The sequence below is a fragment of the Rhineura floridana genome, chromosome 2, assembly GCF_030035675.1.
Source record: "Rhineura floridana isolate rRhiFlo1 chromosome 2, rRhiFlo1.hap2, whole genome shotgun sequence".
Taxonomy (NCBI): Eukaryota; Metazoa; Chordata; class Lepidosauria; order Squamata; family Rhineuridae; genus Rhineura; species Rhineura floridana.
The window spans coordinates 197,191,253-197,634,356 of NC_084481.1; the positions used below are offsets into that span (position 1 = coordinate 197,191,253).

The window sequence follows — 443,104 nt, forward strand, 5'->3', positions numbered from 1 at the left end:
ACTTTCTACCCCGCAGTCTGCAAGGCAGGTTACCATGCTAAAATAAATAACCAACCAACCAATCACTATTTCTTACAATTTTCTCTTTCCATTCCTCCAAGAAGGTCAGGACAACATACAAGGTTTCCACTCACTTTTAAAATCCTTGAGTTAGGTTAGACCAAGAGATTGGAGCTGGCTAAAGAGAACTGGTGATTGGCTGAAGGTTACCCAGGGAACTTTCTGGTCCTAATCCACTACTCCATTTTGACTCCCTCATAGCTTGTGTGAAGTGGCTGTGCAAACCCAATCCCACTCACAACCAAGTCAAGTCTGAATAGAATTACTCAGGTGCAAGATCTATTATGCTGGGAACTGAAAATCCAGTCTGGCAACCAAGAGGTCTTCTGTATCTTTAAAGGTTGTGCAGGCGGGAGGGAGAATTCCACCTTGTGGTTTTTCCCATTACAGTGTTGCAAGAACACCTGCACTTGGCTGACTTTCTCTTTTCCTAAAGATACAGGATCAGTCTCAGGCCAAGAACCTGGCAACCCTAAGGACAACATTGCTACTATCACTCCAAGAACCAAGAGATGATCTCTCCCATGGAGATGTCAAACCACTATTATTGGCAAGCACACAGCAATGCACCACCCAACACATATCATAAATGTTTGCTATGAAATACAGTATCCAGTATTTCTGGATACTGGAAAGGAATAGGAAGCCTCCTGGCCCAAATCACAGCACCAACAGCATAATCCTATACATATCTACTCAGAAACAAGTCCGATTGAGTTTTATGAGGCTTTCTCTCAGGTAAGGAAGTATAGTATTGCAGCCCACTTCAGGATCCTCCTTAAGGATAGGAGGGAAATTTGATCCAGTTTGCATTTAAAGGGGAACCTACCTAATCCTAATCACTCAGAGACCTGTAATTAAGCAGTATATAGATGCCTTAAATAAATGAATGAATGAATAAAATGAGTCACACTTCTTGAAACACAGCCATCCTTCAAAATTCACTCTTCTCTGAATTTTGCAATGCAGTTCTCCAGCCAAGTAATGTGTACAAAAATGCATGCACTGGATAAAAATACATATATTAGTTAATATAACATACAAAACTGCATTATATTAGGGGGAATTGCTCTCAGAAATATGCATATTAGGTAGAATTGCATACAAAGATTCACACTGAAATGCTGATGAATTTTCATGAGGTCGCAAACTAGGGTTGCCAGGTGCCTGGCCTGAGACTGATCCTGTATCTTTAGGAGAAGAGAAAGTCAGCCAAGTGCAGGTGTTCTTGCAACACTGTAATGGGAAAAACCACAAGGTGGAATTTTTCCTCCCCCCTGCACAACTTTTAAAGATACAGAAGACCTCTTGGAGGCCAGGCCAGGCAACCAAGATGTCTTCTGTATCTTTAAAAGTTGTGCAGGGGGGAGGGAAAATTCCACCTTGTGGTTTTTCCCATTACAGTGTTGCAAAAACAACTGCACTTGGCTGACTTTCTCTTCTATTAAAGATACAGGATCAGTTTCAGGCCCTGAGGCTGGGAACCTTATTGCAAACTGATGTGGAAATACAGAGAACTGAACTGAAGATTGGGAAAACGAGAAACCAAAATTGACAGAGTCACCCATCCCTAATAACTAAAGCCTCCTTCAAAACTTTATCTTATATTCACTAATAGGCAAAAAACCTTGCAATTTAAGAATGTACCTATAGCCCACAGATATTTCTACCAAACTTTTAAAAGCAGGGAAATTGGGCAGCTATAGTGAATGCACCAGGGGAGCAGGAGACCTGAACTCCTCTCTGAGATATTGGACCGCCCTACAAATTGGTCAAAATGCAAACACAATTTGGGTTAGTCTTTCACAGTGCAATCCACTTGCTGTGTAGCTTGGAAGAATTTGGTAACGTGCCTCTGAGCATATGGTGAGTGGTGGCAATACCTGCCACCTCCAAAGATGGAGAATTATATTTTTGTATGTTTGTTGGTGTTCTTCTTACTTTGCTTCATTCCTGTGTTACTATTGTTTCTACAGAGAATCTAATCTAGAAAATTTTATTTCTCTCATTATTCATCCTAGAAACCTGTGTCAAATTTATTTTTATTAATTTCAAAGCCTTTTTATTAGTCAGTGTCATATGATGGTGAAGGCAGTCTTTTGTGTTTCAAATTGGAGGTTATGTTCTATTTCTATTTTGGGTGCATTAACAGTTGAATCTGAAACTGCAGTTTGATGTAAAATCAGACTGATTACAATATGTTGCTACTTCAGGAATGACTCTAGCTGTTGGAAAAAGCAATCTTAGCCTGCCCAAGATGCATGCTTTCAGCCTGCTATGTTTAAAGCACTTCATTTAAGGCAAGGTGGGCACGGTCAATTAAAAACATAGAGCACACCTAGAATTTTGCTAGAATATATTTCACCTCCCACTGTTTCATCATGTGCAAACTGAGACACTCCTGATGTCCACTGGAGACTATTCTGCAGAATAGTCAGTGCCATTATTCCACAATTGTTTTTGGAGTTTTTTTTAGTATAAATTTTGCAAAGTGTTGCTGTACTTCACATATTCACAGAAATAGAAGCAAAAGAAAATGATTTCCTATAGGAAACTTCACTGAAATTGCAAAGTAAATCAGATATATTTAAAGTGACTATCTGAACTATGTCAACTGTCTTAATAATGTTGCTTCCTCCCTGCTAAGACAAGATCAGCACAGCACATCTTGTTTCTATTATTTGGGCTGATTGCAGGTGTTGCCACCACTCACCATATGCTCAGAGGCACGTTACCAAATCCTTGCAAGCTACAAAGCAAGTGGATTGGACTGTGAGAGACCAATCCAAATTGTGTTTGCATTTTGACAAATTTGTAGGGTAGTCCAATATCTCAGAGAGGAGGTCAGGTCTCCTGCTCCCCTGATGCATTCACTATAGCTGCCTAATTTCCCTGCTTTTTAAAGTTGGATAGAAATATCTGTGGGCTTTAGGCACATTCTTAAACCGCAAAGTTTTTTTGCCTATTAGTACATTTCTCTGCTTTTTAATCCAGGAGTTAAGAAATGGGATCCTGTGCAAGCTTGGCGAGAATGGATTGATTATTTGCATGCTTATTGAGTTCAGTGGGATTTACTCCTGCAATCGTGTTTACAATAGGTGAAACTGACCACAAGGGATGGAGAGGGGTGGAAGGGCAGAGGGGAGGAGGGGGAGGGGAGCAGGAAGGAGGGGAGGGGAGGGGAGGAGGACAGGTTTGATCATTTGCATGTTTATTGAGTTCAGTGGGATTTACTGCTGTGCAATCATGTTTAGGATAGGTAAAACTGACCATGGGGGAGGGAGGAACGGCTGGAGTGGGCAGGGAAGGAGAAAAAAGGAAGAGGGGAGGGGAGGAGGAACGTAGTGGAGAGGGGAAGGAGGGGAAAGCCAGGTCTAATCATTTGCATGCTTATTGATTTCAGTCGTTTGCTCCTATGTAATCATGGTTAGGATAGGTAAAACTGACCATGGGGGAAGAGGTGGGGGAGTAGAGAGGAGAGGGAAGGAGAAAGGGAGGGGAGAGGGGAGCGGAAGGAGGGGGAGGGGGAAGGAGAGGATTGGAGGGGGAGGGGCAAAGGGACAGGGGAGGGCAGGTTTGATCATTTGCATGCTTATTGAGTTCAATGGTATTTACCCCTATGCAATCATGCTTTAGATAGGTAAAACTGACCATGGGGAGGGGGAGGGGGAAGGGGCAAGAGGGATGGGAGAGGAGGGAGGAGAAAGGAGGGTAGGTTTGATCAGTTGCATACTTTTTGAGTTCAATGGGAATTATTTCTGTGCAATCATGTTTGAAAATGGAAATGGACTGCCTTTAAGTTGATCCTGACTTATGGCAACCCTATGAATAGGGTTTTCATGATAAACAGTATTCATTGGTGGTTTTTCCATTGCCTTCCTCTAAGGCTGAGAGGTAGTGACTGGCCCAAGGTCACCCAGTAAGCTTCATGGCTATGTGGGGATTCAAACCCTGGTCTCCCAGGTCATAGTCCAACACTGACCTGCGGGAGGGGCAGGGAGGGGAGGAGGAGGGGGAGGGGAGGAGATTGGATGGGTGGGCACTGGGCAGAGAGGAAGCCCCTTTCCTTTCCAAAAGGAAAACATTGTGAATAGTATCACTGCTTTTCAGGGTTTCCCCCACCTTTTTATTCTACAGCAGGTGCATGTAGCCTCCCACCCAAATTTAAACCAAAGCTGTCCCTGGCCATATCCACACCAAACCTTTATTTCACTTTAGACAGTCATGGCTTCTCCCAAAGAATCCTGGGAAGTGTAGTTAGTGAAGGGTGCTGAGAGTTGCTAGGAGATGCCCTCTTCCCCTCCCAGAGCTTCAATGAGAGTGGCTGACTGTTAAACCACTCTGGCTACTGGAGCTCTGTCAGAAGAATTGCAGTCTCCTCTTAGCACCCTTCACAAACTACACTTCCCAGGATTCTCTGAGAAAGCATTACTGTCTCAAGTAAAATCAAAGTCTGGTGTGGGTGTGGCCCCCTGATTAGGCAAGCCAAGCAGCTCTGAGTATGGCTTTTAGAACACTGACAGTTGGTTCTTACTGAGCATGCCTGACATTATAGTTCAGTTAAATGCAACATTTATTAAATTAATTAAAAATCAGCCAGGCAGTTTTTTAACCTTTAAACTGCAGAAGATGAAGGTTAAAGTATGGGGCAAGGTCAGTAACAAGATTACAGGTCCCCTGTGAATATGGCTGATTTTTAATGAATTTCAACAGATTATGAGAACTCTGTCAGAAAAAAGTCCAAAAGGGGTCTGGGTTTTTCTCTCTCTCTTTTTACACTTTGGACTCTCTATTCTCTCTGACTGTATTGTGTATCACCATGAAAATTGAGAGGGTTATTAAGCCAGCCTTTCTGAGTTTAGGACTATAAGTTTTGTAAGTTTTTTTTAAAAAATGAGCTTATGGGAAGCATTAGAATGGCATGGGGGTATTTTCAATTTAACATTGTGGAATGTGAAAAATTCCCGCTGACTATAGTACACAGCCACTCTCGTGGCTGTATAATAATATAGTGTACCATAAGCAATTGTAGGTTTGAAGGTTCTAAATGGCCATCATGTTCTCTCCCCCCACACAGAGAAAGAAAGGAGAAAGAGAGCATTGTAGAACCACAATGTCATCCGCTGCCCTGAGATATTATAAGTGTTTTAACTGAATCAGAAAGTAGGCTTGGATTGGCCAAATGGCTGGCCTTGGGGTTTGTGGCATGTGGACATTTTGAGCACACCTGTTGTGAACCCATGATGAAAGCAGCATAACAACATGTTGTAGAAGGCTCCTGATGGACATTTATGCATCATTAATAACAGATTGATCATTTATGTGTGTATTTATTATAATATTCTGTTCACTTTTCCTCTAGCTTGCTCAAAGTGGCATTCATGGTGTCCCCTCCATGTTTTATCTTCACAGTAACCCTGTAGGGTAGGTCAGGATGAGACTATGACTGGCCCAAGGTCACAAAGTGAGGTTCATGGCTGAATGTGGTTTTAAATCCCAATCTCCCAGGTCCTATTCCAGCAGTCTAAACACTACACCACACTGTTCCTCAGTCTTTAACGGACAGGTTGTTCAATGTTCAAAACCCCTAGTACATTTCAGGCTACAGATGACCTTATGTCAGTGAAATCAGTCACAAAGTAGTAAGCAAAATCTTACACTCCCCATTTACCAAATCCGTGATGAAACATGGAATCACGTGTAAGGTCAGATGGCATGTTCTGATTTGGGCATATGGGTCAAGAGTTTCATATTAATCTGAATACTTGTCCTCCTGCATGAATACCTGTTCTATCTTCCAGAATGCTTGAATGAACAGTCAGCATTATGGTCAGAGTTGTTGGTGTTGTAATTTTAGTGCCAACAAGTAGGCACTTTGCAAGGAAAAAAAAAAGAGAATTGGTTTTTTTGGTTGGTTTTTTTTTTTTTTTTGGCTGCATGTGAATTGGTCTCCATTAGAATCATTAATCACAACTGAGAACAGGTTGGAATCCAAGATTAGCTATGATTTAGCACTTAAAAATTAGTTACCTATATTTAAAAAAAAAAATTAAATCAACCTTTTAATAGCTTCCACTGTATGTCCATAATGACTCTTTATGTGACTTTTCTCAAGGACCACATACAACATATTCTCCCAATTATTTCTTCTTAGCTCCTTATAAATTAGGTCTATCTATCAACTAAAGTCATTAGACTTCTGAGCTCTGGATTTAGTCAAATGTTGGCTATAGGAAAACTTACTCCCCCCCTTCCAATTCAATTAAAAAAAACCATTTGCAATGTTTATTGGAAATTGTAGAGGGAAATGAGAAAAGATTGTAGTTGATGACACACAAATACAGGAACAAGATAAATGAAAAGAGCAATTATGGAACTGACAAATGCCTATAGCTCTTAACTGCATATATACATCTCAGCGCTCTGCAAAAGACTTTCAAATTTTTCTTCCTGTCTCCTTAAAAATCTGGCACAGGCAGATAATATCTTGGAGCTTAGACTTTTCACTGCTCCACTGCAATTTTAAAATGCCAGCCAACATAAATTATAGAAAACAAAAAAACCCAACAAAAATGGATTTGTACTTGAAATCTGACCTTCAGAGGCAGTGGGAAGATTTGGAAAATGATAGCCTGCTTGAATGTTTCTTTTCTTTTTTGCTTTTCTTATTTTCCCCCCTCCCCTTTCTTACAGGAAAAAAACACACACTAAAAACATGTCCCTGCTCACATTGAACTTGCGGAATAGTTACCCTGGGGAAAATCATTACAACAAACCTATGATCATGGAAAGGTTCTTATCTTATTAAAAGCAACACACATGTTCGCCATGTACTATTGCACATAATTATCCGTTCACATCACACAAATGCAGCATAATGTGTGGACTTGCAATAATATAATTATAATCTTAAATTTACCCAGAATCGTCGATCTCCAAAAGGTTTATGTACACCCTAATAGGAGCCCTACCCAATAACTGTGCCAAGCCTGTCTTTTATTGGCAACAAGCAGTTCCTATGTGTCGTTATCTGAGGCCCTAATTAATATGACCCTAGAGTTTTCTGCTCTCCTTCCCCATCCTGCATTGAGCCATGGGTTGGACTCGATGGCCTTATAGGCCCCTTCCAACTCTACAATTCTATGATTCTATACACTCATGCGGTTTTTCTGACAGAACAGCCACATCATTTGATGAAGGCGCTGTGGGTTGGTGGTTCCCAAGTTCAGATAATTGGTCAGTTGCCTGCTTTGGATGGGGTCGTACTCCCTCTGAAAGAGCAGGTTCATAGTCTAGGGGTGCTCCTGGATCCATCTTTGTTGCTAGAGGCCCATGTGACCTCTGTGGCTAGGAGTGCCTTTTACCAGCTTTGGCTGGTAAGACAGCTGCGGCCGTTTCTGGACCGGGATAGCCTGACCACTGTTGTTCATGCACTGGTAACCTCCAGATTGGATTACTGTAATGCACTCTATGCAGGGCTGCCCTTGAGGTTGGTCCGGAAGCTGCAGCTGGTGCAAAATGCGATGGTGAGACTGCTCACTGGGGCAGGGTATTGCCAACATGTCACCCCACTGCTGAAAGAATTGCACTGGCTGCCCATTTGCTACCAGGCTAAGTTCAAGGTTCATGTTTTGGTGTACAAAGCCCTTTACAGCTTGGGATCAGGATACCTGAAAGACCATCTTATCCCTTACATACCCAGTCGATTACTGCGCTGTGCAGGTGAGGGCCTCCTGCAGATACCATCTTATCAGGAGGTCCGTTCTGCACAACATAGGAAACGGACCTTTAGTATGGCAGTACCTACGCTGTGGAATTCCCTTCCCTTAAATATTAGGCAGGCGCCATCTCTGTTATCTTTTCGGCACCTGTTGAAGACGTTCCTCTTTCAAGAAGCCTTTTAAGTTGAGACCTATCCCAGTCTGCATCTGTGTTGGAGTTGCTTTTTAATATGTTCTTAAACTTTCTTTTTTAAAATGTTTTTAATCTTAGATGTTTTGATAGCTTTTTTAAAGTAACTTTTTTGAAGATGTTTTGTTTTAATGTGTTTTAAAGTTTGTTTTTATGATGTTTTAATGTTTTTAGTGCTTTGGCTTGCCGCCGTGGGCTTCTGCTGTGAGGAAGGGAGGTATATAAATAAAATAATAATAATAATATTCATTTATCCTTAGACTTTATTTTCAATAAATGCTTTCAGACTTGCACAATTGGTCCTGGCCTACAGTAAAACCCTGAACAAAAACTTGATTGCTCGCTCAACCATACTGTTGCCTTGTGTTTTGGAGACACTCTTCTGTTCTGAGACCTCTTCTGGCACTTTTTTCATGTCTGAAATAATTTAGTTGCTTTCCCTCTCTTCCTTTGTATTCTGGCCTCTAGTGACCAACTGAAACAGTTTACGGAAGGGGTTGCCAACCTTTTGGGACCAATGGGCATGTTTGGAATTTTGAGAAAGTGCCATGGGCACCAGTCATAGGCCCAGTCTGCACCATAATGTAAAGCACTGTCATACTACTTTAAACAGTCACGGCTTCCCTCAAAGAATCCTTGGAACTGTCTTTTGTTAAGAGTGCTGACAGTTGTTAAGAGATCCTTATTCCCCTCACAGAGCTACAACTCTCAGAGTGATTTAACAGTCAATCCTTCTTCCCATGGAACTCTGGGAATTGTAGCTCTGTGAGTGGAATAGATGTCTCCTAACAACTCTCAGCACCTTAGCAAACTACCGTTTTCAGGATTCTTTGAGGGAAGCCATGACTTTATTCTACCACTTTGAGGAAAGTGGTATAATAATGCTTTAAAATGTATGGTGCAAATCAGGCCATAATGGATGCTGTAAGGAATGTGGCATAACACAAAATGGCTGCCATATCTAAAAAGAGACAGAAGCACAAAATGGTGTGGTCACCCCCCTCCATCAGACATTCCCTTCAACGGAAAAAAAAAACTGGCATCCAAGTAAATATGGGCACACATAGAGGGGGGTGTTTGGTGTAGGAGGGGCTTAGCCAGTGCAAACAGGAACAGAGCAGGAAGAGCAGAGAGTCCCTCATGCATTGTGGATTTTGAGAGGATGTTTATTCATTCATGGGCACCATTGGAGGTACTGGTGGACATTAGTTACCCCTGCTGAAACTACAGCCAAATCTATAGCTTGAGATCCTGGAGAACTGCTGTCAGTCAAAGTAGGTGGGCTAGATCAAAAGTGACGAAGTTGTGGCCCTCCTGATGTTGCTGAACTACAACTCTCATCAGCCCCAGCAAGCATGGCCAAATGGCCAAGGATGATGGGAGTTATTAACCTCGGGAGGGCAAAAGGTTCCCCATCCCTTGCTTAGATGGATAAATAAGCTAAAGTGACACAAGGCAGCTTCTTGTCAATTGTTTGAACCCCAAGGTCCCCTGACAGTGTCTGGTTTAGACTAGATTAGATGTAGACAGGTGGTATATCCTATTTCCCAAGTCAGCATCTCCTCCCAATTAACAATTGCTTCAGTGGGTTGGAGTCATTATTAATGAGTCAAGCAGCTACAGACTTCGGAGTTCCACCTGGAAGAATCCATTTTTGGCTCTCTCCTGCTCAGAGCTAATGTATGGTCCTCTTTATCACATGGGCAGAGGGTAGAGAACAACAATTTAACACATGCACACACCCCAGCATAACTGCAGGGCAAGCATGATGCATATACTGAGAGAACAGACTGATCTGAAGGACATTGGTATTGAGTACCAGTGGCAGAAGAGGACGGAGGAATAAGCTTCAGAGTGTTTGATCCAGGGCCAGGTCAAGGCCATGATGGGTTCTGGCCTAGCAGGCTGCCATTATCCACAACATGCCCATAGTTTCCCATGACAGGCCATTTTCTCATCTCCTTGTTGACCCTTGTGCTTGGTTTCTTCTTCCCAATGAAAATCTGCTTTCCTTCTCCAAGTACAGAAGCTATATAACAGTCTGGAGACACTCAACTGGAGTTTGAGACAGGAAAAGTGGGGGGGGGGAATCCCATATCTTGCAGGAATTGCCGAAACAAGCAGGTAGGATGTATATAATAATACAAACTGGAGGATGGCCAAGACCTCCAGGCTAAGTCCCAGACTTTGCTAAGAGAGAGCCAGGAGACCTGATGGCCAAGACCCTTTGATACAGCTTGTATGGAAGACAGTTAAATGCTCCATAAAAGATGGATAAAATGTTGCATCCTCTAGAAACTCTTGAAGGCATTAGGAATGAGCTCCTGTAGTGAGGGTCAAACATACATTTTAAAAAAAAACCAAGTGGAAACTGATGGCACCATACAGTAGGGTTTACTCTTTAATTCACACTATGTTTTGTGCAGCAACAATTTGAATACTGCAAAATAAAACAAAATAATATTTATTAGTAATAGCAATGAAAGTGTGTACCTCAACACCACACACACCTTGCTGCTTTCATCAACTTAGTTAATTGGATGTTTCTGGAGTACAACTCCCATCATCCCTCTCAGCTTTCATTTTTTTAAAAGATTAAGTTTCTAGGTGGTCTGGTTCACAAGATAAATGCCAAAATGTCAGCAGCCAACTCCCCGCAACTTCAGTAAAATTATCTCTTAGCTGGCTGCTCTAACCCCGCCCTTTCAGGTTTGTAGCCAATAAGTGAAGTCAGGGTTGTGATTGACAAGGGATTTCTGGGCCTCCAGGCAGTACATAGACTGCATTGCAAAGGTAGAAAACTGTTGTTTTTTCCTGTTTATCTAAAAATATCATAAATTGAGTAAGTATATAGCTTTCAGTAGTACCAAAGGTTTTTTTCCCCATGGTGTGCAGGAGTCAAACAAGCTTAAATTTTCCTGGGCTGTTGAAGAGAGCAATGTTTTGAAAACCTTCCAATCAATCAATCAACCAATCAATAATTTATTGCGGTCACAGACCCATAGTATATACAGAATAAAAACGAAATTAAACGAAAATGCAATGCAAAACACAATATAATCAAATACAGCAGAAATAAAAATAGTGGCAAGTTGAGTAGTACCCAATATCTTACTAACTAGTAGTAATAGCTCTGCGTTCCCGTTGGACCACATATAAAAACTTTGCGACTTGGGTGGTAATCTATTTGAACCAGATAAAAGATAAATTATCATGGATTCGGGAGACTTATGAGGGACACTTGCCATTAAGGGGTTTAGGAACTTACTGCGTGTCCAGGAATATAAAGGGCAGGAAAACCTTCCTAATATGAAGCTTGTTGCTTTGATACAGCGAAGAACTGGCAAAAAACAAACTTGCATGACAAAGTCATCCTTCTAGATGCACTGCTCTGATTCTCCAATGGTCACTTTCAAAGATAATGTATATAAACTATCTGCTTAGTGGAGGATGATCCTCATACATTCTCTGTACTTTGCTGTATGTTTTATTGGATTTTATTGGATATACTTGTATTGCTTTGTTGTTCACCGCCCAGAGAGCTATGCTAGTGGGGCGGTATAAAAATTTAATAAATAAATAAAATAAAATAAATAAATACAGAGATATGCAGCCTAATACAACAAGAGAGGTCTACCTCTTGTTTAATTACTATGACATTTTATTTTAAATTCTGACATAATTAGAATCATAGAATAGTAGAGTTGGAAGGGGCCTATAAGGCCATCAAGTCCAACCCCCTGCTCAATGCAGGAATCCACATCAAAGCATTCCCGACAGATGGTTGTCCAGCTGCCTCTTGAATGCCTCCAATGTCAGAGACCCCACTACCACTCTAGGTAATTCATTCCATTGTCGTATGGCTCTAACAGTTACGAAGTTTTTCCTGATGTTCAGGCGAAATCTGGCTTCCTGCAACTTGAGCCCATTATTCCGTGTCCTGCACTCTGGGATGATCAAGAAGAGATCCTGGCCCTCCTCTGTGTGACAACCTTTCATGTACTTGAAGAATGCTATCATATCTCCCCTCAGTCTTCTCTTCTCCAGGCTAAACATGCCCAGTTCGTTCAGTCTCTCCTCATAGGACTTTGTTTCCAGTACCCTGATCATCCTTGTTGCCCTCCTCTGAACCCGTTCCAGTTTGTCTGCATCCTTCTGGGAGACCAGAACTGGATGCGGTATTCAAGATGAGGCCTAAACAGTGCTGAATAGAGGGGAACTAATACTTCACGTAATTTGGAAACTATACTTCTGTTAATGCAGCCTAATAGAGCATTTGCCTTTTTTGCAGCCACATCACACTGTTGGCCCATATTCAGCTTGTGATCAACGAGAATTCCAAGATCCTTCTCACATGACGTATTGCTGAGCCAAGTATCCCCCATCTTATAACCAAGCATTTGGTTTCTTTTTCCTAAGTGTAGAACTTTGCATTTATCCCGGTTGAATTTCATTCTATTATTTTCAGCCCAATTGCTCCAGCCTATCAAGGTCCGTTTGAATTTTGTTTCTGTCTTCACGGTATTAGCTGTGCCCCCCGATGTTGTACCATCTGCAGATTTGATAAGCATGCTCTGTACCTCCTCATCCAAGTCGTTAATAAAAATGTTGAAGAGCACTGGGCCCAGGACCAAGCCCTGTGGAACCCTACTCACTACGTCTGCCCAGTTTGAGAAGGAACCATTGATAAACACTCTTTGAGTACGGTTCTGGAGCCAGCTGTGGATCCACCTGATACTTGTTCCATCCAGCCCACGTTTAGCTAGCTTGCTAATCAGAATATCATGGGGCACTTTGTCAAAAGCTTTCCTGAAGTCGAGATATATTATGTCCACAGCATTCCCACAGTCTACAAGGGAGGTTACCCAATCAAAAAATGAGATAAGATTAGTTTGGCAGGATTTGTTCTTCATAAATCCATGTTGGCTTCTAGTAATCAGGGCTGTGGAGTCGGTACATAAAACCTTCGACTCTGACTCTTCTATTTTTCTACTGTCTGACTCTGACTCATTCATAAATGGCAAATGTATATTAATATATTAATATTAATATTAAAATATTAATTTTATATTGAAGCTGGAGTCGGAGTCGGAACATTTCTACCCAAAATTGCTTTCGACTCCGACTCCACAGTCCTGCTAGAATCACTGCATTGTTTTCAAGGTGCTTACAGATTGACTGCTTCATAATCTGCTCCAGAGTTTTTCCAGGGATTGATGTTAGGCTGACTGGTCTGTAGTTCCCCGATTCCTCCTTTTTGCCTTTTTTGAAGATAGGGACAACATTAGCTCTCCTCCAGTCATCCGGCACTTCACCAGTCCTGCATGATTTTGCAAAGATAATAGAGAGCGGTTCTGAGAGTACTTCAGCCAGTTCGTTCTATACTTTAGGATGCAGTTTATTGAGCCCTGCTGATTTGAACTTGTTCAAAGTGATTAGATATTCCTTCACCATTTGTCTATCAATCTCAAGCTCAGACCCTGACACTTCTACTTCATGTTTCCTGGGAGGGTCACAGATCCTTTTTTGGGAGAAGACTGAGCCAAAGTAGGAATTAAGCATTTCTGCCTTTTCTTTGTCATCTGTTATCATTTTGCAATCCTCATTGAGTAGCTGTGCCACCATTTCTTTCCTCTGTCTTTTACTATGGACATACCAGAAGAAAGCTTTTTTGTTGCTTTTAGGATCCCTCGCTAACCTCAGCTCATTCTCAGCTTTAGCCTTCCTGATGCCATCCCTGCAATTCCGTGATACCTGCCTGCATTCTTCCTTTGTGGCCTGGCCTTCTTTCCACTTCCTGTATGTGTCCTTTTTTGTTTTCAGGTCAGCTCTAAGCTTTTTGTGAAGCCACATTGGCTTCTTCTGTTGTTTCCCCCCTTTTTTCCTTGTTGGAATTGCTTGCCATTGCACTTTTAGAATTTCCTTTTTTAGAAACTCCCACCCATCTTGGACTCCTTTTCTCATTAGGGTGGCTTGCCATGGAACCGTAATTACAATTGTTCTGAGTTTATTAAAATCAGCTTTCCTGAAGTCCAGGGTACGCGTATGGCTACTTTCAGCTTTTGCTTCTGTTAAAATCAAGAATTCAAGTATGGTGTGGTCACTTTCCCCCCGAGCTCCCGTAACTGCCACTTCATCGACCAAATCATCTCTATTGGTTAGAATCAAGTCCGGGATAGCTGATCCTCTGGTTGCTTCCTCTACTTTCTGCAGGAGAAAGGTATCTCCAACACAAGTCAGAAATTTCTTGGGGGGGCTGTGTTTGGCACAGTTTGTCTCCCAACAGATATCAGGATAATTGAAGTCTCCCATTACTACTACATCATGCCTCCTTGAAACACTGGCAATTTGCTTTTCAAAAGTTACATTCTCGTCTTCTCCTTGATTGGGTGGTTAGTAGTAGACTCCAAGCACCACATTTCTTTTATTACTTGCCCCGCTAAATTTAATCCAGATACCTCGGTGGAGCTACCAAGCTCCTCTTCCTGTGTTTCTGTGTAGGGATATATATCTTTAACATATAGCATGACTCCACCTCCCTTTTTATTCCTTCTGTTCTTTTTGAACAAGTTATATCCTTCCATTCCTGTATTCCAGTCATGGGAGTCATCCCACCAAGTTTAAGTTTAAGTTTAAGGGCTATCAATGGCTAAGGCAGCATGCTTCTGAAAACCAGTTGCCGGAAGCCTCAGGAGGGGAGAGTGTTCTTGCACTCGGGTCCTGCTTGCAGGCTTCCCCAGAGCTTGGAAAAGTTACTTTTTTGAACTACAGCTCCCATCAGCCCCAGCCAGCACGGCCACTGGATTGGGCTGATGGGAGTTGTAGTTCAAAAAAAGTAACTTTTCCAAGCTCTGGGCTTCCCCCAGGCACCTGGTTGGCCACTGTGAGAACAGGATGCTGGACTAGATGGGCCACTGGCCTGATCCAGCAGGCTCTTCTTATGTTCTTAAGTTATACCTATCAAGTTGTAATTACCCTCCTGCATTAAGAGTTCAAGTTCGTCCTGCTTGTTTCCCATGCTCTGCACATTAATATGCAGACATCAAAGACCATGTGATTTATGGCTTGGCTTCCTTACTACATTTTTCTGAGGACTGTTACTGGGCCTATCAGAGCTGATCTCTTTGTTCCCGTTACTGTGCACAAGCCTTCATCAGTCGCTACCACCAAGATTCCATCTCCCTCCCCCTTAGGATTCAGTTTAAAGCCCTCCTGATGAACTTCTCCATGCTGTGGCCAAACAGATTCTTCCCAGTCCTTGTGAGATGCAACCCATCACTTGCCAGCTGTCCATCTTCCAGGAAGCATAGCCTGTGGTTCCAAAATCGAAATCTCTCACGCTGGCACCACCTTCTTAGCCATTCATTCACATGGAGTATTTTCTTTCCCTTTCTACTCCTCTCCTAAGTATTGGAAGGATGGATGAAAAAACTATCTGGGCCCCAAAGTCCTTGTGTTTCCTGCCCAGAGCTTCAAAGTCTTATGTGATTTCTTCATAGCTTTGTTTGGCAGCATCATTGTTCCCACATGGATGAGAAGAAAGGGATACCTGTTGGTGGGCTTGATGAGTGATGGCAACCCTTCCGTCACATCTCTAATCTTGGGTATCGCCAACATGTCACCCCACTGCTGAAAGAATTGCACTGGCTGCCCATTTGCTACCAGGCCAAGTTCAAGGTTCTAGTTTTCATGTACAAAGCCCTATACTGCTTGAGACCAGGATACTTGAAAGACTGTCTTATCCCTTACATGCCCAGTCGATCAGTGCACTCTGCAGGTGAGGGCCTCCTGCAGATGCCATCTTATCAGGAAGTCTGTTCTGCACAACATAGGAAATGGACTTTTAGTGTGGCGGTACCTACCCTGTGGAATTCCCTCCCCTTAAATATAGGTGCCATCTCTGTTATCTTTTTGGCGCCTATTGAAGACCTTCCTCTTTCAACAAGCCTTTTAAGTTGAGACCTATCCCAGTCTGCCTCTGTGAATTGCTTTTTAATATGTTCTGAAACCTTCTTTTTTAAAATGTTTTTAATCTTAGTTGTTTTGAAAGCTTTTTTTAAGAAACATTTTTAAAGGTGTTTTGTTTTAATGTGTTTTAAAGTTTGTTTTTATGGTGTTTTAAAGTTTTTAGTGCTTTCGTTTGCCACCCTGGGCTCTTGCTGGGAGGAAGGGTGGGATCAAATAATAAATAAATAAATTTCTGGAAAAGACTATTGCCTGGAATCCTAGACAGCCAATGCTAGTGCATGTCATCAGCACTCAGCTAGATGGTATCAAATGGCCTGAGTCGGTACAAGGTAGATTCCTTTGTTCCTAAAAGTGGAAGGAGACCTTAGGGCCACAGTGACATTTATTTGTGTATTTTATTTACAACATTTATATACTGTTTTATTGCAAAAATTCTCAAAGTGGTTTACAGAAGGAATTAAAACAATAATATTATTGGCAAAAACAGTTAAAGACAGGTATTTAAAAACATGCAAAATAATAAAACCAACAATGAGTTTAAAACAGATAAAAAACACAATAGCTTTTACCTGCCTGGCTAGGGTTGCCTAAACAATGGCTGGGGAAGCTCACTGGGTGACCTTGGGCCAGTGACTGCCTCTCAGCCTCAGAGGAAGGCAATGGTAAATCCCCTCTGAATATCGCTTACCATGAAAACTCTATTCATAGGGTCGCCCATAAGTCGGAATTGACTTTAAGGCAATCCATGTCATTTTCAAGGCAGAAAACTCAGCTTCCCACAACCAGTCAGGATTCCTAACCAAAACCCAAAACTAAAAAGAAACATGGCAGCCAGTTAGCCAAGGTCACAGAAATCCCCATGCAGCACAACCTGATCCAGGGGCTGCAGTTGCTGATGAGTGAGACCCTATCAGCACATAATACCTCTGTACTGGTTGCCGATTTGCTACCAGACCAAGTTTAAGGTGTGCTTTCCATGTTATAGGTGCCACATAGTACTTGTTATGCTCTTGTAAGAAATCAGTCTTTTAGTGTGGCAGCACCTATGCTTTGGAACTCCCTGCCTATTGACATTAGGTAGACAATAAATAAATAATAAATTTCATATACATTTAACCTCACTCCCTTACAGACATAGAAGCAACAACAGTGGTTTCACACGCTCAGTTCAACCCCCTTAAACCCACTGATGATGCACCTTGTTGGTTGCATGACAGTTTGTTTCTGGCACAATAGTGGTAAAAGAGAATTCACATACTGGGATGTGTGGCTGCAATTGTTGTTGTTCCCAAGCGACTGTCTGTGAAAGTAGACCAAACCATGTGTGTTTTCCCTCTGTCAATTATTACTCACTGGAATTGTGTTGGCTGTCAAAGTGAGTTTATAGAAACCCACAAGGTAGACAGAGAAGGGTAGAGAATGTTCTTACTCTCATTCATGTCTCAGACCTCTTTCAGAAGTGAAAGGTCAAATCTGTAAAGAAGTTTGGAGCAGCCACGTTAAAATGTAGGGGCAGGGCATTCCAGGCAGGGGGTTGCCAACCCTGCTTGGATGTGGACATCTTTGCATAGGATTCCTAGTCAAGCTTTACCAACAGCACAATCCAAACCATATGTACTCAGAAGTAAGTCCTATTGAGTTCTATGGGGTTTGGTAAGTGTGTTTAGAACTGCAGCCTTCAGGGGCATCCATCTTTACTCCTGAACACTCCTATCTAACATCTCTACATTAGGCTCCTTTTTCCTACAAGAAAGAGTAGGTAGGTAGGAAAAGTTTTACAATGTTTTGATAGTTATTATTTTGATAGTTAAAGGAAATCCTAAATACATCTGCAACATCCTCACACTCTTAAGCTTTTGTTAAACATAACTCTGTAGTCATTTGTATGATGTTCTGTTGGTGTTACCAGTTTCTATCCATGCCACCCAGTGCCTGCTTATTCCATTAGGTGGCCCGGATTCTCAGCTTTCATTTTATATATAAAAAAAGATCTAGTCTCTAGCCCTTGTGGATCCAGAGATAAAAGGCAAAATGTGGAGGCAGTTTTCTGCCCATTTTGCCCAGACTTCTAATGCAAAGTATTTAGAGTTTTCACCATAGAGATGACCAGGGCTTTAGAGTGACGCCAGTCTCCATCCATAAAGTCCATAAGCCAACGTCACATCCTTGCTTTTTCTTTTAGAGCTTTGGCGGGTGCACATGCTGCCCTTGAGTAATCTTTTGTTGTTACCGCAACCGCCCTTTGCTTAGACAGGTTGTTATGGTGAGTCCAGGGGATGGTGTTTCTCACGCATGAGCTGAGTCGTGCCACAGGCCCTTGGGGGGGGAGACTTCTGGGCAGCTCCTGAGTCCCAGACAATGTTCAACCCAAAGGGATCAATGTAAGAGCATACTTTAGTCATAGAGGAGATCCTGCTAATCTCTTGTCTAGTCTACAAAATTAAGTCTAAAATCCTTTCACAATTTCTGTAAAAGATTTAAAACCTTTTATCTTGGGTAACTCTAATATCACACCAATGTTCTACACAGACCTTGATTCGTAGTTTATAATAACATTCTCCAGTGTAGTACACTGCTACAAACCGCATTGATCATATATTAAGGCCATTCTGCCCCTGTGTTATCCTATAGGCTTTTTTAAACGGAGCTAAAAAGATGAGTAAATATTAAATGTAGAGAGACAAAATAAATCTTTTTAGAGAAACAGAATAAATGTGTTGATTACTGTAGTAGAATATATGATCAGATTGTCTCTTTAGATGTACTTTTAAATGTACTTTAGATGTGCTTTTTGAGACTAATAAACTTGTATCATTTACAGTGTAATCCAATACATGTCTACTCAAGTAAACTCCATTGGGTTCACTGAGATCTATTCCCAGGTAAGTGTGTATTGGATTGCAGCCTTAATTATTTTTTATGTTTGTTAGATTTTCTATGTATTTTTTTTTAAAAGAAAGAGATGTGGAGTAATTCAAATAGATTTTGTTCATTTGCTGTCACTACCTCATACAATCAGAATTTCCCATAGCCTTGGAATATATTTATTGTTCCCAGTTTAAGCATAGATGTTCAGTGTAAAGTTTCACAAGTCAGTGAGAGATATTTCATATATTTTACAGTCTTCTGTACAGACCAACATCATGATATTGCAATACAGAATTAGTAAGCTACAACAGATTTTAAAGAGCCATATGAACAAAATCAGCAGGGAAATATTATTTACAAAGTTGGATCAGTGGCACAATGGATTTAGATCTAGACCTTATCTTTATCTTAAAGATTCCTCATATCATCCCCCAGGTTTTGGTGGTAATTACTAGGCACAAAAACAAAACAGCTGGACAATGCAATAATTAATATACTTAATTTACATAATTGCATAATATGCAAATTAGCCTGCCCGGATTTGTGGAACTGGAATATTGCAATCCTAACTTAAACCATTCTTGTGAGAAGCAAGTAGGCTAGATTAAATGTTCCCTACCCAGGCTCTATCTTTTAGCTGAGATTTCTATCTTAATTTCAAATCAGAAAAATGTTTTTGTTTGAATTGTATGCTCCAAGCAACTGTGGTTGATGCTTAAGGTATCATGCTTAGTGACATCACTTGGGCACGCCCCTATGACATCATTGCGGCCTGCCTCCTTGACATCGCTAAGGCCTGCCCCAAATCTAAGGGTTTGGAATGCTTCTGACCTGGCAACCCTATGCTCAGTACATGTAGAGGTTTTCAACATCAGTTTTGTTATATTTCATCTCTCAGCTGTTACAAACATTAGCAAAGGAAAGGTTAATATGTCTGGAGCAGCAATTTAATTAACAATTTTTTTTCCTTGCATCCCAGCCCAGGATAATTTTATCTTAAGCCAGGATCTAGTGGGAAAATATCCCGTGATGAGCCTACCTTGTTCCAAGACCATCAGATTGACAAACAAGACAAGATTTGTCTCACAGAGGCCAGATGGTATTTAACAAGATAAGTCTTGAGAGAATTTCATTACAAAGTGATTTTAATTAGCAAATACTCTCTTCAAAAAAGTAATCCTATCAGTAATGTGTGTCATGCTTTGAATCTGAAGTGTAATTAGAGTCCCTCACTACTGGAAAGTGTTGCCTTTTTTGGTGTGCACAAATGCAGGCCTTCGTCTTGAAAACACTCACTCACAAACAAATTCTTTAACTTCAACGGGGCTACGTGCAGGCAAATGTTTGTAAGAGCCGTGCCAGAGAACACAGGATGGAGGGGGTTAATGTTGTGCTAAACCGACAGAATAGAAAGTGTGACATTCACTGTAAATAATGCCAGGTTTCTTCACAATTCCTTAAGGGCACCTCTAAAGATAGAAACTATTTCAGGAACACATAATAGCAGCATGAATTAAGGCAGAATTTCCCAGCCTTGCCTGACTTTTGTTTACTTTCTGTTTAAATGTACAGTGTGTTTTATTTGAAGCTACTATTTTTAATCTCATGAAAATTGCGACTGAGTGAACAGGATGCCCCATAGCAAGCAAACACACACACACATACACCAAAAAACAGATTGTAGACAGAAATAGGCCTGGCCTACACACACAGCTAAATGAGGTGGTATTATGCATAGCAGCGTCACAGTGTGTGTGTGTGTGTGTGTGTATGTGTGCGCGCGTTCACATTAAGTCACAGTTTTAATGCTCCCATACACTAAAAACTTACTGTGAATAAACAACCAGCACAGCAATGAAAAGGACTATTTTCAGACATTTTTTTCCAATGGTGTAGCTGGGTAATTTTAGACCTTGGACCTAATGATCTTATGGGGGGGGGCTCCTTTAGACAGCCATGTGCATTACTTCGACTGTGAAGCACATAATTAACATTTCTCTCTCTTTCACTCCTCTCTCCGCCCCGCCCAGCATACCATACTTTACAATTGCTCTTATATTCCTGATATGTTAGGGCAAAACAGAAACGACAACAAAAGGTTGTCCATCTTGATTTCTTTATTTTTTAAAAAGAAAAAGAAATGTTCCGGGCCTGAGCAGTTTCACATTTTAGTGAAGTGGTTAAGGTGTTGGACTACGATCTGGGAGAGCAGGGTTCAAATCCCCAAATAGCCATGAAGCTCACTGGGTGACCTTGGGCCAGTCACTGCCTCTCAGCCTCATGAAAACCCTATTCATAGGGTTGCCATAAGTCAGAATCGACTTGAAGGCAGTACATTTTTTTTTCATAGTGCCATCATGACTCTGGAAATAAAATTGTAAAATGTTCTGCAGCTGTGATGCTAAACACATTTTCTTGGGAATGCACACCATTTTCTTGTAGAGAAGGATAATATGTTTTTAAAGTAAAATAAAAATAATAACATGAACATCTATAACCAGATGATGAGGGCAGCGGCATAGCAGCACACAGGCCTGGCATCCACACACAGCATGGGCAAACCAGGACTGATGCCAGTCACCACAACTTCCCCACTTTACATATTAAGTGAAAGCCGCCCCCATCTTCATTTTCCCCACATTGCCTCTGGATCCAAGCGGGACACAGAGGAACTCTGGGGGAAAGATGGCAGCAGGGCTGCCAGCGCAATCTTGGCTGGTACACTGCTTCATAGTGTGCCTGCCCCTTCTAAAATTTATTTTTAAACAGAAAAAAAGGAAAAAGGACCCCTCTCTGCCTGGTAGGCTGGTGGGTGTGGGGCAGGGGGAAGAGAGGAGGGTGTTGGGTATGGAAATATTACTGGCTTGATATAAAGTAGATATCGGTTTATTTCCCGATGACCTGACCCTAAACATTCCAGTGGCTAAGTGAATAAAAGCCTGATTGAACTGGAAATGTGCTCCCCTCCCATTTCCTTGTGAATATCTATACTCAGTGTCTTATATGATGTTACCAACTGTATCACAAAAGAATGCCTATGCTTCATTTACATGGTTGTAGACTTTGACACGCATACTCTTACAAATGTAGAAGATGTAACCTGAGTACATTCTTAGTTTAATGATTCCACTTGTAACCGAACCTCCCCTGCTCCTATCTATCCTTTGTTCCTCTGACTCTGAGTGCTTATCTCAAGGTCGTATAAACTATGCAAGCCTATGTCTGAAAGAAGGCAAGATGTTCCTGGCTTTTGTTATCCTAAGCACCCCATTTTCCATATCTAAGATGTTACTATGTCTAGCAATGTTTTTCTATTCTTTATGACGTCTGCTCCCCATTTTTGTAACCATTGGGGAAACTATATAAATCTTGTGTGTGTCAATAAACGGGGTTCCCACTTCTGAAAGGCAATTCGCTCGCAGGTCTTGGGACCCCTTTGCAAAGGTAATATTGTGTGTTATTTCCTGGCCTCTGGCAATAGGTTCTTGCCCTCAACTCCGCACCTTCCCGGGTGTATGTGAGCTGAGTAGACAGTGACAGCTTGCGTGTTGGGTTTGGACCTAACAAGGGCAACCAGAGAGGAAGCAGGAGCAATGAGGACTGTAGGGGGATGGGGTAGAGAAAGCAGTAGGATAATCAGAGTGGGATAGGAGCCCCTGCAGGGCACATAGCCCAGTGCTCTCTCAAATCTGGCAACAGTGCTGAAATAGTTACCAAGGAGAGGACCGTAGCTCAGTTGTACAGCATCTGCTTTGTGTTCAGAAGGTCCCATATTTGATCCCTGGCATCTCCAGGTGGGGCTGGGAGAGACCCCACTCTGAAATCCTGTGACTGCCAGTCAGTGTAGAACTAGATAGACTCAATGGTCTGACTCAGTATGAGGAAGCTTCCTACACTGAATGTTCCTAGACTGTTATAAATTGCTGTGGTATATTTATTCTGGGGACTGAAGAGACAAGACATCTGAGAACTAGTTAAAATGAAAGGTTTTGGACAATTGAGGTATAGCCAAGCAATTTGCCTAAGCAAGTCAACTCACTGCTTTCAAGCCAACTTAAAAACCACTCAGAGCCATCCTATACAGCAGGCCCATCTAGCAGCTGACAAGCACAATAGCCATATCACAATATAGTATCCACTCATTCACATATGAATCAGAAGTCAGAGTCAGCTGGATAACTTTCATGAAGCTGTTTCCACTTGAAGAAGCATTTGATTTGTTTGCTAGTCTGCTCCATCAGTCTGCACACGAATGCAGCTAACTTGATTTGAGAGTGCTGATGGATGCAGGGCATACAGTATACGGAGAAGGTGAATGCCAGACCATCCTGACATTTCTATTAACTGGCTGTTTAAAATCCTAAGAATTCTCTCAATCCAAATGTGCTAATGAACAAATATTGCTATACTTCTTTAACAGCATTTAGGCTGTCATAACAATGGCCAGGACCCAAAGGAATATAAAACTAGTTAAACACACTGAGGGAGATTTTGGACTCTTGTTTTTTAAAAAAAACAGCTGCCCATGCCCATGGTAAACTACTTTTGCAGTGGAGGGGAGTTACACAGATAGCTTGTGATATGAAGTAGTAGGTTCAAAGCAAGACAAGAATTTCAGCAAATGCACACAAGGTTTTTTTATTTTATTTTATTTATAAAAGTATTATATACCTCCTCTTGCAAAATATCATAGTGGTATCCACCAACACAAAAACATTTAAAAACAATACAGAGCTATCATTAAAATGACTGCTAATCAAAACAATTTTTGAACAGCTGCATAAGCCTGTTAGCACAAAAAAAGTCTTCAAGAGACACCTGAAAATCAAAAGTGAAGAGTGTTCCACAGAATGGGGACAGCAACACTAAATGTGTGACTTCTGTTCTGGTTGAGGCCAGTTGGGCCTTTGTAACACGGGGGACAACTCTATATGCTTAATGAAGCTGTTAGGATCCTCCCAGCCAAAAATTTCTCTAATTTACAATATTTAAAAAATCTATCTTGTTCATCTTCCCAACAATCCTGTGAGGTAGGCCACTGTCAATCCCATTCATCAAAGATTTCATATCTGTGAGTGTGGTGAAGCTGAGGACATTGTACATTATAAGCTGCCCCTTGGTCAAGGCCCCAAGGCACAAGTTTCTCACCTATATCCTTCGCTCCTTGTCACAGATCTCCCTTGAAGCAGATATGTACACTGCTACCAATGACATATTTATCACTATCGAAGGGGCAAAAATTGCTCTAGCTGCTAGAAAATTGAGAGCCAGGCATCAAAAATACCTAGTGGGGTATGTGGGATCAGTTGTGATCTTACTCTATCATGGCTGTAGTACCTACACATCAATTCATGGGATCAGTGTATCTTTTGTGGCTCTTGCTCCTTCTGTATGTTATTTGAAGTAATATGTTAACTGACTTGTATTTGTATTTTGTATTTCTACATGTACTAAATGTGGTGTAGTGGTTAAGGTGTTGGACTACGACCCGGGAGACGAGGGTTCAAATCCCCACACAGCCATGAAGCTCACTGGGTGACCTTGGGCCAGTGACTGTCTCTCAGCCTCAGAGGAAGGCAATGGTAAACGCCCTCTGAATACCGTTTACCATGAAAACCCTATTCATAGGGTCGCCCATAAGTCGGAATCGACTTGAAGGCAGTCCATTTCATTTTTTTTTCATGACTTTGAGCAATAAAGATTCTCTCTCTCTGTCTTGTTCCAGCCATGTAACTAATGCTGTGAAGCCGACTTGGTCAAAGTCTGTTAATCCCAGGATTGAGATCTCCAAAGAACCAGCATTCTACCCAGCAGACCACATGACACATCAGATAATCATGTGATATATGTTATGTTCATAAAATGATGACTGCTGGTTCCACCAGAGTTTTCTGCTACGAGCTCTAAGTTTATGAGCAACATAATTGCAAAACTATTAAGTAAGTGAACATTGTGCACCAATTTATTCATCCTGCTGGGCAGAGAGAGGGGGGTAATGGTAGTTATGCAATAGTTTGGTAGGAAGAACAGTACATGTCCCTTTTCTCTCCAAGGAGATAGGCTGCAGTGTGAACAGGGACTTCTGCATGAACTGCAGATTGTGCACAGGGCTGGTTTGCATGATTCTACATCTTTTATTAAAAGATCATGGGTAGGCCTAGTTATAATACAGGTTCTTTGTGGTGGAGGGGAAACAAAGGGATGTGTGTGGCTTCTTCACTGTGCTATTAACAGCATAGTTTGGGGCTGTGTCTTTTAATGTTTTCTAACTAAAACTTCTGTAGTGCCATATGGATTCCACAAAGTCACCCTCAGAGAGTTGTGCTGGAATCTGGAATCAAAAGATACTGTATGTTTTGATGGTTTTACAGATCTCTGCCCAAAACTAACATAGTTCAAATCGTCACCAATATCTGAGCAGCCAGACCAAGGGAGGGATCAATCTCTTTGTGGGAGGAGGTCATGCCGTGTTCCTGAAAATGCATCCTGAGAGGAAGGAGAGTGAAACAAAGACTTCAAAAATGCTTTGATTTCACATCCTGATATAATAGTTGCTTGAGAAATATTAGTAAAAGCTCCATTCCCACTGCAAAACCTTGACAAGCTATATCAGTCCTTAAGCAAATGCGTTTAGGGCTGGATTTTGCAAATAGAGTGGCCAGATTTAATGCAGTAATTTTAAAATCTGATGCTTTAGATATGCTTGTTTGACTCATTTAGAATTTCTGTCACTGGTGTTTCAACGCCAGTGTCCCTTGTAAAGTTATATCCAGTAGTACCACTCGCCATCTGTACAACAGTCTTAATTTGCAAAATGCTTTACAATTGTTATGGTGTTCATTCCCCCACCACCCAACCTATGAGATAGTTCATTATACTCATTTGTAGGTAAAGTACAGAAACTTAAAAGCTTCAGCAATATCATAGAGTACAGACCCTTCCTAGAGGATACCATTTCAGACTCAAATGCAGGTCACATTTGAATACTCTTCCATGCAATCAGCTTCCTCCACATAAGCCAACTTGTATATTATGGAGCAATGCAAGCCTGTAACTCTTCTTGACATGTATCCTTTCCTTGCTGTGTGCGGAGCTCATGACACAGGAAGCATTCAAAACATGTAATACCCTCCTGTAGCATGAAGGGTTATGGGTTCAACATTTTTCTAAACATAGAGCTGGATCTTAGAGATAATGACATGCCTAAGGTTGGGCAGGACATCCATGGCAGCAATAGGACATTATTTTGGGGGCAGTGTCAGAGGGTAGGCATCACTGGGAACCTGCCGAGGCCCACACATCAGTGAGTGTGTGTCAATCTGCCAATCTCTAGAGTTTCTGGCTCTGCTCTTCAACCTCCTGGGTGTTGCCCTGCTCTCTCCAACGGTGCAAGCAATGACAAAATGATATAGAACAGCATTCTCTACTTACTCAGTGCTTGCCCTCTTGGCAATTGTGCAGAGTGGGCACAAATGACAAGGGTGAGTGAATGGGCAGTGACACCTTGCAAAGGAGGGAGATCCAGTGAGAAAATCTTGCCCCCGCTAATATATATATATATATATAGAGAGAGAGAGAAATGAAAAAAACAAAACAACCCTGGAGCAAGCACTAAATAATTTTATTATTTTTTGAAAAAGACTACCTTTGGTTTTCTTGGGATGGTGGTAATGGGGAGGACTTCCTTCAATCCCTAGTTCAGTCCAGCTTACAGTTTTCAAAATGCTGCTCCCTTTGTCCTCCACTCTAGTCTGTATAGGACTGGGGAACAATGCTAGCACTCAGCAGATCAGAACAAACAACATACTTACTTCCACCCGTGGGACGATCTTCAAAATTAATCAGCACAAGATCTAATGCTAGCATTTGACAATGTTGCTTTTTATTTTAGAAAATAACAAGAAGTTTCAAAATCCATGTGCAAGGACTTGACTAGAAAGAGGTGCTTTTTTTAAAAAAAAAAAACTATCTCCATGGCAAATTAGCCTCTGAAACTGATCTCATTGCCCAAATGAGAGACAACAGAGAGGCTGTATTCTTCTTGACCTTCACAACCACACCATCCCCAATCAGAGTCAGCTGAGGACTTAAATGAGGAAACAAGAGTACTGCAATAAAATGTATGAAGATTAAATACTGTGCTCTGGAAATTCTGGTGCTAATATAGTAAGAGCTATGAGGAAGACAGAAATGTACAACTTGATTGCAAGGAAGGTATATGTTTGATGACCACCACCATTATACAACAAAACCCTTCCAGAGTTCAACACAAGTAATATTGTAAATAAGAGTATTTTGGAAGAGAAAACTAGAATTTTGACCCTTTTCAATTCAACCTTGTAAATTATTGAATTCATTTCAATAAATAAATTCAATTAAAAATTAAATGTACTTATGTAGACAAAGTAACGGAAAGCAGCAACTTTGTGTTCTACAAATACCAAATCAGAGTTACAAAAGTAATGTTTGAATGCTCTTTGTCATTCTCACAGCTAGTTTATCCTACACAAATATTTATTTCATATTTTGTGAATCAAAGACACAGCTGGAAGAGAGACCGTAGCCAGTGGATGGCCATTCACTATTCAAATCCATCTGCATATTGGCTTTTAGATCTCCATTCATGGGATGGGGCTTTCATGACTTTCCTTACTTCTTAACCCCCTCCCCAAATGTTCCAGAGAGCTGGGTGACCATCTAGATCTGAAAGGCATATGATGGAAGAGACTGAAGCAAGAAAGGGGAATCTCCAAAAGTGAAGGGCCCACTTCTCTTTGCACATCACCTTTAGATCCAAATGTTGAAGCCTATGGGAATTAAAATATGGCTGAGGGCTTTTTTTACATTTTATTTTTCATTTTCAACATCAAAAACAGTAATACAAATAAAAGGGTAACTTTCCAAGTTGCCCTAATCCTCCCAAACTTCCCCGCTACCCCATAACCATCCTCCCTCCACCCCTCACCTATTAAGTAATAACTTTCTTCCTTTCTTTTCCAGATGACTCAGAGATTTAACGTTTACATTGCATTAGCCACAAGGTTTTAAAAGGAGATGGTACTTGACTACATCTTTCATTTACTGTTGAGGATAATGTAAACGGCCACCAGTCTGCCTCAAATGAATCTTTTTTTTCTTTGTACAAGCCAGTTTCAGTTTGTGCATCAGCTTCTCTAATAGTGCAATTTCCCACAACTTGCAATGACACTTGTCCACAGTTAGACTCTCCAGCTTATTCCAGAATCAAGCAATCACTGATCTGGCTGCTGCCAACATAAATCCAATCGGTTTTTTGTAGCGCAAATCCAAATTCTCTCTGTTGTAAAGTGTTGTTGTTTCATTACTCTTTGTATTTCTTCTTTAACCAAAGCCCCAAATCTGGTTACATTGTCACAGTCCCATCACATGTGCGTACATGAACCCTGGCCACCACATCTGCACCAGCAAGTCTGTAAACCTGTTTTAGTGATGCGTGCCAAATAAAGTGGGGTCAGATACCATTTTTGTATTATTTTGAGGGTTGTTTCCCTAAATGATGTTGACATTGATTTATATGGAAACTTAGCCAGATATCCTCCCAGTCTTCATCATCAATTTGGCATTCAAGGTCAGTTCCCCAAAGCTGTTTCAAATTCTCTCTCCAGTAAGAATCTATATAATTTAGAAACCAAGTCTTTCTCCATACTGTCATAATTTAACACCAACTTTTTTTCCTGCTGTTAATTGTCTTGTTCCTTATTCTAAAATAAAGTTTTTCCTAATAAATGAATTAACTTGATACCACGACAACCAGGACAATCCAATTTCTCTAAGTTGGTTTCGCCATGTGTCGCAGGGGTGAGGACGGTCATTCATGTAAAAGTCCTTTAATCTGAGGATGCCATTGTCAATGAGTATTTTATAAACCGTCTCCCTGTCTTGTCTGTGAAATTCTGGGTGGTTACAAATTGGGATCAGTGAGGAGATGCCAGGCAGAAACATCTCCTTTCTGTATTTCCAAATTAAAAATATTGGTGTTATTGTTTTATCCAGATTCTTGCTATCTAGAGGCAAGAGGTGTATACATAATGTAGGTTTGTGTACATAATGACACACGGAGCCAGGGGCGGGAAAGAATCCTGCTTGGCCAAGGGGAATCCCCTAAAGCTACTGTTTAATATGGTAGGGAAACTCACACACTGGTGTGGAAGGGGAGTTTCACTGGAACTGTGGCATAGGATAAAGAGTTAAAAAAAACCCTCCCTCCCTATGGCTTGAGATCCTGATCTCTCCACCCATACAGCTCCAATTTACAGTTCTTATGCTCATGTAACACCAACTTTTCTACATGTAGTCTGGTCCTTAGAAATATTAGAATAATAGAATCATAAAATAGTAGAGTTGAAATAAGGACATCCAATCCCCTGCTCAATGCAGAAATCCAAATTAAAGATGGCTGTCCAGCTGCCTCCTGAATGCCTCCAGTGTTGGAGAGCCCACCAGCTCTCTAGGTAATTGGTTCCATTGTCGAATGGCTCTAACAGTTAGGAAGCTTTTCCTGATGTTCATCCAAAATTCGGCTTCCTGCAACTTGAGCCCATTAGTCCGTGGTCCTGCACTCTGGGACAATCGAGAAGAGATCCTGGCCTTCCTCTGTGTGGCAACCTTTCAAGTACTTGAAGAGTGCTATCATATTTCCCCTCCCCTCATATTGATACTGAGAAATAGCAGTCTACTTGATTTCTCTTAGCTTGTACCTTGGTAACAGGTAAAATCTATGTTGTAAAATATGAAGGCTTTTTTGCTGTGTGGAGAAAAAGTAACCTGTGAAGTACCTGTGAAACAGAACCCATGAGAGCATTAATAAGCATTGCTTATAGCTTTATTCCAATTATGGTTGATGAGGTAGGCTTGGTATGTGTTTTGGTTCAGGGCTCAGCTCTGAAGCATTCCTCCTCTTTGCACGTGACTGAGAGTAAACTTTTAACCACATGGGCTCAGGTTCCGTTCATTTAACTTGATAAAAGCTGAAATTGGCATCCAAATTTTAGAAGGCTTCTAAGACCAGGATTTGGCAGACAAAGAATGAATCCATCTTGAAATGTCCCGGGTCATTTAGCAGCTGCTTTAATACAGAGAAAAAACTCTACCGTATGCAAAGAGAGCAGGGCAGGGTCTTTAATGCCCAGTGGTTCCAGGACAAGAAAAAGCTCAATAACACTAGGAATTTGCACAGAAACACAGAATATAAGCAATCTATTCTGTCACATTAGAATGAGAAGCACATTTGTTAATAGAAGCACATTTGTTAATATGGGAATCTCTCTCTAATCTATAGACGACTCTCCAAAAATGTCACTGACTGGACTTTGAGAGAAAGTGATTCTGTAGTTAGAATTAGAGCTGAGCCAAAATATCTCAGAAAACATTTTTTCACAAGAAAACACTTCTGGAATTCTTATTTTCTTTAGCCTCCTTAGAAGGCAGCCACTTGGCTGAATTTTCTCTGACTATTCTCTAGCATTTTTTTTGCGATGGCCGCCTCCCCACCCCCAATGCCCTGGAGCAATGATGGATGTGGGGCATTGTGCAGGTTATAAAATGGCAGACTGCCCACACAGTTTCTGCTGCAGCAGCTATTGCTGCAAAGAAAACATCAAACCTTAGAAAAAAGGAAAGACACTGAGCCACTGACACTACTAATGACAAATCTCACCCTTGAGAACAGCAGGAGAATTTCTTCTCCTGACATCTGTAGGAGCCAATAAGCATGAAAGAGAATGTTAGCTACTGAGAGGAGTTTTCTCAGCAGATGACTCATTGCCTTTCATTCTGATTGGCTCCAATCAGCAGGAAAGGACAAGGAAGCATGTTAGAAAACTCTTCTCAGTGGCTAACACATCCCCCTTTCATGCTGATTGGCTTGTAGAATGCTGGAGACACAGGAACCCTGCTCCCCCAAAAGTAGGTGGTCTAAGTTTCCCGAGACCCTGGATGACTACACTCCTGCCCAGCTCTAGTTTGAATGCTCCTCCACACAAAAAGATTCTGGCAGCACCTCAAGAAGGAGACTAGGTTAGAACTCTCTCCAGTTTTCCACGGGCATGACTATTTTGATATGGCCAGATAGCTGACCCACCCACCTTTCCGTACTTATTCTATTGTTGTTCCCTTTTAAACTGGATGCATACATTTCATGTTTGTTTGGGTATCTGGATTGTGTTGTTAATTTGCTTTTTACTAACTGACTGCTAGCTGGCTTGGAGGCTGATGAGCAGACAGACAAGATAATCCTTCCCCAGCCTTCACAGTCTAAAATTGTACAGAAACTCTGTACCACATGATTTATCCAGTTGTGCAGATTGGTCCATCATAGCTTGCCCAAGGTCATCCAGTGAAGTTCATGGCTCATCTTCCCAAAATGTTACCCGATGCATTGGCTCTCATACCATACAGGTTCTAGTATCAAAAGCTGAACATCAGCTGTCTGTAAAGGTAGGGTAAGGTTTCAGCCCCTTTTTTAGTTGTATCATGCCAACTAAAGCTGTGATCAGTAACACCAGTAACAAATGACACTAGCCCTCTTTGGGTGTTAATGGTCCCATCTTATTTAAGATGGGAAGAGGGATGTGCCATGTAGCCTGCCCTCTAATCTTTGAATGAATGGCATGACTGTGTCTACTGAGAGAGCCTTTGCATGCACACCTATATAAACGAAGGCTCTGTCAGTACAGTCGTACTGTTTGCACAAAGGCTAGGGGATTCAGAACATCCCCATGCCCATGATGAGTAACACAGGAGCATTAATGACTGAAGAGGGGTAATGAGGATTTTATATGTGGAAACTAAACCTTTAAAAACACTAAAAACATTGTGGGGGATTAGATTTCTCAGCTAAATTCTTTTGTAACGTTTGTTTCAAAATGAAGGGGCATTTAGTAGCCAAAACTCAAAAGGCCAGTTTGTCACTCTGCAGCTTGCTGAAAGGGGTTTAAAGTTACTGCTGAATCTTTATCCACAAACACGTAGGGGAGAAAATAGGGTTCTAGTGGGGAGAACAAAGTGACCCTCAAAATGTAGGGTTTTTTTTGCCAAGGTGGAAAGTTTGTTTGCAGCCACTTGTTTTCCTCTCTCGGCTGCTTCTCTGGCACATGTTTGTTCTCTGTCACTGCCTCTCCAATACATTTTATACGAGGTCCCAATCTGCAGAATACTTGGAAGAACGAGACATTGCCCAATCCCGCTCCGGTGCACTCTGAAAGTCTGGTAAACGGAAGTTGTAAGACCTTCTGCAAGCTCCCTGCATTCTTCCTCCACTGGCTTCTTCCCCTCTTGCCCTTGGACTTTTATCTGTACCCTTGAATTTCAGATGTCCCATGAATATTCCCTTAGGATATTTCTGCTAAGGGTCCGAATCTCCACAAAGCTCACTGGGTGACCTTGGGCCAGTCACAGGCTCTCAGCCTAATCTACCTCAAAGGGCTGTTGTGAGGATAAAACAGAGAAGGGAGAACCATATATACCACTCGGAGCTCCTTGGAAGAAAGGTGGGATACAAATGTAATAAATACATCAATAAATAATGTCCTGTATATTACCTCTGACCCAGTCCCACACTATGTCTTGACCTAACTTCCCATCACCTGAAGAGACAGATATTATTTAAAAAAACCCACAGGATTAGAAGCAACAGCTATATGAACTCTCTAGGATTAAAGGGCAGGATATAATTATATTTGCTTCTGTTCAGTAGTGTAGATGTGTTGTGGGAAGGGCCATAGCTCAGTGGCAGAGCATCTGCTTTGCATGCAGAAGGTCCCAGGTTCAATCCCTGGCATCTCCAGGTAGGGCTTGGAAAAACTCCCTGCCAGAAACCCTGAAGAGCCCCTGCCAGTCAGTGCAGATAATACTGAAGCAATGGTCTCATTCACTGTAAGACAGTATCCTATGTTCCTCTACCTGTTCCTGGGTGAACCTTCAGAAATAAATCAGGCAAGTTTAAAAACAGCAACTTTTTCATGGGATGAGTGGAGCCCTGCAACACAGGAAAGGGCCATAGCTCAGTGGCAGAATATCTGCTTTGTATGCAGAAGGTCCCCGGCTTTAATCTCCAGGTAAGAACACAAGAAGAGCCTTGCTGGATCAGGCAACAGTCCAGCTGTTCTCAAAGTGGTCATGCAGACGCGCCAATGGGAAGTCCACAAAGAGGACCTGAGAGCAACAGCACTCTCCCCTGCTGTGGTTTCCAGCAGCTGGTATTCAGAAATTCAGAAAAGTATATTGTCTCTGACCCCAGAGGTAGAACACAACCACATTCGTAGCCAAAGGTTCATAGCTAAAGACAGCCTTGTCCTTCATTAATTTGTCCACTCCTCTTTTAAAGACAAAGGTAGGACTAGAAAAGAGACCCATCTGAGTTCCTGGAGGACTGCTGCCAGTCAGGGGTGACAATATTATCATATGTTGCTGTTTTTATTTATTACATTTGTATCCTGCCCTTCCTTCTACAAGAGCTCAGGAAGCAGCAAATACTGAGCTACAGGAACCAGTGCAACTTCCTAAGGGTAAAAATAAAGTATAGGGCACTGAGAAATAAGTGAGACTGTGGAGAGCCATTGGCAGCCAGGTAGACAATAAGTAGGCTCAAGAGAGCAATGGTTACACTCCACATAGGGCACCTTCTGATCTTGAGTTCCCATAGTCCCTATGCAGAAACCCCACAATAAGGGGAAGGGCTGTAGGACGTTTGCTTTGCATGCACAAAGTCCCAGTTTCAATCCTCGGCATCTCTAGGAAGGAATGGGATTGATCCCTGCCTAAACTTCTGGACAGCCACTGCCAGAGTGGCTGGCAATACAGAGCTAGATGGACCAATAGTCTGTTTTAGTACAAGGCTCCATGCTCCTAAGAATTAATGGGACCTGCAACAAAAAGCTACAGCATGGAGGGTGCCTGTATACTGTTCCAGTCAGTCAGCTGTGCTCTCCTGCACAATACTCCACATATTCTCTCCCTCACCTAGCTTTCCATTCTCCCCTCCTAACAGGCTGCGTTCCAAAGCAACTGAGCACACTGAGGCTGCATGCACACCATATATTTAAAACACATGGTTTCCCCTCAAAGAATCCTGGGAACTGTAGTTTGTTAAGGGTGCTGGGAATTATAGCTCTGCATGGGGTAAACTACAATTCCTAGGATCCTTTGGGGGAAGTAATGTTTTTTAAATGTATGGTCTGTACGCAGCCTAGTCCTCTTTGTGCCATCCCCACCCTGCTTCTTTTGGCCATATGAGCATCGGCATTCACACCAGATCAACAAGAAAGGGAATTGTGATTTAAAATGTGTTTTTACAGGCCTGCCTAAACATACTTATAAGTTTAACTATTATCTCAGATTATTAACTCTGTTGATATCCTTCATGGCTTCTCTGATGGCAAATCAGTGCACCTTTGGACCCAAAGTTCTCCCGCACTCAGGACATTGGCAACTTCTCTGTCCTTTGTGAGTTCTCTGTTGTCAGAGCAGCAGATCCTTCCAAGAGAAGCTTCTTTTGCATTGTTTCCCCTGCCCATGCTTAAAGGCTTTGGGCCTTTTGAAATGACACATTGATTAGTTAGGTGTGCATCAAAAAACAGCACTATCGTATTAAAAGAGGACCCTCGAGTCATTTATGAGAAATAAAGCCCTCCAAAAGAACTTTCCAAGCCATCAAGTCACTCTACATTTGCACAGAGCTAGTGTACAGCAACACACACTCTTTTTGCCTCTTTCTGCATGGTTCCACGGAGCTAGAGATACAGGTGACCGCAAGATCATCCTTGTCATGGCAGCAGCTACACAGCAGGTCATGCATCATCATCATTGTGCAGCAAGGTTTAAAGGGAAAACACACACCTGATTTGTCACACAAGAACCCAAAAATTGCCACTAATTAAAGTTAAAATAACCAGAGTCTTTGAACAGTGGGCTGTTTATCTAAAAAAAAAGCTGGCATTAGTGCACCACTGTAATACAATCAATATCATTAGAACAATCTCTCGCTTAGCTACTGTGCTGGCTCTCAAGACACTATGACAAGGACTCAGACTGGAACATTAAAAGCAAGTGCAGTACACAGATCAGAACCAAGATATGGGCAATAAACCAACAATCATGAAGATAGGTAAATGGCAAGGGGAAGGTTTATTAGAAACATCAAAAATGAATATCTGATTTCATCAATAGAGACCACAATATATGGCTAAATTATTGTACATTGTCATTTTCAGAGAGGGCGACATTTCAATAAACTTAATAAAGAATATTGGAAAGGAAGTGACTATTAGAAATTGCTTTTTTGAAAGGCTAGGTACTCATATAAACCAACCTCTGCCAAAGTTTCTCAACTTGGTTATTAAATTACAAGTGTCTCTAGGAGGTTATTGTACTTTCTAGCACAAAATTAGATATTGTGACTTCACTTCTCCTTTATCACCTATGAAATAAAATATTTCATTACATTATTGGAATGTTTTACTTTTTAGAAACAAAATTATTCTCATGCTTAATTACAGAAGTGGTTCATAATAAGCAGTTAACTGAATTTCCTGCAGTTTTGGGGAAACAGATTAGTCTGTGTTCTTCACTGAGTTTGGATCAACAAACAGAGAAATCCCAAACAGAGAGAGGTATGACATGCAATCCCCAAAGTGGAGGAAATTCAGATCTTTGTTTCAGACATAAACCATTCCTATTATTAAGCACAATAATGTAATAATTGCATAATGCATGTTCGTTACAAAATGCTATTATGCATACACATCTCTAAATTATGTTATAAAATACGTTATTTACACACAAAGCAATTTCTATCAACCATTTCCTTATTAAAGTGTTTATATTTTATCTATAACCAAAATTTCATCACTTCTTTGAACTTAAAACAGATTAAGTTATATAATGACATTCACAAGTGGCATAGGTGGCTGGATGAAGATGGACTGAAGCAAAGCAACAGGGGACAGTGCTTCATGGCACAAGACTCTTTGGCATTTTACTCTATATTAGGTACGTTCAGATTTAACTCGCCTGACTTTAGATCCTCAATTGAGATGTTGTTTTCTATCAATAGTTGGCATCTGTTGAACCAAGGAATCCGCATTGCTTTGGTAAATACAGCTGCAGCGAGAACCGAGAAAAAGTGATGCAGATCTGAAATTCTGACAGTGAAATTGCACATTCCTATGTTGATTTAGTATTTCTCTCTTTCTGTTTGTAGCTTCATCCCATTGACGGTCACGCTGATAGCACCTTTTTTAGTTGCATTTGAATCCAAAGGAAAAGTACTTTTGGTAAATGCTGCAAAAGAAAAAACAAAAAAGGCAATCACCCATTTGCTGGAAAAAATCAAAAGGAAAAAGAACTAGAAGAATACAGCCTGTTCTAAACAGAGAGAGCATGGCCAGTTTCCCATCCAGTGGTAACATTCCATTTGGAATATTGAAATGCATTATCTTTGAAGACTGGCTGTTAGCTGATATGAAGGTATTGCTCTCGCCAATATCTCAAAGAGCTGATAGCATGTTGTTATTGCTTTCTGCTATGGAGAACATTGGTTTCCACAGGAAGGCAGTGGTTCAGAATTCCTTATATGTCAGAATTGGAGGGCCTTGTTACAGTTCTCATAAAATGAATTACCCTTGGGTGTGGCTTCAGACTTATAAAAGGACAAGGGCTCTGCAATATAAGGAGAAGTTAAGAAGAGTCACTGACTGCTTGTGGTGACTTTCACTAGTTTTAACTATAATATCAAGCTTTCCAAAAGACTAATGTTGCTGTGTCTGTGGAAAATGTGACTGCTCTAGGCTTAGACCAATTTGGCTGTTTGACAGGGCCACTGGCACTCTTTGAGAGATGCATGCCAAGGAAACATTCTGCAAAATATCCTACAGGGAATCAAGACTCTGGCCTGCACTGGCTTGTCCACAGCTTTGCAAGCCCAGCTGCATGAAAGGTAATATTGTGGGGCACAGTTGTCAGCTGTTGACTGCTGCCCCATGTGGTGAGTGTAACTGCAGCCTCCCAAGGAAGAGCCCTCCAGATCTGGCCTTGCTACACCTACCCAGGCGGCCCATTGGCTCCTCCTGGGCAGAAAGGAGTACATTTTTCTTTAGCTGAGCCTTGCTTGAGCCAATGGGTCTACCTGAGCACTAGTATTTCTGGTCTTGCTCTTTGGTGCTGACTCCTGGCTTGTTCTCCAATTCTTCTTCTGATCCTGATTGCCCTTCAAGTCCTGGCTCCTGACTTTTACCAGATTGCTGCCTATGACCCAGCCCTGACAATGGTGCTCCTTGAAGGTTTTCACCTAGCTCCCAGAGAGTTTCTGAATTTTTCAGAGATTCTATCTCTTCTTTCCCTCTTTTAAGTGAGAACAGCTGTAGGGTATAGGTATTCATACCTCTATGGTATTTAGGTAGGCCAGCATGTAAGGAGACTTAATTTGAGCTTTCTTAATGAGGTGTAAATTGCTACAGATTGAGGGATAATTACTCCTGAAGAGTTGGAATCCCACTGCAGCTGCAACTGGGTATTGAAAATCTCCGGGGGGGGGAGGGGGTAAAGTGAGTCCTGCTATATAAATGCAAGTTGACCTCTTGCAGAATGAGGGAGCCAATTCACTTGTTATAGGGCAAATAAGTTTGCTAGTATTTCTAAAGAATTCCTGCAATTCAGGTAAGTTGCTTATGAATCTAAATATGTGGAGAATATGACCTAGGGAATACTAGCCAATCCTGCCTAAAGAACATAAGAGCCTTGCTGGATCATACCAAAGGCCCATTGAGACTAGTGTCTGTGCTGCTCTGACAGTGCCTACGAGAAGCCCAAAAGCAGGACCTGAGCGCAAGAGTGCACTCTCCACTTGTGTTTCCCAGTATGGTATTCAGAGGCATATTATCTTCAACAGTGAAAGGAAAACATAGCCATTGTGGCTAGTATCCACAGACAGCCTTATCCTCCATGAATGTGCCTAATCCTCTTTTAAAGCCCTTCGTCACTACTTCATGTGGGATCGAATTCCATAGGAAGCTGCCTTATACTGAATCAGTATAATGACCATTAGTCCATCTGGATCAGTGTTGTCTATGCTCACTAGCAGCCATTCTCCAGGGTTTCAGCCAGGAGTCTCTCTGAGCGCTACCTGGAGATGCTGGGGAATGAACTCGGGGCCATCTGCATACAAAGCAAATGCTCTACCACTGAGCTACAACCTTTCCCCAATAATTTAACTATGGATTGTGTGACAAAGTACTTTTGTTTGTTTGCTCTGAATTACCTAGCATTCAGCTGCATTGGACAGCCCTGATTTTAGGATTATGAAAGAAACTTCTCTCTATCCGCTTCTCCACACTACACATAATTTTATACACCTCTTTTTTTAAACAGTCCCAAATGTTGTAACCTTTCTTCACAGGCGAGCTGCTTCCTAGTGCTTATCTGCCACATGTTTACAGACATGTGCTTCTTGTTCAGATGTTGGGAAACAGGCAGTGGACAAACTGCAAATACATTTGCTGTATAAGGTATGAATGAACTAGTTCTTAAAGGCCACCTGAGCTTGGATGAGTTAAGAACTGCTAGAAACCTGTTGTGTTCTGATTGTGCATAGCTGCTCCTAAAAATAGGCATAATGGATTTTTCCAGTTCATATGATGCTTCTTTCTGAAGAGCTTATTCAATATTTAGTTTGGAAAAGTGGAAATAAATGCTAGTTCCAGAAATATTGGTAAAACATCCACCAATTCTCATAATTTCATTTGCTGTCACTATGAAAGAGTTGTTAAACCATGTTTGGGAACCCTTATTATCCAATTAAGTAGGATCAAACACAATGATGTTGGCTGTCTTATAGTGACATATTGATAAACATTGTTAGAAAAACAAACAAAAATTATACTGATTGCCAGAGCTCATAGGCATGGTCATGAACTAATATGATGCTATCATTCTGCCAAGCAGCAGTGAAGAATGCAAAAGCTGAGATGACCTTGCATCCACCTTTCTATTAAATGAAAAGCTAGTTAAGATGTTTGAGCCCTAGGCCTAGGCCTGGAAGAAGAAACCCTGAGAGGAAAGGGGCTTATTGAAATAAACCATCTCCTATAAAATATACCACATGAGAATGCTTCTCTCATCTTTTTGTATTGTTTAGACTGATCTGTAAAATACTGAAAGCTTATCTCCCATGTATGTAATGAAACAGTCAGCTGCATCTCTGCTTAAATTGCATATGTGGATGAGCCATGGATTTTTATGGCTGTTTCCCTGGCAATCTGTGAAGTCTTAGCAGGCAGGTAAGAAAAATAACATTGAACGGGATGTCTGCTAAGGAGACTATTCAAAACTTCAAGTACAAGTTTATCTTATTGAAAATAATGATAGCTCTGTAGGACTGTGGTAAAGTCAAAAGGAATTATGTGGAACTGGAATAATAGATTGATTAGGGTACATATAACATCTCTGGGGTTTCTAGCAGATCTGGGAACTCTCACTTTATGAAGAGCAAAGTCTAAGCTTTCTTTCCCATCCGATAATAAAAAGTAAGGGCAATCCCACACTGGATCAAACATGGTGCATCTGGCTCAGCATTCAAATGGTATCTCTCCCTCTCTATATCCATTAATCGGAGATTTGCTGAAAGGGTAGTTGTACTTCTGGTTGTCATCATGGATTCTTCATCCATTACACTTTATTTATCTAATTCTTTCTATGCATTGCTTATGTTAGTGACAGTCATAGTATATGGTAGCAATGAGTTCCACATAATTCTGAATTATGTGAAACCCTTTTGTTTAAACTTGATGCATGTAAAAGGGGTCTTCCATACAAGAACAAATTTATTCTGACAAAATGCTTTCAGGACCCATTTCACCAGAGATATGAATTAGTTTCATCCTTGGTTTCAAACCACAGATACCAGTTTGGACAAAATGGCAAATTATGGTTTACCTCAAAGCAGGATATGATGTAGGGTATCATCACACCTGAAGAGCAGAGGCAATGTGAAGCCCAAGGCTCTCTGAAGACTCAGTCTCATAGTGCCAAACCATTGTTTGGTATTATACAAACCAGCCTATAGTCTATTGCTGCTGGTAGGTAGCTGTTGTAGATTAGGAGGCTGCCTGTAAGCAAGGGCAGTCCTCCATCACCAAAGGAGGCCACCCAGCATGTTTCATTCTGTTCCAGCTAACACCTGGAAAAGAATTATCAATGAGTTGTGTTGATATGTTTATACTGATGCTATGCCATTATGTTTTTTTCATATTTCAAAGATGTTTATAGAATGGTTTGTATATGAAGGTATTATCAATAGTTGTTCCTCCCCACCCCCAACATCTTGTCTCACCCTCTACATATCCAACCGGTCATTGTGTTCTGCAGGACAGGGCATCCTGCAGATGCCATCTTATCAGGAGGTCTGTTCTGTAAAATGTTGAAATCGGGCCTTTAGTGTGGCAGCACCTACTCTTTGAAACTCACTCCCATTGTATCAGAAGGACTCCTTTTCTATTGTCGTTTTGGCCCCTGCTAAATACATTCCTCTTTCAACAAGCCTTCTAAATGGAGATTTTTATCCCAGTTGGGATCTGTATTGGATTTGAATTGATTTTATGTATGTTCTGTTGTTTTAAAGTGTTTGTATATTAGTAAATGTTTTTATATATGTTTTTATGAGATTGTAAATCACTTCAGGATGCCTCATGTGAAATTATTCTATTTATTTATTAATTATTTGATTTCTATCAAGTCCTTCCTCCCAATATGGTGTACATATTGTTGTGACCAAGGACGGGGGGGGGAGGCTTTGAGGAAGGGGATTCTGACTTTGAGGACTGGGTCAATGAGTTGAGAGAGGAGGGCCCGCAGCACATCCAGTCACCTGCCCCCCCCAGAAGTGCAGTGCGAGCCATCAAATACTGCTGCTGTAGAAACACATCCCTTGCCAGTGCCTGAGGTGCCGCCTTGCCAACTTGCTGATCCTCAACCGGGAACCCAGCAGCTTCTCACATCTGAACAGATTGTTAGTCCCCCAGCACTCAGAGGGGGAAGCTGAGGTCCAGTCCCCTTTGCCCCGTTCTCGGTGGCTTCAGAGGTGCGAAGTGCAACGGTCAGAGTTGAGGAGCCATCATGTATGCGTGAAAGAGAAACCTACTTAAGTGGGCGCTGAGGAGGGGGGAGTTGCTGAGTCAACATCTGTGGCTGTGAAGACAAGTTTAGTCGGTGTTAGAAAGGGAATTAGTTCCTAGAAAGCGTATCTAGATGAATGAGTCGAAAAGCTTTTGACATGATTGTAACCTTTAAAAAGAGAAAAACTCACAGAACCGAGTGTGCCTGAATTTCTTGGCTTTGGGCTGGACACATATGAAACTAATAAATAATAATAATGTATTGTTTGATTAGTAAATGATCCTGGTTTTGTACTTTAGAAATGAGTATATGATTCCCTCCTATTGGAAAGGAGGATGTAAACTGTGTGGAAGGATCCAAGTGACTGGTTCTGTCCACATGGCAGGGGGGTTCATGCGCAGCCCCCAACCTCAAGATCACCTCACAGGAAAAAGGCTTGCAAGCAGCTTGTGTATGGATTGTGTATGGATCCCCCTTTTGTGACCTTATACACTAGTGGATAGGCTGGAAACAGTTATTTCCTCTTAGCATCTTATGTCCTATTTGTTTCCCACCCCTCCTCTTCCTCTTCTCTTATATATGTCTCTATTCCTCCAAAGAAAATAATCTGAGAGTTACCTGTTATTGGAAAGTTACCTGTTAGTGGAAAGTTGTAGTTCAAAAGGACTGAGTGCAAAAGCTTCTAATCTTAAGCACAGCTTTCATTACTAGCAGAAAGCAAGTAGAGTGTAGAATTATGAATAGTAAAGGCAATGGCCAGATGGAATAGCAAATCCTGTTTACCTTTTCAGTAATACATGAACCAGAAGGTACATGATAAAAATCAAAAAGCAATATACTTAAAACATATTAAAAGGAAATCCTTTTAATGCAGTGCAATATTAACCTTTGGAATCTGTTGCCTTAGCTGATGGATGATGCAGTAAAAAACCCAAGAGTTGAAGAAAAGAACTGGGGATTTGTGACTAAAACCTATTTTTGACTTTATAACAACAAACAAAGTTTGAGAAGTAACAAACAATGCTTTGGATAGCAATGCAAAATTATGGTATTTAAGGGTTGTATCGCATTAACTGTACAATCCAAACTCAAGGTGTGCAGGGATGAGAGAGTTTGGATTCAGTGGATTGTGGACTTTCCTGGCTGAGCTGGGGCCCAAGATCACCCCAGTGAGTTGGAGATATGTCAGTGTAAGTTCCTCACCTACCCTCTGCCAGCAGAACACAGGTGGAGTAAGTCTAAAAAAGGGAGTGTTCCAGGGGTGGGGCGAGGAGAGAATTACAACTATTCCAAACCTTGTTCAGCTCAGCTATGTGACCAAGGCCAAATCCTCAAAACATGGGCCCACAAGCATGTGAAAGCTCAGCCAGCAGTAGCCCCTCCCCCTGAGGCTCCTGAACAGAGCTTAGAATGGGGTAACTTACACCGGCGTAAATTACACTAGCCTAGGTTACACTGGCTTCCTATTGTTAGGATTTCTCTGTAAGTCTTATTTATTTATATATATCCCACCCAGGGCGGCAAACAAAAGCACTAAAAACCCTTTAAAACACAATAGCCTTTAAAATATATTAAAATAAAGTATCTTTAAAAACATTTTTTAAAAAGCTTTAAAAACATCTTTAAAAAAAGCTTAAAAAAACGTATTAAAAAGCAATTCCAGCACAGACACAGACTGGGATAAGGTCTCTACTTTAAAGGCTTGTTGAAAGAGGAAGGTCTTCAGTAGGCCCCAAAGAGATAACAGAGATGGTGCCTGTCTAATATTCAGAGCAGACCCAATTAAATCAATTGATTTAACTTGGTCACTAAGTTAAGTGCACTGATTTGATTATGACTCAGTCTATGGGCGGGGAACCTGTGGCCCTCCAGATGTTATTAAGACTCCAACTTCCATCAGCTCTAGCCACATGTCCGGTGATCAGGCAGGATGGGAGGTACAGTGCTACAACAACTGGAGAGCCAAAGGTTCCCTGTTCCTGACTAAGTTTTTATCCTGGCTCAGCTTGTCAAACAATTTATTCTCAAGCAAATTAGTTCAGGTATTGTTACAACCTTTGAAAAGGGCCAAGCTTTCCTGACATTGTTTAACAATGGCTTACCACATTGATGGTGGCCATCACTGCAGTATCTCTATGTCCCTGGTACACCTAGTGGTTGCTGGTAAGAGTAGAGGCATTGTGTGATAACAGCTATCTTCACAGGAAGTGTTCTGATTGTAGGGCAGAGAATACCCCGCAGGGCTTCTTTATGGTAATCATAAGGTGTTCCAGCCATACGCTTTATGGTTGGCCTGATCAGCCAAACTGGTTATGTGTCATCCTTGAGGAAGCTTTGTCATACTAAGTCACTTCATTGGCCCATTTTGCTTACCATTATGCTGACTAACAGCAGCTCTCCAAGGTTTCAGACAGAAGAGATGCCAGGGATTGAACCGGGCACCACTGACCTACTGTCCTTTGCATTTCTATCATTGACCATTTCCACATCATGAAGGACAATGCACATGCCCAGGTGAGCCTATTTCCCACCCACTACACAGCAAAGCGTGCTATTTAATATAGTGGAGAATGAATGTATTTTGTTTAAATAAGGGCAAATTAGGAAGATGGGAGACAAATTCCCCCTGCAGCTCTCTGAGGATGGTGTAGGGAAACAACACATCCACAACACCAGGGGGGGGGGGCACCTTTTTTTTTTTTTGGCAGAAAGCAACTCATTGCTCATTTCAGCACCTGTTAAAGCTGTAGACTGACAGATACAAACATACAACAAGTCCTACAGCACAGCCTCTCTTAGGGTGGTGTTTCCTTTCACAAAGCCACAATAAACTGCTGCTAGAGTAGGGATGAGATCTGTGGGCTGATGCCACTTAAAAAGCATTCCGTCAACCTAACAGGCAGTATCGATTTGAGTTCGTCCTTTGCTGCTTTTACCAATCTGTTTTTCTCCTCCAAAAAATATTGATATTAATATCAATATTTTCTTTAAAAATATCCATAAATGAAACTATATATATATATATATATATATATATATATATATATAGTTTATATATATATATATAAACAAACGTAATTGTGATTAACCAAACAGAGGTTTTTATTATATTATGTTACAACGTTGCTGACTGACAAGCCTCTCATCTTTGCCTTACTGTGTGAAACTGACAAGCCTGCTATTTGCTTTGGAGGGGAATGATAACTAGGAGAAGGTTGTTTTGACAGAGGGGAAAAAAGTGAAAACTTTCGCTGAGCATAGCCTTGCCTTGCAGCTGTTGAAAGAAAAGAAAAAGCAAGTCACCACAGTATGGGTTGAGGCTTCATTTTACTGGGCATTGTGTTGGGTTAAAAATGCAGCGGCCCCTCTTTCTTTCAGATGGGCAGAAGCTGTTAGATCAGGATGCTGCTGCAGTTTTTACTTCTGGTATTTGATCCCCCGCCCCAAAGGAAAGCAGGGCTGTCAATTTCACACAAAGGAAAGAAGAGAGGCTGGTCAGTCAGTTCCTTATATCTGATGCAGCTTAATATCCAGCATTGGGAAAAGCTGCAGAAGCTAACAACATTCTGTACCATTCTGCAGAGATTTTGAATATGCAGATTATTGGGGAGTTCCGCTTTATTTTCGATTCCAGCAAAATCCTTGCCCATCCCTATGCTAGAATTGCAGAACACACAAGCGAGATGACAGAGAATGGGAACATTGCTAAGTGAGACTGTACTCCTTCTAGACTCCTAGGTACACATGTTCAAACAGAAACAGTAGTACAGAATTTGAGAAGCTCCATCAGCCTTTTATTCTAGGAGTAGTTATAACTAAAGCAAGTGAAGTAGATCTGGGATAGCACGGTTGTCCTACAGCAGTGGTTTTTAAGAGGTGCTTTTATGGGTTCCATGGAAGCTTTCCAGGGAGTCCTCAATAAAAGATGACCAATACTGGCGGACAAGCTTCCGTGAAGCCAATATGAAAAGTGTTCCCTGAGAGTAGGGTAAAATGCAGTTGTGTACATTACGCATTGAAAAGCAGAGGGAATCACTATTGCATTTGAGAGGTAAGTGGTGATAGAAACAGAAAATCTTCAGGAAGGCCACACTGCAGTCCATCCTGATCAATGGGAGGGATTGATCAATGGGAAGTGACACATTTGGTGGCCAGTTCAAAACTTATTTTTAGCCATGAACTCATGAGCTGGGTTTAGATAAGTAGTTATCTCTCAACTTCCTTTCTTTAATATGGATATAATAAAACTGACATATGTTGTAACGATTGTTGAGACAATGGCTGCATTTGCATGTAACACTACGCCATAAAGTAAAGTTTATTAAACCATACTGTGCACAAGCTACATGCTAGTGCATGAAGCCTGGGTGCTCTCAGGTCATTCCCCTCTTTTGCAAGTGGGGAAACAAATCACAAAGTGTCTGGCCTAGCATTGCATCTGAACACAGGATAGTTTTGCCTAAGCAAACCACTTCATGGTCTCCCTTCCTGCTCATGTAAGGGAGGAACTAAAGCAGGAGCTCTCAGGCTTTGGGTACCAGCATACAGCTCGTTCACAGTATGGTTTAATAAACCATGCTTTCTGGCTTAGCATTATGTCCAAGCATAGCCAATATATGCAAAGTACTTTGAACTACCAAGGCTAACAGAGCTGTGATCAGTAGTAGGACTTAGGAAGGTGTCCTTGCCTTTCTTTAAAGAGGTTGTGGATTTCAAAGGTCCTGGCTTAAGATTCCACACAGCACAACAAGCCTTATAAATAAAATAAAATGGTTTCTGGGAAAAAGATTTGTCAATACACCGAAATAATAACAACTATGCAAACAGGAAAATGATACATTTACACCACTAATGCAAAGCATCTGCAGTTGCTAATCATTTTGTAATCTGAAACTAGAGAAAAATACAGTGGTCATGAAAAATAGTTTCTTGGGATTAATGTCTAGATAACAGCCAGTAGCTGATTAGTCGTTTTGAAAAAAGACTTTGTTGAGTGGCAGCTGAAAATAAAGTTGACTTTATGAAGTATGTTCTTTAATGAGCACCTTTTTGTCTAAATTATGCTGTCCGATAAACGTCTGCCTTTCTACAAAACAGTTTAATCAGACTAGCTCCATAATAAGATATTCCCATAATAATTCCCATAATCAGACTAGCTCCCATAATTTTAAATAGATGGTTATGAAAATAAAAAAATACACTATAGTAACTATAGAGATTAAAAACTGACATACAAAGATAGGCAAGAAGCAAACACAAAACCCAGGGAATCTAATTAATTTCTATTTCACAGCCAATAGCAACTTAATATAGAACAGAACTATACATTTCAGTAAAGATTCTCCAGATTAAACATTTCTCCCTCTTTCCTTTGCTTATTGCAATTTTAGAAAGGTTATTTCTTAACTCTGAAGTGTTATGACCATACTGGCAGCCATAACACAACATGCACACAGGGGCAAAGATGATAAAGGTTCCACCAGAGTGGCAAACTCAGAAGTACAGGGTTCCTTCATGATAGTCACAACCACGCCACTGCCTAAAATTATACAACCTTCTAAGATTCTAGAATAATCAGGCCAGGTTTGAATGTTGCTTTCTACTTCTCTATCACAACCATCATTTCACTGTTCTTTCTCACTGTCAGAGATATTGTTTGAATTACTTAATTCAGTGTCTACATGTTTATCTCTTGCTGCTACCAAGTGGCTTGATTATATAGATGGGAAAGCTATCTGGAGGATACACTGTCTGTTCTGCAGTTCCAGAATGCTCACACTCCGCAACTTGTCTTGGCTTTTTGAAGCAGGAACCAATAAAGGCTTGCTTGCAGTTGACACTCATTGGGCCTGCATAATTGACTCAGAAAGCCCTACAGCAATAAAGAAAAACACAAACTTTTAAAAAACTGCTGGGTGCACAGGCTGCTCCCATCCCTTTCTCTGGGAGCATTTTTGCTGCTGGGTTAAGACAAACCCTGTTTTTTTCCCTAAGTGAAGGAATTCCTACTCTCCAAGGAGGTGGCCTGTTTGGCCAGGACAGCTGAGGGAACTAAAGAATGAAATGAGCAGGGGGAGAGAACTAAGGAAGTATCCAACTAAACAGTTCCACTAGCTCAATGGCTTTGTGCAATGGAACTTCCCTGCCCTCTTCTCTTCATTTTGCAGAGGAATTGGTAACCTTCTGAACTTTGCCACCTTCTAGAAGGTAGGAAGTGATTTTTTCACCCCCTTCTCCTGTCTCCCTGTGTCACCCCCTTCCTCTTTCTACACATATCCAGAACGTTAGAAAAAGAGAGGGGGTTTAGTCCATTCAGGCACTTTTTTTTATATCATTACTATCATTCTTGCTGTCTTGGCAAGAACGGTGTCCTTGCTGATGGCGCCTTCCAGCGCAGAGGCAGCCCAGCCCTCCAGCTGACCCCACATCCTTCTGTTTGCCATTTTTGGGATCCCCTGTGAAGCTTGTGAGACTCTGGGGGCCATTTGTGTGTGTTGAACCCTCGGTGAGAGCCAGGGTGGATGGGTGGAGTCCTTGGTCAGAGATGTTGAGTGGAGAAGTGCAAGGCAATTGTCTTAATATTTATTTATTAATTTGTATTATGTATTGCATTGTGGTTTTATTGTATATTTTTATAATATTTGCTGTTTTATCTTCTGTACACCGCTTAGAGATTTTTATATATATTAAGTGGCATAGAGTTTTTCAGTGTATTGCCACCATTTTCGTTTTATTTCATCTTCGTCAGTCAGTGTGTTCCCCTGTTGAATATTCAACATCCCTATTCTTGGTTTAAATTTCTCTTTAATTTCTCTAATCTTTTGGAATAGGGCTCTTGTTCTAGAGTTGTTTTTGTTCTCTTCTATTTCTATACAGTAACTATTCTAATAGTTCCCTTTATCCCTACGTACTAGTCACTGTATTGTTGCATTTAGGGTTCTAACCGTGTTTGTCTCCTTTTGCTTTCCTTCTCTCTTTAACCATTTTAAGAGTTTCTTCAGTCATCCATTGAGGTCTTTCTTCTCTTTTTAACTAGAGGTATTGTCTTTTTGCATTCTTACCTGATAATGTCTCTGACTTCATTCCATAGTTCTTCTGGTTCTCCGTCAACTAAGTTTAAAGCCTCAAATCTGTTCCTTATATGATCTTTATATTCTTCTGGGATGTGTTTAAACTGTATTTTGGCATTATGATTGCTTTGTTCTTCTTTAGCTTTACTCTGATTTTTGATATTACCAGTTCATGATCTGTACCGCAGTCTGCTCCTGGTCTTGTTTTCGCAGAAAGTATGGAACTTCTCCATCTTCTCTTTCCAATTATATAATCGATTTGATTCCTATATTGACCATTTGGTGATGTCCACGTGTACAGTCGTTTCTCAGTTGCTCAAACAATGTGTTTGCAAGAAACAAATTATTGGCTTCACTTCTATCTCCTCAGCCCCATTTCCCCACAATTCCTACTTCTTCTCTGTTCCCTACTTTTGCATTCCAGTCCCCCATGATTATCAGCACATCTTGTTTTGGTGTATGATCAATTTCTTCCTGTACTTCTGCATAAAATCTTTCCAATTCCTCTTCTTCTCCATTTGCCATTGGAGCGTAGACTTGGATGATGTTTATGTAAATAGGTTTCCCATTTAATCTCACTGATATCACTCGCTCAGACCTTGCGTTATGTTGCTTTTGCTACATCACTTCTCACTATTAAAGCAACCCCATTTCTTCTTAATTTCTCATTTCCTGCATAAAATATTTTATAGTTGCCTGATTGAAAATGTCCCATTCCTGGCCATTTTAATTCACTCACGAAAAATATTGTAAGTTGATACGTTCCATTTCTTGCTTGACAATTTCTAACTTTCCCTTGTTTATGCTTCTCACATTCCATGTTCCTATTGTGTGAATTGTACAACTCTGGACTCTCCTTTTGCATCTGTGCACATCAGCCTCTGGGCTTCCTTTTGGCTTTGACCCAGCTGCGTCATTAGTCACAGCGCTACTCATACTTGTCCTTTGTTCTTCCTCAGTAGCTCGATGAGTGCCTTCTGACTTGGGGGTCTCATCTTTCAGCACTATCTCATGTTGCATTTTGGATACTCTGTTCATAGGGTTTTCATAGTAAGATGTATTGAGGTGGTTTACCATTGCCTTCCTCTCAGTTTGGATGCATCTTAGTTTGGCGTCTCCGCTTTGACCATTCCACCTTGGGTGCCCCTGCTAGGAGTCTAGCCTCTTGGTCTAGACTCCTGATGGCATTGCTGCTCTCAAAATACTTGGAAGAAACAAATCACCAGGAACAGATGGCATATCAATAGAGCTACAAGCTACTGGGACTAGTCCAAATTTTGACAAAAATCTGTTAACAAATATGGAAAACTAAACAATGTCCCACAGACTGGAAGCATTGCATATACATCCCAATTCCAAAGAAAGGGGATCCCAGGGAATGCAGTAATTATCGAACTATTGCCTTAATATCCCATGCAAAAAGTAATGCTCAAATTCGTACAAAAAAGTCTTTTACCATATATGGAGAGAGAAGTGCCAGATGTTCAAGCTGGATTTAGAAAGGGAAGAGGCACCAGAGATCATATCACAAACATACATTGGATAATGGAACAGACCAAGGAACTTCAGAAGAAAATCACCCTGTGCTTTATAGATTACAGCAAAGCCTTTGATTGTGTAGATCATGAAAAACTATGGCATGCTTTAAAAGAAATGGAGCTGCCACAGCATCTGATTGTCCTGATGCACAAACTATACTCTGGACAAGAGGCTACTGTAAGTACAGAATATGGAGAAACCGATTGGTTCCCAATAGAAAAGGGTATGGGACAGGGGTGTATTTATCACCCTATTTGTTTAATCTATATGCAGAACATATCATACGGAAAAAGGGATTGGACCAAGATGAAGGAGGTGTGAAAATTGGAGGGAGAAATATCAATCATTTAAGATATGCAGACAATACCATACTACTAGCAGAAACCAGTAATGATCTGAAACGAATGCTGATAAAAGTTAAAGAGCACAAAAGCAGGACTACAGCTGAAGATCAAAGAACATAAGAACATAAGAACGTAAGAAGAGCCTGCTGGATCAGGCCAGTGGCCCATCTAGTCCAGCATCCTGTTCTCACAGTGGCCAACCAGGTGCCTGGGGGAAGCCCGCAAGCAGGACCCGAGTGCAAGAACACTCTCCCCTCCTGAGGCTTCCGGCAACTGGTTTTCAGAAGCATGCTGCCTCTGACTAGGGTGGCAGAGCACAGCCATCATGGCTAGTAGCCATTGATAGCCCTGTCCTCCATGAATTTGTCTAATCTTCTTTTAAAGCCGTCCAAGCTGGTGGCCATTACTGCATCTTGTGGGAGCAAATTCCATAGTTTAACTATGCGCTGAGTAAAGAAGTACTTCCTTTTGTCTGTCCTGAATCTTCCAACATTCAGCTTCTTTGAATGTCCACGAGTTCTAGTATTATGAGAGAGGGAGAAGAACTTTTCTCTATCCACTTTCTCAATGCCATGCATAATTTTATACACTTCTATCATGTCTCCCTCTGACCCGCCTTTTCTCTAAACTAAAAAGCCCCAAATGCTGCAACCTTTCCTCATAAGGGAGTCGCTCCATCCCCTTGATCATTCTGGTTGCCCTCTTCTGAACCTTTTCCAACTCTATAATATCCTTTTTGAGATGAGGCGACCAGAACTGTACACAGTATTCCAAATGCGGCCGCACCATAGATTTATACAATGGCATTATGATATCGGCTGTTTTATTTTCAATACCTTTCCTAATTATCCCTAGCATGGAATTTGCCTTTTTTACAGCTGCCGCACACTGGGTCAACATTTTCATCGTGCTGTCCACTACAACCCCGAGGTCTCTCTCCTGGTCGGTCACCGCCAGTTCAGACCCCATGAGCGTATATGTGAAATTCAGATTTTTTGCTCCAATATGCATAATTTTACACTTGTTTATATTGAATTGCATTTGCCATTTTTCCGCCCATTCACTCAGTTTGGAGAGGTCTTTTTGGAGCTCTTCGCAATCCCTTTTGTTTTAACAACCCTGAACAATTTAGTGTCGTCAGCAAACTTGGCCACTTCACTGCTCACTCCTAATTCTAGGTCATTAATGGACAAGTTGAAAAGTACAGGTCCCAATACCGATCCTTGAGGGACTCCACTTTCTACAGCCCTCCATTGGGAGAACTGTCCGTTTATTCCTACTCTCTGCTTTCTGCTTCTTAACCAATTTCTTATCCACAAGAGGACCTCTCCTCTTATTCCATGACTGCTAAGCTTCCTCAGAAGCCTTTGGTGAGGTACCTTGTCAAATGCTTTTTGAAAGTCTAAGTACACTATGTCCACTGGATCACCTCTATCTATATGCTTGTTGACACTCTCAAAGAATTCTAATAGGTTACTGAGACAGGACTTTCCCTTGCAGAAGCCATGCTGGCTCTGCTTCAGCAAGGCTTGTTCTTCTATGTGCTTAGTTAATCTAGCTTTAATCATACTTTCTACCAGTTTTCCAGGGACAGAAGTTAAGCTAACTGGCCTGTAATTTCCGGGATCCCCTCTGGATCCCTTTTTGAAGATTGGCGTTACATTTGCCACTTTCCAGTCCTCAGGCACGGAGGAGGACCCAAGGGACAAGTTACATATTTTAGTTAGCAGATCAGCAATTTCACCTTTGAGTTCTTTGAGAACTCTCGGGTGGATGCCATCCGGGCCCGGTGATTTGTCAGTTTTTATATTGTCCATTAAGCTTAGAACTTCCTCTCTCGTTACCACTATTTGTCTCAGTTCCTCAGAATCCCTTCCTGCAAATGTTAGTTCAGGTTCAGGGATCTGCCCAATATATCTTCCACTGTGAAGACAGATGCAAAGAATTCATTTAGCTTCTCTGCAATCTCCTTATCGTTCTTTAGTACACCTTTGACTCCCTTATCATCCAAGGGTCCAATTGTCTCCCTAGATGGTCTCCTGCTTTGAATGTATTTATAGAATTTTTTGTTGTTGGTTTTTATGTTCTTAGCAATGTGCTCCTCAAATTCTTTTTTAGCATTCCTTATTGTCTTCTTGCATTTCTTTTGCCAGAGTTTGTGTTCTTTTTTATTTTCTTCATTTGGACAAGACTTCCATTTTTTGAAGGAAGACTTTTTGCCTCTAAGAGCTTCCTTGACTTTGCTCGTTAACCATGCTGGCATCTTCTTGGCCCTGGCGGTACCTTTTCTGGTCTGTGGTATGCACTCCAGTTGAGCTTCTAATATAGTGTTTTTAAACAACTTCCAAGCATTTTCGAGTGATGTGACCCTCTGGACTTTGCTTTTCAGCTTTCTTTTTACCAATCCCCTCATTTTTGTGAAGTTTCCTCTTTTGAAGTCAAATGTGACCGTGTTGGATTTTCTTGGCAATTGGCCAGTTACACGTATGTTTAATTTAATAGCACTGTGGTCACTGCTCCCAATCGGTTCAACAACACTTACATCTTGCACCAGGTCCTGGTCCCCACTGAGGATTAAGTCCAGGGTTGCCGTCCCTCTGGTCGGTTCCATGACCAACTGGTCTAGGGAATAGTCATTTAGAATATCTAGAAACTTTGCTTCTTTGTCATGACTGGAACACATATGCAGCCAGTCTATGTCCGGGTAGTTGAAGTCACCCATTACTACCACATTTCCTAGTTTGGATGCTTCCTCAATTTCATATCTCATCTCCAGGTCTCCCTGAGCATTTTGATCAGGGGGACGATAGATCGTTCCCAGTATTAAGTCCCTCCTGGGGCATGGTATCACCACCCACAACGATTCTGTGGAGGAGTCTGCCTCTTTTGGGGTTTCGAGCTTGCTGGATTCAATGCCTTCTTTCACGTATAGAGCGACTCCGCCACCAATACGTCCTTCCCTGTCCTTCCGATATAGTTTATATCCAGGGATAACTGTATCCCACTGGTTTTCTCCATTCCACCAGGTCTCCGTTATGCTCACTATATCAATGCTCTCCTCTAAGACCAAGCACTCCAGTTCTCCCATCTTGGTTCGCAGGCTCCTAGCATTAGCGTACAGGCACTTGTAAGCAGTGTCTCTCTTCAAGTGTCTTTGGCACTTGTGGTTAGGCCTGTGGTAATTTTGCTCTTCTGAATTTATATCCTGTGCCCCTGCTCTCACAATGCCTACTTCTAGGCCTACCCCTTTTAAAATTTCATCATTTCTTTGGTTTTTATCCCAGGGGGGAGGTTTATTCCGAACCGGACCTTTCTCAGCTCCTGTCGGGTTTCCCCCCTCAGTCAGTTTAAAAGCTGCTCTGCCACCTTTTTAATTTTAAGTGCCAGCAGTCTGGTTCCATTCTGGTTCAAGTGGAGCCCGTCCCTTTTGTACAGGCCCGGCTTGTCCCAAAAAGTTCCCCAGTGCCTAACAAATCCAAACCCTTCCACCCGACACCATCGTCTCATCCACGCATTGAGACTGCGAAGCTGGGCCTGTCTGGCTGGTCCTGCGCGTGGAACCGGTAGCATTTCAGAGAAAGCCACCTTGGAGGTCCTGGCTTTCAGCATCCTACCTAGCAACCTAAATTTTGCTTCCAGGACCTCACGGCTGCATTTCCCCATGTCGTTGGTGCCAACGTGCACCACGACCACTGACTCCTTCCCAGCACTGTCTACCAAACTATCTAAACGACGGGCGATATCCGCAACCTTTGCACCAGGCAGGCAAAACACCTTGCGGTCTACACGCCCATCACACACCCCACTGTCTATGTTCCTAATGATCGAATCACCCACTACAAGGATCCCTCCAGCCCCTGGAGATATATCCTCGGCACGAGAGGATAGCTGCTCATCCCCCAAGGAATGGGTCCCTTCTAAGGGATCGTTTCCCTCTTCCTCAGCTGGATGCTCTCCTTCCCCGAGACCATCGTTGTCCATGATAGCAGGAGAGCTATCATTGTTGGAGTGGGACACAGCTATAACATCCCTGAAGGCCTCCTCCACACACCTCTCTGCCTCTCTCAGCTTTTCCAGGTCCGCCACCTTGGCCTCAAGGAAATGAAGTTGTTCCCGGAGAGCCAGGAGCTCATTGCACCGAGAGCACACCCACGACTTCTGTCCAACAGGCAGATAGTCGTACATGCTGCAGGCGGTGCAAAACACTGGAAAGCCCCCACACCCCTGCTGGCTTCTTACCTGCATAGTTTTGTTTAAGGTTTATTACGTTAATGGGTTGGAGACTGCGGTTTAGTTGAGGTCAGGGAACAGATGGGCAGAGTGGGGGGCCCTGGCCTCCTCGCCCTGCTGCCGAACTCGCTCTGCTGCTTAACTCGCCTTGATGCTTTGTTATCTGGGGCTCCCTCTAGCTCGTGGAGAAGACTAAGAAGACTAAAGTAATGACAACAGAAGATTTATGTAACTTTAAATTTGACAACGAGGACATTGAACTTGTCAAGGATTATCAATACCTCGGCACAGTCATTAACTAAAATGGAGACAATAGTCAAGAAATCAGAAGAAGGCTAGGACTGGGTTGGGCAGCTGTGAGAGAACTAGAAAAGGTCCTCAAATTTAAAGATGTATCACTGAACACTAAAGTCAGAATCATTCAGACCATGGTATTCCTGATCTCTATGTATGGATGTGAAAGTTGGATAGTGAAAAAAGCGGATAAGAGAACAACGCATTTGAAATGTGGTGTTGGAGGAGAGTTTTGCGTATACTATGGACTGTGAAAAAGACAAATTATTGGGTGTTAGAACAAATTAAACCAGAACTGTCACTAGAAGCTAAAATGATGAAACTGAGGTTATCATACTTTGGACACATAATGAGAAGACATGATTCTCTAGAAAAGACAATAATGCTGGGAAAAACAGAAGGGAGTAGAAAAGGAGGAAAGCCAAACAAGAGATGGATTTATTCCATAAAGGAAGCCACAGACCTGAACTTACAAGATCTGAACAGGATAGTTCATGACAGATGCTATTGGAGGTCACTGATTCATAGGGTCGCCATAAGTCGTAATCGACTTAAAGGCACATAACAACAAAGTGGTATAGAAATGGCTTAAATAAATAAATAAATATTATTATTATGGTGTAAGACAAGGAACATCCTTTTCTGTTTTCTCCTTCTTGGCTGCCATACTACGACTCAGAGTAACTGCATTTTGGCAGAACTTAGGAGTTTTAGGAAGGAACGTAAGCATGGAAATTCCTGATCCTAACCTCTGGTGTTGGCTGCATCACACATACATTCTTCAGCATATTCATTTGCATTTCACCTTACCACGTACAACACACACACACACACACACACACACACACACACACACACACACACACACACACACACAGAGTATTAAAAGCTGAAATACCATCACCCACACACTTTCTCTCCTACCCTTGAACATATTTTTTCTCTCTTTCCCTCATCCTCCCTACACCTGGCTTTGGGTTGAAACAAAACCACACTTCTTCCCCTCCCCCCTTTTTTGCTGCTGGGTTGAGAATGAGATCCTTGTAAATGCCTTCTCCCACAACAACAGACACCCCTAGGAGCCAATCAGAATGAAAGGAGAGTGTGTCACCTACTGAGAAGAGTTGTCTCAGTGGCTGACTCAGCTCCTTTCACTCCGATTGGCTTGTGGGAAGCTGGAATCATAGGGACCCTGCTGGGACCTGCCTCCCCCCAAAATAAGGGGTCTAAAATCCCGTGAGACCCTAGATGACTACACTACATGGGTTCCACTGATAATGTTCTACTTTTTAATACATCAGGAGATAAAATAGTCATAAGTTAAAGGCTGTGTTCATATGCAACACTGAACTATGGTTTGGCATTACAGGAACAAGCCTGGAGGAGTGTCAAGCTCATGGGCCACTTACTCTTGTGCATGTTCTGGACCAGGACTTTGAATCCTGATTTAGCAGTAAACCAGTTTGCCGCAATGGATGCATTCACACATATTATTATTATTTAGGCATTACAAGAATGAGCCACAAGAAGTCTTGGGCTTGCATGCTCCCCCTTCTCCTTTGGCTGTGGAGATGTTTGGAAGCTTTTGGGAGTTTTTTAGATTAACCGCAGCATGTCTTGATGTCTGACTCCAGACAAATTATGTTTAATCTTAATTATAGTTAATCACAGTTTATGGTTTGGATGTAATGTTAAACTGTGTTTGTCCCAGAGGAGGGATGTATGTGTCATGCTAGCCTGAAGCTTGCTGTGACTCTACTTCATAATTCTAAATCAACTTTTAGTGTTAGGTACAAATGCACCCTGTGGTCTAGTTCACATGTAAATGTAAACCACTGTTTAATATTACGTGCATGAATAGGAAGGAGCTGCTATGAGCTTTAGGCTCACAAATTTTCCCTTTCCCTCCTCCTGCATGGCTGGGAAACCTGTTACCAGGCAATGTAGCTTAAAACAAACTCTAGTCAGTTTCTAAACAAGTCAGCTTCATAATCCAAGGTTTAAAAACTGGCTTATTTAAAAACTGACCAGAGTGTGTTGCCTAGCCATATTGGTAAATTTAACTGTGAGTATTCTGATACATAATAAAGTTAGTAAAAGGCACTCTTGGCCACTGACATCACTTGTGCCTCCACTCAGAGAACTGAATCAAGTAGCACCCACAGAATGCATACATGACCCTTCAGGGGGAGTGTAACACCATCGTAAGACAGGTAGCACACCTCCATTTATATTAGAGTATTTCCCCACCCAATGGACTTCAGTCTCAAGATTTAGCTTCAGCTTGTTCACCTTCATTCATCCTAAAACTGTTTCTAGACATCTGTTCAGAACTTCCAGTGCTTTCCTGGGATTAGAAGATGGATCTGAGAGGTACAGCTGCATGTCATCTGCATAGTGGTGACACTGCAGCTCAAACTGCTGGATGACTTCTCCCAGGAGTTCCATGTGCATGTTAAAAAGTATTTACATGCCTTAGATGGGCTTTCGATACCCCCTGAAGGGCCAGAGGGGACAAGATAGAACCTTAAGGCACCCCACAGGTAAATGGCTACCCAGTTCTAAGCACCAGGTGCTAGGTGTGAGAGGAGGGGGGCAGAGAGATCTCCTATTGCTACTGGTGAAGCAATAGCAGCAGCAGCAGCAGCAAAGCAGATGGACAGAGGTGGGATAAGGGGGTTCTGGGTGAAGTTAGTGAGGGAATATGGAGGTTCATGGGGGATGGATTGGCACCTGTCAGTCTCCTGATCTGATGTGCAACAAGATCCTATTAGACTCAAACTGACTCAAAATGAGCTCCAAATAAGCTGTGATATTTCCCTTTTTTCTTTTTGGGGAAATGGCTTAGCTTATTCTGAACTAATTCCAGAAGAAAGGACTAGTATAGACAGTGATGGAGTCTGTATACAGATTAAATATGAGGGTGTGAATAAAGATAATTATACCTACATCACTGAGCTACCAGACTTCAGACTGTCTCTTTTATCTACTGGATCCCTAAATAATTGTTCCAAGGGACTGGGTCTTTTAATTACAAAAGACAGGAAGACCATGAAATTTTTTTCTGTACTGTCAACAGGTGAGGAAATTTGGTAAATAGGGGTATTTTCTATAAACAGTATATGTTGTGGAAGGTCAGGTAGAGAAAAAGGTCAAGATGACAATAATTTGCATTAGCTGAGGATGTTATAAGTGAAAAGAAGCTATTAGCTATTCATTAAATTCTGTGGGTGAACCAGTATTTTGAAAATACCACCGAATAACCTTATACAGAAGCTGCAGAGCAGTGTTGGCTTAAGGATTAATACTAAAATAGTGATCTTAACTCAGGCAGAGATAAAGGATTGTGTAGTTGCAAGGACCTGGGTGTCAGTTTTTTTACACAGGACAATAATAGTTTTCATATCAAGAGAGAAAAGAAATGTTACTTTGGAAATGATGGGGCACACAGAATTGAGTAGTCTTGTGTTTGTGAAAGATTCCACCTCTGTTGACTAATTATGATCCTCCATCCAAATTATAAGAGGAGGTATAGTTAGCAGTTATTATTTTTAATCATTGTTTCAGGAATAAAATCTGTGGTTATTTTTCAGGTGCACAATACTGTTCAAAGGGTAGGAGATCTTCTAGTTGACTCAGAATTAATCTGCTGAGTTTGTCCAGGGTTTTAGTCAAAGCCTGTATGTTAAAACTTCACTACACCATGAGCAACAATGAACCCATAGCTTAGTGGTAGGCATAGGTCAGTGGTAGAGCCCATGCTTTGCATGCAAAATGGTGACTGGCTAATAATATGCTGCTAGAACTTGGTTGGGAAGGAAGATTGATGCTCAGCACTACATAATGCTTAAATAAAGCTCAGTACACACTTCCAGTCACATTGGCCTGTGCCACTGGTCTCTACTTCTTTTGTCTCATGTTTCTCGCTTAAGGGGTGAGACACTGCATGGCACTCTGGGGACCAGTGGAAAGATCAGAGATGCAATTATGAGTAAAGGGTGCTATGTGGATTCAGCATTGAATCCTTTCATTGCACAAACGTAGCGACTGAGAGGGGCTGCTGTAGATATTAATATGCATTCACTGCTTTGTGCAATGTAGCTTGTTATTTATTTATTTATTTTGTTGCATTTATATACTGCCCATAGCAAGTAGCTCTCAGGGCAGTAAACAGAATAGGATAAAATACATACATCATAATAATAAAATCACAAAACATATAAGACACAATGAAAACAAAATACAATTAAACAAAATATAAGATGATAAAAGTATTTTTTGTTATAAACCCACACAAGAACAACATTGTTGTTTTGGTACTATTGTTTATCAAGAAAAAAGTTATCAAGAATAAAATTTGGGATGAATCAAATTTTTGGTGCCGATAATCTTTAAGGAGGACTTCGGTCAAGATTGCCAGCAAGGTTACCACTGTCTTAAATTCTCTTATGCATGTGCACTAGCTATTTTGCTTACATGAAAATAAACTCAAGGTGGTGATGGCAGAAAACATATTCATTACGTGAAGTGCAGCCTCATGGGGGATACCCAAGCAAAGAGACTGTGTTGTGTTGAGATAACCAGCAAATAACAAACAAAAAAGGACACCCATTCAGCTGCCCCCTTCCTTTTTAATTATTCTTGGCAGGTGTCTACACACTTTCATTTCTGGAAGCCTCCACACTAAAATAAAGAATATTTTCTGGAAAATATTTACCAATTAAACTAAGAAATTCAGTGCATGAAAAGGAATTCTCCATTTTTTCCCAATAATGGAGGTGTGGGAGTGAGAAGATCTCTGTGTCATTCCAACCAAAAAAGGTCATCTGAAAAGTCTTATGGAGATTTCCTATGGATGATCTATACTTACATCCTGAATTGGAAAGCAAGGAGCTGGACATAAAGCTGGTGTTGGCTCTCCAACTGGAAGATGCATTCTGTATAGATGAAATGTCAGCAACGTTTTTCTTATCCTGTGAGATGAAATTCCTCCTATTACAGAGCTGATTTTGATGCATTTCCTATTATCTTTAAGATTAAAAGCAGCCTAAAGCCAGGATTATAATAATATAATAATAATAATATTTAATTTGTTTGTCGCCTATCTGGCAAATAGCCACTCTAGGCGACGTATAATATGGCAGAATTCTTTTAAACTGATAAAATCTGGTTTCACTGTTTAGAATGTCAATCTAGTAGTTAGCATTAAATCTGATTTCCTCCCAGATTCTGTGTCATTGTCGACACATAAAATTCTGGGAGAGGTTACCTTCTGTATTTGGTATGGCAACGTCTACACATTTTTACTAGAAAAAGAGGAATAAATGGGTATCTCTCTCTTGTTCCCACACACAGTTCTTAAACATGCAAAACAACAAGTGGTGAATGAGGGAACCCTTGAAAGCACACAGACACACATAATGAAACACAAAAGGAAGAGTGGTTTTGAAAACAACAGAAGGGGGGGAGCTCATTTCTAGTCTTGAGGCAAATAAGGAGATCAAGAGAGGGGTTAGCAATAAAAAGTTATTTTCTGTACTATTTCAAGCAAGCCAATAAAAGCAAGCCTAACCTCTGGATCACTTTATTCTGTTTGGAAACAAATGAGTGAAAAGGACCATAGGGGCAAAAGCAGGGCAGTGGCTCATTGTGCTCATTATTCTCTAAACAAAAATGAGATTGGGTTCTAAATATCCAGTACAGATCTAGCCATCATGGATATCATAAAGAGAGAGAAGGTATAGAACCTAGGTATGATTTACACTTGATTGTGCCATATGTTGACTGGGCAAGGCCCTTCAAATTTGGCACTACTCATACTGGGGCTTTAACCACCTCTATCCCTTGTAGATAGACATTATAGAATTTGTAAGCATCCAGGATCCCTGACTGCAAAAGGCAGCCAGCCTGTGTGGCCCAGGTTCTTGCAGACCAAGTTCAGGGATGCTGACAGTGATGGCAATGCCAAAATCTTCCACTAATTGCTGCCTAGGAGACTCCTAGTGGGAGTTGCCTTCTCCTCATGTACTGAGAGTGTTGGTAGCACGTACACTCTTGGGCTGCAAAAGATTGTGAGAAATGGCAGTATTACTAGTCTCCTGGGCTGCGTTGCAGCCTTGGATCTTGGGGTTGTAGCCAATGCTGTGCAGAATTCTACTCACACAAGGGGACTTCCCATTCTTCTCCTCTCCCTGTACACCACCAAAATTTGCTTCAGAGAGTTCCCGAAAGTGGGGAGGGGGCTGGAGAGGAGGGGAAGAGAAGTTCCACTGTACAAGTGGATGTCTGCTGAATGAGTGGAACAGCAGCACTGGATACAGCCCTTGGGCAGTCCTAGTACTATCAGCACCTGTGATCTCAGGGAGCAAAAGGCAGCCCAACAGAAGACTTCTGGCCTGCAGCTGCATTTTGCAGCCTGAGGTCATAAGTTTTGACAGCACCCATGGTCTCAGAGTGCAAAGCAGTCCTGGAGACCCCTCCACACACTGGGGCTCTTCTGGTGTGCTCCTGCATTTTGCAGCCTGAGATTGTGGCTCCTGCCAGCACTGTCAGTGCCCATCTTTTTGAACTGCCCAGAGGCTCCTTGCTCTTGGACTGTGCAGGGCTGGCTGCTTTTTACAAGGGCTTCTAGGCAGCCCAAATTGCCAAAAATTGATCTTGGGCTGCAAATGGTAGACAACTCTGCACATCCTAGGACTTTCAGCAGGGTGGGTGGGTGGAGCATTTCTCAACTCTTCATCTTAAACAGCCAAGCAGCCACATTGCCTTTTAGGCTAAGTTTGCCCATCTCTGATTATCATGGGATGGAGGGGAAAGCTGGAGTGTCCACCCTACCAGCAAGTGTTTTAAAAATGAACCTTTTATAAATGTATAGACAAACCATGAAGGGAAAAAAAGTATTTCTCAAAATGAAACTGACTGGCAGTAGGTTTAGAGCTTACAGAAATATGTCCTTGAGAAGAGTTAATTTTGTGTTGCATGAAGCAGTATTTCCTCCTTTTAAATTTAAACAAATCCGTGGAGGAAGCTCCATGCTCAGAGAACGGATAAGTCTGAATACAGGATTCTGGGGACCAACAGTTGGGGATGGCTACCTCCTTTCTGCCCAATTCAAGAGCTTTCCTTGGTCAGTGACTGAGACAGAGTAGTGGTCTTTGGCAGCCTGTATTTTGACCCAGCAAGGCAAATTGTATGTGCTTCTGTGTTTCCAGTGAAGAAAACTGACACTTTGCTATAAGTGATTATCCACTATCCAGAGCCCTACTGATTAGAGTGAATTTCTTTAAAAGCTTCACATACAAAGGAAGGCTTAAAGAAAGAGGTGGTAAACCTACTCTGAAGTCTTCAAGTCTGCGCTTTGAATCTTCCAGATGTTGCTGTAAGGAGCCCATAATTTCCTTATATTTACTGTCTCTCTCTTCAATATTTTCTGTTTGATTGTGAGAATCCTGAAATCACAGAGAAGATTTTTGATATGGGTGAAATATAATTATCGGTAATGTAAAAGGACAAAATGTTCCTACTTGTATAAAACAGAACATTCAAGTATTTGATATGGGTAGATGCCATCACAGGGAACTCCTGGTTGGCAGAGGCTCCCTGTACCTCTATTGCAAAGGTAGTCAACTTGATGCCCTCCAGATGTTGCTGGACTCCAACTCTCATTAGCCCCAGCCAGCACAGCCAATGTCCAAGGATGATGGGAGGTGTAGTCCAACAACATCTGGATGGCACTTTGGCTACCCCTCCTTCGTTGTAAGATTTGTAGCTTCAGCAGGATTTGCATTAGGCGGCCCTCTGGGCATGTCACTTCTGTTTGCTGTATAGCACCAACTACAATGTTGGTGTCATTTAAAAGGAAAATGGCTTCTTATCTTGAATTTTCATTTTCAGTGGTTCTAGGGTGAGCCAATCTTTAGTTCTGAGGTCATGGGTAATGCCCTGACAAACTGGAGCAAGGTGGGAAAGATTAAAGGTGTTTCCTTCTGTGTACGGCTAAATTGCTGGCCCATAGAAACATTGTCTGAGCAAAAGTGAGAGTTGACAGTGTATATATGCACCAGTAATCTGACCTGCAGAGAGGTGGACATCTTTAATCAACTTCCCCATCCACAGATTATTTGGGTGTCATTCCCACTCCAACTTAAGGCTTTCTCACACTGGAATCACCAGAGAATGTTAAAAAGAGAATACCATTCTGCTCTAGTTTGGTGTCAGCTTAATCCAATACTCTTTCTTCCTCATTCCTTGCTTGTTTTGCCAGTATTTGGACAATGCAATACAACATGGAAGTCTTTTGATTCTACCTTTTAAGGAGGTGGAGGAAATCACCTTATTATACAGCCACAAGAGTGGCTGTATACTATAGTCAGCAGGGATTTTTCACGTTCTACCATGTTAAATGAAAATACCACCCTCACCCCTTTCTGGTGCTTTGTATAGTCCCAATTCAAAACAAAAACTTACAAGTCTTATACTGTTGGATTCAGAATTGCTTGCTCTACAACTCTGGAAGTTTTCTTGGTGATACACAATGCCCCCACGGAGAATCCACAGGTTAAAGTGAAAAACGGGAGGAAAAAAAACTAGAAGCCGTTTGGACTTTTTTTTTGAGAAATTGACATAATCTGTTGAAATTCATTAAAAATCAGAGATGACTGTAAGATATCCCTAATCAAATCCCTGAGCTTGCCCCATACACAGTACTTCATCTGTAGTAGGTTTAAATTTAAAAAACGGCACGGTTTATTTTTAATTAATTTATTAAAAATGCATTAAAGTGGATGATAACGTACCGCATGCGTAGAAGAGTTCCTTTCACTCTCCCTCCCCCTCCCCTTCCAGTTACTTGGAGGAAGCAGGGGAAGTCTGCTCCTGTGATTGGTGGGCAACAGACATGTGACTCACCACCGGCCTTCTGCTGAGCTTGCTGTGTGTGAGGAAGCAAGAGAGAGAGAGAAAATGGCCGATGGAGGGAGAAAGCAGCAGCAGAATGGAGGTGAGTGGGAAAGTTTAGAATATTTTTTTCCAGTCTGATGTGCTTCAGAGTGAACAAATAAGAAGACCTAGAACCCAGCTAAGTCTTGCTAGCTGGATCCTCCAGAAGGTCATGTTAACCTGCTTTTCTTGATTCTGCCTTGTGTAATTATAAGCATTAAACGGTGCTGTGCTTCTACAGCTAGAATGAATTTCCAGGGTAACATAAGATTGGTTTGGAGAAATGTACTGGTTTCCAAAGTAAACTCTCATGAAACCTACAGGCTCCTTTTTAAAACATCAAAGCTTCGGCTATGGGGCAGTATATAAATACAATAAATAAATAAAATAAATAAATCAAGTAAGGAAAATGGTGGATTCCCATGTTAACAGGTTTAAGTAATTGGGGTACACCTATAAATCATACCAGCAACAGAGGATACTGTGTTTTAGCTTGCATATTGTTTTGGAAAGTGCAAATTAGGTACATTTCCTTTTAAATGTGAACTGAATCAAATTTCTCCCCCATTCCTAGCTGAACTGTGGTCTTTGCATGATTTGTCTTTCTTGTGAATATACACCCCTTTAGCCCTTCCCATGTTAGACGCAGATACTTATTTAGCTGTGTTTAGGCATTCCCCTTAACATGTGAAGGGTTAAACCAAGGATGGGGTCAGGAACACACATGCAAGCACAGATGCAACCCAATATATCTGGGTGCAGCAGTTACATTTTAGATTTTTGCGCAATTATTGTGAAAGAGTTTTTAAAGCTAGATTGATTGCACATGCTTAGAAACCTCCCCACAAGTGGAAACCTTGGCTTATTAGGCTGTTTTTTTATTGCATGGACACTTTCTAAGCATGTTCCATTGAACACATTTTAAGAATCCCTTCAGACCTTCATGCTAATCATGTGAAGATCTAAAAAACAGCTGGCTGTTCAGGACATGGGAGGTGAAGGTGTGTGTGTTCACCCTGTCTCCACCCTCATGAAGAACATGGATTTCATTCTTGCAGCTTATGGAGGGAGAAAGCAGCAGCAGAATGGAGGTGAGTGGGAAAGAGTCAAAAAATGGGGGGGGGGCTTTGAAGGACTCTGCAATTTTTTAAAAGTCTACTTGGAAGTAAGTCCCATTGAGTGCAGTGGGGCTTACTCCCAGGTAAGTAGAGTGGTGCTTCTGTGTGCTAGCAGTGAGCTTCAGGGAAGGCAAGTGGTAAAATATCTACTCAGAAGTAAATCTCACTGAGTTCAGTGGGGCTTACTCTCAGGTAAGTGGAGCAGAGCATGTGTGTGCTAGCAATGAGCTTCAGGGAAGGAAGGAGGAAAATTGTCTACTCAGAAGTAAATCCCATTGAGTTCAGTGGGGCTAACTCCCAGGTAAGTGGAGCAGAGCTTCTGAGTAGACTTTTAAAAAATTGCAGAGAACTTCAAAGCTCCCCCCCCATTTTTTGACTCTTTCCTTCCCTCAAGCTAGATTCAGTGAGTGGGGAAGGCAGGCAGTGGGAGAGAGCGTGGGTGGGGGCAGGGCGATTGAGCCAATGGAAAGGGCAGGCAGTGGGAGACAGCGGGGTGGGTGGGAACATACATACACACACACATCGCCAGAAGTAAGTTCCACTGAGTTTATTGCAGCTTACTCCTGAAGTGAAAGTGAACATAGAATTACAGCCTGAACTCCTCTCTGAGATATTGGACTGCCCTACAGATTGGTCAAAATGCAAACGCCATTTGGGTTGGTCTTTCACAGTCCAATCCACTTCCTGTGCAGCTTGGAAGAATTTGGTAACGTGCCTCTGAGCATATGGTGAGTGGTGGCAACACCTGTAATCAGCCCAAATAACAGAAACAAGACATGTGCTGTGCTGATCTTGTTTTAGCAGGGAGGAAGCAACATTATTAAGACAGTTGATATAGTTCAGATGGTCACTTTGAATATGTCTGATTTCCTTTGCAATTTTAGTGACGTTTTCTATAGGAAATCATTTTCTTTTGTTTCTATTTCTGTCAATATGTGAAGTACAGCAACATTTTGCAAATTTACACTAAAAACACTCCAAACATAATTGTGGAATAAGGGCACTGACTTCTGCAGAATAGTCGCCAGTGGACCTCAGGAGTGTCTCAATTTGCACAAGATAAAACAGTGGGAGGTGAAATATATTCTAGTAAAATTCTAGGTGTGTTCTATGTTTTTAATTGACCATGCCCACTTTGCCTTAAATGAAATGGTTTAAACATAGCAGGCTGAAAACATGCATCCTCTTTTTTCCAACAGCTAGAGTCGTTGCTGAAGTAGCAACATATTGGAATCAGTCTGATTTTACATCAAACTGCAGTTTCAGATTCAACTGTTAATAATACACCCAAAATAGAAATAGGACATAACCTCCAATTTGAAACACAAAAGGCTGTCTTCACCATCATATGACACTGACCAATAAAAAGGCTTTGAAATTAATAAAAATAAATTTGACACAGATTTCTGGGATGAACAGTGAGGGAAATAAAATTTTCTAGTTCACATTCTCTGTAGAAACATTAGTAACACAGGAAAGAAGCAATGTAAGAAGAACAGCAACAAACAGAAAAATATAATTCTCTATCTTTGGAGATGGCAGGTGTTGCCACCACTCACCATATGCTCAGAGGCACATGTCACCAAATTCTTCCAAGCTACACAGGAAGTGGATTGGACTGTGAAAGACCAACCCAAATGGTGTTTGCATTTTGACAAATTTGTAAGGCAGTCCAATATCTCAGAGAGGAGGTCAGGTCTCCTGCTCCCCTGGTGCATTCCCTATAGCTGCCCAATTTCCCTGCTTTTTAAAGTTTGATAGAATAGCTGTGGGCTATAGGTGCATTCTTAAACTGCAAGTTTTTTTGCGTATTAGTGAATATTTCTTTAGACTGTTTCAGTCACTCAACAGAGCAATTAAGCACCTGTTCAAAATGACATTTTAAAAAATCAATCCCTCTTTAGTGAACTAATTTGTTTTAGTGGTACTTTTGAATTGCTTAAGTATTCTTGATTGTTTAGAGCCTTGTGACCCATGTCATATGTGAAACACAGTCATAATTAACAAAAGCAAACAATGGAATAGTGGTGCTTTTGCATGCTAAATATCTGGCATGAATTTTGTCACCATCATAGAATGGCATGTTTGATGAACAAGTCTGATATTCAAACAGATTTCCTATTAATTTTGCAGTCTTATCAATAGGTAATGCCAGATGTGAAGTCTCAATCATCCAGTGTGTCATCATTTGGGAAGCGCTTCTTGGAGACTGAATGCCATCATGTCCAAAACCAAAAATGACCTCTTTTTCAAATATTAGTACAACTAAGAGCTGCTGCTGCACTAATAAAAAAAAACAGCTTATCAAAACATTGTGAACAGATCAAAAACTCTGGCAAAGAGAATACATAATCCTCAGCTATTTCCTTTAATTTGATTAAACATAAAATTACCATACAGTTATCAGGTGGCTCTGTATTATGAGTTGGGATTCAAGCCAGGGCTTGATTTGGGAACAATTCTTTTGATTAGGTTAAAGGGATGGGAATAGAAAGGGAATTTATCTACATGAGGGCTGGAGAACCTTTGGCCCTCCAGATGTTGTTGGACTCCCAATAGCCCCAACCAGCATAGCCAATGGTCAGGGATGATCAAGATGATGTAATCCAACAACATCTAGAGGGCTGCAGGTTAACCACCCCTTGTTCATAGAGCAAGCCATTCCGCCTTCCTTTCACTCTAACATGTAACATAAATCTGAACAAAATAAAGGGTTAAAATGTGATGCTATTTATTTCAACAGTTTGCTTACAGCTTAACAAAGTAGTTTCTAAGCAGTGTATGTTACAAAAGAGATTAAAAATTCAGTTAAAATTAAGCATACCATCAGAAAAGCTTATTTAAAATGCCTGTTGAACTAAAAAAGACTTCATCAAGTGTCAGAAGTTCAACAGGGTGACCTCACCTGGGAAGGAATTCTAGGAATTCTTCAGAATTAGGCCAACAATACTGAATGCATAGTTCCTGGTGGATACCGGCTGTGTGTCTCAGCCATGGGGACCACTGTGACTTCCCCCAAGACCTCAGTGATCAGGCAGGCATATAAGGAATCAGGCAGTCCTTAAAATATCCTGGACTGAAGATGTAAAGCACCTTGTAACTTAACACAAGAACCTTGAACTTGGTCTGGTACCATATGGGCAAGCACTACAAGCTTTTAAGCACAGAAGCTATATGCTGATGGTAGTCTGTCCCCACCAAGAAGCTAACTATAGCATTATGCACCAGTTTCCAGATCAGGACCAGGGATACCAGGACCAGGCCCCACATCAAGTGCATTGCAATTATTGAGTTTCTATTTTATGCCCGTCACAACAGATTTCTCACTTCAAAATTTCTGAAATCTTCTAAAAGATTCAGTTTCTCAGGAACAGACTCCAGATGATCCAAGGCCACTCGAGTACTCTGAAGAACATAAGAAAAAATATGTTACTTTTTGGTCTTAATTATTTTCTACACTTATAATTATGGAACACTGTATGCAGGTATCTATGTGACTAAATCAGCATTATAATTCATGGGGTGCTGGAAGTATAAACAGTCCTGCAAACAGATCACACAAAGTAAACATGTAAATAAGGCAGGGCTGAGCTGAAAGAAGGGGCGACTGTTTTGGCAAAATCTTCCTCAGTGCTGAAGGGCCCCCTGCTTTGGAAATTTTTGGACAGTCACTATGCAAGAGCTCAGTTGTTTAAGTGATTGGCTAGGATCACCCATGGAAACACTGTGCTTGCTGTAAATGGGTTTCACTTGCCCCTAGAAACACCAGCACACAGCCAAATTGAATGGCCCATCTTGTGGTTCCCTAGGCCACGTTAGTTCGCCAGGGTGCTGCTGCTGAGCACCATTTTCCTGTTCCTCCTCATTTGCCTCTACTGACTCCCCCCCCCCAGATCTATCCTGCTGTTTTTATGATAATTAGCTGTGGCTACCCACATGATTTTGTTTGTAAATGGTCTTTGACGCTAGATGGATCAGATGTAGTCAAGACATCACTGACAGCCATAGGATTAAATATTCTACATAGTTTAGAGATTTTAAAAATATTAAGTGGTTTATACATTTTTTAAAAATAAGTAAATAAAAACAGATACATGGCTGTGGGGACAAGGAAGACAGCAAGGTAAATGGCTGTTAGGCACACATGAAGAGATACAAAAAGGCAGTACTTTTAAGTCAGTCCTACCTGTAATGGAATTTGTCTTGTCAAATAATGCAGGTTTTGAACAATTATTTATCATCATCAACCTACCATTTTCCAGCATATATTAAGTGGCATATACAAAATCAAAATAATGCAAAATAAAGTAAATAAAACAACAAAATACCTACTTCTAGATTATAATTCAAGGTATCTTACTTCTAGATTGTAATTCAAGGAAGCTCTTTTATAGGATACTAATTCCAGTGATCAGGTGGCTTATAGTTCAGATAAAGTATTGTTTTACTGTAACATAATTTTCTATCAGACAAGACCACCACATTAAAAGCTCAGGCCTGCGTGACTTCTCACCAAGGTGCTATAATAGTCCAATTTGTTGACACTCAGATAGCGTTTCATATTGAGTAGGTGTGACTTAATGGTTTTTTTGCTCCTAGTACTAGAAACTAAAGCAGAATGTGCAGTGAGCATGCTATAAAAAGTGAATCCGCATAACATGCATTGCTTTAATCATTACCTACCAAATGACCTTCACCATTTGCAAACATTATTCAAAACCCCTGATCTAAGAAATAGAAATGTATATATCACCCGAATAACAATATTTGATGTTTGATGTTTATTTCTCATTAACAGCAATCTTTTTTAAGTGAAAATATTTAAAACCACTTCTGACACTCCCAAACACAGCAAACTATTCATTATATCTATGAAACTGTCATCCTGGAAGGTTCTTTTTTTCAATCAATCAATAATTTTTGCATTTAATTCTCATTTTGAAGGGGCTGTTTGAATATAATACAACAGACTCTCCATTTAAGAATTATTTGTCAATTTCCTTCCTATATACTGGTATTAATGGGTGGTATTCAATGCTAGTTTTACTCAGAGTAGACCCATTCATGTTAATAGACATGTCTAACTTAGGTTCGTCAATTTCAGTGGGTCTAAGAGTAGAGTACGGCTTAGTTGAATACAACCCAGTGGGTATCAGTTCTGTTGCATAGCTTTCTCCAGATGCATAAAACTATTATCTTCATCCTCAGAAACTAACAAAAAACTTCTGTTTCCCTTTCCTTTCAAGACCCAAAGGTTTTCCCTTTGTTCTGAATGTATTTCCTAATTTCTGCTATGGGGCAGCTTTTATCGTTCATCTGCCCCTTGGTTGTGTTTCCCTTCTTCTTCCTTACTACCACATCAGTTCTCCCTTGGTGCACGTGTATGGGAGCAAAAGCCTCATCTGTGCCGTTCAGAGTGGTTGTATAGAACAAACTTCTTCAGTTTGCCTTCATTTGACTTCCTCCATTTTTTAGCTGAGAAAACAGTTTGTGCTCTTCTTTAGCCAACTCCCCATCTGATTGTTCTTCCTTACGGTGTTCACATTAAAACAGCAAAGTGGAGTTTGCTTTGGCCCTGCTCACCATCACAGTTTTCTGAAGAGCTTGATGGACTGGCCAATCATAAAACAAGGGAGCAATGTGGAAAACATTGTGGGAGCTTTCTTGTAAGGTGTGCTCAGTTTGCTTATTTGCACCAGTTTTGATGTCATACTTTAAATACATTTGATATCATCGTGCCCCTGCAACTTGGTCCCAGTGTTGCTCCAAGGAGGACTCAGATTCAGATGATCCACAGGTCACCCAATCAGGAGGTAGGGGGCAGCCCTTGGCACCTCCTTCTACAGCATCCTATTCTGGAGAAGTGGCTCTTGCATTATCCTCAGGTTCTGGGGATGACTCCCCTGTAGCTTCCACTGCTCCACAGCCACACAGGAGCATGTGACTGCAGAATCAGCGATGGTCCCATTAAGAATTGCAGACAGCTCTCCCAAGGGGGCTGAGTCCCTGTAAGGGATGAATCTGGTCCTTCAATGAAACACTTTGCATAGCTCAACCAGCAGGCCCACCTGGAGCTGCCCAGAGTCCTGCCTTACTTTGTTTGACCTGACTTGATCTGATTGGCAGAGGCCCTGGTAATTGTTATCACTTCACCTGCATCAGGTCCCAGCCAGGAGAGTCATCAGAGAAATACTAGGGGGCTCCGGTATTGGACCGAGCCCTGACTCAGGCTCCACCTGAGGGTGAGGGGCCAGGGTCCTATGATGAGGTCCAGGATGGGTCATCTGCACTTGGGACTAATTTGGCCTCTGACATTGAGGCTGAACAGCCCCCAAGGCCAAGGGAGAGTTGTTACCTCCATCACCAGATGGAGACCCAGCCCATCTGGAGGAGTGCCTGACTCCTCAGGAGTAAATGACTCATTGGAAGTAAAGGTTTGGCTGCAGGTGATCAATGGAAGTCACCTGAGGTTTGGGCTGTGCTTCAGCAGCTCCAGCATTAAAAAACTCAGTGCTAAGCTGGAAGGTCTGCTGGAACAATGTCTATACTCCATCTCTATACTTGACCTGTCTAAAGATTGCCTGTGGACCCCGGACCTGTCTCTTGCCTTGCCCTTTACTGTGTTGCTTATAGACTGCTTGGCTTCTGACCCTGATTCTTGCCTGACTCCCTTGGTTTTGAGGTAGACTCTGGACTCTTGACTTTGGACTGACCCTGGATATTACCCTTGTGCTGTCCTCACTTGTCTCTCTGCTGGGGAATCTCTCGCCTCCTTAATGAGCCTGGTGAAAACAGGACAACCTGCCAGCCCCAGCCTCCAACAGAATAGGATAGATCTATACGGTAAAACAAGTTGTTTATATTATTGTTTGCATCTTAGTTACTCCTGCCGTACATCCACAAACATATTTCCTCCCTTTCATTTAAAATAAATAAACTACCTTTTGACCAGTTGGTCTTCATGGCAAAATGCCATCAGAGAGAAGGCATTGCCCTAGTTATGCACCCACTTCACATTTGAAAATGGGGGGACCCCATATCCCTTCTCTTTTAACAAGGTTTGTGTGGACTGTGTGTTGGGTGGCCAGATACAAAAGAGGACTCAGCACCTGCACCTTTAATAGTTATGCAAAAGAGGGAGCTTTAGCCGATGTAGCTTATACTTGCTGAAATGTCCTCTTCTACACAACTATCTTATTTAGCATACCCCCAAAATGTATGTGCATATGAATACAAAAGGCAGTGAGCTAGGAAGACCCACAAAGGTAGACAATAGCAAGGAAACATGAACAAATGGAAGGTCTGAGCCTTTCAGCAACTTTTGATTTTATAATGAATTAATGAGAATCCCTTGCTGTTTGTCCTACCTAGAACACAAAAGCCTTTGGGGTTCTCTCTCTCATCCATCATCCTAATTTGTACTATGCACTCTGAACTCTTTGGATATTATAAAGCACAGCACTAAACACTGTGTTTAGAAAACTTAACTTTTTGGAATTGAGCTAATCCACCATCAAAAGGTACTCCATGATTATGAATCCTAAATGTTGTAATCATTTTTAAAAAGAACGGAAGCTTAGCTGAAGTAGGAGGAATGCTAAAGAAGGGAGCCTACATATATAATTGCTCCAAGGTAGGGTCGCCGCAATGGATGGAAAGAAAAACCTGAACAGAATTAACTGAGAGTTGCTTCGATAAAGTTGTATATCTGATATGCTGAAATAGTTCTACATGTTCACACATAAAAAACCCTTCAAAAATGCCATATGAAGCAGGAATGTCTGCTGCTTGCCACTTCCAAATCTACACTAGCAAATTAAGTCACAGGATGGAAGATGCACAGGACATGATGCATAGAAACATGTTTCAGCAAGAAGGGAGGGGGGAGATAGAGCAATGACCTAAAAATGCATCAGATAATCCCAAATAAAATCAGTGGAGACAACCAATAAATTCCTCAAGGTAAATCTGACACTTACGGTATTACAAAAAACAGCTTCGCCAGTAATCAGTGTACTTTTTAGTATGATCACTAAGATCAAGTGAAACACAACTACAAAGAGTAACCACAGAAATCTATGCTATACTATCATTCACAAAAATGTTTTCTAGCAAAAATGAAGTAGCAGTAATAGTAGTATTTGCTTATATAAAAATACTAAAGCATCACACTTTGATCTTACCAATATACAACTAGTGTGAAACTAGAATATGTGGTGCACGTACTTTGACATCTATACTTCTATGAAACACTAGAAGATCTATCACATGTTTATGAAAAATAAAAAGCTGGCCACACCTTGCAATATGCAATTAACTGTGTATCTTGAAATGATCAGCTAAAAGCTCTCTCATAAGGCCCTTCTTTAACTTGTCTTACAAGCTGAAAAAACTGCTCAGGTGTCTGTCAATGTCTCTCTCTCATTAAATTGCCCACCACTGTGCCCTTCCCAGAAAGAAGCTGCACTCATTCATATTGCATGCTTCATTTATGGCGGCATTATCTTCATCAAAACCTTGATTTTCCACTCCATTTTATTAGGAGTTGCATGGTTTGCTACTTCTTCCCAGAGCCATTAGTAGCCCTGGTCTTCATAAGAACTTGGAAGGTTGAGGGATACCTGAAAAGAGACAGCAAATTCTCAGCAAGCCCCTCTCTGCAGATGGAAAAGTTAACTGTGTGAAACAGAAGAATCAACCCAAATGCTCAGCAGTCATCTTCCAGGGGAAAATATGCTTCAGGGATATTCTGCCACATGAAAAAAATTCATGAGCTACCAACTTTGAACAGAAGCACTCCCCCTTAAATTAAAAGTTGTTCCTTCTTCCTTCACCACAGACACATTAAATGTTTAAATTACCAAACTTGGCAAGTAACAGAATCTATCAAAAGGTTATGTTTCAATTAAGATTGTCCCCTCTTTGCAGGGGTCACTTAAGAACACTCAGCTTTTCAGGTGGTAATCCATATTTGTGTTAACAGTAAATGGAGAAATTCAAAATTGATATTTGAACTGCCTGCACAGTCCACAATCTCTAGGTTTTCAAAAACTTTTCAAGGGGCTATACAATTTGGAACTTTCCACTACATGAGGGGGGACATTCTAAACACACTTAAAAAATGAAAAGAGTGATCTTTTCTATGCAATCCTAGCAGATGAGTTCTTGTGTGCAGTCTTGCAGTAACTATGAGCATGCCAGGCACAGTGCTGGCATTTCTTCCTCTGTGGGGAACAACATGCATGTGAACATGAACTTCAAGCAGCCTTTCCCAACCAGTGTGCCTCCAGATGTTGTTGGACCACAACTCCCATCAGCCTCAGACAGCATTGCCACTGGCTGAGGCTGATGGGAGTTGTGGTCCAACAACATCTGGAGGCACACCGGTTGGGAAAGGCTGGCTTAGGGGGTAGCTGAACAGCAGCATAGTAATTTCTGAATAGGATTGCAAAGTAGAGAAGAATATAGTGTAAGATATTTGCAAACAAAAAAAGAGTTTCCTGTGAAGATGAAAAGGACAGAAGAACAAAAGTGCAAGTTAAAAATAAAGGAAAAGTCATGGTTTTAGCTGATCTGTAAAAGTGGTGCAACAATAATTTAGTAACACACACAGCACCCTCCTTAATACGAATCAAGTGCCATATTTGTATCATTAATGGCGACACTCTTCTCTATTAAAAGAGAGAGGTTTAGCCATGCAGAACAAAGTGCTAAAAAGGATGGTGGAAACACCTGACACAGAGGGCAATTAAGTACTGCTAATTATTTCCCAGAAACTGCAAAGGATGTGCCATAATGCATACAACTAATCCTGAAGAGAGCAATCATGTCTGGCTGCTCATTATTTAACAGGGAACAAAGGGCATTGATGAAGCTGATAAGTGGCAACTGTTCCAGTTGTACCAAGAGAAGCAGCATTGGTGGTAATTTAGTTAAAAGCACACTATTCCATCATGGTAGTGAATGCTATTAATCTTTTCTTGTTTTCTTAACATAAAAGATTGTTTACTTTCTAAGAGGTGTTCTATGTTCTCAGAGAGAATGATAAAACAAATTACTCATTTTCCATGACTTCATATAAACACTTTGAAGTTTAAAGAGCATGTGAACAGTTAATCCTCCTTATATTGATGCATTTGCGGTGATAGGCAGCTCTGGGCTGTCCCTAGGAACAGATCTAAATCAAAGTCAGACATTGCATTTTATTTTTAGTCTTGAAAACACAGTGATAAACACAGATATAAAAGAAGTTAGACTTGTCTATGTTATTCATAAGGCTTAGTTTTATATTTAATACATAGGAAGTGCACACATAATGAAAACAAAAGACACCGATGTCACAAACAAGGGCCTCTAATCCCCTGAGCTGATTAACACAAGTTATCATCTGTAGACTGTGGGTATTTTAAAAAATTAGAGAAGGTTTAGAGACCAGTTGAGAAATCCCCAGCATATAATCCATAATGAGAGGTGCACCCATAATTTAAATATATTTGAGCTGCCAGTTATTTACAACTTGACTAAGAGATGTAATAGTAAAAGTGACCCAAGAAGAATATTTAAAAAAACTAACCACTAAGTCATACATCAAGAACTGTGTGACACATAGAAAGTGTCTATACTCAGGCCTAACTGAATTCTCAATAAGTTTCTGCTAGGATCTGCTAGATACACTGGACAAAAGGATACTCCAGCTTTTAAAATTACATATCTATCCCTTTCTGTTCTTCCGTGATGGAATTCAAGGTGATGTACATAGGGTTCCCATGTAGCTTCCCATCCAGGCACTGATTGGGACCCAGTCCTCCTTAGCTGCAGCAAGGTTGCTGTAATGGGAAAACCCAAAAGCTGCCTTAAGTTCCCCAATGTTATCACACTACTTGCCCCCCCCTTCCTGACAAAATATGCAAGAGGAGCCCCTGTTGGACTAGGTCAAGGATCCATCTAATCCAGAACCCCATTTCCAGCAGTGGGCAATCAGAAGCCTCTTGAAACCACAGTGACTTCAGTAATGCACATTATGAATGGGCAATCATGGCAAAGTTGACTGCTAAACTCAAACAGCAATTTCTTGATTAACAGGCAGACTTCAGCACTGGCCATGTTGTTTGGAAAGGAAGTGATCTTCTTGCTGCTTGATTCACTGCAGTTTTGATTGCTTAGGAAACCTCATTTCCGTACCAAGGGTTAAGATATGAAGAAGTGTTCATCAGACCCTACTATCAGTATGTCTGACAAGTGCACTGTCTACATAAAGGCCATACTTAAGTTAGGAGATGTATCCTACTATTTGTATTAATTTTCCTTTCAATTTCAGCAGAAAACAGGATTAGGATCTTGGCAATTCTTATAGTGAGACAAGAAATAGTTAGGATTTCTTTATTATGGCCTCTACCAAATACCCTACTAGAGTTAGTAATGTTACACTGAGAGTGAGGAATCGAGTACAAATTCAAAATTGAAGTAGGAAAAAGATCTGAACAGGGTGGTTCGTGACAGGTGCTATTGGAGGTCACTGATTCATAGGGTCACCATAAGTTGTAATCCACCTGACAGCACATAACAACAACACGTTCCAGGAAAAAATAATCTGCCAAGCTCTTCCTATGATACCATGTTTTATTACATAACATATGTTTTTGATTAAAGAAGTAATCAATTGTTAATTAAATAACAATCTGAGAGCCTGTTGATAGGCACATTTAGACAGCAGCCTTACATCCACTTACCTGGGAGTAAGTCCCATTAGATCTTACTTCTGATTAGACATGCATACGTTTGTGCTGTAAACAAATATTTTACTTGGGATTTTATTTGATTAACTGATTCATCAAGATATATTATGGCTTAAAATATTAGAAACTGAGAAATGAATCAGAAGATGAAAAACATGGGGTGGCTATCAAATCAAATTTTATTGCAATTAAACTTGTACTTTTTTGCTCATAGGTGAAAAAGTATAAATGAATAAATGACTCATTGAGTTAAGCTTATCATAAAAAGAAATTTATTGGGTTAACAGACTGACAAGGTCTTCTTTTTGTTGAGGCACTCAGACTTTGGAATTGTCTAAAGGAATGTTCTAAAGGAGCTTGTCTGGCTCCATGTTTGCTCTTTTTTTTGGTGGGCAGTTAGAATGCACCTTTTCAGTGGACATTTTGGGGGCACTACATCTGAGGATAATAACACATGACTGCTGCTGTTTTAAATATGACCTGTTCCTGTTTTACTACAACATGCATTTTGGGGTTGTTTTAAAGGGGAGGGGGAATTAACTTGTTTACAAAAATTTTTTAGTTTGTTGCATATTGTTTCCATTTTGAAGTTACAGTTTGCCATCCTCATTATTTTGATCAAAAAGACGATAAATGTCTGAAAGACAAATACACTACGCATATTGATTTAATGAAATAATTTAGCTAGTATAATAATGGTATGTGTAGATAATTGACAGTACACTCGTATATGTCTATTCAGAAATGTCCCATTGAGGTCAGTGGATATACGTCCAGGTGAGTGGGTACAGGAATATAATCTAAATTAGAATTACTACTTAAATTATAAATTTATGAACTTGCATTTTTGTTTAACAGCGTAATCAACTCTACTTAGGGAATGTGTTTATTTTATAAATATTTATTTTAAACTCCAGAATTGAAAAAAATTATTAGTGTATGGAAAGACATGATAATTATTTCAAGAAGGAACAAATTAAGAGGTTAGAGGGGAAAGGTTATAAGAGTAAGATAACAAATTAGGACTTTAAAATGTAAGAATATAAAATTAGCCCAATAATCAAAAAAGATAAAAAAGATAAAACTGGAAAATAAGTAACGAAAGGTACCAAGTAAAAAGGTTTAGATAAACTAAACAAAAGAAAGCAGAGCATCAGAATTTAGATGTTAAGTATTTGCAAAAATATATTAAAAATAAAAGAGCAAAAAACTGGAAAAAAATAGAAAGCTGCCTTATATTGAATCACTCACTGGTCCATCTAGGTCTATAATAACTGGTAGCATCTCTCCAGGACTTCAAATAGGGGGCCTCCTATCTGGAGATGCTGGGGATTATACTTGGGACCTTCTGCACGCAAGGCAAATGTTCTACCTCTGAGCTACAACTCTTCCCCAAAATTGGTCTGAGGGAATTTGCTATGATCGAAGAAATACAATGTTAAAAGAGACTTTTGGTCTTACCGTGAAAACGGTCTTCTCTGTGCATGTCAAAAGATGATATCAGGTGGGTAGGTAACTCCACTTAGCAGTTGAAGGCAGAAGAGCACTGTTGAATTTTGCAGGGACTTCCTGCTCTCCCAGCTCAGTTCTTGATGACAAGCCCACCACCGAGGAGAGCAGTGACAGGAAGGACAAAAATAAGATCAAAGACAACAGCACTCATACACTCTCTGCTAGAGGCCTATAATATAGTAGTGACTGCAGCCCAGCCCTCCTAGGGAGTGGCCCTGATATCATCTTTTGATATGTACAGAGAAGACTGTTTTCACGGTAAGACCTAAAGTCTCTTCTCCTGTGCATGCCAAAAGATGATATCAGGTGGGACATACCAAAGCTGACCCATGTAGGGTGGGAATATTGCTGGGCTGAAACTTACTATTGGTCGGAGATGATATGCTGTAGCACTCTCCTCCCAAAGGCTGCTTCTGCTGACTCGTATGTGTTAATCTTATAGTGCCTAATAAACATATTGGGGGTTGCCCATGCGGCCACTCTACAGATCTCTACCAGGGAGGCATTGCGTGAGTATGCTGCCGATGTGGCTGCCTAGTGGAGTGAGCCACTATCTTGGCTGGTCGTGTGAGCCGCAGTGAAGCATATGTCAAGGTGATGCATGCTTTGATCCACCTAGCCAGTGTAGAGGTGGAAACTTTGTTCCCTAATGAAGCTGGGTGAAATGACACAAATAAGCTGTCTTGCGAATGGGTTTAGTTTTGGAAATATATACTTTTATGGCCCTTCTCACATCAAGTGAGTGCCACACCTTTTCTGTGGGATGAATAGGATTTGGGCAGAAGGAAGGGAGCTCTAGCTCTTGTTGACAGAGAAAGGTAGACAGTACCTTAGGACGAAAAGAAGGGACAGTGCAGAGTACTACCTTATCCTTATGAAAAACACAGAAATTCTTATCCACAGAGACAGCATTCAACTCAGACACTCTACGGGCCAAAGTAATGGCCATGAGGAAGAGGACCTTAAAGGATAGCAGGCAGAGAGAGACTTGACTTAAGGGTTCAAAAGGAGGCTTTTGTAGAGCAACTAACACTTTGTGCAGATCCCAAGTCGGAAAACAATGGACTGTAGGTGGCACAGATATAGTTGCCCCTCAAAGGAAACGCTTCAGAAACAGGTGAGATCCCAGCGGTTTTTCAGGTGACTTAGATAGAATTGACGACAATGTCGAAGCCTGGCATCTCCGTGTGTTTGGTCTAAGACTCAGTGCAAAGCAGTCTTATAGGATTGAGAAAATCTCTTTAATACTTGTTTTGTTTGGAGTTATACCTTTTTTCTGTGCCCAAGACAAGAAGATCTTCCATGGAGCCTCATTTATACTAATGGTAGAAGGTCATCTGGAGACCATCATTGTCTCCACCACTTGAACCAGAATGCCTCTCTTCAAGAGAAGTTGTTGCTCAATATCCAGACATGAAGTGCCAACCATCCGGGATCTGGATGGAGAAACTGTCCCTGTGACAACAGATCTTCCCTGAGGGGGATTTGCCATGGAGGATTGACCGACAGGTCAAGGAGTTCTGGAAATCAAGGTCTCCTCGGCTATCAAGGAGTCACCCGCAGAACTGTTGCCCTTTCAGCTCGCATTTTCTGGATTACTTTGGGAATGATCAGAAGTGGTGGAAAGGCATACAACTGACCTGGAGACCATTGAGATGTTAGAGCATCTGTTCCCTCTGTCTCTGGTGTTGCATACCTGGCGAAGAACCTTCTTACTTGGAGGCTGAGACGGGTGGCAAAGAGGTCCACCTTGACTCTGCCGAAGCGTGTCAGTATCTCCTGAAAGGCCATCAGATGTAGCTTCTATTCCCCCTGATGTACTTTCTCTCGACTCAACCAGTCTGCTTGATTGTTGTCCTCCTCTCTGAGGTATTCTGCCAGGACTGAATCCAGATTTTCTTCCACCCATTGAAATATGAAGGAAGCTTCCTTCTGGAGAAGGGGAGAGTGCATGCCCCCTTGATGGTTCAAATGAGACTTGGTGGACACGTTGTCTGTCCTGACAAGCACAGCCCCCAACCATCTGGACTGTGTGAAATGCTTCAGTGCCAGGTGAGTTGCCCGAAGTTCAAGGAAATAGATTGGAAGCGTGGGTTCCTGCAGCATCCATGCTCCTTGCACCATCTGGCCATTGCAAATGGCTCCCCAGCCCGATAGACTGGCATCTGACATGATCAACATACGTGGGGGATTCTAGAACAGCACCCCCTTTAGCAGGTCCACCACATGAAGGACTGACGGACTGCTGGTGACAGTACTACTCTCTGGTGTTGCTGGGTTGCTATCTCACTCTGGAAAGGGAGTAACGCCCACTGTAGGGGATGAGAGTGATGATGCGACCATGGAGTCGTTTGGTATGATGCTACCATCAACCTCAGGACAGAAGCCAGCTCCATCAGGTCTGCTGATGGTGAAGCCAGAAGATGTTACACTGCAGCATGTATCTCTTTGACTCTGTCCTGTGCCAGCTGCATTATTCCCTGTTGTGAGTCTACAGTGGCCCCCAGATGCACAATGCGACAGGAGAGGAGTAACTGGCTCTTGGTTTGGTTGATTAGGAAGCCATGATTCTTCAGGCAGGCCAAGGTGATATGCAGATCTTCCCAGGCCTTGTTTAGCAATGGGGACCAAATCAGGAAGTTGTCTAGGTAGGGAAATACACTGACTCCTTGCGTCGTGAGGTGTGCCACCAAAGCAACCACAATCTTTGTGAATACTCTGGGAGCAGACAACAAGCCGAAGGGCATGGCCCTGTACTGAAAATGGTCGTTCCCTACCGCGAACCTCTGTGAGGAGGAAAAATAGGGATGTGGAGCTAGGCCTCCTTCAAGTCAATTGAGGTGAGGAAGTCTCCCTTTCTCAGCGCCTCTTTGATTGAAAGTAAGGTGTCCATGCGAAACCTGCGGTATTGTATGTATTCATTCAGGTTCTTCAGATCGAGTACTGCCCTGAATGAACCATCTTTTTTCGCAACAGTAAAAAATATTGAATAATTTCCCAAAAATCTCTCCCCTGTTGGGACAGGTTCTATTACTGCGATTTGAAGAGGATGGGAAATTGCTTGAAGGGTCCTTACTTTTTTGTCTTGAGACACCGAGAGGGGAGATGGAACAAATCTTGCAGGAGGGGGGATGTCCTTCCCAATGTCCTAGAGCTCCAAAAGGACTGCGACTGTGGAAACGCTCTTCAAAGTGAAAGGCTCTTCAAAAGAGCCTTCTGTCATCTCTCTTCCTAGTGGAAGGCATAGACTTTTTCTTTTCCAGAGATTCCAAGACACCCACTAGGGCATCATTGCCAAATAACTTACCTCCCATGCAGGGTTCTGAAGCGAGATTAGAGTGAGCTGTGGTATCTGCTTCTCAGTGGCACAACCACAGGGTCTTATGAGTGAAGACACCCATGCTAATGACCTTGCCAAAAATTGCATGGCATCCATGGAGGCGTCTGCCATAAAGGTCACCACCCAAGAAATTTTTAACAGGGACTTGCGGGTTCTGTCTGGGTCCTGTTGCAGACCGTCCAGAAGGTCTTCTAGCCATAGAAGAGAAGCTCTTGTGAAGACCGAAGAGGCTGCTGCTGCTCAGATGAAAAGTGCACTAGCCTCATGTATCTTTTTGAGGCCCTGGTCCAATTTACATTCTCTTGTGTCCTTGAGGTAAGCATCTGAGTCCTTAGGGTTCAAGGATGGATTTAGTAAATTAACTATGGGAGTGTATACCAGTGGAACCTTCAGCTGGTCCATGATATGTTGTTCCAGTGTATAATATTTGTTAGCAGTTGGCACTGACTTCTTGAACTGCAATGGGACATCAAAGTCAGATTTGATCACTGTAGGCAGAACTGAAGGAAGTTTGAACACCCTTGACTTAGGTTTCAGGTCTGGGCACACCGCTGAGACCCTAGACACTGAAGGAGCCAGAGGGTCTTCTGGGGAGTATAAACTGAGGGCCTCCATTGCCTTGCACAGGAGGGGGAGGAAATGAGCCTCTTGAAAAATCCTGTTGGTTGAAACCTCTTCAGATTCTGATTCCCCACTCCAGTCTTCATTGTCTGGGTCAACAGGTATCTCCTCTGCAGGTTAATAATGTCTACCTTGGGTGGCGGCGTAAGGATCAGGTGAAGTGTGGGTCGGAGTAGGCTGCGGGTTTGACGAGTGGGCTATGGATAATCCTTGCACTGTTTGTGTCCCAGATGTGTCCTAGGGGGGCTGTATTGAAGTTGAAGGGGCAGAGAAATCCCTGGCTAGATCCATTAAGAGTTAATGCCTGAGTTGATTCTTTAATTGTTGCAGCATGTGCGCAGACAGTTCTAACTGAACAGGCTGAGCATGCGAACAACAGGGTTGGTGCATCCCCCCTTGCAATTGGTGTACATGGGGAGAAGAAGAGGGGAGTTGGGATCTCCCCCCCTCCCCAGTCTCCTGGAAGGCTTGGTGAGATGCAGAAGTCTTGGCAAAACCTATGAAATCCTCAGGAGATGATGTGGCAGAGAAAACAGAATCAAAATCAGGATGAGTTTGAATGCCTTCTTCCTCAGATAATGAATCTTGGTCCCTTTGAGTCCTGTAAGAGGTGCTGTGAGAGTCCCTCCCCTCGTCTCCTTTTGGGTTATCAGGCCCTTGCATGATCTGGCTGGCCTGCTTGTTGGCCTTAGGTGCCATGCCCTCTGAAGATACCCTGCCCGCCAAACTACATGCCTCAGCCACCTCCAGCCTGCTGGTAGAGGGGCAGGCTATGGCTCCCTCAGCCTGAACATCCATCACAAATAAAGGTCTTAAGGCCTGCCTGGTTAATGGTGGTGGTGCTGCACTCAATTTGGGCAGAGGCAGGAGCAGTTTGGGCCTCTTCACCAACTTTTCCGACTTGCAAGTTGCTTTCCCCATGGGGCAACCACACCGCAGGGCTTACGGGGGCTGGAAGCTGTGATAGTGGTTATGCCTCCACACTGGTGTTGCTGGTGTGGGAGGGGGACTGGTGCATCTCGTAGCAGCCCTCCACAGGTGGGGTAGCAAACGCTGATGGTTGAGGAAGGGAGATTGATTCTCTTGGGTGTTACGCTACAAGCACTGTTGCTGTCAGTGCGGAGATGGGGTGTTGAGGCCCTTAGAATGCTGCTGTTAAGTTCCCAGTCACCGAAAGTAGCTAGGCAGGCGGGGGAGCGTTAACTAGTGAGCGGTATTAGCGAGCTGATTCTGGTGGAGGGGACTCGCACACTCCTGTCCTGAACAGCTTCATGCCGCAGTGGGGGTCTGAGGGGGTGGTGGTGCACCCCTCTCTTGGATGGCTTTGAGCCACGGGTAGTAACTCCGGGAGCGGGGAAACAACCAACCTTTCTTTTTTTTTAAACAAGCAGGAAGAAGGTAAGAAACCAGGATACGAGTAGAAGAGGAAAAACAGACCAGCTGGGAAAGAAGAAAACACAAACACAAAGTGTACAGGCCTCAACCACAGAATAGAGACAGAGATCCACTGTTCATGTGTGAAGGCAGAAGAGAACTGAGTTGGGAGCTACGCAGAGCAGGAAGTCCCTGCAAAATTCAACATTGCTCTTCTGCCTTTAACCGCTAGGTGGAGCTAACTTCCCATCTGATATCATCTTTTCCATGCACAGGGGAAATAGTTCCCTTCCAGGAGGGCACAAGGATGATAGGGTTACTCAATATTTAGAGGATCACAATTCTTCAGCTTTAAATCATGGAAGAACAGAAATGGTGTATAACATTGGGTAGTATTTAATGCTACTCCTTCTTAGAGTAGACCCACTAAAGTTAATAAATGCGACTAACTTAGGTTCATTAACTTCAATGAGAAGGACTTTGTTTTGTTATATGCCTTCAAGTCTATTACAACTTATGGCAACCCTATGAATCAGCGACCTTTAATAGCATTTGTTATAAACCACCCTGTTCAGATCTTGTAAATTCAGGTCTGTGGCTTCCTTTATGGAATCAATCCATCTCTTGTTTGGTCTTCCTCTTTTTCTACTCCCTTGTTTTTCCCAGAATTGTTGTCTTTTCTAGTGAATCATGACTTGTCATTATGTGTCCAAAGTATGATAACCTCAGTTTCATCATTTTAGCTTCTAGTGATTCACTGGGCGGTTCCAGACTTTGCCTTCCACAGACATAGTCATGTCATGGAATCTGTTTGATCCAGCAAAGTAGAGTTGATTACCCTGTTAAACAAAGATGCAAGTTTATCAGTTTAAAACTTAATTAGTCATTCAGCTCTAAGGCTGACAGCACTAGTAGTGGTGGGAGCAAAGGGAAGAACATCATTTGAGAGCACTTTGAGTTGAAAGCAAATCTCAGCTATGACATGTGCCTGGATTGCAGGAAGAAGCTGAGCAGGGGGAAGGTTTCAGGGCACTACACCACGAGCAGCCTCATCAGGCACTTACTCAGTCAGTACCAGTCCCTGTTGGTCAGGGAAGAGTCAGAGAAGTCAGGCAGGAAGGCCAATAAACAGAAAGGGCAAAGAGGGGTCTCCCTCTCTCTCAGGCTTCCTCCTCCCCCAAGAAATAGAAGCAGCTTAGACTATGGAAGATTAGGGTGAGGAAAGTATGGGTTCATGAGACAAAATTCATGAGACAAAATTTCCAATACCCACACCAGTCTACTTCTCAAATCAAAACACCTTGCCATTGAATCAGTGGCTATAAACAAAGCCACAGGGAGGAAGTGAATTCCTTTCTCCCCAGAATCAACTTCAAAAATACTTAGCACAACCACCACCACCCCATTTGTAATTTGGCAGGCTTCTTACCTAGGGGCACATCTCTCATGTCTGGGATGTTTAGATCAATTGCCCACTGTGAACTATGAAGTCTGTCCTTCATAAGTGAAAACTACTGCATCTATTCTTCTGACATTTGGCAAGATTCATTCCCATAGAAGGATGCCTGAAAATTCCATCCAATTCTGCCAAAAGATTTTTTTTAGACTTTTCCATTTTAAATAAAATTAAACTTTAAAAGGAGCCAAAGACAACAAACAAACAAACAAACAAATCTTGGACTTATTTGCCTGTAATTTGGCAAGTATTGTCCACTCTGGGAGTTCTACTATGCTACTTTGCCTGCACATTTCATCCACTTTCATAAAAAGGGGAGGGGGAGAAGTTATAGCCATTTTTTGATTATCCAATTGTAAATAGGGAGAGACTAAGCCTCATATTTCCTGAAACAGGCTCAGACTTGGATCTTGAGATGAATCACACAGCCTCCGAAACACTTCATACAAAGGCGAGTTCTTTTCCAAAGTGCCAAATCAAATCTTGTGACTGGTGCAAACCCTACTAAATATCATTATGGATAAAATAAAAGGCAATCATTTTCAGTGTTAAGTGCATTATCCAGTTAACAGAAGACTGCACAATGGTTTAAAAGAAACAGTCCAGATATGTTATTATTGGGAAAAGGCCATTTAGTAAAAAGGATCTTCATTATACAGTTGTCAAAACTCATACATCTTCAACTTTAATAAACATTGAGAGTAAGGTACATCTAATTAACAGCAGGGATAAACAGATCATTATATTTTTGAGTCGTGTCAATTTTCATGCACTCATTCATAAGTCTGTTCCTCTCCCTTCTGCATTAATTGGCAATTCCTTTAACATTCACATGAACATCCAAATTTAAATGTAGTTTTGACTGTATTCTCATAAAATACATACTCTTAAAAATATGCATTTCTAAATGCATTTATCATAAAATATATGCTTTTATTCATATTTTGGAATTTTTTTGAGCCAAGAATGGCATTGCAAAATTCAGAGAGAAGTGTAAAATCCAGAGGGTAACTGTGTTCTGATCTACACATTATAGAATCATAGAGTCGTAAGGGGTCTATAAGGTCATCAAGTCCAACCCCCTGCTCAACGCAGGAATCCAAATTAAAGCATACCCGACAGATGGCTGTCCAGCTGGGTGTGAGAAGTGCAGATTAGGTCAGTTTATAATGGAATTTGCAAAGAACAAATTAATTAGTATCCCTAATTAATTAATCAACCAATCCCTAATTAATCTAATCCTAATTAAAAAGAAATATTTGAGCTTAAAGGTAACACAGCATGGTACATTATGCTGCCCAATGGTCACCCAGTGAGCTTTATGCTGTACAGGGATTTGGTCCACAACTCTATGCACTAAACCTCATGGTGATTTTTGTATTTCCAGGAATACTAATGGTTATGTAAAATAACATTCTCATCCCAGTTTGACTATTTTATAAAGACAGGCTATAATTGGAGGTCCAATAGTTGACAATAAATAATTTATTCCAAAATGCAATATTGAAGAATATAACAAATTAATAATGCACTTTGTGAAACACTAAAGCTATAATGTAAGGATCTTTTACAAAGTATAATACTTTTTTTTAGAAAAGAAAATTTATGAATGAAAGTAAAGAATTGGTAAGAAAGTTACAAAATTTGAATCAAGGCATGAAAAAGAAATTATGGGATTCAAGCTAGGTCTCATCACATCTTATTATGTGTGCAGATCATGTTATGTTAATATTGAAGAAATGAAGGAACTTGCCTCGAATAATATGCAGATGCAATAGAGAATATCCAACATGAGACTTAGGAGTGAAATGGAATGTGTTCATTAGTTACTGGAACATGTATTGTAAACAGCCATTGCTAGAAAGACATGTTTTGTGATTCAAAATCTGTTATACATGTCTTTATTAACTACTGGAATATACATTACAAACATATACATTTTTAAACTTCCTGTCACATATGATAGACATGCATGTATTTTTCTTCTTATTTTCTTGAAACTAGAAATTACTATTAGCAAGGGCTTCCACTTATTGAATGTACTCGGATCAGCTTCCAGAGAAACTTAAACGGCCATAATCTCTACCAGCATCATTTTGGGTCAATTTACTTGTCTGGCCAAAGTGACTTGTAAAGTTTAGTGACACTGATCAATTAATTAACTTTATCTTTACCATTCATAACGTGCAAGATAACAGAAAATCCCCATTCCAAGGCGGGGAGAGAAGGAGAAAGAAGAGAAACAAAGGGGAGGAAATAATAGGCTCTGGTCCAATAGAAAAAGCAAATATCATCTTGGGCTTGCATGCAGAGTCTTCTCAAAATAGCTGAAATTCTGCCAAACTGGCAAGGAATGGCTGTATTGAGTCCCCTGCTTCCCCTGCCATACAGATGACTGGTGGAATTTTAACACTTTTTTAAAAAAAATGCCAAAGGCCTAGCTGTTAGATCTTGGAGCAGACCCATGTGCACAGCTCAAACTCAGTTTCCCTATCCAGCTGGATACAAATTAAAGATACTTCTTGCACTCAGTCATGGCGACTGGAGTAAGTGTGCCAAAGCAAGTTCCAGAAAGGGAGCTTTGTCCATTGATATTAGGGAAGAAGGCAGTCTGGAGAAAGACAAGAAATTGAGGTTGCTTTAGAAAGCGGACTTCAACATGGGAATGGAGAGCCCACTGCAAAATGTAAGAGCAGAATCAAAAACCGTTATAAGAGGAAACAAAAAGTCATTAGAAAAGTTGAGCAAAGAGACCAAGACTAGAAATTACCTGCAAAAGATAAAAATAAAATTTCACTGGATCAAAAAACTGAGGTGGGGTGGTGGTGGAGAGATTCCAGTAACATAACCAATATCCCTGACAGTAGAATTTGGTACATCAATTGACTCATCCTTCAGTCTATTACGCAAAAATGTTGTCTGCATCAGCCTTTAGTGATGTAAAGTAAACAAAATAAACACTACCTGTAGAAAATAGCTCTTTTATTGGAGCTAAACCACCAGGAATTTTAAAACAAACATTTTTTGGTATTGAAATACAAGAAAAATGCATGCCAATATAACTGAACTTTCAGTCTAGACTCCAGATGTCTTTAACACATTTTAATAATATTAAAAGCATGCCTTCTTTTCCAGGTGTAATGAATGGTTTACCCACATCCATGATCACACAATCTACCTGGGGTAAATTCAGTAAATGCTTACATGGTAGAGCATATTGTTCAACAAAAATGTCTGAAGGAGTGGAAGCAATAGTAACGCTAGCTTGAGCTGTCAGCCCACAACAGATTATCAATACGTGCTCACTAGACCATTAGTATGGAAGATCTGTTTTAGCAAAGCAGACTAACCTAATCTACTACTGTTACAGTCAAGAAAATGTGACTGGATAACTGAATTTGATCCTGTGTTAGATATGACTCATCTGGCTTTTCTGTAGCTCAGGCAAGGCCTTAGAAAGGCTATTGTATCACATGCCAGAGATGGAACAATTAGTCATGTAACAAGGATGCAGAATGAGAATTGGTAAGGATTTTGTTGTCATTCATAATTTTCCCTAAGAACCATAAATCTTCACTGGTGATTTACTATTATACAGTATAACAATGTTTATTAGAGAATGACAAAGAGAATTAAAAAAAGTAACGAGTTCAAAAAGTGGGATAAATTATTCACATTGTTTACATGAAAGAAACACACACAAAGAAGTGGCATGATTTGTCAAAAGGCTGTATATTAACTTATAGCTGATCAAGAAGTCTTAAGCAGAACTTGATACTGTTCACCAGATAAAGCTCAGTAGATTCCTTACCAAATCCATGAAAAAGTCTCTTATCATAGAATAAACAAATATATTTGTATTTGAATATTCTATATTTCATCCTGCAGATTTAACATTAACTACAGTAAATGAGGGACAAATCTAAATATTAGGAACATGTCTATTAAGGGGTTTTTTTTTAGAACTAATATGTTTAAATATCTCTTCAGGGGTTGGTTTCTTAAAATACTGTGTGAGGCACAAGATATGAATGGCCTTCTGCAAAGCTCAGTAGCAGCTTTGCCCCCTACGTAGGCAAATCTGAATTTTAAGAAAACATTTCATATACAAGGAACACAATATTTATAAAAAAAAAGCTATATATTTTTTGCTGGAAAATAAGGAAACTAGTCATAATCTTTCACCTAGCAGAGTTTGATTGCATAGATGTCAGTTCCCTAGAGGAAGGAATGTGTTAAAAGAGTATTAAAAAGTGATGCCTGCAGGATTCAGAAATCTGTGTAAATGACAATCAAACTCACAGAATATTCCCAAAATATTTATGTGATCTGCACTGGCTGCCTGTATGTTACCAGGCCCAATATAAGATGTTAGTGTTGACATTTAAAGCTCTAAATGGGTTGTGACCCAAATACTTGATGGAATACTTCTCTCCATATCAGCTACCCTGGGCCCTGAAATGGGAAGTCCTTGTCGACCCACTGGCAGGGGGGGCTTGCTGTGGATGGCATGGAATGGGGCCTTCTCTGTAATGTTACCTCGACTATGGAATGTTCTCCCCTGGAGGCCACTACGTTATTGGGCTTCTGCTTCTGAGTTAAGACACATCTGTTGTCCCAGGCTTTTGGTAGAAATTAACTGGATTGTCCAATATCCTACGGTTTTTATGAACTGCTGTTGTCTTACTCTGTTTGTGAGAGTTTCTTGAAATTGTGATTGGTTTGGTTTGTTGCAGATTTTTTTCATTTTAATAGTGTTTTACTGATTTTTTATTTAATGTTGTAAACAACTCTGGGACCTATTTTGATAAAGGATGGTTTAGAAGTCCCCTAAATAACTGTAATTTAAGTAGACCAATACATACCAATGCATCCACATACATGTTCCTATTCATTTTGTTTGCTGTCAGTAACAGTCTACAATATTACTGGAACAATACCAGAATTTGTCCCGTGGACAGAATTGCACAGCAGGTAACAGTACATTTATTGACAAAGTTGTGTCGGCAAGAACTCCACTGTCTGGAAGAGAAAAATGTGTGTTGCTAGTGTAAAATTTCACTGATCCAAATATTTTATTTATTTTGATTTTCCTATCCCTAAAATTGTAATTCACTCAATGACTTCAGCTTCCCTGTGGCAATGTTATTTAATTGCTGGTAAAACTACAACTTAGACACACTTGTCATTTTCAAGTACAAACAAATTAAGTGTTGTCTAATTTATACTTCCAGTTGACCTTTAAAATACGGTTGATCTTACCAACACATTTCCATATTAAGTGACCTCATGTGGATGTACTGTGCCTTTTTACATATTATTTGGTTTATCACAGCCAATTGGCAAACACGAACCTCTTAGATGATGATTTATAGTTTGGAAAAAAACTTCTAAATATCCCAGACCTATTTTCTTAAAAAAAGATGAAGAAAGAATCTGCATAAAATCCTGTGTGAGGATTGTGATACATTTGTAATAAAGAGAATGGGGGGAAAGCCACTTACTGTTTCCAGTGCCGTTATTCGCTCCTGCAAACAAGGAAAACATTATAAGAAAGAATAAAGGAAGAACCTCAAGAAATTTGATGTACACATAAACACACACCTGTAAAATACTATTGGTCTTACTATAAGAGATAGCCCTACAGGATTACCCTTTATATGGTATAGGAAACACAGTATTGTGGTTTTTGCTGTTAATGAAAATATTTTAGTGTAGCGCTGTATAGCAGCTACGTGAACAAGTTTGGGAATGCCTTAGGCTCCCACACTTCCCCTCCCTTCTTCTCCAGCAGAGCTGTGAAGCAAACACTTTCTGATAAAAACTTTTTTTCATTACAATGATTTTTGATCCCACAGCTTGTTATTATGTCCAGCAAGGAAAAACTGTGGTTAGTTTAAGCCAGGGGTCACCAACCTGTCACCCATGGGTGCTATGGCACCTGCAAAGGCCTTCAGTGGCACCCCCAGCAGGTTACCCAGAATCTGAGTTTTCATTTAAAAAAAAAAAGTCTCTAGAACTCATAGAAAGAAAGTTAAAGAGCAAAATATGCAAGTACCCTTCTAAATGATTTCTGTGAAATGAGAAACCTGGCTGCTCCTGCCTGTCAGTGTTTTTAGCCAATAGGTGAAGTCAGAGCTGTGATTGAACATCAGGCAATCGGAATCCCTGGGATCCTAAAGAGCTGCTGTTTTTCCCTCTTTTGTAGTGTACTTTTCCTGCTTCTGTCTTTATTTCCTAGTCCTTAGAATCTCAACAGTTTGCCCTTTTTCCAAGCAATCAGAATGCATCTTTCCTCTGCTGGGTTCACCTGAGATCAGGTATATGATCATCATCAATTACCCACCCTTCACCCAAAGATCATCTCTTCTTTTCCCTTAACACACAAATCTAAACTGGTGACCTCATGCCCTGTGTATCTGAACACTTCTTCCATTACTTTTAGGGTTTTTTATTCCATTTAATTCACTCACTTCCTTTTGTGAAGAAAGGATGACATTTCCGATGTATTTTCCTTCTGTCATTCATCCTTATTATACCTTTACACAATCACCTCCTACTATAGCACATTCATTTAGAGGCCTAACAGGTCATTCCATTCTGGAAATTGGGGGAAAATACCATAAAAAACAGGAGGAGAAACTGGGAACACTCTTTCCCAGATCATTCTCACTTATGGAAGTCCTGTGAGGTTATTTGTATGTTGTGATTGCAAGAGTCATCATGTGACCAAAGACAAAAAAGAATCTCTGGCAGGGCATATGCCAATGGGTCCAAGTGCCCTGAACTTCATCAAGGTATATGTCCCAAGATAACTCCACTTGTGGGGTCTTCAAAAGGCAACATACAAAGCAGCTTATACATTTGTACAGAAAGAAGGGCCTGTCTGGTCAATTGCTCTGAGATGAACAGGTCTTAACTTCAAGTTGAAGATGAGATGGAATTGCTGAGATTTACAAATAATATTCACTAATAGGCAAAAAGCCTTGTGGTTTAAGAACGTAGCTATAGCCCACAGATATTTCTATCAAACTTTAAAAAGCAGGGAAATTGGGCAGCTATAGTGAATGCACCAGGGGAGCAGGAGACTTGAACTCCTCTCTGAGATATTGCACTGCCCTACAAATTGGTCAAAATGCAAACACCATTTGGGTTGGTCTTTCACAGTCTAATCCACTTGCTGTGTAGCTTGGAAGAATTTGGTAAGATGTGCCTCTGAGCATATGGTGAGTGGTGGCAACACCTGCCATCTCCAAAGATAATTATATTTTTGTATGTTTGTTGGTGTTCTTCTTACTTTGCTTCTTTCCTGTGTTAGTAATGTTTCTACAGAGAATCTAAACTAGAAAATTTTATTTCCCTCATTATTCATCCTAGAAATCTGTGTCAAATTTATTTTTATTAATTTCAAAGCCTTTTTATTGGTCAGTGTCATATGATGGTGAAGACAGTCTTTTGTGTTTCAAATTGGAGGTTATGTTCTATTTCAATTTTGGGTGCATTAACAGTTGAATCTGAAACTGCAGTTTGATGTAAAATCAGACTGATTCCAATATGTTGCTACTTCAGGAATGACTCTAGCTGTTGGAAAAAAGAGGATGCATGTTTTCAGCCTGCTATGTTTAAACCACTTTATTTAAGGCAAGGTGGGCACAGTCAATTAAAAACATAGAGCACACCTAGAATTTTGCTAGAATATATTTCGCCTCCCACTGTTATATCTTGTGCAAATTGAGACACTCCTGAGGTCCACTGGAGACTATTCTGCAGAAGTCAGTGCCATTATTCCACAATTACGTTTGGAATTTTTTTAGTGTAAATTTTGCAGTGTTGCTGTACTTCACATATTGACAGAAATAGAAACAAAAGAAAATGGTTTCCTATAGGAAACTTCACCAAAATTGCAAAGTAAATCATACATATTTAAAGTGACCGTCTGAACTATATCAACTGTCTTAATAATGTTGCTTTATCCCTGCTAAAACAAGATCAGCGCAGCACATTTATTTATTTATTATACTTGTATACCACCCCATAGCCGAAGCTCTCTGGGCAGTTTACAGTAACTAAAAACATATACAATTTAAAAATACATCTTTTAAAAAACAATTTAAAACACCATTAAAAAAATTAAAACAATATAAAACACATGCTACAATGGCTGGGAGAAGAGGAAAGTCTTGACCTGGTGCCAAAAAGATAACAATGTTGGCGTCAGGCGCACCTCATCAGGAGCATCATTCCATAATTTGGGGGCCAGCACTGAGAAGGCCCTGTCCCTTGTTGCCATCCTCCGAGCTTCCCTTGGAGCAGGTACCCGGAGGAGGGCCTTTGATCTTGAACGTAGTGTACGGGTGAGTTCGTATCGGGAGAGGCGTTCCATCAGGTATTGTGGTCCCAAGGTATTGTGTAAGGCTTTATAGGTCAAAACCAGCACCTTGAATCGAGCTCGGAAACATACAGGCAGCCCATGCAAGTGGGCCAGAATTGGTTTTATATGTTCGGACCATCTGGTCCCTGTTACCAATCTGGCCGCTGCATTTTGCACAAGCTGCAGTTTCCGAACTGTCTTCAAAGGCAGCCCCACGTAGAGTGCATTGCAGTAATCTAATTTAGAGGTTACCAGAGCATGGACAACTGAAGCCAGGTTATCCCTGTCCAGATAGGGACGTAGGCCTGAAACCTGACTCAAATGGATCCAGATAATCGGTCTCATCCAAGAGTGTCTGGAGCTGGCCCGCAACCACTCGTTCCAGGACCTTGCCCAGGAATGGAACATTTGCTACCGGCCTATATTTATTAAGATTTTCTGGGTCCAGGGAGGGTTTCTTCAGGAGTGGTCTCACTACCGCCTCTTTCAGGCAGTCAAGGACCACCCCCTCTCGCAGAGAGTCATTAATCACCTCCCTGGCCCAGCTGGCTGTTCCATCCCTGCTAGCTTTTATTAGCCAAGAAGGGCAAGGATCCAGCACAGAAGTGGTTGCACGAACCTGTCCAAGCACCAAGCACATGTCTTCTTTCTATTATTTGGGCCACCTTTTTATTCTACAGCAGGCACATGTAGCCTCCCACCCAAATTTAAACCAAAGCTATCCCTGGCCACATCCACACCAGGCCTTTATTTCACTTTGGACAGTCATGGCTTCTCTCAAAGAATCCTGGGAAGTGTAGTTAGTGAAGAGTGCTGAGAGTTGCTAGGAGACGCCCTGTTCCCCTCACAGACCTGGCAAGCCCAGCAGCTGTGAGGCTTTTAGAACACTGACGGTTGGTTCTTACTGAGCATGCCCAGCGTTATCATAGGCTGCCAGCCAAAAGTTCTTAAATTAATTAAAAATCAGCCAGGCACTTTTTTAAATTTTAAACTGCAGAAGATGAAGGCCAGAGTATGGGGCAAGGTCAGTATTAGGATTACAGGTACTCTGTGAACATGGCTGATTTTTAATGAATTTCAACAGATTATGAGAACTCTGAGAGAAAATGTCCAAAAGGGCTCTGGGTTTTTCCCCTCTCTTTTTAGACTTTGAACTCTTGATTCTCTCTGACTGTTTTATGTATCGCCATGAAAATTGACAGTGTTGTTAAGCAAGCGTTTCTGAGTTCAGGACTATAAGATTTGTAAGGTTTTGTTTTGAAATGAGCTTATGGGAAGCATCAGAATGGCTTGGGGGGTATTTTCAATTTAACACGGCGGAATGTGAAAAATCCACGCTGGCTATAGCATACAGCCACTCTCATGGCTGTATAATATATACATCCTATAAACTTTACCACGGGATGTTATAGAAAAGGCTACAAGTTTCACAAAATATGAAGACATTCACAAACAGAAAAGCTAGAAAGGGACATATTAATATGATGACAGTGATGATAATAATCACTTCTCCTTAATTTGTATCAGTTTTCTTAGAATCTTAGAATCTATGCCCCCAGTTCCTTGATAAACTAAATTTTAAAAGAAAAACCTCTATATCTAATATTAGCAGCCTTGAGTCTACTGTGGGTTCATCTTCCTTTCACAGGATGCTTTGGCAGGAAGTGTTGAAGTTAGCCATGCTTCATATTATGAAGAGAACAGGTGGCAGATTTACACACTTCTTTTTGATCATAAATGTTCTTCCTACAGAGTAGGCAACCATGAACCGTGTCAAGTGGGTTGGTATCTGTTTATATGCAACTCAACATGCTATAGTAATTCAGCCACTGAGTCACATGCCTTTTTTAGAATTATTTCAGGCCTTTGCATTTAGGACAGAGGGATGAAACTCAACATGTTACTTTCCTGATTATGCACTAATTAGCTGACTTAATATATAGAGGTTAACCAAGCATTTCCTTTGGGATAGGAAGGTTTCAAGTAAATGGAAACAAAATTATGGAGGGAAACATTAGGTTTCTCTCTGGAGGAGCCCTTTGTTTCTGTCTGTGGGACCTTCTGTAAAACTTCTATCTTCAGGGAGAGTTTTGAGGTAACTTAAAGACTAATGGATTCACAATGCAGTCCTATACATGTCTACTTAGAAGTTCCATTAAGTTCAACAGGGATTACTCCTGCATAAGTGGGTATGGGATTGCAGACTCATTGCATTAAATGTTAGTCTTCAACATACCACAAAATTGTATTGCTGCTGTTGAAATAATTTAACATTACTACCCATCTGGAATTTGTTCTTAACTTTTATACATTTGGGGTGCAATCCAACTTAGATTTATGCCAGACTGAGGGGTGTTGGGTGTAATGCACCCCGGGCTGAGCCTCAGTGGAACTGGAGCCCTGCCCACTCAGCCAGGGGTCTGCTGGAGAAGCCCAGCCCAGCGGAATCCGGCATAAGGCCCAAAAAAGGGGCATGTTGGAGGGGGACTGAGGAGGGGAGATTTACACAACATATAGCTCCCATTTGGAGCACTCCTGCAGGTCCCAACCCAGGCAAAAGTTATGCTTACTCCCTCATTGGGGTATTCATGAGAGCAGGCTTTCATTTTCCAGTCCCCATGTGCACCTCTGTACATGGGCTCAGTGGCTCCCGAGTGGCAATTTGATGCCACCAACCTTTCTACCAGCTCCTCCTCCTCCGGCTTCTCATGAGTTGGGGTGCTCTACCCATCTCTGTAGATTTATTGCTGCCTCATATTTCATGGACCTTGGGCCCCATTGTTTTATCATCTCTCTCTCTATTTATATATGCATGTTATGTTTCATCCAGCTAGATTAAATGGTCTGCCTTTAGATGTTCATGTTTGTTCTTGTCCTGTAATTAGTTCTTGTCTGGTTTTTAAAATTATTTTAGTTGTTTTTAAGGATATGTTTATAAATCACCTTGGAACAAGTTATTGGAAAGTCATCAGAATCTTCAGAAAATGAACCAAAGCAAGGATCTGCCTCAAATCCAAACCAAAGCATATTGTCAGTCTGAATCTTCAAACTGAGGTGAATCACTATCCAAAGTGGATTCTACGCATGGGCCTAGTAGACACATTGATAAGGATGTATTGCCTTATGTACAATTCAACACATAAAGGACCAGAGACACATACATACATTAAACGACAAAGGGGACTAAAGGTAAATCTAAGGGGTTGTTGTTGTTATGTGCCTTCAAGTCGACTACAACTTATGGTGACCCTATGAATCAGTGACCTCCAAGAGCATCTGTCATGAACCACCCTGTTCAGATCTTGTAAGTTCAGGTCTGTGGCTTCCTTTATGGAATCAATCCATCTCTTGTTTGGTCTTCCTCTTTTTCTACTCCCTTCTGTTTTTCCCAACATTATTGTCTTGTCTAGCGAATCATATTTTCTCATGATGTGTCCAAAGTATGATAACCTCAGTTTCACCATTTTAGCTTCTAGTGACAGTTCTAGTTTAATTTGTGCTAACACCCAATTATTTGTCTTTTTCGCAGTCCATGGTATGCGCAAAGCTCATCTCACTTCAAATGATCAGCCGTGCAACTGTGAGGACTGAGCAAAGTTAGAAGCAGGAAGATATTTTTTCTTTACCACAACTACAACCTCTGAACACTGAGGGGCAGATACAGCCAAATAAACTATAATTGTGTATTTCTCGTAGGAATAAAATCAAAGATCTTCCACATTGCCTTCCATGATATTCCCAGACAAAAACCTGGTTATTTCCTAAGGTCATACAAATGTGGAAACCTAGCAATTACCTGTGACCTTCCCACTAAATAGCACATTTCCTCTAAGTTTAGTTGCGAAATTTGGTGTAGCAGGTATGTATGGCAAATTTACCTTCTTTGATATTATTGGCTGGAAAGATTGCAGTGAATCTAAATGTAACCTCATATGGCTTTAATACACATATGCTTGCCAATGTTACTTGTCAATAGTATTGTAATATTATTTGATTTTAATTATACTTGGAACTCCCTATTAAGCTTTGTCATGTTTGATTGTAATGACTAACTGGTTGAGCAATAAACTTGAACCTGACAGTATACATAATATAGGGAAAGGCAAGGCTCCTTTGTACAAGTACAGTACAATGAATCTCACAAATAATAGGATCTATGTGCATTAGAAAACTGGCTGGGCATCTTTCAAAAGCTTGGGGTGCTTTCTCCTCTATCAGGTAGCACACACTAGTATAATTTGATGATAGGTGATATGACATGAATGCTAGTTTTTCACTTTCTCATGCCCCAGCTGAATTTAGGTTAAAGCCCAGTAGCCCCTTATAAAGATAAGGAATTTGCAATGAATCACATCTATGTTTTCTTTTTGAGAGATATGATTTGGTTGTGATGAGAATCTATATATCAATATTCATCACATGAGACAGAGTTTTCCCCTTTTGTGGATAAAAGAAAGACCTTCCTGGTGTTTTACCTGCACTGATTAGTCGGTCTCACCAACAGAGGTGGAAAAGCTCAAGAGATGGTTCTCATATGGAAAAACCTGCATATATCTATCATTTGCCCCATTACTGGAGAAAGTAGAAAACAGTTGAGACAGATATTGTTACATACTCATTACTACTCAGAGAAATAGAGAAGTTCGTGGGCAATGCAACAGGGTTTTCATAGGATCAGAGAAAGAGAGATCATAGCTGAGGGCAAGTAAACTCCTAAAGCATGCAACACCTGCTAATCCTGCATCAGATTACCCAAAACCAACTGTATTCCAAGTATGGTTCATATCTAACCAACTGCTACTAAAAATCACAAAACTCTTTCTGCCCACATTCAAACTGCAAACTGCGTTTTTTTTCCATTTAGCAAATATCTCCTATTAGCTCCCACTGAGAAAGTATCAGTTGTTCACCCCTGACTATTAGAGAGCAGTCAGCTTTTAAACGGACGGTAAACTCTTCCTTGACACTCCAGAGCAGAATTCTCATTACAGTATCACATCAAGCCTCACAACCAGGAACAGAAAGGCTGCATCACCATTTGGTATGCACAATGGCAAGAAACTGGGCTGCTTTGCAACTGACAAAATTATTTTATGAAAGGAATGTCTGCATAGGAATTTGAATGAATCCCACAAATAGATCATCATGTGGGATGATTGCACAAGTCTGTAGCTAGGAAGCAACAATTCTAATTACAGTATACATCTGCTACGAAGCCCAGCCAATTGTGGTTTCCTCATCTCCATACATGTAGCAATGACAGGTGTTCACACATGGAATTCACAAAAATGCCTACATGGAAGACACTTCAATGTAATACAACTTGTCAACCATCAAGCTGAATACGGCCCACCAACCATTACCTCATGACTAAAAATCCCTTACACCTGCAGTTCCAGAAAGGAAGCAGTAGCAGGATGTTTACTGAGTCCCTGCTAAGTCTGCCATAGATAGCTTTTGGGTGGCATTCAACTTGGTGGGCCCTACTACAGGTCCCTCTGCTGTCAGAAGTGCAGTGAGTAGGAACAGGGCCTTTTCTGATATGGCACCCAAGATTCTGCAACACCTTTCTGGAGGCATCACTGCTTACTTTTTGGAGTGCAGTCAAGGCCTACTTTTTTCAAGACACAATACGGCCTAGCTGCAATGTTTCAAAATACAGTACTTACCCAGTTCTTTCCATGTACACTTTTGGGTGCTGCCATTTAAAATACAATCTGTCACCTTATGTTTTAAATGGTGATGGTATTTTGAGCTGTTTTAAGATTAATGTTTAACTTTTTAATAATGTTTTAGTCAGTTGTGTTTCCCCGTATAGTGCCCACTCCTAATTTTTATTCTTTGCCATCTTGAATATTTTGATGGAAAGCCAGGATATAAATTCATTACCAAACAAATAAATTGTGGAAATAGGCCCTAGTTGAAACTGTATTTCAAAGACCTAGAGACTATCCTTCACTTTGTCCCACACCTAAAGGAAGAGACGTGCTACATTTCCTGGACTGGAGGAAAGACAAAGGCAGTAAGAAACGAGTGTGTTTTTTAATACTGTATCTTTCATGCAAGCATGCCAGTGAATTGAAGGCATAGACCTAGGATTTTCAATTACTGCATAATGAAACCTAATAAGAATGACTGTTTTTATCAAGTGAAAAATAGAACCAATTAGCAGATTAGGAAGGCTAGAATGTCAGTTGCTAACAATGTTGTGTGCTATTCATTAACACGAATTTGTTTAATCTCCAGTGGGCTCATAGCATCGTGTCAAAGTATTTGAACCACATCTATTTTAAAGCTTTGGCATGCAGTTCACTCCAATAAATGTGGTTGGTAAGGAAATGGTGTTAACATACATAGTTCTATAGAACAGTTCACTAAAAGTACAAATGGGACCAGCAACAAAATGTCACCCTCTAATAGGAGTCCTCCAGAGATTCAGTAAGCCAGTAATGCTCTCTTCTAGGGTACGATAAGCTGTAAGAGTCCCAAGCAGAGCATTCTATTTCCCTTGCCCCTTTACAATAGCATGGAAGGGTCATAGTTCAGTAGCAGAGCAAAGGATTCGCATGCAGAAAGTCCTAGTTTCAATACCCGGCATCTCCAAGTAGAGCTTAGAGAGAGAAAAAATCCTGCCTTCAATCCTAAAGAGTCAATGCCTGTCCGTGTAGACAATACTGAACCAGATAGACCAATCATCCGATTCATTATAAGGCAGATTCTACCTATACTAAACATTTCCTGGTTACAGAGCATTTTGCCTCGTAGGTTTTTTTTGGGGGGGGGGCTCCTGAGGACATCAATGCCTCTTTCTTGTTTCCCAGAAATCCTGTTTCAGCTACAATTTTTCTGGCATTCACCACTTGAGTTTGCTGTTAGGAGGGAGTGATATTTCTGCAAATAAGGTTATCTAAAGCTGCAACCCTGAAACACACTTTCCAGGTAGTAAACATGCTTAGGATTGCACTATAAGAAATACTTAGATGCTACCGTTCAAAATGGAAATGGAAAGAATGGAATGGAAATAAAAAAGCATAGAAACAGAGCACAAAGAAACTTGCCTCAGTAGGAAGTGGCTAAATGAACAGTACTTGGCTTTCAAATGTGAGATGATAAAATTGCTTGGGGACAACTGCAAGCTGGGAAAGGATTATAAATTCAACATACTATATAACTGTGCCAATAGTAGCCTAAGAGTGCTTTGTTGTTGTTATGTGCCTTCAAGTCGATTACGACTTATGGCGACCCTATGAATCAGTGACTTCCAAGAGCATCTGTCATGAACCACCCTGTTCAGATCTTGTACGTTCAGGTCTGTGGCTTCCTTTATGGAGTCAATCCATCTCTTGTTTGGCCTTCCCCTTTTTCTACTCCCTTCTGTTTTTCCCAGCATTATTGTCTTTTCTAGTGAATCATGTCTTCTCGTGATGTGTCCAAAGTATGATAACCTCAGTTTCATCATTTTAGCTTCTAGTGCTAGTTCTGGTTTAATTTGTTCTGACACCAAATTACTAAGAGTGCTAGTAGCAGACAATTTCTTGTCAAAGAACATGGATGGATGCCAATAAGCTTGATGACCCATATTCTATATGGGAGACTTCAGATCTTTTATTCACTCAGTATCACACAAACATTTTATGGACCCAGCGCAGAAGTGCAAAGGAACAGCCCCCATGCATGGAAGATTCCCACAGATGTCAACAGAACCTGCTAAAAAGCAGGGTAAAAATTAAAGTAAAAATGCTTTAAATAAATATCTACATAATGTTCTGTCTTTCAGTTTTATAAACTGTTTTGTAGCAGACAAAAAAAACAAAATCTAAAGGAACAGATTTTATCCTAAGAAATAAAGAAGGTCCTGTAGGAAATATACTAAGGTAGAACACTTGCACGGTTTGGTTCATTTTCTAGATTTGCTAGAAACATGCATGTTCTTCAGCAAATCATTTTTGTGTTAATTTCAGTTCCTAAGTGGTGAAGTCATAACAATAACACCTGCTCTGTCTAATATGCCTACTGACTTGCCTCTTACCATCTGTTTATATAGCAACTCATACAACAGGCAGTTGCCTAATGACTACAAGAGCAGTGCTGGCCCTAACACCCATTTATACATCCAGGATAATTACATAATACAGTCCTGTTGGGATTGTACAGCTTCAGATTTCAGGTGGGGGATTACAGGACTGCATGTTTTCACATGTATAAAACTTCCTGCCCAAGAAGATTAACACATCAGGACAGGGCTAGAACCTTTCAAGGACTAGCTTCCTTAACATAGAGAGTTTTTATTATACAGGCGATCATTTGCACATGCAATACCCCACCTCATTCTGAAAAGTGATAAGTCCCAACAGGGCTGAAGCACATGATTAATCTGAATGTGCAAACCAGCTTTTGGGACATTTTTGCTCTTGAACTGAGAAGTCAAAAATATATTTCCTCTACCCTACAGAGATGGGGGTGAGAGCCTCTTTTGAATCTGCCGCCTAGAGCCAACTGCTTCACAGAAAGACCATCCCCATGTAAGAGTGAGGAGGGGAAACCTTCTGGCCACAGCTGCTAGCCAGAAGCCCAAAGGTTGTCAGGAATTGTGCCCCCTCCCTCTTCCTCAGCAAAACTGCCAGCCTCTCTCTGCTAACTGTCAGAGGGGGCTGGATAATTTAGGGCTATTTATGAACAAACCCCCCATTTCTTTGCTCTTTTGTCCTGAAACATAAACAAGTAAATATTTAAGTAAGCTACCAAAGTCTTGGGAATACAGCGGGATAGAGATCTGTACAAACAAACATTCCAGATCAATAGGCATAATAATTTATGGTGATAACCTGATCCCTTATGTGGCGCACTGCATACTCAGCACAGAGTCTTTGATTCAGAAGTAGGGCAGTCTGATTTTGCATCTGAACCTACTTCAAAGCTCGGCCTCTGCAGTTTCTCTCTCAGCCTAAGTATTTAATGACTCTTGGAATTAAGGAAACTAGGAACATTTGCTACCCTGTGAATTTCCCCCAGGGCCAAAATCATTTCCCAAATGGAAAACACACTGTTGGTAAGAAGGGGAAATCAAAATATTGCAAAATATTTGTTGTAGCATGGTAATTAAAAAAAAAATACAGACTATTTGTTGGTGCATTCTTGGATGCCTCTGTTAAAATGGAATGAGCCCAAAATAAGAGACTAAATTGGGGCAGGGTAGAGTGGTGGACAAAACTGGAGAGTTTGAATTGAATTTGTTAGACACAAGTTGAAGGTTTATTTTCCTATGGATTTTGCTAGGCTCTTGGGCAAGTTGTCACCCTAAGTTGTTCATCTTTGCATGTACTAACTATGGCACAGTGTGTTCATAGCAGAGAGTAGGGAGACTTTTTTTAAAGCCTTAAAATTGTGCCTTGCCTAATATTGGTATGGACAAACGGCAATAAAAGATATGGCACATTTAAAATAACCAAGTGGTTATACTAAGTATTTAAAAATAAGTCTTGTCCCTCTTTTCATGCAGGGTTTGTGGGATCAAGAAGGGAGCTGAAGCTCCCTCTGCTGGCCTCGGCAGGACTTTAGAAAACCTCATAGCATTTGAAACAAATCCTTCTTTAAAGCTGAGCACAAAGGAATCAATCCAGATTTCTTTGCTTTTGATAAACACCAGCAGTTTCATTATACAACATGTTCACAAGCCACATCTCAATATAAACATTCTAGACTAGACATAACACAACCATTTTCCCTTTTCCATAGTTGGCATAGGACTGAACTTTCTGGAGAAAATGTTATCATCAGTAATAGCCCACCAATTTTTTTTCTGTGGACCTGAATGTTTTATATGTAATATTTCTGAGAACAGCACAAAAATGTTTTTCTAGGCACACAGTCTTAAAGCCTAAATCACATATATGTCTTATAGCATAGAGGGGAAAGTCCATAGCTCAATGGTAGAGCAGCTGCCTTGCATGCAAAAGGTCCAAGGTTTAAACCCTGGCATCTGCAGCTAGGCTAAGAGAGACCCCTGCCTGAAATCTTGGAGAGCAGTTGCCAGTGAGTTTAGAATAGCGGTTCTCAAACTGTGGTCTGCAAGCCATCAGCAGTTTTGATTCCTGCAATCAGGAAGGGTTTGGACTTGATGGCCTTATAGGTCCATTTCAACTCTACTATTCTATGGACACAAGTAAATATCAGCAGCTCTGCATGACAAGCCATTGATGTGATTCAGCCCCCACGTGGTTGTGGCAATTTTAGCCACTTTAGCACAGGCTCCTGCAAGAGAGAGGTCGCTGTGGCATGATTAAAGTCTTTGTAACTCTGTGGGAAACTGCTTCATGTAAATGGGGCTGTTGTCTTCAATAGGTGCCATGCTATATAGTGAATGAATGATCAGGCTCAAAATGTGCCCTGTGCTATTCTAATTTAATTCAAACTAGAAACTTCAGGTCAAAGATGTGACTGGTTAGTTCAGATTCAGTCTTCACCCCCACTCTAGTATTGCCTCATTGATTTTGCAGCCATCTTGGTTCTCTGACCCATATTTCCCCAAAATTCAAAGCTCTCCAATGTGTCTGCTCTTGTCCTCATAACAACACAATGACCCTCCTGTCTTTAGACTCTGTGTGAAGCTTATTCCCAGCTTGCATTCTGTTTGGTTCTTACATTCTTGCGTTTCTAATCATCCTTTCCTTAGATCACTGCTTATTTAAAGCACTGCCTACTCTGACTCCACCTTTCTTCCTTTGCCTGCCCCAAAATGCCCCCTTTCCCTCAGATAGACCCTCAGATTTCCAGCTTACATGGCAGATCCAGCAACACCATCCTTCTCCTCTCCAGCTGTGAATTTTTTCATTCCCCTTCTAGACCCTGCACAATTTGTCTGTTCTGTTAGTTACCGAGACTTTCCCCTAGTACTTTGAATATTCCTTATCATTCCGTTACATTAAAGTAACTCATCCAACGGCTATAAATTTGGCAGTGGGGTTAAACATCCAGTTTTCCTCTGTTTGTATTATGTATGCCAAAAGATATAAAGTATAATTCTTCAAAAGCATTGCTTAGTAACTGGTTGCCTATAGATCACCACAAGCTGGACTGTGAACAAATGCCACCCTTGTCTAAGCCTTCCCCTCCCTGATTGCTACAGTGGCAGCAGTAGAGCTAGAAGAAGTTCCTTCAGTGCACAATATGAATAGTGATGTCAGTACTGCTAATTACATGGTTTGGAATACAAATTTGTCCGCCTTTTAATGTCTGAATGTATTACCAATCAAGCTTCATTTTTCCTAGGAGTTCTTCTCTGGCTCAGAATGTAAACTGGAATTTTGTACATATGTGGTGAGTTTTCAACTCCCACTAAAAAATTCATGTATTTTTCATCAAAGTGCTAAACACTAATGATGGCTCAGACAGAACTCTGCAAAAGCCCCCTAAGGCTTCAGGAAACTATGCAGTCTCTTCTGAACTACTGGCACAGTGGTTCAAGATTTCAGGGTTTTTGTCTCTGTATGAGCTGCCCATTAGCACCCAAAACAGATGGAATGTTGATGGGGCAGCTAAAAATTACCTGAAAAACAGAGGTGCTTTTTAGCAACATAAGTTAAAGAAAGAGGTGAAAAGATTGCACCATTATTACAAACTAGGAGAGAATTCTTGGAAAACAGACGAGATTTTTCCAAGTGCTTGCAAAGAGACCTTAACAAAATATGGAGCTGATTCCAAATTCAGCTAAGGGGAATCTGCCCATCATTACATATTAACACCGTGGAGGTATGTATTAGATAGTGGAAGTGCAGTGACAGAGAAAATGGGAAGGGGATGCAACAGTTCCTCTATAGCCAACATTAGATTTAACATCTTGGCCTACCCACTGCTTTAAAAATATTGATTATCAAAGGCCAGAAGAATTAAAACATATATCCTTTAAAATACACTAATTGATGTCCCCTATGGAGAGCATAAGCAGCATTATGACACATGGTCCACTTTAATGGAGCCCATGGAAATCAACCAGACTCTATAATGTAGATAAAGAGCTTGATAAATTGCTATTTGAACTCAATCTTTTATTTCATTTAGCAGGTGCTGAAACAGGCCCTCTTTGCCCAATCACAAAACTACTCAAAGTCTTCTTCCCAAAGTTTTAGTAAAGAAGCCATTTCTGATTCTACCAAAACCTTCAGTTTAAGCATAGAACATACTTATACGTAACCTTTCTCTGAGGAAGTCTATTTAGAATTTACCTGAAAGTATAAAAGTAGTGAGATTATTATTATTATTATAAAAGTAGTGAGATGTTATAGAAGACTAATCACTGACCTCAGCAGCCTATAGGGATGGACAGATCCAGTGAAAATTATCAATTGCTTAGTGCATTCACCTGACTTACCCGAGGCAAAGATACTACCACTGTGAAAAACTTCAATAACTATGTGACAGTGGTATCCAATACATTGAGTTCAATTGGACTTACTCCCAGGAAACTGTGTAGAGGATTGCAGCCTGACAGTAGTTTCTTTATGGCCTTGCTCTCTGCTGCACTACCATCAAACTCCATTGGCCACAATTGCCAGTGTCAAGACTATTACAAAAAGCATCAAACTATTTCCTGATCTGAACTACTAATGTGGGCATACAAAGCTGCCTTATACAGAGCCAAACCATTGGTCATTCTAGTTCAGTATTGTTAGTTCTGACTGGCAGCAGCTCTCCAGAGCCTCCAGCAGAGGGTCTAACCCATAACCTGTGACATAACCATCTAACTGGAAATGCTGGGAATTGACCTTGGAACCTTCTGCTTACAGAGCAAGTACTTTACCCCTGGGCCAAATCTTTCAAATGTTCTGTGTGTTCTCTGACCACGAGCCAAATATGATTGATCTGGTATAATGTGATAGCATATGAAAATAACAAAATGAAAGTATAATTAAAATCAGAAGAACAATTTCTCCTTCAGCTGAGGAAGAAGACAAGTTGGGAAGCTGCACAAGGGGGTGTGGCTTTCCTGGAAGCAGTCCTTTCAGCTTTCTTGCATGTTTGCCTCTTATCTTGAGCTGGGGAGAGGTGCTGTAGATAAACATTGGAAACCTGTGCTTTATTTCTTTTGTGTAAAGAATGTTCTGTTTCTGTCCACGGAGACACTCTGCTCTTATTATCTCGATGAATTAAAGCACCACTAACGATTTGTTTTTTGTTTTATGTAGTGAGCACAAACCCAGTCAGTTGCCAAACTTCAATATTTTCACAGACACATAAATTATTCTCAGAGCATCCTATTTGCAGGCTTTATTTTGCTATAAATTTGAGTTTAAAATTAAGTTGCACTTTTCTGGTAAAACAAAGTGATAAAACTTAATGATCACTGAAACTTAAGTGAAACTATGTTTTACTAGGTTCAGTTCTCTTGTTATCTTGAGACCGTAACAGTGCTGTAAATTGAGAACAGCTAGCCTAATTGGCTGAAGACCCTGCTTACCCTTTGGCAGCAGGGCAAGCCTTAAAGATTACAGCACAAAGCTAATTTTATCCTGTCTACAATCAGTGAAGCAGAGATTAAAAGACTTATTAGGGTATTCATTTGGCCTCTTCGACAATGTAAGATTGTTCTTTTCACAGAATACTTTCCCCATAACTTTTGTCCAGCTCTGGTTGCAAATGATAATTAATGAACATTTAACTTTCAAGAGCCTACAGACCTAGACCAAAAATATTTTCTCCTTGGTGTTTGGTTCAAATTTACCTTTTTTCAGCAGTTGGTGAGATGGGGACAGAATGTAGCACTGAGCCACTGCTGCTGAGTGGCAACCAAGGGAAAGGGGGCCTTCATTAGCATGATGTAGTAGAAGGACGTAGCAAAGGCAGTTGGGTTAGCACTGTAAAGCATGGCTGACTGGCTAGTAGTGTCATACAATGACGACTGGCATCATTGGCCTGGAGTGATCTTCAGTCAGTCCAGTCAGTCCGCAGCTGCCCCTTAGTTTGGCTCTGCACTGGTAAGGATGTGGTGCCCACCCTTCCCTCAGCTGTTGCTCAGTGATGGTGGCCAGGGATTGGTTCCAGCACAACTTGCTGGCTGCCACTGCATATCTTTAGCTAAGTAAAGTTGATGCAGCCATCACCAATGACATTTGGACAGTTCAGAGAGATGAACTATTCCTTCCTATTGCCCCCAAACATATTTAAATTATTGCATTTTTATACTGCCCTTCTTTCCTGCAAATGTCCCAAAGAGCTCTTTTTTTCAGCCTCATACACTCCTGTGAGAGGGGTGTGTGTGTGTGTGTGTACAGTACTTGAGAGAGAAGTGCCCAAATTTTCCTGGAAAATGTTACTGTTGAATAGGAATTTCAAAAATTATTTTCTGTCATTTAAACACTACCATCCCAGTCTCTGCACCACGCTGGTGATTTTCTCAGTTTCCTATTCCATCATGAAGATGACCAGGAGAGCAGATTCTTTCCCTCATATGGATGTGTGAAAATCCACAGAAGATGTCATATGAGCAGCAACCTGACAACTTCTTCCAGCCCAGTGCTGAGCAGCGGTGTGAAGCTGCTCTCACAGTCTGGCCTGAAAGCACCTTCAGAGCACCTAGGACAATCTACTCCTAACATATATAATAACCCTAACATATATAGTAATCCATAAACCTTTTACGCAACAATAGTTCCAAAAGTAACAGGTGCCATAGCTTGAATGAAATGCAGCAATTAAAGGGGGAATAGAATATTTTAAAGTAAGAAATGGAGAACAAGATAGACCAAGGAATCTCTTAATCTCTGGGGTGAATGCATTCATTTTATTTTTATTTTTATTTTTGGAAATGAGGGGGGACTTTCTATAGACTTCAGATCTGTGCAACCATTGCTGGGACTCGAAAATTTATCTCCCTTCTTCATATATCAGCAGTATATTTCCTACTGTTATGATATTTTTGGCCCCTTTTTACATTTATTCCCTCCCCTAAATGCAGGAACATCTTCTGAAATCTGGCATCCCTTAACTCCGGCATCTGTGATCCATGTCAGAGTTACGTTAAAGATCTGCATGAAAACTGCACAAAATTTGGTGTGCATTACCGAGACTTGGGTGGGTGAGCTTGGAGGGGTTGATCTGACCCAGCTTTGCCCACCTGGATACTCGTTGCAGCAGCAGCACAGGCTGCAGAGACGGCGAGAAGGAGTTGCTGTGGTCTACAGAACTTCCATCTCTATCATCAGGAAACCACTCTGTCTTGGAGCTGGCTGTGAGGGCCTGCACCTGGTGTTGGGCCGAGGAGACAGTAAACTAGGGCTGCTGCTGGTGTACTGTCCACCCTGTTGCCCAGCAGCTTCTCTGACCGAGCTGGTGAAGGTCATCTCAGCTGTGGCACTGGAGGAGCCCAGTACAATAGTGCTGGGTGATTTCAATGCCTCTAGTGTTCCAGCTCGGGACTTCATGGCCTCCATGACGACCATGGGGCTGTCTCAACTTGTTACAGGCCCAACACATAGGGCAGGGCACACCCTCGACTTGGTTTTTGCTCCAGATGAGGGAAGGGGTGGTCTGGAGATAGGGGGTGGTGGATGTCACCCCATTGTCATGGTCAGATCACTTCCTGGTGAAGTTTACTTACGGCTCCGATCCTTCTTTGCAGGGGTGGTAGACAGATTAAGATGGTCCACTCCCGGAGCCTAATGGAATCCACTGGATTCCTGAATGCCCTGGGGGAGTTCCCAGTAGATAGAGCAGGTGACCCTGCTGAAGCCCTTGTCACGCTGTGGAACAGCGAGGCACGTCGGGCTCTCGACACGGTTGCCCCTGAGTGCTGTCTCCGGCACTGTGGAGCCCGGCTTGCACCTTGGTACACCAGTGAGCAAAGGGCAATGAAACAGGGTGGACGACGGCTAGAGCACAAGTGGCGAAAGACGTGCTGTGAGGCTGATCGGGCACAAATAAAACATCATAACCATGCCTACTGTGTGGAGCTGAGGACGACAAAGAAGGCCCACTTCTCTGCCTCCATCGCATCCTCAAGTAGCTGTCCGGTGGAGCTTTTCTGTATTGTCAGGGGTCTGTTGACATCAACTCCAGGAAATGGAGTCTTAGACCCTTCGGAGGTCCACTGTTTGCAAGGCACTTTGAGGGTAAAGTTGCTCGCCTCCGTAGCAGTCTTGATGCCCCATCCACATCTACTGTAGTGCCCAATGAGGTGCCCAGTGCAACATCTGCTGCAACTTCTTGGGAACAGTTTGAGTTGATGCGGCCTGATGATGTGGACAAGGTGCTTGTGATGATGCGGCCAGCAACGTGTCCTCTCGACCCTTGCCCTTCTTGGCTTATTAAAGCTTGCTGAGGGGGTCTGACCGAGTGGATCCAGGGTGTGGTCAACACATCACTGCAAGAGGTTCCTTGAAAGAGGTGGTGATTCGACAGCTCCTGTAAAAGCCCACCCTGGACCCATTGGTTTGTCACAACTACCGACCGGTTGCAAATACCCCCTTCTTAGGGAAGGTGATTGAGCGGGTTGTGGCTCAGCAACTACAAGTACTCTTGGATGAAACAGATTATCTTGACCCATCCCAGTCTGGGTTCAGGCCTGGTTATGGGACTGAATCGGGCTTGGTCGCCCTGATGGATGACCTTTATCGGGAGAAGGACAGGGGGAGTGCAACCCGGTTGTTCTTACTTGATCTCTCAGCGGCTTTTGATACCATCGACCATGATATCCTTCTGGGCCGACTTGGTGAGATGGGTATTGGAGGAACTGTTTTACAGTGGTTCCGATCCTATCTCCAGGGTCGTTCTCAGAGAATAGCATTGGGTGACTACCTTTTGGCCCCCTGGCAGCTGTGCTGTGGGGTGCCGCATGGTACCATCTTGTCCCCCATGCTGTTTAACAGATGAAGCACTTGATTGCAGTCATCAGGAGCTTTGGGGCGAGGTTCAGCAGTATGCTGATGATACCCAGCTCTATTTCTCCGTAACATCTGAATCAGGAGAGGCCATGCAAGCCCTGGACCGCTGCCTGGACTCGGTGGTGGGCTGGATGAGGGCCAATAAAGTGAATCTGAATCCTAGCAAGACGAAGGCGCTGTGGGTTGGTGGTTCCAGAGTACAGATAATTGGTCATTTGCCTGCTTTGGATGAGGTCGTACTCCCCTTGAAAGAGCAGGTCTGTAGCCTGGGGGTGCTCCTGGATCTATCTTTGTCGCTAGAGGCCCAGGTGACCTCCGTGGCTAGGAATACCTTTTACCAGCTTCGGTTGGTGAGACATCTGCGGCCGTTTCTGGACCGGGATAGCCTGACCACTGTTGTCCACACACTGGTAACCTCTAGGCTGGATTACTGTAGTGTGCTCTATGTGGGGCTGCCCTTGAGGTTGGTGCAAAATGCAGCGGCGAGACTGCTCACTGGAGCAGGATATCGCCAACATGTCACCCCACTGCTGAAAGAACTGCACTGGCTGTCCATTTGCTACTCGGCCAAGTTCAAGGTTCTAGTTTTGGCACACAAAGCCCTATACAGCTCGGGACCAGGATACCTGAAAGACCATCTTACCCCTTATATGTCCAGTCGATAACCTCGCTCTGCAGTTGAGGGCTCCCCCAGATACCATCTTATCAGGAGGTCTGTTCTGCACAATATAGGAAACGAACCTTTAGCATAGCGGCACCTACCCTGTGGAATTCCCTCCCTTTGAATATTAGGCAGGCACCATCTCTGCTATCTTTTCGGTGCCTTTTGAAGACTTTCCTCTTTCAACAAGGCTTTTAAGTTGAGACCTATCCCAGTCTGCATCTGTGTCAGAATTGTTTAATGTTTTTAACCCTTTTTTAAGGTTGTTTTTTAAAATGTTTTTCATGCTATTTTGTTTTAATGTATTTTAAGATCTGTTTTTATGACGTTTTAAAGTGTTTTAGTGCTTTGTTTGCCACCCTGGGCTCCTGCTGGGAGAAAGGGCAGGATACAAATAAAATAAATAAATAAATAATAATAAATAAAATAAGCTACTCAATCCTTTCCTTCTGTATGTAAAGAACAAAGCTATATTCAGAAATTTAGCAACACTGACAAAAATAAGGGAATGGAAAAGGATTCAGAAGAACAAGGGAGTTTTTTTTAAAAAAAATGTCCAGATACTCTGAATTAATGCACATTAATAGGTATGGATGAATTCAGACAACAATTTGAAAGTATGACACCTTGGCAAGTCTCTACTATTTAAGGATCCATAGCAAACTGATGTGGTCTCAAGAGATTGACACAAGTGAAATTGCATGGCAGGCAGGTGCCATGCCATGGGGGGTGAACCAATATAATCCTGATCCTCCATTACACATGGATTCTAAAAATTAGCCAGACTACAGAAGAGCAAATATAGGAACTTTAAAATGGAAGAAAGAAAGAATGGGAATTACAAAGGGCAATGGAATTATTCATAGTGCACATGGCTTTGACAAATCCTGCCAAACTAAAGCTGGTTTACTAAAATGGAATTCATATGTGTGGACTTCAGCAAAAATTTCTGACAGCCCAAAACTGCATCTTCAAAAAAGTAAGGTCATCAAGTTCAAGCAGAGTTAAGATTCAACTTGGGAACTTCCAATTTGCAACTCCATCTCTTCGATATTACACTAGACCAGCATATGAAAGAGATGGATGTGAACAGTAAAAAATAAAGTGGGCTCCAAATAGCGGGTCGAGGGTCAGGTGTGGGTCTCAGAACTGAAAAGGTGGAAAACTGCTAAAATCTAGACACATCTTTTGCACGGGGGAAAAACAAAGTTCTGCTAGAATTTCTTCATATAGATTTTATTTTAGCATGCAAGGTCAAATCAGAAAGAGAAATCCCATAGTTTCTGGTATTGTTCAAAATTTGTATTATATAAATGAGTGAGCAGTAAACATATATGTGGATGATGCAAAATGGAAAGATGTCATCACTTTAGAGAAGAGATTGAGAATTCAGAACAATCATGAAGCGGAGAGCCAAGCAAACAATATCAAATTCACAAACAAACACACTAATGCCCAGTTTCCTCCTGCAACATATGGTCCACATAAATCTGATGGACATTCTGCAATAACATATTTATACATTCCTACCAGTATGAAACAGTATCAGTACTACTTCTTTTCTTTCCTTTTTAAATATATTACATTTTTTTCTTTTTCTACTTTCCACATATAAATATGTATCATTAACACGAAATAGCCAATTTAAAAACATGAACTTCAAAAATAGGCACACTAAATACAGCTTTGATTGTATGGGAGAAGACCTCTTTCTGCTGATGGGCTACATCTGCTGTCCACAGGCCTTTGAAATACATGGTTTGAGTTTCAGTTGTGGCTGCAAAGTGTGTAGATCAGACAAACAGCAAATTCTGAAAACACTTGGGAAATGCTACAAGCTGCTTAAGTTGGCTATATTATCTAATTATTGGCTGGCAATCAGCAACCAACACCCATGCAATCTAAATGCTGAGCCATCATTGTCAAACCACATGTGGCTCATGAAAGAGACAATTCTGGGCAGTCATAATTATGAAAACATATTTAATCTGCCAAGGTTAATAGGTAGAATATGGGAACATGCCACATAACGAGTCCATCAGCCCAGACCGGTCTCTCCTAACAGGCACCATCTATTCAGGGTCTCACGCTGGGGTCTTTCCATCCTTGGTCCATCATGGTTTTAATTACCAATATCAGGGACTGAATCTGGAACCATCTACTTGTAGAGGATATGCTACATCACATTTCTCCTGTTGGTAGGCTACTATTATCTAATAAATGAAAATACCTGCAGAGCACCTATGTCTTCCTCCTTCCTGAGAGTCTTCTCCAGTAGATCTGTATATATATAAAAAAATACAAAATATTTCAAGACAGAGATAATAATGCGCCTCATGAATTGATGCAAATGGTCAGGTACATAAATGCTGCCAAAACCGAGTTATTCCCAAACTAAAGGCAATCAGAAAATAGGCATCATGATCTCACAGGAAAGCAAAAGTTTTGGTCTAACTCTTGTTATTCCAAAGTAGAGGTACTTAAAAGTCAGATGTGCAATTTGCCATTTACTTAGTCATCAACTGATTCTGAACAACTCACTTATTCACAAATTGCACTTGGACCTTCCCTACTACTGGTCTGCACCTTTAAAAGCTAGGGCTGTGTCCAGCTGGGAGGTCTTTCCCCATCTCATACCATGCCACCTCAACAGCTGAAACACATTGTAGTGCTCTTTCTTAAGGTGGAGAAGCAATAGTGTTGTTCTATGGAGGCTGTGGGCATCATTTCTCCTGGCTCCTTAAGGCCAAAGACACAGCAAAACTGTTCCACTGCAAGGTGCTCTTTTCCATGATATAAAAATGACTCTCCTGGCTGATCAGATATTGTGGAGCAGGCAACAAGAGCGGGCACTGTAGAGACATCAAGCTGCAGGGGAGGGGAAGAAGAGGGTGCTGATAAATTAAAGAGGGAGGGTCACAGACACTGCAAAAGTATTTGTAAAATACCTCATTCTGGGGTAAAAACAAAAATCACAAGACTTATAATTTTCTTCAAAATTATTTGAATTATAGGTAGAAAGCTAAATGTAGGTTGTTGAAAGTATCCTGGCTAACCAGGAAGAAACAAAGCATATTATTGATTTAGATTATTTTAATCCACCAATTCCAGAGGCTGTGTATAAGCATATATTTAATCACAAAAGGATTCAAATGTACATTACACACCCTGCTAAATATTTAAATCTATGTAATTTGTCCAGTGAGAAACAAATATTATTATTGACATTGACATTGACATTGACATTAACATTAACAACAACAACAACAACAACAACAACAACAACAATAATAATGCTTCTATCCCGCCCTTCCTCCCAGAAGGAGCCCAAGGTGGCAAGTCAGAATGCAGTAGCTTAGAAACTGTTTGTAAATAGAGCAGGCCACTGTCTACATCCAGAGCCAACATGATGCCTGCTACATTTTGTTGGACTCCCACCCCCTATCAGCCCCAGCCAGCACGGACATAGTCAGGAATGATGCAAGTTAGAGTCCAACAACATCGGGAGGGCCACAGGTTCTCTATCCCTAGCCTACATCATCAGATGAGCTGGATTAAAGACAAGGGGTTTAAGTTTCCAAGATGAACGCCCCCAGATTGCTCAAACACTAACTGGATAAAGCCAAACAGGAGATTATAACTATGCTTGTTACAGTCACAAAGCATGTTAATATTTCCTTCAAGTTTATGGAAGGCCCTCCTTGGTTTCATCTAGTTATTGCTACTAACAAATAAAAACTGACAAGCCTTTTTGAGCAAATGTGTGATTAACCTTTCTCTTAACTTCTAGAACTGTAGGCATGCCAATCAACACAACTGTGGTCACTTCTCCAACTTTGGGAAGAATCGACCAGCAAGTTCCTCTATTGCAAGCTATTGCAAGTGGTAACATACAAGATGAGCATCTTCCAGGGCACTCTTTTCCAAACTTTTTACCCTCAAGAAACACTTTCCACATTAACATTTCAATAACCATCTGCCATGAAACTCATGCATTGCAAAGGATTCTTGGACGTGTTCTACATATGAAACAAGAGCATTGCCTTGAATTCAGGGCCAAACTAGACACAACACCTTTCATACAATGAAAAAATGCAGCAACAGGAAGTACAGGAACCCTGATCCAGATTGAAGCAAAGGGTTAAAAACCCTTACGCTCAGAGAGACATACACAGACACATCACAGTCTCAATATAGATTGGGCTGCCACACCTGCAACTTACTTAAACTCTAGTTTGGCCCTCGTAAAATATCCCTACATACTCCTGCAGAAGAGAAGGTTCTTAGCATGTGCTATGTTTTTAAAACATGCAAGGTATCCTGCAACTGAAGGATTTCTCAAATGTAAATGAAGGTAGCAGCTTTAGCAGACTTTTTCAACTCTTGTTTCAGGAAATCTTAATTCCAACATTACAGCAGGCCAAATTCATAGAACAATAAGGTGAGCGAAAACCTTCAGCCCACTGGCAGCAACTGGACACTGGGGCTTGTGGGACGAAGGGCAGGGCAGGAGGCCAGGCAACTAACAACAGGTGGAGCCAGAAATCACAATAGGCAGAGCACACTTGAATCAGAAGCACACAGACACACATATATCCACAGAGTTTAAGTGAGGTGGGGCGAGAAAGAGCAAGGTCAGGGGGAGGGAGCAGAAACAGAGATGGAAAGAAAGAAAGAAAGAAAGAAAGAAAGAAAGAAAGAAAGAAAAAGAAAGAAAGAAAGAAAGAAAGAAAGAAAGAAAGAAAGAAAGAAAGAAAGAAAGAAAGAAAAAGAAAGAAAGAAAGAAAGAAAGAAAGAAAGAAAGAAAGAAAGAAAGAAAGAAAGAAAGAAAGAAAGAAAGAAAGAAAGAAAGAAAGAAAGAAAGAGAAAGAAAGAAAGAAAGAAAGAAAGAAAATGGCTGGGAATGGGAATGAGGTTAAGGGGTGGTGGGAAGAGAAAGTGTAAGGCTAGGGGGAGCATAAATAATGTGGGTAAAGTAGAATGAGAGAAAGAGCAAGGCTAAGAAGGAACGTATGAAGTTGTCTTATGCCATGTCAGACCAAACTGGTCCATCTAGCTCAGTATTGTCTGCATTGACTGCAAGCAGCTTTTCAGGATTTCAGCCAGGGGGTCTCTCCCAATCCTTCCTGGATGTCCTGCCCAGAGACAAAGGATTCAGACTGAGGTGAGGTGATGTCTTTTTCTCTTTTTATTAGAGTTATGGTTACATACAAAGCGGTGCACTTCATATACCTGTCAACATAACCTGCCTTGTCCTTCAGCTGCTTCCTGCCCAGTCTCCAAAACGGTGCATTGGCTAAGCTCTTCTCGCTCAGAGCAGAACTATAGAGACAGCAATGTGATTGGTTGAAAACATCTTGAAATAAATTCTGAGTGGTCCATGCCAATCAGAGAAAAACTGGGGGAATATTTTGAAGTGCTTGCAGTTGTCAGACGAAGGCTCTTGGTCTAACCTATCTCACAGTATTGTTGTGAGGATTATTATTATTATTATTATCATTATTAATTAATTAATAATTATTTAATTAATTAATTAATTAATTAACTTGTATCCCGCCCTTCCTCCCAGCAGGAGCCCAGGGTGGCAAACAAGGCACTAAAAACACTTTAAAACATCATAAAAACAAATCTTAAAATACATTAAGACAAAACAGCATTAAAAACATTTTTAAAACTTTTTTTAAAAGGTTAAAAACATTATTAAAAAACATATTAAGCAATTCTGACACAGACACAGACTGGGATACCTCTCAACTTAAAACACTTGAGGTTACCATTGCGTGGACAACAGTGGTCAGGCTATCCCAGTCCAGAGACGGCCACAGCTGTCTCACCAGCCGAAGATGGTAAAAGGTATTCCTAGCCACGAAGGTCACCTGGGCCTCTAGCGACAAAGATGGATCCAGGAGCACCCCCAGGCTACGGACCTGCTCTTTCAGAGGGCCTCCAACCTCATCCAAAGTAGGCAACTGACCAATTATCCGAACTCTGGAACCACCAACCCACAGCGCCTCCATCTTGCTAGGATTCAGACTCATTTTATTGGCCCTCATCCAGCCCACCACCGAGTCCAGGCAGCGGTCCAGGGCTTGCACGGCCTCTCCTGATTCAGATGTTACAGAGAAATAGAGCCAAGAAGGACAAGGGTCGAGAAAACACGCTGCTGGCTGCATCATCACAAGCACCTTGTCCACATCATCAGGCTGCATCAACTCAAACTGTTCCCAAGAAGTTGCAGCAGACATTGCACTGGACATCTCATTGGGCACTACAGTAGATGTGGATGGGGCATCAAGACTGCTACGGAGGCAAGCAACTTTACCCTCAAAGTGCCTTGCAAAACAATTCACAGTGGGCCTCCGAAGGGTCTAAGACTCCATTTCCTGGAGTTGATGTCAACAGACCCCTGACAATACAGAAAAGCTCCACCGGACGGCTACTTGAGGATGCGATGGAGGCAGAGAAGTGGGCCTTCTTTGTCGTCCTCAGCTCCACACAGTAGCCATGTTTATGATGTTTTATTTGTGCCCGATCAGCCTCACAGCACGTCTTTCGCCACTTGTGCTCTAGCCGTCGTCCACCCTGTTTCATTGCCCTTTGCTCACTGGTGTACCAAGGTGCAAGCCGGGCTCCACAGTACCGGAGAGGGCGCTCGGGGGCAACTGTGTCGAGAGCCTGACGTGCCTCGCTGTTCCACAGCGTGACAAGGGCTTCAGCAGGGTCACCTGCTCTATCTACTGGGAACTCCCCCAGGGCATTCAGGAATCCAGTGGATTCCATTAGGCTCCGGGAGTGGACCATCTTAATCTGTCCACCATCCCTGCAAGGAAGGATCGGAGCCATAAGTAAACTTCACCAGGAAGTGATCTGACCATGACAATGGGGTGACATCCACCACTCCCTATCTCCAGACCACCCCTTCCCTCATCTGGAGCAAAAACCAAGTCGAGGGTGTGCCCTGCTCTATGTGTTGGGCCTGTAACAAGTTGAGACAGTCCCATGGTCGTCATGGAGGCCATGAAGTCCCGAGCTGGAACACTAGAGGCAGCCTCAGCATGGACATTGAAATCACCCAGCATTATCGTACTGGGCTCCTCCAATGCCACAGCTGAGATGACCTTCACCAGCTCAGTCAGAGAAGCTGCTGGGCAACAGGGTGGACAGTACACCAGCAGCAGCCCTAGTTTACTGTCTTCTCAGCCCAACACCAGTTGCAGGCCCTCACAGCAGCTCCAAGACAGAGTGGTTTCCTGGTGATAGAGATGGAAGTTCTGTAGACCACAGCAACTCCCCCCCTCCGTCCCTGCAGCCTGTGCTGGTGCTGCAGCAAGTATCCAGGTGGGCAAAGTTGGGTTAGATCAACTCCTCCAAGCTCACCCATCCAGGTCTCGGTAACACACACCAAATCGACACCTTCATCCACAATCAAGTCATGGATGAGAATTGGTCTTATTATGTACCGATCTGGTGTTAAACAACAACACACACAGGCCAGTGGGCACAGCAGATGAGCAACAAGGAACCAATCCATGAGAGGATTGAAAAGAGGGGGGAGGATTATGCACTATTCTGTGCTACTTGGAGGAAGGACCACATAAATATGTAATAACAAATTGGGCTTATTAGTAGAGATGTGAAGGCCCAGAAAAAAACCGGAAAAAGTCAGGGAAAAATGTTTTTTCCCCATTTTTTTCAAAAGCCTTTTTTGTTTTGTTTTTCCTGAAAAATTTGAAAAATTGAAAAAAAAAGGGTTATGGAATGTTTTATTTTCACATGATGAATAAAACTTTTCTTTGAACCTCCCCCCCCTTCTCAGTTCTTTTTATAGGAATGGGTGCTTTATGTCTGCTTGACACTTTGGAGGACTAGCAGAGACATAAATAATTTTCTTTGTTATTAATGTTGATGGTTTCTTCTGTTTTTTTAATTGTTTTTTGCTGCTCCTCATAAACTGGCAAAACGAAAGCAGTTCCTTACAGTTCAGGATCTTGTAGATCCATTTGTTACAAAAAATAGTAAAATTTTTAAAAAGTAAGTTCAATTTGTAATAATTGTTTGAATAAGATGTACTTTTAACATACCAAATGTGATAGTTTTATGCCAAACCAACTTGTACATAATTACATTTGATGTTCCTGAAGTAACCAAATGAATTTCAATCTGTGAAAATGGATAATATTGCATTTTTGCATTTTTCTGAAAATTTGTTTTTTTTCTGGAAAAAAATGGGGGGAAACGGTTTTTTCCATGGCTTCAAAATTTCCAGAAATGTTACATCTCTACTTATTAGGGGTCCCAGGAGCCATCCTGGGATTTGAGTCCATAAGAAACCAACATGCAAAATTTGAGATTTTCTCTACGTTCTTCCCTAGCAGAAACATCAAATGTAACCTACATGTGCAAGCTGTTCAAATAATAGCTTTTATTCTACTATCCCAGTTGAGAATACTGAAAAAAGTGTGGTTTGGCAGCTCATACAAATGAACTGTGCAGGGAGCTACCACTGGAGAAGAATATAGAGGAGCCCACAGTGTGCAGAATACATTTATGAAAAATGAGGATTACAGTTTACAGCTTCTTGGCATCTGAGCAGTCTGGTTAGGGGGACTACCTGAATCCATTATCAAGGATCCTGCACAGACTAGGGCATTATTTATTTATTTATTACATTTATATACTGCCCCATACCCAAAGCTCTCTGGGCAGTTTACAAAAATTAAAAACATTGAACATTAAAACAAATATACAATTTTTAAAAGCATACAAAGTTTAAAATCATGAAGCACAGATAAACAAGTTAAAAGACCTGGAGTCAGAGCTCAGCACATGCTGTTAGAATGCCTGGGAGAAAAGGAAAGTCTTGATCTGGCGCCGAAAAGATAACAATGTTGGCGCCAGGCAAACCTCATCGGGAAGATCATTCCATAATGAGTGACAGGAGCTTGATTTCTTCCCTTTAAGTTGTTTGCCTCTTAACACTGCATGAAGATAAGTGGTGTCACAGCTTCCCAAAAACAAAATGCACATACTGCGAGTTTCTTTAAATGGATGGAACAATCTGGTGGTTTAAAAAGAAAATACTTTTTCTGTGCATCAAAATCCCCATCAGCCCAGCTAAGAATTAACCACCACCAACTATCAAAACACAGGTACATTCCTACATATCCACAATTATGAGTTGCTTTATCCTTCAAACAAGATTAACATTTAGAAAGGTGCAACAAATTGATAGGGGTTGAAAAGGACAGTCACTGAACAGAATCTTAAAACATTTGTCAGCACATTCTCCTATTTTATTATACCAATAAAAAACAAGCACTATTCTAACATTCCCCTACTTGAGCTGAAGCTATTCAAAACAAATCACATGTGCTTTAGCTAGGATTCCCCCCTTTCCAAATTCACCCCAAATCAACAGCCAATACAGAAGTTTTGTGCAGAAAATATAGGATATTTTAAATAATATTACAATACACACAAAATGGGTTACTGTCTAGCAGACTGCCTTCAGTTACAACTAAATTTGTGAATAACAAAGATACCTAAGCTTCTGTCTTGGTCTGCTGCCACCAACTGGATAATAGGATAACTTAAGATGTCAGCCCATAGTGGCTTCAATCTTCTCCTGATCAGAAATCACTGCAGGAAATTTGTGGGGTGGAATTAAAAACAACATTCCAGAAGGATACCCTTTTGTGGTTTGTCTCAGACACTGCAACAACATGACAGTCTGCAGACAAATTCCCGAATACTAAATCAATGAGGTTTTCATACTCCATCATTAGTTTTGATTATGTGGGTAGCTACTGTACAGGTCACTGTGAATGCCTCTATTCGCCCACAACACACACATACACAGCCCACTCCAAGTTTTGGTGTTCTGTAAATTTACTATATGCAAACAGAGTCAGATCAGCAAACTTAGAGAATGGACTCCTTTATTCTTTATGTGCCTGGTATGAGAGACACAGATAGGAGCAGCTTGTGCTTTCAGAAAATGGGTTGTTCATTAATATGCTATAACTTTGATCTGAACTGATTAAGAAGCACTTCAGTTTGGCATCCATAAACCTCTTTGCTGAGGCTGCTAAAAAGTGTGCCAATTGCGATAGCGTACTTTGTGATGTGGAACAGCTGCTCACTAGGACCTGAATGGAAAATACCTATTCATTTCACAAGGGATGCTGAGTAAGCATCAGCTGGTAACAGACTTGGAACATATTTGAAATTCTCCCAAATTCTGCAGATAAGCCCCTACCCTCTTGCAGCAATTAATCTGATGCATGCATTTTAAACTGGCCTCTTTGTACTGAAAGAATCAGAAATTCTTTTCTGCATTGCTGCACATCTGAATTCTTCTTATGCTGCCAATATGGAAAAATATAGACGTTTGTGTGCCTAGGAAATAGACTTTTAAAGATGGTATATCATAACATTATCAAGATACAGAAGCCCTTTGTAAAGCCAACTTCTTCCTTTTAAAACCACAGTTCTGTTCATATAACACAACTTGATCCCCACATGTACTTAATAATAATAATAATAATTTAATTTATGTGTCGCCTATCTGGCCGGTGGCCACTCTAGGCGATGTACAACTCAGTTACAATAAAATGCATCATAATAATACAATACAAACAATAAAATTATAAAACAATGACAGTTCAGAGTAACAGGCAATTAGTCATAAGGATTAACCCTCCCCGGAAGTCCCGAAGGCCTGTCTGAAAAGCCAGGTCTTCAAGGCCTGGCGGAATACATTCAGGGAAGGGGCATGCCGGAGATCATACGGGAGGGAGTTCCCGAGAGTGGGGGCCGCCACTGAGAATGCCCTCTCTCTAGTCCCCACCAACCTAGCTGTTTTAGTTGGTGGGACTGAGAGAAGGCCCTGTGTGGCTGATCTTGTCGGGCGGCATAATTGGTGGCGTTGGAGGCGCTCCATCAGATAAGCTGGGCCGAGACCGTGTAGGGATTTAAAGGTTAATACCAACACCTTGAATTGGGCCCGGAAAACAACTGGAAGCCAGTGCAGATTGAACAACACTGGAGTGATGTGGTCCCGGCGACGACAATTTGTAAGTAGTCGAGCCGCCGCATTTTGTATAAGTTGTAGTTTCCGGACCGTTTTCAAGGGTAGCCCCACGTAGAGCGCATTACAGTAATCCAAACGAGAGGTGACCAGGGCATGTACCACCAATGGGAGCTGATGAACAGGAAGGTAGGGTTGCAGTCTACGTATGAGGTGTAATTGATACCAAGCTGCCCGGCTCACTGCCGAGATCTGAGCCTCCATGGACAGCTTGGAATCCAGAACAACCCCAAGGCTGCGGACCTGATCCTTTAGGGGCAGTTTCACCCCATTGAACATCAAGTCAATATCTCCCAACCTTCCCTTGTCCCCCAAGAGTAGCACCTCGGTCTTATCGGGATTCAGCTTCAACCTGTTCCTTCCCATCCATCCACTCACGGATTCCAGGCACTTGGACATGGTCTCCACAGCCAACTCTGGTGAGGATTTAAACGAGAGATAGAGCTGAGTGTCATCCGCATATTGGTGACACTGCAGCCCAAATCTCCTAATGATTGACCCCAGCGGCTTCATATAGATATTAAATAGCATGGGAGAGAGGATAGAGCCCTGTGGCACACCACAATTGAGAGGCCAAGGGTCTGAAACCTCTTCCCCCAATGCTACTTGTTGATGCCTATCGGAGAGAAAGGAGCGGAACCACTGCAGTACAGTGCCTCCTATTCCCAATCCCTCCAGGCGATGTAGAAGGATACTGTGGTCAACAGTATCGAAAGCCGCTGAGAGATCGAGGAGGACAAGAAAGGTGAATTCTCCCCTATCTAATGCCCTCCTCATATCATCCACCAGAGCGACCAAGGCTGTTTCAGTTCCATGTCCAGTCCTGAAACCCGATTGGTATGGATCTAAATAATCCATTTCATCCAAGTGTGCCAACAGCTGATTGGCCACCACTCGCTCAATGACCTTGCCCAAGAATGGTAAATTTGAAATTGGGCAAAAGTTGTTCAAAACTTGGGGATCCAAGGAGGGCTTCTTTAAGATGGGTTTTACAATTGCCTCCTTGAGGGCTAATGGCATTACACCCTCTTCCAGGGATGCATTAACCACCGCCTTAATCCCCTCGCCCAATTTCTCTTTGCAGCTCACAAGGAGCCACGACGGGCAAGGATCATTTAGACATGTGGTAGGCTTCACAGCTGAGAGCACCTTGTCCACATCCTCAGAAGGGAGAGGCCGAAACCGATCCCATTTGACCGGCTTGCAACTGGTCAACTCTGGTTCATTCACTGTATCCACGGCGTACGGGATCAAGTTCTGCAAGTGTTCGATTTTGTAAGCAAAGTGCTTCGCTAATTTGTCACAGGAGGCTTTTGACTGTTCCAAGGGTTCCTGAGCAACTGGACCGACCAGACTTCGGACTACTTGGAACAACCTCCTGGGACAGCACTCTGCGGACGCAATGGAGGCAGCAAAGAACTTCTTCTTTTCTGCCTTCACTGCCACTTGATAGGCAGCAATTGCTGCTCTAACCTGTGTCCGGACATCTTCGGAACGTGATTTCCGCCACCGGTGTTCTAGTTGTCTCACCTCCTGTCTCAGATTACGCAACCGTGGTGTATACCATGGTGCTAACTGAGTTCTGTTCAGGGGGAGAGGACGTTTCGGAGCCACCCGGTCCAATGCCCTGGTGATTCCCTCGTTCCACTCTATCACCAGGGCATCGACCGGGCGGCCTTCAGCAGGTTCCAATTCCCCAAGCACAGTCAGGAATCCTTCTGGATCCATCAGGCACCTGGGGTGGACCATTCTAATAGGTCCTTTTCCCCTGCGGAGGGAGTGTGGCATCAAAAAGTCTATATTTACCAGATAGTGATCTGACCATGACACAGGGGTGGAAGAAACCACCCCCAACTTCAGAGCACTTCCCTCCCCTCCCAGGACAAACATAAGGTCGAGAGCATGACCGGCTACATGGGTAGGCCCAATATTACTAAGGTGCAGTTCCCAGGAAGCCATGGTTTCCAGGAAATCCCGAGGGGCTCCAATGAGAGCGGTCTCGGCATGTACGTTGAAGTCACCCAGCACTAATAATTCTGGGGACAATGCCCGTACAGCCGAGACCACCTCCAGCACCTCGGCCAGGGAGTCTGCTGTGCAGTGGGGTGGGCGGTACACAAGTAGGATCCCCAAACTGCCCTTCGGGCCCAACCTCCAGTACATGTAGTCAACAAACTTAGTCCTATGAAGAGGAGGTCTGGCAAAAACTAAAGACTCCCGATAGATGACTGCCACTCCCCCTCCCCACCTTCCTACCCTCGGCTGCTGTGCGTAACGGAAACCCGGCGGGCACATGGCCTCAAGAATGGGAGCTGAGGCCTCATCCAGCCAAGTCTCCGTAATACATGCCAGGTCTGCCCGCTCATCCAAGATAATATCATGGATGTGTGATGTTTTTTGTACTACAGACCTGGCATTACACAGCAGCAGTTGAAGGTCGGTCGGAATCCTGCATCCCCCAGTTATCATCTGGTTCTGGACAGACCCGGAACATGGGATGGGTATTAAGCATCTATCCCGTGTTCCCCTAATCTGGCCTGATCTGCCAGCAGTACCATTCCAGCATCTGCCGCCCACTTTTTCTATAGTTTGGCCCCTCACCCTCCCTGTCACATCCCCCCCTGGCTTGCACATGCCCCTATCCCCGTCCGCCGATCAGACAGGCCACCCTCCCTAAAACAATAATAAACCAGAGACCCGCCTCTATCACACTCTGCAACTGTAAATTAATTAAAATTAAAATTAAAATCAGTGCAATTTCCATCACATCCACACATCCACATATCCATACACACCCCACAGTCAGAAATCAACATAAGATTCCTTTTCCATGGTCAACAACTAGCAATAATCCTAATAATGTCAGCAGTGGCAGTAATGAAGATGACATTCATATGCAATGGCAAAGCAGTTCACAGATAGTGCTTGCAGATAGAATTCGCAAGTAGAATACATTCACACATACAATTCCTGCCTCACACACCTCACATTCCACATTTATAAATAAAAAATACACATTCACTCATAACATCCACTCATACAGACACCCACACATTGTACAGACACACACACTCACACACGACTGACACAACCACACAAATACAAATACACAGCAGCAGCAGCCTCTCCTTCCCTTGGTGGCGATGGTCTCTTCCTCCTGCAGGCACTGGGTCTCCCAGGCCACCTCAGCCAGCCGGCTTATGTATCCCTCCAAAGAGGGACAGGTGGTAAAAATCAGTCCTAGCTGGCTGGGTACCTAGGGCCTGGTCCTGCCAGGCAGAAGTCCCACAGGGAAGGGTGGTGGGGGTGGGAGTCCCACAGCAGCACAGCAGCAGCAGCAGCAGCAGCCTCTCCTTCCCTTAGTGGTGATGGTCTCTCACTTCAGGACCCACTTACACCAGTGAAATCCCATGAACACAAAGAAGAGTGACTATGCAAAAAAGCTGTAGAATGCATAAGGATGCCTCACACATTGATGCATATGAAAAAGTTTGAGCATGTTTGAAAAATGCTACATAATAACTGCAAACTGTTATGTTATAACAATGAACAGGGGCCCACAGCTCCAGGGCGTATCAAGGGTTGTCTGGTTGAGAGCCAGAGGGGGTTCAATAAAGTTGAATGGTGGGAGGGGAATGGGGGAGAGAGAGAGAGAGAGAGAGAGAGAGAGATTCAGGACAAAGGAAGTACTTCACATAGCATATGGGAAACTATGGAACTTGCTACCACAAGATGGAATGATGGTCACCAACTTGGATGGCTCTAAAAGGCAACTGGACAAATTGATGGAGGATAAGGCTAGGAGTCACCAGGGCTATATATGGCCCACAGTACCAGAAGCAGTATACCTCAGGATGCCAGCAGCTGGGGAACACAAGCAGGTGAGTGTTATTGTGTTAATATCCTGCTTGTGGGCTTCCCAGAAGGATCTGTTTGGCCACTGTGGGAACAAAACACTGTACTAAACAGGCCTTTGGTCTGATCTAGCAGAGCTCTTCTTATGTTCTCATTCTTAAACACAACAACATCTATGTGTCTGGATAGGCTTGCCTTAACAGAAATGTTTTACGCAGGCACCAAAAAGTATACAGTGAAGGTGCCTGCCTGATGACAATAGGCAGGAGTTCCAAAGTGTAGGTGATGCCACACTAAATAACATTTTCTTACCAGTGCAGAACAAGTATTATGTGGCACTTGTAACAGTGCTAGTTCTGACAGACTGAAGCGGTCAAGTGGGCACATAAGGTGATCCCAAAAGTAAGAGTGATCAAGGTTGACTCAGTCCCATGGCCAGGCCTGAATCCAGATTGGAAATGATCTAAATAATCTGTGTAATGCAAGAATGCTTACAGCTGCCCCACCACTACTCTCTCCACCACTTTCCCCAACAAGGAGGTATCTGTGACTGGTTGATAGTTATTCCAGTCCAAAGGGTCCAGGGCCGGTTTCTTTAGAGTGGCTGCACTACCACCTCTTTCAAGGCAGCAGAGACCAGATCCTCACACAGTGAAGTGTTAACCACACTCTAGACTCAACTAGTCAAACCCCCTCTCCTAGATATAGTAAGCCAGGAGAGAAAAAGGTCAAGAAGGCATTTGGTCAGACGTGTAGCCACCAGCACCTTGTCCGTATCAACTGTCTCCACCAGAAAATCGCTCAGAGCATTCAGGAACACCTTAGGTTCCATGTATCTCTGAGGGTGGGCCACCAAGATGGGCCCACAACTCTTACAGGGGGTAAATGCCGCTACCAATCCAAACTTCACCAGGTAATGCTCCAATCATGACAAGGGAGTGCACCGCATCTCCCTTCCTTCAGACAGCTGAGAGAAACAGGGAAGTTCGTACATTTCCTGGTAAATATGCACTTGGTAGTTTAAGACATTGATCAGGTAATGTGCAAAATCCCAGAGGTGAAATTCAATTCTTCATAACTTGAAGACACTCCTTAATGACAGGACAATGTATAAATTTCCCTGTTTATGTTGTCAATTTTTATTGTAGCTATTTGTGCACATACCCTTGACAACTCACATTACACTCAACACCTACATGTCTCTGCAACCCTAAAAATCCAAACCTGTTTCTGGGCATCTTAAAATAAGGTCGCAAGATTTAAAGCTCATAGCAAATACAGACACTCCGTGGCATTTTGGCCTATAGAGCTACTGCCCAACCCAGGCAAACTGTCTCCTCAAGCCTTTTCAACTTGATGAAGTGGCAGTTCACAAAAACATGAAGGGGTAGATGAGGTTAAAACTCTGATACACACCTTTAAAGCCTGACTGTGACCCAAAGTTAACTTTCTACAGATATAATGATAGCAGTGGGTTTATTGTGGTCCCTTGAAGAGCAAAGTGGGTTTAATATATCACTGGTCAGAGTGGAAATGGTGCAAGAGCAAAATAAAGAAACTCTCTTACACCTCTAACATTTCTCACTCTCTGCTTCTGGGATAACTTGGAGGCATCTCACTGTAACCCTCCATACAACCGCCATGCATCTTCCTTTAGCTATATTTTATATAGTTTATTCTTAGTGGGACTTGACACTTTGGGCAGCAGATATGTCTTGTACTTAATCCATTTTAATGTATTTATAATGTGCAACCTACACGTTACCCAAAAGGAAATTACTGAGCAATTATAGATTCACAAGTCAACTACACAGATCCATCTGTCAATCGAAAAGGGCATTTGTTGCCAGAATTTCTGCTGCAGCTGACAAATTAGACTCTCAGAGGTACTATTCTGCATAACTGCAGTTCTGGGCTTCAGTCCACAGAACCATTCTGTCACAAGGCTTTTTCCTCACAGTGTAGAATGCAGTCAAAACATGTGAACTCTGGAGAGCGCTGAAAAGCTTTTGTGCACAGTGAGACAGCCCATACGTCATAAAATTGTAGCAGAATTTATCAGAAATGCCAATTACAAGTACTGCTATAATATAGGACATTTTCACAAGTGATGTTAACCTAGTGCATGGCACATACACCACTGAAAATAATATAGCAGTTGGATCATTTTAAGTTCAGTGAAAGACCTAGCTGGAAATCAGATTTATGCTAATATTTAATATTGGATATAGTACTTATGCTCCCTTGTGATTGAATTCATGTTGCCAGATACACTTTTTTCCCCAGACAGTCTTACTAGAGAACTGGATACTTCTGCAACAGAGATATGGCATTGACTCCAAAACCTACCAGCAGACATGCAATCTTTGCAACTGTACAAGTGTCACTTATGAACAGATCTATGATCAGTTAATGTCATGGCAACTTCTTCAGATAAAGGATTTTTGCTGATAAGAAATCCCCATAGTCCACAACAGACTTAAAAAGGCAAGGGTATGTTTCTGTCAACATGCCTCTCCAAAAAGATTGATGAGTGATAGGTGGCCTAGGTTCCCCAGGATTTGAATCAACATATATAACTTGAGAAGGGGACAGTTTTCTTTTTTGTGAGTTGTTTTTGGCCTTGTTATTTTCAATGAAAATGTTTTAAAACCAAAAAAAAGAAGAAGTGGGGCTATGGAACATCAAGCCTAGGGGTTGAATGCAGCCCTCTAGGCCTCTCTAGTTGGCCCTTGAGACTCTTCCCAGGCTGCTCCCCTCTGATGCTCCAAGTGCTTTCGCCTGGCTGGAATGTGTCTTCGAACTGTGCTACTGCCTCTTGCTTGGCTAAGATGGGGATGGAGAGAGGGGGGTGTTTGTGCGTGTCTTGCATGGCTGGAATGTAACCTACTGTACAAAGGTAAGCGTCACATCTGTTGCTCCACCCACTTTTGCCTCTGGCCCACCCGCCACTGCCACATGGTCCCTGGAAGGCTACCCATGAGGAAATACAGTCTTTGAGCTGAAAGCAGTTTAACCCATGTCTCAAGGTATTTAACTGTGCTACAAGCACAGTTGTTTGAAAACTATTTTTTATTCTCCATAACTGCAGTTTTGGGCATCAGACTACAAAATTCCATGGAGGAGAAGGCTATCAATGGCTACCAGCCACAATGGCTATGCTCTTCCTCCATGGTTGAGGCAGTATGTTTTGGAATACCAGTTGCTGGAAACCACAACTACATGTCATTGCAAGACTACACAGAATGTAGTCAAAGCAAGTGACCTCTAGAAAGTGATGTTTTACACTGCAGGAAAACAATGCTCTATGTAGTATGTATGATTATGACACGCAGAGACACAATCAATGGTGGTACCAAAATAGTTCCAAGCGAAACAATGTTGGGATTTGCTTCAAACAAATCTAACCCAAACAGTACTTGGCATACATTTAAACCATTTAGAACATGTGTAAAACTCCAAAGAGTTTTACAAGCATGTTGGAAGAACAAATTATTCTTAGAATTATATGCTTCTCTGATATACAAAAGACACAAGGTGTGAGTTCCAGAGGAAATAGTCAGAACTAAAATATCAAAATGTTCAGCCAGTCACAAATCAGGCCGTGGAATTATAAGTCTGGCTTTAAAATCCTGAGACTGGGATTCTTTCATTTGCTTTTTGATGTTTCAGCCCTTGGGATAAACATAAATCATATTTCTAACAGCCAGCATGAATATAGTTCTTCTGAGGACATGCAGAGTGCTTTCCCATTCCACAAAACAACTGCAGTCTGCCCCTCCCAAAGAGTTAAGGAGAAGACCTCATAGCAAATATGGCATTATTTCCCATAAATTTAAGTCCCTTCAAGTCTCTTTCTGCTAATTAAACATTGTTTCCTTACCTGGCAAGTATGTTACAACTAGAGAACATAGATGCCCTCCCCTTAAAATACAATCCTGGTTTCCTCAACCCCAATCCAGCAGTTTTGCACAATTAAGAAATTCCCTTTCCACACCTCCACCTTCCTTCAGGCTCTTCGTTATTTACAAGTACCCTGACAAAGGGCTTCATTTCTAGCCTTGGTTTTCAAAGCAGATGTTTGCTGGGCACAAATGAAGCCCTTTGTCAGGGTGGTTGTAAATAATGTCTTTCCTACCATCCCCAAAGAAATCTACTCCAGATTTTTCTTCCTCTTTTGGAACAGCTTGGTCCTTCACAAACTTTAATAAACTCCCCGAGGACAAAACTAAGAAAGTTGGTTCCAAAGTTCTGTTTTTTTCTTTTTGGTGTGCAAAGTGTTTGTGAAAGAGAAAAGAGTTTGCAAGAAGGGAAATGTACCCCTGATAGCTCTATTCAAGTGCTAGGTCTACTCACATTCAAAGAACATGGGTGGGGGCATGTGCACTGGTCCTGCCTCCCCCAATGTCTCCATCATGGGCTGAGTGAGTTCTAGCTGCTCAACCCCACTCACTTGCCTCTGAGGTCATCAGTGGGAGCTGTTGCCCAGTGACATCAGGAAAGACCAAGAGTGAGGACAAAGCTGAATAAACCTGGCACCATGTTATCTCTGGGTGTATGTACAGGGCGGTTTTCAACTAAATATTTGTGTGCGCACAAGGATTACCACTAGTGCAATGGGATTTTTCCCCTCTCCTCTCCTCATGCACACCTTCCACCATGCCCAAATCTGCTCCAGATGGTTGGGAGAATCCCCAGAACAGATTTAGGGGGTATGCAGAAGGAGGAAGAAATCCTCACATTGACAGAACAAGGGATTTCACGCTACAATGAATATAAACCATGCTTTTTAATGTGATTGTATGGTGCAAATCTTTTTTAAGCCACTGTGAGTCTCTTGGGGCTACAAAGTCGTATGTAAGTATTCTAAAGATATAGATCAGCCCCTCTCCCCATCTTCACACACACAGCATGAAGTTCTGAAGGAAAATTCTAAGCTCATTCAGCTGAAAGCTGAAAGTGATGGGGCAGGGTCACTGGGGGTGTGGAAGTATACGTGGCTCTGCTTCCTCTCCACACATTATTTGAATGCAAGTAGACCTAGTCCCTGAATAGGCCTGATCGGTCAGATGAATGGAAGGGTGGGTAAGATTAAAAGAGGAGATGCTGCAATTTGTTCTTGCAGCAAACTTCAACTACTTACTTGGGAAAATACTGGCGGTTTACAAGAAGAAACCCCCCCAAGAAGGGCTATTCCAGCTGCTTGCCGGAATTAATTTCTTGGTTGTCATATTTGTTGACTGCTAATTATATTCTCAACCTTTTCTCCAAAATGTGTGAAGGTTTTAGACTAGTCTGCTTTTAAAATCAACCAACCTGGTGTATTTTATTTAGTAATCAGATAACTTTCACGTATACATGGGACAGGTTCCCCGAGTCTATACACTTCTGGGCCGTATACAAGAAGTATCTTCCACAGGACAGCATTTAAGCATACTGCAAAAATACAGCATCAGTATACATGCCTACAGTGGCCTGCCCTTTGACTGCTTTTGTAACTAATCAACCAAGCTCACTTAAGAGAAGACCAGATTCTTAAGATGAAAAAAAAAATGCTTAAAAGGAGGCAGATTTGTACAAGAGTAATACAGGCAAGAACCATTTTGAACAGAAAATCTGAGATGGGCAAACTAACCAGAAGAATCACAAGCAAAGAGATTTGGAAGAGCACATACAAGAAAGGCAACCCACCAATTATGAAGCATTCTGTTGTCAAGATATTAAAAAAATGTTTGGCCTGTTTGAGGGAACCAAACACAGTAATGGCAAAAGTAAACCTAATCTTCCTGGCCCTGCCCACATGACCTTCTTGGCTGCCAAGCTGACCCAGTAGGTCTAATGCATACCAGTTGCCACTGCCCAACAGGCACTGAAGACAAAAGCAAATGAGTTGTTCACACTTCTTCAGTAAGGTTCAAAACGCAAGCTCATGTATTTTCTCCATAATACATGTGCTTCTCTCTTCACACATGCACACATACATCTGAAGCACAAGAATTTCCCCAAGGGAAGAGATGTACATCTTCCCCTTTTCCTTTTCCCAGTACTTTTTAGAGTGTCAGAAGCCATGCAGCATCACCAACAAACCAGCAGCAATCTCCTATGTACAACAATTTCGGTGGAGCTCATTCAGAAACTCAGATCCAGACACACAGCCTAAAACAGCTGTCATAACATTATAATAATAAAGCTTATGAATAAATGTAAGGATGACTATTTCTTTGATGTTAATCCTTTGTTATTAATGAGAATTAAACATTGACTTTTAATTTTAACATTTAAGAATTAAGACCAGACAACTGTTACTGAAGGGAGGGAAATAACTAATAAAGTGAAACAATGTTCAGTGTGTGACTGGAAGATACAGCTGGGAGAAACCCTCCAAAGCTAATGTTTTCTTTGGAGCTATATTCAGATGGCCAATAGTTTTCATGGCCAATCTCACAGGTCGTTGCTCTCTTTAATTAGTAGCTTTTGCTAAACATAAAAAGCCTCAAGTAATTTTTAATACTGATTGCAGCCACCCACTCTGTTAACAAATTGTTGTATTAACACCGCCCACCTTGCACTGTCTATCTTTAAATGTTTCTTTGGCTCTCTTTCATAGATTTTAATTAACTTTTCCCCCCAGTGCTCATCTCTGTAAGGAATGAAACAGTTCATATTATCTCCTGCACTAGTAGCACTCCCACCACTGAATGGAAATAATTTCTACTACATTCATAAGATACCTAGACCTACTACTATTTCTGCTGCTACACTACCTGAAAACCCGGAAAGTTTCATTTTTAAAATATCAGTTGATTAAATTTCTGCCCTGTGCATTTTAGTCTGCATATTCAAGTGTCAAACAGAAGTTCCCATAGTTTGTTTTGATACCATCACTATCTCTAGTTGTCATGGTACTGCACTTTTCAACCACATTTCTCAAACATTTGTCTCTTTGCTTGCATTAGCCTGGAGCAGCTATGCATACAATAATTGCAAGTGGGTTGGGGGTGGGAGAAGAGGAGAAATGGAATTCAGACTTGCAAGCTCTGGATGGAACAAACTGTATTCACTGCTGATTCCCTAAAGAAACAACTTTTTGTGCAGGGGAACAGAATGTACTGTATTTGCTCTTTAATCTCTCAGGTTTAGCAAGATTTGAAAAGGTTTCCATCATCTGCCCAAAAGTTCACACTATAGCTATAAATGTTTGTTTGCATTCTATTTTTTTTTGTATTTTTAAGAATATGGAGAGCAAAATGAGAAAAAAGCAGAGACTATGTAAACCACACACACCCAATTGTTTAACATAATCTTCATTCCTAAAGGAATGGAGGTGGGGAGATGATGATACCCTATCAGCCTAAACCTAGGATCATAGTACAATGAGGCTGAAAGTCAATTGCAGGTCACCAAGAGTCCACATTTAATACTTCTAAGAACCCATAAAAAGCCTAAACAAAGTTGAAATGTTTCCATATAACTTCATATTATTTACCCCTCTCATATCAAAGCAACCACAAATCACACTTGGTTGTGTGCCCTCAGGCAAAAGGCACCATTTCCTGAGTGCCACTAGGACTATGCAGGCAATTATGAAGATATCATTTTGCAATAGATGCCCTCTGTTTTTGCTGTATTTTTAATGGTTTTTACTATATGGTTTTTTAACTTGTTGCAAACCACTTTGATGTTTTTAAATGAAATAGCAGTATACAAATATATTTATTATTAAATAATATAAATAAATTGAAAGTTCAGCAAGCACATTTCTTTACAGAAAATCCCAACTATCCATGCAGATTTTTGAAACAACCACCAATTGCTTTGATGTTATTACTTATTAAATGTACTGGTATCGTGTCTTTCTGTAATGTTCAAGGTGGACCTTCAGTTTATAAAGGCATTTACAATTTCTGCTTAGGCAAGGATCTTCAGTGAAAAAAGCCTTCAGTGTTAATGGACTGGTTGGATTTGATATGCCCCTATTTATACAAGGTGGAAGGGCTCAGACTTGAATAAGCAGCCTTACCAGTGAATTTGTGCCAGAAGTGAGGAGCACAGTTCACACTGTAGGTGAAACATCTTGTACTACTGCTGAAAAAAATGCTACATCTGCCTTCAACCTAAGTGCAGGCAGCACAATCCTCACACAAAGGAATGATGCAAATATGGTAATTTTCACATCACCTAGCACATATTTGGGATGGAGGTGAATTGCTTTCCAACACTTCCAACTTAGTGATGCAACACTAAACTGGGAAACATGAGAAGTTCTTTTGCAAATGTGTCCTTAGAACATGGGTGGGGAACCTTTGGCCCTCCAGACGTTGCTGAACTACAATTCCCATCACGCTTAGCAACATGGCCAATGGCCAGGAATGATGGGAGTTTACTCCAGCAACATCTGGAGGTGCAAATGTTCCCCACCCCACCTTAAAACACAACATTCCTATTGTTATATTTGCATTTTTCTGTATAGTTTCCTCAGTTAAAGTGTTTGAACAGCACTTTCCCCCTCTCTACAACTCCTGTTCCTTTCTGCACCACTAGGCTTTATTTTCTCTCACAGTGAGAAATGTGCTCATGCAACTGATGATGATTAGATTTATATTCCACCCTTTCTCCCAGTAGGAGCCCAGGGCAGCAGACTACAGACTAAATAAGAACAATGTGGGCAATCTGCCCTTTGCTAAAGATCATATGAACAAACCAAACTTCATGTGAAGTTCTATGACTCTGTAAATCAATAAAGTGGGTCATTGAGCACACCTCTAACCAATGCTTTCAAAGGAAGGTTTCAAAGTAGCCTATTTTAAGTAAAATGAATTGTTGGATGTCATCATTTCTGGAAAGTGTCTTTTGTGCAAGTTTTGAAAAAGTCCCTCTCAAATGGAGCAACATTACTATTTCAGATAACTATTCAAATCCTCAATGAGCAAAGTCAGAGAGAAATTAAAAAGTTAAATTTATTTTAATTCATCTAGTACAAGATTTAAAAGGTAATTTGTCATTTCTGGATTGAGAAAATGATACTAATACTGCTTACGGGCATGGATGCTATATAACAATAATGGTATGACTTACATAAAATTACATGACAGGAAATCGAATGCTACATTCTTTAGTAACTTTTGTATCTTAACATCCTAGTTTTGTTTTGTCTGCATGTTTTATTGCCTATCCATATTTATGCATGTCAGACAGAAACTTTCCTCATAGCTACATCAGAAATTTAGTTTATCTCCCTCCTCCCTGGCAAAAAAAGTGCAGGAATTGGTCACTTTTTCAGGTGTAAGAGTTGTCTTTTGAGAGACTAACCATTAGGTAGAACCATTTAAAGGCTATTGCCAAGTTAAAAACCAGTGACCAGAGACATTTTAATAACCACTGTAACCTGACAGGAATGCTTGAGCAGACAGGCAAGCTGGAAGCAAGTGGAATGGAGGAGTGAGTAAAACTATATTCTAAAACAAAGTTGATATTGGAATTAGTACCTGAGGGAGCTCTTTGCAATAGCACTTCTCAGTTGCTGAGTGCTTCAAATATAGCTCTCTGAGCAAAGAACTTCATGTCATGGAAAACCCAAGTTACAAATCCTCTTTTCTTTACAACAATGTAACCTTTAGCTTTGACGCATATTCTAAAACTGAGAAGGGACTAGAGAAAAGGATTAGATAATCAGACAGATAAGTCTCCTGAGAGTGAGGTCAGCATGTTACAGCATTACACTAACTCAGCTGCCACCCATGTGCTGCTTGTTCTACAAGGTTTAAAAAAAAGAGGCCACTTTAATTTCAAGGTTGGTAATTTGGCACCTTTTTGCCAGAATAAAATATAGTTCAAAGGGAAATACGTAATTTATTAATAATAAACATTTCCACACTTCAATAATAACTCCCAAAATATTGCCCTGCAAGATAATTCAATGTGGTTTACAACCACTACATTTATGATGCTTCTATATTAATTTTATGCTGCTTGTGCTTCTGGTGGTTTTTTTGGGGGGGCGGGGTCTGCCGATTTGTATGTAGTTGGTTTATATTGCTGTGTTTTCAAAATCTGGTTGCTTTTTGTAGTTTTAATGAGTTTGTAAGCTGCCCAGAGGACTAAGGTAATAGGCAGTATAGAAATTAAATTTAAAAAATGTTAAGTACATTCAGGGATGCCATAATTACATGCACAGATGCACACAAACTTTACTAGTCATTTGGCTGGAACCCACAACTGTTTCTGAAACCTGTAGTCCCTATGTAAAAAAAAATTAAGCCACCTTGTTCTCATATGACAGAAGAGCTACATTTCTGTGTCTTCTGATTCCAATGCTCAAACTGGTAAATTGGACCATTGGTCTCATTTGAAGAACAACTTTTTTTGGATTTTGGTCCATCACTTGGGACTTCATTGCCATCCTGCAACCAAGGACAAGAAATGCACCAGAGCTTTCAGATTTCAGCAAGAAACATCATTGCTGCTTGGACCCCAGTAAATTTTAAAAACACACTGGCCCCTGCTATAGGAGATCAAGGTGATGAGGAAATTCCTATGGATCTTCCATCAATAGGACAAGCAGTTTCTGTGAAATAGTAATATTGGCACAGCAACAAATGTACGATCAGAACTACCTGGGCCCTCTCCTCCTGTACTTTCCTTAGCATTCTGGCCAGCAGAGGAACAAGTTGGAAGGCATACAAAAGGCCTTGCAACAGCGCTGTGAGAAAGAATCCACTGTCTCTGCTTTCAGAGCTTGGTACCTCACAAAGAAGCATTGGAGTTCTCAATTCTGGGCTGTGGCAAGTAAGTCCAGCACTAAGTGACCAAATTTGCTCTGGATCTGAGAGAATATTTTGGGATTAGCACTAGACCCAAACTGGTATCCAGGAGGGTCCCCAAGTATTACAACTGTTGGAATGGGGTGAGTTGGCTCTCCTTGATGTTCATGAGGAACCTGTGGGTTTCCATGATCTCTATCATCCACTGGACATGATCCCGCATGGAAAACTATCTGCCTGTATTAATACTTCATCAAGGTACAGGCAGATATGAATGTCTTGAAGCTGGAGATGGGCCACTAGGGTGGCCATGATCTTGGTGAAGACTCTTGGAGCCGATGACAGACTGAATAGAAGTGCACAGTACTGGAAATGTTGGGTTCAGTAGGCAAACTTCAGGAAGTTCCTGTGAGATAGTAATATTGGCACATGCAGGTATGCCTTCTTCAGATCGATTGATGCCACGAAGTCTCCCTCCTGAAGCATCTCCCTGATGGAGTTCAGTGACTATGTCTTGAATCAGTGGTTGAGTAGATCATGAAACAGTTGACATACTTCAGGTCCAAGATTGGCCACCAAGATGAGTCTTCATAGAATCATAGAATAGTAGAGTTGGAAGGGGCCTATAAGGCCATCAAGTCCAACCCCCTGCTTAATACAGGAATCCAAATCAAAGCCTTCCCGACACATGGCTGTCCAGCTGCCTCTTGAAGGCCTCCAGTGTTGGAGATCCCACCACCTCTCTAAGTAATTGGTTCCATTGTCGTATGCCTCTAACCATTAGGAAGTTTTTCCTGATGTTCAGTTGAAATCTGGCTTCCTGCAACTTGAGCCCATTATTCTGTATCCTGCACTCTGGGACGGTTGAGAAGAGTTCCTGGCCCTCCTCTGTGCGACAACCTTTCATGTACTTGAAGAGTGCTATCATATCTCCCCTCAGTTTTCTCTTCTCCAGGCTAAACATGCCCAGTTCTTTCAGTCTCTCCTCATAGGGCTGTTTCCAGTGCCTTGATCATCCTCTTTGCCCTCCTCTCAACCTGTTCCAGTTTGTCTGCATCTTTCTTGAAGAGCAGTGTCCAGAACTAGATGCAGTACTCAAGATGAGGCCTAACTAGCTGAATAAAGGGGAACTAGTACTTTACGCAATTTGGAAAATATTCTTCTATTACTGCAGCCTAAAATAGCATTTGCCTTTTTTGCAGCCATATCGCACTGTTGGCTCACATTCAGCTTGTGATCAACAAAAATTCAAAGATCCTTCTCACATGTCATATTGCTGAGCCAAGTATCCCCCATCTTATAACTGTGTGTTTGATTTCAATGGCCTGGATCTCCAGCAGATGCCAGATGGCAGAGATGAACTACAGGAGAAAGTAGGAGTGACTGCTGGGCTGCAGGTTGATGCTCCAAAAAAGTGCAGGAAAAACTGGGTCCAAAATGCTGTTGTGGTAGAAAAGTACAGGAAAACTGGATCCAAGATGGCAGCATGGTGAAAAAGTACAGGAAAACTGGATTCTAAATGGTGGCCACTGCTCCAGAAGGGCAAGGAACAAGACACCTCAGCAACTTATGGCCACAAATACTAGGGGGAAGGAGGAATGAGACCAAGCCCACCAGGTGGGCTAAGTGGAAGGGCAGGTGGGCATGGCGTGGGTAGCAGGAAGCACTGAGTCCAGTTTGGAGGAAAGAGAAGGAACCTCTGATGCTGCCTGTCGTAGCAACGTGCTTAGGGCTAGAGGCAGCAGCATACAAGATGATATGAAGTTGCCACTACAGAATGACCAAAGGGTAGGCAATAGAGAAGATGGCAGGCACAGCATGCCTGCTGGGAAAAATGCTGCCCCAAAGGATGAAAGAGAGTGAGCCGCTACCAATCCTGGGGGCTGTTGCAATGCTAGGCGTCTGGCTTCTGCTCTTGGAGCTACTGAGAGTGAAGGAGGTAAAAGGACAGGCACAGCAAGAAATATTGGGGAAGAGCCACTGCCCACTGAGAGTAGGACCCCCCAATAGAATGAGGAGGAGAGCCCTAGGGAGCCCCAGAGACAGAGAGGGGAACCTGGTGGTGGCAGGGGGAAGGAGAAAATATAGGCAAACCAAGGGAAGGAAAAACTTTTTAAAAAAGGTTTTAAGAATAGAGAAGCGAAGGAAGCAGCAGTGAATCTGGTGCAAACAGAGCAAATCCTCACAAAAATACTGGATCTAGGACTTCTGAATGCACCTTGGTCAAAGGACAGGAAATGTACTGAGGTCCAAAGAGCAACAACACCACTTCCTGAAATTTGAGACCTCTGTCGCATTTCCTATCCTTGGTCACAAAGTGGCAGAGAAGTCCCAAGTGATGGACTAGTGCCCAAGGAAAATTACAAAGATCTTTCTATTTTGTTATGGATTACTTATGTAGAACACATGCTTCCCCCTCAAATACCTCATACGTTGATAATGCTCCCATGACATAAACTAGTCTTTTGAAAACTAGTCACTGAGGAACAACAGCAGGAGTGTTTTTGCCCTCGTGTCCTGCTTATGGGCTTCTCAGATGCATCTGGTTAGCCACTGTGAGAAACAGGATGCTGGACTAGATAGGCCTTCAGTCTGATCCAGCAGGGCTCTTTTTATATTCTCATGAGAAGGAAAAAAAATAGCTTGATATAAAAATGTATTGGATAAGAAACCAAACAGGAGTATTACTAATTAGTTGGATTCAACTATATCTGGCTAGCTGTTATGATAATACAGAGTTCTTGATCTCATAATGCTAATTAACATATTGGTTGAGACAGCTTAGGAGTTTGATATGGTAGGGACAAATATGGGGGCGGGCATTTCTAGATAAATCATAATGTCTGTTGCACCTTCATGTACAGCTTTCACCATCTGCCCCAAGCCCTATAATGGAGAAGAGAAATCAATATCAGTTGAGTATGGCGATGAAGCAACAGCGAAGCACAATTACATGTGTCACAAATTAAAATGCAGTCCATTTGCCATTTCCACTGAAGATTCTACTTTTAAACTGTTCTGAAACAACACTGCAGTGATAAAATTACCTAATATTTTGCGGCAACAAATAAGCACATGGCATATGGAAGACTGCTTTTAATTTGAGAAATATATCTGTTTGTTACACCGATCACAAATAAAATATTAATCGAATATTATGTGAACAATGATTAACTGAAATTCACTTTTACCATGGCTAGCTAGAATGTTCTTATGGCATAAAACTCTAGTTGCTTGCGATGGAGGAAGACTTTAGTAATGTTCAAATGTCCAATTCCTCCGACATCACTCCTGGGCTACGTTCCAGGGCTCTTGAAGGCCTTGGTAGCATGGTTCAGTGGTATCACTCCAAAGACTTTAAGAAACAAACTGTTGTCCACAACTTTAATTAGAATGAAATGATGCATCAGGAAGGGTTGGGGGAAAGTATATTCACTGCAGAGTCTCTGCTAAACACTGGGCCATTAGTGTCAGCTACCTAGAACCTCAGCTTTCCTTCCCTACCTGCCCTCAAACTCCCATCCCAACAACTCTCTAGGACAGCCTTTCCCAACCAGTGTGCCTCCAGATGTTGTTGGACCACAACTCCCATCAGCCTCAGCCAGCATTGCCAATGGTCAGGAAAGATGGGAATTGTGGTCCAACAACATCTGGAGGCACACTGGTTGGGAAAGGCTGCTCTAGGATGATAATCAACTGTGTTAAGTCCTGGACCAAAATTCATTTCATGTAGCTTTAACTCATATTATCTAGAACACATCTCAATGTCTGATTTAAACATTTCTATATTTTTAATTTGTGATTTCTGCTCAGAATGTGAGAAGATATTCAGTCAGTTCACGTACAGCAAGTTTTCAAACACCAAATGCATAGCGTGGTATCTCCTGATGTTGTCCTCATCTATATTTGCTGGAAAAATCAGAAGAAAACCAGAATGTGTGTGTCTCCCCCTTAAAATGCACCTGAAATTGCATAAAGTACTTCTAGACTACCAGAGGATCAAAATTTAACACACACATTGCACTAGACACCCAGATTATTACAAAAGAGTGGACAATCATACATTTCTCCTCAAAGTGGGGGACTGATTGAAGTACATTTTCAGGCTACCCAGAGATTTGAACTTTGGCACATTCATTGTTCAAGATATGATAGAAAAAACTGAACACAGAACTTTTTTGCACCTCATAGTAAATACACAGGGCACAAAGTTTACTTCATGATAGAAGGCAGCATTTCAAAACAAGTTGTATATGGAAAAGAATGTTAGAAAGTGATGGTTCCACTGCCAGTTTAGATTTGGGGAGGGAGTTCTTCTGATAGCAATCAAGAGCAATAACCTATGGTTGGAGAATGCAAGCTTCATTTACTAGCCTTTTATATGACTGTATAGGCACCTCACATTAAACCCCGATAAAACTATCCTGTGTGTTGTACCTCTGCCTTTCCTACTCTTGTTTCATTCTTCAAAACATATTGACAAGACAGAAACCTTATGACAGGCAGGAAGTAGTTTTTCTGACTATGCATTGTTGCTTTAATGCTTTACATTTTGTCGAATTTTTTAAATTACAAGGAATCTGAAACAGAGATTGTTTGCTTCTACAACGTTCATTTCATGAATAGCCCTATGTCCACTTCAGCCTTTCAGCATGGAATAAATGTTATAAAGGGACCTAGAAGGGTGACAGGTTCAATCCCTAGCAACTCCAGTTGAAAGTATTGGGTAGCCAGTGATGTGCAAGGCTTCTGCTTGAGAGACTGGAGAGTCATTGTTAGTCAGAGCATAACACTGGGTTTAGAGGGACAAAAAGGTCTGACATGGTATAAAGCAGCTTCTTAAGTTGTCATCTACAGGCCATTAGCAATGGACTGAAATAATGATCTGTACTAGTTGCGCCAGACACAAATGCAAGAGGAAGTAAAATATGGCACAGCATTAAACAGGATGTTTTCTTTTCTTAAGATGCTTTCTAATCTATTATTATTCTAATGGTAAGCATTCTAATCATCTATTTTTATTTTTAAAATAATCCTGATCTAGCACCAGCAACATATGTCTTTCATGTATGCTATTTGCAGTGAAGTATTTCCTTTCTCCCAGATAAATCCTCTAGAAATAGAAAGAGCTGATTAAACTTAACTGGCAATGATTTATTTTGGAACATTAAACCCGATTCCAATTTACAAAACAAAAAAGGAAAAGGAAGATGAAATATGTTAGTCATTGCTTGATGTGCATAAGGTATTAAATATTAGCTGATTTCAGTTATTCTAGTAATTCATCAAAAGCCTTGAGCACAACAGAAACATGTTTTTAATTTGAGAACAATAATACTTTTTAGTTGTAAAAACCACATTATGAGCCACAACAAGACGGGCTGTAGTTGCACTTGATTTACTGTGGGAGTATATCCTATGGAGCAATTCTGAATAATGATGATAGCTATTCACCTAGCTGGTATGTAACTGTGCAACAGTCATCATTTCATCCCACAACACCCCCATACTCCCACCTCCACAGTTTAATCACAATGCACTCTGATTGCTCTACTGTTTTGTACTAGCTTGAGTCAGAGTTGTTTCAGTGAAATGTACTACTCAGCTTTCCAGAAACAAAATTACATTTAACTATAATGTTCCCAAAGCTAGGCTATTATTTACTAAGCAAATATATGTGATCACAGATTCAATCACATGACAGACACTGGTAAACAGTTGGATTAGTGTCCACCAGAAATGGGTAATATAAAGAACATTCCTCAAATCTCTGTAATCTTTAGCTTCTTTGTTACTTTCCTTATCTCAGTTTAAAGTTGCTATCTTCACATAAGTACAGATTCAGTGTAAACTAAGAGGACACAAGTGTTTCTTAGAATTCTATCAGTTGCCTTTGCACATTGCTAAATACACAGTCAAAATTTAAGAACGGAAGGGTGCTTCTTTGCCATACAAATGACTCGACTTTTACAAAACAAGGAAACAATCTGTTCAGCAGTATTAATACCAGAAGGATGCTAGAGAACGAATCAGTAATTTCAGCACTGAAGACAACCCTAGCACCTCCCAAGGTGATGCCTCTTGTACTGCATTTCATAGCTATATTTCTTATTTTTTTATAACAATACAATTCAAGATGAAATAATCAGGGGAGGATTCATACAGAGCTGTCCTCAAGAAATCAGTTTAACGCAGCGAACATGGGCGTAAAAAATAGGGAATTGGGGCTTAGATGTGTACATCTTGTATAGATTTCCTGTAAGCTCACAGGCTTCTGTCAGGCGGTTTAAAAAGAAATGTCATATTTTAATTCACAGACAATTCACAGACTTACATACTAATCTGTATCTAGGGTGTCCCCATATTCTTCCAGGGAAGGGTGGACCTGTTTCACTTCCAAAGAGATAAGCATTCAATCACCTGACTTCACAACTAGAGAGAACATGTAAGATCTGCAAAATGTTACCGTGTATGCTCAATTGCTTAGAAGAGTGCAACTGCTCATGGAACAGGAACCTTGTAGTGCTGTTCAAGCTTTCCAGGGGAGATGGGGGGTTTGGGTGTGAGAAAGGGTCCACCCTGCCTTCCCCTATTTTGCTATATAGTACTAGAGGACTGCAACCCCCAAACCTGAGTACTAGTATAGAGTATAGAAGGGGTGGAGGTCACACAGTTTTGGACAATGGAAAGGAATCCGTCCAACTCTATTGTCCCTCTCCTTCTAGAATACTTGCTATGAACTGTCAGGGACTCGAGCATGTCAATATCCTCTTCTTCTGCCCTCCATTTTCCTACCCTCACACAACTGACACAAACATGCCATGTCTCAAAATGCTCTCAGCTGGTGATTTGATTGATAGACTTGCAAAGTAAGCCTGACTCATAGTGTCTTTAAATCCTTTTACCTCACCCTCTCTGTAGGCTCAATTGCATCAATAATGTGTAACTTCACAGGTTGATACGAACCACCCAAAAGCAAAACATCAAACAGTTCTGAGCTGTGCGTGTTTTTAATGCCATTTTCTTTTAATTCACAAATGTTATGTACTTTTGTGTACCTATGGCATCTCCTGAAAATGTAGAAGTAACTCTCTTGTTTTTGGGTGCTCCCTTGTTGCTATCACACTGATAGGCACTTAATCACCTGAGTTCTTTATTAGACGGAATAATGATAGGATCTTTCAGGTATTGATTAGAGGACTAAGATTTAAGTTATACTAGTGTTTTCAAGATACTATTTACTGAATTGGAGCAGGAGCTTTATTTACGAAATAAAGCATAGGATAGCTGGTTTTTTCTGCTGATGCCATGACAACTGTAGCCTCCTGCAATACATAGTTACTAGGGGTGTGCACCAGCCATAAAATCTGCCTTGTTATCTTTAGTGTTGAGAAGCAACCCAATCTGTTTCAGATCTGCTGTGTCTTTACGATTCAGCCTGTTGAATCTGAAGCTCTCCCTTCACTCCATTGACTATAACAGGCAATCTAAAAATGGCTGTAACTTTTTTCCCCTTTTCATAGAAGCTGATGGAATTTTCAAGTAAAGAAGCCCCTCCAGGGTAGCTTAAGTCTGACAAATTGCAGGCAGATCTATCCAGGGTTTCGTGCAGGGAATGTTACATTTTTGTTTTTTAAAACAAAAAAGTCTTAACTTTTTTTATTTAAATGCCAGAACTTGATGCAATGTGCAGGCATGGTTGCCGCTTCTAAGGGAACGAAGCCTTTCAGAACAGGTGCAGTGGTTCTCCTGCAAGAGCAGACTTTACCATTTTGGGGTGGGTAGACTAGAAATCACTTAACCGCACCCCCTAGTGTTTTGTGGGCGATTATTTTGAAAATTGGTGACATGAGACAGGTGCTGGCAATAATAGGCTGACAATGAGCAACACAATTGGAAGCTTACTTAAGAAGCAAGCAGGCTTTCTGACAGGGAAAAAGTACCAGACCTAGAGAGGGGAAAAACTTTAATAAATATAATACTAGCAAGAAAGAATTCAATGTGATGAGACCACAAGTATGCTAAAACTGAAGAGAGGAGCATGAGATTTAGAAGGAATAAACTAAAACTGGGAGAAAAAACAATTGGAAATGAATAAAAAGCAACTAGAATAAACAAATGGACTGAAAATGAATAATTAAAGTAAGTGGTGTTTGTTGGAAAAGAGAAAGAGAACAGACTAAAAAGAAACTAATCACACAAAAAGCCCTACAACTAAACTGAGAAAGAGGAAGAGCGGAATGACCCTATATCGAGCTTTTGTAAACGTTTGTGAACTAAGAACCAAACTGACACAAACCAGGAGATGGCGGAATAAAAACAACAAAATGGAAAAAACTGAAACACTGGTTTTTGTTTGTTAGGAAACAGAAGGTGAATGGGATGCCAACAGTCCACCACTTTTCTAAATGCTCTAGTTTCCCAGGCAGAACTCAGAGAAGAATAACCATGTGAAAAACAAATACATACTTCAACATCTGTCCCCTACATCACTGTGAATAGAGTGCCCTGTGATTAAAACCTAGATCTGTCCATAAAAATAAAACATCTCCACTCCCCACACCTCCCCACTTGAATTCAGGGCAATTCCCTAGACACCTTTTCTTTTTTTTTTCCAAAAAAGTGCAATAGTCACTTTATTTTAAATGGTAAAATGCAGTGTTTTGGGGGCACCTGAGTACACAGACTGACATGGAACTTTAGGGAATCCTTGATCTGACTCAAGGCACCTTGAATGATCTGACTCAGGCATGTGAGAACCTCATCCTGCAATCACCTCTATTTACCTCATAATTCAGGCTGCACACAGAGTCAGTGTACATCTGTGATACTTGTAAGCAACTTCCACCAAATTCAATGGGACTCACACCCAAGTGGGCATAAGATGCAACATTACTGGTATGGACATTACATCCAGAAGCAGTCAGCATGGTGGGGCACTGCCTCTCTCCCGAGAATAGCACTTACTGCCACTTACCTGGACAGTGCAGCGGCGAGGTCAGGATTGCACCAATGCAGCCAATCTAATGGTCTTGACAATGCTTCTGTGTAACTTTGATCTCGTGACTGCCCTGCCTCATCTCGGCACTGGAGCTCCTCACTAGCAGCACTTTTCTCTCCCTACATGCCATCTGATACACTGCCCCAGTCATAAAAATGGGGAGTGGCATAGGATTGCACTGTACATTTCATAAAGATATCAATTAATACACATAATTCTATGTGCTAATAAATGTATTATATATTTCTTATCAAAAACATATGTTTCATGTTCTTAAACCAGTAAAGTTTAGGTTTAATAAAGATGTACTGTATATATTTTATTTTTACCCAACAATATTTCAATATGAGGGAAGAGAGATGACATGTCTTTTTTTCCATATTTTTTCAAAATGTTACATTTTTAGTTCCTACCAGGTGAGGCTCTATTCCTCGCCTTCAGGGGCATACAGTTTCAGCTTTCCAGTCCCCAAGGGTATTAAGAAACTATTTCATCTAAGTAAAGGCTTTAACAACCAGACAGTTTATAGCACTGTAGCACTAATTGTGTAAAAGACAGTTGAGAGACTGATACACTATTTCAGCAGAAGAGAACTATAGGCAGTGAACTGCTGTATCGGCCAATTTTAGAGTCACTTTCTCTGTTTCATGCAGTTGTAATTGGGATTTTCGTTCAAACCCTGTCATGGGAACTTGCAAGACAGTTATACAACCAGCCTGAGAAATGAGGTCTTAACACCTCACAGCCTGTCTTTCAGGAAACAAGGAAATAAACCAAGATAACATTTGATGATTTTGCTTTGTGCAATTGTTTCATGGCTGTTCCCAAGAGTCACAGTTATTTTGTGTAGGCTCCAGTAGTGTAGTGGCAAATCTAGAAATGCAGGGTCCCTTCATAATAGTCATACAACACCACCTCATAGCCACATCTCCTTCTAGGATAATGCAACCTTCTAAGATTATTATGTTTATTGAATTTATAATCTCCCAAAGAAGCCCAGGGTGGCAATACTATAAAATTGTATTTTATTCAATAGCAATAAGCTTTCAGTCTCTGTGATTGATAAGTGAGTTGTTTGGACTTCAGGAATCCCTGGGGTCCTAAAGAGCTGCTGTTTCTCTCCCCCCCCCCACTTAGCTAGTGGCTTCTGTCTCCTTATAGTCTCCATTTGAGATCAGATACTCCTTATAAGTTATTTTCTGCAGATTCTACTACACAATATATGGGTGAATAATACATGTCTACTCAGTGAAACAAGTAACGTTGTGTTTAATGGGACTTACTCTCAGGTAGGGGAGCCTAGGATTTTTTGTGAGAAAGTGGCAGAAGAGAAAGGGCCCTTTGTACACATGAACCTGGGAGTAAGCACACTTGAATACAATTGGGACTTATGCATGCATCTAAACACACAATAATCATGCCAGACTGGTTGAAGCCTAGAGATGTAGGATAAAGGGGAAAAATCCCTTCCTTTATAAAGATGCATCATTTTGGTTAAAGGAAACACAGTTTGCTGTCTATGATACTTAGCACTAAGGCTACAATCCAATACGTGTCTACTCAGAAGTAAACTCCATTGGGTTCAATGGGACTTACTCCCAGGTAAGTATGTATTGGATTGCAGCCTAAGTCCCCCTTTGCAACCATTTTACACCTCCTTATATATCTTCACAACAAGCCTATGAGGTAGGCTGGGCCCAAGGGCATCAGGTAAGCTTCATAGCTGAGTGGGGATTTCAAATCCTTTTTGCCCAAAAATGAAACAGAAAAATGCTGTCGTTATTATGTATTAATAAATATCCACAAAATTTAATCAGTGACTGATTTTTCACTATTTCAATCTTGAATTTATTCCAGATGAGCATCTAAACGGAATTTCTGTAGATCTTAAAATCACTTTCAACCCCTTACATCTGAAATACAATGCCTGATTGTGCACTGAATGTAGCATTACCAGCCTAAGATCAGCAGGTGAAAGACCTACAGTAACATAACTCCACTTCTCCCCAACAGAATCATCCAGACTCACACCCAGCTATATGGATCTGCACACATACAGTACACATACACACACACACCTCCCCCAACTTATTTTTTTCTCTGTTTCCCTCCCTAACTCCTGGCTTTGGGCTGGAACAAAACCATACATCTCCTCTCCTTTTGGCTTAAAAAAAAAATAAGAGAGAGAGTTAGCAACATGCTTTCTATCTCTCTGCTCCAAAAAAGTAAGGTACCAATCTGAGGTTTCTAGTTACTGCTTTAGAGTGGAGCTCCCTCTCCCGCATGCAAAACATGTATCTGTATCAGTCACATGTATTACATTTGTGTTGTCAGAGTTTTCTGATGATCTTCCTACAGTTGTTACTGAGTTACACACTTACCTGGGAGTAAGCCCCACTGAACGCAGTGGGACTTACTTCTGAGTAAGCATGCACAGAAATGGACAGTAAGGCTGCCATCGAAGACACATTTACTTAGGAGTAAGTCCCCATTGAACAAAATCTCTCTCACACACACACTACTTGAACAACCCCCCACCTTTCAGAAAACTTCTCCCTGAGGCAAAGGAAAGGAAGCACTCGCTGGCAGACAACAGTATCTTCAGCATGCAGGGCCCCATCCACTGTTCCATACTTACCTTCACAACTTTTTTTTAAAAGGAAGCCCCAATCACTCCCCCAAAGCTTGCTGCTGGCTGGCAGCCTGAGCTTGCAGTGATCATAAGAAAGTAAGTACCTAAGCTTGGCTGTCCACCCTCCTCTCTATGTAAACTTCTATCTCTCAGGTCCTCCTGACTCTCTTTTCCCCATAACAACAAACAAACAGTTGGGGCCAATCAGTGTGCAAAGAGGATCCATGCTTATTGGCTGTAATGAGTGCTCACCTCACTTGGGAATTGCACAACTTGATTGGCTGTAGAGACAGAGGGACAGGACTGCCTCCCAAGGCCTCCCATTGCAAAAACACACTGGTAGGCTCTAATATAATTCTCATATAGTTGTAGCTAGATTGTGTCCTGTCTAGCACCATACAATTACATTGCTATCATTTTATTGGCTGTCTAAGAAATAGCATTACTACGTAGCCTTCATGCAAACTTCTGGGGTACATTTCAACCTCAGGTGAATTTTTCATTGTGTAACTTATACATAAGCAGGCCTACAGGGATGTCCTTTTAGGACATTGTCACCAATTGTAACTTATATAATGTCCCCAAATTTCAGCCAGTTATCACTTACCATTTTTCTTCTGGAAACAGAAAGTCACTGGGGTCCAAATATACTCCAGCAAGAAGTCCCAGGGACAATTTTCTGCCACAGGTGCACTTTTATTGTGTAATTTACACATGAACAGACCTACAGGGATGTCCTTCTAGGACATTGGCACAGGCTGTCACCCATACAACATCCCCAAATTTCAGACGGTTACCATTTTCCTCCTGGAAACCTAAAACCCACTGGGGTCCAAATATACCCCAGCAAAAAGCCCTGGGAGCAAATTGTGTTGTTTATTCAATATGCATGGGGAAGGGGCCAGCTCAGAAAAATTCTGTCTCTTCCGAGCAAGTGTTTTTGGGGCCAAGGTGCTTTGGTATTGTCGTCATCATCATCATCATCATCATCATTTATTAAATTGCAGGGCCATAGGTCAACACAAACTTATACAACAAACTTACTAGATTAAAATTTATAATTGAGTAAACTCTATAAAAAAAATTTAAAACATCATAGGACGGCTAATATTTATGCAAGTTATAGAACTTCTGATTTTAAAATTCCAAAAGGGATTTAGAGTTGAATTTAAAGAAAATACATACAAAAGAGGAATTTGAAGCATCATGCTTATGTAACAACTATTGTTGAGATTCTGAAATAAACCTAGCTCGTAGTTTTGAAGCTGCTAACACAAACAGAGATACCTTATGTGTCACATCCTGATTTGAATCGGACAATAAAAAAATTACTTTCCCTGCTTCTGAAAGAGATTCAGAATCATCTAAAAGCTTCTTAAGGCACTTAGTTCTGGGGTCCTGATAAATTGTGCAATAGAGCAATATGTGTGGGATATCCTCCTCCTTATTATATCTGCAAGGACATCTTCTCTGATCTTTTGGTATACCGAGAATTTGTCTCTCTCTATCTGCATTAGGGAGGGAGAAAAAGCGTAGTGCAGTAAACGCATGTCTGAGACTTTTGGGGAAAGATAATGACCGGGCTTAAACTTCCCGTACCATGGAGCCACTCTAGAATTAGTTAGTGTTAAATGATCTAAATACTCAGTATGGCGGAAAACAATCTCGCGTAATTTTTGGTTAGGTGGTGTTGATATAAATACCTGAGGAGTTATATGATAACTAGATAATAATTCATCTAGTTTAGAGCCCCAAAGATTGAAGGAAAAAGGGTGGTTTAGGCACAAATTTAGTAATTCCTTGCCCGGCGACGTTCCAGCTAGTCTCATGAATTTCATAAGAGCGAGATGGATATGTGCTCCCAAGGGGGGAAGACTGGTCTCAGCGTGTAAAATAGCTGCTGATGTTCCTGGAGGGAGGAATAAAAGATGCCTGAGAAAATTAGTCTGAATAGACTCTAAGGACTGAACAATTTCTTTGTCCCAACCCCATAATAATGCACCATATTGAACCTGAGAGATTACTTTAGATTGGAAGATTTTTAGAGCCGGGAGAATTAAGTTACCTCCAACAGAACGATAGAACTTCAAGATTGCTCCTGCTGTTTTGGTGGCTATTAGTTTTGTATGTTGCAGGTGTCTTTTCCAAGAAAGAGTATCCGAGAAATATATTCCCAGTTATTTATACGTCCGACATTGTTCCAACTGATGGTCTGCCATTGACCAACAGTGTCCTACAAATCTCTTGCCAAAAACTAGAACTTTCATTTTTTTATAATTAATTTCTAGCCTTTCCTTAGTACAGAGGGCCTGTAAGTTTCTCATTAATTTCCTTAAGCCGATTGGAACTAATGACAGGAGGACCATATCGTCCGCGTAAAACAACATGGACACCTTCCTGTGGCCAATCGATGGTGGAAAGTATTGTGGACCAGAAAGGTCAGATATGATGTTATTGATAAATAAGTTGAAAAGGAGGGGGGCTAAAAGACAGCCTTGTTTGACACCCCTCCCTATTGTTATCGGACTCGTCATAGCACCGGTTTGGCTTACTCTAACTTTGGTATTGTCAAGCACACTTGTTGCTGACAACACAAACAAAAATGGTCTCTGGAGGACAAAGTTATCCCATCCTTCCATTGGAAATCTCATTGAGGTACAAATATATCCCAAAGACGGAGAGTGAGATTTTTTGCCAAGTCTGCATGAACACATGTTAATATAAAACAAATAGTTGCTTTGATACAGCAAAGAACTGGCACTGTAAACCCTTGTAAAAAACAAACTTGCATGAAAAAGTCATCCTAGATGCACTGCTCTGATTCCCCAATGGTCACTTTCAAAGATAATGTAATAAACTATCTGCTTGGTGGAGGATGATCCTCATACAGAGATACGCAGCCCAGTACAACAAGAGTGGTCTACCTCTTGTTTAATTACTATGACATTTTATTTTCTAAAATTCTGACATAATTGTAGGAGTGATTCTCTCTAGGACTATGAATGTCAGTCAGCTGATCAGTCAAATATCGTCACCCGACTGATTAACTAACATAAGATGAAAACCTTTTTATTGCATCATGTGATAGTAAACACAGGAGTGAGACACCTTGCCCTGCAGGAATCTAGGCATACACACAGAGTTAAATATTTTAAAATGCTAGCTTTCTTGCCAGTGATGACAGCCGTGGTGGCTGTGAGAGGGCAGGGGACGTGGGAGGACGCAAAGAATTATTTCTCCCACCAATGCCACTACCATCGCTGCTGGGGTAAGTGCGCTGGGAGTTCTCCCTCCCTGAGGAAAGCACTGTTGGGAGCACACCTTGTCCTAACAAAGGAGCAATCAGAAGCCCACTTTTTATTTATTTATTTTATTTATTTAACGGATTTATATCCCGCCCTAGTTCCGAGATTCGGAATTCAGAGCGGCGTACAAATAAACATATTCCAATTACCATACAACATAAAACAAAACAGCTAAAAACAGATAAAATGTTAAACATTAAAAACGGCTATGTCAGTGCTATTTAGGTATTAAAAGCTTGCTGAAATAAAAATGTTTTAGTCTGGCGTCGAAAATCAATAAGAGAGGAGGAGAGCCGTATCTGGGGGCTACAATTGAAAAAGCCTTTTTCCTGGTAGTCATTTGACGGACAGTAAAAGTTGATGGAATAATGAGAGTATGCTCGTTAATCAATCTCACAGGCCGATATGGTTTATATTCTATAATTCGGTTTGACAAGTATGACGGCGCTAGTCCATGTAAGGTTTTGAAAGTTAGAACCAGAATTTTAAACTGTAGTCGGAATTCAATAGGAAGCCAATGTAGTTGAAAAAGGAGAGGCGTAGTATGAGTTCGAGGGCCAGTTCGCGTAATCATTCTGGCTGCTGCTCTTTGTACCAACTTAAGTGGCCGGAGGGATCTAACAGGGAGGCCAACATATAAGGAGTTACAATAGTCCAGCCGCGAGGTTACTAAGGCCTGGGTCACTTTTTTTAAATCAGACATATTAAGGAAAGGTCGGAGCTGTCGGACAAGTCTTAATTTAGCAAAAGCTGCTTTGGAAATAGCCGCAATCTGAGGTTTTAGGGACAGGGTTGAATCCAGAATTATGCCAAGGCTGCGAACTTGGGTCTTAAGTGGAACCCCATCCAGTGAAGGTAAATTTACAACTTCTTGGGAGGGGTTTTTTCCAATCAAAATAACTTCTGTCTTTTCAGGATTGAACTTCAGTTTGTTTCTGTTCATCCAGTTTTGGACTGCAGCGAGGCATTGATTAAGAGGGTGGATAGCCTCTTTAGTGTTCGGTGGAAAGGAACAGTAGAGCTGGGCATCGTCCGCGTACTGATGATAATGAATACTTTAAGCTCCTGATTGTTCCATTGAAGCCACATCCTTACCCGTCTCACACCTGACCTAATGTATGATGTCAGTATAGGGAAGGTAGGTGTGGCCTCCCCAAAACAGCCTGGGGGGGCAAATGGGGAGGCCTAAAGGCTGCCATTTGTCCACAGGCTGGAGGTTCCCCACCCTCTGCTTTAATGTCATCAGCCTAGTCCTGTGGAATGTTCTGCCAACAGACATTCAGCAGTCACCTTCTGTTTTGACTTTTAAATGCCTGCTGAAAACCTTTCTGTGTCTTATGCAGGAACTGAAAAAATATCTTTCTGCAATAGTTAGTTAATGATTCTCTGATTTTAATTTTTTACATTGTTTTATTGTGTGTGTATATATATATATATATATATATATATATTACATAAACTGCTTTGATTTTTAATAAATAGTGGTATGCAAATAGTTTTTACAAATAAATTAAATGTGACCAATTAACTGGACAAGATGGGTTTTTTTGTCAAATAGAAAAGCAAGTATTTCCAGAACTCAGCAATTAATGCTAGCATATCATTTGTTCAGAATTGCATACAAACTTTATGTTGCAGTTCTGTTGGCTTTTAAATTACAGGGTATTTTGTTATTTATATATATATATATATATTTCTCTATTAAGTTAATTGGGTCACAGGTTATTGTCTCCTATACAATTTTGGCACAATATGGGGTTATCACTGATTACAGATATAATTCTCAAGCAGCATTAACATTCTTGTTAGGAGTATTAAGTAAAATAATTGGATAATAAATAGTGTGCCTTTATATTCTGCAAATTAACCTTTTGGAATGGATGCAAAGAACCATGACTGGATGTACAATATCCACTAGTGCTGATCTGTACACACTTGTGCAAGTAATGTACAATGGGACATGCAAGAGTTCATGCAGCGTTCTATAGCACTTCTCATGTTTCAAATTGTGTAAGGAAAACTTGTTTGAATTTGGTTTCATAAGGTGTAACAGAGCCCAGAGCAGCATCTTTGAATCAAACCCATTGATTCTAATAATAGGCGCTAATATGGGGTCCTTTATAAACTAAATATATTGTTATAGGTTTGGGGGATTGGGATGGATGATTTCTGTGAGTCCCCTTCCAGTCTATAATCCTGTGCCTGTTTGTGTTGCCAAGGTTTACTGAACTGGTTGAACCAGTTTCTTTCATAAGCTGATGGGGCTGGCCAGGTCTGTCAAGTGACCCCATTAATGTATATAAGGATTTGGCTAGGAGAGCAATGTGTTGCCATAATAATGAGGACATCTGTCCCTCATCTGGCTGGGGCAGGAGGTAGATTTTGAGTTAGTCTGAGGTGAAGCTGGAAGCTAGAGAGAACACAAAGAGGCTTGACTGCTCTGTGTGCTGAACTCCAAGCCATGGCTTTGGGGAATCCCCTACAAACCTAATGATACAAGGAACCCTCTGGTGTGGACTGGGAGGATCTAGTACATTGTATCCTCTGATCTGTGAGATCACTATTCAGTTTTAGTAAATTCTGTAGGCATTATCTTCTCCCTTTGAACATGCAACTCTCCAAGCCTTAGAACTAGAGTATGTTGCTAATTTAAGACAGAGCCTACAATGAACAGAGACTTTTGAATACAAATCCAAGAGCATTTATCCCAGTACTATGTACCTTGGGGCAGGAGTTCCCAAACTGTGGTCAAAGGACCACCAGTGGTCCTCAAGCTTCATTCAGCTAGCCCATGGCATATCCACATTAAATATTCTTATTGATCTTGAATTGAATTTTTATTGCTTCTTTTATTTCTTATATTGTATTTCAGTTTAAATTTTTATCATAATTATATATAACATACATCTTTTATCTTAGCATGCACATTTCTAAACATTTTTTATCCTAAAACATGTTTTTAAAAATATGTCGTTTGGTACATTCTGTGGGTTGAGGACTGTATTGTAAAATTCAGAGAACTGTAAAATCCAGTGGATAATGTTAGCTTGTGAGGTACAAATAAGATCAGTTTGCTTAAAAAATCCAACAAAATTCTCCGCCATCCCTACAACTTCCAAACAGGTAGCTATATCAGTGTGCTACAGCAAGCACAACAAAGAGTCTTGTGGCACCTTAAAGACTATCAGACTTAGGCCCCATCTACACTATACATTTAAAGTTGTAACATACCATTTTACTACAGTCATCCCCCCCCCCAAGAATCCTGGGAAATGTAATTTGTTACCAGTGCTGAGAATTGTGAGGAGGCCCCTCTGTATCTTTTCCTTCAAGACCTACCTCAAATCCCATACACTTAATTTATATTCTTTGTGGTTTGCTGGCCTTGTTTAATGAGAGTTTTAATGGTGATTCTACAGTTTTTGGGTGTGGCCAGAGGTTTTTAATTGTTTTAATTTCTGCATGATTACTTTTGGTCTGTGATTTTATGTAACTGTATCTATTTTTATTTTTTCTGTTTTGTAAATCACCTTTTGTCCATAAGATGTAAGACGATACATAACGTGATGATGGTGAATGATGATGACAATAATAATAATAATAATAATAATAATAATAATGCAGTCTATACACTTTTATCATATATATAATTTTATTATTTACAAGCCACCTTGGCATGTAAGTGACATAAATAAATAATATATTTTATGTTATCACTTGTCCCATCATGAAAGAATACTAGTGTTGTACACTAAAGTTAAACACTAGGACCTTTCAGCCAGCATAATAGAAAATGTTATTAGAAAGTGTGTGACAATCTTATTCACCTAAAAGACAGATTGTCCTCTATATAAAACTAGTCCTGGCTTTTGAAGATATTCAGAGATTACAAAAGCTGCAGCTCCTCTTCAGATGGAGGTGATAATGATAGTATCTCTGAGGGTTAGAAACAAGCATGAAAAAATAATGGGATGTTATTGCTTCCCCCCCCCCCGGAATTCTTTCATTCACAGTTTCCATTTTCTAAAACACTGGGCACTGGGGGCTTTTTTGTACTTTTATAGCTTTCTAATTATTGTTATTACCTATAAACATCATTCTAACTAGAGATGTAAAATTTCTGGAAATCGTGAAGCTACTGAAAGAAAATGGATTCCCCCTACCCATTTTTTTAAAACAAGAAACTGAAATATATAGACTTGTATCCAATTGTGTCCCTCCAATAACGGAAGGCTTTTTGGTCTAGTAGAGGCTTTCATGCACTGGAAGGCTGTTTTAAAGGGTCCTCCGCTCCTCTGAAGCAGATTTGGAGGGGCACGGGGTCTGCAGAGAGAAGGGGAAATCAGGGAAATCAGTGAAATCAACCCCTCTTCTATTCACAGAAGCCGCAACTAGATCAACGAGCCTTCTGGCAGCAAAGGTACAGAGTTGGATACAACCCACACACTTCTTGTTTATTTTCTTATCAAAACTAAACTGACATTACTTCTTTAAAAACACAACATGTATTATACAGCCACAAGAGTGGTTGTATACTATAGCCAGCATGGATTTTTCTCATTCTGCAATGTTAAACTGAAAATACCATAACCTTGTTCCAAAACAAAATCTTATAAAACTTACAGTCCTGAACTCAGAAGCACTTGCTTAACAACCCTCTAAGTTTTCATGGTGATACACAAAACACTCAGAGTATTGAGAGTTCAAACTGTAAAACAAGAGAAAAAAATCCAGACCCCACTGGACTTTTTTCTGTCAGTGGCCCCATAATTTCTTGAAATTAATTAAAACTCAGCCATGTTCATAGAGAACCTGTAAGCCTATTCCTGACCTTGCCCCATACTCTGACCTTCATCTTCTGCAGTTTAAAAGTTAACAAAATGACTGGCTGATTTTTAATTAATTTGAGAAATTTAATATTGAAGTCTATTATAGCGCCGGGCAAGCTCAGAAAGAACCAACTGTAAGTGTACTAGAAGCCATTCTCACAGCTGTTTGGCTTGTCTAATCAGAGGGCCACACCCACGCCAGACCTTTATTTCTTGAGACAGTCATCGCTTCCCCCAAAGAATCCTGGAAAATGTAGTTTGTGAAGGGTGCTGAGAAGAGACTCCTATTCCCAAGAGAGCTCCAGTGGCCAGAGTGGTTTAACAGTCAGCCACTCTCATTGAAATTCTGTGAGGGGAACAGGGCGTCTCTTAGCAACTCTCAGCACCCTTCACTAACTACACTTTCCAGGATTCTTTGGGGGAAGCTATGACTGTCTAAAGTGAAATAAATGTCTGGTGTGGATGAGGTCAGGGACAGCTTTGGTTTAAATTTGGGTGGGAGACTTCATGTTGCTGCTGTAGAATAAAAAAGTGGGGGAAACCCTGAAAAACAATGATACTGTTCACAATGTTTTCCTTTAGGAAAGGAAAGGGGCTTTCCCTCTGTCCATTCACCATATGCTCAGAGGCACATATTACCAAATTGTTCCAAGCTACACAGGAAATGGATTGGACTGTGAAAGACCAACCCAAATTGTGTTTGCATTTTGACAATTTATTTATTTATTTGTTTGTTACATTTATACCTCGCCTTTCTTTTCATCATAGAAACCCAAGACGGCTTACATATGGTTCCCAGGTGGTCTCCCATCCAGGCACTGACCACACCTGACCCTGCTTAGCTTCAGCAGGGTGCTGGCCTTAAGTGCCTTCAAACCATAGCCTGGGACCAAATTTGTAGGGCAGTACAATATCTCAGAGAGGAGGTCAGGTCTCCTGCTCCCCTGGTGCATTCACTATAGCTGCCCAATTTCCCTGCTTTCTAAAGTTGGATAGAAATATCTGTAGGCTATAGGTATGTTCTTAAACCGCTAAACCTTTTTTGCCTATAAGTGAATTAAGTCTGATTTGGCACATAAAACTGTAAGAACTTAAGAAGAGCCACGCTGGATCAGGCTAAAGGCCTGTCTAGTCTAGCATCCTGTTCCCACAGTGGCCCACCCAGATGCCTATGAGACGGCTGGATGCAGAACCTGAATGCAACCTCCCCAGTTGTGATTGCTTGGTATCTTGCAGGGTGACCAGGACTCGCTCAATGGAACTCGGAAGGAACTGGTAGGTTGGTTGCTGTACTCAGGGCCTAGTGTTCAGGTGGCAACAGGCCTTTTAGCCTCAGAAAAACAGCCCCCACATCTTGAGACCAAAAAAGGGAAACACAACTTTTAATACCATTAAGAATTTAGGTGCCTTGTTATTGCAACATGCTTTCAGCTGGTGTAGCACAGTGGGGAGGAGAGACTGGCTGGGAGTCCAGATTCTGTGAGTTCAAATCCCGGCTTGTGTCTCCTAGTTGTCAAGGGCCAGCTAAAGATCACCCCCAGAGTGAGTGACTCAAGGGTTACGTGTCCTGCCACCTGTGCATCCGTGGGCAAGCTGCATAGTCCCAAGGAGCCCAGTTGCAGACAACGAAGGGACTGGCTGGTGCAGCTGTGGTGCAGGCCCTAGCCAGCTGGGGAGGACTAGCCTCAGAGGGAGGCAATGGTAAACCCCCTCTGAATACCGCTTACCATGAAATCCCTATTCATAGGGTCACCATAAGTCGGGATCGACTTGAAGGCAGTCCATTCCCATTTTTTTCAGCTGAAAATGTATGCTGGTTATATTTCTCAGGTGCCATAAAATGAGTTTATGTCAAGTACTGCTGAACTGCAAGCATTAACTTGATTTTTATTTGCATGCATTTTGTGAGAAATGTTTGCATTTGTAGTTGCTGAAAAAAGATTGTGTCATTTGGGGACATGACTTAGCAAACAGTCTTTTTTTCCCTCCAGAAGTACAAATTCCACCCAACCTATTCTATTCAAAAATGTTGTTTTATAGCTTCTGAATGATATCAGACAGAAAACAGCAGATACAAATGGTTTAAGGAGCATAAGTAGTAGTTATGCATCAAGAGCAAAAATAACTGACTTGAATTATAATCCATCCATTTTCTATTACAGCTTGGACCGTGGTCCCACTAGGCTGGTAGCCACCATGCCATGGTTCTGCTGCTATAATAGGATTGTATGCATTGCCAGCAGAAAAGTCAAATGCAAAACAACAGTAGAAACAAGGGTAGCAATATTTACTGCCACTCCTTCAGCAACCAGCAACCACAGCACAGACATCCCTTAACTGGAGGCATTCAAGAGGCAGCTGGACAGCCATCTGTCAGGAATGCTTTAATTTGGATTCCTGCACTGAGCAGGGGGTTGGTCTTGATGGCCTTATAGGCCCCTTCCAACTCTACTATTCTATGATTCTATGAATTATGATGTTGTTAGCTGACAATGCTCCTATATTATTCCAAACCACCAATAAACACAGAGCAGGAACAAAATGCTTCCATGATACCACTCTACCCAGTATGGACTTTATCCAGGCACAATCTCCCAAAGCAAGCCCATGCCTTCCTATGCACAACGTCCCTGGTGCAAGTGAAGAGGAGGGCAGCAATACCACCTGTAGCCATAAGCTCCAGAAAGGACTGTGGATCTTCTGTGAGCCCACAAAGCAGCAGTCTATTAACAGCCATGCATTTGCCAGGCAAGCAGCCAGTGCCAGAGACAAAAAGGAGGACTGTCTTCCCAATTGCAAGAGGTGAGGAGCCTCATAGCCATGGATGAGGAGCCTGCATTAAAGACCGCTGGGCACCCCCAGAGGAAGAACTGAAGTCATCAGATCATCTAAGGCCAGAGTAGGGGAAGGTATAAAGGGCTTGCAGGAACAGCTTTGGTGGATAGGCATGGTAGTATGGATTACAGATAAATGAGTAAAAGGAAGATCATTCGAGGGTTGAACTGGAACAGGTGGACTATACTGTAAATGAAATGTACGTGCTATGTATAGAAAGCTAAATTATCCTCTTACAGAAATGAATCTAATTATTTGTTGTAAACTGCCATGGGAGGGTTTTGGCCAGAAAGGAGACATACAAGTGTTTTAAATAAACAAACATATATATGGACATGCTCTCTATAACTGTGCAAGTTGAACATGCATTTGGAAAGGAAGAAAGTGACAGACATAAAAAAAATGGAAGTTCCAACAGCAAACTCCCAGTATGCAATTCCGTACCAGCTGAACCAATCCAATCCCCTCCTTGTTCTGGTAAGCAGCAACAACTCACCTGCTGGGAGGTCAGGCAAGTCCCTCTGCCCCACCACACCATCCACAACTGCAAGCTGCTGCTTAATCAGATAGATCCGGCCAACACTGAGGAAAATGCTCTTTAGCTAGGTGAATTGCCTGGAGGCAATTGCCAGACAAAGTATTGGCTCCTCTGAAGACACAGTGGGGGCAGTTAGGGATGGAGAAAGAAGAATCCTTATACATTCCTTGTAGCAAAAAGAAGCAATTTTCAAAAATATTGACAAAGATTAAATATTGTAATTTGTTCAGGGACACAAATTAGCACAACAGGAAACTGAGGTAACCGTGAACTTAATCTGATTAAAGCAAAGCTAAACAAACAGAACAACAGTGACAACAAAAACATGCACAAACTTGATTGGCTGAAAGTAAATGTTCTTTCACACTGCTGCCTAACATATGCAGACATACATAACATTCAAGGAAAACAACAGGGGGACCATGTTTGGTCTTTGTTTGGTCTGGCGAAACAAAGGTATCTGGGAAGGGAGGAACAGGGCAGGGTAGGGAAAGAAATAAGATTTAAGATTTGCTCTGATTTTAGTAGAAATCAGTACTTCTTTCCCAAGCAAGTCATAATTAGATTTTAAAAAGAAAAGCCTTAAATTCTATTCACATATCCAGTCTGGCAGGTGTTTGAGATTTATAAGCAGTTTTCACAATTCCCATTTGGCCAAATTAAAAGCAGCAGGCATTAAATCCAAAGAGAGATACATAAAAAAATTGACACTGAAATATAGCAGCTTCCCAATTACGGAGAGTTATACAGCTTTAACTTTGAATATGTTAATTAAGTTTCTATGCAACTTCCCGGATCTAAACCAATGCATCTGTAGTAATGGAAAGAAAACACGCCAAATTAATTGAGGCTGCTTTTGTTAAAAACAATCTTTATAAAGAAAAACAAATGCGCTCTCAACCATTTTTCTAAGAATTGTGCTTATGTTCCCAACGCTATAATTAAAACATTCAGACTATGCTTCCTTGGGACTGATACTGGCAGCTAAGGGGAAAAAATTGGTACCAGACAAAGCATTAGAACTTACGGTTCCCATATTGTAATACAAAATGCTGCATATTTAAATCAAGCCTTTCCATTACAAAACACAAGGAAGTTAAGAAAATAAAAAACATGGTCATTGATAAAGTATTAATGAACGTAGCTATAGCCACACGATGACCAAAACGAATTATCCCGGCTGCAAAATAGGCCTGAGAAATGTCTAGCTAGCAGGAAAATGGAATGCAGTAACACCATATTTTTAAGCCAATATGATATAAATACAATGTGCTTCTCCTTGCCTTTGCATTTGTCTTTCATCTCTAAACTACTAGATGCTCCCAGGTTCATTTTGGCTGACTTAAGTGTTTTCCACACTACTTCTTTCTGAGTTCTTTTAACTTGCCACAATCCACTGTCAGTGACCTGAAGATATTGTTTTATGCTTAAAATGCAATTCAAAACACATTTACTCAGAAATAAGTCCCAGTGACCTCAGTAAGTGGGCTTAGAGTTACAGTCTTAATTTTTCATGGAACATATTTAATTGCTCTTAAAACCCGTTTAATAGGCATTTTAATAACAAAAGCGGTAAATGATATTCCCCTTTAGGCAAATATTATATGCAACATTCATATTTCATGTGCATGATTAACTTCAAAAGAGAACAACATAAAGTGGGCCAGCAATTATTACCTTAATGTAATATGACAATATTAGCTCATTATTTCTTTAAAATGAGAGGATGCTGGCCTTTTTAGAAAATATGCCCACAGGTACTTAAAAAGTTTCCCAGGGTGACTGTTCCATACTTCAGCATATATATATATATCTGATGCCTACAATGTTAAAACACTAACATGTGAAATAGGAGGATGAAAACTATAAATTATGTCCATGTTATTAAAATCTTTTCAGAAAGTTTCTTTTAATAACTGAAATGCTGATTATATTCATGCTCTTTGCTAAAAGAAGTTAATTCCTAGGCAAAACGTACTTATACTATGCCACGTCTTTAAGATAAGCATTAAATATAAAGCAGAGAAGGAAAAGAAAAGCACCTAAATAAATTTATCCCACAGCTCACCTTTAATTTTTCACAACAGCATTCACACTTGCCTTTAAACAAAGTGGCAGAAAAACCCCAAAACCCCATGCCCAACCCAGAAAATATTACATATTTAAGAAAAATGCATCCAAGAACTAACATCTGCACTCGTCCACTGCAATAAGTTTGCAAACAGTTTGGTTGATTTCCACACCACTAGTTCGTTGTGGACACTAGTTTAATTTGGCAAAGTTTAGAACACACAGCAGCCAAAAAGCCCAAACAAATCACCATCCACCCATTTAAAGAGCAAGCTCAACTATCCTAACACTACAGGTCTTAGATTAAGATCTAAAGCAAATCATCATTGTCATGTAAAAAATGTAAAGAGACACTAGCAGGTGTTCTGTTTGTATTTTCTGTTTCTGTTAATAGAAAGCACGAAAGCAACAGTTAAAGTACAGTAGAACCTCCAAGCATTTTAGGATATTGCTTTGTCTGTTTCTATGTTATGAGCTGCTTTGAGGGAACTGCATGTCAGGATTAAAATTTCCAAAAAATGTGAAACAAATCACATGAAACATTTTTGCCAATCTATCATTATAGTTAGAAAAGGTACTATCTTGATTTCATTGTCTGCAATTATTATCATCCCTTGTCAGATTTATTCAGCTTAGAGCAAAGTGAACCAAATTCTTATCTGTAGTGCACAGCAGTTTGAATCTGACAACCATAATTATGTACTAGACATAAAAGCCCAGTGTAGATATGGACTGTGTTCAGATGCAACACTAAGCCATGGGCTTAGTGCTAGGTGAACAAAACTCAAGCTCTTTCATTGTCTTCTCCCTTGCGTGTTCAGGTATACCCATAGTTAATTTGTTGTTATATGCCTTGAAGTCAATTATGACTTATGGCCACCCTATGAATCTTTTGGATATATTCATAGGGTTTTCATGGGTAAGAGGTATTCAGAGGTGGTTTACCATTGGCCTACCTCTAAGCCTACGGGCACCCGGTATTCCATGCAGTCTCCCATCCAAGTATTAACCAGGCCTGACCCTGCTTAGCTTCTGAGATCAGACGAGATCGGGAGTGTTCAGGGTAGTATGGCCATACACCCCAGAGTTAAAACTGCAATTCCCACATAACAGCTTTTTTTTAGAAATATCTCCAAACTAGCTCATAATGTCTCCTGATTTCTAGACTGTGCTAAAGAGACAGGGTTTGTTCTCCCCCTTTTCAGCATTAACTAGCAAAGACATTTTGCTACCTAAGATGGAGAAGCAAATGCCCCCCATCTCCATTTTCAGGTACATCATGGGTTTCCAACGTGGTGTCTGTGGATACAGAGATGCCCTCAGAGACCTCCCCTGAAGGACACCCTCCCCCCTGCTGAAAGAAGCATGCTATTGTTGCTAACATAATAATTTGCGGTACATGCTTGGGCATCCACAACTGTTTCTCCAGTTGGCAATTATGCCCATGAGTCTAAAAAGGTTCCCTTCCCTCTCCACTTCCCTAGGAAGAAAAATACAATTAAAAATTCTGTGTTCAAGAAAGCTGAGGTCTACTGCTGGCTCCTCCTCTCCCAGGTGCAGCTGCACGACACGAGCTCAGTGGAGCACCAGTAACAAAGGGAAGAGTTTAGTGGAAGCCAGCTGGGCTTCTTTTGGATTGAATGTAGAGAAACCCAGCGGAAGCAACACTCCAGAATGTCAAAAAACATGACCACCACACAGTTTTACCTGTCTTTCTCTTGCAGTAGGAGCAGACTGCTCACTCCAACAATCCCCCCACTCCACCATGTGAGATAAGAGTCTCACTTAATGAGAGGGCTGGCTGTGATCATGGTGTAGTGTTGTATCTTCAGAGATTAGTGCTAACCATTATTTGAAATGGGATCAGAAGCTAATTTGCAAACCACAGTTAAACCTTACCATGGCTAGCACAACCCTAAGAACAAACATCATACTATATCACAGTTAATTCTGAACAGGCAAGGGAGAAGGGAATTTGTACAGGACTGAGGAGGAAGAAGCAGCTGAGTCCAGAAGACAGTCCTAATATAATCATGGCTAAGAGATTGTGAAGGAATTAAACATTTTCAGCCATTTTGTATTTGGGGATTGTAAAATAGTGGCTTTATGTTTTAGAGGATGCTCTGACCAGGAGATTCAGAAGATCACAGGAGATTTCTAAAAGGGAGAAGAAAGAGATTCAGCAAATTTCTGGGAATCAGAATCCTAAACACGACTGCCACAAGATGCAGTGATGGCCATCAACTTGGGTGGCTTTAAAAGAGAATTAGACAAATTCATGGAGGAGAAGGCTATCAATGGCTACCTCCACTTTTGGAGGCAATATGCTTCTGAATACCAGTTGCTGGAAACCACAGGACGGGTGTGTACAATTGTGCTCAGATCCCACTTGCAGGCTTCCATCTGGTTGCTGGACTAGACTGGCCACTGGTCTGATCCAGCAGACTCTTTTTATGTTGTTATGGCTAGCTAAGAGGTTGAGAGGAAGAGTAAAAATAAAGAATGTAAGTAAAACTGGCATACAGATTTGGAGATAAGAGCATTACTGAAGAAAGAAGAGCTGAAATCAGAAGAAAGAAGCTGGGATGGAAAGGGCTGGAGCGGATCCAAAAGCCAAACTGGGAGAACTGGAACTGCTTTTTTTTTTTTTGCTAAGTATTGACTTAAGTAGAAAAACCATCTAGATTAGATTTAGATGAAGATGTTTTATTCTGCTATTTTTCATTTGCTGTTATGGTTAACTGTTCAAACTGTCTTAAAATTAGTTTGCTTAAAAGTATCCTCAGAAGAACTGTTTATTAAATTGCTGCCTTACAAAGACTTTTAATAAAAGTTAATTGTTTTTATTAACTTTTGCAGGAGGCCTTCTTAATCACCCCACACCTAATAGCCTTTCCACACTACCTCAGAAGGTCTGGGTCAGGAAGTAATGTTCTAGGGCAGTGGTTCCCAACCTTTATGAGCACGGGACCCCCTTTATAAGCTGAAACCCCTCCCCCCAGGGAGGCAGGCTGGCTGCCAGGAAGGCAGGGGGAAAGCAGCCTTTCTTTGAAGGCTTGCTTCTTTTTGCTTCACAAAAAGCCCTCTCCTCTCATTCTAAGTAAGGGTGTTGCCAGTAGCGGCAGTGCAAGGAGACAGGAATCAGTGATAGTAATCCCCTCTTCTTCCTGGTAGCTCCACCCTCAACCTCCTTTGGCATCTGCCATGTATTTCATAGGCAGATGCCTGCCCTTAGTGCGCCTGAAAGACACTCTGGAGCTTCAGAAAAGGCCTCCTCTCTTGTTTGGAGCAAGGGAGAGGTGTCATCTGCAGCAGCAGTGGGAAGCAGACAGTGTAGAGGGAGTGAAGACTTTTTTAAAAAATTAATAAATAATTCATTTCTTTACTGTTCATGGCCCCCTCTGGATTACTTCGCGGCCCCCCTGGGGGTCCCGGCCCCCAGGTTGAGAACCACTGTTTTAGGGGTTAAAGGGCTGCTTAGTGGAGGTAGCCATGGAATAAAGATATCCATTTGGTGGCAGAAAGGAGGCGGGCTTGAATGCCCCCCTTCCTCTCACAGTGCAACCAGCAGACCATGTGGTCACAGAGATCAAGAAACATGACATCTATGATCTTAACATTGATGGTCTTAAACTAGTTTTGATTATACCAGCTACATCTGAAGTATTTCCGAATGTTAAACTTAAATTGTTCTTTTGTTTTTGTTTGTATTTCCAGTCTCTGCAATATAAAACCAACAGGCTAGAATGTAAACATCAATTAAAATTAATTCTCTTCTGCTTTTTATGCTGCATTAACAATGTTCACATATCTGGAAGAACAGCGCCAGAGAAGCTCAAAGGCAGATTCCATGATGTGCAAAAATACTCTTGGGCCTAAGTCAAAAATTTCAAATTGATATCTAAGAGCCATTTTTCAACTATAACAGCAACTTACAAAGTAATAGTTTCCCCATAAGGTGCTTTTGAAGCGTTTCTTATAGAAGTACATACACAAAAATGCTAGGTCTGAACTGCCCCTTCCTAGAATGAACAGAAAATTGATAGAAATCTAGCATCTTCTTCAGAGACTTTTCTTTAAAAATGTACATGTACACATGAAGCTGCCTTACACCAAGGTTTACCTAGCCCAGGATTGTCTTCCTCTTTCAACAAGCCTTTTAAGTAGGGACCTTGTCCCAGTCTGTGTTGCAATTGCTTTTTATGTTTTAAAAGCTTTTTAAAAAGATGTTTTGTTTTAATATATTTTAAAGTCTGTTTTTAAGATGTTTCAGAGTTTGTTTGCCACCCTGGGCTTCTTCTGGGAAGAAGAGGGGGATATAAATCTAATTAATTAATTAATTAATTAATAACAACTGACAATGGGTGCCGTCTAACATAAGGATTTCATGGATACATATGCACAAAGACTTTATTTATGCACCCTCCTGCCCCCCCTTTTTGTTGCACAAATCCTCACGCTGTAAATTGAAAAAAACAAAACATCTAACACCGTGCACCCAGGTTAATATCAGAAGGATAAATAAACCAGATTTCCTATCTTGTTGCCACTGAGGAAGGAGAGATTATTCTACTGGCTGTTACTCCAGATCAATATACCTTTATTATGAATATGGTCTATAGGACAACACACAGTTTAAATTGCTGCCACAATAACAATTAATCCAGGGATTAGTAAAGAAAACTTTATTTCAGTTTCCCAATTCACAAGAAGGCTCTAGATGGCTCCATTCAGCATAAAACTAACAAGACCTCTAACTTACCCCTGCACAGTACAGCAAACGTTTGGAGGGTGTTTTTTAGAGGCACCAACAAAGAGTTCAAAGAAGATGGTTGCTGACAATAGTTGTGTGGCAGCTGATCTGTTAATGTTTCATTTCAATTGTGATTAGTTTCACTGTGAATTACTTCCACCTATACTTATTTCCCAACTATACAGAAATTCTCAGATATTTTAGAAGTGTTCAGTAATTCTCTCAAGACTTTCCCTATCATCTCACCTCCCCATTTTTTGGAAGCTGTCATAAGAACATTTCATTTTGTCAGTGTGCTGGATTAACTGTCTCAAGCACACAGTTTGAAGTTACAGTCTGTTCTTGCATATAGCAAGCACATGACCTCTTGGTAATGCCTCACAAATGTAAACGGAGGAAAAGAGATCAAAAGAGGACAGGGTGATGTATAAGGTCATAGCCTGAACTCAATAAAACAGTTGCTTTTATAGATGTAGTAGAATTTATTTGTTAAAGAAACAAGAAAATATTGTCAAGGTTATGACTCCATGGGCCCTGGAGCCACATCTAACATGGAATGGTGACTAAGCATTGTATATCCCAATGATAACAGAAGTTAAGGATTTAATTATAATCCAAGGGAAACTGGAAGGTCAGTGTACAAAACATAAAATAATATTACACTACTAACTATAGAACTCAAGAGGTAGAAGACTTTTAGGAAACACCATCAGTTTACACAGTCGTTGCATTATCACATATCAACACTGATGAGAGCCAGCACAGATTTTATTTATTTATTTATTTATTATTTGATTTATATCCCACCCTTCCTCCCAGCAGGAGCCCAGGGCAGCAAACAGAAGTGCGAAAAACACATCAAAACCGACCCTAAAATACACAAAAATAAAACGTTAAAAACATTTTTTTTAAAAAAGCTTTCAAAACATTTTAAAAAGGGTTAAAAAACATTGGGTTTTTTAAAAAAATATATATTAAAAAGTAATTCCAACACAGATGCAGACTGGGATAGATCTCAACTTAAAAAGATTGGTAAAAAAGGAAAGTCTTCAAAAGGTGCCGAAAAGATAACAAGAGATGGCGCCTGTCTAATATTTAAGGGGAGGGAATTCCACAGGGTAGGTGCCGCCACACTAAAGGTCCGTTTCCTATGTTGTACGGAACGGACCTCCTGATAAGATGGTATCTGCAGGAGGCCCTCACCTGTAGAGCACACTGATTGACTCAGTATATAAGGGGTAAGATGGTCTTTCAGGTATCCTGGTCCCAAGCAATAAAGGGCTTTGTACACCAAAACGTGAACCTTGAACTTGGCCTGGTAGCAAATGGGCAGCCAGTAGCGGGGTGACATGTTGGCGATATCCTACCCCAGTGAGCAGTCTTGTCACCACATTTTGCACCAGCTGCAGCTTCCAGACCAACCTCAAGGGCAGCCCCACATAGAGCACACTACAATAATCCAACCTGGAGGTTACCAGTGGATGGACAACAGTGGTCAGGCTATCCCTGTCCACAAACGGCCACAGCTGTCTTACCTGCCAAACCTGGTAAAAGGCACTCCTAGTCACGGAGGTCACCTGGGCCTCTAGCAACAAAGATGGATCCAGGAGCACCCCAAGACTACAGACCTGCTCTTTCAGAGGGAATACGACCCCATCCAAAGCAGGCAAATGACCAATTATCTGAACTCAGGAACCACCAACCCACAGTGCCTCCATCTTGCTAGGATTCAGACTCAGTTTATTGGCCCTCATCCAGCCCACCACCAAGTCCAGGCACCGGTCAAGGGCTGGCACGGCCTCTCCCAGTTCACATGTTACAGAGAAATAGAGCTGGGTATCGTCACCATACTGATGACACCTTGCCCCAAAGCTCATGATGACTGCTTCCAAGGGCTTCATATAGATGTTAAACAGCATGGGGGACAAGATGGTACCCTGAGGCACCCCACAGCACAACTGCCAGGAGGCCGAAAGACAGTCACCCAATGCTATTCTCTGAGAGGGACCTTGGAGATAGGATCGGAACCACTGTAAAACAGTGCCTTCAATACCCATCTCACCAAGTTGGCCCAGAAGGATACCATGGTCAATGGTATCAAAAGCCGCTGAGAGATCAAGTAAGAATAACAGGGTCGCACTCCCCCTGTCCTTCTCCTGATAAGGTCATCCATCAGGGCGACCAAGGCTGATTCTGTCCCATAACCAGGCGTGAACCCAGAATGGGATGGGTCAAGATAATCTGTTTCATCCAAGAGTACCTGCAACTGCTGCGCCACAACCCTCTCAATCACCTTTCCTGAAAAGGGGGTATTTGCAACCGGTCAGTAGTTGTCACAAACCAATGGGTCCAGGGTGGGCTTTTTCAGGAGTGATCAGATCACCACCTCTTTCAAGGCGGCTGGGACCACTCCCTCCCACAATGATGCATTGACCACACCCTGGATCCACTCAGTCAAACCCCCTCGGCAAGCTTTAATAAGCCAAGAAGGGTAAGGGTCAAGAGGACACATTGCTGGCCGCATCACCACAAGCACCTTGTCCACAACATCAGGTTGCATCAACTGAAACCATTCCCAAGAAGTTGCAGCAGACATTGCACTGGACACCACATTGGGCACTACAGTAGATGTGGATGGGGCATCAAGTCTGCTATGGAGGCGAGCAACTTTACCCTCAAAGTGCCTTGCAAACAATTCACAGTGGGCCTCTGAAGGGTCTAAAACTCAATTTTCTGGAGTCTATGTCAACAGACCCTTGACAATACGGAAAGTTCCACTGGACGGCTACTTCAGGATGTGATGGAGGCAGATAAGTGGGCCTTCTTCGCCACCCTCACTGCCACACAGTAGGCACAGTTATTATGTTTTACTCGTCCCCAATCAGCCTCATAGCACACCTTTCGCCACTTATGCTCTAGCTGTTGTCCACCCTGTTTCATTGCCCTTAGCTCACTGGTGTACCAAGGTGCAAACCAGGCTCCACAATGCCGGAGAGGCTGCTTGGGGGCAACCGTGTCAACAGCCCGATGCGCCTCGCTGTTCCACAGCGTGAGAAGGGCTTCAGCAGGGTCACCTGCTCTATCTACTGGGAACATCTCCAAGGCATTCAGGAATCCTATGGATTCCATTAGTCTCCGGGGGCGGACCATCTTAATCTCTCCATCACCCTTGCAGGGAAGGATCGGAGCCATAAGTCTAAACTTCACCAAAAGAAATATTTTTATTTATTTACTATTTGATTTATATCCTGCCCTTCCTCCCAGCGGAGCCCAGACCGGCAAACAAAAGCAGTAAAAACACTTTAAAACATCATAAAAACAGACTTTAAAATACATTAAAGCAAAACATCTTTAAATAAGCTTTCAAGACATCATTAAAAAAAAGGTTAAAAATATTAAAAAGCAATTCCAACACAGACGCAGACTGGGATAAGGTTTCAACTTAAAAGACTTGTTGAAAGAGGAAGGTCTTCAATAGGTGCTGAAAAGATAACAGAGATGGCACCTGTCTAATATTTAAAGGGAGGGAATTCCACAGGATAGGTGCCGCCACACTAAAGGTCCGTTTCCTATGTTGTTCATAAAGGACCTCCTGATAAGATGGTATTTGCAGGAGGCCCTTACCTGCAGAGCGCAGTGATCGACTGGGTATATAAGGGGTAGGATGGTCTTTCAGGTACCCTGGTCTCAAGCTGTATAGGGCTTTGTATACCAAAACCAGAACCTTGAACTTGGCCTGGTAGCAAATGGGCAGTCAGTGAAATCCTTTCAGCAGCGGGGTGACATGTTGGCGATACCCTGCCCCAGTGAGCAGTCTTGCCACCGCATTTTGCACCAGCTGCAGCTTCCGGACCAACCTCAAGGGCAGCCCCACATAGATTGCTTTGAAGTGCTCTGCCACTTGCCACATTCACACATAATAATAGGCTAGACTTTGTGGCTTATTCACTCTTGTCGTGGCGCAAACAGGACAAAGAAATCAGGAAGCCTTGGCATCACATTACATCCTAATCAGGGATCGTGGTTTGTTGCTCCCTAACAAGCCACAATCAGAAAGTCAACAACAAACTATGGTGTTAGGCTGGGTAACAATGGTGTTTTGTTAGGGAGAAACAAATTATGATCCTTGGTTAGAACATAACAGCATGCTGGATCAGGTCAATGGCCTATCTAGTCTAGCATCCTGCTCTCACAGTGGCCAAGCAAATGCCTATGGGAAGCCTGAAAGCAGGACCTGAGAGCAACAGCATTCTAAGAAGCACAGGTACCTTATACCAAGTAAGACCACTGGTCCATCTAGCTCAGTACTGTGCACACTGACTGGCAGCGGCTTTCCAGGGTTGCAGGCAGGAGTCATACAAGGTAGACTACCACTGAGCTACAGCCCTTCTTCCCCCTTGTGATTCCCAGCAATCACCCTTCAGAGGCATGCTGAGGTAGAACTTAGTCTAATTCTCCATGAATTTGTCTAATCCTCTCCTAGAGCTATCCAAGTTGGTGCTCATGCTGGTGGTTTGGAATTGAGAAGTTTTAACTATGTTTTATTGCTCGTTATTTGCTTCCGTTGGGAGGAAATTTATGATATATATTTAAGAAATAATAATAAATACAACATGTTCTGCTTTGTTTATCTTGCTCGTGCCACGGGAGGAGTGAAACAGGAATGATCAGGAGGTGTGCACCCGCATGCTGTTTTCTTACTAAACCACAATAGCCAGAAAGTCTGGTTTATCATTATATCTGAATTTTCTCGCTCTCTTGTATGGTAACATCAGATGCTGATAATTGCATATATGAAAGGCAATGGCTTGTGTTGCTAGGTCCCACAGATGTTTGAATATACATGTGGCTACTTCAGATGTTACTTTTTCAACCAGAGACATAACCATGGAAACGGATACACAGTTCTGTGTGCCAGACATCCATGACTTTCAGACAGTAACTTGGTGTGTATAGGCAAAAAAGCAATTTAAGTCATGTGGAAGTCTATAAAGGTATAGATCTGCAACACAAAGTTTAAAAATAGCAAAGAGAACTTGGTATTAAAAAATCAGTTTATAATTCAAGTTTGAAATTATTGTCAATTCAATTGATATCACCTTTCCTCCTAAGGGAACCCAGGGCCAATCAGTCCAATCCCCACAACTATATTTGAGGGGGAAATGTAAACACAGTCATTGTTAGCACTCCAAAACTGTTTGACAGAAATAGACTGTGATGGAAGCAATAAGGCTGTCCAATCCGAATGAGGGATTTAAAGGAACTCAGTTTTGTGCATAAGGTGTGGGCAGATAGCAACAGATAACTGTGAAATAAAGGAACTACATAAATGGCAGGCAGTGTTCTCATTTACAGCAGGAGACTGGGCGGAGTGAGTAAAAGAATTGGAATGTGGTTTTTTTTTAATGTCTGAAATTCTTTTGGGAGGCCACAAACAGATGCAAGTCTTTCTTCACCATTATGTGAATTGAACATAAAAAACACATGTTTGAAATGTTCTGTTTTTTGGTTTGTTTGTAATTGGATACCTCTTCTGTAGATTAAGATAGACCAATAAAATCTGGTACGCACATTCATGACGCAACTCTAAATATCAAGTTCGGATATTCGTCCAGTCCACCCATCTGTTTGCAGGAGTCAGGAAAACGCAACACACATTTCTTGCAATAATTAAAAAAAGTTCATGCTTGCAGGGAAAAAACACTACAAAACATAAGAACATAAGAACATAAGAAGAGCCTGCTGGATCAGGCCAGTGGCCCATCTAGTCCAGCATCCTGTTCTCACAGTGGCCAACCAGGTGCCTGGGGGAAGCCCACAAGCAGGACCCGAGTGCAAGAACACTCTCCCCTCCTGAGGCTTCTGGCAACTGGTTTTCAGAAGCATGCTGCCTCTGACTAGGGTGGCAGAGCACAGCCATCATGGCTAGTAGCCATTGATAGCCCTGTCCTCTATGAATTTGTCTAATCTTCTTTTAAAGCCATCCAAGCTGGTGGCCATTACTGCATCTTGTGGGAGCAAATTCCGTAGTTTAACTATGCGCTGAGTAAAAGAGTACTTCCTTTTGTCTGTCCTGAATCTTCCAACATTCAGCTTCTTTGAATGTCCACGAGTTCTAGTATTATGAGAGAGGGAGAAGAACTTTTCTCTATCCACTTTCTCAATGCCATGCATAATTTTATACACTTCTATCATGTCTCCTCTGACCCGCCTTTTCTCTAAACTAAAAAGCCCCAAATGCTGCAACCTTTCCTCGTAAGGGAGTCGCTCCATCCCCTTGATCATTCTGGTTGCCCTCTTCTGAACCTTTTCCAACTCTATAATATCCTTTTTGAGATGAGGCGACCAGAACTGTACACAGTATTCCAAATGCGGCCGCACCATAGATTTATACAACGGCATTATGATATCAGCTGTTTTATTTTCAATACTTTTCCTAATTATCCCTAGCATGGAATTTGCCTTTTTCACAGCTGCCGCACACTGGGTCGACATTTTCATTGTGCTGTCCACTACAACCCCGAGGTCTCTCTCCTGGTCGGTCACCGCCAGTTCAGACCCCATGAGCGTATATGTGAAATTAAGATTTTTTGCTCCAATATGCATAATTTTACACTTGTTTATATTGAATTGCATTTGCCATTTTTCCGCCCATTCACTCAGTTTGGAGAGGTCTTTTTGGAGCTCTTCGCAATCCCTTTTTGTTTTAACAACCATGAACAATTTAGTGTCGTCAGCAAACTTGGCCACTTCACTGCTCACTCCTAATTCTAGGTCATTAATGAACAAGTTGAAAAGTACAGGTCCCAATACCGATCCTTGAGGGACTCCACTTTCTACAGCCCTCCATTGGGAGAACTGTCCGTTTATTCCTACTCTCTGCTTTCTGCTTCTTAACCAATTCCTTATCCACAAGAGGACCTCTCCTCTTATTCCATGACTGCTAAGCTTCCTCAGAAGCCTTTGGTGAGGTACCTTGTAAAACGCTTGTCAAACAAGAAGTTAAGATGCTATGTATCCTGAGTAGTGCAAGTCAAACCATTCTTTCCATATTTAATAACTCAAGAGGCCTGCATCATAACATTAACTGAGGGAAAACATTATTTGCTATAATTCTAGCTTGCTTTGTTCCCCTTCTCATCCCACTGTCACCTTTTGGGAGGAGCAGGGTTCCAGCAGGGTCCCTATGTGTCCAGCTTCCTTTCCTGCTGATTGGATCCAATCAGGTGAAAGGAGATGAGTCAGCTATTGAAAAGACTCTTCTCAGTAGCTAACACCCCCCTTTCATGCTGACTGGCTCCCAAGGATGTCTGTTGTTGTGGGAGAAGGCACGCACAGGAAGAAGTGAGAAGATGACAATGGATATCAAGAAAGCAAGGGAAAGTGGACAAGGAAGAAGAGGAGGAGAGAATTTGGGCTGAAGGGGGTCTGCATGACCTCCAGTTTGTTTACAAGGATCTTATTCTCAACCCAGCAGGTGAAATGCACATGAATATCCCTAACAGTGTGTGTGTGTGGTGAGGGCAACAACAGAGGTTAGGCTCAGGAATATCTATGCCTAAGTATCGTCCTAAGCAGTTACTCTGAGCATTCCAAACAAAGTAAGAGACAGAATGGACCATTGGTCTCACCTGAAGGGTGATTTTCACAGGTAGACTGCCATCAAGCGGGATATCATAGCTCCACCTATCGTCTGAAGGCAAGAATGTTCTGAAGTGAAGACTAGGGGCCTCAGGCCCCTCCCACTCTCCAGTTCATTCGTGACGAGTCCAGAGAGAGATATTCAAACATGAAGGAAAAAAGGTCAATGGACAAGGAAATAATGAAATTGCGATTCCATAATAATACAATACTAACATTTCAATATAACAGATTCAGAAGGCCTTGAACCTAATGGTACAGTCCTAAGGGGTTCAAATGGAGGGTGTTGGAGAGCCTGCAGAACCTTTGACAAACTCCATGAAGGGAAACGATGGGATACAGCCGGCGAATGTAGAGCGGCTCCCCTCAGAAAACGTTTGATAAGAGGGTGCGAGGCAATAGGAGTATCAGTGGATGAAACTGATAGAATGGACGATAAAGTGGACGCATGTCGATGTAAGGTGCTGGGCTTAAGCCCCATCATTAGGCCTTTATGGAGGAATTGCAACACTTGTTGTATTGTGGCTTGAGAGGGATGGAGTATTTGGGACTCACACCACTTGGAAAATGCTACCCAAGTATTCTGATATATACGAGTGGTAAACGGTCATCTAGAGGCCAGTATAACGTCAATAACCTCTTCAGATAGGCCTGCGCACCTCAAATGTCCCCGTTCAAAAGCCAAGCTGTTAGGTTGAGCCAATTGGGGTCCTGATGCCATATTGGCCCCTGTGATAAGAGGTCTGGCCTGACTGGGAGCGTCCAAGGGTCCATCACTGACATGGCAAGGAGGTCCGAGAACCACGGTCGACGGAGCCAATATGGGGCTATCAGAACCAGTTTGGCCCTCTCGCGTTGCACCTTCCTCAAAGTTCTGGCCAGAAGTGGTACTGGAGGAAAGGCGTACAGCAGGCCATCCGGCCACAGTATCGATAGTGCATCCACTGCTTCTGCTGTTGTGTCCAGGTATCATGTGAAATACCTGGGTAGCTGTAAATTGAAACTGGAGACAAACAGATCCACTGAGCAAACGCCGACCCGACTTTGGAGAAGATGGAATATCAGCGGATGAAGTTTCCATTCTCCTGGGAAGACCTGTTGTCTGCTGAGCCAGTCGGCTGTCACATTCCAAATTCCTGAGATGTTCTGCTTTTAAAGATTTCAGACGTTTTTCTGCCCAGTCAAATATTTGGTAGGCTAGGTGCTGTAGAGAACGAGACCTGGTGCCCCCTTGTCTGTTTAAATGAGATTTCGCACATGTGTTGTCCGTTCGAATGAGAACATGGTCCAAGGGGAACAGAGACTTAAAATGTAGAAGAGCTAAGTGGACAGCTCTCAGTTCCAACCAATTGATGCTATGAGTCCGCTCGGCATCAGACCAAACCCCTTGAACAAACTGGGAGTTGCAGTGGGCTCCTCAGCCGGTGAGACTGGCGTCTGTGGTTACAACAGTCCTGTAGAGTTCTCTGAATGGAGTGCCCCTGTTGAGATTTTGGACCATCATCCACCACCGGAAGGAAAGATGCAGTGCATGATTCAAGACGATTGCTCAGTGGTTGGACCTGGCAATGTCCTAATAAGGCCCATTGAAGTTGGCGAGTATGAGCTCGAGCCCATGGCACAATGTGGATGGTGGACACCAACATTCCCAGAGCCTTTGCTAGAAGCATCACATCTGCGCTTGGACGACGCATCAACAGACGTGCCATGTCTCTGATGGCTGTGATGCGGTCTGAAGACAAAAAGACCATCACCTGTAAGGTGTCTAGCATTGCCCCTAGATGTTGTAGTCATTGGGTTGGCTGGAGATGACTCTTGTCGAGATTGACTAACCAACCATGGGTCCGCAAGACATCAAGAGTGAGGGTCAGATGGAGATGTGCCAGTTCCCTGGAACTTGCCCGTATTAATAGATCATCCAAGTAGGGGTAGATATGCACCCCTTGTAGGTGGAGGTAAGCCACCAGGATGAGTAGCACCTTGGTGAAGACCCTCAGGGTGGACGAAACACCGAAAGGCATCGCTCGATATTGAAAATGCTGGGGGCCGAAGGCAAACCAAAGGAACTTTCTGTGAGCTATGCAAATAGGCACGTGGAGGTATGTTTCCTTTAGGTTGACAGAAGCCAGGAAGTCTCCTTCGTGAAGGCTTTCTGTAATGGAGTGGAGGGATTCCATTTTGAACCTGCAATACTTTACGAAACGGTTGATGAACTTGAGGTCCAACAGCACCCTCCATGCCAGATCTCGTTTGGGCACTGCAAACAGGAGGGAGTACACCCCTTCTGACCTCTCTGCTGTAGGGACTGGCTCTATTGCTGCTATGTCTGAGAGGTGATGTATGGCTTTTTGCATGATGCAGTGCCTGGATGGAGCCTTGGGGCAAGGAGAGGGATGAAATCTGTCCGGAGGGGTTGTCCAAAACTCCAGTGCATAGCCATGATGAAAAAGATCTCTGATCCAAGCGACCTGTTTCAGACGCAGCCAGTGGTTTGCAAACAGAAGTAATCTGCCCCCGACCAGTATCACCTCAGTATTATCTGTGCTGGCGAGCCCCTACATGATATGAAAATGTTGAGGCACCTCTACGTCCCTGGTAGTGACCTCTGCCCGGATAACGTTGTCTGTTCCAAACTCCTCTGGAGGAACGGAAGTCAGTGGCTCAAAAATCGCAGCCTCATCCCCAGGGCTGCGCTCCTCGAAAGGGCTGGAACACATGTTATGGGGTGAAACGTCTGAACAGCCTGCAATCATCATTCCTGGCAGTGTCCAAGACAGGCTTCCGAACATCCTTGGGGTCCACTAGTACTGCTTTTAGGGCTTCCTCACCAAAAAGTAATGATCCAGCAAAGGGTGCCCTAAACAAGTTGACCCTGGCTGTAGAGTCCGCTTCCCAGTGACGGAGCCAGAGAGTTCGCCAAGCAACTACCTGAGAAGCCATGGCTCTTGCTCCCAGCTGAGTAGAGTTCAGAGTGGCATTGGCTACAAATGCCGCCGTCTTGCGTAACTTCACCAGGGACCTTCTCAGAGAGACAGGATCAAGATTGGGGTCATCTAAAAGGTCATCCAACCACATCAGTGCTGCTCTTGAGCAGATGGAAGCTGATGCAGAAGCCTGCATGGCAAAGGCGGTAGCCTCGTGGTTTTTTCGTAAGGCAAAGTCTAGTCTCAGCTCAGAGGCGTCCTTCAAATGTGAGTCCCCTTCCCTCGGCAGGAGGGATCGAGAAACTAGACCAGAAATCGGCTCGTCTATACAGGGGACAGCTAGCCGATTTGTAAATTCCAGAGCCAAGGTGTAAAGCTTGTCAGCAAGGGCCGCGAAACGGCGTGTTTGTAACGGGCGAGACCATTCATCCTTGGCCAGTTTGGTGATTGGATCTGGCACAGGGAGGTAGTGCTCCGTTGATTTAGGGGATTTCAAGACCCTGCCCCCCTTAATAGGGGGAGTGGCAGCTTTAGGTTGTAGAGGTTGGAGGCCTAAGGTGTTCAAGACTCTGTGAGCAAGGGGATGATAATTGGCTGCATCGAACAGGCGATAGGATGCATCCTCCTCCTGTTCTGACTGATCACTCCACTCATCACCTTCGGCTTGCAGAGAATATGATGGATCCTCCACACCGGCAATCTCATCGACAAACCTGTCCCTGGCAATGTCGAAAGGGTTTGGTGAGCATGATGGATCTGCCTCATTGCCTCCATAATGGCCCATAGCGCCAGATTGTCTGTGCACACTCCGCTGAGGAAGGTCAGTGACCTGTGCCTGTGCCTGCGCTTGAGAAAAGAATGATAGCATGTCTTGTAATTGTGATATGAACTCATGAAACAACTGCAGCCCTGGTGGGGGAGGTAGTTGCACTTGTTGAGGCGAGATTACAGGGGGTTCATCAGGCTGAGAGGATGAATGAGCCCTAGGGGGCAATATGGGAGGAGGCGGACACGTGGCTGGGCAGGGAACCCTTCAAATTCCTCCTCAGATGACCCTGCAGGAGAATGAAAAAGGGCTGTCAATTTTTCTTGCCCCCCCTCCTCAGGAACTGGAACTGATATATAGTGTGCTCGCTTGGAAGCGCTGTGATTGGACAGATGTTCAGTTTTGGCAACAGACTTAGCCTGTGGTTTAAGTTGCTTGTGTTTAGCTGACTTGTGGTGCGAAGTAGCTTTACATGAATGTGTTGCCTTTGACGTCTGAACTGCTACTGGCTGTTGCTGTTGATCCACCATCAGATATCTACAAGAGGGGTTTCAGTACACGCCCACAGATGGGGGAGAATGTACAGACCCCAGGCTATAGTGCACACCCACGAATGGGGGAGAATGCACAGTTCCAAACAGCTTTAGTGCATGCCCACGGATGGGGGAGAATGCACAGTTCCAAACAGACTTAGTGCACGCCCACAGATGGGGGAGAATGCACAGTTCCAAACAGCCTCAGTGCACACCCATGGATGGGGGAGAATGCACAGTACCAAGCAGCGTCAGTAACGTCCAAGCCACTATAGTGGAAAGCACAGAGAAGATTCCAATAGCAGCAGATAGCAAATCTCAAGACAATATTTCTTAAAATCAGCGTTAAAATTAAATACATTTAAAGACAAATTTAAGAAAATGCAGAAATATATTGTCAACATAGCATCATTCGCTTCTGAGGTCAGAAATACCATTAAATACAGCTCTGTCATGACATAAACCCCATTAATGCTGTAGACATAATATATCTCGAGTTCATAATATATTTCGATTTCAGCAAAGCTTTTGACAGAGTTCCTCATGATATTCTGATTAGCAAGATAGGTAAATGTGGGCTGAACAACTATCAAGTGGATCCACAGTTGGCCACAGAATCATACTCAAAGAGTGTTTATCAATAGTTCCTTCTCAACTTGGGGGGAGGTAACAAGTGGGGTACCTCAGGGCTTGGTCCTGGGTCCAGTGCTCTACAACAGTTTTATTAATGACTTGGATGAGAAGGTGCAAGGAATACTTATCAAATTTGCAGATGATACAAAATTGGGAGGGACAGTTAATGCACTGGAAGACAGAAACCAAATTCAATGTGATTTGATAGGCTAGAGCATTGGGCTGAAAACAACGGAATGAAATTTAACAAGGGTAAGTGCAAAGTCCTACACCCAGGAAAAAGAAACCAAATGCACAGTTAAAAGATGGGAGATACTTGGCTCAGCAATACTACATGCCTAAAGGATCTTGGAATTATTGATCAGAAGCTGAATATGAGCGAACAGTGTGGTGTGGTTGCAAAAAAGGCAAATAATGTTTTAGGCTGCGTTAACAAAAGCAAAGTTTCCAAATCGCATAAAATACTAGTTCCCCTTTGTTTGGATCCAGTTTTCCTGCACTTTTCTACCACAATGGCATTTTGGACCTTTTTTCCTGCACTTTTTTGGAGCATCAACCTGCAGCCCAGCAGTCATTCCTACTTGCTCCTGTAGTTCATCTCTGACATCCGGCATCTGCTGGAGATCCAGGCCATTGAAATCAAATGCACAGTTATAAGATGTGAGATACTTGGCTCAGCAATATGACATGTAAGAAGGATCTTTGCATTTTTGTTGATCACAAGCTGAATGTGAGCCAACAGTGCAATATGGCTGCAAAAAAGGCAAATGCTATTTTAGGCTGCAGTAATAGAAGGATATTTTCCAAATTGCGTAAAGTACTAACTCTCCTTTATTTGGCTAGTTAGGCCTCATCTTGAGTACTGTATCCAGTTCTGGACACTACGCTTTAAGAAGGATGCAGACAAACTGGAACGGGTTCAGAGGAGGGCAAAGAGGATGACCAGGGGACTGGAAACAGAGCCCTATGAGGAGAGACTGAAAGAACTGGGCATGTTTAGCCTGGAGAAGAGAAGACTAAGGGGAGATATGATAGCACTCTTCAAGTACATGAAAGGTTGCCACACAGAAGAGGGCCGGGATCTCTTCTCGGTCATCCCAGAGTGCAGGATACGGAATAATGGGCTGAAGTTACAGGAAGACAGATTTCAACTGAACATCAGAAAAAACTTCCTAACAGTCAGACCAATACGACAATGGAACCAATTACCTAGGGAGGTTGTGGGCTCAACACTGGAGGCCTTCAAGAGGCATCTGGACAGTCATCTGTTGGGGATGCTTTAAATTGGATTCCTGTATTGAGCAGGAGGTTGGACTTGATGGCCTTATAGGTTCCTTCTAATTCTACTGTTCACTGATTAATGGGACAAACAGCTGTTGATTCTTCAGCAGATATTCCCTTCATGAAATGTCAATTGTCAGTTACACACAGTTTTTCAGAAGCTATTTAAAGAGTGCCCTGAACAAAAATGTACCTGCTTTACTTAAAGTTATATAAAGGGAAACACATCTGTTTCTTACTATGTAACACCAATAAGAATATTAGCAATCATTTGAACAACTGCTTCTGCAACCCAGGAATATTAAAGCATTTCAGCATCTGCCGATCATTAATTATTTGGGGGCGAGGGTGAAAGTTCACAATGGCAACATTAATCTAGAACTGGAGTATTCTCTTTGTACAAAAGAATAAATGAACAGAACCCCTTAAACTTTGAGGTCTCACTTTTTCTTTTACAGAAAAATAATCTGGTTTGCTTTATGAGCACATCATGATCATCCGTGAAAAGCAATGAAGTCAGCCAGCTTAGTCTGTGGCAAATCAATCACAGTTCAGAATTCAACAGAGTTCTCACCAACTACAACAAATATTTGAAACTCCAAAACTGGAACCAACCATTATGTCACAAAAGTGAGGCAAGCATGTATACTCAGTTCCAAGGAGACTGCAGGCTGAATAAGTCCCTCTTAGGTGCTACAAGGATCAGGTTACACACTTAGGGTTCAGGGATGAACAATGGCTTGTCCCCAACTCTTCATAAATTATAGTCTGGCTTGTAACCTAGATCTGTCCCAAACCTTAAACAAAACACAAAGGTTCCTGGGGAAGGAAAATAGAAGAGAAAAATGTGATTTTTAATACAGCAAAGCTGGGGTCTAGTTTTGGACTGTATAAAAGACCCAACTGAATCAAAAATGTATAGTGTTATCTATTGGCTGGTGGGGATGCAAAGTCCATCCTCAGGTGGGGGAAATTCCTCCTAGACAGAGGGAGGAACCTCCTCCTGAAGGTTCTGGGAAAGCCTCTAGAGTCAGAGAAGAACAAACAGTTGAACTGTTTGTAAGGGTTGTTTTTTTTTTTTTGCTGAATGTAATCCTTGAACTTCTGATAGAACTGAGAGGTTCAAGACAAATCCTTTTTTAAAAAGGATGTCTTCCACTTTAAGCAAAAAAACCCTTTAAAAAAGCATCCCAAATAAATCACTCTTTTGAAGGATCTAATGTTTTAAAAAAGTTTTAAAAGAGTGGTTTATTCCATCAAGTAACTTCATTAATGCTCCAGCTTCTCTATCTTGCATTCTTTTTAAAGTTTGACATAGTCACCACTATCCAAAGAAACATAAGCAAAAATTATATGAAATTATAGTTAGGTGTTCTCTGATATTCCTTTGCAGGTCAAAATCACTCCTGTTACAGATAGGAAGCATCATTCGTTTTATTTTTGTTACGCATGTTTGAATATATCATTATCTAGCATATCCAGCTGTGAAAGAAGTGGGCACTCCTGTAAACAGCATGTCTGATTTGATATATTATTAATTATCAGATCAGCAAGGTGTGCTCTTGTGAATGAATCTGTCAATGCTTTGCAGCAATATTTATGCTCTTAGTCTACATTGCTTTTCTTTTCTCCATGATGAACAACAGCTTGAATCTCCTGGCACCTCTTTGTTCTGTGTTTTCAGTCTCAACAGATGGCCACTTTAATAAGACCTGTGCATGAGAAACTATGATCACTTGCAATCTTTACCCCTCTCCCCTGACTTCATGCTCTCAGTTTGTTCTTCTCCCCCACTCCATCTTTTTTTAACTTGTGTAGTTCTATCCAGTTACATCTGTGCTTCTCCTCTAAATATTGGTTAAGTGCTCATAAACAAATTGTTTCTCAGCTGAATGCCCAACCTACTTGCCTGGTACAATATACCCAAGGGATGCTTTTAATCTTCATGTTATCAAACTTAGAGGTAACTCAGTAGATCAGATGACACAGTCCTATTGAAAAGAAGTCACCACACAAAATTATGGAGAAATCACGTATTAGGTGGAAACATGACATTGGTATTGGTTATAACTGAACCAGGAATATGACATTATTTTCCTGATGGTTTAATCTTTCATCTATTCTTGAATTAGCTCTGCTAAATTACCCTCTCTTTCAGTTTTGTCAATAGTAACTCACCTAAGTACCTGTGCCAAGTAAGAACTCAGTGTGCAAGGAAGGGTTAAACTGGAGGAGAGCTGGTTACCCTTATCTTAGAGGTTGCAGATTGTGCTACGACTGACTAACATACATGTGAGCACACAGGCTAGCATGAACAAGTAATGTTTGTAGATTTATTTGCATAATAAGGTTTACTTTTTAAACTTTTCAAAATATGAAAAATGCTGCCAGAATAATATTGTTACTTTAGATTTTTCTGTCTTTATAATATCTTTTTTGCAGTTACGGGCCTTTCTCAGCTAATTCCATAGCTCCATGCACTGCATCAGTACAGATAGTGTGTGTATAAATATGCTTTGTATATATTTTACACACAGACAGTCATAAGGTGAATGCAGCCGTTTAAACTGCAAATTCTTCATTACTTTCCATACAGATCTGTATCAATCTGTATTTGAAAGATTGTGAGCCCTCTAGAGACAGGGAACCATTTCTTCTATCCATAACTGGTTGAATTCACAAACATTTCTTGAGATACAGTAGTCCAAATTTAAAACATAATTAACATAGTTTTTTATTGCTGCCCATTTTATTTTATAGCAAAGTTCATAGGAATCTGAATATTAGTATTCTAGATTCTTTTTTAAAAAAAGGCGTCCAGCATAATTCACATTTATTGCTATCCGTAGTATAAAGCAGCCTCCTGTGTTCTGGAGTCAGACCATTGGTCCATCTAGCTTAGAACTGTCTGCATGACTGGCAGCGGCTCTCCAAGGTTTCAGGCTGGAGTCTTGCCCAGCCCTACCTAGAGATGCCTGGGGTTGAATTTGGGACCTTCTGCGTGCAAAGTAGATGCTCTTCCACTGGGCTACAGCCCTTCCCCAAAGACAAGTGCATTTTATAAGGCTAACAAGTACAACACAATCTAATTATATAAATGCCATGAAATAAAAGCATATGACATAACACCGTTACTGAATTGCTTCAGTTTATTGTTCTATATTCTGTACAAACTACTTACCCAATTATGAGATGATAGCGCTGTTGAGGGTAATACCAAAATAAACTTAATAGAAATCTATCATGATTCCTCCCAATCTCAGCCCATTCCCTCTTCCACTCATGCTCGGCCAGCCTAAATGTATTTGATGGAATTTAAGTTCCTCTGTGCACACAGCATGTAATGGATCATCACCGCTTTCCATTTACAGTTTCCCAGCTAAGGAAATTTGGTAGGTTGAGAGGCAAAGTATTCTTCTTTCTGCTATTCTGCCCACCCATCCTGGAACACAATATGGATTTCTGGGGTTCTTTCCAGCAAAGTACCATAAATCAGGTCCAGCCTCATAAAAGTCACTTTAATCCAGGAGCCAGTAGGTCAATCCATCCCAGAGGTATTAGGATGACAAATAAAGTTACTGAATGGCAGTTTATTCAAAGCAGATATGTGAAAAATAGAAAACGGAACAAATTCCTAAATAAACTACCATCTCATGAGTTCCTTCCCCATCATTCACTTTTTCTCACACACTTATGATAATCATATACACAAACTGATTGCACACACCATTCACATGTCATATTCACATACATATACTACAGTTATCTAACCAGGAGATTCCACTTTCAATTCCAGGTTTAAAAAAGTTTAATTTAATAGCATGTCTGGGATTTGGCCTTTCGCTTCTTCATGTAGTAAGACGAATGGGGGAGAAAATACATGAGCCAGAGACCTACTTATCTCTCACCAGGTATAATTCCAGAAGGAAAAATCAATACAATATTTATTATTTATTTATTTATTACATTTATACCCCGTCTTTGTTTTTTCATGAAACCCAAGGCGGCTTACATATGGTTCCCAGGTGGTCTCCCATCCAGGCACTGACCAGACCTGACCCTGGAGCTGGCCTTATGTGCCTTCAGACCATAGCCTGGGACATACAATAGCAAACTGAGTTGGTGAGTGCCAACAGGATTATAGCCAAAATGAGGTTTCTGAAAAACAAGAGGGAGGTGTCAACATGCTCAGAAAAAGAAGGAAAACATGGGGGGGGGAGAACATTATCCTCCGCAAATCCAAAAACACTCCAATGAGGATTGAGCATTTTCAGAATGCGAAGTGTCTGTTGGGGGTGGGGGAAACGGGGGATGTAATGGCAATCCTGGAAGAAGGTATGGCTTGCTGGCACTCTGGACTGGGGCACTCCACACTGTAACATTTGTTGCAAGACCCACTTGTAATATCTAAACAGGGTCATGGAGAGGCATTCTAAACACCATATTTGATTAAAATGTTTTGCTAGCAGAAGCCAGGGCAAGGATTCCTACTAGAGCAATGGGATTCCTCCCTCCTCCCTACACACACGCCATGTGCCATCCCCCAAATTTGTTCCAGAGGGTCTGGATCTGGTTATCAAGGGAAGGCCAGAGGTTGAAACCAGGAAGTAATTATGTTAAAATATTTTTGTCAGTAGTCCTCTGATTTTAAATATGTTTTTATCTTCTCTGGCCATTTCAAATAGGGAACAAATTTTATATTTAAATAAATAAAAGATTCAACCAAAATTGACCAGAAAATGAAAAACTATTACAGTTTACTAGTGAACAGCCGTAACAGTGGCTTTCTAGGACTCTTTTTTCTTTATTTTTTTCCCATATATTCTAAAATAATTACACTGAGCACAGACTTCCAAACATAGGAACACAGGAACATTTTATACGTACTGAGCAGACAACTGGTCCATCCCACTTAGTACTATCTACACTGATTGGCAGCACGTCTCCACAGTTTGAGACTAGAGTATTTTGTGGCACTATATGGAGGTCTCAGGGCTTTCTCCATGCAAAGCATACACTCTGTTACTGAGCTATGGCCCTTCCCCAAGCATTCTATTAAAGTGTTCTGTGGGAGGAGATGGAGGGCCAAGTGAGAAACAGAGTTTAATATCAGAGGGAAAAACAGCAGTAAACAAGGTACTCAAAAGCAGACTTATTTCACTGAAAAGGCAATAAAGGCAGGGAATAAGATGCTAAGTCAGCTGGACATCTTTATGGAGGGATGGAGAATGGAAGGTCCAGTGACAGAGTCAAAATCGGTTTAATAAAGAAGCATGCATGTTCAGCCAAGTGGTATTTATGACCTGTCTAGCATTAGCCTACAATAGTTTTCTCAAAAATGCCTAAAGATGAAAGGCTTTGATTTATCTAAAAATCCCCAACAAATATTTTTGAAAACAAAAAACACCACACAGTATTTAAGATGAGGAAAGAAGGATCAATTCATATAAAAGCTTTTAAAAATGTTTTGTGTGCAACTGCTTCAGCCCCAGGACAAAGTACAGATTTCCGATTCTGTTTACGTCAGACCTCAAAAGTGAACACACATATTTGCATGAAGCAATGGCAAATCATAGTGATTGTTTGCCAGAAAAAATTAACTATTCTCCGTTCAAACAAGAGGAAAAAAGTATGCTTCTGTCTTAAAAACTTGCAAAGATACTTAATACACTCCCTGGGGGTTAAAAGATAAATCCCATGAGTTTTTATTCTTATTAAACACCAAAATGTAGTCTAACAGCTTGTTCTTTGATTACAAATTTCTCTGTTCTAGAACAACTGAATTTTGAAGCAACTGGGGTGGGGAGACAGAACAGAAAAATGATGTGCACTAGAGTACTATAAGATAATGTATTGGCCAACTAGCAGGACATGAATGCAATGGCGTTCTTCCATTGTTGTTCCCCAGTAACTAATATTCAGACGCATGCTGTGTCTGATCCCGGAGATAGTATATAATTATCATTACTGGTAGTGATTGAGTTTTTTATGTCTCCATGAATTTGTCTAATCTGCTTTAAAGCAACTTAGGTTGATGGCTATCACCACATCCCATGGCAGAGAACTTTGTCTGCAGTCTATGTGAGGCCCTAGGCTGCCAGAGCAGGGAGCTGAAGAGCACACCAAAGCATAATACAATCATTTTCAGGAAAGTGCACACTGGCTCCCACTAACCATGTGCCAGACAGCCCCCAGGAAACCTAGCCATAAAGCAAAATCATGCATCAGAGAACCGAAACACTCTAGACATGCACAGAATCTTCTTTCAATCATGTCCTTCAATTCCTTTGGATTTCCTTCAGTCCAGAAGGTCAGGCCATACTCTAATAATCAATGCTCAAGGCCACCCTTTCTCAACTGCATGTCCTACAGGTGTTGTTGGACTACATCTTCCATCATCCCTGGCCACTAGCCAAGGGCTGGTAGGTATTGTAGTCTAAAACATCTACAGGGCACGACTGAGAAAAGCTGCTTAGAAGACAGCTACTCACAGCTTTAATATACAGCTTTGAAAAATAAAGCGCCAAAGACCTGCACTCCCCATAGATATCCAGATGTTCCAGATAGGTAAGCTTTTGTTAATTTCCATAAGCATTTTATTTTCTCTTCTGTTCTATAATCTCTCATTTTTTATTCTTCTGGCAAATAATATAAGCAGCTATTCCTATAATTGTGAACAATACTGCAACATATATTATATAGAAGCAGCTTACATTATCCTGCAAATGGCAGAGGCATATACTATTTGCTACAGCACGGTATACAGTTAGCAGAAATAGTTTCCCTCTGTCATGTTTAACTGAACACCATTCATCAGAGCTCAGAATTTCGTTGTCGAGTGTCTACATGTGAAGCATAATGAATGCAATCCCCCATCAGACATGTCCTGGATTTAACTTAAAACTACTTAATATTCTTGTCAAAACTGATGTAAACTATACTCCAAATAAATCTCTTCCTTTTCCTACTTTGATTGCAAATTTAAAGAACAGTTAATTTCTTAGATACTCCATTCAATATTGCTACAAGCCCAAACACAAAAACAACTGGGGATAGTTTAGATTTCTGCTTTTTTCCCAAGTGAATGCTTTGGCAATAATTTTTTTTCAAGATAGCTTATTTGGCACTGTAAGAAATTCCAGCAACAGACATGCGTGCCTGTGATTATGTTACTGGGGAAGGTTGTGACTACTGCAAATTTCCACTGTTTACCTGAATGTTTTACATTCAGGTTCTTTAAGCACCACAAACTGGCTGTTCAGTTAGTATTATCCAATCCGAAGAGAGAAAGTGTGTGTAGGATCTGAATGGATTGTATCTAACTGAGTCCTACCCAGAGTGGAGCCATTGACATTAATGAATCTAAGTTAGTTACGTCTGTTGACTTCAATGGGTCTACTCTGAATAGGACTCACATTGGATACCACCCAATGTTCTTGATCTGTTAATCACAGTTAGAGGATCTGAAACACATTATTGGTTCTCTTCCTCTCTCTTCTTTCATACTAATTCTGTTCTCCTTTCACTAGTTTACTTTAGCATAGTGTACTGTAACATATGCATCAGCACTAACAATGATTCATGCTCACCATGTTTGTCCTCATAATCCCAATAGTGTTAACCATATTTAGCATCAATGATAATGTTATAGAATGGTTAAAGGAAACCATCTAAAGAGGAAGTTTGCAGGCAAGAATGGAGGGAGCATGTGAGCCTTTGCAAACTTTTGATCACAGTTAAAGAGATCTAGAATGTCACACCTTCATAGGGCAGAGGCAAACAAACAAAAATCCTCTCAAACCATTCAGAATCCTCTGTGGAGTTTCTGTGCATAGAACTAGCAAAATTCTGATATGTAAAATAAAGTGAGGTATCTGCAGAACAGATACAAGGAATCTATAAAATATTTCGTTCTTTAACTCATGAGGTGGAAGGTAAACAGAACAGGTACGCCTGGCGCCAACATTGTTATCCTTTCGGCGCCAGGTAAAAACCTTCTTGTTCTCCCAGGCATTTTAACATTTTAATATCTACTTTTAACACCTACATCTATCACTCACAATCTTAATATTTTAGTAATTTTAACATTAACATCTTAAACAGCTTAATATTTTAACTGATTTAATACGTTTTTATACTTAACATTTTAGGATTGTGTCTGTCGTCCATGTGTTTAACTATGTTTAGTTATTTTGTTATATTGTTTCAATGTGTTTGATACATGTTTTTAATTGTATACTGGATGTTTTTATGCTGTAAACCGCCCAGAGAGCTTCGGCTATTGGGCGGTATAGAAATATAATAAACAAATAAATAAATAAATAAATAAAATTATACCACAAAATTACAAAGTTCTTTTGTATGCAAGGCTATCTACAGTAGTTCAATTAAAGAATTAGTGTAGATCAAAGGGCATTGGACTTTCATTGCCCTTATCAAGTGAATATTTACTGTTTTCATTTCACTTATGTTCTCTTTTTTAGGTTTGGTTTTAAACATTCATTAATTTTGGATATTTATTTTCTTTTAATCTTGGTGGGCTTTTTATATTTTAGTTTAATATAAAACTAATTGACAATTATACTTCACGGATGCTCAGTCCAACTATGGGAAATTTAAAGATTAAAAGAGTATGCTCAGAAGATCCGCACATTATACAAATATTTCTCCTCCCTTATGCAATTTAGAAAAGCCAAGAACAAAAACCATGCAAAAATCATTGTCTTTATTGCACATCAGCGTCTGCTGTAAAGAAAAAAATTGAATGTTTTGGAAACTCCATGATTATGAAATTTAAATGAGACAGCTGCATAAATTAGCAGAAGCTAAGAACTGCAATTATGGACAGCAGCAATCACTTTTATAATTGAAGAAAAGCAACAGAACTCCCCATCTACAGGATTAGGCCTAAATATTCATAACGTTACATTGTGAAAGGCTTTATCTACAAGAATCTGGCAATTAACAGAAACTGTCAAATTAGCAGGTCAAAATTGTACTATGTATATATCTGAAATGTCATGCAATTGTAAAACTGTTTTTGCCTTAAAACAGAGGGGAACAATTCTAAATAGTCGTAAGCAAGCCCTACTCTCTGGCTCCATTCAGAATGGACGCAGGGAAAGCATTTTTTAAAAAGGAAATCTGTATCACCCTGCTTATGCCAAGTCAGTTCCAAAGACTGATCTGAGTTGAGCCTCTAAGCCAGCCTTTCCCAACTGGTGTGCCTCCAGATGTTGTTGGACCACAACTCCCATCAGCCTCAGCCATTGGCAATGCTGGCTGAGGCTGATGGGAGTTGTGGTCCAACAACGTCTGGAGGCACACTGGTTGGGAGAGGCTGCTCTAAGCTCTCTGGACCAGGGGTAGGAAATCTGTGACCCCCAGATTAATTCAGTGCAGATGCAGGGGGAACCTGGAGGGATAGAAGGGAGAAACAGAGCTCAGGGAGCCAAAACAGGTGGGTGAAATCCTTCTGCAAGTGATTGGGTCAAATGTCAGCCAAGAGCAATCTGCCCCCTGCCCTGACAATCCAGAAAAGAAAAGAAAGGGTGGGAAAGAGAGGAGGTGGGAAGGTGAGAGAAAGAGGAAAGGGGTGGCCCCATCCAATTTTGGCTCTGGCACTACCCACCACTGGCTTCAACCCCACCCACTGCCAGCATGTGACCCCTGACAGATTATCCTGAGGGAACGCAGCCCTCGAGAGAAAGAAGATTCCCATTCCCTCCTACAAACTATATGCACCATCATCCAGGGCTGACAGCAGCTGTTGGAAAGATACTGTTATGAGCATGGGGGTTGGAATGGATGATTCCTGTGGGTCACCTTTCCAGCCTCTGATTTGGAATCCTATGCCTTGGGGCTGGCTCTGCTAGCCAGATGAATGTCTTTTGTTAAACAGATAGAGTGGCCAGGTAGTTAATGGGCTTATTAGGTGCCCAGCAACTGATGAATGAGCCAGGAAGATCCTTTTGCCATTGAAACTCTTCAGGAGAGCCTCCCCCCCCATTCCTGGAGCCTAGGAGAGGTTTGTGTTTTTGAGTTGTGTCTACAGAAAGGCTGGTGACTGAAGGCAGAGAGACTGGCTCTCTGCACCATGGCATTTGGGGTGCCTCCTGTAACACTGATGGAAAAGCTGGATATTGGACTGCTGATGCCTTGAACCCCCTCCATCTTAAGCTCCGGTTGGAAAGTGTGTTAATAAATAAACCATATTTCATAAAAACACCGCAGTCTCCACTGACCTTCTTCCCAAAGGAGACCATACCCTGGAGAAGCACAGGGACCCCTGAAATCTCACCACTCAGAGATTGGGGAAGCGCACAACAATATATTTCTCATTGCCTCTGAGGTTCCTAATTGGTCTGATAGAAACCATGGAAGCACGTTTTCCATGGTTTCTGGTGGCCCTAGGTAATGCTTCACATGATCATAGCACTATCACTGGATTGTAACAGAAATCCCATTACGAGGACTTCCGGGAAGGGTGACTTAGCCTGTGCCTGCTTTTGAGACGGGCTCCTGCCTCAAAAGAAGCTTATTCAGATATATCAGTCAGATTTTTTCTTTTTTTGACTGATTAAACTTCTCCCGGGTAGGGAGAAACGAAGAGATTAACCTCAAAGCCTATTTTTGTTGGGACGACCAGATCTCATTAATTTATGGGACGAGGTCCAGCCGACGAAGGTGGGACGGATTTTTAACAACAAGCTCTATCTGGAAAAGCGAACGTTCATCTTATCTTCTAAGAGAGAACGCACTAACAGGCAAGCACCCTTCTTTCTATATTTTTCTTTTACTTGACTTAAATTGTTGCTGTTTAAAAGAGATTTGCCAGATTGATCGGTTTTTGACATCTCACTGGGGAGCCATAACTTCTCTCTGCTACTCACTAATTAATAGCTTATCTCTGTTTTTGTTGCAAAAAGCTGTCCTGGATTTGCATTCTAAAGATATACACAGAAGAGGGATTTCTATTCCAGATTTTTATTTTGAAGAATATTATATTGTCTGAGACTACTCTCTTTTTGGTCTATTTTATTTTGACGAATCTGTTTTCTGACGACCGCCATTAATTGTTTCGATCCTGGGAACTGCATTTTGTTTACTTTAGCATGGAGAGATAAGGCTGTCTGCTCTGTTTATACTGTGATGTCACCAAGTTTGGAGTATTAACCCAATTGTTGCTGAAATAAGAAGTGGTTTTCCTATATTTTTCTTTTAAAATGGCAATTAAGAAAGTGGCTGAGAAGCTGGAAATAACTATGTTTCAGAAAATAATGGATGAGATTGAGATAACGAAACAAAACCTGCGACAGGGTTGTAAGGAGCTGAAAATTGAATTGAGTAAAATGAAGCAGGAGATTAAAGATATAGGGGTCCCTGTGAGAGAGGTGACCCTGGAAGGGGTCCCTGTGAGAGAGGAGACCCCGGAGATTGGAACAAACGTGGAACAGGAAAAAGATTTGGAGTCTATGGACTTTAGAAACAAAATTTATTGTTTGGAGACACAGGAGATTAAAGACATAGGGGTCCTTGTGAGAGAGGAGACCCTGGAGACTGGAACAGGGGTCCCTGTGAGAGAGGAGACCCTGGAGACTGGAACAGGGGTCCCTGTGAGAGAGGAGATCCCGGAGATTGGAATAAACGTGGAACAGGAACAAGATTTGGAGTCTATGGACTTTAGAAATAAAATCTATTGTTTGGAACTCAATGTTATCTCTGAAGAAATTAATGAAGATTCTAGAGATAAAGTTATCAATGGCATGGATAATCTTCTGGACTGGAATGATGTGATGGAGCCCAATATAGAGAAAATCTATGGAATTAACTGCAGCCATGTGACAATGGAAAAACTTTCAAGAGATGACCCAGTGTATTTTGAAAAAAAGAACAGAGATATGATTTTACAGCAGTATTTCAGCAACCTATTCAGAATGGATGGCAAGAAAATATTTGGGATAGAGGTAATTCCCATCAGACTCTTACTATATGACTATGGCTTTGACAGCAAGATTATTATGGAATACTGATAATGGAAGATTGGATACTGAAATTACTGGACTTAACAAGACTACTGAAGATGGAAGATGGAAAATGGAACTAATAGGGATAATAGAACAATGGCTACTGAAATTACTGAACCTAACAGATTCTGATGTGATGGATTAATTGAAATGTTTATTTTGACTATGGTTATGACAACAAGATTATCATAATTAGTAATGAGATGGATTAATCGATATGCTTATCTGGAAAAAAAAATTGATAGATATATTTCTTAAAGAATTGAAACCTCTCTTTGACTTTTTGTGGAAAGAATAAAGTAATGTTTATGAGATTTGATGATTAAGTAAGATAACTACTGGAGGAAAGTGATTTTATAATATGACTTAAGAGACAGGATTGTTATATATTATAGACTTATAACTGATTTGATCTTTGACAAATGGGAAGTCAATATTTTACTCTTTATTTTTTATTTTTGTTTTTTTTTTCTTTTTTTCTTTTTGTTTAACTATTTTTGATTTTGTTTTTTGTCTTTGAATGTTTTATGATTTTGTCTTGTATGTTTTATGAAAATCTGAATAAAAATTATTGAAAAAAAAAAAAGAAATCCCATTACGAGCTGCAACTACCAGGTACAAAAGAAGGCTCATGGTAGGGTGAAAACAGGGACTGAATCCTCCCTCTCTCATAACATTTGTGGACATCCAATGAAGCTGAATGTTGGAAAATTCAGGACAGACAAAAGAAAATACTTATTCCAACAGAGCATAGTTAAACCATGGATTTGGCTCCCGCAAGAGGCAGTGATGGATACCGACTCGGATGGATTCAAAAGAGGATTAGACATAATAATGGAGGAAAAGGCTATCCATGGCTACTGATCAGGATGGCTATGCTCTGTCTCCACAGGCAGAGGCAGTATGCTTCCAAACAGGAGCTGCTGGAATCTGCAGAAGGGGACAGTGCTGCACTTAGGTCCAGCTTGTAGGTTTCCCATGGGCATCTGGTTGGCCACAGTGAGAACAGGATGCTGGACTGTAGATTGGCTTGATCCAGCAGGATCTTCTTAGGATCTTATGTAGCTCCCCAGCATTCCTCCTCCCATTTGGAAGCCAAGTTAACTCACATCCCATCCACCCAATCCAGATGCTCAAATCCCTCACCTAGCACCAAGCCCATCCAAAACCAATCGCCCATGGGGAATGCTCTTGCCCTCATCACACCTTGAAGAAGTAACCCAAAGGGGTGAATTCCCTTTCACAACTATCCCTTCAGGAGCACCCCATCGGGACTGGCCTGTTGGCAGCAATCTACCATCAACCCACTCTTGATAAATAGGCATTCTCCAAGGAAACTAGCTACATACAGCTGTAGTAAAGTTTTTGCACTTCACGGCTTGGGCTAGCTGGCCAAATCTTCTGGCTCCTACAACAGGCTATTTGCCACATGCAGCACAAAAGGGATGTGGAGGCACCTCCCAGCCAGAAATACCCCTGCTACTCCTACTTGCCTCATAATGGGTCGAGGGTAATTCCTGAATATGCCATTTCAATCTGGCACCACCCCCTCTCAGCAGCATCACTCATTCTATAACCTTTATGAAACGCTAAGTTTTTATTTGTAAGATTTTTATTTATTTATTACATTTATATCACACCATCCTCCCAGAAGGAGCTGACAGAAGGCTATTTATAATTGTTCACCTCTGTTTTTAAGGCAAAAACATTTTTAAAATTACATGAAATTTCAGATATATATCATTCTTACCCACCCTTCACCATAAGGTCCCAGGGTGGGTTACAACAATAAAATACACAGCTATAAAAACAGATATAAACACTCAAAAATAAGATTTGGAATTCCCTCCCCTTAAATATTAGCCTTTTAAGTAGAGACCTTATTCCAGTCTGTGTCTGTGTTGGAATTACTTTTTAAGATGTTTTTAACGTTTTTTTTAAAAAAAGATGTTTTTAAAGATGTTTTAATGTATTGTAAAGTCTGTTTTTAAGTTGTTTTAGAGTGTTTTTAGCGTTTTGCTTGCCATCCTGGGCTTCTTTTGGGAGGAAGGGCAGGATATTAATGTAATAAATAAATAAATAAGTTAAACCTTTCCACATGAAACAGTATAAATTCAACAAAAGAGGTGGATCCCACCAAACAATTAACTATCAAAGGGCAGGGCAAAGAGGTGCATCTTCAGCATACACCGCTGAATGCTGTAAAATGAAGGTAGTAGTGTCATCTCCATGGAGAGGGAGTTCCACAATTTATAGGTTGCCACAGAGCAAACCCTTTTCTGGACTGTCATTCCCCACATTTCAGAGGGTAGCAGAACTACCAACAGAGCCTCCTTTGCAAATCTTAAAAGCTGAGAAGGTGTAGGGATAAATGGCAACAAGAAAGGGCTTTGATGTTGGGAAGATCCAATTAATAGGAGCAAGTCTGAACATTTAAGTGGCGCAGAGTGGTAAGTGGCGGTAACGCAGCCGAAAGCTCTGCTCACGGCCGGAGTTCAATTCCAATGAAAGGAGGAAGTCGAATCTCCGGTAAAAGGGGTCGACACTCAGTGGACACTCAGTGGACACTCAGCCTTCCATCCATCTGTGGTTGGTAAAATGAGTACCCGGCATATGCTGGGGGGTAAAGAATGGCCGGGGAAGGAACTGGCAATCCCACCCCATATATACGGTCTGCCTAGTAAACGTCGCAAGACGTCACCCTAAGAGTCGGAAACGACTCGCACTACAAGTGCGGGGACACCTTTACCTTTAGTAACTATTAAAATAAACATAAGACCCAAAAAAGTATGCTAAATGTACATATATTATCACTTAAAGATGAAACAATGGCCCTCGATCAAACACAATGAGATGAAGGCTGCTTTTCTTTGCAATTAAAGAACCATGGGGAAAATTTTATTTTAAAGTCAAGCATTCTTAATATGGCACAACAGGTCATATACTATATTGTTATTACTGGCTTGATACTAGGGGCCAGGGACTAGCAAGTAATCAGGAGATATCATCCTGTAATCACTCACTGTACCTACCTGGATGATTTTATTTTCTAACTGCATTGCACTGCAGCTGGATACGCAGTCAGCATTATACCATCAACATGCTCTGAATTTAATAAAAATGTATCTGTCCAGATAACATTTTGTGGAACTCTGCACACACAACAAGCCTTTCCTGGCTCCTCCCCCACACTCTAGCCCCACAGAACAGTGAGGGATGTCGTTGGGGGGGGGGGGCTGCAGCGATGGGGAAATCAGAATAATTCAGCTGGACTTTTCTCCTCTTGCAAGATATATCTGGATCCAAGCCATTATACACACACACACACACACACACACACAAAAAACACCATACAAATAGCCTCTTAGACAGTATAGATGCTGCTAAGTTCTAAGGCTGCTATCCTGTATCTTGGACATGGGAGTAAGCCCCACTGAACTCTGTGAGCCTTATTTCTAAGTACACTGTTGATGGTTAGATTAACCAATGAGCATTATCATAATTTATGTCAACGCCTTCCAATAAGTTGCCTGTGGAGACCTGCAGTAGTGCTCCCAAGGTTCCACACCCCAGCCCTTCAGTCTACCTTACAGATCTGGAACAGGGTTTATTGTTGGAGGGGTTACAGGGCAGCTACAAAGTGAAGCACAAGCTGAGCCTCCCAATCCCTCTATCTTCATTTCCGCAGAATGCCTCTGGTCCCATGTGGAGCTCAGAGGCATTCTGCAGAAAATGAAGGTGGCAGATGGCAGGAACCTTGGTTGGAACTATACTTGCACTGGGTCACCCAGTAAAAATGTTAGACCTAGTTTAGGAGTGGCCTCCAGGGTGATGATAGTGGCAGAGGCGTCATGCTATGCCAGATCTCACCTCTCGTGGTCTCTCAGAAACTAGAGGGGCAGGGGAAAGGAGAGGAGCCAGGAGCAAGGGAGGCAGACTGGCGTGCACATACATACACAAGCAGGGAGGGAGGGAGGGGGGGGGAGAGAGAGACAGAGAGAGAGAGAGAGATTTGGGGCCTCCCATCATTTTGTGACAGGCCACATCCACACAACAACCATTTTGTGTTTGACCACACCCTACAGCAGCCATTTTCTCAGTATCTCAATTCCAAATGTGCCTTTGGGGACAAAAAAATTGGGACACCCTGATTTACGAAATATATGAGGTAGGGCTGTGCAAGATTCAGACAAGGCCTAAACTGAATCTGTCTGATTCAGAGGAATCTGGGTGTCAGTTGAGTTGAAATTGCCCTGAATCACTGCAGACCAGGTGGCCCAAAGCAATCTGGAGATGTCACAGGGTGGGGTGCAGAAAGAAGACACAGGCGTGGGCAAGAAGAAGGAGAGAAAGTGAAAAGGAGGGACCTACTGGGTGGTTGTGTCTTTACGGGAGAAGGTAGAAGTCGGGGTGGATGTCTTTCCCACCCTGATCTCTTCTCCTTCCCACCAGAACTCTCTTTCTTCCTGCCCCTTGAAGCAGCACCACGCTGGATCAGATCCTCCTACTTACCAGCTTATAAGCAGGAAGATTCCATCCTGCGCAGTGCTGGTTGCTGCTCATTCATGAGCCATTTCCCTGTGTCAGAGCTTGGAAAAGTTACTTTTTTAAACTACAACTCCCATCAGCCCCAGCCAGCATGGCCACTGGATTGGGCTGATGGGAGTTGTAGTTCAAAAAAGTAACTTTTCCAAGCTCTGCCCTGTGTGTAGGGAACAAGCAGCAAGCAGCACCATGTAGGATTGAATCCCCCCACTTACCAGCTCATTCACTGAAGGATTCCATTCTGTGCAGTACTGGTTGCAACTTGTGAATGAGCAGCATCATGCAGGATGGAATCCTCCTGCTTATCAGCTGGTAAGCAGGAGGATTCCATCCTGCATGGTGCCAGTTGCTGCTGCTTCCAGTAGCACCCTGCAGGATTGAACCCACTTGCTCTTGGTTGGGTGGGGAAGCCGGGTCAGAACATGATGGATTGGCCAAAACCCAGGGCCCACAGGTTGGGGCCATGGGGAGGACTGAGTGGCTGTGTATGGCCTTAATAGGAGGTGCCAAAAGAAAACTTGATTCACATTGATGATTTAAGTCATTGAATTCACAGGTCTTCTACTGACGAGTCAGGACCCACTAGCAGGTCATGGCCTGATCTATGGTGGGTCACAACAGCCGCACTACCCCTCTACAAATATATAGTAAAAAATTAAGGAACTGGTCCCCAAATGCCAATTTGGGTCAATGGTGGGTTTGGATCTGAAAAGGTTGGACTGCCAATTTAAATCAATGACTGAAGTCATTTAAATCAATTATTTAAACCAGTCTTTTGTTTACTCATTTAAATTCCCTTGATTAAATCAACCAACTCTGTTTAAGAGACTTTTTAAAAACTTCAATAGGTATTTGCAGATACACTATATTATATAAGTTACATTATTGATTTTAGTAGTAGCATGCTCAAGACCCCAAAGCAAGACAACATGAATACTAACATTTGAAATCTCCAGATCTAGTCCACTAAATCATGTTAATAACCATCTTTTGTAAGTTATTTTGGCAACAGGAAGATCAAGAACCTAACTGTTACAAAAAAAGATAGCAAATTACAATTGCTAAGCACACCTATTGTTCTTTGGAATCATATTATGGTTGGGATGAGAAATGCTTAAGAGTGGCAGAGACTGAAAGGCGGTGATCAATGATAGTCTGAAAGAGGAACTGCTGATTCCAGTTCATGCACTCACTGTCCTATCTGGTAAAACATCTTTGTAGATTCTGGTATTATTTCAAAAATTTGCAAAGCTTATTTGATAAGAGGAAAGAGAGGGCAAATGAAATGTGCGTGTATATCATGGAAAGCAATGCCCCTTTCAAAACATTTTCATCTCTCTCAAAACGCTCTGTGTCTGGCCTACAGAAATCAGTGACACTTGGATGTCATAAAGTCTTAACAGATTTACAAAGGGATGTGTGAATACTGCTGATTGGATTACCATTTCTTTCTAGTAGCAAAATGTTAATGGGGGGGGAAATTACACTCACCAAAGCATCTTGATGCCACTCTGAAAATGAGGCAGTTAAATGATAAATTTAGATGACTCAGAAGGGAGAGGAATACAATTAAAACATCTAAAATGCTAGCAAACAAACCTCATTATTCTTGGCACCATCTCACCCCAATGGATTTTATTTTTCCAGTATTTTTTATTATATTGATATGCACAGTTGCAAAATGAACTGCAATTGTTATGGGAGTTTAAATGATAGCAGGTGTGACTAGTTCTTATTCCAAAATTCTTTTCTTGTTTCTGAGTTATACTCCCAATTGGTTTTCTTCTTAGCTGAACTAAGCGCTGCCTCTCTAGATAAGCATTACAACTTTTCCATTATTGTTTTGATGAAGGGTGTTATATGAATTTCCTTAATTAAAGTTGGCAAACCTATGACCTTACCAATGTTGCTGGGATCCGACTAGGGCCGGTGCCAGAGGGCAGTCAGGTTGGGCCCTGGTTGAGGGCCCCTCCTTATGCTGGGAGAATGGCACTCCCATTCCATGATCTGCGGCAGTGTCAGGTCCTACAACTCAACCCTGCCGCGGATTGCAGAGAGGGAGCTCCTAGGCACCCCCCCCAATACAGACAGCAGGGGCTTTAATCAGCCCACATGCACACCCCACCTACCTCTCTCATCACCCAAGATGCCTGCCATCACTCAAGATGGCAGCAGGGGCTTCCCTAAGTGGCTGATGTCCCTGCTGCCATTTTGGGTGATGGCAGATATGTGCCCTACGAGTCCATGTCATTCACAAAACATGAGAGGTAGGCTCCAACTTCCATCAATCTCAGCCAGCATGGCCAATGGTCTGGGATGAAGGGAGTTGGAGTTCAATAACATCAGGAGGGTCGTACAAACACAAATTAGAATTTGCTCCACATCACTGACACCTGATGGCAGAGGTGGGAGCAGGCAATTCCTACGAATATCATAATGTCATACTTGCCACAAGATTAATTTTCCTAGACTTTAGGGAAGGGAAGGAGGAAAGAAAGATTCAGTGGACATTTTCTATAGCAATCACATGTTTAGTGTCATAACTTACTTGCCCCTGAAAATCCCTGCTAAATATACATATGGTAACAAACACACATTTCTCTAATATGGGGAAATTTCCTCACAGGGCTGGTCAGTGATCAACCTATGCTTTCTGTTAAGCTCTAGCTTGTCTCATTCCCCCAAAATATGAAACATTTCTGGAGAGGGGAGATACTGGATGCATCTAGTTTGGCCTTCAGCCAATCTCAGTCAATACACTGAGTGTATGTGTACATTTGTTTGTGCACCTGTAGATGCAATGAGTGAACACAAGGAAAATACATTTTCACTTAAAACTTGTTTGGTGTACATCTAACAGATGCAAAGAAGTGAAGCACCCTTCAGACACATCAAAAATGTGCAGCCTGTTCAAAAACCCAACTTCTCTGTCCTTCAAAATTAGGGGAAAATGGTATGCTTGAGAAACATATGGTTATGGAAAATAAAAGAGAAAGCAGTGAAATAAGCAGAACTATGAAAGAGTTAGCAATGAGAAAAGTAACAAGATCCCATGGGAACATTTGTGTTGAATGCATATGAAAATACAGAAAGCACAATGCAGAGAATATGGGAAACCATAACTATATTTTAAAAGTCTTCAGAAAAACAATACTGTGCTGTGTAATCATGCATTTAGATAATGAGATCTCTAGCTCTGTTTCAGTTCAAAAAATTGACTGTACTAAATTCCTGTTTCCTCAAAGATGAAACAGTAGCTGAAAACTAAATTCTGAGGCTCACTTTTTTCACCCTGCATGTAACTGACCACAACTCATTTTAATTAGCATAAAACTTGCTTTCTGGAAAAGAATTAACTTGCTTTGAAGAAAAGATATCACTCACAGATATATCTCATAAGTAAACATCATTAGGTATCATAAAAAGGTTTCATCTTATGATACCTAATGATCATGATACATTTACTTTTTTGTGTTCTACATGACTTTTAGACTAACAATGACATAAACAACTCTTTTTATGTCATTCAAGAGACAGAAATAGTTCTGAAAAAAGGAAAAGCTATAAGCTTTTGCTGAACTTAAAACTAGCAAAACTCTTTAAAAGCTGTCTTCTGCCCCCATCTAATTTCTGCCTCATTCCAGGTCAAAGTATGCCTCCAGTAATTCAACTGGAAAACTAGTTATTCTGCCTCTTGTCTATATTACAAATCCCTGTGTTACTCAGGTATTTTAATATTCTGAAACACAGTTATTGGCAGGGCAGTTATTGCAATTTGCTAAGAGATCACATAGCAAAATAAAAAATTGTATCACCAGCTTGAATGCTCTCTAATAGTGGAACCACCCAACTTTAAGTGGCTCTTGTGTTCTAATACCAGTTACGAACTGGATGAGGGCCAATAAACTTAAGATGAATCCTGGAAAGACAGAGGTTCTGTGGATCGGCACTTCCCACATCCAGGAACTGATGCCCTATTCTTGATTGTGTAATGTCCCCCATGAAGACCAGGCTCACCACTTGGGGTGCTCCTAGATTCTAAATTATCAGTGCAAGCTTGAGAGTATTCAATGGTGAACAATATCTACAGATAGCTACAGCTCATCCATCAGCCATTCCTAGACTGGGACAGCTTGGCTTCAGTTACCCATGAAGCACTAACCTCCAAAGTTGATTACTATAATGCACAGTATGTGGGGCTACTCTTAAAAATGATATGGAAGCTGCAGCTGGTGCAGAATGTGGGTTGTGATCTTGGATAGTAAGAGGGGATTCAATTACCCTGATCCTCCAATCCCTACACTGCCTGTAACCTTCTGGGCCTGATTAAAGGTGCTGGTATTAGTATATGAAGTCCTAAACAACTTGGAACCAAAGTGCCTTACAGAGTGCCTTCTTCAGTACTGTCCTATTAAAATCAGCTAGGGATGACCTGCTTTTTATTCCAACTTTAGCTTCTGCTGGGCGGGCATTGTTCGAGGTGGTCCTCTGATTATAGAACTCCCTCCAAAATGACATTCAATTGACCTCATTTAGGCACAGGTTATGACACTGTTTGTTCACCCATGCCTTTGGAATGTAATCAGCCTTACTGCCAACACTGCATCCTTGTATGTATTGATATCACTACTTTTTATTGTTAAGCTATACTGTTAGCTGATCTGTGTTTCCAGTGGAAGGTCAGGACAGAAGCATGAGAAAGTAAATAATTGTTACTGCAAACATGGAGGTGCTGCTGAAAATGGCATTCTCTCACCAAGTTGAGCCCTTCCTATCCATAAAATGCAATTCATCTTATTTTATATTCTAACAAATGCACTATGGGTGGGTAATTCTGGTGTCCAGGAGATTGACCATTTGCCTGTTCTGGATGGGGTTACTCTCAGTGCATAGTTTGGGGGTGCTTCTAGATCTATATTTATCACTTGAAGTTTAAGTAGCCTTGCTTACCTGGAGTGCCTTTTACCAGTTATAGCTGGTGCACCAACAACCACCACTCTTGGACAAGGACAGTCTGCCTCTGGTGATTCATGCATTGGTAACCTCAAGACTTGATTGTTGCAATGTGCTCTATGTGGGACTACCCTTATGCTTGGTCCAGAAGCTCCAGCTGGTGCAAAATGCTGAGGCTAGATCATTGATGAGGTCAAACTATCATCAGCACATAATCTGGTGCTTAAAGCTTGCACTGGCTGCTCATATGTTATTGGGCCAGGTTCAAGATTCTTGTATTAATTTACAAGACCTTTAACAATATGGGTCCGGAATATCTTAAGGATCACCTGATCCTTTATATCCCATCCTGATCACTGAGATCTTGGGGGGAGTCTCTGTTGGTGGCTCAGATGCATGTCTCACATCAACTAGAAGCCATGCTTTCAAAGTAGCAGGCCTAAGCCTGTGGAACTCCCCACCCCACCCCGGCTGATATTAGACAGGCCTCTTCGTTAAACTTCAGGTGTATGACTAATTTTTTTTTCACAACAGGCATTTAAATGTAATGTTTGCTTTTATTATGATGTTATTATTCTATTGTTTATTTTATGTATAGCTGGTTTTTATGTAGAAATGCACATTATTAAGCAGTATATAAATGTTTTAAATAAACAAACAAACAACATCATTATACTGTGCATTTCCCCACCGCTGCTTCATATTATTGGCTGTCACTGGTGAAGTGTGTGTGTGCACACACACGTGTTTGGAGGAAATGCTAAGAGTAATGACATCTGGACATGAAAGAAGTTGCTCTATATGTCAGAGGGTAAGGAAGGAAGTTGACATGGGACTGTCATTTTCAGCAGCAGCTTCAAGTTTCTGATAACTTGTATCTCTGCACTTAGTATGCAAAACTGGAATGTTTACTGCCTATTAAATAAATTAGGGTTGAACTGACCAGGGAAATTAAAACAATGTTGTTGCTAATGAATACAGCATGACAAACTCACCTTTCTTCTCTTGGTAAACTTCATCCAGAAGTTGCTCCTGCTTCTCTAATTGACCTATGAGATGTTGGTGCTCATTCTCTTTGCTCAAGGTCAGGTGCTTCAATTGCTCTCGGCTCTGCAGCAGCTGACGTCGGAGCTTCTTTTCCTTGGTCTCTCTCTCCTTCACTTCTTCACACAGCCACTGAAGTTTTGTCTACAAGAAAACATATTTGCATAATACTTAACAGAGAAAGGCCTTCAGTGTTCCTCAGTGGCGGTTCCACAAAAAATCACTGCCAATTTCAAAATGGGATAAGGTCAAAGAAGCATCTGCAGTTTTAAGTTCTGTCAGTGCCCACCCCTTTCTTTCTCCCCTCTTCCCCCCCCCCACTTCATTTAAACTTTCTCCAGTTTTGGTTAATGTCTTCTTAAGTGAAATTTACTTATTTGAAAAAAAATGATATAGCCCTTCAGCAGAGTTCCAAGGGCAGTTGACAAACACCAAGATGTACTGCAATTGCCATTTCCTGTCAAGTCCTGAAGCCAAAGATAGTTTTGAAATGTTATATAATGGCTGAAAGGTGGGAAATTCCATAATCTGGCAAGGTGAATCCATACACAGATTTGCTTGATTCTTTTCTTGATTCTTCCCTATATGCAGGAGTGCATTGTGCATGAATAAATCCTGCATTTGACAATCCTTTTGGTGCAACCCCATCAAAAGGTGGTCACTACAGTCAGCTATGGCAGAACCAGTAACTGAGTAAAGATACTTGCATATTGCCTTTCCAAAGCTCAAGATGGATTGTATAACACACAACTACAGCACTTAAGAGAATAAAAACAAAGAGCACAAGAGTCCACAAACAAGCTAACAGTAAGACAAAGGAAACTATAAACCAAGTACCTCTCAAAATAAATAGGTTTCACATTTCCTATAGGATGTGGAGAAGGAAGAACAGTTCTTAATCCCACATAGAACCACTTTTAGGGAAGTTCTTGGAAAACTCCAATATGAATTGACCTGGTTAGCACTTTCCAGACTAATGCATAGGTTGGAATGTAGTTATGCTTTGGATTTTACACTTCTCTGAATTAAACACTGATGTGGTTCTCGGTTCAAAAATCTTTAAACACATTCACAACAGGAGACCATCTAGGGAGGTGGTTGGACCCTTGGATGACAAGGGAGTCAAAGGTGTGCTAAAACAGGATAAGGAAACTGCAGAAAAACCATACAAATTCTTTGCATCTGTCTTCACATTGAAGAATATAGGGAAGATCCCTGTGCCTGACCTAACTTTTGCAGAAAGGGGGTCTGAGGAACTGAGGCAAATAGTGGTGATGCGACTTGAAGTTCTAGGTTTAATAGATAATAAAAACTGACAAACTGCCGGGTCTGGATCTGCCTCCTTACCTAAAGACTGGAAAGTGGCCAACGTAACACCAATCTTGAAAAATGGAGCCGGGGGAATCCAGGAAAGTACAGGCTGGTTAGCTTACTGCCTGTCCCGCAAAAACTGGTAGAAAGTATTATTTAAGATAAAATAACCAAGCATTTACATTTTTATCCTTGCTAAAGCTGAACTAGCATGGCTTCTGCAAGGGTAACACCTATTTCACTAACCTATTAAGAGTTCTTTGAGAGAGTCAGCAAACATATAGATAGAGGTGGTCCAGCTGACATAGTGTACGTGGACGTTCAAAAAGCTGTCAACCTCACACAAGACTCTTGAGTAAGCTTAGTAGTCATGGAATGACTTTGAAAGATATAACTTGTTCAAAAAGAACAGAAGGAATACAAAGGGAGGCGGAGTCACGCTATATACTAAAAATACATATCCCTGCACAGAAATACAGGAGGATGAGCTTGGTAGCTCCACTGAGAGTATCTGGATTAAAATTAATGGGGCAAGGAATACAAGAAATATGGTAGTTGGAGTCTATTACTGACCACCCAATCAAGGAGAAGATGAGGATGAAACTTTTGTAAAGCAAACTGCCAATGTTTTGAGAAGGCATGATGTACTAGTAATGGGGGGCTGCAATTACCCTGATATCTGTTGGGAGACAAATTCTGCCAAACACGGCCCCTCTAGGAAATTCCTGGCTTGTGTTGGAGATAACTCTCTCCTACAGAAAGTGGAGGAAGCAACTAGAGGATCAGTTATCCTTGACTTGATTATCACCAACAGAGATGACTTGGTAGATGAAGTGGCAGTTACAGGAACTCTGGGGGAAAGTGACCATGAAGAAAGTGATAACAACTCTATACTAGAGTTCTTGATTTTAAAGGAAGCAAAAGTTGAGAGTAGCCATATGCGTACCCTGGACATCACAAAAGCTGGTTTTAATAAACTCAGAACCATGGTAAGTAAGGTTCCGTGGCACGAGACCCTAATGAAAAAAGGAGTCCAAGATGGGTGGGAGTTTCTAAAAAAGGAAATTCTAAAGGCACAATGGCAAACAATTCTGTCAAGGAAAAAAATGGAGAAGACAGCTGATGAAGCCAATGTGGATTCACAGAAAGCTTAGAGATGACCTGAAAACAAAAAAGGATGCATACAGGAAGTGGAAGACCGGTGAGCCTGACATCGATCCCTAGGAAAATTCTGGAGCAGATTATACAGCAGTCAATCTGTAAGCACCTTGAAAATAATGCAGTGATTACTAGAAGCCAATATGTATTTATCAAGAACAAATCCTGCCAGACTAATCTTATCTCATTTTTTGATTGGGTAACCTCCATGGTAGGCTGTGGGAATGCTGTGGACATAATATATCTCGACTTCAGCAAAGCTTTTGACAAAGTGCCCCATGGTATTCTGATTAGCAAGCTAGCCTAAATGTGGGCTGGATGGAACACCTATCAGGTGGATTCACACTTGGCTACAGAATCATACTCAAAGAGTGTGTATCAATGGTTCCTTCTCAAACTGTGGGGACATAACAATTGGGGTACCCACAAGGCTCAGTCCTGGGCCCGGTGCTCTTCAACATTTTTATTAATGACTTGGATGAGGAGGTGCAGGGAATGCTTATCAAATTTACAGATGATACAAAACTGGGAGGGATAGCTAATATGTTGGAAGACAGAAACAAAATCCAAAGGGATCTTCATAGGCTGGAACATTTCGCTGGAAACAACAGAATGAAATTCAACAGGGATAAGTGCAAAGTTCTACACCAAGGAAAAAGAAACCAAATGCAGTTATAAGATGGGGGATACGTGGCTCAGCAATACTACATGTGAGAAGGATCTTGGGATTGTTGTTGATCACAAGCTGAATATGAGCCAGTAGTGTGTTGTGGCTACAAAAAAGGCAGATGCTATTTTAGGCTGCATTCAGAAGTATAGTTTCCAAATCACATGAAGTATGGGTTTCCCACTATTTGGCACTTGTTAGGCCTCATCTTGAGTACTGCATCCAATTCTGGGCACTATACTTTAAGAAGGATGCAGACGAACTGGAGCAGGTTCAGAGAAAGACAACGAGGATGATCAGAGGACTAGAAACAAAGCCCTATGAGGAGAGACTGAAAAAACTGGGCATGTTTAGCCTTCAGAAGAGAAGCCTGAGGGGAGATATTATAGCACTCTTCAAGTACTTGAAAGGTTGTCACACAGAGGAAGGCCAATATCTCTTCTCGATCATTCCAGAGTTCAGGACACGGAATAATGGGCTCAAGTTACAGGAAGCCAGATTTCAACTGAACATCAGGAAAAACTGGTGGTGGGCTCTCCAACTCTGGAGACCTTCAAGAGGCAGCTGGACAGTCACCTGTCAGGTATGCTTTAATTTGGATTCCTGCATTGAGCAGAGGGTTGGACTTGATGGCCTTATAGGCCCTTTCCAACTCTACGATTCTATGATTCTGTTAATAAGAGGCGAGATCCTCTTGTGGATCAGGAATTGGTTAAGTAGAAGGAGGCAGCAAGTAGGAAGAATCAACGGACAGTTCTTCCAATGGAGGGATGTAGAAAGTGGAGTCCCCCAAGGATCGAAACTGGTTATTGCTTTTTAACTTATTCATAAATGATCTAGAGTTAGAGGTGAGCAATGAGGTGACCAAGTTTACTAATGATGCTAAATTGTTTAGGGTTGTTGAAACAAAAAGGGATTGCAAAGAGCTCCAAAAGGACCTCTCCAAACTGAGTGAATGCGCAGTAAAATGGCAAATGCAATTCAATGTAAGCAAGTGTAACGTTACACATACTGGAGCAAAAAAACCCTTAATTTCATACATATGGTCATGGGGTCTGAAGAGGCAGTGACTGACCAGGAATGAGACCATAGGGTTGTAGTGGATAGTTCGATGAAGATGTCGACCCAGTGTGCACCAACTGTGAAAAGGCAAATTCCATGATAGGGATCATTAGGAAAGGTATTGAAAATCATACTGCCAATATCATAATGCCATGATATAAATCTATGCTGCAGTCACATTTGGAATACTGTGTACAGTAATGGTCACATCAAAAAGGACATTGCAGAGCTGGAAAAGGTTCAGAAAGGCCAACCAAAATGATCAAGGGGAGGAAGCAACTCCCCTATGAGGAAAGGTTGAAGCATTTGGGTTTTTTAGTTTAGAGAAAAGGTGAGAGAGAGGTGACATGATAGAAGTGTGTAAAATTATGCATGGCATGGAAAAAGTGGATAGAGAAAAGTTTTTCTCCCTCTCTCATAACACCAGAGGTTGTGGACAATCAATGAAGGTGAATGTTAGAAGATTCGGGACAGACAAAAGAAAGGACTTTTTTACACAGTGCATAGTTAAAACTATGGAATTCGCTCTCATAAGAGGCAGTGATAGATTTAAAAAAGGATTAGACAAATTCATGGAGGAAAAGGCTGCTAGCGGCTACTAGCCGTGATGGCTATGCTCTGCCTCCATAGGCAGAGGCAGTATGCTTCCAAATACCAGTTGCTGGAATCTGCAGGAAGGGACAGTGCTGCACTGAGGTACTGCTTGTGGGTTTCCCATGGGCTTATGGTTGGCCACTGTGAGAACAGGATGCTGGACAAGATGGGCCATTGGACTGATCCAGCAGGCTCTTTTTATGTTCTAATGATATGTTATGAACAGGGTCAAAAACTTGCTTGGTTTTACAGCAAATTGCATAAGGAATGTTTAATGTACAGATAAGTGTTTTCTGGATGGATATCTATGCATCTGCTGTAGACAGATTAGAAAAGGCACAGATACGGATGGTGCAGATCATAATTCCATGGAAATCACCTTGAATCCTTAATTTCTTCAGTCTGTGTACATGAGTTAATACCTCAATAAAGGCTAACGCTTGCTATTGCATTTCATTTATCTTCTATTTGTCATTAATGCATTCCTGATATTAATATGTTGGAAGCAAGTCAACATCCAGATCCAAATAATGTTTTAACAAAGTGCAAATCCATGCACAAATTCACTGGAATCTTTAATTCACTTTCCCCCACCTCAAAACAGCTGCAGCTCCTCATGCTTAATTAGGGACTGACCCCAAATTTGAGATTTTGGAGCAACTTGCTGGACAATACAAGAGGCTGCTTTTGAAAGAGGGGCTCAGAAACCTCACTCTGCATGTGGAGCTCACCACACAGCCCTCTAAATTGCAGTCAATGCCTTTGAGCTCTAAAGAGTGTTTGTCTATAAATGCAAGGAACTCAGATGATGAAAGAACTAGTGGGCAAAGCCATATTTCTTACAAACCAATTATTAAAGCAGTTTAGTTTTTTGGGTGCAAATGTGAAAAACTACAGTATTTTTAAAGGCCCCTTCATTTCATGACTAGCCTACCAGTAACTAAAAAGAACACAACTGGCAGATTTATGAATCAATTACTACATGCCCTCTGAAAGATCCTCTTGATACTTATGCCTAGGATTTCAGCATCAACAATCTGAATAGTAAATCTGTTTCCTCTATAGCCCTTGTCCTCAAATTCAAACGCTTATCTCCAGTATTTATAGTGATATTCACTCCTGGCCCATGTGCACTACAAACTAGCCCATCAATAACTTTAGGCAATCTTGCTAGCAAACAAATGCAATTTCACCCAAGTGAGATGGTCAACTTTTCTCCCCTTACTGTGACCCTAATATACTATAAGGATAGGTTTGTCTCATGAAGCAAAAAGAGTCTTTCAGGTCATGAGAAACGTAAGACTGGTAAAAGATACAATATGGAGTTGCTTACAAAGTTACGAAAGTAAAAAAAATAATTGTTAGAAGCTGCCACTTGATCTTTCAAGCTGAAAACGAAATCAAATGCAGGCACAACATACCAGATTCACTATGTCTCATGAGATGTGTCCAAGCATATGGGAATTTAAGGGCAATGAGGTTCAAGACTTCAGAAAACAGGAGTGAAAATGAGGCCTTTCTATAAACTTAATTAAACATTTGACCCAGTGCAGATATAATTCTGCTCAGTCTCCTAAACATGGTTAGAAAATTGGGACATGCTGTAGCTCATGTATTCCTCCTTTCTTGCACAGAAATTCCCCATCTTTTCTTTTTTGGAGCAACATTATGTCTGCGTTATTTTTTTCACTAACCATAGTTAGGTCAAAACTACAGCTTTGCAACATTTGTTAGAAGTGAGTTTGCAAATGGTAGTTTGAAGCTAACCATGGTTAGTGAAAATGCTGGTGGAAACATGATGTTTCATACTAGTTAGCTTCAAAAATTAAAGAAAGGGGGAATTGTCATATGAGAGGGAAAGTGTGAGAAGGAAGGTGCCTGTGGAGCGCTCCCAATATCCTAAGCATGGTTAGGTTAGGAGATCAGGCAGAGTGGCATCTGCATCAGACCACTGTACTTCAACACCAACAAAAGAAAACATGTTGAAATTACCTTATCAGTTTTTGTGCATGTGAAAACAAAAACAGTATAATAAAATATGGATGATAGAATCTGATATTTCCATTAGTACACTCACATAAGAATATCCAGGAGATCGGGGGGCAAGTGACATTTTCCAAAACACAGTATTATCATTATTTATATTTTGCCCTACCCTTCCTCCCAAATAAAACTACAAAGTAAAACAAATCCATATAAAATAGCATAGCAATAAAAGTTTTAAATGCACTGTATTGAATTGAACTGAAACTTTATTTTTACCCCACCCTTTTTCCAAACTGGAACTCAGGGCGGCTTACAAATAGAACTACATGCAGTTAAAAACATAGAAAAACATACAATTAAGAACAATTAAACTATGCACAATCTTAAAACTGTGAAAGGCACTTAAAAATCTAAAAACGATTTAAAATAATACAAATAATAATATAAAACAATAAAACAAACCTTGTAAAGCCTGTATTATTTATATATAGTTACTGTAAGTGTTACTGCAGAATTGTCACTATGCAATTTTGGTGAATATACACATGAGTCTTTACATGCATTTTCAGAGAGACAATGGGTTGTATCCAACAAAGCGATTCCACTCGCATAAGGACTTCCACATGCACAACAAAACTTCCCTGCCTTCTATTTCCATGTGTATCATCCAAATCTATTCTGGGGTTTCCCTTAATCCTCTGAAGATTTGGGGTGGGGGGTTGCAAGGAGAGGAGAGGGAGGGGAATTTCCTTTGCACAAATGGAAGTCTTTGCACTAAAGGGACAACTTCCTTGAATGCAACCCAGGGTAACCAGATGATACTTTTGAAAAATGGTCCAAATATTTAAATAAATGAGAAAGTGTGACTCCGAGCCGTGTATTTATACAAAATATACATGTAAAAAAAATATGTTCCCTGCATTGCTCCCTGACTAGTTATAAATTATGAAATGTAGCTAAATCTTAATTCTTAAAACACAGTTCTTGTTGTTATCATTATTATTAAATTTATTACCTGCCCTTCACCAGCAGGTCCTAGAGCAAGTCACAGCAATACAAAATACATTTTTAAAAACATTTTAAAACAAATTACATTTACCTTTGTTTCTGCTAACCAGCGATGAGGATCATTCTGTATCCCAGGCGTAAGTGATATTGCCTAAATAAAATGTTAAAATAATATCAACAAACAAACACTGGCACATTTTATATACAAGACTGGCACATTTTATATATAAGGTAAAATGGCCATTAGAATGGCAATTTTTAAGCTAAGTATTTGTTCAGTTCACGTTTACGGAGATTTCTGTTGCTTGCCTGAATACCAGGTATGATCATTGCTCCCCAAAGTATGCGTTGAGGTGTACAGGCTGCCCAACAACACTAGTACAAAAAGTGAGTTCCTGTTTCAGCATAGCTCTCACTATTTAATGAGGAAGCTTTCTCATTACATCAATCCAGAGCAATAGAATTCTATTCTCCTGCCATTTCTCCAGTAATAAATTAAAGTTAATGAAATGTATACTATTCAAAGACTGTTTTTCAAGATATTTATGAATATTAAAATATTACTTAGACATTATACTTAGACGTTAGTAGAACAGACAGGTGGCAAACACAAACCTTTATAGGTGAACCCTCTTAGTAAAACAGTTGGGAACTATTTTATTAAATGTTTCATAAAAGTAGAGTAGCTACAGAATATAGCATAGGTTAGCACTATACACACATTGATCTGAGGTACACATTGATTTCAGGTACCTTTCTTCATACAATTTTCCAGCAGAGATTTTTAAAAGGTGGCTTTATCTTAATTAATCTTAAATTACAAATTAGAATGCAAATATGAATATTCCGACTTTTTATAAAGCTAATATATATCATAAGGTTTCTTGTAATTTCTCCATTTTCTGTAACATGTGAATTATAATATCCCAATTTCACAATTTGAAATTTGTAGACATAAAATTAATTTTATTGTTCATTTGTATGTGTCTTTGTAATTTATAATTATTATTTTGTTATCACTGATGATAATATTAACATCTGCTTGTTCATTTGATTTGTCACTTTTGTTTTGTTTGGTGAATAACATTTCAAACTAAATAAAAAATAAAAAGGGAAGCTTTTAAATTATTTCTGAAATGGTTAGAACAAGTTACCGATGAGCTGCTATAAATAGGATTTTCTTATGTTTTGTTGAGAAGCTTCAGAAATTTAAAATACTGTACAATGCACGTGTAATAAGAATAAAAAACTAGAATACCTTTGGCTTGTAGAATAAATTTTATTATTATTTTAGGTTGGATTGAATGAAAAAACTACACACACACAGAGTTAAAACATTATCTTTATGATCTGCTAAAGCAGCAGGCTGCATTCTGTGTGTCTGGGGTTAACAGGCATCATCTTTATTATTTATTTTATTTATTTATTTATTTATTTTATTACATTTTTAAACCGCCCTATAGCAACAAGCTCTCAGGGCGGTGTACAAAAAGGTAAAAACAGATTAAAATACAAGTAAAATACAAGTAAACATGTGTTGCCTGAAACAAAAGGAGATCATACTCAGCATGAATGGGCTATGGCTGTAACACCCAATTTCCAGATATGAGTATCATTTAGAAAAGAAAACAGCAAGGAAACTAATGCAGGAGTAGAAAATTAGGTTTTTCTCCTCAGGTGTACCTGGCACCTTTATTATGTAGTTTCTGTTGCATGCTGAAGACACACCTCTTTACCCTGGCCTTTGAAACCTGAGAGATATATATTTTAGGACCTACCCTATTCTTTTGATTTTATTTGTTTTAAACTGATTTTAATATTGTACTTTAAATTGCTGTAGCCTGCCCTGGGATGTTGTGGTGAAGAGCGGATAAGAAACTGAAATAATAATATTTGCATTCTGGGAGATTATGTCACAGTGATCAGGAATAATAGGCTACCGAGACCCACTACTAATATAGATCATCAGCTTCTGTTGATGGCATAGTTTCCACAAACAGCAGACGAGATAGTAAAACTGTTGTAGGACTGTACTGGTTTATATTGTAGGTGGGAAGACTATCAAGCACAATACCTAATCTGCTGTTTCATAAAGTACCTGCATCAAGTGTAACAAGCAGCCATGCATAAGATTTCATGTTCATGTAATGAAATTAACAAGAATAAAATCTAAGGCCAACTGAAAACTCATAATTACTGTGAATTTCTCCACTGAATCCCTTGAGAGGACTTCACAAGCTGCATCAATTTCACTTCCTATCATACAGAGGATGGATTCCTGTTCATTTTGAAGACTTCTCAGTTGATCATGAAGCTGTAATCTGTCTTCTTCTCTCCTTCTTAGGTGATCATCTTCACTATTTATCCTTTTATGCTGAAGCAAAAATTAATATTATATGAATTAAAATTTCATCTGTCTTTTAAAGTCACTACTGTCAAAATGAAGACAAACTGTAACCTACAAACACCTGTGCTTTTTAGGAGGGTGGGAGAAAATGACTCTGATTACTTGTCATAAGTGAACTAGCTGTGCCATATATAGACTACAGTTGACAAGATTTCAATTCAATAGTTACAAACATAACCGGAGGGCGGGTAAGGGGGGGGAGAATACTTTTTCAGCTGCCACATTAGCAAACCAGAGTTGGTCTGGTGGCAAATCTCTGTGTGTCATATTCAACAGAACAGTTCTTGCCCACACTACAGTAAAACACCAAGGACTTGTCAGTTTGACTTCATTTCAAATTGACTACAGGAAAAAAAATTCTAGCACCCAAATTCTTATTACAGCTTTCCCAACTGTAAGTCAGGTACATCTAGAGATAGGAGTAGGGATAACTTGAGTGAATATTCTGATTACAAAACACACACGACTTTCTGAAAAAATGGTATTTCAGAATGAAAAGCAGGCCTTACAAGTCTATATTATAACACTGCATTTCAACATATGGTGAATGTTAACACTCACGTAAGAATACTTGTTGACACTCCCAGAAAAAATATTGGCACTCTTTAAAAACTCAGAGATACACACCAGTGAATGAATGCAAGCACTGAGCTCAATGGGAAAGTCATCATTAACTGATGTTATGTAAATAAAAATACAGAAATAAATATAGCTCCTTTCAAACTTCCATGAAATCTGTCTAGCATTGTCAGCATGAATGCAATATGTACATGATACACCCTTCAATAATCATAATCTGAGTTACTTGCCCTCAGTGGTGGCACCACTTGTGCTGGCCCCACCATGGGAGGAGAAAGAGAAAGAAGATACAGCAGAAGCCAACCAGTGGTATGGATGCTGCCACATGACTCTGCGCACCAGCACTAAGATGCATTAAAACTTTAGTAATAACATCAGGTGTTGAGCTACCAATTTATATTATGTGTGAGATATTTATTAGCATGGGCTGTTGGAATCTATAATAACACATACGATGAGTCTGAAATATTGTATTGTGAAAAACCCTTTACAATTTCAACATTGTACTTCAACATTCAAACTCTTATATTGTGAAATATTCAAACATTTTATTTCAACATTCAAACTCTTGTATTATGAAAATTATTTACAATTTCAACATAGAATTTACAATTTCTATATAATATTCAAGACCATTTTCAAAGAGTGATTCCCCATATATATTCAAGAACCTCAAAAGAGAGTCCTCAAAGCTAGTGAAATTCTCTAAATGTGAGGAAAAAACAGGGGTGGGCAGAAGGTAGGTCTCTGGGTAGTTTGCAGTAGATAAGAAAGGATTTCTGACTCCCAATTATTGAACAACAGCAACAAAATGACTCTCTCCTCACCCTTAAATTATTCCACTGAAATTAAGAAAGTTTGGAGGTAGCCAGGAGTGGATTTTTGTGGAAGGACTGTGAACACCTTTCAGTTCTTGTTCTCAAAATACATTTTTAATTCTAAGCCTGTCTTTTGCATCAGATTCCAGTTGGTGGATTTTGGGGTTCCATTAAAAACACAAAGATCCCCAAAACCTGAAGTCTGCCCGTCCCTGGATTAAAACAAACAGTAAAGGAATGCTTGCATGCATGACAGATCAGACAGCTTACTACAATGCATTTTTGCCTGGCTACGCATGGCAAGTAAATAATGTGTAGATAACTAGACAAAGTCTCACTGTAGATATAGATGCTACTAGCCTCTGCTGTGTTTTCTCGGTGTGGGGAAAAGTAGCGGCCTATGGCTGCTGCTACAGTCTATGTGTGTTTCCAAAGTCTGCTTGCATTGTGGATGCACACAGTAGATTAAGTGGAGAAACCTTTCTCCCTGAAGAAGCAGCTGCCAAGTAAGTGGGTGGGAGGGGAATTTGAGGTCAGATTCCACTTCATCCGTGATCAAGGGCATGATGTGGTTGGAACTGGTTCACATTGACCTGGATTAAATCAGCCTGTTTCCCAAATTGTTTAGGAAATAGCTTGGTTTGAGCAGAACCAAGTCAACTCAAGTCTGGGGAAGCCCTCCTATTGTTATCAGAAATTGACAGTTAAGACCTATAAACTAAACAGAAGATACATGGAGGCATAGAGAGATGGATGAGACCTGGATACATTCATTCATACTTCAATGTTTTTGCCCAAACTTTTGGGGAGGGCTGAGGTGTATCAGGCAGTTGAATTTCTGTCACTGCTATTGGTTTTATTTGTAACTGAATTCTGTATTATTATTATTATTATTATTATTATTATTATTATTATTATTTTGTTTACGTTTTGGTTTGGACTGTGTATATTTCTGTCCTGCAACCTACAGATGAAAAGTGCAGATTACAAACACTGCTACCAAATAATAATAAAATAATAATAATCATAAACAACAACATATCGGTTCCTAAAAAATGGATGAAAACACAAAAGTAGGATTTCACTGCAATCAACACGTTCTCTGTTAAAGGCCTTAATCCATTATTAGTGAGCAGCTGCAGCCATGCGGATTTTTAGATCCCTATAATTTTAGGCAAAGCAGGTTACCAGCAAGCACTGGCATTATTAATTTAAGACCCCACACTCACATGCCATAACACAGGGGTCAGGGCCTGTCCACTTCAGCCACTATATAGTATTTATTATGCTAGTGGATCAGAGTTAAAATGGCATTAAGTGCTAAGGAAAGTTGAGCCAAAGTGGAAAACACAACACTGGGAATAAATGAGTTGGAAAAAAGCCATCATCACTTAGGCAGCCTCGGTCAGAAGCAGTAGCACGCAAGCTATCTCGGGGAGAACACGGTGGGAGCCTTTATTGTAGCAGTTTGTTTGCCTTTATTTCTTTCAGAGTTGGCAAGTAAAGACACAATTGTTGGTGCTCTTTGTAAATTCTTCCAACTAGCAAAGAAGCAGAACGTAGAGCATACATCCTACTCAACATCTGAAGATTTATCCAAAAGCAAAATGATTTAATTTTACACTTCAGTGCTGAGTTTATTCTCAAATGATATCTTATACCCGAGGCAACTGCCCCAATCACACAATACCTTAGTTTAAAGGGCCAGCATATTTTGGGCAAATTATTAACAAAGCAATCCTATCCCTGAATTATACCTGCTGGTTGGGACAGGACTGCTGTAGTACCACCACTGCTCTTTGTGTGAGAAAGAATAATCAGGACCATAATGGGGCAAGGCCTGGAGCTTACTCAGAACCCTATCCTAGGGTATCAGTCCCATCCTTGCACCGACATTATAACTTTGCATTTTACCTACAAATGGGAAAAAACCCATATTATTGTCTCAAACCTCTACCCTCCAGGCTACCTGAAAGATCATTTTACCCCTTATATACCCAGTCGATCGCTGCACTCTGCAAGCAAGGGCCTCCTTCAGATACCATGTTATCAGGAGGTCAGTTCCGCATAACACAGGAAGCAGACCTTTAGTGTAGTGGTACCAACCCTTTGGAATTTCCTCCCCTTAAATATTAGACAAGCACCGTCTCCATTATCTTTTCAGCAACTACTGATGACCCTCTTTCAACAAGCCTTTTAAGTAGAGACCTTATTATCCCAATCTGAGTCTGTACGGGAATTGCATTTTAAGATGTTTTTAAAGTTGTTTTTTAAATATGTTTTAAATATGTTTTGTTTTAATATGCTTTGAAGTCTTGATTTTAACATGTCTTAAAGTGCTTTTAGTGGTTTTTATTTAAATTTTATTTATTTTTATTTATTTACTGGAAGGACAGAATAAAAATACACACACACACACATGAGGTCAAGCTTCCCAATAATTAAGCAGCTGTATCATAGCATGCTGCCAGGAATACATAAGTCTTAGCTCAGAGCATGGCGTAACACCACTTTGCCACCATATCTACAGAACCAGGAGTATATGACCAGAGACAGTGATGGAGAACTTTGGTGAAAGGGAGTAGTATACACAAAAAACAAACAGCTAAGGTCAACAATGAAGGAGGAATATAAGAACTCTACTAGATCAGACCAGAGGTCCATCTAGTCCAGCATCTAGTCCTTTCCACAGCGGCCAATGGGATACTTGGGGAAGCGCTGTAGCTCAGTGGTATAGCACCTGCCTTGCACACAGAAAGTGCCAAATTCAGTTCCCACCATCTCCAGGTAGGTTTGGAAGAGACTCCTGCCTAAAATCCTGGAAAGGCCCTGCCAGTCAGTGTAGACAGTACTGAGCTAGATAGACTAATGCTCTGACTCAGTATATGGCAGCTTCCTATGTTCCTAATATACTTCTGGGCAGCCGCAAGAAGGACATGAACTAAACAGCCCTCCCCCACTATTGCTCTCCATCAGCTGGCACACTGCCTCTGAATCTGGAAGGTCCATAAATCATGATGACTAATACCTGGTGACAGACCTATCCTCCATGAGTTTGTATAATCCTCTTTAGAAGCTATCTGAGTTAGTGGCCACCATTATTCCTTGTTTGAATGGCTCATTCTCTCTTACAAAATGCTTGTTCCCTTCACACAAAACAACACTAAAAATGTGCCGTGTGGAAGCACTGGCACTCCAGTGCTGGAATTGTTCTCTGGGATTTGGCCTATGGATTTCACATTTAGGCCTCCTGACCACAGGGACATGGGGGCCTCTAATGGAGGAAGCACCTCAGGGTCCCTAGTGTGTTTATGCATTGTCTGTAGGAATATTTGTGAACTGGATTCTGTTATAGCATCAAGGCATTCTAACAATGGTGACTTTCCTGCATGGATTCTATAAAGGTGTCCTCAACAAACAAAATTGTGATTGGTGGGTGGCAACAGAATTGTCAGGAATGTTGCAAGAGCAGCTGTTGTTGCTTCTATGTTAACTCTTTTTTTTATTAGAACATATCATACGAAAAGCGGGATTGGACCAAGATGAAGGAGGTGTGAAAATTGGAGGGAGAAATATCAATAATTTAAGATATGCAGACGATACCATACTACTAGCAGAAACCAGTAATGATTTGAAACGAATGCTGATGAAAGTTAAAAAGGAAAGCACAAGAGTAGGACTACAGCTAAACGTCAAAAAGACTAAAGTAATGACAACAGAAGATTTATGAAACTTTAAAGTTGACAATGAGGACATTGAACTTGTCAAGGATTATCAATACCTCGGCACAGTCATTAACCAAAATGGAGACAATAGTCAAGAAATCAGAAGAAGGCTAGGACTGGGGACGGCAGCTATGAGAGAACTACAAAATGTCCTCAAATCCAAAGAGGTATCACTGAACGCCAAAGTCAGGATCATTCAGACCATGGTATTCCCGATCTCTATGTATGGATGTGGAAGTTGGACAGTGAAAAAATCGGATAAGAGAAAAATCAACTCATTTGAAATGTGGTGTTGGACGAGAGCTTTGCGCATACTATGGACTGCGAAAAAGACAAATAATTGGGTGTTAGAACAAATTAAATCAGAACTGTCACTAGAAGCTAAAATGATGAAACCGAGGTTATCATACTTTGGACACATCATGATAAGACATGATTCACTAGAAAAGACAATAATGCTGGGGAAAACAGACTGGACTGCTTTCAAGTTGATTCCAACTTATGGCTACCCTACGAATAGGGTTTTCATGGTAAGCGGTATTCAGAGGAGGTTTACCATTGCCTCGCTCTGAGGCTGAGAGGCAGTGACTGGCCCAAGGTCACCCAGTGCGCTTTGTGGCTGTGTGAGGATTCGAACCCTGGTCTCCCAGGTTGTAGTCCAACACCTTAACCACTACACCACACTGGAAAAAGAAAAAGAGGAAGGCCAAACAAGAGATGGGCTGATTCCGTAAAGGAAGCCACAGACCTGAACTTACAAGATCTGAACAGGGTGGTCCATGACATATGCTATTGGAGGTCGCTGATTCATAAGGTCGCCGTAAGTCGTAATCAGCTTGAAGGCACATAACAACACCAACTGTTATACTTCTGAGATTGCAGCTGGGAGATCATAAGATTGAGACTAAGCTGTGCTGATGCAAACCCTTCCCTAGCAGCCATGGTTGTAGCAGGATCAACAGCAGCCAATAAATCAGGTTGTAACAGAAAGGGAAGACAAGGGGTGCTGAGTCGCTCCGGTGGCACAGCTGAAATACCAGGACATTTGGCTCCTCTTCTTGAGCTTTTCCATCCCACCTAGTCATTAGAAGTACTTGTACCTTAGTTTGCTTATTTCCTACTCCCTCCTAATCCTTTTTCTTTTTGTGTTGCTTCTTTTGATATTGGAAGCCCAAGGGCAGGGACTCTATTATTTTTAGTGATCTCTAAGCCACTCCAGGAACCTTTTTTGGCTGAAGAGCAGGGCAAAAATATAAATCAGTCAATCAATAGGACTAGCCTGCTGTAGAATGAGTTTTTCCCCCAGTGTTCCAATACCACCACAGACCTGCAACATTTTCTGGTCTTCTGTGACCTAACAGACAATCCCCAGACTTCGAAGATAGTATACAATAATTGATCACTAATAATCAGAGCATAATAAGTGTCCTGCTGGATTAGACCAAAGGAATATTCATTCCATGTTTCCCACAATGGCCAACCAGATACCTATAGGAAGCCAACAAGGAGGACAAGAGTGCAATCCCTCAAACATCTGGCACAAATACAGAAATCAGACCAGTGAATGTGTATTACAATCATAATTGTCACTGTTAATATTCACTAGATGCACTGGGAATTATTGTATTTTACAGTCTCCTGCATTTTAGACATTGGATGTAACACTGAAATCTGCCCAAATGGATAATGTAAGTTGATGCTGCTGCAGGATGGAAAAAGAGACAGCCTCAAACTGATTTCATGTGCGTCATCGTATTTGCCAATTGCTCATATAGACTGACTTGTTTGTTTTACAAAAGTACAGCCCTGTTATGTGTGTGGGGAGAAACCCCAAAGGCTTTCGTTTACATATTTTGGATGGGGTCAATGGTTCATTTTCTCCCAGTTGCTGATTAGGGACTTTATTTGCTTACAACTTTCTAGAGATGCAACAAAAATACATTTAATAAGTCAAGTGATAAACAGCTTTCAAACAAAATGAAAAACAGAATGTGAATACTCATTTCACATTTTCTCACTTGATAGATTTTTTCTTTGTCATTATAAAAGAGTTAGTCCTGAGCAGCTGCTCAGATTAGATCCAAAGAACACAACAGCAAGGATCCAATCATGGTGCACTCTCTCTCTTCTTTACCCAAATAAATATTTTGATTTGGTAAAAATGGAATCTGTGCTCTCATGTTCTCTCTTTAATTATGTCCATGCAGCAAGACGAGTCATCAGAATGCCTGTCATTAAAAAGTGCAAATCTAAACACAGCTTGGCCATGACAGTCTTTGGAAATGGAAACGATTGGTATGCACCAGCATGACTTTATTTCCAAGCCAAAGCTTTAAGCAACATTTTGGCTGTGTAACGGGCTGGAGAACATAGAAAACCATAAGCAATTTCCTATGGGATGCTATCTTTGAGTCTTTCAAATTACAGGATGAACCTACATTTTATTAACAGAGGGCAGAGTGTTTTTGTTCAAAGCTTGGAACATTGCATTATTAATTTGTCACGTTCTGGTAATATACTTGGAACCTGTTAAATCCCATCGCCTATTCCCACCACCTCCCACGGAATATTTAATAAGAATAAGAATGCTCAGAAGCATTAACAGAAGTATGAAACTAGAATATACTGGGATAGAGGAAAGTAGTCTGGTGTTGCAACCAGAGAAAGTACATCTTCTGCAAAACAGAGCTCTCTTAGAAAACATCAAGTAACAACAAAAGTATGCTTAGAAGAAAACTCAGAAAGAACAAGAAAAAATCTAATGAATAAACAAATGAACATTAGATACAGTGTCAAAACTTTTCGTGCACAACAGAAGATGAAGGGAAAAAATGTTGATATGCACAGAGAAGTCAAAGAAAACCAGAAAGGCTTTTTAAATTGTTTGGTTGGGAAGCAGACTTTAAGGCTTTCTGATCATCTCAGCACTTCCTGTAAAACTTTCTACATATTTTCTGTCCCTCTGTGGGATAAGATCCAATTTGGGTTGGGGGCAGTTACTTCAAGCTTAACTTGGGAAAGTCCCATTTCTTCTCTAAGAAAGTACATCATTTCAAGAGACATACATGTGGCTATCAATGGCAACTAGTCACGATGGGTATGTTCTACCCCCCACTGTTAGAGACAGTATGCCTCTGAATATCAGTTGCTGGGAATTGCCAGTGGGGAGAGTGCTATTATACTCAGGTCTGACATACGGCTTTTCCATAGGCATCTAATTGGATTGTACAGGCATTGGTCTGATTCAGCAGGGCTCTTATGTTCTTAAGGATATACAAGACATTTCCCCAGAGTAGTTTTTTACTTTTTTTGCTAGTAAGCTATGAACACAACATATTATCTCTATACACGTGTGTGTGTGTGTGTGTGTGTGTGTGTGCAAGTGCACATGCACGTGTGTACACACACAGTAGTGTAGTGGCAAATTCAGAAGTGCAGGATCCCTTCATGTTAGTCACCACCATGTTTCCCCTTTTTTGTTGCTGGGTTAAGAATGAGATCCTTTTTAAACCTTTTCCCAAAACAACAGATATCCCTAGGAGCCAATAAGCATGAAAGGGGAGAGTGTTAGCTGCTGAGAAGAGCCATCTAAGTGGCTGACTCACTTCCTTTCACTCTGGCTCCAATCAGCAGGACAGGACAAGGAAGCATGTTAGAAGACTCTTCTCAGTGGCTAACACCTTCCCCTTTCATGTTGATTGTCTCATAGGATGCTGGAGACATAGGGAACCTGCTGGGATCCTGCTCTGAAAAAAGTAAGGGGTCTAAGACCTCCCGAGACCCTGGATGACTACACCCTGGTACACATATACACAGGCAGACACACACACACGTCATAGCCCACCATGTAAATATAATTCTCTTTTGAAGAAGCAGCCACCAATTCAATTCTCCTCAACATTACAGCTACTAGTTCCTGGGTTTTAAAATCTTTTTCTTTTTTCAAAGTAAACAACATAATTTTCCCCAGAGAAAGACTATTCTTCCCCCACCGCCCAATGGGCTACCATTGTGGTAAGAATGAGATCACTCAAAAAGGGTTATTGTATGCTACCAAAAGGAGGGCCATGCCACACACCATCATAAAATTATGTGTGAATATATTATAATTGATGTTATACTTGTAAACTACTTAGAAGACATTTTGGCATGTAAGTAAATAAATAAATAATCACCACCAGAACCACCAAGAATAATAATATGTGCCCAGAAAAAATAGATATTAAAGTATTTCAGAGTTCCCAACAAATTTTGAACATATTATTATTATTATTATTTCTATACCGCTTTGTATTTTTGGGGAAAAATCTCAGAACAGTTGACAATTTAGATTAAAATATCAATCAAAACATCACAAAATATTAAAAGAAAATATTATAGGTCAAATATAAGACACATTCAAAACAGCACAATTAACAGAACAGAACAGAAAAATAAAATATTCTCTTAAACATAAAAATCATAAAAATCAAATACAAAAATACAACAAACTCCACAAAACAGCATTATTAGTAATTACAAATACCTAAGATAGGAGCTTAGATAACAGTAACCCCTCCGAAATATGTCCTTACAGGGCCAGAGCTAGGCATGCCGGAGTCCTTGGGCACTAGCCTGCCCTGGGCCCCGGCATGCACCCACATGCCCCACCTACCTTTCCCTTGAAGTGAATGCTGGCCAGTGTGTGCACATGTCTGCCATCAACCAAGATGGCGGCAGAGTCATTAGCTCCTTAGGGAAGCCTCAGCTGTCATCTTAGTTGATGGCAGGTATGCGCCCACAGCGCGGCCAACATTTACTTCAAGGGAAAGATAGGTGGGGCATGCAGGCCTGCACAGTAGTAGGGGGAGCTGGGGAGCTCCCTCTCTATGATCTGAGGCTGAATCGGGAACCAACTCCGCTGCAGATCGTGGAAGGGAATGCTAGCTACCCACCCAAAGGAGGGGCCCTTCAGGGGCCCTTGGCCAAGGCCCTACCTGGCTGTGCTTTGGCACCAGCCCTGTGTCCTTAGCAGTCTTCCACATCCAAGCCCCACTCTGATTCATTCCCATCAACCATACAGTTAACTAATCTCCAGCTAAACAATCATTAAAGAGCAAACACTTGATCTACAAAATACACAGCAGCATCAAGCACAATGTACAACTCATTCACCCACTTCCTTTTAGGGCAGCACAATGTCATACAAGCAACAATGTAACCATTCCCTCCCCATCTCTCACCCAAGTAGGGCCGTACTCTATACCTGTTCAGTCTCTCACACTGAGTGGTATTGGGCAACTCTGAAACGTACAAAAACATGACAACCCAGACTCTCACCTTGGCAGCAAAAGCACAATTCCAACTACCACCCAATAATACAACACCGCTTGCTTTCTCCTACTGGATAATACATTCAACAGTACAATAATACAGGAGGTGATGCCTTCATGATGACCCCAAAAGGTCTGCATTGCAGCAACCTTCTTATCTAGTCTGTGGGCTGGGCATAGTCAATTAGCCGAAGTGTTTCCACTCCCCTCCTCTGGAATTAGCAGGAGCGTCCTGGCTATGTGGGCACCTAGGAACAAGGTGGGTGAGCAAATGGAATCACTATTTCCCTGTCCCAGGACCCCTCAATAGCAGCAACAGAGGGAGAAGGAAAGGGAGGGAAAGCAACAGAGCAGGATGGGTGAGCAGATGGAATAGCCTCTTCCCTGTCTCAGGAGATATGCATTCTTCAGGGAGGAAATTGAAAAGAATGTACAGTTGTTTAACTTTGTTCATATTTCCCCCAACATATTTTTGCTATAATTCATGTCAAAATTATGACAAATTATTTAAGAATCCTTTAAAAAAACTCCTTGACAAGGTTATTCAACAGCCTAAACTGGAGAGCTCACACAGAGCTAAAAACCACTGTATTGTTACAAATTAACACATGTGCCAGCAGAAACAATAGATGGAGTGCTCACAGAAGGGCTTTTGATCCAGCAGACGCTTCCACCAATAGAATAAGAGGCAAATTTTACTGATTCCTTCTGCAGTCCCTGAAAATCAGAAAGTTGAGAGACCCTCCATAATGGGGTAGATGGGGGCAGGGGGAGCTGCAGGGCAAAGGAGGAACTGGCAAAAAATCCCCTCTCCTTTTCTGTTAGCAGAGGCATCCCACTGGATCAAAGCCTATCCGCAAATACAAGGGCACCACGTGGATTTCACCCACACGTTAAAAACCTGCTGGGAATTCTTAAAATCTTTGCATATGTGCAATCTGAAATCCACTGATCTAGAGCAAATCACCTGTTTACTGGATTGGGTTCTAAAATGGTGGGGGCATATTTTATTTATTTATTTTTGATTGTTAGGTTGCTTTGGTGAGGTTTTTCTTTGCAGTTCAAAATTCCTTGCCCAAGACATGCAGCATACTGAACAATTAGATGGTATCTGAGAAGAGAAGCTGGACATAAAAATCATCTCACTACTGACACTTGGACTAGTTCACATTCAGGGCCCCTCTTGGCCTGCTTAGCTTTGCCAATGGAATTATATAACCTGGCTTCTTTCAAACAGGATGGGCTGCGAAAAGTTTGAGATATATCTGCTTGCACACTAGTATTATGCATAACAATCCTTTTTATTTTTTGCTAATAGAGCTTTGGTAATATAAGCCTACCTACAAAAACTTCCTGAGAGGGAAGTGTGAATACACACTGTGATTGCTTGGTTATCTTTAAGCAGTTTTCCTGTTTCTCAAATACTGGCCTTCAGTTGATGGAGCAAGACCCAAAACTATGTCATGCCAGAGGTCCAATCACCATTTTGTTGCATATTTTGTTACACATTTTTTTAAATAAAGAAGGAGAAAGAAAGAGTAAAGCAGAAAGATGGCACGCATAGAGAGACAGAGAAAAGGAAAAGGAGTAAAAGAGATATTTGGTCTTACCATGAAACGATCTTCTCTGTGAATATCAAAGATGACCTCAGGTGTGTAGCTAGTTCCATTTAGCGGTTGAAGGCAGAAAGGGCGCTGTTCAATTTTGCAGGGACTTCCTGCTCTCTGTAGCTTCTTACCACAGTTCTTTGATGACAAGCCAACTAGATGAGTGAAGATGGAACAGCGACCAGACACAACTAAAGACAAACGAACAACACTCACACACTCTCTGCTAAAAACAGGCATACCGATACTGATGGCAGCCCAGCCCTCATAGGGAGTGGTCCTGAGGTCATCTTTGACATGCACAGAGAAGACTGTTTCTTGGTAAGACCGAATGTCTCTTCTCCTGTGCACGGAAAGATGACCTCAGGTGGGACATACCAAAGCTGACCCATGTAGGATGGGAGTATAACTGGGCTGTAAAAAATCTTATTAGTCTGTGAGAACGTGCTGTAACACTCTTCTCCTGAAGACCACCTCAGCGGATGCGCAAATATTTATTTTATAATGCTTGATAAATGTGTTAGGAGTAGCCCATGTAGCCGCTCTGCAAATCTCCTGGAGGAGAGCATTGCGGGAAAAGGCTGCTGATGTTGCCGTTGTCCTAGTTGAGTGGGCCACTGCTTTGGTCAGATGGACTAGTCCAAGCGAAGCATATGCCAACGTAATGCATGCCTTAATCCATCTGGCTAGTATTGAAGTAGAAACCTTGTTCCCTAACGAAGCTGGGTGAGAAGACAGAAACACGCTATCTGTTTGTCAGAAAGATTGCGTTTTGGCCATATATACCTTTAGGGCTCTTCTCACATCTAGTGAGTTTCATGCCTTTTCTGTAGGGTGGACTGGGTTAGGGCAGAAAGAAGAGAGGACAAGCTCTTGTTGACAGTGGAAGTTAGACAGTACTTTAGGATGGAAAGAAGGGACAGCGTGGAGGATGACCCTATGCTTATGAAACAAACAGTAATGCTTGTCAACAGACAGAGCATTCAGCCAGACACTCTCCAGGCTGAGGTAATGGCCTTAAGGAACAACATTTTAAAGGACAGAAGATGAAGGGAGGTTTTACTGAGTGGTTCAAAGGGAGGGTTCTGAAGGGCTGTTAACACTTTGTGAAAGTCCCATGTTGGGTAGTGATGCTCTGTAAGTGGCGCAGAAATTGTTACTCCACACAAAAGCACTTCAGAAAGGGATGAGATCCCAGCAGATTCTCTGGAGCTGTGGATAGAATTGCTGGCAGAGTTGAAGCCTGACGCTTCAAAGTGTTGGGCCTGAGCCCTAACGCCAAGTCATGTTGTAAGAACAAGAGCTTTATGCCAGCTTTCCTTGGATGCACTTTTTGCTTCTGCGCCCAGAGAAGGCCTTTCACGTACCTTCGTAAATCCGAATCGTGGATGAATGTCAAGATGTCATCATTATGTCCGCTACCTGAGGCGGAAGTCCCTTTCTTAGCAGGCGTCGTCTCTCAACTTCCAGGCATGAAGGGCCAGCCATCCCAGGTCTGGGTGGAGAAGCTGTCTTCGTGATAGCAGGTCCTCCCTGAGGGGGATCTGTTATGGAGGGGCAACCACCAGGTTGAGTAGGTCCGAGAATCAGGCCCTCCTTGGCCAACATGGGGTGACCAGTAAAACTGTTGCCTTCTCAGACTGGATTTTTTGGATCACCCTTGGAATGACTGGAAGTGGTGGGAAAGCATACGACATACCTGATTGCCAGCGGGATGTCTGGGCATCTACTCCTTCCGTCTGTGGCATTGCATACCCAGCAAAGAACCTTCTCACCTGACAGTTGCAGTGACTGGTGAAAAGGTCCACTTTGACTCTCCCAAAGTTATCCACTATCTGTCTAAAGGCCATCGGGTGGAGCTTCCATTCCCCTTGATGGATTCACTCCCAACTCAGCCAGTCTGCTTGACTTTTGTCCTCCCCTCTGAGATATTCCGCCAGAATTGAACCTAGATAGACCTCTGGCCACTGGAATAGTAGTGAGGCTTCTCTCTGGAGCTGGGCTGAGCTCGTTCCTCCCTGATAGTTCAAATGAGCTCTGGCCATAACATTGTCGGTTCTGGCCAGTACCACCCCCAAGTGCTTTGATTACGCAAAGTGTTTGAGTGCTAGGCGAATTGTGCAGACCTCCAGAAGGTTGATGGGGTGCAGACCATAAGCCTTGGACCATCTGACCATTGCATATAACCCTCCATTCCCGTAAGACTGGTGTCCGATTTGATGAGTGTCCACTGATGATCACGAAATGGAATTCCCTTTTGCAGATTGGGTTTGTGCATCCACCATAGCAGAGAGTGATGAACTACTGATTATAGTGACAGTCTTCAGTGGCATCTGGCCACTATGTCACTTTGGAAGGGCAGTAGCGACCACTGCAGGGGCCGTGACTGGTGCTGTGCCCACGGAATGGTTGTCATGTTGAGACTATCAGCCCTAGAACTGCTGCCAATTGCATGAGGTCCACTGATGGAGAGGACAGAAGGTGTCACATTGCTGCCTGTATCTTGTTTATTTTGTTCTGTGCCAGTCTTATCACTCCTTGCTCCGAGTCTATTGTGGCTTGTAGATGCACCAAGCAATGAGATGGGTGCAGGTGGCTCTTCATGTGATTGATCAGAAAGCCATGGTCCTTCAGGCAGGCTAGGGTAATGTGTAGATCCTCCCATGATTTGTGAACCAATGGGGACCGAATTAGGAAGTTGTCTAGGTAAGGAAAAACATGAACTCCCTGCGTCCTGGGGTGTGCCACCAGGGTCACCACAACCTTTGTGAATACCCTGGTGGCAGATGACAGACCAAAAGGCATAGCCTTGCATTGGAAGTGGTTTCCCTCTACCATGAATCTGAGGTAGCGCCTGTGAGGTGGGAAAATAGGGATGTGCAGATATGCCTCCTTCAGATCTATTGAGGTGAGGTAGTCTCCCTGTCTCGAGGTAACCCTGATTGTCTTCAAGTTGTCCATGCAAAACTTGTGGTATGTTATATACTCGTTCAAGTTCTTCAGGTCAAATATTGCCCTTTTTTCTCGACTGTCAAGAAGAGTGAGTAGTTCCCTGAAAACCTCTCTCCTGTGGGGACCGGTTGTATTGCTACAATCTGCAACAAGTGAGAGATTGCTTGTTGGATTCTTTCCCTTTTGTGTGGAGACGCTGAAATGGGAGATGGTATGAATCTTGGGGGAGGGAATGACGTGAACTCAAGACATAGCCTGTGTTGGAGGGTCTGTAGCACCACTGGTCTGATGATAAGTCCCTCCAACGATGGGCAAACTGCTGGAGGCAACCTCCCACCAGGGTGGTGCTGGCATCAGAATTGATGTTTATTTCTCTGTGATTGGGATGCAAATCTGGCCCTGTAGGAGAACTGCTGGTGGCCCTCGACCTGACTACGCTGCCTGTTCCAGAAGGGGCAACTGGGTTGACTCTCCTTTGCTCTTCCCACTGATCTGGCACCACGGAAGGACTGGGAGGTCTGGTAAGGGTGGAAGGATATCTGAAAGGATCTCCTGTCATCCCTTGTCCTGGTTGATGGCATTGATTTCTTCTTTTCTTTGGATTCCAGGATGCCCGCCAAGGCATCATTGCCAAATAGCTTGCCTCCCGCATAGGGTTCAGAGGCCAAATTAGAGCAAGTGGTGGCGCACTGCATCCCAATGGCGCAACCAAAGTGTTCTTCTAGAGAAGACACTCACCAGCAGGGACCATGCTGAGAACTGCGTGGTGTTCATTAATGCATCCACCATAAAGGTCACCACCCAGGAGATTTTCAGTAGCGACTTGTGGTCTAGAGCTGGGTCCTGCTGCGGGCCATCCATAAGTCTTCCAACCAGTGGAGGGAAGCCCTTGCAAATACTGAAGAGGCTGATGCTGCCCTTACTAACAGCGCACTAGCCTCGTGGATTCTTCTGAGGCCCTGATCCATCTTGCGTTCTGTAGGGTCCTTAAGGTGGGCATCCGAGTCCTTTGCGTTTAAGGATGGGTTTAATAAATTTACTATGGGGGCATCCACCAGCAGGACTTTCAGCTGATCCATAAGCTGGTGCTCCAGCATATAATATTTTTTAACTGCTGGAACTGACTTTTAAAATTGCAACCGTTCGTCAAACTTGGAGTTGATCACTTTTGGTAGCAAGGACAGGAGTTTAAGCACCCTTGATTTGGGCTTGGGATTCAGATATATGACCGAAACACTAGATGTCGCCTGTGCTGGAGGGTCTTCTGGGGAATTCAAACTCAGTGCTTCCATTGCCTTACACAGGAGGGGGAGGAAGTGGGCCTCTTGGAAGATCCTGGTGATACAGACCTCTTCAGATTCTGAATCTCCACTCCACTCTTCTTCGTCCAGAATGATCAACTCATTGTCTGGGTCTGCATCCTGACCTTCCCCATAGCAATGGTGTCTGCCCTGCACAGTTGCGTTGGGGACTGTCGATGCAAGGTTGGGTGGTGGTCTTAAGACAGCCAATGCGTGGATCAGGTTAGAAGTCTGTGAGAGATGTGCCTTCCCCGGGTCTGGGTGGAGGGTCTAGCCTCCCTGCTGTCTTCTCCAGGAGGGTGTGCAGGAGCTGCCGCAGCCAAAAGGTCTCTGGCTAAATCTACTAGGAAGGATTCCCTCAGTTGTTTCTTCAATTGCTGTAGCATCAAGGATGAAAACTGCAGTTGCAGTGTTTGCGCATGGCCACCCAGTGGCTGAATATCCCCCCTTTCAGACTCCTGCAGGGATGGGCACTGTCTGGGAGCCTCCTGGAATCCTGAGAAAACCTCTGGAGAAGATGTGGTGGAGAAAATGTAGTTTAAAGATGGAGGCGCATGTCCCCCTTCCTCCTCAGAGACAGGTTCCTGGTCTCTTTGTAATCTGCAATCAGAGTTGTGGGTGTCTTGCACAGGTGCTCCACATCTGTTGCCAACCTTCTCCCATGCCTCACATTCCAATCAGTTATTCCTTGAATGTGAATCCTGAGGATCCACCCTGTCCGCTTGAAGACATGCCTCCGCAACCTCCTGCCTGCTAGTGGAGGGGTGGGCTGCTGCTGAGTCTGCAGCTATACCTGATGTATGGCAGTCTGGGAGCAGTTTGGCCTTTTTGGTGGGGACCACAGATTTCACAGTTGCTTTCCCCATGGGAGCAACCTGCAGAGTGGAGCTTACAGGGATGGTAATAAGATGGTGGCTTTTGGCAAAGCTGTGGGTCTGTGCAGATGGCAGAGGCCAAAATGTGAGAGGCAGACATAGACAACTGCATTGGGCCTGCCTCTGCTTGCTCTGATGGCGCGCTAAGGGAGGACGCGCTAGCGGTGGGCTGGTAATGGTGGCCACGGGGCCTGGTGGTGCCTGAGCTGCAGATGGGCAGTGGGGAGAAGAAGTGGCTAAATGCTGAGGCCGGCTCCATTGGGCCCATAGCAGTTAAGGGAAGGAGGAGCAACATGGGGGTGGGTGGCCAAAACACTGCTGATGGCCAAGAACGCTGCTTTAGGCTTGGTGGTGACTCAAGCAAGATGCAGAGGACGTGTTGTCTAGCCGCTGCTGGGGCTGCAACTACTGGCGAGGGGGAAGCCGATGCCTTACGTTCTGGAGCCTCCCGCACTTGAAGTGTGAAGGCCCCTGCTGGAGCCTGATGAAGTGATAAGCTTTAGGTTGGGGAGGGGACTCCTTTCCTCATGGCTGAAACGCCGCAGCTCTGTTCTTTTTAAAACTAAAAAAAAAAAAAAAACACCTGGGAATGGGGGGGGGGAAGAAAACCACCACCTACAACAAGAGGAAGAAATAATAACTACACTAAGCAAACACAAAAATACAAGCCTGAACCAATAAAGAGAGCAAAGACAACCATCTTTGGAGAAAGCAGAAAGAGAACTGCGGTAAGAAGCTATAAAGAGCAGGAACTCCTTGCAAAATTGAAAAGCACTCTTTCTGCCTTCAGCCGCTAGGTGGAGCTAGCTACCCACCTGAAGTCATCTTTCCATGCACAGGAGAGAGGATACATTTATGGTGAAGAAGGAGAAGAAGAGAGAGGTCTCACATGGCAGGTTGGTGCTAAAAGGTGGCTTTGAATCTGACAAGGCTAAACTTACTATACTAGCCCATAAGACCAGAATGTTTTTCTTTTACCGTTTCATCCAGTTCCTGTTTCATCAGCTGATATTTTCGCCTAAATTTTGCATTTTCTTCTTCTTTCTGGATTAGCTCCTCCATCAGCTTATCACATTCAACTTTCATCTTTTCTACCTGTCGACGATGAGCTTTTACCAGATTTCTTTCTTCTAGAAGTTCTGCCTGTCGGGAATAAGCAAAACAAGGAACACAGTTAAGTATATTTAAGTTCTGAACTCCTAAGATAAAGTGTTATATACAATTTTAATGAGACATATATTATCTGAAGGAAATCTCTTATTTGAAATCTACATCACGTATCAAATTGCACCATAATTGCTTATCATCAGGTAGCTTTGTTGCTACAACCCAGATAGGTACATATAGATATGGATATATCCATATCCAGCCAATATGTATTTTGACAGCTCTACCTTTAGGTTCTTTCCCCTTTTACTTAAAACATTGCTGTCCAAGCCTCCCCAACTTCCCATACCACACTGTCCTCAAAGGAAGTTTTTCCTTTGCACTAATCTGATATTCCCGTAGGCCTAACAAGAAAGCAGATGAGACCCCAAAAGATGTAGAAATGTCAGACAGGAACAATATCTACATGAAGCCGTTGGGAGAGGTCATCAGGAGTTTTGGAGTGCGTTGTCATCAGTATGCTGATGACACGCAGCTCTACTTCTCCTTTACATCTTCTTCAGGTGAGGCTGTCGATTTGCTGAACCGTTGCCTGGCCGCGACAATGGACTGGATGAGAGTTAACAAACTGAAGCTCAATCCAGACAAGACTGAGATGCTGTTGGTGGACGGGTTCTCTGATCGGATGGTGGATATATACCCTGTCCTGGATGGGGTTACACTCCCCCTAAAGGACCGGGTTCATAGTCTGGGAGTCTTTTTAGACTCTTCCCTCTCACTTGAGGCTCAAGTAGCCTCGGTGGTTAGGAATGCGTTTTACCAACTTCGGTTGGTAGCCCAGCTACGTCCCTATTTGAGTAAAGAGGACCTTACATCAGTGGTACATGCTCTGGTAACCTCACGTTTGGATTACTGTAATACGCTTTACGTAGGGCTACCTTTGAAGACAGTTCGGAAGCTACAACTAGTGCAAAATGCGGCGGCCAGATTGCTGACAAGGACCAAGCGGTCCGAGCATATAACACCTGTTCTGGCCAGCTTGCACTGGTTGCCAATATGTTTCCGGGCTAGATTCAAAGTGTTGGTATTAACCTATAAAGCCTTATACGGTGCGGGACCACGATACCTTGCGGAACGCCTCTTCCGATATGAACCGGCCCGTGCACTACGTTCTGCTACGAAGGCCCTCCTCCGGGTTCCAACTCACAGGGAGGCCCGGAGGGTGATGACAAGATCTAGGGCCTTCTCAGTGGTGGCCCCCGAACTATGGAACAGTCTCCCTGAGGAAGTACGCCTGGAGCCGACTCTGCTCTCCTTCCGGCGCCAGGTCAAAACCTTCCTATTCTCTGAAGCATTTTAAGTTACACTGATTTACTTTTTAAAATGTTTATTGTATTGGATTGATGATTGTATTTTAGTATTATTTTGTTATTCATTGTATTTTTATGCTATTTTATGTTCACCGCCCAGAGAGCTATTGCTAGTCGGGCGGTATATAAATTTAATAAATAAATAAAATAAATAAATAAAATAAATAGGTAATGTAAACAGGACCAAATACAGAAATATAGTGGGTGAAATAACCCACTATAACCTATTACTGGTAGAAACCTAAATACTAAAACTAAAAAAAATACCTACTATTTTAATGCGGTATTCATTAATACAAAGGTTGTCTTACAGAACAATTTGTTTTTTTAATTCTGTACATGATGTTCTACAAAATATCAGCTTATAGGAACAAACTATATAACAAAGACTTCTGGAAGTAGATATATTGTTCCCAGTCATTGCAAAGGATCCTGATCATCTTGCACAGTATTAACAGATTTGACCAGTTGCTACTCCCCAACATAGAGCTTGTGTTGCACAAGAATGTCATTTGGTGTTTCCCATTCAGCCACACACCCCTGTCCATTTTCACCTATTACATTTTTCCAAAAATGTGTGAAATGAGATTACACAAGTTTCTTGGGCATGTATTGGATATGTCTGCACCCAGTTAGTGGTGCCACGACTGGAGGTTGCCCAGTTGGCAGTGATCCATCACAGGGCCCTTCTTGGTGGAGGTTCCTAGTTTGTGGAATGCTGTCCCTAGTGAGGTATGTCAGCCTCCCTCACTATTAACTTTTAGGAAAAAATTTAAAACATTCCTGTCAACCCAGGCATGTGATGGCTGAAAGTCCTGTCTCTGGCAACTCTAAAATTATTAGTTTGAGAGTAGGTGCTTGCTTTTAGAAATTTTTAACTGTTTTTAGAAAGCAGTTTCTTATTGTTTTTATAAGATTGTTGTTTTTTTTCCAATTAATTTTTATTCTAATTTTCAAAACCAAAATAATACAAAAAGAAAACAACACAAATCAATAACTAATACAATACAAAAAAAATACATATATATATAAAATATTGACTTCCGATTTGTCATAGTTCAGCTATAAATCTATAATATATAACAAACCTATCTCTTAATAGATTATAAAATCACCTTCCTCCAGCGGTTATCTTAGTTGGTTTCAAATCTCATTAACATCATATCATTTTAATCTTCCACAAAAAGTCAAAGAGAAGTTTCCAATCCTTGAGATATATGTCAATCAATTTTTTTTCTAAATAAACATGTCAATTAATCCAGCTCATCAAATCTACTAAATCCAGTAATTTCAATACACTATAATTCAACTATAAATCTATAATATATAACAGACCTATCTCTTAATAGATTATAAAATCACCTTCCTCCAGCAGTTATCTTAGTTGGTTTCAAATCTCATTAACATCATATCATTTTAATCTTCCACAAAAAGTCAAAGAGAAGTTTCCAATCCTTGAGATATATGTCAATCAATTTTTTTTTCTAAATAAACATGTCAATTAATCCAACTCATCAAATCTACTGAGTCCAGTAGTTTCAAATCGCTCTTCTGTCATTATCCATATTGGGTCCATCTTCCATCTTTACGCACCCAAAAATCTTGCTGTCATAGTCATATAATAAAAGTCTGATAGGAATTTCCTCCATCACAGATATTTTCTTACCATCAAATCCAAACATAACACTGAAGTATTGTTTCAAAGCCGCATCTCTGCTCCTCTTTTCCACATGATACACTAGTACATTTCTTGATGGTTTTTCCATTGACACAAAACAGGGATTAATTCTATTAACTTTCTCCATTTCAAGTTCCATCAAATCCTTCCAGTCCAGGAATTTTTTTGAACCGATAATATCTTTATCTCCAATCTCTTCAATTCCTTCAGAGACAGCGCTGTATTCCAAACTGTAATATTTATCTCCAGAATCCGTCACAACCAGGAAATCCAAATCTTTTTTCATGTCCATATTTAAGCCAATCTCCATAGATTGAACCTTGCCTTTAATTTCTCTTTCATCCTTTTTTTGTTTTCCAGATCTATCTTTATTCTCCTTTCTCATAGAATCCTGAGTTTCTTTCAGCTCCTGTCTCATTTCATGAAATTCAGTTCTCCACGCTTGTCTATTATTTCTCAGTTCTTGTTTTATTGAGTTAATCCCATCCATTATTTTCTGAAGCATGTCTAGAAATAAAGTCCCTTCTTGTACATCCATGATCTTCTTAATGGCCATTCTTAAAACCAAAAGAACAAAACTCCTTCAATTTTCAATGTCCCAAGCAAAGAGCAGTTTATTTCTTTATCCAGTTACAAAGGAGTTAATCTTTCCAACCAACTAACGTCACACGCTAGACAGTCCTTATCTCTTAAATGTCCAGAAGTGCAAAAACAGCTTTTAGTTCACAGCGTTCAAATAACTAGTAGCAGAGAGAATGAGCAGATTCGTCAACAACAACAACAAAAAAGTAGATCAGAAAAAATAGTCCCTTATATATATTACACAAAAGTCTTGTAAATCAAAAAGATTTCTTATCTCTCCCAATCAGAAAGCTCTCATCCGTTGTAATCTTTAAAACGCAATTTTCCATGTCAGCTTTTTGCAATAAAAAAAAAAAAGATAAGCTATTTATATTTTCTTCCCCCTTAGTTCCGTAAATAAAGAAGGAAAGTCTTACCTCATCTAGGTTATCTTAATTGCTGTTACTTTGACAAATCTCTTTAGCTATATAGATAAGAAAATGATAAATGTAGACAGGAGGTTTGCCTGCTAGTCCGTTAAAAAAAAACGGGTCACTTATCCAGCTGAGCTAGCATAAAATCCTCGCTCTGTCTGAACTGCTGGAAGACAGACAATTCTGACGAATTCCAGGCTCCAACAATCAAAACAAAACTATGTGGCAGATCTCACACTTCTTCCTTATCCGGAAGAAATCATCCCCAGTCAGAAAAAACCCTTCTGACTGAATTTAAAACTGGATAAGTTTCATCCAATACGGGAGCCCGTCTCAGAGGCAGCACAGGCGGAGGGATCCTCCTGGGAAGTCGTTTTTATAAGATTGTTTTTAATTGTTTTTAAAAGTTTTAATTGTATTATACAGCCACAAGAGTGACTGTATACTATAGTCAGCATGGATTTTTCACATTCCGCAATGTTAAATTAAAAATACTCCCCATGCCATTCTGATCATTCCCATAAGCTCATTTCAAAACAAAACCTTACAAAACATATACAGTAGTCCTGAACTCAGAAACGCTTGTTTAACAACCCTCTAAATTTTCATTGCAATACACAAAAAAGTCAGAGAGAATCAAGAGTTCAGTCTAAAAAGAGAGAGAGAAACAGAGCCCTTTTGGATGTTTTTCTGTCAGAGTTCTCATAATTTGTTGAAATTAATTAAAAATCAGCCATGTTCACAGAGTACCTGTAATCCTACTGCTGACCTTGCCCCATACTCTGACCTTCACCTTCTGAAATTTAAATGTTAAAAAAATGCCTGGCTGATTTTTAAGAACTTTTTGGCTTGAACTCAATGATAATGTCGGGCATGCTCAGTAAGAGCCAACTCTCAGTGTTCTAAAAGCCAGACTCCCAGCTCCTGGGCTTCCCTAATCAGGGGGCCACACCCACACCAGACTTTGATTGGATGCGAAACAGTCATGGCTTCCCCCAGAGAATCCTGGGAAGGGTAGTCAGACAGTCACTTTAAATATATTTGATTTACTTTGCAATTTTAGTGAAGTTTCCTATAGTAGATCATTCTCTTTTCCTTCTCTTTCTGTGAATATGTGAACTACAGCAACATTTTGCAACAGTAAAAAAAAAGCTCCAAAATCAATTGTGGAATAACAGCACTGACTGTTCTGCAGAATAGTTTCCAATGGACATCAGGAGTGTCTCAGTTTGCACAAGATAAAACAGTGGGAGGTGAAATATATTATAGCAAAATTCTAGGTGTGCTCTATGTTTTTAATTGACCATGCCCACCTTATTCATTCATTTATTTATTATTTGATTTATACCCCGCCCTTCCTCCCACCTTTCCTTAAGTAGAGTACTTTAAACATAGCAGGCTGAAAGCATGCATCTTGGGCTTGTTTTTCCCCACAGCTAGAGTCATTTTGTAACCAGTCTGATTTTACATCAAGCTGCAGTTTCAGATTTAACTGTTAATGTGCCCAAAATAGGAATAGAGCATAACCTCCAGTTTGACACACAAAAGGCTATCTTCACCATATTATTATTATTATTATTATTATTATTATTATTATTGTTGTTGTTGTTGTTGTTGTTGTTATTATTATCATTATTATCATTATTATCATTATCATTATCATTATCTACATTTGTATACCACCCCATAGCCGAAGCTCTCTGGGCGGTTTACAACAATTAAAAACATTAAAAACAAATATACAAATTTAAAAACACATTTTTAAAAAAACAATTTAAAAACACATGCTAAAATGCCTGGGAGAAGATTTGGGGGCCACCACTGAGAAGGCCCTCTCCCTTGTTGCCAGACTCCCAGCTTCCCTCCGAGTATGCACCTGGAGGAGGGCCTTGGATGTGGGGCGCAGTGTACAGGTGGGTTCGTGTCGGGAGAGGCGTTCCATCAGGTATTGTGGTCCCAAGTCATGTAAGGCTTTATTGGTTAAAACCAGCACTTTGAATCGAGCTCGGAAACATACAGGCAGCCCATGCAAGCAGGCTAGAATCGGTTTTATATGTTCGAACCGTCTGGTCCCTGTTACCAATCTGGCTGCTGCATTTTTGCACAACATGCAGTTTCTGAACCGTCTTCAAAGGCAGCCCCATGTAGAGTGCATTGCAGTAATCTAACCTGGAGGTTACCAGAGCATGGACAACTGAAGCCAGGTTATCCCTGTCCAGATAAGGGCGTAGCTGGGCCACCAACCGAAGTTGGTAGAAGGCACTCCGTGTCACCGAGGTTACCTGAGCCTCAAGTGACAGAGATGGTTCTAGGAGAACCCCTAAACTACGAACCTGCTCCTTCAGGGGGAATGCAACCCCATCCAGGACAGGTTGGACATCCACCATCTGGTCAGAAGAACCACCCATTAGCAGCATCTCAGTCTTGTCTGGATTGAGCCTCAGTTTATTAGCCCTCATCCAGTCCATTGTTGCAGCCAGACACTGGTTCAGCACATTGACAGCCTCACCTGAAGAAGATGAAAAGGAGAAATAGTGCTGCGTGTCATCAGCATACTGATGGCAGCACACTCCAAAGCTCCAGATGACCGCACCCAACGGTTTCATGTAGATGTATAACAGCATGGGGGACAGAAGTGATCTCTGTGGAACCCCACACTGGAGAGTCCAGGGTACCAAGCAATGCTCCCCAAGCACCACCTACTGGAGCCGACCCGCCAAGTAGGAGCGGAACCACTGCCATGCATTACCTCCCACTTCCAAGTCAGCCAGTTATCCCAGAAGGATACCATGGTTGATGGTATCGAAAGCCGCTGAGAGATCAAGGAGAATCAACAGAGTCACACTCCCCCTGTCTCTCTCCCGACAGAGGTCATCATGCAAGGCAACCAAGGCTGTTTCCGTGCCAAAACCAGGCCTGAAACCCGACTGAAATGGATCCAGATAATCGGTCTCATCCAAGAGTGACTGGAGCTGGTCTACCACCACTCTTTTAAGGACCTTGCCCAGAAATAGAACATTTGCCAACGACCTATAATTATTAAGATTTTCTGGGTCCAGGGAGGGTCTCTTCAGGTATGGTCCCACTACTGCCTCTTTCAGGCAGCCAGGGACCACCCCCTCTCACAGAGAAGCATTAATCACTTCCCTGGCCCAGCTGGCTGTTCCATCCCTGCTAGCTTTTATTAGCCAAGAAGGGCAAGGATCCAGCACAGAAGTGGTTGCACAAACCTGTCCAAGCACCTTGTTAACATCCTCAAGCTGTACCAACTGAAACTCATCCAAGAACTCATCATATGACATTGACCATTAAAAAGGCTTTGAAATTAATAAAAATAAATTTGACACAGGTTTCTAGGATAAATAATGAAATATAATTTTCTAGGTTAGATTCTCTGTAGAAACAGTAGTAACAGAAAAGAAGCAAAGCAAGACGAACACCAACAAACATAGAAAAATGTAATTCTCCATCTTTGGAGGTGGCATATGCTCAGAGGCACATGTTACCAAATTCTTCCAAGCTACACAGGAAGTGGATTGGACTGTGAAAGACCAACCCAAATTGTCTTTGCATTTTGACAAATTTGTAGGGCAGTACAATATCTCAGAGAGGAGGTCAAGTCTCCTGCTCCCCTGGTACATTCACTAGAGCCACCCAATTTCCCTGCTTTTTAAAGTTTGATAGAAATATCTGTTGGCTATAGGTACATTCTTAAACCGCAAGGTTGGAGTAAGGTGTGGGATATAAATTTAATAAATAAGTAAATAAAATTCTACACTGCCATGTGGTGCTATATGCATGAGCAGGAAAGAATTGACACAAGCCTCAGGGCTCATCTGCTCTCCCCTCCTATTCTCCCACATGGCTAAGAGAAGTTTAAAACAAACACTGGTCACTTTCTAACCAAGCCATCTTCAAACCAGGGGTCATGAAAATGGCTTCTTAAACTTGAGCATTGTACCAGGTGGGAATAGAGGAACCATGCCAATAATCTACATCCCTCATAAATTATCTTTGGGATCAAGCAAAAGCTACTCTCTCAGGCTGGACTGCCAGAGAAAAAATAGTGATGTACTTGAGCTTCCCTGAGGTTGCCCACAGTTCCCTGAATCTTAAAATAATCACTCTTTGTGGGTTATTTTTTGGAGCTGTGATTAGTATCCAGGACTTGGACAAAAATAGACTTAAACTAAAGGACCTTCTTCACATGCAGAATCTCATTTTACATTTCAAGCTATAGGAGAACTCAAGGAAATGGCATTCCATTCATTCAGTGCATTACAGCATAATGAGCTAGGCAAAAGTGTGTCCTGAACCAGGTAACTGTGGTCTTTGGTGACATTACAAAATAAGAGAGGGTAAATCCAGATGCCAATACAATGGAAAAATGAGATGGGATGGGATTGTCTCCAATGTGGTAAAAAGAATGCTGCTGTGGCTACCTCATTTTGCGACACACATTTACAGCTTTTTTAAAAAAATACTATTTCCAGTAGTCGCAGTCCTTTCCTACACTGTAATACCTCCCCTCCAGCTCATTACAGGGAGAAGGGATACAAGCACTAAGATTGGGATAGAGGAGTAAGCACAATTATAATGCCAGATCTAATCTTGCTAATTTGTTGCTAACTCTTTTTTATCCTGTAGAAATCCTCTCATTCAACAAGATGGGAAACTGATGGCCAATATTATGAAATAAAAAACAACCAACACTGACAGCAAACAGGGTCATAGATCTTTGCAAAGTACTGTAGAAAGTCAGCACATACCATAAAATTGCCCCATAAAAACCACACTGGTTACCAAGTAGTTCATGCACCGTATGCATTTATTTACACATATAATCCACCATTCTACTACATACACCAAAGTCTTCAGTATGCCCAGTACCATTACAGAAAGCATTTTATGTCACATATGGTATAAGCATACTCCGGCCATAACAAGTGCATTAAATATTATTTCACAGAGAGGGAAATCAAGGAACCATTCCCTTGCCAGTGTCAATTTATTCTAGTGAAACAGAGAAAGCTATGAAAGCAAGTATCAAAGAACAAGGAGAGGAAGGCTGAGGCGACTATTAGAACTTTTGTCATTACTGAACTTGGAAAGTAACTATGGTGGTACAGAGGATTTAATATTTTGTCATGGGGTGTCACTTATGTCAACCATACTATGCTCAGCGAGACTGCCACTACCTGGAGAAATTACAGAGCTGTGCTATTGGTATGTTCTGGACTATCCTATGTCTGTATTCCACAATTTTGTGGTAAAAGAGAAGGATGGGTTTTCTTTTTCATTGCTTAATTTTAAAACTCAATACTATGTATTTCACAAGAATGCAGGACCTTTTCTGGTCAAGAAGCAAATAGCCTATTTCAAATTGGATAGTTCGCACTATGACCACTCTGCCCCCAAACCCAGGTTCCTTCTCCAAAAAAGCAGAGGAAGGCAAAATTTATAATCCTACACAGATACCTTCAACTTTGAAATGTGACCAGATGCTTCCTCCTTTTCTTGGCTGAATAGTTTTATCATCTCTTGGACACGTTGGTCATGTTTGGTTTTCCCCTGCTGTAACTCTGACTGGAGTTCTGCTAGTTCCTGTTGGTGGACATCTCGCTCCAACTTCAGCTGTTTACTGGCTGTAGCCATCTCCTCCTGACTAGACTCCTGTTGTTTCTGTAGATCCATCAGGGTCTTGCACATCTCCTTCTTGGATTTCTCTTCTTCTGCTATTTGGCTGGTCAGTTTAACCCGAATTGCACTCAGGTTTTTTACAACTGTTTGCATCTCTAACAATCTTGCCTGGTCCTTTTCATGGATCATCTTAACAGCTTCAAGCTCTTCCTCTAAATGCTGTTTATCAGTTCTCATCTGGTTCAATGTTAAGCTCTGCTTTTGAAGCTCACTCTCCAGTTTATCCACAGTTTCTGTGACATCCCTGATATCTTGTTCAAGAGCCATCTGAATTGATCTATTTTCATTGAGCTTCACTTCTTTACAGTGAAGCTCCTCTTCTTGTTTGGCCCTCTTCTCAAGAACATCAGTTAGTTCCTTCTTAAGGTTTTCCATCTGGTGCATAGCTGAAAGAAGTTGACTCTTTAAATCATCTCTTTCTTTAAGGACCTAAAATTCAAAAGAGCGGTAGAGGATTGAAAAAGAGTCAAGTGGAAACCTATTGTGGGGGGTGGATAGGAGGCAACCTTCTTTTCCTGCCCAAAGTTGCATTCCCTGACAGGCAACCTTCAGGGGGCCACATGAGAGTGATGGATGGGGACAGAGGTAAAAGTGGGTGGAGTAATTGATTTGACTCTTACCCTTGTACAATAGATATATTCCAGCCATGCAAAAGTCAGACGTTCTACACCCACACATCTCTCCATCCTCCATCAAAGAGATATTATTATTACAGTTCAAGGACACATTCCAGCCAGGCAAAATCACTCAAAGAGGAGCAGGGCAGGTGAGGAGTGTGGCCTGAGAAGTGGGGGTGTGGTCTGGAAGAAGCCACAAGGGCTGGATACGAGTGGTCTGGAGAATCACATTTGGCCATGTGGCCTGAGGTTCCCCACCCCTGAATTACTGGGGAAATGGCCCACAATAGCACTGTTGAGAAAGGACAGCACCCCACCAAAGAGAGTAACGTTAACAGCCATTCCCATGAATTTAAGCAGCTGCTGAATTTTGCAATTGCCAGAAAATCTCTTTACTGACTGAGGGACATCACAAACAAAGCTTGTGCTATTGTATTTACTTACTCATTATTTAAGGTCATAAATATGTGCCTATGACAACTACGCCCCTCTAGAATCTGTTCAAACTAAATTCTTACGATCCATTCTTAGTATCCCAGCCTGCGTGCACAATTCCATCATGCGACTAGAAGCAGGAGTCACTAAAATAGAAACCCGCATGTGGATGTCCAGAGTAAAATTCTGGTTAAAAATGATGTTCGTTCTGGTGGGACTGGCTCCCCTAACGCTGCTCGATACCTTCCAGTCCAAGCGGAAACGATAATTAAATATGAAATTATCAACTTTAGGCTTCTCCACTTCTTTTATTCTTACACTAGCTCACACTAAAGCTAAAGCATGTATTATCCAACGAATCTTAGATGTAGATTTTCAAAATCATTTAGCTCTGGCCGCACTTTATCCTGACCTTAGCTTTAACTCTAGGGCATTTGTCCCTGCCCATTACCTGGCTACTCTGACTATTCCTAAGCTTAGGAAAGCTTTTACCCGTGCTAAGTTTAATATCCTACCCTCGGCACTTTTGGAAGGTAGGTTTAAAAAAATCTCATATACTGAGCGGCTCTGTCCCTGTGGATCAAGGGGCAGTTGAGACTGTGGGTCACATTTTGTTGCACTGTATATTTTATCGTTACCTTCGCTCTGCTTTAATTATCCCTATTTTACAAAACATTCCGGGTAAGGATGAGGCGTTTTATGTGACATTTCTTTTATCTGATCATACTCCCCAAACATCAGCCAAGGTAGCCAGCTTTTGTGCCGCTGCCATATGCTGTAGAAGGTACCTGACGAATGAATAATTAATCCAAGACCTAGTCCTGGTTTTAAAATTTAACTTTTTAAGTATTGCATCCTGGTTTGTAATGGAAAAGGCTTATCTGAACCTCTGCATTCCTGTATTTACTTGTTTTTTATGCTGTATCTTTTATATGCTGTATTTTTTTTTTATGCTGGTCTATGACCATAACAATAAACTCAACTCAACTCATTATTTACTTTACTGATTTATAAAAAGTTATGTGTTATTATTAATATTTATTTGCCATTTACTACAAAAATTGAGTCTCAAAGTGATTTACAATTTTCTAAAAAACATCCAATACAAAATTTAAAATACATCAAAATATAAAAGAACATTATTAACTAAAAGTGCTCATCCTACAATAACATAAGAAGGACACATCTTACCCTACCCAGCTATAAGATGAACACCAATCTGTTGCCTTGCTGACAGAAGTCACCCAAGGTAATGTAAAGCAACATAAAAACCATTAAAATGAGTAATAATGCAAAATACATTGTACAATTTTAAATGTTGCTTTCATTCCTTTAATATTGTTTATCACTTTCAATATTAAGATAAACAGGTAAAGTAGTAATAAATTTAAATAGAGGCTTCCCTCCCTCCCTCCCTCCCTCCGCTGACTCCACACTTTCCCAACACCTTGCACTTGGGTTGAAGTCAAATGCTCCCCTCTATCCCTGCAACCTTCTTTCCTGCTGTTGCCTTTCATTAATATTCCTGCAATTCAACTGACACCCCCACCACTGTAGTTACAATCAGCATCAATATTCTGAGATTGAGTCTTCCCCCTTGGAGGTTTGAGCATATCCAAGCTGTTTCAGGCTGTATTTTTACCTTAGATGGGCATCTTTTACATTCCAAGACATGGCATTTGCTTTGACAGAATATAAAATAAGTGAATGATTAATTATAAAGCATAGATGTAATGAAGTCCACCTGCTTGTCAGACCTGGATTACATCAGACTTGAGTCTCTCTAGGACGCATAACAGTCTCTCTCTGTCAAAACTGTCTCGTATGTTGGTTGATTATTTTTAAATTGCAATGAAATGTTTAATTATTGCTTTAAAATTTTCAGTCACCCAATGTCCATCTGCCATAATTATCCTCCTTATATGTTTTTACCTCTAGTGTGGAAGGACTAATCTCCTATTTTCACATTGCTAATTTTCCTCCTATACTTATCACATCAAAAAATGTGCTTCCTCTCTCAGTCTTCACAGGTTACTCCTGCCTTTGGACATCATTCAAGAACAATTAATTGAAATGCTAATTGCTATTTTAAATGCTAGTTTTTTCAGCTGATTACCAAAGATGAAAATTTCACTGTATTTGGACAGAGCTCTAAACCTGTAAGCATGATCACCTTGGACTGTTAACCAAACATGATGAAACAAGAAAAGGGGGTTCCCAAACAATCCCAATTATTGCATTTGAATGTAATGTTTAGAGAAAGAAAACAGACCAGGAAATGCTGTTTTGCCACTAGGTAAACTGTGCTCTTACTTCTATGGAAGGAGCAAATCAAAGCCTTTGAGAACTGTCATTTTAGTCTGATAAACCTTATTAGTCAGATCAGTGAGCAAACCCTTATCTTTCAGCTCAGAATAACTTTGGCTATAAGAGCAACTCCACACTTTAACAGGACAGTGGTTGCTGTGTGCACTCTAGCATTTCCTGAAGCAAATGCATGAAGTGGTTTGTGGGACTCCTGAAAGCATCTGGCTTGCCACTGTTGGAAACAAGATGACAGAGACCTTTAAGAACAGCTCTGCAGGAACAGACCAAAATGAAACAACAATAAGAAGATCAAGCCAAAATTCCACCTAGTCCAGCATCCTGTTCTCACAGTGACCAACCAGATGCCCGTGGGAAGCCTGCCAGCAGGACCTGAATACAAGAGCATATAGAAGAGATCTATGTGTGTACGCACTTCTTTAAACATCCATACACCTGTGACAAGATTCCAAGCCCAGTTTGGATTCCAGGTTACACTGGCAGAGAGAGCAAATGGTTTGTGTACACCTATTGGTTGTCCACATCTTACATATTTGCTGAAGAAGCTGTAGTGGCACACTGTCTATACACCATGTATGATGCAGAGCTGCCTTTAAAAGTGGTGGGGAGGGAATGTCAAGCACAGGGGCCAAATGTAGCCCTCTCATCCTATTTGGTCCTTGGAACTCTTTGCAAGGCTACATCCCTTACCAGCTCTGCTCCACACACCCCTTGAGAGCTTTTGCCTCCCTGGAATGTATTCTTGAACTGCAATAGCACCTCTTGCTTGCCTGGATGGAGGATAGAGATATTGGGGGAGGTGGTATTGTAGAAAGCTCTGAGTTTTGTGTGGCTGGAATATAGCCTGCTGTACAAAAGGTAAAAGTCACATCTGTTACTCTACATACTTTAGTCATGCCTCTGGTCATGCCTGCCTTTGCCTCTGGCAGCGCCCACTAATGGTATGCAGCCCCTGGAATGCGGCCCATTACAAAATGTAGCCCTAAGGCTGAATAAAAATCCCCTCCCCTGCTTCAACAATATGAAGACCAAAGAGTGCATATTATTTGGATGACTATAAGCAGCCAAATTTCTAAAAAGTCAGGTGGTGGTACTTCCAGACAGATTCTAAAAGTCACCATATCAAAGCCAACTACTAATAATTTTTGGGTTTACCTTACACAGGTCCAAAATTTGACCAGGCACCCTCTCCCCTCCGCACCCAAAAACAAGTACAGATACCATGTCAGCCACAACAGGATGACAAAATCTCCTTCTCATTTTTGAAGACGTTAAGATAAGATGGATCAGATCAAAAGGTCAATCTAGTCAAGCATCCTGTTTCCATCAGTGAATAGTTCAAAACCTTGCCTTTTGATTGAAATAAGTCATTCTATTACACCCCACACATATCTGCCTATTGCAGGTCATCTCTTCCCCCTCCTCCATAAAGCCCAGCACTAACTGACTGTTACTGGGTTTTTTTAAAGTTTGTAAATTTGTAAACAAATTTTATACATATTAATTTTCCAGAAGTCTTAACTTTACTGGGGAAGGATAAAAATACTCAGGTGTTCCTAAAACTGTTGGTTTGAAGGTAAAAGGAAAGAATAAAGAAATCCCATACCAGATTGTTCTTCTCCATCAACTGGTTGTGAAGTTCAGTCTGTTTTTCTGTTTCAAGTTCCAGTTTCTTACATTTTAGCTTCCAATGTCTAATAGATTCCTGAGCTTTCAGTTTTAACTCCTCCTTCTTCTTCTCATTCTCTAGCCTGAGTACTTCAGATTGCCTGAATTCAGCTAGGTACCTCTCTGCCTCTTTAGTCGACTCTTCCAGTTGCTGAGCCAGCTCATTAACCTGGAGTTCTGCAGCTCTGCATTCATTTTCACAGATCTTGTAGTTGCTCTGTATCTCCTTCAGCTGGCTCAGCATCCTTTGCTGCTGGGTCTCTCTCTTTTCCAAGTCAGAGGTTAAAACCTAGAAACCATCACAATATATTAAAGATTCCTCTTAGGGACCACAGAGATTTTACCATTTCCAGAGGAGTAGACATGTTAGTCTCTTGCAGCAAGAACAAAAGAATCTTGTGGCATTTACCATTTTTAAGACATTAGGCAGGGTGGGGAACCTATAGCCCTCAAGATGTTGCTAGAGCACAGCGCCCATCAACTCTGACCATTGGCCATACCTGGTTGGGGCTGATGGGAGCTGGAGTCCAGGAACATCTGGAGGGCCACCACGGGTTCCCCATCCCTGGCTTAAGCTTTTGTGGACCAGAGTCTACTTCAACATATGCATGAGGTATCCTAAATTGGCAAGCACACATGTGCACGCACACACGATGGGGGGAGTGTGAAGAATGAGGTCAGAGGGACACAAAATGGAAAAAGAGCTGATAATTACTTAAAAGCAGTGACTTTTAGTATTATTTAATAAGTTTATATCCTTTTAGGAAAAAAGCACCTCAAAGATGTACAAAAATGTAACCACTGAAAGCAGTAAAAAATATTTTTAAATGGTTTAAAGCCTCCAAAATACTTAAAATCCTAACTGACAAGGTGGTATTGGTGAATAACACAAATTGTATCTTTTTAACATTTTGGTGTTTGCTGCCCAGGGCTCCTTTGGGAGGAAGGATGGGATAAAAAATTAATAAATACTACTACTTCACATCCTGACACTGCTAAGCTAATTAGCATATGTAGTGCATGAAAAATCTTTAATCTCAATTCAAGCCACAGAAGATGGTACTGAAAATCCTGCTGAACTGTAATTTCACACAGGAGTTGTTGCTATAGAACCAAAGCCTTCAAATGCATGGAGAGCAACAGCAACAATTTTTCAACTCCCCATAACTATGCCTATTCAAGACACACTTCCTTACTACTGCCAATGATAACTGATTTTAATTGTCCCATGTTCATATCCACAAAATGGTAGCAAGTTTTACTGCCTGATTTGAAAACAGACATCTCTACTGTTCCATAATGCAAAATAAGCAGAAGTCACACACACATCTATAAAAAAAACCAAATATGTCTTGCCAAATTATATGTCTTCATTCTACAAAATGGTGGATTTTAAAACTTTTTATATCACCACAGTTTTTACATCATTTTTTCTGCCAGAGAACCACCCACGTTTCCCAAAGAACACCCTGCATATTGCAGAACATTCTGGAGAGGCACTAGAAGGCACACACAATCCATGTGGTATGGTGGATAAGACTCCTGGCTTATGTGAATGGGAAGCATGGTCAAGACCAAGGAAATGGGGAGAAATTTGATTCGGTTTGCATGTAAAGGTAAACTTACAGAATCTGCACTTTCTGAAATAATACATGAACCGTAACAGAGCTTTCCTTTGAAATTCACACCACTCTGAATTTTGCAATGCAGTTCTCCAGCCAAGCAATATGTACAAAAATCCATGTATAAATGCATATATTAGTGAAAATAACATACAAAATCTCATTATTTTAGGAGAGATTGCTGTGCTGATAAATTTTATGGAAAAGTAATTTTAAAAAAGCAAACCAAACAAATAGTTACACAACAGTGACTTATCACAGGGAAGTGTGTCTGCCATTTAACTTCTCACTGAAGAGTCCCTGGTCAGTTTCCCCACAACACAGCTCTGAAAACCATTGCTATAGGACAGATGTCAAAGCTTCCTAACAAATTATGCATGGTTAACTTTTTTTTAAGCCAATATTTTACCTAACTCTTGCAAAATACAATCAGTGTTTCAGCTGGTGAGTGACTTGAAATATTAAGGATCAATGTTATACACAAATGAAAACAAGAGTGCTGGTGCTACAGTTGTTAGTTTTAACTGGATTTTTTTTTAATTTGGACATTTTCTAAAGTGTAGGAGTCATCCTTTCCTTCCTTGGTACAAATGTACTTTTGTAAGACCATCAAGCATACTGGATAACCCTTCTTTCTCAGCTACCTAATAAACAATGTTTTATATGCTCAGTTGAGTTCAATTCCAAAGGAAAATTTGTATTAATTAAACATGATCTCCAAGGGCTATAGATTCAAATTCTGAACCTGGCAAGTGTGAGGGGTCATAGACAAAAAACATCAGAAATCATTAGATTTAGCTTTCCACAAATTTTGTAAAATGTCTCACCTTCAAACTTCAATGCTAGATTATTTTCCTTACAACAGCTGTAATTGTTTCCCATCTGGTGATTATTAACATACCCCAGTCCCACATAACAGCATCTTCAGCCTTTTTGGGTCATTAAAAATAATTATTTATCCACAAACACTATGAGAAAAGATCCTGTACATACCACCGTAGTTTCCATGTAGTAGTTAATGAAACAAGATTCAAAACTTAAGCAGAGCAGAAAAATGTTAAGATAAATTATCATGTAAAAACACTGAACAGTATTTCATTAGCACACACTAATGAATATTTCATTTTCTCCACACAAATACACAAAATCACACTTTTAATTGAGAGTATTTGCTGTAAAGCACATGGGTATATAATTAATTCATAGTCATCAACTATATGACTGCTTGGCAGCAGATCAGTCCTGATCCAAACTTATAAAATATTTATACAAAATGTGTATTCATGTATTTTACCATTTGGAAAACTAAATAGAGCTTATAAGGAGAAATAAATCTTCCTTGCTTTGCTTAAAATTGTTAGAAATTTATACTTGGGATATTTGGCTCAGCAGTGGATGCTCCTGTAATGTTCCTCCCCTGGCACCACCTGTCAGGCTCCCACCCGTGGCTACCAGCAGGAAGAAACGTAGTTTTTATTTTTCTCTAGCTCACCCTAGCACAAATCTCACAAGATCCCACTGCTAGGCAGCAGCACCAGTCACTCCCTGTAAACAATACTGCTAGAGACTTCACCTTAGTCCCCCTTCTGGCTTATTGTTACTTTGTGTCTGGGTGCACTTGCAGGCCACAACCCCCCTGTATCTTTGTGCCAATAAAGCATACAGCCCTGGATACTTGATGATACACTATCTTTTCACCGCTGCCACCATTTGATTCTGTTTCTCCGCCTTGGTAAATACCCTGCCCACCCTTCTGGTCTGTGAAAGCCCCAGCCAAGGATCAGGCTTTTGGTAAACCAAGAATAATATTTATTTATAAACACCAGGAAATAACAAGATTATGTAAGGTATGGTTAACAAGCATATGGTTTCATATAGTGTCACTCTTTATGTTTCTGGTCATATATATATATTGTCTAAATATCAGCCAAATACAATCCAAGCCTCCCTCAGAACTCTGCCAACCAACTCCTTCAAAATCCCTCTCATGAACCAACCGACCTCCTCAACAACAACTCCCCCTGACTCCTCTCATCCTCTCATTTATACCTTCAGCCATTCAACCACTCAACCAATCATCATACAGCATTCTCCAGCATTCTAGACCATGTACTCCCCCTCTCACTCAGTCACTTACCATATATCGCTTAATAAACCCGCACTTACCATATTTACAGTCATCAAAATACAGGGGCATCACAGCTCCCACCCCTTTATACTCAGTGCACTAAGTACGATGATAGATGGGAAAACAGTAAGAATCTTTCTGTAATGCTAGTGTTTGGTACTATAAAGATACATTGGTTGTACATGCTATAGCTGAACAATATACTTGAATCCATCAATTTCACAGGGCCTGAGTGCATATTTATGATCCACATGTCTTCCCTTGGGGTAGTACTTCTGTTGCAGTGATATTGGCTTGGATCCAACCCACCCACCCACAAGTGAAAGCTTTGGGGGGGGCTCTTGAGCATAATTTGGGGCAGGGTGGGAATTGCTAACACATACATATGCAGTGTGCAAGTTATTTTGTTTGCACACCTGGAAGTTGAGATCAGAGCATTAGATGCACCACAACTTGTATATGGAAAAATGTGATACTTCTGTAAATAGAGCAAACTTTTCCGTGGCAGTTGCAAAAGTTTCACTGGATATTGTCTCTCACATAACTCACAACAACTGATATGATCCCTCCTCCCAACACCCGGGCTATTTGGTGAATCTTTTTAAAAATATTCCTCAATAAATATGCACTTGGCTTCTGCACAACACCAATGTTACGAGTGCTCAAAATGACAAATTCTGAATTATAAATTCCTAGCCAAACTGGTAACAATTGCTGGATATTGGAGTATAAATAAAATACCTAAAAAAGCACACCATATAACAAAAAAAATATACAAATCTGAATCAGCTAGGTCTGGAGCTGGCTGTGTCCTGATGTGTGCACTGCTGGCCTACATGGTGAGACACTGAATGCTGCAGAGTGGAAGAACAAAAGGCAGAATTGTACTCATAGGCTCTAACGCAGCCTTTCCCAACCAGTGTGCCTCCAGATGCTGTTGGACCGCAACTCCCATCAGCCTCAGCCAGCATTGCCAATGGTCACGAAAGATGGGAATTGTGGTCCAACAACATCTGGAGGCACACTGGTTGGGAAAGGCTGTTCTAACAGGTTTCCACCTTCCAGGCAGCTCATTGGCTCCTCCACACCTGACATGAATGCTATAAATGCTTCCAGGTCAAGGCCTTGTCTGTACAGCTATTTATTTAATGAATTTATATCCCGCTTTTCCTCCCAAAAGGAGCACAGGGTGGCAAACAAGTGATAAAACATGAAAAAAATCCTTTTGAAAAAACTTTAAAACAAAACAAATTTTAAAACATCTTAATTACAATTGCAATACAGATGCAAACCAGGATAAGGTCTCTACTTTAAAGGCTGTTGAAAGAGGAAGGTAGGCATCGAAAAGACAACAGAGACACTGCCTAATATTTAAGGAGAGTGAATTCCAAACAGCAGGTGCCACAGTACTAAAGATGTATTTGCTATGTTTTGCGGAGCAGACCTTCTGATGAGATGGTATCTGCAGGAGACCTTCACCTGCAGAATGCAGTGATTGACTGGTTATATAAGGAGTGGCATGATCTTCCAGCTATCTGATTCACTGGTTGTGAACCTGCCTGGCAACCTTTGGTTTTCCTGCTCAACTTCCTCTCATTCTTCCATCTTCCCAGTCCCTTTACCAGCCAGCTTTCTTTACCCAGATTCCTTAGCTTGGATCAAAGCTCTCCCTGTACCTCTTCCTTCCTAAATCTGTCAAGGCTTGCTTATGGAATCTGTCCCAACTAGTCCCAATCCTGCAAGATTCATTTCAGCCCTCTGTGTGCTTTGCTCCATATAGCCCAGTGCGGAAAGAATGATAAATTTGTCACTGTGCTGAAATCTGTTGTGCACTATCATTATTCAATCTGAAAGGTCTAGTATACCTAAAACTAATTTCTATTGCTATAGCTGGCATGATTATGTTTGCTGCCAACATCACTAGTCCTGATTTATACAGCATCATCTTAAGTGCATGACTGTGTTCAATGACTTACCAATAAACTGCTAACAGTTGGAAAAATACTGGATTTGAAATTAGAATCCAATAACTTTGGTTGTAGATTTCTCTTCCTGGGATTTTTTTTTTCATATAAACTGAGCCCAATTTTGTGTTTCTGCCCATGCTTATCCTACAACGTACAAACCACATAGCTGGAATATTCTGCAGTGTTATTGAAAATATATCTGGTGCCTACAGTTACCCCCAAAACAACACTACTCACTAATTACTGCTTTTTGTATTCCAAAAAGTTTTAAAATAGTTAAAAAGTATTTTAAGGTTTAGAAAATTCATATTCCATTCCAAATCTAAAAGGTTTTAAGGTTGAAAAATAGAATGTTACATAGTTAGCCCAATACTGCCACACACACGTAAAACAGTTTTTATAGCAAAACTGTCAATACAATCTTAAGCCTCACATAATTTGAAAGAAAATTTTATAGGCAAAACGAATCAATTTCTAAATAGTAGTTTCTTAAAATATATATATTTTATTTAAGTTCTCTGAATGCTGCTAGTCTGGAAAAACAACAGTGTAGGAGAGAACTGTTGTCCTTATGCCCTGCTAGTGAGCTTCCTGGAAGCATCTAGTAGGCTATCGTGGGAAACAGGATACCAGACTAAATAAGATACAGCAGGGTTTTCTTACATTCCTACTTTATAATAGCTCAAAGTAGCTGAAATTAAATAAAACAGTTGAACATTTTATATTGAAACAGATTTTTGCCCATCTGGCCTAGTACCATCTTCTACAATTGACTGGCCTCTTCAAGGTACAGCTGCCCTATTCCCATGGTGCAAGTTTCCCCTTTACGACAAAGTCCACTAATAATTTAGTTCTTAAGTCTGTAGTCTTTCTTATCTTGACCCATTCCAGTCTGGGTTTAGGCCTGGTTATGGGACTGAATCGGCCTTGGTCACCTGGATGGATTACCTTTATTGGGAGAAGGACAGGCGGAGTGTAACCCTGTAACTCTTACTTGATCTCTCAGCGGCTTTTTATACCATTGACCATGGTATCCTTCTGGGGCAATTTGGTGAGATGGAGGCATTGTTTTACAGTGGTTCTGATCCTATCTCCAGGGTTGTTTTCAGAGAATAGCATTGGGTGATTGTCTTTTGGCCCCCTAGCAGTTGTGCTCTGGGGTGCCACAGGGCACCCTCTTGTCCTCCATGCTGTTTAACATCTATATGAAGCCCTTGGGAGCGGTCATCAGAAGCCCAATGGCATAGCCATACTATTCTTTATTTATTTATTTAAAATATTTCTATCCCGCCCTTCTACCCCACAATGGGGCACTCAGGGTGGCTTACAATAAAATCACACACACATAATAACATTATACAGAATAAAAAACACAAGACAAAACAGTAAGTTAAAATACATAAAATACATAAAATACAAATATTTATAATACATAAAATACAATAAAACACAATAAGCATATATACACAAACAAACCGAGAAACCTACATGTATATATATGACTACAAATATGGGGAGATAATGGTAAAAACATATCTGACAGATGGCTGTCCAGTTAATTCTTGAAGGCTTCCAGTGCTCGAGAGACCACCACCTCTCTAAGCCATTGGTTCCATTGTCGCACTGCTCTAACAGTTAGGAAGTTCTTTCTGATGTTCAGTTGAAATCTGGCTTCCTGTAACTTCAGCCCATTATTCTTGCCACTATTTCCACTGCTATGGCTCTGGAGGCAAACTGTGTCACATCCATAGTGCATCTACCATAAACGCAATTACCCTTGTGATTTTGAGGGAGATGTTTCTAAGTCAGTCTGGATCTTGATTGGGATCCACTAGAATGTAATCTGTCCAGTTTGGTTGTTCTTGGTAAAACGATGCTGTGCACAATGCTTGCAAAGCCAATTGCTGATGCTTTGTGTACTTTCTTTAGCATGAGGTCTACTTTGCTTTCTGTCTATTGATGCTATCTCCAACAAGTGTTCTATCGCTGCTGACATCAACTTCCACTTTTCTTGATTCTCATGGAGTGGGGATGTGTTTGGAGGTAAAGACTGAAATCTGTTTGGAGGTAAAGACTGAAATTCTATTTTGTACCCATAACATATTGTTTCCTTTACCCATTAATCCACTGAGATAGGTGCTTCCATGGCTGGAACCTTCAGTTGCTCCATTATTTCTAGTTCCAGCATGTAATATTTGCTGGCGTAGGACAATTATTTCTTTGATTGTAGTGGTGATTGCCATTCTGCCTTGAACAGTTTCTTTAACAAGTTTGGCACCCTCACTACCCTTTTGGTAGATTTGAGTTGTGTTGTGACTGTTGCTACCCTTGATGATATGGCTGGTGTGGATTCAGACTCTGTTCCTTTAAGTTCCAGTGTGGCCATGGCTTTCATGAGCAATGGCATAAAGAGTGCAACCTGGAACAGTCCTGTGGAAATTTGTTCTTCCACAGTGGAGTCCTCGCTTCATTCAGCATCTTCTGTATCTGGGATACTGTTGTGTAGTTTGTTTTCTCCCGATCTGTCATTCAGTAGATGAACAGATCTTGAATCTGTTGAGTTTACTTTCACTTGATCCCTAGGGGTATCATGAAGCACCAGGAAAAAGTGCTTGATTTGAAATATTTACTGGCACTGTTAATGGTTGCATACTGGACACAGCGTGTTGATCATGTCAGGTCCCACCCAGAGAAGTTCTTATCAGAGGAAGACCAGGAGGCTCCAGTCTTAGACCAAGCCCTGGCTCCATCTGAAGGTGAGGGGCCAGGGTCCTATGATGAGATCCAGAACAGACCGTCTGCACCGGGGCAATTCGGCCTTTGACATCAAGGCTGAACAGACCCTGAGCCCAAGGAATAGGCATTGCCTCCAATGCCAGATGGAGAGACAGCCGATCCAGAGGAGTGCCTGACCATAGGTCCAGACTCCATGGGAGTAAAGGACTCCTCGGGAGTAAAGGACTGACTGCAGATGATGTATGGGAGTTAGATAAGGTTTGGGGTGTGGTTCAGCTGCTCCAGCATACAAAACCTACTGCTAGGCTAGAAGCAGCACTGGAAAAACAACTATATTTCAGCTCTGTACCTCACCTGGCTAAAGACTGTCTGTGCACCCTTACCTGTGCGACTTATAGATTGCTTGGCTTCTGACCCCAGACTGCTGTGACCTTGATTCTTGCCTGACCCCCTTGGTTTTGAGGTAGACTGTGGACTCTGACTTTGGACTGATCCTGGATACTGCCCTTGTGCTGGCCACACTTGTGTTTCTGCTGATGAATCTCTCGCCTTCTTAAGCAGTCCAGTGAGGACAGGACAGATCACAATTAATACTGGGCCCTGACATGTTATTTGATAATATAACTCTGGTGATATTTGTGCCATTAAGGCTTCTTTAAGTTGTCAGATCAGGATTGCAGGTAACGACCAATTTTTCTCCTGTTGCTGTTGTTGTATCCCACTCTGTCCAGAAGTGACAGCAATTGGAAAAGGCACAAATGTGTTATCATGCATTATAGAGTTAAAATACTGAATTTGTACACTTGATTGTACACATGGTGGCACCTGTGTCCCTGTACTATCATTAAAAGGCTGTTTTTGCATCCCTTGACAAGAGGGGGAAGCAGACACCATAACATTGGTCCTACAGTGATATAACCTGAACTGACCAGAGGTGGCAGCTCAGTCAATTCTTTTCAATGCAATATAATTTTTCTCAATAAGGCTATCACCTGGTTGTTTACTGGGGACCCTGAAGTTAAAGGTAAATGTGGAGCTGGAGCCTCATTCAAATCCTCTTCAGGACTGTCCTGGTCAGACAGTTCCTCTTCATTTAATACTTGTAATCTTGTCCATTTGATCTCCACAGCTGCTCTGCAGTCATTTCCTCTCTCTGCTAGACAGAAAGGCTTTGGATTAAAGTCTCTCTTTGCCTGTGTTTGCTGACACTACCATAACTCCACTTGGGCTGTAGCATGCTCCTGAGCTCACTAACATGACTGCTGTGAAGCATCGCTCACTCCATGTTGTCCAATCACTGGTGGGTTTTTTGGAAATCCAACATGGTAGGCATTACTTGTCATGCCACGGCTGAGCCCTTCCACATGCTTAAGCACATCCTTCTCTGTTGGCTCCTGATTTCTTAACAGTTTTATGCATTATGTCTGGTTGCCGGAGCTCAAATTTAACACAGAGAGACTTTGCTGGAGCTCAGATTTAAATGGAGGGGCTTTGCGAGGATCAGTAAAGCTCAATTCAGCTGTGATTACTTAGGCACGAGTCTAAACAATACAGTTCAATTTATTAACCTTTACAATTATTTTAATTTTATTCTTGTAAATATCAAAAAGATTAATTAGTAGCTATTTATTAGTTGGGAATGAAATTAAAAACTAACAATCACTTAACACAATTGATTAGTTGAGAATCAGTATATTAAATTCATTGGGTGTGGAAAAGCACAGTATAATTAATTGGCTAGAGCACAGGAAATTAGAAAATTTACTTAGAGGAGTTTAAGGTGCTGACGGCAAAAGGCAGACTAGCTGTAGTAGAAAACACCATGGTAAATCCCAGTAAGGGTTACGAGAAGTAGAAAGAGCAATCGCAATAAAGAGGCAGTAAAGAACAAGGGATTTCAGAAGGAAATCACCCTGTGTTTTATAGATTACAGCAAAGCCTTTGATTGTGTAGATCATGAAAAACAATGGAATGCTTTAAAAAAAATGGGGGTGCCACAGCATCTGATTGTCCTGATACACAACCTATACTCTGGACAAGAGGCTACTGTAAGGACAGAATATGGAGAAACCAATTGGTTCCCCATCGGAAAGGGTGTGAGACAGGGGTGTATTTTATCACTCTGTTTATTTATTTAATCTGTATGCAGAACATATCATATGGAAAGCAGGATTGGACCAAGATGAAGGAGGTGTGAAAATTGGAGGGAGAAATATCAATCATTTAAGATATGCAGACGATACCATACTACTAGCAGAAACCAGTAATGATTTGAAATGAATGCTGATGAAAGTTCAAGAGGAAAGCACAAAAGCAAGACTACAGCTGAACGTGAAAAAGACTAAAGTAATGGCAACAGAAGATTTACGTAGCTTTAAAGTTGACAATGAGGACATTGAACTTGTCAAGAATTATCAGTATCTCGGCACAGTAATTAACTAAAATGGAGACTATAGTCAAGAAATCAGAAGAAGGCTAGGACTGGGGACGGCAGCTTTGAGAGAACTAGAAAAGGTCCTCAAATGCAAAGATGTATCACTGAACACTAAAGTCAGGATCATTCAGACCATGGTATTCCCGATCTCTATGTATAGATGTGAAAGTTGGACAGTGAAAAAAGTGAGTAAGAGAAATATCCACTCATTGGAAATGTGTTGTTGGAGGAGAGCTTTGCGGATACCATGGACTGCGAAAAAGACCAATAACTGGGTGTCAGAACAAACTAAACCAGAACTATCACTAGAAGCTAAAATGATGAAACTGAAGTTACCATACTTTGGACACATAATGAGAAGACATGATTCATTAGAAAAGAAATTAATGCTGGGAAAAACAAAAGGGAGTAGAAAAGAGGAAGACCAAACAAGAGATGGATTGATTCCATAAAGGAAGCCACAGACCTGAACGTACAAGATCTGAACAGGGTGGTTCATGAGAGATGCTACTGGAGGTCGCTGACTCATAGGGTTGCCTTAAGTCATTATGTGCCTTCACGTCGATTACAACAACAATGTATGGATGTGAAAGTTGGACAGTGAAAAAATTGGATAAGAGAAAAATCTACTCATTTGAAATGTGGTGTTGGAGGAGAGCTTTCCGCATACCATGGACTGCAAAAAAGACAAATAATTGGGTGTTAGAACAAATTAAGCCAGAACTATCACTAGAAGCTAAAACGATGAAACTAAAGTTACCATACTTTGGACACATAATGAGAAGACGTGATTCACTAGAAAAGACAATAATGCTGGGAAAAACAGAAGGGAGTAGAAAAGGAGGAAGGCCAAACAAGAGATGGATTGACTCCATAAAGGAAGCCACAGACCTGAACTTACAAGATCTGAACAGGATGGTTTATGATAGATGCTATTATAGGTCACTGATTCATAGGGTGGCCATAAGTCATAATGCACTTGAAGACACGTAACAACAACAACAAACAGTCACACCAATACAGCAAGGAACACATGTACTTAACCCAGATAAAGGCTGGCCTCCACACAGTCCCACACTTTCTCAAGGAACTCACAACCTTCCAGTGATGCAAGCAATTCAAAAGGCCAGAAGCATTAGCAAAAAGGCAACTTGTTAACTAAATGAGTAAAAATGTCTGCGCAAACAGTTAAGTTTTAACTTGTTGCCAAAATGATAAAAATGTTGTGCCAACCACATTTCTAAGGGGAGCCCATTAAACAAGGTAGGTGCCACTGCAGAGAAGTTGCTCTCACCTCAGCACATAACATATCTTAGCCAATGATGGAATGCAGTAAAGAACCTCCTCCAAAAATCTTAAGGCATGGGAAGCATGATATAAGGAGAGACAATACTTTAGATATTTGAGTCACAAGCCAATTAGAGCTTTGTAGGTAGGCACCAGGAGCTTGAATCTGACCCAGAAGCAAATAGTCAGCCAATGTAATGCCTTCAGAATCATAATGCAATTCCATCTGGCTGTAGCAGTTCCATTTCTGGCAGCTACATTCTGAACAAAGTGAGGGGCCATGTTTGCAGATGATACTAAATGGTTCAGGGTTGGTAAAACAAAAAGCGATTGCGAAGAACTCCAAAAGGACCTCTCCAAACTGATTGAATGGACAGTAAAATGGCAAATGAAATTCAATATGAACAAACATATAGCCATGCATATTGGAGCAAAAACTCTTAATTTCACATGATCAGGAATGAAACCTTGGGAACTTAGTGGATAGCCTGATGAAGATGTCCACCCAGTGTGGCAGCTGTGAAAAAGGCAAATTTTATTTATTTATTTATTATTTCATATATATCCCACCCTTCCTTCCACCATGCTAGGGATCATTAGGAAAGGTTTTGAAAATAAAACTTCCAATATCATAATGCTGTTGTATAAATCTGGTGTGGCCACATTTGGAATGCTGTGCACAGTTCTTGTCACCTCACCTCAAAAAGGATATTGCAGAGTTGGAAAAGGTTCAGAAAAGGGCAACCAGAAGGACCAAGGGGATGGAGCGACTCCCCAATGAGTAAAGATTGCAGCATTTGGGGCTTTCTAGTTTAGACAAAAAGTGAATCAGAGGTGAAGTGATAGAAGTGTATAAAATTATGTATGGCATGGAGAAAGTGGACAGAGAAAAGTTTTTCTCCCTCTCTCATAACACTAGAACTTATGGACATCCAATGAAGTTGAATGTTGCAATATTCATGACAGACAAAAGAAAGTACTTCTTTACACACCAGATGGTTAAACTATGGAATTCACTACCACAAGAGGCAGTAATAGCCACCAACTTGGATGGATTTAAAAGAAAATTAGATGAATTCATGTAGTATAATGCTCTCAATGGCTCCTAGCCATGATGGCTACACTCTGCTTCCATAGGCAAAAGCAGTATAATTCCAAATACCAGTTGCCAGAAGCCGCAGGAGGGCAGAGTGCTCTTGGACTCAGGTCTTGCTTGTGGGCTTCCCATGAGCATCTGGTTGGCCACTGTGAGAACAGGATGCAGGACTAGATGGGTCATTGGCCTGATCCAGCAGGCTCTTCTTATGTTCTTAAGCTTCCAGACCATCTTCAGGGGAAATCCCAAGTACAATGCATAACAGTATACCAACCGGGGTGTTACCAGAGCATGAGCCACTCTGGCAAGGCTATGCTTCTCCAGGAACAGCTGGAGCTGGTAAAGCAGCAAAATGCTGAAAAAAGGCACCCCACACCAGTAAGGCTGCTTAGCCCTGTAATGACAAGACTGGATCAAACAGTACCTCCAGACTTCATACCTTCTCCTTCAGGAAGAGTGCAGCCCCATTTAGAGTTGGCTGTATACCATTGAACCGCACTGTCACTGAGTCTGTTTTCCATCAAGTCTGAAAAACTGTAACTAGGGGGAGTTATGTCTTTGCCCAGTCTGGGAACAGACTGCCAAGGCCGTTGCTATGGTAACCATCGCGATAGACTGGGAAAAGTTCTAGCAGCTATCTGTGTTAAGCTGTGTCTTCTGTGTATTGCCTCTGAACTGAGAGGTTCTCTTCTGTGTTTACCTTTGGAGAGAGATGTACCAGAAGGGGGGTGACTGAAGAAACTCTACATGTATTTACTCTTAAGCCTTTGGCCGTAATGTCTTAATAAAGACTCTTAACATGATCTAATGCTCTGAAGAAGTTTCTTGCTCAACTTAACTCCAACGTAATGTATGCTGTTTCACGCAACAATGCACACACGTCAACAGGTGTTACCAGAGCATGAGCCACTCTGGCAAGGCTATGCTTCTCCAGGAACAGCTGGAGCTGGTAAAGCAGCAAAATGCTGAAAAAAGGCACCCCACACCAGTAAGGCTGCTTAGCCCTGTAATGACAAGACTGGATCAAACAGTACCTTCAGACTTCATACCTTCTCCTTCAAGAAGAGTGCAGCCCCATTTAGAGTAGGCTGTATACCAGGCATGAGAACCACATACCCACAACTCCTCCATCTTGTTGGGGTTCAGCACTCTGTTGACTGGCCCTCATCCAGCCTCACCTGACTGTGATCCCCCCTTTCCTCTCAGTTCCCATTTAGGATTTCTATAGACCTCAACACTCTGAATAGGTTTTTCGAAGACCACGGGAAAGTTACTTTCCGCCCGCCCCTTTACAGGTGTATTTACTGTACTTTCACTAAAGAATCATTAAAATAATTGCAAATCCACTTAAACACAAAGCAGAAAAGCTATTACACCTGACAAGTGACTTGTGTTTCATGCTTTCTGTATGCTGATGAAATTACTAAATTAAATATTCTAGTCCTTAATATTTGTATTATTTAACAGCAAACCCCAGCATCTTCTATAACTTCATTCAAAGCCTATGAAGTCCATTCTAAATCATACTGTAGGTATTTGAATCAGTAAGTGGTCAGCCTGCCTAGGGACACACCGATTTCAGATTTGCTCAGCCAATAAATGTTAACATGTTACGCTGTGTTCTCATTTCCCTAATCAAATTTTAACTTTTTGTAAGATATTTGACAATTGCTGTGAAGTGCTATTTAAACAATGAAGAGCCTAGAAATTTGATGCTTACACTTTCATTACCAAATTAAGAGGATATAGTTCCCCAATATGCTGTTCGTCTAAATACTGCAGCTAACAATAAAGGAAACCCTGAAGTAAAAGGGAGGAGACACAAAACATTATGGTATGAAAATCTCACCTCTGGACATCTGAATTAAGTTACATGCATGCACAGATAGCCATTAAATGTGCAGGCTGCTGCTTTCAGCACTGATCCCAATGTATAATTAATTAAATTTATCCTCACAACACCACTGTGGAGGCTGGTTAGACTGAGTGGTCACCCAATTAGCTTCATGGCTGAGAAGGGATTTGAAACTGGGTCTCCCTAGTCGTAAGTCCAACACTATAGCCACAACACTCAGTGCCAGTGCCCATGCTTTGCACACAGCCAAATGTATGGGAAGCTTCCAGCACTTTCTTGTTTGCCTCCACTCTCAGCCACTGGTTAAGAAAAGGAGGGGGTATCCCTGCCACCACCCTCTTACTGAATATTAGCATTGGCAATATCCAGTTTTTGAATGATAGTGTACAGGAAAAGCAGCTAGGAGCATCATTGTAGAACCATAGTCATACAATCATGGGGGTATTATTACTATGACAATGCTCAATGTAGCTGTATTTGAGATGAGGCACAGCAGTTCACTAGATATAGTCCAGCAATTAGTGTCACTGTTGCTGTACTGTCAGCTAGGCATGATAGAGCAGGGCTCCCAATGAAAGATATTGGCCTGATTTGCACGCCACTCTAAACCAGTTAAGCTTAACTTTGGTTTAAAGATGAGCACACGGCACACTAGTGTACAGTGCAAAAATTGCTCCTCCCCTACTCCTGCTGCTGCCACCATGGTTCTTGGTGTACCATGAGCCCAGGTTCAGATGTAACACTAAGCCAAACCATGGCTTAGTCCCTGGCAGTTACAGCTGAGCTTAAATATGGTTTAAAGTGTTGTGTGAAGTTGTCAGGTTGCTGAGAGAAGACAGGTAGAATTGGGCAAAAGTAATGTCAGTAGAAAACCTTTGCCTTCCCTCTTTTGTCTCTTTACTTGACTCCTTCAAAATTATGCTCTTAAAAAGAAGTAAGAACTGAGTAACAGATGCCTGGGAGATAGAGAAAAGCTGAATATGACATGGCTGTGCTGACAGGCAAGGCATGTGGAGATTCTGGCATAAAAGACATGAGTGCAGATGGAAGATTCTCCATGCCTATTCATCCCACTTTGCTGCTATGCACACAAAGTGATAGAGCATACAATTGCAGCCTTGCCCTCAGCATTTTTCATACCAGAAGAGAGAGGTGGGAAGAACGTTCTCTTTAAGATAGAATGTTGGAGACACCAATGCTCATCAGTAAAGAAGAAAAATGTCTTCTGATTCTACATTTCTCATCCTATAGTAGAATGCACTGAGATTTCAAACTTCATCTAATCTCCCTGGAAGAAACATTTTACTTCCTTCTCCTACTCTCATTACCAGGAAAACACAGTGAACCAACATAATGTGCACATGGCTCAACTAACTAGCTCTGTTAGAATGGATTCAAAGGAAAACAGAAGAGTGAATTTAAAAAGCCAAACAGGAAAATCTTGTCTTCACTGCTCCAGTGTTTTTGGAACACATTACAAAAAAAACCCCAAATATCCCTGTTGAGAATGTAAATCAGCATTCATTTTTTCAGCATCTAGCACAAGCAGTAATGATAGCCAGCAACTTGGATGTCCTTAAAAGAGGATTCATGGAGAATAATTCATGGAGAAGAAGGCTATCAATGGCAACTAGCCACAATGGCTACATTCTACTTCCATTTCCAGAAACAGTATGTTTCTGAATACCAGTCCCTGGGAATTAGAAGAGGTGGGAAGCCTGCTCAGGTTTTGCTTCTAGGCTTCCCACACACATCTGGTTAGCCACTACGAGCATAAGATGCTGGACTAAATGGACCATTGGTCTGATCCAGCAGGTTCTTATGATTTTAACATCAAAAGGCAATTCACTGAAACCTCCACATCAAAATTAAATACAAAGCTCTACCATTAGTTGCCTGTGCAAGTTAGACTTTTGTTTTTGAGGTGGAGATGTGTGAGTGCATAAATTAGGAAAATCTGGTAATTCCAATAACGCATCTCATGAGCCCCATTGGCTCTGCTGCAACCAATTTATTCACTTGTTACATCATATGCCATCTTAGTCTGTGGGAAGGACTGAAGGTAGACCCTGTAACTGATTTTATTTCCATCCCCTTTTCATTTTTTACCTCTTTAGGCCCTTTTACTATCATTCCCTTATTTTTCTTAATTCTATTTTATGTATTTTTATGTTTTAGTGTTTTTGTGATTTTATTGTGTATGATTTTATTGTGAGCCACCCTGAGTGCCCTATTGTAGGGTGTAATGGTGGGATAGGAATGTTTTAAATAAAATAAATAAAATCTTTTCTCCAAGGAATTCAAGGTGGTGTACACGGTTGTCTTCTTTCCCATTTTATCAATGGGGTAGGTTACGCTAAGAACCTGTGACTAGCCCAACGTCACCCAGTGAGCTGAGCTGGGTCTCCCAGGTCCTAGTCCAACATTCTCACCACTGCACCACACTGGCTCTCCATGATCATTTGGTTCCTCCCCCTCTCAGAACTGCTTCCATCTGCAGCCACTTCACCCAGCTGAATCAAAGTGAGAGGCAAGAGAGTAAGCTCCCCCACACCTTTCACTGGCTTGGTTGCGAGCAAGTGCCATTTGGCACATCACACACTCCCCATCAACTCTCTCCTACAGTGTCCAATTCTCCTTGTCATTATGCAATAATATGAAAGAGTTGGTACCCCCTCTCCATTTCTTTTTTGTATCATATCTCCTAGATTGGCATCATCAAGGGAGAAGAGCAAACCATCAAGCCCCCTCCTGTGAGGATTCCAACTGTCATCAAGACAGTTATCTGAAGGGAAAATTGTGAGGCAGGAGCTGCCCTGTCCTCCTGGGTTGGACATTTGTCACTTGTTCTACTACTGGATGTGATCAGGGAGGAGAGGAGGAGGAAGAGAGTGCTTCCAGGTTGGTCCTTTTCAAGGCAAAGAGAACTGCCACTGACATCAGCGAGGGAGGAGGGCACTCCTGACTGGGATTTTTTTTCCAGGAATCGGTTGCTGTCCAAGGCAGCCAGAATCTGTGCAGAAAAGAACTATAAAACTTTAATAATGGATGACTTGAAGGCACATAACAACAACAACAACTGGTTGCTTTTTCCCTCCCCCAATCCCTTTTCCACATGTGTCATGAATTTAAGATAGTAAGCCCCACAGCAGGGACAGTCTTAATAGCATGTTTTGTAAACTGCTCAGGGATCTTGTTTGGCTACAGAGTGGGGTATAAAAGGACTAAATAAAGATACCAAAGCAAACCTGCTGCACCATATTTATACTGACCTGGGAAGCAGAGGAATTAGCAAAGGAGAGGGAAGAGGAGGAACACATAGGCCTCTGGATTCTCCCAATCACCAAACCATGGTTTGGCTATCAAGCACTGTTTAAGGAACAATCATGTAACCTTACTTAATTACTAACTCCTTCATTATACAGCCATGAGAGTGGCTGTATACTATAGTCAGTATGGATTGTCCGCATTCCGTAATGTTAAATTGAAAATACCCCCATGCCATCCTGATGCTTCCCATAAGCTCATTTCAAAACAAAACCTTACAACACTTATAGTCCTGAACTCAGAAACGCTTGCTTAACAACCCTCTAAATTTTCATGGTGACACACAAAACAGTCAGAGAGAATCGAGAGTCCAACGTGTAAAAAGAGGGAGAAAACCAGACCCCTTCTGGATGTTTTTCTGTCCAAGTTCTCATAATCTGTTGAAATTCATTAAAAATCAGCCATGTTCACAGAGGACCTGTAATCCTATTACTAACCTTGCCCCATACTCTGACCTTCATCTTCTGCAGTATAAAAGTTTAAAAAATGCCTGGCTGATTTTTAATTAACTTAAGAAATTTAGCATTGAACTTAATGTTAACATCCGGCATACTCAGTAAGAACCAACTCTCAGTGTTCTAAAAGCCAGACTCACAGCTGCTGGACTTGCCTAATCAGGGAGTCACACCCACACCAGACCTTGATTTCACTTTAAACAGTTTAGTGCATGAAGGGTGCTGAGAGAAGACACTTATTCCCCTGACAGAGCTCTAGTGACCAGAAAGATTTAACAGCCAACCGCTCTGATTGAAGGTCTGTGACGGGAACAGCGCATCTCCTAGCAACTCTTAGCACTCTTCATTAACTATACTTCCCAAGATTCTTTGAGAGAAGTCATGACTGTCAAAAGTGGAATAAAGGTCTGGTTTGGATGTGGCCAGGGACAGCTTTGGTTTAAATTTGGGTAGGAGACTACATATGCCTGCTGTAGAATAAAAAGGTGAGGGAAACCCTGAAAAAGAACAATACTGTTCACGATGTTTTCCTTTTGGAAAAGAAAGGGGCTTCCCCTTTGCCCAGTGCCCACCCACCCAATCTCCTCCCCTCCCCCTCTTCCCCTCCCCCAAGTCAGTTTCACATATCCTAAGCATGACTGCACAAGAGCAAATCCCATTGAACTCAAAAAGCATGCAATGATCAAACCCACCCTCCCCTCCCTTTTACCCCTCCCTTTTGCTCCTTCCCTCCCCCTTCCTTCACCCCTCCCTCTCCCTCCCCCATCCCCTTCCAGTCCTCTCTGGTCAGTTTTACCTATCCTAGGACTACAACCTGGGAGACCAGGGTTTGAATCCCCACATAGCCATGAAGCTCACTGGGTGACCTTTGGCCAGTCACTGCCTCTCAGCCTCAGAGGAAGGCAATGGTAAACCACCTCTGAATATTGTTTACCATGAAACCCCTATTCATAGGGTCACCATAAGTCAGAATCAACTTGAAGGCAGTCCATTTCATTTTCAAGCATGATTGCATGGGAGTAAAGCCCATTGAACTCAATAAGCATGCAAATGATCAAACCTGCCCTTCCCTCCTCCTCCTCACCTCCTTTTTACCCCTTCCCATGGTACATGTTGACACGTTACCAAATTCTTCCAAGCTACACAGGAAGTAAATTGGACTGTGAAAGCCCAACCCAAATTGTGTTTGCATTTTGACAAATTTGTAGGGCATTTCAAGATCTCAGAGAGGAGGTCAGGTCTGCTGCTCCCTTGGTGTATTCACTATAGCTGCCCAATTTCCCTGCTTTTTAAAGTCTGATAGAAATATCTGTGGGCTATAGGTACGTCCTTGAACCGCAAGGGTTTTTGCCTATTAGTGAATATAATTTAAACACTTCGTTATTTCACTTGTAAAGCTTCTTGAAATTAGGTAAGTCAACTATGGGGTTATTTTTTGTTCAGCTGCCTCCAAGGTGATGGGAAAGGAGCAGATTAAATCAAAAACAACCACTGATGTGGGGATAATAGGAATTCTTATGAATACAAATAGCTTCTGAAGGTTAATGAGGTTCAAGAAGAGAATGAATGTATTTTGTATGTACACTAAGTGCTCCCATTTAAGGTCCAGGAAATTTTTGAAAGGTACATTAGCATAAGTTAAATTAATTTTTTATTGTCAATTGTAAAATATCCACCAAACAAGTGTCACACAATTGCTTTATAAAGTTCAACAGATGTCCATACAATAAAATAAAGCAAAATTAGTAACTCTCCATTAATATTATTTTAATATCCCCCCCCGGCCTTTTCTGCCCACTTGCTGCACAGGGTTTTTTTATGCATCCCACATCTTGAATCCACATGATTAACTGTGCTGATTCTGGCCTGTGAATGCATCCCTATGGTTATAGTTATTACTACTTATTACGTCTTTATCCCACCTTTCCACCTAGGAGCTGAGGGCAGCACACATGGTCCTTTGTCTCATTTTTGATTCAAAACAACCTTGTAAGGTAGGAGGCTTGAGAGATAACACAGCCCAACAAAAAAAATATTTTTTTTTAGTTGCCAAGGATGTTTGAATGGCTTTAGGGTATTTTGGGGGTGCTAAATCCAAAAATGACATTAGTTTTGCCGAATTGGCTCTAGTTTTTGAGATAATGGATACCCCTCAAATGATGATTGTACCCCAATACATATGCAGCAGGGTTTGGTCTGTCTTTTTACTCTTGAACATTGTTTTGCAAGTTTATCCATTGCATATAATATCATATTGATACTTTTTTTTTTGAAGAGGAATATGAGTTCGTCACGAAGAGGCTGCTTAAACAATCCTAATGCATTCTGCTACGTTTGTGGTGAACAGGGCCGGTTCCAAAGGGCGGCCAGGTTGGGCACTGGCCCAAGGGCCCCGCAGCTCTAGGAGCCCCTGGGGGGCCCTCCGCTCCCCTTCCACGATCCCACAAATCGCAAGACGAGCTTCCGAACCATCTGCCATCCCCTGTGCTTCACCTACCTTCTCTGCTGTTCGTGCAGGGTTGCCATAAATAAAAATGGCGGCCGAGGTTTCTGTAAGGGACTGAAGCCTCTGCCGCCATCTTGGTTGATGGCAGCAATGTGCGTGCTCCATGCCATCAACCAAGATGGTGGCAAAGGCTTCAGTCCCTTACGGAAACCTCAGCCACCATCTTTATTGATGGCAACCCTGTGCGAACAGCAGAGAAAGGTAGGTGAAGTGCTGGGGATGGCGGGGGATGGTGGGTGGTTCGGAAGCTCGTCTTGCGATCCACGGGATCGCGGAAGGGAAGCAGAAGGGCCCGGGGCAGGCTAATGCCCAAGGACCCCCGCATTCCTGGAGCCGGCCCTGGTGGCGAATACACTCTGCAAAAACAAAGAAAAAACATCACTGACTTTGTAAAACAAGCATATCTTGCTTATTTTGGAGTGAAGCTTGGAGATCAAGATAAATCTTGGGCTCCCCATAAGGTTTGCAAAACCTGTGTAGAGTGCCTACGACAGTGGAAAAATGGAGAAAGCAAACGTTTAAACTTTGGTGTGGTGGGAGTATCCTGATTTGACTCAGCAAGGCAACCTGTGCCACACAGCGAAGACGTTCCCATACCAGTGTTTACTTCACTGCCTGACCTTCCAAGAAATGCTGGATGTGGAGTGTAGCACAGGTGGTAGCCCTGGAAGTGGATATGAAGAAAGCTTTTCAACACCTGAGCAGTTCTCCCAAAAAGAACTCAATGATCTGGTACGAGACCTCAGTCTCTCAAAGCAAGCATCTGAACTTTTAGCATCCAGGCTAATGAAAAGAACTGTCTACAGCCGGAAGCTAACATAACAGCTTATCGGACAAGAGAGGAGGGACTTCTTCCATACTTCAGCCAAGATGAAGAACTTGTATACTGCAATAACATTCCTGGACTTCTTCTCCAAACGGGACTACCGGAATATCGACCAGAAGATTGGCGGCTTTTTATAGACAGCTCCACCAGAAGCTTGAAAGGTGTTTTATTGCACAATGGTAACCGCTACGCATCTCTTCCAATTGCTCACTCAACAAAACTTAAAGAAGAATATGAAAATATCAAAATGGTCTTGCAGAAGCTCTGCTATCATGAGCACCAGTGGTCTATTTGTGTTGATCTAAAGATGGTGAACTTCTTGCTTGGGCAGCAAAGTGGATAAACGAAGTACCCTTGTTTCATCTGCTTGTGGGATAGTAGGGCAAAGTGAGATCATTGGAAAAAAGTGACATGGCCTTCAAGGGAACACATGACTGTAGGTGCAGCGAACATCAACAACAAGCCATTGGTTGTCAGAGAAAAAATCATTCTCCCATCACTCCATATCAAGCTTGGACTGATGAAGCAATTTGTTAAGGCCTTGGACAAAGATGGTGATTGCTTCAAATACATTTGTAGATCGTTCCTTGGACTAACTATGGAAAAACTAAAAGCAGGAATCTTTGATGGTCCTAAAATTCGTAAACTCATCAATGATTTGAATTTCACTAAATTTATGAATGATGTTGAAGCTTCTGCCTGGTGCAGTTATGTCTCAGTTGTCAAGAACTTCTTGGGTAACCACAAAGCAGACAATTATGAAGAATTGGTGCAAAACATGTTTGCTAACTTTAAACATTTGGGTACTAATATGAGCATAAAGGTACACTATCTCCATAGCCACTTAGACAGATTTCCAGATAATCTTGGTGATTTTAGTGAGGAACAAGGGGAGAGGTTCCATCAGGATATAAAGGTGATGGAGGAAAGGTATCAAGGCAGATGGGACATAAACATGATGGCAGACTACTGCTGGAGCCTCCAACGTGATTGTCCTGATGCCCCACATAAAAGAAAATCGTACACACAGCGTTTTTCTATGCATTAATTGTGATTATCTGAATCAGCTTACTTTGTTTTAATGTTATTGTACTGAATACAATGCCATTAGGTATTTCATGTGTTTACTTTTGTATGATTTGAGACAGTTTCCATGTCATTTGTGGGTAGGCTATGCCTGACCATCAATTTTTTTGAATTTATGTTTTTCAATGGGGGCATCCATTATCTCAAAAATTAGAGCCAATGTAGCAAAACCGATGCCATATTCGGAATCAGCGACACAAAGTTACCCTAAAATCGATCAAACATCATTGGCAATAAAATTAGTGTTGACCAGTGTAATGACCTGAGGTCACCCAGTATACTTCATGGCTGAGCAGGGATTTGAAAAGAGTTACCCTGGTCCTACTTCAACCCTCCATCCACAACACTACACTTGCAAAGATTAATTTTAACACGCATTTTGGAAGCGGGGAATACAATGATGATGATTTAACAAATGTATAGGCTGCTTCATAGCAAAAACCATGAAAGCAGTGTACACAATAAAGACAGAATAAAATGCAGAAATGCAATACAAACAATAAAGCAATTTCTGCAAACAATTCCAAAAACAAGAAAACAATTTCTGCAAATATATAATTGATATTCCATAAAAAAACTGGGTCACATCTCAGGAAAAGCCTTCTGAAACAAAATGACTTCAAATATGATAGCCCAAAAAGTAATTGGTACTGTCAAAAGTGATAGCACCAATTATTTGCTCACCAAGAGAATCATGACTGAAGTGTATAGCACCTGAACAACATTTAGAATATGGATGGGGTAAAAAGAAATCCAAATACATAGCCTGAGAAATGGTGTGGCGGAGGAGAGTATTTACCCATGGAGAATTTCAACTTAGTGCTTTTGCTGTGTACACATCTTTGAAGTACGCATTTTCTGATTTTCAGTCTTAAAGAGTTTGAGAAATAAAGGTTAGCTCGATTATGTTGGTGTAGTGGAAGAACCAGTGAACTTGGATTAGGAAAAACTATTTCCAGAAACCTTAAACACTATGGAAATAGTTAAGGTATCATACTTAATAAAGTAATCCTGGTTTACCTTACATGGTCCATAGATGACATAATGGAACATGGAAGTGGCAGAAGAAATCCTCTGTTTTAAGTTAGAATCTCAACCGTTAAGCCAATCCCATCTTTTCATTGGCAAGAAAAAAACTCAACCCTTTATGAACTATATATTTTTCCATACTACAATATTTTTCAAGCTCATCTTACATGGAAAAGGAAGGCCTCTCAGTATAGAATCAAATATTCCAAGATTATGCAGGTATTTTTACAAGGGAATTTGAAGCCTTATTGTCAACAGTTCTGTCATTTACAGAACATAATGAGAACTTAAAATTTCCCATTGCTCACAGCACATTTTAAAATATAAAATGTTTGCATTCATAAATCAATGCATTATCAACATTATGTATTATGAGCATTGATATGCAGGATTACATAAAGGGCAGGTCAGATTTAAAATCATCATACAAGCTCTTGAAGATAATTTCTGGTTTCATTGTCCACAGCACGAGAAAATGAACAGAAATCTTTCTAGTTTGCTAACTGAGAACATAGCTCAGATATCAGCTTAGAATGGGTGTAGGGAAAAATTTGTGGGAGGATGTTGGAAGGGAGAAATTATTTGAAAGTCTATGAGGGGATGGAAGCAGCACAAGAGTCCTTTTTAATATATAATTTCATTTTAGTGCTGCTGCCTGCAAAGCTCCTCTCAGACACTGCCAATTGCCGGCCACCATTCTCCCCCAAACCCCAGAATAACATTATATCCAGAATGATGGACACAAGTCAACAGCTTCCAAGAGAAGGTCCGCTGCCCCCACCACAGACAGCAGCACCAAAATAAAGAAAAACTGTAAGCTGCCAATGAAAGCCACCCCCCACCCCCCAAGATATAACTCCCAGAGTAGTTTAACAGTCAATCCCTCTTCCCAGGGAACTCTAGGAATCATAGCTCTGTGAGGGGAATAGGGGTCCCCTAATAACTCAGCACTTATAACAAACTACAGTCGCCCAAGATTATTTGAGGGAAACCATGGCTGTTTAAAGTGGTATGATATTGCTTTAAAGGTATTCTGCAGATGGGCCTTTGTGTGTGGAAGATTCAGCCCTAAGAATCTAGAGAATCGTAGTTTTGAATCCATTACAAATCCTGGGTAGTGACACTTTGACAATAAAAAGAAATGCATCTCTCATGCACTTCAGATGCAGATAGCTCCTACCCCCCACCTCTGCAATTACATTCGCCATAGGGCAACTTTGTACTTCTGAAACAAGCTGGTCCAAAAGCACCTGGAAAAAGCACATCCCCACATTAGGTTTGCAGCTGGAAGCAGTACTACAAAGAACAGATCTGATGGAATGATGTTTTACGATTGTAGTTTTCAAGTTCACAGCCTTTTGTGGCTTAATGTCGCATCAAGAGCAAAATAATCCATTTCCTTTTTGCCTCCTGCAGCTGCTGCCGCCTCCCTTAGAGGGTAACAGCGGGAAGGAAAATGTGTATTATATGATTTATTCTTGTGAGACAGGCCTCTAAGCCTCTGGATTTTAAACTTACAAAAATCAGGCTCTCTTAACGGTCTTCTATCAACATTTTTATTTAATAGAACATCTAAGCAACAGCTAGGAAGTGATTTGCCACAGAATTAAACTCTTAAAAAGCCAAGTTGTTTCCTTTGCATATATTACGTTATTTAGCACTCTTGTTATATTGAAAGGCCATTATGGTAAAATAGGAATTTTAATTTTTTGTTAAATTTTAAGATCTTTGAGAAAACAGTATTTTATTGTATTCAATTTTATGCATAGAGCATCGAAAGCTGCATTATACAGAGTCAATCTTTGTTTCATTGTTGTTGTTATGTGCCTCCAAGTCGACTACGACTTATGCCGACCGTATGAATTAGTGACCTCCAAGAGCATCTGTCATGAACCACCCTGTTCACATCTTGTAACTTCAGGTCTGTGGCTTCCTTTATGGAATCAATCCATCTCTTGTTTGGCCTTCCTCTTTTTCTACTCCCTTCTGTTTTTCCAAGCATTATTATCTTTTCTAGTGAATCATGTCTTCTCATTATGTGTCCAAAGTATGATAACCTCAGTTTCATCATTTTAGCTTCTAGTGTCAGTTCTGGTTTAATTTGTTCTAACACCCAATTATTTGTCTTTTTTGCAGTCCATGGTATACACAAAGCTCTTCTCCAACAACACATTTCCAATGAGTTGATTTTTCTCTTATCAGCTTTTTACACTGTCCATCTTTCACATCCATACATAGAGATCGGAAATACCATGGTCTGAATGATCCAGACTTTAGTGTTCAGTGATACATCTTTACATTTGAGTACCTTTTCTAGTTCTCTCACAGCTGCCCTCCCCAGTCCTAGCCTTCTTCTGATTTCTTGACTATTGTCTCCATTTTGGTTAATGATTGTGCCAAGGTATTGATAATCTTTGACAAGTTCAATGTCCTCATTGTCAACTTTAAAGTTGCATAAATCTTCTGTTGTCATTACTTTAGTCTTTTTCACGTTCAGCTGTAGTTTTGCTTTTGTGCTTTCTTCTTTAACTTTCATCAGCATTCGTTTCAAATCATTACTGGTTTCTGCTAGTAGTATGGTATCGTCTGCATATCTTAAATTATTGATATTTCTCCCTCCAATTTTCACACCTCCTTCATCTTGGTCCAATCCTGCTTTCCACATGATATGTTCTGCATGCAGATTAAATAAACAGGGTGATAAAATATACCCCTGTCTCACACCCTTTCCGATGGGGAACCAATTGGTTTCTCCATATTCTGTCCTTACAGTAGCCTTTTTTCCAGGGTATAGGTTGCACATCAGGACGATCAGATGCTGTGGCACCCCCATTCCTTTTAAAGCATTCCATAGTTTTTCATGGTCAAAGGCTTTGCTGTAATCTATAAAGCACAGGGTGATTTTCTTCTGAAATTCCTTGGTCCGTTCCATTATCCAACGTATGTTTGTGTATGATCTCTGGTACCTCTTCCCTTTCTAAATCCAGCTTGGACGTCTGGCATTTCTCACTCCATATATGGCAAGAGCCTTTGTTGTAGAATCTTGAGCATTAGTTTACTTGCATGGGATATTAAGGCAATAGTTCGATAATTTCTGCATTCCCTGGGATCCCCTTTCTTTGGAATTGGGATGTATATGGAACACTTCCAGTCTGTGGGCCATTATTTTGTTTTCCATATTTCTTGACAGATTTTACTCAAAATTTGGATAGATTCAGTCTCAGTAGCTTGTAGCAACTCTATTGGTATGCCATCTATTCCTGGTGATTTGTTTCTTCCAAGTGTTTTAAGAGCAGCTTTCACATCACATTCTAAAATTTCTGTTTCTTCATCATATGGTTCCTCCATGAATGAATCTGCCATCCTGGCATCTCTTTTATAGAGTTCTTCAGTGTATTGCTTCCATCTTCCTTTTATATTATCTCGCTCAGTCAGTGTGTTCCCCTGTGGATTATTCAACATCCCTACTCTTGGTTTAAATTTCCCTTTCATTTCTCTAATCTTTTGAAACAGGGCTCTTGTTCTTCCCTTTTTGTTGTCCTCTTCTATTTCTATACAGTAACTATTGTAATAGTTCTCTTTGTCCCTATGTACTAGTTGCTGTATTGTTACATTTAGGGTTCTGACTGTGTTTCTATCGCCTTTTGCTTTTGCTTTCCTTCTGTCTTTAAACATTTAAAGAGTTTCTTCAGTCATCCATTGGGGTCTTTCTCTCTTTTTAGCTAGAGGTATTGTCTTTTTGCATTCTTCTCTGATAACGTCTCTGACTTCATTCCATAGTCCTTCTGGTTCTTTGTCAACTAAGTTTAAAGCCTCAAACCTGTTCCTTATTTGATCTTCATATGCTTCTGGGATGTTATTTAAATTGTATTTTGGCATTATGATTGCTTTATTGGTTCGTCTAGCTCAGTGTTCTCCACTCTGACTGGCAGTGGCTCTCCAGGGTTTCAGGCAGGGACATTCCCAGCTGTACCTGGAGATGCCAGGGACTGGACCTGGGGCCTTCTCCATGCAAAACAGATGCTCTACCACTGAGCTCCAGCTCTTCCCCTATGCCTTTGATGGAAAGCAGAAAATAGTAGTCTGAAAAATATTAAAGATCTATCAACCACCTTTACAACAATTAGTATTTTGTGTCCAGAATGAATTCCTAGTCACTCTGCCATTTAATTCACAAAAAGTTTATAGTTTATAGTTGAAAAAAATGTTACTCAACTCTGATTTGTTCTTAACATTCTTCTTAGCGAGTTGGCAGCTTCCAATACAATCCTGATTACAAAATTATTAAAGGAAATTAAATGCTACTTTCAGATGTACGGTTATGCCAAATTAAATTGAGCTGCTCTAATGACTGCCTGTTTATACTATTTAAATTTGATTAAATGGTGTTCTGATCTTCAGAGACTAACAGCTGTGCTCAAGGGTATTTTTAAATTCACAATGTAAAAGAAAAGAAAACGTAACTAGCTTTATAAAAAGACCATAACGTCATTTTATCTTATCAAGTTCATAAATCTATCAAAAAGAAAAATATCACAGTATCAATCAATGGAAGACACCTTATCTTTGACATATCTGTTTGCATAATTTAAAATAAGATATCAGAAGCAAATAAAGTACATGCAACAACAAAATTATTTCATAGACCAAGGCTTGTTTTTGAATGTATGATGTATGAACAGTAAAAGGTTTACCCTTTTAGCTACTACTACCACAGCTAATTTTATTAAATTGACACATGGTAGATTTAGAACAAAACTAAAAAAAGATTCAGTAAGGGCACAAATCACTGATAACAGCTATCAGCTGGTGGCAGCCTCTCCTCAATTTCACTTGGTTGTTGGACTCAAGAACAATGGCAAACAAAACATCAATTTAATTCAGAATCAATACATGGTTAGATTGTGTGTTTGGGCCAGTATGTATCCAAATAGTTCCAACCAACAAAGCTCACTTTATTTTATGGCAGCTACAAACTGGGAGAATGATGTCACTGTGCCAGAGATGAACTAAATCTGCTGACTACTGCTGATACATCTGTTCTTCTCACAGACAGAATCATTTGGCGTTATTACAGATTACTACCGGTAGTTTGACTACAGAACTGGAAACTGCAATATGAGACACTCAGTTTTGTTTGTGTTTCCACAACCCACATCATATCATGTCACATACCGTTATTTTGCAGGGAAGATGGGAGAAAGTAAAAAAGAGAAGTTGTCACCTGCTATTTAGCAAAATGAGAACTTCAGATCATAAAGGGAAGATTATGCGGCAAAACCCATACCAAGACAGTACCACTTCAGACTACATGTGAGGATGTATGGCTGAATGTTCTTGGAGAAACAAGATGTGAAGGAAAAGGCATCTAGCCCACCACCTGCCCAGACATGCTAGTTTTCATGTGTAGGAATCCTTTTTTTTGTTTTATTATGAACTCTCACCTGTAATCTAAAGTGGTCCAGTTCAGGTTTACCATATAATCTGCTGTTTGTGAGGCCAGGCTTTAGCAACAAAAGAACATTCAAAAAGTAACAGAACTTAAGCTTATCATTTAAAGAGATATTTACCTCTATTTGTATTCCAAGCTGTGCTCTCTCTTTGTCCTTGCGCTCTATGCATCTCTTTAACTCCTCTATCTCTGACATAACAGCACTATGATTTAGCTGTGCTCTCAAACCCCAGATCTGTTTCTCCATCTCTTGTTTCTCCAGATCAGATCTTTCAGGCACTGGAACATACATGACATAATTTAGAATAAGAACAAAAAAAAATGCATTCATAAAACAGAGGTTGCTGTGAGGAAATGAGAAACTTTCACTTTTTTATTAACCACAGTTTAGTGTATTGTTCAAACCCTAAACTGTGGTTAATCTTAACTATGGTTATTGGAAAGAAGTCAAGATTAACCACAGCTTGTATGGTCTGGATGGCACTCCAAGCTGAAGTTAATCAAAAACAGAAACAAAAACTCTGAACTCCTAATCGTGGCTGTATGAGCCTGGAGAAGGCTATGCTTATTCTACACTGATCCAAATCAGCCCATAAAATAAAGCTATTGACAAGCAATGTTGGCAGCCTTGAGCATAGGATGAAGTCAGATGTAAATATAAATCTATTATGGTATATACCAAATCATTTATTTTAATTTTCTTTTCAAGAATCCTTGTAATAGAACTCAATTCTATGAGGATACTGACATGGCAAGCACAAGCCTCCATAAATAAGTCTATTGCCTCCACTGCCTTGTGATTACTCGTGGGTGGAATGAGGATTAAGGGAGTTCACATCCTGAGGGGGGGAAAAGTGTGTAACGGGATTCCATCAGGTTCTGGGCAGGTGAGCCTACATATCAATGCCCAAACACTAACAGCAGACCACAAAAGATAAAACACTAAAAAACAATAATCTTATGAAGGTTGAAGGGTTCTTTCAAATTGTGTTTGAAAAAAGAAAAAAACAGAGTTGGGCCAAAATTTATCCAAAACAATTCTGATTTATTTTGGGAATTGTTTTTTGAGCATCTTCTGAACTTCCAGCTCCCCCCTTAAGAAAGTACTCTGTGAAATAGCCTCTCAGTGTCATTGTCCAAGAACAAGATCTTGACTTTCAGGTGTAAATGATGGTCCAGATTGTTTTAATATTATGTTAATATTGTTGAAGAAAGCAGAAGGCTTGGAACACATGCCTTCCAGGCTTATGCTTTAAGTTGGATTCCTGCGTTGAGACCCCTTCCAACTCTACTAATCTATGATTCTCTTCGTCCATTGCTTTCTTTCTCCCACCAAACATGAACTAATAGAGTTTCATTCAGCATTTAACTCACACAAAATTTCTCAGAAGACAATATTTTCAGAATTTTCACACAACTCAGCCTACTAGATAATTGCATCTCTTCCACTCCCCTATAAAAATATTCAATGAAATGACTTTCCCCAGTTTCATTGCCTGCAAAAAAATGTGAGAAAAACTTTGGAGGGCATGTTTCAGCCCCCAAACCAACCCTCCTTACACTGCAAACATTTATCAATATTATCAGTTTTATTTATTTCTGTATTTAAGCAATTTTATGTATTAAGGAATATTTGCTGAATGCATACAAAGAACACTTTTTGGGGTTTTTTAAGACTTCAGTTTTCCTGTTAATTACTCTTGGGGAAGTTAAGGTAGATTGACTATTGTGTTAGGAAAACAATCCATGCCCAAGTTTTTCCTTGAAATTTCAAACAGCAATATCAAAGTTGCAAGAAGGGTTGCAACAATGCTGCGACAATGGACTGGATGAGGGCTAATAAACTGAGGCTCAATCCGGACTGAGATGCTATTAGTGGGTGGTTCTTCTGACCGGATGGTGGATGTCCAACCTGTCCTGGATGGGGTTGCACTCCCCCTGAAGGAGCAGGTTCATAGCTTGGAGGTTCTCCTAGAACCATCTCTGTCACTTGAGGTTCAGGTAGCCTTGGTGGCACGGAGTGCCTTCTACCAACTCCAGTTGGTGGCCCAACTATGCCCCTATCTGGACAGGGATTACCTGGCTTCAGTTGTCCATGCTCTGGTAACCCCCCCAAGTTAGATTACTGCAATCCACTCTACGTGGGGCTGCCTTTGAAGACGGTTTGGAAATTGCAGCTTGTGCAAAATGCAGCGGCCAGATAGGTAACAGGGACCAGACGGTTCAAACATATAAAACCGATTCTGGACTGCTTGCATTGGCTGCCTGTAAGTTTCCAAGCTCGATTCAAGGTGCTGGTTTTAACCTTAAACAGCTTGGGACCACAATACCTGACACGAACCCATCTGTATACTAGGCTCAACATCAAAGGCCCTCCTCCGGGTGCCTATTCCGAGGGAATCTCGGTGGCTGGCAACAAGGCAGAGGGCCTTCTCAGTGGTGGCCCCCAAATTATGGAATAAACTCCCTGACAAGGTGCGCCTGTCATCAACACTGTTATCTTTTCAGCACCAGGTCAAGACTTTCCTCTTCTCCCAGGCATTTTAGCATGTGTTTTTTAAATTGCTTTTAAAAAAATTGTTTTTTAAAATTTGTATATTTGTTTTTAATTGTTGTAAACCGCCCAGAGAGCTTTGGCTATGGGGCAATATATAGATAAGTAATTAAGTAAGTAATTAAGTAAGTAAGTAAGTAAGTAATTAAGTAAGTAAGTAAGTAAGTAAGTAAGTAAGTAAGTAAGTAAGTAATTAAGTAATTAAGTAAGTAAGTAAGTAAGTAAGTAAGTAAGTAAAGTAGGAAATCCTGTCACTAGACCTTGGCTAGAAATATCTCCATACAGCTGTATGGCTGCATGAGGAATATTGAGGTTTGAGGAGGCAATTGGAATTTATAGTTATTTTAAGCATACTAGCAGGGCACATTTAGAGTTCAAGCTATATTGATTTGTTCTGCACCACATGGGACAAAGGCTGAAATTTACCAAGCTCAGCTGATTTGCAGCCTCCATTTACGTCCACAACAGATCACACAGAGCTCCCATATCAGCCCTTTTAAAATGAATAGCAAACGTACAACGCAGGTTTTGGTGCATTGCTTCCAGACGCTACTGATGCAATTGCCTCTAGTGAACACTCCAGATCTAGCTCCTAATATTTTTACACACCACCGCCTGCCCCCCAACTTCTACTGTATTCATTATGACAACAGGGACATAAAGCATGGACAAAGGCAAGCCCCAGTAAGTGGGGCCCCAAAGTTGCAAGCCATAATCCTCAAGCAATCTGTAAGAAATCAGGTCCTAGCTGGTTGCCAGTCTACTTCATAAGCAGCAAAGCGAACTAGTGAAGGAGGAAAACATACATGTATTTGCAGATATTAACAGAAATTATATACATATATATAACATTTTAAGCAGAATCACAAAAGTCACACAACACGTTCACCATTTGCTAAATTGTAGCTTCATAAAGGAAGCCACAGACCTGAACTTCCAAGATCTAAACAGGGTGGTTCATGACAGATGCTCTTGGAGGTCACTGATTCATAGGGTCGCCATAAGTCGTAGTCGACTTGGAGGCACATAACAACAACATTTAATTGACACAACAGTTCTTACCATCTTAAGGCCACACTTTCACATAAACCTCTGAATTAATTTCTAGATTTGAGTCATGAGGAGGTTCAATGTGTTGAGATTGTGGGCAACAGACATTAGACATTTTTTTAATAAAAACGGATTTTGCCTTATGTTCTCTCTCTTTCTTATTGTCAACTTTCAGTAAAACAAGGCTTGCCATTCCAGTCACTGGGTTCTCCTCATGATATAGTTACTGTAGGACCTTATTTTTGTGTCCTGTATAATAATGGGTAGGAGAGTTTTACCTCTTCGCTTCCTCTTGTCATCTTCTTGCTCATCTGCACGGCTCTGGTGATGTATGGCAACCTGAGATATTTGATGCTGCAGATTCAGTCGTTCCTCTTCTGCTCTAAGGAGTTGGGAACGGAGATCCTCAATCTAACACACACACACACACATATACACAGACAAGTGCCAGCTTTTTTAAACAAACCAGAAAGCAATTTCAATCAAATGTGGAGATGTATTCTCACTGACATTATCAATTCTTTAAAAGTTCCTAAGGCAAAAGCAAAATGTGACTGTAATCAATTCTGGGTTGTAGCTCAGTGGCAGAACATCTGCCTTGCATCCAGAAGGTCGCAGGTTCAATCCTAGACCTCTCCAGGTAGGACTGGTAGAGACTCCCTGACTGAAACCCTGAAGAGCTGCTGCCAGTCAGTGTAGACAATACTGAGCAAGATAGACCAATGGTCTAACTCAGTATAAGGCAGCTTCCTGTATTCCCTATGTTCCTGTCCATACACTATACCCAGCAGTCACAATCCCACTCCATCCCTCTATGTGCAGAGTTCTTTGTGGTGCAACATATCAGGGAGGGGGGAATGGACAGTTACAAAACTGAAGGCACTGACTGAGCCACTATGGAACACAAGGAGTTTGGTTGGTTAGTTTTGTGTCTGAACTAATTACATTGCTAGATGCCAGAGAAGAGATTAGCCACTTCAAGGAAGTTCACGTCCACTAAGTTATAATTTGCTTGAGCAAACTAAAATAAGGTAAAGCAGCTCCAGGAGCCAGGCGGGGAGGAGTTCAATTACTCGTTTTGCTTTCTTAAAACAAGACTTCTCTGCTCTTTCAAAATGTATTGAAATGTGTATCTTAAGAAGCCAAATAATTTATACCATCATAACATTAAATAATATTTTAACTCAAAGAAAGCAAACAGCCTTAAACCATAAATATTATGCATCATTTCTAAGATTTTATTTTTAACCAAATTAAAAAACTGTGGAGAGCCTTTTTTGCAAAGAAGCTCAGAGCAATGCTGTCAGGAGTCTAGACTAAGAGGCTAGACTCCTAGCAGGGGCACCCAAGACGGAATGATCAAAGCTGAGACACCAGACTAAGATGCATCCAGACTCAGAGGAAGGAAATGGTAAACCACCTCTAAATATCTCTTACCACAAAAACCCTATGAACAGAGTATCCAAAATGCAACACAAGAGAGTGCTGGAAGATGACACCCCCAGGTCAGAAGGCACTCAATGAGCTACTGGGGAAGAACAAAGGACAAGGACAAGTAGTGCTGTGACAAATGACTCAACTGGGTCAAAGCCAAAAAGAAGCCCAGAGGCTGATGCACACAGATGGGAAAGGAGAGTCCAGAGTTGTACGACGCACACAATAGGAACATGGAATGTGAGAAGCATGAACTAGGGAAAATTAGAAATTGTCAAGAAAGAAATGGAACGTATCAACATTACATACTTGGTGTCAGTAAATTAAAATGGACAGGAATGGGACATTTTCAATCAGGCAACTACAAAATATTTTATGCAGGAAATGAGGAATTAAGAAGAAAAGGGGCTGCTTTAATAGTGAGAAGTGATGTAGCAAAAGCAATTAGGAGTTATAATGCAAGGTCTGAGTGAGTGATATCAATGAGATTAAATGGGAAACTTATCAACATAATCATCATCCAAGTTTACAGCAAACACAGAAGAGGAATTGGAGAGATTTTATACAGAAGTACAAGAAGAAATTGATCACACACCAAAACAAGATGTGCTGATAATCACAGGGGATTGGAATGCAAAAGTAGGGAACAAAGAACAACTAGAAATTGAGGGGAAATGGGGCTCAGGAGATAGAAATGAAGCAGGAGAAAGACATTGAATTCTGTGAAGCCAATAATTTGTGTTTTGCAAACACATTTTTTGAGCAACTGAAAAGATGACTGTACAAGTGGACATCACCAAATGGTCAATATAGGAATCAGATTGATTATATAATTGGTAGCAGAAGATGGAGAAGTTCCATACTTTCTGCAAAAACAAGGAGCAGACTGTGATACAGATCATTAACTGGTCATATCAAGAATCAGAGTAAAGCTAAAGAAGAACAAAGCAATCATAATGCCAAAATACAATTTAAATAACATCGCAGAAGAATATAAAGATCAAATAAGGAACAGATTGAGTCTTTAAACTTAGTTGACAGAGAACCAGAAGAACTATGGAATGAAGTCAGAGACATTATCAGGGAAGAATGCAAAAAGATAATACCTCTAGTTAAAAAGAGAGAAAGACCTCAATGGATGACTAACAAAACTCCTAAAATGGTTAAAGAAAGAAGGAAAGCAAAAGCAAAAGCAAAAGCAAAAGGAGATAGAAACATGGTCAGAACCTTAAATGCAATAATATAGCGACTAGTACGTAGGGACCAAGAGAACTATTACAATACAATTACAATTGTACTATTACAATACCATTACAATTGTATAGAAATAGAAGAGGACAACAAAAAGGGTAGAACAAGAGCCCTATTCCAAAAGATTAGAGAAATGAAAGGGAAATTTAAACCAAGAGTAGGGATGTTGAATAATCAACAGGGGAACACACTGACTGACCGCAATGAAGTAAAAGGAAGATGGCAGTAATACACTGAAGAACTACATACAGTAGGGCCCCACTCATACGGCGGGTTACATTCCAGATCCCCACTGAAAAGCAAAACCCACTAAAAAGCGGAACTCATTCAATGGAATGGCTCCCGATGCCTGAAAAAAGCCTTAAAAGCGGAACAAGTGCCGTATAAGTGGGGTCTAATTGAAAGCCACTGTATTAGCGGGCCACTGAAAAGCGGGCCGCCGAAAAGTGGGGCCCTACTGTAAAAGAGATGCAAGGATGACAGATTCATTCATGGAGAAACTGTATGATGAAGAACCAGAAATTTTAGAATGTGAGGCTGCTCTTAAAATACTTGGAAGAAACAAGTCACCAGGAATAGATGGCATACCAATAAAAATTACTGAGACTGAATCTATCCAAATTTTGACAAAATATTGGTCAACAAATTCAGAAAACTAAACAATGGCCCATTGACTGGAAGCTTTCAATATGCATCCCAATTTCAAAGAAAGGGGATCATAGGGAATGCAGTAATTATCAAACTATTGCCTTAATATCCCATGCAAGTAAAGTAATGCTCAAGATTCTACAACAAATGCTCTTGCCATATATGGAGCAAGCAATGCCAGATGTCCAAGCTGGATTTAGAAAGGGAAGAGGTACCAGAGATCATACTGCCAACATACACTAGATAATGGAATGGACTAAGGAATTTCAGAAGAAAATCATCCTGTGCTTTACAGATTATAGCAAAGCCTTTGTGTAGATCACAAAAAACTATGGAATGCTTTAAAAGAAATGGGGGTGCCACAGCATCTGATTGTCCTGATGCACAACCTATACTCCAGACAAGAGGCTACTGTAAGGACAGAATATAGAGAAACCAATTGGTTCCCCATCGGAAAGGATGTGAGACAGGGGTGTATTTTCTCAGATAATGAGAAGACATGATTCACTAGAAAAGATAATAATGGTGGGGAAAACAGGAGTAGAAAAAGAGGAAGACCAAACAAGAGATGGATTGATTCCGTAAAGGAAGCCACAGATCTGAACTTACAAGATCTGAATAGGGTGGTTTATAACAAATGCTATTGGAGGTCGCTGATTCATAGGGTCATCATAAGTCGTAATCGACTTGAAGGCACATGACACACACACATTCACAACTAGAGAAGTGTTAAGTGTGAACTAGGCCAATAAACTGTCATTGGTAGGCACTTTTGTGAATGCTTTCTTACCATACCTCCTCCTGCCGCCTCAACTATTTGATGGCAAGTTTTAAGAGGCCTGAACACTGCCTACTATGAAAGGAGACAGATTTTTCAAATGGGAAAGTGGTTACCTGGTGGAAAAGAGCCTCTCGACTGTTTTCTGACTGATCCAGTTTCCTCTGGGACAGCTCCAAATCCTGTTCAAGCTTATTTGAATTAGAAAAAGTGACAAAATTCATTCCATTCCTAGTAATGTTATGAATTATTCAAATACAACACTTAATATACCCAGAAGTATGCTGAAAGCTAATTTCTCATGCAACATTATGCTAAGCTCACCAAATGCCTATCCCAGTGGTGCCTTTGATCAAATGATCTGGTTACAAATACTTGCATATCTTCTTCCCACCCATAAAACACTATGTTACATAATACTTGCAGCTCAGTTATCTCCCTCACATTCTGGATAGGCTTCCCTTTCATAGTGGTATAACAGAGCAGTTTTAATTATTGTTTATCTCCTCAGAACCAGAAATTCCACATTGAAATGAGAAAAAAAGTAAAAAACCCAGTGATAAGTACAATTAAAAAAAAAGAGTGGGGCGGAAGAAACACCCAGAATTTTTAAAGCCAAAATGAAAGAGGGTATTTCAGATGTCTATGATTTCTCAAAATTGAATGCAAGAACAACAAAATACCCTCTTGGCTATATTAACCCATAAAAGTGTTTGGAAAGTGAAGCTGTTGCAAAATGCAGTAGCCAGAATAATTTCTGGTACATGCTTTCCTGACCATATCACTCAGTTTATTTCCAGGCCCAACTTCAAAGTGCTGGTTATTACACATAAAACCCTCAACAGCCTGGGACCAGGACATTTCAAGGACCATCTTCTCCCACATTAATCTGTCTGACAGTAGCAGTCAGTAGGGCAGAAGGGCATTGCTCACCTGGTTTGCCAAAGCTGAGTATCGCTGCTTGTTATCATGAGGGAAAGGAAAGGGCGGGGTATCAGAGAGTTCGGCACAGGGTCCTGCTTGATCTTAGTTGAGAGGAAGTTCCACAGGATTGGGCCCACAGTACTGAATGCAAGTCTTCTGGTAGTTACAAACCATGCCTCTGAACTGTACCACGTCAAGCTCCTCACCTTCTTATCACTCCCCCTTTTACTAACTGGCAGCAATGCTTGGCATTGGGAAGCCAGGTGAGCAATGCTCCCCCATTCCCCCCCCTCCGGCACCAACTGCTACTGCTGCCTGACAATTGCTCTCATCTCCAGAGAAGGAAGATATGGTTGGCAAGGACACAAGACTCAGCAAATCCATATTTTCTGTTAGGGGATGTCTAAGATTATTATTGTAATTTCATATCCGATCAGCATACAAGGCCTTGTTGGTGGTACAGCCACTGAGCGTTGCCCAGTTGGCGCTGACCTGTGACAGGAGGCCTTTAGAGTGGTAGCTCTCCATTTGTGGGCTGTATTCCCCAGTGAGGTATGTCTGTCTCCATCACTAATAACTTTCAAGAGGAATTTGAAAACCTTCCTGTTTACCCAGGCATTTGATGGCTGAAGGGGACTGTTCCTGGCAATCTGAAGATCACTGACAAAAGAATGTTTTTAAACTGTGTTTTAGAATATTATTAATTGCGCTATGGAATATTTTAAATTGTTTTTAGCATGTTTTTATTGTTAAAATTGTTTTGGTTCCTTCAGGAGAGGAGGCAGGATATAAATTCAATTAACTATAACAACAACAACAACAACAACAACAATAAATAACAACAAGTAGGCTTGGGAATGATTATTCATCTTATTGATATATATTGTTTTAAGATTTGCAAGAATATTAAATGGCTTCAGATGTGAACTTTAGGTACATTGATATCTTAAACTGTAATGATAATTTTGTATTGTTGTAGTATTTTAAAATGTTTTTGACCTTACTATATATATACATATAAAACTAAAGGTTAAAATTAAAAAAACAACCTTACTTTGTTTTTTTCACCTTCTATTTTCAGTACTTTATTTTTCAAGCTAATTTCCACTTCATTAGCTTTAGCATCTTGTTGTTTTAAAGCCTTGAAAGAAAGAAAAGGATTTTTTTTGCAAAATACAACATAGCCTTAATTTATAAAATATGCTGACAAATCTGACACATTTATATTATTTACACATGCACACACAACAGCAGTATGTACAGGTATATCAGATTATATCACACAACGATAAAAATAAATGTACCAAATGCATATTGTCCACAATTAACCTTGATGTCTTCCAATCCATTAGCTTCCATACGTCAACATCCAAGCTGACCATCATCCAGCTCACTCACTTTGGGGCAGAGAGTGTTATGACCCATCCTACTGAAAAGACCAAAGTGCGGTGGGCATGGGGGAATCAGTTGCAGAAGATCCATGTCTAGCTGAACTTGTGTGCGCAAGTACAATTCTCAGCAAACTGCTAGCCTCCCCATTAGTTCACTGATCTCTGACATCATGTCTAATTGACCTGTAAGAGTAGCTTGTACTTCATGTGTGCAAGTGCAATCCTTTGCAAACTGATAGGCTCCCCATTTGAATTAAGTACGAGGACAACTGCTAAACCTAATGGGCACCATGCAGAAGGGCACAGTGTCACTTGGTGGCTGCAATAAAGAGAACTACACATGTCACTCTGCAGGTTTTTCCCCCCAAGGGGTCTCTTTGTCAGGTGAAACAACCACAGGTGGCTTCTGGACCAGTGAATGGAAAGGAAGAGCTTTTTAACCCTTTCCTTCTCAGCTGGCTATACATTCAAAACCATCCCCTTCCATGCCTACTTGTCTTCCCAAAAAGATATCTAGGACCCCATATCTTTTACTTCTTTGGGAGGAAAGCAGCTTGGGTGGAGGGGGGGAGAAGAGAGAGAGGTTTTCAGTATACAGATGGCTGAGATGAAAAGGGTGAAACAGTTCCTCTACCACCCTACCACTCACCCTGAAGCCATCCACACCCCATAGCTTGGGGAAAAGAAATGCGAGAACGCACATCACGTGCACCCTATGTCTAGCCAATATTGCTGGAAGCAATCAATAATGTAATGATGAGGGAGGAGACTGGCAGTATCCTTGCACATAACCCTTGGAAGCCTCCTCTGTTGGCAATGGGGTGGGGGGAAATGCACAGACATGTGGGTCTGGTGGGTATATGCAAGCTCCAGCACAAGAAGAGAAAACAAATAACTGATCCTCAAGTAGCATAGGCAAGCAGCAAGAAGCAGTAGAATGAAGGGTTCAACCCAACCCAGGATTAACCAGATGAAACAGAGATTCAGGTCCTAAAAGGGGAAGAGGGCTTTTAAAAATTGTTTTAATTAAATAAATATAAAAGTGAACAAAAACAATATTGTTTTCCTGATAAATCCATCATATATTTAAGTATGATTGAATCTTATCAAATATTAAATTAGCAAAACCATATCAATAAACCATATACATAATCAAGCATCATATTAGTAATGTTAATAAAAGCCAATAAACACTCATCAAATAAGATATTAATAGGGGGAAAGTATTACCAGCTAGAACACTCTGCTTCAAATTCCAGAAAGGCTCCCATGCTTCCTCAAAACTATAGATCGCTTGTCTTGCATGTACATACCAAGTTATTCAGTTTTAGTAGGCCCAAAGGTTGATGTACCATTCTCTTAATCAGGACCTCTCTTTGCTTCTTCATATAAAGGGGGGGTAAGAGGAAGTTAGTGGGGCGAGGGCCAGCCTAACTTCCCCACTTGCATAAAACAAATAATAAGACACAGGACTTGAGAAGAATGGCACCAAGTTGAGGAGGAAATAATTGTTTAGGCCAGAAGTAGTAAAGCAGGTGTCCTCCTGATGTTGGACTACAACTCCAGTCAGGGGGGTTGATGGTGTCCAGGAACAACTGGTGGATACCACATTAGCTACCCCTAGTTTAGACCTAGGGCCAAAGTCTCCAGTGTTATTAATGTCAGTTGGCAGCTGGACTACTTGAAGTCACTGTCTATGAGGTGGGGAACCTCCAGTCCGTGGGCCTAATTAGGCCTGGCAAGTCTCCCTATTTGATCCGTGAGGCCACATCAGCCAAGCCACACTCACCTGCCCTACATTTGGTGTCATATGTTGTTATTTTATTTATTTATGTATTAAATTTCCACCCCACCCTTCCTCACAAAAGAGCCCAGGATGGCAAACAACAAGCAATAAAACTATAAAAACCTCATAAAAAAACAATTCCAATACTGATGTGTCAGGTGTGGGGTAGGCAAACACATTGTTCCCTGCTGAAAGTGGGGTTTGCAGGCACCTCTTATTGGCCCTGTGCCTTTGCAAGCACCACTAATGCAACCTTTGCAAGGCCCACAACGCCTTTGCAAGCACCAACAATCAAGTCCTCTGCTTGATTTCAAATTATGCAGGCAAAGGTAAACCTTTCACCCCTCACACATGTTACAACCCAAAATGGCCCACAGGGGATGGGGGAACCTAAGCATCTAGTCCATCAGCTGGAAACATTTGCCAATCCCTGATTGTTTGTTGTTGTTATATGCCTTCAAGTCAATTACTACTTATGGCCACCCTATGAATCTTTTGGATATATTCATAGTGTTTTCCTGGTAAGAGGTAATCAGAGGTGGTTTACCATTGCCTTCCTCTAAGCCTACAGCACCCGGTATACCCAGGCGGTCTCCCATCCAAGTACTAACCAGTCCTGACCCTGCTTAGCTTCTGAGATCAGACGAGATAGGGCGTGTTCAGGGTAGTATGGCCGTAGGCATAACAGAGATCAGCATAAGGTTATTTTATTCAACCTTTTGGTTCTACCTCTATGAATAGATACAGTAGGGCCCCACTCATACAGCGGGTTACGTTCCAGACCCCCACTGAAAAGCGAAAACTGCTGAAAAGCGGAATTCATTGAATAGAATGGTGCACGACGCCTGAAAACCACCATAAAAGTGGAACAAGCACCGTATGAGTGGAGCTTTAGTCTAATTGCGTCTAATTGAGACCGCTGTATTAGCGAAGCACCGTAAAGCGAAGCGCCATAAAGCAGGCACCTACTGTGTTAAAAAGACATGCGTTTTGTTATTGTTTAGTACTTTTTATACTAAAGGTAATAAAAGATAAGTCCCTTAATATACACTACTGCAATATAAAAATACAAAGGAAAAGACAACTCTAAAAGATAAGTGCCATTAATAGTTCTGCCAAAAATCCAAATGAATAATTTTAAAAACTCAATTTAACTAATCATTATTATTACCATCATTATAAAACTGACAAAACTTCCAACTGTATACTACTTTCCTTAGGAAATATATTGTTAACAAAATATTGCAAATTGCTCCCAATACTTTTTCTACAATAACAACACTTTGTTCTGATCATCTCATACCATCAAAATTACTGACAGCTTCAACATCATAATAACATACTACATTTGTCTACAATTCTGTCAACCGGTAGCAGCAACTTTGGGTTTTTCCAATGCAGGGAATAAATTACTCATCTAAATCTTATTACCTTATCTGTGAGATATACTGCATGATGATTAAAACCGAAAAGAGGATATGTCTGCACCCTTGCATTCCTTAGAATAGGGCACTGTGGTTTTATGACAGAGCTGGGAAACCTGTAGCCTTCCAGATATTCTCAGACTCTAACTCTAATCAGCCTCAGCCAGTATGGCCAATAATATGAAGGATCACAGTTCTTCCACTGTTTTCACACAGTACTCATCCTTTTATTTTCTGCACCCTCTATTCTGGAAGCCACAGGTGAGGCATTATACTGTCCTGCATTTCTCAGGCTGAGTTTTTAAATCCTAAAGTTTCATTAGCATAGCTACTGAAGGATGAATGGCCTGCTGCACAAAGATGCATCGGGGGGAGGGGAAATGAAGATCCTTGTGGCACCTTAAAAGTTTAACAAATTTATGGCATGTTTGTGGGCTACAATCCACTGGGTGTGTGCATGTCTGTTTCTTCTCTAAAACAGATTCAGAGAGAAAAAAGGTGAACAATGGGGTCAAATATCATGAAATGCAAACGTACATTTTGCAGTATAATGAAACATTTCAATTAATGCTAAAATGTATGCAAAATAAGCATAGTCACAGTCAGTAGCAGCAAGTGGCAATAACACAGTCATCTTAGCATTGTTAAGCACAGGGACAATAGCACATACAGTAGTTCAAGAACCAACTACCTCACTGCTTTCAAAGTCTTCCGTCAGAGATAGATCTCACAACATAATAGGAATCGAAATAGTTTGGGATTTTTCTGATCTGTAACGAACCTAGTCTGCAGGTGAAGCTAGGCACACAGTCTGAGGTAGATTGGGTGAGGCCTTTTTCCTCAGTGGGTTAGCTAGTCAACAGTTAGGGTAGAAACACAGTCACTGTTCTTCCAGTTCCAGTCATCTCCACCTCTCTCTTCAGAAAACTGGGGCACACAACACTAGTCAAACCCAACCCCTTTTTCTGTAAAACCTTATGGGAGCTGCTCGAGTGCGCTTTTTAAAAAAATTGGCTTCAAAGAGAGTTCACAGCTGATCAGCAGATAAAGCTGTTCCTGCTCTGGGTGCAGCTAATGGAAACACTTTGATCTGGCGTCTAGTGTGCTTACAGCCTTAGTGAAGGGTATGCTCAGAGTAGCATTTTTACTCATTCCCATAGCAATCACACAAAAATAATGGGGGACAATGAAGGGCTTAGCAGGTGGGAGGAATGTTGAGTGGGTGAAACTGGAATGACACTTGGAGAGAGGGTTTTGAGCACCACCATTTCTTGGAGGCCTGAGCTACTCCAAATCTACCCTAAAGCTCAGCACTCACTGGATATACGGCTGAATACCAGTTGCTGGAAGCCACAGGAGGGAAGAGGTTCTTGCGCTCAGGTCCTGCTTGACAGCTTCCCATGGGCATCTGGTTGGTCACAGTGAGAACAGGATGCTGGACTAGATGGTCCATCAGCCTGATTCAGCAACCTGTTCTTATGGATGTCACAGCCTCACGTATGTTTCTTTAAGAGTACATTTTTGTTATTATTGCTACTGCTGCTGCTGTTACTATTGCATAGAATAGTAAGAGTTGGAAGGGGCCTATAAGGCCATGGAGTCCAACCCCCTGCTCAGTGCAGGAATCCAGCTTAAACCATACCCAACAGGTAGCTGTCCAGCTGCCTCTTGAATGCTTGCTGTGTTGGAAAGCACACCCCCTCCCTAAGTAATTGGCTCCATTATTGTACTGCTCTAACAGTTAGGAAGTTTTTCCTGATGCTTAGCCAAAATCTGGCTTCCTGTAATTTGTATTGTTATTGCTATTGCTATTATTACTACTACTATTACTCTTATTATTTAAATTTATATAGTCAGCAATCAATAAATATTCCTTGGCTGGCTTACAAACACAGCAATATTTATTATTTATTTGATTTATATCCCACCCTTTCTCCCAGCAGGAGCCCACTATATAATAAAATTCAGTATATAATAAAGTCAACAATTAAAATGTGTTTTCAAAAAAACATTTCTGGCAACATGGACAGCATAAACAGCCCAGATTAAACTACACTAGGCCACAACTGCACAAGGTTATTTTAATAAGCATTAAATTAACCAGAAAAATTCTAGATACTTATTGCCATGCCACCTACAAAAACTGATGTAGCCACTTAGGAATCTGAAATAGTTTCTCAATCCTGACAAAGGCAGATGGAAGACAAGACTTCTGTTAAAACAGCTTCCTCTGTTACAATATTAAACCTAAGGGAGCAACCACAAATCACACCATTGTCTAAAAGTGTAATGCATGAGGGATTTAAACTAGGGAAGGGGAACCCGTGGTCCTACAGATGTTGCGGAATTCCTAACCCTAATCCAGCAGTCATGATGGCTAGGCCTGATGGAAGCTGGAGTCCAACAACATCTGCAATGCCAATATGTAGAATTACAGGACAGTCTGGCCTAGCCTACCTTGGGTATACCCAGCCATTATTATACTGTGCTATTTATCAGGGGAAGGGCCATAGCTCAGTTGTAGACCACACATGCTTTGCATTTAGAAGGTCCCAGACTCAGTCTCTGGCACCTCCGCTTTAAAGCAGAAAGGGAGCAGTGTTAGGGAAAAGACTTCTGCCGGAAACTCTGGGATACTGCTGCTAGGCAGAGAAGACAATTCTGGTAAGTTGGAAAAATAGTCTGGACCTGGTATAAGGCAGCTTCCTAGTTAATTTACCCCATAGTGGAATATCTGCAGCTTGAGAACATCTTATCTCCACAATTCACCTATACTAGTGCAGAAAAACTAGAAGTAATAAGTAACTGTGGAAGATTTCCCTAATGCAGAATAGGAATTAGCCATCTTATCATTAAGACGTTTTAACTCACACAGTCTTGGAAATCAATATGCGAATCTCAGTTTATCAAGGCAGCACTGAAGGATATTTAGGCCATTAAGCAGCAATAACATGAAATAAAAAAGGCAATCTCTCATCCCACTGGTATTTCAAATAAGCCATTCACTTTTATTTTCCAGGTATAGTAAAAATAAATAGCCCATCACTGTATTGGTTTTAAGAAAAGCAGGTATATGGCACATGTGCACGCGCACACACACACACAATTTCAGAACCAAGGAAAAGACTGAATCTCTCATATGCCACCTTTGCAAATAAATCAACATCACTTTTGCCAAGATGGCCCTGCCAATAGCATACATCAGTCACTTATGACCTAACAGAAATAAAGAACCAACTTCAAACTACAGGTTAACACCCTGGTTTGTTCCGAACTTGGTAATAATAGTGTTTCCATTTGGATTTAACAGGAAACAATAAATAATCAGACTTCCTCAGTATGCTGAGAAGGGAGGGAAACACAGAAACATAGGAAGCTGCCATACACCGAGTCAGACCATCAGTCCATCTAGCTCAGTATTGCCTAAGCTGCCAGACTGCAGTTCTCCAGGGTTTCAGACAGGGGGCCTTCCCAGTCCTACCTAGAGATGCCAGAGATTGAACCTAGGACCTTCTACCTGCAAAGCAGACGCGCCACCACTGAGCCAAGTCCCTTCCCCAGAGTGGGGATGGTGGCATGACGACGGAGTGTGCAAGTCCAAGGCTTGCACATGTCCTAGCTTACTAAATCAAGATTTCAAACGCCTTACCTATTCAACCGTTCCCACACTACATGCACACACAACATGTGGCAGACTGCTTTTGAAACCAAGGAGACCTTCAAAAGTGGTTTGTGATAGGATATCAAAACTCCCATTGGGCATGCTCAAGCTCATGGGAATATCTCAAGTAGCACTAGCCCATATTTACAAGGAAAAACAATCAGCCCATTGTTCAGGATTCAATTTAATTTATTTTAAGTAATCATTTGGATAGAGCAAAACAGTCCTTTATGATTAATTGTCATCAAGAGCATAACACTTAAAACTTTTTTAAAAAAAAATGTTAATGACAAACTCTTTCCCCAAAGACCCAACTATCTAAATAAACACCGATAGTGCTGCGCAGTGACAAATCAAGTTCAGATAAGAGTTACGGCAATTACAAAGTCAGTGTCATATGGTGTCAAGAGCAATTGTGTTTGCTGCTATATTTCTCTAATTAAAAGGCATGGAAGAATAAATATGAAGGCACACTAATTGTCAAATAGAGTTATCCTCAAGATGCACATATAATAAGAAAAGCAACAATTCAACACTGAAAGGAGAAAAGACAGAGCCAGGCCTCTGCGGTGATCTCTCATTCCTGCCCCCACTGCCTGCCGCTGCTTGCACTTGATAAGCTCACAGAGGGGAGTGCTGCCAAGAACAGGGTGGCACTGAGGGGGAAAGGATGCTATAGAATCATAGAGATGGAAGGGGCCTATAAGGCCATCAGGTCCAACCCCCTGCTCAATACAGGAATCCAGATTAAAGCACACCTGACAAGTAGCTGTTCAGATACTTCCTCAATGCCATCAATGTTGGAGAGTCCACCACCTCCCTAGGTAATTGTTTCCATTGTCGTACCGCTCCAACAATTAGGATGTTTTTCCTGATGTTCAGTCAAAATCTGGCTTCCTCTGAGACAATCAAGAAGAGATCCTGGCTGTCCTATGTGAAATAACCTTTCAAGTACTTGAAGAGTGCTATCATATCGTATCACTGGCTGAACAACTCTGAGCCGCTGGTCTTATCTTTGCAAAGTCATGGAGGACTGGTGAAGTGCCGGATGACTCAAGGACAGCTAATGTTGTCCCTATCTTCAAAAAGGAAGAACCGGGGAACTACAGACCAGTCAGCCTAACATCAATCCCTGGAAAAATTCTGGAGCAGATTATAAAGCAGTCAATCTGTAAGCACCTTGAAAACAATGCAGTGATTACTAGGAGCCAACATGGATTTATGAAGAACAAATCCTGCCAAACTAATCTTATCTCGTTTTTTGATCAGGTAACCTCCCTGGTAGACTGTGGGAATGCTGTGGACATAATACATCTCGACTTCAGGGAAGCTTTTGACAAAGTGCCCCAAGATATTCTGATTAGCAAGCTAGCTAAATGTGGGCTGGATGGAATAACTATCAGGTGGATCCACAGAATTGTACTCAAACAGCACTTATCAATGGTTCCTTCTCAAACTGGGCAGAAGTAACAAGTGGGGTACCACAGGCCTCGGTCCTCGGATAAGGAGGTACAGAGCATGCTTATCAATTTGCAGATGATACAAAATTGGGGGGCACAGCTAATACCGTGGAAGACAAAAACAAAATTCAAAGGGACCTTGATAGGCTGGAGCATTGGGCTGAAAACAACAGAATGAAATTCAACAGGAATAAATGCAAAGTTCTACACTTAGGGAAAAGAAACCAAATGCACAGTTATAAGATGGGGGATACGACATGTGAGAAGGATCTTGGAATTGTTGTTGATCACAAACTGAATATGAGCCAACAGTGCGATGTGGCTGCAAAAAAGGCAAATGCTATATTAGGCTGCATTAACAGAAGTATAGTCTCCAAATCACGTGAAGTATTAGTTCCCCTCTATTCAGCACTGGTTAGGCCTCATCTTGAGTACTACGTTCAGTTCTGGTCTCCGCACTTCAAGAAGGACGCAGACAAACTGGAACGGGTTCAGAGGAGGGCAACAAAGATGATCAGGAGACTGGAAACAAAGTCCTATGAGGAGAGACTGAAAGAACTGGGCATGTTTAGCCTGGAGAAGAGAAGACTGAGGAGAGATATGATAGCACTCTTCAAGTACATGAAAGGTTGTCACACAGAGGAGGGCCGGGATCTCTTCTCGATTGTCCCAGAGTGCAGGACATGGAATAATGGGCTCAAGTTGCAGGAAGCCAGATTTGATGGAAGCTTAAGCCAACATCTGGAGGGTGATTCACCACTCCTGCCATAAGGGATGCGTACACCGTACTGCACTTGTATACCTCCGATTACCAAGCAACAGGAGAAGACTATCTTCATTTTGTTCTTTGTTTCTCCCATGGTCACTGTTGGCCAAGCGGGAGCAACAGTGAGAGACAAAATGCTGGACTAGTTGGACCCTTTGTCTAATCACAGAATAATAGTTCCTCATTCTGTTCCGTTCTTCACACAGTCTCCCCATCATCCAGGAGCACCACTTATTTCTCTCTTTTGGCAAAGATCAAGAAAGGGATCAAACTGTCAAAAGTCCAAATCACAAACTTGGGGGGAGGGGGAGAGAGGAGGAATTGGGAAGCATTACTACAGAGCTCGTACAATAATGATTAGCACTAACACATGCAAAAGAAATCATACATTTAACAGCAGACAGGACCACAGTGGGTGTAAATAAAATGTATACACCTATACCATCACCGCTACAAACAGTAGAGAAATTCAGCAAGTTCCATCAAGGTTTGAAACTATGCAATGGGATTTGTTCAGCCTTCTTGCAGTTCAAGGATGGCAGAACACTGACCCCTAGTGCCCACAAATATTCTGCATGCTTTTTCTCACAGTGTACTGGAGTCATAAACATGTGTTAGCAACTGAAAGGATAAATAAACTTTGTGAAGCAAATTTAATCCCATGTAATTCAATTCACATGGAAGGAAATGAATTCTTAACCTAAATACCTAGTTGTAGAGACCAAACCACTCTTTATTATAGAGTAGCATCACTTGGCTTTGAATGTTGGGTTAAATTTCTTTTATTCAATCCAACCCTCATGAATACAACTACAATTCAGAGAAATTCATAAGAACTTTAAGAAGAGCCCTGTTGGATCAAGGCAAAGGCTCATCTTGTCTGGCATCCTGTTCTCACAGTGGCCAAAAAAATACTTTCTGCTTGCACATTTTAAAAATCTTCATTAAAAGAAAAACACATTTCCCCTTCCTCTGTGAGATTAGTTGGCCTTTTCAATTTCTGATTATCATATTTTTCCCCTCCACAATATGTCTTTGCAGGCTCTGTTTCTTAAAGTTTCCAGTTGGGAGCCTGATCCATAATTCTATTGCACTTTAACCCACCAGGCTGAACTAATACATACGTATTTACATACACACACTCAACACTCCCAACCACACTGTCAAATCCTAGCAATGCTGCTCTCCTACTTCTGGAGACGCAACTGTGGCTAAGAGGAGCAAATTCATATTGAGATTCAAGATAGCCTATTCCTAACACAAGTAACTTGGTCCCTTCCTTTTGCATCAAGATCAGGATGCAGGAAAGTTGCATTTTTAATGAGCCTCCTGCCTGAAACCCTGGGGAGCTGCTCCCAGCCAGTGTAGAGACACTACTGTGCTAGATGAACCAATGGGATGACTCAGGATAAGGCAGTCTTCTATGTTCCTCTTCTTCACTACTGTTGCCGCTGCTCACTGATTTGCCCTCTCCGTTTGGGCACAATCTGTACAACCACTGTTTGCTTAGCTGGAAGGGACAGGTGAAGATGCAAATGACAGCAAGGAGGAGAAAAAGATGGGTTGGGGGGCTCCAGTGGTTGGCAGTGGGCCCCGGCTGGGGTGTGGGCCTTGGCAATTGCCCAACAGTGCCAATCCTGTCTTCAGATTTTGAGTCATGGCACGATGAGGGCCCAGAAGCAGGGACACGCAGCACTCATCCCTCTTTGCCCCATCCGCCCACCTTACAGCAACTCAGCCAATGGCTAGGGGACTCACAAACTGCTGAAAGGCAGGTAGGCAGCAGCCAGCTTGAACCTATTGTAAGAATATTGTACCGCTGAAGAATATTTGCACTTGCATTAAATTCAACAAATTTAATAGATTAAATTCATTTATTAAATACAGTAAATTAAAAGAGAATAAACTAGGAAGCCCCTAGTTCAAACCTCACCACAGCGATGAAATCACTAAACTGCCTCCAACAAATCATTACCTCCCTCGACCCCATTTGTAGTACTGACCTGCCTTGCAGGATTGTTTTGAGGATTACCAGTGCTCCTTTCTCATACCATGTTAGCAGTGCTGGGGCTGTTGCAGCACCACTCCTTCTCATGCCACCAGGGTAATGTATGAAGCCCCAGGACACAACCTCCAAAAACTGGGGTTAACACTGGTGTAGGAAGGAAGTGCAGCATGACCTCCACACACTGCACTAGCAGTGCAGGCAAGCAGATGCTGCAGCACTTCCCAAACACAGCCAGCATAACATGAAAAGCAGCCTGAGATGTTATGTGGCATAGTCTGAATGCTAAAGAATTAATAGCACTATTCACATCTTTAGTTTGAAAGGATATTAAATCAATCCATACTAAAACATAAAATAACATTTTTTAATTTTGTTTTCTCAAAAAATTTCTACCCCGCCCTTTTAGTGTAAAAACACCACTCAGGATGGCTTATAATATTTATACCATTACATACGCCCCTATCTGGACAGTGACGATCTCGCCTCTGTTGTTCACGCTCTGGTAACTTCTAGATTGGACTACTGTAACGCGCTCTACGTAGGGCTGCCCTTGAAGACCGTTCGGAAACTTCAGCTAGTGCAAAATGCGGCAGCCAGGTTGTTGACGGGGACCCATTGGTCCGCGCATATAACACCTGTCCTGGCCCGTTTGCACTGGCTACCTATTCGTTTCCGGGCCAGATTCAAGGTGCTGGTTTTGACCTATAAAGCCTTACACGGTGTGGGACCGCAATATCTGATGGAACGCCTCTCCCGCTATGAACCTACCCGTTCACTTCGTTCAGTATCTAAGGCCCTCCTCTGGGTACCAACCCATCAGGATGCCCGGAGGATTGTTATTAGATCCAGGGCCTTTTCTGTGGTGGCCCCCGAACTATGGAACAGCTTACCTGAGGAGATACGCCTGGCGCCTACAGTACTTTCTTTTAGGCGCCAGGTTAAGACCTGGTTATATTCCCAGGCATTTTAACGTTCATGTTTTATATTCAATGTTTTTTACTCTACCTTGTTGTGACCTTGTATGTTTTATTGTAACTTTGTATTTTAACTCTGCTGTTCACCGCCCAGAGAGCTATTCGCTATGGGCGGTCTATAAATAAAATAAAATAAATAAATAAATAAATAAATTTCCATAAAACATGCTCCAGCCATGGGGAAAAAAGGGGGAGGGGAGGCAAGGTGACATCAAAAAACATACTACTTACAAAACATTCCCCATCAGCTGTGACTTGAGTCTATTTGACAGTTAACTCTCAAAATGCAAACAGCAAGCTATTGCCCCTTGAAAACATGCAAACATAAGTTTGGAGGCAATAGTACCATATCAAACATTGAGTTCCTGAAAAAATGAAGAGCATCTGGAAAAAATAAATCAGTTGCTAGACAATTTGAGAATTTACTCTGCAGAACTTAAACACCTTCATTTCCTCTCCATTCTAACAGATCACAACCTTTTACCGCCACCCCATACAATTTAAAGATGGAGAGAGAATATAAAACTCTTTGACCCAAGAAGAGCACATGAATACAAACAGCTAAGTATTACCTTTACCCAAATTAAAAAAAAAATTTTCTATTTTTTTTTTAATGTGACCTCTAAAAGGAGAGTCACTCTTTCAGAACAGAAAGCGTCAATCTAAATTAATCCTCACAGGCTTATAACCACACTGTATAATCTGCAATTGCCTTTTTTTAAAGAAGTACATAGGTCACCACATGCATTAAGGCAACCAAATATGAAATTAAACTTTCAATAGACTCTGCAAGACGTCAGAGTAAAGTCAGTCAGAGATTACTACCCAAATAATCGCCCAAGCACTTAAATTAAATCTAAAATTATGAGGCATGTATTTTAACTCCTCTGCTCCTCAAGTGTTAGGGTGGAGCAAATTCACCACCACTCTTGTATGCATGTCATGCACTTTTTTCTAAGAGAGGGCAAAAAGGGCCTTAATTTGCTTCTTCTTCTTTTTGAGCGAACAATAGCTCAGTTTGTCTCCACAGCACAAACTCTTGTACTTTGCCAGATGCATTTTGCTTCAAGCATAGCTGATTATACAGCAGGAGGAAACTGGCTACTCATTACATCATATTTAAGCTTCAAGAGAGCGGTATTCACAAGGTGGTTGTTAACAATGTCTTTAACAGTTTAAATCTTAGGTGTAACTGAAGATGTTTCAAGGCAGCTTCCTTTCAAAAACGGATGTGTGCTCAGAACCAAAATGCTTTAAATACTTCCTGCCTCAGGGATGAGAACCCCTTTCATGTTTCGCTTGTCTGACAGTTCGCTTGATGCCCAACAAAATGCATCTTCAAAAATGGCAGTCATCCCTTGAAATAATTAGCTCAGACTAGAAAGCGAACAAGTGCCAGATATGCAGTTCCATATGAATATAAAAAAGATTTTTTTTTTGCATACCTCCTGCAGATGCAGAGACATGTGTCCCAGCTGATCCTGGCGCCTTTCAACCAGCTGCCTTTCTGAGCGGATTTCTCGTTCTATCTCCTGAAGTCTCCTCTCCACCCGTTCTGAGACCTTCCAAAGAAAGGGGGAGGGGAATTCCAGAGAAAATATTCCTGTCAGAATTTTATTTAAGCTTTAAAAAAGAAAAAAGAAAAAAAGAGCTCCATTTTTAATTTTAAAAAGGCCTAAGTAAATGCAGAGGCCTAAATACAAGTGGGAAGTCCTCCATTCATGAACACTAAGAGAAAAATGTGACTCATCTGCCCTGTGGGAAGCAAGGAGAGAGAGAGAGGGACGCAGGCAAAGACAACACTGGGGCCTGCTCCTGTCAGACTGTCTCCCCCCGCTCTGCCCCCCAGGCTAACTTTACATTTGATATCACTTATTTCTCTTAAATTTTAAAATTGTAAACCAGAAAGGCAGTATATAGATGAAATCAATAAACAAACACAAAATAGCCAGACAGAGTGAGAGGGCATTCTGTGAAAATTGGGCCTATTCTAGGAGATGGGAGGCTGAGACAGGTAGGGTGCTTTAGTTCACCTAGAGCTCCTGCTGAAGACTGTGTTTCCTTCCTCATCCTGAGGGAGTGCCTTGTCTAAGTTCAGTGCCTTGCCCGAGACATTTGGCTGATTCACTTGGGGGTCTGTCCTGAACAATACAGAACTTACAGCGTTACACTCAATCTGCATCTGGTTAAACCAGAAGTCTCTTCGAGAACAGAATGAGCCCTCTTGACCAGTTGACAACTGCTATATGCGAACTTCCCTTCCCATTACCAAATAGAGCTGAACACGCAAGTACAAGGTTTGAACACAAGAGGCAGGAAGAGAGGGTTTCAGAGGAATACACCATCATGCAAGTCTGCAACCATATGGTATAAATGCAGCCTTTGGGAGGAGAGAATCTTAAACTTTCTTCTTTTTAAAAGAAAAAAGCATGAGGAGCATTTGATCACAGCCTTTAATAGGTAGGCCTGGAGAAACCAGAGTCAGGCTGAGCCAGAATTCTAGTCATCATTTTTGTTCCAGTGTTTTATCATTCCTCACAACAGAAAAAAGCAATTTATGCAAAATAAAATATGCATAACTTGTATCAGAATTCAGAAATATACTTACTTATTATATTTACATCCTGTGGAACTTAAGACATTCCCAGGTTGTCTCACATTTAGGGACTGACCAGATAGATCCAGATCTACTAAATCACAACAAGGTTGCTGCATCATGTGTCTTCAAACACAGAACGTATGTGTGTGAAAGAGACTTTTTTTTTCTTTTAGGCAAAGCCTTGGCCAATAATTATCACACTGCCACACCAAATCTAGCAAAAGGATATTCATAAGCAGAAGCAAGTTTTACACACATGCAGGCGCAAATGTGAATCTGCATCGCAATACTCACATCTGGACCACATTATAATAGCAGGATGAGTCTTTGGATATAGATGGGAATGTATAACACCACCCAGGGTCCCTAGCTACTCAGACATGGAACTGGATCAGGGACACTTTATCATAATGTGAAAATGAGATTTTTGTGAAACCACACTGAAATTCCATATACCAATGCCAGGAGTTTTGTTGTTGTAACTTTGCTAAATGACAAATCAAGAACTGAACTAGAATAGCCTCTGGCCTTAAAATAATAAAAATATGACTGAATGAATCAGGAACTGCAGTAAGAGGATCAGATGAATTAATTTGCTGTAATTATTTACAGGGAAAGAAAACAGAACTGTGGTTTTCATTCTTTCCTTTCCTTATCTTTTTGCAGATGCTGCCTTCTAGTGGTGAGCAGGGAGTTAAATATTCTAGGGCCTAGGCAAACATTGGACTTCCTTTAGCTTTATTGTAGTTTTTGTTCTTTGTTATGGTTTCCATTCTGTGGAACTGTATTCATGGCATCAGAGTACATTTTGCAGCAACTTTTTTCTATATGATTTGCATACCATAAATGTAAGTCATGTTTGGAGCTGGCACTGTGTTCATAACCAATGTAACAATTATTAAAATAAGATGTAGTATAGGTCTTTTTTTTCTTCGTAAATGTCTGCACTTACTAAAACCACCCAGTTTTTGCCATCTCTAAACTGTTTCTTTAACATAGATTCTGTTGGATTTGCAACAAAGAAGTCACCACCAAATTCATAATTTAACAGAAAACAGGAATGTGATCTCCTTGGCTTGGATACAAAGATGCCCTTCTGCTACTCATAGAATAGCCATTTACAATCTGGAAAAAGAGGAATGTGGGGGAGGAGGAATTACCACCCCCCAAAAAAATATCCAGGTAAATTCTTCTGTTTGCTCAGACTCTTGCACAAGTTAGATGGCTGCCCATCTACTACCAAGCCAGGTTCACGGTGCATGTATGAATTTACAGAGCCCTGAACAACTTAGATCCAGGGTGTCTTACGGACTTCCTGAATCCTTATATCCCAGTTCAGCAACTGAAATCATCTGCAGGAGCAGCATTGCTCATCCTTTGCGTTGGAAAGGCTCATTTAACATCAACATGAAATCCAGCCTTCATTGTTATTGGCCGAGTTCTCTGGAATGCTCTTCCAAACCTAGATTCAGCAGGCGCCTTCTGTTTTAACCTTTAAACACCTGCTGAAACTCTTTATGTTCTGCCAAGCTTATGGAGGCAATTAAGATGTCCTTTTGCAGTAGTCGAGCTTTGTTTTTACTGTATTTTTTTTACTGTAGTTTTTATTCATTGTAATCCGTTTTGAAATGAAATATCAGTATACAAATATATTTATAAATAAATATGCTCTTTTCAAGGTCCACTAGAGTGCTTTGGGTATTTTTAAAAATTATTTTGTTTTTAGATTTATATACCACCCTTTACACAGGCCACATGGTGGTTTGCAATAAAACAAGTAAATAAAAATATTTTATTATTTAGTAGGATCTATTAAAAAAACAGTCCATTAAAACAACAAATCACTAAACAGTTACTAATAGCAGCACTTTTCTTCAAAAGCCTAGCAAAAAAAGTTTTTAAAAATATTTATACTAAATATAGTAAATAAAAACTTAAATATTTACTATATGGTAATATTATATTCACGACACAAATAAGTACTAGAGTTTGTATGCTGCAGCCAGTATCTTCCTTGTTTGCTATGTTACTCATATTATAATGAAGTTCCCAATTTAAATTCACACAAATGCTAGGGGAAGACTTTTTCCACAGTGCAGCACCAAAGTTTACAGAACAGCAACTTTACGATTTCTCCTTCTGCTCACAGAAGCAAGCCCATGTTTTTAGTCTTATATATCTCCTCTTATTTTGTTCAAGTTCAATGTTCACAAAAGCAATCTGAGGGACACTGTTGTGGAAAGCATGCTCCTTGGTTTCTCTTTTAGGAAAAGACATTTAAAATGTATCAAGAGTGGATGATTAATCCATGATTACTGAAGGTTAATTCCCAATTTATTGGAGCCAAATTACTTTTCAAACAACATTAGATGGAAGGTTTTCAAGGAACGCTCCAAAAGAAACCAATCATTACAAGTACTTAAAAAACAGCACGCTAGAGTCAAGGGCAGTTAAAAGTCTAAGCAGCTGCAGCCACAGAACAGAACTTGCAAGAACTAAAATTGCAATCCATAGTAACTTCCATCAAGAAAATTAAAAAACAGGAAAATTCAGTATTCAAATTCCAAGTATGAAATGCCAAATAAAGAAGGGAAAAGACTGCATTTTAGAAATGTTCACGGAGAGTGGCCCCAGTTCACAGACAACCCCTAATGTAGACAAGGGCTGCATACAAGACTTCCTCAACTGCACATACTGGGCAGATGACTGGTGTTTTCAGGCTTGTCCTTCTCTGACAGAGGTAATCGCACAAGAGTCAGATGGAATTTTGCTTCTGCAAAACACATTGTGGTAGAATCAGAAAACACACTTGAGAATGCACCAGTGCTTCCATGTACAAGCCAAGGGCTTCTCGTTTGTGTTTCATTCACAGCTCCTTACGATGTGCCCAGATCTGTTCATAAAGCTCCCTTGAGTTTCAAGAACAGGTTGTTGGGCAGCACAGGTGGAAGCTATCAAAGATGAGAAGACATTCAAAAGTCCTGCTGTGCACGCATTAAGACTCCCAGTTTGGCCCTTGGCACAGGAACATAGGCCCCATACATTTAAATCACTATCATACTACTTTAATTTGTCATAGCTTTCCCCCCAAACCATGGGAACTGTAGCTTGTTAGGGTGCTAAGAGTTGTCAGGAGACCCCCTATTCCTCTCTCAGAGCTACAATTCCCAGAGAGGTTTAACAATCAATCCCTCTTCCCAGTGAACTCTGGGAATTGTAGGTTTATGAGAGGAATAAGGTTCTCCTAACAGCTCTCAGCACCCTTAACAAACCATAGTTATAGTGGTATGATAGTGTTTTAAATATATAGTTCAGGTGGGGCCATAGGAAACACAGCCTTTCACCACATGGGACTACCTGTCACCACTATATTGCCACCTAGCCACAGCTATTCAGTCTTGCACTGCTACCAGATCCCTTTTCAATGGGAGATGCCAGGGACTGGCTTTTTGGCCATTAAGATTTCCTTGCATCTCACAAGTTTATTACTGGGAATGAAAAAACAAGCTGACACAAAGATTTGAAAATGTTTCTAACCTATCACTCCCAACGTTCAAGGCTGCAAACAATGTAACTTAAAAGCAGCTATGTTAATTAGCATTGATACTCAATAATTACAAAAGCAGAACACCAACAGAATCCAGTACCATATCAATGTGACACCCAGAATACTACAAGATTCTGCAACCAAGATTCTGCAACTACAGTGAAGGAAATAGGGGGTCTCCTAACTACTCCCAGCATCCTTAACAAATATACATGTGGGCCATTTGGTGCTTTCCAGATGACCTGGAGACTCAGAGAAATGCCCAGCTGGATAAGAGAGTCCCAAAATGTGCATACTACCTACCTCTGGTCCTAAGAGGGTAAGGCAAAGTTGAATCCAAAGCCTAGAAATATCACTGGGACCAAGGGAAGAGATTGTTCTAGGGTCAGGCCTAAAGGCTGTGAATTTGACAGATCTTGAGGACCCGGGCGAACAGGTTAACCTGGGTGGACCAGATGTTGCTGGTCTACAACTCCCATCATTCCTGACCATTGGCCATCCGGGCCAGGGCTGATGGGAGATGGAGCCCAACCAGATCTGTAGAAACACAGGTTGCACTACAGCCTGCCCTATACAGACAAAGTATTTGAGAGGGCTAAGTTTTAAAATCTCTCAAACTCCAGGTGTGACTGAGATCAGTTCAAGGTCTGAAGATACTGATACATACATTTGTCCGACCACCCATGGGTCTCGCCTACAACAGAAGAGGTCTTCACACCGTCGCTGCTTCTTATCCTGCCCTCCTGATTCCCCAGTCTTTATTTGCACAGCCTTAAGGTCCTTAAAGCTCAAGAGAGGCTCGGAGCCTAAATCTTAGGTAGCAAACTTAGGCATCAAAGTCCCAGATGTCTGGGCACAGTGGAAAGATACTTGGACAAAGGAATGTGCAAAGACTGAGCAGAAGCCAAAATAGGGCCCAGAGATGCTGCCTCATGGGCACTTCCAAACAGACTCTGCAGCCACAGCAGTCAAGGCAGATCCCAGAGGGAAGGCAAAAGGCAAAGGCAGCAGTTCTGGCCTGGCGCGTTTAGTAAAGTGTGGCAAGAGTGAACTCTCAGAGACTCTCTTGCCCCCAAATCAAACAGGGAACATTTGCAGCTGTCAACTAAAAAGAGACCATTCTCCAATTCTGTTCATGTTAGGCATGGGAAAATTCCCTGGCCCAGAGGCAGGGAGAGAAGAGAAGAAATATATTGTATGAAAATATATTTTTGTAATACGGGACATTGTATAAAGATTCCTTGAGTTATATGACTGGGCTCTAAAGCCACTTTTAACAATCCAGTGACTTCTGCTTTGCCTTGATCTCACCCTAAAATTTGATCGATTTCATCTTTGGTATTGTGTATATTTCTTAAATATAGTGCTATGTCATCAGCAAAATAAATAAACATATCCTTGCCTTTGAATGTTGCTCTGTGATGCACAAACACTGTTAACTATCTTGTTTTATATTGATTGCAAAAGGGTTATTAACTATAGCAATATTCAAAGCTGACAATGGACCATTCTTCCTGATTTCCTTAGACAAATTAATGTATTTGAATTCAAATCCATTACCCAATAATGTTGTTTTTTTGCTTCCTACAGATAATACTAATCTGTTACAGTTGTAATTCAATGTACACTGCAGCTAGATTGGGGGAGGGTGAAGGAAAAGATCTAAAATAAGAGCAATTATTGCAAATCCTCGGATGTCTGGGTTTTAAACACACATTTCTCAGGTTTTGCAAACTGGAAACAGATTCCCACAAACCCATCAGATGAACCCGAGTTTCATGGTGATATATATATATATGCATGGTAACGTTCAAATGAGTTTTCTTCACTTGCATCAACACAGCTTGAAGCAGTACTAACAGCTGTGTTCTCTTTAGCCTTACAAAGCAATCTTAACATGTCACACATCCTATATATCCAACATCTTTACTGTCCTTTTCATGCATCTGATTAAAAAAAAAAGGATAAGCTGCCATAGGCTCTTATACAACAAACATATACATCCCAGAAGAGCAGCCATTTTAAAGGACTTGGCAACAAGAGATACTGAAATCCACTGCTATTTTTTGAAGGCTACCAGACTGTACATTAAAAAAAAAAAAAAAAAGAGTCCTGATGATGGCAATACATTACCTGTATCTTTAATAGTAAACTAATCAGACCTGAAGCAAAACGTTGGATTGCAGATTGATCCTGTTCAGGGTTTGACACCGCCAGCCATACTTGCTTCCTGGATACTCCATTCCACTGTCTCCTGCTCCCACCCTCACCCCAAAAGGACTCTCACCGTTCTGTGGCCACGCTATGGATGTTCAGTTCTGTTTGGGGTCCCAAACCCTTAGATTCTTTTTTCCCCTAAAGGTTTTTATGTACTTCTATAGAGCCTCTGGTTCCCCCAAGCTTGATGATACCTCCCCTGTTCTGCATGGATCCTTTGGTATGGGTACATAAAGTCTCCAACTTCGTCAAGGACAATTACTCATTGCACAACAAGTACAAACAAACAGACAGAACTGTGTGCCACAAAATTGTTCTTTGTTCTTTTACTCTGGCAGCATCAGATTAGTTTTAATGAATATGTTGACAGTATTTGCCCTCATGCTAACATCATACTGTATTGTACCGTAATTTGTAGAAATAATGAAGTCTTCCAGTTGGCAGAAGTGTCCCTCATCTCAGCACTTTTCCAAAATCTCTATATATTTCTTAAGAAATGGACCCGCCTTTGGCTTTCTATTAGAGATTTTTTTTAAAAAAAAAAAGTCTACGGAAGGCAGCAGGCTAGGTTTGGCGTGGGGGAGCTTATTTTTTAAAGACACATTTGGGAATATGGAAGCTGCATTATACCCAGTAAGACCAATGGTACACCTATTATTCATTTATTTATTTGATTTATATCCCACCCTTCCTCCCAGTAGGAGCCTGGGGCAGCATCTAGCTCATTATTATCTACACTGATTGGCAACAGCTCCAGAGGATTTCAGACAGGGGTCTCTCCCAATCCTACCTGAAGATTATGAGAACTGAACCTGGCACATTCTCCAGTGCGCTATAGTCCTTCCCCAGTTATTATAATAAAGACCTTTTGTGTTTAAGGCCACGTCATCCGTCCCTCTTCAATACTTACTGAGGTAACAGAATCCTCAGTCTCTCGTTCTCCCACATAATACAACTGAAAAACCTCTTGCTTTCAAGGCATCTGTTCCCTACTTTAACACTCCTGGCTCTTTTGGGGTCAGAACTGCTTTACACGTTTTATTTTTAAATATCCCAGATCAGATCAGATCAGATCAGATCAGAACACACACACACACACACACACACACAGAAAAAGAGAGAGAGAGAGAGAGAGAGTCTACATTTTAAAATCTTTAATTCTACCCGACGTAAGCATGAGGGAAGACACAATCCAAGGAGGCAGCAGGCAGAAAGGGCTAATTCCAGTGAAAAGTTTTGGATCCACATGATGGTTTTTGAAACATTTATTTTGAATTCCGAAAGGCCAAGACTTCCAATAACTGACTGCTCCTCCCTCCAAACAATGTTTCTGCACATAAAAAAAATCTAATCAGCTGGAATTCTTCTCCCCAACATCTAGTTTTTAAAAAAGAAATACAGGGATTTCTAATGTGTGCAGACAGTCCTAATCACATGAACCCCACTGGAAGTACAACTATCCAGACACAGGTACTGTATGTTTTCCCCCAGCCATTAAGCATCCCCTCTGCCCCATCGAGTCCCCTCCTGGAGGCACTTTGCAAGGGAGAAGTGTCTACTGGGGCTTGTTTCATGCAACTGCAGTGTCATTTGTCCCTCGGGGGTGGGGAGTCCATTCTGTTGAATCTGGAGATGGTTTCAAGACCTTCAGGGACATTAAAAGAAAGGTCCCACTCCCACGCTAATAGTCCCAGTGTCGCTGCTAAGAACATGAACATGAGGACATCAAAGAAAGAAAAGGAAGGAAGGAAGGCATTAAACCTGCGAGAAGGAGCCCATCATTCAGAATATAGGAAGCTCCCTTATACAGAGTTAGATCATTGATCCATCTAGCTCAGTACTGTCTACACTGACTGGCAGTGGCTCTCCAGGGTTTCAGGGAATATTCCCAGCCCTAGCTGGAGATGCCAAGGATTCAACAAATGCTTTGCCACTGAGCTATGGCCCTTCCCAATATACTAAGATCCTCTCATGAGGAGAATATAGCTGCAGGGCTGGGTGATCCTTATGGTGAAATATGCCTCATGGGTCCTTCTTTCCAATCCCCTCCCCACTTGCTGTAATTCTCTGCCTCTCCTCCAACCCTCACAGCCCTTGCTGCCACTATCTCGCCCTTCTTTCCTCAGTACCCAGGAACACCCACAGCACTTTCCTGCCTCCTACACGGCAGCTTGTAACCCTCAGGAACCTCTTCGTTTTGAGGATTCTGCACTGCTGCCTTTCCCACATACTGTCATATTTTGTCACTCTGGTACTAGTATTTGGCAGTGAAAGGTAAATCTTTTGTATCCTTAAACACACCTACATACTTTTGTCTTTCCATTCTCTTTTTATGGAGAAGTGCTGCAGCATAGCAGATAAGCAGATTCCACCATCCCCCCAGCCATCATCTGTGTGAGAGAGCCAGTGTGGTGTAGTGGTTAGCGTGTCAGACTTGAACCTGAGAGACCAAGGTTCAAATACCCACTTGGCTGTGAAGCTCACTGGGTGTCCTTGGACCTGTCACTGTCTCTCAGACTAACCTACCTCACAGGATTGTTGTGAGGATAAAATTGGGAGGGGGGAACCATGTCTGTGCACCACTTTGAACTCCTTGGAGGAAAGGTGGATATAAATGTAGTAGTAATAATAATAATAATTAATATGGGGTAATAACACCAACGTGACTTGCAACAACCTCGTATGGTAAGGGTTACAAGTAGATAATGCATGGGAAGCCCTTTGAACCCTCGAAAGGGTCCTGCCAATGTGAAAGACGGCTACTATTACTCACTTTCTTCTTCAGCAGTCCATGAGCCACACTCCAAGTTTTGTGGGAGGCTGGCGTTTTGCATGAGCTGATTTGGATAATCCAAATGTGAAGGAGTTGCCATTATGTACAGAAGAGAGCAGCCATGCTCATAAGCTCAGACTTCATCCTGCTCTAGGGATGCTTTAACATGCCATCATTTGCAATATGGTTTACAAAATGCACACTGGATTGCAAAGCAGCTCTGCAATAAGCCACCTCCACCCTACCACAACTGCATTAAGAAATGCTGATTTTTCAAGGCACTCACTGTTTCCTGTCTTTGGGACTCGTTGAGTTTGTCAGATAAGTCTACCAACATCCTTTTCGTTTCTACTTCAGTTCTGAGTGTAAAAAGAAACAGAAAACAAAACAAAAAATGTTTCAAAATATATCATCATGCTAACCACATGATTCTTTAGCATCACTGTGACATTATAGTGACAACAATAGTTCTGGACAAGCTTTTCTGGCTAGAAGAAACTCTGAAATGGCACATTTCCACTATAGAAACACATCTAAGTTACCAAAAAACAAACAAACAAACAGGGGTATAACTTTGCTCAAGGCAAAGTGAGTTCTTAAACTGCAGTTCTTATATGCGAGTGTCCACATTTTTCCAATACAAGACAAATGCCACAAGGGAAGCAGCCCTAGAATTGGATTCTGAAATCAGCTAATTATTATCCAACAAGCATCACCTACTGAATTCACCAAGTGGTGAGAATCAACTAGGAATCTGTAGTATGGAGGTAGGAAGGAATGTCTGTTTCTATATTATTTTTCAACCAGCCCCATCAACCAAAAGCATACTTTGTTCATACCGATTTCTCCTTGAAAGCTCTCTGCTGAGGTCATCTTGCAAACGAACTTGTTCACTCCCAAGATCTCTGAGTGACTGGTGTAAAGAGTGAAGCTGCAATGTGAAGGCATAGAGTGTAAAACTATGTATTTAAATATGCTTATTTGTATCAAAGTCGTTGCACATACATATACGTGAGGCATTTGCACTATGTAAGAGACCTTCAGGTAGCAAGCAATTAATACATCAAATTGCTAATGCTAATGCTAATACAATGGCCTGGTTCACACATCATGGTAAGCCAAATCATGGCTTACCGGGAGTGAGTGCGCAAATGTTCCCAATCTTTGTTACTCCCACGCCACTCTGAACTAAGCCAAGGTTATGGTTAAGCTCTTTTCTCGCTAACCATGAGTGAGGTTTACTTAACCTATACTTAAGGTCTGTTCTTGTCTACAGCTTCTGGTTAGCAAGGAAAGAGCTTAGCCACAAGCCTGGCGTAAGACACACTAAGCCAAATGATGGCTTAACTCAGTGTGGCACAGGAGTAAGACAAGACCAGGAGGAAAGTGGCTGCAAGCTCCTCTCTGGAAGCCCACATATTTGCGCAGTCCTGCCAAGCCATGCTTCGGCTTAGCGTGACATGCAGACCAGGCCATGTTTTAAAGCTAACAGAACAGATAAGAATTTCCAGGTGTTCATAGTGTGTTTTGGACTTCATAATTAGCAATAGGGGCAGAATCTAAAATAGCATTTGGACATTTATATATGAATTCATAAAAAATCCAGACTCCTACAAAGTCTGCGCCAATCCTAAATGGATCACATTTGGCTCAGACACTGAAGAACATTCATCAAAACATTCATTTTCTAGTACTTTCCTTTCTCATAGCTTTACTTGCTTCATTCTCTTGTTATTCTCTACATCCATAAAGCGTTTTTCCCCTTTTTCTTTCTAAAACATATACTACTACTCTGTTGTGGCTCTGTCCTCTTACCCATTACTATTTGACTCCTATCTTTAGGGCCCTTCACCAGCTGAGATCAGGGCTACTCAGCATCTCCCTGTTATTATGAAGCATCTTAAGACTCACTTGTTTCACTTAGAGTATACTTAATTATTTTATTACATTTGCATATTACATTTGCAGTCTCCTCCTCCAATGTTCTCTCCTTTTGCCCCCTCTTTTTACATTATTATTAGGTTGTTAGCCTGCAGGCACAGCCTTGTCAATGTTGTTCATGTATGGTGTCTACCCTATTTTAGGCACCTTAAAAATATTATTAGCAGTTCCAAGACCCTTTTTATGAAAAGTCACTGGACAGAGACATTTGCCACTTAAGGCCATTATCTAGCTTTACTGCCTTTTTTTAAAATTGTTATTACTGAGGTTCTCAAAGCTGCAATCTTATGCAGAATTTGCACTATTAAAGTGGAATAAATTATTCAAAGGATTTAAGGACTTCCACTTTAGAATCTGCTCTGATAGCTTATAAACATTTCATCACTGTCAGCATACCAGATAACCACATTTTTTGTTGTTGATATGTTCCTTCAAGTCGATCACGACTTATGGTGACCCTATGAATCAGTGACCTCCAAAAGCATCTGTCATGAACCACCCTGTTCAGATCTTGTAAGTTCAGGTCTGTGGCTTCCTTTATGGAATCAATCCATCTCTTGTTTGGCCCTCTTTTTCTTCTCCCTTCTGTTTTTCCCAGCATTATGGTCTTTTCTAGTGAGTCATGTCTTCTCATGATGTGTCCAAAGTATGAGAACCTCAGTTTTATCATTTTAGCTTCTAGTGACAGGACTGGTTTAATTTGTTCTAACACCCAACCATTTGTCTTTTTTGCAGTCCATGGCATGTGCAAAGCTCTCCTCCAAGACATTTCCAATCAGTTTATTTTTCTCTTGCCCGCTTTTTTCACTGTCCAACTTTCACATCCATACATAAAGATTGGGAATACCATGGTATGAACAATCCTGAATTTAGTGTTCAGTGATACATCTTTGCATTTGAAGACCTTTTCTAGTTCTCTCATAGCTGCCCTCCCCAATCCTAGCCTTCTTCTGATTTCTTGACTATTGTCTCCATTTTGGTTAATGACTATGCCAAGGTATTGTTAATCCTCGACAAGTTCAATGTCCTCATTGTCAACTTTAAAGTTACATAAATCTTCTGTTGTCATTACTTTAGTCTTTTTGACATTCAGCTGTAGTCCTGCTTTTGTGCTTTCCTCTTGAACTTTCATCAGCATTCGTTTCAAATCATTACTGGTTTCTGCTAGTAGTATGGTATCGTCTGCATATCTTAAATTATTGATATTTCTCCCTCCAATTTTCACACCTCCTTCATCTTGGTCCAATCCCGCTTTCCGTATATGTTCTGTGTATAGATTAAATAAATAGGGTGATAAAATACACCCCTGTCTCACACCCTTTCCGATTGGGAACAATCAGATGCTGTGGCACCCCCATTTCTTTTAAAGCATTCCATAGTTTTTCATGATCTACACAGTCAAAGGCTTTGCTGTAATCTATAAAGCACAGGGTGATTTTCTTCTGAAATTCCTTGGTCTGTTCCATTATTCAAAGTATGTTTGCAATATGATCTCTGGTGCCTCTTCCCTTTCTAAATCCAGCTTGGACGTCTGGCATTTCTCGCTCCATATATGGTAAGAGCCTTTGTTGCAGAATCCTGAGCATTACTTTACTTGCATGGGATATTAAGGCAATAGTTCGATAATTACTGCATTCTCTGGGATCCCTTTTCTTTGGAATTGGGATATATATTGAACGCTTCCAGTCTGTGGGCCATTGTTTAGTTTTCCATATTTCTTGACAAATGTTTGTCAAAATTTGGACAGATTCAGTCTCAGTAGTTGTAGCAACTCTATTGGTATGACATCTGTTCCTGGTGATTTGTTTCTTTCAAGTATTTTAAGAGCAGCTTTCACATTTTTAGGTAGCAATTTTAGACAAACTTAAGACAAATTACAACCTGAAGATCACTGGTAAAAAAATGTTTTTAAGCTGTGTTTTGGAATATCTTAATAGTGTTTTACAATATTTTTAACTGTATTTTAGAATGTTTTAATTGAAATTGTGCTTTTTGAAGGTTTTTAACTGTTTTTAGTATGTTTTTCTTTTTCTTGTTAAATTGTTTTGTTTGTATTTGCCGCCCAGGGCTCCTTCGGGAGGAATGGTGGGATACTACTACTACTACTACTACTACTATCATCATCATCATCATCATCATGTCCTAGAATATTTGGATGGTTGATTATGTTTAGAAGTAAACCTTGTGTGTATTTATCTATTTTGACAGTTTATATATTACTTAATTGCAATAATGTTTAAGCAGTGTACAAATAAATCAATACAATAGTATTATATACTAAATATTATATATAAAATATTATATATTGAGAGAGTGCATGTGTTGTTACAGGCCTAACTTTGAGAATAATTTGCACACTCCTCAAAACATGGTAATGTAATTCTGGGCAAAGATAGTAAGAGCAGCTTATTCCAAATTGCAGACAAAGGGCAACACTGAGTTGAGTTGTCCCACTTGGAAAACAGACTTCCAATTGCAGAAGTGCTACTTTCCTTTCCTCTCCTCTCCCCACCAAACTCCCAAAGCTCGCAAAATATTCTCTGGAAAGTAGGAGGACGCTCCAGAGCATATTGGGGAGCACAGGGCTGCAGGTATAAGGAAAGGAAGGAGAAGTGTCATCCACTAGCACAACATTAGATCTGTCCCCAAATTTAAAATACTAACAGTAGGATGAAGTTTTGAATGCAAGTGTTGAATGCAGACTCAACGTTTTTTTTAAAAAAACTAGATCCATTATGTGGCTTTTGACAACTGAAATAGGGATGAATTTGTGGTGCTTTGACAAAATTCAACCTTGCTACACTTTCTCCCCAGGCTATACCTAATCAGCAATCTGGCAAAGTCATCTTGAAGAGATCCCAAGGACACACAAACAAGCTCAACAGCTGGAACTAAAACTTCACAAAGTAGAATGTTATGACTGGCGGTATGGGGGTAGGGAGAAACCAGGAGCCTACATCCTCTTAAGAATGATTACCTACCTGATCCAGATTATCTCGCTGGTCAACAAATCGGACAGCAGACCGAGACCGTCGCCGTCCCGTACCATAATCCCTGAGGGGAGAGGTAGGCTGGAAATGACAACCTTCTAAACAAGATAAAAAAGCAAATTACCATAGCTTTCTTGAGAAATCTGCATAAATTTATTTATATTTATTTATTTATAAACACAGCTGATACTCCAATAGATAGAGAGAACATTTCCATACATACAGAGAGACTGTGAGAGCGAGAGAGTATTGTGGTCTACATTACTTATTACATTTACATTAGGGTTGAGAAACCTTTTTCAGCCCGAAGGTCACATTCCCTCATGGACAATTTTCTGTGGGCGGGGCCAGAGGCAAACATGGGAGGAGAAATGGACACCAGTCTTACCTTGTAAAGTATGTTACATCCACCCACTGAAAAATCAGAAGCACTTGAGGAGGGTGTGGAAGGCAAGGAAGAAGTGTGGCCTAGAAAGGAGAGTGATCTAGAGGAAGTCCCAAGGGCCACATTGGCCCCTAAGCCTGAGGTTTGGCACTCTTGATTTACATAATGCCTTTCTGTTCAAGCACACAAGGTGGTTTACATTTTATGAAAATGGTTTATAATCTAAGAACATGAAACAGAAATAAAAAGGACAGATAAAGTAAGCATATTCTAGCACTGACACCATTTCATCAGAAGTGAACTAAAACAGCACGAAAAACTGCACAGGCAGGAGAAACTCAAATGTTTCTTGCCTCAGAAGAAACTTGTTTTTGTTTAACAAAAGTGCAATTTTTAAAACTGAATAATATAAAACCATAGAAAAAGAAAAAAAATGCCAGAAGTTGTCTAGGCCAGTTGCAGATGGGGGGGGGGGGAGAGACAGAGATTCTGATCAGTTATTTTGGAGTGAGCCATCCCCATTACACACACATAATTTACTTATTCAAGACCATTTCTACACTGCTTAAAAATCTCTAGGAAGTGTACAACAGCCAAAAACACATTACAGATACAGTAGGGCCCCGCTTATATGGCAGGTTCCATTCCGGACCCCTGCCATAAAGCGGAAATCGCCGTAAGGCAGAACCCCATTGATTTTAATGGGGCGCGTAGCGCAAAAATGACACAACAATGCCGCAGAATGACGCAAAAGCGGCTTTTAAAGAGGGGAGGAAAGCCGCCACATTAGCGGAACGCCGGGAAGCAGAACGCCAGGAAGCAGGGCCCTACTGTACACAGTAAAATGTGCATTTTACAAAATGTTACAGATATACAAAAAAAGGACAAACTATTAAAACAGCAGTAAAAATACAATAAATCACTAAAATATACAAAAACACAACCAAGGTACATAGCTGAGCTATGAACAGTGTCTTGTTACACACATTTCATTTACTGTATATAAGAACATAAGAACATAAGAAGAGCCTGCTGGATCAGGCCAGTGGCCCATCTAGTCCAGCATCCTGTTCTCACAGTGGCACACCAGGTGCCTGGGGGAAGCCCGCAAGCAGGACCCGAGTGCAAGAACACTCTCCCCTCCTGAGGCTTCCGGCAACTGGTTTTCAGAAGCATGCTGCCTCTGACTAGGGTGGCACAGCACAGCCATCACGGCTAGTAGCCATTGATAGCCCTGTCCTCCATGAATTTGTCTAATCTTCTTTTAAAGCCGTCCAAGCTGGTGGCCATTACTGCATCTTGTGGGAGCAAATTCCATAGTTTAACTATGCGCTGAGTAAAGAAGTACTTCCTTTTGTCTGTCCTGAATCTTCCAACATTCAGCTTCTTTGAATGTCCACGAGTTCTAGTATTATGAGAGAGGGAGAAGAACTTTTCTCTATCCACTTTCTCAAGGCCATGCATAATTTTATACACTTCTATCATGTCTCCTCTGACCCTCCTTTTCTCTAAACTAAAAAGCCCCAAATGCTGCAACCTTTCCTCGTAAGGGAGTCGCTCCATCCCCTTGATCATTCTGGTTGCCCTCTTCTGAACCTTTTCCAACTCTAGAATATCCTTTTTGAGATGAGGCGACCAGAACTGTACACAGTATTCCAAATGTGGCCGCACCATAGATTTATACAACGGCATTATATGATATATATATGACCACTGTTCCAACAACACACATGTGAAAACTGGTTGTTACACATTGGAAAGTTGTTCACCTGTTTGCAAAGGGGGAGGGCTTTCCATCCAGGGCTGAGTGAGACCAGCCCTACCTGCCTTGTGGCAGAAGCTATGAAAGAAGCTGCTGCCTGAGCTTGTGCTGCTGCACTGGGTCAGGATTCCCCCTTCTCAAAGGGATGATGGTCAATGAGCTGGTACTCGGCAGCCATTTCTGATCAATTATTTTTGAATTATTGTGTTTTATATGGAACTATATTTAGTTTACCGATATACTATCGTGCTTTTTTAATATGCTTATATATGCTGTTTGTTGGTTTTGTCATTCTTGCGAGTCACTTGTAAACTCGGATTTGTTATTGGGAAAGTGACACACCAATATTGCCACCCTGGGCTCCTGCCAGGAGGAAGGGCGGGATATATATAAATAAATAAATAAATGAAATGGATTGCCTTCAAGTCGATCCCGACTTATGGCTACCCTATGAATAGAGTTTTCATGGTAAGCGGTATTCAGAGGGGGTTTACCACTGAATATTAAATCAAATCACAATCAAATCAATGACAATTCAGCATCAACTAAGACAAAGTATCTATAATTAAAATAATCATATATTCTTCCACTGCCTACCCCCTACCTCTTTTGTTGCCTGTGTCTCTTCTACACTGTAAGCAGGGGGCTGTCATATTTGTCCTTTGCAGAGTGCCATGAACATAGATGGAGCTATATATATACACTAACAGGCAAAAAACCTTGCGGTTTAAGAACATACCTATAGCCCACAGCTATTCTATCAAGTAGGGAAATTGGGCAGCTATAGTGAATGCACCAGGGGAGCAGGAGACCTGACCTCCACTCTGAGATATTGGACTGCCCTACAAATTGGTCAAAATGCAAACACCATTTGGGTTGGTCTTTCACAGTCCAATCCACTTCCTGTGTAGCTTGGAAGAATTTGGTAACATGTGCCTCTTAAACCGCAAGGTTTTTTGCCTATTAGCGAATTTCTCTGCTTTTTAATCCGGGAGGTAAGAAATGGGATCCTGTTCAAGTTTGCTGAGAATGGATGGATCGTTTGCATGCTTATTGAGTTCAATGGGATTTACTCCCCTGCAATCTTGCTTAGGATAGGTGAAACTGACCACAGAGGATGGAGAGGGGAGGAGGAGGGAGGAAATTCAGAGGGGAGGACTGGGAGGGGAGGAGGCAGGATGGAGAGGGGAGGAGGACAGGTTTGATCATTTGCATGTTTATTAAATTCAGTGCAATTTACTCCCATGCAATTATGCTTAGGATAGGTAAAACTGACCGGGGGAGGGAGGGAGGGAGGGCTGGAATGGGCAGGGGAGGAGGAAGGGAGAGGAGAGGGGAAAAGCAGGTCTGATCATTTGCATTCTTATTTTCAATGGGATTTACTCCTATGCAATCTTGGTTAGGATAGGAAACACTGACCATGGGGGAGGAGGAGGGGGAGTGGGAAGGAGCATATTGGAGGGGGGCAAAGGAAGGTGGAGGGGAGAGCAGGTTTGATCATTTGCATGCTTATAGAGTTCAATGGTATTTACTTCTGTGCAATCATGTTTTAGGTAAAGCTGACCATGGGGAGGAGGAAGGGGAGGAGGGGGAAGGGGGAGGGAAGGGGCAAGAGGAGGGGATAGGAGGAAAGAGAAGGGAGGGTGGGTTTGATCATTTGCATATTTTTTGAGTTCAGTGGGATTTATATCTATGATGTCATGTTTGGAAATGAAAATGGACTGCCTTCAAGTCAATCCCCACCTATTGCGACCCTTTGAATAGGGTTTTCATGGTAAACGGTATTCAGAGGTGATTTCATCATTGCCTTCCTCTGAGGCTAAGAGGCAGTGACTGGCCCAAGGTCACCCAGTCAGCTTCATGGCTGTGTGGTGATTCGAACCCTGGTCTCCCAGGTCGTAGTCCAACACTGACCCAGGGAAGGGGCAGGGAGTGGGAGGGGAGGAGATTGGGTGGCTGGGCACTGGGCAGAAGGGAAGCCCCTTTCCTTTCCAAAAGGAAAACATTGTAAACAGAATCATTCTTTTTCAGCCTTTCCCCTCCCTTTTTATTCTACAGCAGACACATGTAGCCTCCCACCCAAATTTAAACCAAAGCTTTCCCTGGCCACATCCACACCAGGCCTTTATTTCACTTTGGACAGTCATTGCTTCTCTCAAAGAATCCTGGGAAGTGTAGTTAGTGAAGGGTGCTGAGAGTTGCTAGGAGACGACCTGTTCCCCTCACAGACCTTCAATCAGAGTGGCTGACTGTTAAACCATTATCTCAGGGGAATAGGAGTCTCTTAGCACCCTTCACAAACTACACTTCCCAGGATTGTTTGAGGGAAGCCATGACTGTCTCACATGAAATCAAAGTCTGGTGTGGGTGTGGACCTCTGATTAGGCAAGTCCAGCAGCTGTGAGGCTTTTAGAACTCTGACGGTTCTTACTGAGCATGCTCCGCACTATCATTGGGTCCCAGCCAAAATTTCTTAAATTAATTAAAAATCAACCAGGCATTTTTTAAACTTTTAAACTGCAGCAGATGAAGGTCAGAGTATGGGGCAACGTCAGTATTAGGATTACAGGTACTCTGTGAACATGGCTGATTTTTAATGAATTTCAACAGATTATGAGAACAGAGAAAAAAGTCCAAAAGGGCTCTGAGGTTTTTCTCTCTCTTTTTACACTTTGAACTGTCTATTCTCTCTGACTTTTGTGTATCGCCGTGAAAATTGCCAGGGTTGTTAAGCAAGCGTTTCTGAGTTCAGGACTATAAGTTATGTAAGGTTTTGTTTTGAAATGAGCTTATGGGAAGCATCAGAATGGCATGGGGGTATTTTCAATTTAACATTGCGGAATCCCCGCTGGCTATAGTATACAGCCACTCCCGTGGCTGTATAAAACATAAAATGACAGCTAGCAACAGTTGTGGTAAACGGGGGTGGAGATGGGGTGACTTTCAAAAACTCCAAAATAATCTTGCATTTATTGCAGAAAGGGAAAGCTTTCAATTTAATACTGTAATATTACACTATAAATTGGAAAAGGGTTAATTTTGGATGTGCTCAAGCATCATACATCCCAGCACTCATGTATGCGTGACAGCTTTCAGCCTACTAGCTTATTCAGCTACCACAGAGCAAAAATGAAATAAAAATCAAGTATGCCGACATACTGAAGCTTATTAAAACATACCTGAGGCTCCACCATCCAGGTCACTTGCATATAAACTTGAAAGAGATGCACTTCTTACTCCAGAATTTCTCAGTAATCGTTGGCTCCTTAATTGGCCTATGGAGTGTTCCAATGTTTCTTTGAGCTGCATTAAAATGACAACTCGTTAGGTGGGGGACAGGAAGAAATGAAGGTCTGTATATATATATAGGCCCACCTGCCCCATGAACCTGTTGCATCAGCACTTCAATGCGCACGCCCCATGTGCTCTGGCACACGCCAGCCATCACCCAAGTTGGCAACAGGGGTGTCAACCATCTTGGGAGATGGCAGGTGTGCACGCTGACTTGACAGGTAGGTGGGACAGGCAGGCTTATTTAAGCCCCATGCTGCCTGTATCAGAGGGCACCTGGAAGCTCCCGCTTTGCGATCCATGGCAGCGTCGGGTCACTGGATCTAGCAAACTGCCACAGATGACTAAGCAGGAGCTTCACCCTCCCCCCCTAAGGAGCCACCCGCTGGCACCAGGCCTGTAGCACACTTTAGCTGAAATGCTTAGCATTTTATTTCTTCATTCTCTCTCCTTGACTTCTTAAAGCAAGCTTCAGGGATCCTGCACATTGGACAATTTATAGTGCATACACACTGAATAACTAAGCTTTTTTATTTTTGGCATATTATTATCCTTATCATTAATAATAATAATAATAACAACAACAACAACATTATAAAAACCTCACACTAAGTCTAGAATCAGTCATGTGTAAATCCCTTTCATATGAAGAAAATAAGAGGTAGGTGCTATGTGTGTGTGCGCGCGCGTGCATGCACGCACAAGGTTTTTAAAAAGATTCAGGCAAAAATAGGTAAAAGCATAGAAGTCTAGAAAGCACGGTGTATGGGCACTCCCACTAAAAGAATGACTGTGCTAAACAAACTAGAAAGATCAGCATAAGCTTCTGGTGCTGCTATGGCTAATTTTATGCCACAACAGCACCGGACACCTATGCTAGTTGATATCTCATCTGGAAGGTTCCTCCCACCCCTTCCTATTTGTTGACATGGTTTGCTGACATAAATTAAGAATACACCTTTCTGTAATAGTTAGTTGAAGACCTCCCATTTTAAATATTTCCATGGTTTTTTGGTGCAAATAGCTTTAATACTTTTTATGATAAAGAGGTATCAAATATTTTTATACATAAATGTGCAAACTTCATGAAAGACTGGCACTTTTATAAGTGCCACATAATGTTCATTCTGCATTGGTGAGAACCTGATCTTTTAGCATGGTAGCACATAGGAATGTAGGAAGCTGCCTTGTACTGGCTTAGACCATTGGTCCATCCCCCTCAGCATTGTCTACAATGACCGGCAGCAGCCATCCAGGATTTATCCCTCTTCAGCCAGACCCGTAAGATATATTATCAGAGTTCAAGGACATGTTTCAGCCAGGCCTTGGGGCCTGAACCAAGGCTTTGGCCTGGAGAGAGTTCCAAGGGCAAGATAGCTCCGCGAGCTAGAGGGAGCCCCAGCTGACAAAGTGTCAAGGCGAGTTAAGCAGCAGAGCGAGTTCGGCAGCAGGGTGAGGAGGCCAGGGCCTCCCACTCTGCCCGTCTGTTCCCTGACCTCAACTAAACCGCAGTCTCCAACCCATTGACGTAATAAACCTTAAACAAAACTATGCAGGTAAGAAGCCAGCAGGGGTGTGGGGGCTTTCCAGTGTTTTGCACCGCCTGCAGCATGTACGACTATCTGCCTGTTGGACAGAAGTCGTGGGTATGCTCTCGGTGCAAGGAGCTCCTGGCTCTCCGGGAACTTCATTTCCTTGAGGCCAAGGTGGCGGACCTGGAAAAGCTGAGAGAGGCAGAGAGGTGTGTGGAGGAGGCCTTCAGGGACGTTACAGCTGTGTCTCACTCCAACGATGATAGCTCTCCTGCTATCATGGACAACGATGGTCTCGGGGAAGGAGAGCATCCAGCTGAGGAAGAGGGAAACGATCCCTTAGAAGGGACCCATTCCTTGGGGGATGAGCAGCTATCCTCTCGTGTCGAGGATATATCTCCAGGGGGTGGAGGGATCCTTGTAGTGGGTGATTCGATCATTAGGAACATAGACAGTGGGGTGTGTGATGGGCGTGTAGACCGCAAGGTGTTTTGCCTGCCTGGTGCGAAGGTTGCGGATATCGCCCGTCGTTTAGATAGTTTGGTAGACAGTGCTGGGAAGGAGTCAGTGGTCGTGGTGCACGTTGGCACCAACGACATGGGGAAATGCAGCCGTGAGGTCCTGGAAGCAAAATTTAGGTTGCTAGGTAGGATGCTGAAAGCCAGGACCTCCAAGGTGGCTTTCTCTGAAATGCTACCGGTTCCACGCGCAGGACCAGCCAGACAGGCCCAGCTTCGCAGTCTCAATGCGTGGATGAGACGATGGTGTCGGGTGGAAGGGTTTGGATTTGTTAGGCACTGGGGAACATTTTGGGACAAGCCGGGCCTGTACAAAAGGGACGGGCTCCACTTGAACCAGAATGGAACCAGACTGCTGGCACTTAAAATTAAAAAGGTGGCAGAGCAGCTTTTAAACTGACTGAGGGGGGAAACCCGACAGGAGCTGAGAAAGGTCCGGTTCGGAATAAACCTCCCCCCTGGGATAAAAACCAAAGAAATGATGAAATTTTAAAAGGGGTAGGCCTAGAAGTAGGCATTGTGAGAGCAGGGGCACAGGATATAAATTCAGAAGAGCAAAATTACCACAGGCCTAACCACAAGTGCCAAAGACACTTGAAGAGAGACACTGCTTACAAGTGCCTGTACGCTAATGCTAGGAGCCTCCGAACCAAGATGGGAGAACTGGAGTGCTTGGTCTTAGAGGAGAGCATTGATATAGTGAGCATAACGGAGACCTGGTGGAATGGAGAAAACCAGTGGGATACGGTTATCCCTGGATATAAACTATATCGGAAGGACAGGGAAGGACGTATTGGTGGCGGAGTCGCTCTATACGTGAAAGAAGGCATTGAATCCAGCAAGCTCGAAACCCCAAAAGAGGCAGACTCCTCCACAGAATCGTTGTGGGTGGTGATACCATGCCCCAGGAGGGACTTAATACTGGGAACGATCTATCGTCCCCCTGATCAACATGCTCAGGGAGACCTTGAGATGAGATATGAAATTGAGGAAGCATTCAAACTAGGAAATGTGGTAGTAATGGGTGACTTCAACTACCCGGACATAGACTGGCTGCATATGTGTTCCAGTCATGACAAAGAAGCAAAGTTTCTAGATATTCTAAATGACTATGCCCTAGACCAGTTGGTCATGCAACCAACCAGAGGGACGGCAACCCTGGACTTAATCCTCAGTGGGGACCGGGACCTGGTGCAAGATGTAAGTGTTGTTGAACCGATTGGGAGCAGTGACCACAGTGCTATTAAATTAAACATACATGTAACTGGCCAATTGCCAAGAAAATCCAACACGGTCACATTTGACTTCAAAAGAGGAAACTTCACAAAAATGAGGGGATTGGTAAAAAGAAAGCTGAAAAACAAAGTCCAGAGGGTCACATCACTCGAAAATGCTTGGAAGTTGTTTAAAAACACTATATTAGAAGCTCAACTGGACTGCATACCGCAGATCTGAAAAGGTACCGCCAGGGCCAAGAAGATGCCAGCATGGTTAACGAGCAAAGTCAAGGAAGCTCTTAGAGGCAAAAAGTCTTCCTTCAAAAAATGGAAGTCTTGTCCGAATGAAGAAAATAAAAAAGAACACAAACTCTGGCAAAAGAAATGCAAGAAGACAATAAGGGATGCTAAAAAAGAATTTGAGGAGCACATTGCTAAGAACATAAAAACCAACAACAAAAAATTCTATAAATACATTCAAAGCAGGAGACCATCTAGGGAGACAATTGGTCCCTTGGATGATAAGGGAGTCAAAGGTGTACTAAAGAACGATAAGGAGATTGCAGAGAAGCTAAATGAATTCTTTGCATCTGTCTTCACAGTGGAAGATATAGGGCAGATCCCTGAACCTGAACTAACATTTGCAGGAAGGGATTCTGAGGAACTGAGACAAATAGTGGTAACGAGAGAGGAAGTTCTAAGCTTAATGGACAATATAAAAACTGACAAATCACCGGGCCCGGATGGCATCCACACGAGAGTTCTCAAAGAACTCAAAGGTGAAATTGCTGATCTGCTAACTAAAATATGTAACTTGTCCCTTGGGTCCTCCTCCGTGCCTGAGGACTGGAAAGTGGCAAATGTAACGCCAATCTTCAAAAAGGGATCCAGAGGGGATCCTGGAAATTACAGGCCAGTTAGCTTAACTTCTGTCCCTGGAAAACTGGTAGAAAGTATGATTAAAGCTAGATTAACTAAGCACATAGAAGAACAAGCCTTGCTGAAGCAGAGCCAGCATGGCTTCTGCAAGGGAAAGTCCTGTCTCAGTAACCTATTAGAATTCTTTGAGAGTGTCAACAAGCATATAGATAGAGGTGATCCAGTGGACATAGTGTACTTAGACTTTCAAAAAGCGTTTGACAAGGTACCTCACCAAAGGCTTCTGAGGAAGCTTAGCAGTCATGGAATAAGAGGAGAGGTCCTCTTGTGGATAAGAAATTGGTTAAGAAGCAGAAAGCAGAGAGTAGGAATAAACGGACAGTTCTCCCAATGGAGGGCTGTAGAAAGTGGAGTCCCTCAAGGATCGGTATTGGGACCTGTACTTTTCAACTTGTTCATTAATGACCTAGAATTAGGAGTGAGCAGTGAAGTGGCCAAGTTTGCTGACGACACTAAATTGTTCAGGGTTGTTAAAACAAAAAGGGATTGCGAAGAGCTCCAAAAAGACCTCTCCAAACTGAGTGAATGGGCAGAAAAATGGCAAATGTAATTCAATATAAACAAGTGTAAAAGTATGCATATTGGAGCAAAAAATCTGAATTTCACATATACGCTCATGGGGTCTGAACTGGCGGTGACCGACCAGGAGAGAGACCTCGGGGTTGTAGTGGACAGCACGATGAAAATGTCGACCCAGTGTGCGGCAGCTGTGAAAAAGGCAAATTCCATGCTAGCGATAATTAGGAAAGGTATTGAAAATAAAACAGCCGATATCATCATGCCGTTGTATAAATCTATGGTGCGGCCGCATTTGGAATACTGTGTACAGTTCTGGTCGCCTCATCTCAAAAAGGATATTCTAGAGTTGGAAAAGGTTCAGAAGAGGGCAACCAGAATGATCAAGGGGATGGAGCGACTCCCTTACGAGGAAAGGTTGCAGCATTTGGGGCTTTTTAGTTTAGAGAAAAGGCGGGTCAGAGGAGACATGATAGAAGTGTATAAAATTATGCATGGCATTGAGAAAGTGGATAGAGAAATGTTCTTCTCCCTCTCTCATAATACTAGAACTCATGGACATTCAAAGAAGCTGAATGTTGGAAGATTCAGGACAGACAAAAGGAAGTACTTCTTTACTCGGCGCATAGTTAAACTATGGAATTTGCTCCCACAAGATGCAGTAATGGCCACCAGCTTGGACGGCTTTAAAAGAAGATTAGACAAATTCATGGAGGACAGGGCTATCAATGGCTACTAGCCGTGATGGCTGTGCTGTGCCACCCTAGTCAGAGGCAGCATGCTTCTGAAAACCAGTTGCTGGAAGCCTCAGGAGGGGAGAGTGTTCTTGCACTCGGGTCCTGCTTGCGGGCTTCCCCAAGGCACCTGGTTGGCCACTGTGAGAACAGGATGCTGGACTAGATGGGCCACTGGCCTGATCCAGCAGGCTCTTCTTATGTTCTTATGTTCTTATAGAGAGGCCTGGAGGGCTACATTCAGCCCCCAGATCTAAGGTCCCCCACAGCTGCTGTATAGTCTGATAGAACATTGCTGCAGTCTGAGCATGAGGTAGGGACTGAAAGCAGTGCGTTAGCTGCAGCATAATAGTGTGCAGATGGAAAGCAAATGTGCTTCTGGCAAGATGGTGGAGAATAGTAACCCTTGCTCTCTACCTATGTTCAGCTTGGAGTGAAATGTAGCAAGAAGAGAACATGGCTGCTGCGCAGCCTGGCAAACAGAGCCTTCCTCCACCTCCCATCCCCAAGAGCGAAGCAGAGGTAAGATGACTACAGTGGAGAGCAGGAAGAAAAATATGTCTAGCAAAGATTGTAAGGGCATCAGCTAGGCTAGCAGTTTATGTTTTACCAAAAGCTGCTCACATTTGCAATTGCTTCTGCCTGTTCATTATTATATTCTCGATACTGGCCCAGCATCTGGTCCACATGTCTCAGGTTCCGATTGGTATCCTTAAGATAAATATTCAAGAGAAAACATAAATTAAACCAAAATCCACATCACAAATAATGCCACCATGAAACCTCTGCAACTTCTAATATTTTGCTTAATGATAAATAAAGCGGCTCAACATTTTAGCATGTGTTTTTAAATTGTTTTTTAAAAAATGTGTTCTTAAATTTGTATATTTGTTTTTAATCGCTGTAAACTGCCCAGAGAGCTTTGACTATGGGGTGGTATATAAATGTAATAAATAAATAAACATTCAAAATGGCTGAACACAGACAGGCTTAATATACAAGGACCCCTGGCCCTGTACACTGGCAATAGTGTGGGGACAGCTCTTGTTGAGAATGAATGATAACTGTGTGGGTCTGTTCCGCTCAGTTGGTACCAATCAAGTGGTAAAGACACAACTGGCCCCGCCCATGTGGTTGCATCATTCAGAAGCATGTATGAGTGTATGCGCACACGATTGTGCACCTCTGAACCAGATGGATGCAGGTCCCATATGGCTGTCTGCATTTATGAAAGGAACTTGGATCAAGCATTTGCAACCTTCGTTAAAAGATCCAGTGAAGATTTTAATCATACAATCAGAACTTTTAACACAAAGCTTTATGTGAGAGCTTTTTATACAGTGACGAAAATACAATGCAACATGCACTCACAGTTCTCATGAAAATGGAGCTATTTTTTTCCACCAACCTACATATTGCTTTGATGGATTACAATAAGATTCCATTTATTTCAGCATGTGATCTCCAGGGACAACAAAATACCTAACGCATTGGTCCCCAAACTTTTTTCCCCACAGACCACTTGAAAATTGCCAAGGGTCTTGGTGGATCACGTAATGATTTTTCTGCCTGTTGCAGCAATTGTAATTCACAGTGCTAGAAGCTGTATGGTTTTTAATTGTATTTTTATTGCTTCATATATTCTATTTTATAATAGTTGATTGAATTCAAATGGTAAAACTATAAAATGCAATATCAGTTATAGAGGAATTCAAATTAAATACGAGCACTAAATGCAGTGGATGTCCCATTTGCAACCACAAATCCACAGACATGCAACGGACCACCTGAATGAAGCTTGTGGACCACTGGTGGTCCCACAGTCTGGGAACCCCTGGCTTAATGTATATTCACAAACTTATTCCCAAAGTCTTTCACATCTTAGATGATGAGCAAACCCTTGTTTGCATTAACCATAGTTAATGCTGGTACAAACATAACACTGAACCATGGTTTAGAGTGATGATAGAAGGGGAATGTGCATTCAAGATGGAAGAACATGTGCAATTTCTGCAGTGTGTTCCTGAACTCGTAACTAAGGCTAAGGACAAACTCATATTGTAGTACCAGTGGTACTTTATATTGTCTGTATGTAAAAAAAAAAAAAAAAAAGAGGAGAAAGTCACAGTGCTCACAAGCTAGACCAGAGGCTGCCAGCCTTTTTGGACCAATGGGCACATTTCGAATTTTGAGACAGGGCAATAAACACCAGTCCCAAAATGGCTGCCATGTTTTCAAATTTTGCATTTGTCATTGGAGGAAGAAATTCTTTAATATTCCTTTGCACTTATTGTGTAGTAGTATTTGCAGAACATAACTTCTAGGCACTACCTGATCTCAGATGAACCCAACACAGGAAAGATGCATCCTGGTTGCTAGTGAAAAAGGAAGGGCAAAATAGAGATTTCTAGCTCTACTAGAAAATAAGAGACAGAAAAAGCACACTAAAGGGGAGGTGAAAACAGAAGCTCTTTAGAACCCCAGGGATTCCTATAGCCTGATGTCCAAACAACTCACTTATCAGTTACAGCTCTGACTTCATTTGTTGGTCAAAAACACTGACAGATGGGAGCAGCCAGGCTGGCTCATTTCACAGAAATAACTTAGAAGGGTACCTGCACATTTTATTTCATAACTTTCTTTCTAGGTGTAGAGACTGAGCTTACAATGAAAGCCTTCCCAAGCTCCGTGGCACCATGGGAGGCTTGGTTGGCAACCCTGAGCTAGGCACTATATGTAGAATATTAGGTACACTATCACTTCATCTCAAAAAGAATGTTATAGTCAGAGAAAGTTAGCTAAGGGCTGGTGCAAAACTATAGTACCAATAGTCTTACTCCCCAATCCTATGCATTTTTTTCTCAGATTTTTTAAGTCAGTAGGACTTACTTGCAGGTAATTTTGCTTTAGGATTGCAGCCCAAATTGATGATTTTGTGCCAACACTTCCTGGCATTCAAACAGCTAACCCAGGGGTGGGGAACCTCCAGGTCAATGTTGGCCCCCAAGGGACCTAATTTAGCCCACACCCACATACTGACATCACTAGTGACATCAGTTGATGGACAGGAGGAAAGGGTTTAATGCTGCCTTGGCTGCATAATCCTGTTCCCAGTAAGGAACAAGATAGCACAGCTAAAGCAGCAGGATTTAAACCCCACTCACCAATTGAGAAAGGATTAAAGCCCTGCACAAAAGTGCCATTTGAAGCAGCTCATGCACTCAAGGCAAGCTGCCAAACAGGTTCCCCACCCCTGAGCTAACAGAAATAACTGTAGCAATCTCTTGGTTTATTCCAAAACACATTTTGTAAGTGACTAGCAGGACAGGTCACCCACTTCACTAGGCAGAACTGAAGCCCTTTCCTTTATTTGCACAATAGACACAAAGCATGATTTGCAAATAGAGTGCTCTTAACAACCTGTAACGTGTTTGCTAAAGTATGGATCTTCTCTGTAACATCTTCACCACCATGATTTCGGACTCTGGTTGCCCTTACAGGACCTCGTCTTCCAATTCTACGACGAAAGTTGTCAGAATCACTGGATGAATCTGCCATTGATATCTTAAGAGACAAAAAATAAATTCATAAAACATGTGATTTATTTATTCGTTATTTATTAGTTACTTTTCAAGGCCAACAGAGAAATAAAACAACAGAACCTTATATAGAGTATGGAGCACTGAGTAGATACAGACATAAGAAAAGTCCTAAAATAGCACACTCTAGCATCATACCAAAAAACAAAAACCTGGATAGAGGTAAGTAGATTGGGGGTGGCTTGATTCTCAGTGAATTCTATGGAAGAATGTAAACTGGTTGTAACTGAAGAGAGAGTTGAGAAGGAGCAAGTTCTGACATTCACCAAACAAATAAGGATTTGTAAGAAGTGAATAATTATTCCTAAAATAGAAAAACAAAGGCAGATAAAAGTAAAACAGTAAAGAAGCAGTCAGCAATTATACCATAAGTCATCCACTAAATCATTTTTAATAAAACCTTTTCAACCTGACATCTGAGATGCCAGTGGTGGCATCTCCCCAAGCTGTCTGGAAAGAACATTTGATAGACAAGGAACCAACACTGATAAGGATCTCTTCCAGCTGCCACCCTTCTAACCACTGAAGGTGAAAGAACCTAGAGAAGGACAGGGCTATCAATGGCTACTAGCCGTGATGGCTGTGCTCTGCCACCCTAGTCAGAGGCAGCATGCTTCTGAAAACCAGTTGCCGGAAGCCTCAGGAGGCGAGAGTGTTCTTGCACTCGGGTCCTGCTTGCGGGCTTCCCCCAGGCACCTGGTTGGCCACTGTGAGAACAGGATGCTGGACTAGATGGGCCACTGGCCTGATCCAGCAGGCTTTTCTTATGTTCTTAAGGACTTCCTTCTTAAATATTAAAGATGGATCAAGTTCCTATAGGAACATACAATATGCGGACCCAACTTCTACACACAACATACCCATCATAACAACAGGCATTTCCTAGCATAATAGCATATCCCATCATGTGTTTAAAATTAAAATAAGAACAAATATATATTTACAAAGCACTCCCTACTTGCAAAACCCAATAAAGTAAACAAGGCTGGTAATGGCAGAGCACATTGTGAATCACCACTTATGATGATCAGCACAATACTGGAGGGATGGTGCTCAAACAGTCTAAATTGTAATCAGTTCAGCACTGGAAGGTTGCATGCTATATAACCCAATATGGCAAGTTTAAAAAAAGAAAGTTAAAAAGAACAAGGGTTTTCAAAGATGATTGCAGTTCATAGCCTGGAGGAGTACTCATACATTTGAATGATGGTCTGAATTATTCTTCCTCGTGGCAATCACAAAATCAATCAATGACCCTCCATCAGTGTACCACTGCTACACAAGGTACTACAGGAGACTCTTTCATAGTAGACATTTTTTTAAAAAATCCTAGCACATTGTTCTATGATTACTTCTCATATCTTCAGAACTTGTTCAAACTTAAACTTAGAGAATGCCACAGTGCTGAGGTGTTATTTCTCTATAACTTACTCTTCTTTATTTAGTTTAATTTTCTTATAACCTGAATTTGTTTGTTTTTGGTCCAGTCATCGAAATTAGATTATGCTAGTCATGCATGTTTGGCTACCTACCACAATGGGGCTTATTCCACAGGAAGTGGGCTGAGGATTGCAGCCTCAGTGGTCGTTTAGAGCTGGATGGCCCTCCAGACATTGTTGAACTGCATCTCCTATCAGCCCTAGCATGTATGGCCAATGACTTGGGATGATGAGAGTTGTAGTTCAACAACATCTGGGGGACCAAAGGCTCCCCACACCTGTTTTAGGATGACAAATCCAGAACCCTTCACTTGATCTTCCAAGATAAAAATGGAAAGTATCAACTCAAAATGGTAAGGAGCAACCGAGATATCTTGCTGTTTAGAAACATCACCCCAAGCTTATGATCAACTGTAGCTGTTTTGAAACAAGCAGATGATTCTGTCAGAACAGGAATTTCTAAAAGACAAGCGGAACAAAACTACACAGGGACTCCCTCCACCCAAGTGTTAGAACGACAGCACCAATACTTACTGGTGCTCCAGAACAAGGCTTCTTTTCACACGTCCAGCTAGCAGCAGAGGAGCCCCAACTTTGAAGTGTTAGCCCAACCTGTAGGGGTACGGGCTTGTATAACCTTTCTCTTTCAACAAGCCTTTTAAATTGAGACTTTAACCCAGTCTGCGTCTGTGTTGGAATTGCTTTATAATATGTTTTTAAACTTTTTTTTTAAACCAGGTGTTTTTAAACTTGTTTTAAAAGATGTTTTTAAAGTTTTTTTGAAATGTTTTTAAAGATGTTTTGTTTTAATATATTTTGAAGTCTGTTTTTATGATGCTTTACAGTGTTTTTAGTGCTTTTGTTTGCCGCCCTGAGTTCCTGCTTGGAGGAAGGGTGGGATATTAAATCAAATAATAAATAAATAAATAAATAAATAAATATAAAAATGATGTAACCATGTGGGTGGGGGCAAGAGAGCTGGGAACTCTCTTACAATCCTCTTCATACAATCCTGTTCTCTGCTTCTGATCCTTCATGGTTTGAACTATTGAACAGATGTATTTATTTTGTTCTATTCCTGGAAATCTCAGGTAGCATATAAGATTCACCTATCCCCTGCAGTGTTATATATATTTCATGGCAAAAAAATGAATACCCTCGCTTACGGCTGTCAGATTTTCTTCCAGGATTTTTTTGCACTTATCCTTTCATTTTAGTTCCGAATTCAGAACTTAAAGCAATCACCCTGGCATGTAATCAGTTTGTGTCATGTGCTCAAGATCACGTACTGACTTTATTACGGCGCAGCAACCAGCAGCACACCTAGTCCGGAGTACCTGATCACCAGCACAACCAACCTCACAAATGCTCCATATATTCAAGCTTTGAAAAACTGCTATTTTTAGTACAGCATCTCCAAAAACAAAAGCTCAGTTCTAAAGAGAAGCCACTTTGTTACAGAGCAAAAAGAAAGGCTCACTTAAAAATCACTGCCAACTGAATAGAGAAGGAAAATGTAGTTGGCTAAATGGGATACATTCATACAAAAATAAAGGCAAGTTTCTACTACGAGTTTATACACATACTTCAGTAAGGGGAGAGACACACTTACTGTTCTGCCAGTTCCATTGCATCTCCACCTCTCTTTTCTGAAAACAGGGGCACATTACACTAGTCAAACCCCGCCTCTTTTACTGTAAAACCTGGTGGGAGCAACTCAAGTGTGTGTTTTTTTAATTCACTTCAAACAGATTTCGCAACTGATCGGCAGATCAACCCATTGCCCCTCCAGGTGTGGCCAATGGAAGCACTTTCCTATAGGTGATTAGTGTCTAATTTTATGGTCTAATTTTTGCATAAAACAGCTCTTGCATCCTTATATTTACAGGGGTCCGTCCACTTCTCCGCAGCAATATTCTGCTATTTCCAATAGTCCTCAAAAACTGATCATGCTGTGATACACTGTGATACACACTGTGATACATTTATAAACAGAATGTAGGCAGGGCTTATGCTAGAAATACTACACGTCATTTATCAGTCTGTTAGCACAGGAACACTTATGAAACAGTTGAACAAGCCACAACTTCTCTAGCCAGCCACTGACAGGAAAAGGAAGCTGAGTCAAACTGAGATCTTGGTGACAACGGTAAGGAATCAATACTGTATTCACTCAGCCCACTCTGAATTAAGCCAAAATAGTTAAACAAAATACAACCACTGAAAAAGCAGGGTGAAGGGATCACAGAGAGATTTTGACAAGGCAATACTATGGTAACCCACCTGTAGTATGGATCATGCTATGTTGTGATTAAATTACAAACAGAATGTGGGCAGGGCTTGTATTTCTATTGCAGGACTGTGTTGTCGGACTACAACTCCCATCATCCCTGACCACTGATCATGCTGGCTGGGAATGATGGGAGCTTGAGTCCAGCAACTTCTGGAGGGCCACATATTCTCCATCCCTGCTCTGTTGTATCAGCCTATATGCATAGTGCCCCAACTCCTCCAGCACACACAGAAAGACTGCCTGGTCTCCATTGAACCCCCCTTTCTCTTTTTCACCTCCCAATGTTCAAGTGTCATCTCATCATTGCTGAATAGCATACAATTTATGAGCACTGAAGAAAACACTCATACCAAACAATGAAAATCCTTTCCCAAATCATCCCAAGTTGTAATTCAACTTTATGTATGACTGCAGCTCTAAACTTTTAAGCTCAAATGTGGCCACCAGTGACATTCTATGCAGCCACCGAGAGAGAGCTAAAAATGGATGCAATGATGAAAACAATTTGAATACCATGGTTAGCCCTTCACTTAAACAGAGAAGATCATCCAGTATCAGACCTCTACTAAATTTGCCATTTCATTGATCTAGCCTGATTTCATCCTACTTTACATGAAATAAAGGGTTTTCCCTTCTTACCATAAGTGTCAAGCTTGCTCCAGTTCAACACCTACACACTTCATCATATTTTTAATTTCCTAGTAAGGACAGGGAACTGTGCTCACAAGCTTCGCAGATGCAGGATAACCCTACACACAGGAGTTATCGAAGTAAATAAATCACAAGTTTGTATCAGCTCCATAGGCATACCTTCCCCCAAACAATCTTTCATACTGTGGATTGGGGAGGGAAATGCTGAAATATTTCCCTTACTTAGAGACTCCTAGGCCAATTCATAAAAACATAGCTCCCAAGATTCCCTGGAGAGAAGGAACAACTATTAAGCCAATTTAAATCTATGAAGATATGAACACATACAACTTAGCCATTTTACATGGAAGCCTATTCTGAGAGGCTGGTGGAGAAGGATTCTTCCAAAAGTGAACAAACGGGCACACTTGCTTCCTTGACTAACACGACACTTAAAACTCCCATATGGAGGGAATGTGTCACAGATTGCTACTACAGAATCACATCTCAATACCTTGTTGTAAAAGTACATTTTATGTCACCATGTTGATTATTTTATGTAAATGAAAGTACAATCTATAAATTTCTTAAATAGATATATACACTTCAATTTCAGATAACTAAGATACCAGTTTTATTTCTAAACCATCTATCTTCTCCAATACTTACAAATATGCACATCCAGTTAAATCCTAAGTAAGAATAAAGAACATGGCTGGCCTACAACTCCCATCATCCCTGACCGTCAGCCATGCTAGCTGGGCCTGATGGGAGGGGAACAACAACTGGAGGGCCAGAGGTTCCCCATCCCTGCCTTACACACATACACACACATACCCCTATTCTGCAAATGTACCAGCCTCTTCAGAATTGAAATTCCTATTTTCCCTATGCCTCCTTGAAATGCAGACCTGAAAAAAATAAGAGGCAGCTGTCCTCTTAAGTTTCTCAACCTCAGATGCATGTTAGAAGACAAGGAAGGGCAAAGCTACAATCCTAAGTATAAATATATAATATAGGGCTGCAAGTCCAATTGTGTTCAATCTGACTTACTCCGAACTATGGACATACAGAACTGCCGCCTTCCCTGGAAATAGACCTCACTGAAGTTTGTACTGCTTACTAGAGGAAAAGAGCTTGGCTCAGTAGCTTTGTGTAAAGAAGGTCCCAGGTTCAATTCCTGGCATCTCCAGGTTGGGCTAGGAGAGACCCTAGTATGAAATCATCAAGAACCACTGTTGAGTAGACAAAACTGAGCTAGATGGACCAATAGTCTGGTTCAGTGTAAGATAGTGTCCTATGTTACTACAAAGTAAGCATGCTTAGGATCTAGGGTTGCCAGGCTCAGGGCCTGAGACTGATCCTGTATCTTTAAAAGAGAAAATTCAGCCAAGTGCAGGTTTTCTTGCAATACTGTAATGGGGAAAACCACAAGGTGGAATTCTCCCTTCCCCTTGCACAACTTTTAAAGACACAGAAGACCTCTCGGTTGCCAGGCCCAGCCTCCAAAGGGTCTTCTGTATCTTTAAAAGTTGTGCAGGGGGAAGGGAGAATTTCACCTTGTGTTTTTTCCCATTACAATGTTGCAAGAAAACCTGCACTTGGCTGAATTTTCTCTTCTCTTAAACGTACAGAATCATTCTCAGGCCCTGAGCCTGGCAACCCTATTAGGATCCAACTGTTCTTTTCATGCATTGCTTCATGTAGACGAGAGCTGCAATACCTGAAGAGAGGAAGAAAATAGGCTTCATACAAAATATAACCACACTCTCTTGATCAGCACCTCACTCCATGCTCCACTAACAAAGATACGTTTTCACACGGGCGAGACGATCCCTTTTTCTTTCCTAAAAGAGAATGCTACTACGCCGAGAAGACCAACCGATTTATTCGCGTAGGACTCGAGCGTTAATAGCAGCTGTTCTCTTTAAGTGACTTATTATAAGCCACTTGACATACAGGCAATGTAAAGAAAGAAAGAAAACAGGTTAGGCTGCTTCTGTTCTAACCATGCTTAATTTTCATGCCCAAGATCGTGCTGTGACTCTTTAAAAGTGCCACAAAAATCTTTTTCGTGGTTGTTATAACAGGATTGCCCTCTGAAACTTTTCATTGCCGTGTTTCAACCACACCCCACTATCTCAATGAGCAGTCACACCATCTAGGCACTGGATCACGACAGCAATCCAGTAGACCCCCCCCGTCCGGCACCCCATATCTTCCAAGGCAGATCTGCATGCATCTCACCGGGTTCCAGCTCTTCAATCCTGAAATCAACTCGCCTCTTTTCACCTAAGGAAAGTTCTCAGAATCGAGGCATGACACCCGAACGCCTCCAGCTCCAACTGTCCGGCACCAAGCCAGCTCCTCTACCTTCCCCGCCGCTATGGCAACTTGAACTAGCCGCCCTGCCACTGAGAGAGAGCGGCCTGACAGGGCGCCAGGACCCCCTGGCGCTCAGCATCATGGGAAACATAGTTTACAGATCCGGGGCCACCGTTGTCGGGGTGTGGCAAAAGGACTACACCTCCCGAGATGCCTCGCGCCCAACTCTTCTGGAAACGGCCTGAAGTACTGCACGCCCGTGCCCAGGGAACCAGCACAGCGAAGCCGTAGCTGTGCAGGCCAGACCGCGCCCACTTCTTAAAGAAGCAACGCTTAATTCCGATAGAGACGCCATAGGATAACAGGAAGAAGCAAGACATATTGAGCGTGTTTAAGTTGGAAGTGATGCCAGGTCGTTTTAAACCTTAAAATATAGAGGGGAAACTAGAGTGAGGTTACTGTACTTTTTCCTACAGCTCCTACCTTTCCATTTTTGAGCTGACAGCTCACTAACTTTATTCACAGCTCAGCTGCTATATGAACAGATCAGGCCAAAAATCCATTTAGTTTAGCATCCCTTTTCTCGCATTCAACAAGCAGAACGTGAAGGCAACGGCCCTCTCCCATCTCATCTGTCCCTAGCTCAGGGCAGAGCTTGGAAAAGTTACTTTTTTTGAACTACAACGCCCATCAGCTCAATCCAGTGGCCATGCTTGCTGGGGCTGATGGGAGTTGTAGTTCAAAAAATAACTTTTCCAAGATCTGGCTTAGGGATATACTGTCTCTTAACCTGGAGGTTCCAGTTAGCTAAACCATCAATCAACATAGCCCATTTCTACTGATAGATCATTGGGCCTTTATGTTTTTGTTTAAACCTGGGCCAACATCACATCTTGTGGAACTGACCTCCATTGCTTTATTATGTATTAAGCTAGGACCAGAGAGTGCTCTGCCCAACATCTAACAAATCATAAGACCCAAAAAGCCATGAAATGTATTAATATTCATTTAGCTCCCCAAAGCTATAAGAAACTGGCTAAATTGTTTATTTCACTATATTGTTCATTACATTTGTTCATACCACCTCACCTCCAAGGAGCTCAAAATGGTGTACGCGGTTCTCCCCTCTCCATTTTATTCTCTCAGTAACCCTGTAAGGTAGGTTAGGCTGAGAAATGCTGAGTGGGCCAAAGCCACCCAGAGAGCCTCATGCTTGAGTGAGGATTCGAACCCTGATCTCCCATGTCCTAGTCCAACTTGTTTGTTTTCATTCCTGTTTTGGTTCAAAGTACTGTTAGACTGTCATCCAAGTTATGGTGGGTGGTATTCAATGCTAGTCCTTCTCAGAGTAGGCCCACTGAAATTAAGAAACTAAATTAGGTTTATTGATTTCAATGGGTCTACTGTGAGTAGGATTTAGTTGACTACTACACAGTGTCTTTTAAAGATGGTTTGGAGGGTATTCTTTTCCAGTCTCCTTTGATTACTGTTATTTTAACTATTGGTGCTTTTTTCTTGATGCTTTCTCTTGCTTTGGAGTGTGTTTGTATAAGCTATTAGCCATTTTATGCTTTCGTGGAATGGTGGGGGGAAATAAAATTAATAAGCAAATAAGAGACATAAATATAAATACCCAGTATTACTGTTTTAACAGTACAATCCTATACTTGTCTACTCTGAAGTAAGTCCCATTGAGTTCAGTGGAGATTACTTCTGAGTAGACATGCATAGGATTGTGCTGTATGTATCTTTTTAATATATCAAGAGGTGTAGTGCAGGGAAATAAGCTATTTGCCTTATCCCCTATAATACAAACTATGTAATGTTTAGATTATTGGCCTTCCTTAGGAAGATTCATAGGTCCTTCCCTGCCTATGGCAGCCCTTTTTTGGCAGTGTCCACAAAGTCAAGGGGACTTAAAAAAAACTCCACTCCTGAAGAAGTAATGAAGTTTGTGAAAATAACTCATACACAGTTTTTCCAACATGTTTTCCAAACATTTGGAACAGTTTTCCAAACATTATAGCTTTACTTATTTTTTTAACTTTGCAAGTTTCCATAGCTAGTGGGAAAGTAGTGTCTCAAAGTTAAGATTGATAAAAACATATCTGTGTTCAACAAGGGCGCAAGAGAGACTTGTTGGACTTCCACAATGTCAACAGAACATGAAATAGCTGGAAAACTGGATCTAAAAGAACTGATGGCAACAAGGATAATCGGGGGACTGGAAACAAAGCCCTGTGAGGAGAGATTGAAAGAACTGGGCATGTTTAGCCTTGAGAAGAGAAGACTGAGGGGAGATATGATAACACTTGTCAAGTACTTGAAAGTTGTCACAAGGGATGGGGTTCATCGCCTAGTTCCGATCCACTTCTGTTCCGATAGTCTGTCATTCAGTCCTGATCCACCTTTTTTTTTGTTCCTCCTTGCTTTTACACTTGCTGATTTGATCTGCTGAGGGGTGAGGGGGACAGGAACAAATTGCGTAATTTTTAACATAAATGCTAATGTAAATCCATGGAAGTTAATAGATAATAGCAATTGTAATTATGAAGATTACATAAAATCTGGAAAAAAATTGGGGGGGAGCCATGCCAATTACAGCCACGGCCTTCTGCAAGAAATCGCTGCCGGTCCAAAAAGACAGCAGACCGTCGGATTCAGTCAAAATCCAGTACTAAGTCTGATTTAGCAGGTATTCTCCCCCATCTCTAGTTGTCATACAAAGGAAGGCCAGGATCTCTTCTTGTTCATCCCAGAGTGCAGGACATGGAATAATGGGCTCAGCTTACAGGAAGCCAGCTTTCGGTTGAACATCAGGAAAAACTTTCTGTTAGAGTGGTACAACAATGAAACCAATGACTTAAGGAGGTGATGGCTTTCCAACACTGGAGGCATTCAAGAAGTAGCTGGACAACCACCTGTCGAGTATGTTTTAAGATGGATTCCTGCACTGAGCAGAGGATTGGACTTGATGGCCTTGTCGGCCCTTCTAACTCTACTGTTCTATGATTCTATTAATGAGATCACTAGGCTGTGTACTCTGACTGGCAGCACCTCTCAAGAGCCCTGCTATTTGAGATCGTTAAATAGCTCAGTGACAGAAGGCCCCAAGTTCAATCCCTGGCATCTCTAGATAGGACTGAGAGAGATCCTGGTTTGAAATCTTGGAGAGCCACTGCTGGTCAGTGTAGACAATACTGCGCTGGATGGACCAGTGGTCTGATTCTGTATAAAGACAACTTCCTCCTACAGGGAGGAAGAGTGGGATATAAACAGAGCTTGGAAGTAATCTGTTACAAGTAACAAATTACTTGTAATTCATTACTTTTTTGAGGAACAAATGGGTAATTCCTTTACATTTTGATTGCAATAGAACTAGGAGCAATTTTATTACTTTTGTGGAGTAATTGTAATGTTTCCAGAATTACTGTTGGGAATTACTTGGGGGGGAAAGCAGGGGTAGTTTTCTGCTCCTCTGATTTGTGGATGAAAATCATGTGCCTCAAACTGGGCTTCTGTGCAGTGTCGTTCTTCCCTCATGCTCTGTGGGTGGGTAGGAGGCAACATGGGAGGAGGTGGAGAGTGAGATGGGGTGGAGGGGAGAAAACAATTGTTTAAAAAAATGGATGGTGGTGGTGAAGAATGGAGTAGAGGGAAAAAGGAGCCGGAAAGCAAGAACATGGGTAAAGGAGGAGGAGGAGGCAGCAGCAGAATGGAGGTAAAGAACTGTGGAGGTGAAAGATGACAGTATGTGTGTGTGTGAATACTGTGTTTGCACTTGGCACACAAAGTGGCTTCCATCACCCTCTCTGGCTCCTGTGCTGCATTTGCAGTATTAACTTTTTTGCATCTCGGGAAAATGTTTGCTTGGGCAAGTGACCCTTAGTTGGTGGCAAGGCAGCAACTGGGAGGTGGTTAAGTAGGAGAGATTATGCTGGCTGGCTGAGGGGGGGGGGTTACACTTGGTTTGACATGCAAAGATCTGAGTAGTGGCCTCTGCCTCCCTCACCAGCGGAGAGACCACCATTGCTATCTTATGTGTAAATACAATTATTCTACTACCTCTCTGTGTGTTTATTTTTAATGTTGTTTTAGGCCACTTAGATGTGCAGCAGCCAAGGCCAGCACCTTGTAGGCGCTTTTTTTTAAAAAGTAACTGAAATGTAATTATACTGATTACTTTTGAGGAAAAGTAAAGTAATAAGTTACCTTCAGAGCAAGTGTAATTGTAACGGTGGTTACTATTTTTGGGGGCCATGTAATTCTAATTGTAATATAGTACTTTTTAAAAGTAATCTTCCATGCTCTGGATATAAATCTAATAAATAAATAAATAAAATCAGCGGTCAAGTGGAGAATCTATGACACCCTCCAGAGGTTGTTGGATTCCAACTCCCGTCAACCCCAGCCTGCATGATCAATGGGCAGGTATAATGGATAATGGGAACTTAGTCCAGCAACATCTAGAGGGCCACAGGTTTCCAATCACTGCTTTCACTGATGGCAGGGATTCATTCACTTTGGGGCCACAAATTATTTATTCTTGCAAATTATTTATTATTATTACACAGCCCAACAAAAAAAATTTTTTTTTAGTTTCCAAGGATGTTTGAATGACTAGGGTATTTTGAGGGTGCTAAATCCAAAAATGACATTAGTTTTGCCGAATTGGCCCCTCAAATGATTATTGTACCCCAATACGACCTGTAGCTGCTGACATATGCACCAGGGTTTGGTCTGTCTTTTTACTCTTGAACATTGTTTTGCAAGTTTATCCATTGCATATAATATCATATTGATACTTTTTTTTTTTTTTGAAGAGGTATATGAGTTCGTCACAAAGAGGCTGCTTAAACAATCCTAATGCATTCTGCTACATTTGTGGCGAACGGCCGGTTCCAAAGGGCAGCCAGGTTGGGCACTGGCCCGAGGGCCCCGCAGCTCTAGGAGCCCCTGGGGGGCCCTCCGCTCCCCTTCCGCGATCCCGCAGATCGCAAGACGAGCTTCCGAACCGCTTGCCATCCCCCGCCATCCCCAGCGCTTCACCTACCTTTTTCTGCTGTTCGCGCAGGGTTGCCATCAATAAAGATGGCGGCCGAGGTTTCCATAAGGGACTGAAGCCTCTGCCGCCATCTTGGTTGATGGCAGCAATGCGCGTGCTGCATTTTTTAGGACTCACTTTATTCTCCTAATTGTAATCTGTTTTAACTGTTTTTTGTATAGTTTTTTAAATTGTTATCACCCACCCTGGAACCTCATGGTAAAGGGCAGGTAAGAAATTGAATAAATCTTCCTATATTATATATTTGTAAGCTTTGGCAACCTGTGGGGGGTAGGCGGAGCTGGGGGGAGCCCTGTGGGGGGAAAGGGGGAGGGCTCTGGCTATCTGATTCAGGATAAGACAGGTACATAACACGTGAAATACATTCTGGTTCTGACTTTGAGGACTCCCTCAGCAAAGAAGAGGCACTGGTGAGCCTCTTCCTCCATCGGGTGGGTCTTCTTGTCAGTAGCAGTAGGCACCAGTGGCAACAGCAGTGCTCTGAGGAACTCTCAAGTGCAGACTGAGTCCATCAACTATTTCGATTTCCCAGGCATAGTGTCACTTTGGAGCATTGTAGGAAATGCAAATGGTGGCTAGCCCCAGCTCTGCTTGGAGCACTGCGCCAGAATAAAATAATCCCTGACCCCAGACATCAGCACTAGGCCCTGCCCTTGATGCCAGTTGCTGACTCCAGCCTTGAAAATAATATAAGAGCCTATCATCATCATCATCTCACTTTTCCTGCAAGATGGCATATACAATTGTCTCCCTCCTCATTTTATCTTCACAATAACCCTGTGAGGTAGGTAGGTGTCTCACCCAAGGTCATCCAGTTCCTCTCATGACTGAGCAGGGATTTACACCCTGGTCTCCCAAGTTCTAGTCCAATACTTTAACCACTACACCACACTGGTCTGCAGAGCTTATTTCCTTCTCCAGTCCATAATACATCTCCCTTTGGGAGATTAGGAGAAGAGTAGAGTGGCTGTCCTGGGTCAACGGTGATTTCTGAGTGCGCTTGAGTTTAAAACTTTTGATTTATTTATTTATTTTAAAAAAAACTTTTAATTATCTCTTACGGGTTTTCTTGTTCTTTGGACTTGCTAGCCGCCCCGATTGATTCCATAAAGGAAGCCACAGACCTGAACTTACAAGATCTGAACAGGGTGGTTCATGACAGATGAGATTGGAGATCACTGATTCATAGGGTCGCCATAAATCGTAATCGACTTGAAAGGCACATAACAACAACAACAGCCGCCCCGAGCGCTACCACTCTGGTAACGTGGAAAGGTGGGGTATTAATAATCCTGATCGACACATGACAAACCACGAGCCTTCCGGCTTCTCCGCATTTCTTTCTGGAAGGGCTTTTTGCTGAGCGCAGTCTAGTTAGCTACCACTAGATGGTAACGGAGGGCCAGCCCTGAAGCCGCGGATGCTCGAGCGAGCGGGGTGCTTTCATTCAGCTTTGTGTAGCGGACTTCTTGCAAAAGGTCGCGGCGCTTTCTGGAAGCGGCCAAGTGGTTGGTGGCGCCTTGAGATTACCAATACCCGGCGGGGCTTTGGAAACGACGTCTTAGTATCTCGCCGCCCGATGTTCAGACCACGCAGAGGAGGAGGAGAAGACGCAGCCGCCAGTAGTTCAGGCAGTGAATCCGGCAAAATTTTGAATCTCGGTGAGGTGGAGCCTGATCCCTACGTTTGGGGCTCCTGGGGAAGGGGCGCCCGGGCGCTCGTGGGAACACGGTGGGTCGTTCCTTAGAGGAGCAGCCTCCTGTTAGATTGACGGCAGGCAGCCCTGTGGATTATAATGGTACATCCATAGTAAGGCTCCTGACCGGCTTTAACAACAGCATGACAAGAAGGGAAGTTCAGCAGGTAAAGATTCAACAGGGGAGATTTCCCCAAAACTATGGGAGGTGAATTCAAACTAGTGACGATTCTTCCAACAGGGAGATTTCCCCCAAAACTTACTGAAGGTGAATTCAACAGCTGAGGATTCAATGGGGATATTTCCCCCGTAACTGACGATGAACTCAACAGGGGAAGAGGCAAGGGTGGGATTCTCTCGTATATATAAGGAGGCAAATCCGATAGAAGATTTGCAAGGAAGACTTACCCATAATCACAACGGATGAATTCAGCGGGCGAAGATTCAACAGGAAAGATTTCTTCCTAATTGATCTGTAACAGATGGATTCAGCAGGTGAGAATATCACAGGAAAGATTTCTCCGTGATTACATCTCCATGGTCAGAAAACATCACCTGTTGAATTTCTGTCTGTCATGTACATGTTAAAGGCGCTCAGAAGCCCTACCCAAACAAACAAAGAAACAAAAAGCACCGCTGGGAGTTTTCTATGGTAACATGTCAACTTTTGAGGTGGTGGTAAAGACAGGGATGTATGGGGCAGTGCTTGGGACTATGTACATACATTTAAAGTATGTTGCTTTCCCAGAGAATCTTGGGAAGCATAGTTCATCCCTCACAGAACTACAATTTCCAGAATCCTTAACAAATTACAGTTCCCAAAATTATTCGGGAGGGGAGGATGTGCTTTAAATGTATGATGTGTATGTAGTTGTCTGTCTATGGAATAATTGCAGCAGTGGAATCCTGTCAGAGTTACTTGTTGCTTGAAATTGTTGTTTTCTTGAGTGCAACACAAACTTAATCTGCAGAAATAACTCTCTGTCTGCCATCCTGTGCATATTTACATAGGAGTAAATTCCTGTGAACACAGTAGCACTTATGTGTGAACAAGCATGCATAGGATCACATTATAAATTTTATAACATCCCAAGAGCAATGTTTATAAAAAAAATATATTCTCAGTTTATTTATTTATTTATTTATTTATTACATTTATACCCCACCTTTTTTCCATGCTAGAAACCCAAGGTGGCTTACATATGGTTCCCAAGTGGTCTCCCATCCAGTTCTGTATTACAATGCTGAGAAAATAATACTATTTTCTAATTAAGCATGAGCAATCTTTATCTCCCTTTCTTGACATCGTTGGTTAACTTTGCCATCAATTAATAGCTTCAAAGTTAAGAAAATTGTTCATTATTTTTAGGTGTCTTTTCCAGTTTCTAATTCTTAGTGTGTTCTGTTCAAGCTGCAGTGATGATATAAGCAATAATTGCCTTACATTAAGGTCCATAATTTCCCTATATTGAGGTCTCATTATATACTTAGTATTTGTTGATTAAAGAAATAAAGAATCCATCTGAATTTCACACCTCATTACTCTACTCTTTTCCAAATATCTGTCCAATATTATTTGCTTTTAAATAGATCCATCACAAATAAATATGAGTACCTACTTGCGATTTACATTTTCAGCAGTTTGGACTTCAATTGCTATTCACTTTACTTCGTTTGTTGGGAATCATATACCATTGCATCACCATTTCCAATAACAATTTTCCTTGTGTTTGTATCTGTACTTTTTTTAGAAATATCCCCTTCTTTAGAAAATCATGGGACATCTAAGTCTTAAAGTCATGTATATATATTTTAACCTGTTTTGGTTCATATTTTCGTTTTAACAACAATTTATATATTGTGGAAAGTTTGAGTCTTGTTTCATTAACAACTAATCTTCCAACTCACTTCCGGCTCATAACCTATTGTTTGTTAGCCATGTTTTTGTTGTTGTTATGTACCTTCAAGTCGATTGCAACTTACGATGACCCTATGAATCAGCGACCTCCAGTAGCATCTCTTATAAACCACCCTGTTCAGATCTTGTAAGTTCAGTATGATAACCTTAGTTTCCTCATGTTAGTTTCTAATGATAGTTCTGGTTTAATTTGTTTGAACACCCAATTATTTGTCTTTTTTGCAGTTCATGGTATCTGCAACGCTCTCCTCCAACACCACATTTCAAGTGAGTTGATTTTTCTCTTATCTGCTTTTTTCACTGTCCAACTTTCACATCCATACAGGTAATGTCTTACTTGTGAATAATGAAACCACCATAGATCTCTGTCCAACATCTCATTTTGTGTTCTTCCATGTGAGAAGAATAATCAGAATCCTTGTGTTCCCCCCCCCGATTTTCTTGCAAATTGAATCATGAGCTACTTTACCAACTTGGATGGACTTAAAATTAAACTCTGCTTATCCCAGATTCTCAACTATTTGGTAGCAAATTACTGAATTTTCCTTAATTTTGGACAATCTGCTTTTCTCACATAAAACAAAGAATTTAATTTACAAGCCATGTGTTCCTGTGGACAGTTTTTAACAGCTTGATCATATATAATGTCCACAGTGAGACAAACTATTTATAGCTGGCATCATACTATAATCTCAAGTCAAACACAATTAACATCCCTTTTTTTCTGAGACATCACTATATTATAATTCTCAGATTGTTGACTTTGTAAAAAAGAGATGGTTATGGAGGAGTGAAAATAGTAAAAAGTGGCAGCCAGTGTGAAAGGATGAAAGTGACGAGAGAGTGATGCATGGGACAGTCCTGAGAGTGTAGTACAGTTCAGGTCAAGGGGGCATCTGCTTGTGAATGGAAAAGCAAGGAGGCAATACCCAGTGGAATCATGTTTTAGGAAGTAAATTCTATAAGAGAGTGTGGTATGTGGAACATTGTGGATTTTGTCTGTTGGTTTTTCTGGGTCTTTTGACTTCTTTTTACCAATGATTCAGCTAGGTTAGACCCTGGATATAATGATGTTATGGCATCTCCCTTTATATGGCCATACATGAAGAAGAAGCACACAGCTAAAATTTATCATCATCCTCTCCCCACCCTCCCCGCCCCATTCCAAACTTGACAACCATTTCTGATATGTTAGAATGAAAAAAGAAAAAGTTTGCCAGTCCTAGTATTTTAAAAAAGAAATACTCTGATCATGTGCAGTTTTGCATTTTAAATTATAGCATCATCAGGTGTTTGCTATTGCTGTCCTGATCATAAACACATTTACTTGGGAATAAGCAGCATTTTGTTATTGTAGAAAAGGGTAATTTATTTTTAAAGTTAAGATAATAAAGTGAGCATATGTAACCGCCATGTAATTATAAAATAATTATAAAAACAAATTTATAAAATGTTTATGTTACAAAAGAAATGAAAGGATGCTGCAGTGACAAGTGTCTGCCCTGGTGGGCCCTCTGCTGCCCCAGATGCTGGCACTGGGCCAGTTTGCTGTGGGCCCCATTATTTGCTGCTTTCTGAGTAGCCATTAGAGGGGATCTGTAGGACTGCATAGCCCTGGACTTTAGTCCTAAGGGTCCAGCCTGAGCCGTGCCACTGATTTTTACAGGCAAGTTTTTTGCTTGATAAAGAAAATATTGTGGTCTTTCTCCCCCCCCCCAAAAAAAAGCTGCGTTGGGAACACTTTCAATCTGATTAGCAGCCATTATTTTCTTTTTTCTTCTTTGTGCTTTACAGATCACCTTCTGGGATGGATGGGAGGTGGTATATGGAGCCTGCGGTGATGGAAACGGTGGGATGGTACCTGGTAGATTTAGCATGCCATGAAGAAGGACATTGATTCAGATTTCAGTGGCTCCTGTAATATTTTTTAATGATTTTGCTTATTACATTCTTGTGTTGTTTTTCAGGGAGGATAAAGTGGACATGGATTTCTGAAGAAACACCAGATTTGCTCTATTCTGTTCTCGGAGAAAGGAATATAGTTGTCTAATTCTCTTTCTGTGGAGAAGTGTTGCACAGGGCAATGAGGTCACTCCCAAAGTAGGCTCAGGAAGATGTTGTGGGTACTGGAGCTCCTTCAGCTGCTGCTTTTGCTGGAACTGGGACTGATAAGTAGAGGCACAGAAATGTGCCCTTCATCCCTCTGTGACTGCTCTGATTGGAGCCGCTTCAAAATCACTTGCACAGAGATATATTTCATCCCCAACCTCCCACTGAGCACCGAGACTTTGTGAGTACATGGGTCTTATTGGGAAGGGGGGCGTAGGTGACTCAGAGGGACATGGGTTTGGATGGGGTTTAGGTTGATCCAGAACAACTGAATGCAAACGTCACATTTTAACGTTGCTGCAATCCTAAATGCACTTAAGGCCCAACTGGACTTTCACCATGTTTTTTTTTAATTGTGTTTGCAGCTGGCCCCATGATTTATTTACAAAAAGCAGCTGCAGAGGAGTTTCTTCCCATTCAGACTGGGGCCATGGCAGTGGGGCATTCTATGTTCCTGCTGAAAATCCCTGGTGAAGTTGCCTTTGTCCCCAATTATAAAATCAGTGTGAAATAGCCATTTTTTATTTTTTTTTAGTGGGGTGTGTGTGTTGGGCTGGGGTTGGGAATCAGTAAAGCAGCATGGAACGAAGGGGTAAACTCTCTTCCATCATGTTATGGTCCTGATCTGATGTGGCATGTCATTCAAAAATGTACTTAAAAGGCATGACTAGTTAGATCTTTACTAGGGAGTAAGTCCCATTGAACTCATGCTTACGTCCCACTGAACTCATGTTTATGTCTGATCAAACATGCTTAAGATTGTGCATTTAATAGCACAATCATATGCATGCCAACTCAGAAGTAAATCCTATTCAGTACAGGGAGTCCCATGGATATTGGATTGCAGCCTTAGAGTAATTTCAAGGTGGTTTGATAGTGTCTCCCCTAGAGATGGGGGAGAATATCCACTAAATCAGACCTGGCACTGGATCCCAGCTGAATTTGATAGTTCGCTATCCTTTCAGACTGGCACCTATTTCTTGCTGCGGGCCGTGGCTGTAATCAGCATTTTGGGTCCCTTTCTGCAAATCTGCAAGAATGTATTCTTTTGAACTTTCCCCCCTATTTTAGGTTGTTATTTTTGTAATCGCAGCTGCTGCATTTGTAACTGCAGTTATGACTGTTTTCCCGCCACCAAAAAACCATGTGGAACACTGTGATTATCCATGTAAGCCACCTAAAAATTACGCAATGTTTTTCTCGCCACCAAAAAACCATGTCAAATACTGTCATCATTTACATAAGTATCTACGTTGATTACGAAATTTTGGCCACCAAAAAAAACAACACCTGCAGATCGAATCACCCAAAAACGCGCATGGCAGATCGAATCAGCAAGTGCGAGAGCAAGTGGGAACAAAAAAAGTGTGGGTCAGGGTCAAACGATGGACTATCAGAATGCAAGTGGATCGGAACCATGGAGCGAACCCTGTCTGTAGTCTCCCCTGCTCTTAGAAAAAATTTTGTCTTCTGAAGCAATGTATATTTCTCTCCCTGGGAGTGAGGATTTATGAGTGATTTCATGGGGAAAATGTAGCTGTGGATGGTACTTGTTGGTTAGTGGCTGTTATGATAATGATATCACCTTCCACAGATGCCCCAAGGCAATGCACAAAATACTATAAAAACAGTTTTTTTAAAAAAAGTTACATTGCAGCACAGTAGGACTTGAGTTGGCTCTGCCATTATGTGGCCCATTATTGTGGTTTTCATACCATCATATGGGAAGTACTTTTCTCAGTGAATTGAGCTAGCCAATAGTTGTGCAGGCTTAGTTGTTCCACAATGTTTCCACAACATGCCAGTTTTCTTTTTCTCTTCTTCATGTTTTTGCTCAGACCACACAGAAAAAGCATAGACCTAAAGTAAACTATGGTACACTGTTGGTTAAAAAAAAGGGGGGGGTTATAACCTCCATAGATCTTGCCTAAATTCCATTAAATTAACTGGAAACTTTCTTCCAAATCAGTGGTTCCCGGACCTTCCCTTCCCTCCCCCCCCCCGGACCGCTTGAAAATTACTGAGGGGCTTGGAGGACTACTTAATGAGTTTTTTTCTGCCTGTTGTAATAACTGCAATGCACTGTGATAGATGCTGTATGATTTTTAATTGTATTGTATTGCTTCTTTTATTTCTTATATACTGTATTTTATTGTATTACAGTTTGAATTCTATAGAATTCTATAAAGTTCACATTGTAAGTGTCCTTCACAGGTATGCTGTGGACCACCTGAATGGAGCTCATGGATCACTGGTGGTCTGCAGACCACAGTTTGGGAACTCTTGTTCTAAGTAAACATGCATAACATTGAATTAGAAGAGATCATCTGAGTGTTCTAGGAAAGACTTGGGAGGGGGGACAATCTGTTATGAGGGACTCATGATTGTCAATGCCATATTTACTGTGTAATCTTATTGTGGGGCATACATGCAGCTAAGAAGAGATGGGAAGGGAGGGAATTTGCAATTCTCTTGCGCAAATGCCTTCCCAGATTATTTAACTCTCCCAGCCATTTATCGGCTAAGCTCTAAACCCAGAAGTGAGCCCAGCTGTAGGAGAATGGGTTTGAGACAGAAGGAGGCATTTGCCATGGTGCAAAAGGGCTTAAGTGCCTTTCTGTCCAGCCTACCAACCCTTCATTGTATGTGACCTTAATTCCATATTCCCCGTTATCTCAATAAATAAGGGGTTAGGACCATGTGTTTATTTTATTTATTATTTATTAAATTTATACCCTGCCTTATGGCCAAAAGGCCTTCAAGGCGGCTTACAAAAAAAAAAATGAATATAACAATACATCAATAGAACATAATACATCAATAAAATAATACAATTCTCAAAATTAAATAACAATTCTCAAAATTAAATAACAAATAACATTATTAAAAGCAAATTATTGAGCAAGTGTTACTTTAAATACTTGTATATACATGTCCACAAGCGAAGAACAAGAATAATGCTGGCAACTGTGTTCTTCGTTATCAGTCAAATTACTCATCATTTTCACAGTCAGCTGGTTTCTTCCTTTTCAGACGTTCAAATTCCTCAGTCCCCTAGGAATAAACGAGATAGGTTCTGAAGGGAGGGGCCACCCGGAAGACCTGGGAATTAAACCGCCTCCAAACATTGAGAAACTTGATATCGATGGCGAACCGCTTGGCGTTCGCCAGGTTGTGAAAGATCTTGTCCGGCGGGAGGGTAATGTTCTTATCCAGGCTGCCGCTAACGATATTGTTGAAACTTAATTAAATGCTTCACAGTGAAATATTTTTTAATCTATAGTCATGACAAATAAGAATGAATATTTTCTAAAATGTTTTAAACTGCTACTCATCAGTTGTCAAGGGCAGGGGTTGAAGCTCACAAAGCTTCTGACCTCCCCCCCCCCTTGGACATGAGATGTTGAGAGTGGGTACCTTTTTTTTCCTTGAAAAATGCATAGAGATGGAGAAGAAGCTGGAAGAGTGATACTGTTTTCCACTTCATCTTTCAGTTCTCTTTGATTTCCCAGGCTCAGTTTAATCCTACTGGATCCAACTTTTACCCAGATCTCTTGCAAACCAAAATGTGTATGCATGCACTTCCTCTTTTTCTGTCTCTTGGGGTTGAGTTGATCTGGGGCATGGGAGAGGGAGAAGTAATGTGAAATGCCAAGTGCTTATTAAAAAATTCATATGTGGTCAAGGGCCTAAAAGGCTTGATGACCCCTGATTTAGGGTGGCACAGCTATCCTTCTAACTTTGGGGTGGAGAATCACTGGCCTCAAGGCCAGTTATGGTCCCCATGGAGGCCAGTATGGCCCTTGTGGCCATTTTCCCTAGACTACATCCACCCACCCATCAGGTGACATCACTGGTGATGTCAGCTGATAGGCAGGAGGAGAGGGTTCAATCCTGCACTGGCTATGCAATCCTGTTCCCAGCAGGTAACAAGATCATGCAGTCAAGGAAGCAAGATTTAATATCTGCTCCTCAGTTTTGTGGGGATTAAAGTCTTGTGCAAAAGCACTCTTTGGAGTAGCTTGCATGAGAGCTACTTCAAAGAGGCTTTTGCAAAGGCTTTAAGATAACTCCTGCACTCCGATTTGCTTAAATGGGTGCACAGGGGCTGTCTGAAAGCCTTTTGAAAGTCTCTCCCTGCCTTTAAGTCCCTGAATCATGTAGGAAAAAAGGGAAGCACAAGGAATTTTGACAGGTGGGAGGCCTGTCAAATAGTCCAGTGAGGCAAAAAGGTTTCACACTCCTGATCTGAATGCTGTGACCTTATTGAAGGGGTGGCTAGACTTTGTTGGGCCCAGGGCCAAATTAACCCATAGAAGACTAGGGCAAGACTATCTATGCCTTGTTCCTCCCTCCCACTCCTCTCATCAATGGGTTCCTCGTTGCTCATCTGCTGTGCTCACTGGCCTGTGTGTTGTTGTTGTTTAACACCAGATCTGTACACAATAAGGTCACACTCATTGATGATTTGATCACGGACAAAGGTGCTGATTTGGTGTGCATTACCAAGAACTGGGTGGGTGAGCTGGGAGGAGTTCATCTGACCCAGCTTTGGCCACCTGGATACTCGGTGCAACACCAACACAGGCTGCAGGGATGGGGGGGAGGGGTTGCTGTGGTCTACAGAACTTCCATCTCTGTCATCAGGAAACCACTCTGTCTTGTAGCTGGCTGTGAGGGCCTGCACCTGGTGTCAGGCCAAGGAGACAGGAAACTAGGGTTGTTGCTGGTGTACCATCCACCCTGCTGTCTGGCAGCTTATCTGACTGAGCTGGTGAAGGTCATCTCGGCTGTGGTATTGGAGGAGCCCAGAACGATAGTCCTGGGTGTTTTCAATGTCCATGCTGAGGCTGCCTCTAGTGTTCCGGCTCAGGACTTCATGGCCCCCATGATGATCATGGGGCTGTCTCAAGTTGTCACTGGCCTGACACATAGGGCAGGGCACACCCTTGATTTGGTTTTTGCTCCAGATGAAGGAAGGGCTGGTCTGGAGATGGGGGGGTTGGATGTCACCCCATTGTCATGGTCAAATCACTTCCTGGTGAAGTTTAGACTTACAGCTCTGATCCTTTCCTGCATTGGTGGTGGACCGATTAAGATGGTCCACCCCCAGAGACTAATGGAATCCACTGGATTCCTGAATGCCCTGGGGGAGTTCCCAGTAGATAGAGCAGGTGACCCTGTTGAAGCACTTGTCACGCTGTGTAACAGCGAGGCGTGTCGGGCTCTTGACATGGTTGTCCCCGAGCGCCCTCTCTGGCATTGTGGAACCCAGGTTATACATTGGTACACCAGTGATGGCTTGATGACAGCTAGAGCACAAGTGGTGAAGATGTGCTGTGAGTCTGATCGGGCACGAGTAAAACATCATAACTGTGCCTACTGTGTGGCAGTGAGGGCAGCGAAGAAGGCCCACTTCTCTGCCTCCATCGCATCCTTAAATAGCTGTCCAGTAGAACTTTTCCATATTGTCAGGGGTCTGTTGACATCAACTCCATGAAGTGGATTTTTAGACCCTTCAGAGGCCCACTGTGAATTGTTTGCAAGGCACTTTGAGGGTAAAGTTGCTCGCCTCCATAGCAATCTTGATGCCCCATCTGCATCTACTGTAGTCCCAAATGAGGTGTCCAGTGCAAAAGTCTGCTGCAACTTCTTGGGAATAGTTTCAGTTGATGTGGCCTGATAATGTAGACAAGGTGCGATGATGCGGCCAGCAACGTGTCCTCTTGACCCTTGCCCTTCTTGGCTTATTAAAGCTTGCCGAGGGGGGTTGGCTGAGTGGATCCAGGTTGTGGTCAATGTATCGTTGCAGGAGGAAGTGTATCCAGCCACCCTGAAAGAGGCGGTGATCTGACGTTCCTGAAAAAGTCCAGCCTGGACCCATTGGTTTGTGACAATTCTTGACCGGTCGCAAATACCCTTTCTTAGGGAAGGTGATTGAGAGGGGTTTGGCGCAGCTATTTCAGGTACTCTTGGATGAAACAGATTATCTTGATCCATCCCAGTCTGGGTTCAGGCCTGGTTATGGGACAGAATCAGCCTTGGTCGCCCTGATGGATGACCTTATCAGGAGAAGGACAGGGGGAGTGCGACCCTGTTATTCTTACTTGATTTCTCAGCGGCTTTTGATACCATTGACCATGGTATCCTTCTGGGCCAACTTGGTGAGATGGGTATTGGAGACACTGTTTTACAGTGGTTCCAATCCTATCTCCAAGTTTTCAGAGAATAGCATTGGGTGATTGTCTTTTGGCCCCCTGGCAGTTGTGCTGTGGGGTGCCGCAGGGTACAATCTTGTCCCTCATGCTGTTTAACATCTATATGAAGTCCTTGGGACCAGTCATCAGGAGATTTAGAGTGAGGTATCAGCAGTATGCTGACGATACCCAGCTCTATTTCTCTGTAACATCTGAATCGGAAGAGGCCTTGCAAGCCCTGGGCCGCTGCCTGGACTTGGTGGTGAGCTGGATGAGGGCCAGTAAACTGAGTCTGAATCCTAGCAAGATGGAGGCGCTGTGGGTTGGTGGTTCCCGAGTTCAGATAATTGGTCAGTTGCCTGCTTTGGATGGGGTCGTACTCCCTCTGAAAGAGCAGGTCTGTAGTCTGGGGGTCCTCCTGGATCCTTCGGTATTACTAGAGGCCCAGGTGACCTCAGTGGCTAGGAGTGCCTTTTACCAGTTTTGGCTGATAAGACAGCTGCAGCCATTTCTGGACCGGGATAACCTGACCACTGTTGTCCATGCACTGGTAATCTCCAGACTGGATTACCGTAATAATAATAATAATAATTAATAATTAATAATAAATTTTATTTCTGAGTCGCCTATCTGGCCGAGTCAACGGCCACTCTAGGCGACGTACATAAATAGAATGAATACAACATATAACCAAACTTTAGTCAATAAATAATCTAAAAAACCATCCAACTATAACAAGATAAAACTAGTCCCCAGAAATCCTGTAGGCCTGCCTGAATAGCCAGATCTTTAAGGCTCGGCGGAAACCTACCAGGGAGGGGGCATGGTGAAGATCATATGGCAGGGAATTCCAGAGGGTGGGAGCCACAATCGAAAAAGTCCTCTCTCTGGTCCGCACCAGCCTAGCTGTTTTAACTGGTGGGACCGAGAGGAGGTCTTGTGTGGCTGATCTCGTCCGGCGGCGTACTTGGTGATGCTGTAGGCGCTCCTTCAGATAAACTGGGCCGAAACCATATAGGGCTTTAAAGGTTAACACCAACACCTTGAATTGGGCCCGGTAAACAACTGGTAGCCAGTGTAGTTCTCCTAACACCGGAGTGATATGATCATGGCGACAGCTGTTCTTGATCAAACGTGCCGCCGCATTCTGTACCAGCTGTAATTTCCGGACCGTTTTCAAGGGTAACCCAACGTAGAGCGCATTACAGTAGTCTAAGCGAGAGGAGACCAGGGCATGTACCACCCATGGGAGCAGATGGACAGGAAGGTAGGGTCGCAACCTCTGTATTAGATGCAATTGATACCAAGCTGCCCGGCTCACTGCCAAAACCTGAGCCTCCATGGACAGCTGGGAGTCAAGAATGACCCCGAGGCTGCGGACCTGGTCCTCAGGGGCAATCTTACCCCATTAAACACCAGGTCTATATCTCCTAACCTTCTCTTATCGCCCACGAGCAGCACCTCGGTCTTGTCGGGGTTCAGTTTCAGCCTATTTCCTCCCATCCATTCACTTACGGACCTCAGGCACTTGAAAATGGTATCCACAGCCAACTCTGGTGAGGACTTAAACGAGAGATAGAGCTGAGTGTCATCAGCATATTGGTGGCACTGCAACCCAAATCTCCTGATGATGGCCCCCAGCGGCTTTACATAGATGTTAAATAGCATGGGGGAGATGATAGAACCCTGTGGCACTCCACAATTGAGAGGCCAAGGGTCTGAAACCTCGTCCCCCAATGCTACCCGTTGATGCCTGTCTGAGAGATAGGAACGGAACCACTGTAAAACAGTGCCCCCATTCCCATTCCCCCCAGGCGATCTAAAAGGATACCGTGGTTGACGGTATCAAAAGCCGCTGAGAGATCCAGGAGGACGAGGAATGTATATTCTCCCCTATCCAATGCCCTCCTCATATCATCCACCAGGGCGACCAAGGCTGTTTCAGTTCCATGTCCAGTCCTGAAGCCCGATTGGAATGGATCGAGATAATCTGCTTCATCCAAGTGTGTCTGTAACTGTTTGGCCACAACTCGCTCAATCACCTTGCCCAAGAATGGTAAATTAGAGACTGGGCGGAAGTTATTCAACTCTTGGGGATCCAAGGAGGACTTCTTCAAGATGGGCTTTATTACTGCCTCCTTGAGGGCTGATGGCATTGCACCCTCTTCCAAGGAAGCATTCACCACTGCCTTGATCCCTTTGCTAAGTCTCTCTTTGCAGCCCAAAATGAGCCACGAAGGGCAAGGATCAAACAGACAGGTGGTTGGCTTCACAGTAGAGAGCACCTTGTCCACTTCCTCAGAGGGAAGAGGCTGAAACCGATCCCACCGGACCGGAATGCAACTGGCCGACTCTGGCCCACTTCCTGTATCCACGGCGTACAGAATCGTGCTCTTCAGGCGCTCAATTTTATCGACAAAGTATTTGGCAAATGTGTCACAGGAGGCTTTAGAATGTTCCATGGGTTCCTGCGCAACTGGACCGACCAGGCTCCGGACCACTTGGAACAACCTCCTGGGACAACACTCTGCAGACGCAATAGAGGCAGCAACGAAATCCCTCTTTGTTGCCTTTGTTGCCACCTGGTAGTCGGCTATTGCTGCTCTAACCAGTGTCCGATCGTCTTCGGAGCGAGATTTCCACCACCGGCGCTCTAGTCGTCTCACCTCCTGTCTCAGACCGCGCAACTGTGGTGTGTACCAGGGTGCAATCTGAGTTCTATTCAGGGGGAGAGGACGTTTCGGGGCCACCCGGTCTATTGCCCTGGTGATCTCCCTATTCCACTCCGTCACCAGGGTTTCGACCGGGCGTCCTTCAGACAGCTCCAAATCTCCCAGCGCATTCAGGAATCCCTTAGGCTCCATCAGGCGTCTGGGGCAGACCATTCTAATAGGTCCCTGTCCCCTGCAGAGGGTGCGTGGCACTGAGAGGTCTATATTCACCAGATAGTGGTCTGACCATGACACGGGGTTAGAAAGAACAGCCCCTATTTTCAGAGCACTTCCTCCTCCTCCCGAGACAAACACAAGGTCAAGAGCATGACCGGCTACATGGGTGGGCCCAGTGTTACTAAGGTGCAGTTCCCAGGAAGTCATGGTTTCCATGAAATCCCGAGGAGCTCCAGTGAGAGCTGCCTCGGCGTGCAGGTTGAAGTCCCCCAAAACCAATAGGTTGGGAGAGAGCACCCGCACGCTCGAGACAACCTCGAGCACCTCGGTTAGGGAGTCAGCTGTGCAGCGGGGTGGGCGGTACACAAGCAGAATCCCCAAACTGCTCTTTGGGCCCAACCTCCAGTACATGCAGTCAACAAACTTGGTCTCATGGAGAGGGGGTCTGGCAAAGATCAAAGACCCCCGATAGATGACTGCCACTCCCACTCCCCGCCTACCAACCCTCGGCTGTTGTGTGTACTGGAAACCGGCTGGACACATGGACTCAAGCACAGGAGCTGAGGCCTCATCCAGCCAGGTCTCCGTAATACACATCAGGTCTGCGTTCTCATCCAAGATGATATCATGGATGAGCATTGTTTTCTGTACCACAGACCTGGCGTTACACAGCAGCAGTCGAAGGTCGGATGGAGTCCTGCATCACCCAGTTGTCTTCTGGTGATGAACAGGCCCGGAACAGGGGATGGATATTATGCATCTTTCCCTCGTTCCCCTAAACTGGCGTGGCCTGTGCTCTATGTGGGGTTGCCCTTGAGGTTGGTCCAGAAGCTGCAGCTGGTGCAAAATGCTGCGGCGAGACTGTTCACTGGGGCAGGATATTGCCAACATGTCACCCTGCTGCTGAAATCATTGCACTGGCTGCCCATTTGCTATCAGGCCAAGTTCAAGGTTCTAGTTTTGGTGTACAAAGCCCTATACAGCTTGGGACCAGGATACCTGAAAGACTGTCTTACCCCTTATATACTCAGTCGATTACTGCGCTGTGCAGGTGAGGGCCTCCTGCAGATACCATCTTATCAGGAGGTCCTTTATGAACAACATAGGAAGCGGACCTTTAGTGTTGTCGCACCTACCCTGTGGAATTCCCTCCCCTTAAATATTAGACAGGTGCCATCTGTGTTATTTTTTCGGCACCTGTTGAAGACCTTCCTCTTTCAACAAGCCTTTTAAGTTGAGACCTTATCCCAGTCTACCTCTGTGTAGGAATTGCTTTTTAGTATGTTTTTTTAAAACCTTTTTTTAAAAACAATATGTTTTTAACCTTTTTTTAAGATGTCTTCAAAGCTTTTAAAAATGTTTTTAAAGATGTTTTGTTTTAATGTATTTTAGAGTCTGTTTTTATGATGTTTTAAAGTGTTTTTAGTGCTTATGTTTGCCGCCTTGGGTTCCTGCTGGGAGAAAGGGGAGTTTATAAATCAAATAATAAATAAATAATAAAACCCATGGTGAATCCTCCAAGGCTGCATGGTAATATGGATGTGGCCAAGGTGGAAAATTAATTATTTTCTAATATCTTTCCCAGAATTGTCGCTAGATATATTTATACTTGTTCCTTCTAATCCAGTCATCATTGAATTTCCTACTTCTCTTCCAAAGCCTTGCCCTGATTCATTTATTCAATTAACTCCCCTGTTCATCCCTTCTTTTCATTCATTCATTCCTTTAATGATCCCTTCCCTTCCTTATCCCTAATCTGACATTTTCTTTCCACAGTCAGTTCATTCCCTTTCTTAATCCTCCCCAAATTCACTTTCTTTTACTTTTATTTCTAACTGATTATTTTTCCATATTATTTATTCAGAATCCTTCAGATTTCCTATCGCCACAGCCAATACATTTAATTTGCTCACCAAGATGATCCATAGGTTCTTCTGGCTTCATTTCTTCTGTTTCCTGCTGGTTGCATTGTTTCTCCCATTTTGATGAATCCAGCAGCACTCAGGAACAATTATTAATCATCAACTGCTGAGAAATAATGCTGGGAGAAACAATGCAGCCAGCAGTGAACAGAAGTGAAGTGAACAGGCTACTAATAAGTAATTCTATCAATAGTGCACCCACAAGCAGCAACAGGAAATAGACACTGAGGATAGGGTTTAAGCCCCAGGTGACTTAAAAGCAATAAACATTAACCAAGGGTATTTGGGGAAGCACAATGAAAGTAATTTACCATGTGGGGGGAGGAAACAGCCAATCAGTAAATAAATAACATTTTCAAAAGCCATAGAATTGTTGAGGAGTCCCCACAGGCTACCCAAAATATTTTGGTAGGTGGTATATACTGTAGTATCGGGGCCTCACGTTAGCTACTTCTGTTTTTTTCCTCCTCTTCATCCCCAAAAGGTATTTAGTTGGATCGTGGCATTTTAACGTCAATCTTTTCTTTTTAAAAATACAGATTATTAATGTCAGAACAACATGACAGCTTTTCTTCTGCTGCAGTTCTGATTGTTGTGAACCACACTTTCATGCACATTAATGCCTAGCATTTGATGATGAAAAATTGTTTGGCAGTGTTAACAATAACTTAGCTTGAAATGGTTTTTCATTGTATCTTGATATCATAAATGCCAACGGAGATTGTTGTTTTTAATCTCACAGTTGTTAAATCCACATTCAGTGATTCTAGGTGATGTGGTTTTACAGCTTAAGAATAGAGATGATACTGTACAAACCAAAATCTTCATTTGCTGCATAAATTGGGTCCCTTGTGCAAATGTACTTCAGTGCCACTTCCCAGCAGCACAATCACTTGTTCCATCTACTTGCCAAGTGGTACCCATTGTGTAGCCATGGTAAGTTTGTGCTTGCTTTTCTAAGGTCACTGAGAACATCAATCTCTATTATGTACTTTTCTGGAAAATGTCTGCCCTTTTAGAGAGACTGATGGTATATCTGAATAGTTTTCAAAGAAATTTTTGTTCGTCTTTTAAGATTTAATTGGTTCACTTTGTCATACATAGTCCTCAGCGAGGAAGAAGGATTTCATTTTACAAAGTTGAAGCAATTACAGCTTCCATTACAACAAACAGGAAACTGGTTCTGGAGGGTGCAGCTGTGAACTACTGAGACACATCTTATCAAAATGTACCTCAATTGTTTGAATTGGTATTTATGTGTAATTATGAATATCTGCTTTGGTGATGCAGGAATAAAACTCCTTATTCAATGGGGAATTGGAGATAATTTAACTGGAAATATCTACCTCTACATCGTAAACAAATTTTAGGTTTAGTTATCTTAAATAACAGTTCACAGAACTCTATTCAAATTGGGTCAGGATGACTTTTGAAAAAACTCCAGCCAGACTTAATTTTCATTCTTTTGTCCATGCCCTATTAGCTAAGTTTGGATCTCACAGCCATGTACTCTCTTGTATTATTGCACAGGGGGCTCAAAAATCCATCTATTGATGACCACAATTATTTTTATTTTTCTTAACCTACAAAAGGCTCCCTCCCTCCTGAAATTCATCATCATCATAGTAATGCTGAGAGATTTGCCTACAGATACTGGGAAAGCATTTACAACAATTAAATTGGCAAGATGACTTGCGACAGTTTTGTGAGCCTCCTACAGGTGTAGGACTAGGCTGAGTGTGAATTGTTATATGAATTGGATGTCCTAACAATAACCAACCAGCAGGGTGTAGTGGTTAGAGCATTGGACCAGGAAATGTTAGACCTGTGTTCACATCCATGAAGCTCACTGGGCAACCCAGAGCTAATAACTATCTCCCATCCTTGCCTACCTCAAAGGATTGTTGTGAAAATAAAATGGGGGAACAATGTATTTCACCCAGAGCTCAGTGAAGGAAAGCTGGGCTAATGTACAATAGTACAATTCTATTCTTGATGTGTCGGCTAGATGAAGATGGGATATTGATTTGAATCTTCTTGCACCAGTTGATCCTGATGAGATTCCAACATTGGGGGTTCTATGCTGGTGTAGCATCACAGTTATGCTGACACACCTGTAAAGGCCTAATGATTCCAAATGGGCAGCACTAGAAGTTTGGCAGCAGAGGAACAGGACTAACACTGTGATCCTAACCTCTCCACTGGCAGGGCTGTATGGAGTGGCAGAAGGGGGGGGAGCCAGATCGCTGTGCCAGCCTGGAGCCGGTGCAGCAGTCAGACCTCAGCCCTACCCCCTCCCTACCCTTGGAACACTCCCCTTTTAGAGCTTTCTGCTGGTGGGGAGTCCACCAACAGCCTACTGCCCATTTGGCAACTGGTGGGACGTAGCTTAGCTGAGAGAGCTAGGCAGAGGGACGCCTCCGCTCATTCCAACCCCCACCCACACACCATAAGGAGGTTTGGTTTACTCTGTTAGTCATAGTGTGGTGGCACATACCCTGTGGAATTCCCTCCCCTTAAATATTAGACAGGCGCCATTTCTGTTATCTTTTCGGCAAATACTGAAGACCTTCCTCTTTCAACAAGCCATTTAAGTTGAGACCTTGTCCCAGTCTGCGTCTGTGTTAGAATTGCTTTTAATATGTTTTTAAACCTTTTTTTTCTCAAAAAAGTTTAAAACCTTTTTTCCCAAAAAATATGTTTTGAAAGCTTTTTTTAAAAAAATGTTTTTAAAGATGTTTTGTTTTATTGTATTTTAGAGTCTGTTTATATGATGTTTTAGAGTGTTTTTGGTGCTTTTGTTTGCCGCCCTGGGCTTCTGCTGGGGGGAAGGGCGGGATATAGATCAAATAATAAATAAATAAAATTATCCTATGCTGGTTCAGTGATTCTGTGTTATGCCAGTAAAAAGCTGGTCTCATTTTAAATGTTTGTCCTGGAGCCAAAGGAAAGCCCAAAACTACTGATCTTGCCATCTTTCTGCTCCATCACTGTTGTCATGATGGAGAATAAGATTCTGATTAACAGCCCTATATCCCAGTGCCTGAAGTAACTTTTGCAGGAAGGGAGTCTTATGAACTGAGGCAAAAAGCGGTGATGAGAGATGAAGGTGTAGGCTTAATAGACAAAACAAAAACTGACAAATTGCTGGGTCCAAATGGCATCTACCTGAGAGTTCTCAAAGAACTCAAATGTGTGATTGCTGGTTTTCTAACAAAAATGTGTGATTGCTGATTTCCCCTCAGATCCGCCTCCATACCTGAGGACTGGAAAGTGGCCAATGTAATACCAATTTTTAAAAGGGATCCACAGGGGATCCTGGAAATTACAGGCCAATTAGCTTAACTTTTGTCCCAGGAACACTTGTATAAAGTATTGTTATGAGCATGGGGGGTTGGAATGGATGATTCCTGTGGGTCACCTTTCCAGCCTCTGATTTGGAATCCTGTGCCTTGGAGTGAGGAAACCAAACCCTGGAGAAGTGCACGGACCCCTGAAATCTCACCGCTCAGAGATTGGGGGAGGCGCACAACAGTATTATTTTCTTTGTCATCTGTTATCATTTTGGCATCCTCACTGAGTAGCTGCACCACAATTTCCTTTCTCTGTCTTTTCCTGTGGATGTACCTGATAAATCATGCAATTGGGGTAAAATGAAGCGGGGAGGTATAGACAACAAGGTCTGCTTGGACAATAGTAGGTAGACATAGCAACTGACCAAATGAATGTGGAAGGACTGACCAAAATGACAGGCATTTTCAGGCATATGAGAGCTTCACATGAGATAATTGATACATGCACAATTCATTGATGCATGGGATAATTGGTCGATACATCACTGGTTGTGACATTGCACAGGTATGCCTGTGTGGGGATCCTTCCACCCTGATTTAGTCAGAGACTGTATTTGGAACCTCATCTGTGCTCAACCTGGTCCACAGGGCTACAGTTCCATATCTAACCCAATCCACTCCTTTAGACCTCATCTGTATATGTCTTTCTTCTGCGGCTACATGGTTAAGGAGTTACTGCATGGTGAGGAACGTACAGATTCTAACCCTGCCTCCTCCACTCTTCCCCCCTGCCCCCAACTCTGAGCAGGCAGCAACAAGTGAGTTTTGCCTTGCAATTGCCATTTTCATAATTTCCCATAGGAAATTTCAATCCCTCTCTCGCACACTTCAGTTTTCCTTTTAAGTGCTTTTCCCCACTGAGCTATTGAGCAGGTCCTGATGCTGGTTCTTGTGAGCTTTATGTTCTGATTTGCAGTTTTCCTTGTGCCCAAATCTTGCTCCCCTGACACAAATAAAATTGCAAAGGAGATCCCCCCCCCGCCAAAAAAGCCAGGGTTTGAATCCTACTTGTGCAGAGCCAATGTGCTCTCAAAAGGCCTCCTGATGTTGGCTGGTTGCTGTGACAGGGATGTCAACACTTCTCTATATAAAACTGTATGTTCGCCAGTTAAAATGGTGGCTGTTTGTAGGGTGTTTGTGTTGCAATGTGACTCAAACCCATCTGTAAGGGACTCTGGCACCATGTCAGTCTGCCTAGGAGAGGGTGCTGTAGCATCTTTGTGGCTGCTCACTTGTGTTTTGAATGTTTCTTAGACACAGGGTGATGTGGAGTTGTTATGCCCATGTTATGCCTATTTTCATTGATTGGTTTCTTCTGTGTGTGGCTAATGCAGGAATGTCATTGGCATGTAACGCCATGATTTGTGGGTGATATTGGTGTTGCCTGTGTTGCTATCTTATTTTTTGCATACTATAAGTAAATGTTTCATTGTGCTGTCTCTATTTGCTGCTGGGGTGCGTAGTAGGGTTGCCAGGTTCCTGGCCTGAGATTTATCCTGTATGTTTAGGAGAAGAGAAAGTCAACCAAGTGCAGGTGTTCTTGGAACACTGTAATGAGAAAAACCACAAGGTGGAATTCTCCCTTCCCCCTGCACAAATTTAAAGACACAGAAGACCTCTTGGTTGCCAGGCCCAGCCTCCAAAAGGTCTTCTGTATCTTTAAAAGTTGTGCAGGGGGAAGGGAGAATTCCACCTTGTGGTTTTTCCCATGACAGTGTTGCAAGAACACCTGCACTTGGCTGACTTTCTCTTCTCCTAAAGATACAGGATCAGTCGCAGGCCAGGAACCTGGCAACCCTAGTGCATAGTGATGCCTCAGTGATTGTTGTGTGCTATCCATTTCATTTGTACCTTGCTAAGCAGAGTTTAACAGAGTTTAGCAGAGAATTAAGTGTTTCTAAAGAGCTGTTCTAGTGTTCCCCATCATGTGGATGGATAGGGATTCACTAGTTGGCCCCACCCCCTCTATCGTGTTCCAGATGGGCCAGTTTTGCAACCCTTCATGCATTGCGGCTGAACTGTTTCAGTAGGAAGGCTGCTGTACTTGTGTAAGGCCTAGCTGCATTGTACATTTAAAGCGGTATGATACCACTTCAAACAGTCATGGCTTCCCCCCAAAGACTCCTTGGTACTGTAGTTTGTGAAGGATGCTGAGAGGTGTTAGGAAAACCCTTTTCCCCTCACAGAGCTACAAATCTCAGTGTCATTTAACAGTTAATCTCTCTTCCCAGAGAACTCTGAAATTGTAGCTGTATGAGGGGAAGGAGGCTCTCCTAACAACTCTCAGCACCTTTAACAGCATGATACTGTTTTAAATGTATAGTTCAGATGGGGCCTAAGTTCCTGTGTGATGTAGACTCCTGTTCTGTCAAGGTTCTAAATTATATGGGAAGCCTACACAAGTATAAAAGGATGCCTGCTGCAGACGTTCAGCCCCAACACATAGAATGTATCCCCCCATAGAGTGGGGCTGGGCCACCTGGAACGTGGCAGAGGGTGAGGTCAATGAGCAGATTCCTGCTGTCCCTCCTCCCACAATGTGTGAGGGGAAATGCTCAACCAGGGCTTCAGTGATCTTACCAGAATGAACTGAAATACGAAATACATTTTTCCTAAATCCAAGACTCTCTCTCCTGCCCTCTGCCCCACCCCAGTTACACTTCAGAATGTGTAACTAAGAGGCTGGAGCAAAATGAACCCCTTGTTCTTCTACACAAGCTCATGTTAGGTACTTGGGAGATCAGCAGACTGTGAACACTGCATGATTTTCTCAGGAGTCATGTTTAAGAGTCTGTGTGGAGCTTTCTGGTGACTACACACACACACAGGGGTGATTTGTTACAAAACATGGGGAAGGGCCATAGACCAGTGGTAGAGCTTTGCATGTGAAATGTCTTGGGATCAATCCTTGACATCTCTGGGTAGGGCTGGAGGAGACTCCTGTCTGAACCCCTGGAGAGCATCTGCCAGTCAGTATAGACAATACTGAGCCAGATGGGCCAACAGTCTGCCTCAGTATAAGGCACCTTTCCATGTTCCTATGCTAGGACCTGTGTCTGATAGAGGCCTCCCACCTCTTTCCCCCCAGTCAAGGTGGATGAAGGACAGATATAGCTTTCCCCATCTTCTTCCCAGTTCTCATTGAGTGCCTGGAACTCATCACTTCAGATTGCAGGTTGAGGCTCACATGACTGAACATACTGTTCCGCTGTGGGTTTTTTTACAGTTTTATAACTGTCATTGTTTCATTTGTTTTTATAACTATGCGTTATATTGTTGCTCTGGGACCTTATGATGAAGAGCAAATCATAAATAAATACATACATTTAGGACTAACATGAGTAGCTGTCAGGGGTCCGGCGCCCCAGCTGAAGCCTGCACTGCGCCCTCCTTTCATTTTTTCCCCCCTGACCCGATGCTCAGAGCAATGCCAGTTGGCTGGATCAAGCTGCCATTTTCATTTCCACAGTGCCCCTGCCTTAGCATCACTCTGAGAATTGTGCAACATTTAAAGGGGAGCCAAGCCCCAGCCGTCCAGCTCTGTTTGGGCAGCTGTCACCACAGCCAAGAAAGACCACCAGAGGTTTACTGACAGAAGAGGGACCCCACCAGACAGCCCTTTGTCCAGGGCCCCCTCAAACTAGGAGCCAGCTCTGACTGGACTCTTTGCTCAGTAGGTCATAGATGACTTCTAGCCTAGCCTTTTCTCAGATGTGCTTGTGAGGGAAGGGTGTTTTTTTTGCCCCACCTCCTTTATGGAGAACATTGAGTCTTGTAAGCCCTTACCTGCAGTTTGAAGGATTACAGCTCAAAATTTGTTTGTTTGTTATGTATTTATTTAAGCAGGAGTGGGAAACGTTTGGCCCTCCATTTGTTGCTGAACTGATATTCCCATCAGCCCTAGCAAGCATGACCAATGGTCAGGAATAATGGGAATTGTAGTTCAGCAACATCTGGAGGGCCAGAGGTTCCCCACACCTGATTTAAAGCATTTTTGAACCTGCTCTTCAGTCAAAAAAGGCACCCACAGCAGTTTGCAAATGTCAGTACTAAGACAGTCCCTGCCCTCAGACCTACAGTCTAAAAGACACAACACAGAAGTCAAAAGGATCAAGAGGGGGGAGGGAAAGGGGCAAACTCTTGCACTAGTTCTTAGTTAAAGAGTTCTGCTAATAGCCAGCTGGAATGGAAATAGCTCAAGGAGAGAAGGACCCAAACTGCCAATAGAGAGAGCCTGCTGTCTCAGATCCCTCTCTGCTTTAGCCTAATGTGGGGACCTGTGGCCTTGCAGGAGTTCCAGTTTGGCCTGTGAAGCCATTTTCTCCCAAGCCACGCCCACCTGTCAATCAGTTCACATGTGTTATGAGCATGGGGGTTGGGATGAATGATTCCTGTGCGTCCCCTTTCCAGCCTCTGATTTGGAATCCTATGCCTGGGGGGCTGGCTCTGCTAGCCAGATGAATCTCCTTTGTTAATCAAATAGAGTGGCCAGGTAAGATAATGGGCCTATCAGTTGCCCAGCAATGGTGAATGGTCCAGGAAGACCCTTTTGTCAATGAAACTCTTCAGGAGAGCATCCACCCCACACCCACCCCATTCCTGGAGCCCAGCAGAGTCTTGTAGTTTTCAGTTTTTGGCTAGAGAATGCTTGGAGCCTGAAGGCAGGCAAAGAGACTGGCTCTGTGCACCATGGCATTTGGGGTGCCTTCTGCAACCGAGATGGAAACGCTGGATATTGGACTGCTGATGCATTTAACCCCTCCATCCTTGAGCTCAGGTTGGAATGTGTGTAAATAAACAAACCATATTTCATAAAGACACCGCAATCTCCGCTGACCTTCTTCCCAAAGGAAACCAAACCCTGGAGAAGTGCAGGGACCCCTGAAATCTCACCGCTCAGAGATTGGCGATGCGCACAACACTGGTGTCACAAGTGGGATTGAGTTTCCTGGGAGAAGCATTGGGAGCAAGGTGTGCCTGAGTCAAAATGGAAGAGATAACAGCAACCCTCCTGGAACAGATGAAATTGATGTACCAGCAGCAAAGGCAACAAGAACGCCAGGTAGGATAATGGGCCTATCAGTTGCCCAGCAACTGCTGAATGGGCCAGGAAGATCCTTTTGTCATTGAAACTCTTCAGGAGAGCCTTCCCCCACTCCTGGAGCCTAGGAGTGTTGTGTGTTTTTTAGTTGGGTCAGAGAAAGGCTGGGAACTGCAGGCAGACAGAGAGACTGGCTCTCTGCACCATGGCATTTGGGGTGCCTTCTGTAACATTGATGGGAAAGCTGGATATTGGACTGCTGATGCCTTGAACCTCCCCCCCCCATCTTGAGCTCAGGTTGGAATGTGTGTAAATAAATAAACCATATTTCATAAAGACACCGCACTCTCCGCTGACCTTCTTCCCCAAAGGAAACCAAACCCTGGAGGAGCGCAGGGACCCCTGAAATCTCGCCCCTTGGAGATTGGGGAGGCACACAACCTGTTCCCAGCAGGATTTATCTCCCGTTCGTCAGCTGATGTCAGGAAAATGGCACACCTAGCCAAAGAAAGCTTCTTTCGTCTCTTCATTGTCTGCCACTGCTGCCACTTACGGAAACACAAGAAAGAAGATGGGATTTTGACAGGTGCCATCAATTATGTGATGTCATAATGATGCCATGTGATTGACAGGCAGCCTCCTCCACACACACACACACCCCTGTCAAATTTGACCCCTGGGGCTGATCCTGAGAAGGATCTGGCCTGTTGAGGCAAAAAGATTCTGGCCTAATATAATGGTGGCTGCTAGATAACTGTTGAGCCTAATGCGATAGCTCTTTTTTTAGCAGAGCCGAGAGAGGCCTCTGCAGTTCCATTTCTCCCTCTGTTATTGCCTGAAGAAATACCACATCAGTGGAAAATAGATGAAAGTTACTGGAGTCCCCTTGGGAATAGAGGTGGCAACCCCAGTGAAAACAAATGTTGTGAATTAAAAATTTACACTTCACAACAGTTTCTTTGTAACATTTTCCAGGATTATATGTATTTTTTTCATTTATATTTGTTCCAGTTACTGTTTTCTTCTTATTTTTCTGTTTTTTGTATGTTTGTTTAATTTCTTTAGTATTTTTATATTTATTTATTTATTTATTACATTTATATACGGCTGCATAGCCGAAGCTCTCTGGGTGGTTTACAGCAATTCAAAACATTAAAAACAAATATACAAATTTTAAAACACAAAAAACAATTTAAAAACACGATTTAAAAAATTTAAAAACAATTTAAAAACACAGATATATATGTGTGTTTTATAATTGTGAAATTCAATTTTTAAAAAATGAATTAAAAGTTTAAGCAACAATCAATTTAAACTCATCAAGAAGCAGTCAAGCTCTAGCTACTACTGGATACATAATCGTCAGTACTCATAAGGAATCCAACCTGTTGCCAATTTAGTTGCAAAGTAATAAAAAATACTGATACTAAAAAAAAAAAACCCACCACAGGAATACAATGTGGCCAAATATTTCTCCCCTTGATTCACCTGCTAATTTTTAAATATGATCCATTTCTATCATAATCTGAGATTCATTCCATTCTATCTTATTCATTCCATTTGTTTTTTTCAAAAGCAGCAACAAAAAGTTTTTGGCCTTTGTAAAATGTTCAGTAGTTAATAACAATATATGAAAAGCAAAAGCCAAACCAATTAAAAATATACACAGCTAACAAAAGAGGGCAACCCCAGTATTTTAGCAAAATCATTTGAAGAATGGTGCCAAGTAAGAGTAGGCAGGCGAAAAAAGATAATATAATTTGGTTTGTTTGTCATAGTCTGAAAAAGAGGTCATGGCTGAAGAGAGGTCTTTTTGTTTTAATCTTATATAATTCCCTCTGAAACTGTTGGTTGAAGAGGCGGCTAAATCTAAATCCCTAACCTTTTCTCCCAAGGATCACTTGAAAATTGCTGATGGTCTTGGCAGACCGCTTAATGATTTTTCTGTCTGTTGTAGCAATTGAACCATGCTGTCCTAGATGCTCTATGATTTTTAATTGTATTTTATTGATTTTTTTATTTTTTGATATTGTATTTTATTGTTTTACAGTCTGCATTCTATAGAATTCAGATTGTAATACAACAGAAGAAATAAAAATACAATTAAAAATCAATATGAATATTTAATATGGACATGCAGTGGAACACCTAAAGGAAGCTTGCAGACCACTGGTGGGCCACTGACCAGAGTTTGAAATCCCCTGATCTAAATAAATATAGATTATAATCAGCATGCAGTTTGGGGACCCCTGTTGTTTTCCCTGGATAGATGGAAGGTAGCAATAGGGAAATTTTGCCTTTTATCAAATTTGGCTGGTTTACCAACTGCGGTCATTTCTGCGAGAAACACATCTGGCATCATTTATTTTCCATACCCTGGTTACTTCCATTTGGATTATTGCAATGTTTAGGTGAGTCTGCTTTTGGAAACAGCCCAGAAACTTCAAATAGTGCAAAATGCTGCTGTCATATAAGATTGGAGCATATAACTATAACTCTTGGGTCACCACTAGGGATGGGATCAGTCAGATGGTGCCACTGCAAAAGCATTCAGTCGACGTAACAAGCAGTGTCAATTTAAGTGTGTTCTTTGTTCACTATCCACTGCTTTTACCAGACCAATTTTTCCCCTCCCCAAAAATATTAATATTAATATTGGTATTTTCTTTCAAAATACTGATATTTTCTCTCAGTAGGAGCCCATATTGATATTTTGAAAGGAAATATTGATAATAAATATTTTGAAAGAAAATATCAATATTTTGAAATAAGATCAATAATTTGAAAGAAAATATTGATAAAGGAAAGTAGTTGCGCTGTTGCCATTTCCTTCTCCACTATAACTGAGGCTGGTCAGTTTTCATGTTAGCAAGCAAGCAGAGAGACCAACTGTTTTCCTTTTTGAAAGGAAAAGAGGAAAACAGCTTTCAGTGCCCCCCCACCTCCTCCTAGAGTCAGCGTTGGTGATACTTGGCTTCTTCGCTCCTACTTGGATTATTTGAGTGGTAGGGGGTGGCAATGGAGAGAGAGAGAGAGAGAGAACGCTGTATTGCTGTGCTGTGCTGTGCTGTGCTGTGCTGTGAGTAAAAACAGTAAAAGAACAATATATTTGAGGGAGGAAAATCAGTGTTGGAGGAAAGCCACTGAAGTTCAGAGTAAACAGGATCACTCCTCAAAGATGGAGAATATGTGGACCATTGAAAAATCCAGCACTAAATCCAAATTCAGAAGAATTCTCACCCATCCCTCGTCAGCATCCAGGGCTACGTTCAGTGTCTAGGGGATATTCTTATATTAAGTACCAGTTCAAGCCTCACCCAGGAAACTGGGAACTCCAGTTTGGATGTCAGAGTAGCAGTCTTCCCTCTGCCCCAAAGCCTTCCTAGCCACCTAGTCAGCCATCTCATTCCTAGCAATGCCCACATGAGCTGGAATCCAACAAAACTGAACCACGATATCATAATTCAGTATTCAGCCTCCAATCTCATATGATATAAGGACTGAGTGTCCCTTGATCGTCTATTCATTGGCCTGATGGATGGCCGCGGGTTCTTCCTCAGATTGATCTGAGTGGTGGTGGAGTTTACAAAAGTCAGCTTGGACTGGCAATATCCAAAAGCAAGGCAGTGGAATATATTTTGTCTAAGTGGGATTGATGGTGTACAATCTATGCAGACGGATCTTGGGAACCACAGGATGGCTGTGTGGGTGCTGCCTATTGTATCAGCATTTCAAGTTCAAAGGGCTTGTTCAAATGGATCTGACTGCTGAACTGATAGCTATTTTGTTGGCATTGGAATGGGTACAGGATATGATACCTGACCAGGTGGTTATGTTTTCAGACTTCCTGTCAGGCCTGATGGCAATTCAGAATAGAAGTATGAATTGTAAAAGTAATCTGGTCCCCCTCTGCCTCACCAGGTCTGTGACATCTGTTCCCCATAGATCACTTAAAGAGCATCAGCATCATTGTTACCTGAGGGTAACTCATTAACGAGAAGGCACAAGTGGCCTAAGCACCCTTCTGTATGTTAACTTACTCAACAGTTACAGCAGAACATAAGAGTGCAGTTCTGTGCAATATGCAAATGAGTGTGGCATGCTGGGTTTTGACATTAATGCTTCTCTGCACTTTCTGCTTCCATCACTTGGTAGAGCATGTTCTTTTCTCTTTAGCTTCTTATTCTGTCTGCATTGGTTGCCCATTTGTTTCCAGGCTTGATTTAAGTTCTGGCATTGATTTTTAAAAGGCCTAGTTAGGACCAGGTTATCTCAGAAACTGCCTTTTCCCAGTGCCTTTTATCAGCTGCACCTGATAAGACTACTACAACCATTGCTGGACCGGGGCAGCTTGGCCACAGTAGTTCAGGCATTGGTGACTGGTTTTCTGCAGCGCACTGTATATGGGGCTTCCCTTGCACTTGACCTGGAAACTACAATTTTTGCAAAATGATGCAGGCAGATTGCTGACAAGAGTGAGACCCTGTCAGCATATAACAGCTCTGCTCAGAGATCTGCACTGGTTGCCAGTTTGTTACTGGGACAAGTTCAAGATGTTACTACTGCTATATAAAGCCCTTAACAGCTTGGGACCAGTTTTCTTGTGGGACCACCTTACCCCATGTGGACCCATGCAAGCACTTTGATCTGTGGGACTGGCCATGTTACAGGTACCACATAATACTCATTCCACATTTGTAATTAACCATTCTTTTAGCGTAGCAGCATCTACTCTTTGGAACTCCCTGCATATTGACATCAGGAAGACACCTTAGGTATATTCCCTTCGGCACCTGCTTAAAACATTTTTGTTTAGGTAAGCCTCTTCAGATACATAGATGCTGATGTATTTTAAACTTTTTAGGCTGAAATCAAATATACAATTTCTTACCTGGGAATAGGTCCCATTAAACACAATGAAACTTACTACTGAGTAGAAATGTATTGGATTGCAGCCTTAGTCTTACTTGCTTTTTTATTTGCTTTTAAAATGTTTTAATTACTTGTTTTTAACTATTTTATTGATCATTTAAACTTTTTTTATAAATCATGTAAAAGTTTTTTACAACTTTGATATCTGAGATGTATGTTTTTAGAACCCACACTATTTTTGTGAAGTTTAGGTTTCTTTTAACTGTTTTTAATTATGTGTTTTAAAACTGTTGTAACCCATCCTGGGACCTTTGGGTGAAGAGTAATAAATAAATAAATAACAACAACAACAACAATAGCAGTATATAAATTTTGTTAAATAAAAATAAAATAAGATCTGTCCAGCCCTGTTTTCTGTGCCACAATTCCATTAGATCAGGCAGGCGGGCAGGTATAACTATGAGCAAATGCCTATCATAGAGCATTGTGCTTTTTAAAAAATTCTTTTTATTTATTAATTTTTAAACCATCATAGCATTCTCATGCGCTGTGCAGGCAGCCTCCCTGACTGCCTGCACTTTTGACATCCTCCCATTGACATTCTAGAGGCACTCAAGAGCAACACAAAGCTTTGCTTGAAAAAGTTAAAAGGGGGAAAAAACACAACTCAACAACCTTATAATGTTATTAAGAACAAAAAGACTGAACCTTTTTTACACCTCTGATAGGTTACCTGGTCTCTGGTTTTTGCCCAGAGACTTTGGATTTTTGGGGTCCTCTCAGGGTCAGTTACTTCAATCTCTGGACGTTCAGCTTTCATTTTAAAAAAGAGTTTCTAGATGGTCTGGTTCACAAAATATACACAAAAACATCAGCCACCTGCCCCCACAACTTCTGTTAAATTAGCTCTTAGCTGGCTGCTCTAACCCTGCCCTTTCAAGTTTGTAGCTAATAAGTGAAGTCCGGGTTGTGAATAGGGTTGCCAGGTTCATGGCCTGATCCTGATCCTGTATCTTTAGAAGAAGAGAAAGTCAGCCAAGTGCAGGTGTTCTTGCAACACTGTAATGGGAAAAACCACAAGGTAGAATTCTTCCTTCCCCCTGCACAACTTTTAAAGATACAGAAGACCTCTTGGAGGCCGGGCCTGGCAACCAAGAAATCCCTTTAAAATCCAATAACCACAAAACAAGTATAAAACAATTGCAAAACAGCTTAAAGTGGCATGCTTCTGAATTTTGGGTTGGGTGAGGTTTAGCCCATGGTCACCCAGTAAACCTTATAGTTCATTTTCATTTATTTATTTATTTGTCGCCCATCTGGCTGGCAATCCAGCCACTTTGAGCGACGTACAAAATTAAAACATATTGTTACATTAAAATATTAAAATCTCAACCAATAATAATAAAACCTAACCCACCCCAAAAGCCTGTTTGAAGAGCCAGGTCTTCAAGGCCTGGCAAAAGCTCATCATAGAGAGGGCATGACAGAGATCATCTGGGAGGGAATTCCACAGATTGGGGGCCACAATTGAAAAAGCCCTCTCCCTAGTCCTCACCAGTCTAGCTGTTTTAACTGGTGGGATGGAGAGAAGGTCTTTCAAGGCTGATCTAGTTGAGTGGCATCACTGATGATGCTGGAAGCGCTCCTTCAGATAGACTGGGCCGAAACCATGCAGGGTTTTAAAGGTCAAAACCAACACCTTGAATTGGGCTTGGAAAACAACTGGTAACCAGTGCAACTCCTTCAGCACTGGAGTGATGTGATCTCGCCGGCGGCTGCCTTTAATCATTTTTAATCATTTTTAATGATTAAAAAAAATAATTAAAACGATTTACATGCAGGCAAAGTTTATGAAGTTGATTCACACAGTACATTGAAAGCACATCCAACTTGGACTGAAAGCACATGACTTCCCCCAAAGAATCCTGGGAAGTGTAGTTTCTCCCTCACAGTTACAGTTCCTATCACCATTAACAAACTACAGGTCCCATGATTCTGTGGTGGGATTCATGTGCTTCAAATGTATGTTGAATGTGCTTTAAATTAATGGTGTGGATCTGCCCTACGTATGACATGCCTTCATTAGTAAATTCAAAAGAACAATTTTAAAATATACTTTTTTAATAAGGGGAAGGGTTGTAGCTCAGTGGTAGGGGATATGCTTTGCATGCAAAGGTCCAAAATTCAATCTCTAGAAAAGACTATTGCCTGGAATCCTGGAGAGCCAATGCTAGTCCATGTCATCAGTACTGAGCTAGATGGTACCAAATGACCTGTGTTGGTAGAAGGCAGATTCCTTTGTTCCCTAAAAGCGGGAAGAGACCCAAGAGCCACAGTGACTCCAACATTTATTTATGTATGTATTTTATTTACAACATTTATATACTGCTTCGTTGTAAAAAAAAAACCCTCAAAGTAGTTTGCAGAAGGAATTAAAACAAAATTATTGGCAAAAACAGTTTAAGACTGTGTAGTAGCTACACAGACAGCTGAAATATTTCATCTACATATGACTAAGAATGAGAAGATTTCCCTGTTCCAGTCCTTCCGTGTTTCTCTGGATTGCTCTGCAGTTTGCCCTGCTCTGTATTCCACACCTGAATTCTGGTTTCAACAGAAGAATTTCTAAACTTAATTTCAGAATTGCAGCATACAGTTTGCCTTGGGTTTCAGTTCCTACAGTTCATTTGGATCCTTTTTATCCCTCTATGATTCTGATGCATGTATGTTCAATAAAACTCTGCAAAAAAGCAAATCATGCTGTGACTGTACCCATGATTGCATCAAGGTTCTTTTTGTGCATTGCTTACAGATGGTCACATATACTGCTGCACGCTAGTAAACACATAAAAAGAATCTTGATGCACATGGAGATTGCTTGAAGATTGTTTTTCTTTTCTTTTTTTTGCAGTGTTTTATCAGTGCACACCAAAAATATAGAGAGGGAAGTGCAAATGAAATGGGCTGCAACCTGTGCATGAAGTCCTCTGTATATAATCCAGAAATTTAACAATTGTGTATTCCTAATGCATCAGATTGACAAAACCACTTAATTCAGAAGTGTAAAATCCAGGGTGAAATTCTGGTAAGGAGAATTTCTGAAGCAACCATACTTATGGCGTATCTACAATACAAGCTTATACATTTGTTATATACATTATATATTGGTTTTATACATTCAACTGTCATGGCTTCCTCCAGTTAATTATAGTTTATGGCCATTAATTGTAGGCATGAATGTAGGACTAACACTTCATTAATTTTACTGCTGGTAGCATTGTAAATTATTAGCTAACTCTACAGAGACGTCTGCCCTGAATACCAAAATTTGGCACAAGGAATGGTGGAATTATTATTATTATTAATTACATTTCTATACCGCCCCATAGCCGAAGCTCTCTGGACGGTTTACAACAATTAAAAACATTAAAAACAAATATACAAATTTAAAAACACTTAAAAAAACAATTTTAAAACACTTGCTAAAATGCCTGGGAGAAGAGGAAAGTCTTGACCTGGCACCAAAAAAATAACAGTGTTGGCACCAGGCGCACCTCTTCAAGGAGATCATTCCATAATTGGGGGGCCGCCACTGAGAAAGCCCTCTCCCTTGTTGCCATCCTCCGAGCTTCCCTCGAAGTAGGCACCTGGAGGAGGGCCTTTGATGTTAAGCGTAGTGTATGGGTGGGTTCGTGTCGGGAGAGGCATTCCATCAGGTATTGTGGTTTAATTCTTGCTTTAATATTGACATTGCACTGTCCAGTAATGCAATGCAACAATCAATGACTGTAGTTAAATTTACCAATAAAATATGTTATGTTCTGTCTAAAGGGTTTCCTTTTGATGTTTTATAAAATATTTGTGGAAGATACTGTAAGGAAGGATTTTTTAAGATATATTATTAGATTTTGTCCTTTTTTCCCCAGAGAAACTTTAATGATATTGAGTCTGACATGCACATTTCTGTTTTTTTCCACTAATCCTAGTGCTTTGAATGCTTTTTGTCTAGTTAATTCTGCAGATGTGATATCAGTCTTTATGGCTTTTCCACAACACAAAAATCCTACCAGCTGCAATATGAGGCACAGTAAACAACTAAAAATAAATAAATTAAAGAACAGTGAGCTGTTCCATGCAGAATGAATTTAGCAAAGAACCAGTTAAGCTGTATGTGTTCTAGTTCTGTCCCTTCTCTTCATTTTTTTTTTTTACAGAGAAAATATAACATTTTTCCACAAGATGTAACGATTGCCATTAACTCGGATGGCTTTAAAAGAGGATTAGACAAATTAATGGAGGATAAGACTATCAATGGCTACTAGCCACCATGGCTATGTTATGCTTCCACTGTCAAAGGCAGAATGCCTCTGAATACCAGTTACTGGGAAGTGCAAGTGGGGAGTGTTGTTTCTGTTGCAATTCAGTCCTGCCTTTGGCTTGATCCAGAACGGCTCTTCCTGCATTCTTAATAATTTGTTCAGAAGAGCGAAGAGATGCTGCATCCTACAAGGAAGGGAAGGAGAGGGAAGGAACTTGAAATACTTCTTGTTGAAATACAGTTGAGAGAATTCAAAAATGTGCAAAACTGTACCAACATTATTGTTGTTATATGTCTTCAAGTTGATTACAACTTATGGCGGCCCTATGAATCTTTTGGATATATTCATAGGGTTTTCATGGTAAGAGGTATTCAGAGGTGGTTTACCATTGCCTTCCTCTAAGCCTACAGCACCCTGAATTCTCAGGCAGTCTCCCATCCAAGTACTTACCAGGCCTGACCCTGCTTAACTTCCGAGATCAGATGAGATCAGGCATGTTCAGGGTAGTATGGCCGTAGGCATACTAGCATTAAGCCAGTTTAATTAGTATTTTATTAGTATAATGGCCTTTTGGGGAAAACTATGTATTTATATGGCAGAAACACAATCGGATATAGCACTATTTTTATTTTTTACTTAAATGCTGCTGGGGAGTAGGTCTGAATTTGATTTGAACGATAGCACTGCAAGAGACTGTGTTACCCTTACACCATTTTTTCCTGATCCAAATCACCCCCTGAAGCTGTTGTTATTGGTATATATTGCAATGGACTGCAGAAATGAATAGACAGGTAAGACTGATGGTTGAAAGAATAAAGAGTCTTAAGGTTTGTTACACCTGGGAAATAAAGTTGTCCTGAGTACAGGCATACATGTGCACACAGACTAACTCTAAAAAAGAAGGCAGAAAGGAAGGCCAGAGAAAAATGAACAAGTTCTTGCTAAAGAAGGAATCAGTGAGGGAAGAATAAGTTGCCTTTCTGTTTATCCTCCCTGCCCAACTGGTTCATGTTACTTGCTACAAGTGGGGTGCTTCACTCCCAACAGTTGTTACCCCGCAGGGGTGAAATGCAGGTACTCTGTAGCAAGACAAGCAGCAGCAGGGTGGGAAAGTGTTTGTGAGGTGCAGCAAGAAAATGGGAAATTATGTTCCCCAGTGATTTTATTCCATTTAAATTTTGAGACCTTTGAAACTGTCTTTAAGTAAAAATAAAAATACCAGACAATCAAATTATGGATCTCCCATGTCATGTGTTATTTGCCCTAAGACATGGCCATTGTTTGACAGTTTGCTGGACGTTTATGTTGTAGTGTATGTGGTAGTGTTGAAGAAAAACTTTCCAGACCAAAGATTGTGCTCCAAAGGACAGAGGTTTATTGATCAATAATACAGATATGCCAGTGGCACCAGTGGGAGAGGAAGTTCACTCGAACTTCACTCTGCCAATACCAGGTAATACACAGCTTTTTATAATAATCAATACGTCATACATACATTGGACCTTGTGACCCTCTTGTGCCAATCCCCACCCTGGTATCCTCCCCTAAGGGCAGGCTTTGGCCTATGCATCTTAAACTATTTTCGTCTATACCAAGAAAAGGGGAAGGTCTTCTACGCCTTTCTGGCCTATGTTTTGACATCTCATAAGGTACAGGACAAAACAAACAAGAACAGTACAAGATAAACTTCAAATCCAACTTAATATATAATTAACATATGTAGCTTCTCCTAAGAAAACATTCTTGTGTATCAGTTCCTCTTTTAGTACCATGTTACCCTGACAATGGACTCAGGAAACATGCTAACTGCAAACCACAGCCTCTTCTCACCAACTGTTAGGAGAGTATCTAAATACATATTCTTCCCCTTTATAATCAACACTTCAAACAATATATTTTAGCAACCACTGCAAACCATATAAACTTAAGAGATGACTTTCTGAGAATATAAAAATCAGAATTCCTTCCACAGTAGCATAAGAACTGAATGAAAGTATTGCCACTGTTTGAGAAAGGAGTAAATGTTATGACAGTCATTTTAAAGAGAGTTGAAGATTATATGTTGAAACAGTCACTATTATATTTATTTATGTGTTTATTTTTATTTATCAAATTTATATCCCACCCTTCGTCCCAGTAGGAGCCCAGGACAGCAACAAAAACATTGAAAACACTCTAAATATTTTAAATATTAAATATTTTTAAAACAGTGGGTGTAATATCAGGGTCACTAAGGGTGCATTTATAAAATATTTGGGGAAGATACTATCATACATGCTCACTTCCACCTGTCATGTCAAGCCTACCAATAAGTTCCACTTGGATTTGAGAAACGCAGTTTTAAAGGATTTTAATGACATAACTCTCATGAAAGACTATCAACTAATGAGGTTTTGTTTCTACAGGAGGTTTATGGAAACCCATTTGAGAATAATTCCTAGGGAGGCATTCTCCAATCTCCCCAACATCTCCAGGATGTAAGTTGCTTTTTTTCAATATTTCCTCATAATAAAAGTCTTGCCAGCTCAGATTTTAGCAGAAGTAGTTAAATAAAGCAGACTGAATGAAATAGACTGATTTTTTACATATAATAAAATGGGGAAAGCATTAATAATAACCTTGCTAGCTCAGATTGTTAGTAGAAGTGACTGAATAACAGGTGTGTAGTCCTGATTGGGGGGTGTATCAGAATTAAACAGATATTCACCCACCCCAGCCTGCAGCCTGTCTCTTGCCCCATGGCGTGGCGCCGCCTCTTCCTGTTCCTCCTCTGTGGTCTGGCCCTGTTGGGTAGGCTGTTGCCAAGGTCTCAGCTGTATTATTTGGGGCAGAAAAAGGGCTCCTCTCACCTCCCTCCTCCTTCTCCATGGTGGTGGAGATGGTGGCAGATCTGCGGCGGCTGAGGATCTTACTGAAGGGAAGCTGGTCAAGTAGTGTGTGTGAGAGAGAGAGAGAGACAGAAAGAGCATGTGAGAGAGAGAGAGGCTGCAAGGAGGCATGTCATGACTCATGAAGGGATCCTTCACTTCTAAATTTGCCACTACACTACTGCTGAATAATGCAGACTGAATCCAGGAAGTAAAGAACTCGGCAAATTTTATGGACTGCCTTGAAGTCGATCCCAACTTATGGCGACCCTACGAACAGGGTTTTCATGGTAAGCGGTATTCAGAGGTGGTTTACCATTGCCTTCCTCTGAGGCTGAGAGGCAGTGACTGGCCCAAGGTCACCCAGTGAGCTTCATGGCTGTGTGGGGATTCGAACCCTTATCTCCCAGGTCATAGTCCAGCACCTTAACCACTACACCACACTGGCTCTCTGGCAAATTTTACTGAGTCACACAAAAAAAGGTGAACAAAACAGATCAGACCAGGCTTCTGGCAGAATGAAGAACAAAACTTCAGCTAACACATATTTTGGGTATACTTATCTCTATATCACAGTCAGAATGTAGTTGAAATTGAAATACAATAGTTGTGTAAATTGTTTTATTGTATTGTGCAATTGCTTTCAGGTTTCTTCATAGGAAGCAATTGATGGCAAATCTGTGGCAAGGATAGAAGGATCTGCCCATTTCAGTTATTTCAGTTTCTCATTTTTGCAGTCTTAAATTTGGTTCTCCACACTTCTGCAGCAATTCCAAAAATTTTCCAACATTTTAGTGAGAATGTCTCCTACCAAATATATGTTTGTATGCTGTTTTGACTAATGTACACATTTTTGCAAGCAATTTCTCCTAATATAATGCATTCTTGCATGCTATTTTCACTTGTATATTCATTTTTGTGCACACTTTCCCCTAATATATGCATTTTTGTAAGCATTCTTTGGTTGAAGAACTGCGTCACAAAATTTGGATAACTGTGAATTTTGAAGGATGGCTATGGTTTGCGTCTCATGTTGTTTCGGAAAGTGTGAATTTGATAGATGTAGCTTTAAATGCAAACTGAATCAAATTTCTCCTGCGTCCCTAACCTGCGGCTCTCCAGTTGTTGTTAGACTCATCAGCCCCAGCGACAGTAGCCAATTGTTAGGCATGATGGGAGCTGGAGTCCAGCGACATCTGGAGGTCCACAGGTTCTCCACCCCTGTTGTGTATATACAAGAAATCCAGGCTCAAGGAATCTTCTGTGCTACCACTACCATGACACCATGAGTCCAGCTTGCACCCAGCTTTCTCTGGATTCAGCCAGAACTGTTAATTAGCTCTGCACCCTGTGTGAGCCCTGATATTACACCCACTAACTGCTTTTAAAAACCCAAGTACAAAGTAACCCTTTGCTTACACTTTTTGGCGTGATTCCCCTGCAATCACTATTCCAGCACAGATTCCTGGTTCATTCGTTCAGTTCTAGATGCTAAAGAAGAATTGCAAGCACTCTGTACAGAAGCGGCTCTCTGAGTGGGGCAGAGCCACTGCATTGGCTTCCTGGCAGGTGGGTCACTATTGCTTACTGAGAGGGGGAGGTCGGCACAGTGCAAGCAGACTGGTTGAGCCAGTCTGGCGCTGCTGCTGGTGCACTTGTACTGTGCCAATTTCCACACCGCCTCACTCCTCCCAGTAAGCAATAGCAACCCACTTGGTGGGAAGCTAGCATGGCAGCCCTACCGGACAAGCCTCTTCTGGCTCTGTATAGTGATAGAGAATTGCATTCGCTGCTGGTCAATAGCCAAAGGAGAATGAGGGAAAGCACTGAAAAGGTACTGGTACAAGGAGGAGCTCTGAAGAAACCTTATAGTGAATAAATAATGTCAGGCAATAGAGAATCAGTGGTGGGGTCAATGGAAGTAAGAAGTCTAGCCAAGTGGATTAGGGTAGCTATTCTGATGTAAGGAGTAACCTTACCAGACACAAGGTAAGGCTATCTTGGATAGCTCCATGGAGGACTCAGACTGAATACTGCATGTGAGCAGAGCTCAGATGTTGCTTCAGCAGCAGTTACTCTCAGACCAAGCCTTTTATAAGAGGGGTAGCTTTGTCTCAGAGCTAGCTCTGCATACACTGAGGGGTGTCTCTTCATTTAAAGGGGCCCAGCCTCCTCCAGGAGATATGTATTCCAACATAACAGAAAACAGTTGCAGTGGGGCTTCTGAGATGGAGACTCCATGGTCTCTTTTTGCACAAGCTTTATTGATGTATTGCCTTGTTGATGTATTTTTATATTTGTGTTTACTTTTTCTGTAAGCCGCCTTGAGGGCCGTTTGGCCGAAAGGCGGGGTATAAATAAACATTAACATAACATAACACAAGTACTCCCATTAGATTAAGTGCGTCTGGGCTGGCCCTGAGGGCAGTTGCCCCTCCCGCTCTGAATCTCTGGTCTCACCCCCAAACAAGGTCAGTCCAACCTCCAGAGTCATGACAGTAGCTAAAGAAATTAGACAGAGCAACCAATGGGATGAAGAGCAAGGATGTGAGGAAACACTGGATGGTAAAGACACAAAGACATGGAGAAATGAGTCAATGAGAAAGGGACAAAACCTTGCCTAGGATTTAGTGGCAGTTGGGGCTATGCTCTGTGGTTGGAAATGAAGTGGATAGGTCAAAGAGGTTTGGGTAGCTGGGAACTGTGGGTCAAGGTGTCAAGAGGGCATAGGACTGCTAGGTATGAATCCAAGACTCTGACAGGGCTACTTTTTAAAGCAGGGATGGGGAACTTGAGGCCCAGGACCCAAACATGGCCCTCTAAGCCTTTCTATTCGGTCCCTTGAACCCTCCCCACACCTCCTCCTTAGCCATACCCCCAATCCCCAGGCCAAGCCCCTCTCTTTGGCATTGCTTGGCACCCTCCTTGCATGTTAATGCTGGGCTAGACTGTGTCCCTGAACTCTGATAGTGCCTTTTGCTTTCCTGGATGTGGGATAGTGAGGGGTGTGTGAGTGTGGGTAGAAACTACCCTACTGTAAAAAGGCAAAAATTGCACTTGTTGTCCTGCCCCCGCCCACCACTTACATGTGGCCCCTGGAAGGTTGCCCAGAATGTGGCCCTCAGGCTGAATAGTTTAAAGAGCTGCCTTCTAGTTGTGGCTTCCAGTGGGCTGGCAACCCTAAGTGGGCAACCAGGGCCGAGAAGCAGTGGGTTTTCTGGGGGATGAATATCTCATATTGTTTCTGCGGTAACCAGCTTTTTAGCTCAGGCTCCTGCTGGGTTGCCGACTGAAAGGGCACTAGAGTTGCATATAGGCTCTTGTCCTGGTCATCCTTTACTTTCTCTTCCCCCACAGTCCCTCTTCATCCATTTTTGTGTGGCATCATACCTGTGTCAATGCCACTATACTGCACCTGAGGATTGGGACAGCTTTTGCAGCAAGTAGCACCACTTAATTACCAGGAAAACAAATATCAATGTATTGAGGCCCAAAATGCATTGCTGACAAAACATTTAGCATTCTTAGCGGTAATACACATAGCAAGGAACTTACCTGAGCAATGAACTACTTGGAGACAGCTTTTTCTCGCACTTTACGTGGAGATCAGATGAGGACATTTTACTTATGTGCCCTGCAATTTAACCTCATAAACTGACTTGCCACATTTTTTTGATTTGGCTTGTTAATTTCCAGTAATTTCAGGCTCTTCTGTATATTATCATCTGGTGTTCAGTTGCAGCTTGAAAACCTGGCACTTACTGGCCTGCCTCCTTGTCTATAGCCAGCCAGTCACAGTCACCTTCAATCATAGGATTCAGCTTTCAGCCCAGATTGGCAAATCCAGTGTATAAACCATGTTTGCACTCATATATCAAAAACTGACCACATGCAAAAAGTCAGCAGGTGTAGAATTTCAGCTGATGCTTCCTGAGGTTACTGAATGCCCAGTGCCTGTGTGAACTGACTCTTTGTACACCATTCTTCAAATTAATGTGCAGTCTACTATTTTATCAGGCTTATGCTCTAATAGAAGAGTAATGGTGGAAGAGATGCTTGTAGTCTGGAGACAGATTACTTAAGACTAAGATTTAGTAGAAGCAAATCATGCTAACCATCATGCAACTGTACCAAAAAGAAGGGGAGAGTTCATAAGTCTGAGGCACTAGCTTTCAGTTTGTTACATATGAGTATAGCCAATTAAAAGCAAAGTGAAAGAACAGAGCAGGTGTACCAAATGTGGTGCCCTCCAGATGTTGTTGGACTCCAACTCCCATCAGCTCCAGCCAACATAGTCATGGAATTGTAGTCCAACCACACCTGGGGGGGCACCATGCTGCCTACCCCTGGAACAGAGGAATACCAAGACTGAGCAAATACAATGAACTCAGCACATAGCTTGCTATCTGTCTTTGTATATGACCTTCCTTCCCATTTTTCTTGTATGTAGCTATATCACCATAGATGCAGTGCTGCAGATGCTGGAGGCTCATTCTTTCAACAATTTAAACAAAGTCACTCATATGTAAGTAGATGAAAATAAATTGCTGGTATAATGTAATGTTGGTAGTGCAAACTGGCTGTTGTAGATAAGCTCTCTTCTGAAGTTAAACTTGTCAAAAGAGAAGTGTATCTGTTCAAAACTGACAGTGCAACTAATTATCTGAGATCCTTAGGCCCTTATATTTATGGATCCCTTCATTATTGCTCCCATGTAGACATAAAAGGTATTCAATGTAGTGCTATGGCTAAGGTTCCATCAGGACAAGAATTTCTCCTTTCATGATGGAATGATCTCCCCACACCCAGTGCATACCCCCTAAATCTGTTCTGGGCTTTCCCCCAACCCTCTGGAGCAGATTTGGGGATGGTGCGGGGTGTGTATGGGATAAATAGTGTTGCATGCTACCCCAGTCTCCAAGTGGTGAGAGATTTCCAGAGGTCCCTGCACTTACCCAGGAGTTTGGTTTCCTTGGGAAAAAAAGGTCGTAATCAACTTGAAGGCACATAACAGCAATTAACTTCAATGGGTCTACTCTGAGTAGGATTAGCAATGAATACCTCCCACATTTCTGTTATTCATTATTGTTCTCTAGCATTTCATTTATTTTCCCATTTATCCACAAAATCATTTTGTACCTTTACATCCTTTTTTCAAATCACTGTCCATGCTTTTCACTTTCATAAAAATACACATTTAATTTTCAGAGCATAAGAAGAGCCTACTGGATCAGGCCACCGGTTGGCCACAGTTTTAAAACTTTGGTATTTTTTTCATATATATATAAAGAACTGGATAAAAGCATAGGTTCCTACAGCATTGGAACTTCCTGACTATTGACATCCATCAAGTGCCTTTGCTGTATTCTTTTCGGTACCTGCTTAAAACATTTTTGGTTAGGCAAACCTATCCAGACACATAGATGTTGATATGTTTACATCTCTTGTTAATTTATAGCTTCTGTATATTTAATCTAGGTGAAAATATACCAGGTATAGAAGAAAAACCTTATCCTCCGAAAACAGGAAACATCAATATACTAGTGCCATTAACTGGCTGATTGGTTTTGTAGCACTGATAAAATTATTAATATTAATACTGTAATTATAATGTTACTTTATCTTCATATTCTGTTTGCAACTGCTGGCTAATGCTACTAAACAGGATTATGAAGCCCAAAGGACACTCTCACTTAACAGGAGTTTTTTATCAGTTAAAGCTGGGTAAGACATGAAAACTTTGTCTTAATTGGGAAAAAGTTAAAAGGTTTGACTGTGCATACCAGAGATGTTATTCTATGACATAAAACCTTTCAGAAAAGTGAGTCTTTTTCTGAATTCCCCCCAGAATTCCTCAGATCATTACTGTTAGTTAGATGTCATTGGCTTCAGTGTAATTATCCTCTAGAGTGCAAGGTCGGTTGAGGAATAGGTGAATGCTTTATGCTGTACATTTAGGTTACTTTATATTTTAAAAACCTTGCTTCTAAAATAATATTTAGCAGCTATCAAATCATCATAGTTTGTTTAAAGGTTGGTTTCAAATCTTTAAACAGTTTGGAAAGAAAACCAGTCATGCAACAGAGGACTATTTAGTTTTTCATTTAAAGTTTGTATATGTGTTAGCATTTATTTTTAAATTATAGTCAGTGGGTGAATACACTGGCTGTATATTTTTAAGTGTGCCTGTTTTTTTGTTTTTTTAAATTGAGAACTTACTTCTCTTAGAACGGTAGGACTAACTGCTCTGATTTCAATAAGTATTCTGAAGAAGGAGCATAAGAATCATCTAGTCCAAAATTTTATCCTGGACTGTGGACAACAAAATAGCCCTAGGGAGTACATAAGGAGGGCATGATAGAGAAGGGCATTGTCTATCATTTGTCACTGGCATCTGGTGGTCAGGGCTGCTTGTATGGGCTACTGTGCAAATGTATGCTCACAATGGTGGCTTGTCCATTAGGGCAAATGGAGTGCTGCCCCACTAACATGAGTCTGCCTTCAACCAGCTCCTAACTGCCTATCTTATTACTTGCAACTAGTCTATGTGGTGGGCTTGACTGTCAGCTTCCTCCTCCTCCTGATTCTCTGTGTTGCCCCTCATAGACCTCAGCAGGGAGGAGGATGGGGACAAAACTAGAATTAGTTGGCTCTATTTCTGGCTCCACCTACGGTTGAGCTCCCTCCTTTCCACCCCACCACTTCCAGTGAGCAGCAGCCACCACCACTACATCTCCATGTACATGGGACATTGGATATATGAACCAGCCTACACATGCACAGACATTTTTGCTGGATTTCATTTTCTAGAACTGGCTTTCACTGCCTCGATAATGACAGTCCAGTTGGGCCAGAAGGAAACCATCCACATGGCAATGTTAAATATACAATCTCCTGTATACTTTGTTTTGATTGTTAATTAATTTAATATTTCTTCCTTCTGAACCCATGTTTATATCTAAAATCTTTATGCACATCAAAAACCTTTTGTGTCTGACCTCAAAACATTTAAATAGCTGTTGTTTTTATCACAAGGGCCAACATACACAAGGGCAAACCGGCCAAAGTAATGTTTCTTCTCCATTACATAAGTGTATAAGGTTCCAGAATCAAATCTTGTCCAATAATGATGCTAATCATAACACACAGAAAACAGACTCTCCTCTTTGAGTGAAGTCAAGGAAGCTCTTAGAGGCAAAAAGTCTTCCTTCAGAAAATGGAAGTCTTGTCCGAATGAAGAAAATAAAAAAGAACACAAACTCTGGCAAAAGAAATGCAAGAAGACAATAAGGGATGCTAAAAAAGAATTTGAGGAGCACATTGCTAAGAACATAAAAACCAACAACAAAAAATTCTATCAATACATTCAAAGCAGGAGACCATCTAGGGAGGCGATTGGACCCTTGGATGATAAGGGAGTCAAAGGTGTACTAAAGAACGATAAGGAGATTGCAGAGAAGCTAAATGAATTCTTTGCATCTGTCTTCACAGTGGAAGATATAGGGCAGATCCCTGAACCTGAACTAACATTTGCAGGAAGGGATTCTGAGGAACTGAGACAAATAGTGGTAACGAGAGAGGAAGTTCTAGGCTTAATGGACAATATAAAAACTGACAAATCACCGGGCCCGGATGGCATCCACCCGAGAGTTCTCAAAGAACTCAAATGTGAAATTGCTGATGTGCTAACTAAAATATGTAACTTGTCCCTCGGGTCCTCCTCCGTGCCTGAGGACTGGAAAGTGGCAAATGTAACGCCAATCTTCAAAAAGGGATCCAGAGGGGATCCCGGAAATTACAGGCCAGTTAGCTTAACTTCTGTCCCTGGAAAACTGGTAGAAAGTATTATTAAAGCTAGATTAACTAAGCACATAGAAGAACAAGCCTTGCTGAAGCAGAGCCAGCATGGCTTCTGCAAGGGAAAGTCCTGTCTCAGTAACCTATTAGAATTCTTTGAGAGTGTCAACAAGCATATAGATAGAGGTGATCCAGTGGACATAGTGTACTTAGACTTTCAAAAAGCGTTTGACAAGGTACCTCACCAAAGACTTCTGAGGAAGCTTAGCAGTCATGGAATAAGAGGAGAGGTCCTCTTGTGGATAAGGAATTGGTTAAGAAGCAGAAAGCAGAGAGTAGGAATAAACGGACAGTTCTCCCAATGGAGGGCTGTAGAAAGTGGAGTCCCTCAAGGATTGGTATTGGGACCTGTACTTTTCAACTTGTTCATTAATGACCTAGAATTAGGAGTGAGCAGTGAAGTGGCCAAGTTTGCTGACGACACTAAATTGTTCAGGGTTGTTAAAACAAAAAGGGATTGTGAAGAGCTCCAAAAAGATATCTCCAAACTGAGTGAATGGGCGGAAAAATGGCAGATGCAATTCAATATAAACAAGTGTAAAATTATGCATATTGGAGCAAAACATCTTAATTTCACATATACGCTCATGGGGTCTGAACTGGCGGTGACCGACCAGGAGAGAGACCTCGGGGTTGTAGTGGACAGCACGATGAAAATGTCGACCCAGTGTGCGGCAGCTGTGAAAAAGGCAAATTCCGTGCTAGCGATAATTAGGAAAGGTATTGAAAATAAAACAGCCGATATCATCATGACGTTGTATAAATCTATGGTGCGGCCGCATTTGGAATACTGTGTACAGTTCTGGTCGCCTCATCTCAAAAAGGATATTATAGAGTTGGAAAAGGTTCAGAAGAGGGCAACCAGAATGATCAAGGGGATGGAGCGACTCCCTTACGAGGAAAGGTTGCAGCATTTGGGGCTTTTTAGTTTAGAGAAAAGGAGGGTCAGAGGAGACATGATAGAAGTGTATAAAATTATGCATGGCATTGAGAAAGTGGATAGAGAAAAGTTCTTCTCCCTCTCTCATAATACTAGAACTCGTGGACATTCAAAGAAGCTGAATGTTGGAAGATTCAGGACAGACAAAAGGAAGTACTTCTTTACTCGGCGCATAGTTAAACTATGGAATTTGCTCCCACAAGATGCAGTAATGGCCACCAGCTTGGATGGCTTTAAAAGAAGATTAGACAAATTCATGGAGGACAGGGCTATCAATGGCTACTAGCCATGATGGCTGTGCTCTGCCACCCTAGTCAGAGGCAGCATGCTTCTGAAAACCAGTTGCCGGAAGCCTCAGGAGGGGAGAGTGTTCTTGCACTCGGGTCCTGCTTGCGGGCTTCCCCCAGGCACCTGGTTGGCCACTGTGAGAACAGGATGCTGGACTAGATGGGCCAATGGCCTGATCCAGCAGGCTCTTCATATGTTCTTATGAAGTCACTTTGTTACGCATTACTTGGAGTAAACATTTGCTAATAGGCCATAGGTCACATGGAGCTCATTTGTAAGAAAGGATTTATGTTTCTCAAAATCTTATAGGCTGTGGCTCAGTGGTAGAGCAAAGGTTCCAGATTCAGTCCTTGGTATCTCCAGGTAGGGCAGGGGGAGACCCCAGTCTGAAACCCTGGAGACGCAGTTAGAGTAGACAGTACTGAGCTAGATGGACCTTGCATCTAGCTAGACTGGTACAAGGCAGATTCCTGTGTTCCTATGTACGTGTGTGTTTAATGTGAGGTATGCAAGAAGAGAAATATTAATGTTCTTTGTGGAAATTTGTTTGTATTTTGAACAGAGAAATCCGAAATGCTAGAAACTTAAGATATATAGATCCTGAAGCCTTTGTGAATCTCCCACTGCTGAAATACCTGTAAGTACTGAAACAAAAGCCTTGGGAATTGTTATACTCATAGATTTGGGCTGCTTTTGAATGCTTCTTTAATTGCAATGTCCAACATTTCACAGCTCAAAATAGAGATACTTTTACATACTTAAAACTACTCTGTTCTTACTGGCATTTTGTAAAAGGTATGTGTAGTGGAATAATAAACCCAAGTCTGCTGCTCCACTCTTCTGGGGGAACAGTCAACACTCCCAAGATGCGTTCAGAGCTCTAGCTCAACTCTCTGTCTCTGCTAGTCTGACGCAAGCTGACAATTGATCGATCATTTTCACAAACACTATGGATTATCACATTTTGCAGCTGGGCAGAAGGAAGGAATTCTAGATTTCCTGAACCATTTAAAAGATCAGCTGTCAATGGCAATCAGTGAATCTTCTTAACAAAGGAGATATACCCAGACTAGACTTGGGTAATCTCCTCACCAGCTGGTTTTGACCACTGCAACAGAGTCTTGCCTAGACCCCAGTCTTGGCATTAAGAATCACTGACTTGGAAGGAACCCTGGGAAATCATCTAATCCAAACTCCACTCCCATTAGTATATGAATCTAATTGATGTCAGTGGAACTTACTTTACTTTACCCTAGATTTTGTTCAGTCACAGCTTTAAATATATATCTCCATTTCATCATTTGTACTTTATTTTAGTGTGATCATGAACACTGGCCTCAAAGTTTTTCCTGACCTCACGAAAATCAACTCAGCAGATATGAACTTTTTGCTGTAAGTATCAGAGTTTGTCTCCTACAAGCAACAGCCAATGCAGTGGATCAGGGCATGGAAAACTTGTAGTCCAGCATCTGTTGTGTTTTGCTAGACTTAATGAAGGGCAGGGGAAAGGGAAAGCACAACTGTTGTTTTCAGCAGCCACCTCTTTTTCTCTGCTGCGACATCTAGTTCCAACCAGAGTTTCCAGGAAGCTTCTGTGTAGGTTCTGGGTACTTTAACTTGTTGCATAAAATGAAGAGGCCTTAAAATTTAGGGGGTGTATTCAACTAAGTCCTACCCAAAGTAGATCAATTGATATTAATGAATTTAATTTTGTCATATCTATTAACTTTAATGATTCTTCTCTGAATAGGACTAGCATTGAATACCATCCTAGGAAATCATTATGAAACTTAGGGGGCAGATTATCTCCTTGGCTGTTAAGGACTTTCTTCATCAAAACCAGCACTTTAAACAGGGCCGGGGAGACAACTGAAAAACCCAGAAAAGTTGCTGAAGCAGTGGTATACTACTCTCCCTGTTATTTATTTATTTATTTAAAATATTTATACCCCGCCCTACTTCCAAGGAACTCAGGGCGGCTTACAAATAAAAACCATAATCAATTAAAAACAAGCAATATACAGTTTAAAACAATTAAAAATAGATTAAATCAGTAAAAGTTAAAAAGACAATATTAGTTAAAAGCCCGTCTGAATAAAATAGTCTTAACCTGAGCACGAAAGGATGAAAGTGAGGCAGCCAGTCGAACCTCGCTAGGGAGGGAATTCCACAATCTAGGGGCAGCCACTGAAAAGGCCCTATTCTGTGTTTTTACAAAGCAAGCTTGTGAGAAGGATGGAATATTGAGCAGGGCCTCACCAGATGATCTCAAAGCTCGGACAGGATCATAGAGGGAGACACGATCTAACAGATAACCTGGACCTAAGCCGTATAGGGCTTTATAGGTTAAAACCAGCACTTTACCAGGAGACAATAAGTATGATACTGCACCAGTTGAAATTTCTAGTTATCAAGGGCTGCCCCATGCAAAGTACACTGCAGTTGTCAAAATGCATAAAAAGTAAGCACAGGTCCATGCATTTATATAATTTTTAAGTTACAGTAATGTATGATTGTATTTTATCGTGATGCTAAGTCTTTATCCTGTTTTTCACAGTGAAATTGCGGATAATCCATACATGACATCGGTGCCTGCGAATGCATTCCATGGGCTGTGCAATGAATCCCTTTTCCTGTATGTTGAGCTGGCACAGGTCTTTTCTCTCCTGCTTTTTTCCCATTAATTATGAAATAGTAGTTCAGCCTTAATCAGTCACACTAACATAAGAAAATAGTTGCAAATAGAAAAGTTGACTGGCAGAGCAATCCTGGGACAGGGACAGTGGAGGCTGGTGGCTCTGATGTCAGTGGGGCAGAAAATCAGGTTTTAGTCTGATCTTTCAAGGAGCTGTCCAAGGTGCTGAGAGCACTTCATCACCATGAGATTAATGTAAGTTAGAAAAAAGTGTGCATGAAAACACAAACACTAGTTTCTGCTTCACACAAGCAGTTAATAATATAATTTTTGTTTGTTTACAGAAAACTCTACAATAATGGTTTCACAAAGATAGAAGCCCGTGCATTCAATGGAACAAAGTTAGATTCAGTGTAAGTATAAGTAAATAATAATACTTAGTAAGTTAATAAGAATACTTAACATTTCTACAGAACTTTTAAGTGTTCAAAGTGTATCCAGTCACCCTGGAAAGCAAGTCAGTATTAGGGATGGAATCCTTTCCTTTTTTATGTTTCATTTTTAAGTGTGCCCCCCTAGTGATCATTAACAATCCGATTCCTTTTTCCTTTGATATCTTTTCATTTTTCTGATCTCCTCCAATATTTTTGTTTTGTTTTGCAGAGAATTATCAATATTATAATCTCTGTTTATTCACAAGTCTCCACTGGTATCAATCTTTATTCTGAATTCTGTAATTATTGCCTGTTTACATTCCTTTTCAAGTGCATTGCAGAGCAGATTAAGGCAGATAATCAAGTCAGTGTCTTTCCCCCCCCTCCCGCTGCTTACAAAACGCCTCATTCACCCCTGCTGCTTTCTGTCTGTCAATTACAATGAGCACTCCACTGACATCAGTGAAAGGGAATACACATTTGAAGAGCTCACATAGAAAGTAGATCGATAAAAGTATCACACTATCAATGATTTCAAAGCGAATTTTTAAAAAAACAAATCGGAGAAGAATGAACTGGAAACCAGGCACAGAGAGTTGCTATTCCAAAATTCTCTCTGCAAAGATACAGAATCAGAAATAATAATTAATCCGATTGCAAATCCAATTATTGCAGAAATGGAGCCCATCACTAGTCAGTACCGTTATCCCCCTTATTACTGATGGAGGAACTAACACTGAGAGTCTGGCTTGCCAAAGGCCACCTAGTGAGTACAGAAGGGTGAGATTCAAACCAGGGACTTCACAGTTCGTAAGCTCAGTCTCTTAAATGCTTCACTACACGCTACACTACACACTACACCAGCTCCAATAAAGCAGGGGGACTTACTTCTGAATATACATACATACCGCTCTGTAAAGAACTTCTTGAAGTCATCTCCAACCATATATTATATAACAAGATGTGAGGAGGCCAAATATTGTGTATAGTCACCTACAGATTGTCCAGGCAACTGCAAGCTCACAGAGGATAGGAATTTCCTAACTCCTCATTTCTGCTACAACCAATAGCACTACCTGAAAAGCTACTCATGAGGATCAGGGGACCTGCCAGAATGCTGTGGAAGGTACTGCCAGGGTGGAAGCCAGGGGGATGGGTGGGTGTGGTTAACAGAAATAGGAGATCCTGGTTCTAAAAGCAGAAATGCTATGTGCAAAATGGATTATTGTATCCTACCCAGTGCAGTCTGCTTCAGATATTATGATCCATGGCTATGTTTCAAACACTCTAGTGCAGCTGTCACCAATGTGGCACCCATGTGTGCCAGTGTACCTGCCAGTACCTCCTATGGCACCCATGAAAGACCTAAGTAAAACTTCTTCTAAAATTTCACAATGCATGAGAGACTATTTGCTTTTCCTGCTCAGTTTCTGTTTGCTTGGCCTCTCCTGCACTGAACACATCCCCTTAAATATGCCCACATTTCATTGGATCCAAGATTGGACACTGGTGCAAAGAGTTTCTCACTAAACAAGCACAGTGGTAGCTGATCTGGGCACTTTTTTTCTTAATTAATGTGGTGAGCTTACGGGGTAGCACATCTACACTGTTTGCTGGTTAGAGATGGAAGGATCTGTCTGTTTCCATTCTCTCTGTTTCTCATTCTTCCAATCTTAAATTCCATTTCCCACATTTCTGCAGCTCTTTGTGATGTTTCATTTTTTAAAAATCCTCATGAAAATTAGTGTGAATGTCTCCAAATAAACACATTTTGTATGCACTTTTGACTAATATACACATTTATGCATTCTTGTGTGTTATTTTCACTAATATATTCATTTTTATGCACACTTTCTCCTAATGTATGCATTTTTGTAAACATTCTTTGGTTGAAGAACTGCATTGCAAACTTTGGATATGTGTGAATTTTGAAGGATGGCTGTGTTTCAGTTCTCATATTATTTCAGAAAATGTAAATTTGATACTTTTGGCTTTAAATGCAAACCGAATAGAATCCTTCCCTCATCCCTATTGCTGTTCCTGTGTTTTTTCCTGCCCTTTTAGATGTGGCAGCTATTTTTCATCATGCCAAATGCAAGCCCATTTTGTGACTGGCATCCAAATGTGTCCCATTCAGCAGTTGAAAGAACTCCAAATAATATTCTCTGAATTTCTTGACCTCTCAAGGGAGGGAGCTTTTTCTTCAGATACTTATATAGCTCTTTGGCAGGGGTGGAGAACATGTGGCCGTCCTACATGTCACTGGATTACAGGTCACATCATCCTTGACCATTGCCCATGCTGGCTGGAGCTGATGAGAGTTTGACTCCAGCAAGACCTTGAAGGTCACAGGTTTCCCATCCCACTATATGGCATTGCAATTTCGGGAAGGGGGGAGGAAAAAAGATCTTAATTCAAAAAATGCATTCTCAAAAAGCCTTTTTAAATATTCGTCAAGAATAAAGGGTTTCCAATCTTGAGAAAAGTTTGTGCAAGAAAAACACACAACTTTATCAGAAAGGACTGTCGAGAAGGTATGGGTTTCTGAATTAATTATTTACCTATTTATTTATTAAATTTATAACCTGCCCTTCCTCCCAGAAGGAGCCCAGGGCGGCAAACAAAAACACTAAAAGCACTTTAAAACATTGTAAAAACAAAAGTCTTTAAAACATATTAAAACAAAATATCTTATTAAAATATCTTAAAAACATCTTTTTTAAAACAAAACAATTTAAAAAACATTAAAAAGCAATTCCAGCACAGACACAAACTGGAATAAGGTCTCTACTTAAAAGCCTTGTTGAAAGAGGAAAGTCTTCAGTAGGCGCCGAAAAGATAACAAAGATGGTGCCTGTCTGATATTGAAGGGGAGGGAATTCCACAGGGTCGGTGTCACAACACTAAAGGTCTGCTTCTTATGTTGTGCGGAGCAGACCTCTTAATAAGATGGCATCTGCAGGAGGCCCTCATCTACAAAGTGCAGTGATCAACTGGGTATATAAAGGGTGACTATCTTTCAAGTATCCTGGTTCCAAGCTGCGTCGGGCTTTGTACATCAAAACTAGAACCTTGAACTTGGCCAGTAGCTAATGGACAGCCAGTGCAATTCTTTCAGCAGTGGGGTGACATGTTGACAATACCGTACCCCAGTGAGCAGTTGCACTGCACATTTTGCACCAGCTGCAGCTTCCAGATCAACCTCAAGGGCAGCCCCACATAGAGCTCATTAGAGTAATCCAGCCTGGAGGTTACCAGTGCATTGGCAATAGCAGTCAGGCTATCCCTGTCTGGAAATGGCCACAGCTGTCTTAGCTGAAGCTGGTAAAAAGCACTCCTAGCTACTCAGGTCACCTGGGCCTCTAGTGACAAAAATGGATCCAGGAGCACCCCTAGACTACAGACTTGCTTTTTCAGAGGGAGTACGACCCCATCCAAAGCAGGCAATTGACCAATTATCTGAATTCTGGAATCACCAACCCACAGCGCCTCCATCTTGCTAGGATTCAGATTAGTTTATTGGCCCTCATCCAGCTCACCGCTGAGTCCAGGCAGCGGTCCAGGGGTTGCACAGTCTCTCTTGGTTCAGATGTTACAGAGAAATATAGCTGGGTATCATCAGCATACTGCTGACACCTCGCTCCAAATCTCCTGATGACCGTTCCCAAGGGCTTCATATAAACAGAATGGGGGACAAGATGGTACCCTGCAGCACCCCACAGCACAACTGCCAGGGGGCTGAAAGACAATCACGCAATGCTATTCTCTGAAAACAACCCTGGAGATAGGATCAGAACCAATGTAAAACAATGCCGAGAGCTCAGAAGAATACATGGTCAATGGTATCATTAGCTGCTGAGAGATCAAGAAAGAATAACAGGATTACACTCCCCCTGTTCTCCTGATAAAGGTCATCCATCAGGGAGACCAAAGCCAATTCAGTCCCATAGCCAGGCCTGAATGCAGATTGGAATGGGACAAGATAATCTGTTAATCCAAGAGTACTTGCAATTGCTGCACCACATCCCTCTTGATCACCTTCCCTAAAAAGGTAGTATTTGCACCAGGCAGTAGTTGTCAGAAATCAATAATTCTAGGGTGGGCTTTTTCAAGAGCAGTTGGATCACCACCTCTTTCAGGGCAGCTGGGAGCACTCCCTCTTGCAACGATAGGTTGACCACACCATGGATCCACTCGGTCATACCTCCTCAGGAAGCTTTAATAAGCCAAGAATGGCAAGGGTTGAGAGGACATGTTGATAGCGGCATCATTGCAAGCACCTTGTCCACATAATCGGGCATCAACTGAAACCAATCCCAAGACGTTGTGGCAGACTTTGTACTGGATACCTCACTGAGGACTACATAGATGTATGGAGCATCAAGATTGCTACAGAGACAAGCAACTCAAAGTGCCTTGCAAACAGTTCACAGTGGGCTTCCAAAGGGTCTAAAACTCAATTTCTTGGAGTTGATGTCAACAGACCCCTGACAATATGGAAAAGCTCCACTGGACGGCTACTTGAGGATGCAATAGAGGCAGAGAAGTGGGCCTTGGGGTGGCATCACCCATGTCGCTCCTTCCCAAGACTCCTCCTAAACACATGATGACAACCCACCAATAAAATAAAATCTGTCAGAACAGTTATCCCACTATGCCTCTGAGAGAACTGGGAACAGTACCCACCCAATATATTTCACACAGGGCACATCTCCTCCCCCCCCCGTCTCACACCCAGCCTTTTGCCAGTTGCAGACTTTTGCTCTGAAGGCATCTGGCAACTCTCCTATTACACAGTTCACTGCACAGGCTCTCAGCCTGCGCAGGAACCACACTTGCACCTTGCACCCTCCCCACTACCAATCTCCTCTAGATTTGTTTAAAAAAATAGAAGGGAGTAGCGCCCTTGCCTTTGGGACTCCATAAGAAGATCCCCAAGAGACTCCACCCTTTGGTACCGCCCCTTTGGTGGCAACCCCACAGTCAGCAGACCCGCTGCCCAAGGGCTGCTGGGTTTTATGCCCCCTGACCCAGCCAAGAGCTGATGCCAGAGGCTGCAAAATTGAATGCAGCCTGTCTCTGGATTCAGGGTGAGGCAGGAGGTACCAGTCCTTACAGCACTTACCAGGGACCTCTGCTGTCTCAAGAGACAGCAACTCAGGGGAGCAGGCAAGCAAGTACCCAGATGCTGAAGTACTCACTCCCAGGGCAGGTCTTCTTCAGTCCCCTAGTGCTGCAGCTGTTAGATTATAGTTCTCCACTGCAATAAAAGTGAAAGATAAATGTTCATAAGGATACCATGATTGCTTTCTACTAAAATAGCTCCTATTTCACACTTCTTCAGGGCCTTCTAAAATCCTCTGGCTACAATGAAATGAAACTTCGAACTTCTATTTTATGCTGTTTGAAACAAAATTGCCACACCTCATCCAAATAGCTGACTTTATGTTCAGTCACAATGAGTTACTTGCGTTTTCAAAAAGGAACTTGTGTTTCTACAAGCTTGTACTTTTCTTGCACCTGTAGAAACAAAGTATAAATCTCCTTTAAAAAAATGTTCAAGGCTAACTTTAGCCAAAGTGCTAACCTAAACAGTGGCGTCACTAGGGGGGTACGGAGGGTGCGGACCGCACCAGGTGACACCATCAGAGGGGGGTGACACTCAGCTTTAATTTAAAAAAAAAAGTTTCTAGGTGGTCCGGTTCTCGAGATGTACATAAAAACGTCAGCTGCCCCCCAGTGGCGTCACTATGGGGGTGCACGGGGTGCGGACCACACCAGGTGACACCATCAGAGGGGGGTGATTCTCAGCTTTAATTTTAAAAAAAATTAAGTTTCTAGGTGGTCCGGTTCTCGAGATATACATAAAAACGTCAGCCGCCCCCGTTAAATCTTTTTTAAAACTACTGTATAGCACTTTGTAGTTTTAACCCCGCCTATTCAGGATTGCAGCCAATCAGTGAAGTGTTTGTTTGACCTGTGGCAGTGTCTAGTAAACCTCATTGCAAGGCCAGAAAATGGTGGTTTCCCTCCTGTTTATCTGAAAATCTCATAAATTGGGTAAGTATATACATTCCAGTTTTTTCCCATCTTGTGTGTAGGAGTCATATCCTGGGCATTGTTTTCAAAACCTTCCCAATACTTGTTTTTGTGTGGGTAAAAGCATTGCTAATCCCATAACTCCAGAGTAAATCCCATTGAATTCAATAGGATTTACTTTTGAGTAGACATGGTTATGAATGTGCTGAAAATCAATGGGACTTTGGAGTGAATGTAAAAAAGAATTGTGTTTGTGTTGTCTTTCTTTTCCCCCCCCTTCTCCAGTCCTATTTTAAAGCAAGTAGGCAGGGCTTACTTAGGTATTACAGTTTTTATTCTGTAGGAAACGAATACTGATGTTTTAAAAACTAATACTGATTTTTCTGCAATGACCAACTGGTTTGACAATAAACTATTCTATGGGCTGTATGTATTTATACATCTGCAGTGTGTGTGTGTAGTCTTTCCAACGACCCTGTGAGGTAGGGTTGGAAACCAAGGCAGCTCACAACAAGAAATAAAGCCATTTAAAATCCAATAACCATAAAGCAAAAATAAACAGTTGGAAAACAGCCTAAAGAGGCATGATTCTGAATTTTGGGTTGGGTGAATTCAGTTTGTTTATTTATTATTTGATTTATATCCTGCCCTTCCTCCCAGTAGGAGCCCAGGGTGGCAAACAAAAGCACTAAAAGCACTTTAAAACATCATAAAAACAGACTTTAAAATATATTAAAACATCTTTGAAAATATTTTTAAAAGCTTTAAAAAAACATTTTTTTTAAAAAAAGAAAAGGCTTAAAAACATATTAAAAAGCAATTCCAACACAGACTCAGACTGGGATAAGGTCTCAACTTAAAAGAACAAGTTGAAAGAACAAGTTCCTTATCACTTGAGCCTGTAGTTCTCTGCACACTTCCCAGTTTGAGTAAGCCCCATTGAATACATTGGGACTTGCTTCTGAGTAAACAAACATCGGATTGCACTATAAATATATTTACAGATTGTGTAATTCATAAACATTTGAGAGTCATGTTTATATAAATATTTCTTCATACCGTGTCCCAATAAGTATTTGATTTCACACTATGGTTGTAGATGATTTTTTCCTCTACATTTTAAGTGTGCCCTTCTTCCTGGGTGTGGTCATGGTTCTCCATTGTTTTCATCCTGAGGGGAGGATAGGCTGAGAGATGGTAAGTAGTACATTTAAGGTCTCTTCACCTCCCCCCCCTTTTTTATTTGTATTTATTTTATATTTCTCCAATATCTTCCCCTGGCTGTTTTTATGTATTTCAAATATTTTTAGATTAAATAAATAGGAAATCATAATTGTGAACCTCCCTAAAAGCAATTTACCTATCCTTATGTTTTGGCAAAGTGATGGTGTGAAGGCATGCTGGTAGAACAAGAGACCATGTTTGAGGCATGTTTTAAGGTGTTTGAGGACTTTGTCACACATTACTTTTTGAGACCTGTAGATTCATGTCGGAAAGAACATGTGCGTGTATTGAATGGTGGCTTGGGTGCTGTTTTTTCAGTCTACGCTGCATGCTTAGCGAAGGTGATACATCATCTGACAGCTAGCTTCATAACGTGAGAATGAAAAACATTTGGATCACCATTCACTTGTTTACTTTTCTCACTGTTGAGACCATATATTACTTTTTCATACACAGAAATTTAATCTTTGTATAGGAAAAAGTATTTTGTAGAATATGAAGGACAATGGCTGCCCAGTCAGTATAACCACTGTACAAGATCTACTCAGCCACTGTAATTACCTTTTTGTTTTGAGTGCCCTTTTGTCTGGGTCTTGGTTCAGGTGTGTATCCAACTTTGATGTGCTTATGGAAGGGGTGTGCAAGTAGTGCCCCCCCAAGTGTGGAGGCTTGGACAAACATTGTGTTATTGAAAACCAAAGTCTGTGTGAAAGTACATATTTGGGAATGCCATCAGTGTAATCCTAAACACACTTAATAAATAATATTGAACTTGCACGTCACAAAATATATTACGGTCATGTCCATAAGCACCAGGAGGGTAGTCTCCCAGGGGATCTTAGTCCCTCTGCTTTTTTGGGAGCAGGGTCGCTATGTCTCCAAGCATCCTACAGTCAGCATGAAAAGGGAGTGTGTTAGTCACTGAGAAGAGTCTTCTAATATGCTTCCTTGCCTTTTCTGCTGATTGGAGCCAATCAGTGAAAGGAGGTGAGTCAGCCACTGAGAAGACTCTTCTCAGTTGCTAACGCTCTCCACTTTCATGCTGATTGGCTCCTAGAGATGTTTGTTGTTGTGAGAGAATGCATTAACAAAGATCTCATTCTTAATCCAGGAGCAAAAAAGGGTGTACGTGGCTGTAACTATCATGAAGGGACCCTGCAGCTCTGAATTTTCTACTAAACAACTGATAAATACCTATGTAACTTTGTGTCTGGAGACTTATTATTAAGAATCACTTTCCATAATTGTAAGGAGGTGTGTCCACACGCATGCATCCCAGGCACCTAAATGAGGGGAGAGAGCAGCATAGGGACATAAGCAGGTGTCTTATTCCAGGGGTTCCCAAACCTTTCTTCTACATAGACCACTTGAAAATTGCTGAGGGTCTGAAAGTATCTGAAAATTTACTGTGGGCATATGCAAGATAATTAACTCCCGTTAGTAATAAGAGCAAGAATTTGAGCTGTGCATATGATATTGTAATTTAAAGGTGTAATTTTAATTTTGCTAGTTGTTTATGTCACTACTATTGCCATTACATTCAGTGATATATGGGAGTTACGATTTATGAGTAACATTAGTACAAAAAACATTACTAAGGATTCTGTATGGTCTGATACGGGAGGAGGTCCATGGGGGTGACACCATGAGTTACTGCACCAGGTGACACCAACCCTAGTGACGCCACTGAACCTAAACACTCAGGCTAATTGTATCTTAGCTCTTAGCAAATCATGCCAAATGAGTAAGCAATGGGTCATCGCCACTGCTTGTTGGGCAGTCAATATTCTTCTTTGTGGGTATGGACACATGGGGTAGAAACACACTCACTGTTCTGGAGGTTCCAGTGCATCTACATCTCTCTCTTCAGAAAACGGGGCACCGACACTAGTCAAACCCCACCCCATTTTATTGTAAAACCTGCGGGGAGCAGATGTAGTGTGGTTTTTAAATTTTCACTTCAAAGAGATTTCACAACTGATTGGCAGATCAACCCATTTCCCCTCTAGGTGTGGCTAATAGAAGCACTTTTATCTGATGACTAGAGTGTTCACAGCCTTTTTTCTTTTAACTATGAAGTCATTATTCATATGCAGACACACACACACACACAGAGTGTAAATGAACTTTTTAAAAAATTCTCCAGAGCAAGATCAAAGTTTGCTGTGTCAACCAAATACCATGCTAGATTTCTGCATAAAAAGGGGGGGATTTTGGGAGTTCATGCATCTTTAAGGAAGAGCCCAGCAACTTCATGCATCTGATGAAGTGGGCTTGAATTCATAAACGCTTGTGCCATACCAGACGTGTTAGAAATCAGAAGGCGGCTAGGACTGGGGAGGGTACTATGAGAGAACTAGAAAAGGTCCTCAAATGCAAAGATGTATCACTGAACACCAAAGTCAGGATCATTCAGACCATGGTATTCCCAATCTCTATGTATGGATGTGAAAGTTGGACAGTGAAAAAAGTGGACAAGAGAAAAATCAACTCATTTGAAATGTGGTGTTGGAGGAGAGCTTTGCACATACCATGGACTGTGCAAAAGACAAATAATTGAGTGCTAGAACAAACTAAACCAGGACAAACCAGAACTATGACGAGAAGTTAAAATGATACTGAGGTTATCATACTTTGGGCACATAATGAGAAGACATGATCCACTAGAAAAGACAGTAATGGTGGGAAAAACAGGAGTGGAAAAAGAGGAAGGCCAAACAAGAGATGGAATGATTCCATAAAGGAAGCCACAGACCTGAACTTACAAGATCTGAACAGGGTGGTTCATGACAGATGCTAATGGAAGTCGCTGATTCATAGGGTCGCCATAAGTCGAAATAGTCTTGAAGGCACATAACACACACAGAGTCTTTCATTGTTTTTAAAATGCCTGATTCCATTCAGTTAGTCATGATGATCTCTCCTGTTCCATTGTTTCCTATTAGTAGTAGTAGTATAGCTTTTTTCAAAAGAAACTCAAAGTAATTTACAACATTAAAAACAGATATAAGAACAAGAATAAAAACATCCTAAAATACACAAAATGCATAAAAACGAGATTCAACTCTTCCCCACCTGACTAAAAATAAACAGAAACATTATTCATTTATTAGTCGTTTAAAAAAAACAACCTCAAAGTTACTTACAACATTAAAACAGGTATTAAATCAACAATTAAACACTTCCTAAAATATTCACTAAGTCTGGTTCACTAAGTGCCAGACAAACCATGACATAGTTTGTCGCATGGTTTGGTATTGCATTGCTGGGTTGTGTGTTGTTGTTTTAGTATTGCTTTTATTGGTTTTGGGTAGAACAGAATACAAAACAAGTATAACTTATACAACAATGAGAGAAAATAGTGCAGTTGACAATAGGAGTTATTGTACCTATAATGTTCTAGGCATGCAGAAGGCCCCAGGTTGAAATCCGGACATCTCCATGTTTGGCTGGGAGAAGCTCTGGCCTGAAATCCTGGAGAGCTGCTGCCAGTCAGTATAGACAAAACATCTAGATAGACCTATGGCCTGATTCTCTATACGGCAGCTTCCTGTGTACCATGACAAATGTCACTCCAAGTTTAGTCCTAGCCTTTCCTGGTTTGTGCCCTGAATCTGCTGGAGCTAGCATGCAGTAGCATTTTTTGATCTTTCTATGGACCAAGCTTCATTTTAAAAAAGAGTTCCATCAGGAGCAGTTGATCTGTATGGCACCTTAAAATGAAACATAAATGCTAAGTATACATTTGAATTTAAAAAATGAGCCCCACAAGAATTTTACGTTACCTTCTGTTATTTTATAATAAACACTGGTGGTGTGTCATGAGTGACTCCTGCTTGGAAAAGCAGACATTTCACATATGCTTGACTCTAAAATTACCATATGGGATTACACCCCATCTTTCCTTTCAGAAAAATAATCTATACTGGGCACTTGATGCTTCTCAGGTTCAGTTAAACCCATGAATGACAGTACAAACACAATTTTTATTATTATTTTTGTGGGAAGAGAGCAAGTGTTGGTTCTAGCCAACAGCTAGAATGTAAGCTTTTCAAGTTCTTTTTTGGTGTCTCTCAATTTGCTAGAAATGTTTAAAAATAAGGGAATGCCAAGTAATTCCAGTGTGAATTTTGATTAGCTCTCTTGGCTCAGAAACTCACAACTAAAACAAACTGTTTTAGCATTTCAGTAATAGATTCTAAAATAATGAAGCCATTCCCTGACAGCAAAATTTATTTTTGAAGGTGTAATGCTAGCAGCTTGGTTAGTTGGGTTGTCACTTAAACCAAGGGCTTTAAAAGTGACGTGGAAATAAATTAGCTGAAAAACTAAGAACTCTAATGAAGGAGTAATTTGCTGTGTAAGTGAGATGCAAACATATGACTTGGATTTTTCCATTAACAAACCAGTCTGAAAGCTTTCCCTATTCATCTCTTCCTTTTTGACAGACGCCACTAGCAAGTATCCATGGATTTTGTTCTTAAATACCTGGTGTCTCCCTCCCCCAGCACCCCTGAAGAGACACTTAACTAGTTTTGTGGCTTATGCCAGATTTGGCCAGTATTGTCTACTCCCTCTTGATGTTCAGATAACCTGTACAGTTTTTATTAACACATGTATATTCATAGAATCATAGAGTTGGGGCCTATAAGGCTATCGAGTCCAACCACCTGCTAAATGCGGGAATCCAAATTAAAGCACACCCAACAGGTGGCTGTCCAGCTGCCTCCTGAATGCCTCCAGTGTTGGAGAGCCCACCACCTCCCTAGGTCATGGGTTCCATTGTCGTACTGCTCTAATAGTTAGGAAGTTTTTCCTGATGTTCAGCTGAAATCTGGCTTCTTGCAACTTGAGCATACTATTTTGTGTCCTGCACTCTGGGATCATTGCACCTATTTAGTGGAATTTATATGATGCAGCACATGCTATGGGTAAGCAGACAAAAGAGGACAGACATGTGCATGCATGTGCAGAGAGGAGACAGGCCATGCATACAGTCTTCCAAATTTAGCAACAAATGTCCCTCCTGTCAGGGTAAGGAGAAACAGCCAAGGGCCAAAACAGACAATACGTTAAATATGTGTATTCTTTTAACATGTCTTGTTTTACTTTATTTATTTATGAGATGCCTGATACAATAAACTCTTTAGAATTGTACAAATAAAAACACAAAAATAAAATGAGTTAGCAAGAAAAATCTGTTCTTTTTAGACAAAATGAGGATACCTATTAAAACTAAAGGTTTAAACAACTGAAATAAATTAATATCAGGAAATCCTACATTCTAATGACACTGGCTCAAAGACGTGGCCGTTGGCAGCTACCATTACAGCCCCATCTTGTTAAAACATTGTTATAGACGTACCACTGGTTTGAAAGTCTGTATTGCCTTATTAGTAGAACCAGATGGTTACCTTGGAGTTAACCTGCTACTTGATATATGAAGAACCTGAGGTGCTTCCAGAGAAGGATGGAATTTTCTGAGCATCTTCTTGTTGCACTTACAGACACTGATTTTTTCCCCCAAATTCCCTTCTCGCTCCTTAATCTTGATGAGAAGCAAGCTCTCACCTAGTCCCAGTTCCACTAAAAATATGAACAGTTCTTGCACATTATATGCATTATGATATACATTATTATACATCTATACTATTATATGCATACTATACACATATACACTCCACGTTTCCTAAAGTAACCAACACATAAAGAAAAACCTATAACAATGCATATAACTGTATAAAATTACTCATGTATTAATATATGTATAAAGTTATGCTGAAAAATATAGTCCAGTATGAGGCTTGGTTATTTGCATGTAATTAGGCTTTTCAAAAGAAATATGCAGGAGTGGTTCAGACATAGCTAGGCACTCGATACAAGAAGCAGTTCAATATAAACAAAGCTCAGTAAGGTCAGAACTACCAAATCCTATGCATATATCTCCTCCTCCATCCCTGCTTCTAGATGGGAGCTATATATTGCAGATGGGCCATTCAGGTCTGATTTTTCTGTGTTGTGTGATTGGCCGGCAACTGTCCACATGCTCACTTTTTAAAGATTCTTCGTATCTATATCCTTTCTATCCCTGCCAGTAGGTAGTCCTCGATAGCACTTTTCTGGCCCTTTCCTTGAGTCACTACTCCCCCAGTCTCCGTTACTTTTTCCCATTCTGGACATATGTGCAGGTATTTCTGTACCTGCCTGTGCACACCTTTAATTTTTTTTCCACACAGGAAGTGTACAATAGCAAATGTTACCAAGCCATAGTTACCATGTTTCATTAAGGGCAAAATTAAGACCGGGGAAGGGGGGGGGAGAGAGAACTTCAACTTCCATGTGTTGCTGTTTTTTAATACAGAGGTCTAGCACAAGACTGATATTTAGCTATATCACAATTCTGATTAAAAAAAGTCTTCCACAAGTCCTTCATATTAAATTATTAAGGCCATAGAAAAGGAAAACATAAAATGTCTGACGTCTTTCATGCTTGCTTGTATACTTATGTGTATAAAGAGGGATATGTGTGCATGTATCAGCTGCGTTTTTATGAATGGAAATTGTGACCCAGCACAAGATCCATAAAGGTACTAGCCTTCATCCAATCGTATGGAGTCCATTTGGACCCAAGGCACACTTTTCATTGTGTAATTTACACATAGGTAGACCTACTGGGATGTTCTCCTAGGACAGTGTCACAAATTTTAACCTGTACAACCTCCCCAAATTTCAGCCAGTTACCTCTTCCCATTTTCTTTCTGGAAACAAAAAAACAAAAAATACCCCAACAAAAAGCCTTGGGGCAAATTTCTGCCTTTTAACATTTTTACACATGAGTAGACCAACAGAGTTGTCCATCTAGGTCACAAACTGCCACCCGTACACTGTCCCCAAATTTCAGCCTGTTACCACTTACTGTTTTCCTTCTGGAAAAAAAACACTGGAGTCCCCAAACCCCCCAGTTTAAATGCAATGAATAAGAGGTGTTTTTGGTTTTGGGGGTTTTTTTGGCTCAAGGTGCTTTGGTAATGTCAAGCACACTTGTGGTGATCCCCCCCCCCAAGTGGTCTCTGGGGTACAAAGTGATCCCATCCTTCCATTGGAAATCTCATTGGGGTCCAAATATACCCCGAAGTCAGCCACTGTGATTTTTTTTAACAGTCTGGATGAAGGCTAGAACAGTATAGGTAGCGAGATGAATGAAATTGCAGTCCTTGAAACAGGCCAGCTGAACAACCCCAAAAGCTGTTTGTTGGCCAGAAAAATGATGCTGGCCCTACTTCATTTTGATAATTTTTGATGTTAATCATAGATCTCAATCCTGTTCACTGAAGCTCTGGTACCCATTGCAGTGCCATATCTACTGATCATAAACAGAGCTCAGGCTCCATACGTTTCTCACCTTGACTGACAGATGGTCTGTAAATTATTCATTCATTTTAAGTTTTCAATCAATGTTCTGTTATGAGCCCTTTATGAAGAAAGTGGGCCTGATATCCAACATTGACAGACTTAGCTTTCTAGTCTGACTTTTTGCCACTCCCATATAATTAAATCTGTTAAAACCTAAAAAGCTGTTATACCCACTAATTATTGGTGCTATTTTCCCCCTGCAGGTACCTGCATAAGAACAAATATCTAAGAGTTATTGATGAAGATGCTTTTTTGGGTGTGCAGAGTGGTCCAAGCCTACTGTGAGTAAGGGGGGGAGAGATACATTAAATTAAGGCATTGTTATTTAATGACACTGTGTCCTCTAATAGTTGTTCCAAATGACTGTTTTCCCCAGGAATGGTAGTGCCAAACACATAAGCCTACCTACCTATTCTGAGGCTTTACACTGTGTCCTACTGACACTAGAAGTCAGTTTGGCTAGAAAATGATACAGAGAACAGCCTTTTTGCTTGTGGCCTCAGTTTATATAATTCCTTGCCTCAGGAAGTCTGGTTGGCTCCCTCTGTTGGCTTTCCGATGTTCCATTAAGACCTTTCTTTTCACCAAGCTTTTGGGTTGATAAATATATATTTTCCTGCTGCTTCTGCAAGTTTTGTTTTAGTTGGTCTGGCTTTAGGTTCTCTACTTCATTGTCTTATTGTTTTTATTGTGTTATGTCTTTCACTTCCGGTTGAGAGCCTCCTTGAGAGACCCATGTGGATCCAAAAGGTGTGTTAAAAATGATTTTATAAATAAATGAACAACAGGAAGTGAAAGAAAAACAACCTCAAAGAAGAGATACTATTAAGCTTACGAAGTTGGGGCTGCCATCACTGACATTTTTCACAGTGCCCGTCTATTATCTTTGCAAAATCATGGAGGACTGGTGAAGTGCCAGATGACTGGAGGAGAGCTAATGTTGTCCCTCTCTTCAAAAAGGGCAAAAAGGAGGAACCGGGGAACTACAGACCAGTCAGCCTAACATCAATCCCTGGAAAAATTCAGGAGCAGATAAAGCAGTCAATCTGTAAGCACCTTGAAAACAGTGCAGTGATTACTAGGAGTCAACATGGATTTATGAAGAACAAATCCTGCCAAACTCTTATCTCATTTTTTGACTGGATAACCTCCCTTGTAGACTGTGGGAATGCTGTGGACACAATATATCTCGAATTCAGCAAAGCTTTTGACAAAGTCCCCCATGATATTCTGATTAGCAAGCCAGCTAAATGTGGGCTGGATGGAACAACTATCAGGTGGATCCACAGTTGGCTCCAGAATCGTACTCAGAGTGCTTATCAATGGTTCCTTCTCAAACTGGGCAGAAGTAACGAGTAGGGTACCACAGGGCTCGGTCCTGGGCCCAGTGCTCTTCAATATTTTTATTAACAACTTGGATGAGGAGGTACAGAGCATGCCTATCAGATTTGCAGATGATACAAAATTGGAGGGCATAGCTAATACCGTGGAAGACAGAAACAAAATTCAAAGGGACCTTGATAGGCTGGAGCATTGGGCTGAAAACAACAGAATGAAATTCAACAGGGATAAATGCAAAGTTCTACACTTAGGAAAAAGAAACCAAATGCACAGTTATAAGATGGGGGATACTTGGCTCAGCAATACGACATGTGAGAAGGATCTTGGAATTGTCGTTGAATATGAGCCAACAGTGTGATGTGGCTGCAAAAAAGGCAAATGCTCTATTAGGCTGCATTAACAGAAGTATAGTTTCCAATTCGCGTGAAGTACTAGTTCTATTCAGCACTTGTTAGGCCTCATCTTGAATACTGCATCCAGTTCTGGTCTCCGCACTTCAAGAAGGATGCAGACAAACTGGAAGAGGTTCAGAGGAGGGCAACAAGGATGATCAGGGGACTGGAAACAAAGCCCCATGAGGAGAGACTGAAGGAACTGGGCATGTTTAGCCTTGAGAAGAGAAGACTGAGGGGAGATATGATATCACTCTTCAAGTACATGAAAGGTTGTCACACAGAGGAGGGCCGGGATCTCTTCTTGATCATCCCAGAGTGCAAGACACGGAATAATGGGCTCAAGTTGCAGGAAGCCAGATTTCGACTGGGCATCAGGAAAAACTTCGTAACTGTTAGACCCATACAACAATGGAACCAATTACCTAGAGAGGTAGTGGGCTGTCTGACACTAGAGGCATTCAAGAGGCAGCTGGACAGCCGTCTGTCGGGAATGCTTTGATTTGGATTCCTGCATGGAGCAGGGGGTTGGACTTGATGGCCTTATAGGCCCCTTCCAACTCTACTGTTCTATGATTCTATGGTCATGTTTGGACTAGCAAGAATTGTCACATGCCCATATTAACTGTATATATCAAGTACATTCTTCAAAGAATCCAGCACTTGCAGACTCCATTTGGAAACTTCCTCAGGCTTCAGTTATTATTATACTTAATGAAAATTCAGAAATTGCCAGTTTAAAATGTGAATGTCTTTTTAGCTCTTGTTGAGAAAGGTCTGATAGTTTGAGACCCTACAGCAGGGGTGGGGAACATTTTGTTCTCAATATGCTGTTGAACTACAACTCCCATCATCGCTGATGATTGGCAGTTCTTGCTGGGGTTGCTGGGAGTTGTTGTTCAACAACATCTGGAGGGTACAAATTGCCCAGAGTTATTAGGGAAATAAGGGTTGAACTAGATGTGGCATAGGGATCCATGTTCATGATCTTACAATTTGTGTTATGTTATGTTTTAAAGGGGAATAGCAGCCGTGGGTGGGTGTGGACTACAGAGGAAAGCGTACAGGATCTTCCACATTTCATCTAATAATAACCTGCACGCAGAACCTTAGATTAATGGTAGTTCACATGTAATGTTTTTCCTAGGGATGCACAAGATATCCCCCAAAAGGGGCTTGATCTTTTGTGCGTGTTCCAAATGTGCACATACAAAGAAGGGATGGGCCTCCTTCACCCCTACTCATTGACCAAGCTGCATGGGGCTGATGGGAGTTGGAATCCAAAAGCATCTGGTGGTCTACAAGTTCCCCATCCCTGCTATATAAGATATGAAGCCAGTGTTTCTCTTGATGAAGGCAGACATGCACACCTGGAGACCTATCTCATAAATAGTGATTTACTTTTGTAGCGTATGCTGTTCCAAATTCAACCAAAATATTAACTCTTTGGCACAGGGGAACCATTTCACCCAATGCTGAGAGTTTGAAGTTAGTGCATTGCTGTCAGAAGGCAGAGCTGGGGTCCCAATCCCGGGGAGCTGGATCCCGGAGAGTTGGGAGAAGAGTATTCGGATGGATGGCAGAGGGAAGGGGGAGGAACTTCCTCCCTTTGGAGCGAAGACGAAACAGAGGAACTGCCAGTGATAAGGTCGCTTAGCAACAGGGAGCCTGAGCCCTCCCTGGACATTCTCATGCTTCCCCCTCTTTCAGGCTCAGAGCAAGAGGGGGAAGAGGGAGGGCTGCTCACAGCCGAAAAGCGGGGAGGCAGTTTACCATCAGCCCCTCCCCTATCCCCCATCCTGGAATCGGAAACTTCAGAAGAGGAGGGGGTGATGCTTCCCCCCTCACTGCGCACACGCAGACAGCTGAAAAGACAGGAGAGAAGGGGGGGATGGCGGGCAGTACCTGAGGGGCAGTTAAGGAGGAGCGAAAGATTGCGCGCCCGTTTGGCCCCTTCTTAAAGAACAGGCGGGAAGAAGTCCCTTGCTCTGTCAACTTTCTCCCAATGCCGCAGGACCTGTATCCCTGTATTGATTCATGAGAAAACGCAGTCTTTGTTTGGACATTACCCTAATAAAACACGAATTAACTACAATCGTTGGTCTGGTTCCTGAGTCACATCCTGGGCCTGACAGCTTGACAGAGCCACCTAAATCACCCTCAACGCTCTCTTCACTTGACTGGGACAAGATGTCAAAGGGAGCAGTGGGGGGGGGACGAACCCCACTTCTGAGATGGAAGAAGTGGAACTCCTGAGGACTAAGGTAGCTGATTTGCAGACGGATGTTCAAGCTCTGCTAGCAGCAGTCAAGGCGCTGAAGATGGATAATCAAACCTTGAAGGCCACGATAGACCAGATGCGAACAGCCCCTCCAGCTGCCGTAGTAAAGGTTCCCATTGGATTGCCCCCAAAATACGCGGGACAAAGTGATCAGTTGGCAACCTTCGTGGCTCAATGTGAGTTATATCTGGATGTCAGGCACACGGAATTTCCAGACAATGGGGCTAAAGTAGCTTTCGTGATTAGCCTCCTGGAGGGAGAAGCTGCAAAATGGGTGACTCCGTATCTCGTGAGAAAGGATACTGTCTTAGGAAGGTACAGAGGATTTATACAGGAGATGACCGAGATGTTTCAAGACCCGCAAAGGGCTGAAACAGTAGCGCGGCAACTAGGCGCTCTGAAGCAAGCTAAAGGGACTGTTTCCGAGTACACTAACGCTTTTAAAATTCTGTCCCAGGAAACTGGTTACAATGACGCCGCCCTGATGTTTATGTACCGGAGTGGATTAAATGCTGAAATCCTGGATGAGTTGGCCAGGACCTCCCCCCCCGCTGACCTACCAGGGCTCATCCGGCTATGCCTACAGATAGATCACCGGATGGAAGGAAGGCGCCTGGAAAGGAAGCAGGAGGTCCCGAGATACTCAGCCTCGGCATCCCGCAACAAGACCCTTCCCACTACAGGGATGGCAGGTAATGCAACTGAGGGACAGGGAGGGGCTAGGCCAAGACTGTCAGAAGAAGAAAAGGAAAGACGACGCCGGGAACGTTTATGCTTTTATTGTTCAAAGCCGGGCCATGTGGCCAGAGACTGTGGACTGAAAGGGGGGAAAGCCGAGCCGTCGGGAAACTAGAACACCCAGTCCACGTGCAGGCCGGTGGACTGGGGGCAGCGTTGTATAAAGGCCCCCCAACGATCCAACCTCCCTCAAAGGGGGTGTTGGTCTTGCCTATTCGGATTACAACTTCCAGAGGAGTGGTGTTTAATTCCACTGCCTTAATTGACAGTGGAGCCTCCACAAATTTTATTGATGCAAAGTTAGTCAAGCATCATGGAATTTCCCGGTGGAAACTGGACACTCCCCTAGCTGTGGAGACTATCGATGGGAGACCCCTGAAGTTAGGAGGGGTGACACAAGCCATGGAGGAAGTGAAACTTCAAATCCCTGGGCACAAAGAGTTCATTTCGCTATACGTGTCAGATCTCTCAAACTTTGAGGTGATTCTGGGAATGCCCTGGCTAGCAAAGCATGAACCCAAAATAAGTTGGAAGGAGGCGGTGGTGTGGTTCACCTCACAGTATTGCCAGGAGAACTGTCAACCTGAAGGAATCAAGAACACCTTAGCGGGGGCAGTGCAAAAGATCGAGCAAGTGACCCTGCCGCCAAAGTATGAAGAATTCAAAGATGTGTTTGATGAAAAAGAGGCAGAGACTTTACCCCCCCACCGCCCTTACGACTGTGCGATTGATCTAGTGGCAGGAGCCAGCATCCCATCAGGGAGAATCTACTCTCTCACAGAGAATGAGAGGGAGGCCCTGAAGGAATTCCTGGATAAAAACCTGAGGCGAGGATTCATACGCCCCTCACAATCCCCTGCTGGAGCGCCACTATTGTTTGTGAAAAAGAAGGGGGGGAACTCAGACCCTGTAATGACTATCGCGCATTGAACCAGATCACCATCCCCAACAGCTACCCGCTGCCCCTGATCTCAGAGTTGCTGGACCGACTGCGCTCTGCAAAAATCTTCACGAAGTTGGATTTGAGAGGAGCGTACAATCTGATCAGAATGAAGGAGGGAGATGAATGGAAAACAGGATTCTTGACCGCTTACGGACAGTATGAATACCTGGTCATGCCATTCGGGCTTTGTGGAAGGCCAGGAATTTTTCAAAAATTCATGAACGACGTGTTTAGAGACTTGTTGGACACGTATGTAATCTGTTACTTAGATGATATCCTGGTGTTCTCAAAGAACCAGGAAGACCACGACCAGCATGTGAAGACGGTGTTGAAGAGACTGAGAGAAAATCACCTGTATGCTAAATTAGAGAAATGTGGATTTGACCTCAAGTCTCTAGACTTCCTTGGATATCGAATCTCAGCGGAAGGCGTGGAGATGGACCCAGGGAAAGTAAGCTGCATATTGGACTGGGGCCAACCTGTCACCAAAAAGGATGTACAACGGTTTTTGGGGTTTGCCAATTATTACAGAAAGTTCATTCCAGGGTTTTCCAAATTAACAGCTCCTCTGACTGACTGTTTAAGGGGGAAGAAGAAGTTTCAATGGACAGAGAACGCCACCGAGGCCTTTGAGGAGCTGAAGAGAAGGTTTGCTACTAAGCCCATTCTGCGCTTTGCTGATCCGAACCGCCCTTTCGTAGTGGAAGCAGATGCTTCAGATTTTGCCATCGGGGGGGTCCTGCTACAATTAGACCAAGAAGGGAAGGAGCTGCACCCCTGTGCGTACTTCTCTCGGAAGTTAAAGCCTACAGAGAAGAACTACACAGTTTGGGAGAAGGAGCTGCTGGCCATCAAGGACTCTTTTGAAAACTGGGGACAATACCTAGAGGGGACCTCTCATCGAATTGAAGTGCGCTCCGACCACAAGAATCTTGAAAGCCTCCAAACAGCCAGAAAGCTGAACCAGAGACAGATAAGATGGTCCCAGTTCTTCACTAGGTTTAACTTCCAGATTACTTACCATGCCCAAGCCAAAAACCAGAGAGCAGATGCCTTATCCAGACAGCCACAATACAAAGAAAGTGAATCCGAGGACCAGCCTCAGTACGTAATCCCGCCAGAGAAATTAACGTTGGGAGTATGCCAGCCTTCATGGGAAGAGGAACTCAAAAAGGCACAACAAGAAGATGCAGACATGCTAAAATATCAGCAGGAGACGGGACAAGGTCAAGACTCAGAAGTAACCTTTCACTGGAGAAATGGACTGTTATGGTTCAAAACCGCCAGATATGTGCCAGAAGGGGAATTAAGGCTCAGAATCCTACGCCAGTGTCATGATTCCATCACAGCGGGACACTTTGGGATTTACAAGACCATTCAGAACGTGGCCAAGGACTTCTGGTGGCCTAAAATGCGTCGGGATATTGAGAGTTATGTAAAGTCCTGCTCTGTCTGTCTGCGGACAAAAACACAAACAGGGACACCAGCAGGACTGTTACAACCGTTGCCTGTCCCACACGAACCCTGGAAGGACCTCTCCATGGATTTTATAACTGATCTACCCAAGTCCCAAGGAATGACAGCCATCTTAGTAGTGGTGGATCTACTTACCAAAATGGCACACTTTCTTCCTTGTGCAGGGGCCTTAGAGGCTAAAGAAACGGCCAAGTTATTCATAAAAGAAGTCTACCGGCTGCATGGATTGCCAAACAGCGTAGTCTCAGACCGAGGAACTCAGTTCACAGCCAAATTTTGGAGAGCAATGTGGAAACAGTTGCAGACGGAATTAAAACTCTCCTCCGCCCATCACCCCCAGACAGATGGGCAGACGGAACGCTTGAACGCCGTTTTGGAAAGATATTTACGAAGTTATGTGTCCTATCAACAGACTGACTGGGTATCATATTTGCATTTTGCAGAGTTCGCCTACAACAATTCTCTGCACTCCAGCACTCAACAAACCCCGTTCTTCGCTAATTATGGATTCCATCCTAAAGTCTTTCCAACCAGCTCAGAAGGAATGCTGGTACCGGCAGCTGAGAACTTCCTTAAGGAATTGCAAGCGGCACAACAGACACTGAAACAGCAGTTAAACGAAGCCAAAACGGAGTACAAGCGAGTTGCTGTCCTGCACAGGAAGGAGCCCCCCCCCCTTCAACCGGGAGACCAGGTATGGCTGTCCACCCGCTTCCTCCAGATGCCGGGCAAATGTAGAAAATTACAAGACAAGAGGGTGGGTCCTTTCGAAATAGAAACTCAAATCAATCCCGTGGCGTACCGACTGAAGCTGCCTGACACGTTTAAAATACATCCTGTGTTCCATCGATCCCTCTTAACGAAAGCCGCCCCTCCCAGTGAGTTACGGCCAGAGGAACCTCCCGGAGCTCCACTCCTGGTAAATGAGCAGCTTGAGTTTGAAGTTGAGGAGATCTTAGATTCCAGGATCAGACGCCACAAGCTGCAGTACTTGATTCACTGGAAAGGCTATGGGGTGGCTGACAGATCATGGGAAGATGCAGCTGATGTGCATGCTCCAGAATTGGTAAAACTTTTCCATCAACGTTTTCCCCACCGTCCCAAGCCAGACAAGGGGAGGGGGGCACAGCCTGGGAGGGGGGATGGTGTCGGAAGGCAGAGCTGGGGTCCCAATCCCGGGGAGCTGGATCCCGGAGAGTTGGGAGAAGAGTATTCGGATGGATGGCAGAGGGAAGGGGGAGGAACTTCCTCCCTTTGGAGCGAAGACGAAACAGAGGAACTGCCAGTGATAAGGTCGCTTAGCAACAGGGAGCCTGAGCCCTCCCTGGACATTCTCATGCTTCCCCCTCTTTCAGGCTCAGAGCAAGAGGGGGAAGAGGGAGGGCTGCTCACAGCCGAAAAGCGGGGAGGCAGTTTACCATCAGCCCCTCCCCTATCCCCCATCCTGGAATCGGAAACTTCAGAAGAGGAGGGGGTGATGCTTCCCCCCTCACTGCGCACACGCAGACAGCTGAAAAGACAGGAGAGAAGGGGGGGATGGCGGGCAGTACCTGAGGGGCAGTTAAGGAGGAGCGAAAGATTGCGCGCCCGTTTGGCCCCTTCTTAAAGAACAGGCGGGAAGAAGTCCCTTGCTCTGTCAACTTTCTCCCAATGCCGCAGGACCTGTATCCCTGTATTGATTCATGAGAAAACGCAGTCTTTGTTTGGACATTACCCTAATAAAACACGAATTAACTACAATCGTTGGTCTGGTTCCTGAGTCACATCCTGGGCCTGACAATTGCCAACTCTGAGCCTTCCTTCCTTAAGGAGTTTCACTTCCATTCTGAGGCTGGCTAGAAGTAACTGTAAGAAATATGGAAAAACAAGGTATTCTGAGGCTGGCTAGAAGTAACTGTAAGAAATATGGAAAAACAAGGTATAATGGATATTACAGCCTTTTTCTGACCAAGAGACCTATTCCACCAATGATATAATAAAAATTTAGGCACATTAAAGGCTTTCATTTTAAACACTCTGGATCTCTTATCTACAATTACAGAATCACTTACTCTGTCTTTACTGTATATCTTGCTATATTGCTATATAACAGGCGGACTCTGTGCTCAGTAATGGTGATGTGTAGTTTCACAAATTGTGCTTGGTCTTTCAGGCACAAAACCAAATGGGGAAGATGGAGTACCTGGGACCAGCAAAGATGTCCCATGTTGTCCTGGTCTTGAGCTGCCTTATGAAGCATCTCAGCCTTATTGTAGTGCTAGAGCAGGGGTCGCCAACCTTTTTTGGTCGAGTAGATGCATTCAGAATTTTGAGGAAGCCCTATGGGCATCAGTCACAAAATGGTTGCTGTGGGGCATGGCATGACACAAAATAGCTGCAGTGAGGGTATGGTATGACCCATAACAGCTGCCACATCTAAAAGAGTGAGGGAAAAGACAGGCCCACAAAATGGTGTGGACATGCTCCCTCCCATCAATTGAAAAAAAGGCACCTACATCAGTTACCATTGTGCTAGCTCACAGAGAGAAGCTCTTTGCACCTCACCTTTGTTCAGAACAGAAGGGAGGGTAGGTGTCCAGTCCTGGCATCAAATGAAATGTAAGCACATTTAAATGGGCTTTTTCAGTGCAGGAGAGGCCAAGCCAGTGCAAACAAGAGTTGAGCAGGAAGAGCAAACAGTCAGTGGCCCCAAATGTACTATAGATTTAAAAAGGCATTATACCACTTTAAATAGTCATGGCTTCCCCCAAAGAATCTGTGAGCTATGGTCACTACGTGCTCAGTTGGCCCAAATTGTTTTCCCTCTGTATTCCCAGGCCTAGCCTCTATGGATTGCCATCTGCTATTGTGTCTGGGGCAGTTTTATGGATTTGGTGAGGAAAGTGCAGTAGGAATTATTCTGACTCCCTGCTATTTTCAGCAAGGGTATGAGGTCTTTACTTTCAAGAGAATAGACATTCCCATACCCCTCCTGACTTAACATGGAAATGAACTGCCCAAGTCGATTCCGACTTATGGTGACCCTATGAATAGGGTTTTCATGGTAAGCGGTATTCAGAGGTGGTTTTACCATTGCCTTCCTCTGAGGCTGAGAGGCAGCGACTGGCCCAAGGTCACCCAGTGAGCTTCATGGCTGTGTGGGGATTCCAAACCTGGTCTCCCAAGTCGTAGTCCAATACCTTAACCACTACACCACCCCGGCTCTCTCCTGACTTAAGTAGTGATAAGTAAACTCTACAATGCTCTTCATTCACTTCATTCACAAACAGGCCTACAAAACCTTTTTGAGATGGACTACGTCTAGGAATGGGATCTGTTGGCTGGTGCCTGTTCGAAAGCATTCCATCCACCTAACAGGCCAGCATCAATTCGAGTTTGTTCTGTATCTGCTAGCCGCTGCTTTTATCGATCTGTGTATTGTTATTGGTTTCTGCTAGTAGAATGGTATCGTCTGCATATCTTAAATTATTGATATTTCTCCCCCCAATTTTCACACCTCTTTCATCTTAGTCCAATCCTGCTTTTCGTGTATGTTCTGTGTATAGGTTAAACAGAGATGGTGATAAAATACAGCCCTGTCTCACACCCTTTCTGGTTGGGAACCGATGGGTTTCTCTATATTCTGTCCTTACAATCAGATGCTGTGGCACCCCCATTTCTTTTAAAGCATTCCACAATTTTTCATGATCTACACAATCAAAGGCTTTGCTGTAATCTATAAAGCACAGGGTGATTTCCTTCTGAAATTCCTTGGTCCGTTCCATTATCCAACGTATGTTTGCGATATGATCTCTGGTACCTCTTCCTTTTCTAAATCCAGCTAGGACGTCTGGCATTTCTTGCTCCATATATGATAAAGAGTCTTTGTTGAGAATCTTGAGCATTACTTGCATGGGATATTAAGGCAATTGATCAATAATTACTGCATTCCCTGGGATCCCCTTTCTTTGGAATTGGGATATATATTGAACGCTTCCATTATGTGGGTCATTGTTTAGTTTTCCATATTTGTTGACATATTTTTGTCAAAATGTGGACAGATTCCATCTCAGTAGCTTGTAGCAACTCTATTGGTATGCCATCTGTTCCTGATGATTTGCTTCTTCCAAGTATTTTAAGAGCAGCTTTCACCTCTGGTTCTTCATCATATGGTTCCTCCGCGAATGAATCTGTCATTGTGGCATCTCTTTTATAGAGTTCTTCAGTGTATTGCTTCCATCTTCCTTTTATTTCATCTCGGTCAGTCACTGTGTTCCCCCGTTGATTATTCAACATCCCTGCTCTTGGTTTAAATTTCCCTTTTATTTCTCTAATCTTTTGGAACAGGGCTCTTGTTCTACCTTTTTTGTTGTCCTCTTCTATTTCTATACAATAACTATTGTAATAGTTCTCTTTGTCCCTACGTACTAGTTGCAGTATTGTTGTATTTAGGGTTCTGACCATGTTTCTATCTCCTTTTGCTTTTCTTCTTTCTTTAACCATTTTAACAATTTCTTTAGTCACCCATTTAGGTCTTTCGCTCTTTTGTCTTTTTGCATTCTTCCCTGATAATGTCTGTGACTTCAATCCATAGTTCTTCTGGTTCTCTATCATCTAAGTTTAAAGCCTCAAATCTGTTCCTTATTTGATCTTTATATTCTTCTGGGATGTTATTAAAATTGTATTTTGGCATTATGATTGCTTTGCTGTTGTTCTTTAGCTTTACTCTGATTTTTGATGTTACCAGTCCATCATCTGTACCGCAGTCTGCTCTTGGTCTTGTTTTCGCTGAAAGTATGGAACTTCTCCATCTTCTGCTGCCAATTATATAATCAATTACTAGTTATTGGGAACTGCAGGTGGGAGAGTGCTGTTGAGATCAGGTTCTGATTGTGGACTTTCCAGAGGCATCTGGTTGACCACTGTGAAAACAGGATGCTGGACCAGATGGTCACTGACCTGATCTAGCAGGCTGTACTTATGGATGCCATAGACCAAGAGTAGGGAACTTTTGGCCCTCCAGATGTTACTGAACTACAGCTCTCACCACCCCAGCAAGCATGGGCAATGGCCAGAGATTATGGGAGTTGTAGTTCAGCAACATCTGGTGAGCCAAAGGTACCCCACATCTGCCATAGATCTTATCAGTCCCTCCACTCTTGCCTCCTCTGTGTAGGGAATAAATCTTATTTGTGCTTTGTTTTGTGCCCAGCATACCTGTGGTGCTTAATGACTAACTAAGGCTGTGTATATACCATACATTTAAAGCTCATTCCCCTGCCCCCAAGAATCCTAGGAACATTTGTGTACCCCTCATGGGGTTACAGTTCCCATCACCCTTAACAAACTACAGCTCCCAGGATTCAGGGGGATGGCGTGGGAATGTGCTTTAAATGTGTGTATGCAGCAGTAGTAACCTGGGTATCTACGGGGCCATAAAAGCCCCAGTTTAGCAGGTACTATTCACAGACGAAAGAAAAGCTAATGAATCATGTGTTTTCATCACTCTGCACCAAAGTGCAATAGCTTTGTGAAGAATTTTAAAAGGACTGGAGGTAAATGGGTCTTGCCCTTTTGTACTGTCTCATTTGTGAATGCTCAGAGCTCCAGGGACACAAATGTAATTTTCCCATGGCGGAGCTTTTAGAAAGCTCTGATTTTGTGTAAAGTGTACAGCAACATCTCAAAAATGTGGGCCTGGGCTGTTAACTTACTCAGAGAAGTAAACTCTTTGTCTAAGAAACTGTGGAGAAGTTGAGTTCAATTTGTTCTATAGACACTTGTGTGAAGTGTTGGCACACTGGAATGACTAGCAACATCCTTGAACTGCATCTTTTTCATTTGCAGTCATTCCATTGTTGGGAGTCATGTACATATTTTGTGATGGTTAAAGGACTAGCCTCTTAATCTCTCACTTCCCATCTTTCTGTGGAGTTTTACAGCAAATTGGTTGTGGTAATCTAATGCATGTTTGGTAATCTAATGCATTCTTTTTCAAAACATCCTTTGTGAAAGCATACTTTAGTTGGCTTGCTCAGAACTTAGTTCTTTAGTAAGAAAACTTTTTCAGCTTTAAATGAAGAAGCACTTGGAAGAAAATTGCACAATTGCATGATTTTTTTCCTCCTTCCTGAAAGTAAGAATTTTTCATAACCAGGTCAGGGAAAGGACTCAGAACACTTTTTTCAGTTAGCACTTAACATTTCATATATTTCAACTGTTTGTTGGGGAGCTACTGATTTTTTTAAAAAATGTATCTTTTCTTGGTTAGTTAAAGCAAAAAACAAAACTAGAAATTCTACTGCGCAAAGGATTGAAATATAGGGTGGTATTCAACTAAGTCCTACTCAGAGCAGACCCGCTGAATTTAATAGATAATTCTAACTTAGGTTCACTAATTTCACTATGTCTGCTCGACTTACTTGAATGCAACCCCAAAGCTCCTCATGTACGATGTGGAAGAGAAAAAAGGGAGGGGAAAGATTAATTAATAAATTATTGACAGCAAGCTTGCTTCCTAGGGAGTCCAAATTTTAAAAACCCTTGACAAACATTTCTTCTCTATGGGGATAGAGAAGCATTTTCTAATCACACAGAGGTAAGAGTTCCAGTGACTATTTTTGTTGCTAGGAGAACAAAGGAGCATAGGAAGCTACCTTATAGTGAGTCAGAACTTTGGTCCATCTAGCCCAGCACATGTCTTGTTTCTGTTATTTGGGCTGATTGCAGGTATTGCCACAACTCACCATATGCTCAGAGGCACATGTTACCAAACTCTTCCAAGCACACATGAAGTGGAATGGACTATTAAAGACCAACCCAAATTCTGTTTGCATTTTGACAAATTTGTAGGGCAGTACAATATCTCAGAGATGAGGTCAGGTCTCCTGCTCCCCTAGTGCATTCACTGCCCAATTTCCCTGCTTTTTAAAGTTTGATAGAAATATCTGTGGGCTATAGGTACGTTCTTAAACCGCCAGATTTTTTGCCTATTAGTGAATTTCTTTGCTTTTTAATCCAGGATCCTGTGCAAGTTTGCTGAGAATGGATTGATCATTTGCATGCTTATTGAGTTCAGTGGGATTTACTCCCCTGCAATCCTGCAATCCTGCAATCCCTGTGAAACTGACCACAGGGAATGGGGAGGGGAAGAAGGGGGATGGGAACAGGCAGGAGGAAGAGGAGGAGGGCAGATTTGATCATTTGGATGCTTATTGAGTTCAGTGGGATTTTTTCCCGTGCAATCATGCTTTGTTGTTGTTGTGTGCCTTCAAGTCGATTATGACTTATGGTGACCCTATGAATCAGTGATCTCCATGAGCATCTGTCGTGAACCACCCTGTTCAGATCTTATGCAGAATTTGCACTATTAAAGTGGAATAAATGATTCAAAGGCTTTAAGGACTTCCACTTTAGAATCTGCTCTGATAGCTTATAAACATTTCATCACTGTCAGCATACCAGATAACCACATTTTTTGTTGTTGATATGTTCCTTCAAGTCGATCACTACTTATGGTGACCCTATGAATCAGTGACCTCCAAGAGCATCTGTCATGAACCACCCTGTTCAGATCTTGTAAGTTCAGGTCTGTGGCTTCCTTTATGGAATCAATCCATCTTTTGTTTGGCCTTCCTCTTTTTCTACTACCTTCCGTTTTTCCCAGCATTATTGTCTTTTCTAGTGAATCATGTTTCCTCATTATGTGTCCAAAGTATGATAACCTCAGTTTCATCATTTTTGCTTCCAGTGATAGTTCAGGTTTAATTTGTTCTAACACCCAATTATTTGTCTTTTTTGCAGTCCATGGTATGCACAAAGCTCTCCTCCAACACCACATCTTAAATGAGTTGATTTTTCTCTTATCTGCTTTTTTCACTGTCCAACTTTCACATCCATACATAGAGATAGGGAATACCATGGTCTGAATGATCCTGACTTTAGTGTTCAGTGATACCTCTTTGCATTTGAGGATGTTTTCTAGTTCTCTCATAGCTGCCCTCCCCAGTCCTAGCCTTCTTGTCTCCATTTTGGTTAATTACTGTGCCGAGGTATTGATAATCCTTCACAAGTTCAATGTTCTCATTGTCAACTTTAAAGTTACGTATATCTTCTGGTTTCTTTACTTTAGTCTTCTTGACGTTCAGCTGTAGTCCTGCTTTTGTGCTTTCCTCTTTAACTTTCATCAGTACTCATTTCAAATCATTACTGGTTTCTGCTAGTAGTATGGTATCGTCTGCATATCTTAAATTACTGATATTTCTCCTTCCAATTTCCACACCTCCTTCACCTTGGTCCAATCCCACTTTTTGTATGATATGTTCTGTGTATAGATTAAACAAATAGGGTGTTAAAATACACCTCTATCCACACCCTTTCCTGTTGGGAACCAGTCGGTTTCTCCATATTCTGTCCTTACAGTAGCCTCTTTTCCAGAGTATAGGTTGCGCATCAGGACAATCAGATGCTGTGGCACCTGCATTGCTTTTAAAGCATTCCATAGTTTTTCATGATCTACACAATCAAAGGCTTTGCTGTAATCTATAAAGCACAGGGTGATTTCCTTCTGAAATTCCTTGGTCCGTTCCGTTATCCAATGTATGTTTGTAATATGATCTCTGGTACCTCTTCTCTTTCTAAATCCTGCTTGGATGTCTGGATTTCTCGCTCCATATCTGGTAAGAGCCTTTGTTGTAGAATCTTGAGCATTACTTTACTTGCATGGGATATTAAGGCAATAGTTCGATAATTACTGTGTTCCCTGGGATCCCCTTTTTTTGGAATTGGGATGTATATTGAACGCTTCCAGTCTGTGGGCCATTATATAGTTCTTCAGTGTATTGCTTTTATATCGTTCTTCATTGTATTGCTTCCATCTTCCTTTTTTGTCATGTCGGTCAGTCAGTCTGTTCCCCTGCTGATTATTCAACGTCCCTACCCTTGGTTTAAATTTCCCTTTCATTTCTCTAATATTTTGGAATAGGGCTCTTGTTCTACCCTTTTTGTTGTCCTCTTCTATTTCTTTACAATATCTATTGTAATAGTTCTCTTTGTCCCTACGTATTAGTCACTGTATTGTTGCATTTAGGGTTCAAACCATGTTTCTATCTCCTTTTGCTTTTGCTTTCCAGTAAAACTGACCATGGGGAGGGAGGCCTGGAGTGGGCAGTGGAGGAGGAAGAAGGAAGAGGGGAGGAGAGTAAGAAGGGAGGAGGAAGGGAGAAGAGAGGGGAAGGAGGGGAAAGCAGGTCTGATCATTTGCATGCTTATTGAGTTCAGTGGAATTTATTCCCTTGCAGTCATGACTAGGATAGGTAAAACTGACCAGAGGGGAGGAGGGGGGAGGGTAGCATAGAGGGAAGGAGGAGGGGGAAGAGGGGAGCAGAAGAAGGGGACTGGAAGGCATGGGGGAAGGGAGGGATAAAGGAAGGGGGGAGGGGCAAAAGGGAGGGGATAGGAAGGAGGAGGAGGGAAGGGCAGGTTTGGCTATTTGGCTGCTTTTTTAGTTCAGTGGGATTTACTCCTGTGTAATCATGCTTAGAATAGGTGAAACTGACCTGGAGAAGGGGGAGGGGAGGAGGAGGGGAAGAGATTGGGTGGGTGGGTACTGGGCAGATGGGAAGTCCCTTTCCTTTCCAATACGAAAACATTGTGAACCATATCATTCTTTTTCAGTGTTTCCCCTACCTTTTTATTCTACAGCAGGCACATGTAGCCTCCCACATAAATTTAATCCAAAACTGTCCCTGACCACATCCACACCAGAATTTTATTTCACTTTAGACAGTCATGGCTTCTCCCAAAGAATCCTGGGAAGTGTAATTAGTGAAGGGTGCTGAGAGTTGCTAGGAGATGCCCTCTTCGCCTCACAGAGTTACAATCAGAGCAGCTGACTGGAGCTCTGTCATGGGAATAGGAGTCTCCTCTCAGCACCCTTCACAAACTACACTTCCCAGGATTCTTTGGGGTAGCCATGGCTGTCTAAAGTAAAACAAAGGTCTGCCGTGGTTGTGGCTCCCTGATTAGCCAAGCCAAGCAGCTGTGAGTCTGGCTTTTAGAACACTGACAGTTGGTTCTTACTGAGTATGCCTGGCGTTATCATTGAGTTCAATGCTAAATTTCTTAAATTAATTAAAAATCAGCCAGGCATTTTTTTAAACTTTTAAACTGTAGAAGATGAAGGTCAGAGCATGGGACAAGGTCAATAATAGGATTACAGGTACTCTGTGTACATGGCTGGTTTTTAATTCATTTCAACAGAGAACTCTGTCAGAAAAAAGGCCAAAAGGGGTCTGGTTTCTCTCTCTCTTTTTTTACACTTTGAACTCTCGATTCTCTCTGACTGTTTTGTGTATCGCCATGAACATTTAGAGGGTTGTTAAGCAAGCATTTCTGAGTTCAGGACTATAAGTTTTGTAAGGTTTTGTTTTGAAATGAGCATATGGGAAGTATCAAAATGGCATGGGGGGTATTTTCAATTTAACATTGCGGAATGCGAAAAATCCATGCTGACTATGGTATACCGCCACTCTCACGGCTGTATAATAAATGGTTGAGACAAATTGAGAGCCAGTGTGGCATAGTGGTTAGAGTGTTGGACTATGACCTGGGAGACCAGGGTTCAAATCTCCACACAGCAGTGAAGCTCACTGGGTGACCTTGGGCCAGTCACTGCCTCTCAGCCTCAGAGGAAGGCAATGATAAACCACTTCTGAATACCACCTACCATGAAAACCCTATTCATAGGGTCGCCATAAGTCGGAATCGACTTGAAGGCAGTCCATAAGACAAATTAGTGACCCCTTTAACTCTGTCTGTAATAATGAAAAACAAGCAAACCAATGTGAGAATATATAGACTGCTCCCCCCAATAAAATTATCTGGGCTGTGTACAACAAAATTTGCAAGTACAAAAAGCATCAAATACCATAAAAACAATACAGAATAATTATAAAAATGACAATTGTTTTAAAAGAATTGGAAACAATGTTGTCTTAAAACTTATTCAAGAGATTTCTGAAGCTTAGCAGAGAGCATGGGACCAGAGACAGTAAATGCCTGACTTCTAGTTGGAGCTAGTCAGACTTCTGAAGCATGGGGAACAACTAACCATGCTCCTCTGGGTGATCTCAGTAATTGAGCTGGGATATAAGGGTTCAGGCAGTCCTTCAGGTATCCTGGATCCAAGTTGTTCAGAGTTTTGTATATTAATATGGTAACCTAGAACAGCCTTTCCCAACCAGTGTGCCTCCAGATGTTGTTGGACCACAACTCCCATCAGCCTCAGCCAGCATTGTCAATGGTCAGGAAAGATGGGAATTGTGGTCCAACAACATCTGGAGGCACACTGGTTGGGAAAGGCTGACCTAGAAGCTGGCCTGGTAGCACATTGGCAGCCAGCGCAGATGCTTTTGCAGAGGTATCACATGCTATCAGCTGTCTGCCCCCAATAGCTGTCTATTTGCTGCATTCTGCATTAGCTGGAACTTCCAGACCAGGCCCAAGGTCAGCCCCACATAGAATGTGTTGTAGTAATGCAGTCTCAAAATCACTAATGCATGGACTATAGTGGCCAGGCAATCCGAATCCAAATACAGCCATAGCTGTCAAACCAGATGAATCTGGTAAAAGGCACTCCTAGCCACAGAGGTTACTGTTCGGTATTATAAAAATACACACAGAAATAGGAACTAATTTGGTTGGTCCTATTTCTTAGCAGAGTTGTAAAAATACAAGCAGCAGAATGAGAATATAAACCAGCCCACCTTCCCTGGGTTTAAATAACAACAGGCACAATCCTTTAGGTAAAAGAAAAGAATGTTTACTCACAACCTCTTCACATGTTCAGAAGAAGATAGGCTCTAGCTTAGAAGAAAGAGAAATATAGAAGTCTCAGTCCATCTTGGTGTTTGTAATGATGCTCTTAGAGAGAGCATCATGCCATGCGGCCTCTCTCAAAGGTAGGAAGATCAGCAATGGAGAATATTCAAAAATCCCCCAGGACAAAGGAGGAGGAAGTCAGGTGACTAAACCCCACCCATTAGGAAGTTACATCATGATAAACAGGTACATGGGATATTCCCCAAATATCCCTTAAAGTGACCATGCAATATTTGTTTACTCCAACAGTTACTTGGGCCTCTAATGACAAAGATGTATCCTAGAGTGTCCCCCAGTTACGTACCTGGTCTTTCAGATGGAATGGAACCCAGAACAGAACAGACAAATGGCCTCTCTTCCAGACACGGGAAGCTTCTACTCACAAAGCTTCCTTCCTAGGATTCAAACTCAGTTTATTGGCTCTTTGCCAGTCCACCGCTGTATTTAGCTACTCGTCCAAGGCTTGCACAACCTCTCCTGATGTTATGGAGAAATAGAGCTGTGTGTCATCAGCATACTGATGACACTGTGCTCTAAATCTCCGAATGACTGCCCCCAACGTGCCTCTAATAGCCATGCTGAGCCGTAAGCCCAGAAGGATGCCCATGTTCAATAGTGTCAAAGGCTGCTGAGAACTTAAGTAAGACGAACAGGGTTGCATTCTCCCTGTCTCTGTCTCTTGGTAAAGGTCCTCCATCAGGGGGACCAAAGCTGATTCAGTCCTAAACCCAGGCCTGAACCTAGATTGAAATGGATCCAGATAATCAGTGTTATTCAAGAACACTTACAATTACCTGTGAACAAGCTAAGGTCACAGTGCAGCCATTGACATCTTACTAATTTTCCACATTTAAGTGCTAGATGCCTAGAATTCTGTGATATTCCATCACACAGAGGACTGATGTTGCATAGTTGCAACTACATATCAGGAAATCCCTAGTTTAAAGTTCATCTCTGCCATGAATTCACTTTATGGCTTTAGGCACTCCACTGGCTACATTCGGACATCACATTCTCAGTTTCTTCAAACCATGATTTAGGGGATGGGAAGCAAACTGTGTGTTTTCACTCCATCCCCCCCCCTTTTCTTCTTCCCCTTGTGCACTTGGCTTAATAGAACACTACATGGTTTAAACGATAGTTTGCCATGATATCCAAATTGGCATTGATTCCTCCAGACCAGAATTGCAAGCCATAGTTTCATCTTGAATCTCAGTCTTGGTTTGGAGGAATTGATGAAATCACAGTTTGCTGGTTCAGATAGCATGGCAAACTGGTTTTAACAAAACAGGAGATGCAAGAGGAGAAGCATCAGTTTCCTATATGAAATATGGGGATAATAACACTGATCTACCTTACAAGGTTCTTGTAAGGGTGTTTTGAACATTCAGAAATGCTATAGGAAGACTATGTGTTATTTATATAGTATTTTAATTAATTCATTATAATGAAGGACTGCTTACATTTTTTTGGACCCTTCCAAAAGAGAAATGCAATCAGTATCTTCATTTTTTATTTTGACTGTGAAGTTCTCTGTCACTCATGATTTATGACGCACTTTAAGAACATCTGATCTAATCAATTATCCCTTATTTTTCTCTATGCATATCCTCAGTGATGTGTCCCAGACAAGTATTGCTACTCTTCCAGCAAGAGGACTGGAAAACCTTAAAGAACTGATGGCTCAAAATACCTGGACCCTAAAGAAATTCCCCCCTGTACAGAGTTTTCCTTATCTAACTCATGCTACTCTGTCATACCAAAGTCACTGTTGTGCTTTCAAGAACTGGAAGAAAGCCAAGGGGTAAGTCTTAACTATTCAGTTTAAATTCTAAACAATCTGGGACCTAGGCAGCTTCTTTCTCATGAACCTGCCCGGCAATTAAGATAATTTTCTGAGGACCTTCTCCATCCCCCACTTTAAGAAGTGAGGCAGATGACTACTGGAGAGAAGGCCTTTTTTTGTGGCGACATCCCAACTCTGAAATTTCCTCTCCAAAGGGGCTCACCTTGCACTCTGATTATCATCGTTTAGGTGCTAGGTCAAATCCATCCTATTCACCCAAGCTTTTAATTATCATCAGTACTTTTTGTTGCTTTTATGTTGTATTGCTGGGTTTTATCTAGAACTGCTGTTCTAGTTTAATATTGTCAGATTTGGGATTTCCCTGCCCCCCATATGATTTGTAATGTTTACTGTAAGCAGCTTTGTAGACTTTTTATAGTAGTGGAAAAGCAGTGTAGAAATTTGCTTTAATAAATGTAAATAAATAGAACAGTACCATTGCAGAACAATTGAATAATATATAACAGAAAGTTTAAAGTGAAAAGTTATCGAATTAAAATGTATATGCCATAATTAGAGAAAGCCTAGGGTAGTACCCTGGATCCGGAATTCTTCAAATTTCAAAGAATATTTTTTTCTTATGCCTAGATCACAATTAATAGTTTCCTATCACCTCATTTGCTTTGTTCAACATGAGCTACGTATCCTAGGGTTAATTCTTTCTCTCTTTTCTTTTAGACTCCTGGAGTCCTTGCTTTGCAACCAAACTAATGCTCACAACTTCCGGAAGAAAAGGTCTGCAGCTGCTTTCAGGGGGCCCTTTTACCAAGATTATGCAGAAGACTATTCAGACCGCACTGAGACTGTGTATGACGAGAGCTCCAAATTTAGAGAGGTTCATGGAAATTCTCATTACTTTGTCTTTTTTGAAGAGCATGACAATAAAGAGGTTGGGTTTGGCCAAGAGCTCAAGAACCCTCAACAGGAGAACATCCCAACATTTGACAGCCATTATGACTACATTATCTGTGCAGGTACCGATGATATTAGTTGTACCCCGGGACCTGACGAGTTCAACCCCTGTGAAGACATAATGGGCTACAAGTTTCTACGGATTGTGGTATGGTTTGTGAATTTGCTGGCCATTCTGGGCAATGCTTTTGTTCTCTTTATTCTTCTCACCAGCCATTACAAGTTGACCGTCCCACGATTCCTGATGTGTAACTTGGCCTTTGCTGATTTTTGTATGGGTTTATACCTTCTCCTGATTGCTTCAGTCGATCTCTACACTAGATCAGAATACTACAACCATGCTATTGATTGGCAGACCGGGCCTGGTTGTAGCACAGCTGGCTTTTTCACTGTCTTTGCTAGCGAGTTATCTGTCTTCACCTTGACTGCAGTCACTCTGGAGCGTTGGTATGCCATCACCTTTGCCATGCGCTTGGACAAGAAAATCCGTCTCTTGCATGCTTCTGTTATTATGCTGGGTGGTTGGTTGCTGTGTTTCCTTCTTGCCCTTTTACCATTGGTTGGAGTCAGCAGCTATGGAAAAGTGAGCATCTGTCTCCCCATGGATACTGAAACACCCTTGGATCAAGCCTACATTATAATTGTTTTAATGTTGAATATCATCGCTTTCATTATCATTTGTGCATGTTACATAAAAATCTTTATTACTGTGCGGAACCCCCAGTACAAGTCAGGGGACAAAGACACCATCATTGCCAAAAGGATGGCTGTGCTGATTTTTACTGACTTCTTATGCATGGCACCAATCTCATTCTATGCCTTATCTGCTATTATGAACAAACCTTTGATAACAGTCAGTAACTCAAAAATCCTGCTGGTCCTGTTCTACCCACTCAACTCTTGTGCTAACCCATTCCTTTATGCTATCTTTACCAAAGCTTTCCGAAGGGATGTCTTCATCTTGCTCAGCAAGTTTGGATTATGTGAGCATCAAGCTCAAGTCTACAGGGGCCAAACAGTCTCCCCCAAGAACAGCAGTGGCTCTTACAGCCAGAAAGGAAACAGAGGGAACAGTCAGAATCTTGCACACCTTCAAAAGCATCCTCATGGCTCACCTGGAGACTACCATCCTGCCATGCTGCTGCATACTCAAAGGACCATGGAAAATAGTAAGCTGACTGTGCTTAATCTGGATGCATAACTGTCAGACCAGTAAGAGACTAATTTAAACATCTCTTCAGTATGATGTGACAAGGACACCGTTTCATCTTTTTGAGATGTATTTTGAAATCTCATGAGCCATTTGACTCAGTCTCTTAACCTTTCACTACTGTCAGTGCCACAATACCGGAAGGTTTAAAATAAAAACAACAACAATAACAGTAACAATAATATATTTATATCCCACTCTTCTACCAAAAGTACCCAGAGTGGCATACAACATAATCATAAAACCATATATTCAATACAAATGCAAGTACAATTTCTAACAGCAATAACAAGGTAACAAGCAGCACTTAAAGCAAAATACAAACCTAGCGGCAGCAAAAGTACAATTTGTTCTACATTAAAACTAGCAGCAGTATACTTTAGGGTTGCCAGGTTCCTGGCCTGAGACCGACCCTGTATCTTTAGGAGAAGAGATAGTCAGCGAAGTGCAGGTGTTCTTGCAACTCTGTAGTGAGAAAAACCACAAGGTGGAATTCTCCCTTCCCCCAGCACAACTTTTAGAGATACAGAAGACATCTTGTTTGCCTGGCCTGGCCTCGCCTCCAAGAGGTCTTCTGTATCTTTAAAAGTTGTGCAGGGGGAAGGGAGAATTCCACCTTGTGGTTTTTCCCATTACAGTGTTGCAAGAACACCTGCACTTGGCTGACTTTCTCTTCTCCTAAAGATACAGGATCAGTCTCAGGTCAGGAACCTGGCAACCCTAGTATACCCAGGTATCACACATTGAAATAGATATATTTAATTTTTGGCAAACGACACACACACACAGAGGGAACTGGATGAATTTCAATGAGGAGGACATTCCATGGTCTCAATAGCATCACAGAGAAAGTGCTGTCTCTTGTGCTCACTTATGGGGACATAGGAAGCTGCCTTATACTACTGAGTCAGACGATGGGTCCATCTAGCCCTGATTGGCAGCAGGTCTCCAGGGTTCCAGGAAGCAGTATTCCCTAGCCCTACCTGGAGATGATGGGGATTGAACCTGGGACCTTCTGCAGCAGGAGTTCACCACTGAACTGCAGCCCTTACCCAATATCCTGAGATGATACTAAGTGCAAGGCCTCTGAAGTTGATCTTAATTCCTAGGCAGGCCTATATGGGAGCAGGTGGTCCCTAAAGTAAGCTGATCTTAGAGCTATTTAGGGCTTCAGAGGCTAAAACCAGTGCCTTGAATTCAGCCTGGAAGCACATAGAAAACCACAGGAGCTGAGATAAGATCAGAATTCTCTAACCTGCAGACATCAGACAAAAGTGTAGCTGCTTATTTTTGGACCAATTGAAGCTTTTGGACTGCCTTCAAAGACAGCCCCACTTAGAGTATATTACAGTAATCTACTCTGGAAGTAACTGAAGCCTAAATGACTGAAGCCAAGTCTGTCTTCTCCAGGGAAAGTTGAAGCTGACCTATCAGCTGAAGTGGACAAAAGACATTCCAGGCAACCACTGCCACCTGAGCATCCAGGGAAAACAATGGATCAAGAGATACTCCCCGCTGTCCTCCGCAAGTTATGTACCTTTTCCTTCAAAGGAGTATAGCCTCATCCAGGACAAGATGAAAAACCTCATCTAGATTGCTAGTGTTCTTGACTAATGTAGTACTTCCATCTTGTCTGTATTAAGTTTCAGCTTATTAACCCCTGTCTACTCCTGAACTGATTCCAGGCTGATTTATCACTTCTGCAGCTTCCTTGATATTGGACAATGGGAATGGAGAGATAGAGCTGGGTGTCATCTGCATACTGATTGATAATAACTCAACCCGAGATGAGTGGTTTCATGTAAATGTTAAAAAGCACAGGAGATGAGATGGAACCTTGTATTTCCTCACAGGCCAAAGTCCATGAGTCTCCTAGCATTGCCTTTTGGGTTCAGCCTTCCAGATAGGAATGGAACCACTAAGAGCAGTTGTCATGTATACCCATCCCAGTCAGACAGCCAGAAGGATTCAATGGTTGATGAGATCAAAAGCTGCTGAGATATCCAGGAGAAAGAGCAAGGTAGCACTCTCCCTGTCCATCTCCTGATGCAGGACATCCTCCAGGGCAGGGGTGGGAAACTTTTTTGATCCAACGGATCAGATCCTTATCTGTCCCAACCCCTGTGGGCCAACTTTGACAGGTGAGACAACCCACCGTCAGTCACCTGACATCATTATGAAATCAGGTGGGTTCTTTGTGAGGCATTTCCCAAGCACCCAACAGCCAGCTGGTTTTCTGGCATTTGGAAACTGTAGTGCAAGGGGCCTTGCCAGCACTGAACATAGGGCTGACAAAGCTGCTTTCTGCAAGGATCCCCACACAAGGGCTACTAAGACAGGTTTCATTCCAAAATGAGGTTTAAACCAGACTGGAATGGATCTATAATACTCATTTTCATTTGGAAAATAATCCATTACATTCAGAAAACCTTGGAGCTGAGATACAACCGGGTGCTTTAATTCCTTAGTAAGACACAAAAGCCTGGATGTAGTGTGTTTCTTATTAATATTATTACCAGGTTCAAGGGTAGATTTCTGTAATAAGGGTTTTATCACAGCCTCCTTAGAACTATTCCATCCTCCAGAACAATAAGAACTTATCTGAGGAAGGTATTAACTCCACAGACTAAAGCTAATCCATGTACAGTTGCCCCGGCCACACGGTAAGGCAGGTGTGTGCAATCCTTTGGGGTGTCATTCATGGTTTTGTCCATGATCCAGAGAACTACAAGCACAGAAGCACGCACACTGCTCCATGCACAAAGCCATCCCTTCACTCCTACTGGGGGCAGGGACCTTGCGACCCAGACCAGATTTCATCTGCTCCCTCCCCACCCCCTACTCCTTCTGATAATCTGTGTCATAGGGTTAAACAATTTCTGGTTCATACAGAGCTGAGTGCACAGGAAAGGACATTTTCCCTTTGTTAAAACGTGAAGTAAGGTTTGAAACTGTAATAAACATTTAAATTTGAAGAATTATAATTGAAACGGTCCCTTCAAATTACTTAAGGAACTCTATCCACTCAAAGTCAACCAATTAAGTGATGTCAGGGCTTGCTGGTTTGCTTTAAAGTATTGCTGAAGTAGTACAAAAATTCACTAATAGGCAAAAAACCTTGCGGTTTAAGAACATACCTATAGCCCACAGATATGTCTATCAAATTTTAAAAAGCAAGGAGACTGGGCAGCTATAGTGAATGCGCCAGGGGAGCAGGAGACCTGACCTCCTCTCTGAGATATCGTACTGCCCTACAAATTTGTCAAAATACAAACACAATTTGGGTTGGTCTTTCACAGTCCAATCTACTTCCTATGTAGCTTGGAAGAATTTGATAACATGTGCCTCTGAGCATATGGTGAGTGGTGGCAACACCTGCCATCTCCAAAGATGGAGAATTACATTTTTGTATGTTTGTTGGTGTTCTTACTTTGCTTCTTTCCTGTGTTACTAAAGTTTCTACAGAGATCTAATCTAGAAAATTTTATTTCCCTCATAATTCATCTTAGAAATCTGTGTCAAATGTATTTTTATTAATTTCAAAGCCTTTTTATTTGTTAATGCCATGTGATGGTGAAGACAGCCTTTTGTGTTTCAAATTGGAGGTTATGTTCTATTTCTATTTTGGGTGCGTTAACAGTTGAATCTGAAACTACAGTTTGATGTAAAATCAGATTGATTACAATATGTTGCTACATAAGCAATGACTCTAGCTGTTGGAAAAAAACAGACTTAGCCTGCCCAAGATGCATGTTTTCATCCTGCTATGTTTAAACCACTTCAGGTGGGCACAGTCAATTAAAAACAGAGAGCACACCTAGCATTTTGTCAGAATATATTTCACCTCCCACTGTTTTATCTTGTGCAAACTGAGACACTCCTGATGTCCACTGGAGACTATTCTGCAGAATAGTCAGTGCCATTATTCCACAATTATTTTTGGAGTTTTTTTAGTGTAAATTTTGCAAAGTGATGCTGTACTTCACATATTCACAAATAAAGAAAATGATTTCCTATAAGAAAATTCACTAAAATTACAAAGTAAATCAGACATATTTAAAGTGACTATCTGAACAATATGAACTGTCTTATGTTGCTTCCTCTCTGCTAAAACAAGATCAGCACAGCACATGTCTTCTTTCTGTTATTAGGGCTGATTGCAGGTGTTGCCACCACTCACCATATGCTCAGAGGCACATTACCAAATTCTTCCAAGCTACATAGGAAATGGATTGGACTGTGAAAGACCAACCCAAATTGTGTTTGCATTTTGACAAATTTGTAGGGCAGTCCAATATCTCAGAGAGGAGGTCAGGTCTCCTGCTCCCCTGGTGAATTCACTGCCCAGTTTCCCTGCTTTTTAAAGTTTGATAGAAATATCTGTGGGCTATAGGTACGTTCTTAAACTGCAAGGTTTTTTGCCTATTAGTGAATTTCTCTGCTTTTTAATCCGGGAGGTAAGAAATGGAATCCTTTGCAAGCTTGCTGAGAATAGATTGATCATTTGCATATTTATTGAGGTCAGTGGGATTTACTCTCCTGCAATCATGCTTAGGATAGGTGAAACTGACCACAGGGGATGGGGAGGGGAGGAGATGGAGGTGGGAGGGGAGGGAGGGCAGGGGGGAAGAGGGGGATGGGAGCAGGCAGAAGGGGGAGGGGAGGAGAAGGACAGGTTTGATCATTTGCATGTTTCTTGTGTTGAGTGGGATTTATTCCCGTGCAGTCATGCTTAGGATAGGTAAAACTGACAGGGGGAGGGCTGGAGTGGGCAGGAGAGGAGGAAGAAGGAACAGAGGAGGGGAGGAGGAAGGGCGATGAAAGGGGAAGGAGGGGAAAGGCAGGTGTGATCATTTGCATGCTTATTGAGTTCAATGGGATTTACTCCTATGCAATGATGATTAGGATAGGTAAAACTGACCATGGGGGTGGAGGAGAGGGAGGGGAGAGAAGAGGAAAGGAGAAAGGGAGCGGAGAGGGGAGCAGAAGGAGGGGAGGAGAGGGGAGGTTTGATCATATGCATGCTTATTGAGCTCAGTGGTATTTACTCCCATGCAATCGTGCTTAAGATAGGTAAAACTGACCATGGGGAGGAGGAGGGGAGGGGGAGGGGAGGAATATGGAGGGGAGAGGAGATTGGATGTGTGGGCACTGGACAGAGGGGAAGCCCCTTTCCTTTCCAACAGGAAAACGCTGTGAAGAGTTCATCGATTTCCCCACCTATCCCTGGCTACATCCACACCAGACTGTTATTTCACTTTAGACAGTCATTGCTCCTGCCAAAGAATCCTGGAAAGTGTAGTTAGTGAAGGGTGCTGAGAGTTGCTAGGAGAGGCCCTGTTCCCCTCATACAGCTTCAGTCAGACTGGCTGACTGTTAAACCACTCTGGCCACTGGAGCTCTGTCACGGGAATAGGAGTCTCCTCTCAGCACCCTTCACAAACTACACTTCCCAGGATTCTCTGAGGGAAGCTACGACTGTCTCAAGTGAAATCAAAATCTGGTCTAGGTGTGGCCTCTTGATTAGGCAAGCCCAACAGCTGGAAGTCTGGCTTTTAGAACACTGACAGTTGGTTCTTACTGTGCATGCCTGACATCATTCAGGTCAATGCTAAATTTGTTAAATTAATTAAAAATCAGCCAGGCATTTTTTTAACTTTTAAACTACAGAAGATGAAGGTCAGCGTATGGGGCAAGATCAGTAACAGGATTTCAGGTACTCTATGAACATAGCTGATTGTTAATGAATTTCAACAGATTATGAGAACTCTGACAGAAAAAAGTCCAAAAGGGCTCCGGGTTTTTTTCCTCTCTTGTTAGACTTTGAACTCTCGATTCTCTCTGTCTGTTTTGTGTATTACCATGAAGATTTACAGGGTTGTTAAGCAAGCATTTCTGAGTTCAGGACTATAAGTTTTGTAAGGTTTTGCTTTGAAATGAGCTTATGGGAAGCATCAGAATGGCATGGGGGTATTTTCAATTGTGGAATGTGAAAAATCCACACTGGCTATAGTATACAGCCACTCTCGTGTATAATTGACATTTTAAAGCTGTCACCATGGGGATATAACGGGGTGCCAATGCTTATTACATGTTTTATTTCTTAAGTCTTGGTTAATATTAAAAGTTCTTAATACTAGACTATGTTACACCATGAATCTCACTGTCAAAAGAGCATACTCTCGTAAAAGAGGCCATGACCCAACAGGAAGAGAGTAAGGGGAGGGAACAATTTTATTCACCTCTTCATTTATAGAAAATGATAGTATGCGTTAAAGGAGGAAGAGCCAGAGAAGGATGCAAAATACAGTTCAGCAGAAGCCCTTTAAGGCTCACTGACTTCAGTGGGAAACTTAAGAGAGTGCTTAAAATTATCCCATTCAAATCAGTGGAATTTAAAACTGCTCAAATTTGTCTGGATGGCACCCTACATTTTAAAAAGCTTCTTCAAAGAAGGTAAAGGAAGTCAATATGTGAATGATAGTGGTTGCCAGTTGGGTACTTGTAACCTGGAATGGTTGCGTCAGTTGCATGACAGCTTCAGCTGCAGATTCCATGTGTCTATTGCAGTGAACAGATAACTCTGAGACTTAGGTTCACCCTTCTGCCACTGATATACACACTGGGGGCAGCCAGCCATGTGTTTTTTCCCCTTTCCTGTACAATTCCTCATGAGAGCGACAGAATGCCCTCAAGTCCTGTCACTCCCAGGGGGACTTGCTGTATTTGCAAAATGCTCAGAAGCAAGGAGCCTCCTGTGCTAACTGCTCTAGGCTGTGTGGATGGTTGGATTACTTATTTTTCGGCAGGACAGACTTTGGCCCCTATGCAGAATTGGGTTGGGATGGACTTTAATGGATTGTACTTTAAGGATGGGGGAGAAATTCACACGTTCAAAAAATATATATGCACCACAATCCTTTGACATTTGCACTTCTAATTTTGTGGTGCACTTCTCCAGCCAAGCAAGCCAAATAATATGCACAGAAATGTATATATAAGGGTAAAGTATGCATACAAATGCTTTATATTATTGAAAATAATATTAAAAATACATTAGGGGAAATTGCTTTGCAAAAATATGTATATTAGGCAAAATTGCATACAAAAATAGTTATGTTAGGATAAATTCACACTAATGTTTACAGTGGATGATAGTTCCAGACAGGTTCTAGCTCTCTTTAAGCACTTATGGACTGTGTAGTTAACAATTTTATTTCATTTAAAATCTTGGTGTGTAATGAGACTTCTGTCTTAGAGAACTGTTTCTTTTTTTCTTTCTCTTTGCATTGTACTGGTTGATTATGGAGGGGTGGTGGTTAATGGGAAGGGTTTTGGGGGGTGGAGGACAGGGGAACTCTGGTTATTGTTGACTTTTATTCAATTATCTAAAATTAATAAATAAAGTTGAAAAAGGGGGAGGATAAAATGCTGATGAATTTTCATGAGGATTTAAAAAAATTTTTTTTTAAGAACTGAACTTAAGATTGGAAAAATGCGAAACTGAGAGAAATTGAAATTGGTATCCCGAACTGTAACTGTGCCAGCTTTCAATTTGCTGCCATGCTTCTGACACATTTTCAAAGAATGCTGAAAGCCTAGTTGGGATGTACGTCTGACTTGGCTCTTGCTTGCAATGCCTTAGCTAACTGGCCAGTCCATTTGAGAATATGTGGGGCCCATTCTGACAATCACCAACCAAAGACATCTGCAAATAACTGCTCTTGCAAGCTGTCTAAACGCCTAAGGAATGCAGTGTTCAAACAGATAACTTGCACATATTTGCATCTTTCGTTCTGTCAACTGACAGGTTGCAAGTTGTGATTTTTCCAGTTTATGGAAGAGAAAGGGCCATCATATAAGAGTTAGCTGGTGTCACTGCTTCTGCAAGTTGCCTGCTTATGTGAGCAGACAATTGTAGGCATCTTTGGGTGGTCTAAGTAGGCTCTCTCCATTTGGATATACATGGATGCAGTGGCTGCTGGGGGTGGTGAGCTAGCAGTGGGTGCTACAGACCCTATTAGAATCCAGGGTCGCTATGAACTATGGAATATGTAGTTCCCATGATACCCAATAAATAGGAACTCTCTTCCATTTTCCCCACCACTCCTTACACAGAATTGTGAGATGGCATGTGCATTCTCCTTAAATGTGTGATGTAAAATGAAGGGTTCTAATTTATTTTCCAAAAAGTGATGTCTTCACTTCAGTCTTCTTATATAAAGCACATCAAGCTTCACTTTCTATCATTACAGAAAGTCATTTAAATTAAAAAAATTAATATAATGAAATAAAATACTATTTCCCTGCTTTGGGACTCAGATTTTCTATTTGTGGAGGGGACAGTACCTGAGAAGTTTCACCCCTATTCCAGCAATGGATATTTACCCTTGGAAGCAGACTTCCATTTGCACTGCAGATACAGCTCTGTTGAAGTGCCAGAATCCAGGTTTTGATGTGTGCCTTCATCTCTAATGCACAACTAGGCTATGCACAGTTAGAGTTGGATCAAAGTGTATGTCTAATTGTGAAGCATATTTTTGTTCTGTATAAAGTAGATTTTGTAACAGGTGTCTTACTGAAGAAATCATGTTTTCTATTTCTACCTATTTCTCCAAACCAATGGACACATAAATAGCGATAGCACCTGGAGCCATCTCTCACCAGTTCACCTTGATGCAAATTGTGTGTGTACTAGTGATGAACTCTGTTTCTGCAGTAACTGGATTTCCCTTCAGATTAATTATTATTTCTGATATTTTCTATCTTTGCGAAGAGAATTTTGATGTAGCAGCTCTCCATGCCTGGTTCCCGATTCATTCTTCTTCTTTTTCTGATTCTTTTTTTTAAAAATTACTTTGAAACCATTGATAGTGTGAATGAAACTTTTATCGATCTGCTTTCTATGTGAGCTCTTCAAATGTGTATTCCATTTCACTGATGTCAATGAAGTGTTGATTGTAACTGACAGACAGAAAGCAACAAGGGGGAAGATGCTAACTTGATTATCTGCCTAATCTGTCTACAGTGCACTTGAAAAGGAATGTAAATAGGCAATAATTACAGAGTTCAGAATAAAGATGGATACCAGTGGAGACTTGTGAATAAATAGTGGTTATAATACTGGAAACTTTCTGCAGCGCAAAACAGAGATCAGAAAAATGAAAAGATATTGGAGGAAAAAGGAATCAGATCATTAACAACCACCAGGGGTCCACACTTAAAAACAAAATATAAAAAAGAAAAGGATTCCATCCCTAGTGTGTACATATTGTACAAGTGGATGTAATTCAGCATGTAGTACACACAAAATCTCAGAGCTTGGAACTAATTAGTTACAAAAAAAGATTTACTTGTAATTCATTACTTTTTTGAGGAATGAGTGGATAATTCCTTTACATTTTGATTGTAATAGAATGAGCAATTTTATTACTTTTGAGGAGTAATTGTAAGCATTACTTTTGGGCATTACTTGGGGGGGAACGGGAAGTCTTCTGCTCCTCTGATTTGTGGATGAAAATCATGTGCCTCAAACTGGGCTTCTGTGCAGCATCACTCTTCCCTCATGCTCTGTGGGTGGGTAGGAGGCGACGAGGGAGGAAGTGGAGAATAAGACAGGGTGGAGTGGAGAAAACAATTGTTTAAAAAAATGGACAGTGATAGAGAAGAATGGAGTGGACAGAGAAAGGAGCCGGAGGGCAAGAACATGGATAAAGGAGGAGAAGGAGGCAGCAGCAGAATGTAGATAAAGAACTGTGAAGGTGAAAGATGACAATGTCTGTCTGTTTGTCTCTTTGTGTGTGTGTGTGTGTGTGTGTGAGAGAGAGAGAGAGAGAGAGAATACTGTGTTTGCACTTGGCACACAAAATGGCCTCCACTGCCCTCCCTGGCTACTTTGCTGCATTTGCAGTGTTTTAACTTTTTTGCATCTCGGGAAAATGCTTGCTTGGGTGGGTGTCCCTTAGTTGGTGGCAGGGTAGGGTCCAGGAGGTGGTTAAGTGAGAGAGATTATGGTTGCTGGCTGAGAGAGTGTGTGTGGGGGGGGTTGCACTTGGTTTAAAGTGCAAAGATGTGAGTGGTAGCCTCTGCCTCCCTTACTGCCTCCCTTACCAGCGGAGAGACCACCACTACTATCGTTGTTGTTATGTGTCTTCAAGTCGATTATGACTTATGGCGACCCTATGAATCAGTGACCTCCAAGAGCATCTGTCATGAACCACCATGTTCAGATCTTGTAAGTACAGGTCTGTGGCTTCCTTTATGGAGTCAATCTATCTCTTGTTTGGCCTTTCTCCTTTTCTACTCCCTTCTGTTTTCCCCAACATTATTGTCTTTTCTAGTGAATCGTGTCTTCTCATGATGTGTCCAAAGTATGATAACCTCAGTTTCATCATTTTAGCTTCTTGTGATAGTTCTAGTTTAATGTGTTCTAACACCCAATTATCTGTTTTTTTCGCAGTCCACGGTATCTGCAAAGGTCTCCTCCAATATCATTTCAGATAAGTTGATTTTTCCCCCCTCTTATCTGCTTTTTTCACTGTCCACCTTTCACATCCATACACAGAGATAGGGAATACTATGGTCTGAATGATCCTGACTTTAGTGTTCAGTGATATATCTTTGCATTTGAGGACCTTTTCTAGTTCTCTCATAGCTGCCCTCCCTTGTCCTAGCCTTTTTCTGATTTCTTGACTATTGTCTCCATTTTGGTTAATGATTGTGCCAAGGTATTGATAATCCTTGACAAGTTCTATGTCCTCATTGTCAACTTTAAAGTTACATAAATCTTCTGTCGTCATTACTTTAGTCTTCTTGACTTTCAGCTGTAGTCCTGCTTTTGTGCTTTCCTCTTTAACTTTTATCAGCATTTGTTTCAAATCATTTCTGTTTTCTGCTAAGAGTATGGTATCATCTGCATCTTAAATTATTGATGTTTCTCCCTCCAGTTTTCACACCCCCATCTTCGTCCAGTCCTGCTTTCCGTATGATATGTTCTGCGTATGGATTAAACAAGTAGGGTGATAAAATACACCCATCACACACCCTTTCCAATGGGGAACCAATCAATTTCTCCATATTCTGTCCTTACGGTAGACTCTTGTCCAGAGTATAGGTTGCGCATCAGGACAATCAGATGCTGTGGCACCCCCATTTCTTTTAAAGCATTCCATAGTTTTTCATGATCTACACAATCAAAGGCTTTGCTGTAATCTATAGAGCACAGGGTGATTTCCTTGTGAAATTCCTTGGTCTGTTTCATTATCCAACGTATGTTTGCAATATGCTCTCTGGTGCCTCTTCCCTTTCTAAATCCAGCTTGGACATCTGGCATTTCTCGCTCCATATATGGTAACAGTCTTTGTTGTAGAATGCTATCTTATGGATAAAAAGAATTATTCTGCTACCCCTTGTATGTGTGTATTTATTTTTAATGTTGTTTTAGGCAACCTAGGTGTGCAGCGGCCAAGGCCAGCACCTTGTAGGCAACCTAGGTTTTTTTTAAGTAACTTAAGTGTAATTGTAGTGATTACTTTTGAGTAATGGTAATCAATTCCTTTCAGAACAATTGTAATGGTAATTTATTCCTTTTTGGGGGCATGTAACAGTAATTTGTTCCTTTTTAAACGTAATCTTCCAAGCTCTGCAAAATATAGAAAAAGATCTGTCCTTTCAGTGGCAAATAACAGTTTCCTTCGGTGGACTGATTGTATATCTAATGGGTGGGTTTAACTGTTGCTTTTTAAAAAAAAAAGTTTGGGCATTTTCTGGCTTTTTAATATTGGTTTTTAATGTTAAGCGGAAATAATTGTTTTCTGCAGTACTCAGATGGTATTCATAGTTCTGCCATTGTTCATTTCATGGACCTTATGGTAAGTATATGTTGTTTAGCCTATTTGACTTTATGAATCTCTCTCTTTCACTCTGTTATTCCAATCATGAGAGGTAGCACCTTGAGTAATGAGTAGCAGAAGTTATTCTTTCAGGTTTGCTATTCTCAGGGCCAAACCAAATGCTAATGAGTTTAATAAACACACACTTGCTCATTCACCTATAAAGTGTGTCCACTATTCCCATACAAATGTTAATAGCAGGATCCTACTCCCCCTCATGTTTTCTATTTTATTTATTATATTTAAATTAATACGCTTCTTTTCCGTTATAGTAACACAAAGCAGCTTCGAAGCAACTCTGAAACCAGTTTAAAAACACAATATCACAAAGCATCACACCATAAATCAGTTAATGATAGCATATTAATGCATCACAATCTGTAGCAACCAGGGGGGGATAAACTCAATAATGCTTGGGGGAAGAGGTAAACCAGTTGCCTGACATTATCATTAGAAGAGGCCTGAAGAATCTTTGTTTCTGAAGGGATTCTGCTACACAAATGTCACTATAGAAAAAGTGCAATTCCTAGTAATGGAGACTTGCACTGCAAATAGCGATAGCACCCGGAGCCATCTCTTGATGCAAATGCAACGAGGATTCCCCTCTAACGAGTGAGGAACCTGTGGCCCTCCAGACACTCTTGGACTCCTAACTCCCATCAGCCCCACGCCCCCAGCTAGCATGTCCATTGGGGATAATGGGTGCTGTAGTCAAAAAACAGCTGAAGGGACACAGGTTCCCCATCCCTGCCCTATAGGCTCATCTCCCCCATTGTGCCCCAGCCTGATGCACAGCTCTCCTGGGAGCAACACACCACACCTGGCATTTGCCAGTCACTCAAGACTCTCCACGCCACGTGTACTGTGATCCAGCAACTCTCTTCTTTCCAGGCCATGAGGGCACAGTGAGCCACAGGACAGTCTTGCAGTGTCAGCGAGAACCAAGCATGTTGCATTACCCCCCCCCCAAAAAACAGCTGTGTATCTACCTGAGGGCCAGCGGGGGTGTAGAAGGAGAGGCCTCAGTAAAGACAATGGGGGATCCCTTCTTGGCACTCACGCTCCACACATACAGAAGAGGAAATATGTCACTAAGTTATATATAATGACAATTGTGAGCAACAACAAATTAACATTATTATTATTAAAAATATTTATAAGCTGCTCTATTTTCACAGAAACTCAGAGCGACGAACAACATAATAAAACATGTAGATAAAAGCACAAATACAGCAATAAAATTACAATCTCTATATTTAGAGGTCACAGTAAGCCCAATCCAATACTTAAAAACTCTAATTATTCATTTAAATTAAATGCAATCCGGAATAAAAACGTTTTAACCAGGCGGCGAAATGACAAAAGCGAAGAGGCAGAACGTATGTCCACAGGTAACGAGTTCCAGAGTCTAGGAGCAACAGCTGAGAATGCTCTATCTCTAGTCCCTGAAAGACGAACTAGTGAAACTGGCAGAATTGTAAGAAGAAAATCATTAGTGGATCTCAAGGGACGGGGGGTTTCGTAAACAGACAATCGATCGGACAGATAGACAGGGCCCAAGCCGTGAAGGGCTTTAAAGGACATCACCAGCACCTTGAATTGGGTCCGGAAGCAAATCGGCAACCAATGAAGTTGCTGTAACAGGGGAGTCGTGTGAACACGAAAACTAGCCCTGGTCAGCAACCTAGCTGTAGCACGTTGAACCAATTTTAGCTTCCGAACAGTCTTCAAGGGCAGCCCAACGTAGAGTGCGTTGCAGTAGTCCATCCGGGATGTAACCAGGGCGTGTGCCACCTTAGTCAATTCAGGCATCTCCAGAAACGGACGCAGCTGGCGGACCAGCCTTAGCTAGGCAAAGGCGCTTCTGGAGACCGCCGAGACCTGGGCTTCCATATTCAAGGCAGAGTCCAGGAGCACCCCCAAGCTGCGAACCTGGGTCTTCAGGGGAAGTGTAACCCCATCCAACATAGGTAAATTCCCTGTTGCCAGATTAGTCCCACGATTGATGTAGAGCATTTCTGTCTTATCTGGATTTAATTTCAACTTGTTTGCTTCCTTGGCATCAGGCGGGAAGGAGAAATAAAGCTGAGTGTCATCAGCATATTGGTGATAACGAATTCCATATCCCCGGATGACATCACCCAGCGGCTTTACATAGATATTAAATAACAGTGGAGATAGGACAGAACCCTGTGGAACCCCACAGGTCAAAGGCCAAGGGGGTGAACAGGAATCTCCTAGTCTTACTCTCTGGAACCGGTCCTCCAGGAAGGAGCGAAGCCAGCACAAAACAGTACCCTCCAGTCCTAACCTGGATAGACGGTCCAGAAGGATACCATGGTCGATGGTATCAAAGGCCGCAGAAAGATCATGGGGTTTAAACTCTCATAAGCATTGCCTGAGGCTTGTATTATTGTTGATACATAGCTGGGCAGCCACATTATCTGCCAATGGAGCCATGACCTATTTGCTTATTTATTTTAGGAATGAGCCAAAATTTCTCAGAAAATAGTTTTCTGATCAAGCTCTTCGAAAACTATTGGAGAATTTCAGTCTTCCCCTGGACAATATTTGGTGAAATGGCCTCCCTAATTTCACCATCTGTGAATTTGGGGCACAACTGTAGGTCCAGTTTTAAAGAGAAGCCTCCCATTTTGTTGCCCACAATCAATGTGGAGAAGTTTAGGAGGCCAGTTTTGCTCAGCCCACAATTCCTTATGGCATGTGCATCCTGCCTTTCCGCCATCATGGAACTCAAAAGCAGCATACTGTACTTGGGCCTCATCAGTGCTCAACCAGCTCCCCACAATGTAGTTCCTTTGAGGTATGTCTGGAATTCTATGCCTTGTAAGGTTTGGCATGTGATTGTCCAGAACACGTAAACATTCAGCTCATGACTGGAGTTTTTTTTTCTGAGGATGATTGCTGAGCAATGTCCATAACTGTTAACCACCAGTTCCCCACCTGCTTCAGAGCCATTCAAACTCAAGTGGTTACTAGCTGGTAGTTGGCAAGTCTGCATAAAATACCAGCTGGCAGCTACTTCATCACTTTTTTTAAAGGACACACCATGCTTTGATACTGGGTTTGTTCCAGGGCAATATCAGTGAATGGCCATCATCAACAGCCTGGAACAGCAAACGGTTAAGTGGTTTCATTCCATGTGACACAGTAGGGCCTCCTTTCAAACTACACTCAGATCAGCAGCTTTAAATCTCTTTGAAACAAAATGTGCCATTTGCCTCCATGCACTGCAATGAAATGGGATGGCAGGGGTGGGGGTGGGGAATGGTTCTTGTGCTGAAGTGGAGGCTGAAAAGAAGAGAGTTGGCTGGGGAACAGCATGTTTAAGCCCTAAGGACACTTAACATACAAAGAGCTCTACTGTATCAAGACCAAGGATCTAACTAGACCATCATTCTGTTTTGCAATAATGGCCATCAGTGGTGGGCCTGGGAAACTCATAAGCAGGGCATGTGAATGGCACCTGTGCTTGGTTTCTAGCAACAGACATTCACCTTCAGGCATTCAGTGGTACAGTGCTCAGTTAATCAGGTCAATAGAAATACTGCCTGCACAGTCTGTACAATTGCTTCCATACATATACATTATAGATTTATTCCCTCAATCTTGGGCTAAACCTTTTTTTAAAGACATGTTATTTCTAAATCTTTACATTTTCTGAATAATTAAATGTGCATTCTATTACATTTTTAAAGAAGTAACTGTTGAAGTAAAGAGGCTATTGGCAGACCTTTGTTTTTAACCTAAATGTGGGCACAGTTGAGCCAACATTAAGTACTTATTGGGTTGCATTTGACTAACTCAAATGCCACCTCTGGCCACTGCCCAGTTGGTGTTGACCTATGATGGGTCCTTCTTGATGGTGGTTCCCCATTTGTGGAATGCTCTCCCTGATGAGGTGCACCTCTCTTCCTCATTACTGATTTTCAGAAGAAATGTAAACACATTCCTATTACCCAGGCGTTTGATCAGGGCTGCCCCCAGGCATGCCAGGGCCCTTGCACATTAACTTGCCCCAGGGCCCAGCATGTGCACATGTGTGTGCGTGCATGCGTGCGTGGGCCCCCACACACCCCCACCTATCTGCCTCTGCTCCCCTTCCCCCCACACACCCCTACCTGTCTCCACTTCCCCTTGAGCTACAGGGGCCCCTCCGGTCCCCTTCCATGATCCACGGCAACAGCTGCGGATCACACTGCAGGAGCTTCTGCCTGCTCACCATTTCTCTCACCCCACCTACCTGTCTCCTGTCTTTT

General features: G+C 41.6%; 2 protein-coding genes, 1 non-coding gene and 2 pseudogenes across 9 annotated transcripts; 1 reads left to right on the top strand and 4 right to left on the bottom strand.

The window, feature by feature from the left end:
• Nucleotides 1–34,939: 34,939 nt before the first annotated feature.
• CEP128 (centrosomal protein 128) lies at nucleotides 34,940–334,977 on the bottom strand. 7 transcript variants are annotated; one of them, XM_061611883.1, is made up of 24 exons: nucleotides 334,781–334,977; nucleotides 327,993–328,136; nucleotides 325,197–325,283; nucleotides 319,005–319,128; nucleotides 313,670–313,776; nucleotides 309,587–309,678; nucleotides 309,034–309,106; nucleotides 299,057–299,173; nucleotides 285,196–285,282; nucleotides 283,334–283,399; nucleotides 279,385–279,517; nucleotides 275,621–275,781; nucleotides 245,635–245,985; nucleotides 240,430–241,080; nucleotides 230,780–230,944; nucleotides 212,423–212,599; nucleotides 210,317–210,376; nucleotides 202,391–202,583; nucleotides 112,657–112,706; nucleotides 90,025–90,048; nucleotides 67,810–67,887; nucleotides 61,762–61,875; nucleotides 59,298–59,400; nucleotides 34,940–36,123 (listed from the first exon to the last, which is right to left on the bottom strand). In XM_061611883.1, the coding sequence occupies exons 2-24, from the start codon at nucleotides 328,128–328,130 to the stop codon at nucleotides 36,017–36,019; spliced, it is 3,258 nt and encodes a 1,085-aa protein (XP_061467867.1). In that variant the 5' UTR covers nucleotides 328,131–328,136; nucleotides 334,781–334,977; the 3' UTR covers nucleotides 34,940–36,016. The 7 variants fall into 7 exon arrangements, with proteins under 7 accessions (XP_061467867.1, XP_061467865.1, XP_061467866.1 ...); XM_061611881.1 differs by having other exon boundaries at nucleotides 283,334–283,408; XM_061611882.1 differs by lacking the exon at nucleotides 334,781–334,977 and adding an exon at nucleotides 331,223–331,240 and having other exon boundaries at nucleotides 283,334–283,408.
• Nucleotides 162,302–162,420, bottom strand: LOC133378555 (5S ribosomal RNA; annotated as a pseudogene).
• LOC133378478 (5S ribosomal RNA) lies at nucleotides 287,881–287,999 on the bottom strand (annotated as a pseudogene).
• Nucleotides 334,978–345,651: 10,674 nt separating the features above from the next.
• On the top strand, nucleotides 345,652–427,073 carry TSHR (thyroid stimulating hormone receptor). Its single transcript, XM_061613236.1, has 10 exons — nucleotides 345,652–345,827; nucleotides 376,644–376,715; nucleotides 381,556–381,630; nucleotides 386,753–386,827; nucleotides 387,508–387,582; nucleotides 388,748–388,825; nucleotides 389,170–389,238; nucleotides 404,139–404,216; nucleotides 424,581–424,769; nucleotides 425,490–427,073. Exons 1-10 carry the CDS (start codon nucleotides 345,652–345,654, stop codon nucleotides 426,922–426,924), a joined length of 2,322 nt encoding a protein of 773 aa, XP_061469220.1. The 3' UTR covers nucleotides 426,925–427,073.
• LOC133378604 (5S ribosomal RNA) lies at nucleotides 374,640–374,758 on the bottom strand. The gene has a single exon (XR_009761053.1). It is a non-coding gene; the product is annotated as a 5S ribosomal RNA (ribosomal RNA).
• Nucleotides 427,074–443,104: the final 16,031 nt, after the last annotated feature.

What these genes read in the sequence shown, in the direction of transcription:
- CEP128 (XM_061611881.1), bottom strand. Translation starts at nt 328,130, where the DNA reads ATGGCAGATTCATCCAGTGATTCTGACAACTTTCGTCGTAGAATTGGA. An exon ending in AGCTTGGAATACAAATAGAG is followed by an intron (nt 245,986 to 275,620) that starts GTAAATATCTCT and finishes GATGGTTTCTAG; the next exon opens with GTTTTAACCTCTGACTTGGA. An exon ending in AAGACATAGGTGCTCTGCAG is followed by an intron (nt 90,049 to 112,656) that starts GTATTTTCATTT and finishes CCTTGTTTGCAG; the next exon opens with GAGCGAATAACGGCACTGGA.
- TSHR (XM_061613236.1), top strand. Translation starts at nt 345,652, where the DNA reads ATGTTGTGGGTACTGGAGCTCCTTCAGCTGCTGCTTTTGCTGGAACTG. An exon ending in CCACTGAGCACCGAGACTTT is followed by an intron (nt 345,828 to 376,643) that starts GTGAGTACATGG and finishes TTGTTTCTACAG; the next exon opens with GAGGTTTATGGAAACCCATT. An exon ending in GGAACAAAGTTAGATTCAGT is followed by an intron (nt 389,239 to 404,138) that starts GTAAGTATAAGT and finishes TTCCCCCTGCAG; the next exon opens with GTACCTGCATAAGAACAAAT.